This window comes from Lissotriton vulgaris, chromosome 5 (assembly GCF_964263255.1).
Source record: "Lissotriton vulgaris chromosome 5, aLisVul1.2, whole genome shotgun sequence".
Classification (NCBI taxonomy): domain Eukaryota; kingdom Metazoa; phylum Chordata; class Amphibia; order Caudata; family Salamandridae; genus Lissotriton; species Lissotriton vulgaris.
Window position 1 is genome coordinate 953,413,308 of NC_141693.1, and position 576,716 is coordinate 953,990,023.

A 576,716-nucleotide genomic window follows, 5' to 3' on the forward strand; every position below is an offset into this window, starting at 1 on the left:
AAGGTACTCTGGCCCACCATTTATGGATCAAATTGGCCACAAACATAGGTCATAGGAAAAAACTATGGGACACAAGCCCTCAACACTTGGCTTGGTACTCATCTGGGACCTACCCATCAGTCATTCGGAATTTAAAAGGTTGGCAAAAATCAGCACAAAATGGTTTTCTTCAATAGAATGTGTTTAAACAGAAAGACACCCCTTGTCAGCAACCAAGAAAGTAGAGTACTATCAGTACAAACAACAACATATCCCTTGATTCACTCAATGAACAAGAACCCCCTATCAATAGGGGAATTCTTAATTCATATAAAACACTTAAACACTTAAAAACGGTCCCACTCAGAGTTCCTGAAACACTCAAACAATGATACTACTATAACATGCAGTGCAAACAAGCCAATTTATTTCTTTAGTACATGTGAATATTATTAAAACTCAAATATTATAAAAGCACCTATAATAAAACACAATGCATCATTTCAGCATAATTAAAAACAATACAATTCATCAAATCAGGACATAACATAACATCGTATGACACTTATACCACAGAGAACCGTAAAAAATAGGGAAGAGGAACAATGAGAGGTACAAGAATAAGTGCAAATATCAACTCCCTTTTATTCAGGGTATAACAATCAAATATACCTCAAAGAAAAGTGAACATAATAATGAATGTCTTTATAAAGATGGGATACCAAGATACCCATCGAAATGCGTCAACGCATTCCTATACCTTATCCCGAAGGCAAGTTGGACCTGTAGATACAAAATAAAGTATATGTATCCAGGCTAACCTTGCTAAACTTATTCCCAGGGAATTGTTGAGTTACAAGACAAAGCATACTGTCTAGGAATTGTATTGTTTTTAGCTAAAAAGTTGCATTGTGTTTTATTATAGGTGTTTTTATATTTGTGTTTTAATAATATTCACATGTACTAAAGAAATACATTGACTTGTTTGCACTGCATGTTATAGTAGTATCATTGTTTGAGTGTTTCAGGGACTATGAATGAGATCTTTTTTAAGTTTATCTATGTGTTTTATATGAATTAAGATTTTTACTATTGATAGGGGGTTCTTGTTGATTGAGTGAATCAAGGGATAATTTGTTTTTGTTTCTTCAATAGAAGACAGTGCCAGCCTTTCCACACGGAAAAAATGGCTGGATGACACTATACACTTATAAACAATTGAAACCTCAGTGCTACTTTGGTGTGCAATTTTTTGAGGTAAAGTGCAGATGCTAAGCGCTGCCTGTCGACCGCTGCGACTTTGCCGAGTTGCTGCTTGGTTCACAGGTGCTCCGTGGTGGAATTCGAACTCGGACTGCGACCGCGGTCTCCAGAACACTTACTCTTTCAGCTCTTCTAGACTGCAGCGACTATCGCACCTGGAGAGGATTATGGCCCGCAGCGCGGCCGAAGTCAGCGTGCCCACGCCACAGTGTCTGGTAATGCTTACCCGGCATGATAAGGCAAGGGCGCGAAAACTAATGAACCCACCACCACCGGCCCACGCATTGCCAGTGATATGCAAGGGGAGAATTATCACATTGGGAGACCCGTTCTTAAATTATTTCAATCAGGCAAGGCGGCAGCCGTTATACAGTCCTGCGTAACCCCTTCTGATCAGTCTGTGGCAGCAGCTTTATTGGAGGCAGTGGAGGTAGAACAGGTCAGAGAGCAGGAGAGAGACTGAGAAACTTCTGTATCCTGCTCTTCTCCTACTGAACTGAACGCCAGCCCGACGGCTTCAACAGTGATGCTAGGTAATGACTTAATGTTAAAAACTAACTCAGGATACATCTTGTCTGCTTCTGATTGTTTGCCTGAGGAAAGCGTGCAGAAATCTTTATTGCATGATACTGTAGCAATGCCGTCTATAGCTGCAGCTGTGACCCAACCAATTCTATCAAGCCTGTAAATGCCAGAAATGATATCTGCAACATGCCAATTGTGAATCCTGAGGCGCTTGCTGACACACATTCTTCTGCAGAATGGCTAGAGGCTGCTAATATAATAACTGTCTCCTCGCCAGATAAAATAATAAATGGGGGAGATGAAGCTGGGAAAGGTCAGGATGCACGTAGTGATCTTAGGGGGGCAGATCTTAATGAAAATGCAACTTATGAAGCTGGAACATGTCATATGTCTACACCGACCTTGGGACAGGCTACTGATCCAGCAATAATTAACCTGGTGAATGCTGCTCCGGATTCTATCTATCCCCCTAATTTCTCTTCTGCCTCTGCCATTACATATGATCCAGCTCCTAAGGGTAGTAACCTTCCATCTAAAATGAAGGGGTCTTCTGATACAAAAATGAGGCAACATAAAGCTGATAACGGCCACAATGAGGGGGCAAAACTGAAGAAGGAGCAGAAGGCTAAAGAGCAGACTATGCTACATTCTGTAGCGCTAAAAGCAATAACAACAGATGGATGTGCTAACAGAATCAGCCCCCTTAGAAAATGGGTTACTGCCAAAGGGGATGTAAAAGCTATGATCTCAAGACTAATGGGATCTTCTCCAAACAATGAAATACAAATACAGGTAGAATCAAATTTGGGACCCGATCCATGCTTGGGCCCAGGCCCTGCCATTGGTGCTTATGTTTGAGAAATACATCCTGCCCATTCTGCTGGCAATATGGGTGGCACTGAATGCGACTCTTTTTCCTCATTATCACTGCCCTTACTCCTACTGTTTCGATAAATTCAATAGATCAAAGGCAAGACAGTAATGATGAACCTACTCTATCTACTATCTTTCAATTCCTCCACGATCAGAGAACAGAGATGCTAAATAGCTTTAGCCACGCCAGAGCTGATAGTAGTCTGATACAACAGGGTTTATCTGAGGTAGTAACCAAAGTAATTGGACTTACTCAAGAAATAACGGAACTGCAACAATGCTTGGCAACCGCGGAAGACACTGTCGCAGTGTCAGTATCCACGATAGAGACACACAAAATCCAAATTATGTCTCTTAAAAATAAGGTTGAGGACCTTGAAAACAGACAACGAAGGAATAACGTACAGCTGTTTGGAATTCCTGAGGAAAAAGAGGGTGCGGATCCTAGAGTTAATGTGGTCCAGCTTTTTTCAGAAATCTTTACCAGATCTCTCTGACTGGGATTCCCAGATCCAGCGGGCCCACAGGCTTCCTTTGTTCCTTAATCAAGAATCAAGAGCCAGCTAACAGCATCCCATACCTTCGATTATTTATTTTTGAAATTTTTTGCTTAGGAAGGCAGTTTTCTTTTGAGCTCGACCCGGCTCATCCAATTCATACCCGTACTCCGTGAGGTCAGACCTTTGTAAGGAAACTATGGGGCGCCGATGGAATCTATGTCAGCTGATTGATCATATGAAAGCCATGGGCGCACAAGTATTTCTTCAAAAACCCGCTAGACTTAAAGCTATTCGTGGTGGACAAACTTGGCTTTTCCACTCAGTCAAAGAGGCGCAGCTTACTCTTGATCAATGGAAGTCTCCAAAACAACCAGCTCCTTAATACTTTATATTTACTGAATGTATATATTTGATAATGTTTATGAGGAGTCAAGATGGCGGGCTGACACCGCCGAGTGAAGGCTGCTGCATGGAGCTGCTCTGCCTAAGGAACGCTACTAGCCGACGAAAATAATTACTCTACACCTAAAACAAAGTGATATGGAAAAGTTAGCAGAGTAAAGACAGGAGGAAACATTACGAGGCATTTTATCCATGTTAGAAGCTTACAGCTGGCAGACTCGGATTGCCGATTCGATTTTTTGGCTCTGTACCACTATCCTGCTTTTCTTTGGTGGTGTACTCGACAGCCGGACTCAAAAACTGATCTAATGCTACGGGTTCTGCTCCGACACTGCGGCAGGAGTCTGCTTCGCTCCTGGAACTACTTGGCGGCCAGCCTTACTCGCACGCCAGTGGTAGTCAGCTGGGCGTTACCATTGCAGCTGGGAGCTCACCTGACACTACGCCCAATTATGCGGCAGAGACCAGAGGAGACGGAGCAACGAAAGTGCTGATGTCCACGCGACAGACGAGGTCTACACGGAGTCGGAAGACCTGTCAGACGGGGAGACAAGCCCACACAGGTACGATGGCGGCAGCGGCGGCGGCAGCAGGGTTAGCGGCAGCAGGGGCGTCAGGCTCTAACAACGAGATCCAACAGACACACACTATGAATTCAAATGTTAACAGCGGGGAAACCCAAAGCTAACAATACAAAAGCTGATGATACTAGCGAAGCAGACCCACGCTATGATGCGAAATGTGCTCCAGCTATGAAGGGAGGCAGCTGTACCGAGCCTAAACCAAGATCAGAGTTAACAGTAGAGGCAAAAACAAAAAGGAAAATAAACGACAAGGATGTAGAGATTAATGTGATCACAACTACTACTCCACCAATTAAGAATTTAACTTTGGCTGAAACCATGGCGGCAAATACTATTGGGGGAGTAGTAGCGGACAAAGCGGTCAAAGCGGACAGTGCTGTGATAAAGAATCTAAGGAAAGGCTCGGATAAGCTGCCTAATGCAAACGTAATTTTAGGTTCAGCTATAAATACACCAATTCCGGATATACCGAGTGGAAGCAAAACGATCACTCAGAGAGCAGAAGTAACTGAGGAATTACAGTCTATGGTACAAGACCAAAGGGCGGATGTTGACGAACTGAATATTAATATCAATGCCCAATCACAGATAGACAAAAATAAAACAAAGGAGAAAAAATGCGGCGATGGCCTATCTCAAGAATCTACGGTCATATCAGATAAAGATTCTAACTTAGAATACGACGAATTAACAGAAGAAGAGGGAGTAGACGAAACACCTAAAGCTTTAACTAATAAAAAAACTGTAACAAGGAAAATTAAGATGAAGGTCAAAACTAAGCAAAAAAATCTGTTACTAAAGACAGCTAGTAAAGAATTGCCAGGAAACAAGAAAAATCGCCTAATTGATGATAGCCCTCTGAGAAGATGAATAGAGGCAAAGGGAGGAGTCAAGAATATGGCTTTAAGACTCTCTGGCGCCAGCCCCGACGACATGTACAACATTCAAGGGGCTAATTTAATTAACCCTACAGATCCCTCAATAGATTCTAGTCTAGGTGCAGTATCTATAAACCAAGAGGCATCAAGGCATACGACCTTAACTAACACGGAAGTGATTGGTGAGCCCAGAGCAGGGGCTTCCCCAATAACCCCAATAATCTCTCCTACTCCCACTTCCAATATTTCCCCTACTCCTCCTGTATACAATGTAGAGGCTAATGAATCTGAAGACCAAGATCTCGAAGTAGTAGCTTATAATTCTGATCAGCCAAGTGAAGACACGGAATCAATAATATCAAGTCTGAGGAAAACTCAATCACTCTCGGCTGAGATTCCTGCCAATAACCCAGGAGTAAATCTTGAACAAGAACTTGTAGAGAAGGTGATGGATGACTCAAATATTAAATCTCAAAAAGCACCAACAGGTCCCATATCCTTATCCGTACAAAAACTCCCTCAAATAGTTTCACAGGATTCATTTAACTCCTCAGACTCCTAAGACTCAACAAATATATCAATGGAAACAATTATGCAGACTCTCTTAGAGCAAAGAGCGGAGATTCAACAACAATATCTCCAGTTAAGAGAAGATAACACTAAGCTGCAAGAAACTATGAGAGATATCGGTTTAGGTTTGGGAGGAGTGACAAAGGATATAGAGGACATAAAACAACGAATTGTGGAAGTGGAAGAAGATGTGAATAAGACTACGTCAACTGTTAAACAAAACACATTAAGAGTTTCTAAACTCGAAGCTTAAGTGGAGGATTTGGAAAATCGGGCACGAAGACAAAACCTCAGATTATTTGGCATACCAGAAGGCATGGAGGGGTCCGACCCGAGGGCGTTCATGGTGAAACTTTTTCAAAGAGCCTTCATGGATCTCGCCGATTGGGACTGGGATTCCCAGTTACAGAGAGTACACAGACTACCCTTGATTCAAAAAAACACAAACTGTAAATTTCCTAGACCATTCTTGATTTATTTTGGCAATTTTCTTTTGCGGCAAGCTGTATCATTTAAGGCCAGGCCCAATAATCCTGTCACTGTTGACAATCTCACGTTCTTTGTGAAATCTGACCTAAGTAAGGGCACAATGGACAAACGTTGGGAGCTTCGGAAGATGATAGATGCCTTCAAAAATTTAGGATGTATGGCCTATCTCCAAGAACCTGCTCGCCTCAAGGTCATTCGTAATGGTCAAACGTTTTTTTTCACTGATCTTTCAGCCGCTGAACAAACTTTGGAAAAATTCTCTTGGGAGAACGAAAAAGAAAAACAAAAAGAAAAAGAAAACTAAGGAGATGAAAAAACTGGAGCTCATACACTAATGACACTAATGACACTATCTTACTTCTCGTTTCTTTAGAGTCCATTATACTGAACCCATTTGTATTGAGCAGATGGCTAATCTCTTTTTGTTTTTATGCACAACCATACTTTTGGTTTCTATTATTAACTTTTTCTGTAGGTGGGTCCAATCTTTTCTTTTATCTATTTTCACTTTTTAGGTGTGAGTGTATATATTGAGCAATTTAAGATATGGCATGAGCGGTCTCTCATGTATGCACCTTCACTACGCTGCCCCTTCAGCGGCAGCAAAAGATAGAGGGGTGCTCCCCCCTAAGGGACGCGAGGTTGCGAGGGTGGGGGCGGGGTTGTTGCAGGGGAGGGTGCGACAACAAGTGTTGAGGGTGGGGGGTGGAAAAAATGTGGAAAAAATTGATTGCAGGATTTGACTTTCTCTTAAGTATCAGTAGGGGGGAAAACTTAACTATCATGAAAAGAGTAAAGATAGAGGGGAATCATAAGTACAAGAGAAACACCACAATAGTTAAATGCTTAAACTAAGAATATTATGTTGGAATGTAGATGGCCTAAATAGTAAAAACAAAAGGAATTTAGTACAAGAAGAGATTAAAATGTACAACCCTAACATAGTTTTGGTTTCAGAGACCCATATCAAATATCAAGATCGAATTTTACTATCACAGCTGAGATACGAATTGGTTGTATGTTCTACTCTAAACGAGACCATTAGGGGGGTAGCTATTTTAAAACAAAAAGGAGTTCCATTAGAAACAATTAAAACTTCCTCAGATTCTCGGGGAAGGTGGGCAATTGCACAGATGCAAGGCGATAATGTGAAACTGGTATTATGTGTAATATACGGACCCAATATTGATGATCCCAAAATCTTCGAAGAGCTAAGTATAGAATTACTCGAATGGGAGGGAGAAACTATCATTGCCAGGGATTTCAACTGTGTTATTGACTACAAAGTAGACTCCACTGGGCAAAGTAATTATAAAAGAATGCACAAAGTAAGAGCAGCAATTTTAGAATTAGCAAGATTGAACAATGTCAGAGATGTATGGCGGTTTAAACATCCTAAGTTGGCAGGCTTTACTCACTATTCTGCACCACATAGATCCTGCTCTAGAATTGATATGATATGGGCCTCTGATCAAATTTTAGACAACTGCGATATTGAAATTTTCCCCAAAGTTACTTCTGACCACAATCCCTTGTTAATTGAAGTTACAATTAAAGATCAAAACAAAAAAGAACCACGAAAATTCACCTTCCCAAGACACTTACTCGTTGATATAAGATTTACTACATTAGTCAAAAAGCATATGCAGGAGTTTATCTCATTAAATATTAATTCGGCTAATATAAACACTGTATGGGATACATGTAAATGCAGCATTAGGGGGTTTGCTCAACAATATATATTTAGGCAAAATGCGGAGAGTCGTAAAAACAATAAAAAACTGACATCTAAGATACTGGACATGGAAGTACAACTTGCTGAGGCAACACGGCACTCAAAAAACAATATAGATAGGATTAGACTTAAGTTGGCGGAATTGCAAGCAGGACTAAAAAAAACGCTGAGAGAAAGATATATCCCAAAACTACAAAAGTACAAACTTGATCAGTACGAAGGCGGCGATCGCATTGGGAAAATATTAGCTTTTAAAACTGCGGATAGGAAAGCCAAAACTAAAATCAAAGAAATAATAGGGTCAGACACAATCACTTATGAAAGAGAGGATCAAATACTGAATCAATTTGTTAAATTCTACCAACAACTCTATACACCCGAGGCTATACCAAACAAAGCAGATATCTTACAATATCTTGACAAATATTTAACTCCACCTCGGGCGTTAAATACTGAAGTACTCCAACAACTAAATTCAAAAATAACACTTGATGAAATAAAACGAGCAATTGATAATTTACCCTTAGGGAAGGCGGTTGGAGAAGATAGCTTACCCGTGGAACTTTACAAACTTTGCGCACAAGAACTGCTGCCGTTATTAGAAAAGGTGATAAATTCAATTATTGCTTCCAAGCAAGCACCATCATCATGGAAAATCGCTAAAATAATCTTTTTTTTGAAAAAGGGAAAACCTGAAAAAGAATGTGGATCATACCGGCCGATCTCTTTACTTAATTCTGATGTAAAAATCTTTGCTAAAATCCTCGCCAATCGCTTAGCCCCTATCATGCCAGATATTGTCAACCTTCAACAACATGGTTTTGTAATGGGCAGAGACACCACTACGCATGTCAATACATCAATTACAGCTTTTGATGTAGCAGAAACTACCCACACCCCACTCGGTATGATTATGTTAGATGCGGAAAAAGCATTTGACCGAGTGGGGTGGGAATATCTATGGGCAGTATTAAATAAAATGGGAATATCTGGGCCCTATTTAGATTGGGTAAGGTCACTCTACGATGAACCACAGGCTATGATAAGTTATGGAGGTAAAGATTCAGTTAACTTCAAGATAGCAAGAGGCACAAGACAAGGTTGTCCCCTTTCCCCATTACTTTTTGCTCTTTCTTTAGAACCCTTTTTAAATGCACTTAATGATCAAATCATTATTACCCCAGTTAATCACGGGGGCATAGCTCTTAAATTAACTGCTTTTGCTGACGACATAGCAATTTACACAACAGATATTAATAAGGCTATGCCAGAAATTATTAATGAAGCGCAAAACTATGGTAGAATTTCCGGGTACAAATTGAATGTGAGCAAAACTCAAATTATAGCCAACTATACCCCGGATACACATATCTTTGATACTTGTAAAGAGGCAGTTTATTTAGGTATTAAACTAACTGCCAAGGTGGGGAAAATTTTGGAAATAAACTATGAGACATTCCTAAAAGAAACTATCGTAAGTCTCAAGAAATGGCACAAAATCCCTCTCAGCTTACTAGGTCGACTCAATCTGATAAAGATGAAAGTATTACCTAAACTACTTTATTTGTTTAGAGCTATACCGCTGCAACCGAATAAACTTTTTTTCAAAAGGCTAGATGGTATATGTAGTAGCTTTATATGGGGGTACAAAAAAGCACGAAGGGCAATAAAATTCTTGGCATTGCCCATTTCTAAAGGGGGACTTGCTTTTCCGGACTTTAATTTGTATTTCTTAGCTTCTTTTTTTTTTCGTATAAGGAGCTTATTAAAAAATGAGCCATCTTTATTTTTTCATCAATATATGCTAGGCGCTGAATCCAATCGATTCCTACTGCGCGTTCACGATCCAAACTACTTTAAGCGGGTCAAATTTTAGACCGCAAAACACGCTATAAAAATTTGGGACAAAATCTTGCATATTAGTAAAAGTTCATTTTACAATGCTGAACTTAGATTATGGAACAACCCAGGTCTCCCGGATATCTTTTCGGATGGGACGGGGAATCGCTGGATTAGACACAAAATAAATACACTAGGAGATCTATATGGAACTAATGGTTTGATTGACTTTGAAAACTTGAAAATCACAAACGGTCTCACGAACGATATGCACTTTAAATATCGACAACTGAGAGACTTTTTTTTATAACAAAATGAGAATAACGGAAGTTATACAGTCAGATATTTGCGAGTGTATCTATTCTGATAAAACTAAATCACTAATAAAACTGGGCTACCAATTGTTAATTAAAGACAAATGTGAAAACACTACCAAAATTGCAGCTAAATGGTCCCGTAGACTAAATCTAGATGTAAACTCAACACAGATTGGAAATGCTTTAACACACCTAAGCAATATAGTACACTCCTCTAACCTCAGAATACAATTATATTTAACAATTACTGAGTTGTACTATACACCACAAAGAATATCCATATGGACGCAAGGGAATTCGCCATCAGATAAATCTAAATGTGCAAAATGTAATATGCATGCTGCTGGAATTGAACATATGCTATTTTCCTGTCCTGCATTCTCTACCTATTGGAATGGAATAACTGACTATTTAAAAATTAATCAGATAACGATACCGGAACTTACTGCACATTTGGTCTTACTAGATATGCAAGAGATTAATTGTCTCAATAGGGACCTTATAACGATTTTGTTCGCATGTGCAAGATTAACTATAGCTAGGGCATGGATCTCTAAGGAACCTCCAAATGTAGCTGAATGGCTTGCTTTGGTTAGCGAAACCAGAATCATGGAACTCACACTACCTAAATATAGAGGTCCAAAAGCCCTTGCTAGAAAAGAAAGGATCTGGAAGCATTACTTTGAAGTACAAGAAGTGGGGACTATCTGCTAAAGTTTTTTCATGATTTAAACAATTCTTTTGCTTAAATGTATCTCTTTGGTTAAGCACTAAATGGTCTCTACATTTCTCCTCTATTTCTTTACTCTAACCTTTACTTTTTACTCTCAAAAATGCATTAATGCCAATCCTATGTTTATCAGATCTATGGAAATTGTATAACTGTAGCACTATGGTATATGTCGAATCTTGCAATAAAAAAACAATAAAAAAAAAAAAAAAAAAAAAAAGATAATGTTTATGATAGTTTGAATGAAGCATTGCTATCAATAGGCCCTAGTGGGACTTTTCTCTTTTTCTAAACAAAAGGGGGAGGCTTCTTTCTCTATGCATAATACCTTAAAGAATTATACGGTGTGCTAAGGGTGGAGCGTGTAGCACTCGGGGTGGTGCAAGTTCACACTGGCTGTCAAGTCCATTGACAGCCTGTATGGGGGTGATTTTTCCCCAAGGAACAGGGTGGGGCGGCAGGGGGGTCCCCCAGATCTGGCTAGTGCTGGACTGGCTGGGGTGGGGGTGGGGTGGTTAAGCAGAAAATATTGGAAGGAGTAAGCAGAAAGAATATGTCTGATTTAATATCCTATATTTGTAACGACATATACAGCATGCTTGATGTATCTTATTTTACTTAAAAATGATGTTAAAGGGACCACAGCTCTTTGTCCGTGGGGCCTTGTTATGAGTCAAGTATTATAATAATGGGTATTATAAAGTGTTTATGCTGGAACGTAGCTGGTTTGAATTCAGCAAATAAGCTGCAGTTGGTACGGGCGGACATTCACAATAATAAACCTCATATTGTTGCATAAGTTGAAATGCATCTGGCGCACAAAGACAGACATTTACTTAAACAATTGAACTATAAGATAGTTGCTTGTACAGCTCATTCAGTCTCTATCAGAGGGGTTGCTATTTTAGCTAATAAAGGGCTAGACTACACTTTGCTCAGAGCTTCTTATGACAACCAAGGCAGGTGGATAATAGTGCAGTTACTTATCAACGGTCACAAATATGTACTATGTATTATCTATGGACCTAATACTGATGATCCATTCATTTTTGAGACTTTAACCGTGGAACTTCTTGATTGGCAGGGAGACTTAATAATTATGGGCAATTTAAATTGTACTATGAATCCTAGTATTTATTCTACAAATCAAGGAGCTTCGGTTAGAATGAGGAAAGTTAGGGCAACTATTGTTGAAATGGCTAGGCTCCACGGTTTAAAATATGTCTGGCGGACACTGTATCCTTCATTGCCCGGGTATACATATTATAGTGCGCCACACCAATCATATTAAAAAAACTATATGTTTTTTATTTGTCATTCCCTCCTTAAAAGTGCTAGATGTGAAGTCTGCCCTAAAATAGTTTCAGATAATAATCCCTTACTTTTGACCCTAACACTAATCTCAACTGTCAGACCCGTCCGCCAATTCTCTTTTCCCCTCTATTTGCTGAAGGACAGAGAGTATAAAATGTTTATGCTGGAATGTATTAGTAATTTTTTACAGGACAATGAAGGCTCTGCTTATCTTTTTTTTGTTTGGGATTCACTTAAGGTTAATATAAGGGGTGCTACTCAGCAATACGTTTTAAGACAGAATCAAATTAAAAATCAGGTAAATAAGGACAGTAGAGATGCTATTCGACAATTAGAAGTAGCACACGCAGATGAAATTATGAAATGCACTTTTCAACACTTGGTAGCTCCCACACATTCTCCAATATACCTTCTTTTAATTGAAAAACGTGCAGCGCTAAATCGATATCTAAAAGAAAGAACAGCTGCAAATTACATTAAGCATAAAACTCTACAGTATGAATATAGTGACCATGTTGGAAAAGTGCTGGCACATCAACTCTCTGATAAAAGTGCAGAGCGGGTAATACAATGCATAAGAGGTCATGACGAGCAACTTCACACACAACCTGAAGAGATTATCAAACAATTTTCTGGCTACTACCAGATCTTATATAGTAATTCTAATTTGTTTGATGAAGACAAATTCCTCAGCTTTCTGGAAAAGTGTGATTTTAATGAAACGGCTAATAGATTGGAAACAGAACAGGCAGACGTATGGAATTTAGAAATCTCAGTGGAAGAGATATCGGTGGCTATCAATGCGCTTCCGTCAGGGAAAGCAGCCGGAGAAGATACTTTACCGGTTGAATTCTACAAGGTCTTTAAGGCCGGCCTAACCCCTTTAATGTTTAAAGTTATAAATCATATCACTGTTGAAAAATCGATACCTAAGACCTGGGACAGGACATATATTGTTTTCTTCTTAAAGAAAAACGAACCGAGTGAAGACTGTCGATCATACCACCAGATATCAGTAATAAATGCTGACGTAAAAATGTTTTAAAAAATATTGGCAAAGCGCCTTGCACCTTTTATGCTACAACTTTCTTCTCCCCGACAACATGGATTTATACCCGGAAAAGACACGACTACTTATGTGAACACCGCTATTATTGCCTTTGATGCTGCCTCTAAAATTAATTTAGACATAGGAATGATTATGCTTGATGCAGAAAAGGCATTTGACTGTGTAACTTGACACTGTTTATGGGCTACACTCATTGCATATAATATCAATGGCCATTTTTATGACTGGGTTCGGGCCCTGTATAGGTCCCCGAACGCCAAGTTCATCTATCTAACTTACCAGTCTTCACCATTTAAAGTTCTTAGGGGCACTCTGCAAGGATGCCCTTTATCACCCCTACTTTTTGCTTTATATATAGAACCATACATTAAATCTTGGCTTTCCAATCCATCTATCCCACCAGTTACTTTAGGGTCTGAAGAATTGAAAGTTATGGCTTATGCCGATGACATTGTGGTATTTTCTATAGATCCAGTAAAAGGAATAGAAGTAATTCAAACCGAAGCAAGTTTATTTGGTCATTTTTCAGGGTATAAGCTTAATGTTCGTAAAACTCAGACTATCCTTAACTTTCAACCAAAAATGTCTCTAACTGGTGCTTGTGGGTCAGCTATCTATTTAGGTGTTCAGATTACTTCAGACATACGGCAGGTCATAAAAATGAACTATAATACTTTACTTAAATCAACGATTTCTAAAATGAGGGTCTGGCACAAACTGTCAATTAGTATCATAGGGCATTGCAATATTATAAAAAGGATTGTATTGCCTTTATTTATTCAGGGCAATACCCTTGAGAGTCCCAAACAATTTTTTAAATAAACTTGACGGTGCCATTAGTAGCTTTATTTGGAGTTATAAACAGCTGAGACGTGCTAGAAAAGTACTTAAAACTTCCTTACTGTCAGGGCGGGTTCAAACTACCAGATTTTAAATTATATTTTTGGGCTTCTTTTGTAGGGCGTTTGCGAGATCTCCTTGATGTTAGGAGTAAACAAAGCTGTTATAATCTTGCTATCGGCAAAGAGAGCAATATGTTTATATACAGAATAAATGACCCAAACTACTTTATGAGAGTTCAATTCAAGACTATATATGGCGTGAAGTTACAGTTAACCATTCTCTGCCTTTGAAACATCTTAATATGCCACTATAGGGTAATCCTATGTTCCCTGAAATCTTCCAAGATGTGGTAGCCAAATCCTGGGATAGATTTGGAATTAGACAGCTTAGCCACTTGTATAATGCTGCTTGGTTCCGCACTTTTTTAGACTTCATTCGGTCTTCCTAAATACATGTTTTATAAATACTTGCAGATATGGGATCTAAAGGGATAAGACAACCTATGGGATCAGATCTACTGCAATATATACATTCAGATTCAAAACTGGCAGTCAGTAAGGCGTATCAGTTACTGTCCCAAACTTGGGAGAATGATTTTTCAAAGAGAGCACTCAAATGGACTGGGCTACTGGGTCAAGATATTAACTCAGCTGATTTAGAAGAATCAATGGAGAACTTAAATAGCCTGGTCCACTCTAATAATCTTAAACTGCAACAGTTTAAAACTATGTTTAGGCTTTACTATACACCAGAACGTATAGTTAAGTGGATAGATTCTGGTAACATAAACATGAATGACAAATGTAAGTGCACCAAGTGCGGAATGATATTTGCAAATAGTTTGCATATGTTTGTTACCTGTCCGGACCTGGCTGTCTTTTGGAACGAGATACGGGACAATTATAGCTGATCGTTAAAAAATTGATCATTACTTAGCAAAGAAAGAGATAATGCTTGGTTATAAAGTAGATGTACCTCTCGGAATAAGACCTCTAATATCAATTATGTTAGTAACAGCAAGCCTTTGCGTTGCCCGTTCTTGGATATCTAAAATGCCGCCTAGAGCTTTTGAATGGTGGCCAACGCTAAGGGAGATTTTAGAGAGAGAGATGGCTATAGCCAAGGGTAGAGGCATACAGTCTTGGAGGAAGATCTATCGAATTTGGGGACACTTGATAGATTAAGTAAGGAAGAATATTTATTTTCGTAATTTTGTATAATGGCATTTCCTCTTTTCCTTGCTGTATATGTATTATGTACTATATGTTGATACGATTGCTTTGTGATTACAGAACTTACTTTCCAAAATAAAAATAATACAAAAATAATACAAAAAAGAAACCTCAGTGCTACTTAAACATCCCCTACAATGAAATGACAAAGCTACAGTTAATGAAGCTAAGTATGGTGGTAATCTTCATTGCCTGTAATCTCCCAGCTTGGAAAAGGGGCAAGGATCGGGCAATGTTTCGGCTGCAAGAGGACATAATACAGGTATTGTGCCTGTGTACCACCCTTCTAGAGGATAGAAGGGCCCTGTTACAATGGGGGTGGAATTGGAATGCTAAAGGTATAAGATCCTGCAGAGAAGCAGTCTTGGACTGCTTCGATCCATCAAATATCTGGCTAAATTGTGCCTTAGTTAAATTCATATAATGTTTCTCTAGGAAGATAGACGAACAGGATCATGCATGCGTTGGGATGAAAAATATATTGACCACTACTGGGCCCTCACCTCCAACTTCATCCCCCCAAGACATCCCCCCTTTCTACTGATTATCAGACACATTCCAGCTCACACTATGGGGTTATTCTAAGTAGGTGCCTATTTATTCCCATTAGCTTTACATATAATCCTATCCTACTCTCCCATTAGAGTAACGATGTAAACTCTCCCTTATATGTCTCACATTATTTTTAACTTGTATTGCTTTAAATATGCATTTTAAACAAGAGGCAACTTTATGGAACATGTAAACTGAGATTTGATGCCATTTTCCTATGTTGCAACGGTTACTTTTAACTAATTATGTAATAAAGTATTTTCTTCTCTTCTTCTCTATAAGTATACCACCTATATCAGGGGTTGGGCCCTTATAAGTCGGCAAGGCCACTAATAACTCAAACACCTCACAAATCAGAGATTTACTTTACTTCTAAACAACCATAGTTTCCTTCATGACCACTGTGTTCTGTAGCAGTGATCACCATTTATTCTTTTGAATCATTAATCATAACACCTTTTTGGTAGAAATTGTCATACACAAAAGAAAAGTATGAATAGATCATAAATACACATTACAATGCAATACACACACCCCACATCACAACACAACAGGAATATTAAATACAAACAGTACATGCAATACAGCAAACAAATATGCCAGTTCTAAATTGAGTTACCCTAAAGGAGGTACTACGTTTTACCCACTGTACAAATAACTCTAGCCTTCTTGCTCAATGGGCCAAGCAACCTAACAGTGCTGCGCTGGTTAAGACCAGGGGTGTAGCTTTCTTCACATTGGGTCACTTCCAACCTGATTACCAGCGCCAATTGTTTTATTCGCTCGTTGGCTGCACACTTTGCATTTCTAAAATTGTGATTAAAACAGACTTTACCATTAATAGGGCTTTTCACCACAATTCCAAATACGTGAAATATGACATGGCTAGCAGCTCCTAATTGCAAATTACAGCCTATTAAATGTAAAAAGGAATCCCCAGTGTTATCACATTTTAGGGGGGGGGGGGGCTTATTGTAGTGTAAAACTAATATTTGGGGTTTCACTACCACAACATGTAAAAACTAAACGTATATGTCCAGCCTTTTAATTAAACAACACACTGCCCTATGGGCTGCATTGGGACTAACGTAGGGATGACTTACATGTAATAAAAAGGCTTGGCAAGTGTGGTTAAATGCCAAGTCGACATGGCAGTGTAACACTGCAATCATGTTGCAATGTCAGGCCTAGGACATGTTTTAATGTGCTACTCAAGCGAGAGGCACAATATGTGCTGCAGGCCCACTGGTAGCATTTGATTTACCATCCCTTGGTCTATGGTATAACACTGTACAAGTGACTTATAAGTAAGTTAAATATGCCAATTGGGTACAAGCCAATGTTTTAGGGAGAGAGCAGAAGTACTTTAGCACTGATTGGCTGTGGTAAAGTGCACAGAGTCCTAAGGCCAACAAAAACAAATTCAGCAAAAGAGGAGGGTAAAAGACAAATGTTTGGGGGTAAGTCTGCAGAGAGGGCCTGGTTCAAGACACCACAATATGTGCCGCAATCTCAGGTGTATTTACCTTTTAATGCCATTGGTGTATTTTCCTGCACCAAATATTATGGTCTCACTGGAGGTTAAATATGCCATTAGAAGTTAGCCAATCCTGTCATGTTTTTAGGGGTCAGAGCACATTCACTGGGTACAGCACAGCAGTGCCTCAGTGTGCAGAGTTAAAAAAAAACAGCAACATCAGTCAACAAAAAATGGTGTAGACAATGCAAAAAGTGGTATTTTCTCACACTAAGCTTATAAAATCCCAACCAATAAAGATCCCTGCCATTTTATAGTAAAATCAGTAGGTAAGATGGCAGGCTCATGTTGCCGAGTTGAAAGCCTGTGACCCAGAGCCACACCTGGAATAAAGGGCTGGAGAGAGAGTGATGTTTGTGCTCAGGACTCTTGATTGAAGTGCAACTGTGAAGATTCCATGAGTTTCAACCTGAAGAGTAGTGGTACCCTACCCTAACTGTGCAAAGTCTTCAGCTATTTGCAGCTGTGGTTGAATTCCCTAAGTGCCCAGGCCCCACTGTGCACAGACAGGGGTTAGATGCCCCAAAGTGAGTTCAGCGCCATGTGTGGATACAGGCCTTCCAAGCATCGAACACTCTTTGTACACAGCCCAAGACTGTGTGCAGTGGAGGCTGGGTTCCCATGACAAGTTTGGAGCAAGATCAAGTGTTATTAAGTACATAATTAAAAAGCAATGAAATTCACTGGAAAAAAACACAGTTAAAACCTTTTATGATTCTGGCCTACAAGTGCCAAACCACTAAAATTCACCTGTTATGTTTATCAATGTACATGCAAAAACATGCAGCAGCTGCCATGCTCAAAACACCAATTTATCAATAGCACAGAAATGAAAAACATTTATCAAGAGAACGACGAGCATTGCAAGTTTTTGAATTAGTTGTGTATTTGTTGATAACCATAACAAGTGAATTCTAGTGGTTTAAGTCATGTAAGCCAGAACCACAGCTCAGTTTTGAACAGTGATAGACAGTATGTGTAGTTATGTTTAGATTGGAGATTCCACTGAAAGGGTCTTTAATTATTTTCTTAGCAACTTTGGTGTTGTTCAACATACCTGCTTGAAACTTCCTCAAAACATTCATTCCCTTTTGGATAGTCATGGTAAGTTTCATGCTGATCCATCAAGATGGGCCATAAAAGGGAGGTCAAAAAATGACATTTCCCTTTTTATTTCCTTTGGGAATCTCAGCTTGCCAATAGAAAACATGGCTGAAAAGAATGACCCTAAACGTAGCAGAAAGGTAGAACTATACTCAAAGGGGTATATTCTCAAGGACTTATCACAGAGTTATCTGCACTTTATCACAGCAAAAGTGGTGATAAATGTATCGCCCTTTTAACAAGCTGGTGCTAACAGCCGATACCACTAGTTCACCTGCCATAGCAGCCACAAACAAAATCGCGACAGATGATCCCGGCAATTAACGCTAATGATATGCAGAGTAGGCGTTCCTGTGCAAAAAGCCACGAAAACACCACTCCATAACATTCTCAATGACCAGCCAGATCTGTAATAAGATCCCAAAATAGGCGAGAAGGCGAGTTAGCAGCAGGAATTTAACACCTGCTCTTACCTGGTGTAAAGTCGGACGACAACCTGCACCATAAAAGGGAGCCCAGCCCAGAGCCTCACCAGAAGAACAACAGATACCAAGGAGCTACTGATCATGCAGCTCGGAGCCCCAGGAGGGCCACAACATCCAACACCACCTCACCCAGGCCGCCAACCCCCCCAGACCCACACCCGCACCGGACTACCACTGAGGCAGCGCAGACAAAGACAGAGGACCTTCAGAAAAAGCACCAGCCTCACAGACCTAATGCCAGAGTATGTCATTGCCCACTACAGGCTCAAAAGGACAACCATCCTCCGCATCCTGAGCATCATAACCCACAGGCTGACGGTACCAACACAGCGGACAACCAACATCCCTCCGCAGACAAAGCTGCTGGCTGTCCTGCATCTGTCCTGCATCCAACAGGAGGCCAACGTTGTGATCGGTCTTGCCTGGGATCCTGTGTGCCTGCTGCACCCCAGGCTGCTGGTCCCCAGACCTTTATTGCCCACCCCTGCACACCCAGGCCTCACTGCTCACCTGCCGACACCGGTGTATGTCAAAGAGGGCCCCCATGTGCCGGTGCAAGCTCCAAGCCCAAGGCCCGCAACCTTGGCAGCCTCCTTAGACCATCACGGCCTCCATGACACAGGTCTGCAGTACTCCTTTCTCGTCTATGTACTCCACCTCTGCCTTTGGCCTACACTGCGGTACAAAAGGTCACACATTTCGAACTGAGTCTTTATATCACGATGGCCAAGTTCATATTTCAATGGCCACATTTATATCACTATACTTCCTTCAATGTGGTGCACCAACTCTGTGCATAGCATTCCAACAACACCGGTCTGTGGTCCCTTGCAGACCGCAGCCTCCGGCCTACACTGCGGCTAAGTAGGTCACACATTTGGAACTGAGTCTTGATATCCTGATGGCCGAGTTCATATCATTGTACGCAAGGAGACGTGTAAGAGAAAGACACGTTTCAGTCCGGAGGAAAAAAAGATCATCGTTACGGAGGCGATCGAATACTACCAACAACTGCTCTGGTGTCACTAACTCTGTGCTTCGCAAGCCAAAGACACATGGCTGTGTGCCCCTGCTGTCTGTTGCCTACGGCCTACACTGCGATCGAGTAGGTCACACATTTGGAACTGAGTCTTGATTTATTTATGGCAGAGTTATATCATTGTACAGGCCTTGTCACAGATTACATCACTTTTCAGCTCCGGTGCCACTAAGTCTGTTCCCAGACATTCATGGACACTTACTGGTTGAACTTTGGTGCCGTCTGAGTATGTGACCTGGGGGTTGTCTTCATCATCTTATAGCTAATACTGACTTGGTGGACATAATGAGTCTGTAGCATTCATCTCCTCCATATTGCCTATTTCTGCTTGGTTCTGCCCTCTGCATCATGCCCTGGAAGAACACCTTCCACTGTCCCCCGCAACCCTCCGTGACGTTCACCTTGGACATCGACGAGGACCTGCTCAGCTCGCATGGCCCTATCTCATTGCACCGCAAGTCACCGTCCCGTGGTGGTGTGCCTGAGCCCGCCCCAGTGCATCCAGGGCTACTAACTCTGTTCAGTTCAAGAAATGGACCCTTGCTGTTTGAACTTTGCACTTCTGATTGTCTGATCACTGTTGTAGTTGTTGCCAGCACAAAGCACCCCCTAAGGGCTGGCTTACACTCACCCCACACCCTTCCAGCACAGGCGTCACTGGACATGTTACCCTGGCAAAAAAGGGGCCTGGTGCAGGTGCCAGTGGCCAGTCCCACAAACCTATCTAAGTGTATCCGTGTGGTCATTATGTATGCATGAGGGCACTGGGCCCTACCACATTACATTGTGCTGTGTACAGCGGATGCAACCATGTCACCTCAGGCAGTGGGGTAGATCTGGGCCATGAAGCTGTGTCATACCACCCTGTGAGCCTAAGCTGACTGGACTTACGTACGACAGTCGAGGGTAGGAGTGTGGTTAATCAACCCGGGTCTCTGAGCGTAGTGAAGTTTTGGCCTTGACAAAGAAGTAACTAATGTGTGTGTCTCTGTTGTAGTGTCGGCGCCACCCATCCCGCTATGGACAATGTTGCAATGTAGCATGCCCCCGGAGTGCGAGCTCGGCCAAAGGGGTAAATGAGACAGGACAAGCCCACTCATGGTCAGGGATAATACATGACAGCTGTTGTGTGTGTTGCTATTACAGCAGCATAAGCCAAAGGTCTACCCTCAACCGCATCGCGAGTTCAGCTAGCCATGAACTCTACATCTGTGTCTGCCCTATCCTTACCCTAGGCCTACACACACGTGGCCGCCCACCTTCAGCACACAACATCACAGTGTCGTTGTCAGGCTTGTGGACATGCGCAAATAAATGCATTCCAAGACACATTCCCTGAGTGCAAGTCACTCATCTGTACAAGCACATCCCTCAGATAAGTGTGAATGCGACATGTAGTGCTAACATTTTCATGATTTGATAATACATTATGGGTGTGTCACCTCTGAGCAGAGAGGCTGTTTAGGGTGTCACATATTTGAAATGACAGTTCTGTGTGTCATAGATAGTACAGAATCCCACTCTTCGGAGTTTCACATGTATCCCACATCATTACATATAGGCTGTCATTTGTGACCTACAAGTGACAACAGGGCTTTTTTGGGGTCAAATTTGTACCACCATGATGCAGGAATGCACCCAGTGACTCAAGTCCCACCACATGAGCAACATGTACGTAAGGGGGAGTCACTGCTCCTACATTCGTCCATGCTTTCATACTTGATTGATCATAGGCATGTTACGTCTGTCTGCAGGAGGTGTTTGATTGTCCTTCTGCAATATGAATGGGAGATGCGGTTTCACAGTGTGTTCCATGTATGTTTACGCATTGGCACAGTTTACATACAGACTGCATGTCAATGCACATTGTGACTGTTTGTGAGGAGATGCCTATTTGATGCGGGACAATGGAAATTTTTTCTTCATCACAGATGTGAGGTTGTACTCGTACATTGTCATCTCACAGTTTTTTTCTTTGTTTTTATGGTGCATTTTCCTGCATGACGCATGGGAATTGTAGGCCTGTCGCTGGTTATCGCTCATTTTTGTATCGCGGTTTGGGACATTGCTGCTTTTTTAGCGTTTGTGCTTTGCATTTTTTGATGCGGTGCATTGATTTTTTTGCGGTCATTTGGCGCGTTATCATGAGACTATCGCATGGTACCGCCGTATTGAGAATGCAACGTTAACACAGCATTATTTTCCCATGATAGACTGCAATGTGAAGAGTTGCGTTGAGCTAATTTTGCAATAATTATCACACGTTCTTGAGAATATTCCCCAACGTATATTTGATTTGTTTTAAATCCAGTAGTTTACGAGAAATTGTTATTTAAGAATTGTTTCAGGGTGAACAAGAAGGAGCTAAGTTATATAGATATCTGGACCATTAGTCTGCAGATCCTCTTAAGATCTGTGAATCCATGAAGGATTTGCAAATTCAATCAAAAAGTAAAGGGATACCATGGTACTAGGGAGATTGTGAAAGAAAAAGCATTCCAAGATACATGCCAGTACATGTGCATTCCTTGTGATGTCATTATGCATGCATATGCATCACCATACACAAGAGGCCCTTTGGTTTTTATTAAGTAAGTTAATTACCTGTTTCAAGATAGTCAAAGGCTATTTTGAAACTGTAAATTAAATTACAAAAAGAAAGCAGATCAGCATGGAAAAATGAAAAGCAGGATAGGATGGTAGAGCAATGGTGAGAAGCTGGAAGGTGTGAGGACCGGTAGCAGAGAAAGTGGGTAAAGCAACATCCGCAAGGGGAACAATGAGGAACAGATGGAGTAATGAAAGTGGAAGTGCGAGGGTGGATCTGGTGGGGATGAAAAGCAATGGAAGAATGGGGAAGGGCCAAAGAGCAATGAAAGAAGTGGGAGGAGCAACACATACAACAGAAATGGGGAAAAAACTAACTCAAACTAAGCACACAACGAAGAGAGCAGAAAAAAATGCATATGCACTTACATGAAGTGCTGACAAAAAAAGAAAAAAGTAGTTTTTTAATTCTAAGCAGTGGAAGGATATAACTCATCCAATTAAGTACATCATGAAAAAAACAGTTGTGCTCCAGGGGAAGGAGAAACAATAAGAGGAAGGAAACCCATTGGTTAAGAATCTTGGAAATAAGTTTAACAAGAAAGTACGCCAATAATAAGTGATGGACTGACTGGAAGCCAACTCAAAGCATTGGTATTGTAATGGGCAGGTCTTTCAACAACTAAAATTACATTCTGAGGCTTAGTGCCAGGTGAGGTGGGTCGGATAATTGAACAAAAATGGAACAGATTTGCATCTATCCTAGGCAATACAGGTTTGACTCTCCACAACCAACAAATAACGTTATCATTCATATCAGTAGTGGTGAAGGAGGGAGTCATATAATTGTACTGAATTCATTTATCACATTTGCCAAGATACTTAACAAGAAAAACAGAAACGGTATGAAAAGTTGCAATGCATAGGAAAACCTCAAGATAATACAACTATGAATAGTACAATTGAGAAGCCTAGGTAACATTTGGTATCAAACTGCTGCTACTCTCTCCACATTCTGCGCTTTCTCTTTTTTAAACTGTGCTTGTTATTTTATCTGTGTCCCTCTCCAGTTTTAATTAAACTGTGTTAAACAACTGTGCACTGATTTCTGTTCTTAGACCACTTAGATTGGGGGCATTTTGTACCTGTGATTTCATTGTGTGTTCCACGCCGTTCACTTCTCCCTGGTCCGCAGCAGCTGCTAAAGTGCTCTTTGAGTGGAGGGAACTTTCCTGGTGACGATCTTTTCCCTCCAGAATACTTATTTCCGGCGGGCCATAGCCCTCCGCCATTTTGGAGGAGAGAAGTTCTAGTTCTCCCTACAGCTAGTTGGCGGAAGCTACAAAATCAGCTGATGGTGCTGATACACAGTGGACGTGCGCAGCTGGTGGACCGACGGCGTGCCAAAGGCATGCCCAAGACAAGCCCGTCTGTGCCCGTCTGCGCACGATTGGGCGCCGGGGCCAGGACCCCTGGTCGGATACGGACCTATTCAGCAGAGGAGTTACGGGCTCTTGTTACTAGGAGCCACATAATGGATATAAAGGTATAAGCTAGGCTGATAACTGAAACGCTGCTGGGAAATAAGGGGGGGTGGCAGGACTACGATCTCATCTGTACCCCCCCCTAAGGGCTGTGCAGGCTAATCCATTAGGTCTTAAGGTAGCAGCCCGCTCTTTGTAGAAACATTGCTTGGAGGTGTTTTCACTCCTCCAGGAAGGGGATACAGGCATCCTGGCAGTCTCAGAAACCTGGCTGGGTGACTCCTCAGTCCCGGACATTGTTGCTGACCTTCCCGGGAACTTTGATGTCCTATGGCACAATAGACAAGAGAATACAAGAGGAGGAGGCGTAACCATCTTCTACAGTAAGCGGCTCCTTGTAACCAAGATAGTGGCAGAGAACACGGATAGAGCAGACAACCTAGGGATAAAAATCTCTTTCAAATCCTCCTGTGTAGCCCTCGTGGCGGCATACCGCCCTCCTCGAGCAACCTCTAGGTTCAATGAGGCATTCTCGGAGATAAGTAGTGATCGCTGCTCCCAGTACCAACGTCTCCTAGTGGTAGGAAATTTCAACTACCACTGGGATAAACTTCCAAGACAGCTATCTGCCAGCCAATTTTAGTGAGTAATGAGCCCGATAGGGCCATATCTTGGAACTCATTTGGACAACTGAGCCACAGGTGAGCCTCACAGACATCAGCCCATGTGCTTCACTAATTAGCTGCTGGGTTCCACTAGCTAGTCAACTGCCACATCCACCCCCTGAGTGGAGAGTGGCGCACAGCTGGAACAAGATTGAGGCTGATAATCTAATAGTCACCCTGCTCAGTGCCTCCCTTAAAAAATGTATGAAAGGTAACCGTGACCTGGAGAATGAGGCCTTAATTGGTAACTTAAGTAGGGCCATAGATCAGGTGGCACTGGCACGAAAGTAAAGAGGTAGAGAGGAGGGCAAGGGAGTCCCCTGGTTTAACGAGGACCTGCGGAGAAGTTCTAGTTAAGGACATTCTCACCGATATAGACAAACACCCCAACAAATCAGATAGCCCCAGACTCGACTCTAGCCCCCCGCATCCCAGGTGAGCAGCACACCATCTTTCCTAACTTAGATCCAGCTTGCCTATCATGCCTGATGAATTACGTCAAATCTGGCTCCCCTGCAGATCCCTGCCCTCCAAGGATCTTTCGCATGGTCCTTCCTGGGCTAGAAAGAGATTTTCGCTCTCTATGTAATCACTCCCTGCCCACCAGTAGAAAGGAAGCCAACTCACTAAAAGTCAATCCAGATAAAACAGAGGCCTTGAAATCTCCTCTAAAGGTAATCCCCGGCCTCTTTTGGCCTCAAGAGGTCGGCATTGACCCGACGCCAGTTCCCGTCGTAAAGAAGATTAAAAAAAAAACACTACAGCATTTCTGGCTAGACCACCTGGTTTCCATACATGTAGGAATTGCAGTATATGCAAACTTAGCATCAGCAAAACCACAACCGTTAACATGACCCAAGGAAAACAATTCAAGATAACAGAATGGATTGACTGCAGAAGCAAATTCATGGTCTATGTTATCTTCTGTCCCTAGAACAGCCCGTACATTGGAACTACAATTCAACCACTGCGAACCAGGATACAAAAACATTACAGGAACATACACAAACACAATACTGGCCACTCCCTGACAGAGCATTTTCGCCTTATGCATCCACACCAGAAAGATTTCACCTTTTTTGGCCTGGAAGTAGTTTCAACCAGCAAAAATAGGGGGAGATCGTGAATTGAAAGTCAGAAGAAGAGAAAGTGAACTCATTCTCAAATTCAAGACAGTGACACTGGGCTTGAATAAGGATGCTGAAATCCATGTATGGTTAGGAGAATAATAATTCACCCTGCTTTAACCTTTGCCCATCGCTCTTGTGCATGCTATGTTAATTGTATGATCTACAGGGAGGGGTTCACACGCCAGACCCCATTCACTCCCTACCTAATGCCAGGCTGTCCACACCGACTTGGCATCAGGATCACTTGCTCGTGGGACGAGACACTCTCAGACTGGTCTACCATGGACATGATGTGCAGTACAGCCCCTATGTTACCAGTTCACATGACCTGCTTCTCGTCACACGATAGACGCTTAAGACCGATCACTTCAATCTACACATAGACACAATACCCCCCAGCACCCTCCACAGCCACTCTCCCCGTACTACTATGGCGCTCACCACCTGACACGCTTCCCAATGACATGATGACATGATACACACCAGCGACTTCCCCAGCAACTCTGCCTTTTCCAATATGGCGCCCGCCAACTGAAACGCTCCCATTTGACATGATGTCATGATAAAATCAAACTGATCAGTTCATGAGAAAAGAGATGCACACCTTGTCATCCAACTTAATCAATATTCTTTGACCGTAGTAGTTTATTGGCATGCAAGAACCTGCTTCACGCTTCGTCTCAGTGCGCTGTGAAGTTAACAATTTTACCACAAGGAGCCCCTTTTCGGATTCCACCAGGCTGCACTGCCACACTTATAGTTTGAGTCCAATGTATCAATTTCTTGAAAATTACTCTTAGTTTAATCCATGTTTCGTCATGCTTTTTAATCCGTTTACTCTTCATTCATTATCAATTCATTTTACTCAATTTTATGAGCGAAGTTATTTCAATAAAGCACAGATATCCATGTAGGGTTCCACTTGCCATGATTTTAATAAAACAACCCAATGCATTTCGGGAAATCACTTCCCTTCATCAGGGGCATCTATAAATATAAAAATATGTCATTATAACACCATATTCAAAACAGTGAACTTAACTGACAGTGTGACAACAGCGTTTTGTGAAACCAACTAACACAAGCTGCACATTTCAAGACCATTTACATACTCTATTTTGTAACAAAAATATTTTGTTACTCATCAGCGGTGCTCCGGCACACAGAGAATGAAGGAAGGAAGGTGTTATTTTAACAAATGCGGGACTTGTATATTATGGTAAGCGCACAACTGTGTTCGTCTGCATTCATGTTCTTTTTAAAAGTTGCTACATCGACCAATAGTTTCAGGGATTGAGAAACCTTCGAGTTTGAACACTATTTATGAAACGAAATAAAGTATGTAAATGGTCTTGAAATGGGCAGCATTGTGTTAGTTGGTTTCGCAAAACGCTGTTGTTATACTGTCAATTAAGTTCACTGTTTTGAATATGGTGTTATAATGACATATTTTTATATTTATAGATGCCCCTGATGAACGGAAGTGATTTCCCGAAATGCATTGGGTTGTTTTATTAAAATCATGGCAAGTGGAACCCTACATGGATTTCTGTGCTTTATTGAAATAACTTTGCTCACAAAATTGAGTAAAATGAATTGCTAATGATAGAAGAGTAAATGGATTAAAAAGCATGACGAAACATGGATTAAACTAAGAGTAATTTTCAAGAAATTGATACATCGGACTCAAACTATAAGTGTGGCAGTGCAGCCTGGTGGAATCAGAAAAGGGGTTCCATGTGGTAAAAATTATGTCACACCATGGACTACCCCATTAGCTTTCCCCGTTTCAAGATGGCACCAGACATTAGATATCATGCGCCACACTCTGCCACCGCACAACATCAGATCCTATCCACACATCCTGCTCCCTTGCTTTTTTACCTGGCCCCTGAGTACTGTGCACCATGCCTAGCCCCCGGCCCAGCACTTTTGCCAAGGTGACACTTGACCAGTCCAACCACTCTAAGATGGCGGCCATTCCCCAGGTCTGCCCTGGTCTCCTGAATCCATGACCCAGAAATACACCACATGACTTCCCATACTTAAGCTACCTTCCGGGCGAGGAGCCTAACTGACTTTTCCAGAAGACGCTACCAATGGGAATTAATCCCGAGATTTATAGGTAAGCACAGGCACTGAAGGCCGATGCCCCTTCTGCCCGCTTATGCTCTCTAGGACAAAATTTAACTTCAACACACATTTCCCCCAGATTGACTTAGGATCTCTAGACGCTTAGCCAATAAGACTTGAGTATGTTTTCTTTTACAATGGTAAGCCTCAACCCAGATATTGTCTCTACTCATTACCTCATCACCTGCCTCCTCCCCCATCACTCACCGCGGCGACCACACAGCCACGTCTGTTTGCGGCGATCTTAGAGAACACTAACACTCCACCGCTAACCACGCCCATACCTAAATCCCCCCCGGACGCGCACTGGGACTGACTCGTAGCTCCCAATTCAGGGCGGGTACGAACCCAGTTTTTTTATCTATCCATTAGCCATGTACAGGCCAGTCTTTGGCATGTGGTATACTTATGCTGCCTGATAACTAATCGAGCACCTTTCTGTTAATTTTCCTCCCGAACTCGACCCTGCCATTTTGCATCCTGTAATGTAAATATACAACTCCTCTATTTCTACATGCATTATTTTGTATTTCGTCACAGTTGTATACATGATCGGTCTCACTTGTCTGGAAAGTCGCTCGCACAATATTTTCTCTATGACCTGTACTGATTTACTTGATACCCCACGCCGTATTGCCTAACCTCATATCCTGCCCTCCTTGCCCTCGTTTTTCGTGTGTGCTGTTATGTGCACGTCCCTTCCCCCAACGCTACCCTCCCATCCCAGCTTGACAATGCTTTAATCAACCTGTAACCGCTTAACTGCGGCGCAAATTCCGCTGCGGTGCGGCAGTTTAATTGAGTGGACGAGGCCGTGTCGGCCAACGTTCGTGCACAGTACTACAGAGGGAGTGCTTGCGACAGCTGCTGGCCAACGCGCGCAGCGAAGGGGATAAATATTCTGCATGATGGTTTTGCACAATACATTGCATAATGATTTGGATTTCTTAACTATCTGTACTTCTCCTATTATGTCACTTCTATGCATGTTCCTCTACACACACTCTGTTGGGCGCTACACAATGGTCCCCATGTGGATCACGCCTACCTTCCATACACTTTGGGTTTCCTGTACAGTTGTGTGGTAATATGCTGTTATGTGTGCCTTTTCATTTATATTTTATATTTTATGTTGTATTCTGTACACTTTCCCTCAATGTCTGAATGCCCTTGCTCCAATGGGATGGGGCTCTGTCACCTTGGCCCCCACATGTCATTGTAACTTGTGTTAATGTACAGCCCTGAAGAAGCCCCAGGCCGGGTGGCCATGTAAGTGGGCAAAACACTTGTTGGCTGTTTGGCAGCTTTTGCCAATCCAATTCAGAATTCTAAAATCACCTTAATAAAAAGATATTTCACCATGAAACCAGCAAATTGGAATTCTTCCTAAAATCAGAACGACTACCTAAACTGGTCCTGACATCTCTCTCTGGAACTCCCGTCATAAAGAGCCTGGGCATTAGGATCGATGCCAACCTCTCCCGGACCAATCAAGTTGCCTCTCTGGTCGGCACCTGCCTGTGCCTAATGTGACAGCTGCGGAAACGGGTCCCTTTGCTCTCGCCCACTACTCTACAGATGATTGTGTCGGCCACAATTGTATCCAGGTTGGACTATTGCAATGCCATGTACATTGGCCTCCTTGAGAAACTAATCAGCAAGCTTCAGGTGACCATGATAGACGCAGCTAGGCCGATTTTTAGGCTCCCTAGAAGGAGCAATGCTCTGCTGCACAGGTTACATAGGCTCCCGGTCAAGCAGAGAGCAAAGTTCAAGGGCCTTTGCATTGCCCACAAAGCCCTCTATGGTCGAGCACCTGGCTATATCAAGGAGCTCCTGGTGATGTATGCCCCAGGTCGCATACTTTGATCATCCGAGCCAGGTCTTCTGGCTCACTCTCGGACCACAACTGCATATAAAGATGGCAGAGCCTTCTCTGTCCTAATTCCTCACCTCTGGAACCAACTGCCTGAGAACCTTCATAAGGAACCCGCCCTCATCTCCTGCAGGAAATGCCTCAAAACCCATCTGTTGAGGGAGGCTCTGGACACAGTTTAACACATCTGTTTGGTGCTCATCGGGGATGGTAGAGAGTATCTGCGCTCTCTCTCCAAGCGCTAATAGACCTGCAGGTGATTATGCGCTATATAAACTATAGTTACCATAACCTAACTAAGGAAGAGCTAGCAGAAAGGCAGTCTTTTAGGAGAGAGTAAATTGAAGATTAAAGCTAACAGTATACAGAGAAGATGAAAATGCCAATGTTAGAGGCTGTAAAATTATAGTACTGAAGGGATATTGCTTTGTGGGTCAATCATATTTTAGGAAAAAAATGGTTCTAGGGTGGCCTAATTAGGACCTGAATAGCAAAAGGAGCTAATAAAATTTGATATTAAATCAGTCTGGGAGCAGAACATGTAGGGCAACATGTGAAAATGTTAAATTTTTTAATCATTTCATATTTTCAACATGTAGATATACGTTCTGGTGCTCACATGAGTGACGGAGTGCATATCTTGACTTGAGTGAAAAAAGTGAAAATAGACGAAATGTCACAAAACAGCAAGGGGTAATTCACAGAAATATATGCAATGGGGTGGAGGATTTTCCTTGGGGGGGTCGACGACGTTTCGATCTATAGCGAGTTAACATCATCATCATCAGGACAGGGTGAGCTTCCTGAAACTGGAGTAAGGTAAGTTAAATTAGCACTTAAACCTACGCAATTTATTCTTAACATAGTGACTTAGTGCTCCCAGTGGCATGATGGGCATAGTTTGCATGCACATTGTTCACATATTTAAACTTTAAATTTACAAGATAATCTAACAAACGTGTTCGCTCGTGCTGGGTGCCTTCTCAAAGCTGGATACTGTGAGCCGAAGGGTGCGCTTCTAAAGTTAATCGATGTTGTAGAACTTACTCTTTCTCTTTCAGAGGCCCTTGTGGATCAATCACACCCCGTTATTATGCTCAGTATTGACTAGGTAAATTATTTAAACTGATGTATGATGGGTATCTGATGTGGATATGTTATGAGATGGGCCCTGCTCTTGTCCTGAATGACCTGAATTTGACACCCTGAGTTTGATTGGAAGATAAAGACAACAATTCCTCATACAGCAAACAAATTCATTTTGTGGAATGCCCCATAAAAATACACTACACCAAGTCAAATTATTTGTTACTAATTTACTGAATGAAAATATGAGGATAAACACTTTAGAGCATAGTAGAAAAGTAAAAGTCTCTGTGAATATCCACACACCATTCTTAAACCATATGTAATATTTTCTCATCAGAGTGAGTGAAATATGGCTATAAGGGTTTTTATTAAGACAAGTCTATGTTTTCCTTTAGTACCGCCAGGCAAAACCTCAATATAAGAAATATAATTGTGAAGAGCACTTTGACCACAGTTTAACATCCACAGACAGGCACCATTCAAAAACAGCTATCAGCTATCAACTACAGACATTTTGCCCTACTTGGCACTGTCCAGTTCGAGGCAGATGAGCTTGATTTGATAATATTAAAACAAATGATAGCAAGAAATACTGAGAAAACATACACAGTCCGGAGCTTCAAAAGGTAATTTTACACACTGTGCAAAAATATAATTTTGTTGCACCAGCGCCTCTGCAAACAATTCATGCATGCCATTTTTAATCTGTATTTTTCTTAGTCACTTGTATTGATGTCCTAGAGACTGAACCCATTGGGTATTGTTAAAAGACCCCTCACACACCAACCTGGTTGGTGTTATGCTTCATCATCGGGGTCCCAACCAGGCGGCCGAGTGCCACCTGGTTGTGCTTCAAAGCCTGACTACAGCGGAGCGGGTGTCGTGCAACAGTGTGATGTGAGTGAAGGTGAACTAAAAAATACCTCTGGGAATCCTTACCTAATATTTTATTCTTGGCGTCCCAGGGTATTGATTAAAACTATGTGGGATGCAACGACAAATGGAATTATATACCTATGAGTTGGCTTAAGTGTGGCGATCTACATGTTTCAGTCCCCTCTAGGGTATTAACGGGACTTTCTTCAGGACCATAAAGTCACAAGTGAGTGGCAAAAGAACGTGCCACGTGTAACAGTGTTGTACCTACGCACTCGTTAAGGTGTGTGGTAGAAAAGTATAAAAGATAAGTGTCCACGTACTTACGGACACTTATCAGTAGCGAAAAAATTCATGTAGGAGGGGAAAACGACAGTACACAACACATATGATTCAGCAACATACGTTACAATATCAGCAACATAAAATGCAATCTTAGAATATATATTGGTGTCATGCAATATTCGTCCTATCAGGCCATTCAGGTGACTTAGGCTCATAAGATGAGCGGCATGCAAGCGATACTGTGTGGCATGCCATGGTAGGGACAGCGGTAGTGTGGCGTTGCGTATCAATGAGCTCAGAAAGCGCTCGTGACTTACACATTATGTAGCACACAGGCGTGCTTGAGGACCTCTGGGGAGAGAACTCAGGGCTCTGTGGCGCGCTGCGTGCAGTTATTGGAGTCAAATGGAGGGTGTGCCCCGCTAGACCTAATTAGTGATAATTCAAGTTAGATTGCGGTAGAGGCTACTATTAGATCTGTGTCCTTATTCGATGTTGCTACCTAGCTAGCGAAGACAAATGACATGAATTGCAGAAAGGTATAAAAAGTATAAAAAGTTCACCGATATTTACAATGATACAACATATTTGAGCAGTATACGGGGGAGAGGCACTGCATTGGCAGATCTGGAAGATAAGAAGAAAGGAGTAGTGCTGTAAGCTGTGATCAGGCGCTAAGGAGGCCAATAAGCATCGTCTCAGGGGTTTGAGGCCTTACTTGGTAGTGCTGTGTCCTCTGCGGGAATACCTAGTGCGGGTCCCGTTGCATCCCGGCTTGTCTTGCTGTGCCGGTGAAAGCTGGTTAAGTAAGAAGCCACGGCATTTCCAGGTGATGGCGCGCGTGTGGGCATGCGCGTAGCACTGAGAGGTCTGTGTCAGTGTCTGGGTATGCGCGCATGTGCGCGCATGCGCGGAACACCGAAACATCATAGACAGTGTGGCGGCCATATTATAGTGGTGTCCAGTTAGCAGGCTTCCTTACTCAAACAAGATACCAATGGTGTTGTTGTGGTGCTAAAAAGGGTATAAGCATTAGAGGCACGACTGGAATAATGTGGGGCCAAACGTGTGTGGCGCCACTGCTGGAAGGGCAGACCAAAAGAAGAACATGGTGCCCCTGGGAGTAGGGGAGGGCCTTCGCTATGTTCGAAGCCTATAAAAAGGGGGGGGGGTGGTTGTGTTCACATCCCTTTGACACAAGGCAGGTAAGGTTCATGGTTCATATCCATTTTGACCCAAGACAGGTAAGCTTCATGGTTAACAGTTAGCGGTTGCTAAGACTGTTCCATGGTATGTTGTCATTGAGGCCGGTCTTGTGGCTAGACAGTCGATATATCCATCTCTGTTCCTCGTTGAGTAGTTGGTATTGGATATTGGGTGTGTTAGGATCCAGGGCTTCAATGACCACCCACTTCATGTCGTTGGTGGTGTGGCCTACTTCGAGAAAGTGATTGGTCATCTTAGTGGTATTCTTTTTACACCAAATGGTGCTGCGGTGTTCGCATATGCGTGTTTGGATTTTCCTACTTGTCATACCGATGTATGTGAGATTACAAGGACATACAATGCGGTATATTACATGTGCCGTGTTACAGTTGGTGTGGGCACGTAATCCCCTCGTCTTTCCTGGTTCCAAGTCAAGTGTTTTGATAGTGCTTGTGAGGTGGCATACGCTACAGTCTTCACATGCAAAGTGGCCTACAATTTTTGGCAGGCCCCATGCATTGATGATTGTGTTCTGTGTTCCTAGGATAGGTTTTGGTCTTGTGGAGACTAAGGCGTCCTTGATAGATTTTGCTTTTCTGTGAGAGATGAGGGGTGGGTCCTAATCGAGGTTTACTGTCCCTATAATTTTCCAATGTTTTTTCCTTATTTTGAATACCTGGGTGGAAACAGTGTTAAAGGTGGTGACACAGGTAAGAGGTGTGGGTCTGGTTTCACGTGGGCATACCTCAATCAGTCTCTCACGGTTTTGATTTCTAGCACGTTTTTTCACTTTCTCTGTGATCCCTTTTGGATACCCTCGGTTGTTGAGTTTGACACTCAGGTCTTTTGCCTGTTCTTTGAAGTTTGAGGTTTGGCTGCAATTACGCCGAAGCCTTAAGTTTTGACCATAAGGCAGGTTCTCACTCAGGGTTCTGGGGTGAAAGCTTGAAAAGTGTAACAGTGAATTACGAGCAGTGGGCTTGAAATGTGTCTTGCTTTTCAAGAGACTGCCATCTGCCTCAATGTCAAGGTCCAGAAATGTGGTTTGTTGTGGGTCAAAGCTGTAGGTGAATTTGAGATTATGGTCACAGGTATTAAGCCATAGACAGAAGTTTGTGAGGGACTCGGTGTTTCCTTCCCAGATTAATAGGATGTCGTCTATGTAGCGTTTATAAAATTTAATTTCTGGGAGTTTGGGCTCATTGTTTGTAAATATGAACTGCGTTTCAAAGTGGTGAAAGTATAGGCCTGCTATACTGGGAGCGAAAACGCTCCCCATGGAAGTGCCGTACTTTTGGAGGTACAGTTTGCCTTCGAATTCAAAGAAATTGTCCTTCAGGGCGAATTTTGCGCAGTCCCAGATGAATTCGGGGGACGTTTGCTATTGCCATACAGTGTTGGCTAGAGTGACCTCCACGACTCTTAGGGTGTCGCCTTTAGGCAGGCTCTTGTACAGGCTTTCCACGTCGAGGCTGATTAGGAGTGATGTTTCTGGATTGTAAGGTTGCCCATCCAGAAGCCTGACCAGATCTTTGGTGTCCTGTAGATATGTGTTGGTTGATTTTACCATTGGTTGGAGAAAGAAGTCGCAGTAGCTAGATAACGGTTCCAGCAGAGACCCAATGCCAGATACAAGGGGTCATCCAGGTGGGGGCATTTTGTTCTTATGAATTTTGGGAACTATGTAAAAAAAAGGGAATTTTGCCTTCAGTGGTGGTGAGGAATTTGGCTTCACTGGGTGTGATGAGTCCTGTGGTCTCAGCTTCTTTGACTAGATTGTTGATACGTGCTCTGAGATTGTTGCTCGGATCTTGGTCAAGTTTTTTGTAGTTCTTGGTGTCGCTCAGGAGTCTCATGCATTCTTTGCGGTAGTCATCTTTATTGTTGATCACAGTCCCTCCTCCCTTCCGGCAGGTTTATGATGATGAATTCATTAGATCTTAGGGACTGTAAGGCCATTTGTTCTCCGCTGGTGGTGTTCTGAAAGGTATGGCCCTCATTGAGCTCCTCAATGTCTTTGAACACCACCTGTTCATATACTGATATCTCAGGGGGGATAGCAGTCAAAGGTGGCATGAATGTCGATTTGGTTCTAAATTTTGTGTCCCCATCCGTTTCCGTGGCTGCATCAAATGGGAAAGTTTCAAAGAAGGCTTTTAGTTTTAGTTTTCTGAAAAACATTGCTAATTCGCAATGTAGCTGAAATTTGTCCAGTCTAGCTGTAGGTACAAATTCAAGTCCTTTTGCTAGGACTGCCTGTTCATTTTGAGTTAGGTTGTGTGTTGATAGGTTCGTCACCAGGCTTATCTCATGCTGGGCCCCGGTTGCTGGTCCTTGGTTTTTGCTGATCCTTGGTTTTGCTTCTTGTTAGGGCTCCCTCGTTCTGGTCTTCTCCCCAGTGCACCTGGTTCCCGCGGCGTCTTCTCCCTCTGCCTTGTGGGCCTCCTCCTAAAAAAGGGAACTTTGATTGTGATTGGGGTAGGGCTGTGGTGGTGGGGGTCCAAAGGGCATGTTTCATCCGTAACCGTATGGTGGGTGCATTGGTGGATATTGGCCTGGAGAGTGCCTGTGGGGACCGGGTGGTGTAGGGGGCCTGGTGGTTGCCATCCTGGATTTCTCCCTCTTCTTCGTTGTTAACTCCTGTAGCTATTGGAGCTGGAGCTGATGCTTCCAGAGGAGTCTTCATCTGAGGATCCACCTGAAGTGTCACTTCTGTTTGGCGCTTTGTAGTCAGGTTCAGAGTATGGGTATGTCTTAGAGTAAGAGAATGTTTTGAGGTCTTTCTGAAATGTATTGATCTCGCTTGCGTTAGGTTTTCTTTGTATTCATGAATTTCTTTGTTAGTCTCATCGAGCCGTTTCTTGAAGGAAGTTAGAGTGGCTTTGTAGTGTGCATCGGTGGTCTGGATTTCAATGAGGAAAGCATCAGAGAGCTGTTTGGCTGTTTGGATTATTAGGATAATCCAGTCCCTGATGCATCTCCAGGGTATTAACGGGACTTTCTTCAGGACCATAAAGTGACAAGTGAGTGGCAAAAGATTAATTAGGTCTAGCGGGGCAACACCCACCATTTGATACCATTAACTGAACGCAAGGCGCAACGGAGCCCTGGTTTCTCTCCCCAGCAGTCCTCAAGCACTCCTGTGTGCTACATAATGTGTAAGTCACAAGCGCTTTCTGAGCTCATTGATATGCAGTGCCACACTACCGCCGTCCCTGCCATGGCATGCCACACAGTATCGCTTGCATGCCGCTCATCTTCTGAGCCTAAGTCACCTGAATGGCCTGATAGGACGAATATTGCATGACACCAATATATATTCTAAGATTGCATTTTATGTTGCTGATATTGTAACGTATGTTGCTGAATCATATGTGTTGTGTACTGTCCTTTTCCCCTCCTACAGGAATTTTTTTGCTACTGATAAGTGCCCATAAGTACGTGGACGCTTATCTTTTATACTTTTCTACCACACACCTTAGCGAGTGCGTAGGTACAACACTGTTACACGTGGCACGTTCTTTTGCCACTCACTTGTCACTTTATGGTCCTGAAGAAAGTCCTGTTAATAACCTAGAGGCGACTGAAACATGTAGACCGCCACACTTAAGCCAACTCATAGGAATAGAATTCATTTGTAGTTGCATCCCACATAGTTTTAATCAATACCCTGGGCCGCCAAGAATAAAATATTAGGTAAGGATTCCCAGAGGTATTTTTAGTTCACCTTCACTCACATCACACTGTTGCACGACACCTGCTCCCTGTAGTCAGGAGTCGAAGCACAAACAGGTGGCACTCACCCGCCTGGTTGGGACCCCGTTGATGAAGCATGACACCAACCAGTTTGGTGTGTGAGGGGTCTTTTAACAATACCCAATGGGTTCAATCTCTAGGCCACCAATACAAGTGCTAAGAAAAATACATACACATAGTGGGCTAGTCCACATTGTTTCTATACATTTACCCTTGGGGACAGGACGCACCCCAAAAAAAACCTTTGCTCTCTGATTGATTTTGTGCCATTTTTAATCATCATCAATCTAGGAGGGGCAAAGAAATCACACTTACGTTAAAGACATCTATCCGTAATATCCATATTTTCTCGTGAACTCATGTCAGAGATGAGCTTGTTATATTCTTCATTTATTTTCTAACATAGGTATCACCTTTTTGGATTATATGTGTTCATTTATTTAAGTGTATGCTTCAAATATAAATTCGCATTTTATAATGTCATAAAATATTTGATCAATTGCAACGTTATAATTCAGCTTTTTCAGATATATTCATGTTTATCTTAGCATGGTTTGAAATGCTTTTCTAAACAGACAACAAGGCTTCATAGAAATTAATACCTTGATTTCTCGTTTATTATTTCTAAGCAGAAAGCAATGCTTCACAGAATTTAAGTAGATGCAAGGTCAGGTGGCTTCATCATCGATTGGTTATTCAGAAAATGTTCATCAGTGTGCAGACAGAGTATGTAAACTGCAAAAACGCATTATTAGATAGAGAGGAACTTTAATTAAAGGATATCAAACCGAGGATGTACAGTAACTGTAAACTCCTTTCCTTGCTGAAGGCTACGAAAAAAACACATTGATGTCTAAAACAACCTTTTCTGCCTGTTTGAGGACAACATTGCTGTTGAGACACTGGGACAAGGACATTATCTGCCATCTATTTATTGAACACTGTTTCTGTTGTCCAGAAAAGGCTTGTGGATGTCAACTGTCTGAGAGACTGGAGCAGACCCCCATCTGGTGCTAAGATCAGCTTAGTTAACCAGGGGAAGGAAGAGATTGTGGCTGTCAATGTAGAGCATCAGGAGTAAGAGATAGACTGCACACCTTCCCTTTTGTTTTCTTCAGTTTTCAAACTGTTTTAAGTGGTGCTCAACTCAAGTCTTTGCGTGCATGCTCTGAAGTGTCCTCTGTCCCATTAGCACAGGTTGGATAACGAAAAATGCCTAGTGCGTCGTCATGCACCAGTTTCAAAGTCACACAGCCAATCAATCGTCACAATAAACAATCCAGTAATCTTTTGTAATCATCATTATCATCCAGTTGTCACCCTTAGTTTCAAGGTTCAGATGGCGGCGATCTGATTTGAAACCTTTTAATGCTCAAAGAATGCCCATCTGGGATTTTTCCAACAGCTCCGTATATCACATATCACTTTAAGTAACCATATTCATTGTACACCCAGAGCATTTTGGCCTTCAAGACCTTCATCAGGGATAACTGATTTTTTTTTAAACAGCCCATCAGAAACCATGTTTACATTTTAAGAATTTCCAAAATCACTTCATTCATCCCAGTACAGAGTTCTGGGCCTAAATCCATTGTTTTTTGCTCACCATGCCATTTCAGTTTGAACCCAACAATATGCAAACTGTTCCCTGTAGCATTGTGCTACAAATAAATACAGACACTGCTTGGCATTTGACTGGAGCTTTATTGCACACATCCAGTATCTTCCCTGTCCCTACTCTAACTGACCCTCGTCCTGTCCTGGCTCCCCCTCTTCCCCTCAGCCCACCTAGCTCCGCCCACCCCAGCTACTAGACTGTCAACTGTATTACATCTCCCCCTTTCTTAATAAAACAAAACAGACAAACCAGGCTTCAATCCATTTCTACAATGAGTCTCTTTCGTGGCTGAATGTCACGACGTGGTCGCAAAGACATGGTCCCAGTAGACACACTTGGTGAGGGCCCATCCTGCTGACCTTTGTTTTCCATGTGACCATGGTCAGGTTCTACAAGTGCAGGAGTGCTGGTCGGGTTCGTCACCGGCTCCTTCATGTCTTGAGGACACCTCTTGAAGTGAGAAATATTTCTGGTAATTCGACGGTGTTCAGATTCCGCAGTCAGCATGGTGCCCTTCTGTTGGGTAACCAGCAGTGGCTCATCATGAAAGCGACAATCAGTCTTTTTCTGTTGCTCCTGTTTGACGATGACATGATCTCCCTCATGCAAGGCATCGGCGTAGGCCTTCATTTAGTCTTTGTTGTGTCTGTCGGTCACGGCCATCTCTTGGTGATTCTGACTTGGCAATACCTCTTGCAGGGCTCCTTCCCATGTCGGGATGCGATTTCTCATTGTCCGCCCTAGCATGAGGGTCGCGGGGCATTGCCCGATAGTTGAGTGAGGAGTCGTCCTGTAAGCCCGGAGAACTTCATTCAGGGTGGCCTGCAGCTCCCTCTTCTCAGCGGTCGCTTGCTGGAAGGTCCTTTTGATGGTGGCCATGAACCTTTCAACGGTGCCATTGGCTTGTGGCCAGAGTGGTGTAACTTTTCTGTGCTTGAAGTCCTTGTGCTTTGCAAATGCACTAAATTCGTGTCCATTAAATGGGGGCCCATTGTCCGTTTTAACCTCTCTGGGAACACCCCAGGTTGCAAATACCTCGTCAAGCACCTTGAGTGTGCAGGAGGCACTGGTGGACGATACTATTTGGGCGATAGGAAATCTGGAGTACTCGTCGATTATAGCAACCACATACTTCCCAGACTGAAGCGGTCCATAAAAGTCCATGGCAACATCTTGCCACACTCCACTGATCAGGGTGGTCATTTGTAGTGGTGCCGGAGGATTACTTTTGCGGGTCAACTGACAGAGATGACAGTCTTTCAATCTATCTTCTACCATTTGGTCAAGAGAAGGAAACCAGACACGTTCTATTAACGCGGGCTTGGTGGATACTACTCCTCTGTGGCCTTCATGGGCCAGATTGACAACTCCCTGCCTTAATTGACTAGGAATGACAAGTCGATGATCTCTTAGAATGACTCCGTCAGTGGTGACCGACAGTTCATCGCAGACGTGCCAGAATGCTTGTATCTCTTTCCGGATTGTGGGGTCTGTGTCTTCTTCTTGCGGGTTGTATCTCCATCTATTGGTTTGGATCCGGTGGAGTACCATTTGCAGGATGATGTCTTGAGCGGTGGCCTCCCGAATGACATCCATGGGAATGGCAGGTGGCAGTGCCTGGTCGGCCACGAAGTGGATATACTCCTCAGCGACCGATGGTTTGGACTCTGACGATGTCTGAGGGTGGCGGGACATATAGTCAGCCGGGTTCTCCGCCTTCCCCGGTCTGTGGACAATGGTGAAAGTGTACTCCTAAAGTCTGAGGCCCCACCTCTCGATTCTCTGAGGCATCTTAGACTTTGGGTTGCCGTAGATGGTGACTAGCGCTTGATGATCAGTAATTAATGTAAAGTGTTTGCCATATACAAAGACATGAAAGTGTTCGCATGCCCAAACAACTGCCAAACTTTCCTTCTCCGGCTGAGAATATTTCTTCTCAGGATCAGATAAGCTGCGGCTGGCATAAGTCACAATGCGCCTCTGGTCAGAGTCGTTGTCATATTGAGCCAAGATGGCTCCCAATCCGACAGGGCTGGCGTCTACGGTGATCTCGGTTTTCCGTTGGGGGTTGAAGTAAGAGAGGCTGTCAGCTGATTCCACAGTACGCTTGATGTCTTTGAATGCTCGCTCGCACTCAGGGGTCCAGTCGAACGGTTGACCCAGTTTGGTGAGTGCCCGAAGGGGGTGACTGATGGTCTCATAGTCACGGATATAGCGGGCACAGTAGCTGGCCATCCCCAAGAAGGATCTCAAGTCATTGACATCTTGCGGGCTCTTGGTGTTGTTCAGAGTCACAATTTTGTCTGGATCCGGCTTCATGCCCTCATCTGAGAAGATGCGGTCAAAGAATTTTAGAGTAGCTTGATGAAACTCACATTTCTCCTTATTCAACGTCAGGTTTGCCTCCAACAGGGCATGACAGACACGGTCGAGAGCGATGTCGTGTTCACGAACATCGGATCCATAGACCAGGATGTCGTCGCTATAGTTCAAGGTGTTGGGGATATGTTGGATGATTTGCCGGATCACCTCTTGAAAGATCTCAGCGGCAGAAGAGACACCAAAACTCAGCCTTTTGTACCTATAAAGTCCTAAGTGAGTTGCAAACGTGGTGATATAGCGAGAGTTGGTGTCTAACTCAAGTTGGTGATAGCCCTTGTTCAAATCCAACTTTGAGAATACTTTAGCGCCATTCAGCGCAGCAATCATGTCACTTAGATGCGGTCCAGGGTGTCGCTCCCTTTCAATCGCAGTATTCGGCAGGCGCATGTCAACGCATAGTCTCACTTTGTTGGGAGTCCCTTTCTTAGGTACAATGACCACCGGGGACACCCAGGGAGTTGGGCCATCTGTCCGCTCTATGATGTCCGCGGACAAAAGTTCCTGCAGTTCGTCTTCAATGGCACTTTGCAGATGAAATGGAACACGACGTGGGTGCTGCGCAACGGGTTTGATCCGTTCGTTGATGTGCAGATGGATTTGACACCCTTTTAGTTTGCCTAGGCCTTGAAACAGCTTGGGAAATTTGCTGATGCAGTCTGGATTATCACTGACTTTGAACAAGATTTCCACTAGACGCAGACGCTCTGCAGTGGGGAGACTGAGTAGGCAGTCAGCTTCAGGGCCCTTGATGACGTGTATTACTGCCGGTATGGAAATGTTGTCATGTGGGAGTGTCGTGTGGAATTTACCCAGACAAGGAAGTGGTTTTTTGGACATCCACGTGAAGACACGGACCGGTGCAAAAGTTAGTGGAGGCTTCGGATTCTTTTTCTTGTGTTCTGTAACTGGAATGTAGTTCAGCGAAGCCCCGCTGTCCATTACGAATTTGGTGTCATGATTCCCCACTTTTATGTGTAGGCGTGGATATCTTTTGAGTTGATCGGGATCAGCAATCATGTTTACATACTCCACGGTGTAAGCCGAATCCCTGGAGGATGATGATCTTGACTCTTGAGATGGAGATCTGCGTTCCCATCGTGACCTGCGTGACTCTCGGCTGGAACGCGATGAGCTTGGGGACCGCACGGGCTCTCCTTGAACGGCCCGGATGTGATGCTTTCTTGTGTTTGAGCGAGGCGATCTTGTTGTTCCACTTCGCCTTTCCTTGTGATAGTCCCCACACATGGCCTCGAAGTGATTCGATCGCCCACATTTCCTGCAGCGCTGGCCCATAGCTGGAAAGGAGTCTATATGAGGATAATCATATCCACATCGGTAACATCGTCGAGTCATTTCTGGTTTCCGGTCTCTTCACCCTGGTTCTTTTCTTCTATATTCCGGGCGTTGTTGGTGCGATGATTGTCTTGGCCTCCATTGCTTCTCTTGTGAATACTTTCGTCCGCTCCGGCGTTGTTCTTGAACGCGGTGTGCTTGCTCATGACTCACACTGTGTCCCGTTTCAATGGTGGCGGCGTGTTCTTCCACTTGCTCATACAGGCGAGTCATCTCCTCAATCTCTTCTAACTCATGGGGTTTTCTTAGTAACCGCCTTCTGAGCCTTTCTGAGTGACAGCCAGTTATGATCTGCGATTTGATGGCAGCATCAGGCGAGAATGTTTCGAACTCACAGTGTCTCGACAGCCGTCGTAGTTGGGTGATGAATGCACTCATCGCTTCCTCTTTTCCCTGACGTGCCTGATGGAATGTGTGGCGTTCATAGTCCACGTTTCTTCTATGAAGAAACTTCTTATTTAATGCCTCACGTACCTTGTCATACATCCCAGCATCCGCAGGAGGGATGTCCTTGATTATTTTGCTTACTTCTCGACCTGCTAGGTTGCGGAGGGCAATTAGCTTTTCCTTATCTGCTATTACTTTGGACCCCTCGATGTAGTCTTCGAAGTCTTCTAGCCATTCTTGCCACTTGGGGCCCTTGCTCCCTCCTGTGGTCACGGTCAGGGGTTCTGGCGCTCGCAGGTGTGTTCCTCCCTTGACTTCATTTTGCGGCGGTGAATTGGCTGGGGTCGTCATGGTGTCGCTGTGCCTTTATTTATCCTCACCAATACTTGTTTTTTTCTATTTACCAATGCTTGTTTATTTGCTCTCTTCAATGCTTGTTTGTTTCTTTTCGCCAATGCTTGTTGGTTTCTACTCGCCAATGCTTGTTTATTTGCTCTTGACAGTGCTTGTTTCTTTCTATTACCCAATGGTTGTTTATTTGCTCTTATCAATGCTTGTTTGTTTTTACTCGCCAATGCTTGTTTATTTGCTCTTGACAGTGCTTGTTTCTTTCTGTTAGCCAATGCTTGTTTATTTGCTCTTATCAATGCTTGTTTTTTTTATCGCCAATGCTTGTTTATTTGCTCTGGTCAATGCTTGTTTCTGCTGGGTGCCTGACTTCAAAATGGCCGCTCTGCAACAATCAAGGGTCCTGTCCTGAAAAGCGTCTGACTTCAAGAGGGCCGCCAGCACTGCAGGCACACACGAGGCTTTCTCTCCAGGCTCATTCACCTCCAGTTCATTCAGGACTCACCGGCAGTTGACTTCAGGGGCAGTCCACACCAGGATTCACTCTTCTTCAGCCACTGCGACCACCAGGTGAGGTTGGGGTGGGCTCCCAGCTCACTTTCCAAGTTCCCGCTCTTCTGCGCCGATAGCGTGCCAAAGCTCACGCATCGGGCGTGAGGTTTTCCGACCTCCGACGGCACCCGGGCTCCAGTTCTAGCGCGCTCAGCGGCGCTTGCCAGCAACACTTCACAGACGCTGTCCACTGCTCTGGGGGCACTTCTTCTTCGTTCTTGGGCGCAACACAGGGTCGGAGTGGGCTCCCGATCTCTGTATTCGTATCACTCACCCAGGGCACACGCTTCCAGCGTGAGACGTGTTTCAACGCAATCAGCTTCTTTGCTGTCGAGCGATTCAGCGCTCGTTCCTGCGGCCCCTCTCGGCTCCCTCACAGTCTCTGGAGGGGCAGGGTCACCGGCTGCTGGCCTCGCCTTTTCAGGCAGCAGCATGGCTCCACTCGGCAGTGTTTTCCTCGACGCTGCCAGGGACAGGGTGTTCTCTCAGGGTGTTGCAAGAGGTGAGTTTAGCATCCCACCTTCGTCGCCAGTTGTAGCATCGTGCTACAAATAAATACAGACACTGCTTGGCATTTGACTGGAGCTTTATTGCACACATCCAGTATCTTCCCTGTCCCTACTCTAACTGACCCTCGTCCTGTCCTGGCTCCCCCTCTTCCCCTCAGCCCACCTAGCTCCGCCCACCCCAGCTACTAGACTGTCAACTGTATTACATTCCTATGAGGCACAGGGTCAAGACTGATTTGCATATGGCCAGGTCTAAACTGGGGTGGCATGGTGAGCAAGAGAACAATGGATTTAACCCAGATCTCTTGACTGGGGTTAAATGTATTGATTTGTTCTGCATTCCGTCCATCTAATGTGTGTCTTTTGCTTTCGCGCCCTAAGTGTGCCCGGTATGCCCTGATGTGGGTCCCGAGCTCACTGTCATTGGATTCAAGCTATCCTGGCTGATGAGGGGGTGAAACCCCGAAACCAAACCGGTCCTAGGATGCTTGTTTCCTGTCCAGGGAGGAGGGATTGGCAGTTCTGGTTGGACACAGGGTCAAGACTGATTTGCATATGGCTAGGTATAAATTGGAGTGGCATGGTGAGCAAAAGAATGATGGATTTAACCCAGATCTCTTGACTGGGGGTGAATGTATTGATTTGTTCTGCATTCCGTCCATTAATTGTGTGTCTTTTACTATGCTTAGACATCTGCTGTGCCAAAAGCATACGTGCCTGTTATCAAATAACCATCAAGTAAGAAAATCACCATGCCGTAAAAGTTTGCCTTTACACCCTAAAATGAATGAAGCACAAAGTAAAAGAACCCAGTATTCAAATCAAACACTGTGTATGAAAATAATAATATGTGACAAACATAAATCACATCCACCTCAATCGTGCTACAAGCGTCTGCTTCAATTCACCTGTAACTCAGTCCTGTGACCGTCAGGAAGACCACTTGGTATAAAGTGAAGAAATTGACCTTGAAAGTGCTAAGCCTTAGGCCTGTGGAAAATGCCCTTTAAAACCCACACGTGCAACCTTTTTTTAAACCTGCCGTGAAACTATCATAAAGCACCAATGTAGAGCAACCATAAGATACAACAATAATATTTTCTCTTGCTCTTCTCGGTATCACTGTCACTATCATGTTTTTTATAACAGTTACTGACCATAATGTTTGTACTAGGATAGGATTTTAATTTTAAAAAATCTTGAAAATATATTCCTGGTGTTCATGATAAAAGAAGGTTTGGGTTCCGCTAACTAGTCTTGTGAGTCTCACAGGGCTGATCATTACCTAAAATGCACCTTACTCAAGTTATGCTGGGTGGGCTCCAGGAGGGTGCAGTCCAATGGGTTATTTCTCTCATATTGGCACATGGGCGAAGCCTTTTGTGCTAGGAGGCCTGGAAAAATGATTTACAGACTGAGTTCTGGAGAGAAATCCAGAAAACACATCATTGGCACTCAATCACAGCGCCAATCTTTTGAGTAATCTTGGATGACACACGCAGGACAAATATTACTAACAGGGTAGACGTCCATTGTAATATTGGCCACCTCCCTCAGTTCAGATAGGTGCTGCACTCTGCTGTGGGTTTATCAGGCACTTGACTAATAAAAGGTTATTCCCCATATTGGTTTAAGTTTTCCATCTCATGGTATGATCTGTTTTTTAAATAGTGCAGCAACATATTCTGATAGAGGTAAACTTCAGGGCACCAATTACACTCCCCCTGTAGACTAGGGGTGGGGTAACTTTTGTTGTAAATGCTGCTCTCTGCTTTGAAATATTGTAATTGTGGTTGGACTTTGATGATGTAGATCCCAATGTGGGAAATTACCTATAAGTAGGGAAAGATATTGTGATTTGGAAGTTCCATTAGGATATCATGAGCATCAAGCCTTGTTTGTTGGGCAACCACCCATCCCCCCCACCCATATAATTCACATTGTTAGATTTTGGAGTGTGTGAAATCTGTGTCATGTGCTATTGAGTAAATACACAACATTTCTGCAAAAGAACGCGAAATGACACATAATTTTACAAAACTGCGAGTCTGACACTTTGTGCTATATTTTAGCAAATAATGCATCCTCGGGTACAATTTCGTGAGATGAGACATTTTGTGCTAAAAGTTGTGCAAAAACAAAGCACCATGAACAACGGACGTTCACGTTCTGTTGTTTATCACAAATGACGTGTAATTACATGCTGTTACCTCAAGTTGTGCTGTTCTCATTATTTGTAAACGTTTAGTATGTATGGGTGAAAGTGCCAACTCAAGTAAGACATTAGAGAATGGGTGGACCATCCTTAGCCCACTACCACCTTATTTCAGTCCTTTGGCTACTCTTTCCTCATTTCTTTACCCCTTCACTGCGGCGGCTATTCCGCCGTAGTGTTAAGGGGGCGGGGCGGCCGCATGCTGGTGACGGAACCGCTCCGTCACCAGCGTCGGTGGCGCTGTGCTTATGACGGAGCGGTTCCGTCATGGCCCGCCCCGCTCAATGGAACGCTCAGCGCAGGCGCGGAATTCGCGCCGCGCAGGGGCTCCGAGCGGGCCATGACGGAACCGCTCGGTCATCAGCACAGCGCCACCGCAGCTGATGACGGAGCTGTTCCGTCATCAGCAGACAAGGGGTTAAGAGCTGACTCCTTCAAATAACAATCATTGGTGTTTCTGTACCTGAAGGATGTGACTGAAAGGTGACTTTAGTAACTTCACTTGTCTGAATCCTCATCAGACTAGCCATCAGTGAGTTACACTAGATATTATCATGCTTTTTTCTAGGGTGCTCTCTTTTGTGTGTCTGCCATTCAGGGGCAACCCCAGTATGACCTATGAGTATAGTTCTTTCCACTGAGGTAGTCAGTGACTAGTACATATGTTTAAAAGCTGTCATGGCCGATTTAGGCCCAGATGTATTAAGATACTATTTTGCGATTTCCTAATTGCAAATCACAAGGATTTGCAATTAGGAAATCGCAAAATGGAATGTATGAAGGTGTTTAGTACATTCGCAAATGACCTACCTCATGAATATTAATGAGGTAGATCGCAATTTGTGACCCCCTGGGAATCGCAAAAATCATAGCGATGGTGGCCTGCTGTGATCAGCAGACCACCATATCTGTGATTGCTTTTAAATAAAGCAATCTTTTTTTTTTTTGTAAAGCAGCCCGTTTTCCTTAAAGTAAAACGAGATGCTTACAAAAAGAAAAATGAAAAGTTTTCTTTTCATTTTTTAAGAGCAGGCAGTGATCCGTGGGACCACTGCCTGCTCTTAAAAATGGTTGTACTACAATTCACAAAGGGGAAGGTGTGGGACCCCTTACTATTACCACCTACTTGAAGTAGGTGGTAAAATGGGAATGTTTTGCAACCACATTTACGGTCACAGAACATTCATACATAACGATGCGATTTGGTATTAGGAAGGGACGCCCTAAACACTCTTATTCCTAATACCGAACCGCAAACCCATTTTCCGATTGCAAAATTGGGTTTGCTACATCGGGAATGCATTTTTTGCGTTCACAAACGGGCATATTCTGCAAATCTGCCCATTTGCGAACGCAAAAAGGCTTGATAAATCTGCCCTGCCATCTTCTATCCATTTGAGGTTAGTTAATTCAGTTTCATTAGATTTGGTAAATACAACACACGATTTACAGTGCTTCAAAGTGAAAGAGGTGCAGTATGAAGTTCTAAACTACATGAAGAATGTATTATTATTTTTACAGTGGCCTGACATCTCCAGATACCTGTCCCTCACTATATAAAAGCAACTCAACGAATAAAAGTACTAACCCAAACCGAATTAGTGTGCCAGAGTTATAGTTAACATTTACACTTTCCAGCAAAATATATATAGGAAATATTACAAGTTATCATTTGCACTAACTTGCAGAGTTAATGATATTAAAACACCATCAGTTCTTAAACTTACGAAATGTCATTGCACTAAGGACATTCCTGTAGGAATCATTGGAGGCGAACCATTTTCAAAAAAGGGGTGCCAGGGATGCCAGCTTGCTAAGAGGGTCATCACAGTGAGGGCCTATTGAAAGTCTTTGGCTTTGAGTGAGGATGCAGATAAGCCCACGGAGGGTGGGAATCCAAGGAGGGTGGGGTTCCAAAAAGGGTGAATAGAGAGGTATGATGCAAAGATTATCACTTTGTTAGAGCAACCCTTATCTTATATTGCCAGCATTTGTGAATGTGATACCATTAGGATGACAGAATACCACTGATGACATAAAGACTCCATTCTTATGCATCTCAGGGCATATGTAGCCTTCAATAATGCGTTGCCATGACTCTGGGTCACATACCAATATGGACCAGAAAACATGAGGAGAGAAGAGGGCCAGAGGTGCCAACTTTGGGAATGGGAAACCAGGCTTGAGGCCTTGTCTCAGCCTGAATCTAATTATTCTGGGCCAATCAGTTACTCTCCCTGTGGTTTAAAAAAAAAAAGAAAACTGACCTTTTGTAAAGTAATCTGGTGCTCATGTAAATCACTCCAATGACCTTGAGCTACGTTTGCACTATATAAAAGTGCAAAATATAAAAAGAATAACTTAAGCAGTAAACTGAAAAAGGAGAGACAGGGTGTTCAGTGAAATGTAATACTAATAGGGCAGACGCAACACCATGGCCTCTCAATACGTAACATATCAATGACATAATATTGTGAAAAACAATATTGACTAACCAAATATGAACAAAATAATATTGAATAAAAAATGTCGGCATCCTATATTTAACCATGAATAACACAAATATTAATCACAACAATATCACTGTCAAAATATCTAAATCTACCAATATTAAACACACAAATATCAAAACACAAAATATTGACTACAATAATATTGCTACTAGAAAAATTTAATATTTTACATAATAAGCAACCATAAACGTATACACATATATAACCATATTAATTCTCCTTACATTTAGTATTAAAAAGAAAATCATTAAAAGACACGATTAGAAGAAAATAAACATTATAAAACAAATTAAAATAAATGTAACATTTAAATGCATTTTTACTACAACAACTCAACAAATGGGCATATTTAAAAATTAAACAGAAACATTATTTAGCATCAACCAAAATTGGACATAACTAAAAAAAATATTTAAATAGACATGAAGTAGCAAACAAAGTGTACACTACAACAAACTAACCAATAACACTATAAACATAATTAAGTGAATACTATAAGATAAACACAAAACTTCACAATTTTTTACCGTAAAAACGTACCAAATTTAAGAAAATCACATTTCACCAGACTGCATGAAGAAAACACCCCCACGGCCTCTCCCCCTCCATACCGCCATTTTTCCTGTTCCCTGCCTCGCAGCTGATCAGCCCTACCCCCTCCCCAGTACTTAATGGCAGCTGCCGTGCCGCAAGAAAACCAAGCCCACTGACCTTGTCTGTGTCAGTGCTCTACCCCGCGCAGCCCCAAGACTAAGTAGCTGCCCACTGAGTGCACTCTAACCCTTTTGGTTCACGTGTACAAGACCCACCTCCACCCGCAGGCTCCTGCCTGCTCCTCATCCTGGTGGTCCAGTGTGAGACCATTCTGCTGTTCTGCCCTTGGTGCATCTGCTGCTTCTGTCTTTTCTTTGCTCTCTTTTTCTTCCCTCCTACTCTTTGTGCCCTTTTTTCTCTTCTTTCCTTTTTCTCTGTTTTTTTTCCTTTCGCCTCTACTCTTGTTGCTTCTTTTTCTGGGCCTCCAGAGCTTTCCTGTGTTCCCGCTGCTTCTGACCCCTGCAGCCCCACCCACCTTCATCATGCGTTTTTCCTGCTCCCTTTTTATCAAATGTTTCAGTGTATGCAATGGTTTTAATTAATCAAGCATACTAAAATTTCAATTTCAATTTCCATTTCCATGGCCCGCTCTCTGGTCTTTACTGCCGCCTCACCTTCAACCACCTCTGTACCCCGGCTCCCTCACCCAACCTACTGACCCTCACCACACCTAAGCCTCTCAAATGCATCCTCCTCAATGTACGATCCCTCCACAAACATGGCACAGGGATCTGGGACCTCCTCCATGCCGCCTCGCCTGACATTGCCTTCCTGACGGAAATTTGGACGAATTCCAACTTAGCGCCAGACATCGCCATCGCCATCCCCACTGGCTACAAGGTCATCCGCAAGGACCATCCCATCTGACCAGGAGGAGGTATCACATTAACAAGATGAAACCAGGAAGGCATCGCCAACGTTCACAAAATCTCCCTCCACCTTACCAGCCACTCAGACGAACCAACGAACCACATGGTACACCTCCACTTCCTGATCCAGACCCACCCGAAAACCATCCTCCGCTGAACCCTTGTCTACAGACCACCAGGTCCAACACCTCTTTCACCGTTGCTATCTTCGACCTCATCACACCTCAGGCCCTCACATCCACTGACTGCATTCTACTCGAAGACTTCAACTTTCCCTTGGACAACCAAAACGATCCCAACACCTCCTCCCTCCTTGAGAACATCGCCAACATAGTACTTGAACAGCTAGTCACCTCTCCTATGCACACAGCAGGACACACACTCAACCCTATATTTGCCGCAGAAAACAGCATCTCCTACAGCCACAACACCAAACTCCTCTAGACTGACAACCACTGCATCCACTTCTCTTTCAACAAACCCACCGCACACCAGCATGCCCACCATTTACAACCAGAAGTTGGAACAGAGTCACAGTAGATCAACTCACCACCTTCCTCAATGACACATCGCCACCGATATCCTCAGATGTCAACACCATAGCACCTAAGCTCCTCCAATGGATCGTAAACTGTGCTTCCCCCTTGCCCCCCTGTGGTAAGCCACTGGCAAACAACACATCAAGAAAGTAAGCTGGTTCACCCCCATGCTTCAAGAGTCCAGATACACCTGTAGATGGCTCGAGAAAACATGAAGGAATAGCAAAACCTCAGAAGCCCAAGACGCATTCAATGCAGCCACCACCACACACACACCACCTCATAAAAACCACAAGAAAGAAGGCCCTCCAAGACAGAATCAACAACAACGCACACAATAGCAAAGAACTCTTCAGCTTCATCAAGGACTTCACCAAACCCAAGAGTGAGGCCACAGGCATCACACCTTCACAAGACCTCTGCAACAGACTTGGAATCTTCTTCTACCACAAGGTGAAGACTATCTACAACAACTTCAACACCCAGGACCACCTCACTGAGCCAGCAACCACCACAACAGACACTGACCCCCCTCGACCAACTCTGCACAGTTGGTCCCCACTCATCAAGGACGACACTTTGAATACCATGATAAACATCTACTCTGGAGCACCTTGAAGCCCCTGCCTGCACTGCATCCTCCACAGAGCTGCCACCGCACCCGAGCTTTGCTGAACCATCAACTGCTCCATCAAGAATGCCACCTACCCTGATGACTGGAAACACACCGAGATCAATCCCCTCCAGAAGAAACCCTTCATGGAGCAGACGGACCTCTGCACTTCACGCCCATATCCCTGCTCCCCTTCCCAGCCAAAGTCATTGAAAAAGCAATTAATACCCAGCTAGCCAACTTTATTAAAACCAACCACCTCCTAGACGTCTCCCAATCCAGATCCTGAAGTTATCATAGTTTCGAGACCGCCCTCCTTGCCTCTACCGATGACATCCGCTCCCTCCTCGACCAGTGGCAAACCTAGGACCTTGTCCTACTGGATCTCTTGGTGGCCTTTGACACCGTCTCCCACTGCACCCTAGCCACAAAACTCCAGGATGCTGGTAACCTCGACCAGGCCCTTAACTGGATCCGCACCTTCCCAATGTATTAGACCCCCACCGTATCGCTTGAAACTGACAAATATCAGCTGCAGAGTACCCTAGTGCCCCCCTCAGCCACACCCTCTTCAACGTCTACATGGCACCCCTCAGAGCCATCGTCTGGAACCACGGGTTCAACATACTCTCTGATGCTGAGAACACCCAGCTGATCCTCTACCTCACCAAAGAAACCACTGTCACCAGGAACAACTTCCACAAAGGAAGGAAAGCTGTTGCTGCCTGGATAAAGGACAGCTGCCTGAAGCTCTACTCGGACAAGACAGAAGTCCTCATCCTGCGAGCCTCCCCCTCCGCTTGGAATGACTCCTGGTGGCCCTCGGCTCTAGGAAGTCTCCCTACCCCCACAAACCACACACAGAACCTAAGCATCGTACTGGACTTCTCGCTCACAATGGATCACCAGATAAACACTGTCACCTCTGCCTGCTTTGAAAGACCTTCAGGTAGATCCCCACTGAATCCATGAGGATAGTCACCCATGCCCTCATTAGCAGCAGACTTGACTATAGCAACGCACTCTGCGCCAGCGTCACTGTGAAACTCTTCCGAATACTCCAGAATGTCCAGGAAGCCCCAGCAAGACTATAACTCAACATCCCCCGGCGCAGCCACATCACTCAACACCTCCGCGACTTCCACTGGCTTCCAGTCGACAGAAGAATAACCTTCAAACCACTCACCCCCACATACAAGACCCTTCACAATGCCGGACTCGCATACCTGAATCACCACCTCACATTCCACATACCCCCTTGCCCCCATAGTGCCTTGAGACCCTCACAGATGAATAGCAGTGCTTTACAAACCCTGATTGATTGATCAAAAGACAGAAGGGAGCCTTCAAGGAAATAACAAGGCACATTCTAAAATGAAGTACAATGTAGAATTATATAATTAAAAAATGCAACTCTATAAATCAATTACTAAACTCTCTCTTTTGTTATGTATATCAGTCCTTAGATACTTAAGAAGCACTTCAGGCAAAAATGAAGGACTTCACACTAAAAGATACAACTCTACACTCTTAAATTTAGATAAAGACACTTTTGAGGTAAGTAAAATAAACACAGTTATGAAAAATACAACCCCTATAGATTTAACTTAAAATCAAAACCCCACCACCCCCCAAAACTAACCTAACCTGCATTTTCACAGGTAACTAAAACAAACATGTTCTCACTAACAGGAAAAAGAAAGCCCACCTCTGAGATACCAGGGGTTTTGCAGTGTTCCCCCTACTTTGTGCACTCATTGTGACAACTACATGCTGGTTTTCTGACTCGGATTGCACCCTGGACTTTGCTAACCAGACCCAGGGTCTGTGCTCTGAATAAAAATACATGGTAATCAGGTGTACTTACAATTAGTATTGACAACCTACCTGAAAGTCCCTAGTATATGGTGGGCTCGTAGGTTTAGAGGCCCAGTATAATTGTTGAACTAAAGTGTGTACTGCTGTGTTGCCTGCAGTAATTCATAGGCTTTGCAGGCTGCTTTTAAAATGGAATTATATGCACATTTGACTTTAGTATTACAGTTACTTCCAAAGTATTAAACTAACTATACAGGCCACCCCAGGTACCCTGTACTGACAACCTACCTGTAAATCCCTAGTATATTGTAGGGCATGTAGGTTTAGAGGGCCAGTAGATTTAATGCACTCAAATGTGCCCAGTCAGCCCTACTGTGCAGGCTGCTTTTAAAATATTTTATATGCAATTTCAAATTTAAAGATACTGCCAAAGTCACAAACTACCTTATTTGTACATATAAGTCACCACTAAGGATTCCCTAGGTGCACCATGGGTAGGGTACCTTGTAACTATAAGCAGGGGCATTTTAAAAGATGTTTTATATGCCTTGGTGAGGGGGAAATGCCAATTTTATTTTCCCCATTGTAGCACATTGGCTCCATATACTAACATGGAAATACATTTATAAAGTATAACTATTGATAGGAGTGAGCTACACATCTACTTTAAAGTATTAAAATGATAGAATAAATCCAACAAATTACCAAGGTTGAACTTATGACAAATATCACAGAAAAGAGGTTAGAGAATTTAGATTTTCTTATGAACCAAAATCCAGCCTTCCACCAGCCTCTTGCGATTGGCCAGCCTTTGACAGGCTGAGCCAAACTGCTCAGATGAGGTGTGTAGTGCCTGCATAAAGACAAAGGACATCTGATGAGAGGAGATTGGCAAAAAATGTCTATCTTTCAACAAAAATAAATAGAAATGTTACAAAAACTTTAAATATTTATAAAAATGTATGTAAAAAGTAAGTCTGGGCGGTGAACTCCGCTCTGCACACGGAGTTTGCGGAGCTCACAGAGTTCAGATAAACTCTGCTGGGCGGAGTTTGAGTTTTTTTCTCACTCACATTCCTCAACGTCAAGTTGCCGAGCGAGGAAAATCCACTTCCCAGCAAGATTGTTCCTCATTCGCAATTGTCAACATCAAGTTGGCAAGCGCAAGCGAGATTTTTCAACGCTGGCAGTCATATTTCTCATTGCGAGTGGTCGCGTATGGTCATGAGCGCTCGCATTGAGAAACTGTCTGTTCGCGTTGAGAAAGCTGCCCCTCAAGTAAAAATCTACTCGAGCGGCAGAAAGAAAGCAGCACCCACTTGCTCTGTTTATGGTGCCCTTCACGATAATTGCACAGTGCACACACCACCTGGCACCGAAAATCACAGCAAGTAGCATTTATCTAACACACTCTGCCGTTTGCGGAGCTCCGCGTTGCAGAATTTTTTTTGCACTTCACAGAGTTCTTTTTGCACTTTGCGAACTCTGACCAGGCTTAGTAAAAAGGTTACAAACAGGTTAAGCAACATATTGAAAAAGTATAAAATAAATCTATATAAATAAAAATGTAAATTTTCGTTTGTTCAAAATCATAAATCTCCGAAAGTCCTTCACTGATTGCTTTGAAATTTTGACACAACGTTGGATTGGAATACGCGGGTGTTTTTATATACACAACGTTGGATTCGAATACGCGCGTGTCAAATCTGTGCGTGTTTTTAATCGAAAGCCCGAGCAGACACATAAAAATGTCAGTGTTCGTTTGTTCAAAATCTTAAATCTCTGAAAGTTCTTCACCAATTGCTTTGAAATTTTGACATAACGTTGGATTCGATTAAGCGCGTGTTTATATATACACAACGTTGGATTCGAATACGCATGTGTCCAATACACACGTGTTTTTAAGCAAAAGGCCGAACAGACCCTATCGATTTGGTTGCTGGCAACAACTACAATGGACGCATAGAGACAATAGTCTACATATATTAGGATAGACAGTTGGTGTCAGGATGGCAGACCGGGAAGTGGGTGGTGGGAGGGGGAGGAGTTGGTTCACTTTGCAACATTAGAGAGTGTTTATATATACACAACGTTGGATTCAAATACGTACATGTCCAATACACGCGTGTTTTTAATCGAAAGGCCGAACAGACCCCATTGATTCGTCTGCTGCGCAACAAATACAAGGGACGCATAGTGACAATAGTCTACATATATTAAAATGGACAGTTGGTGTCAGGATGGCAGACCGGGAAGTGGGTGGAGGGAGGGGGAGGAGTTGGTTCACTTTGCAACATTCAGAAAGGACGCATAGAGAAAATAGTCTACATAGATTAGGATGGACAGTTGGTGTCAGGATGGCAGACCGGGAAGTGGGTGGAGGGAGGGGGGAGGAGTTGGTTCAGTTTGCAACATTAGCGTGTGTTTATATATACACAACGTTGGATTTGAATACGCCCGTGTACAATATGCGCTTGTTTTTAAACGAAAGACCAAACAGACCCTATCGATTGCTTGCTGCACAAGAACTACAAGGGACGCATACAGACAATAGTCACAAAAACATATTGTATACCCACAAGCATTGTGAAATTAAACATATTAGAAACAATAGACTACATAGTTTAGGATGGATAGTTGGTATCTGGATGGCAGACCGGGAAGTGAGTGGAGGGAGGGGGGAGGAGTTGGTTCACTTTGCAACATTAGCGTGTGTTTATATATACACAACGTTGGATTCAAATACGCGCGTGTACAATACGCACATGTTTTTAATCAAAAGGCCAAACAGACCCTTTCGATTTGCTTGCTGCACAACAACTACAAGGGACGCATACAGACAATAGTCACAAAAACATATTGTATACCCACAAGCATTGTGAAATTAAACATATTAGAAACAATAGACTACATAGATTAGGATGGATAGTTGGTATCTGGATGGCAGACCGGGAAGTGGGTGGAGGGAGGGGGGAGGAGGGAGGAGTTGGTTCACTTTGCAACATTAGCATGTGTTTATATATACACAACGTTGGATTCAAATACGCGCGTGTACAATACGCACATGTTTTTAATCAAAAGGCCGATCAGACCCGTTCGATTTGCTTGCTACACAACAACTACAAGGGACGCATACAGACAATAGTCACAAAAACATATTGTATACCCACAAGCATTGTGAAATTAAACATATTAGAAACATGCGCTTACTCTTTTCTTTCTCTTCCATTTAACCAGACTGAGCCACAGCAACGCGTGGCCGGGTACTGCTAGTAGTACTATAAAAATTGTAACTCTGTATTAAATAGCACCAATTATTAAATACTAAAAAATGCATTTTAAAAATGAAAAAAATAGTATTACAAATAAAAAATATATATGAAAAATAATTATGTATAATTTTTGTATAAATATTTACAAAAATACATCTTAAAAGTGTATTAAAAAGTGAACATGTGCACTACAGCAAAAAAATACAAACAAATGTTGTGCCACTATAACATAAAAATTATATATTTTTTCTATTAAAAAAAAGTTGTACACAAAAAAACTAAAAATGTACTTTCAATAAAATTAAATACATTCTTAAAAATACGGAAAACTTTTGACATTGCTATAATTTTAAAAACCTACACACTATACAAAAGTACAAACTACAAACCATTTTGGGGAAGGCGTTTGACATTAAAAGGGTAAGATTTACTATTACCACTCAAATGTAAACAATTTTTGGGAAGGTGTTGTACTCTCAAGGGGTAGATTTATTATGCCCTCTCCATCATAAACCATATTAAGGAAAGTGTTGGACCCTAAAGGTGCTAGATTTACTAGGCACACTTCAAACTAGACCATTTTGTAGATGTTGTTGGACACTAGAGGGCTACAATTACTATCCCCTCTGTACTCTAAACCCTTTAGGCAAGGTTTTGGACACAAAAGTTTTAGATATACAATTTCCACTCCAATCTAACCATGTCTGAGAAGGTGATTAACACTGAACTTGTTAAATGTAATGTTCCCATTCCAATATAACCTATTTTGGGAAAGGTTTTGGACACTAAACAGGTTAGATGTACTATTTCCATGCAAATCGAGTCCATTTTGGGGGAGGCGCAGGGCACAAAGGGTTTACTTTTAATATTCACAGTCCACTCTAGCCCATTTTGGGCAAAGTGATGGACACAAAAGGAGTCAGATTTACTAATCCCACTCCAATTTAAACAGTTTCAGGGAAGGTGTTGGGCACTAAAATGTTATATTTATCATCTTCTTTCCAATCTACAGTATCTTTAGGAAGGTGTTGGCCACTAAAGGGATCAGATACACTATTTCCGCTATAATTTACACCATTTTGAAGAAAATGTTGAAACCTAACGGGATTAGATTTAGTATTCCCCCTCCAATCAAAATCATCTTAAGGAATGTGTTGGGCACTAAAGGGGGTAGATTTAATATTTGAAAAACCCACAGTTGATGGACAGAATGCAGAACAATGTCATACATTCACCCCAGTACAGAGATCTGGGCCTAAATCCATCGTTTTTTGCACTCCACACCACCCCAGTTCAGACATGGCCATATGCTAATCAGCCTTGACCCTGTGCCTCATGGGAACAGTCCAGCCCAAACTGCCAAGCCATGTCTTTACTGGACCGGAATCAAGTATCCTAGGACCGGTTTCTGGCTATCAGCCGTCTTCAGCCAGGATAGCTTGACTCCAGTGGTGTGGAGAGCACGAGACTCACGTCTGAGCATACCCATCCCACTCGGGTGACAATTGCAAAAACAACAGTTGATGGACAGAATGCCGAACAATGTCATACATTCACCCCAGTACAGAGATCTGGGCCTAAATCCATTGTTTCTTTGCACTCCACACCACCCCAGTTCAGACATGGCCATATGCAAATCAGCCTTTACCCTGTGCCTCATGGGAACAGTCCAGCCCGAACTGCCAAGTCATATCTTTACTGGACCGGAATCAAGCATCCTAGGACCGGTTTCTGGCTATCAGCCGTCTTCAGCCAGGGTAGCTTGACTCCAGTGGTGTGGAGACCATGGGACTCACGTCTGAGCATACCCATCCCACTCGGGGTGACAAATGCAAAAAAAACAGTTGATGGACAGAATGCAGAACAATGTCATACATTCACCCCAGTACAGAGATCTGGGCCTAGTTCCATCGTTTCTTTGCACTCCACACAACCCCAGTTCAGACATGGCCATATGCAAATCAGCCTTGACCCATTGCCTCATGGGAACAGTCCAGCCCGAACTGTCAAGCCATGTCTTTACTGGACCGGAATCAAGCATCCTAGGACCGGTTTCTGGCTATCAGCCGTCTTCACCCAGGATAGCTTGACTCCAGTGGTGTGGAGAGCATGGGACTCACGTCTGAGCATACCCATCCCACTCGGGGTGACAAATGCAAAAACAACAGTTGATGGACAGAATGCAGAACAATGTCATACATTCACCCCAGTACAGAGATCTGTGCCTAAATCCATCGTTCTTTTGCACTCCACACCACCCCAGTTCAGACATGGCCATATGCAAATCAGCCTTGACCCTGTGCCTCATGGGAACAGTCCAGCCCGAACTGCCAAGCCATGTCTTTACTGGACCGGAATCAAGCATCATAGGACCGGTTTCTGGCTATCAGCCGTCTTCAGCCAGGATAGCTTGACTCCAGTGGTGTGGAGAGCATGGGACTCACGTCTGAGCATACCCATCCTACTCGGGGTGACAAATGCAAAAACAACAGTTGATGGACAGAATGCAGAACAATGTCATACATTCAGCCCAGTACAGAGATCTGGGCCTAAATCCATTGTTTTTTTGCACTACACACCACCCCAGTTCAGACATGGCCCTATGCAAATCAGCCTTGACCCTGAGCCTCATGGGAACAGTCCAGCCCGAACTGCCAAGCCATGTCTTTACTGGACCGGAATCAAGCATCCTAGGACCGGTTTCTGGCTATCAGCCGTCTTCAGCCAGGATAGCTTGACTCCAGTGGTGTGGAGAGCATGGGACTCACGTCTGAGCATACCCATCCCACTCGGGGTGACAAATGCAAAAACAACAGTTGATGGACAGAATGCAGAACAATGTCATACATTCACCCCAGTACAGAGATCTGGGCCTAAATCCATCGTTTTTTTGCACTCCACACCACCCCAGTTCAGACAAGGCCATATGCAAATCAGCCTTGACCCTGTGCCTCATGGGAACAGTCCAGCCCGAACTGCCAAGCCATGTCTTCACTGGACCGGAATCAAGCATCCTCGGACCGGTTTCTGGCTATCAGCCGTCTTCAGCCAGGATAGCTTGACTCCAGTGGTGTGGAGAGCATGGGACTCACGTCTGAGCATACCCATCCCACTCGGGGTGACAAATGCAAAAACAACAGTTGATGGACAGAATGCAGAACAATGTCATACATTCACCCCAGTACAGAGATCTGGGCCTAAATCCATCGTTTTTTTGCAACCACACCACCCCAGTTCAGACAAGGCCATATGCAAATCAGCCTTGACCCTGTGCCTCATGGGAACAGTCCAGCCCGAACTGCCAAGTCATGTCTTCACTGGACCGGAATGAAGCATCCTAGGACCGGTTTCTGGCTATCAGCCGTCTTCAGCCAGGATAGCTTGATTCCAGTGGTGTGGAGAGCTTGGGACTCACGTCTGAGCATACCCATCCCACTCGGGGTGACAAATGCAAAAACAACAGTTGGTGGACAGAATGCAGAACAATGTCATACATTCACCCCAGTACAGAGATCTGTGCCTAAATCCATCGTTCTTTTGCACTCCACACCACCCCAGTTCAGACATGGCCATATGCAAATCAGCCTTGACCCTGTGCCTCATGGGAACAGTCCAGCCCGAACTGCCAAGCCATGTCTTTACTGGACCGGAATCAAGCATCATAGGACCGGTTTCTGGCTATCAGCCGTCTTCAGCCAGGATAGCTTGACTCCAGTGGTGTGGAGAGCATGGGACTCACGTCTGAGCATACCCATCCTACTCGGAGTGACAAATGCAAAAACAACAGTTGATGGACAGAAAGCAGAACAATGCCATACATTCACCCCAGTACAGAGATCTGTGCCTAAATCCATTGTTCTTTTGCACTCCACACCACCCCAGTTCAGACATGGCCATATGCAAATCAGCCTTGACCCTGTGCCTCATGGGAACAGTCCAGCCCGAACTGCCAAGCCATGTCTTTACTGGACCGGAATCAAGCATCATAGGACCGGTTTCTGGCTATCAGCCGTCTTCAGCCAGGATAGCTTGATTCCAGTGGTGTGGAGAGCATGGGACTCACGTCTGAGCATACCCATCCTACTCGGGGTGACAAATGCAAAAACAACAGTTGATGGACAGAATGCAGAACAATGTCATACATTCAGCCCAGTACAGAGATCTGGGCCTAAATCCATTGTTTTTTTGCACTACACACCACCCCAGTTCAGACATGGCCCTATGCAAATCAGCCTTGACCCTGAGCCTCATGGGAACAGTCCAGCCCGAACTGCCAAGCCATGTCTTTACTGGACCGGAATCAAGCATCCTAGGACCGGTTTCTGGCTATCAGCCGTCTTCAGCCAGGATAGCTTGACTCCAGTGGTGTGGAGAGCATGGGACTCACGTCTGAGCATACCCATCCCACTCGGGGTGACAAATGCAAAAACAACAGTTGATGGACAGAATGCAGAACAATGTCATACATTCACCCCAGTACAGAGATCTGGGCCTAAATCCATCGTTTTTTTGCACTCCACACCACCCCAGTTCAGACAAGGCCATATGCAAATCAGCCTTGACCCTGTGCCTCATGGGAACAGTCCAGCCCGAACTGCCAAGCCATGTCTTCACTGGACCGGAATCAAGCATCCTCGGACCGGTTTCTGGCTATCAGCCGTCTTCAGCCAGGATAGCTTGACTCCAGTGGTGTGGAGAGCATGGGACTCACGTCTGAGCATACCCATCCCACTCGGGGTGACAAATGCAAAAACAACAGTTGATGGACAGAATGCAGAACAATGTCATACATTCACCCCAGTACAGAGATCTGGGCCTAAATCCATCGTTTTTTTGCAACCACACCACCCCAGTTCAGACAAGGCCATATGCAAATCAGCCTTGACCCTGTGCCTCATGGGAACAGTCCAGCCCGAACTGCCAAGCCATGTCTTCACTGGACCGGAATGAAGCATCCTAGGACCGGTTTCTGGCTATCAGCCGTCTTCAGCCAGGATAGCTTGACTCCAGTGGTGTGGAGAGCTTGGGACTCACATCTGAGCATACCCATCCCACTCGGGGTGACAAATGCAAAAACAACAGTTGGTGGACAGAATGCAGAACAATGTCATACATTCACCCCAGTACAGAGATCTGTGCCTAAATCCATCGTTCTTTTGCACTCCACACCACCCCAGTTCAGACATGGCCATATGCAAATCAGCCTTGACCCTGTGCCTCATGGGAACAGTCCAGCCCGAACTGCCAAGCCATGTCTTTACTGGACCGGAATCAAGCATCATAGGACCGGTTTCTGGCTATCAGCCGTCTTCAGCCAGGATAGCTTGACTCCAGTGGTGTGGAGAGCATGGGACTCACGTCTGAGCATACCCATCCTACTCGGGGTGACAAATGCAAAAACAACAGTTGATGGACAGAAAACAGAACAATGCCATACATTCAGCCCAGTACAGAGATCTGGGCCTAAATCCATTGTTTTTTTGCACTACACACCACCCCAGTTCAGACATGGCCCTATGCAAATCAGCCTTGACCCTGAGCCTCATGGGAACAGTCCAGCCCGAACTGCCAAGCCATGTCTTTACTGGACCGGAATCAAGCATCCTAGGACTGGTTTCTGGCTATCAGCCGTCTTCAGCCAGGATAGCTTGACTCCAGTGGTGTGGAGAGCATGGGACTCACGTCTGAGCATACCCATCCCACTCGGGGTGACAAATGCAAAAACAACAGTTGATGGACAGAATGCAGAACAATGTCATACATTCACCCCAGTACAGAGATCTGGGCCTAAATCCATCGTTTTTTTGCACTCCACACCACCCCAGTTCAGACAAGGCCATATGCAAATCAGCCTTGACCCTGTGCCTCATGGGAACAGTCCAGCCCGAACTGCCAAGCCATGTCTTCACTGGACCGGAATCAAGCATCCTCGGACCGGTTTCTGGCTATCAGCCGTCTTCAGCCAGAATAGCTTGACTCCAGTGGTGTGGATAGCTTGGGACTCACGTCTGAGCATACCCATCCCACTCGGGGTGACAAATGCAAAAACAACAGTTGATGGACAGAATGCAGAACAATGTCATACATTCACCCCAGTACAGAGATCTGTGCCTAAATCCATTGTTCTTTTGCACTCCACACCACCCCAGTTCAGACATGGCCATATGCAAATCAGCCTTGACCCTGTGCCTCATGGGAACAGTCCAGCCCGAACTGCCAAGCCATGTCTTTACTGGACCGGAATCAAGCATCATAGGACCGGTTTCTGGCTATCAGCCGTCTTCAGCCAGGATAGCTTGACTCCAGTGGTGTGGAGAGCATGGGACTCACGTCTGAGCATACCCATCCTACTCGGGGTGACAAATGCAAAAACAACAGTTGATGGACAGAATGCAGAACAATGTCATACATTCAGCCCAGTACAGAGATCTGGGCCTAAATCCATTGTTTTTTTGCACTACACACCACCCCAGTTCAGACATGGCCCTATGCAAATCAGCCTTGACCCTGAGCCTCATGGGAACAGTCCAGCCCGAACTACCAAGCCATGTCTTTACTGGACCGGAATCAAGCATCCTAGGACCGGTTTCTGGCTATCAGCCGTCTTCAGCCAGGATAGCTTGACTCCAGTGGTGTGGAGAGCATGGGACTCACGTCTGAGCATACCCATCCCACTCGGGGTGACAAATGCAAAAACAACAGTTGATGGACAGAATGCAGAACAATGTCATACATTCACCCCAGTACAGAGATCTGGGCCTAAATCCATCGTTTTTTTGCACTCCTCACCACCCCAGTTCAGACAAGGCCATATGCAAATCAGCCTTGACCCTGTGCCTCATGGGAACAGTCCAGCCCGAACTGCCAAGCCATGTCTTCACTGGACCGGAATCAAGCATCCTCGGACCGGTTTCTGGCTATCAGCCGTCTTCAGCCAGGATAGCTTGACTCCAGTGGTGTGGAGAGCTTGGGACTCACGTCTGAGCATACCCATCCCACTCAGGGTGACAAATGCAAAAACAACAGTTGATGGACAGAATGCAGAACAATGTCATACATTCACCCCAGTACAGAGATCTGGGCCTAAATCCATCTTTTTTTGCACTCCACACCACCCCAGTTCAGACATGGCCATATGCAAATCAGCCTTGACCCTGTGCCTCATGGGAACAGTCCAGCCCGAACTGCCAAGCCATGTCTTTACTGGACCGGAATCAAGCATCCTAGGACCGGTTTCTGGCTATCAGCCGTCTTCAGCCAGGATAGCTTGACTCCAGTGGTGTGGAGAGCATGGGACTCACGTCTGAGCATACCCATCCTACTCGGGGTGACAAATGCAAAAACAAAAGTTGATGGACAGAATGCAGAACAATGTCATACATTCAGCCCAGTACAGAGATCTGGGCCTAAATCCATTGTTTTTTTGCACTACACACCACCCCAGTTCAGACATGGCCCTATGCAAATCAGCCTTGACCCTGAGCCTCATGGGAACAGTCCAGCCCGAACTGCCAAGCCATGTCTTTACTGGACCGGAATCAAGCATCCTAGGACCGGTTTCTGGCTATCAGCCGTCTTCAGCCAGGATAGCTTGACTCCAGTGGTGTGGAGAGCATGGGACTCACGTCTGAGCATACCCATCCCACTCGGGGTGACAAATGCAAAAACAACAGTTGATGGACAGAATGCAGAACAATGTCATACATTCACCCCAGTACAGAGATCTGGGCCTAAATCCATCGTTTCTTTGCACTCCACACCACCCCAGTTCAGACAAGGCCATATGCAAATCAGCCTTGACCCTGTGCCTCATGGGAACAGTCCAGCCCGAACTGCCAAGCCATGTCTTCACTGGACCGGAATCAAGCATCCTCGGACCGGTTTCTGGCTATCAGCCGTCTTCAGCCAGGATAGCTTGACTCCAGTGGTGTGGAGAGCTTGGGACTCACGTCTGAGCATACCCATCCCACTCGGGGTGACAAATGCAAAAACAACAGTTGATGGACAGAATGCAGAACAATGTCATACATTCACCCCAGTACAGAGATCTGGGCCTAAATCCATCGTTTTTTTGCACTCCACACCACCCCAGTTCAGACATGGCCATATGCAAATCAGCCTTGACCCTGTGCCTCATGGGAACAGTCCAGCCCGAACTGCCAAGCCATGTCTTTACTGGACAGGAATCAAGCATCCTAGGACCGGTTTCTGGCTATCAGCCGTCTTCAGCCAGGATAGCTTGACTCCAGTGGTGTGGAGAGCATGGGACTCACGTCTGAGCATACCCATCCTACTCGGGGTGACAAATGCAAAAACAACAGTTGATGGACAGAATGCAGAACAATGTCATACATTTAGCCCAGTACAGAGATCTGGGCCTAAATCCATTGTTCTTTTGCACTCCACACCACCCCAGTTCAGACATGGCCCTATGCAAATCAGCCTTGACCCTGAGCCTCATGGGAACAGTCCAGCCCGAACTGCCAAGCCATGTCTTTACTGGACCGGAATCAAGCATCCTAGGACCGGTTTCTGGCTATCAGCCGTCTTCAGCCAGGATAGCTTGACTCCAGTGGTGTGGAGAGCATGGGACTCACGTCTGAGCATACCCATCCTACTCGGGGTGACAAATGCAAAAACAACAGTTGATGGACAGAATGCAGAACAATGTCATACATTCAGCCCAGTACAGAGATCTGGGCCTAAATCCATCGTTTTTTTGCACTACACACCACCCCAGTTCAGACATGGCCATATGCAAATCAGCCTTTACCCTGTGCCTCATGGGAACAGTCCCACTCCAATCCTAACCATTTAAGGTAAAGTTTTTTGCCACTACAAAGGTTATATTTAGGGCCTGATTACAAGTTTGGCTGTCTCCCAGCCGGACCGCCGATGTGTTCGGTCCGACGAAGACCGCCTCGCCCACCCAAATATGAATTTTTCTCTGGGCTGGCAGAGTCGCAGCAGTGGTCCCAAGGTGGTGGCATGCCTCGGCTGAGGATTACAGCCAGCAGGCATGCCACCGCAGTGGGACCGCTGCCATATCAGGTGCACAGTGTGGCATGCACCATTTCCTGCATGCCACACAGTGCACGCACAATGGTGCAATTCCAGGCAGGCACATGTGCCCCTCCTGCATGTACCCCCTGGGCAGTTTCACCTGGGGGCCCAGTTTGTGCTTTCCGCCACCCTTTTCAAGGCGGGATCCCTACCCTAAAATTGGGGGTGGAAGTGGAGTCCTAATCTGCTAGGCAGTGCCGGCATCAACACCTCTCAGCACCGCCGCTGCTGTGGGATCCTGGAGGTTGCGGTGGTCTTGTAGCGGTCCCACCTCCACCATAGTAATCCAGCAGTCGGACCGACAAACCTTTTTAGGGAAGGTGTTGGAAACTTTAAAAATATATTTAATATTTCAAGCCAATCTAAACTATTTATGGGAAGGTGTTGGACGCGAAAGGGATCAAATACACTATTTCCACTCCAACTTAAACCATTTTGCAAAGGATGTTGGAACCTATAGGGGTTCAATTTAGTATTCCCACTCCAATAAAAATTATTTAAGGGAATGTTTTGTACACCACAGGGGTAATATTTAGGGCCTGATTATGAGTCTTTCAGTCATCCAGCCAGACCGCCGACATTGCGGCCCAAGGAACACCAAAAGCCCATGGCTTTTCGCCCGTACAATTATGAGATTTACTCTGCGCTTGTAGGGCCGCGTGCCATTCCCACAGCAGGGGCATGCTTCGGCTGAGGATTACAACCAGAGCCATGCTGCCGCCGAGGGACCACTGCCAGTCAGGTGCACTGTGAGATATGCACCACGTCATGCATGCCACACAGAGCATGCACTACGGTGCAATTCCAGGATAGCACAACATGTGCCCCCACATGCACCCCCATGGGGAGTTTCGCCCAGGGCCTAGTTTGGGCCCCCTTTCCTGTCTTTCTGCTTCCTTTTTCATGGCATGATCCCACCATGAAATGGGTGGTGAAAATTCAGGTCCTAATCTGCTCAACTGTTCGGCAGCCCCTCTCAACACAGCCACATAATGCAGCACACATAGAAAGAGGAAATAAAAGTATTTCTCCTTGGTACACCTCCTTACGCCTCTCCGGGGGGGGGGGGGGGCGTAGAATTCATACACATACCTAGGTTTATGAAACATTGTAAATCTGAGAATACAGCAAAATCCATGGGTGTTGCATGGGAATACCCACAGCAACATCCATAGCATGCCCCTTTCACGCAAAGTGATATGTAAAAAGGAGCTTTATTTACAAGGCCATGAAAAGCTGCACAGGGTGGCTTTGCATGACCTTGTAAATACAGGCCATCACACTGCGCTGTCGGTGCGTAAAACAAAGTGATGCACCAGCTGCGCAAAGGGCTTGTTAATCAGCTCCAAAGCTTGTTTGTCAAGCCTTACAGCTCGCAGCCACAGCTACCCAGGTTTGAGCTAAGGTTAAGTAAGCTATACCGACTGGACCCAGTATGGTAATTGTAAATGTACTCCACGATAAGGCAACACAGCCATATTATATCATATAGGATACCCAAAACCTCACATACTGCATATTTCTTAGTTGAAAAGGAAGCAGATTCCAATAAAATGGGACTCGCATTGAAAAGGAGGAGCTGCCCTCCATTTTTCTTGAAGCGTGGAACCACTTAGTAATCGTGCATCACTCAAGCACAAGGCCCTCGAAGGGCAAAATTCTTGAATCCTGGCATTACGTTATTTAGGTGCTGGTCCATGAAAAAGCTCCGTAAGCAATTATTAGGGCTTTAAATGTGATTCTTTTGCTCACTGGCAACCAGTGCAGCTGCTTTTGACACTGAGACACAGAAGTCCATCTTGTGAGTTTGTACAAGAGGCAGACTCCAGTATTCTGTATCACTTGGAGCCGATGTATAAGATACTCTGGAAGACGCAAGTAGAGAGTATTGATAGTCTAACCTGGAGAGAATCAGTGCTTGCTCCACTATTTTCTGGTCATCCCTTAACGTATTTAGAATCCAGAGACAGGATTTCATCACAGAAGAATACTGGGCTTTACGGGAAAGATGATCATCGTACCATTTTTACATCTCATTGATGTCAGGAAAAAGCACCAATTTATTATACTCCGAAGTCCCACCACCAGGATAATAACCGGAGCACTCTTGCGTATTTAACCACCTGCACAAGGGGTATTTGAGAAAGGCTTGATGCCGAAATGCGTCTTGCCCAGTGCAAATCAAATGAACATTGAACCCACAAGAGTCCTCCAGTTATGTTCCTGGTGGATGGACTTTGGTGTATAATAAATTGGTGCAGGCCACATGCACTCTGGAAGCAAAAATCAGCAAAGAGTTTGGCAGGTGTGGTGACACTTTGTTGGAGTATTATATTTGAAACCTTCCAGAACCATAGCGGCCATGAAAATTAAATATGTACCTGCTGACAGCTAGTTGGGTCATGACCACATGGCAAGGTGGAAGTCACTGAGGCTGAGTACCTTCAGGTACAAAACTTTGATTGGGCAGTATGCGGCAGATGAATGGGTTATCGTGCTATGCTAATGCATCCCAGAAAAAGGAACAGTGGAATGATATGCTATCAGAGCATGATTAAAGAACAGTGAGGAACTTTTTTCTGTCATCACGCGGTACGATAACAGTAATATACTTAGATCAATGACATGCTATGATGATGGCAATACAATCTGGAAGGACGATTGTGTAATGGTGGTCCTTTTTTTCTTTCTTTTCACTGCAGGGAAGCCGATCAGAGTATTTAACCACCTGAATGTAAATGAATTGTTTTATAAGGGGCATTTGAGAAAGGCTTGATGCCGAAATGCGTCATGCACAGTGCAAATAAAATGAACATTGAACCCGCAAGAGTCTCTGGTTAGGTTCCTGGTGCGGGACTTGGGTGTTTAATATATATTACCTACTGGTGGTCGCCAGTAGGTAGTTATAGTTAGGACCTAGTTTCTATAGGAAATCCACAACATTCTATTTGGAATAACTTTGGCGCTAGTGGACGAATCTTTGCGAATTTCTCCAAGAGAAACTCAAAGTGGTGATTATTTTGTCGCCCAGGCTTGATAAAATGGCTCTCTCTCCTTTCACAAATAAAGGTAACACTACAGTTTTACGAGTGCAGTGTACCTGGTACATTTCACTGTTATAGTGCTGCGATCAAGTGGTGTCTATATGGAAGTGCCTACTGCGTTATTGACGTCCGTTATGCCGAATTATTTCTAATGCACTGCTATAAAGGCTTTGTAGATCCAGGCCTCTGTGCTTACCGTTGTTTAAAGACTGCGGTCATACTCTTCGGCCAGTTGATTCCACAACTTGACTTGGGCTGTTCTTCTGCACGTCTAAGCAGACAGCAGTGTATATAAGTTTAAGAGAGAAAGAGAAATGATGTCACAGAGAGTGAGAGAGAGAAAGAGAGAGAAAACAACATTAAAACTGTGTCGCAGAGTCTGGAGTTGAGATTATTTCTTGAAAAGTCAGACGTAGATTTACAAGCTTCTTGCGTCACTTTACCCATGTTAAAAGTGACTCAATAGTGGCGTAATAAGGTTGTGGATATGTTTGTCAGACTGTTGTAGCCTATCTGTTGTCACTGCTTGGAGGTAATCATAGATTTTACAGAGAAGCTGCTGTTCACTACGCACTCTGGGCCATAATATCAAGCCTGGGTGAAAAAATTATCGCCACTTTATTGGCAGGAAATTGCAGCTAAAGTGGTGATAGTGGGTTTGATAATATGCTCTAAGGAATTCCAATCGAAGCTCATGTTAGATGTCCTTCACATCTAACATGAGCTTTGATTGGAATTCCATAGAGCATATTATCAAACCCATTATCGCCACTTTAGCGGCACTTTCCTGCCGATAAAGTGGCGAACATTTTGTCGCCCAGGCTTGATAATATGGCCCTCTCTCCTTTCAGAAATAAAGGTAACACTACAGTTTTACGAGTGCAGTGTACCTGGTACATTTCACTTGTTATAGTGCCGCGTTCAAGTGGTGTCTATATGGAAGTGCCTACTGCGTTACTGATGCCCGTTATGCCGACTTATTTCTAATGCATTGCTATGATGGCATTGTATATGTAGGCTGCTTTGCTTACCTTGTATAAACAGTGCGACCACCGGATTTCACCACTCGACTTTAACTCTGCTTCTATACGTCAAAGTATATTCAATACGTTGCAGACAATTCCATTGCTGTTGCTCAATAGGACGTGGTTGCTTCTGAAGGATATTTGCTGAAGGAAAAAAAAGGACATTTTGATTAGTCATTGTAAACTGAGTTGCGTGAATATATTGCGGACATTTCAGCTATTATAAAAATGGTACTGATATTGGGAAAAAACAATTAAATATGTCAATTAATACATTATATAGGAGTGGATTTGTCTAAAATTTCAAGTCGCATTTTGTATGTAGTCAGCTACAACAATTTGACTCCTTCTGATGCGTACTCAAGTGTCACTGCTCACCTTTTGTGGAAACGAGTTTCTTCATGATGTAGTCGCGATCTTCAACAAAGAAGTCTCGTAATTGTTGCCGAGTCTTGATACGTCTATGGCTCACGACATACTCATGCTCCCGTCATCATCATCATCGCAGGTTCTTCACCCGCTCAGTGCTTTGGGCGCTACTAACTCAGTGACGAAAGAGGCCACGCATGTAGTAGTGGGCCTTTGCTCGGTGCTTTGGGAACAACTCTAAAATTGCGTACAACACATGCGCTCCATCTTTTTTATACATAGGGTCACATGTGTAGTGACGGATGCACTGAATGGGTGTGGTGTGGGTGTATACCAGCATTGAGGGAGTATGTGTGGCAATCTGACAACTAGACCTGCAACTAAGAAATCACTACAATGGAAGTTTGGGCTTTGTACTTTTGTTGTGTTTTCCTGGTAGCGTAAGAGTGGCCTTCTTTTTTCTATGTGATGTTATAGAGTCATCATGTAGGTGACCTACTTTGTGACGCATTTTATTGTACAATACGTTTGAAAAACTAGTTGTGGTAGGGTGTTTTTTACATTAAACTGTGTACTCTGGTTACGAGTTTGTTGAGTGTAGAAGTATATATTTATTTTTTTCTCTTTTGTTTTCTATCATAATTGTGCTGACTTTTCTGCTTTAGCGTGCAGTAGTATATTATTTTATAAAATGTATAACAAACTGTTGAAATCATGTTTGAAATTAGAATGTAAGCATGTAAGCTGCTCTCTGTGAGGAATGACTTTTCTGCTTTAGCGTACAGTAGTATATTATTTTATAAAATGTATAACAAACTGTTGAAATCATGTTTGAAATTAGAGTGTAGGGGTGAGTGCATTACCTCAAGTGTAAATGCATCCCTGCGTTTGGGCACACTGTAATGGCTCGTTTGTCGAAAGACAATCAATTCCAAAAGATGTTCATTAAGTTCAAGAAATCCACAGTTTATTTATCATATAATTCAAACTGATGTGTTCTCAGTGATTTGGTAATCATATTTGTTTTCCACTTTCAATGTTGTCATTCAAATTAAATGTGCAAGCTCCGATGCATTTCGAGCCCATTGGCTCTTTGTCAAGGAGCACTGTAAAAAGACACAATAACGTACTCATCAATATGTTCTCCATCGAGTCTGTAGGTTACATCACGTTTATAAATTACATCATATTGTAAAATTCTAAAGAGGCATTGAAGTTTCATGCGTCCCGGGGTGTGCTGTGTCATGCTAGGGTCCACCTAGGTGCGTGGGTGTTAAATGTGTGTACACCTAAATCTGAAAAAACGAGGTGCACATGGTTGTTTATCATCAAGCGTTAAAACGAGTGAAAGTGCGTTAGTCCCGAACAAGGGAAGAAGTTCAAAACACCAGGTATGTTGGGGATTACAATAGCGTGCTCATGCTGGAAACATGATCCGTGTGTGGTTCAAAACTCACGGTTAATATTCGCGGTCCATTCCTCCGATCAGGAGATCTGGGATGACAGGTGAAAACACGAACGTTAGAGAAACGTGGTGCCGACGTATGTGAAATTGATTTAAGGGAAGACTTACTTGGTGGGTTAGAAAATGTCGTGCGGAAGGCTGACGAAGTAGTGGAGTCCGTGAAGGCTCCGTGTGAATCACTCGCGGGGGAGCTCGGAGTGCTCAGGTTAACTGGAGTGGGTGGTGATTAAAATCAAGGACGGACTAAGTGGTGGGGCCCGGCGGGCGGCCATCTTAGAGTGGTGAGGTTAAGCGTTAAGGATGTGCTCAAAGTATATGCCATGACATAAGGGTAGGTCTAGGAGGTTAACAAAATGGTAACAGGATGCATGTATGAACAGTAACTAATGAAGGTGCAAGCGTTGGCAAACAGATCATTGTGGCAAGGTGTGAGTCTAGTACCCCAGGGGTACTATAAGTAACAGCTTAGTTCCAACCGGTCATTGAGGCCATGAGGCCTCATGGCTTGTAGTCTATAAATCCAAGAAGTTTCTCTCTGGAGCAGAGTCTTGTTAATGTCCATTCCTTCTGTTTTAAATACCATCTCAAGGACAATGAATGTCAGCTGTGCAATGTTGTGATTTGCCTCGCTGAAGTGGACAGCAATGTTAGATTTGGGATTTTTTGTCCTGATGTTTGACTTATGTTCATTAATGCGGGTTTTTATTTTCCTGGTTGGTTTGCCCACATTAATCATGCCGCACGGGCATTTCAATAGGTAAATCAGGTTGCATGAATCGCATGTCGCATTGACTCTCAGTTTAATATCAAATCCCCTCATGGGGTGGGTGATGGTGTTCCCTTTTATAATGTTATTGCAATTATTGCAGTGATGGCACAAACGTGTGCCGGTGTAGATGCATTGTTGTTCTGTTTTGTTGGACAAGATCTCTTTTATGTTCTTTGCCCGGGTGTATGCGAAGATCGGTGTTTCTTTGAAAAGATCGCCAAAGTCTGGTTCTGAAGACAAGATGCGCCAATGTTTTAAGATGATACTTCTGTATGTTTGACTGGAAGTCGAGTATTTGCTAACAAGTACTGTCCTCTTGTTCTCCTTCTTGATGGTCCCTTGTAGGGCTTGTGATCTTGAGATGGTGGATGCATGAGTTATGGCTTCATCAATGGTGGCTTTCGGGTATCCACGCTTCAAAAATCTCTTAGCCATGGTTTCCATCTGCTGTGTGCTGTTGTTGGGATCTGAAACGATGCGTTTGACCCTTAGTAATTGGCTGAAAGGAAGGTGTTTTTTCAGGGAATTTTGGTAAAAGCTAGCAAAATGTAGTGTATTGTTGCGATCTGTATTTTTACGGTATAGGTCGGTTTGTAGGCCTTGAGATGTTAGTCTTATGAGCACATCAAGGAAGGTTATTTCCTCGCTGTTAATATTCCAGGTAAGTTCGATTCGATTGTCGTGAGAGTTCAGTGTCATGAGAGCGGTTTCCAAATTTTCCCGTGTGTCTTTCCACACGAAAAACAGGTTGTCTATGTATCGAGCATAGAATTTCAGATTGTCAGTCCAATTGCTGTCTGAGTAGATATAGTTAGATTCAAAGTCGCCCATGTAAATGTTGGCATAGGAAGGTGCTGCACAATTTCCCATGGGATATACGTAGGGGGTTGTACCCAACTAGTGTCACTGGGACCTGGGTGATCAATGTAGTAAAAAGAAGGAGTCCCAGTAATCAAGAAACGATTTACAAGGTAAAAAATATAAATCAATCACAAAAGAAATCTGTTCACATTGTTTTAATCACAATGTGAATGTTTGTTACAAATACATAACGTATATTAACACGTAGACATAGTTCATGTAGTGCCCCAAATGTAGTGGGAAGACAGGGGAGGGAGGAGTGATCCTGTGAGGAGAAAGTGGAGGGAGGAAGAAGGAAATTTGTTGTGACAATTAAATCAGTCAATAAGCGTCATTCGTCCATACTACACAATGTGTGCAGGGATGGGGACCGCAAAGTTCAATTTAACATTTCAAAAGAACAGCATACTCCACAAAGTTCAAATAATGGAAAAGTTAGGGCGTGGAGTTGATAAAATTTCCCATGGCCATTCCGGACATCTGCAGATACCATTTCTGTTCATGTGAGAAGTAGCTATTGTAGAGGGTAAACATCATTAACTCCAAGATGAAAGTTTGAAGTGGTTCCGCTATGTTGCTGTTGAGTAAGGCTTTCTCCACTGCCTCAATACCACCCCCGTGGGGAATTGAGGTGTAGAGGCTTTTGAAATCGGCTGTACATAAAATAATTTGTTCATTTTCATGGATGGATATTTGAGACAGTTTGGTAAGGAAGTCGGTGGTATCCTTGATATGGCTTCTTAAGTTGGTCACAAGTGGTTGGAGATATCGATCAATAAATTTTCCAGTGGGTTCATGTATTGACCCTCTTGTGGACACGATTGGGCGGAAAGGTGGGTCTCTCAAGTTTTTGTGAATTTTTGGTAGCATGGTTATGGTGGGGCTCCTCGGATGTTCTACTGTGAGGAATTTTTTTGTTCTCTCATCTATGATCTCCTCATCAAAGGCTTTTGAGATCAATAACATCAGGTTAGTTTTGAATTCCATCTTGGGGTTCCCACTCAACAACATATATGTGCCTGGGTCTTGAATATGTTCCATGATTCTTTGGTTGTAAAGACTTGTGTTCAAAATGACTAGAGCCCCTCCTTTATCTGCTTTTAGGCATTTTATTGAGGTGTTGTTTGCGATCTTCTTTAAGGTATCCTTGTCTTTAATGGTTAGGATTTTTTTGCGGTTTTTGCGGAAATTTATTTTAGAGATATCTTGTTTGACCAACGTCTCGAAGGTGTCGATGCTCTTGTGGCTACATGGAGGCATATACGTGCTGGATGGTCTTAGACCTAATAGCAAGTCCGGTTTGATATCCGTTGAAGGTTCCACTATTTTCTCATAGAAGTATTTTAAGCAAAGTTTGCGGGTTAGCTTAAATGTACTCACATCCAGTTCAAGTAGATTGGTATCATTGGTTGGAATGAATGACATGCCCTTTTGGAGAACGTTGATCTCGTGTTCCTTAAGTAAAGTGTCAGAGATGTTAATAACTAGCGATTCCTCTTCGTTTTCGCTTTGACCTTTGTGGATTGTTGATTGTCTGTTTCTTTTTCCTGACTTTTTGCCCCGCCTGGTTCGTCGGTTGTATTTGGGCCTGATTCTAAAAAAGGCTCCGGAGTGGTGGATTCCGTACTGGTGGATTAACAGCGAGGAAATAACCTTCCTTGATGTGCTCATAAGACTAACATCTCAAGGCCTACAAACCGACCTATACCGTAAAAATACAGATCGCAACAATACACTACATTTTGCTAGCTTTCACCAAAATTCCCTGAAAAAACACCTTCCTTTCAGCCAATTACTAAGGGTCAAACGCATCGTTTCAGATCCCAACACCAGCACACAGCAGATGGAAACCATGGCTAAGAGATTTTTGAAGCGTGGATACCCGAAAGCCACCATTGATGAAGCCATAACTCATGTATCCACCATCTCAAGATCACAAGCCCTACAAGGGACCATCAAGAAGGAGAACAAGAGGACAGTACTTGTTAGCAAATACTCGACTTCCAGTCAAACATACAAAGTATCATCTTAAAACATTGGCGCATCTTGTCTTCAGAACCAGACTTTGGCGATCTTTTCAAAGAAACACCGATCTTCGCATACACCCGGGCAAAGAACATAAAAGAGACCTTGTCCAACAAAACAGAACAACAATGCATCTACACCGGCACACGTCCGTGCTATCACTGCAATAATTGCAATAACATTATAAAAGGGAACACCATCACCCACGCCATGAGGGTATTTGATATTAAACTGAGAGTCAATGCGACATGCGATTCATGCAACCTGATTTACCTATTGAAATGCCCGTGCGGCATGATTTATGTGGGCAAAACAACCAGGAAAATAAAAACCCGCATTAATGAACATAAGTCAAACATCAGGACAAAATATCCCAAATCTAACATTGCTGTCCACTTCAGCGAGGCAAATCACAACATTGCACAGCTGAAATTCATTGTCCTTGAGATGGTATTTAAAACAGAAGGAATGGACATTAACAAGACTCTGCTCCAGAGAGAAACTTCTTGGATTTATAGACTACAAGCCATGAGGCCTCATGGCCTCAATGACCGGTTGGAACTAAGCTGTTACTTATAGTACCCCTGGGGTGCTAGACTCGCACCTTGCCACAATGATCTGTTTGCCAACGCTTGCACCTTCATTAGTTACTGTTCATACATGCATCCTGTTACCATTTTGTTAACCTCCTAGACCTACCCTTATGTCATGGCATATATTTTGAGCACATCCCTAACGCTTAACCTCACCACTCTAAGATGGCCGCCCGCCGGGCCCCACCACTTAGTCCGTCCTCGATTTTAATCACCACCCACTCCAGTTAACCTGAGCAGTCCGAGCTCTCCCGCGAGTGATTCACACGGAGCCTTCACGGACTCCGCTACTTCGTCAGCCTTCCGCACGACATTTTCTAACCCACCAAGTAAGTCTTCCCTTCACTTCCCTTAAATCAATTGCACATACGTCGGCACCACGTTTCTCTAACGATCGTGTTTTCACCTGTCATCCAAGATCTCCTGATCGGAGGAATGCACCGCGAATATTAACCGTGAGTTTTGAACCACACACGGATCATGTTTCCAGCATGAGCACGCTATTGTAATCCCCAACATACCGGGTGTTTTGAACTTCTTCCCTTGTTCGGGACTAACGCACTTTCACTCGTTTTAACGCTTGATGATAAACAACCATGCGCACCTCTTTTTTCAGATTTAGGTGTACACACATTTAACACCCACGCACCTAGGTGGACCCTAGCATGACACAGCACACCCCGGGACGCATGAAACTTCAATGCCTCTTTAGAATTTTACAATATGATGTAATTTATAAACGTGATGTAACCTACAGACTCGATGTAGAACATATTGATGAGTACGTTATTGTGTTTTTTTACAGTGCTCCTTGACAAAGAGCCAATGGGCTCGAAATTCATCGGAGCTTGCACATTTAATTTGAATGACAACATTGAAAGTGGAAAACAAATATGATTACCAAATCACTGAGAACACATCAGTTTGAATTATATGATAAATAAATTGTGGATTTCTTGAACTTAATGAACATCTTTTGGAATTGATTGTCTTTCGACAAACGAGCCATTACAGTGTGCCCAAACGCAGGAATGCATTTACACTTGAGGTAATGCACTCACCCCTTCATTGACTACTTGGCGTACCCGGACAGTTACGTCACCTGCTGGTGCACCTGAAAACTTCTCAAATTACAAAGTCTTTTATACATAACCTCCATTATCAGCCAGGTTGTGCGCCGTGCCAACAACCTTCCTTGAAATTAGAATGTAAGCATGTAAGCTGCTCTCTGTGAGGAATAGCAATGCCGGCTCCCGCAGGAAGTGGGGAGCCGGCTGGGATCGTGGAGGCCTTGCGGCTGTTCCCACGGTCCGCGTTAGATTTGAGCCCCGGGGGATTGGGTCCTAGGGAATCCACACTGTAAGCATCTTGAAGAGACGTCTGGATGCACTGTGAAGGTCTCTGTAAATGAAGTGGCAGTTTGAAAAGTGAGAGTTTTTCTAAAATGGTGGATAACATGCAGTTTTGAACAAAGAAAAGGATTGATTAGTTGTTCTAGAACATTCTGCACTAAGCTACGATGAATATTTATGTTTTAAAAGGCTGATTTTTATTGGTTAAGAATAAGTGTTAGCAAAGAATGTTACATAAAATAAGCTGGTATAATCTCAAGTGAAGCATACTTGGTGTTTTAATTTGCAACAATGTATGATGAACTTTTCACCTGTTTGCTGAGTTAGGTGTTCCCTGAAGTGTTTCTATGGTAACTGGCAGATTGTGGAATGGAGGAAGGGTTGAAAGTTTTGTCAGTTGGAAAGGGTGCAAAAGTTTAAGCAATATAAATGTGTTTTGTTTTGAATTTAATGTGGGAATAAATGTGATTTTTTATTTATTTGTATATGTGTGTAGATTGAGTGTGTAGTTTGATAGGAAAAGTTTGCTTTTTGCTATAGGACTTCCTGATCCCGTAGGACTGCTTAGGGGGATTTACAATGATGTCCAAGTTCAAAATCTTTGATGGCCTTTGTTGAGCCTTTGGTGGCCCTGGGGAGCACTGTCTCTGAGGGTAGGCTCTTGTAGTGTTATAGGGTGCCTATTCGTGGGAGTCTGCTGTTTGCTATGGTTGGGCGAGAGTTCTCTTTGAAGTAGAAAAGCAGATTGTTTTTCGTCTGAGAGAGCAACAGGCCCGGGTCCAGGAATTTTTATTTGGGTGGGCCAAAGGCTCATTCGGGTGGACCACTTTGGGCCCAATTAGTCGCTTCTGGAGGTAGCCTACAAGCCATAGATTACAACATATGTACTTGCAAACAGTCAGCATGAGACAACGGATTGCTTCTGTGTGTACCCAGAGCATGTGGAGAGTAATTTGAAAGTAAGACCAATGTGTGGACCTTACTGCAAACCCTCGAATTCCAGCTCCCTGGCTTCAGCACAAGTACTTGAATGCTAAGCATTTTATGAAGCATTCAAGATTAAGGAAGTCCCTATTACTACACGAAAGCCTTGACACCATTGCACTAGAAAGGCTGGCAATGTACTTGTTGCAATTTGCCCAACACTTATTTCTCTGCACAAATGTAACTTTATACATTTTATTTTCTTGTCATTTTTTTGCAAAGTACTTTCATAGATAAAAAATCTTGAAAAACAGTCACAGATTTGAAAAAAGGAGAAAGGAGTATTTTTGAAAACTGCCAGCAGTATTAACACCGACCATTTCAAGACTGCCAGTTCCAGTCAGAGGTAATCTTCTATTGTTCTTTGAAAACTCCCTTACAAACTCATGCATACATAGTTTTGCCTTGAGCTCTTTCTCATGTGCTAAAATAGTCAAATTCTGTTTCCAATCAAGATTCATTGTGCGTCAGAAAAGTGTGAGGACGCGGGATTGGTTTGAAAAGGAGCTCTCACAGGCTGCGGTTGAAAGCCGTATAACCAGCGCAGATACATACATTTCATGAAGTGCTGGGAAAGCTTCAGCATGATCACGCACCAGTTCACAAATGGTGGCAATATCTGTACCATCTGGGACTTTCTTTTGTAACAATGGTTTAGAAACAGTTAGTTCTGCTGCAAGAATCACTTAAGGTTTGAGCCAGATGCGTGGTTCAGCTCAAGGTCCTCTTGGATCCTCGTGCTCCAAAACAAGCCTAGCTTTTATTTGGCTTCTGCCTGCTGCCCAGGCTGTGATGTCATATGCCAAGTATGAAAGGTAAAGCATTAATCTGTAATGCAAAACAGGAGAGTGAGACACCTATCTATTGAGTGAATTGCACAATGTGAAACTACAAAACCTGGGATCAATCCTGGCTTCCATGCTTGCCCCAATTGTGTGATCCGAGCCAAATCTTTATTTCCAACAGCCTCCTTCACTCATCATCACAAAAGAGTGCACCTTCAAATACATGTGTTGTAGCTGTGCACCATAGAAAATACAGTTTCTGTTTAATTTAGTATAGTATAATAATGCTTCTTCTGCACTAAGAATCTAAGCCACAAGTAGGTCACACATAACAGCTGGCCTTTTAGTTCAGAATTGATTAATACAGAAATGGCACCGGGGGCAAGAATCCTAGTTGATGTGCACCGAGTGAACTGTGAGTGAGGTTTAACATGTGAGTATTTAAAAGTTAAAAAACAGTAGGGGAATAATCAGCTTGGAGGCAGTTTTCAAGACGGCAAAGCAGGAGTACTACAAGTCACCATTTAAATGTAATGTAAAGGACTTCAGTGATTATTAGTGTAGAAATAGCAGGGCTGCAATTCAGGACTAAGATGCATTGTAAGAGCTCAAGAATCCAGAAGTGCAGGAGCTCTATTTTCTGAGTACTTATTTGCCCCTGAGAAGTGTAGTACTCTCTATTCAGAGTAACTATTTGCTCCTGAGAACGTGCAGTAATCTCTTCCCGGAGAACCTATTTGCTCCTTAGAAGTGCTGGTACTCTCTATGCAGAGAACCTATTTCCTTCAGAGAAGTGATGTTACCCCTCTGGAAAATCTCTTCAACATTTAAGAAAGGACTTTTTTAATATTGAAGAGACTTCACAGGCGGTATGCTGTACAATTTACAGTGCAAACTTTCAGTTCTCGGCTTGTTGCTAGGGTCTTTGAACCAAGCCAAACAGATAGCTCAACTGCCTCGGCTCTTCCTGTTAATTTGTTTTCCCACCGACCACTAGAGATGGACTCATATATCTAGCAAGGCCTACTTTAGGGCCCTTCTTTATCTCTCCTTAGTCTTACAAGGCCCAGTAAAATGCATTATTTTGCAAATCTTTCTAATCGTTAACACTCTGAAAAAGTGTTTCGTTCCCCATATAAGGTCCCTTTCATGGGAAGAGGAGGTTTCGGAGGTGGGAGTATCAGGCAAGTAACACTACTCAGCCTCCCTCATTTCCAGCCTTCAGAGAGAATCTCTCTTCATGAATACATCCACCTGACCCACACTCTGTAGCACACTTCCTTCAAGGCCTGATTATCAATTTTCTACCATCCTTCTATTGTGCACCTTATCTAACAACTAACCTTGGTCCTCAGCCCCATATCAGCCACCACCCGGCTTCATTTTCCTTATTAATAATAAATCTTTTACAAATATTTATCAAGTTTATGTGTGTATATCTTTGTTGCTTGTAATGAGACGTTTTTGCTTTATTGGTACTTATAAGTAAGTGCTTATCCATAGTCTAAATTTGTTGAGGAGCAGTGTTTTATACAGTGCTGAACTTTTGACCTCTGTTGACAGTTGACTTTTGCATGATCTGTTGGGGGTAGGGTGGAAAGTTATGTCAGTTGGAAAGCTTTGGAATGTTAAATCAATAGAAATGTGTGTTTTGTTTTGAATTAATGTGTGCAGGATTTTAATTGGTTATTTATATGTATGTATGTGTAAAATGAGAGGGGAAAATGTTCCATTTGACGGTTCTGGTGCAAACACGGAACTAGAAAGATTCTGTACAAGAATATCCACTGTGTGAGTGCTATTCTTCTTAATCTACAAATCAATTTGAAAGGTGAGTTGATACGTTGTATGGGGGTGTGTGCGGTGCATCTTTGTACATTAAGGAATTATGGAGTATATCAAGACAGGCGATAATAATATTGCTGCTTTATGGGTAGAAAACTGCAAATAAAGCGGCGATAACGTTATCGTCTGTCTTGATAATATGCCCCTATATTCATCCGTTGTTAAACGTTTTATAGTAGTAAATGTGTTTTGCTATAATGCATGCTGTTATGGTTTTTTGTTTAATATCAGTTTGTGCATCTCTGTACATTAAGGGATTATGGGCCATATTATCAATAAAAGGGCGATACATTATCGCCGCTTTTATCGTCAGGAAACTGCTGGTAAAGCGGTGATAATGGTCTTGATAATTTGTGCTTGTGAATTGCCATAGAAGCCCAGATTAACACTAGAACCTGGGCTGCTATGGGAATATACAAGGGCCTATTATCAAGCCCATTATCGCCGCTCTAGCGGCAGTTTCCTGCCGATAAAAGCGGCGATAATGTATCGCCCTTTACTGATAATATGGCACTGATGGGCATATTATCAAGGACTGGTGTTAAAATTATCGACGTTTTATGGGCAGGAAACTGCCGATAAAACGGCAAAAATGGTCTTGATAATACGCCCTTGTTAATTCCCATAGAAGCACATGTTCTGGTGTTGACATGGACTTCTTTGGGAATTAACAAGGGTGTATTATCAAGGCCAGACGCGGCCCACGGAGGGAGTTGCGGTTGTACAGGCGGGGCGGGGGTGGGGTTGATAAACAACGCAATCTAGATGATTGTAGGTAAGTAAAGAATTAAATTAATAAAACTAATTTTGGGCCATATTATCAACAATATAAGGCGATACATTATCACCGGTTTTATCGGCAGGAAACTGCCGATAAAGCGGTGATAATGGCCTTGTTAATATGCCCTTGTGAATTCCCATAGCAGCCCAGGTTAACACCAGAACCTGGGCTGCTATGGGAATTTACAAGGGCCTATTTTCAAGCCCATTATCGCTGCTTTATCGTCAGTTTCCTGCTGATAAAACCAGCCATAATGTATCGCCTTATGTTGTTGATAATATGCCTCTTTGTTCCGTGCCCTGCATCGCATTTTGCAATGCAGGGCGCGCTACGAAATTCGGGGCATATTATCAAGGATCGGTGTTAAAATTATCGCTGTTTTATTGTATTCGTAGCGTATGCTGAGAATGATTAGCAGTAGAAACTATGGTGCGATCACTCTCTCTCTGTCAAATCAGAGCACAGGGCGCACTATGAGAATAGTTAGAAGTGGTCAGTTATTGGAGATCCCATACAGCTGTTTGGCTTATTGTGCGATGTTAGCAGGCATTGCTTACATGATTACGGTAACTGAGCGTGTGGTTTGCTATAAAAAAGTTGTGTTTAGTCCTCTGTATGGGAAGCTGGATGTTTCCATCTGGCCGTCGATTCCGACCTTGAAGAAGAGTCAACCAAATGAGCCGTATAAAAGCGCTATTGTCTCAAAAAGAGGTCGTTTTTACATCTGCTAGAGAAACATGAGTCCTTCTTGTAGTAAACACTTGCGCAGAAGTGTATGCTTTATTAAATACAGACGTGCCTCGGAATTTTAGGGAGTTAATTTAAACTATCTTTAATGCGTCCTCGAGTAGGGGGTTAGCTTACTTTTTTAAAGTTATAAGCATTGGCCTTGTGACTTCAGTAGAAACTATATTTGGTGTCTTGTCGGTGTTTTTTCATTCAATTTTTTCCAGCATCTTTGGTGAATTGTGCTTAATGCTCACATTAGTTGCCGGTGTGCTTGTATTAATTTGTTTACTTAAATATGGATGCACATTTTGCAGCAGATGACAATATTTCTCGGTTGTTGCTGGTCCGCAACTGAATGCTTAGTTACTATGGAGCGCTGCCTCTTGCAACGTTGAGTTCAGCTTATGGATTATCGTTTCGATTCTCCTTTTTCACATATGTTCAACCTGTCTTCCATTGCCTGAGCTGTAATTTCGACTGGCCCTTATCTTCCTGTTGGTAATATGTGTCTGCATGGGTATCCTTACAGGCTTTCACCGGAACTCTTCTAGATTCTAGATTCCTTCATCTATCTTATCTTATCTATCTTCACTTATCTTTTCTTTTTCCTTACACTCGTTTGTCTGAATCTTGTTTTCTTTGGTTATTGGTGGTGGTTTCTCCAGCAGTATTTTATGATTCTTATTGGTATCATGTCTAATATCCCTTCTCATTGTCCCTACAGATAGTATTTACATTTGCTATCCCTAGCTTCAAGATATAGCCCCTGTGACTTTTGGTATCTTGTCCCAAAAAGATGGTTTACTGAAAATTCAAGAGATCCACGACTGTGAAGAAACTTATATGATTTTCCTTGCGCCCAGACAAAGGAACTGTGGATATTTGTCCTTTCCGAAACATGTGTCGGCGCCATGTTTTTGCTTGTATTATTCTTGTTCTTGTTCCTTTTTCTGTAATCCTTGGTCTTGTTATTTTTGTATTGTTCTGGTGTTTTGGTGTATGACGGTGTAGTTGACCCAGAGGATGTTTGAATGTATGAGTTTGGTTGGGTCTATTTTGATGTGTTTCTTTTGATTAAATTGCATTGTATTTATATATATATCCATGAAACAATTACGGATTGACTTTAAATAATAAAACCATATGTTTTTCTAATCACGTCTGCTGTGTGGGACAATGATGGTATGTGAAATTTAATGGATATATTACCTACAGTTATTTAATGTCTGTGAGAGGTTTCTGTGTTTTTTGAGTTTTTTCCCTGCCTCCTCTTCCTAGTATAAATTTTTCAGGGATCCTCTTTTGTTATTGACCGTGATTTCGACTGGGCCCTGGATTTGTGTCTCTGCAGTACAGTGTCTCCCAACGCGAAATATGATCAGCAGGTGAGCCCCTTAGTTGCTCATGAATTGCTCTGTTCTGGCGGCGGGATTATGGCCTGAGCAGCGACACATGGAATAATGGGACGTTGGAATGCTTTTGCAGCGGCGCATGATATCTGGCACGCAGTTACATTGATGATGAGCCAGTTTTCCTCCAATGGTGATAGAGGCTCCGGTGTTTGAGGAACATGTATGGTTATTCCCACTATTGAATTGGATGGCTGAAATGTTTTCAAATGAGAACAATGACTTCTTGTTGGAGGCTGTTGCTACATACTGTGCTTATACGCTGGTGGAATAAGACTGTTTGATTTTTCTACCTATTCTTTATTATTTAGTTACTGCTTTTTATCAGAGATAGAATAATTTTTGGGTGTAAAATTGAACTTGACTCTGCTTTTTAGGCTTGGAGTCTGCGTTCGTAATTTGCCCATGTTTACATTATGTGCTTTGGTCAAGGAAATGTGTCATGGGCTGAGCCTTGCACTCACACCGTGTTAAGTTAGCATGGGTTTATTAGAAGCTTAAACAACATTTTTGTTTTCCTGCTCTGGTTTGTACAAAACACGCACTTGCAATATTGTTTAGAGAAGACGGAGTATTTTGCTTCATATGAGAATAATTTGATATACTACATTTGTAGAATGTGTAGCTTCTTTAGTGTGTATAGTGAGAGCCTGAAACATCAAGGTTATGTTGGATACTGTGTGTGTTATTTGGAATGATGTTCGCACGTTTGAGCCATTAGAGGCATTCAGCTGTGGCGTCTCTTATGCTTGCGCGTTTAGTAATGAAGTGTGCAGGCATGATTACACACAGTTTGAGAACATTCGTATCTTGACAGTTTGTGTAGAACTCAATGTGATCCACTACTGCTGAGTAACAAAGGTATGGATCTGCCTATGTAATCGTATGTGATCTTCTGTAGTTATAAACTAACCTGCTAAGTAGAGAGGGTGAAATTTAGGTATATTTTAAATCTGTTTCCCTTTTGCATTATAGGATGCTTTCTCCCTTTGTATTTTATGGAATAGTAATAATGCTGACAACTTTGTTTCTGATAACATGTTTGCTTGTATTATGTAAGGTACTGGGCATGAGATTACGGTGTTGGAAATAAACATTTCAAAGTTGCTGGTGTGTTTATTAGGTGCTTGTTTTGGACTTGTGTAAGAATGTAACGAAAGAGTGCTCTTGTTATCTACCTTGCCTGAGGTAACCTAAGTTGCATGTTGTGGGTTGACTAATTATTGGTGTTTTTGCTATGGGAGGAAAAACCAATGAGTCACTGAATGCTAGTCTGTTAGGGGGTTTGGAACACCGTAATTCACTGAGGTCGTAAGTCTTTATGCACAGTTGTGTGTAGGAGCAGAATTACTGCAACAGTAGTTACAAGAAAAATGCTCGATAAAGGGCCTTGAGTTTCAATCAAAATATGAAATTGAAAAATAATTGATAAGTGCAGCCAAGAAAGGGAGCAAGTGTGCAAATTTCACAGTGCCTTCGGCCGGGGTTGTTGTTATATTAAAAAGTGTCAATAAAGGGCCTGTAGTTTGAATTTGAATAAAAGAAGAATGATTGATAACCCCAGCCAAGAAAGGGAGCAAGTAGGTGTATGTATGTGTGGACGATGTGTTAATTGAGCAGAAGATGAAGAAGGTGAAAAATAAGAAAGGCTGCAGATTGGCAAACTTTGTATTTCTTTGTAAGGGAAGTGCCTGTTTAGTTTTCCTGTGTATATGTATGTATGTATGTATGTATGTATGTATGCGTATATATATATATATACATATATATATATATATATATATATATATATATATATATTCACTGAAAAAACCATAGGTTTCAGGCATGTTATAGTTAGGAATTAGCATTTAAAGAACCTTTGAAATTCACTGAAAAAAAACATAGTTTTCAGGCACATTATAGTTCGGAATTAGCATTTAAAAAACCTTAGAAATTCAATGAAAAAACCATAGGTATCAGGCACGTTATAGTTAGGAATTAGCATTTAAAAAAACCTTAGAAATTCACTGAAAAAACCACAGGTTTCAGCCACGTTATAGTTAGGAATTAGCATTTAAAAAAACTTTAGAAATACGCTGAAAAAACCATAGGTTTCACCCATGTTATAGTTAGCTGGACATTTCTCTCATACAAAACCACTGAAATTCCTCTGTTATAGTTAGTTCAGCTAACTATAACTTGCGCACCCGCAATGCACTGCTGATGACGTCACATATTACATCACTCATGACATGAACACGGTTATTGTCCACACTACAACAGGACCCGTAGTTGAAACCATCTATTTGGATTACCACCCTGACATATCCAGCACATGAACCATCGTTGTGCTATACCTGCAAGGAGTAGATAACTGATTGATAGAATGAATGATGTATGGTATGAGACTAGTTAGAGTGAGGAAAGACTGAATGTGAATGACATGGTGTGTGTAAAGTATTGGCCGATACTGGGTAGGACAAAATTTCCCCTTTGTTTTTGTGTGTTTTATCTATGATATATACGTATTCTTGATACACTAAAAAATATATTTCTATATTCCAAGAAGAAACTTTTTATATCTGTGTGATCAGAAAATTAAAAATAATAATAAAAAAATATATATTTTTCAATATGAACTGTTTAAGTCTACTTGATTTGACCATATGATTGTGATGTTCAGTGTCAAACCCTAGGTTAATCACCCCTTTTTGTGTATCTCCTGGACCCTCTTACTAGGGCCTCAATATCTTGCGGCAGGGCACTCGTCCTTTCTTTTCCATCCTCTAACCAGTGAGCCACACTTGTCCATTGTCCGGGCTGCTGGACAATGTTGGGGCGGGCGGGGGTCGGGAAAGCCTGTTGCTCCCGGACAAGGTCGGGACGGGCTGCTAGTATATATATATATATATATATATATATATATATATATATATATATATAAATACATCAACAAAGTTGCCTGCTGTAGAAAAGGACCACCATCAGGTATGTTTTTGCCTCATATTTATTGAAGGAAGCAGAGCGGGGATAGCCAGACCCGCAGAATATCACTCAGCCCTCCCAACGCATTTCACAACTTATCGCTTCATCAGGGGTTCAGGCTCACACATGGAACAAACGGCAATGTTCTTCCGCACTTCATTATTTTCAAATACTCCGCCTATTATGGGCGTGTCCACTCCAGTGGCCTGTGGTACTTGTAGTGCATACATTATCTCCAGTAAGCTGCCGTAGGGTCCTGCTTATTAAAATTAAATATCATCCAAGTGGATTTGCGGTGTTCGGTTGTCTCAAGCCGCTGCACTTTCTTGTTCCTCCAATATAGCACCCAATGTCCTTCAAAAGCACACTGGTTGGCATACCTCCAGGACTGCTGTGACAGTAGCCGGTCTCTTTTCCGCGCCTCAGGCAAGCCGTTCAATACAAATCAACAAAATTGCCTGCTGTAGAAAAGGACCACCATTAGGTATGTTTTTGCCTCATATTTATTGAAGGAAGCAGAGCGAGGGATAACCAGACCCGCAGAATATCACTCTGCCCTCCCAACACGTTTCACGACTTCTCGCTTCATCAGGGGCCCAGGCTCACACATTGAACAAATGGCAATGTTCTTCCGCACTACATTATTAGTGTAGTGGACCGAGACATTTCTTGGGGGCAAGCTTGTCTCACCGGCTGGCTCCCGAGAACGCCGTTGGATTTCCCTGTGTCCCGTATTCCCGCCGCCGCAGCCCACATCCAGCAGCGGCCGCAGCATGGAGGAGGGACCTCTTCTGCACTACAAGCCCCAGACGCCCCAGCGGCGGAAGCAGCCGCTACACGTAATCTTCGCGCTAGGAGGCGCACAAAAAGGGAACGCAGCCTCGGTGGAGCGGGGGACTGAGACATTTCTTGGGGGCAAGATTGTTTCACCTGCTGGCTCCCGAGACCGCAGTTGGATTTCCCTGTGTCCCGTACTCCTGCCGCCGCAGCCCACATCCAGCAGCGGCCGCAGCGTGGAGGAGGGACTTCTTCTGCACTACAAGCCCCAGACGCCCCAGCGGCGGAAGCAGCCGCTACACGTAATCTTCGCACCAGGAGGCGCACAAAAGGGGAACGCAGCCCCGGTGGAGCGGGGGACCGAGACAATTCTTGGGGGCAAGCTTGTCTCACCTGCTGGCTCCCGAGACCGCCGTTGGATTTCCCTGTGTCCCGTACTCCCGCTGCCGCAGCCCACATCCAGCAGCGGCTGCGCCATGGAGGACGGACCTCTTCTGCACTACAAGCCCCAGACGCCCCAGCAGCGGAAGCAGCCGCTACATGTAATATTCGCACCAGGAGGCGCACGAAAGGGAACGCAGCATCTGCGTCGCGGGACCGCGCACGGGTCCAGCCGGGCTAAGCCCGGGCAAAGGGCGGGCAGTCTGTGGCAGTTCGGGGCAGGCCGAGGCTGGCTGGGCCTCAGACTTTGGTCCTGATACCGCATACATCTATACCCCTCAAGCTAACAATAGTGAGACTTATATTTTTATTTTAACGTGGACATTGTCAAGTTTTATTTATCTCGTCCTCAGGTTTGTGTACTGACCCTGGTGCTATTATATTTGGATATTCATGATAGTCTTTGTTCTTTTAAATTTATTTTCAAGCATTTAAGGGTTTATCGCTAGATTTGATCATGACTAAACAAAAACCCGATAAGACCACACCTGTTTTAGCTACTTTAGATAATTACCTAGTGAAAGTTGTCAATAAAATTAATAATGATCGGAGAGCCTCGCTAGGAAGGGGGAGTCCACCTGCCACACACCCAGTCTCTCCCCCCCCCCTCCTCCCCATCGGCTGGATTAGTAAATGATGACAGTATAGAACGAGATAATAGGTTAGTTGTCATGACCGAAGCACAGGTTCACTCTGATTCTCATCCGGATACACTGGATGTACAGGTAGAGGCAATTGAGCACTGTCCACTGGCCCCTAGAGTGGGGAGGGCATGCAGGAAGTTGCAAATTAAGCGTGGGGGAAATTGTACCAAAAAAAGAGTAGAAACACCCCCAAAAAGCCCTCAGGTTGTTCCTGTACTATCAGAAAGAGTAGGTGCAGCAAAAATTAATCCTGAGCAACTTGACCTTTTAGTCAGAGTTATTGAAACCAAGATGGAAGAGATCATCAAACCTCTAGTGCTTAAATTGGATATTATCTCACTAGAAGTCAAAAGATTAGAGGGCCTCCTGGAAACACATCTAGCCGCGGCTGAAAGATCTAAGGCTGCTACCTTGGGTCCGGACGTAGAGGGTAATGTAATGAGTAAAAACATATCAAACCCACCTAGAGGGAGAATAAGCGCTACCCAAATTGCTATGCCTGATCCAACACCAATTAACTGTCAGAATAAACAGGCTATTGCATCACCAGAGAGTAGTTTGGGTTTTAGAGAAGTAAAGAAAAGCCGTTCTATTAATCTCCCACCTGATTGTGCGCCCTATGTGGTCGTTTTGACCAATGTTCCGCCTACGTTACGTTAAAAACATTTATACCGCACACGTTCACCAACGGTTTCATGGCGCTCTTGCCTAATGAAGCCCACACCACCCTGTCTCACCAGGAATCTCATGAGTCGCTTAAAAATAAAACAGTCTCATGGCTAAATAAGCATTGTGGATTCCCAATTGCCTTTTCTGATCAAATATTATCTACCAGAAGGATAAATTGGATTGGCCAGTCTAGAAAGACCTGTAGGGGTGACTGTGTCATCATTAATTTTAAACACCCCCAACACGTTGCTACAGCCTTGTTAAGAGCAGCCTCCCTAGTATACGATACGAACAGTGTGTATGTGCGCTCACTTGGCTATTTCTATAGTCACCTCACTGCGGCATCTCCCGATATCAGCAGAAGCAGACCCTTTTTACCTATAGTCCGCCCTGTCTTTGAACTAACCATGCAGAATAGGTTCCAAGCCTTAAGTTCCTTGGACACAAATGACTGACATCCACAGGGTTGTGGATCACCAGCAAGGGCAATTATAAATAGCCAGACAACTGAACCAATTGCCCTACTTACAGACCCTGAGCAAACCTTGACAGGTGGTCTATTGGCGAACAATGACTGTGGGGATGCATCAATGGTCAATTCTAAGGCGGGGATGGTATACACACTAGTGTTGCATCAGCTGCTAAAGGTATTACGCATGTTAATGGTATTTCAATTGTTATTTGGAATATCGCCGGATTAAAATCTAAGGGGAATGTTCTGGGCTGGAAAGACCTTATGAATAGCGATGATATTCTATGTTTCCAGGAAACTTGGTGTAGAGAAGATGTAAATTATGAGGGGTTTGTTTCTTATAGTTTGGTGGTGCAAGGTTCTACCTCAGGGAGAGCCAAAGGTGGTCTTTTGATTTTGGTCTCAGTTAAACGTCATATTGTAGTAAAAAGGTACTTGACCGTGGGCACACACGTACAGCTTCTGAGGCTCATCACAAACCAAGGGCATGATATACTACTTATTAACTACTACAATAATGTGTTTGATAACTCTAGGATTGCAGTAGTTAAAGATCTAGCGAGTGAAATTGATAATTTCAGCATGGAAACAAATGTTTTATTCGACTTTATTTGGGTGGCGATTTTCATTTACCTCTGTGTGAACTGTCAACCCAAAAGGTTTGTGGGGTTATCAATAATGGTGGCTCAGAGGACTTGCATTTCAAACTTAATAGCCATGGTGATTCATTACATAAGATCATGGGCTGCCATGACCTGGAAATCTTAGATTTTGCCAAAGATGATCTGGGCCTGACTATTCCTACCTTTAAAAATAAGCAGAGCAGCTCAGTAATTGACCATGTCATTGTCTCATCGAACATTACCCCATAATGTGCCCCCCCAGGATTGAGGTCTCATCTTTACGTGACCATATTTGTATAATTTTGGAATGTACTCTGTGGGGGAAAAGCATTGTGGAAGCGGGTACCACAATTACTAATGTGGAGCCACACAGACCTAGTGGTGTAAGAATAAGATGGGTTGGGGAGAATGCTAAAGATTTGCTAAATTCTGTTGTCAAAGAAAGTTTGACTGACATTACCCCTATTCTCGATAATGACACCGATCACGGGAGGGTTTTAAATGCTTTTTCCGATATTAATAAATCCATCGATGCTAGGTTCACTAGACCTAAAAAAACACAATGTAGAAATGGACCGGGTTGGTTTGACCATATGTGCGCCAGTCTATTAACTAAGCTTAAACGCGCTCTTGCAAAAAAGGCCAGGGACCCAGGTGAAATCGTTAATTTAAGACTGGAGTATAAGCAAGCACTAAAGAGGAGGAAGGGTGAGATGCAGCAGCAGGCATGGGATTCACTTAATAAAGCTGCAGAGCTATCAAATAACACACTGTATTGGGCTACAGTTAACTCTGATTTTCTTAAGGAGGAAAACATTCCTGAGCAAACCTCCAACGTATCTAGTGATGACTGGGTCTTGCATTTCTCCCAAATATTTGGTCTGTCTAACACTGTTGATAACTATTCTAGTAGATGGCCCATTATTGCATTGGACATTAGTGCAAAAGAGGTCGAGCTTGGGATCGGTGCGAGTAAGGGGGGCAAAGCCCAGGGACCTGATGGGGTCCCTATAGATGTTCATAAAGCAGCCCCAGAGTTGTGGAACCCTCTTTTGGCCATTGTTTATAATGCTGCTGTATGCATTGTGGCACCAAAAACTTGGAGGGAATCCATCATAATCCCGATTCACAAAAAGAGTAATCGATCTGATGCAAGAAATTATCATCCTATCTCCCTTCTAGACTCCTCAGTTAAGATCATGAGTAGAGTTATGTTGGCTAGACTAGAATAGTGGGTGGAGCAAGAGGGTGTCCTGGCTGACAGACAGTTTGGGTTTAGAAAGGGTCGGGGGACACTCATCCAGTGTATTAACCTTGATTTATTGTTAGGCAAATACACTGAAGCTAAAGAGGGCTCATTATATCTCTGCTTTGCAGACCTTAGTAGCGCCTTCGATGTGGTCGACCACACTATACTGTGGCCGACACTGTTACAGCTAGGAGCACCAGAGGGAATAATTTTCTTCCTCGCCAGATTGTACGAAAAGTTAGAAACCTGTGTACGCTACGGCTCCAAAGGTGAATGCACCCCGAAATTCAGAGTTAATCGAGGGATCAGGCAGGTCTGCGTATTAGCTCCCCTACTTTTTATACTGTTTATTAATGAAATTGACTCCATTTTAAAAGCCGTAAATGCAGATGCCCCTAAAATTAAAGGCGTCTCAGTACCAGTGTTATTGTATGCTGATGGCGCTGTCTTGCTTTCAAGAACACCTTGCGGACTACAGCGTCTGATCGATAGATTTTCTAACTTCATTAAGGATAGAAAACGATCTATCAATAAGGGGAAAACACATACTATGACGTATGGGGCTAAAAGTAAAACATTCAATGTCTTCTTTATCGAGGGTGAAAAGGTGCTAGAAGTAGATACATTCTGCTTTCTTGGGATAACCTTCTCAAAAAACAAAAAATGGACTAACAAATTCAATAATATTAGTAACTACATGGCAAAAAACGCACATGGTGTTTTAAGATTTGCGACAAAAGTTGGTGACAGACGCACAAGGGATATGCTCTACATTTATCAAGCCAGATGTGTCACCATTGCAATGTACGGTGCTGGGGTATGGGGACACACCTGTTCCCACAATTTGCAATTGAAGGAGAACTCCTTTTTAGAAAAACTTTTATGTTTACCCTCCTCCGCCCCGACAGAGTTGATCCATCGGGAATTGGATATTCATTTTTTAGATGATCTACTATCAATGAGGCCATTGATGTTATGGCGGTCGATATGGCTTCAGGAAGAAAAGGCTTTTAGTAGATCTATTATTTAGGACTGTTTATCCCTGGATAAATCCTGCAATATCCCATAGTTAAAATATGTTGCCGACTGGTATTCAGAAATATTTAATATTAATGTATTGATTGATCCCAGTGCCGCATCCAAGTTATCCAAAGTAGAGCTGAAAACTACATTCCTGGCCCATAAAGCAAGGAAACGGGCCTCAGCGAATGGATCTATGTCCACAGTCATGTTTTACTGCAAATACAACATGAATGAAGGTTTTCCAGGTTACCTTGCCACGGTGACTAGGCCATCCCATAAGTATGTGCTAACCAGGCTGAGGTTCGGCGTAGCAGTTCACTTAGTGGCCCTGTCAAACCTCAAGAAACATCCAACTTGGCCTTGTCTGTGTGATGGCGTTACCAAACAAAGCACTTTGCACTTTTTATTGATTTGTAAACTGTACATGAATTTTAGATTAGTCTATCTGAAACCCATGTTTATCAAATATGGTGTACGTACTGTTAATCAGGTGACGAATTTACTAATTAATATGGAGTCCGCTGATATTTGCTTTTTTACTGCTACCTTTTTAAATCGTTCATCAAGGCACGTAAAAGTATGCTATTTTAGGAATGCTGTCTGTATTTTATGACACCTTTTTATATATGCTCTATATTCTGTAATATTGATATTATATATGTTTTGTGCTTTTATGGTCATTTTTTATGTGCCGAATAAAGCTTCATGAATTGAATTGAATTGAGTGTGCTGCTATGGTCTATCTGCTAAGGGGATTTTCAAGCCTTACAAAGTGTAAAAATACTAAAGGATTTGTTTATTTAGCTTTTGTACTTGCAAGAAGTGAAATAACTATGAACTGGAAGAGTCCCAGGGCCCCTACAGTAGCAAAATGGAAAGTGGAGTTAGTTTTTTGGGCGGGTTAGGAAAGTGCAGTATGGTATAGTGATATGAGGAAAGGAAGAGGATCAATTGAAAAAGTATATGCATGGGATCATTTATTACATTCCCTAAAGATTTAGAAAAGAGTGATGATTATGGAGAAGAAAATGGGCAAAAATTCAATTTGCAAAACAAATATGTGTTGTATACATGCTGTAATGGGGACTGGACTTAAGGTAAGGTGGTTATAGTGGAGGTAACTTGTTTAATATTGTTATGTATGTCTTATTATGAATACTAAAAAAAATGTGTTTACAAAACAAAAGAAAAAAATATGCTTTCCTGACCTGATCAGTGCTGTGGAGTTTCCACTTTCCAGTATGAACTGTGCATTTTGTGCAAAATAAATGTTGGGATGATGCCCGACTGATTCCTTACACCCCCTCAGGATATGTTGTCGTATAGACCAGCTAACTCATAGTGCCACCATCAGCACCCCTAATCCTAGACAGGTAGCAAATGGTTTTGGCAACCACAGAACATTATACCCTTGATCCCCCAGGAATGGTGGTAACAGATCTAGAACCCTTTCACTCAGTTACTTACTACAAAGAATTTGACAGAGGGGCGCTTTCAATATCTATTGAACCATTGAAATTCTTGTATTGAATATATGTGCTGCAATGATCAATAAACAGAAGCAGATAAAGGTAATTAGAAGTATAAAGACAGTGAACAGAAAGAACAGTTCCACCGTCTTGCTAAAACAGTGTGTATATGTGCAAGCATAGAAAACAGTATCTAGATAGCGTGCTCCTACTATGCATTTCCTAAGCTAGATGTCTACAGTGTATGTCTGTGTTCTGCTAAGAATCCTCTACTGGATGATCCAACCGCCCATTAGCTGAAGGAAAGTAGTCCTACTCCTAATGCCTGCCCTGTAAGGTCAGTTTGGTGCCCCTGCCCATCTCTCTCCTGCTCACTGTTATCCGAATACATGTACCTACCCAATTCCTCCTGCCCACTGTGATCCAATGCACCATACTTGCCAACATTTTGAACTTGGTAAGAGGGAAATTTTGAAAATGAAAACCTGAGAAATTTATTTTTCCTATTGAATTAAATTGAAAAAGAGGATATTGTATGAAGCAGACAGACAAAACAAATCCTTTTTGGGCTTAAAACCATCGGGGGTCTCCTGCCTGAATCAGGTTAATGCCATGTATTCAGAACGTGGCAGCACAAATGTTAGTGGCGCTTCCAAGATCTCAGTCTGTGACTCATGTGCTTCCTAAGCTGCACTGGCTGCCCATTGAAGAACGCATTCAGATCAAGGTGCTGTGCATCGCGTATAAAATTTTGAAGCACCAAACCCCCTTGAGCTATCTGGTCTATTGCAGCCGTATATGCCCAAGCGTGCTCTGCGATCCGCCAATCATGGCCTGGTCTGTGTCCCCCGAGTAAAAAAAGCGAGGGCTGGGGGTCGGTCGTTTGACCTCTTGGTGGCCAAACTTTGGAATGTCCTCCCAGCACGCATCCGAGCCATCCCGAATTTTTTGATGTTTCGGAAGTCCTTAAAAACATGACTGTTTCCTACAATCTGACTTTGGTCGCTGGTGAACTTCTCTGCTCTTCCTCGGTTTCTGGTTGCGCTGGGACGCCTCGTTGCTGAGGCAGCCATGCGCATTATAAATCTTGTATAAATAAATAAGTATGGTTGTTCTACCACTGCCTCTTCCTTCTCCCTCAATGGTCGGTTATATTGCCACAGCCTCTCTTGCCTTTCCTACATGATTGGTTTGTTGCCCCTGCCCCCTTTCCTCTACGCTCTATGGTGCGTTGTGCTGCCACTGCCCCTCCCTCGGCCCAGCATGGTCAACTTGTTGCCTCAGCACCCGCCTACCTGCCCTCAATTATCTGAGTCCTTGTTCCTGACCTCTGCCTCCCAATAGTATTCTAATGAACAACTAGATTGCTAATATTCCATATTTACTACAAAAGTGTGGTACTCCTGATGTCATCTTGATGTAATCAGAACTGTAATACCTAAAACATTTCCTTTAGAAATTATAAAAATAAGAGGGCATTATCCTCATAGAAATTATGGTTAGTGATCTAAAAAAATAAAATGAGGTCATATTTTCAGAGTTCTCAAATAACGACAAAGCCCTTTCAAATAATTTGCTATCTTTGTGTTTTTTTATCCAGTTGATCACTTGATTACATGTTACACTTAAGGTAGAGGATGTGGCATTACGGCCAACGCTGCAGACTTTGCAGCTAGGGGACCAGGTCTGAGTTTCAGCATCAGCTCAACATCCTTTGATTTTGGGTAAATCACTTAATCTCCACATGCCTAAAACCAAAATGAATATGTCCTTATGTAATGTAACTGATGCGAATGTAAAACACTCCAATATCTTCGGGTCAAGTCTGTACTTTATAAAACTGCACACAAAAAAAAGTATTTTGCACACTTCTGTCATTGGGCTATACTTGGGCTAAAATTGGGTGACATTTGTGCTATATTTGTGCTCTTCTTTCTCTGGAGGCCATCTTGGGAAGGTTATTTGTTAAGAAGCTCCCTAATTTCCTCATTTACTGAGGTAAATGCATTCAGTGTTCAACTTCGATTCAATCAAGATGGTATTCAGATTTTCCACACTTATGGCATGAAAATAGAATTTTAGCACTCTAGATGCTCATTAGAACACTGTAGTAAAGCTGCTGATCACTAGGGAGTTAACTGGCAAACTTATGCTGGTGTTGAAAGTGCATGTTCCAGTCTGCATGTCAGAATGTTTTAATGAAATAGAAATAAAAGATATTTGAGAACTCACTTAAAAAGTGACCGGTTTATTCTTTCTACAGCACTAACCAGAACTTCTATAACAAACTGAACCCACTCATTGTGTTCCTTTCTAGATTAAATATTTTAAGTTTTAACAGTTTGATTTAAGCAACATGGCTTCAAGTATGCCGCTGTATAGTTATAGTTAGCGTAGAGTTTCCATTGAAAGCTCGTTTTGGGTGTTGCTAATAATTTGGCACAATTTGATAAGTCTTCAAGAAACCAAAAAACAAAATCATACTCCTCTGATCCTTCATGAAAGATTCAGGTTGCTCTTTAGTGTGATGGCCAAGAAAGGGGGTGAGGGGTCTCAAAATGTGTTTTCCCCATGCAATTTCCATAGGGAATTATAATAATCATTTTTTTTTTTAAATTGCTCAACAGATTTACACCAAATTAGGCAGAAAGAATGTGGCTTGATTATGAATGGGTAGGTGTATTATGACTCCTGTGTAAACCCCTCTTTTCACTCACTGGTTGGAATTATGAGTTTGGTTGTATTTAATGCATTAGATTATTATCCGACTACTTCAACCTTTGTTAAATTTTGGCAGGTCACAACTGCCAAAATTAAACCGGGTAAATGTGTAAAGTATTTACTGCACCATGCAGCTTTTGGTGCTTTAAACACCAAAATCAGCATATTATTCCTCGAAATCTCATAATTGTAGCTATTTATCACTCACAATAAATAGATTAACCTGCGTTATTGTTGTTTATCATGTGCGATAAATAGTGATCCAGCGTAAGGCCAGGGAATACATTTCACAGTCAACAAAAAATTCACATTGGGCCCATATACACATTCAAGTTTCCTCGCTGTTCCGTGGGGGTCAAGTTTTATTTCACTTTGATCTGTATTAGTCGATACCTAACTAATCTTCGCAGATCAACACTCTTCTTTTGGTCAATGGGCCATTAGTCAAGTAGTTAATGGTGATATTAACAATTATAACTAATTTAGCTTATAGCTTTCAATAAAATAATCACAGACTCCGGGTAAGATTCAATGGATTTGTATCTAATTACTCATTCAAAATGAACGCACATTTATACACATTCACAGTGCAAACTACATAATCTTTCATGTGAGAGAAAACTCATGTGTCAAATACATTCAATTCACAGATCTATTCAACAATTCAATGCATTAGGAGTGGATAGATGAAGAGATAAAAGACAAAATATATCATATATTTGCAAAAGCTATGCAAATTTAAGACAAAAATATAATTACTGAGTGGTGAAATGGAAAAACCCAACCCCTGGCCAAAAGGATTGGTGGAGGTCACCTGATAAGAGTCAGACTATAGGACAAGTGCAGGATAGGATTATACTTACTACACTTCTCTAGAACCAGATGCATCGGATCACATCCCTCTCTTACACTCTCTTCCTCCTCAATATTCTTCCACAATTCTTCAATATATTCAGGGTGTCTTTCAGTATTGAATCTTCCCAGTCTGTTCCTCTTCAGCAGCAGGTCTCGCTCACACCTCACTCGATGTCAGCATCTCCTCATACCAGCGATTAGCCTTTTTTTCAGTTCCTTTTAACTTAGTCCCTCTAGTTATATCCATTATTTCTGTATGTCCCTCCCTCAAAAGTTACAAGTATTCTTGACTCATGGACTCTGATTGGGGAGTTGTCATCATCTCATGCTGTCATTCTTTATTTCTTAACACCTTCGCTGCGGCGGCTATTCCGTTGCAGAGCTAAGGGGGCGGGGCAGCTGCGCGGCGCGCCCTTGCTGGTGACGGAACCGCTCTGTCACCAGCCTCGGTTGAGCTGTGCTCATGACGGAGCGGTTCCGTCATGGCCCCGCCCGCTCAATATAACGCCCAGCGCAGGCGCAGAATCCGCACCGCGCAGGCGCGGCGAGCGGGCCATGACGAACCGCTCCGTCATCAGCACAGCGCTACCGCGGCTAATGACGGAGCGGTTCCGTCATCAGCATCGAAAAGGTTAACTAATTCTTTGTTTAGTAAACACTTCCCATTTAATTTATTCATTACTCAAAAACATTTATTTTCACACCTGTTCATAAAACAATTTAGATACAAATTTTACATAATTCCACAGTTGAATAACGTTCCCAGGCATCCATCCTTGGATCTTGGCAGCCTGTCAATGATCCGGTCACTAGGTCACTTTTAAACTTCAGTGTGCAGACTCAACTTGTTTTACGTTTCAACCGCCATCTTTTTCCTTGGCTCAGCACATTAGGCCCAAACGTACACTACTAATAAAGAAATCATAAACAGATGTTATTTTCTCAAATATGTTATCACTGTTCACCACCCGCTTCTACTCTAGCCCTTGTTATTTTCTTCTTTGTTAAGCAAAAGCATTAGCAGTGAAAGCTCCTTCTAAATTCAGGCAAGCATATGGCAGGCACGCGGTGCCTTGAGACTTACAGTTAGCGCAGACTTGCGCATGCATAAGAGTTTCCCTCTCACATGGGTTAATCACATGGTTATTTGCGCAGTACTGTTTTGCACATGTGCAAGACGATTTTCGGTTTCAAGCGGAATTTCAGTTACGTAGCGGATTATTTCTTTGTTATTTGAGCAAGCATAAAGCCTTTTCCGCATGTACGGATGTCGTGTGTATGTTAATTTTCTTTAATCTATAATTTCTATTTGTTAGCATTTTGTTATTGAGAGATTGATCCAAGCAAGTTTCTTTCCCTCGAATCATTGCTCCATCACTAGCACCTTCATTCGTAAACAGGGCATAGATCTTTACTCAGAAAGTGTGTTTATTGCAATTTGGTGTAAATGTTTTCCTACTTTTTTGAGAAATTAAGGTTCAAAAGTCAGTGATATCTGGAGGTTGCTCCTACAGGTGCCGCGTGCTACTCCGATGGTAGCATACATTTACAAAATAGAGCAATCTGATTGGTTGAGAGGGCTCATTTTTCCATTGGATGCCTCACTACCACAGGACTGTCCAGCCAGTAGCACAGAGGAATCTGTATGGCTGGCTCACACATCATCAAAAATGTTGCAGCTACCTTTAAAGTACCCAGGGACTTGGTCAGACCTGGGGACGGGGCTCAGTCTGGACAACTAGTGATGTATCTATTGTGAACATAAGATTTGTTTATCTATTGTGAACATAAGATTTGGCCATTCTCACAGATGTTTTGGAACAGGCTTTGCCTGTAAGCCTCAGCCTTCTTTCCAGCATTGCTCTGATACCCTCATTAGGCTCAAGGAGCATTTATCTTGTTAAACAGGGAGTAATAAAAACGATCCCAAACTTTAGTGATTTGTAAACAGCGCAGTAAACAACTTTCAACACGCACAATCATGTTGGCGTACAGGACTTGCAATATTTCCATGCTATGGACCCACACATGTACACTTAGTAACTCCATGCTGTACATAACTATGGTGTTATCAGTGGAGATCTCAATTATGTCATTTGAGATGGCAGCCAAAATAATATGAAAGATCGTGAACCTTAGAATAAAACTCACATTACAGGCACGTTGGGATTGCAATGTCTGATTGATCAAGCGAAGCTCCTCTGCTTCCTGCGCTGTATGTGTAGTATATAACACTGTAGTCGGATCAGATCTTTTTGCAGTATTGACGGATATGAGAAATGTTTCGAAGCTTTACTATATCCTTGCGTGCCATCTAGTGGAACATGAAGCGATTGCTTCCTTTTCCATGTTCCATTTTTGAATTGATATAAAACAAGATGCGTTAATGTCGCATGTATCAGATGTCATGGTTAATAATAAACACTTGCAACGCTTCCTCCAGCGCGTCTACCACTTCCAAGCGGTGTAAATGACATATTTTACGAGTGTGCAATGTAATGGTACTCCATCTATCTAATTGTAAAGAATGTTTGTATTCGCCCGAGCTAGATCGAGACCGATAGTAAAGGAGAATTTTAAACTCACGGAGCCTTCCTGGGCCCATTGATCGTGGTTTCATTGCAAATGAAATGTGGATAAATATTATGTCTGTGTCGATATCAATAAGAAAACATTATAAGACGAATGCTAAGGAAGCAAAGATGCGCACATGTTCCCTTCAGTGAGGAATGAAAGTGGAGCTTGAAGGAAATATTCAAGGAGAATAACAGCCAGTAGGTTGAGAAAGAAGATAACATAAGAGTTTTGCACTGTGGCATTTGTGTAGCGCCTCATAGCCCTAGTGAGGCCTCAACGCACTTCGGGGTGGTTGGCTCAGAGAAAACTGTTGTTCATAGATGTAAAGTGTGGATTTACAGAAAGGTCTGCGTAGAAAGCGTAGGGTGGGGGTCAAGTGCATGCATGGAATCCAGGTTCACCAAATTATTGGCGAGACCCACGCACGGTCGTATGAAATACACTCGGGGGCTTCGCTATCGTTGGTGCGGCCGGTGCAGTGTTCCCGGGGCCCAGCCCCTCGGGGTCCACTGAACCTTGATGACTGCTATATTTTGCCGCCCTAAAAGCGGTCAAAGGAGCCATTTTCCTTACTTGCACTAAGCGCCCTATTTACGCTACTGGCTACATTGTGGCCAGATGACGTACGCAGGATGTCCTGACGACCGAGCCAGATTTAAAAATGAAGAGACATCTCTTTCTTGAACCATGAATAAACCACTAGATTATTACTCCTGTGTAGGGCCTACCAACAGCAAGCTCCCCTACCGTTAAATGTGCAGAGCAGGAACAGGCCAAAAGTAAGCATATGACTCATTCTACATATTACGGGATAGTTAAGCTTTTTGGCGACACTAAGAGCCAAGATTTTTTTTTAAAAAAGGGGAGAAATGTCTGGATTTTATATTCAAATGAGGCTGTTTTGTTTCATAGAGAAAAACAATTGTTTGGGGCATATTTGTTTAAAACACTAATGCTAACGGTCCAACGAGGGTCGAGATGTCATCAATTGCATGTGTTTATGAGTCTCCCCTGCAGCCTGCTCCCGGGTCACCTTTGGTGGTGAAGCCCAGTGGGAAAGGATTTCCTTTTGGCCTCCTGTGCTACCCACCCCTAAAGACAGCTAATTATGTAGCCATCTGTTCATTCTTTCCTTGCACTCTACTATAAATGTATGCCTTTCTTAGACACATTCACATTTTCACCAACATGTCCACCAGATTTTCTAAAAGATAACTGATTGAACTTTGAGCTTCTCCTTCATCTCCTACATCTATTATGGGGTTTTCTTCCTCGTGTCCCGAGGTTTTGCAAAAGTATATATTTTTATGAGGGGGACTACGCTTGTCTTCACCAATTGCAATTAAATAAGATTCAAAAAGCTGTACTCAACCCTTCTATTATAGCGTTAGTTTCCTAATATCACTGAGAAAAGGCACAGGTTGTGTCATACTTACAGCCGCCATGGAAAGCAGGGAATTAGAGGAAAAGAAACAAGGCTACATTGCCAACAGTGGAGCCGTAGTACATTGAATAAAGAGAAAATGAAAAACATGCAATAAATTGGCCTGAAACCAGAGCAAGAATTGGAAAATATTGTTCAGGGTATTCTAACACAGTTTATGTATAGCGTTACTGAACACACAGTTAAACTGTACACTTCTCGCCGGGTCTGGTGGCTCAGTGGACTAATACATCCATTATAAGGGCCTTTGTTCGACCTCATGGTCACAGGTTCACATCCTGGCGGATCCACTCAGCCTTTCATCCATCTGGGGTCGATAAAATGGGTACCATTGAATTGGGTAACAATAAACATCTGTTATTCAGTGCCGTTTTGTTATTCAGCGCCAAGATACCTCTGGTGAATGTGCGCTTTGCAAATACACGTGTTATGGTAAACAAACAAATGAGAAAAAAGTTTGACGTAAATTTTTAGCAGGGCCATACCTTTTAATATCCTTGGGTATGTGCATTACAGTCACAATGTCTAACAAATGGAAGGACTGGCTTTAGTATTGGTGGCGACCTGTGCGACAATATTTGTTGGTGCCCCCGACCACCTCGCCACGGATTCCCTCACTACCACCATTTGACAATGCCCCCCAAGTGTGCGTAACCACTGTCTCTTAGATTCATTAAGTTTTATTGCGCTACTCATACCAGTTTACATCACACATACATTGCATGAAGACAATCATACATGTGTAAATAGGTGTATAGGAAATGTTACATAAGACAGAGACCTAAAAGGTGTAGGAGTCACATGTCATCCATACTGGTAGGCAGTATAGTTTAAGAATCCTTGGTCTGGAAAAGCACACTTTCAGAATGTAAAATGTAACACCATTCCTAGGGCTTTTCTTTAATAATTGGAATTGATTTTGATTGCTACCTAAATGAACCTTTCTTGCAATATTAGGATAAGGAAAGACTGGGTAAAAAAAAATATGTAACTGTAATAAATTCGTTACAGTTTGCATGCAGCTCTTGGATAACGGTTAATAGCCCACTGCTCAATATTAGGATTTTAACTTTTAAAGGGCGAATAACAAAAGGATCTCTCTTACTAAACAATAGCCCATTGACCTTTTTATAGTGTCTGAATCGGGCACGTTCTCTGCAGCAGGCACATTAACCTTCTGTGGCTGCTCTATGATGAGTCAAAACTTCCTCTACCAGACAAAGCTCCGGTCTCTCTGGAGGAAGAACATTAACCACCAGAGTTATCAAGACATTTTTATTAATTCTTAAAACTTGCTGGGGCAAGCAACGTGGCATCTGGTGCTTTCAAAACAATTAACATGGCGCCACTACCCCAAGTCAGCGCCTGGTGCGGTGGCACCGATCGCACCGCCCCTGCAAATGGATCAAGTGTGCCTAGCACTGAAGATATGGTACTAAAGTGTCTGTATTACCGTTGAGAAATACACTGAATAGTAATTATATTCACTTACTGGAAAATGGTGTAGGTATCACTGTTGAGAAACAACAAACTTACAGGAAAATGGTGTGCTTGCCACCTTTGCTAACATAATTCGGTCCTGTCGCCATGCTCTCCTGGGATTGTTCTAAGTGGAAAATACAATTTTAAAGCATCCACAGATGGAATGTACCATAAACAAAGGAAAGAGGGGAGGAAGCAACAAACCGAATGGGGCAAAAGAGGAAATAATGCATGGTCATTGTGGAGACTGTTTCATAAGCTTGTCATGGTTTGGTTTTGTTGAATGCAGAATCTAGATAGGTTCTGTTAGATTGCACGACCTCAAGATTCATGTGGCCGTTGCTGATATCGGGCTTTCCAAACAGACTTGCTGTAGCGAGCTGCGTCATGCAAGTAGGTAGTCGAACTGCACCGTACCACACAGTGCTTTGCTATAGCAAGTGAAGGTATATTTATACCTTAAAGGTGTTCAGGAATGCCAGCTTTGTCATAAAGTCGGGTATATGATCATCATGGATGAACCCCAAAGGAATAGTTGTTCATGCATAATAATGAGTTTCTTGGAGAAATCAATATTCAGGCTCGAGGGAGTCCCTTCTGCTTAAGAGTCTGGTTTTCCAAGAAATCTTTGTGACGTTTGATGAACAGATGGAAGTAGCCATGCCTGTATTTGGGTAGCATGGGATATGCCTGAATAAGGGCTTGATTTCTATGCCTATATAAGGGTAACCCGAATTGTACCTATATAAGGGCATGAATCGGGAAAATTCATTTGGAATCTAAAATGCCATACAACAATAGGAAGAATGTCTAGGGTTTTTTTAAGCACCTTAAGGGTGCCAAAGTATCTACCTACCACCTTTCTGGTTTGAGACTCGAAAGAGAGTTTAGGATCGAGCCACACTCCCAGGTTGTTTACCTCAGTTTTGGGCTCAGGAGTAGGCCCCAGTATCTGGGGCCATCAAGTTGTGCCCCAGATAGAAGGAGATTTCCCAACAATCATGAACTCTGTCTTGCTCCCATTTAATTTGAGGCAGTTGTTCGACATCCATGAGGCCAGATGACTGAGACAAGAAAAAAACTGTGATGCTGACTCACCAGTCTTGTGCCAGGGTCACCACAAGCTGTGTCATCCGCTTACAACACCATAGAGATCTTATAGTTGTCCATAATCAAAGTCAGTGGTCCAATATACAGATTAAAGAGGGGGGGGGACTTAGAATAGATCTCTGTGGATCCCTTGATGGAGTGGCAGGATTTTTGCTCGATGTGTGTGTTGTACAATTTGGAAACTAGGGTCTTACAGAAAGGACCACACCCACATTAGTGCTACCCCATTCAGTCCGCATACTTGTAGAAGCTGAAGGAGTAGCTTGAGGGATCCCGTGTCAAAGGCGGCACTTGGGTCCAATAGGACGAAGGACACCATCTAACCTGCATCCACTTGACATTGCATGTTCTCTGTTGCAAAGAGGAGAGCTGTTTCAGGAGAGAAAGATGCTCTGAAACCCGATTGAGTTGGTGTAGAAGGTTGTGTGAGTTTATATGTTGCACTAATTGCTTATTCACAACCTTTTCAGCAAGTTTAGATATATAAGGGAACAAGGAGATTGCCGCAGATTATCGAGTAGCTTGAGGTTGGCTGAGGGCTTTTTCTTTAGAGGTTTGACAGTTGCATCTTTCCATGCTCTAGGAACCTCTGCACACTTAAAAGATGCGTCTATTGGTTGCTGTATTTTAGGTACTATCAATTTGATGCCCTCTTTTGTTCTGTTTGGTTATACTGGGTCTGGAGGGGAGCCAGATTTGATTTTTAGCGCCATTTCCTTGAGCCCGGTGTAGAGGGAGCAAGGTACTCGCTCAAAGATGGCAGACTCAGCTGATTAGATTCCTTTTTAGGTTCAATCAGGCAGTTACGGGCTTCCTCAGGGAAAGAATTGTCTATAGTCGATACTTTTTGAAGAAAGAAATATGCAATTTCATTGCATCGCTCTTCAGAGCTAGTAGGTGTCGTGAATGTTCTCTCAAGAGACGTGATCTCTTTCAGTGTGGCATATAGTTCTTTAGAGGAGTTTTCTGCCATGTCAATTTTCTCTTCATAGTATATAGAGCGCCTTTTTTGGAGAAGAGAATGGTATTTGTTCTAGGCTATTTTATAAACTTCTTTCGATTCTTTAGAGAAAGCTATTCTCCATTTGCGTTCTAGGCGCTTACATCCCGGTTTAGCACTTCTGAGCTCTTCATTGAACCAGAGCGCCTATTTAGACCCTCTCTTAGGGGTCTTTGTGGTCCAGGGGGCTGCTTCATCAAGTGCTTCAATTATCCATTCACCTATTGAGGCATTAGCCAAATTGATATCCTTATTTAATAGAGGTGGAGTTTTCTGAAGTGCCCTAGAAAAACTCTTGTTGTTAAACTTGGAACAGTTCCTACGTGGAAGGGTGGGATTAGTGTTACGAAAGTCTATGAGATAGTGATCGGACCATGGGACAGGGGTGAGTTATTGCACCACCAGGCCCAAATGATTCGAGAAAATGGGATCTAGCAGATAACCTGCACAGTGCGTTGGTACCACAGATTCGAGTTCCAATTGTATGTTGGCAAGTTCTTTGCGTAAAGTTTGTGCCTCAGTTTTGAGGCGATCCTCTACATGTAGCTTGAGATCAACCAAAACTATAAAATTGGTGTATTTAAGGGTTATTTGGGTGGCCAGGTCCGTAAGATCAGTAGTGAAGTTGTTGAGTGGCTCGGGTGGGCGATAGATTAGGAGACCACTCATCGCAATCTTGTTTGCTCTCTTTAGGCTGAAGAGAGCTGCCTCTGAACTTCCTACTTGAACTTGATCAAGCGTACTATTGAAGGATAAATGGAAAATTATGGTTATTCCACCCCGACACTTTAGGATGCGGTCTTGTCTGAGCAAACCATAATTATTAGGGAGTGCCTCTAGTATGTCTGGGCGGAGTCCTCATTGAGCCAAGTTTCAGTGAGGAACATAGCATCAGGCTGATGGTCAATGAGGTAATAATACATTTCCAATTTATGTATGACGAGGGATCAGCAATTAATAAGGGTGAGCTTCATATAGTCCTGCTGGGGTGAGGTATTGCAGGGTCTGAGACTAAAAGGGCAGCTGGCACAGCATGTAATCCCTGCTCCGGCCTTTCCAAAGTTCGCAAGACGCTGCCAGAGTATCGCAATGGTTGAGCAGGCTCCACATGGGCATAGTGGGTGGCCATTGGCCACGGACAGACGCAGACGGGCGTGCCTTTGGTGCGCCTTTGGCATGACGGCGGCACACCCGCTGCGTGTCCACTCACACCTGCCACTTAAGTAGTGTGGATGTGCCAGCTGGCCACGCCGGCCGGGAGTTGGAGAGTCAGGGGGAGGAGTTGCGTCCCTCTGCACTAACGGTAATACCATGGCGGACCAGGGATCGTGTGGGGAAGGTGCCTGACTTAACGTGCAAAGCGGTGAGGTTCCTGAGATGTAGCAGCTAACTGCCCAAGGTCTAAAAACGTCTGAACATATCACAGTATTTAAGAAGTAGCAGCCAACTGTCCAAATAAAAAATGCCTCAGCGTAGCAGAAATATTTAAAAAGGAGCAGCAGCGCAATGACAAGAGTTCACAGGGGTAACAAAGTAGCAGAAATTAAAGCAAAGAGAACCCAGCCTATAGAAGAGCAGGAAAGATTCTTACACTCACTACGGATGGCTTCTGCGCGTCCGCTCACACATGCTACTTAAGAAGAGTGACTGTGTCAGCGAGTCACGCTGGCCGGGAGTGGTAGGGTTGGGGGAGGAGTCACGTCCCTCTGCACAAACGGTAATTCCGCGGCGGATCAAGGAAGGTGCCAGACTTAACGCGCACTGCGGTGAGGTTTCTGAGATGTAGCAGCTAACTGTCCAAGGTCTAAAAGTGTCTGAGCATATCACAGTATTTAAAAGAAGTAGCAGCAAACTGTCCCAATTAAAAACGCCTAAGCGTAGCAGCAATATTTAACAAGCATTTACAATGCAATAGGTCTCGCATGGACGAGAGTTTGAGCTATTGGCATTGTAAATGACAATTCCTATTACTTATGTGTTGACTTTTAAAACATAAATAAAAGGCATTGTAAATGCCACTAAAAATGACAAAAAATGAGGTGAGTTAAGCCCCCCTTACGTCCATAAGGACAAGCCGCTTCTGTTCCTACCACTGATTTTGCCACTGCTGGCACTAGGTGTTGCCAAGGAAGTCAAGTCAAGTCAAGTCATAGGATTTGTATAGCGCACTACATACCCAGAGGGTTTCAAGGCGCTTAGGAAAGGGAGGATGATTACTTGTCGAATATCCACGTTTTAAGTTGCTTTCTGAACGCTAGGTGGTTCTGGGTAAGGCGAAGGTAAGCGGGGAGTGAGTTCTATGTTTTAGCAGCCAGGTATGAGAAGGATCTGCCTCCCATGGTGGTCTTGTTGATGCGAGGTACAATGGCGAGGGCTTGGTTGGAGGAACGTAGTTGGCGGGAGGGGGTGTAGAAGGACAGTCGTGAGTTGAGGCAGTCTGGTCCAATGTTGTAGAGTGATTTGTGTGCGTGGGTAAGCAATCGGAAAGTGATCCTCTTATTGACGGGTAGCCAGTGGAGGTCTTTAAGGTGACCAGTGATGTGTTCGTTGCGTGGGAGGTCTAATATGAGCCTGGCTGAGGCGTTTTGGATTCGTTGGAGTTTCTTCTGGAGTTTTGCGGTAGTGCCCGCGTAGAGGGTGTTTCCGTAGTCCAGTCGGCTTGTGACCAGAGCGTGGGTGACTGTTTTCCTTGTATCGGAGGGGATCCAGCGAAATGTTTTTCTGAGCATGCGAAGGATGTTGAAGCAGGAAGAGGATACGGCGCTGACTTGTCTGTTCATTGAGAGTGAAGAATCCAGGATGACGCCTAGGTTCCGTGCGTGGTCTGTCGGGATGGGTGCTTTTCCGAGGGCATCCGGCCACCAGGAGTCGTCCCATGCAGAGGGGGATGTACCTAAGATGAGGACTTCTGTTTTGTCTGAGTTCAGTTTCAGACGGCTTTGTTTCATCCATTCGGCAACTTCTTTCATTCCTTCGTGTAGGTTAGTTTTGGCGGTGCTGGGGTCATTGGTGAGAGAGAGGATCAGTTGAGTGTCGTCCGCGTAAGAAATGATGTTGAGGTTGTGTTGGCGTGCGATGGCCGCGAGGGGGCTCATGTATACGTTGAAGAGGGTGGGACTGAGTGAGGATCCTTGTGGTACGCCGCAGATGACTTCAGAGGCCTCGGACTTGAATGGAGGAAGGCGGACTCTCTGGGTTCTTCCGGTGAGGAACGAGGTGATCCATTCAAGTGCTTTTCCTTGGATTCCGATGTTATAGAGGCGTTGTAGAAGGGTGCTGTGGCAGACTGTGTCAAAGGCTGCGGAGAGGTCGAGGAGGATGAGGGCGACTGTGTCTCCATTGTCTAGTAGCGTTCGAATGTCGTCTGTTGCTGCGATGAGGGCGGTCTCAGTGCTGTGTTTTGCTCGGAAGCCAGATTGTGAGGGGTCGAGGGATTTGTTGGCTTCGAGGAAGGTGGCGAGCTGGTTGTTGACAGCTTTCTCGATGACTTTGGCCGGGAATGGGAGAAGCGAGATGGGGCGGTAATTTTTGAGTTCGGTGGGGTCCGCTGTTGGTTTTTTCAGAAGGGCGGTGAGTTCAGCGTGTTTCCAGTCTTCCGGGAACGTGGCGGATTTGAAGGAGCAGTTGATGACGTCTCTGAGGTGTGGAGCTATGACGGAGTCTGCTTTGTTGAAGATGTGGTGAGGGCATGGGTCTGTGGGGGATCCTGAGTGGATTGAATTCATCAGACGGATGGTGTCCTCAGCGGAGATTGGGTTCCAGTCGTTGAGAATGTTCACGGGGGGAAGATGATCAGCAAATGGTAGGGTGGGTTGATTTCCGGGTTGGTTGTCAAAGCTGTTGTGGATGTCTGCAATCTTGTTGTGGAAAAATGATGCTAGGGAGTCGCAGAGGGTTTGAGAGGGGGTGATGTCGTTGGAGTTGGCCGAGGGATTGGAAAATTCCTTGACGATGTTGAAAAGTTCCTTGCTGTTGTGGGCGTTGTTGTCAAGTCGATCCTTGAATGCTGTTTTCTTGGCTTTTCGGATCAGTTGGTGGTGCGTGCGGGTGGCGTTTTTGAAGGCGACCTTGGTGCTAGTGGTTGGGTCTTTTTTCCAGGCCTTTTCAAGGGAGCGGCAGAGTTTCTTGGACTTCTTGAGATCATCGTTGAACCATGAGGCCTTCTTGCTGCCAGGTTTGCTTTGCCGTTTTTTCAGTGGTGCTAAGGTGTCGGCGGTGTTGGATAACCATAGGGTGAGGTTAGCGGCGGCTTCGTTGGCGTTAGAAGAGGGGGCTGGGGAGTTTTGAAGGAGCGATGCGGAGATTTGGTCCGTGGTGATTTTGTTCCAGTTTCTTAGCAGAGTTGGTTGGAGGTGGTTGGTGGGTTTTGGTTTGTTGTAGGTGAAGTGAACGCAGCTGTGGTCAGTCCAGAGGAGGTCCGTGGTGTGGCCGAAGGAGACATGATTGCTGGATGTGAAGATGGGGTCGAGTGTGTGACCTGCGATGTGGGTGGGGGAAGTGACTAGTTGTTTAAGTCCGAGGTTGGCGAGGTTGTCCAAGAGGGTGGTGGTGTTGCGGTCGTTGTTCTTTTCAAGGTGAAAGTTGAGGTCTCCCAGAAGGATGTATTCTTTGGAGGGGAGCGCGTGTGGAGTGATGAAGTCCGTGATGTCTTCACTGAATTTTGCGCGGGGTCCTGGTGGTCTGTAGAGGAGAGTGCCTCGTAGTGTGGTTTTGGGGTCGATGTGGATCTGGAAGTGAAGGTGTTCGGAGTTGGCGAGGTTGGCGTCAGAGCTGGTTGAGATGCGGATGGATTTCTTATGGACGATAGCGATTCCTCCTCCTGTGTGGCTGGTGCGGTCTTTGCGTGTGATCTTATATTCTTTAGGGATGGCAATGGTGATGTCTGGTGCGGAGGAAGCGTTCATCCATGTTTCCGTAAGGAAGGCGATGTCCGGAGAAATGGTGTCTAATAGATTCCATAGGTCAATGGCGTGCCTGTGGACCGATCGGGTGTTGAGAAGGATGCATTGTAAGTGGTTGGGGTCAGGAGTCTGATGTGTGGTTGTAGCGGAGATGTTGTCGGTGCCGCTGAATTTGCAGGAGTAGCATGAGAAAGGTCCATGGGTGCGTCCAGGAGCGGCTTGAACGCAGTTGGGGGCGCGACCGGGGTTAAGGGCTAGGAGGGCGGCGGCATCGTAGGTAATGCGGGGGAGCTGGGCGGCGCGAGGGGCAGGGGGTCTGGCGCTGGGCGCGGTCCAGGCGCGGACGGGCGTAGACGGGCTTACCTTTGGCGCACCTTCGGCGCGGGTTGGGCGCGGTCGCTGCGCGTAAACGCTGCGCGCGGGAACTACTGTCATATGTGGATGGTGAGGGGGGGAGGGGCGAGGGCGTCTCAGCTGGGAGGCGGGGCGGGCCACGAAGGAGGACAACAACTATCAAAATGGCAGCGGAGGGGTCAGCGGAGCGGAGCGCTTGGGGCGGAATGCACAAAAACAGCAGTTATGTAAACACAGACACAAACGCGCTTTCACAATGTCAAATATGCAAGGCGGCAAGCGGTGCAGACTGCAGGCAGTAATGAGGGCACACAGAAGCTGAATAACGATACCACAGTGCACCAGGGAGGCAGGGGAGCGACCACTCGGCTGGAGGGCAAAGCGAGTCACAGCACGTTCTAGGCACGGAGCGCTCTATCAAGGCAGTGGGAGGGCGTCTCAGCTGGGAGGCGGGGCGGGCCACGAAGGAGGACAACAACTATCAAAATGGCAGCGGAGGGGTCAGCGGAGCGGAGCGCTTGGGGCGGAATGCACAAAAACAGCAGTTATGTAAACACAGACACAAACGCGCTTTCACAATGTCAAATATGCAAGGCGGCAAGCGGTGCAGACTGCAGGCAGTAATGAGGGCACACAGAAGCTGAATAACGATACCACAGTGCACCAGGGAGGCAGGGGAGCGACCACTCGGCTGGAGGGCAAAGCGAGTCACAGCGCTTTCTAGGCACGGAGCGCTCTATCAAGGCAGTGGGAGGGCGTCTCAGCTGGGAGGCGGGGCGGGCCACGAAGGAGGACAACAACTATCGAAATGGCAGCGGAGGGGTCAGCGGAGCGGAGCGCTTGGGGCGGAATGCACAAAAACAGCAGTTATGTAAACACAGACACAAACGCGCTTTCACAATGTCAAATATGCAAGGCGGCAAGCGGTGCAGACTGCAGGCAGTAATGAGGGCACACAGAAGCTGAATAACGATACCACAGTGCACCAGGGAGGCAGGGGAGCGACCACTTGGCTGGAGGGCAAAGCGAGTCACAGCGCGTTCTAGGCACGGAGCGCTCTATCAAGGCAGTGGGAGGGCGTCTCAGCTGGGAGGCGGGGCGGGCCACGAAGGAGGACAACAACTATCAAAATGGCAGCGGAGGGGTCAGCGGAGCGGAGCGCTTGGGGCGGAATGCACAAAAACAGCAGTTATGTAAACACAGACACAAACGCGCTTTCACAATGTCAAATATGCAAGGCGGCAAGCGGTGCAGACTGCAGGCAGTAATGAGGGCACACAGAAGCTGAATAACGATACCACAGTGCACCAGGGAGGCAGGGGAGCGACCACTCGGCTGGAGTGCATCAACCAGGGTCGCAGCAGCAACAACCCCGGGCGACCCCTAAAAGGCGTCCATGCCGGCCCACACAGTTGCATTGTCACCGTCCCTTGTTTGTCCGGGTGCAGCGGGCTGAGACCCCCTCTCTCAATGCTTTAAGTAACTGCAGCTAAATTAGGAAGCCGCAGACAAAGTTCACAGGTCCTCCACTCAAGCGAGGAACCCCCCCTTTATACGTGAAAGGGATGCCAGGAAAGACTGCTGCACTGCAGGGGCGCCCTGTGCCACCCTCCCCTCCCCAAGGAATGTCTGCTGCTTCCTCACACTCCCCACCCTGGCACCCCTGGGTGTCGCATAACCACCCAACCGGCAGGCTGCAGAATGAGCACATGCGGTAAAACTGATCAGCACCCCAGCCCCTAGTTGTAAGAGAGGATGCCCACTGTCACCTAGACAACCCTCCCAATGGTGCTGGGATGAAACCCCGGTCCCCCACCCCGCATGCAGAACAATAAGCCGGGTCATGGTTAGTCTGCTGGGGCTTTACCTCTGCTGGTGGCTGCCGGCGGCCAGCTGCGCATCCCTGGTGGAGTCGGTGTTCGCAGATCCAAGGTGCCAGCCTCATGCCTCCCTGGCCAGGCTAATACCGCTGCCAGGGGGTGCCGCCACTGACCTGCACCTAATATTCCTGCCCATTGGTTCTGCTGATAAATCTCAGCCCTAATGTCAAAGTGTGCACTTACATTCCTCATCGGCTCCAGAGTCTGTGAATCAGAGGTGCTGTGAGAAGAATTATAAGGAGGGACCCGCCCCCTCCCTCTCTCTCTCTCTCTCCCAACTACTTTCTACACACACACACTCACATAATGCACGGGGACGGAGGGGAGAAGGGAGGCATGCACACGCATATACATACTGTATCACAGTCCTCTGGAATTTCATTCATAAGATTCGCAGAGACGTCGAAGCGCACCTCCCAGTGTGAACCTGCTTCCAGCCTCCCTCATGGCTGACGCTGCAAGGGACGAGCCGGCGCTGCAGGTGCAGCGGCACTGCAAGGCTTAGTATAGGCTCTGGCGAACAGGGTATGCAAGAGACCTCTCGACCCACGCGGGAGCAGCTGGCCAGCGCCTTGGAAGCATCTGTGATTGGATGGCTGTGAGGGCCATGGCCACCCCTGTATGCACCCCAGGCTGGCATATTGCAGCCAGGCTGATTTAAATGTGTACCTCGGTTTGCATGATTCGGTCATTCCATGACTCTGATTTCGCAGAGTGCGTTCTGTTTGATAATAAAACCTTAAATAAAATGGTGGAGATAGTATAGCATTCCGAGCATTAGGTAAAAGGCTTTAATGACCACCTAATTAAAAAGTCTGTGTCTGTTTCACAGCCTCACAGCAGTTGTAATAGGCACGCATTGGCGTCTTCTCAAAGTGCTTTCCTCCACGCATATAATTCTGCGGTCAATTCAAGTATGCAGTAGATGAACTCGGCTGACGCCGCTAATTAATCGCCCTGTAATTGTTGACGTCATAACCAGGAAGCTGCTGTAGTTTTGGACAACTGCCGCTCAGCTTTGGAATTGTGTGTTATGGAGTTACAATGAGTCCCTTTGCAATCCCGCACAGAATCCTGAAGCCGCTCCATGGGGGATGCGTTGGGAGCCATAGCGTGGCTTTTGAGAACAAGCAGAGGAAACAAGCAGCATGCGCTGCCCACCCCTCGCGCACACCGGCTCCTTGCTCCGAACAGTGCGGACTAAAACTGTAGTTGGTGGCCACTGCTTCCGGACTACTCGGAAGTCAGTTGGACATCAATAGCCACTGAAAACAAAGGAAAGAAATGCGAGAACAACACAAAGCCAATGGCAAGCAGCAGGAGAAACTACCAGCTTCTTGCCCACATATAGAGATTACTTAAGGTCTTGCTGAGACAGCGCATGAAGCGCACGTGCTGCCAAGGCGAGACCTAAAAAGGAGCAGCAGCGCAATGACAAGAGTTCACAGGGGTAACAAAGTAGCAGAAATTAAAGCAAAGAGAACACAGATTATAGAAGAGCGAGAAAGATTCTTACACTCGCTACTGGCGCCTTCAAGATGCAAGGGAGAACCTGTGCGTCAGTATAATTACTATGTACCATGACCCACCACCACCCGCAACAGGTTCCTCGCCGGAGCTGGAGCAAGATCACCGCCGAACAGCTCACCGCCTCCCTCAGCCAGAACCCTCCCACCAGCACAATGGACCCCAACAAAGCAACCAGCAACCTCACCAAGTGGCTGACCGCCTGCGCCGATGACCTCTCACCACTAAAGTACCCTCCCAGCAGACCCGGCAGCAAGAAAACCCCCTGGTTCACCGATGAATTCAAGGACTCCAAGAAGAACTGCTGCACCCTCGAGAAAGCCTGGCGGCTCGACCAGACCACAGACAACAGGACCGCCCTCCAGCACGCCACCTGCAAACACCATCAGCTGATCCGCGCCACCAAGAAGACGGCACTCAAAGAATGACTGGAAAACAACGCCCACGACAGCAAGGAACTCTTGAGCATCGTCAAAGAGTTCTCCAACCCCAGCGCCGGAAACAACGACATCACTCCCTCGCAAGACCTCTGCAACTCACTCACCTCGTTCTTCCACTGCAAGATCGCCGACATACACAACAGCTTCGACGCACAGACCACGCACCCTACCACCGAACCAACGCCCGCCACCACCACCCTCTGCAACTGGACCCCGATCAGCACCGAATACACCACCCGCACGATGCACATCATCCACTCCGGATCACCAACCGACCCCTGCCCACACCACGTCTTCAACAAGGCCGACGCCATCATCGTACCCCATCTCCGGGACATCATCAACACCTCCTTCCACACCGCGACCTTCCCGGAGAGCTGGAAGCACGCCGAGCTTAGCGCCCTCCTGAAGAAACCAACGACGGACCCCACCGATCTCAAGAACTACCGTCCCATCTCGATCCTTCCTTTTCCTGCCAAAGTCATCGAGAAGACCGTCAACAGACAGCTCGCCGCCTTCCTAGAGACGAACGAATCCCTCGACCCCTCGCAGTCCGGGTTTCGAGCCAACCACAGCACCGAGACCGCCCTGATCGCAGCCACCGACGACATCAGAGCCCTGATCGACAACGGGGAAACAGCGGCACTCATCCTCCTGGACCTCTCTGCTGTGTTCGACACGGTCTGCCACCGCACCCTAGTGCAGCGCCTCAGCAACATCGGAATCCAAGAGAAAGCACTGGAGTGGATCATCTCGTTCCTCGCTGGAAGAACCCAGAGAGTGCGCCTCCCCCCGTTCAGATCCGAGCCCATCGAAGTCATCTGCGGCGTACGCCAAGGATCTTCACTCAGCCCAACCCTCTTCAAAGTCTACATGAGCCCCCTCACAGCCATCGCACGCCAACACAACCTCAACATCATCTCCTATGCCGACGACACCCAACTGATCCTCTCCCTCACCAACGACCCCGCCACCGCCAGCCTGCACGAAGGGATGAAAGACCTCGCCGACTGGATGAAGAACAGCCGCCTGAAACTGAACTCAGACAAGACTGAAGTCCTCATCCTGGGATCATCACCCTCTGCCTGGGACGACTCCTGGTGGCCCCCTGCCCTGGGCAGCGCACCCAAACCAACGGACCACGCGCGCAACCTGGGCTTCATCCTGGACTCCTCCCTCTCGATGACTAGACAAGTCAACGCCGTTTCCTGATCATGCTTCAACACCCTGAGCATGCTCCGCAAGATCTTCAGATGGATCCCCACAGAAACCAGGAAGACCGTTACACCCAGGCACTCGTCACCAGCCGACTGGACTACGGGAACACCCTCTACGCCGGAACCACAGCCAAACTTCAAAAAAGACTCCAACGCATCCAGAACGCCTCCGCACGACTCATCCTGCACATCCCCCAACAAAGCCACATCACCGGACACCTGAGAGACCTCCACTGGCTCCCCGTCAGCAAGAGAATCACGTTCAGACTCCTCACCCATGCACACAAGGCTCTCCACGACCTGGGCCCCAAGTACCTCAACGACTGCATGACCTTCTACACGCCCACCCGCCAGCTATGATCGACCAGCCACGCCTTCGCCACCATACCACGCATCCGCAGAGCCACCGCCAGAGGAAGATCCTTCTCCTACCTGGCAGGCAAGACTTGGAACTCCCTCCACACCCACCTTCAGCGAACCCAAGACCATCTCTCCTTCAGGAAGCAGCTCAAGACCTGGCTGTTCGAGCAGTAACGCACCCCTCTCCCCCAGCGCCTTGAGACCCTCCCGGGTGAGTAGCGCGCTTTATAAATGCCGTGATTGATTGATTGATTGATGTTTGGTACAATGGGCAAGAACCTATTTAGATGCCAGTGTTGGACTCGCATTTTGGGCTCTCTGGCACTGCTATATGAGTCAGCCTGAAATGAACAGTTTGTTTTAATGCAGTCACAATATGTGACATAATGTCAAACTGGCTCATCTGGCAGTGTCAGAATGAGAGTGCCAGACAGTCCAGTCCAACTCTGCTTTAAGCTTCTTCTTTGTTGGTAGAGAGCAGACATGTCAAAAATATAAAAAGAAAAAGAGGGCAATTTTGACAAGGGAGAAGAGCAGTTGTTACACATGGAAAAAGGACACATCAATAGAGGAAGAGAAAAACAGTGTAGTGAGTAAACGATGTGGTGAAGCAGCAAAATTGAAGACGAGCCAATATCAGAGAGTAGAAAAAGGGACTAGAGGGAAAAAGGAGCTTCCGAAAGATATGGAAGACAGTGCAGTGAGAGAAAAGTGGGGCAAATGAGTATCTAGCAAAAAAGATTCAGAGTACTCGGGAAGGTCGGTGTCAAACAGAGGGAGGCTGAAGCAATTGGGTAGACAGAAACATGGCATAACTAAGCTTCAGGGCAAAGGCAAACAAGAATGTTACAAAAAGGAACTATGAGAGCAATATAAGATAGCATGAGAAGAAATGGGAAATGCAGCTCCAATGGGAAGAAAAAAAGAGATGAAGATAATAAGTGGTTTCAAAGCTGTATATGCTCATTGTAGGAAGAAACCAATGGAAAGGTGTGCCACTTGTGCAAAGAGACCCTTCGATGGCTAGTACACCATGGCTCATATTAAGATATTGGTATTATTTATCGCACATGATAAATAATGATACCACAGGGTTAGTTATTTATCAGTTGCAATAATTAGCACCTATTACAAGTATATACATGAGTAACATGAGGATTGTAGTGTTTTATGGACCAAAATCTGCATGGTATGGTAAACACCATGCTTTGCCCTGTTAAATTTCATCAAGTTTCACATGCCGAACTTGAACGGATGTTCAGGTATTTAACACATCATATAATTAGCAGATACGCTAAATACCATCAAACTCGTAATTCTGACCCATGCATAAAACAGGGGTTCACGCATAGGTCAGAATTTAACGAGCAACTCATCACCAAGGGCCAATGTAGTAGTTGAGAGTTTCAAAACTAGACTCCTTGTAACCCACCTATCCCAATGGCTCAAATACATTTTAAAAATTACAAAACTAAAGGTCACTCAAGAAACCTCTTGCCAAGACCCCTGTATGTGGCTGTAATAACATCTCCATTATGTCTACTTCGCAGGATAAGGCTATCTATTGCCCCCCCTCTACGAGGCCTTCCCCTTCTCCCACTGTTTACCCGGGTCTCCTTCTTAATACCCGCTCATTGGTCAAAAATAATATCTCCTTCAGAGATCTTATTTTACAGGAAAAGCCCACCGGGGCCTTCATTACAGAAACTTGGGCCACGGACTCTTCTCAGCCGGACCTGATAAATGCAATTCCTGAAGGGTACTCGCTGGCCAGGATGGACAGAGTGGGTCGTGTGGGAGGAGGTCTGGGGATACTTTATCTCAGCTCTATAAAATGCCGGACTTTCCATCTGTCCTCCCCATCCGAGCACTTACAGGCAATGCATTTTACCCTTATCCCCTCCCCCACTATCTCCTTTACCGGGATAATGGTCCACAGACCCCCTGGTCCTAGGTCGGCGTTTTGCTCTGAACTCCTTAATATCTTAGAGCCCTACATCGACGGGCCCAGCTTAACCATTTTAGGAGATTTTAATTTCCATTTGGAAAAGCATACTTCCCCTGACACCTCCCATCTGCTGGACGCCCTATCCTCCTATGACCTGCCGCTGTTAAGGACTGGGCCTACCCATTTAGCTGGCCACACTCTGGATGGAATTTTCAGTAACGATTCTCGACTCTCTATTGGTATCCCTTTCCCTCCGTCGTGGTCAGACCACTTTGCTGTCCCTTTTGGTTTTTCCCCTCCTCCCAGTGGCCCCCAGCCCTATCACACCAAGTGGGTCTTGAGAAGATTACTAATGACTCCCTCACTCCTTATCTGGCCACACTCAAGCCCTCATCCATTGGTGATGTCCACACTGCGGCTCTTGACCTCCGGATCTCCAACCGACCCCTGCCCTCACCACGTCTTCAACAAAGCCGACGCTGTCATCGCACCCCACCTGCGGGACATCATTAACACCTCATTCAACACCGCCACCTTCCCCGAGAGCTGGAAGCACGCCGAACTCAGCGCTCTACTGAAGAAACCTACAGCAGACCCCACCGAACTCAAGAATTACCGCCCCATCTCGCTACTCCCGTTTCCAGCCAAAGTCATCGAGAAGACCGTCAACAAACAGCTGGCCACCTTCCTCGAGACGAATGGATCCCTCGACCCATCGCAGTCCGGATTCCGTGCCAACCACAGCACCGAGACCGCCCTCATCGCCGCCACCGACGACATCCGAGCCCTGATGGACAACGGGGAAACAGCGGCCCTCATCCTCCTAGACCTCTCCGCGGCTTTCGACACGGTCTGCCACCGCACCCTAGTGCAGCGCCTCAGCAACGTCGGAATCCAGGAGAAGGCGCTGGAATGGATCGTCTCCTTTCTCGACGGAAGAACACAAAGAGTCCGCCTATCACCGTACAAGTCAGAGGCCACCAAAGTCATCTGCGGCGTCCCTCAAGGATCCTCACTGAGCCCGACTCTCTTCAACGTCTACATGAGCCCCCTCGCGGCCATCGCACGCCAACACAACCTCAACATAATCTCCTACGCCGACGACACCCAGCTGATCCTCTCCCTGACCAACGACCCCGCCGCCGCCAGAGCCAACCTTCACGAAGGGATGAGAGAGGTAGCCGAGTGGATGACGACGAGCCGCCTGAAGCTGAAAACAGATAAGACGGAGGTCCTCATCCTGGGCTCCTCGCCCGCCGCCTGGGACGACTCCTGGTGGCCCCCAGCCCTGGGCACCGCACCCAAACCGACGGACCACGCACGCAACCTGGGCTTCATCTTGGACTCCTCCCTCTCCATGACCAGGCAAGTCAACGCCGTCTCCTCGTCGGGCTTCAACATCCTGCGCATGCTTCGGAAGATCTTCTGGTGGATCCCCACAGAGACCAGGAAGACCGTCACCCAGGCCCTCGTCACCAGCCGACTGGACTACGGCAACGCACTCTACGCCGGAACCACCGCCAAGATCCAGAAGAGACTCCAGCGCATCCAGAACGCCTCAGCCAGACTCATCCTCGACATCCCACGACACAGCCACATCTCCGGACACCTAAGAGACCTGCACTGGCTCCCGGTCAACAAGAGAATCACCTTCCGCCTCCTTACCCACGCACACAAAGCTCTCCACGACCAAGGCCCGAGCTACCTCAACAACCGAATCAACTTCTACGCTCCCAAACGCCACCTCCGATCCGCCAGCCACGCCCTCGCCGCCGTCCCACGCATCCGCAGAGCCACCACAGGAGGAAGGTCCTTCTCCTACCTGGCCGCCAAGACCTGGAACTCCCTCCCGGCCGACCTTCGCCTGACCCAAGACCACCTCTCCTTCAGGAAGAAGCTCAAGACCTGGCTGTTCGAGCAGTAGCGGCACCCCCCCCCCCCCCCCAAAGCGCCTCGAGACCCTACGGGTAGGTAGTGCGCTCTACAAATGTCTTTGATTGATTGATTGATTGACCTCTCCAATTCCTTGATGGAGGCTGTCAACTCACTCGCCCCTGCCAGGCCCCACTATTCTGCTAGGAAACAGCCCTCAGCTCCCTGGTATTCCGAATCTCTTAGGATTCTTAGACAAGGATGCAGAAGGCAGGAAAGGCTTTGGAGGACACATCTTGATCCTATAGAGAGGGATAAACATAGATCCCTCCTCAAAGATTATAAACCGGCCGTACTTAGAGACAAACAGGCTCACTATTCCAAACTCACATCCTCTCTTAAATCATCTAGTGATCTATTTAACATAGTGGATAACCTCTCCCTCATTCAGATGCCTGACACCATAACCGCTTCACAGGTTCTGTGTGACCAGATCTCCACTTTCTTCCATGAGAAGATCATGGATATCTACACAGACATGGAAACCCTTAACTCCAGTACCCTTTCTGCCTCCCCTTCGACCCTCCCGGATATCCCGGTCCCTACCCCTTCCCATTCCCTTTCCCAGTTCCCTGCCATCACCTCTACTCATTTGAACTCTCTGCTGGACAAGCTTAAGTCTGGATCACCCTTGGACCCATGTCCCTTAAAGGTCCTCAAAGACTGTAGGCAGACTATCCTTCCCCCATTGATGGAGGTGATGAACTTGGCCATTTCAGAGGGGATTTATCCCATTCCCTGGAAATTGGCCACTGTCAAGCCCCTATTGAAAAAACTTACCCTGGACACTGGGATATTAAAGAACCTTTGTCCCATCTCTCTTCTCCCTGCCCCTGCTAAACTTTTGGAGACTCATCTTAATCTCCACTTGAGTGCTTTCCTTGACAGTACCAACTCTTGACCCCTCACAGCACGGTTTCCGGAGGACCCACAGCACTGAGTCGGCACTTACAGTGGTGGTCGATAGCATCCGCTCTAAGGTCGACACCGGTCATACCACCTTACTGGTGTTACTTGACCTTACGGCGGCTTTCGACACCCTGTCCCCCGCTATTCTTGTTAACCGACTCAGTGAGCTGGGAGTCAAGGGTTCTGCACTCAATCTTCTTGCTTCCTTCCTTGACCAACGGAAGCAAAGGGTCAAGCTAGGCGAGTACATGTCACCTGTTAAGGCCGTGAAGTGTGGGGTCCCCCAGGGCTCCTCACTGAGCCTGACGCTTTTTAACGTTTACGTCGCCCCTCTCGCCAGGCTTATAAGATCCTTGTGGCTGGAAGTTCTCTCCTACGCCGACGACACGCAGATTATGGCTTCCATCTCCCAATCTGCGAGCATAACTGCGCATAATTTTAAAAACTGTATGGAGGCGGTCGCCGGATGGATGGTCAAGAACTTCCTTAAGTTGAATGTGGAGAAAACTGAGGTCCTCATTTTTGGGGGCAAAAGTGAGATCTGGTGTATGGATTGGTGGCCGTCTGTCCTTGGGGCCTGTCCTCTGCCGACATTTTCTGCCCGCAACCTTGGGATCATATTGGACACCTCCCTTTCTCTGGATAAGCAGATCAGTAGGACTGTGTCCACCTGTTGCAATGCTCTGAGGATTTTAAGAAAAATCACTCACTATCTCTCCCCTGAGGCACGCAAACAGGTAGCAATAGCGGTCATTGCCTCCAGACCGGACTATTGCAATGCCCTATATCTTGGCATTAGCAGTGGTCTGATCCAGCGCCTCCAGAACGTGCAGAATGTGGCTGCCCGGTTTGTTGTAGGTGCTGCTAAACGTTCCTCGGGCACTACCATCAGAAAAGACCTGCACTGGCTTCCCATGCAGGCAAGGATTAATTTCAAGGCTTTATGCCTTACTCATCGTGCCCTAAATGAATCTGGACTGGAGGCTATTCGTGCCCTGGTGGCTCATTATGTCCCTGGGAGAACACTCTGCTCTTCCAGCAAAAACTTGCTTACTGTCCCCCGTATAGCCAAGGTCAGGTGGGGAGGAAGGTCCTTTCGCTTCCTTGCGCGCAGACTTTGGAATACGCTCCCTAATGACCTCAAGGTGATTTCCTCTCACACTCAGTTCCGTAAGGCACTCAAGACTTGGTTATTCCAAGAAGCCTATCTCTAATTCCCCTCCTGGTTGATATTCGAGCTCTCTGGTTACCATCTTCAGCGCCTTGATGCCAACGAGTTTAGTTGCGCTCTTTGTATACAAATTTCCATTAATAATCATAATAATAATAAGCCCACTCAGTTGAACAAAGCCACAGCCCTAAGACTATAAGAGCACTGAATTTGTTTTTCACTTTAGATACTACAGTTGGAGAGACAACTCAAATGAATCTCTCAAACCACCAAAATATGAACAGATTTACACTGTAGACTTAACATGTTATGTACCGCGCCCAACCACAAAATTATTTGAGTCGATGCTAATAGTACATTTGTGTTCCAGACAGTAACAGACCCGCTGAAGGAGACTGAGTAAGGAAAGAAACAAAGTCAAAGGGGCTACTGTGGATAACTAGATTTACGGTCAAAGTGAACAGCACTGGCATGCATAAACAAATATGGGAGTCCCACCAGCAATCAACTCAATGTACCTCAAACCCTAGCAGATACATTTAATTACGTTCAATGACTTGAATACTCCTACTACATTAAGAAGCATCTCAAACCCAAGCATGAGAAAATAAGAATGACTAAATAGCCGAAGTACCACTAGGGTCACTAATTCAAGATATAACCCAAACCACTTGGGACTATCGAGCTATGCAGGGCATCATATCACGTCGATATCTGCTCAGTCTTAAATTCTTATCCAATGTTAACAAAATCTGTTAACTCACAATTGGGATGGAGAGTCAAGAAAAATGACAGGTCTCCAGTAATTGTCCCAACAGTGTTTAGCACCACCTGCACAATTAATATATCTAAAATATGTATAGAAAATCGACACACTAAGTAGAGACAGTCCCACACTAGAATGACTACCCCAAACACAAATGATCTCCCAGCTTTCCTGACACCAGCCAGGAATATGGATCCTCGTTTTAAATAAAACACAACTACAACAAAGTCTTATAGCAGTACAGAAGTCAACACAGTGATGTTCAGCAAACTCATGTAATCTCTGACGGTTAGACTAAAAATAAACAAAATTATGGCAACATTGTTAAGAACTCAGATCAGCTTGGGACTCACAGAGTAATCAGGAAAGGCAACCCCTGAAATAGAAAGCACATTTTAAGCTCAACAGTCTGCAAGACTGGGTCATATACAAGAGAAGGCACAGCAAACTTTGAAATGACCGGCACTGAGATAAAAGAACATAATGACTAAAATATCTACACAACACCGCATTTTATAATGCCACACAGAGGAAAATACCAAAAATATTTACCATCTGGTTCTTTATGTACCACCTGAACCTGATAACGACAACGGAACAAAAAAATAAAACATCAAAGCACGGGCAAAACAGATTCCAAGGTCAAACTAACAAATAAAAAATAGTTGAGCAACCAATGAGCTTCTTCTAGTTTCCCTTGTAGACTATGAGGTCTGGGGGACCTTCCATCAACCAATAGGCATTTGTACTTTTCTAATAACTTGCATTGGTTTACCAACCATTTTAGAATTGGGCACTAAACACATCAATGTTGTCTGTTTTTGCAAAAACTCAACAGTGAACTCAATATGCCCCCATAGAATTACCATTATTCTGCACCATTCAAACATAGAAACTCAAAGTTCAGGTATTGCATGTATCTACATAGCCTTCTGCATGTTATAGCAACCAGGCTGCAGCCTCGCTGCCTCAGGGTCACCCTACCGATAAGCAGGATGTCTCGGACAAATGATAGAACTGTAGTAAATGTAACTGAGGGGGTCCTACCTGTAGGAAGCTTGGCTCTTTACATAATGGACCAAAACGAGGTACAGTGTAAAGAGTCCAGGCAAACCCCAGTTGGTTTACAGAGGCACAAATGATAACCCAAATGCTCTTTTGTAACAGTATGGGTGAGCAGTTAGTCTTATCAGAGGGCAGTGCTAAGCTTTTGTTGACACACAAAGGTAATAAATTAGACCCACATTCAAGAATAAATCCAAGACCTATTTAGAAAAATAAGTCAAAGTTTTATATACATTTTGATACCAAGAACTTCGAGAGCTAGTAAGTACTTTTTAAATATCGATTTTAGCAGGTAAGTAAATATTCATGCATAATGATTTCCTATGGGAGAAAAGGCAAAGCTAGCATACAGATATTTACAGTCTGTTTCCGGGTTCCTCCTTCGGGACAGCGTCGTAGTGGGAAAAGGCAGGGGCGGCTCCTCCATGTTTCAGAGGAGCGTCATCCCACTGCTTTCTTCCAGTGAAAGAAGCAGAAACATAAAATGCTATTATAAGTACCATTTTATGTTTCTGCTTCTCACACTACGAGAAAGCAGATGGGTTTGGTTGGAGGTGGCGGTCCTGCTGTAGGAAAAGGGAGGAGTGGCTTGCCCACTCAGAGGGCACTGGCTGTTTGGTTGACCCCAGGGCCGACCAAACTAGTCATACACACTCTGTCTTTTCTCCATGTAGGCTGTACGCAGCCTACATGGAGAAAATGGCCTCCCCATAGATGCCTGTGTGGTCGGCATCCTAGCCAATCACAACTCTGCCATTAAAGAATTGTGATTGGTTTAGGGGAGGGAAGGGAAGCTGCCTGCTCCCAGTGAGAAGCAGATACGATGCTGGGCCTCAAAGGTAAGATAACTTTAAAAATATATATATATCTATATTTGGGGCCAGCCCAATTGCTAGCTGCTCTGTGAACAATCCCTTTGCTCAAAGACTGTTTCTGAGGACCAACTTAAAAAGGATGTTTCAAACAGAACAGGTCTAAACAGGTTCGTAATCCAGTGGATCCTTATCTTGCATCTGGAAAATGTGTATAAAAGTGGGATCCACAAGCCTCCACTTTGTTCCAGAACTGAATTTATTTTTGATCAAGGAAAGCAGTGCCCTGCAGAGTTCTCGAAGAGCTGCTGTGCAACTAGGGCTTGTGTCTGGTTAAACATTCAGTCTCCCAGAGATGAAGAGGATAATCATCTGACGTTTGCACTTTCTGCTGGAGAAGCGGAGGGCTTGCCTGAAGTGCCTTGAAGCCTGCCTGCTGAGCCGAGACTTAAGAAGCATACCTGGCCCTGCTGGAAGAAAGATTGTCTATTTGAATAAGCCTAGAATGTTCCTGTAATGTGAAGCACCCAGAAAAACGGACTCTCCCAGATATCGAAGCTGGGAGCAACCTGTGCCATGAAGGGTTCCCCCACCCCAGTCTGTTTGTCTGGCTCCTGTGTGAGCCACACTAAAAAAATGAGAACGGAAGCTCCACGGCAAGGCCGGGCAGTCTGCTGCGGGCTTGAAAGACTGGGGCTGTAGCTGGTGACATGGCCAGAAGTGGAGCCATGGTGCTACTGAAGCAGCAAGCCCTCATCAGCCCGAAGGCTGCAATAGCTGGAAGGTCACCACTGCAGATGATTAATTCGCCATATCAGAACTCTTGTCTGTAACGGCCAGGAAGGTCACAGATGCTGAAAATGTAGGTTGCCACAGAGAACTGCCTCACCAATCTCATCCTGCAAACACTGTCCAAAGGCAAAACTGACATCATTGCCCCCTCATGAAAGCAGCCACTGCTGGTGAGGGCAGGAGCATGAACCACAATAACCACACTCTGCAGCCATATCAATAAGCAGCAGGTAAAATTGGACTTCGCCTGCTCCCAGGACAAGAGATTAAAATGTGAATACAAGTCTGAGGCTTGCACTTGAGAATTTTGCCAGAGGCATAAAAAACATTGCATATGACCTCAGTGAGAATCAGTCACTGCCAGCACCTGCACATGCTAGATGCCTGAATCATAGTGTGTTAGAATTCCCACATCAATTTGGAAAAGTGACTTTGGCCTAGGGACAAGGAATGCACTGCTTGTCAAAATGCAACATTAGCTTTATTAGTACCTGGTTGGCTCACAAACATAAAACCCATGTCTAGATGATAGAAAACAGATGTTGCAGCCCACACGAGCATATTAGTCTTTGTAAGAAATTGTTTTATGTATAGCTCTATGCAATGATTTTTAATTAAGTATGCAAATAAATAAACTTTGAACAGATGGTGCAGCTCAGGCCTCACAGAAACCTGGTTCACAGATGCAACAGGTCACTGGCCTTGGTAGCTGGCTCTAGAGACCACAAAAACAGTTTCCATAAGCATGCCTCATGGACCTCACAAATGTCATCTAAGTAAGGCCATACTGATTTAATCCATGTCAGTAGTTCATTTCAGTGAGTTGTCACAGTGTCATTCTTCTAGCTAAAGGACATCAACCTGAATTGATTGTGCTCTTGCTATTGGCTGAGGGTTTGTCTTAACAACAGACCTGGGGACTCTTTAGTCACTGCACAACCTCAGCTCAAAGATCACATCGTGAAACCACAATCATTAAGAAACACTACAATCCTCAAGAAGGCTTAATCATACCAAGGTCCAATATTATGTTTAGCTTCCTTTGATGCTATCCATGACCTTCCCAATAGCAGATCAATGTAGTTTTCACAACCTTGCTATCCTAATGTAGGACATGGATTCAGAGCATTTAATGGCACTGTAATTTTCGATTCCTGGCTCCCTGGTTTTAGACTTTGTGAACGAGTCTCACCTTTCTGTGAATAAGGACTAACTGCTAACCACCAGTGTACTTTTTTCCAGATAACATCTGATGCTGGGCAACTAAGTAAGAGGCTTTGGGCTGGCTATGTGCACACACGTGTGTGTGAGCTGAACACAAGATTGCGTCCAGCTCAGCCTGGTATCAGGGATTGTTGCTGATCTGGTGGTGTAGACCTTAGACTGTGAGTGGGCATACATAGTGTACATCTATATTGATTCCTGAAAAAACTGTGTAATCACTCAATTGTACCTTAGGGGTGAAATCTGCACCACCGCACAGTTTCAACATACTTAAACCTAGAGATATTGTCAGATGTGAAACCTAGGAAAAGCATGTACACCAAGTGCAGATCCACTGTCACTTTTGAATGTCTATAATTTGAAGAATTACCATATTTCGTTGCATCACATTTCAGGACTTTGTACCTCTACTGGGCCAATTTGATAAATCCTCTGGCTAACAGAATTAAAGGCATCCCCACACAGAGAGACAGAGCTTTGTCCAGTTCCTGGTAAAGTAAGGGGTGGGGGGAAATTGGGCAAGTTCAAGCCTATGAAAACAAAGAAGGAAGGCCATGGATCTAAACACAAGAGGGGGGCTCCCTGTTGAAGAACAGATGGGAAAGGATTAGACAATTGTGTCAGGGGCAGGGCCAAGGCTCCCAGGGAAAGTCTTTCCAGAGATGACTTCAATTCACCATCTTTAAATGTCCCAGAATGCTGTGCAGGAAAGTTGAGGCAGGGTAAACCGATGATGTGGAATGAAGGATCAAGTTCATTACCTGTTGATTTTAAAATAAAAAATCAATCAGGTAGCTGACCACTTATTTTCTCGACAACTGCACGAGTGGTTATATCAACGTAAATCATTGTGAGCACAATGGTACCCATGCTGTGACATGCGCTACTAGGGTCTGTAAATAATTTAAAACTGTGCCTCTCCCCTACGAGGTATGTAGTAGTTCTTTTCTCTCCTTTCATTCTCAAAACTTCTTAAGTAGCCTGCATGGTCTATTCTAATGCCTCCTGATCATGATGTGTCCTCACTGGTCTGGCCTTTCCTCCTTCTCCACCATTTCCTCTCCTGCTATTAAAAGTAACATTGTGGTCAGTTACCAAGTTTATGTCACTGAGGCTGTAAGGGGCTTTATTGCCCAGGTGATTAGATATATGAATCTCTACTTGGACTTCTGGATAAATATTCTAAATCCGGATGGGACGTAGAAACCACAATCACACCTTTTATACAGGCATAAAAGAACAAGTTACTTACCTTTGGTAACAATATACCTGTAAGAGACATAGGTTAGTTATGGATTCCTCATCTTAGAATTACCCCAAGGCGTCAGTCTGGATCCAGAGAATGTGTTTGTCAGCAGTACCCCTGTGCGTCGAGAGGTGGAGTTGGTCGACTCTGCGTTAGTCATTGGTGTTGTGGTCGCCAGGATGACGTTGCAGTATCTACTTAAGAAGGCGCCCTCTCGTGGGACGTCAGTTCTTTACACAACACTCCACGCCAGAAGCGCAGAGCCATGCAGACACTGACCACTGGTGCACAAAACTAGGGCACTGAAAGGGAATCCTTAACCCAGTAAGTCAGTTCGCAGAAAGGGGAGGATGGGAGGGGGTGAGGAATCTATAACTAACCTATATCTCTTAGAGATATATCGTTACCGAAGGTAAGAAACTTGTTCATCTGAAAGAGACAATTAGTTATGGATTTCTCACCTTAGAATAGATACCCATACCAACCCCATAGGTGGGTTTGCGAACTAAGTTCACATCAGAAAGTCCTGAAGAACTGAACTGCCAAAGAAGCAGTCTCTTCAGACTTGGATGTCCAGGCAAGTGTTTGGTAAACGTGTGCAGTGAAGCCCACGTAGCTGCCTGGCAGATGTCATGAAGGTAGACTCCATGTCCCAAAGCAGTAGTGGCTGCCGTCGCCCTGGTGGAATCGGCACACAGTCCAACTGGAGGTTCCTTTTTCGCTACAGAGTAGCAGATTTTGATACATAGAACAACCCATCAGGAGATGGTCCGTTTTTTGCATGGCCCGACCTTTCTGGGCGCCCACATAGCCAAAGAGCTGATCATCCATCCGGAATTGTTTTGTGTGATCCAGATAGAATAAAAGAGCACGTTTTGGATCCAGGCGGTGGAGCCTATCCTCCTCTTTAGAAGGATGCAGGGGCGCGAAAAAGGTGGGCAGAGTGATGGTCTGTCCTATGTGGAAGGAGGTAACCACTTTGGGAAGGAAATAAGGCCTAGTGCGAAGGATAACTTTGTCAGGATGAACAGCCAGGAAAGGAGGCTTATAAGAAAGGGCTTGAAGCTGACTCACCTTGCGAGCAGTAGTGATAGCAACCAGAAAGGCAATCTAAGAGTCAGAAGCCTGAGAGGATAGTTATGTAACAGCTCAAAGGAAGTGCACATAAGATAGGTGAGAACCAGGTTCAAGTCCCACTGGGGTATCACTGGGGTATCACGAAAAGAGTTGGAGGAAACAAGCGAGTGATGCCCTTAAAGAAGAGATTTACAATAGGGGGCTTGAAAGGAGAAGGCTAGTCAAGCAGCCGAAGGAAGGCTAAAATGGCAGAGAGATAGCCTTTTAGAGTGCCCAGAGCAGAGCCCTGCTGGGCCAAAGAAAGAATGAAGAAGGGAACCTCTGAAAGGGGTGCAGAAAGCGGATCAGCAGCATTTGCTGCGCACCATGCAACAAATTTGTTCCATCTAAAGGCATCTACTGTTTTGGTGGAGGGACGCCTGGCTGCCAAGATAACATTACAGACTTCCGGAGAAAGGTTCTGGTGGAGGACCGTACCCTGCTGCGTCAGAAGCTCCTCCCGAAGAGGCAGTCTGATCGGAGGATCGATGGCCATGTGTAATAGCACGGGATACCAGACTCTTCGTGCCCAATCCGGAGCCACAAGAATGACTTGAGCCCTGTCACGCTTGATCTTCTTTAGCACTCTGGGCAGACGTGGTATAGGCGGAAAGACATATAGAAGACCGCAACTCAACTGGCAATGAAAAGCATCACTGTTAGACCCGTCAGCCTTAGGGTGGTCTCCCCAACATTTTTGCCCTTTTTGCCTCCCATTTTTACCTTAAATTTTGTTGGACTTAGGACTCTAGGTGCCTCACCACTGCTAAACAGTGCTGAGGTGCAGGTGCTCTCCCCTAAAACATTGTGAGGCTGACATATCTGCCACAAGCCACTGCTACCGCAGTAAGGCTAATCTTCCATAGGCTAATATTGGGAACCTCCCCTTATGGGATAACTTCTGACAGGGACCTAATAAGTCTGTCATGTTTGGTCTGGTTGGACTCGGGGCGGGGAACCCTTTCCAATGATATATAGGGTTTGGGCATTACTACGATAGGGATCCCACTTTTATAAAGCGGACCTTTTCCTGCCTACACTTAGATTAGGCTCTGCAGACTCCCCCCTCCCCTCTGCATACTGATAGCCTGCCTGGGTTGGGAGGTGGGAGTGGTGATTCACATCTTCTTCCCTGGGATGAGCTGTGATGGGCTGCCACTGTAGCCTTAACGGCCTGTCTCTCTTCACTGTGACAGCTAGGTCAGGGAAGGGAGAGAACATATCAGCACTCCCTGGACTCTTCCAGAAGCCCCTGCCCCCAGACCCTTCCAGAGACTTCCACCACTTTCTAGCCCCTGGACTGTAGTATATATAAGGGAGGGCCCTGGCCTCACATTATTGTTACACTGCTGGACCTGGAAGAATCCCTGCTGGAGTGAGGACTGCTTCGCAAGAGGATTGCCACTGGGAAGGAGGCTGACTGCTCCAAGGAACTGCTGCCCCACAACCTGCTTAGCTGCCCTACTGTCTGCTGATCCTGCCCTGCATGGGAGACTGCAACATCACCACCAGAGTGTCTCCACAACATCCCAAAGGAACTACTTTTCTTTGAAACACATTGTAAAGAGTCTTCAACCTTTTAAAGATTGCCTTTTTGGGACTGCACCTTTTTTAAGCTAAAGGAAACTACCTGTCCTTGGACCACAGCGTTTTAAAGACTGCCCTTTGGAACAGCAACAACACACTCAAGATTTGCCCTGCAATGCTGTGCCTGCCCTCAGCACTGCTTGCCCCGTGATCCTCCCAAGGGCTCTGTGATTGCCTCTGCTTCTGGCGCAAGCCGACTGAAACTGGCCCGGAGGTCACCGCCACTGGGACCGGATCGCGCTGTGTAGCGCTGAGAAGGGAAGCGCTGTGTGGCAGGAGGCTCCGTCGATTCCCCGGACTTAGAGGCACTGTTAAGCGATGGGCTAAAGGAACGCTGTGTGGCCGTGACCCCCACCCGTGCAGCGCCTGAGGCCCCAGGGGGAGAGGAGCCTCGCACCCGCACCCGCGCCCGCAATCACCACCCCAGGAAACGCCTCAGTGCAACCAGGCTGCTGTGAGGGGGCGGGGTGCAGGTTGGCGGGTACCTGGAGTGTGAGCTTTTTGCTTGGCTGGGAACAGTCCTTCACTGACCGGCCTACGGGGGCATAATTACTTGGCAATTGACACTGGGGCATTCTTTAGCATTACTAGCAGCGCCTGGGCAGCCGCACTTCCTACTCTGGGAGCATCACTTCTATGAGAGGCACACTTACTACGCTACAAGAGAACTTTGGCCTAAGAACCTTCCCCCAGTGAATTTTGACCATAAGAACCTACCTCACTGTGAGAAAGACATTACCAGCAGGAGCCCTTGGCACACCAGAGCTTTTGGTGATTTGATCAGGACTGGGAACTGGATTCATTCTTATTGATTATTGATCTTGCTTGGAAACTGGAATCCTTTTTATTATTGATCTTGCCTGGAGCTTGATTTACCTTCTTTTGGTTTCGCATATCTTTTAGATAAACAAAACTGGTGTGGTGTTCCTTTTGTGAGTGTTTTTACTGTGTCATCGCAGTTGTGTGTTGCACAAATACTTTACACATTGCCTCTGGAGTTACGCCTTTGCTGCTCTGCGCCAAGCTACCAGGTCGGAAGCGGTGGTCCCTACTCTGACTAGGGTGCATACCCCAGCCAACTATAGACCCCGGTTCTAACAATCACCTAGCGAGTGCCGCTTTGGAAATTCCAACACACAGAACTGCTGACATTGAGTGTTCTCTTCGGTGGCGAATAGATCTAACCAAGGCTCTCCCCAGTGGGGAAAGAGACCTTGCACCACCTCCGAGTGAAGACGCCATTCGTGATCCATCATGCACCTGTGGCTGAGTTTGTCTGCCCTTTCGTTCAGTGAACCCGCTAGGTGTTGAACCACCAGGCATATGCCCTGATGTTCCAGCCATGTCCAAAGGCAAAGAGCCTCTTGACATAGGGTCCATGACTCCACCCCGCCCTGTATGTTGCAGGTCCACATGGTGGTGGTGTTGTCCGTGAGCACCTACACTACTCTTCCCCAGACAGTGGAACATGCTCCAAGCACCAAAGGAACACAAGGTGCGGGTCCATAACTGACATCAGTTTGTGACAGGAGTCACAAGTCTTGAAGCTGGTTCGAGGACGGGACATACCTGCGTGCACCAGGAGTCGAAGGACTCGAAAAGAAGTCGACAAAAGTTGCAAAAAGAGTCAAAAAGTGACTCGAAGTACGCTCTCTCTGGATCTGTGCTGGCTGACATCAGCGTGCGAGGGCGGCTTCTAAGTAGATACCGCAATGCCATCCCAGCGACCACAACGACGAACGCGGAGTCGACCAACGCCATCTATCGACACACAGGGGGACTGCTGACAAAGAAGTTTGGGGGTAATTTTAAGGTGAGGAATCCATAACTAATTGTCTCTTTCAGATTTTCATGTCAGACCAGCGTATGTCAGGCTTCCCCAATTTCAGTAGTGCAGTACTAAGTGATGAATCAGTCCATGATCTACTAAGAGTTGCCAGTTACGTAAGGTCCTAAAAACCCTACCCAGCAAGGTCATCTCCTTTCCTTGTGTGCACCCCATTTAGTGAGAGGGCACTGGGGCAAGGACATTCACTTATTCAATATTTGATCAAGTCTGGAGCCTTAACAGAAGATAGACATTGTGATCTGTTTAGTGGTTAACTTTGGGAAATATATTGGTTCTCCTTGTGCTTTTTCCCCAAAGGTCAGACTTGCCCCAGCACATCTTTTGTTAAATTTTATATTACTCAGACAATATGATAGCAGCTCTAAATCATGCTCTATATGAACTGCTTACTCTACATTTAATTCAAGATTTTGATTATTATACAAGTGCAGTGCAACACATTGCTAATAACATACTAACCTTACTTCTCTCTTACAGATTCAACTACTTTCCATTAAGAATATTGTGTTTAACATGTCTCATACATGAATAGCAGCTCTCCTCTATAGAGCAGCTAATATTTTGGGTTGCACAGACCAGTCTAACCCAAGGCACATCACACTTCCTCCCAATCAGACCATAGTATAGCGTTCTTTGCACATACACTAAATACATTTCTCATATCCTGAAATCTGGAGTTTTTGGGATATCCAACAGCAATTGCCAATCACTAATATCTCTAAATTGTCCTTGACACACGTTCAAATGGCCAGTCCCAAACAGCACATGCTAAACAAAACCTTTAAACCATCATGTAACGAATTAGAGGCCAAAGCTGTTTACGTGGAAAAGCAATGCTAAAAACTACCATATATATATATATATTATTTTTCTCATGAGAACAGACCAGATCTACCTCATTCTTCAGACACGGATGTCAACACAAAGATTTGTGGGTGACCATGTATGATAATTAAATGCAACAGAATTGTAAGAAATTATATAATGTGCCTACTGTTAAGAGATCATTTAATGAACTATATTTTGTTTCCAGCTTTACAGATAACGTAAAAAGAATAAAATATGTTTAAAAAAAGATAAGCATGCAACACCTTCAAGTGCGTCATATTGTCCTACTGGCATTGTGCTGCAGCTGCATATATACAAAATACTTCATTATGTTTGAGCAATGAAAAATGGTCCCCCCACACCAAAATTAAAATGTAAAGCCTGCCAGCACATTCATCCAAACACAAAGACCTTCCAATGCTTCCACATTATCCTACAAAAGCCACCTTTAAAAGAAAGAATGACAAAACTCTCTATTTCTTCTCAGACAACAAAAAGATACAATCACTTGATGACATTCGTAGGTCACACAAAAGAACCTCCAAATTTATAATGTGCTACAAGTCATACCAACAATGGTAAGCACTATACAAATGCCCACAGCTCAAAATACATCAACGACCCTGGTTGCACAATCACAGTGCAAAGGCAGTGTGGACTTGAGATGTGCTAGAAGTGTTAGAAATGGGGTCTCTAGTTGGCAGTGCTTTGCACCCTGTCCAAGTAGGGACGCTCACTCTAGTCAGGGTAAGGGAGTCACACAGCTAAGATAACTCTGAGGCAATGTGTTAAATATTTGTACCCACACACAGTAATGCAATGAAAATACTACAAAAGGAGTCCATAAAGTTTTGAAACATGGCCAATATTTATCTGAATAAAACAAGAACAAAATGACGAAAATCCAACATATACAAGTCAAAATATCACTATTAAAAGATTAAGCAAGTTTAGTTCATAGAAATCAAAGTCCAGTCCTGTCACTCCCAGGACAGAAGCAGCAAGAAGCAGGCCAGCACAACAAAGTAACAGGCAAAGTGGTAGTTCATCCTTCAGCATCCAACTAGGCTTCCTGGCAGAATGTCCTTAGTTCAGAAGTGTTCTGATTTTGGGGTGTCAGAGATCCAATACTTTGACATCACTCTACCAAATGGCGGCTCCAGCCCAGGAGTGACGCATCTGGTTGGGGAATGGAGAGGGGATCTGCCATTGACCCAATTACGGTTTGTCAGCTACCACTACAGGCCTTTTGCAGTTTCCTTCGAGATGTGGACCTGGTTGGAGAGGTTCCCCTTAAACTGTACCTATTGGAATTTCAGGTCCCGTTGCAGAGCCCGCAAATGCCAATGGGCCTGTGTCACTAAAATTATGAAGGAGACCATAAGGCCCGACAGACTCAGTCAGTCTCTCCGAAATCCAGGATAGAAGCTGAAACATTGGTATCATAGTCTGAATATCCTGGACTTGCAGTTTGAGAGGTTAAGCCCAAAACTGCACAGTGTCCAGAATGGCCCTGATGAAAGGGAACATCTGAAAGGGAATCAGCTATGGCTTCGGCACGTTCGCAGTAAACCCCAGTGAAAGCAGGAGGTCCATCGCAGTCTGGAAGGGGGGAGACGAGTGCCTGGGTCAGCAAGTCGTCAACAGCCAATCGTCGAGGTAGGGAAACACTGGAACCCCTTACCTCGGCCAATGTGCTGAAACCACCGCCATCACCTCAGTAACACCCATGGGGCGCTGGTGAGGCTAAAGGGAAACCTGGCAATCAGAAGTTTTCTTGGCCAGCCATGAAACACATGTAGCGCCTGTGGGCAGGTGGGACAGGGATGTATAATTATGAACCCTGCAAGTCCAACACTACTGTTATATGCCATGTACTATGTTTTGATATGATGTTATACTTTCTTTCTACTTAATAAAGCAAACTCAAGTTTGACCAGCTTCCTGAATTTATTGAGCATACTACAAAATTTGTCGACGAGGACCCTACACAGCAGAACCCATGCAACTGTCTACTTCAAGATTGTTACATCTGCTGCAAGCAATTTTCGAGCATCAATTTCTTGAGGGGATAAAAGCACTCCAGAAGACAATCATCTAGTGGATATTTCAACCACCATCTAGTGGACATTTCAAGCTAAGTCAATATTTCATTATATTGTCATTTGTTTCTATTTATTCCTCCTGTCGCGTATTATTAAGAATCTTTACCGTTTTTTTTCTAATACTGCACGAGTAATTTTTATTCATAGACTTTCATTTGCCTTTCGTTTTACCAAGAAGCACTTTGGGAGTTATTTACATTTGTTTTTACCGCGGCTGTTGAGGTTTCCCCTCTCAAGAACAGCGTGGGTTTGTTTAAACTCCATCTTAAACTGCGACTGTAAATATTCATTTTCTCGTGTACAACGCGTTTTCTGTATTGTGCCGAACATTCTTGGTGTAACTCAATTGAAAATACTGTTTTTGTTTCAAACAAACTCAAAGTCATCTTCAATTTTTTTTTCCTGAAAGATTTTTTGTGTGAGCAAGTTATTTTTATTTGAGGCATTGAACACACACTCCTCTTTCCTCGCGCACTAACTACAGGACGCGCGTCTCTCTCCTCGCGCTCTGAGCTCATCACAGCGAGATCGGAGCATTCTGGTACTCGCGCAAATTAGGTTGGTTCCACCAGGGCTTATTTGGAATGCAATTGAAACTTGGCACCAAAAAACAGGTTATGCTAGTCACATGTGAGGAAGTAAGCACTAAGTGGATCAGTGACTTTCCATCTGTTTTCAGCAACGAATTGGGAGATATCACTGGGTTCAAGCATAAAATAATTGTTACAAAAGGTGCAACTCCAATCAAACAAACTCAGGAGTATCCCCTTCAGCATCAGGGAGGACCTCAATAAAGAACTTTCCTCTCTATGTGAGAAGGGGATTATTGAACCTACAGATTTCTCTCTCTGGTTGTCACCTTTGGTTCTTGCAAAGATTACAGATTTATTTTCCAGTATTAAAGGTGCTAAAGTCTCTTCTAAGTTAGATTTGGCTAGCGCCTATCATCAAATAGAACTTTCATCCTGAATCACGCTCTTTGACTGCTTTTGTATCTCCACTCGGAACCTTTTGTTACAGGAGGATGCCTTTCGGGTTAGCATCTGCAGCGTCAGTGTTCCAGAGGGTTATGCAGAACATGTTGAGGAGTGTAGAGGGTGTCCTTGTGTTTCAGGATGATGTCCTTATCTATGCCAAAGACAACGAGACCCATGACAACATTATCAGAAAGGTTTTAGAAATCTTCAAAAATAATGGTGTGGTATTAACAAAATGAGAAGTGCAAGTTTTCATGCAGTAAAATAGAATATCTTGGTCATATTTTATCCCAAGAAGGAATCAAGCCCAGGCAAGGTCTTATAGATGCCATCATGAATGCTCCTGTACCCAAGGACAAAACTGGTGTTAGATCTTTATTGGGGTTATTGGATTACTACTCTAGATGTGTCCCCAATTAGGCACCTATGGTTAGACCCATCAGTAATATTCTTAAAACTTCTAAAAAGTTTCTATGGTCTCCAGACTGTGATCGTGCCTTTGTGGAAGTAAAAGATGCTCTTAAAGAAAGTGATGCTCTTACGCCATTTGACCCAGAGTTACCATGTTTTATTACAGTAGATGCAAGTAAAGATGGTTTAGGAGCAATTCTAACTCAACAGTCTGGTAATCAGGAATATACTGTTGCTTTTACATCGAGAGTTCTTAGGAGCGCAGAAATTCAATATTGTGTAATCAAGAAAGAACTATTAGCTTGCCTGTGGGCTATTGACGAAAACCGTCCATATGTTTGTGGAAGACATTTTAATCTAGTCACAGATCACAAGCTCCTTGTTTCGATATTGTCTTCTGGTCCAAGCAAATGTTGTACACCTAGAATCACCAGGATGGTTAGCAAATTGCTACAATATCAGTTTGAAATTACACATATTGCTGGTGGCAAGAATATCAGAGCTGATTTTCTCTCACGCTTTCCTCAATGTGGTGAACTTAGCGAGGGCACAAGTTTTCAAGAGTTGAATGATGAGGATGATGAAGATTGTTTTGTAGCGTCTGTAGACATTCCTATTTTGGCTGTTGGTTCAGAAAAAGGTTTGGAGGTCGGCTTTTTCGGAAGACAAGGTTCTTCAAGATATTTGCATGTATGTAAAGAATGGTTGGCCGAAAGAAAAATCTCTGTCTTGAGAATTCCAGCCATATTGGAAAGTTGAGTCTGAGATAACTACAGAAGATGGTTTGCTGATGAGATGAGACAAATTAGTCCCCCCACATTCTCTAAGGTCTGTTATCGTCGAGGTATCTCATGAAGGACACTTGGGGATTTCTCTAACAATACGACAGGTCCGTGAACATTTTTGGTGGCCAAGTATGGACAATGAGATCAGGACTGCTGTATAGAATTGTCCGGTGTGTTGTTCGTCAGAGAAAACACACCTTTATCTCCCATTGAGTGTCCGGCAGGGCCATGGGTCAAGGTAGGTGTTGATATAATGGGTCCATATGAAGTTTTACCTTTGGGTATGAGATTTATCATTGTTTTGATGGATTACACTTCCAAGTGGCTGGAAGTCAAGATGGTTAGAGAGCCAGTTCTTCTAGCGTCATCAAATTTTTGAAGGAGGTGTTTTTTAGGGAAGGGTTTCCTCAATTTCTTGCCTCAGATAATGGGACTCAATTTGTAAAGAGTTCCAATGTTTTCTTAAATCTAGTGGTGTAAAACACCTCAAGAGCTCCTTATATTATCCACAGGCCAATGGTCTGGTAGAGAGAATGAACAGAGTTGTAGGAGAGTGTATCAAATGGGCTGTCAAGGGAAAGCATGATGTGTTAGCTTCACTAGAAAGTATGTTGTGGTTCTATAGAACCACACCTCATTCAACTACTAAGTTTTGTCAGTTTGAAGTTTTAAGGGGAAGGAAATCTAATACTAGTTTTTGACCAGGAAGGATGGGCAAATGGTTTGATTCTGTGGTGTTGAATATGTTATGGAAAGCGTTAAGACCAATGTTGATATCACACAAAAGGAGAAATGCCAAGATTGTTCATTTGTGTGTTGGTGATTTTGTAAGAATCAAAAATCCTGTGCATACAAAGAAAGGAAAGGGTAAATTTGGTGAACCGGTCAAGGATGTCAGAATTGGCAACAATGCTGTTCAAGTAGAAGGGGGTTGTTGGTGGAATGTATCACAGGTAGTCAAAACCAGATCTTGTTCTGGTTCTACGAGTCTTGATTAAAAGGGGCCGGACAGTAATGACACCAATCGATCCTCTTCCTTTGGACAGAGAGTGGAAAAGTTCTAGAACTCCTATTATTCCTCGTAGGCTTCGCGATTAACATTATATAATATTATTCTATGTTCTTGCCGCTTTTGTAAAAGTAGTTTTTATTTTTTTTGTTTTTTTATTTTAAGAAAGGGAGGTATGTTATATTCCATGTACTATGTTTTGATATGATGTTATATGCTCTATTTGTTAGGCAAGTTTACTTAGACATTTGATCACTGCTGTGACTGGGTTTATGATGTCACTGCATCTGGAATGTTATGTTTTCAATGCAGGGAGTTAACTGTACTGGAGTGGGGGTGACCAGCAGATGATGAGCTGTGTAGATCTTTCTACTTAATAAACCAAACTCAAGTTTCACCAGCTTCCTGAATTTATTGGGCATACTACAGCTACAATCCAGGCAACAGGGTCCAGGGCAGACAGGACCTGGGCTTATGATGAGCATCTTGAACTTCTCCTTTTTCCAGAAAGAAGTTAAGAAGGCACACGTCTACGACAGGACAGAGGCCTGTCTGTTTTGGGCACCAGATGTAGCAGGATTCTTCTGAAGCTGGCACACTCTCTATGGCCTCTGGGCCCAATAGGTCTGACACTTCCTGGTGAAGCAAGGAGGGATGGTCCTCCATTAGCCGGTTTTAAGTGGGTGGCATGAGTAGGGGAGTCTCCATAAAGACGATGGGGTAGCCCCACTGATCGACTTGTAAAGCCCACTTGTCCGATGTTATGGACTGCCATTGGGACAGGTGATGGCGGATCTTGTCTCCCACTGACTGACTGTGCTGGTAAAAGGGCAAACACAAGTGGTTTGGAAGCTGCGGTAGCTGGACGGATAGCGGACATGGCCAGACCGCTGGCTGGTGGTCCCAAGTGGTTTGTAGGATCTGCATTTGCGGCCCACGAAAGGCTGGAAAGCCTGTTGGCTTTAGTGGCCTAGTAGGAAGGGACACTACCATAGGGATTGGTGTGGGGACATGAGCAGGGCCAAGGAACTGGACATAGCTCTGCTGCTCTCAAAATGCTCCAGTGCTGAGCGCGTCTTTTCACTAAAGAGGCATGAGCCATCAAAGGGAGTGTATGTGAGCAAAACGTGGACATTTACTGAAAAGCATGGGGTTTTCAGACAGGTGTGGCGTCTAAAAGCCACTGACTAAATCGCTCTGGCCAGCTAGTCACTCATGTCAAGTCCACATCTGGTGTTGAACTTTGCTGCATCTTGCCCGTCAGCAATAGCTTGGGAGAGTATTGCTTGGGAGAGTATGGCATGGGCCTCCTCGGAGACCATAAGCAGTACATGCGTAACCGAATTCCACACAGTGTCGATGTATCAGCCCAAAAGGCAGGCGGTGTTCACCAACCGCTGGCAGAAGATAAAACCCTCTTACCAAAAGTATCCAGCCTTTTAAATGACCTTTCTGGTGAAGCTCTAGGTAACATACCAACATTGATCCCAAAAATGGAGGTTTGGCCCACCAAGCTCCTGGGGTTGGGTGCTGAGTGAGAAACCTAGGGTCCCCAAGAGCAGGAGAATAGTGGGGTGCAATTGTTCTGTGTGCAGGAGACCCTGTGCAGGGCTTGAACCAGGCCCCAAGTAAAACATCTGTAATGGGTTCATTGAATGGGCGTAAGGGTTCGCAGGGGGTTACTCCCTGCTGAAGTACTTCTGTAAAGACTTTAGTCGCGGGTGCAACTATGGGCAGCTGAAAGGCCAAGACCTCAGTTCCCCTCCGCACTATAACCGAGGCACCCTCCTCCTTAGGAACAGTAGGGGGAGAAACCAGGCCAGTGTATGGTGAGATGTCCAAACCACTGGCATCCACCAGTTCCTGTACCAGTTGTCATCTAGTAGTTCAAGGGGACGGTTGTAGCCATAAGGGTCCTTAGACCCCTTCCAATCGTCACCCTTCCCAGACCTGTCAAAAGAAAAAGCATCACTGGCTCCAGTTCGGAAGAAATAGTACAGGTCAGCGCAGGAGTCATCGTCAGACATCACCCATCCAGATCCGTGCCAGAGTTGGGTATGATGATGGGCCTGCAATGGGGTGGGGCGCCAGCGGTGCTAGGAGCAAAGTCAATGGAGTGGGTGTTGAGAAAGCTTGCAGTCTCATGGGCGCTGCCACTCGAGATCCAGCACTGGATCCAAGAGACTCGACTGGCAACGAGGCACACCCAACATCGGAAACCCAACGTGTCTCTCCCACACCAATAGGGCCCATAGGTGTGCCAAAGGGGTCAGGTCAACCAAATATGAGATGCATGGCCTCATAACCCTTCTTGATTTGGGCGAAGGTCGCGCCAGTTCTGATAAACTCTGGGAGGCACGGAGCAGACCCTGGCACAGGCTCCACAGTGGAGGAAGGCCTAGAGAGCCAAAGCTCCTGCGCCTTGTTCGATGACTTGAAATGGCACGGGCTGTCGAAAACAGCTTCAACATCTTTGGCTTCTTCTGGAACTTACCTGACAACTTGGATAATGAAGACGATCACTGGGAGCACTCCATGAGCGGTTGCAGGACCTTCCAGATGACTGGGATCGAGGGCATTGCTGTGTCAGCTGGCAATGGGCAGCAAGGAGCTTCAGGCAACATTCCCTTAGCGTCTTGGGATGCATAGCGTGGCAGTCCTCGCAAGTCTTTGGGTTGAGGTCCAAGCATCATAGGCATATCAATTCATGTTCCAGGAGACTAAAATCAGAAAACAAGCTTTGACAAAAAGTCGAGGAAAAGGTCACAAAATGTCTGGGGGTAGATCTCTCCGGATCTGCACTGACTGGTGCAGAAAGAAAAGAACTAATGTGAATGCACTGGGGTGGCGCCTATTTACGCGTTGCACACAGCACTTCTGGTACGGACACAGAGCCGAAAGACTCCTACCGGTGCATAGGTGTACTGCACGGAATTTATGTTCTACATTCTGACGCCTGTAGAATATTCAAGGTAAGGAATCTGCTATTAAAAGTCTCATCCAGATAAAAATACAGAAAGAGGAAGGTTTCCCAATGTTAACACTTTCCTGTTGCTAATGAGTTACCACCTCAATTTGGGAGTCAATAACTCAGTGTTTCCGACAACAACTGCGGTTGTAACAGTTGATGCATTCCTTTGTGACTCCGAAATAAGAGGGGGATGCCCTCTCCTATTTGTGATTAGGAAAGGGCTGCTGAAGTCCTTTTACAAATCAGAAGCAAATTCTTTATTGAAAAGGGGAATAGAGGCAAGACTGCAGGGTTGGACTAGCCTATAAGGCAATCTGGCAGAGTCCAAAGGGCGGATCTCACAGATCAGTGTATGGCTAGTTTTTTTTTAGCAGTTTGTGGGCATGTTTTATGGTCTGGTGGGCAGGTTTAATGTTGATTTCTCGAATATTAACACACACATTGAACGCAGCAATCACAAACGCATGCCGTCTCCTATACCTTGCAAACCACTTATACCACATGTCTTCACAAGCGTAAAAACTGCCCTGATTTGTAAATGTCATCCAATTTTTAGCTATCTCATTCACTAAGCAGCGTTGTTGAGGTCCCGAGCGAGTGGCGAAGCTGTAGCAGTGAAAGCTGAGCCCGCATCCAACGCTCTGGAGGCAGCGGCTGCGGTGAAAACTTGAAACCAAACCTGTTGCACTGGTGCCAAGCTCCTGACCTAGGTACCCGGCACCCGGCCCCCGGCACACACCACTGCTCCCGGTTCACCCAGAGCGTCCAGAGGCTAGAGGCTGAGGCGGAGGAAGCGGCCACGGTGCAGCTGCGGGGGACTGAGAGTCTACTCTGCAGCCTGCGGCCAGGCAGCCCAGCGGTTCCATCTTGCTTCCCCTTTTCTCCTTCTCCTTCTCGGATGAGCTGTGCCTCAGGGACAGGTCGAACCTAGCAGCTACAGGTGAGCATGCTCCTTTGGTACCCCAACCTGTTGTCCCCTCGCTGTCCCCTTACTGTCAGGCATAGCCACAGCAGGCAAAGGCATTAAAGGGGGGCTAAGGGGGGATACCTGCCTGAAACCCCTGCCCACCTCAAGACCACATCTACCTCACGCCTACCTACCCCAACCTCACCCCTACCTACCCTTACGGCACAGGAGTCAAAAACAGAGCCAGAGCTAGAAAAATTAGAGGGTGTCGAGGACCAGAGGCGCGAGAGGCTTAGAGGCTTAAAGTTCGAGTCAGAGGCCGGGCAGAACTTTTGGAGAACTTCGGAGAGGAAGCAGAGGCGACCTCCCTCCCCACCGATCCTCATCTACTCTTGCCGAATTTAAACAAGCCTCGCCAACAGCCAACTAGCCACCACTAACTCCACACTAATTAAGAGTGGCAGAGGAAAAGGGAGAAAAGGGAGACACAAAGCGGCACAAAGAGGTCCAAAGTGGCATAAGGAGACGCAAAGAGACTTGAGGACAGAAAGGACCGAAAGGACAAAAGGACAAAGGGACACCAAAAAGGAAAACGAGAAATACCAGAATGAGGTCTGGGAAGCGAAGGGACAACACGGACAACACGGCACCCACAATTCCCCGAAAAGGTTAAGGAAAACGAAAAAGAAGCTTAAGAAGGACTTAATGGACGCAAGTGACGAAGGGAAGGGAAGTGGAAGGGACAGGAGAAAGAATGAAGGAGAGGAAGGATCCCCATTGATCTCCCCCCTGCTCACCAGCCCTGGAGGCTCTGAAGCTTATGAACACCCACGCAGTCCATCCAGCAATAAATTTAGCTTTCAACCAAAAATCTACACAAAATTGGCATTCATCAAAGATCCTAGCACAGTCCTCTATCTAAACAACGCCAGCAAAATCAACCTACCAACACCACTCCATCCAACCAAAGTACACGGAATAACCCCAGCAGAGCAGGAGTCAGAACGAGGGGGGACGGAGGAAAAGAACCAAGCTACTCCCCAAAAGAGGGTCCACATCTCTGAGCAAGAGGCCCCACCTGCAATCAACAATGAAGCGAGCGCAGGACCCCGAGGGCCAACTAGCGCCAGCTGACGGAATAAGACAAGAGGGGGCCGACCCAATCGCAGGAGCAACTGCAAAGGGCAACGTGCAAGATCATTCGAATAAAACAAACACGGCAGACCCAAGGGTGAATCCAATCACTAACCACACATCAAAAGTGATTACGGGGAGGCATCACACAACCCCCACAAGCCCAACAAGACAAAACAAAACAAATAATGGGAACAAAGAGGATAACCGTGAATACCGAGCACCCCGGATGAGAACCCAAGGTTCACCAGGAACCGGTGAGGGCCACGGCGGACCAGATAGGGTAATAAAATGGGGGCTCCTGGACCAGCCCCCCAGGTCGACACGAGTACATTTCACTGAATATAGATCAAACAACACAAAAGGAAACAACACCCTGCAAACACATAAGGAAAACGTCAGTGGATAGACAAGTAACGCTTGCCCCCAGGGATATGAATGAACCCACCGCATGGGAGGATCTTGATGAGACCGGGCAACCAACCAATACAATAAAACAGGATACAAGGGAATATGGCCAGCGCTCACTTCAAACCAACTACCAAGCATACGAGAAATGCGACAAAACTGAGCCACAAAAGGACGGAGTCGAGCAAAGTCTCGCCCCAACACTACTCGGTACAAACACTCAGAGTCAAACAGCTGCCCATACAACACCACCCAGCACAGAACTTACAGTACCTAGGCCAAACGATCTTGAAATCTCGTATCTCACTACGGAAGAGTGGGAAGATCTGGTTGCATCCTACCCAGTGGAATCGGAGCGAGAACTGCCAGGAGAGGGTATCCGCGAAAACCCGGGAAAAGAAAGGTCGGAAGCCAAGGGAGACATCTGGGCATCCCTCCTGCAGACAATGCAACTATCAGTAAACGCCATTCAATACCAATCTGACAAGATGGACTTGCAGCTCTCTGTCCTCAACTCCCTGGCAATATTTGTTTCTAATATTGACGGCAAGTTGGCAGACCTGAACGGCATGATAACAAGGGCGCAAGTGGAGACTCAATTAATAGCATCAAACTGCTCTTGTATTACCATAGTGGATGAACTGGTAACGCTACCAACAGCACTGGACAATCTCCATTCCGATATAAGGACGGCAGTCAAAAACAACCACCCTTGCAACCACACGGAGAGAAGGCAAGAAACTACAACATCTGTGCAAGATGAATCACAGTCTACAAAGCAGGAGAACTCAGACACCCACAGACTCACTCCCGCTTAGGGAGAAATTAAACAATAAAAATGCACCGGTCATTAACAAACAACAACTAGGAGTCCAAACCCCCCCCCCCCCACAGAGAGCACAGCGCACCTCAATAAAACCAACCAAAAAGAGGGAGCATTACCCCCTCCCAAACAAGGAAAAGTGGGAAGAAAACAGAAAAGTAAGGGAAGAAACCAAAGGAAATTGACAGGGGTCATAGGATGGTGCAAGGGCCGGAATAGCGACCAACCAGCAGCAAACTCACCACAAGCCAGGCCGACAGAGAAGGGTGACGCACCAGCTTACGAGTGCACCACCTCGGAAAAGAATGGACCAGAGACAAAACCTGGAACAGACCTGGCTTCGCAGAGTAGTTCCACCTACAGCACCTCGACCAAAAGCTTGAAAGACACTTTGAGCCCGCCACAAGCTGCTAAGAAGACCAGCATAGACAAGATCGAAAAGAGGCATAATTCACAAACCGCCACAGATTCACCGGATAGAGAAAATCAAGAAAGAATTTGACAGAACAACCAAAACCACACCAAAATTCCCCCGGAGATAAGGGTCGAAAAACAACCTCAAGCAAGTCCCGAACAGACTGCAGTAACGAGGGTAAACACTCCTAGGCATGAACAGCGGGAAACCAACAAAACGAACGACCAACGCAACAGTACCCAAGGAACCAGCCAATCAAGGGGAAGCCCCAATCAACGGCACCGAAAACACTCAGCCACACGATAGAGGACAAGGCGGCACAACCATAGTAATATTCCACCCTGAGTACCAATCAAGAGGCCCAATGGATATTCTAAACAGGGGAAATATACTGCGGCTACTGAAAACAATAGACAGTCTCAAAACTTTAACATCAGCCGACTTGGAATCAGTAGAATTCATGGAATCCTTGAGGCATCCCGGAGTAGAACCAACAAAAACAGTATGGGTCACAGGAGAACTACCAGAGAGATTACAAAAAAAAAAAGCAAAGTTCGACTCCTGGGGAATAAAATTACAACTTCTCTCTCACTCAAGATATCCAGACCCTCTATTATATGACAGTCAACAAAAGAAAACAAAAGTGCTGTCTCTCAAAAACACTGTGCTAAGAGGAGCACGAAGCAAAACGCCAGAGAGACAAGTGCATTCAGACCAGTCGGACACCAGAACATTGGCCAACGTCAACGGCCCTCACCTAACTGGAGCTGGCTCGCAAGGACCTTGAACGTAGAAGAGACAAATCAATGACAAAACAATACAAAACCAACTAACACCATCAGCACCCTAAGCATATGCTCATGGAATATTAACGGCCTAGGCGACAAGCTGTCAGACACAGACTTAAATTCCTACCTGCAGAAATTCGCTATCATTTCTCTGCAAGAATCCTGGTCTGACTCTCCTCCAGCACTGTCAGGATACAATCTGAACTATCTACCATCCATTCAGAGCTCACTGTTCAGCCATAAGAAAGAAAGTCTTGCCATATACAGCGCACTTTCAGTGATAACAAAGGCAGCCCAACTAGACTACAACATAGCCGCACCAAACGCAATGCAAGCACTACGATTGTCATTCCGCGCGCAAGACACAAAAGAGGATATCATTCTAATAACCCCCTACTTGCACCCCAGGGAGAAAAAGAAGGGAGCGCAACAACTAAAGGAAGAACTCGTAAAACTAGTGAAAATCGAGAACACGAATAGCCTAATTATCACAGGGGACTTCAATCTAAATATGCTTAGCACCGCGGACCTCGAAATTAAAGACAATGAGGACCAGTTTGCTTGGGAGTATAACCGTCAAGACTGCACCTCGGGAGGCAGAAGCACAAAAACATCAAGGAGCCTGCTGGCCAAACTAGAAGAGCCGGGCTTCAGGGCACTCAACAGCAGATTTTCAGGTGACTGACCGCAATCTGCAACATTCCACAGTACACTGGCAAGCTCTACAATTGACTTTACTTTCTTCTCTCGTAGTCTGTACCAAAGTGTAAGAGACTTTCACATCTGCCCAATGGATCACAGTGACCACCTGCCCCAGGAAATAACGATGAACACACCGACAATACCAAACCCACCAAGTTTCAACAACTTAGGCACGGACTTCTCAACAAATGAAAGACGGGTAAAATGCAAAGTCACCAACCCACAAAATGTTTTAGAGCAAGCGAAACACTCTTGTCGAAGCGCAGTCCGTATCACCAAACCCGATAATATGCTGGGAAGCATTCACAAAAAAAATGAGAGACAAAGCTGAAAGAAAAGTGCACACAAAGCGAGCAAGAAAGTGCAGCAACGCAACATACACGAGCCATCACAGTTTCCGAAATGACAGCAGGCTAAAAATACTGAAGACGCAGATTAACCACACTCTGAAGAGCAAAAATAGACCCCTCCACCTACCAAGCGCTGAGACAGCTAAAAGGCAACCGCAGGAAATTAATATGGCAACTAAAAAAGGACACAGATGAGGCCTCCTGGGGAACACTCCTATGTGACGCCAAAACAAATAACAGTGCACAGTTCTGGCAAAAGATCAATGGCCTGATCAACGAGCAAAGCCAGGGGATCGAATCCCACATGACGGAAGAGGACTGAACAACCCATATCAGCGCACACTTCAGCGACATCAACGAAACATGGAAAGAAACTGGCAACGCTAATGCCAGGAGTAAAGAATATTTGTCTCTACACCAAGAATCCTCGACAACCAACGAAGTACTATCAATCACGACCTTACAAATAACTAATAGGATCTCCAAAGGGAGAACAGAGGGAGCCCCTGGACCTAATGGCATACCCCCAATAATATTCAAACAGGAGCCAAAATACTGGGCAACTACTCTCAAACCAATGTTTGAAAACATTTGGCAGACTGCTATATTTCCACGATCATGGAGGGGGGCAATAATCTCACGATATACAAAAAAGGTGATAGAAAAGATCCAAGAAGCTATCGGTTAATCGCCTTATTAGACAACGAGGCAAAATGCTACGCGGGCCTCTTACTTCAGGAATTGACATTGTGGGCGGAAGAAACATCAGCAATTCCACGTAATCAATCAGGCTTCAGGAAAAACATGGGGACGACCAATAACATTCTAGCCCTGTCACTCCTGATCGACTCAGCGCTAGAAGGAAAACAACCCTTATACCTGTGTTTTATTGACTACAGCTCCGCCTTTGACCGCGTAAACAGAAACTTGCTGTGGCAAAAACTGAAGAGAATGAAAATTCCAGCAACACTATTGGACCAGCTCATCCTTCTGCACAGCGACACGTGGGTCCAGGTCAAACTAGGCACTGAGACTTCTTAACCAAGAAAATTCCAACTAGCACAGGAGTAAAGCAAGGATGTGTGTTAGCGCCAACTCTATTTAATCTTTTTATGGCCGAATTATCCACTACATTAAATGTTAACAACTCACACGCGCCAAAATTAGGCGGCACTCAGCTGTCCAACCCATTTTACGCCGATGACTTGGTGCTAATCAGCTGGACCCCGATTGGCCTACAGCGGCTCCTCGATATCACTGCGCAATACTCCAAAACAAACAAACTCAACATCAATTACAGCAAAACAAAAGTCATGTGCCTCAACTATCGCAAGAAGAAACCATCATTTGGTTGGAACTTGGATACAAGCAAATTGGAAGTCACAAACAAATATTGTTACTTGGGTGTGACCATAGACCACAGGGGGAGCTTCAAACCACAATGCGAGCAGATGAAAAGAGAGAGGCTTAATGATAGCTGTATCCTTAAGGAACTTGAAAAACAAGATCGACCCAAACTTTACCCCACTCCTAAAACTGATCCAAGCAAAACTGATACCATCCATCACATACAGAAGCGAAGCAATGAGAGGCAGGGACACCGGAACCTTAGAAGGAGTAGTCACAAGAGCAATGCGGATGATGTTTGGTCTCCCGAGATAAACTTCTCCGGCGCAGATCCGACTCTAATTCGGGCAGGTTAAGGAAGAGCTTGCACGTAAGGGAGCATACCTTAAGACCTGGTACAAAATAAGCAGAGGGGAAGCAAACACCCTTAACGCACTCCTCTGGAAAGATCTACAAAGCAAAGACAACTGCCCAGCAAGACTCTTTCTGGATGATGCAATAAAACAACTGGGGGCGAGTCAGCTATGGGATCTGCAAGGGAACCTGGCAGGCTTTAAGAAAGCTGTAAAAAATTCTGTTAGGAAAGAATCTCTCCTTCAAGACAGAGCCTCACTGATGGAGCGAGCACATGGCTGGCTGACAGTACAAACTTACAATAAACTTACACCACAGGCATACCTGTCGACCAGCTTTACCAAAAAAACAAAAGAATCATTCCTAAAATTACGATTAGGAGTATTACCGTCAGCGGACATATGGCCCCGTGGCTGCGCCCCCCAAAACCAGCAAAATGCCGCTTGTGTGGAATTCATGAGGAAAACATCATACACCTCATTACCACCTGCAAGGAGCTGCAGCAAGACCGAAGGAATCTACTGAGAGCCCTATTCATAAAAAAAGGAATCAGGACGTGCAGACAAGCAACCCTGGCTTGCTTTAGAGGCGACAAAGTGCAAACGGCTTGCCGACTGGTAAAATACCTCGGAGCTGTAGAAATCAGAATCAACACAAAGAAAGAACAAATGGACACAGACAGCACACCCTCAATACTGCCAGCGCCAAAACACAGACTGCTCAGAGACTCAAATTGAATCAAAACATTGACGTATTACCATCAATAGCCACGAGAACTCAGGGTAAAGGTCTGCCTGCCTTCTAAAAAGGAATGGGGTTGGCAACACTAGCCTTTGAATGGGAACGAGGGCCAGGATAGACAAATGATACCCTCTCCGAAGAAAGACATGAGTACTCCGAGGCTGACGGACACTCCCTTTTAACATCTCTTAACTTTTTTCTCTTTTAACCTACCTCATAACACCATCATCCATGTTAATACAAATATTTATAATCTTTTCTTTCTTTCTTTTTTATTGCTGATGGCTTTTGTAATGGTTTTAATTAACTGTACAATAAAGTATTATCTTATCATTCACTAAGGGAGGGCAACAATTAAATTGTTCTTGGGAAATATACATAAACTAACCAGGAGTTGATCAATGAAAAAGAATATCGTTTCTCGAGAAGGACAGATGCATTTAAAGAGTATATTCTAAAATGTACAATGATTCAAAAAAACAATAAGACATTTTATTAAGTTTAAATTTAATTAAGTTAAATGATGTGAGCAGGTTATTATCTGCAATGGATATGGGCACACGGTATATACTTTACATGACCTTTCAAAGAATGAAACGCAAGTCATTTATTATGACAAGCATATTCATCAAATGTACATGACAACAACAAGTTCAACGTTCTTTCGGCAGAAAATCAAAATCCTTTTTATTCCCAGTTCAGTTAAAAGGACAGTATTGTATTTAGACTACAAATCATTTTTCAGCAGCGACCACGTCAGGTTCCTCATGAGCACTCTTGTCAATGTAGCTTAATTTTCACCTTTTAGAACTGATATCAATTCTCCACTTTCTTTCATTTCCTATGGAGGCAAAGCAAAGAGCTCAGTGAATAAATATAACAACTCATGTCGATACATAACAGAATTTTACACAATAAATCGCCATTTCATTAATCAAACACCTGTTTACATACCTGCACAGATTCATGGGATACCTAGAGAAGAGCGAAGCATGTTTTTTTACTATAAATAATTTTTAAATATTCAGAATGGCACCTACTGTTAGACCACCTTCTGTGTTTAGAGTTTATTTCCATTATGTGGGTGCTGTGCCGCCGGTCTTATGATGGTGTGAATGGCTTGTGGAGAATACTGGTGCATCACCTCAAAGCAAATGAGCCCCAACATATTGTCTGAGTTTACCTTAAGCTTTGCGACTGTTCTACAAGAATGTACTTTGTCCACAATAACAGATTTCTGAGTGGCCTGTATAGATAGTTCGCATACTTCTTCGAACTTTCACAGTTTTGTTATGCTCTTGCATAGTCCAAGGTGTTTTCCGACTTGATTTCTTCTAATAAGATCTAAATAATTCAAGATATTCAACACTGGCATCTTTCAGTGCTTGCAATATGTTCGCATTAGACAACAATACCTGGGAAGATTTTGAATTACTTAGTCATATAAAAAGCAAAAGGGAATCCAATTCTGAAATCACATTTAAAAAGTGGGCTTTGAAGGAAGGAAAAAAACACTTTGCATAGAGCATGTACAATTATTTGGTGGTAAGATGGTCCTACAGAGCGATACAGAAATACATAATACTTGATTTGTTTAACAATTAGGGACAATATACTGCAGCTAATAGTAACTCCCGAGTAGTAGTTATAATAAAGGTATCAATTAACGATTTTAAAATCAATGCTGTCCCAGGTAACTTAGCTGCTGGGTGGCATCACCACAACTAGCAACAAACACTGTGGGTACACGTGACCCTGTGTTTAACATCTTCAGCCGTTTTCAAGGGCAGTAGACACACAAGACTAGCTGCTAGCTCTCATTGCTAACATGACCGAGAGCGTAATCGACCAACAGTGCTTTCACTAACTCTGATGCAGTGATATGAGCATCCACTTGCCTCCTGTTTCTTTTCATCCCTGCAAACTGAAGTCCCAACCCACGGTCCTCCACAACATTGTCCTGGAATCGAGAGTGGTGGTCTGCTTTTTGCCACAGCTTGGCAAGGTGACCGCCCTGACCACATCGGAAGCGGTCGCTCCCAACGCTCCCTGGTCTTCTTGGGTATCGTTGGGTCTCATTTGCGCATTGCCTGCTTCTCGTTATAAGTGCTGCCTGATTAAGATTCAGAGCGCTCTATTGGCCGTGTAGCGCTCGATCGCTCATTAGCATTTTGAAGTCATTTGCGCATTGCCTGCTGCTCGATATAAGTGCTGCCTGATTAAGACTCATAGCGCTCTGTTGGCCGTGTAGCGCTCGTTCGCTCATTTGCATTTTGAAGTCATTTCTGCATTTAATTAGTGTTGCCTTGTTGTGCCGGTGCCACTGCACACAGCGTGATCCCACTTTGTGCCCCCAGCCTGCTTGGGTTTTACTTTTGCTGCCATCCATTTTGTTTGTTGTGCCTCGGAGCCCGTCCTCTAAACCCCGCTCCCGCCTCCCAGCTGCTCCACCCTCGCTCCGCCCCCCCACCATCCACATATGTCAGAACAGCTGACGCGTAGCGTTGACGCGCAGCGGTCGCGCCCCATGCGCGCCGAAGGTGCGCCAAAGGTAAGCCCGTCTACGCCCGTCCGCGCCCGACCCCCTGTCCCCCGCGATTCCCATTCCACCCGCATTACTTATAACGCCGCAATCCTCTCGGCCCTTAACCCCAGCCGACTCCCAAACTGCTACCTAGCCGCCCCAGGACACACCCATGGACCCTTCACCTGCCACTCCTGAAAGTTCGACTGCATCAGGACCCACACCAAATCCACAAACTCCAAACAGAGCTCCGACACTAACCACCTAAAGTGCATCCTGATCAACACCCGCTCAGTCCACAGGCACTCCATTGAACTTTGGAACCTACTCGACACTACATCGCCGGACGTCCCCTTCCTCACAGAAACATGGATGAACGCCTCATCAGCGCCTGACATCGCCATAGCCATTTCGGACGGCTACAAGATCATCCGAAACGACCGCATCAACCAAACAGGAGGAGGCATCACCATAGTCCATAAGAACACCATCCGCATCACGACCAGTTCCGCCGACAACCTCGCTTCCGCCGAACACCTCCACTTCCAAATTCACACCAACCACAAAACCACACTCAGAGGCACCCTCATCTACAGACCACCAGGACCCCGCACACAATTCAGCGAAGACATCGCCGACTTCATCAGCCCACATGCCCTCCCCTCCGAGAATTACATTCTACTGGTAGACCTCAACATCCACCTGGAAAAGAAAAACGACAACAACACCACCACCCTTCTGGATAACCTGGCCAATCTAGGACTCAAACAACTTGTAGACACCCCCACCGACTACGCTGGACACACGCTCGACCCTATCTTCACCTCCAGCAAGCACATCTCCTTCGATCACACCACAGCTCTCCATTGGACGGACCACAGCTGCGTTCACTTCGACTACAAAAAGTCCACGACCCACAACCGCCCACAACCTATTCCGCGAAGAAATTGGAACAAAATCACCACCGAACAACTCTTCACATCGCTTCACCAAAACCCCCCCACCAAATCATCGGACCCTAACCAAGCAGCCACTAACCTCACCCAATGAATCACCCATAGCGCCGACGAACTCGCACCCTTGAAAAACCATCTAATCAAGCAAGGTAGCAAAAAAGCCTCCCGGTTCAACGAGGACCTTAAGAAATCCAATAAGTTCTGCCGTACTCTCGAGAAAACCTGGAGAAAAAACCCAACCACTGATAACCTAGCCACCTTCAAGAATGCCACCCGCAAACACCACCAACTAATCCGATCCACCAAGAAATCAGCATTCAAGGATCGACTTCACAAAAATGCCCAAAACAGCAAGGAACTCTTCAAAATCGTCAAAGAATTTACCAACCCCACCGCCGGCACCAACGACATCAATCCCTCCCAAGACCTCTGCGACTCTCTATCCTCATTCTTCCACAACAAAATCGCCGAAATACATAACAGCTTTGAAAACCAGTCCGAAGACTTGTCCACTCCACCCATTTCCGATCCAACACCGCCCTCTAACAACCTTTGCGCCAGGAACCCAATCACCACCGAAGACACCACCCGCCTGATGAACTCCATCCACTCAGGATCGCCAACCGACCCATGTCCCCACCACATTTTTAACAAAGCAGGCTCCATCATCGCACCCCATCTCCACGATGTCATCAATTGCTCCTTCAACTCCGCTACCTTCCCGGAAATCTGGAAACATGCGGAACTCAGCGCCCTTCTGACGAAACCCACAGCAGACCCCACCGAACTTAAGAACTACCGCCCCATCTCGCTCCTCCCATTCCTCGCCAAAGTCATTGAGAAAGCCGTCAATAGTCAGCTCGCCACCTTCCTCGAATCCAACAAATCCCTCGACCCTTCACAATCCGGCTTCCGAGCCAAACACAGCACCGAAACCGCCCTCATCGCAGCTACAGACGACATCAGAACACTTCTGGACAACGGAGAAACAGTTGCCCTCATCTTACTTTCCTCTCCGCAGCCTTCGACACAGTCTGTCATAGCACACTCATACAACGACTCAGCAACGTCGGAATACAAGGAAAAGCATTGGAATGGATCATATCGTTCCTTGCCGGAAGAACCCAGAGAGTCCGCCTCCCCTCCCTTCAAATTAGAGGCCACCGAAGTCATCTGCAGCGTACCACAAGGATCATCACTCAGTCCCACCCTCTTCAACGTATACATGAGTCCCCTCGCATCCATCGCACGCCAACACAACATCATCTCCTACGCAGACGACACCCAGCTGATCCTCTCCCTCGCCAAAGACCCGAACACCGCCAAAACCAACCTTCACGAAGGAATGAAAGAAGTAGCCGAGTGGATGAAGAACAGCCGCTTAAAACTGAACTCGGACAAAACGGAAGTCCTCATCTTAGGCTCATCCCCCTCGGCCTGGGATGACTCTTGGTGGTCACCAGCCCTGGGAACCGCACCCACACCAACGGATCACGCACGCAACCTGGGCTTCATCCTGGACTCCTCCCTCTCGATAACCAGACAAGCCAATGCCGTCTCATCATCCTGCTTCAACATCGTATGCATGCTCAAAAAAGTCTTCCGCAGGATCCCCACTGAAACAATAAAGACGGTCACCCACGCACTGGTCACCAGCCGACTGGATTACGGAAACACCCTCTACGCCGGAACCACAGCCAAACTACAGAAAATACTTCAACGGATCCAAAACGCATCAGCCAGACTCATACTGGACATCCCTCGTCAATCTCACATTTCCGACCACCTGAAAGATCTCCACTGGCTCCCCGTCAACAAGAGAATAACGTTCCGTCTCCTCACCCACGCACACAAAGCCCTCTATGACCTAGGACCCGAATGCCTCAACACGAGACTGTCCTTCTACACCCCCACCCGCCAACTACGATCTTCCAATCAAGCCCTCGCCGCAATTCCGCGCATCCACAGATCCACCATGGGGGGGAAGATCCTTCTCCTACTTTGCGGCCAAGACCTGGAATTCTCTCCCCACCCACCTCCGCCTTACTCAGAACCACCTCTCCTTCAGAAAGCAACTAAAAACTTGGATATTCGATAAGTAAATGCACCCGCCTCCCCAAGCACCTTGAGACCCTCTGGGTGAGTAGTGCGCTATATAAATTATCTGAACTTGAACTTAACAGGGTGGAGGTATTTCACATACAATCGGATTCCAGCTTCCTTCAATGTTGAGAGCTCTCAATCTGTTGAAAGGAACATGCAGCTCCAAACTGTCATGTTTGACATTGCCATGTCTGACAGCCCGTTATGGGCGCTGATTTGAGTTTATGAGCACTTTCTTGGTCCTGATGAATTGCCTTGATGGCACGAAACATGTCGACCAGATCACTTATTGAGGGTTGAAACAGGCTTCCCACACATCGGTTGGTTGAAATCCCATACCCCTCTTAGTTTTAATAAAGTAGGCAGCTACAGGAATAAAGTACCCAGAGTAGACTGCACTAACTTTTTTTAGAATCACCACATTCACACGCTCACTACTTCACGATTAGGGCCCCTCACACCCACTCAAACATCGGCTTTGGAATAAAAGATCTCCGTTAAAGTGCAGCACCAAGTGCTGCCCGTCAGGCATTGCAGTGCCGGCTTGACGCAGGAGCAGGAAGCCGATGATGACACGAAGCTGCCGGTTGGGAATGCGACAGTAGTCGTAGAACCAGCCTGTTGTGTGAGGTTTCCCTAATTCCGACAAGGGACGACCGCCCCTGCCTTCCAGATACAACCACACTTCCAGAGAGAGGGAACTATTCCACTCTTTCTTGCATAGATATCATCCCCAGGGGAACTTTGTGCAATTATTTGGTTATTAGCTCAGCTTACAGTGACAAATGGCACCACTTGGGATTGGCTCTGGGGGGTCCTATAGGAAGCAGGAGACAAGGAGCCTTCTGAAGGGAGGAATCAAACTATCCAGCGCTCACTGCACCATAGGCCACAACAAAATTACAAATGCTCAGGGGTGTTGCATACACAGGAAAAGTTGCTTTCTCCTACCTTCTCATCTATTTTAGCAAACTGCTTGGTGACGCTATGTGGATGGGACCATATAAGGGTGCATAACTTAGGGAAATGTGCGAGATCTAATTACCGATAATGGAGCACACATCTATAGACAATCTGAAAGACCATTTCCTCTAGGGTGGGAATGGCTTTGAGAATCCCACCGGTTAAGTCTTGCACTTCCATTGGCGAACCTTTAGTAATGAGGGAGTGACAGAATTTTGGAGTCAGGCAATATGGTGTTGTGTATCCTTTGCAAAAAAAAAAAGCATTGAGCAGTCTTAAACTGTGCTCTATGATTGTACTGCCAGTAAACACTTATATCAAGAATTTGTTATTTCATTAAATGTCAAAATAATGACCTTCCAGTATTTGATGTCCACCTGTTGCTGAGTCAGCCGCCTGCAATCTTAGATCAGCTAACTCATGTCGAACGAGACAGGCTTCTTTATCCGTTTATCCGATACGTTCACATTGTAAGCAACAATTGTGTAAGTGTAGTAGGTGTAGAGGAAAAGACAGATTGTTTATCAGAAAATGTGTTACCTCTTCTGATACAGACTTCTAATTGCAGATTCCTCACATGGTGAATAAATACCAAAGCAATACATCCCCAGGTGGTGGTCTGTGGAATGGATCAGATCAGGAAATCCTAGGGATAGATCGGGAAAAATACCCATCTCAACAGCCCTGGTTATCTACACAAAGAGAACTTTGTGAACGTGTGAAGGGATGCTCGAAGAGCAGTCTGGTATGTGTACAAGACTGGTATACCAGATGCCAATGCAATGTTAGCATCCTTCGCTCTGGTTGGAATGAGCTCACAAGCCTTCTTGGGGATGATTTTTGGCCAGCCCATAGCGGAACATAATACACAGCACATTCCATCGGGAGATGGTTCACTTTTGCATCGCTTTCCACTTTCTCGCATCAGAGAAGTACACAGCTGATCATCTAAATGATGATCTTTAGTCCGATCAATATAAAAACTCAGTGCCTTCTTAGGGTCAAGAGGACATTCCACTTCCTTAGAAGGACGAAGTGGAGCGCAGAAAGCCCACACGGTGATGGACTGTACAACGCAGAAGGGTGTAAAAACCTTTAGCAGGAATGCCGCTTTTGTCCGAAGGCCACATTATTCATGGAAGAATTATGTGCATGGCTGCTGGACAGGCAGGGCCTGGAGTTCACTCACCCGCCTTGCCAAGGTAATGGCAATGAGAAAGACAATTTTGATGGTCAATAGGTGAAGATGACAACTATGCACAAGCCCAAAGGGAGTGCACGTGCGGTAGGTGGGAACCGAACTAAGGTCCACTGTGGCGTCGAAAACGTGTTGGAGGAAATATGTGTAGCCCTTTAAAAAAACACTTCACAACAGTTGATTTTAAAAGTGATGGCTGATCTGGTAGACACAAAAAGCTCAACGATAACCCAGAACTATTGCCACAACAAGGCCTTGCTGGGCTAAAGACAAACAAAGTAACAAGAGGTCAGGCAAGTTTGCATTTAAGAGTTGAATGTCACAGGGGAACACCTAGCAACAAACTTCTCCCAGCGTCCCGTGTAAACAGTTTTGGTGAATGGACACCTGACTGCCAGGAAGACACCAATCACCTCAGGAGTGAGATCAAAAGCCATCAATTGCAGTTAGTCTCCATGTAAAGAGGTGTAAGTTGCGCAATGCAGGACCTGCCCTGCTGCTGATAGAGGAGGTACTCCATAAGTCAGAGCCTGAACGGAGGGAAAATGCTCATGGCACGAATTTCTGGGTACCACACTCTCCACGCCCAGTTCAGGGTCACTAGGATGACTTGAGCCTGGTATTATTTGATACTTTTTCAGTACAGTGGGCAGGAGAGGTAGGTTCTATGACTCCATGCTACCCTAATTGTTGCAATACCAAAAGGCAGCTGTCTGTGAGCACCTGCACCTGTTCAGTCTTAATGGTTGGGAGGAGCGCTTTCAGTGGCAAGGGAATCGCTTGCAAATTCCAGCAGGTTGATGTGGAGGTGAGCTTCTACCAGAGACCAGAGTACTCTGAATTCTACATGTCCCAGGTGGATTACCCACGACAGCAACGCTGCTTCCATTACAACCATTAGATCGTGGTGGGGAAGGAGAGAGGTCCGCTACTGGTCTAGCTGCGGTCAAGCAGCCACCACTGAAGATCTTTTGCAAACTCCTCTGACACCTGGAGTGGCTCTGAAAGGTCCCCTTGGTTCAGAGCCCACTGAGACTACAAAACCTACTGCAGAGCCCACATGAGCCATTTGTCATAGTCCACGAGTAGGATGCAGGAAGTTAGGAGGCCAAGAAGCCTCAGAGTCCCTCTCAACGAGAACCAGGTGAAGGACTGAAACATCAAGATCATAGCTCAAATGTACTTGACTCCTTGAGGTGAAGGGAAAGCTCAGAAAGAGTTGCTCCTTTGAAGGGTAACAGCAACAAATGATGGACAGAATGCTGAATGATTCAAACATTCTCCCCCAGTCAAGAGATCTAGGTCAAATCCATTGTTCTTTTGCCCACTGCGCCACCCCAGTTTGGACCCAGCCATATGCGAATCAGTCTTGACCCTGTGCCTCATGGGAACAGTCCAGACGTTAATTGCCAATTTGGCAGGGAATGCCTAGACGTGGGTCCCTTGCTCACTTTGACACTGGATTTAAGCTAAAAGAAATGTTTTGCGGCTTGAAGGAAGAGTCTTTGTGCAGCAGCATTGGAATGTTGATGAAAAATGTAAAGGATGCTCAGTTTTGTTAGGGGCACCTTAACCATCACAGAGACCAGGAGTCGATCCCAAAACTGAATTGTGTCCTTCAGAAATGCCATTTCGATCCCAACTGCACCTCAACAACATGACCCTTGTCCTTATGTCCTGTATATGCTGACTCCTAAATATTTGAAAGTATTTGGCACCCATTCAATGTCTTTTCAGTGAAAACGGGTGGGTTGAGTTGCTTGACATCCCCGTGCAGTGTGAACAGACAGGATTTACCTCCATACATATGCGGCTAATTAGGTGTCCAAAACGTTAAAAAAATCCATAGCACTGTGTGCAGGTTCTCTCTACATACAATACCATGTCACTTGAGTGTAACAATATTTTATACGTCATTTGGTGAGCTATACAGCCTTTACATTTTGGTCCCCCTCTTATCATACATGTTAATGTTTCCATGACAAGTGCAAAGGACAGTGGTGACTGAGGTCATCCCTCTTATGGGCACCTTCCAACGAGCCACTGGTTCAAGGTTACCCTACCTGCCCTGACCCTCCTTGCATGGGCATGTAAATTGACACTATGATATCCTAACCAATTGTGTCAAACGCTTTCTCTAGAGCCACATATTACTGAGGGAGCCAACTTCATGTAAAGACCACACACTGTAACAGACCTATCTATATCAGCTCTCACATCTGCAGTTGTACCAAGACAGCTATCCTATATTAAACTGTCATTTCCCAAATTTCCAGCCTCTTGAGGAAAGAAGGGATAGAGGTGGTGCAAGTAAGACAGAGGAGTGGGCACTCAGTCCTGTCGCCCCATTGAATAAACTGCATGAAAAACTAACGGAAGACAAGTTTAATAAAAAAAAAAAGACATGAGGCCTGTGTATGCATTCTAAGCCTGGAGTAAAGGACTGGTGTTCTAGAAGCTGGCAGTCGGAAGTGATGTAAAGGCTGGAGTGAGTGTGGTGCCCTGAGTTCACCCTGGTTTCAGATCTTTGGAAAGATCCGACCTACAATATGTAAAATGTATTTCGTTTAATCCGAATTTGAAGTATTATTAAAAGTATTAATGAAGTATTATCCATTAACTATGGAAGACGATAGAGCTAGTAAAAAAACAACCACTAGGTGGCAATCACAATACTCGCATTGAACTTAAAATTAGCTCCAGAGAATTGTTGGGAAGGATATGGAATGGTATTGACTATTGTACGGGCAACACTTTCTGTATGCATACTAAATGTTCCATTTCCTGGAGCCTGGCAGTTTAAAAGATGGAAGCAAAATCGAGATACTAACACGCAGCCATCCATAATCAAGAATCAGTAATAATAATTAGTAGAATAGGGTCTCTGCTGAAAGGTAAAATGAACAGCAAACCTAAATCTGTTATAGCGTGCTTACAATAATACAGAGTTACAAAAATGCGAATTTTGCACAGAGGAGCGGAAAAAATGTTTGATACCGTTTAAAGATAGTTAACATGCTTTGAGTCTTACCTTAACAATATCCAGTCCTCCAATAAGTTCACCTTTCGCGTATAATTGAGGGAATGTGGGCCAATTAGAATACGTTTTTAATCCTTGTCGTACCTAAAGAGAAAATGTTATCAATAGGCTCGTTAACATCAACTTAGAATATAGAAATATACAACTGAAGGATAAAGAAAGTTGATAAGCAAACCTTACTAACCTCTTCATCTTCCAATATGTCAAAGGTTTCAAAGTCAACACTACAAGAAACAAGAATAATTGGCGTTAATTATGAGGTTATTTTCAACGACATGTAAAACATGCATGCCCAACCGTGGCCAGGAGCAAACCTTTAAAGTGATGCATTAAATAGTGTAAAGAGCAAATAGACCTTCTCACCTCATTAAACTGCTTAAACTTGATCTTAACCAATAACTGGTTGCTGCATGAGCCTGAGAAAAGGTGAAACAGAAAAGTACACAGCGCACATAGGTGGCGAAAAGTGAGACAACCCAATAAAAGCAGCGGAAGAGCATTCTTATGCGAATGAGAGAGCAAAAAAAGTTGAAGTAGAAGACCTATGAAAAGGCTGAGAAAATATTAGAAAAATGGTGGCAAAAAGACAAAAAAGCACTGCTCTCGCTTAGACAAGAGCTATTGGCTTTGCCAAAATCTTTTAGGCATGTTCTGGAGGATGTGGCTGCTGTGTAGCATGGTTAACAGTTATAAAAAATGTTTTTAAGGCGATAGGATACAGCCAGCATTGCCCGCATTATAGTAATTTTTTTAGGTCAAGCCTGGGCAGCGCATGCACTGCGAGGCATGCTGTATTCAGGTAGGGACTTGAAGCTTCGCCCACTCTCCGCCTATATTTTTCATTGGCTTGTGTCATTGTTCACTGTAAATTGTGGATATTCATTGGTCAATAGGCTTAGTAGTCCCTCCTTAGTACCGCCTTGCCTGCATTTTGTAACCTCCCATGGGGCACCCCCATTACATGTGTTGTTACTCGGTAGGCTTTAATTACAGACTGTGCAATATCTTCGCAAATAACAGGCTCTCTCCTAGTGCTTTTTAAAAAAAGTTGTAGCACAAACACATTTGCAATGCAATAGGTCTCGCATTTACAAGAGTTAAAGCTATTGGCATTGTAAATGACAATTCATTTTATTTATCGGTTTTAAAAACAACACAAATAAAAGACATTGTCATTTACAATGCCAATAGCTCAAAGTATTGTAAATGCGCTTCCTATTGCATTGCACATGCTTGTTTTTCTCATGGTGGGCCAATTGGGCAACACGGACAACAGACGGGAGAGTGGTGTAAGGTAAGAAACAACTGGAGTGTTGGGGTAGGAGGGAATATGCAACACGAACAATGGTAAGGCGGATTGGTGTACGGGAAGGAGCAACTCGAACAAGGATGTAACTGGAGGGGGCATAAGCAACACAGACGAGTGGGAGGGGCAGAAGCAACGCAGGCAAGGGCAGGTGGGAAGGAAAGAAGCAACGTGGGCATGGCGGGTGGGAGGGAAAGAAGCAACGCGGGCACACAGAAGCAACACGGACAACTGAAGCAACATGGGCGGGAGGGAGGGACAGAAGCAACACGGACAAGGGTGGGTGGGAGGAACAGAAGCAACACGGACAAGGGTGGGTGAGAGGGACAGAAGCAACACGGACAAGGGTGGGTGGGAGGGACAGAAGCAACACGGACAAGGGTGGGAGGGACAGAAGCAACACGGGTGGGTGGGAGGGACAGAAGCAACAAGGACACGGGTGGGTGGGAGGGACAGAGGCAACACGGACATGGGTGGGTGGGACATATCAGAAGCGACAAGGGTGGGTGGGAGGGTCAGAAGCAACACGGACAAGGGTGGGTGGGAGGGACAAAAAAACAGACAAGGGTGGGTGGGAGGGACAGAAGCAACACAGACAAGGGGGGTGGGAGGGACAGAAGCAACACAGACAAGGGGGGTGGGAGGGGAAGAAGCAACACGGACAAGGGCTGGTGGGAGGGGAAGAAGCAACACGGACAAGGGCTGGTGGGAGGTTTAAGAAGCAACACAGAATAGGGCTGGTGGGAGGTTTAAGAAGCAACACGGACAAGAAGGGGTGGGAGGGGATGAAGCAACACAGACAGGGAGGGGTGAGAGGGGACGAAGCAACACGGACAAGGGCAGGTGGGAGGGGATGAAGCAACAAGGGCGGGTGGGATGGGAGGAAGCAAGATGAACAAGGGCGGGTTAGAGGGGTCGAAGCAACATAGACAAGGGAGGGATAGAGGGGGAAGCAACGAGGACAAGGGCGGGTTGGAGGGGAAGAAGCAACACGGACAAGGGAAGTTGGGAGGGGACGAACCAACACGTACAAGGGCAGGTGGGAGGGGGAAAAGCCACAAGGGCGGATGGGAGTGGGTGAAGCCACAAGGGCGGATGGGAGTGGGTGAAGCCACAAGGGCGGATGGGAGTGGGTGAAGCCACAAGGGCGGATGGGAGGAGACAAAGCCACAAGGGCGGATGGGAGGAGACAAAGCGACAAGGGCAGGTGGGAGGGGACGAATCAACAAGGACAAGGGCGGGTGGGAGGGGACGAAGTAACAAGGACAAGGACAAGGGCGGGTGGGAGGGGACGAAGCAACAAGGACAAGGGCGGGTGGGAGGGGACGAAGCAACAAGGACAAGGGCGGGTGGGAGGGGACGAAGCAACAAGGACAAGGGCGGGTGGGAGGGGACGAAGCAACAAGGACAAGGGCGGGTGGGAGGGGACGAAGCAACAAGGGCGGTGGGAGTGGACGAAGCAACAAGGGCGGTGGGAGTGGACGAAGCAACAAGGGCAAGGGCGGGTGGGAGAGGACAAAGCAACAAGGACAAGGGCAGCTGGGAGGGGACAAAGCAACACAGCCAAGGGCGGGTGGGAGGGGACAAAGCAACACAGCCAAGGGCGGGTGGGAGGGGACAAAGCAACACAGCCAAGGGCGGGTGGGAGGGGACAAAGCAACACAGCCAAGGGTGGGTGGGAGGGGACAAAGCAACACGGCCAAGGGCGGGTGGGAGGGGACAAAGCAGCACGGCCAAGGGCGGGTGGGAGGGGACGAAGCAACACGGACAAGGGCAGGTGGGAGGGGAAGAAGCAACACGGACAAGGGCAGGTGGGAGGGGAGGAAGCAACATGGACAAGGGCGGGTGGGAGTGGATAAAGCAACAAGGGAGGGTGGGAGGGGTTAAAGCAACAAGGGAGGGTGGGAGGGGTTAAAGCAACAAGGGAGGGTGGGAGGGGTTAAAGCAACAAGGGAGGGTGGGAGGGGTTAAAGCAACAGGGGTGGGAGGGGTTAAAGCAACAAGGGAGGGTGGGAGGGAGGGGTTAAAGCAACAAAGGAGGGTGGGAGGGGATGAACCAACAAGGGAGGGTTGGAGGGGAAGAAGCAACAAAATGAAGAAACAAGGGTGGGTGGGAGAGGAAGAAGCAGCAAGGGCGGGTGGGAGAGGAAGAAGCAACAAGGGCGGGTGGGAGAGGAAGAAGCAACAAGGGCGGTGGGAGAGGAAGAAGCTAGACGGACAAGGGCAGGTGGGAGGGGATGAAGCAACACAGGCAAGGGCGGGTGGGAGGAGAAGAAGCAACATGGACAAGGGCGGGTGGGAGGGGAAGAAGCAACAAAATGAAGAGGCAACAAGGGAGGATGGGAGAGGAAGAAGTAAATGAAGAAGCAACATTTAGAAGCAACACAGACAAGCACGGGTGGAATTGTAAAGAAGCAACACGGGGAAGGACAACAGGGGAAGGAAATAGTACCTCAAACACAGCACAAGCAGCTGAAGGACAGTAATGAAGATGAAGCAATCAGTACTTGGTCCACGCTCCACACGAAAAAGGAGTAAGTGAAGCCGGCATGCGCTGGCCAATTAGGAGGCAGCAAATAAGAAGCTAGTGAAGCCAACGAATGGGGGGCTGCAAGCCCCTTATTGTATACAATATCTCTTGCAAGTGAGTGCATGCACACTGTTTTAGGCAAGACCTCAAAAGATAGAGGAATGAGCTGAAATAAGGGTGGGACAAATAACAAAAAGAGGAGCAAATGAAGCAAATCAGGAGTGAGAAAATCAGAGTGTGAGGGGGAATCATTTTACAATAAGGAGTTCAAACTGTCACAGCACACACTTAAACAAATCCATATGTAAGAAGCTTTCAAACTCAGGTTATCCAGGCACCAGCTCAGCGTCTATATGACGTAAACATAATGAAATATGCATCTAAAAACTAAGAGCTTTCAAATTCTTCCTTTTTTTAGGTTCTGTTTTATAACCATAACTACATTTCAACTGTGGTTTCGTAAGTGAATTTCTGTTTTTTTGCATATGTTAAGATCTTATTACCAAACCTAACGTAAAATTCTTAACTGTCGTTTTAGTTTCGCAGCTTGAAGAATTTCTAGATTCACATGCTGTGCATTATTCCGCCATCTAGTGGTTGAGTCTGGAATTGGTGATAAAAAAAGTTGGTCCTTCCACTATTTTTGTGTTAGTTGTAGGTGGGAGTCGACCTACCTGTATTTGATACACCTTGTGACGTTGTCGTGCTTCCTCTTGAAGCTTCCACCTTTGGTCGCCATCTTCAGATTCTTTTTTTCTGTTCTCTCATCTTCCTCTCGCTCATCTTCTTGGCGGAAGAGGGTAGGTTCGCATATGAATTCAGAAATACTTCAAGCTGCAAAACTACATGACAAGTAAGAATTTATAAGTGTTTGCAGCGTGAAGTTTTTCTGGATTCACATGCTGTGCATTTACTACAGTGGTGGTTAGGTTGAATATGAGTGATAAGCAAATAGATGTTGTAAGACCCTTTGTCCTACTTGTGCTTCCATGTTTATCTGAATGTCCACCCAGTAGTGTTTTGTGAATGTGTGCACTGGTGACCATAATGCAGCCATACAAATATTTTGCAGTGGAGTTTTAGCTAGGAAAGCGATAGTAGTTCCCTTCTTTCTTGCTGGGTGTGTACCAGGACTCCTTTTTGTAGTGTCACAACCTGCCTGTTTATGGTATAATTGTATGGTTTGTGCAATTCATCTTGCAACTGAGTTATTTGCTAACTGGTCTTCCCAGGAAACTGTTCGCAAATGACACAAAGAGTTGCTTTGTCTTCCTATGAGGCTTTGTCCTCTCTGTGTAATACATTACTGTTCGCCTTGCGTTTAGGGTATGTAATGTCCTTTCTACGAGTGGCCTGAGTTTCTGAAAGAAACTTGGTATCTAAATAGCTTGATTAAGTGAAACTGTGAGATGACTTTTGACAAGAACTGAGGGTCTGTCCTCATGACAATCTTTTCGTTGTAAATGGAAGAAGAGTCCAGGAGCAGGTAAGTGAAGATAAGAGCTTTATTGCAGCACACAGGAATAGGTAGGTCAGCCCCTCGTCCAACCAGAGCTCCAACTGCCAACAGGGCGAAGGAGAACTCCAGAACCCAGAACACAGAGAGAGATCTAGAGTGCTGGCCCAAGGAAGAAGCAAAGCACTGTACAACATATCTCCCCCCTTTGCAAGGAAAGATAACACAGGAAAGGAAAAGAAACATTAATGTACATAGTCATTCAAGTACATGGGTGGGCGACGGGAGCGAGAGCTCCTCAATCTGACATCAACGGAAGAAGAGGAAGGAGAGGCAGGAGCACAAGGGACAGGAGCAGGAACAGGAGGGACAGGAGCAAAATCAACCGAAGAACCACTACAATGTGTACATAAAGAAGTGGAGGCATCGCCACCACCCACCTCCCCCCGTCCAGTTGGCAAGGGGATGGGAGAAGAAGGACAGCCAGAAGACAGCAAATAGCCATTACAACCGTCAACTCCAGTAGCAAACAGGTCATCAGAAGAAAAATCTTTACACTTTTGGTAGAGCGCCACCCTCCGATAATTCCAACTTTCGCCATTGGCTAGGACAATGAAATGCGGAAAAACCTTTTTGACTCTGTAGGGACCCCCAAACTTGCTAAGACCTTTAGCAAGCCTCCCAGGCTTAACTTTAACAAGGTCACCCACAGAGATGGGCAAGGGGGTACTGTTACGAATTAAAGGCACTTCTCCACGAGAACCCTTCAACCAAGCAGGGGTTAATTTAGTTATTGGTGTGCGTCCACGCATTAGTTCAAAAGGAGACTTTTCACCACTCTTATGCGGTGTGGAGCGGTAAGCCCAGACCAGTTCCTGGACACGTTCATCTGAAAAGCAACCAGTCTCTACAAACATTTGAATCACACCTTTAACAAGGCGATTCACTCTTTCACAAAGGCCATTGCCCTGTGGGTTGTTAAGGCTAGTCTTCTGATGCCTGATGCCACATTCATTTACAAAAGAAGTCATTTTCGAGGATGTGAGTTGAGTCCCATTATCAGAAATGAGGACAGATGGATAACCTTCGTTAATGAAAATACCCTTCAAAAACTTAATGGTGGTGTCAGTGTTAATCTCTTTTACAAATTGTACGCAAAGCCATTTCGAAAAACAATCGATTAAGACAATTGCAAAACGGTGATCAGTAGGTAATTCACTCATGGGGCCTATGAAGTCTATGCAGACACTGTGCCAGGGAGCATTCTCAAAAACAATCTTATGTGTAGATTGAGAGCCCAAAACTTTCAGACGCTTCTCGCCTTCTTTGCAGAAGCTACACTTCAACACACAATCAACTGCATCATTATCAATAGAGGGCCACCAAAAGTTCTGTTTGACACGACGTTGAGTGAGGCTCTGACCCAAATGTCCCTCATGGGCTAAGTCAAGGATCCTCCTTCTTAAGAGGCTAGGAGGGACAAAGCAATCACCTCGCATCAACACATCTTTCCCATCTAAGGAAAGTTCATCCAAGATTTTCAGGAAGGGTCTGACTAAAGGACTAACGGTACTTTCTCTTCTTGTTCCTTTAGAAACAAGATTGATAACAGCCTTTAAAGTCAGATCTTCCTCCATGCCTTTGGACCACTCATCACGAGAGAATGAGCCACCTCCCACCAACAAAACATCCTCCATCACAGCAACAGCAAGGTCATCAGATGTGATCTCAGAATCACCACAAGTGGAAGGAATGGGAAGCCTAGACAGACAATCCGCCTGAATATTCTTCCATCCGTGAACAAATTCGATCTCACACTGATAGTCTTGTAAGCGAGAGGCTAATCTCGCCAATCTTGGAGAACCCTTTCCGGCACCACCGGGCGCTAGGACATTTAAAAGGGGTTTGTGGTCTGTGCGCAAAACGAACTTGTAACCCCACAAGTAGGTCCGAAAGTAACTTGTGCCCCAGACCGCAGCAAGGGCTTCACGCTCTATAACAGAGTAGTGAGATTCTGAGGTAGATAGAGGCCTAGACGCGAAAGCTATGGTTTTCTCAACACTCCCATGTTTTTGTAAGAGGACCGCACCAAGGCCAATGGCACTGGCGTCAACCATAAGAATGGAGGACCGAGCAGTTTCAATAGGGGTGAGGACATTAGCAGATTTAAGTTCCCCTTTAATTAACTTAAAGCAGGATTCATGCTCAGTAGTCCAACAAAATTTTACACCTTTTTTTAGCAAGGATCTCAGGGAAGCAGTCTTAGACGAAAAATCCCTTACAAATTTCGAGTAAAACTCGATCAAGCCCATAAAGGACCGAAGTTGATCCTTATCAACGGGGGAAGGTGCTAGCTCAATGGCCTCAAGTAAGTTTTTCTTTGGTCTAATGCCTTCTTCAGACAAACAAAAACCTAAATACTCTATTTCCTTCAACAAAAAGGCACACTTCTCTTTTCTTAACGTCAAACCAGCCTCATCTACTCTAAGTAACACATCTTGCAAAATGTTATTGTGTTCTCGTAGAGAATCACCATATATCAAGATATCGTCTTGAAAATACAGCACCTTATCAAGACCCTTGAAAACCTCAGAGACAAGTCTCTGGAAAACGCTAGCGGCTGAGTCTAGCCCAAAGGGTAGCCTAGTGAATTGGAATGTTCCCTCGCTGGTGATAAAAGCAGTTAAGTGCTTTGAGCTGTCATCTAGGCAAATTTGATGGTAGGCATGTTTAAGGTCCAACTTACTGAAGAACCTAGCTCCTTTAAGAGTCGATACCAATTCACCAATGTTGGGTAGGGCGAACACGTCAGCTACAACACACTTATTTAGGGAACGAAGATCTACACAGAATCTAATCTTGTTATCCGGTTTCTGCGAGATCACTACGGGCGAAACCCAAGGAGATGCTTCGATGGGTTCAATAATTCCCCCTTGGAGCATTTCCTCAAGGGTAGCCTTAACTTCATTGCGTAAAGCAAAGGGCACCCTCCTCACTGTGTTGAATGGGTGAACTGCCCTCCTTGAGAAATATGCGATGTGAGTAGCCAATCAGTTCACCCAACTGGTCTCTAAAAACATTTTTATATTTGGCCAATATGTCCTCCAAGGATGAGGTCTCAACAATTGAAATTGGATTATCAGATCTAGGATCAACCACAATGTGCAGATCAAATTGATGGTGACGACCTAAAATTGCTGGTCCATCTGTTGATATATATATTTTACCATGAGCTGATCTGCCTTTGAAGTTAATTTCAGCTTCAAAGAAACCTAGCATGTCAATCTTCTCACCTTGGTAGCCAGACGGGAAAATGTCACACGTCTTCAGTGCTCTTTCGCCCCACACACTCTTCATTAATGAAGTGGGAATTATGGTCCACTTGGAACCTGTGTCAACCATGAGTGTGATAATTTTCCCATCAATAACAAAGTCATCCTTAAAAGGATTACCCCTCTGGTTGTCACACGAGCATACTGTGTCAGTCAGAACTAAAATTTTGTTACCATCACGTCTCAAATCATCACATTCATTAATGACTGTAACCCTTGAATTATTCTTATTTCTACACATTTTCGCGAAGTGTCCCGCCTTACCACAACGTCACTTTTCTTTGTGTACCTCAAAGTACGGTTCCTAGAATCTGAATGCATGCAACTCACTAACTCCGCATAGTTAAGTAATGGCCACTAGAAACGCAGTCTTTAGAGTGAGCATTTGTAAAGAGCTTTTATGTATTGGTGCGAAAGGTGCTTTCATTAACTGTGTGAGCACTATATTAAGATTCCATTCTGGAGCAGGTACCCTCGTTGGTGGTGCAATTCTCTTTGCTTTTTCCAAGAACCGTTTGAGGACTGGTGAATTGAAAAAACTTCTTCCCATGTGCCCTATAGTGTATGCCACTTTTGCTGCCAAATGCACCTTCAGAGATGAATAGGTTAGGTTACATCCTGAAAGGTGTTATAAGTAACTTAAAACTGTGTTTTTCCCTATATACTTTTGTCTGCACCACAGAAAGTATCTTTTCCATTTTACAGAATAACATTTCCTAGTTGTTGGTTTTCTTGCCTCCTTCCAGCTTGTCATTCTTTTGGGTAGTTTTATTTGCCCAAACAGTCTTCAAGAGCCATGTTTTTAAACTTAAGGACTCTGGTTCTGGATGGAAAACATTTCCTCCTTCATTGACAGCAGGTCTTGTCTGATTGGTAGTCTGTAAAACTTCCCCTGTGCCAAGTTTATGAGATCTGAAAAAATGCGTCTGCCTTGCCCACTGTGGATTAATCAGTATATGTGTCATGCTGCGGTTGATGCATTTGCTGATCACCTTGTAGAGTAGTGATATTGAGGGGAAAGTGCAAGCAAATTTCCCAGATCAGTTTATAGACAGTGTATTCCAGAGTGATTGGTAGCACTGTATTCGGGAGGCAACGTGTTGGCATTTATCTTCCCAGGGAGTTGCGAAGACATCTATTTCTGGAGTTCCTATTTATGAAAGATCTTTGAGAGTACTGTTTGGTTCAGTTCCCACTGATGAGACCATGAAGCTTGTCTGCTTAGTCTGCCTGCTTCTGTATTGTCTTTCCCAGGCAGATGGCTCGCTACCATGTGTATTTTCTTTTGGATGTCCCAGAGCCATATCTCTTGTGCTAGTCTTGACAGTGGCATTGGGTGTGTCCCTCGTTTGTTTACATAAAACAGGGTGTTTGTTTTGTCTTTTAGGATCGATACGGATTTCCCCAAGAACTCTTTCTGAAAAGCTTTTAAGGCTATTAAAACGGTCTTTAGTTCTAGGAAGTTGATGTGTTGCACTGCATCCTAGTCCTTGTAGACGCCTCTGACCTTGAGGTTGTTTGTGTGTGACCCCTATCCCTGCTGCGAGGCAACCGTAGATATGGCCACTGTAGGCATTGTCTGTGTAAATTTCCTTCCTTGTAGTATAGGTGCTTTGTTCCAACACGCTATTTCTTCCTCTATTTTCTGCGTGACAACCACTAGATCTTCCCAACTCCCTGTTGACTGTGACCATTGATTTTGTACCATTCCTGAAGTGGTCTCATGTGAAGCCTTGTGTGCAATATTAAAAGGATGCAAGATGCCAGCATTCCCATCAGCTTCTCCACCATCCTCACTGTCAGATTGCCCCTTCTGGTAGAGTTGTGTCTCTTTCAGAAGCGCGTTTACTCTCTTCGGAAGGCTTTCCTGTTTACAGTATTTAATTTTGCACCTAGGAAGATCTTTTCTTGTTCCGGGTCTGGCGATGTGGTTTGCATTTCTGGTATGAATTTGCCTTTATCAGCCAGTTGTCCAGATAGGTATTCCCAGTCTTCATAAGTGAGCTGCTATTTTGTGAATACTCTTGGAGCTGATTTTATCCCAAAGGCCAATACCTTGAACTGGTATTGTTCCTTGTTCACTGTGAATCTGAGAAATCTTTTGTCATTTGCATTCGTGTGTAGATAGGTGTCTTTTAAATCTATTGTGGCCATACAATCCCCTATTTGAATGTGTGGTGTTACCTCCTGCAGTGTGGCCATTTTGAACTTGCTAGTTCATATGAACTTGTTTGGAAATCCGAGGTTTAGGATTGGTCAGAGCGACCCATCTAACCTTTGGATTTAAGAAGTATGTCGAGTAGTTTTCCCTTGCTTATTTCCTGTCTTGGCACAAACTCTATAGCCTCTTTTGTCTTCCACTCCTCCACTTCCTTGAGTAGGAGGGCTATCTCCTGTCTCAAATGTACTCTTTTCTTTGGGATCTTGCTAGGAGGTGCCTTTAATAATCCTATGCAACATCCAAATTGTATCAGTTTTAGAAGAAAAGAAAACCGATGGATTTAGGCCCAGATCTCTGTACTGGGGTGAATGTATGACATTGTTCTGCATTCTGTCCATCAACTGTGGTTTTTGCATTTGTCACCCAGAGTGGGATGGGTATGCTCAGACGTGAGTCCCATGCACTCCACACCACTGGATTCAAGCAAGCCGGGCTGAAGACGGCTGGAATGCCAGAAACCGGTCCTCGGAAGCTTGTTTCCGGTCCAGGGAAGGCATGGCTTGGCAGTTCGGGCTGGACTGTTCCCATGAGGCACAGGGTTTGACTGATTTGCATATGGCCATGTCTGAACTGGGGTGGTGTGGAGTGCAAAAAAACGATGGATTTAGGCCCAGATCTCTGTACTGGGGTGAATGTATGCCATTGTTTGTAATTTGTAATTTGTAACTGGGTTTTGTATCGCGCCAACTCACCGACAAGTCTCAAAGCGCTACTGACCAAGTACAGCAACAAGAAACAAGAAGAGAGTGTAGAAGTGTCTGAAGCTAGTAACCGACTACTGAGATGTAAATGAGTCTTTGAAGAGTAGAGTCTTCAGGGACTTCCTGAAATGGAGAAGGTTGGACTCTCTGCGAAGCGCCTCCGGTAGCTTATTCCAGATGATAGGAGCCTGAACTGAAAAGGATCTGCCTCCTTTTGTTGCCAGCTTAAAGCGTGGACAGGATAGCAAAAAAGAGCCGGACGATCGCAGGGCGCGCTTAGGTTCATATATTTCAAGCCTATCTTTTATATAGGCTGGCGCCTGTCCGTGGATTGCTTTGTGGCAGATGCACATACTCTTGAATTCGACTCTTTGTACTATAGGCAGCCAATGTAGCCTATGGAGCAAAGGGGAGGCATGAGTCCGCCTCGGCACTCTAAATATCAAGCGCGCTGCGTCATTCTGAATGACCTAAAGACGGTTGGATGAGTTTTTTGGGAGGCCAAGGTATAACACATTGCCGTAGTCGATTCTAGATACTATTGTGGCTGAGACAATGGTTCGAAGCATATTCCTTGAGAGTAGGGGGACGACCTTACGCAGTTGCCTGATCAAATTGGTACAAGAACCAACTACAGCGGACACTTGGTTAGTCAGAGAGTTCCTGATCGATTTTCATACCGAGGCTCTTAACACAAGGGCACGGTTTTGGAGTGGGTCCAAGTTCTTGTGGCCAAAACAAATCATTCCAGGGGGAAGTGGAGGTTGAAACTACGAGAACTTCTGTTTTATCTGGATTGATTTTCAATAAATTGGACGACATCCAGTTTACTGTAAAACGTAATATGTCTTGGGCCATGGACTGAGCCGATGGTGTGTTGTCGATACTCAGCAGCAGCTGAGTATCATCGGCATAGTTAAAAACTTTACAGTTCATGTTTGCCAGGGACTCTATCAATGGTTGTAAGTAAAGATTAAATAGGAGTGGAGAGAGCGCAGAACCCTGCGGGACTCCACAGGCTAAGGTACCCACATCGGAGACCTGATCTGCTAGCTGGATCCTCTGCGTCCTCCCCGATAAGAAGGCTGTTAACCATTTGAGGGCTTGCTCTCCTATCCCGAACCTAGCCAATCTGCCCAGGAGCAGTGCATGGCTGACAGTATCAAACGCCGCTGAAAGATCTAATAATATCAGGGCGCTTGGCTTTTTACTGTCAGCCATGCATCTGAGCTCATCTAGTACAGACAGCATTACTAGTTCTGTGCTATGGTGGGCACGAAAACCAGCTTGCAGCTCCTGGAGCAGATGGTGAGATTCCAGGAGGGATGACAGGGATTTTAACACGTGCTGTTCTAGTACTTTTGACAGAAATGGCAGCTGGGAGATTGGCCTGTAGTTCTTCAGGCTGGTTGGATCTGCCCCAGGCTTTTTTTATCAGGGGTCTGACGCGTGCCTCTTTAAAGGAAGTTGGTAATGATCCAGTAGCTAGTGAGGTGTTTAAGAGGTCTAAGATCTGATCCTCTAAAATCGGAATTGCTAGTCGGAGGATGTCGGGTGGACAAGGATCAGCGGGGGAGCCAGACTTGGTAGATGCTGCAAGTTGTCTCAGGGTGGTAGGGTCGATTTCGGGGAATCTAGTAAAGATAGGGATTGAGGGGTTTAAAGGAGGCAGTTGTTCGGTGTGTGAGACTGGATTGTCCTTCTTGATATCAGACAAGATGGTCGCTACTTTTTCAAGGAAATATCCTTGAAAGGTATCACAGTCGATCAATATGTCTGCCTTTTCCTCCTTCTTACTTAGCTCTTTCAGGATTTGGAAGGTTTCTCTCTGGATGTTTGTAGCGTTATTTATGCGTGTCTCGTAGTAATCCTTCTTAGCTGAAACAATAAGCTTTTTATATATTTGAAACGATGTTCTATATGATTCCCTGTCGATATCCTTTTTGGATTTCCTCCAACATCTTTCGAGATAGCGGAGCTTTCTTTTTTTGTTCGCGTAGACTTTAAGTGAACCAAGGGGCTCCTTTCTCTGCACCCTTTACTTTTTGTGTCTTTTCGGGGGCTAACTCAATTGATTGCCTGAGGGTAGTTGTTATCGCATCATACTTTGAGTCAAGGTCGGTACCATCTGAAGGGATTATGAAATTCTGTTTGTATTTGGGCAGGATTTTGGCCAGGGTATCGGAATTCACTTTTTTCCATTGGCGCACTTTTTTTGTTTTTAAAGGGAGTTTAGTCTGGGAATAGTTTTGCGGTATGTCGTACAGGATTAGGTGGTGATCCGACCAGATACAGGGTGTAATGCTTGTAATGACCGCCTTTGGCATAGAAGACCAGATAAGATCTAAAGTATGGCCTTTTATGTGGGTTGGGGCTTCCACAAGTTGTGCTAGTCCAAGAGCGGTCATAATGGTCAGTAATTTCTGAACTAGCGGATCTTGATCACTTTTGTCCCAATGGACATTAAAGTCACCCGTTACCAGGATGTTTTTGTAACGTGTGCATAAGTCTGATATTATAGGACAAAAGAGATCGTTAAACATTGAGGTACTTTGGGGTGGGCAATACACTGTTAAGATAGTAAGACAGGAGTTGTTCATAATGATTTTTATCCCTAATAGGTCGACGGTATTTATGGTCTCCGATAAGATTTTGGTTACCGTAAGTTGCCTTTTATAGATCGTTGCTACACCCCCACCTCGGGCCCCCTCTGGTCGATTGTGCCAGATCATATCATACCCGCTAGGAAGGGCGGCGATGATATCCGGGGAAGAGGCATCACTCAACCAAGTTTCGGTGAGTGTCAGAATATCGATAGTCTCGTCCTGTAGAAGGGTGTAGATTTCCAGGTGGTGTTTCTGCAATGACCTGGTATTAAGGGTAGCTAGCTTTAGGGGGGGTGGAGGGCTAAGGTTCTTGCAGCTAGGAATGTGCAAGATGTTATTTTCCTTAAGAGTAGCACGTGTAATAGGAGATAGGGTATACCTGTCAGCTTTCAGTGCTAGGAGATCCGCTGAAGAATAGCAGGTGCGTGTACCAGAGTCCCTAAGCCCTAAGCCCGGTCGTGCGCGGACGGGCGCAGACTGGCAGGACCCTGGCACGACTCCGGCGCAGATCCGGCGCGGCCGCTGATCACGTCCGCTGCGCGGAGTCATCCCTGCCCGTTTTTATGACGCTGAAAATCGCGTCACGAACTACAGCCCGACCCAAGATGGCCGCCAAAACCGGTGCTCTGCTCTCGGCGTCAACACTCGGCCGAGAGCAGGTCCGGATCAAGAGGGGAGTGGGTGACAAGGGGTCTGAGGCGCTACTGAGCGCAGGGGGGGTCAGAATACACCTGTTTAGCTCAGGTGCAGCAAAGTATGCAAATACACAAGTTCAATTTTAAAAACCAGTTAAAATGAAAGAAAAGGCAAGAGACCTCCCGGCTTCCGCCTCAGGAGGGTGAAAAGTGCGTGCAAGGTCTGAATTACCGGCACTCCCCCTTCGCGTCCCTTTTATGACGCTGAAAATCGCGTCACGAACTACAGCCCGACCCAAGATGGCCGCCAAAACCGGTGCTCTGCTCTCGGCGTCAACACTCGGCCGAGAGCAGGTCCGGATCAAGATGGGAGGGGGTGACAAGGGGTCTGAGGCGCTACTGAGCGCAGGGGGGTCAGAATACACCTATTTAGCTGCATTCTGCATTCTGTCCATCAACTGTGGTTTTTTGCATCAGTTTTAGAATCCACCTGCCTGTGGTGATTTTCTTCCATTCTTTGAGAATTGTTCGTGATCTGCCTCCTAGTGGTGTTGAGTGTAGAAGTTCTTTTGTTTGCATCCTTGTTATTGTTTATGGGGTTTTCGGGGTGCATTTCGCAAATTACGTGAAGTTAGCTGGTGGACCCTTCCCCCTTGTGGTTGTTCTCTTTCGCATGGACATTCTCAAAATTACTGCTAACCCTTTAGGTACTGCCAGCTCTGGATTTGTTGCTGTTGTCTGACTGATTAACTCCCAGGAAAAGACTGGTAGGATTGATGGGATATTGCTTCCTTCTGGTCTTTTTGATGGAACTGATCCTCTTCGCATGTTGCCTTTGACCCGCAGAGCTCCCATTGATTTTGCGCTCTCGTTATCTTTTTCCAGGTGGTTCTGGGTGCCATACACTGCATTCCCAACTAGCTGTTCACCATTGAAGGATGTATTGAGTATATTGGCTTGTACCTCTGGTTTAAAATCGTAGATTCTTAGCCAGGCGTGGCGCCGCTCTGATCTCAATTATCATTTGTCTTCCTGATGTTTCAGACACATTCAGTGTATATTTTAGGTAGGTACTGGCAATGTTTTTACCGTCTTTCTCCAAGTGAGATGCACTCCTGTGATACTGCTTAGGCAGGTGTTTCATTAGCTTGCCTGTCTCCTCCCCATGTTGGTAGGCATGGTGATTTAGCAGTGAATTGGAGTTACCTATTTGCCACTGGATTGCCGCACTCCTATCCACTTTCCGTCCCATGAGGTTCAGCCTCTTGCTTTCCTGATCTGAAGGAGGTCTGAGGTGCTTGGGACATTGGCTCTTTTACTGGCCGTAGAAGATATTATGGAGACTGAAGGAAGAAATACCTTTATGTAATTAGGGTTCAATCTTTATTTCGTTGCAATTGCATCATAAAAGATATACAAAATACATAATATACATGACCACATTATTATCGACAAATGTACAAAAATATACAGTCAAGAAAAGTGCTGGTGCATAACCAAATGATTACCATAACCCTTCGCAAATAAATCATGAGTTGGGGCTTGAAACACACATCAATAAATATAGTTGAAAGATTGTTAAAATATTTACAAGGTTAAAAAAGCATTAAATTGGATTATAACTGCCAGTTAACAGTTCTCGCTACATACGCTTAAAATGGCAGAGACAATTTTTGTCTAATGAATTTTACAAATTACATAGAGTGGTCTTAAGTGGACTATCCTGGAACAAGTGAGATTAGGTCCCCGGGGTGGCAGTATAGAACCCATTCTCAACATCAGGGAAATTAAATGGATCCGTTTCTTCGATTCTGTACATAAAGGGTTGAATGAATCTGAGAGTAGCTTCGCCCAAATGGCCAACCTCTAAAGCAATTGAGCGTCTAAACCACCTTGTGGTAGGTTCACGCATGGTTTTTGAAATATCCAAAGTGTGTAACTTTGCTGAGATTGTGCGTTTAACCACCTTGTGGTAGGTTCACGCAGACTTTATAATAATGTTATCGCACCCAGACCTGTGTCCTAACTATTTATTACATTTTCTGGTGATTGTCCCTGCAAAGCTATGACCCCATCTTTGGGATTTTGTCTAAATATGCATTGTATAATCTAAACACGCCCTCGACCACCATGCTTGGTAGGTCCGCGCGTTCTCTCCAATAATACGATTTATTTTTGGCTGTGCAAGGTATAATGGATTGGTCTTGTTAAACTTGGACAACCCAGTGAGACAGCCGGTCTTTTTGTGAGCGCATCGACAGGTTTTTCTGCTCATACCCGGTATTTTTTCCAATATTAGTACATTAGTTTCTATATTACTACAAAGCAATTTCTGTCCTTAGCAGGATCTCAATAATAACCTACATATCTTTTATGTAGCTATCCCTTGAACACGGGAGTCTTTCTTTGACCGCATCAGTCCCCTGGGCAACGGAAGTCTTTCTTCGCACTAGCTGGTTTACCTAAGCCGGTTACCAAGGCAGCACTTCCTGGTGCTAGCCTGACGGTGCAAGACGCTTCGTCGTTCCTGCTCCGGAGAAACTTTTTCACGGTGAGTGCCTTATGGGCGGTATGTGTGAGGCTTTTGCCCCCGCGCCCCCTCACTGTCTTTGAAGCAGCCGCCCACATTTCCTGACTCCGGTTTTTTACAGTTTTTTCCAGATTTTAAGGGATAAGCCTAACCTTCCCATTTCCACCCCGCCACGACGGAGGTGCAAATTAAGAATATTACTATCGATCGTTCTTACAGGGTGAGTGGTCGCAATGCAGTATATGTGAAAATTCAATAGCGTCCCCTCACTACTACATGAGGCAGTCCGTATCATGTATGACATGACTCTTTATTGTACCGCTTGCATTTTCAGAAAAAACAAGTGACAGTCCACCTTCACCAATCTACCCCACAACGATGGAGGTGTTTTCGGATAATGAAGTGATTGATTCCTTTGAGATAAGCACCCTTTAAGGCAAGGGTAGGTTCCATATCAAATAATGGCTACTATTTATTTAATTGTTCTTCTTGTGGTGATAATAATAAGTGACTGATGCCCCTGTCATCATTTTTATCACGGTCTTTAGATACGGCCCGATACTGTCACTATCACGGTACCACAAAAGACAAGGGATACGTTCTTTCAGGCCACTTGTGATTCCTCACCAGGTAATTTCATGGAAGCCATGGTCTTATCCTTAGTATAACCTCCTTGTGCAGTTTAATTTTGAATTTCATGTAGATATCTTGAACGTAACAGGCCTTCCTGTTAATTTCTATCTTGGTACTCCCCCGGAGACCGGTTTTAATTTTACTTCCATTTCTGTCTAGGAAACAGTCCCACCTTCCCTTCCCTCCCTCCCTCCACGTCCTGATGAAGACCCGCGCAGTAAGGATTTAGTGTCCTACAACCCCAGGGTCGAAACGTAGACACCTCTCTCTACAATCCAGAACTCCTAATGAAAGCTAGATGTATACAGCTTAATAGGAGCTTCTTTCTGAAAAGTTGTGTTGATGCTTGCGCATTGTTTGTTGACCCCACGCTTGGGGATCTATTAATTTGTATGATGGTATTGTTGACTCATGCACATGAAAAATTGATTAGTGATGTTGAACTATCAGTAAATGTGTACCCCTTTCCCAGTACCTATCTCCTTTCCCCGTGGGCATATTGAATGTTTGTATATTGTGTGTACATTTTACATTGAGTATCTTTGATCATTGATTGATTTTGGTGCGGTGATAATAAAAACACCTTGCACTTTGATTGATTCTTTTTGAATTAATTCATTTTGAAATATGTGATTTTCCCAAATTCATAGTGTTTTGTCTGGGACCACTCTATGTATACTTATCAATCACCCAGGTCCCTTTGACTATATGGGTTCAACCCTCTCCTCTATAATATAATGAATTTTACAGCCAAGAGAAATCTACTGATGCCAAACACAATTACTTGACTAGTGTCCTTAATTAATATTCTACCAGCTTCCTTATGCGAAGTTGATCCGATATTACGGCACAATGGCACTATCCATTTCCTTCTTGTTTCTACATAGCTTGAACAGAAAAATAGAATGTGAAAAATGTCTTCTCTTACATTATTTGTGCATAAAGTGCATTTGTCGTTGCTAATTTTCCCCCATTTTGTCTCAGTTTCCCGGGTTCTTAGTATGCCATACCTATATTTTAGATACAAGGTTTCCGCCAATGGTGGCTGAATCTCATCAAGAAACATTTCAAACTGGGCCACATTTTTTACCATTAAAAATTTTTCAGTTATGGGGCCATGCGCTCCAACGTATACTGCGTCATGGCTCACAAGGGCCCAAAAAGAAAGTTTGACTATTTTCTTTGAGGACACGGTCAAAGATTCTGGCTGGCTCCAAAAATGGGATAAACCCAATTTTGTTAACCAAGTTTTAACATGTTTAAACCAAGAAATCTTACTGCCAGTATCTAGTTTCAAAACTTCAACCAATCCATTTTTATATATTCAGTTAACTCAGGGGTAATCCACAACCTGACCCATAACAATAGCGGTCTTAATATTGCATGTAGATCGGTGCGTCGTATGTTCATATCGAAGAGTAGGGGTAGTAATGGAGTATTATTAGGAACCTTTAATAATTCCCTTATGAACTTGTTCTCCAAGATTTCAAAGGTCTTTCTACACACTGGTCCCCAGAGTTCTGCCCCGTACAAAACTGCTGACTGGACCTTGCATCTAAAGCGCTCTAATGCTGGGGTAACTGCCTTATTTGCACATTTATTATGTCTTTTCAGTATCGGAAGACAATTTTGTTTGAATACAATTTTTAATTTTTCTAATTGGGGTCTCCAATTTAAAGATGAATCTAATAGTACCCCCAAATAAGTAAAACTTTGTTCATAATCAAGCTTTTCTCCATTCAGCGTTAGGTTTTTCTTGAAACTTTTATGAGGATTAAGAGCCATATATTTAGTCTTTTTTACATTAATTTCTAACCCTTTTGTAATACAATACTGCTGGAACCTATCTAGTAGGATCTGTAGGCCCGTGGGGTTTGTGAAATGAGAATCGTGTCATCCGCGAAGAGGAGGGACGGAACTCGTTCCCCCCCCAGGCGAGGTGAGTCGTTATCACAGTTCTCCATATAAACTGCAATATCGTTGACATAAAGGGAGAAAAGTGTAAGCGCCAGCACGCACCCTTGGCGCACTCCTCTCTTGATAGGGATTGCATCTGTGAGTTCACCATTTGGGCCCCATCTTACCCTAGCATAGTTATTCTGGTGTAACCCAATCACTAGTTTCAATAGTTCACCTGGGAACCCCTGCTTTTTCAGTGATTTCCACAGTAAGTCACGAGGAATAAGGTCAAATGCTGCTCGTAGATCTACAAAGGTAACATATAAATTACCTCTGCGGATGATGACATATTTCCAATACAAGCAGCATAGCCTTAATACCTGATCGATGGTCCCTGTCTTTTCCCTGAACCCTGCCTGATACTTAGATAAAACCGCGTTTTCCTCCAGCCACGTATTTACGCGGTTTAGAATGTGCATGGCATAAATTTTCTGTGTTATATCTAAAATACTAATGGGGCGATAGTTCGCTGGCTCACCTCTATCCCCCTTTTTAAAATAGTGATAATTTCTGCCCCGTCCCATGTGTCAGGGATTTGGTCACCAGCTGCGATGACATTAAACAAATGGTTAAAGTAAGGTGCCTAGATCTCAATATTATGCTTATAAAGATCACCAGGGATCTTATCCAGGCCAGGGGCCTTCCCTTGCTTGACAGAAGCAATTGCTGTTTCAGTCTCTTGTATATCAAAGATTACCAATGGGTATTCATCATTCTCTACCTGGGTTAGTATTTGATTTGGGTTTTTCGGGAGCTTTTCCTCTATAATTTGGGCTGCATATAATGATGTAAAGTGATCAACCCATGTCGCTTCGTTTAAGAAAACCTCCCTCAAACCTTTCCTCTGGTTTATTCCCTTTAGCTACTAACTCCCAGAACTGCCTGTGATCTTTTGTTTTTGCAGCTAATAACATACTGGACCATAAATTCTCATCCCAGGATGATTTGGCTGCAGCTATTGTCTTATTGTAGATTTTCCTTTTTACTTTAAGTTCTACAGAGCCTTTACTTTTTACTGCATTAAGCAGGTCGGTTTTGGCAGCTCGGCATTCCCTGTTAAACCAGGGTTTGCCTACAGGTTTTGCATTCACCAACCCGATCCCTTTCCTAGGTTTTTTAGTGATAAGATCTAACAGTTTTTTACAAAAGGATTTGTGTAATCCAATGAATTCACCAGGTGTGCATTCATCCACATTATAAGATTCAAATGTATTCACAAGTGTGGAATAAATGTTAACCAACAGATCTTCTCTTTCAAGAATGTATGCCCATTTGACGGCCCTTCGATTATTGCTTAATACGACATTGTCGCAAGTTAACGGGGCTACTGGGCTATGAATACCCTCAGTAACACCTGGTTCATTCAGCATACTAGACAAAAACTCATTTCCAACGGAAAGTGATCGCTCTCAAAGCGTTCTCTAACCTTTAAATCATTTGTACATGGCCACAGATTAAAAGAAACAGAAACATAATCTATCTTGCTCCTACAATTCCCCCTACTAAAGGTAAATGCTTTCGGGGAGTCTGATGGCATGCGCCCATTGCAAGCCCTTAAACCATGGCCTGTGAGCAGCCTTGTAATCTGGAGTGCTAATGTGGTCCCAGGAACAGTTCCATTATTCAGTACTGGTATCCCATTAGCAACATCCTCAACCTTGTACAATTTAACCATCCCCACAATTGGCTCAAAATTGCAATTCAGATCACCACATAAAATGATACTTCCATCTTGGTCTAGAGTGTCCATAAACATTTCCAATTTCTCAATACATGGTGATTGCCTATTGGCGGGACATGGTCTGTTGTATACATTTATAACGTTTATCACCCTCTTATCTCTTGTTGTTAGTTTCAGTCCAAGTATATCTAAGGAATCGGTATTTAACATTTTTACGCCCACATCAATGGTTGTACTGATCCATATTACCAACACTCCTGAGGCTCGCCCTCTTACTGAAGGGAGTGGCCGCCACTTGGTAGGTTCTATATCCTATTCTATGGACCTGATCCGTGGCCAAGGTTTCCTGTAGCACACAGATATCAAATGTGTTCATATAGCTGTTCCAGTCAGGGTCACACATTTTTGTACCAACTCCAGCGATATTCCACGAAACTAATGTTATCAATGGGGGTCCCTCTTTTAAACAATGGGTACTAGATTTAATAATGGGGAGTAGATTTTCATCAACGATAGTACAGATGTTCACGTACCTATCCACTAATAACTCGCTATTTTCACTATCTCCTTTCTTCAAGTCACGAGGCCTCATGGTTACTTCATGCCCATTCCCTACCAAGTTATTGCTATTGCAGACTTTTTCGCAGCCAATCTCCTGGTGATTAAGTGGTATATTGACCCCCCCACTCTCCTTAGAAGATGCTACACTAAGTTTGGGGATTACATAATTTAATGAAGATACCTCAGGTGTGATGGTCGATGGAATTACCTGTAGTCAATCGACTGACTCAAGACAATCAAGTTGGTTATGGGAGAAGAAATTATGGGGATGATGGGTTTGTCCTAACCAACCTCCTCCTTGGTGCCTCCTGCCACGGTGTCTTACCATGGTCCACCCATCAGTCCTAGAATGAAAGCGACCGGGTGGGTAAAAGTATGTTAGTTTGAATGGTTGTATGGTGGTGGCTGGGTCTGGGTTGGGATACTTCCAATTACAGATGTAGTTAACTATTCTTGGATTGTCAAAATTAATAACTATGCTATCCCCTTCTATGTCTTTCGCCAAGTAGCCCACCCAGGGTACTCGCCTGATGCTTAGAATGTTACCCCTCAGGCCAGGGGGTAACGGCCTATTAATGTTTAGCCATTGAGTCACCCTTTCCCAGAGGAAAGTTGAGCTTTCCAACTCCTGTTTGCCCAACTCTGGAACTCCAGTCAGGATTACCACACATGGACAGACCTCCGGGAGAAGATTGAATACATCCTTTGCCTGATCTGTACTTGGGCTATTTCCATTTACCACCCCCTTACTACCTTTTGTTGTGCTTGGTGTACTTTGCTTTTGTGGTTTGTTGTTGGATACCACTCTAGGTGTCATAGGGTCCCCCACATTTGGTTTAGGTGCTACTTTTTCATTTGGCACTAGTATTACATCTGGGGTTTTTGTAGACATAGCTTTTGACAATGTTAGTTACGGATTAATACTAGACTTCCTCTGTGGGTTGTCTATTATCCCCTTTATGTCCCTTTCTATACGTTTTAAAAATATCTCTACTTTACTCAATCTCTCCTCTAGTGGGTGGAGTATGTGCCTTAGTGCTTCAAGTATGACAGTAGAAGCAGAATCCCCCCCCTTCTGCGCCAATCCCTGCAGGCAGCAATCCCCCTGGGATCTGTACCAGGGGCCCATGGTCTGCTATATCCTTATTTTTACCAACAGCCGCTATGTCCAAACTAGTATTAGGTGACGCAGGCTGCTTAGGACCCTTCTTTCTCTTACCACCAATATTAGTGGTAGGCCCCTGCTTATTCTTTGGAATTGCCCCTGCGTTCACCCCTTTCTGCTGCCTAGTGTTATATACTTTGTCAGACTCAACGGGTACCGGTGCAGTACGAGCATTAGGTAAATTATTAGGTGATTGCAATATAGATTCTGAGACATTTAGAGAACTACCCTCTGAGTCATTCAGTATATCATTATTAGTATTTGTATCCACAATGATTTCATTACTTAGGGAACCATTAGTCTCTCCTACTGTTTCAATTCTGTCTTTGGGGGTAGGTGTTTGAGCATGTGCCATTGGCCCGAGAGAAGATCTTCTAGCAATGGCCAATTCCTGCGAAACCCTCCTTTCCATAATATTTATACTTTCATCCACCACGCAGTTCATTCTTTTGATAAATTGATCCATAGCTCCCGTAAAAGCAACAGTGTCGCTCTTCCCTTTACTTTCCTTTGGAGGCATGATGCCAATGGTAGTGGGGTTTGTAAGAGCCGGAAGACAAGTTAAAAACTAATTAAATTGAAAAAGTACTCACAAAATAAAGTAAACCAAAGTCAAGGGGGGTGGCCCGCCCGACCCCTGCTGTCCACTGAGGGCCACAGAGGGCCCGCCCTTTGCCCGGGCTTAGCCCCGGGCGCTCCCGCGCGCAACTCGCGGGGCGAGAGGTGGGTCAGCCTTTTGAGGAGCCGCCTCCTGGCGCTCCGAGCGCGTCACGGGCGCGCCGCCCCTGGTGCTTCTGGGGCCTGTAGTGCCTGGTGCCGAGTGGGGAAGTCTCTCGGCGCTTCCCCTGTGCCCGTCGGTCCTGCCGTTTCCCTCACGGCGATGCGGTAAGTTTACTTGCAGTTTTAGTGGTGTTCCCCCACTGGGCTCCCGGGGGGTCAGCCTTTTGACGAGCCGCCTCCTGGCGCTCCGAGCGCGTCACGGGCGCGCCGCCCCTGGTGCTTCTGGGGCCTGTAGTGCCTGGTGCCGAGTGGGGAAGTCTCTCGGCGCTTCCCCTGTGCCCGTCGGTCCTGCTGTTTCCCTCACGGCGCTGCGGTAAGTTTACTTGCAGTTTTAGTGGTGTTTGAAAGAAAGCTTGTATTTCTTCTCAGCCATGGGTGCTACCACCTTACATGTAGCTGGTTCGTTGAAGACAGCTTTCCCATGGTTCAAAACACTTGGGAGCATTGGCAAGAATGGACTACGTGATTGGGTTTGTATAAGAGATTTTAACAGAAAACATGATTGTGACTTTTCCTCTTCAAGTTTTACTTCATATTCATCAGCTGCCTTCTTTATAACTTGGTTATAGATACCAATGTCATCTGGTGGTTAAGGTCTTGAAGGGTACGTTTCAACTCCTTCCTCTGTTTCTAGGTCTTGCCATTCAAATTCCTGGTACTCTGAAGATTCAGAGTACTGTTGCACTTGTTGCTATCCTTGTTCCTCAAAGGTTTCCTCTTCTTGTTCCTTTTGAGGCTCTAGGGTCTTCGTCTGTCTGTTCTTTTGATGTCATATTGGTATATGATATTTTTTCTGACTTTCGTCAAAATCTTTTTTTCTTTGTAGCCATTTTGGCATTTTTTGCTCTTTAGCATTTTTTGCTTTTTAGCCATTTCGGCCTCAAGTCTTCTAATCTTCCTCTCGGTCTCTGTCTCTTGGGGTTTGCAGTCTAGCTATCCGGGGGTTTGTTTTGTTGACGACTCCTTAACTGAACACGTGCTACCCGAGCTGTGACGTTCCAAACACAGACCTCTCCTGTTTCGACCCCAGAGCGTCCTGTCGTAGACTGTCCTTATACGTCTTACATCTGTCAAGCTTCTGTATTGCTGCACTGTTCTTCTCAATGGATTCAAGGATGTCTTCCTATATGAACTTACTTGTGGTCGCCAAATGTTTTGACGCCAACGCAGTCTTCAAGGTCTTTACTTTCGATTTATTGGTTTCGCTCATCAGCTTTAAAGATGATGTGTCCCCAGCCTCTATTTTCAACATCTTCTTGGTCCTTTTATCGGCATGTACCATCTGTACCTTGGCATCCCTTTCTGTAAATTTTGCGACTTTCTCCTCCTCGTCGCTGGACAGGCTCAAATCCCAAAGTGATGGTGTATTTTTTTGGCCCTGCATGGTATGGTGGGCTATTCACTGTCGCTGTCTTACCCTCAGGGTCTTCGGCGCAAATACTGCACAGGAGTTACAATCGTCGCAGAGGAGGGCCCATTTCAGAAATACATATGTTATCTTGATACCTTTTTTCACTATCTATTTCACAATATGAACTGGTCTACACTCAGTACACAATGATACACCATTGTACACTGCAGCTCAGTTGTTGGCTCTGGGTACCTTGGATTCTTGGACATCCTACAAATATTATATATTTCCCCACAAACAAAAGGGTTTAGCGAACGTCATAATACATTGCTTTTGTAAATCAGCCATCATGACAATATTTTGCAGATAAAAACATTGGTCACAAATGGCTGTTTTTCTCTACTCATTTGCTATATCTCTTTATTTCAACAGTTAGCTTTTTTTTGAGGAGGGGGGGGGGCAGGCACTTTTGTCCAGAGTATTTCTTCCCTATTTTCCCCAAGATTCAAAATGTTGCTATATTTTGGCTATTTTAAATCCCCAAACCTAGGGTACCTTTGGAATCTCCAGGATGTTGGAGGAAAATGGAAGCAAATTTGGCGAGGATGACTTATGTGGACAAAAAGTTATGGTGGTCCAAGTGCGAACTACCCCAATCAACCAAAAAATAAAAGAGGCCTAGCACAGGTTAGGCAGGAGAGGGTGGGGGACTGGGGGGGGGTATTTGTTTAGGATGGCTTGCCATTATCAGCGTGGTTCATCTTATAAAAAATTGTTACAAACAGTCTCATGCCAGAGAGCCCGTTTGTAACGGAGCTAGATAAAGATGACCTGCATGAAAAATAATTCCTGTCTACCTGGCAAAGAACTGAAGAGCGTGACTCCATCCTGAAACTCTGGACCTGCAAGGCTTCCATGAGGGCCAGGAAAGCTGGCCTCTTGCTGACTCAGAAAACCAGATAAGCCCAAAGTTCTGTGGAAGAAGCCTGCCTTCTGAGGAACTTTTCTCTTGAGGATGAAAGAGTTGATGATCTGAGGAGCAGATGCTGCTGGCTTCTTAACAGTGTGTAATCTGCAGCTATTGCCCTTTTGGCCGGATAGCAATTTCTCTTTTATTTCTTCTTTACTGAGTGAGTTATTTTGGGTAATGTAGGACATTTCTTTCAGATGGGTGCTAAAGTGCTGTCCTAGTTTTATGTAAAATGAATTTTAACATTAGAAAAATACAGTAAAAGTTAGCATGTTTTGTTATTAATGGAGATATCACTTAACAGTGACTATTGAGGTGTTTACTTGCAACTAGAAATTGACTCCGATATACTTAGAAAGAAGTGCTGCCGCGTTTCTGCACATTGGCAGGAATATTCCACATTGATTAAGATCAGTGAGAATCGTACATTGCACATTTAGGATGTTCAATATGTTGTGAATATGAGAGGATGCAGAATCTAAGAGGGCAAACCAGTAAACTATTTTTCGATAAAACTCACACAGCCGAACACTTAAGAGTGAGAACAAAAACAAAGTAACGCACATGAGAATCCTTTTAAACTTATTTATCACAAGAGTGCAGGGCAAGCACAGAAAGGAACTCTAAACATAAATTGTTATTGTGCAAAACCCATTTTAAAGATACTTTTAAATACCAATACAAAATATAAGGATATTGTACAGTTATCGCAAATCAAAAAAAAGTGCGCTTGTAATTTGAAAAAATAGATTAAACTCAACAGAAAAAGAAAACAAAGACATTTCAACAAACAAGCGTTTGCAGAAACTGTTGCATTTTATTTAGGTTCCTAGTGAAGTCCAAAAAGAAGCAGATTTTAAAATGAGCCTACAAGACAGGGCAAGCTAGCTGGCTGGAAAAGACCTATTGTGTGCTTACCAATAACACAGAGAGGCTTCCAGCCTGTCCAGTGTTTACCTCTTGGTTACCTTTATGGTCGTTCTAATTTACTTGCTTCTCATTCAATGGCTTCCATGGTCAGGGCTACTTTTGCATATGCCCCTTTCCTGGATCATAGGCTCTTTAACATATTTCCAATTGGTTGACTTCTACCTTTAAACTGCTCACTTTCGGGGAACTTATTTTCTTTTTGTTTAACCACTCTGTGAGTGTGCATGTGATTTCCATCTGTCTACTTTGTGTGATCCTGTCTCCCTGTGCTCTATGTTGCTCTCTGTCACCATAGCACTCTGTGCTGCTCTCTTCTTCATACACTGGTTTTCCACTCCTCCCTCCACACAGAATGCACAGCAGCTATAGCTATACCTGCATCCAGCTCCCCAACAGTTAGTTGAGATTACGGTCGCTCTTATTTGTTGGCTTTTTATTTAAACGTTTTCCTTATCCCAGCCTGTCCAGCTTTTGACTGCACCTCCCTTGGACCATAGCCTCTTTGCCATATCTTTGACTTGCAGTCTTCGATGCTTCCACCAGTCACTTTTACAAATATATATTGCATGTATTTCTCAGCAATCTCCCTAGTGTGCTTCTCTTCTTCCATCTGCACAGTGTTGCTCTCTCTCCCCCTCTCTCTCTCTCCTGTTTGCTTCTCCTCAATCCTTTCTGTGATGCACTCACTCTTGTGTGCTTGCCCCCCCCCCAAAGAGTGCTTTCTCACCAGTATGCTTCCCCCCCAGAAAGCTCCACATTGCTCTCTGGCCCCTGTTCGATTCTTTCCCCTGTGCTTCATGCTGCTCTCTTGCTGGTTTGCTTTTCTCTCCTCCAACACACGCCCGTCTTTTTGCTTCCCCCACCGTGTGCATGTGCTGCTTACCCGCACCCATGCCCCATTTTACCTCCCTCCACTTGCACCCCTAGGATGCTTCCATCCCTTGCCCCATGTTTCCTACACCTGCCCTCCCAAAAAAACGTGTGCGTTTTTAAAGTTTTACTTACAAAAAAGGGGGAGGGGCATTTGTGGTGCTACTTCGTTTTAGATTCATCTCCATCAAAATATGGTGCCTATGTAATTTGATAGGCACAAGTACGCATGAAAACACAAGTGTACTTGCTTGATAACACATGCATGACACATGCATAACAAAAAAAAATTGACTGGGTGATACCTAATAAATAGGTAATGTTGTTTGGATAAGTGTGCTACAAGAGTGACAATAACATCAATGATATCTCAATCCAAAAGGACATAATTTTACACTATACAACACACCTGTAGAGACAGCCTAATATGGCAAATACATACCCAGAGTTGTTTAGAATTTCTAAAATTTGCTTGCTGAATCCACATTTTGCCATCTGAAAAGAAAAAATACAGAAATTAGCCCTTTGAGCCACAGATGTCTTTCTAGTTCTAAAAACCCATATTATGAGCATATCTTCCTTTCTGTGTTCAAGCAGATTCAAAGTCGTGGCTTGTAAGTATGCCCTCGTGACAACATAGCTTAAAAAGAAGAAATCTAAACTAAAACTGGATTTCAGCCAAATATTTAAACTGCTAGACAGCCGCAAGGGATCTTCGGCTGCCCTGTTTTTCTCTCTCAGGGCTACAGGGAGCATGGGGGAACAGTCGGTGGCCAGTGGCACTGAGAGCGGCTCTGTGGTCTCCCAGCCCCTTGACAGAGCTCCCCTGATCTCCTTCCCAGAGCCCATCTCCAAAGCATCATACAATTATTGCAACACTAATGTCCGTGCCCTGAAAGTACCTGCTACATAGCATCCATAGTTGTCCAAGGTGACAGGGACAAAGGGACCATCACCTCCATTGCAAGGTGGCCATATTGGTTTGAGAGATGGGTAGTACAGCTCATCACCTCTTGCCCTTGCCTTTAATTAGAGAAGCGTAAAAATATAAAGTTTTCGTTTATTAATCTGACTCGTTCTTTGCAGATGTCTTAAGAATTCTAAAAGGTCCTCTATCTCATCTCTACTTCACTCCCCCGCCGAGGATGAAATCTCTAGTCAATAGCATGGACTGCATCTTAATAATTCATTCATGACCATTTGGCTGTCCCTGATGCAAATATGTTAAGTTGCTCGAGCTGTGGGACCCAGTTATGTGCTCTCTACATATAAATGGTAGAAGACTTTTGTTTGATGCGGCTTCACTGCTCTGTTCTCCGTTTACTATTGCCTACCCTCTTCTACAAACAAACCTAAACAAACCCATATCTATCAGGGTGCAATTTCTGTTCTCCTCCAGGGCCACCTCAGCCTGTGGGCTTCTTGTTCTCGCATTATTTGTATTGTGTTGCTAGGCGTGGTAGGGGATGGTGTAGCACTAATTTCAAACCTCTCTTCCATTTTTCATTACATTTCTTTAATTGCTGCTGGTTATATTGGCACTCTTCAATTCAATGTCTCAAACAAGTATGTAGGCCATTCTCTAAGCTTAGCACATTCTCCCTCTCCCGTCACTCTGTGGCCTTAACTTGGTCTTCCTCTATTCCCCAAATGGCCCTTGCCCGCTTGGTAAACATGCTGAACCAAGCCAGAAAAACATTAATAAATATAGCATACTATCCCCAACTGATTTTTAAACATCCTCCCTAAAAAAATTCCAACAGAACGCTAAAAGAGTGCTCCTAATCACTCATCAGCAAATAAGCTTTATTCTGTTTGCCAATAACCATCAAAGCGTACAAATACAAAAACAGGTTTATAATTAAGATTCTAAAATACAATGTGTGCGATATAAAGGGTCAGTGGGTAGAAGAGGCCATTAAAATGCTCCCAGGTTTAAGAGATCAAATAAAAAGAAAAAGTCAGTTATAATACCAAAGGAACAGCTGCATTCTTCTAATATAACGTCTATGCAAATTGAGCGGAGGACTAATGTAGCCTGACTTAGCTTAGTGGGCGTACTAAATTCAATCTAATTGAAGAGAGTCACACGAACCCCAGCTATCAGAATTCAATTCTAAGAAGGGAGTAATGTTCTCCTCCTCTCGCTAGACTACAACCTTACAGCGTTTAGGCCAAACATTGGCTTAAAACCAACTTGCAGAAAAAACTATTGGTTCCGAGGGGTCAGCTTTTTTTAAATTCGGTATGCAATTTTATAAGAATTAACCTGCAGGTTTAAACAGACAGGGTGTATCCATTTCCTGCGGGGGCACGGTATTCTGGGCAGAAAAACAAAACGTGTACCCCATTCTCAGGAACTTCTCCACAGGCAGGGCATTTGTACGAATTTCACTCTCTTGTCCGCTTACTCGTGAATGTTTTTAGTGGCAGGCTACCCAACCGAAATCTCACAAATAGACTTTTGGCCGATTTGGGGTTGTGGTTGGGCAGTGGGTAGGAGAGATGAGAAGAAATGATATCAAGAGAAACTTCAAACGTTGGACTAGGCTTGAATTCAGGGAATTGACCGTTCAGACGACCTAAAGAAGACATTGCTAGTTGTTGGTTATGTAGGAAGGCCCAATACCTGCTTTTGAGTACAGCAACCTCAGACTTTCTGATTTTCTCAGAACTATCTCAGAGTCAGCTTAGCCCCATACCCCTACACCATGTTGAAATATATTGTGTAATTAAGATATTTTGAGTGTGCCATTGACCTTAATTAAGACCCTCAATGCACCACTATACTCTTAGTACTAGCGAAGACCAGATATGAACCCAAAACTTTAAATGTCTTAGGTGTGCCATATCTGCAATATGTTTGCTACCAAAGTCCAAGAAAAGTGGTGTAATGGGAGTACTTGAAGGTAAACAGATTAGTGATCTAATAAATGTATTCTCCTCCACTGTTATCTTCGGAGTATCCACATACCCCAGACTTCGGCACCAAAAAGGGATGCTTACAGTGCTTTGGCTGGATATACCTTCAAAGCTGGGGATATGGCTCTGGACCAGGTCTGTTTATGCAATTAGAGTATTGATTTGGATCTTCGTGTCAAAAGGAAGGTGATTTTTCTAAGCTGGGGTTCCCAACTAAGCTTGTCGGTCAGTTTGATATCCAAATAATCAAAGCAATAAACTCTTTCAAGAGGTTTGTCAGCCACTCTCGCAGTACTATTTCTAATAGGACCTTCCCCCAAAAATATGTATTTAGTTTTTGATGCATTTATATTGAGTCCCCTAGAAACACAGAAGTTCAGAAACGTGTTAATTAAATTCTGAAGGCTGGGACAGGTTTTCGATACGAGTAAGGAATCAGCAGCAAAAAGTAATATGGGAATCTTGTTACCATTCAATACAGGAGGCTCATTGTTAAAATCCGGCAGTTCCTTAACATCACTTATATATAATGTAAACCGAGTAGAAGCCAAAACGCAACCTTGGCATACCCCATGACAAATTGGAATCTGCTCTATTCATTCCCCTTGGCTGCCCCATCGTACCTGGGCGTAATTATTTTCATGCAGCCTTGCAATAAAATTAATCAGGTTGGCTGGGCCCTCATGTTTACTAACACCTTGCGAACGAGCTTTCGAGGAATTAAGTCGACGGCCGCATGTAGATCTATGAAAGCCGCAGAGTTTTTTTTATTACAAATCAGAGCATTCTTCCAATACAGTAATGTGACCCTAAAAACTTGGTCTAACGTGCTAGTTTTGGTGTGGGATCCAGCTTGGAAGGTGACAGGATTTGATTAGTTTACACAGAAGGGTACAAAGTTCCCCGGGGAGAGTGCTACAGTGTGGAGAGGGAAAAGAAGTGCAGAGTCAAGGAACTAGGAAGGCTCCCTTGTCGGAACTTCTTTTCCCTCTCCACACTGTAGCACTCTCCCCGGGGAACTTTGTACCCTTCTGTGTGCTCTATACTAGGACATGTACACTGGACCCCATTAAATATCGTCCTATCTCCGTTCCTCTTGTTGTTTCAAAAGGATTTGATTAGTTCCCCTAAACACTCATTGTAGACCAATACCACTGCAGTCGGAAGAAGTTCAAAGAAGTCTTTACCTTTTAAGGTCTCGCCTACGCAGTGCGCATGCGCTTATTAGGAAAATTACCTTTTGAAATCAGTCCGGTTTTGCAGGCAAAAACGTGCATGTGTTGCATTGCTTTGAATGGTAACATGAGCGCGATTCCCTTGCAGGAGCGAGCGGGGCCATGTGTTAACAATTATTGCGCTATCTCCCACAAGGGAAACGCAGCCTGCTCTCGGACGCACTCCCCCCACCCCTACTTGCGTGAGGCGCCTGCTTGTTTCCAGAGCACTATGTCCTCCCGGCAATTCTCCCGATATGTTCTTGTTGCAGGGCCAGTATACTCCAAAAGATGGCGGTACATACACTTCGACAACGCTTGGACGTCAGAAAGGATGACACTGAGAGGAGAGTGTAGCTTGGAGAATGCACCTTGGAACAATGCGTGGCATGGATGTCCGAGAAAGTGCAGCTGTACGAGAGGCTTGACTGTTAGTAAGGTAAATGATGCAGTGAACTAATATGGTTGATATTAGGATATTATTTTCAGCGCGACTCGCCTTTTGGCTGTCTGGTGGTATACCTCTCTGCCTGTAAAAAATCCAGTCTTTGTCCCCGCTTAGTCGCCAATCATCAGGGAAGAGTTTGCAGATAACTGTCCGGAATGTACATTGTGAAGGCATTTAGGCTCGTGTGCTGGGGTGCTCGTCATCACTTTCTGTAGTAAATAACCGCACACCAGAACACTTGAAATTAAGTTTGTCATATCACCCCAGCACGTCAAGGCGCACAACATTGTACATCCATCCACCGCTACCCTACGCATGCCGTCCTCATTCTATATTCCATCCTACCTCGTCACATTCGAATCATTCTTCACTGTGGTGTTACTATATGGACATACCTGTCAACTACGTACATCCCCTCACAACACATACTCACCAGGTTTGCTTGGGTTCGAGTCAAGCCACAACACCAAGGCCTGCAGTGACTGTACATCAATGAGGTGAAGCTCTATGTCACCAAGCATCAGAAAACCCTTACGTCGTGACCAGTCCAAGTCCCAGAATCGGTCTCCTTCAGGTTTCTGATCTTGTAGCCACAGGAGTCCACCCAGGGGTCATTTGCCTTTGCGCTCCAAATCTTCAGTTAAGTCAAAGAAGAAGTACAAAAAAATCCAAATGGGATTCGCCCGTTTCCGAGAACTCTCGGTCCCATGCCTCTCAATCATGCTCCAAAAGTCAGTCAACTTCTTAGTCCATCCTTTAACATGTCCTGGCACAACCAGAGTTTCTATGGCTGTGGGCGACACCAAGGCAGACAGGAGTTCTACGAGGCCATGCTCTCACTGTTCGGATCCCTTCCAACTCCCTTTTTTTTTTGCATATTTATACAGCGCGAACTTGACCCAAAGGTATTGGAACGTTTTACATGAGCACTGGTTACTTACACATTCAGGCACAGGGAGATTAAGTGATTTGCCTGGAATCACAGGCTGTGAACGTGACCCCGAGGCTGGAACCCTGGTTTCTATCTGACTGACCACACCCACTCCCTCCCTCTTGTACGCCTTCAGGTCCTATGGAGCCGCAAAGCCCTCCATCTGGGGTACTGCCAGCGGCTTTGCACTCTGTGCCAATTGTACCCTCTGAACCACTTACATGGTGTTGTTTCCCATACCAACCTCCACGTCGGGCTTCACAATGCACTTCGGTCCGTTGAACATCAACACAGATGCCAACTCCATTGACGCCGAAGGAAGAGGTGTCCATTGTGCTCGCCAACTCTGCACTACTATGATCTCGACAGAGACTGCACTTGATTGCTGTGAATCACAGTCTACACTGCATAACATTCCACCTCCACAAGGAAAATCCCACACATCATATGCCTTGTTTGGCACAGATTCCGACTAGGATTATGATTCAGGTGATGAAATTGGCCAACCCTACCATGAAGAAAACTGGTATGGTGACTTACAAGACGCCAGTAGCTTCGACACCTCTCCTGGCTTTGGTCTCGTCACACCCCCAGGTCTGGGCACTGAAGAGAGTGCTTTTTTACAGTGGTCATGCGCAGGGCGGGCAGAGCTCTCTACCTCCAGCTCTCCACATTAGAGGTCAACCATTGTCTTGGCTGAAGTTCTCCAGGCGGGCACACCACTCCCGAGCCCCTACTACCCTTTAACTAGGCCCTCACTGAAACCCTCATAATCACACGTCACAATTACTATATTCAATGCAACATAAATACATTCCACATATTACCACTTAGTTCCACATAATTACACACACCTAAGCATCACCTGAACATCACCTAAGCATCATGTCAGTCTGCCCTCGGAATCTGGCATCTGTTTATTCTCCCCTAGTGTCTGTCCACTGCTCGTGTTCTAAATAAATTACTGTTTTCTAACCTTCACTCTCCCGTTATTTATGTCCCACTCCTCCATAACAAATAAAATTATAACAAACAAGCATGAGAACAGGCAGGAATAAGTTGCCAGCAGTACAAGTACAAAAAAACTAGAAGACATTTTTTATGTTAAAATAATTTTTTTATCAGGTTGTTCAGTTGTATATAATGTCGTCTTGGTTTGTATAAAATTAACAAAGATGATTAACACTTTTTATTATAACTTTTCCGCATGATGTACAGCAGCCACAATGCTCTACAACATAGCCAAAAGTTCTGGCTAAACACAAAAGGTCCCAAAGGCAAGACCTATTGGCTATGCCAATGCTTGTTTACTCATGTCATGTCCCCGTAGTTTGACACTTTCCTAAGGAAATTTAATGTTACCTGCACCTCAAACATCTCACATGGCTGCAAACTAAAAAGTTTCTCTCTCCGACCTTTAATGAATCAATCACTATTTCGATTTATAATAACAGGAGAAACTACTGATGTGAGTCTGACATTATTCAAATGTTTTTACCCAAACTCTTCTCAAGGCTGTTAAAGAACAAGTTAATTACCTTCGGTAACGATATATCTGTAAGAAACATTAGTTAGTATTAGATTCCTTACCTTAGAATATCCCCAGGCGTCAGTCTGGATCCGGAAACTTTTGTGTAGCAGTACCCCTGCGCGTCGGTAGGCGTCGTCTGCAGGCGTCCCCTGCGGCTCCGCGTCCGTCGTTGGCGTCGTGCGCCGTGATGACGTCGCTGGATTATATAGACGCCGCCTCCGCGCGCTGACGTCAGTTCTTTGCACACAGATTTTCCGCGCCAGAACACGCAGAGCCATGTGAGAACCAACACTGGTGCCATTTGAAACTAGGGCCCTGAAAGGGATGTCCTTAACCCTAGCTATCAGTTCGCAGAACGGGGAGGATGGGTGGGTTCGGTAAGGAATCTAATACTAACTAATGTTTCTTACAGATATATCGTTACCGAAGGTAAGTAACTTGTTCATCTGAAAGAAACACGTTAGTATTAGATTCCTTACCTTAGAATAGATACCCCAGCAATACCAACCCCGGTGGTGGGTCTGCGAACCAATACATTCCTACACCAGAAAGTCCTGGAGGACAGAACGGCCAAAGAAGCCATCCCTCCGGACTTGACTGTCCAGGCAGTAGTGCCTCGCAAAGGTGTGCAGCGAGGTCCACGTAGCCGCCTGGCAAATGTCCTGCAAGGGGACTCCCCGGCCCAGGGCAGTAGTAGCCGCCGTGGCCCGAGTGGAATGGGCCCTCAGCCCAACAGGAGGTTCCTTCCGAGCCAAAGAGTAGCACGCTTTGATGCACAGAACGACCCACCGAGAGATGGTCCGTTTATGTACCGCCCGTCCCTTCTTCGCACCCACGTAGCCAACAAACAGTTGGTCATCCACCCGGAACTGGCGTGTGCGATCCACATAAAATGAAAGCGCACGTTTTGGGTCCAGACGATGGAGCCGCTCTTCATCCTTTGAAGGATGCGGAGGCGGGAAGAAGGAGGGGTGGGTGATGGACTGCCCGATGTGAAAAGCAGAAACTACTTTGGGCAGGAAAGAAGGTTTAGTCCTGAGAACCACCTTGTCAGGATGAATGGACAGGAAAGGAGGTTGGACAGAAAGAGCCTGGAGCTCACTCACTCTCCTGGCAGAGGTGATGGCAACCAGGAAAGCCGTCTTTAAAGTCAGGAGACGGAGAGGACAAGAATGAAGGGGCTCAAAGGGAGCACACATCAAAAAGGTTAGAACCAGATTCAAGTCCCACTGAGGCATCACAAACGGAACAGGTGGATACATGTGTGTGATGCCCTTCAAGAATCTCGTTACAATTGGGGACTTGAACAAAGAAGGCTGATCAGGAAGCCTTAGAAAGGCCGAAAGGGCCGAAAGGTAGCCCTTGATAGTGCCCAGAGCAGAGCCCTGCTGGGCAAGAGCAAGAAGAAACAGAAGAACCTCGGAAAGAGGGGCAGAAAGAGGATCCACAGCCTTTGCTGTGCACCAAGCCACAAATCTGTTCCACCGACAGGCGTATACCGACTTTGTGGAGGGACGCCTGGCTGCCAGAATTACATCACAGACTTCAGGAGGCAAGTCAAATGGCCTCAACTGCCGCCGCTCAATCTCCAAGCATGGAGGTGGAGACTGGACAGGTTCGGGTGGAGGACCGTCCCCTGCTGCTGCGACAGAAGGTCCTCCTGAAGGGGCAGGCGGATCGGGGGACCGACTGACATGCTGAGTAGCTCGGGATACCAGTACCTTCGAGCCCAGTCCGGAGCCACAAGGATAACTTGGGCCCGGTCGCGCCTGATCTTCTTCAGCACTCTGGGCAGAAGTGGTATAAGCGGAAAGGCGTATAACAGACCGCAACTCCACTCGCGCCGAAAGGCGTCGCCGTGCGAGTGCCGTCTTGGAAACTCCAACGCGCAGAACTGATGACATTGCGCGTTCTCTTCTGTGGCGAATAGATCTAACCAAGGCTCTCCCCATTGCTGAAAGAGGCCTTGCGCCACGTCCGAGTTCAGACGCCATTCGTGATCCATCGAGCACCGACGGCTTAGTTCGTCCGCCCTGGCGTTCAGAGAACCTGCCAGGTGTTGAACCGTCAGAGTCACGCCCTGACGTTCCAGCCATTGCCAGAGGCGCAGAGCCTCCTGGCAAAGGGTCCACGACCCCACCCCGCCCTGTTTGTTGCAGTACCACATGGCGGTGGTGTTGTTCGTGAACACCTGCACTACACTCCCGTTGACAAAGGGGAGGAATGCCTTCAGTGCTAGACGAATCGCCCGTAGCTCCAACAGGTTGATATGGAGCCGGGACTCCGCCGGAGACCAGATGCCTCTGATCTCTGCCTCTCCCAAGTGGCCACCCCATCCCTGGAGGGACGCGTCCGTTACGACAACGTGCTCCGGTTGGGGAAGGGAGAGGGATCTGCCCCTGACCCAATCGCGGTCCGTAAGCCACCACTGCAGTTGTCTCGCAGTGCCCTCCGAGATCAAGACGTGGTCGGACAAGTTGCCCTGATGCTGGGCCCACTGAAACTTCAGGTCCCACTGCAGAGCCCGCAGCCGCCACCGGGCGTGATGCACCAGAAGGATGCAGGAAGCCATCAGCCCCAGCAGCCGCAGCGTCAACCTGACCGAAACCTGGGATAGCGGCTGAAAGATGGGAATCAAAGCCTGTATATCCCGGACCCGCCGTTCCGGAGGATAAACCCGAAACTGCGCCGAGTCCAGAACCACTCCGATGAAAAGGAGCTTTTGGGAGGGACACAGGTGTGATTTCGGCACATTGATGGAGAACCCCAGGCCGTGCAAGAGGTCTGCCGTGTTCTGAAGGTGGTGGACGACTGTCTGGGGTGAGCCCGCCTTCAACTACCAGTCGTCGAGGTAGGGGAAGACTGAAACCCCTAACCTGCGCAGATGGGCTGCGACCACCGCCATCACCTTTGTGAACACCCGTGGGGCGCTGGTAAGGCCAAAGGGGAGCACGAGAAACTGAAAGTGCTCCTGGCCTACCGTGAACCGCAGGTAACGACGGTGGGCCGGCAGGACGGGGATGTGAAAGTACGCATCCTGCAAGTCCAACGCTACCATCCAGTCTTGCGGGTCTAGAGCAGCCAAGACCTGAGCTAATGTCAACATCTTTAACTTCTCCTTCCGGAGGAAGCCGTTGACGTTCGGTAGATCCAAGATAGGACGTAGGCCCCCTTTGTCCTTCTTGGGTACCAGAAAGTAGTGGGAATAGCAACCACGCCCTACTTCTGGCCCAGAAACGCGCTCGATGGCCCCCTTGGCCAAGAGGGCTGTAACTTCCTCCTGCAGAAGTGTCAAGTAGTCCCCCGACACACGGTGGTTCTGCGGTGGCATGGCTGGAGGAGTGGTCTCGAAGGGGAGGGAGTAGACCCTTCAGACGAGCTGCAGCACCCACCTGTCCGATGTGATCGTGCGCCAGCGGGCGTGGTGATGGCGAACCCTGCCACCCACTGGCGTCACATGGGCCTGAAAGCACGGACTAGGAGGATTTGGAGGCAGATGCTGCGGGGGAGGTGTGGCCTGACCCCGCCGTTGACCCCGACCGCCTCCACGGCGGTTCCCACGGCCGCCATTGCGTTTATTTATTTATTTTTATTTTATTTTGAGAGTTTTATATAGCGCAAACAAGATCTTTGCAGATAACAGAGAGCTTTACACAGGCAGGTGGAAGAGCAGGGGAACAAGGGGGGAAAGTAGGGAGGTAAATCATCAAGTTCATGAACATAGCAAAAAACAAATTACTTATAGTATAGGTATGAGGTAGCACGGCCTAGTTGGAGCGTAGGCCATCAAAACGTTGTGAATAATACCAAAATCAATAAAAAAACTGATATGAGGTAGCAAGGATCTAAGCACTTTAGACTAATATAAGTCCAGACACACGTACATAGGAGTACATAGGAATACATAGGCTGTATCATAACAGAATACTGATAATACTGATCGCAATGAAAATCAAACGAATTGTTCAAGTGTATTTAGCCATAAGGATTATTTTGACTTCTTTCTTAAAAAGAAGGGAGGAAGAGATGAGCCTCGTTTCAGGAGGAAGTGCGTTCCAGATCCTGGGCGCCATTCCAGAGAAGGAGCGTTTGTACGTTTTTTCCTTCCGGAATCTTCGCGGTTTCAACAGAAGATTGTTTGTGCTCCTGGTAGCTCTGGACCCACCGGACATTGTCAACTTATGAGTGAGGTAGCTGGGTGATTTCAGGTGTATAGCCTTGTGCGTCATGCAGGCAATTTTCAACTGTATTCTGGCTTCAAGAGGCAGCCAGTTCAAGGATTTGAAGTCAGGGGAGATATGCAAATTTTTTTTGATCCAGTGATGAGTCTTGCAGCCGCATTTAGTGACGCTCTGAGGGGTGCAGTTGTCGTTAGGGGGAGGCCACAAAGGGCCGCGCTGCCGTAGTCTATGCGAGGGATGACTAGAGCTTGTACTGCTGTTTGGAAGTCTTTTGCTGGGAGGAAGGGTTTCAGTTTCCTCAAGGTATTTATCTGGAAGTTCGCCCCCTTAGTAGCCTTGCTGATATGCTGCTGCATGTTGAGGTTGGTGTCGAGTTATGCCTAGGGATTTTGCTGAGTCCACGATGGTCGGTTGGACATTGAGTGCTGGTAGGTGCTTAAGCCATGTTTGTGCGGAAGATATTTTCGTGGGAGGTGAGATTAGGAGGAACTCGGTCTTCATAGCATTGAGTTTGAGGTGGTTGTCGGCCAGCCAAGATTGGGTGCTTCTGATCGTTGAATTCAGACTCAGGATGTCTTTAGGGGATTGTAACTTGAGATATATTTGCGTGTCATCAGCGTACATGTGAAAGTGTACATTGGATGCTTGTAACAGAGTGGTGAGAGGTTCCATAACAAGGTTAAACAAAGTAGGGGATAGGCAGGAACCTTGCGGGACACCTAACGATACCGGTACTGGGGAAGACATCAGGTTTTTGCATTGAATTTTTGAGACCTGTTGTGTAGAAAGGAAGTGAACCAACGAAGCACAGACCCAGAGAAGCCCATTCTTGTCTTAAGGAGTTCGAGTAAGTTCTCATGTTTCATTGTGTCAAATGCTGAAGAGAGATCAAGAAGGATGAGGAGGCAGGTATTATTTTGATCTAAGATTTGGATGGCGTCGTCAATTATGTGAGTCATCGCCGTTTCAGTACTGTGCCCTGCTCGGAAGCCTGATTGGTGTGGGTTGAGGAGATCAAACTGTTCTATGTGCTTTGTCATTTGTAGTTGGACGCATTTCTCTAAAAGTTTGGCGAGAGTGGGAATGTTGGTAATCGGACGGTAGTTGTTTAGGTCCGTGGGGTCGGCTGTTGGTTTCTTCAATAAAGGTGCAACTTGACCAACTTTGAGGAAGTCCGGGATGGTTCCTTGTTGTAGTGAGCTATTGATAATTTTAGTCCAGAGTGGGAGTAGCAAAGGGATGAAGTCTTTTACGGCGTTAGCAGGAAGAGGGTCAGTAAGGTGATTGGATGGTTTTAGGGTGCTGAGTATTCTGTAAATTTCTTCTTTAGAGTAGGTGTCAAAAGATGACCATGTCGCATTGTTTTTTAGTTTATTTGGTGTTGAGCAGTTGGGTATTGGGTAGAGGCTTGCGTCAATGAGGAGGTCGCTCCTTATATTGTCAGTTTTTTTGTTAAAGAAAGCTGAGAACTCTTCACAGGAAGGAGTAGTGCTCATGATGTCAACAGCTGGGAGTTGTTCCTTAGATTGAGATCGGATTAGCTCGAACAACTTACTTGGACAGTTTTTTGCTTGGTCTAGCTGCATTCTGAAGAACTCTGACTTTGAGCGTTTTATTTTCCTGAAGTATGCATTTCTCTTCTTCCTCAGAGCTTTGAGATGCAATGTCGAGGGAACTGCTCTCCAGGTGCGCTCTGCCGTTCGCATAGCCCGTCTCTCTTCATTGAGACTCCCGTTGTACCAGGGGTTGGAAATCTTATTGGATACTCTTTTCAGTTGCATTGGAGCGGCCTCATTGATTATTGAGGCCATGGAGTTCAGATAGTGGTCAGTTAGGTCCTGAACGTTAGTAGCATCGGTAGGGGGGAGTAGGAGTATGCAGCTGTTGGGGGTAGAGAGATTGGATTGAGTTTCCTCATGTCTCTTTTCCAGACTTTGGGCTTGGCGTATTGCACCGGGATGAGTTTTACTTTTTCCTTGATGAGGAATGTGATAATATGGTGGTCTGACCAGTCACACGGTTGTATTGAGTCAAGTTGAGTGGTGCCTTCTTTGGAAATGACCAGGTCGAGGATAGAGCCTTTGTCATGTGTCGGGGTGTTGCAAATTTGGGTGAGGTCCGAAGCGGTAAGGAAACTTTTAAGGCTATTAACTACTGCGTCACCGCAGTCATTCCAATGGAGATTGTAGTCACCAAGGTAGATTTGTGGGTTTTGCCGTCCTGCGTTGATTGATATTGTGTCCATGAGTTGTTGGGAGAAGACGATGTTGTCCCCCGGGGGGTGGTACATGATGTGTAGTGAACATACAGGTTTGTTCTCACTGGTGACATCAAGGCAGGTTGAAAAAGATTGTTGCGGCGCGTGGCTGGCAGCACGTGTGGGGACGCCCCTTCCTTGGCCACGAAAGGAGCTAAACGAACCCGTTTGCTGGCGCTGGGTCGAGAGAGCCAAGGACTTGGCCGTGACCCTGGAGTCCTTGAAGCGTTCCAGCGCATGGTCCGCCTTGTCACCAAACAGGCGACAGCCATCGAACGGCATGTCCATCAAGGCATTCTGGACATCTGCCGAAAAGTTGGCGGATCTCAGCCAGGCGTGGCGACGAATCGCCACCGTCGTGGACATCGCTCTGCCTAGCGAGTCGGTCGTATCAAGACCATACCGTATGGAATATTTTGCTGCGTCTCCGCCCTCAGCCACAGCCTTGCCGAGTTTTGCCCGCACCTCCATGGGGCATTCTGGCAGCAGTTCCGCGACCGTATCCCACACAGAGTGGGTGTAATGGCCCAAGAGGCAAGCGGTGTTGCAAGACCGCAGTCCCAAACTCAGGGACTAGAAGACCTTTTTGCCATACTGGTCATACCTCTTAGATTCCCGGTCGGGCGGGGCCGACGGGAATGCGGTCTGGGAGGTCGAGGCCTGGATCACCAGACTCTCAGGGGTGGGATGGGTGGACAGGAACTTGGGGTCGTCCAGACAAGGACGGTGGCGTCTGGCCACGTTCCGATCAACAGGCGAACCTGAAGAGGGCCTGGACCACGTGCCCAACAGAACGTCTGACAAGGCTTCGTTAAACGGCAGCAGTGGCTCCTGTGGGCATGACTGCGGTTTGAAGACCTCAGTGAGGATGTTAGGCCTCACGGCCGCGACGGGGAGCTCAAGGTGTAAGGCCTTGGCAGCCCTCATCAACACCACTGAATAAGCAGCTCCCTCCTCCGATGCCAAGGAAGGAGGAGAGACAAAGCCAGGGTTAGGAGAGTCGTCCAGACCACTGGCATCCCCCAAATCACCTGTCCAGTCCACGTCATACTGGCACTCACGTGACAGAGGGTCCTCAGACCCCTCCCAACCTTCCCCGTACTCTTCATCATCTCCATATTCGGAGTCAACGATGTAGACCGGCTCCTCGGGGTTCACAGGCCCCATCGGCGTCGAGCCCGGCGTCGAGCGACGCCGGTCCGACTCCGCGTCCGGATTCGGGGAGGGTATGGGGACGGCGCCGCCCGGAGCCGGCGCCGGAGCCCCGGCGCCGGCCGAAGCCGGCACAGGAGAACCGGCGCTGCGCGGGGACGGCGTCGGGGGTAACCCCGATGGAATCGGCGCCGGAGCGGTCGGCCGACCAGCCGGCGTCCACCCCGAAGGCCCTTGCGGCGCCGGGGTCGGAGCCGTCGACGGCACCGGGGCCGAAGCACCCGATGGCGTCGAGCCAGGGACACCCGAACCGCCAGGGCCCTCAGACGGTAGCACTGGGCCCGAAGACGCCGTAGGCCCCGTCAGAGAAGTAAGCGCCCTCATGGCCATGAGGAATGCCTCAATCTCCTCAGGCGTCGCACCTTGCCCAGGGACTGGAGGGTATGGGGCAGGCCGCGCCGGCGACTCTCGCGGAGCCGTGGGGTTGGGGTCACCCGAACCCCCGGCCGCGTCGCGCGAGCGTTGGGGGGAGTCGGGGGTACGATGACGACGCCCCGACTTTTTGTGTTTCTTACCTGAAGAGCCCGACGAATGGTGACGACTTCCGGAGCGCTCGGCGCGGCGCGGCTCCGCGACCGCTCCCTCGAACGCTCCCTGGACCTCCGGCCGGACCTGGACCGCTCCCGACGCGGGGCCGACACCCGGAGCTCGAGTAGCTTGCGGGACCGCTCCCGGCTAGCCTTGTTAGTCAGAGCTCGGCAATCGACGCAGGCGTCCACGTCGTGGTCGGGGCCCAGGCACCGGAGGCAGAGTCGGTGATGGTCCGTGACCGACATCGTGCAGTCACAACCGTCACAATTCTTGAAACCGGGCATCCTACCAGGCACCAAAAGAGATAAAGAAAGTTAACAAACTTGGTCAAAAGACCGGAGTACTGCTCTTCGGATCTGCGCTTACTGGCGCGGAAAAAAGAAGAACTGACGTCAGCGCGCGGAGGCGGCGTCTATATACTCCAGCGACGTCATCACGGCGCACAACGCCAACGACGGACGCGGAGCCGCAGGGGACGCCTGCAGACGACGCCTACCGACGCGCAGGGGTACTGCTACGCAAAAGTTTCCGGATCCAGACTGACGCCTGGGGATATTCTAAGGTAAGGAATCTAATACTAACGTGTTTCTTTCAGATACTATTGTTTTTCATTGCACCAACACCCACAAAGCAAAACTTGTATTCCTACATTTCCAGAGATAAATAGTCCCTCCACTCAGGATAGTAACCCTCACAATACACTATCTTCTCCCGATCCTTGACTCACAAACTGTCTCAATTAAAGACAGTCAACTTCAAAACATTATTGCTGCTGATGACTAAATCGGTTGTTTAAGCCTGGGCCTAAGCGACCTTCTAACCCTGTTGGTTTCTCCAGCATCTTCTACCCAAATTTCAGGTCTAACACTAATGAGCTTCTTTTAAGCAACTCGCTAACCCACTTAAGGGGATCCCTCCGACCCCCGCATCCCCCTCTCCAATTCACTCCAAAAGGAATCTGACCATGCTCTCCACTTGGGCCGCTACCAGTAACTGAGACTGTCAGAGTCACTGCCTGCCTAGTGCAGCATTTTTTGTCCTACCCTGCCCTTCATGCCTGTCACCATTTTGAAACCATACATCTCCAACTATGTTCATCTTACACCCTGTCTGTCTCTGCAAACATTAATATTTTCCAGTAAAACGGATGCTGCACTCACTTTCCAACACCAAACTCTTTCAATTTGTCATGCCTTACTCAACCTCTGCGATACATCACACTGAACCCACCTACATATTTGCCAGTCTTTCCCTCCCTTACACTATCTTCTATCTTCAATGATCCCTGACGTTACTCTAGCTTTTCAGCCTCTCAACTCAATTCAACCCAGCTCATGTTTACTCTTGACACTTCAACCATTCACAGATTTCACTCAGATGCTGTTGCCAGCACCTCACTCTTTCCCGCTGGGGTTACTGCCTTCTTGTCCGGTCTCTCTCTCTCCCCTCAGCTCTCTTACTGCTCTCCCAAGTGTCTCCCCTTTCGACAGGTTGTGATGTGTGTTACTTGAATCAGAATCTCTCTTAAGTAATGGAAATAATTTCAGCCATATGATTTAGCAAACAAACCTATTTTTCGAGGAAGATTAGCTGTACAGAAAAACTTTAGCACAGGTCTGATTCCAGAGCCACTCCTAAGCAAACCTATGTATCAAGATCATTAATTGAATACAGATGTTACGACGTGACGGGGTCAACAGAAGCAGTTTAGACCAAGACAATCTGCTTGAATGTGGAATTATCTGTACAGCCCTTCACATTGTGTTATCCGTCCGTGACGGACCTCTTGAATTGTCTCTATTCAATGACAACTAAAAGTCAAAGGAGGAAAATGGGTATTGGCATAGGCTCAACCTAACTTCGCTCAACCTCTTCCAGCACATAACGGATAACTTCAACTCAAAGATTCCTCACCTAGGATATTAAATGTCTAACTTCAGTTTTAAGTTTACTGCTCAGGTGAAATCTCTATTCCCCCACCTGCAGAAGGACACGGTACACAATATCGAAGAGTATCTCCATCTCTCAAATGATGAGATTGATAAACTGCTGGACAACTATGTCACACACAGGACTTGTCCCAGCCAATATGGCTACCAGAGTTTACATGTTCACAGGCATAATATCGACTATCTTAACGCATAGAGCTAAACATCAGATTTACACCGCAAAGGAAATGGTAAACAGGAATCTTATTCCCATCACAAGTGAGCACTGGGCATTCTGAGCACCATTATCAACCACATTCTTGATTTACTAGTACTTATGGAGAGCTGGTTCAATTACCGCTCTCACAAAGCCATGGACCTTCAGCTCTCTCTGAATTGCTCAGTCATTAGCTGTAAACATGAAGAGAGCACACAGGGGGCGGAGGGGGCATTACGTAACATGAATGCTTTTCAGTGCAAAGAGATACCCAAGCAACAGGTTTTTTTCATTTTAGTGTTTGACTCTAGAACAACTCAAAGTAAACATTGTAACCGAAATAACCCCTTCAGATGTAAAATATGGGCCCTTAACCCCATGCATGAGTCTGACGGAGATGGACGTCACGGTGGGCGTATGCGGCCGGCCGGGAGCCGTCCGATCTGCGCACGCGTAGAATTTTCCCGCACCAAGGGGAAAATTACGCCCGCGCCTAAGGGGTTAAAACAGTCTATGTAGATGGGTACCTTAGCATTATCTGTTAAGAAGAATAGGTATCTCTGTTACGGTCTTCAGGGGCACATATAGGTTATTGATTCAGACCGATTTTCCCACAATGCGCTAGCACATGCATGTGAACGTAGTATTACTTGGATTGACATCAAACCACAAGTATATGTATCAAGACAGTCAATATATGTTTAGGGCTCGCCTGCTGATGCGCTTGCGCATAGCTGGCGAAGCTCTATAGTGGCTTATCCAGAGTTTAACCACTGGCGATTCCATGCAGTGCATGTGCGCTTTTTAGGGGATTGCGCAAGCGCAAGCCCTAAAAAGCGCGTGCACAATGCCACCAGCCGCCTGCCTGGCATTACCACATCAAAGGCAGGCCAGCCTCCCTCCCACAAGCTTCTCAGCGTGCGCTCTGCATTTCTCCTCCCAGAGCATTTCTCATCCTTTAATTATTTACGGCTGGCCGGCCATACTTTCAGTTTCACGGCCGCCAGGCCGTGTCTCCTTTTATGCCATCTGATGCTTGTTTTTTTTTCTAACTTGTAATTAAATTCGATTTTGCGCCTGTAAACACTTTGCGGAAGAAATAACAAATATGCTACTTACCAGTATGCATCTGTTCTTGGCATGTAGGGCTGCTGACATTCATATCTGTGCATAGATCGCCGCCTAGTGTTGGGTCCGGATGATTGCACATTGTTGTCCTGGAAGAGTCTTCGAAGTATCACGAGATAGGTGGCTCCTCCCTTGGACTACAGTGCGCATGGGCATCCTCAGATTGTTTTTCGCCATTGTGGCAGAGATGGAGTGTAGTACAGTAAGTGATGACCATGCTAAGAGTAATTCTGAGTGCTGCAGCCGCTACAGGCGCCGGGGAGGAGGGCGGGCGATATGAATGTCAGCAGCCCTACATGCCAAGGACAGATGCATACTGGTAAGTAGCATATTCGGTTCGAGGCATGTGGGCTGCTGAATTCATATCTGTGCATAGAATATATAGCAGTCCCTCTATTAGCGGCGACTGCCCGTGTCAGCTGCAGCAGTCTGAAAAAGTGTTTTTAGAACAGCCTGCCCTACAGCTGCCTGCTGTTTGGAGTGCACATTTACGCAGTAGTGTTTTGTAAATGTGTGTATGGTAGACCATGTGGCTGCTCTACAGATTTCCCCTAAAGGAATGTTTCCAAGGAAAGCCATGGATGCCCCCAACTTTCGTGTTGAGTGGGCTCTTGGGGGAACCGTTAATGTGCGCTTAGCCTTTTGATAGCAAATCTGTATGCACTTAACGATCCACCTGGCTATACCTGCTTTTGAAATGGGGTTGCCTTTGTGTTGTGGTGAAAAGGCAACAAACTGTTGTTTTGTCTTCCTAAAATCTTTTGTCCTATCTATGTAGTACATTAGAGCTCTCTTGACGTCTAGTGTGTGGAGCATTCTCTCTGCCACTGAATCTGGATTCTGGAAGCACTCTGGCAGTTCTATAGTTTGATTCATAAGGAACTGTGAAACGACTTTAGCCAGAAACTTAGGGTTAGTGCGTATGCTAATAGGAAAACAACTTTACATGTCAAGAATTGTATCTCGCATGAGTGTAGAGGCTCAAAAGGTGGTCCCATCAGTCTGGTAAGGACCACATTCAGGGTCCATACAGGTGCTGGTGGGTGTCGGGGAGGAATAACTCGTTTGAGTCCCTCCAGAAAAGCGTTGATGGCAGGCACTCTGAAAAGTGAGAGATGCTGCCTGTTTTGGAGATAAGCTGCTATTGCGGATAAATGTATACAAATGGAAGCATAGGCCAGATTGCATTTGTATAGATGTAACAGATAACAGATGAAATGAAATGAAATTAAATGAAATTTGATTTGTAGAGCGCATGGCTGCCCGAAAGCGTCCCAGCGCTTGCTTAGGGAACCCGTCCTGGTATTCCCCTGCGATATAACCCATTACTGGGCATCCCCAAGGTGAAAGCCAGGCATCCCGCTGCGAGGGGCCGTTGTGGAGAAAATTGCCCAGAGTTACAGAGTGGGACTCCATGATTGGAATAGGCACCGAGGCGAGAATTGTCAGGTCGGGGAAATTTGAGCCCAAGAGCCCAAGGGATTTGAACCCTGGTCCGGGCCAGACCTCTGCATCAGGCTCTGCCGCTCCAACCACTTGAGCCACACTTCTCCACTTTGATGATGATGTTGTGAGTAGATGCATCTAGCGGATGAATGTCGTTGTTGGCACAATAAATGACAAACCGCTTCCATTTCGCCGCATAACATGCTCTAGTGGTGGGCTTTCTTGCCTCCCTTATGATATCCATACAGTCAGGAGGCAGGTTGAGGTAGCCAAATTCTAAGACCTCAGGAGCCAGATCGCCAGGTTGAGCTGTTGCGGATCTGGATGCTGAATGTCGCCATGGCTCTGCGTCAAAAGCTTGGGAGTGAGGTGCAGCCTTTGATGTGGTACCACGGAGAGTTCTAGAAACGTGGTGTACCATGGTTGGCGTGCCCACGTCGGAGCAACCAGGATGAGAGTCATGAGTGTTGCCTCAGTTTGCGTGCCACTAGCGGTGCTGGAGGAAAAGCGTATGCAAATATGCCTGACCAGTTCATCCATATCGCATTTCCCAGCGACTGTGGGAACATGTCGGCAAAGCTTTGGCATTTTGCGTTTTCCCTTGTGGCGAACAGGTCTATCTCTGGATGACCCCAGTGCTGGAAGTACGGTTGGAGTACTGATGGATGTATCTCCCACTCGTGCATCTGGTGGCTGTGCCTGCTGAGCAGGTCCGCCATCTGATTGTCCTTGCCTGGGAGGTGTTCTGCCATGAGGAAGATGTTTCTCTGAATGGCCCACTTCCACACGCTCTGAGCCAGATGAGACAACTGTGGAGAGTGTGTACCTCCCGGCTTCTGTATGTAGTACATGGCCGTCATGTTGTCGGTCCGGATCAACACTACCTTGTTGCACAAATGTACCTTGAATGCTTTCATTGCCATGAAGATAGCCATCGGTTCCAGAAGGTTGATGTGCATCTTCTTCTGCTGTGCTGTCCATAGTCCCTGCACGGTGTAGTGGAGTACATGAGCTCCCCATCCCTGGAGAGATGAGTCAGTCGTCAGTATAATCTGTGGCACAGGCTTTTGGAATGGTCCGCCCCTGCAAAGGTTATGTCGGTTCCATCAATGCAGAGAGTTGTATGCGCGACCGGTCACCAACACTAGGTCTTTCAATTGTCCGTGAGCCTGATTCCACTGACGTGCCAAGCACTCCGGAAGCGGACGCATGTGTAGTCTCACGTGCGGGACTATGAAGATGCAGGAGGCCATCATGCCTATCAACTGCATGAACACTCGTGCTGGAAGCGAGTGTTGTGGTTTGAATTTCCGTATCAGCAATTGCATGCTGTTGATCCTCACTGAATTTGGCTGTGCTTTGGCTGCCAGAGTGTCTATTGTCGCGCCCAAGTACTGCTGTACGTGGGCGGGCTGAAGGTGGGACTTTGGATAATTCAGTGAAAACCCCAGATCGTGAAGAAGGTGAATGGTGTGGGACATGTGGGTGACACATTGCTGGGCTGACTTTGCTTGGATAAGCCAGTCGTCCAGATAAGGGTAGATGTGAACGTTCTGTCTCCGTAGGTGTCCAGCCACTGTCGCCAGGCACTTGGTAAACACCCTGGGTGCTGTTGTCACTCCGAAAAGAAGGACCTTGAACTGACAATGCTGATCCTGAATGGTAAATCTGAGATATTTTCTGTGTGACGGGTGTAGCGGTATATGGAAATATGCATCCTTCAGATCTAGTGTTGCGAGGAAATCTCCCTGACTGAGTAACAGTAGAACCTGCTGTAATTTGAGCATGTGAAAGTGTTCTGATAGGATGTACTGGTTTAGGGGCCTGAGGTCCAGTATGGGTCTGAGGGACCCGTCCTTTTTTGGGATCAAGAAGTACAGCGAGTACACCCCTGTACCTCTTTGTTCCACAGGCACAAGCTCTATGGCTCCTTTTTGCAGCATGCAGACTACCTCCTGCTGCAATAACTGTAAATGCTCTGCGGACATAGGACGGTGTCTTGGGGGTATTTTGGGTGGAGTGGATGTTAACTCCAGACAATAACCGTACTGGATAAGCTGCCTCAACCACTTGTCTGTAGTGATGGATTTCCAGACCAGCAGGAACTGTTGTAGTCTCCCCCCGACCAGTGTGATATGGTTGGGGGCAGTGACAAGACGTCACGGTTTGTTAGTGGCGGAGGATCGGGAGTTGTTGTTTCCACGACCTCTGCCCTTGGTGCCGTTTCCACGATAGCCACCCCTATTGTTCTTGTTGTAGGTGGTCTGCATGCCTCCTTTACTGCATTGTGTCTGCTGGGACACCTGGCCTCTGGAAGCTCCTCTATTGTTGGAGCGACGAAAAGAACCACCCCTGAACTGCTGCGACTGTAGAGCCCCCATAGAATTTGCAGTCTCTGTGTCCTTATTAATTTTTTCTAAGGTGGTGTCCACTTCTGGGCCAAATAAGTAATCAGGGTTAACCGGCTGATTGAGTATGGTGGTTTGTATCTCAGGCTTGAAGCCGGAGTTTCTCAGCCAGGCGTGTTTTCGTAACATAACACTTGTATTAATTGCCCTGGCTGCAGTGTCTGCTGCGTCTAGCGCACACTGAATAGATGTGTTTGATATAAGTTTCCCTTCTTGTATTAGCATCTCTGCTGCCTCCTTATACTCATCTGGCAAGTGTTGTAACAGGGTTTTGAGTGTATCCATTTTTTTTTTTTTAAACTTTATTTTTGTTGCATAGCTAGACATTGTACATCTTTCCAGTCTGGGTTACCCGCTAGTGCATACATTGACATGTTTCATTCTCAATACAGCATAAGAATAGCACAGACATTTAGCCCACAACCCGGAGGCCAGGCGGCATTAGTGATCATTGTCCTGAACAGTAGTTGTGCGGAAAACCCCCTTCTCTGCTTTCTAATACGTCTAGCATCTGCTTTTATTTTTTTTTGTTTGAATATGTTTAATGCATTTTGTCATTGTACAACACTACACATATGCAGTCATAACGAATATATGGCGCTGTTACATAAGGTATTGTGCCCCAGGCTTCGTGGGCCATCGCACCCTTGTGGAGGTATGGTAGTAACGAGCAAACTAAACAGGTGCACAGGTAAACAGCATAACAATTTTGTATAGCACCAGCCAATGTGGGATACATTGATGTTCAGTAGCGGCAGTGCCCAACGTTGGTGCAAAGAACGTCTGTATTGCGACAGCATATCCCAGTCTTATACCATTCAGCGCTCAAGGGATCTCATGACTGGAGAAACAGATTAGTTGTTTACTTTGGCAAGGTATTGCACATTCAAAATTGCATGTGAAAACTATCAACCATAAGAACAATCCCAGATATATGGGAAACCATAAACCAGGTGGTGTCTAACAGTGGTCGTGTGTGTATGCTTGGAGCGTGTGGTGCGGAGTGGAGTGCAATCCGAATGTGATGTGTCGCCGGCAACATGGTGATCGTAGGGGTCTTCTCGTGAGCAGTAGGGCATAAGGAAACCCCGTGGGGGGGGGGGGGGGGGGGGGGGGCAGGGAGGGAGAAAGGGAGGGGGGTGTTGGGTGCGAGAATAACGCTGGGAGTGTCACTGGTGAGTTTGGGGTAAACTCTCACGTAATACCATGTTGTAAACACACCTGGTGGTAGGCCGTCAGTATACCATCTCGAGTGCATCATAATGAGCCCTGTCATATCTGGCTATGAGTGCCTGTGTGTTGGAAACTCTCCAGACATTGGCCGCTTGAGCTGCCACCCTTTTTCCCGATGCTTCTAGCACTTTAGATTCCTTGTCAGGGGGAGGAGCATCACCCGTTGTTTGAGAGTTCGCTCTTTTACGAGCATTGGAAACAACCAGAGAGTTCAACGGCAACTGTCCCTTGATATACGTAGGGTCCACAGGTGCTGGTTTGTATTTTTTTTTTCAATTCTGGGGTTTACTACCCTTGCCCTTGTGGTCTCCTTAAAGATGTCTCCAGCGTGTTTCAGGACACCTTTTAGCAAGGGTAGAGTCTTGACAGTTCTCTCTGAGGTTGAGAAGGTGTCAAACAAAAAGTCCTCTTCAATAGGGTCAGCATAGAGCTGGACATCATGATTTTTTGCTGCGGACATCATGATTTTTTGCTGCCTTCTCAATAAGCGCATTAAACGCAGCTGTGTCTTCTGTAGGTGAGGTTTTAATAGCATAGACATGACTGTCCGGGGCAGTTTGTGGATCACCTGGGTCAAAAGCGTCTGTCCAGGGTTCAGTGTGATCTTCTGGATCAGTGTCTACAGGATAACTGTAATCATCATTGTCACCATCCCCTACATCCACATCTGAATGTGTGTGTGAAATAGGAGCAGGGTCTTGTCCATATGGTCGTAGAGGTTCAAAAAGAAGAGGTGACGTAGCAGAATCCCTCTTTTTCTTCAATGGAATTTTATATGACTCCATAGGCTGTTCTGGGGCGATCTTTCGCTTGAAAATGGAAAGTCTACCAGTCTCAGCATCGATGAATTGCCTCGACTGATCTTCCTGCAGAGGCTGTCGATGCTTGGTGGCCCCTTCTGTAGTTGTAGGCTTTGGCCCCATGGACACCTTTTTGGCCGCTTCGACGCCAGTCTTAGGGGTGAACGCCTTAGGTACCACTGTCGGCGGCAGTGTGAACTTAATCGGTGCCGACGACTTTGGAGGTTTACTGACTGGCTTTGGGGGTGGAGTGGCCTTCGGTACGACAGCAATAGCCTTCTCTTTAATGCGTTGCAGCGAGTCCGACACCTGCTTCGAAAAAGAGGCGGATGGCTGTGTTGACTCGACGGGGTCTTTAGAGCCACTGCTAGTCGTGGACTCGAGGTCTTTACTGCCCTTAGTCTTGTCGAGTCGACGTTTAGGATCGAGAACGTTCTGAGTTTCGAGTCCCTTGTTTGTGTCTACGGCCTTCGGCGCCGACTTCTTCGGGTCGATGTCCTTGACCATTTTCTTCGGTGCCCCGGCCTTCGGCTCGACACCCTTTAGCGACCTCCCCGGGTCTATAAAACTCTTCTGTTTCGTCGGTGCCGATGGTTCAGAAGCCTTCGACCCGACCAAAGTAATACGTACTTTCGGTTTCGTTTCCGGTGCTTTCGGTTTTGTAGACACAGATGCTTTTGGTTTCGATTTCGATCGTTCAACCGATGGCTCATTGGAAATGTCCGTAGCCGGGCCTTGAGGCGAGGCTGTAGAACTATGCGTTTGATCTCAGGTAAGGCCATGTGGCGATCCCTCAATCTGAGCCTTATAGAGTGTTTTAGTCTCGGCCCCCGTACCAACGGTTGGGCCTAGCTCCTCGCTCGATCTATCTTCCACGGCCCCAAAGGCCTCATCGTCGACGACGTCTTCATTATCGACCATTTCCACATCTGCGTCGTAACTGGAGTCGATCTCTGATGCAGGATCAGACAGGTTCTCTTGAACTTCCTGCTCGACTCCCTCATCTTCCTCGGCATCGAAGATGTTCACCGGGTCAGGTGCCGTCTGCTGGGCCTCCTTTCGCGCTGCGCGTCGAAGGCGAATCGTCTTCTTGGAGCGGAACCGAGAACAAGCCATACAGCTGGCTTCATCGTGATCCGGAGACAGACACTTGTGGCACACCGGGTGGACATCGATGTGAGGATACTTGGAGTTGCAAACGGGACATCTTTTGAACGGGCTCCATTCCATAATGGATTGTCGATAAGGCCTCTGGTGTCGACCGGGCCTTTAGGGCTGAAAAGCCACGCGGCTCTTCTTGAAGTCCGGCTCGAGGATAGAGCTGGAACAAGTACAGGGCAACGATCGCAAAGACAATACCGACGATAACTAAAAGGACTTTTGGCCAAATATAAAGGTTATCGATTCCGAACTTGAGTTAACAAATATAAATCCGAACCCAATGGCTGAAAAAAACAATCTGAGGATGGAGAGGATGCCCATGCGCTCTGTAGTCCAGGGGAGGAGCCACCTATCTCGTGATACTTTAAAGACTCTTCCAGGACAACAGTGTGCAATCATCCGGACCCAACACTAGGCGGCGATCTATGCACAGATATGAATTCAGCAGCCCACATGCATCGAACTAACATTACTTGGATAATCTGATATAAACAAAGTAAAAAAAAAAAAAGAAAAAAAAAAAAGAACTGAAATAGATCTGAGTTTCTCATTTTACACGGCCGCCAGGACGTGTCTCGCGTTTTTTTAACATGGCAGCTTTTTCACATTTCTCCTCCCCCCTCCCCACAGCAATGCCAAGAGCTTTTTTTCTACAGTATTCGGACTCCGTCTCTACTTTAATACACACTTTAGCTCCTTCTTATCTCTTTTCCCCTCCCCCCAGCCACATTTCTTTGCTTCCCTCTCTACCCCTCCCTCCACCGGCTTTCCTTCTTTTTCTTTCCTCCCACATCTCTCCATCCCATTCCCTCCCCCTGCTGCTCTCTGTCTTATCTCCTCCCTCTTCCTTTATCTCCTCTTCCTCCCCGGTACAGAAAGCTCTTGTGACCCGCAATCCCTTCCCTCACGCCCTCTCCCTCCTGTCGCCCTGATATCTATCACCAGTCCCCACGCTCACATCATTCTCCTGTCTCTGCCCGCCTTTTCTTCTCACGGTCTCCTCTTTCTGTCTCCATCTTTTACGAACAGCCGTCTCCCTCCCTGCCCTCTTCCCGCAGTCTGCCTCTTCCTCCCCCGCCTTGATAAACTGTTGTTTTTCATGATGTGCAGAGCAGCACCGCCCGACCCATCCCCACTCCCAATCTCGTGTCTAGTTTCACCGGTGCAAAGTGTGTCTGTACTTCTCTCTTGTTAAGCTTTAACTCCGTTTCTGCACTGTGGCCCACGGCTGTGTCCGTCCTATTTTCAGAGCACAATTTTCACAATCGCATGTCCACTGTTGGTGCCGACAGTTAATCATTCCTACCCGACCCCTCTAGCTCTCCATTTCATCATACTCATGTCTCTTATTTTCTTGCCCTTGGTTTCAAGCTTTCTTTAAAGTTTTGTTTTCATTCTTCTGTCCTTTTCCTGTTTTGCATTTTCTCTTCATACCCGTTTCTTCTTTTGTTGGTTCATTTTTCTTTCTTTTTTCCTCATTTGTAATATCAATACATCTAAGTCACGTAAATACAAAACATGTTGCATTACAAATGCTATAGGTGTCACATTTGCGAAAGTTATAACTATTGGCATTGTAAATGACAAAGCTATTAATTTAGCTATTTTAAAAAAATAACACAAATAAAAAAAATTCATTTATAAGACCAATAGCTCAAACTTTCCTAATGCTAGCCCTATTGCATTTCCAATGCTTGTTTTAAACATTGCAGCTTTGAAAAAGTTGCAAATAGATAAACAATTGTCGGCTACCAGCTAGTAACACATGAATTGTCACACAAATTTGTGTCAGTGTTTGATGCACATTATCAATAAATCTCTTTAGTTTTCAAACCCTTTGTACGACTGGCTTAGCTGAATATTTGGACTTTATTTTGGTGCTTGGCTTAGTTGAATATTTGGACTATATTTTGGTGCTTGCCGATAGCTATAGGACGAAGCTACCTGGGAGACTGTGGCATCAGTCTTCTTTTAATGCTTTCCCTGCTCCCCTTATTTGGTATGATACTTTGTATAGTTTTGTACATGTTTATATCACGTCACTGGATATGGAATCAATGTGGTATTTATTTTTATGTACAGTGCAACCTCTATGTAACACGCTGTAACAGCTTTGAGTAATGTCCCATTATATAAAGCTGCAGCAGTATTAGAGTTTAAGTGAAAAGTCCGGGAGAGATGTCCTTACAGTGAGAATGGGGACTTTGCATATCCATGGTTCAGTTGGTTATGAATAGGAAACTTGTGTAGAGACTCTAAACCAAGAAACGTTGCCACTTCTGACGTCCATCCATTTTTTATCTCTGCCATTCACACTTTGCTCGTCCATGTGTTACAGCAAGCCGTGCTCTGCTCGGGAAGCTCTATGCACAGGAAGGTCACTTCAAGCGCAACTTGCAGAGAGCACCAGATTGCCATAACATACAGTAAATGTAGGGCTATTGACACTGGAGAGGATGAGTGAAGAAACTGTGAGAGGGCAAGAATAATAATTGTACATTAGCATCAAATGCTGTAAATTATATAGTATGTCACAAGGTGCAGAATGTTGGTAGTGTGAACAATTTGCACAACTGGAGGATCGCTAAATGACTTTTGAATGCTTTATGAAACAACTGCGGGTTTTCCTTTGGTAAAACGTGTTCTGCTCTGTTCAGAATATTACTTAAGTCGTTTGCTCTTTTGTAGCTAAATGTTGTGAAGTAATTTGATAACGTCCTTTAAGGGAGTTCGCACTGGCCATGCTTTATTATCATTGTTCTAAAATCATTAGGTAGGGTAGAATATGTACTTCTAAATAGAATTCAAAACTTAACTTTAACACCAAGTTTCAATAAGAGTACACTGCGCTTCTTTCAAGCTTGTAGTGCAGTTGCTTGTAAGAAGCTATCCGAGAAGGCTCTTGCTCAAAACTATTTGAATGGTTTATTTTTGTTGTACTTTTAATTCTTTATCTGATGTGAAATATATGAGTGAAAGTAAACCTTTAATTACATTTCTCAAGTGGGAACCTCCAAGATGTGTCTTCTGTTTCTGGTAGCAGCATCAAGATTCTATTGTAAACTGACGTTAAAGTTGAGGTAATGTACGTCAGGACTTATGACAGAGTAGTGAATTGGATTCTTGGGTCTTTAATTCTATATAAAGGTGTTGGAGGTCTTCTGTTGTTCCTCTACTGATGTCAAAAATGTGGGCAGCCTTTTGTGGGTTTCGCCATGGAGAAGAACAATAATTTTCTTTTTAAAATTTCATTAGTGAGAAATTACAACCTTCCTGCAATGGGAGAGGCTTCCGCGGGGTTCTGAGGTGGATAATATTACATTTCAATGAAGTAGCGTTGCATACTATAAATGTATTGTAAAGTTCCCGAGGTGCCATTTTTCGATTGAATAGAATGTGTTGAAGTACTAAACTCTATACAAGTCACACACTTCTATGGGATTGGAAAGGGAAAAGGGAAGGAAGGAGAAAAACCTGTAGAAAATCTGGATTAATGTAGAAAGAGCAACTAGGAAACGTAATAGTTTACATATGGACAGCTGCAATATAGAAGGGTCATCCGTGTTACTGATTTGTAGTGTGTCAATCTATCAGGATAAAACCGGTTTCAGAGCTGCCTCTTTAGACGAAGCCTAATTGTTACGAGTAAAGATTATTGTCACCAAACAGGTACTGAAGTTGTAGTGCTACTGTTTTTGAAAGATTTTACCAAGAGAGGGGGCATTGTTGCTTGGGCATTAATAGGACAGAGATGTCTCAAGGGGAGAGTTTAGTTAGTTTTCATAGAGATGGAGAACGTTCATGCTGAGATGAAGCTGAGCTTGAGTAAGGGCAGAACGTGTTTTTAATGATAAAGGATCACGTAGTGAACTTTCTGACAAATTAATGATTTCTAGTGTTAGTCTACTTAGTCCAATGAATGCAAAACAAGACTATAAAGCTTAGACTGCATTGGGCTATCACAGTAAACTCCAGGCCTGTAAATAGTGCCTGGGGGGACCTAGAAGGAGGTAGTCACCAAACTGAAAAGAGGCACACTTCAGGCGCAGCTCAGCTCTTTGGAAAAAGAAACAACATCGAAACTGGGGGATAGTATCTGCAAATTAAATCAATATTGGGTTTAGTGGTATTTGTTTTTAAATATATATAACGTGTGTGGTTGCAGTGGATTTCTGAAATAAGTAAAAGGTGATTTGTTGAAGAGGGTAAATGTAGTATTTTATGGCACTGAGAAAAGCTTCCCTATCATGGTTGGCATGTGAGGTAATTTACAGATCGATATCACACGTTTATTTCTAAGATGGCCTGTCTGCAGGTTCTGTGAATGTCTTTGATTACCCGCGCTGCAGACAGTGAACTTGCACCAGAGGTTGGCAATACTGATCCTATTTGACTGCAATTCGAATTTAGCTCATAGATGCAAAGGGTTTGATGCTTTTGGTGCATAGTAGGAGGCAATGTGAATGTCGTACAAATAGCATTACAGTGTCGAATGAATCAGTAAGTGTGTCACTGTGCAAGGTGCAATGGCTGCATTAGGATATGTTGTGTTGAAGTGCCTCCCTTAAAACTGTTTTAAAGAGACAACATCCTTTGGAGGGCATTTCTTTGCCGGTTAGGGCTGCATAATTAAAACTAACTATCTACAGACTCATCAAGTTCACGGTCTTTTTACAGAGCTACCAAATGAGACTTTGTGACCACATGAAGGGCATCAGAGTCGCTGCCAAAGAAGCGCAAAATTAGGGCTCCTGTGCATCTCTTAAAAATGTCTGACAATATCAGAACACTCATCAGCTATGAGATTGGTGGCATCTGGGCTCAAGTCAGAATCGATCGCCTTACATTTATTTCAAGTTGTGAAGCATGATGCTGAAAGAATCCAAGGCTCTTGCAATTTGGACCTGAAAATGATTTGGGTCATAAGAGAAAAGAACTGGTCTGAAGCCAAAAGCTTGCTGGCAGAGGTATCCAAAGAACAGTGTTAGGGGTGGAAACAGAGATAGCTCCGCACTACAAACACCACTATCAAGCCATTTTAAGAGGTTTACCAGCTTGAGGATGCTACCTGGATGGTAGGGTATCTACAACCGCTTCAGAAACGAAACTGAGGACAAGAAAGATATACAGCAAGCGTTTCAATGGTGCAAATTGAAATAGTGCTGACAAGAGGAGAAGGAGGTGTCAGTTGTGTTCACCTTCTCTCCTCTCTGACCTACAACTTGAAATGGGACCAAAAACATCAGCACCAGTACTCGGCTGTGATGAGCTAGTCTTCTCTTTCTCAAAGCATCTTTGAATGCATCTGCCTGCAGAAGGTACAGACAGGGCTTGTCAACCACGTGCACCGCTCATGTCAACATTGTTGACTTGAACTCTAGTATGAAGCAAAACGTCTGTAGTGCAAACTAACAGAAAAAATCTTCAAAGAATAACGCAAATATAAGTAATTAGGAGTATTAATATTACATTTCCAAGATGGCATAGGCTAATAATTTCTGTGGCACGTGAAATAAGTAACTGACTACATGGGCATGCACATTTTGAACAAAATAAAACACTTCCACTGATGCATTTGCGGCTCGGGAGTTGGAACCTGCTTGCTTCTAAATGTGATGCCTGGGGATATATTACCAGATGAGGAATCTGCTTGAAAAGTATTCAATGTAACCTGAAAATATGATGTTTGCTAAACCTTGCATTATTTACTTTCCATCAAAGCAGAATCTACACTTTTTTCCACGTGTTACCTATAAATATTTCTGCTTTCGGTAAAACATTTTCGGAAATCCTTAACTTAGTTAAGCACAATTTTAGGGATACAAAACATACCTGTTTATTTCCTTTCAAAAACAGCATCACGCTGGCCTTGTTTATCAGTCCTTTAAGTCTGCAATAGTGAAAAGGAGAAACAATATAAATTGTACACATATATTTTAATCTAAAAAACAAAATCAGACTTCCTAATGAAAAATCTAGTTTAAATAACATCTCCTTTTGCTTTGTGCCAAAAAAGCCACTTGTTATAGGAAAAGTTTACACATGTATCCTGCGATTTTACATATGATTGAATTAGTCAAATCAGACAAATACAGCTGCCCAACAGGGCGTCCCGGCGCTAGAAGCTAAGAACCAGAATAAGATATCAGTAGTTAGTAACAAGGTTTAAAGTTGAGATCTGAACTGGCTTTCCTTTGCAGTGCAACAAAGTGATAGAGGAAGCTCATTCCATGCTTTAGCAGCAAGATAATTGAATGATGAGCCTCCACTTGAAATTGGGGATTTATAAGAGCTAGAACCTACATAAGGTCAGAATTAATTGCATCAGAATCTGTTTAATGATAAGATTAAAGAAAAGTTTACATTTACAATTAAATTCAAAATAGAAGAGTAGTTTTTGTCTTAATATCACAAGCAAACTTCTTATAACGTTTTATACAGCAACTGGAAAACAAAATGCTCATTCCACTTAAGCTTTTGTGGTAAAGTAGGTTTGTGACAGTCTTACGTCCAAACTAGTGCTAAAATAAGTACTACTATGGAAAGGCTTTATATGGCATCTCATTCAGGGATCGGAGAGGAGTTCTATGCATTTGAATAAGGTATGCACTACTCAATGGAAAATATATATGTAGCTCATCTTGAAATCATCAACCAAAGCCTAATTAAAGTCTCAGAAGGCCACTAGTACCATTAAGCTTTCATTCCAAGGCTGAGGGTAGTTAACACATGCCTTTTCTTGTCAATAAATGCACTTCTGTACCATTCACAAGCTCCTCAAAGTAGCCCTAACTGGACCTCCAGCTTTGCTTTGGCTGTCTACTCTGGAAAACTGCTTCTGATCATTTTAGTAGCCATGACAACACCCAACAGTGGACCTTTGCTAAGCCTTTAAAGAGGGAGAGAGGTATACTTTTGAGAACTAGAAGCAACCCAAGATCACTGTCTCCCTGACTGAGGGTTGTTATTCGGGTGCAGCTTATTCCAGGGGCAGAGTGAGCATGGAACCCATGTTGTAGCATACCCATCGCAGTAAGGGAGTTGCACTGAAGTATACAAAGAGTACAAGTTACTTATCTTTGGTAATGATCTTTCAGGTGGTTACTTTATGTAACCACAGATTCTTCACCTTGCAAATATTCTCAATGTGTCAGACCGGATCAGGAAACTTTAAAGAAGTAGTCCTGTGCACTGGTACATGGGGTCACGTGGCTCTGGAAGGAACGAGTGGAGCAGCATATAAGTGCCACCCATGCTTGATGACTTCATTTGCTAGGTTAGGCTGTCTGCACCCATAGACACATGGCCAAACAGGAGGCTGGCATCACCAGTGTGCAGATCTCTAGATGGGGACCTTTTTATATGGAAAAATACCAGTTCGCAGAACAGGGAGCCTGGAAGGTCAGTGGATACAGTAACTTGTACTTCAGATGGATACTTCTGACCGAATATTTCTCACCTTGTGAATAGATACCATAACAGTCAATCTCCCTCAAGTGATGGATTTGTGAACTGGCTCAGATCAAAAAGTTGTGCAGGACTCAGTGGGCACAATGACCCTCTTGACTGACTGTGAAGGCAGAGGTGATTCATGAACGTATGTACCGGTGCCCACGTAGTCTCTTTACTAATTTCCAGGACTCGTACTCTTGCTCTAGTCCTTCAGTGGTTTGCTTCAGACACCTTACAACAGAAATTGAAAGTCAATTGTAAAGGGTCCGTGAAGAAGGCGGGCTACCGTTAGTGTTTTGTCTTAGTTGACCTACTAATGAAACAGCTGAATTTACACTTTGTCTAAGGCGAAGAGTTTACTGGATTTCGTGACTGTAGTTCCACTTCTCACGGATTTAAATGAGTAACGCCAACCCCAGTAATTATTTTTTATTTTTTTGGGTTAAGGGTAGGTAGGGTGTGGGGGATAAAACTATAAATAATATCCATTCACTGGCCTTTTTATGGTCTGACTCGACATTGCAGCTGTTGCCAGATAATTATGTGAGAAAGACTAGAGAGGGACTTTGGCTCTGCCCACATTTAAGGAGCCAGGAGTACATGATTTGATTGGGAAGAAGTTGTATGCTTGCACAAAAAAAGTGCTTCCCTGCACACAGTTGTGATCATTTTGTTTATTTACCCAGCTGCCTGAGCTTGAACTGTTAGGGCCACAAACATGACATTGTAAAGTTATTAACCCCTTAATTGCTGCCGTCGGCAACACTACCTGGCCAGTGCTGCCGTCTGCCATTGGCCGACGGCGCCCCACCACGCACGGAAACACCTGCACCGCGGCAGAATTACCGCTGCGGTTAACGGGTTAAAGTGGCTTAGATAATTTAGAAAAAAGATGGTGTTTTTTGTGGCAGAGGCATAGATGGGAGTTGGGCAGTCGTTCCACCGCATCGATGTTTAGGTCCGGCTTGAAAATGTAACCAATATTTTTCTATAGTTCTTTGCTTCCAAAGACACATCCAGCCTCATGCTATTTACATATAACAAGTCAAATTACCATACAAAATTCCTTTAAATCCACCCCGATTGCCATTGCCAATGCTTGTAAGTGGTTGATGTAGAGATTTCCAGTTTAAAAAAAAGCTTTGAAAGCTTTGCAGCTGGAGAAATATATCAACCAATTAAGGTTTTGTTATACCTGGAATCTGCTCACGCTTACCTAGTAATGACATATATACCAGAATGCACCTGTAAACTAATTGAACATCATTTATTAGTTTCCAGTTGTTGCCATCAGGCTCCTTCCTTGATACTGCACAAACTTATCTCACTAACAACAGAAAGAAACAAGCATTTACAATTCAATAGGTCTCGCGGCATTAAAGTTTGAGTTATTGGCATTGTGTATGACAATGCGGTGCATAACATTTTTAGCAAACTTTGAATTGGTGAGCAGTGAGTGTGTGCAAGAGTATGCTATTTTTGAAAGCAGTGTGGTAGAGAGTGCAGGAATTTGGGTGACCTGAGCAATGTGGATGATGCACCTCACGCACAAGGCTGCCGCAGTTATTATTCACAGAGCTCTGATGGTGCACTTCATGCACGGGCTCACAGCTGTTATTATTTACACAGCTCTGATGATGCACCTCACGCACGGGGCTGACGCAGTTATTATTTACACAGCTCTGATGCACCTTAGGCACGGGCTCACAGCTGTTATTATTCACACAGCTCTGATGATGCACCTCACGCACGAGGCTGACGTAGTTATTATTTACACAGCTCAGCAGTACAGGCCGGACCCTTCTTCACTCTCACGGGCTCTCTTCCACCTGTTGCCCCACAGCAGGAGCCCTTGGGAAGCATCACACGGGTCGGGAAGAGAGTTCAGCGCACAACGTACAAAGTGTTCAGCAGTCGGAAAAAGATGTCCCCCTATCAGGCTGTTATTTATTTATTTATTTATGATATTTATAGAGCGCGAACAATGGCCCAAGGGCGTCTCGGCGCTGAATATCTGTAGGTATTTACTCCCGGAAGAGAGGGAATGAGTTGAGTTTACTGGTTAAACAGCCAAGTTCTCAGCTGCTTACGGAATGACCAGAGTGAGGGGCTGATTTTTATTGAGTGGGGCAAAGTGTTCCATAGTTTCGGGGCTGACACCAGGAAACTTCGATCCCCCCAAGAGACCAATTTAGTACGAGGGACCATTAGGTCATTTAGGGAGGACGAGCGTAACAGTCTGGGAGGACAGTAGGGTGTCAGATTTTGTGTGAGAAAGGCGGGTCCTTGGTTATGCAGGGCTTTGTACACAATACAGAGGGTTTTGAATGTAATCCTATTTCTAATTGGTAACCAGTGTAAGTGTCTGATGGTTTCTGTGGCAGATTGATATTTAGGGATTCTGCCCAGGAGCCTGGCTGCTGAATTCTGAATGACCTGCATTTTATTTAAGACCCTGGCTTGAGCATTAATAAACAAGGCGTTGCAATAATCCAAAGTGGACAATGCCAATGAAGTCACCAAGGTATTAGCGGCCGATTCAGGGAGAAAGGGAAGGATTTTCTTTATCAATCTTAATTTATAGAAGGCGGAAGAAGCGATATGATAGGCATGTGGGAGAAAGTTAAGGCGGTCGTCAAAAATAACTCCTAAGTTCCTCACTTTGCTGACAGGTTCGAGGGGAGGTCCAAGAGACGTCGGCCACCAGGCAGATGACCATTCTGGGGTCAGTTGTCCAAAGATGACCACTTCCGTTTTGTCGGAATTAAGTTTTAGGCAATTGGAGGCCATCCAGTCCCCAGTTGCCAGAATGCCCTCTTGAAAGGCTTCGGCTATTTTATAGCCGTTATTTTTAATGGCGAGGACCAACTGCGTGTCGTCTGCATAGGAGGTAAGGCTCATCCCGTGTGCTCGAATGAGGTTAGCTAGGTCCGACACATAGATGCTAAAGAGTGTCGGACTTAGGGATGAGCCTTGAGGTACCCCGCATGACAGCGACAGAGTGGATGATTGAAAGGGGCCCAGAGTGACAGCCTGGGACCTGTCGGCCAGAAAAGATGCCAACAAATTCTTGTCTGTATGTTGGATGCCCATATTTTCGACACGATCGATCAGAGTAGAGTGTCGAAAGCTGCCGACAGATCTAGCAGTATTAGTACTGCTGTTCCTCCGACATCCCGGATGGATCTAATATCATCCGCAGCTTTAATTTGAGCCGTCTCCGTTCCGTGAAAACGGCGGAAGCCAAATTGGGTCTCGTCGAGTAGATGATGTTCCTCTATAAAAGCAGACAGTTGATGGTTCATGGCTTTTTCGACGATTTTTGCCAGGAATGGTAGACTGGCAATTGGGCGATAGTTTTTCAATTTGTCCATATCCAAGTGTGGCTTCTTTAATAGCGGTTTGAGGAGCGTTTCTTTGAGGGCGGTAGGATAGATGCCTGTTCTAAACATGGAGTTGCAGATTGAGGTGATAGCAGGAAGGAGAGCATCAATAATAGGTGGAAGTATTTTGAATGGGCAAGGGTCGAGTGCAGAAACTGATCTAATCGTAGAGATAATTTCTCCCAACTGGGTGTTTGAGATATCGGCAAACTGAGTGAAAGTGGGACCAGTACGAGGTGAGGAAGTAAATTTGGGGGGGGATTAGTGTTATTTGAAAAAGCCAAAAATAGGTCATTGACCTTACTGAAGAAAAAATTGGTCAAGGCATCACAAAGGGATTGTGAGGGGGGGTGGGTCAGATTGAAGGAATGGCCAGCTAACTGCTTGGTAGTGTCGTATAGTTGCTAGGTAGAATTTTTGGCTAGTTCTATCTTTCTACTAAAAAACTTTTTCTTGGCATCAACAATCATTGCTTTGTATATAGCCAACATTTCCTTATAACGAATTTTGGCATCTTCAGTATAGTCCTTCCGCCAATGCATCTCCTTGTCCCTGAAGATTTGTTTCTGCGTTCTCAATTCCTCAGAGAACCAGGGGGCCGATAGGGCAAGTCTATTTCAGGTCAGCTGTTTGACAGGTGCCAGTGACTTGGCGGCGCAGCCCAACCAATCATGAAATTGTGTTGTGGCAATATTGGGGTCAACAGAAAGAACGGGGATCGAATTGATCAGGAGGGTTTTCAGATTGGGGCTGTCGATATCGTTCCATGCAGTAAACGGCGGTCGGGAGTTGACAGGGGGTGTGTGGGAGCTAGAATCTTGGACAATTAGAGAAGCCAAAATTACATGGTGGTCCGACCAAATGAGGGGAAGGATTTGGGATATGTATATTTCCTCTAAGTTGGAAAAGATGCCATCCAAAGTATGACCTGCGTCGTGCGTTGGAGAGTTTACCAATAGTGGGAGGCCGAAAGTTGTCAGATCCGCTAGGAGGGAAGCAGTGTCCTTGTCCTCTGTGTTATCAAGGTGAAAATTGAAGTCACCGAGGATTGTAAGAGTTTTCCAGGGCCAATGACGCAAGTATGGAACTAAGGTCGGAAATGAAGCCTCCTCTAGATCCCGGTGGTCGATACAGGAGAATCCCTCTGAAGTTATAGGAGGGGGTTAACTTGATAGAGAATTGTAGGGCTTCGCAAGATGAGGACGGAATTACATTGGTTCTTACAATGAATGAGTCACGTGCGGTAATTGCTACGCCGCCACCTATTTTGCGCTGTCTATCTAGTCTATAGATAGAAAAACCAGTTGGGACAGCAATCACGAGGTCTGGATCGGATGAATTATCCATCCAGGTTTCGGTCATGAATAAGATGTCTAATTTCCTATCCTCAATAAGATCAGCTATGTCCTGTCGGTGTTTGCCAAGTGATCGCACGTTGGAGAGGGCTATTGCGATGGACTTCGGTGAATTAAGTTTGGTCCCAGGGGAAGGTTTAAAGTATGGAGGCAATGCAGTGTTACAATGCGAACAGAGCAGGACAGGATTGCCTTGAAGGGAGGAAGGGTCCAGTTTTTGGCATGAATGTTGATGCTGGGGACATATCTGTAATAGCTGGGTTGGTGTATAGGTAAGACGCGGGGCTAGATCGCCAGAGACAGGGGGGGTTGCCCTCCTCGGCCCGGTCCAGGCGCCGCCGGCGCGCCTGCTGCGCGGACGGGAAGGCATTCCGTTTTTATACATGAGTTATGAAGGTGGAGGAGGGCGGGAGGGAGGAACAACTAGACCGCCAGCCTTACCGCAACCAAGATGGCGGCTAAGGTGGTCGATAGAAGTTGACAGCGCCTGGCAACGGCAGCGCTGTGGCAGGACCGGTCAACAAACCGCCTCGGGGCGACGCAAGTCTTGCGGCGAGGTGGGAAATGCAATTTAAAAATTTTACTGGCTAAAATATATACAATGTTAAAATGCAGCGTTATTATTAATCAATAACAGGCAGACAGAGTATGGCACAGGGAAGAGCGAAGATCCCCCTGGGCCAAACCAGTAATAACGAGCAGCACCTTCGGGTAAAGTTTGCGCTATACAAATTCGCATTACATAAATAACAATAACAATAAAAAAACAATCGCTATTGTAAAAAAAAGTAAAACACATACCAGATATGCAACCCCAGCACGAGAGACGGAATGAGCAGAAGCAGGAATAGAAGTGCGCGTGCACTGCCGAAACCTGCCGTGGGGCGGGACTTCCGTTTCTGCTGGAAGCCCACAGAGTGCCCGGCCAGAGGAGCAGTGGTGACGTGGGGCTCGAATGCCCGAGGGAAAGCCCCGCGGTGGCGGCTTAAGTCCAGAGTGAGGTGAGTGGGGCTTAGTTGAAGTGGGGGGTGGCGGAGGGGGGGTGTCTCTGTGCGCTGGTGTGTGTGCGCGCGCTGGTGTGTGTGTGCACTCGTGTGTGTGTGTGTGTGCGCGCGCGCTCGTGTGTGTGCGGGGGGGGTGTGTGTGTTTCTGTGCGCTTGTGTGTATGAGTGCGTGTATGTGCGCTAGTGTGTGTGCGTATATGTATGTCTCTGCGTTTGTGCAAAGAAAATGAAAGCTGGCAACACGGTCGCTCTAACCGCGCACTCCCAGAGCCATCTGGACAGCAGTAAAAACAAAACTTAAACAAAGTGAAAGCACTGTCTCTCTAAGCACGCATTGGAAGGGAACCATAAGCTGCTCAATGGAACGCGTGTGCGCGTGGCACGCTCAATTCCGACTCTTTCACATGCGCGTGGCCAGTCTTGTCTCCTGGAAAGCAGAGTCGCTAACAATAGGTCTCTGGCGAGACCGTGCTTCGCGCGGTTAACGCCACGAGTCCTAAAAATAAGAGCGAAGAGTGAACCACACAAGCAGTTTCCTTAGAAATAATTGTAAATAGTGCCTTTATATTGCGTAATCAGTTACCCTCAGCAATAAGGAGGAACTGGTTTTGTGAACCTGCTTAGTAAAAACATAAATCAAATATACTACCCTGCGAGTAATTTAGAGCTGTAAAGAAATTATATTGGAATGTAGATAAAGGTTACCTGTGGTGAAACAGGCAATGCCTTTGGTGTATGAGACCATGACAAAAGAAACCGAGTCAAGAACTATATATACTGAGAGGCAAAATGAAATCACTGTGCCAAATTATATGCACCTCAAAATGCAGTCTTTTTGTAATGGCATGCATGCATGCCCATGTCGTAATGCAACAATAGTGTGCAGCAACACACAAGTACTGCAGTCAAAGAACACTTGGAAACACACACTAAAATGCGAACTAACTGTAGAAGCATTAGAAACTCGGAGGAAAATAAATAATATATTACAAAATATTAGTACATAAATATTCTGCTTACTTATCTTCGAGCTTCTGTGCTTTTGGGCACATGTCATCCAGCTCTCCAGACGCTTCGAGTTCCTGAAAATATAAAGGCGTGCTACATCACTACAATGCATCGAGGATTCGATTTTGACGAACAAGATTAAGTAGAAGAACTAATAAAATATTTGTTGTCTAGTTTACCTTTACAATGTCCAGGCCTCCAACCAGTTCACCCTTCACATAAAACTGAGGGTAAGTGGGCCAATTCGAATACGTTTTGAGCCCTTGGCGTATTTCTTCATCAGAAAAAATGTCAAAAGTGCTATATTGTATGCTGTGCTTGTTGAGGATGTCCACTATTTGTCTGCTGAATCCTGTTTGCCAAACAAAAAGTGCGAATGTTAATGTCTTAGGACAGAATGTTCAGACAAATCCATCACAGAATTGTGTGGCCATTTATCTTGATGCAAAGTACAATGCACCTAATGACAAATCTATTTTTACATTGTACTTTATCTGAATCATCTAATATAGCCGACATGCAAAAAAAGAAACTACGTTTTAATCACAAACAACATTTCTGCTCACTAAGGTGATAACAAACCATAGACAAACTTGTACTAATCACTGCTCAAAGGAACAAGTACACATACATGATATAATATCTGCAGTTATAAATATTGATACTGGAACAGACTCGGATATATATTAAAAATCTTCGAACATGTGCAAATGAACATAGCCATCGGACTCACAAGTTACAAACTGACGGAATCAAAATCGTTTAATAACAAAGGTGGAACAAAGTTACAACTATCTATAGCATATATGCAGCTATGCAGAGCATATTATGATACTTATTACTATTACTATTACTGTGTGTGGAGAGAGGCCATAACTCATGAGAGGCGAAGCCTTGAGTGGGTCACATCAATCCTCTTCCTCCTCCCACAACAAAAAATAGAATATTACACTTTGCACAGCTCTCTATATGGTTTATGTCTTGAAAGTTTTTAGCGTGTACTGTTTTTAAAAACGATATTTAACAAGAACCAGGATGGAAGAGGTTAAATGTGTGCATTAAGTTAAACCCTAGCTTAAGGCCACTGCACCCACACAGACTTGCAGGGAGACCCTTGTTGGACATCCTGCAGGTTCGCAGACCATTTATTGTGTCTGCAGGCCCTGTTTAGGCAGAACAAGGGCCCCGAGTCTGAGGATTTGCAACATTTAATAGGGTCTCCTACTTGGCTGCCTGAAGGCTGTGTGCAGCGGGAGTTGGCCACTTGCGGCAGGTTGGGCGCACTGCCTGATCAGAGGCATGAGCAGTGACGGTTGGCCGCATGTCCAGGATGGGCACCAGATCCTGAGCCCCACAGTTCAATGTGGTACAAGATAAGACAAAAATCAAATCAAAAAATGTACTGAAAAAAGAAGGTTGAAGTGAGGTTATGGTAAGCTTTGGTTAAAACAACTTAACATATGTTAAAACTCAACCACTGAAATTTACCACCTGTATTTAGCCCTGCAAACCATAACTCAGAAGGCTGGCGTGCAAACTATAACTCACACCAAATGCAATTCTTTTGAACTCACAATATTTAAATAAATAGCAACAACACATACTGAAGCTAATAAACAATACTTTAATCATCTCTCATTGATAGTTTTAACCATGATGTCACACATAATTTGATTGTGACCTTATTTATGACATTTGGAAATGCAATTGTTACATCAAGACTAAGGTCATGATGATCCTTACATTAGTTAAGTTATTGTTCCCTTGGCAGCTCTGTGAGTTTTGAATTGCAGAGCTAACCATATGTAATGTAATGTAAAAGGATTTGTGGATCACAAACTAATCACCCTTGGGGGTCTCTAGGCGCTGAAACCATAACTGGCAAAAGCTCATAGTGACGGACCGACGGACAAGACTGTAATATGGTTTAATACCGGTGCCATCAGGTTCTGGTACATTACAAACAACAATGTCAGTGCAGGAGTTTGGAAATGAAACCGAAATCCTGAGACAGAAATATAGGACCGTTTTACACCTGCTACCCGTCATGTAATTTTTATATTACATGTTTATTTTGGGGACCATTCGGAGTCCATAACTCAAGCGCACTATTTGTAATTTTCATAACAACCCTTCCATAAAAAAATTGGCCTGTTCAAAACAGGTTGTCAACTGGAACCGAACATATTTTGTGTTGAAAAAATTACCTTTTTTTGCACAGTACGTGTGCTCAATTGTAGGCTCAAATAGTATACCATTAAGCAAGAGGGTTCACATGGGGTTTACTGAGAAGGCAAATAACTGTATACATCATATCGTTAAGGCCTTCAGCAACATATTTTCTCAAAGGTGAAACTATACTACAAAATAAATGCAAAACAACATTTGCAGTCTGAGAAAGTAAAGAATGAACCAGGGCGGCCCTGTTTAATATGTAAAAATGTGCTACAGAGTGCTCGTCAATTGTGGATGCAAATGGAAACAAAAAGTATCAAAGAAACGACTGTAACCAGAATGGCCTGCGTTCAACTTCCTTACACAAGATCGCTTTCGAAATCTTTGTAATATGGATTTGTGGCCACTTGCTGCAATTTTCGTGAAACGGAATTTATTGAGATATTAGATGCTGGTATTTATTTGTGTGGCATCCAAGCTGTGCTGCCTTCTCGACAACCGAAGTGTCAAGTTCATGTACCGCCTGGAGTAAAACACAGGTTCTGAAATTTCTCATTCATCTGGGAGTTCATTAGTAAACAGCTAAAGGCTGATTGCTGATGGTTACTCTCCTGCCAATATATTAGTTCGTTTCTACAACAGCATGCCGAAAAGGCGGCTTTATTTTTGCTGTAGGCAACTACATGCAGACTAGAAAGACTGATCGATTGCATTTCATTTTTAAGAGTTCAAGTAGCAGAGCACAGGGGCTGTTTTTCAGCATAAAACAGTACCATTCTCTTTTATAACGCATTTTGCATAGTGCAGTGAGCAAGCATAATGCTTACTAATAGAAAAACAATTGAAGAAAACTAGCCATGTAGGTGATGTGCAGAGGTTAATATTCCGGGTGCCTGTTTGATCCAGTGGGTACCCCTGCACGGACTTCATAATACAGAGATGCTCGGAGTTACAAGCTTCTCACCGGGTAAAGGACCATTCGAAAGGAACTGCTTCCTCCTTTGTTAATCTAACATTAATCTTCACAAGTGTAAATCAGAGCAATAGCCAAACCCTACGCAGTAAAAGGTAGTTTACAATCCAATGTTAACAGCTTAAGAAAAATGAAAGGTCCGTTTGTGCTGTGGCTGATCACTCTACAACGAGTCACACCTTAGGATAAGGCTCCACGCCTACCAGAGGAGGGGTGTTAAAAGAATAATATTACTAAAGTCAACATATTGTGGGCCAACATTTCCGATTAAAATGAACACTTGAAACGAGAAACTGCAGGGGGAAAAAATGCTTTTTCAAATACGTAATTTGGGCTCTTGAAATATTTATGGACAAGAAACAGATAAGTAATGTTCCCTCACACTAATAAACATTTACTGAGAGCACAAATTATACAAGAGGTCACAGACATCACCAAGTAACTCACTAGAAGACTACAAACTACTCTAAACTTGGCAGTCAGAATTATCCCCAACTTCCCCCATGGAAAGTATATCCCACCATACCTCAAGGAGCTTCACTGACTCCCGATACACAAATACACTCAGTTCAAACTCCTCACACACACATTCAACGCACTACACAACGTAGACCCATCTACCAGAACAGTCGCTAAAACGTAATTTATTATTTCGTCGTATCTTGGACCCATATTAAAAAAAAAAAAAACAGGGCAGACCCCACCTTACAAAAATAGGCCCCTTAAAGGGGGAGGGTGGGATGGGGTGGTAGGGGCCAGCAATATGTTTTTGCACTTTGGCTGGGTCTCCCATCTCCCTTCCCCAGTGCAATATGTTTTTCTACTGGGGGTGGGAGGCGTCCACTCCCCTCCCCAAGCCTCTGTGTAAGGCTCCGGGAATGCCATCCCCACGGCGATTAATTTTATTAGGAAGCGGGCATGTGAACACCTTCTCTGAGCCCGTGTACGGTCTGATCCCCAGGGGTTAAATCATTAATACTGCGAAGCTCACCTTCCTGAGCCTCAGATAGGGCCTGAGGCCCAATTTCTTTTCAGGGGATTTGGGGGTGGGGAGGTGGAGAGTTGTGATCTGTCCCAGAGCTGGAAACCTGCCCCATAGACTCCATCCCCCTAGGCCCGAAAAAAGGAGTATCCCCGGTACCTCATCACCAAGTACACTGCTGCTCTCTATCCAGGAAAGTGGGGGTATGGAATACAAATTGTATTCCCTGACCGTGCTCTCCAAGGAAGAAAACATGACTCTGCTCTGCTTAGCAGGAGCAATAAAAAGACAAGCATTTACAATGCAATAGGTCTCGGGATAATTAAGTTTGCGCTATTGGCATTGGTAAATATTGCAACACCAACTAATATCAACACCAACTGCAACTAAAGTCTATAAATTGTAGGCCAAAAAAAATGTGTATTTATTTTTGTAGCAATGGTGGCATGCTGCGCTTTAGATGAATGTTTAAAAGTAAAGTGCGCCATACTGCGATTGCTACAATAGTTAATTGTGGATGTGTTAACAATTGATGTGTGCACTGATGGCTGGTGGTGTGTGTACCTGTAGAAATTGTGCACTGATGGCTGGTGGTGTGTGTGCCTGGTGGAAGTGTGCACTGCCAGCTGGTGGTGTGTGTGCCTAGTGGAAGTATGCACCGACGGCTGGTGGTGTGTGTGCATGGTGAAAGCATGCACTAACGTCTGGTGGTGTGTGCCTAGTGGAAGCATGCACTGACGGCTGGTGGTGTTTGGGCCCTGTAAAAACGTGCACTGACGACTGATGGTGTCTGTGCCTGGTGAAAGTGTGCACTGACGGTGTGGTTGTGTGTGTGTGGTTGTGTGTGTGTGTGGTTGTGTGGTTGTGTGGTTGTGTGTGTGGTTGTGTGTGTGGTTGTGTGTGTGGTTGTGTGTGTGGTTGTGTGTGTGGTTGTGTGTGTGGTTGTGTGTGTGGTTGTGTGTGTGGTTGTGTGTGTGGTTGTGTGTGTGGTTGTGTGTGTGTGGTTGCGTGTGTGTGTGGTTGCGTGTGTGTGTGTGGTTGCGTGTGTGTGTGTGGTTGCGTGTGTGTGTGTGGTTGCGTGTGTGTGTGTGGTTGCGTGTGTGTGTGTGGTTGTGTGTGTGTGTGTGGTTGTGTGTGTGTGTGGTTGTGTGTGTGTGTGTGGTTGTGTGTGTGTGTGGTTGTGTGTGTGTGTGGTTGTGTGTGTGTGTGTGGCTGTGTGTGTGGCTGTGTGTGTGGCTGTGTGTGTGGCTGTGTGTGTGGCTGTGTGTGTGGCTGTGTGTGTGGCTGTGTGTGTGGCTGTGTGTGTGGCTGTGTGTGTGGCTGTGTGTGTGGGTGTGTGTGTGGGTGTGTGTGTGGGTGTGTGTGTGGGTGTGTGTGTGGGTGTATGTGTGGGTGTGTGTGGTTGTATGCTTGGTTGTATGTGTGGTTGTATATGTGGTTGTATGTGTGTGGTTGTATGTGTGTGGTTGTATGTGTGTGGTTGTATGTGTGTGGTTGTATGTGTGTGGTTGTATGTGTGTGGTTGTATGTGTGTGGTTGTATGTGTGTGGTTGTATGTGTGTGGTTGTATGTGTGTGGTTGTATGTGTGTGGTTGTATGTGTGTGGTTGTATGTGTGTGGTTGTATGTGTGTGGTTGTATGTGTGTGGTTGTATGTGTGTGGTTGTGTGTGGTTGTGTGGTTGTGTGTGTGGTTGTGTGTGTGGTTGTGTGTGTGGTTGTGTGTGTGGTGTGTGGTCATGTGTGTGTGTGGTCATGTGTGTGTGTGGTGGTGTGTGTGTGTGGTGGTGTGTGTGGTGGTGTGTGTGTATGTGTGTGTGGTTGTGTGTGTGGTTGTGTGTGTGGTTGTGTGTGTGTTGTGGTGTGGTGTGTGGTCATGTGTGTGTGGTGGTGTGTGTGTGTGGTGGTGTGTGTGTGGTGGTGTGTGTATGGTGGTGTGTGGTGGTGTGTGTGTGTGTGTGTCTGGGTGGCTGTGTGTGGTTGTAGTTGTGCGCCTCGAGCTGGGAATACTTGTAAATAAAAGGAGAGTCGCGTGCACTGGTGCATTGTGCGCCTCTGAGTATACACACAGACGCATACTCTCCCACGCTCTCTCACACGCCCATACCAACACACTCTCACATCACATACATACAAACACACACACAGTCTGTGCTGGGGCAGGGCAAAGGACATGCTGCTCTCGCCTTGAGACTCCATAGTGTTAGATCGCATGTACCCCGGGAAGCACTCACAACATAGGACGTGCATGTGCGCCTCGAGCTGGGAATGCTTTTAAATAAAAGGAGAGGCGCGTGCACTGGTGCAGTGTGCGCATCTGGGTATGCACACAGACACATAGTCTCTCGCGGGTGGTAAAACGTACGCTTGTGCAGTGCTGTCAGCCTGTTCGTACAGTAAGCTTCCCTGCTTAATTTGTGGCGGAGTCTAAGCATGGATTATTCAGGTTTCATCGGCTGCAGTTGGCAGCAGCGCAGAAAGGACGCCTGCCCTCTCTGGGCACTAAAGATCGTTCAGGTCACGCAGAGCCTGGCATGAAAGGCACTGTGCTACTCCACCCTAAATCCAGAAGTAGTGTCAGCCTGTGTGTAAACGCTGATGCCGGGCCTTGGCTCGCACATGGTGCAGCGCCTTCGGTGGGCACAGGTGGTTATGGAATCAGAAATCCGACCACCAAAGCGCCTAGTTTAAACTGCAGTTTTCTGCGATCGGGGAGAGAGCGTGGCCGAACGCACCGACAAAGCGATCAACAGGAAAAGGGCGCTGCTAAGGCCAAGAATCTTTACTGCACCAATTCACTGGCGCCAAGACAGAGGCAGTGTGTGCCTGCTTACTGGGTGTAGACCTTCGACTAACAGGCTGTTTTTGAAAAGCTATACAGGCAGCATTGCACAGAATCAAAGCCTCCCCCTCTGACAATGTAGTAACAGAAGAATTAAGTCGGAAAATCATTTTCATTGGTCAGAGTCAGAGTGGACTACTGAATTCTTTTTGTTTTAGCATTCAGAACCATAAACGATGTTTGCAATGATTTTAACTAACATACAACATATTCCTAAAATATATATGTTGCCATACTTATACTTTACTTGGTTAATTATAAAAATGCGTAGTATTGTAACGATTTCAATTAATCACGCTATAGATTATTGATTAATTGAGGTTTGCATTGAGTGTGTGAACTTTGGCACCACGTCTAAGCAGTGTCACCACCAGCTGGGTTCCGGTGACAGCGCTTAACACTGAGGGAGCGGAAGCCATTCTTAGGTTTGGTTTGGCTTTGAGAAATCACCTTTTCCGCTGTAGAATCAGGCTAATTTAGAACGCTGCGTAGCAATACCTAACCAATGATCTTCTCCCCACGGCGCCAGCCATTGTAGGATGACATATACCTAAAAATATTAAGTGATGTCACATGCTCTAACATACCCCTGACTTCAAATAAAAAGTCAGCACTAAAAAGCGAACCTCCTAGTCACTAATCCGGAGCTGAGCAAATATCCTCTCACTGGGTAATTTATGAAAACAAGTACTTAAAACAACCAAGACACGAAGAGGGAAAGGCCTCGAAGAAAGCATGAGGGGGGTGTTGATGGGGGGGGTTGTTGCTGCCGAGTGCGAGGTGTGGAGGGAGGGTCCGGGGGGGGGGGGTGCGGGTAGCAGTGGGCCTTGGGAGGGACGAGGTGCTGTGGGACTGATGTGTGGGTGTGTGGGGCAGCCAGCGGGATACTAGTACAACGGAAGTGGTTAATAAATGGCAAGAACGTTATGGTCAATATTAAAGGGATAAGGGAAATCGTTACATTATATTTCTGGGTATTTGTGTAACTCACCTTTCACTGATTTATTGGTCTGAGAGCGCACAGTGGCTCATCTAGCAGAGGTCTCCACCCAAGGGTAGATTTCCTCCTCGAAGCACATTTCGTAGGGATGGGTGTGTTGGTAATAAAGCCACCAAGGGACGAAGGTTTGCAGAGGTCATTGTGAGCGGCTTGAATGTAGATTTAGGGCTGGGGCGGCGTTCAAATGCACGTAGTGAATGGCATTGCCGTTGAATACACCTTTGTAATAAGTTAAAACGAGAGCAGGCGTATCAGCCCAAACAGACATGCAAACACACCGGTAGAATCATACACAGTGGCATATAGACACAGAGGCACACACACACAGAGGCACACACACACTCACAGACAGTCATGCACACGGACACAAGACCAAGCATATAAACCCACTCACACAACACAAAACTAGAGTCACACACAAACACACACTCAAAAACACGTGCACATAAATACACGCACGCATGCATACATACTGAAAAGCGCAGGTGCTCTCACGCACACGCTTGTGCACGCATACACAAGTCACCATTTCACTAGTGCCAGGCTGAGGTGACAGTACTGGGAGTAACGAGGCTTCCGTTCTGGGCATATGCACATGCAGCTGTACTGCACGGATGTGCAGATAATGTCAGCGTGCATGATATTGTGCAGAGGGTGAAACCATCACTCTTGTTTCCTGGCAAAACTAATAATGGCATCCTGCACTAAACAGCACAGTCCTGTGAGAGGTGACAGGGTAGCGCCGAAGCAGCAGCCAGAGCTGTCAGTGTCGGGTAGACGCCCCTACTCCCAGGCACTAGGTAGAGTCCACGTCTCCCCGCAGCTCTGGGAGTGGATTGAGCAGAAGTATCAGCAGCTCCCTCCTCTCGTAGCCGCTGGGGGGAGGTATAGGAGCTGACGCGGCCTTGATGGCAGAGGCTGAGGCTTAGGAGCAGCATCAGCACCAGAGACCGAGCACCGGAGCGGCCCACAGCAGCAGACAAAGGTTGCAGCGGGACGGGCACGACAGCAAGTGGAGCAAACATGTCTGAGACGGCGCGCGCGCCACTGCCAGCGTATGTCTTCAATTATCGCGGCCGCGTCTGGCCGCGATAATTGAAGACATATGGCCTTTGGTGCGTGTAACAGACACTAATAGGACATGGGCAGAGCTACGCGACCGCCCATGGCCTATTGCGTGTTCTGTTTTATAAATAAACGCACACAAAGCCCAATCAAAATGGGCCTAGGAAACAACACGCATGTGCTGTGTGGAATTTCCAGGTCCATTTTTAAAACCCAGAGAAAAGGACTCTGGCTGCGCGAACACTGCTGCGCAGTGTAAGCTGGGACGAAACCTAAAAAAATAACTTCTCCATCCAGGTGGGAGTAAAGGGTGGGTGCTGGCTGGGGAGCCATCAGGGGCCGCGGGAGCCTTAGCCTCCCCACCCGCCACTGTGGCCTACAATGACTGGGCATGTTGTGGGTGGGCACTGGGGCACATACTGTAATAAAAAAATGCTGGCTCCAGACAGCACCCAGAAGGAGTGCTGGCTAGGGAGCCGGCAGGGGCTGTAGCGGCCTTGGGGTTCCTCCCCACTGCCCCCAACATTTAGCATTTTGTGTGTGCTCTAGTACGGCAACCATACAAATAAAATATAAACCAAAAAAAAGGATAAATGAGCAGCAGGAGCTGCTTATTTATCATTCACTACTCCAAGCAAGGAGCACCCCATAATGCCCTGCAAGGGCTTTTTATTTATATTTGTGGATACTCATGATGCCCCTAGAAGGAGCAGGGAGAACACCAAACATGTGTTAATGTTGTGGAGAGCTTCAAAGAGTGCAGCAATCCCAAGGAACATTTTAAACAAGCATTTACAATGCAACGGTCTCGCCTTTGCAAAAGTTAGAGCTATTGGCATTGTAAATGACAAACTTTTTATGTATGTGTTGGTTTTGAAAACCGAAAAATAAATGGCATTGTCATTTACAATGCTAATAGCCTAATCTCTTGCAAATGCGAGACCTATTGCATTTGAACATACACACACAGAGAGCCCCACACACAGAGCCACGCACACAGAGCCACACACACACACACGCACACAGAGCCACACACACACACACACACAGAGCCACACACACACACACAGACACAGAGAGCCACACACAGAGAGCCACACACACACACACACAGAGAGCCACACACACACACACACACACACACACACAGAGAGCCACACACACACACACACACACAGAGAGCCACACACACACACAGAGAGCCACACACACACACAGAGAGCCACACACACACACAGAGAGCCACACACACACACAGAGAGCCACACACACACACACAGAGAGCCACACACACAGAGCCACACACACACACAGAGCCACACACACACAGAGCCACACACACACACACAGAGCCACACACACACACAGAGCCACACACACACAGAGCCACACACACACAGAGCCACACACACACAGAGCCACACACACACAGAGCCACACACACACAGAGCCACACACACACAGAGCCACACACACACACAAAGAGCCACACACACACAAAGAGCCACACACACACACAAAGAGCCACACACACACACAAAGAGCCACACACACACACAAAGAGCCACACACACACAAAGAGCCACACACCCACACAAAGAGCCACACACACACAAAGAGCCACACACACACAAAGAGCCACACACACACAGACCCACACACAGAGCCACACACAGAGCCACACACACAGACCCACACACAGAGCCACACACACACACAGAGCCACACCCACACACACAGAGCCACACCCACACACAAAGAGCCACACACACACAAAGAGCCACACACCCACACAAAGAGCCACACACACACAAAGAGCCACACACCCACACAAAGAGCCACACACCCACACAAAGAGCCACACACCCACACAAAGAGCCACACACACACACAAAGAGCCACACACACACAAAGAGCCACACACACACAGACCCACACACAGAGCCACACACACACACACACACACAGAGCCACACCCACACACAGAGCCACACCCACACACACAGAGCCACACCCACACACACACAGAGAGCCACACACACACACAGAGCGCCACACACACACACAGAGCCACACACACACACAGAGCCACACACACACACAGAGCCACACACACACACAGAGCCACACACACAGAGCCACACACACACAGAGCCACACACACACACACACCGAGCCACACACACACACACACACACACAGAGCCCCACACACACACACACACACAGAGCCACACACACACACAGAGCCACACACACACACAGAGCCACACACACACACAGAGCCACACACACACACACAGCCACACACACACACACAGCCACACACACACACACAGCCACACACACACACACAGCCACACACACACACACAGCCACACACACACACACAGCCACACACACACACAGAGCCACACACACAGAGCCACACACACAGAGCCACACACACACACACAGAGCCACACACACACACACACACACAGAGCCACACACACGCAGCCACACACACACACACACACACAAAGAGCCACACACACACACACAAAGAGCCACACACACACACAAAGAGCCACACACACACACAAAGAGCCACACACACACAAAGAGCCACACACACACAAAGAGCCACACACACACACAAAGAGCCACACACACACAAAGAGCCACACACACACAAAGAGCCACACACACACAGACCCACACACAGAGCCACACACACACACACACACACAGAGCCACACCCACACACACACACAGAGCCACACCCACACACACAAAGAGCCACACACACACACAAAGAGCCACACACACACAAAGAGCCACACACACACACAAAGAGCCACACACACACACGAAGAGCCACACACACACACAAAGAGCCACACACACACAAAGAGCCACACACACACAAAGAGCCACACACACACAGAGCCACGCACACACACAGAGCAACGCACACACACACACACAGAGCCACACACACACACACAGAGCCACACACACACACACAGAGCCACACACACACACACAGAGCCACACACAGAGCCACACACACACACAGAGCCACACACACACACAGAGCCACACACACACACAGAGCCACACACACACACACAGAGCCACACACACACACACAGAGCCACACACACACACAGAGCCACACACACACAAAGAGCCACACACACACAGAGCCACGCACACACACAGAGCAACGCACACACACACACACAGAGCCACACACACACACACAGAGCCACACACACACACACAGAGCCACACACACACACACAGAGCCACACACACAGAGCCACACACACACACAGAGCCACACACACACACAGAGCCACACACACACACAGAGCCACACACACACACACAGAGCCACACACACACACACAGAGCCACACACACACACAGAGCCACACACACTCACACAGAGCCACACACACACACAGAGCCACACACACTGAGCCACACACACACACACAGAGCCACACACACACACAGAGCCACACACACTGAGCCACACACACACACACACACACAGAGCCACACACACACACACACACAGAGCCACACACACACACAGAGAGCCACACACACACGCAGCCACACACACACAAAGAGCCACACACACACGCAGCCACACACACACACAAAGAGCCACACACACAGAGCCACACACACACAAAGAGCCACACACACACAAAGAGCCACACACACACAAAGAGCCACACACACACAAAGAGCCACACACACACAAAGAGCCACACACACACAGACCCACACACAGAGCCACACACACACACACAGACCCACACACAGAGCCACACACACACACACAGAGCCACACACACACACACAGAGCCACACACACAGAGCCACACACACACACACACATAGCCACACATACACACACACAGCCACACACACACACAGCCACACACACAAACAGCCACACACACAAACAGCCACACACACACAGCCACACACACACACAGCCACACACACACACAGCCACACACACACACAGCCACACACACACACACACACAGAGCCACACACACAGAGCCACACACACAGAGCCACACACACAGAGCCACACACACAGAGCCACACACTCAGAGCCACACACACAGAGCCACACACACAGAGCCACACACACAGAGCCACACACACAGAGCCACACACACAGAGCCACACACACACTCTTACCCAAAATAGTATACAAATGGGTTTACAATGGACATTTAGCAACACTACTAGTGCCTTAAATGTTTAATCCCCATAGTCCAGAACCCTTGATTTTATGAAGGAAACAAGCGTCAACAGCCAATTTCAATCTCACCCCTATTAAGAACAAAAGTTTAGAGCACGACACGAGTCGGACACCACCCTCCTTCTGTCACTGTTTTGCAAGAGAACATCAAGCCCACACCGCCGGTAGCAACTCACACTCGCTGAATCACAGTGGAGGACATGCAACACGTGCTAACCAAAGCTTTAACACTCATTCAATTCGTAATGGCACAGTGTGCGATTTGTGCATACAATTGCTGCCTCATAAGAGAACTCTAGTGTTGGAACAAAAGTCATTGGGAAGAGCAAAACACGTCTCAATACTACCCTGGATATTTTGTAACATTATTTTTAAGAGGGCAAACATTGAAATAACAGGTGCATAAGGACCCTTCGTTTAAGAAGCATCTCAGGGAGCATAAGCCAGGACCCTGGCAGGCAGCAATAAGAAGCATCTCAGGGAGCATACGCCAGGACCCTGGCAGGCAGCAACCGGGAGCGCCTGTGAAAACAGTCAAGCCACAGATTCTTTTAACCTGACACCGCTCACCGAGGCCCTTTTTTTGCCGTTGTAGCTCCTCGCGTCTCCATTTCATGTGCTGCTCCAGTTCAAGCTACTCGCCGTAGTGGGCTCGGTAGAACTCTTCAACCCAAATACTCCCTTGTGATATTTCTGGGACCCCTTTACGCAGACAACTTGGTTCCAAAGCCCCGTGACCCAAAACAACCTCAGCCATTATTCTTGAGCGGCCAGCATGCAGCACTGGCCACGCCCCCCAATCACAGAGCGAGTAACAAACCGGAAACACACTGTTTCCAGCTGCAGCCAATCATGATGAGGTAAGAAAGAAATCTTGCGCCGCGTGAGCCAACCATAATGGAAAACACTAGACAGTATTCTGAAAGGTCATGCAAAGTGAAAGAATAGTCAGCAGCACAGCTGGTACGAAGACTTTTTAAACAACGCTTCCTCCATAGAAAAGGATTGGAAGATGACGTCACCCGGTGTGACAGAGTTCTTTCTGCTCTTTTTCATGCTGCTATACGACAATTTTCCCGGTACAGGGGAGGATTCATATTTTGTCCAGAATGACCGGATACTGTGTCAGGTTTGAAGCCTGTTTCCCCAGTGCAAAGCTCAGTAGTTCCAGCCATAGGACACATCTCCGCATCGTTGTGGGGCTCTCCGCATCGTTAAGCGGCGACCGTATTTTAAACAAGCGCTCGAAAGAAGCGCTTGCCATGACACTAAGCCCCGTCCTTTTCAGACTGGACGCCCCAACTTCCTGCTGGGGTAAAAGGTTCATTATCTTCTTTATGGGGCCATCTGGACCCATAAAAGATAAGAAACCTTTTACTTCAGCAGTAAGTCAAGGAACCCAATCTGAAAAGGACGGGACTTAAAGAGAAAGAAGAACGTCACTAGTACCTCTTCTCCAATGGCTTGCCACCGTTAAGAAGGCCAGTCAATGGAGAAGAGGGGCGGGGCTTAACCCTCGCTAGTGAAGTTCACTAAGACATAAAAACTCGCGAGCTCGACTGCGCATGTGCGCAGTATGCCACGCAAGACCTAAAAAAATAATACGCTTCCTGAGTCACTAGATTCAGTAGAGCTTACCAATTTGTTATAAAGCGCTCTAAGCTGGAGCAGTATGTTCTTAAGCCTGGAGGGGCGCCATTTTTTGAGGTGGGTTTTATTAGATACTATTCTGTCAAAAAAGTAGTTTTAACTGCTATGTGTAAAGTTACCTCCAGTTTGCGTTTGTTTGCTCTGCACAGCATTTACCGAGTAGACCTCACAGGAGATCTGTGATCCAGGTCTTATTAGTAGTCAAGAAGACACAGACCTAGCGACTGTCTTCTCGATTTACTTTGCACAGGTAGCTCTCAAATTTTGGCAGCCTTACCTCTAGTATGCAACAATAGTTTATGACTGTTTCGTTCAGCTTTTTCCTCAATTTCATCGTTTCTCTAGGTCATTTACGGTGTTACTGGTCCCAGCGACTGCACAAAGTAAATAATAATTGGATAGTTATTAAGGTGGGTACTTTTCCTACCTTTTTAGTTCCTACGGACTCATTTCACACTTATACGGTGTCTATAACCATTTCTTATACCTTTTCAGGGAAATATGATTTCCCCAGCTGTGGTTAGGACCTCAGTTCCACAGACTATGTTTGAATAACAGATCAGCTGAACATCTGGCTCTCTGGCCTTTATTACTTGGCGTTTATAGCTACACGTCTCCGATTATATTTCCTTACCAAAAGATTTGTTCATGATATATTATTTATTTTTCTCTTTTCCTCACTATGTGTATTTGATGATTGTCACTACTCTTCTACATGGATATATTTAATCTAACATGTGAGCACAGTCTTATATTTTTCATTCACATTATGTCCCACTTGGTTATCTCTTTTCTTCTATGCACTCCTTCTAGAATTTTTTCCGGATGTCTCTTTTTACTCAGGATACTCAACCTAGTTTTTCATATTAGTTGTCACATTTACAGTTATGTTTTGGACGTTATATTGTATGATTTACAGCCTTGAAGAATTCAGCTGTGTGACGAACACGTGCCCGCTATATATTATAACAATGCTTACTTTTTGCTGAATACTTCATGTTGATATAATAAAGTGATTCGGACTCAATCCACTGGCATCCTTACATTTATGGACTTGATACATACTCTACTGAACTTCTCCAAGAGTGCTTTGGTATCTCCTTGTATCTGATTTTGTGCACTGAAAATTTGGATTACGTGCCATTGGCTCTCTTGGTAGCCAGTGGCGGCTCCCCCGCTAAGGTGGCAGAACGTTGCGCCACTGGCTTCAATGGGAAAAAGAAAATGTTAATAACGTATGTTTCTATCCTTTTCTTTTCCCCATTGGAGTGAGTATCTCACGGGGCAGGGCCGAGAGGAGCAGGGAGAGGAGTGGTTTGCACTCCTTAAGTGCACAGGACTGCTTGGCCGGCCCTCTTGGTGAGCGTCACAAGCTTATTAAGAACAACAGCCAGTCGGGTTCATACCCCTTAAAAATTGAACTACTCTCCAATAAACTAAAATGAAAGAAAAATCTATGATTAAAGGATAAATGAAGACTAGATACCCATCCATGGCACTTTGAAAGTATCCATCATTTAGCCCTGAGGATGCACCTTGTGGGTGAAACACGTTGGCTGTGTGCATCAATCAACCTGTGAAAATAATAAAGGGAGCTCTGCTGGAAAATCGCCAAGGGCCACAGTTTTGCCAAGCCCTTACCTTGCCGACAGCCATTGCTGTTTACCGGGGGTTCTGACGGGCCGCTACCGCCTTGAGTCAGAGGACCGCACATCCCGGCAACCCTCGCGGCGCGCACGCCGCAACCGCATCATAGAAGCGCCAGGAGGCGCTCATAAGGAACAACAAGTCCAGTGTCACGGGACGCACGCGGGCGGCGCTGGGCAAAGTCCGGGCCAAGGGCGGGCTCGTTCTTGCCCATCATCGCCCGGAGGAGGCCGGGCTGGGCCACTCTCTTTCGTTTCCTGCAGACTAAGGCATTTATTTTCGACTGGTATCACCCGGCAATGGCTAAAAGGGGAGGTCTTAAGGAGATAGGAGGTGCTGGCGTGGGCGCAACTCTTGATTCTTTTCTGACCAGGGCTACTAATATTCTTGCTCATGAAATAGAAATGACTGAGTGACGGCTCCCTTTGGAACCTGGGGGTCCTCCTGGTAGACTTTCACTTCCTTTTGCCCCGGTCTCCTCTTCAAACCGTATAAAGGAGTCTTCGGGTATTCCTCGAGTTTTCATCCAAAAGGAACCTACCCCTCCTACCCAATGTCCCTCTACAGAGATAGAACAGGACTTCAGTTAATCAGCATCTGGCACGGATGTATCTCCAGAGGAACATCTTCCTTCACCCAAGCCAAGGCGCACTAGAGGCAAGAACGATGCCCACAAACCTAAACAAGTTAAACCTGTGTGTGTCGGTAAACCAAAGGGTCCCACAAAAAATTTGGGCTCTAAGGCCTCTAAGTTATGTCAGCCAATGTTAACATTTGCTTCTTCCGCTCTTCCAGTTTCTCCAGTTATTGACCAGGCCTCAGTCTGGGACGATTTGTTGTCAGAAATGGATTCCATTATGCTGCCAATCATAGGAAAACTATCAACTATTGAAAGTAGATTGAACAAGCTTGAGTCACAGCTTCGTCCTGCTCCTGTTCAGGGTTCCAGTTTGGCATTGCATGTAAATTCAGCTCCGCTACAGTCTGTCCAACTAGCTGCGGGTGCTGAACCTATTCAACCGTTGCAGCCTGTGTCTGTTCCATCAATTATTACGACCTCTAAACCAGCACCACCTTCCCTCCCAGTTATTCCAGCTCTTTTGGTACATAGCCCCAGTACCCAGGTAAGGGAGGCTCCAAACAATGCAGCAGTGCCACGTATATCGGGCCATGCAGGGTGTACCCAGCCAGAAGTAATAAGACCTTTAGTGTCTAAAACCTTTGATAAATTTTCCCGATCAAGTTTCCATCTTACGCCTGCTGCTGCTGCTTCTTTGGCTCTGGTCCTGGCTAATGTTCCTCGGTTCCGATCTGACCAAATGGAATCCACGACCGATCTCATGGACAAATGCCTGCACTGGATCTCTTCCAACATAAATGTTACTGAAAGGACTTGTCCGTTCATAGCAAATTAACTAATTATGGCAAAGAGGGTGAAATTGGTGGGCAGCCAGGAAAAACGTTTTAAAGGGTGACTGTGTCATTGTTAACTTTTCAAACACCAAAATCCTACCTATATTGTTAGCAAACTTTTCCCCTCCCCAACGTAGGAGCTATGAGATAGTCTCCCTAACTCTAGACTACTTTTATAACAGTCACTTTCCTAGGAAGAATAGACTGAATAGGGCCAAGCCCCTCCACACCCTATCTAGTGAAGAGAACAGGATGCAATTGCTGGGTAGTGGCTCTGTGCCAACACATAATAGATTTGAAGTTCTTTCGAATCTGGAGGACTGTGACTGACTGGCGAGTACGTCTCCCTACCTAACCTTGAAGATAGAGGACTCTTCACCCGTTGGAGATCATTGCCTCTAACTCGCACAGAATAATAGAACGCAATAGACATTTTCTGCCTTCATTAGTTACTATCCCACACCAATGGTACAAGTAGGCACATATTTGGTAAACAATGGGTGGTTAACCCAGTTCTCCAGAAATGGGCTCCCTAGTAAGCCCAGTGATTGCACTTCCAGGGGCCCGAATATAAAGGTATTATCCTGGAACGTGGCAGGTATTAAAAATAAGTTACATAACCCAGACTGGGTAAAGTTTATATCTCAATTTGACCTTTGCCTGTTCCAGGAAACCTGGGCAATTGATGATATTGTGAGCCAGGGTTATGCCACATATAATGTACCTGCACATAGAAGCAATAGGGGCAGAGTCTCAGGGGGCTTGTCTCTCTGGGTTGCAACTCATCTGACTGTCAGATGGAGGAAGCGATCACATCTTCAGATGATATCCAGGGCGTTAAGCTAACTTTTTGCTCTAATTTTAAAATTGTGGTTATTAATCTGTATTCACGTCCTGTAAGTGCCTCGAAGGAATCCTCTGTAATTGCTGATCTGTCTGCAATCCTACACACCCTACCTAAGGATGTAAGGAAGGTGATAGGGTGCAATTTTAATTGCCAATTCGAGTCCCTTGTTAACCCCTTAGACACAGTCCCCAGTGACGAGGACAGATTTTGGTTAATTCCCGACCTACAGATTAAGCAGGTAAAGGCGTGGTCCCCATTGGTGATGCGGATTAACAAGGCCATGTTATTACACTCCTTAAGGGCATGTAATGGCCGCACTAAGTCCGACCAACCAGGGAAGCCTACTTTTAATAGATCTGCACAGTTTTCCCTTTTGGATTATATTTTGGTGGAAACCAGAGCCTGGCAGGGGTAGCTGACTTTGTCCTCTCGAGACACGACAGTGACCACAATGCTTTAGTCTTGGAATTTCGGTTTCCGGACCATCAAATTCCAACGATGAGTCAATTCAATTCAATTTTCAATTCAAACAAGCTTTATTCGATTTTTGATTTAAAATCATAAAAGCATAAAATCACATTTTTACAAATTTTTAAAAATAGACAAATTACAGTCCATACTATACAAAATAGGCTTGATGGATATCTAAAAAAGAAACCATCTTCCGTCCTCTAAAAATTATAAAAAAACAGGAAAATTACATTAATAATGTTTTATCAAACAGAGCCAGTTACAGGGAACTTCTAACTTTTATGACTGTTTTTAAAAAACACGAGACAGCATAAATAACATGTTCATCTCCTAATAGTAGAAGTTTCATGAATGCGGATCTACATGTACGAATCCCCCAGGATTTAAGGATTGGTAACAAAAACTTCTTTCTGTGATTCATGTAAAATTTGCAAAATAGCGCAACGTGAATGTTCGATTGGGATGAACTCTTGTCACAGGGGCAAATTAATTTGGCAGCAGACCAATCGTTAGTAGTTGGTAGAGTGACCATACGAAAAAAGATACCCAATCTGAAGCGTGTCAACAACGGGCGGGAGTAAGGGCTCTGGACCAGGACAAGGTACGATTGCAATCCCTCACAAGGTGTAATTTCCTGAAATCTGAGCACAGTATTTTTAGATTTTTCATGATTCCATCTGATGGTATCAAAGTGAGTGGCCACCATCTATTTCAGTGAGGATTTAGTAACCCCTTCTAAGGTGGTAGGCTTGTCAAAGAACTCTGGATGGCCTATTTCAATGAACAAGTTTCTCACATAAGATAACCAGTTGATGTTAGCTACCCCATCCAATGTCAGGCAGTCGCTGATTAGGTCTCTGTTCAGCGTGGTTTCTTCCGTAACCCAAACCTTATGCCATAACAGGATAGGGGACATACTAATGATATAGCTAATATAGGTGACCCCCGCTTCAATATGTGTCATGTAAGTTGATGTAGATTATGATACACCCAGTAGGTAACGTATAAACTGGTTTTCACACCATTGTAAGGTCTGGGGACTCTCGATTCCCCATAACCCTGCACCATACAAGGCCGTAGATAAACAATTTGCCTTGTATATGTGTATTAAGTCTTTGACGGGTTTACAGCTAATTTTTACAGAAAAATTTCTTAGGGCACCTATGGTCCGAGTAAAAGCCAACTTCCTAGCTGCTATTGCAGCCTGCCAGCCACCCCGCCTACCGAACATTACTCCCAAATAACAAAACCGGTCAGCTGTTTCAATTCTTTGGTCTTCTAAGAATATGGGGCAGGGGACACTCCTTAATTTTGCTGCACAGGGCCTGGTGTAAGTTTTAGAAATATTCACCCGTAGGCCTCTGTCCCTCATGAAGCCCGTACATTTTTTCACTGCCCTCTGTAGTCAGAGCCTTGTTCGTGACATTAATGCTGCATCGTCGGCGTATAATAGGATGGGCAGCTGGGACCCGTTTATAGAAGGGTAGTCATATGATAAGTCTGTTAGATGTTTCCCTATGGAATTAATATAAAAGGTAAATAACAGCGGTGCCAATATGCAACCTTGTCTAACCCCTCTCAGTATGGGAAATTTATCTGAACATTCTCCTTGTTGACCGAACCTCACTCTGGCGCCTGCATCCTTATATAGTTCTTTTATAAAAGTGATGATTTGATCATCGATGCCAATATCACAAAGTGTTAGCCAGAGGAGCTTGTGGTCGTCACAGTCAAATGCGGAACTTAGATCGATAAAGGTGATATAAAGTTTTCCGCATTTGGCCTGGGTATATTTGGAGATGAGTAGAGAGAGGTTTAAACATTGTTCGATCGTCCCTTTCCCTGTTCTAAACCCATATTGCAACTTAGAGATAACATGGTGATCCTCCTGGCAGGATTGAATTCTGTTCAAGATTATTCTGCCGGCCACTTTCATAAAGGCATCCAAAAGAGACATTGGGCTGTAACAGGTGGGGTCATTTCTATTACCTTTCTTGAAGATTGGGACCACGATGGCATCGGGCCAAGTAGAAATGAACCCACACTGATTGGCCTTATTTAAAACGTTCGTAAGCAAAGGGGCCCACAAATCCAACTCCGCCTTAAAAACATCGATTGGGATGCAGTCAGGACCTGGTGTCTTGCCTGGTGCACTTTCTTTAATGGCCACGAGTACCTCTTGACAACTGAACATTATATCCATGGGGAATGGGTTGCAATAACTAGGATCAATTGAGGTGCCAGTGGGTGTACTTGGTGTAGATAAGTTGCCCCTACTATCGGTTTATTATACAGTTGTTTAAAATGAGTGACCCATGTATCACCAGTTATCGCAACATCAATGGTATTTTTACCCGGGTTTTGCAGGAAGGAGGAATTGACCGCTTTCCAGAAAGCGGTATTGTCTCTTTGGCGAGAAGCCTCAATCAAGGACGCCCAGGCCTCTTTTTTCAAAACAGATTTTCTCTTCTTAACCCCTTCGCTGCTCATGACAAGCTCAGCTCGTCATGCAGTACACTGGTCGTGTGCTCATGAGGAGCTGAGCTCGTCATGAACAATGGGAAAAATGTAAAATCAGCACATGAGGAAAATCTCCCTAGCAGCCAAGGTGTTAATAGACCGTTTATATGACCTTCTAGCTTGGCGGATTGTGTCTGGGTTTTTGGGTATACCCTGCAGGGCCTTTTTTAGCTTTTTTAAGGCTTTCGTGCAGTTGCTATCGAACCATTCTTTCGATTTGTTGTTACCGCGCTTTGGTGTTCTAAACAGAAGATTCTTTATTGCTACTTGGATTTTCGAAAATGCGGTCAGCACAACATCAGAGTCCTCGTTATCTCCCAAGCACCGCAAAAAGTCGCCAAGAGAAGATAATACATTTTTCAAAAACCCAGCGGGTTCAACCCTTTTTCCTTTGATGACATAACCATTTCTTGCCGTCAAATTAATCTTTGGTTTATAGGAACAAGTGCCTAATTCTCTACTTGGTGCCCCCTGAGTTTTACAGTAAGTGTTATAGGATAGTGGTCACTAAGTAAAACTTTTCCTATTTCCCAGTTATTTACAAACCTTGCCGGCGTGGGGGTCATCAGGATGAAATCTATGATAGAGTTACTATCACGACCGTTAAAGGTTGGTTGGAAAGGGACAGGAGGTGAGCATAACTCATTTGCAAAAGACAAATCGAAGTGAAAGGCGATATTATTAAGGAGATTACCTGTCTTGGGTACAATGTGTGGGATAGTCTTCCCCGTATTCTGCCAGGCCGCACAAACCTGTAGCATGGTGGGGACAGATGGTACAGTTGAAGTCACCAACCCAAATTATCACCTTTTCACCTGGTATTTCTGCTTCAAGCGAGTTTAGGCTAGTCATAAAAGTACAGAGCGTGGGCTCCATCATGTTGCTGGGCACGTTGTTGTAAAAGTTAACTAAAATAATATTGTGCGCAAGGCCCCATCTAAACACCAAAATTTGGTAATGCAAAGTGGATAGAAACCTTCAAACTTTGACATCCCCTGTTGTTGCTACGTTTGTGCAAAGGCCTCCTTTGTTTCGACCCGGAGTACTAGGGAGGGCAGGTGAATGAAATGTTTGGTATCCATTAATGTGCTATTACTCCATCAGCCTTGTTTCTTGTAAACATATTATACTAGGTTTCTTGACAACGTCTAGCCAAGTTTGCAGGGAAACCTTATTGGCTAACCCTGCTACGTTCCAAGAAAGCAGGGTATGGAGTAACTCAGTAGTGTTCTTTGGGAGAGGCTCATCACTGGTGTTTGAGTTTGTGGTTGTTGGGAGAATGTAATCATGGATGACCTGCGTATCAATTAACATTGGGGAGATTTCACTAGGGTAAGTGTTCCGATTACAGGAGCCTAGTTCTTCTGGGGGGTCCGCAACCGGGCTATCATTAGGCGTGACCAGTACGTGTGAATTTAAGTTAGGTTGATCCATGGAGCTGATAATGTTGATCAACGTCTCTTCCTGTGGGGTATCATGGTGGTCTATAGTTGGCGTCTTTATTGGAGTAAATGTACCCTTGCCCGCAGAGGATTTTGCCTGTCAATCCAAATCTTCAAGGCCCGACAAAGTGTTATATCTATTATTTAAAGGAATTTGCCAGAGTGGTGCATATGGACGGAGAGGAACAGGGACAGGATCTGCGTATCCCCCCAGAACCTGGGTAGCCTATTAGCGGGACTAGGATTGTGCCATCTAGGTCTCCTTATAATTGGGTTTATATTAAATAAGGAAGGGACGCGGGCATGGTGTACGGAATTATTAAATGTGTCTCCACCGTGCCAAGATGAGACCAGCGGCTGAGGGTAGAAATAGCTCAAATCTCTTGTTGAAATGCTGTTTGATCCCCGGGCCTCGTACCAATTAGTAATATGGGTAACCACCCTGTGGTCTCTGAAATTAATGACAACTACATCCCCAGATAGATCTTTAGGTCTTTGTCTCACCCAGGACAACCTTCTCACGTTCACTATCTCTCCGTCTAGGTGAGGGGGCAGTGGCCTGTTATTTCTAAGCCAGTGAATTACCTTATTCTTTAAGTCTAGGTTGCCTTCCCTCTTACCTTCCATAAGTTTGGGGACCCCTGTGAGGACAATTACAAAAGGGGCTGAATCTGGGGGTAGGTCTAAGTGGTGATGGGTTTTGTTGCCATGTTTCTCAAGAGAGCTGACTCTATCCAAATTTGAAATGTTGGGTTTAGGTTTAGAAGATGGATTTATTTTATGGGTGCTATCGAGTGACTCTTTGTCTATCGATGAGTCTTCCCAATGCTTGTACCAATCTAGTCTTGGCTAATAACAAATGAAGGATAAAGTGGGAAACTGTCAGGCTAGTCCCGGAAAAAATGGCAGCTTTATACATTTTAATCATCCCTTTTCTTGAGAAGGCCATGGAAGAGGTAAGCCGACTTCCTACCACTTGGGATATGAACGTGGGTGAAATAACTCACGCCAAACTAACGGTGGATCTTAACAAATTTTTCAACCCCTTCTCTAAACCCCCAGTGAATAGGGCCCATAAACTTTCTTGGTTTGACAAATCCTGTTGGACGGCCAAGGGTGCTCTTATTGAGGCAATATGGAGTGAGAATAGACAATACAAATAAAAATAAAAAGGCATCTGTATAATGCAACTATCAAGCAAGCCAAACAACTCTGGGAGTGTGCTAGATGGAAAGTCATTAGAGTAGCCCTACACAACAAGGACATGAAGGGCTTCCGGTACTTAGTTGCTAACTTTCAAAACTCTGCCGAATGGTCTCCGTTAGAAGCGAACATTTCTCCTTCAGCCTGGGAAGTGCATTTTAAATCTCTCTATGGTAGTGACCTGGCATTAGCATCCGTGGAAATCAAACAATCTTCTGCTTCTTTGCCTCTTTTAGAGGCAATCACTTTAGCAGAGGTTCAAGGGGCAATTAAGTTACTCCCCCTTGGTAAAGCCCCAGGACTGCATAAGATTCCGGGGGATCTCTTCAGGGAGAAACCAATGATCTGGGGCCCTTACCTCTGGATAGTATTTAATGCTATAGTGCGGGGGATGAAAATCCCAGATACATGGCTCGGAGCGGAAATATTTCCGATATATAAAAAGGGCTCACCCTTACTGCCCATAAACTATAGGCCATTCAGCCTGATTGATGTCACTTAGAATTTGTTTTCAAGAATTTTACTCGATCGTCTACACTTGTGGATGGAAGATCATGACATACTGAGTGGCTACCAGGCTGGTTTTAGGAAAAACGTATCGACCATTGACCAACTTCTAAGGCTCCAACTCATTTATTGGAAGACAGTATCAATAGAGGGTGGCAGCATCTATTTGATATTGGTAGATTTAAAATCAGCCTTTGATATGGTACCCAGAGCCAAGTTGTGGGCAGTTCTTGGTGAACTGGGAATACCCCCAGAACTATTAGCTATGATCATTCGCCGACATTTTGGGAATTTTTCCCAGGTTAGATTTGGGAAATCAGGGGAATTTACATTACGTTTCCCGGTTGACAGGGGGGTAAGGCAGGGCTGCGTTCTAGCTCCCACCCTGTTCTGTCTTTATATCAACGCCCTGGTCTCCCAACTAAGCTAGGTCGAGTATAGTGATGCCCCGAAATTAGATCAAAGGAAGGTGCCCGCATGGTTGATTGCGGACACCTTGTTGCTATCCAAGCCCCCAATGGGGATACAGTTAATTCTAGATAGTTTGCCCTGTGGCTTGGAAATAAACACAACCAAGACAAAGTTTATGGTGTTTAATCCAGTAAAATCATCTCGCCCCAATCCTACGCTAAACGGCATCCCGTTAGAAAAGGTGACACTCTTTGACTATCTTGGGGTTACTCTCTCTGAGTCTTTATTCCTGGGGACCTCAAATGGAAAAAGCGGCTTTAAGGCTGGTCCAGTTGTCTGGTGGCATTATGAAAGTTGCCAGGTCCTTAAGTTCTATGGTCCTTGGCCCTGCCACAGAGATATATAAAGCGCAGACTGAAAACGCTGCACAATATGGGACAGAGCTATGGGGTCATTGTCCTATGAAGGGCCTGACTCTAGCTGAGAATAAGTTTTAGACATCTTTTGAATCTTTCTCCAAGCACTCCCCTTGTTCCTCTCCGTCTTGACCTGGGCATTAGATCAATTTCTGAAGAAGCGGGACTGCGCCCATTGACGTTTTGGAATAGAATTTGGCTGACCCCAAAGTTAGCTTCATTTAGGTCTGAGCTTTGCTCGATCCTGGAGCTAACAGGGGTAATGAAATGTCCTTGGCTTGCCCATATTAAAATACTTTGTGCCAAAATTGGTCATTCTGACCTCTGGTTTAGCCCAGAGGTTTATTGTACGCAGATTTCCCGTCTTGAGCTGGTGAAATCTTACAGACAGTACAGGCTTAGGGTCATGCAGGAAAAAAACACTCTTGCTGAACTCACAATAGGCTTTTTAAATCTTGAAGACCAATACATGCTTGAACCTTATATGGATGAAATCCAACCCGCACTGGCGAGGAAGCTATTTATACAATTTAGGCTGGGCACCCTTCCCTTATTTGATTTCACAAAGTACTGGGCCAACCCTTCTGTAAATATATGCCCAGCATGTAATGCCCCCCCACTCCCAGAGTCAGTGATACATGTACTATTTCTTTTGCCCTGGGTACAGATCATTAAGAAAATATTGCCTCATCCCACTCTATAAAAACATGGGGTTCACTCAATGTACTGCGTCTTATCGAATTTTAAGAACTGAAACAAAAACTATTGTGGTATTTGTCGTCTCTGGCTTTCTTCTTTCAATGTGGAAAAGGCGTCAAAAGTTGTTGAAAAAACAATTGTAATTGTGCAACCAATCTTTTCATACCCCTTTTTCTAATGTAATGAGCGTTTCTGTTAGTTGATGCAATTTGTAAATAATTCCTTTTAAAAATTTTATTGAGAGCTACTTTTAATGCATTTTTATCTTTGTGATGTGCTATTATGTGACTTTTATGGTCTTTTCCAACCGAAATAAAGTTTATAAATGGAAAAAAATGGTGTACGGGATACTAAAGATTTACTCAACAAACTTGGATATAGAGTGGTCTGAGGACTTTGAATTTGTTACACTTGAAGTTAATTCACTCTATACCTGCATCCAATGGTCTCCAAGCTCTAGCCTTCACCCTATCCACTAGAAATGTGACATTATTCGAACATACACAAATGATTCTAGACCTACCTAGATTGACTCCTGACAATATTGTATTTATACATAATGGTCACTGGTTTCCACAGGCTCAAGTGGTGGCCATGGGTTCAAAATGTTCTCCCTTATCTGCAAACATCTATATGGGCGCATTTGAAAGAGATCCCCTGTGGTCACACAGTCGAAATGTATTGAACACATCCTCTACTGGGGAACACATATAGACAATATGTTCATGATTTGGAATGGCAGTTCCAACTTGCTTACCACCTTGCTCAATCACCTTAATGACAACACCTACATCCTTAAATTCACTCATCAGGTCAGTCATAGACCAAATGAATTTTTAGATTGCATTTTCTACACAGTGGAAACTAGGATAGCCTCTAGGTTGTATAGAAAACCAACTGCCCTCAGCTCAACTATATAAAGTAGTGCACATCCTAGTTCACAGATAAATGCCATTCCTCTTGGGGAAATGACATGCCTTCTGCGCAATTATAGTGACAACAGGATCTTTCTTACCGAACTAAAAATACTAGAGGATCTATTTCAACAGATGGAATACTCTGAACAGGTACTGTTGAACGCTAGGAATAAAATCATTAATAAATCACGGAATTCCCTACCCGCAAAAAGTTTTCAAAAAAGAAAGAATGATTAACACCTTACTTTGATTACTAAATATAGCTCACAGAGCCATAGTCTATATACAGTTCTTGAGAAACATTGGCATATATTGGGTTTAGACACTACTTTGAGTAAATATATCTCCACCAGACCTCAAATCACACACAGCAGGGGTACTACCTTAAGAAACATGCTATGCCCTAGTTTTACTCCAGCCAATGCATGTACTGAACTGTCTACTTGGCTACCAGTCAAACCTAAAGGATTTTTAAATGTACTTGATGCAATGTTTGTCAATTTGCTTTGTACAGAAGATGGAGTTTCAATACAATACTCCCAAGAGATATCATATTCAACAATTCATGAATTGTAACACCAAATGTGTTGTTTACTGTATCATCTGTCAATTCCGACCTATATATATATATATATATATATATATATATATATATATATATATATATATATATATATATATATATATATATATTATGAACAAAGTTTCTCCCAATCCGAAGAACGGCACAGGCTACTTCTGGATGCTTCAAAGTGTTTTTATTAGAGGCACGAAATCAGCAGCTCCCTACCGACGCGTTTCGCCACTAAGGCTTGGTCACGGTGATCGTGACCAAGCCTTAGTGGCGAAACGTGTCGGTAGGGAGCTGCTGATTTCGTGCCTCTAATAAAAACACTTTGAAGCATCCAGAAGTAGCCTGTGCCGTTCTTCGGATTGGGAGAAACTTTGTTCATAAAATTAAGGGTGTCCGGCACCCATACAGGCTCGCGGTACTACGAGACGAGGAACAGCCGGGAAAGGTTCTTTGTGTATGTATATATATATATATATATATATACATATATATACACATATATACATATATCATGGGCAACTTGGGAGCTGACTTTTATAGGCGGTAGTCCAGCCGCCGAACGCGCACCACCCCCGCAAAGAAAAAGAAGGGGACCATGAAGCCCGGTATCTAACCGAGCTACTTTTTGGAGTGCCAGCATAGGATTAAGGACGGGTCCTATGCGCCGAGGTCCATGCAGGGCTTGTAAATCTTTGTATCCGGCAGGAAATTAGCGCAGCCATCTATGGCAATAGTGGTTTCCAGAACTACATTCCCCACAGCCTTTAATAAACAGCCCAATTAAGGGGCGTGGAATCAAGCATAAAAATATGGGGAATTGAAACCAGCAACAAGCGCACAAACCTTTTCGTCAACAGCCTCTGAGGAGGGAGGGGTTTACCTTTGAAACGAGTAAGGCCACAATTGACGGAATCGCTGCTAAATGGAATCGGGACACTGCATACCTAAATAAAAGCTTACAGTTGATTATCTAATATATATATATATATATATATATATATATATATATATCCAAGCTCACTGCTCCAAATTGCGGGGCACTCTCGCAGCGGGTGCAAGTCAAAGCGCGTCAGAGCTTCGCGCTTGAAACATAAAAGCTCTCTCCCTCCTGGTCCCGGGTGGAAAATAACGACAGCACTCGTGGGAATTTCGTTATTAGCAGTCTTTACTCGCACAACAGACGCGTTTCGGAAGCAACGCTCCCTTCCTCAATGTTTACACCGTAATGCGCGAGCTGGCGCCATTTTATTTCAACATTACAAACAACACGTGTTGGTGGGTGTAGAGAGAGGACTGACGCAAGAGCGCCATCTTGCTAGTACAAACGATCTCTGTATTAGCATGTGTGAAATTAAAAGTCACATTTCATTCGTGAAGTTAATGACAACTTAAACATTTTGAAAAGCCCTCATGTATTATAACGAGGAATTCACAACATAATTGTGCCGTGGAAGAGAGGGTTACTTGCCGATCCAATTATATACATGAGGGCTTTTCAAAATGTTTAAGTTGTCATTAACTTCACGAATGAAATGTGACTTTTAATTTCACACATGCTAATACAGAGATCGTTTGTACTAGCAAGATGGCGCTCTTGCGTCAGTCCTCTCTCTCTACACCCACCAACACGTGTTGTTTGTAATGTTGAAATAAAATGGCGCCAGCTCGCGCATTACGGTGTAAACATTGAGGAAGGGAGCGTTGCTTCCGAAACGCGTCTGTTGTGCGAGTAAAGACTGCTAATAACGAAATTCCCACGAGTGCTGTCGTTATTTTCCACCCGGGACCGGGAGGGAGAGAGCTTTTATGTTTCAAGCGCGAAGCTCTGACGCGCTTTGACTTGCACCCGCTGCGAGAGTGCCCCGCAATTTGGAGCAGTGAGCTTGGATTTGATACACGGAGGCACCACCTACGTTTGTGGAGAGGAATCGAGTGAGAAGGATATCGCCTGGGGTTCCTTTTTCTACACGGACAGATAGCACTCAGCGACACCCGACTGAATCAGGGTAAGCAGAGATATCTTCTGCCCGTTATTTTGAACCTCTTAAGGACACTTCGAAACGACACAAACGTAGGTTTCAGCGCAGGGATTTCCAACAGCATAGCAGCAACGAATGTGGTAACCCGGGAGCGGGAGACCCAACAACTTACAACTACAGCATGTTTAACATCTCGCAACGTCGCGATTTGGCGACAGGAATGTTTAAAAATAAGAATCCGGATATTACTGCTCAACCGGCATCCAAAACCAAGACAACTAGTGCTCCTAGCCAGTTGGCTACACGATTCGCCAAACTTGAGAAACTATATGAGCGGGAGCTTCGAAAGTGGTGGGAAGGCACATCACTCCAGGGTTATATCGATGTGAAAAGAGTGCCACGAGGATTGCGGATATTCACAATTCCCGCATATGAACATCCGGACCCACAGCTTCTTGAAACCTGGGCAGCACACATTGCGAAATCCTGCGAGGGGATGCTAGAAATCCTAGTTCAATTCGCTTGGAGCGACAGGGACAAAGTCCTAAAGGAAATTGAAACTATGGAGGCAGAGCTAGCAACCAACGAAGATAAGGAAGAACAGGAACAGTTAAGAGCCCAGATGAAGAAACGCCTGGAAAAATATGAGCACAAGATACGCACACGCAAACAAGAGAAGTTTGACAGAGATGAGAGAGACTATGCTATGGGACGAGTTCTGACGTTCTCCAAAAAGTACGACCAGACACGGAAGGACCTATTGAGGAACAAAGCTGCAGGTGCGGCTGCACCTACAAATGCAGAGACATCAGAATCTGAGGTCACTGAAGGCGAACAGTCTGGAGATGACACTGGAGTTATGCCCCAAACTGAGGATACTCCTTTTCAAACGGAGGTACAAGTGATGCGCTTAACCTGGCTGAGGGGGGGGAAGAACAAACCCCCAGAATACGGAGAAGGAAAACCAGACGAGGTGGTCGCAAGTGGCAGAGGAAGAGGAAGAGCAACGGATGCGGCGCCCCGTGCGCGCAGGGCACGACCCAAAAGGGGATCCAGATGGTAAACTCCGAAATCACAAAGGATAATCTTACCATCATCAACCTTTCAGAAAGGGTACTTTCACCATCAGAGGAATCAGTCCTCAAATTGGGACTTACCTTTTGCCCGGACAGTAACCTAGAATACACACAAACAAGGATTGACCTATTTCAATTCATCAGAAGACTTCGCCTGCACAAATTCTTCAAAACCAAACCAACAACTGATGAAGCTAAGAAAATTCGATCCCGGTATAAAGATACCGACCTACTGAAAGTTAATGAGTTGACCACTTTGGAACTGTTGGAAGAGTTACGTTTGGAAAGCACAACAGACACGATACCCATACCATCGGACAGTCTGACCCAGAGATTACAGGCTGTGGATATCGAACAAGAGGCTCCTATAAGTGGACTCAAACTAAAATCCAGGTTTGTCCCTCCTACACAGACCGACATGATTGATACTTTCTCGGAGCTGGTCATCAGGGATCTTAGACGCATGCGCACGCATAAAAAACCCAGCGGACGTCAACACAACCTAACTGCCAAACAACGAATGGCCATAAAGACATTGGCGGATGACACATCAATAATCTGTAAACCTTCAGATAAAGGAGGCAATGTCGTCATTCTTTCACGAGCAGAGTACGTCCAAGAAGCCATGCGTCAGCTGCAGGACAAGTCTTGTTATGAATTGACTACCAAGAAAAGATACCAGTCCAGTATTGAAGAACTGCATGGATTACTCAAAAAATGGCATGAAAAACAGATGCTTGATACTGAAGAGTATCTCTTCTTGAAAACAACACATCCCATCACCCCCACCTTTTATTACTTACCCAAAGTACATAAGAGGATGGACAAACCACCTGGGCGCCCAATTATTTCATCAATGGGCAGCCTAACTGAGAATCTATCCAAATTTCTGGACTATTTCCTGTTTGAGATGGTCTTGAGTTTAAAGTCCTATATCCGAGACACTGCTGACTTCATCCAAAAGATCGAATCAATTGAATGGCAACCAGGCTATTGTCTATTGACCCTCGACATCACAAGTCTCTATACGAGCATCGAACATGCACATGGAATGCAGGCGATCAAGTACTTCCTAGGGAAAAGACCACTGAAATATGCCCAACATAATGTTATGTTGATGGAGCTAATTGCATTCTGCTTGTTTAATAACATCTTCTTATTTCAGGATGACTTGTTTAGACAGCTGTCCGGTACCGCCATGGGTTCCTGCTTCGCCCCCAGCTACGCGAATTTATTCGTGGGCTGGTGGGAGGAGCAGGAGGCCTGGGGCCCCGACAGAAAACAGTGGTCAGACTGTATCGTCTCATGGTATCGTTATATTGACGATTTGTGTATAGTCTGGAAAGGTTCGGTAGAGACTGCCTGGGAATATGTCAAAGTGTTAAATGATAACAACTGTAACCTCATCTTTACTGGCCATGCAAGTGTGAGTGAGGCTGTTTATTTAGATCTCAAGATTGAAGTCGTGGACAATAACATCCGAACTTCCCTTTATAGGAAGCCCACGGCAGGGAATAGTACGCTACACGCGTCAAGCAATCATCCCCATAAACTCATCAGGAGTATACCTTATGGTGAGCTTCTGCGGTTGAAAAGAAATTGTTCCACTAATGACGACTTTGAACGCGCAGCCCGGGAAAGTATTGATAGATTCGAAGCTAGGGGGTACAACAAGCAGATGTTATGCAATACCTTAGACAGAGTAAGGACACAACCCAGACAGACTCTGTTCGTTAAGAAACAAAAACCCTCCAATGAAGCAAATAAATTCAGGATGATAACACCATATTCCCAAGACTGTCAACAATTGAGAAACATCCTGAAAAGACATTGGCACATATTGCAGAAAGACAATATCATCGGAAATGATATCCCTGTAAATCCCTTAATTACTTTTAGAAGGGCACGCTCGTTGAGGGATACCTTGGTACACAGTCACTTGTCACCAATCCCCATACGTACAGGCAAACTGAGAGACGCAAAAGGGTTTTTCCCTTGTGGTCGATGCAAGGCCTGTGCCAATAGCAAAAGGGTCCTTTCTTACGAACTTGTGGGTTGCAAAAAGAAGAAGCAGATCAATCAATTCCTTACCTGCACTTCCCCATTTGCAGTCTATTGCCTCCTCTGCCCTTGCGGGCTTAGATACATAGGCAGCACCATTAACCCCGTGAAATTGCGTATCCTAGAACATATGCGAGCCATAGTTAACAGAGATTTCACATATCCGGTCGCAAGACACTTTTCCATTAAACATAAGGGCGACCGGAATCTGTTACAATACTTCTGCTTGGACTCAATTTCTGAAAATATCAGGGGTGGGGATAAACGACAGAAACTCCGTAGGTTAGAATCCCGTTACATTATAGACTGCCAGACTAAGGCCCCTTTGGGACTCAACAGCGGGGAGGAACTCACTGTACATCTGGGGAGCTAAATGTAAATGCTGCAGTATCCGAAGTGAGGACTATCTTGATGTTATTACGGCTTAAGTATTTCAGTTTTTACAATATGTGTTCTTCTGTGAATAAGTGTGCTTTGGGATGAACTAAGAACTTTTTTCACTATCATGGCATAACATATTTTGGTAACTGCTCAGTACTCTTGGTAACTTCTGGATTATGACTTTATCTTTAAGTAAATGTTTTAATATCTTTGTGAATTAACATCCAACAGTGTGGGGGGATCGAATTTGGACACTGGGTTAATGGAAATCTAAATGGCAACCTTCGAGTTGCCACAAGCCGATCCACGGCAAGATTTCTGTCCATTACCCACTGTACGAAAGAGAGGGTTACTTGCCGATCCACGGCACAATTATGTTGTGAATTCCTCGTTATAATACATGAGGGCTTTTCAAAATGTTTAAGTTGTCATTAACTTCACGAATGAAATGTGACTTTTAATTTCACACATGCTAATACAGAGATCGTTTGTACTAGCAAGATGGCGCTCTTGCGTCAGTCCTCTCTCTACACCCACCAACACGTGTTGTTTGTAATGTTGAAATAAAATGGCGCCAGCTCGCGCATTACGGTGTAAACATTGAGGAAGGGAGCGTTGCTTCTGAAACGCGTCTGTTGTGCGAGTAAAGACTGCTAATAACGAAATTCCCACGAGTGCTGTCGTTATTTTCCACCCGGGACCGGGAGGGAGAGAGCTTTATATATATATATATATATATATATATATATATATATATATATATATATATATATATATATATATATATATATATCACACAGCTCCAAAACACCAACCAATTGCACACGCGAGTGGGTGCACACGAAAACGGGGGTGTACCCGTGTTTAAATATGCGCTCCAAGTATCCCAGGAAGATCACTCCAAAAAGGAAAGTAGCACACGCAGGGGAGGTTTCCACAGATATTTAATGGAAAAACCAACAGCAACGACGCGTTTCGCCTTGGGGCTTCGTCAAGTTGTGCAGAGAGCCGAGGCGTGCGTCGAGTTTAAAAGGACACCATGCAAACTCATAGAAATCAAGGTAGGACTACGCAGTGCTATTATGGTCGCCATATTGGAATGGTGTAAAACACAATACTATACTGGCAATTCAAATGCATTTCACATAAATACAAATGAGAAAATAAATGCCTTTCTGGAAATCAACAATAGCAAATACAATAACCATAAATTGCGTTCACTTAAGTGCATAGTCACAACCTTTGATAACAAATATTGCCCTGGATGGGCATGAGGTTACACTCCACGAGCCTTAACACGCTAAATAGCAATTATGCAAAAGGGGTTGCTGGCGCGGCAGAATGTCAGCAGATCACATGCGCCTCGCTCCTCAATAATGGAGTGAATAACTGAACTATATATATATAATATAAAATGTTAATGTAGAGTTACACCTCACTATTATCACGCCCTGAATGGGCATACATGTAGATGTATAGAGTTAAAGCATGGATACCAAATTATATACAAATATGTAAATATAAAACCATTAAAAGAATATGCAAATTCATCATAATACACATATCCTAATAAGGAAAGGCACAGTCAGGAAAAATATGAGGAAAAGTTGAAAAATAATCTTGGTAATACAGAAAATCAGTATCCATCCAGTTAACCTAAATGGACTGATAATTCCTCATGCATGTTGAGGCCATACGGGTGCTTACTCTGTAAATCTATGATGTACCTAGATTCGAGTCGTCTAAGTTTAAGTAAGCGATCCCCGCCTCTAACACTCAATGGCACACTATCAATCCATATAAATGCTAACAGGTCCCTGTTGCTTTTATGCATTTTGGCAAAATGCCTGGCCACCGGGTAGGTGTCATCCTTCTTAGCAATCGCACGCATATGTTCTAATATGCGTAGTTTTACTGCATTAGTCGTGCTGCCAATGTAATTTAGGCCGCATGGGCATGTTAAGCAGTAAATAGCATAAGGCGTGGAACAAGTTAAAAATTTGCTAATTCTTTTAGGAGTGGTGACACCCGGTATCTTGTAGGTGAGCGTCCGCTTACTATATTTACAAGCCTTGCAGCGGCCACAAGGATAGAAGCCATTGAGAGCTGGCAGTTTGGGGGTTATTTCAGGGGCAGAATAGTGACTAGAAACCAGGTGATCCCGCAATGATCTTGCTTTTCTGAATGTAACAAGGGGATTCGTTGGTAAGTCTGATTTGATAGTGTTGTCAGACAGTAAAATATTCCAGTTTTTTCTAAGGATTTGCTTTATCTGGCCAGCATTATTAGAGAAAGTTGTAATGAGTCGAAAGCTACCATTATTAGATCTGTTTTTCTGTTTAGACTTAAGTAGCTCTTTACGCTTCATTTTCTTAACTCTCTCATAGGCCTTAAGAAGCACATTGTCACCATAGCCCCTTACTCGAAACCTCAGCATGCTGGCGTGTGCCGCTTGTTCAAAATCACCATCATTGGAATTATTTCTGCGTATCCTTAATAGCTCCCCATAGGGGATGCTATCCACTAATTGGCGGGGGTGACTGCTAGTGGCAAATAACGTGGAATTGCCCGCCGTCTCTTTTCTAAAAAGTTTAGTCTGTATGAAACCATGGCTGTCAATGTAGACCGTGAGGTCTAAATAGTTCACAGAAGTTTGGCTGATGGTGCCTGAAAACTTGAGGTTGATGTTGTTGTCATTAAGAGCCTCTACAAAATTGTTAGCAGTATCTACAGGACAATCTAAAATGATAAACAGATCGTCTATATAACGATACCACCTTATAATCTGGCTGTCCCATTCAGGATGTCGCTCGCTCCAGGTTACCTGCTCCTCCCACCACCCCACGAAGAGATTCGCAAAGTTGGGGGCGGAGCAGGCACCCATCGCGACTCCGGACATTTGTCTATACAATTGCTTGCCAAATAAGAAAATGTTATTGTTGAGACTAAACATCATGAACTCCATTAACATCTTATTGTGCTCATAGAATTTAGCTGGACGCTTATCCAAAAAGCTGGCCATGGCTGTGAGACCATCGCCATGTGCTATACACGTGTATAGACTGGTGATGTCAAGTAACAGCATACAGTAAGTATTCTTCCAAACAATTTCATCAATGCAATTTAGGAAATGTTTAGTGTCTCTCAGATAGGATTTTAAGGACATCACCAGAGGAGACAAGAATAAGTCCACAAAAATAGAAAGATTTTCAGTCAAACTCCCATTGGAAGCCACAATTGGCCTGCCCGGAGGATTTATCAAGTCTTTGTGTACCTTGGGAAGGTAATAAAAGGTGGGGATCACGGGGCTGAGACAACGTAAAAACAAATATTCGTCTGTGTTCAACATGTTGACGTTGTGCCATTTAGTTATCATCTTGTGATAATCCACCACACTTTGATTGTATGTTTTTTCATTCACAGCAGCATAAGTGTTAGTATCTCCCAAAAGACGGAGGGCCTCCGTTTCATATTGGGTGGCTGTGAGAAGAACGATGTTCCCCCCTTTATCCGAGGGTTTGCATACCAATCTCGAATCTTCACAGAGGGTAGTCAAAGCAAGCTGTTGAGTTTTGGTGAAATTGTCTTTTTTTGGGCCATGTTTGCTACTAATGCGCAATCTTGTCAGATCCCTTATTACGGCATCAGAAAAAGTGTCAATGGCATCAGTGCCCATTATTGGCATGAATGTAGAGGTCGGTTTAAAGTCACTGGCCCCTCCTTTTTGTTGTACCTGCCAATTATCAAGCAATTGTGTGTTGGTTACCTCACCATCACTATCAATGTTATTTTCCAATCTGAGGCCTTCTATTGCTCTAAGGCCTCCCAGCTCACTACAGATGAATTCAGTGCCATCCGTGACTTTGCTGGCTGTTGTGCGCACTCCGGGTGGTTTGAGCTTGAAAAATTTGTGCAATTTTAACTTCCTCACAAATTTAAAAATGTCAATGCGCGTTTGCGCGTATTCAAAGTTTTTATGTGGACAAAAGGATAAACCCAGTCGAAGTGTCGAATTTTCTTCATTCGTAAGCACTTTGTTAGGTTAATGATGGTAAGATTATCTTGAGGATCGGTGGAATCATAGTTCAGTTCTTTTTCTTGAAGAACTTTTTCATGTTGCGTGTTACTGGAGGAGAACTTAGGGGATTTCTTCCAGCGGCCCCCCCGCCGCGTCTTCCTCTTTGCCCTTGGTTGTCCGGGGGCTTTCCTCTCCCTCCCTCCAGTTGGTTGTTGCGCATTACATGATATTCCACCTGAAAAGAAGAAGCATCTTCAGCGCTGTCTTCGCTTGTTATGTCGTCCGGATTAGCATCGGACTCTGAGGTCGCTGGTTCGGCAGACGCCGGACCGCCCGTCTTTTTCTTCATCTTTAGTTGCTTTCTGGTATTATCATACTTCTTCGCGAAGGTCAGCACTCTCCCCATTCGATAGTCGTTTTCATCCCTTTCAAATTTTTCTTCTTTCCTTTGTTTGATTTTGTTTTCATATTTTTTCAAACGTTTCTTCATGGATTCTCGTTTTTCCCCCAGGGTCCCCTGGTCTTCTTCTTTGAGCAACTCGTCCTCAATCTCCTTGATCTGTGCCAGGGCCTTTTCTCTGTCACTCCAGGCAAAGCGAACAAGAATTTGTAGGCTCCCCTTGCATGATGCGGCCGTGTGCTCTGCCCATGCATCTAGTAATTTGGGGTCCGGATTCTCGTACGCAGGAATGGTGTATATCCGCAAGCCTCTGGGAACACGATCGACCTCAATATAATTTTGCAACGAGGTCGCCTCCCACCACTTTCTGATCTCGCGTTCATATAAAACGCTCCAATGAGATCAGTTTGGATTGCAAGGACACGTTAACTCCATTAGCTTGACCTCCACCAGCCTTTTGTGTACCATCTGTCTTTTTCTTATTTTTAAACATTCCTTGTTCCGCCTCTCTTCTCTCTGCTTCGCAAAACATGATAGAGGTAGTGCAGCCGCAACTACCTGTAAATATGCTGTATAGTCCCCTTCACTCTAAGTTAAATGCCCTCAATGTGTGTAAAGAAAGTCTTTGAATGCGCACACTGCGCCTTACCCGCAACTGATAGGCTGCCTGTGATGAACGTTAGCATGAGCCGGTGGCAGAAGTTCCGGATATCAGGCAATGCAAGGCTTCTCAGGGCAAACTCGGTGCAGATGGTAACAAAATCCCACAGCTCCAAAACACCAACCAATTGCACACGCAAGTGGGTGCACACGAAAACGGGGGTGTACCCGTGTTTAAATATGCGCTCCAAGTATCCCAGGAAGATCACTCCAAAAAGGAAAGTAGCACACGCAGGGGAGGTTTCCACAGATATTTAATGGAAAAACCAACAGCAACGACGCGTTTCGCCTTGGGGCTTCGTCAAGTTGTGCAGAGAGCCGAGGCGTGCGTGGAGTTACACCTCACCTTTTCCTGACTGTGCCTTTCCTTATTAGGATATGTGTATTATGATTAATTTGCATATTCTTTTAATGGTTTAATATTTACATATTTGTATATCATTTGGTATCCATGCTTTAACTCTATACATCTACATGTATGCCCATTCAGGGCGTGATAATAGTGAGGTGTAACTCCACATTAACATTTTATATTATATATATAGTTCAGTTATTCACTCCATTATTGAGGAGCGAGGCGCATGTGATCTGCTGACATTCTGCCGCACCAGCAACCCCTTTTGCATAATTGCTATTTAGCGTGTTAAGGCTCGTGGAGTGTAACCTCATGCCCATCCAGGGCAATATTTGTTATCAAAGGTTGTGACTATGCACTTCGATGAACGCAATTTATGGTTATTGTATTTGCTATTGTTGATTTCCAGAAAGGCATTTATTTTCTCATTTGTGTTTATGTGAAATGCATTTGAATTGCCAGTATAGTATTGTGTTTTACACCATTCCAATATGGCGACCATAATAGCACTGCGTAGTCCTACCTTGATTTCTATGAGTTCGCATGGTGTCCTTTTAAACTCGACGCACGCCTCGGCTCTCTGCACAACATGACGAAGCCCCAAGGCGAAACGCGTCGTTGCTGTTGGTTTTTCCATTAAATATCTGTGGAAACCTCCCCTGCGTGTGCTACTTTCCTTTTTGGAGTGATCTTCCTGGGATACTTGGAGCGTGCGTATATATATATATATATATATATATATATATATATATATATATATATATATATATATATATATATATATATATATATATATATATATATATATATATATATATAGTATGATCAGAATATTTAAAAAAAAGTATACAAGAACACATCAGGGCGATTAAAAACAACAATTCTAACTATCCCATGGCAACACATTACAATGTGGCACACTCTCCATCAGAAAAATCAACATTACGTTTCATGGCAGTGCTCACATTTAGTGTGACCCTAGAGGTGGCGAAAGAACATTTGCGCTAAGAAATCTGAAACAAAATGGACACTTAAATTACTAGCTGTAGAGACAGGTCTAAAAGTGGATAGGGAACTTCACATTTTTCTAACTGACCAGCTTGTAGCATATCCACCAATACTGTGTTATGTTTTAAGTATTGTATTGTTGTGCTTCATATATGTATTCAAACAAAAACACCTGTGAGTGTAATACAACATACTGCATATATAAGCATGTGTACATGCACTATGGGTGCATAATACTATCATATCATGATTTTTCAGTTTCACAATGCTGTGCTCTTCTTCAAGTATTGTATTTTTGTGCTTTATATGTTTCTAAACAAGAAAACTTGCAGTTGCACTACAAAATACTGCATGTATAAGGATGTGTATATTGCAGTATAGGTACATAATACTGTCACATTATGACTTAAGTTAAACTATCTCGATCATCCCTAAGTTTTTGGGCGTTGTTGCATGTCACAATCTTTTCTTTATATACTACTTGTGCCCACATGCTTACCTTGCCTGCTCTTCTTTAATATCAGTCTCTATTTTGGGTTATATTTTGGAAGATATGATGCGTTTTAATACAATCACGCAAGGGAAATTTTATTTTTTATTTAGAATTAGAAACTCCTCATTCTCCCTAGACAATATTATAGCTTTCTTACCAGGCTCCAAACAGGATATTTGTAAATTATTTTCTTTTTCTGTAGACGTTGTGTGGATGTAAATAACCACATAGTAATTATAAGCTCCCTCGATTCGGTCTTTATAACTTTCTAGGTTAGCTTGCCTTAATGGTGTACAGCTTCTTGATACTGCACTACATTTGTACACATCCAATCAATTCACCGTCATGGACTACAATCCAAAATGACCACAACACTTCTGGTCTTTTCTCACTAGGGATGTGGGTTAGTTCTCGGTTTACTTTCGGCGAATATAGATGTATCTTTACAATTAAAACGTACAATATTGGTTTAACTTTTCTCGTCCCGCTTAAAAATTAAGTTTCTTCATACTTCTAGGGAAATTAAACATCCTAATATAGACGCTTAGTTGTTTCTTTGTTTCTCAACATGTTGAGTCTTTTAAAGATGGCTGCATTATCGTTAAACAAATGTTACTGAGGACTTCTACCAATACTCTTTCAATTCTCATACAGGGGGAGAATTTAGACCAGCTTTAGGATTCACTCCCGTTCCTTACTTTGGACCCCAATCATGCTGGGCTTTTCTTGCTAATCCAGGTAGGACACCCATTTCATGAGTGTATGCGGACATAATTGACAACCTGTCTTTAACGAACAAGTGACTTACCTTCGGCTAAGCTTTATCTGGTAGAGACGATGGTAGAGACTATCTAGCTGACAATTCTTTACTTTTGAATTTCCCAGGTGTCAGCCTGGATCCGGAAACATTTGCTCGAGCAATATCCCTTGGGCGCGCAGTTGGGTGGCTCCATTAGGCTTCGTGTGGGGTCGTCAGTGTCGTTAGCGTCAGTTATGATGCCACGGTCACATGTCTAGGTGCCACTGAGGCGCATGGACATCAGTACTTTTCTTTTTTTCCACGCCAGAAGCGCAGAGCCACGAAGTAACTGACAAACGTGTGCCAACTAAGGCCCTGAAAAAGGGAGTAACCCTAGCCCCAACTAAATCAGTCCGCACACAGGGAGGCATGTAAGGAATCTGCATCGCGCTATAGAGTCTCTACCAGATAATGTGTTACCAAAGGTAAGTAACTTGTTCATCTGGTAGAGACTTCTAGTTGTAGTTCCCTTAACTTTGAACTAGATACTCAAGCCATACTCTCCCGGCGGTGGGTTGTCGACCAATTCCTCACACTAGGAAGTCCTGCAGGACCAAACAAGCAAAATGCCTATCCCTGTGGACCGGACTGTCTGGGCAGTAGTGCTTAGCAAACGTGTGCAAAGATGCCCACGTTGCTGCCTGACAGATGTCCAGGACTGGGACACCTGTAGCCAAGGACGTAGTCTCAGCCTTTCCCCTGGTGGAATGGTCCCTTAATCCCTCAGGGGGCTTCTTAGCCAGAGCATATCAGATCTTAATGCAGAGAAATGCCCAGCGAGAAATTGTCCTTTTCTGCACTGCCCAACCCTTCTTCGCTCCCAAGCACCCTACAAAGAGTTGGTTGTCCACCCGGAACTCTTTTGTGTGGTTAATGTATAACGACTGCGCTCTTTTTGGGTCCACACGCTAGAGACGCTCATCTTCTTGGAGGGATGCGGAAGAGCAAAGAAGGTGGGCAGCGTGATAGATTGACCCAGATGAAATTGGGTCACTACCTTCTGCAAGAATGAAGCAAGGGTGTGAAGCACTGATTGCTCTGGGAAACACTTAATGTTGGGAGGCATACAAGATAGCGCCTGCAACTCACTCACTCTCAGGGCAGATGTTATAGCCACTAGAAAGGTTCTCTTGATCGTAAGCAGAGTGAAGGGACAACTGCGCAGAGGCTCAAAAGGGGCACACATTAGAAAAGTGAGGACCAAAGTAAGGTCCCACTGCTGCATAACAAAGGGCTTAAGCAGAAACAAGTGAGCCAGCCCCTTAAGAACATTATGTACAATTGGAGACCCAAAGAGAGAGGGTTGGTCCGGCAGCCGCAAAAAAGCAGATAGAGCAGAAAGATAACCCTTAAGAGTACCCAAAGCAGAGCCCTGCAGTGCAATGATTAGAATAAATAGAAGAACAGTGGAAAGAGAAGCAGAAAGAGGCCCAATAGATATTTCTGTACAGTATAAATACAAACTTCGGCCAATGGCAGGCGAATACAGTCTTAGTGGAGGGCCGCCTGGCCGTCAAAATAAGAGTGCATACTTCAGGAGGAAGGTCAAATGTCATCAACTGCCGCTGCTCAATGTCCGTGCATGGAAGTTTAGTTGACAGATTCAGGTGGAAGACCACCCCCTGTTGCTGCGACAGAAGAGCTTCCTGAAGGGGCAACCTGATCAGAGGATAAATACTAATTTTCAGAAGCTATGGATACCACACCCTCCACGTGCAGTCCGGAGCCACTAGAATGACTTGGGCCAGGTCATTGCTGATCTTCTTCAGAACCCTGAAGTGTGGGAATTTTCTGATGTTGCGATTTCATTAATTACTGTTAAGCCTGGCTGCTTTTTGTGAAAAACTTCCCAGGGTTAAGCACAGGTTAATTTACTGACTTTTTGTGGTTCACAATGCCAGGGATTGTGTCTGTTGTTTGACCAGGTCTCACACCTCATTCAACAAATGACCCAATTTCTCACATAGACCCAATAAATAAAACGCCAAGCTATATTCCAAGAAATATAATTTACATGGTTATTTACCTTCACATCATCCTCATAGGTAAGATCCATTCTACCCCCTTAATAAGAGAGAAGTAGCATCAAATTAGGAATGACAAATGTGTGATCAGTCCCTTTCCTGTAACTTATATAAAGAATGACATGCATTTCACATGGAAACGCAGGGGACACAAGTCACCCTGCAGCTTGGCTCCAACAGGGCTCATGGATGAACTAAACATCTAGAAGTTAAAAAGACAGGCAGCCTATTAAACAAGTATTTGCAATGTAATCGGTCTCGCCTTTTGGGACCTTATATGTATTTAGCTATGGCGCACATTAGCCAGGGTGCTGAAACATCTACTGTTCTTTAACATGGAGGGAAAGTAAGCACCAAACTGCGTGACACGCCAAGTATGGGAAAACTTGGAGAGATATATTGCCTTTCAGAGCGAAATGGTATAGTCCAAAGCTCTGTTTTTAATATAAAAGCAGGCCCTTCGGTAGTCCGATCACGGAAAATACAAAATTTGATAAAAATATTATTGTCTACAGGTGCTTGTAGAAGACAATTTCTATGACTGGAATCTAGAGTACGCTAAAGTGATTCTGGTATTTTACGGACCTCTGCAGGTTCAATAGGGGCAGTTGCCAGAACATTTTTAAACAGAAAGTCCCTCAGCAGAAAGCAATTCTGGTATTTTACTGACCCTTGCTGGTCGTTTCTATCAAGACAGTTAACCTCATGCGCGCTAGCGGAATTCCGCTCGCACGCTGAGATTTTCGAAAACGCACTTTACGTGACGAGCTTGGCTCGTCATCAGCGTGCGAGGAGGCTACGCCATGACGAGCCCAGCTCGTCATCAGTGTGGAAGGGGTTAAAGAAAGGCAGTTGAACAGAAAAAAAAGAGTCCCTAGGCAGAAGCAGACAAGTCCTAGGGTTGCTCTCCAGAGCCCACAAAGTACATACACATAAGTATATACTAAAGTATATACGAAAGTATATACTAAATAATATACTAAGGTATATACTAAAGTATATACAAGAGGTCTCGAATGCTCAACCTATAAAACTCAAAGGTAAAATCACTTTTTTTAGAGAATGAAGTGCTATCAGAATTCACATATTTAAAAAGCTCTTCAAGTTAAAGTGGATTTTTTAAAAACAACTACAACGCAATCTCCAGACATGATTGCAAACACCTGGTCGAAGGTGAGCTCCCTATCAACAGGATGTCCACAAAAGCAATTCTTAACCTGTCAAGATATGCTTGCAGTCTATTTTAATTTTGATCCTTCAGGTTTCGGGGTCTTCTAACTGACTACATCATGATGAAGGAACATTAGACAAAATCGTCACATAGGGAGTAGCTTGAGTGACTGAATAAAAGATGATACTTTTGGAGGGGGCAGAACACTTTTTTAATGCCCAGTGACACCATTCTCCCCGTTTAGAATCAAGACTGATTTGGCTGTGCAGTAATTCCTTGTAATGATCGATTAGGCTACAGTGGATTCAACAGCAGGTAATGTGCCACCAAATTTAATAATGGCTCAAACAAGGTTACGGTCTTTAAAAATAAAATCACTTAGAGCAGAGTTCCATTAAATGGTTTCTGTTTGACCTTTATCTTCCACGCCATGTTGCTGTCTTATTCGCGTGTACAACCAAACTGCTGGCTAGCAGTTATCACAGACTGACTAGTTCCTTCCTAGAGTGGACTAATTTGGCCCCATCACCCCTGCTGACGGAACAAGACTTAAGCTTTTTGAGTCGGCAAATCACTCTGGATCTCAGGAGGATGAAGAATTTGTGGCTTAGTTGTTGATGAGTGTACTATTTCGTCATTTAATGTCCCTACAGCCTTTACCAAGAAACTTCTTACTGATGTTATAAAATGTTTGGGCTTTTTACTATCTACCTTAACACTAGGGATGAAGAGGATGCCTTCCTCTTTCCACATCACAAGCAACAAACACCTCAGTAAAATATAGAGCGGAAAACACCCAAGGATTACTTAACTTTTTCAAATAAGGTCTTGTTTAAAATCTCAGTGGACCAGCCCACACAACTATGCCCTTGCCTTAGATGTAGCTCATGCACATTTCATACAGCGGGGAGGATGAGGCCGCTTACAGGATAGAGGTGATGGTTGACAGTAGGGCTACCAGCTAAATTCTAAAGCTGCACTGTCGTGACCGAGTCCACAGGATCTCAGAGTGTATGTATCACATAGAGACAGCGTATTTCTGAAAAAAGGGAGAGAGGGGTGAACACTACATGCAAAGAAGAGACCGGTACATCATAGGTTATTCGTATATGGCTGACTAATCCAAAGCAATTAGTAAAGGGTTTCCATCAAATAGACTCAATGATCCGTCCTATCATTTGGCCAAACCCTGGTGCATATTAGGCTGGTCCCCTGATCATTGGGACAACAGACACCGCACCTTATTGCTGTTTTAGGATTTGGTCCACCAAAATAAACAAACCGTCCATGATGACTTATCTTTTGATGGTAAAGTAAACAATTGCAACAGGAAAATTAGTGACTTAAAATAGGATGGAATGTCCTCCTTCTAACAACTTTATTTCTGCGGACAAGACACGCCTTCTAATTAAAAAACCAGAACAGTGCAAAAGAGACAGTAACCAAGATCTGTCTAGAAATGGGCCAACATGTTTCTGCCTGACGGGTGTTTAATCCCTAGGCATTCATCAGGGCCTCTGCTCTTAAAATAGTTGCACTCCTAGTAGTGGAATAAAGAAATCACCACCATCACCAGAGAAATAAAGTATAATAAAACTGGTTGTATACGGTACAACCTGTAGCAACCGTGGACATAAACCCTCCAATTCACCTTGGCTACTGTGAATTCTGTGAAGGAAAACGTTACATCATTAATATTGTGTTGGATGTGTCAGTCCCATATGCAAAGTGTGTCACCCAAAAACCAATTGTATATATAAGAAAATTAAATGTTATATGCTCACCCTTAATGGTATGGGAATAGACCTCACCTCACCTAGACCCTGCTCAGGTTGTAGGAGGCCCCCCACTACAAAGACATAGGGAGGAAAACAGGAATGTAGCACAATAAAGCAGAAAATTATAAGCTTTTCACCATGCCTAAAAATCATTCCTGTGAGGAAAATACCCTATATCTAGAGGCAAACATGGGGTAGGTCAATCTACAGACTCAGTATGCTAAGCCTCAAGATAACCTAGAAAATTAACTCTGACACCAGGCTAATATAGGTACCAATTTTGCTATTTCAAAAGGTTCTTAAACAATATAAGATAATTGCCAAAGCTGTCATCTTAATATATGTGTAACACTATGTAATATCATGTATACTCACCTTTCCGTCGGTACCTCAAGCTCCCATCTGAGGCTTGGGGGAGGCACCGACATGTAGGTGATCTCAGTATTAGTAGTCTTGCGAGGGTTTGTTAGTATGGTAACCCTCCGCCTAGGTAGTCTCTGCTTACACCTTGCAGCACTGCTGTAATATATCCCTGCCAATCCCTCAACTTTTATTTTAAGCTCAGGAAGGAGGATAACGGAAGAATAACTTTAAGATGGGCTTAGTAAGTGTGTTTTTCTTAGGGAACCAAGCGCACTACTTTGCGCTCGAAAAAGCGCAAGATCACGCGCTCGGAACTACTAGGTGGCGTCATCGCGGCCATTTTTGTAGTTCAATGACTCTGACCTTTTGTAATGAGTCCCCGAGCCTCCCTCTGTTTATATATTTTAGAAACGCCCAGGGATCATTGAAACAATTACTTGTTGAGGTCATAGCGGCCATACTTCCCAACAAGTAGGACTTCGGATTTGATCTCTAGTTAGTTGTCTGACAACTTGATATAATTAATACATAGCTCCCCCCACTAGGAAGAAGACTCCCTGGCGCACAGCGCAAAGAGACACGAAGTGTCTTATAAACAGTTCAAACAGTTAAATCCAAAAGTTAAATCCAATGTTCAGAGAGGTTCCATGATTGTTTAATTCACATCATTTGAACAGTTCATCAATGCTCTGAGGCAACGTATACATGATCCAACATGACAGGTCATCCAGCAATTAATCCTCCCAATGCATTTCGGGCAGATAACAGGCCCTTCCTCAGGGGACAGCTCTACAAACGTAAAGGAAACAAAATCCTGCTATAAAAGCGGTTCAAAGTATATCTATAACAACAACAAAAAATCAAAAAATCATCATGATGCAGTGAACCAAAAATGTGTGATCAGACAAGTCATATCAAGAAATGCTATTCAGTGAGAGTAATGTAAAAAACAATATAAACGTCCAAGTGATATGTACAACGGGTGTATATGCAAAAAATAAGGCTGAAGTGAGCATCCACATAGCCCAATAGTCTGGTGCCGTGAAGGTTATAAAAGTAATGGCCCCTGATGTCCAACTTGCAAAATCTAAAAGCGTGAAACGCAACGTGCACCACAGTCCCAAATCACCAAGATTTCAACAGAAGTGTCGAATCAACGAGGGATTCGAATAAACGTGGTCCCAAACTCACGGACAGATTACCTCCGTGGAAACGCCAAGTCTGTAAATAAGCGCGTAAGTATAAATGTCACATCGGGAGAGTGAGCTATCTACACATATAGAAATAAGTCAGGTCCCGTGTGAAGGGTACTTACAGCGTGATGGAAAGGTGACAAGCTTCTAATCAACGCGCGGCGCGGTGCTCAGGAACCCCAGAAACGGAGGCTCCTGGTGAAAATACAAATAGCGTGTGACGTGGGGATTAACAATAGATGACGGACTACAAGTATCAAACTAAATAAGCGCCATCCTGAAGTGACAAAGAAACGTGGAAAATGAACACAAACCTAAAAAAATGCATACAAAACATATAATGCCAGGAATGCAATATGTCTAAAACGGCAAGTGATTGAAACATGATGAACAGAATGATAAAAAGGCTGATATTCTGGTCACAATCAATGTTCATAGAATGTTCACCACACCACATACAGAAATGATTCCAGACAATGAAACATGGTAATTCACAGATAACACAAATATTTGATCCGATCATTGAGACCGTGGGGTTGCATCATAGCCATATAGCGGATCCAGAAATTTTCCCTTTTTAACAGAGTCTGCTTGTTGTTGTGTGTGTGAGTCACTTGTTCCAACACCAGGAACTTCAATTGTGCTACTGAATGTTTTTGTTCAGCAAAATGTACTGCTATTGTGGATTTGGTGTTACCAGTCCTTATGTTACTCTTGTGCTCGAGTAAACGTGTTCTGATCTTTCTTTCCGTGTGGCCAATGTAGCATTTCCCACATGGGCATTTCAACATGTAAATCAGGTTGTTAGAGTTGCAGGTGGCATTCACTCGTAATTTGATGGGGTGACCCTTCATCGGGGGATTAGTGATGTTACCCTGAATACAGTTGTTGTAGTTGCTGCAGTTATAACAAGGTCTGAGTCCTTTGTATGATTCAGATCCCATCTGAACCGTGGGGTTAGATAGAATCTCCTTCAGGTTACGACCTCTTGTGTAAGCAAACATCGGCTGATGTTGAAAGATTCCTTGGAAATCAGGTTCTAGACTGAGTAGAGACCAATGTTTGGCAATGATGTCCCTGAAACGGTTACTCATAATGGAATATTTGGAAACCTCGACCATCCGGGGGTTGTCAGTTTTTTCTCGTATTTTCAACAGCTCCTCTCGGTTCATTGCACCTACTAGGTTGGCGGCGCTGTCCAAGGATTGTTGAGGATAACCTCGACTCTTAAATATTTCCAGCATGTAGGTCATTTCTGCCTGACAAACCTGCTCAGATGAAACTATTCGTTTGACACGCATGAGCTGTGAAAGAGGTAAGTTGCGTTTCAACCCAGGTCTGTGAAAGCTCTGATGGTGCAACAGTGAATTTCGATCAGTGGGTTTTCGAAATATGGTCGTTTCCCATTTTCCCATATGCCGTTGAACCTCCACATCTAAGAAGTGTATGGTCTGTCTGTCCAGGTTCCATGTGAATTGAATTAGATAGTTGATGGAATTCCAAGTTTCCAAGAAGTCAGTTAGTTCATTCTCAGTGCCCTTCCATAGAATGAAGATACAGTCGATGAATCTCAGATAGAGGTTTCCATGGTCATGCCACGCTGCCCGATTCAAAATGTGTTGTTCTTCGAAGGACTTCATAAAGATGTTGGCGTACGACGGAGCCGCACAATTTCCCATGGCGGTTCCACACAGTTGGTGGAACCATTTGTTGAACACAGTAAAATAACTATGGTAAAGACTGAATACCATGAGTTCCATCAAAAAGAGTTTCAGGTCTGGGTCAATGTCAGACTCGGCTAATTCGGGTTATCAACGGCCATCATACCCAGGTCGTGTGGTATGGATGTGTATAGTGAACATACATCCACTGTACAAAGTATCACATCTTGCTCATCCAATCGACTGGTGGCTTCATCGAATTTAACCAAGAAGTCTGTAGTGTCTCTGACATGCGATCTGGTGTTAACCACAAAGGGTTGGAGGTATTTATCCAGGAATTTTCCAATGTTCTCGTGGATGCTTCCTTTGGTGGACACAATAGGTCTTAGAGGAGGTTTGGTCGGGTGCTTGTGCACTTTGGGCAACATATATAACCTCGGTGGTTTGGGGTTATCCGGCATGAGGTACCGTCTGGCACGTTCATTGATGGTTCTGTTTTCAGATGCCTGCTTGATAATTTCAATCAACACACTTGTGAATTCTTTAGTAGGATCAGAGAGTAGTGGTGCATAAGTGTTGAGATCAGAAGTGTGAGTCAATACCTGTTGTTCATAAAATGTGGCATCCATAATCACAAGGGCGCCTCCCTTGTCTGCCGTCTGGCATAATATTGAAGGATTACTGGCAATTTTATGTAGCATGTTCTTCTCCTTTTTGGTGAGGTTCTCACGTTTCGCTCTCATTTGGAAAGGCAGTTTCGCAATGTCTCTCTCGACCAAGCTTTCAAACAAGTCGATGACTTTGTGACTTACTGGAGCCAGAAAGTTGCTGGAGGGGCGAAGACCTCTCAGTATGTCATCGTCGTCAGTTGAGGGTGTTACCACATTCTGGAAGTAATGTCTTAATCTGATATTGCGAACGAGTTTGAATGTACTCACTTCCAATTCAAGGGTATTAGTTCTGGTGGTGGGTACGAAGGATTGACCTCTTTGTAACACTTATGTTTCTTCCGCTGTGAATTGTGTCGATGAAATGTTGATGACTAAGTTGTCATGTGTCGTTATTTGCGCCGGTTGCTCTTCTTGGCTTTGGGTAATTCTTTGTTTTTTTCTACCTCTGCGGGTTTTTCCCCCTCCTGGGTCGGTTGATGGAGCGTGGCCCTCCTCTAAAAAATGAACCGTAGCGTCTGAAGTGCTGGGTTGTTGTTCATCAGAGGTGTGAGGTTTGGTTACTCTTGATGTTCTCGTTTCTCCATCCGAGGAAGAAGTTTCCTGTTCAGAATATGGATTATAGGGACGGTTAGGGCGTCGGCGGGTGTACACTTCTGCCCAAGTGTACACCTCGCCGAGCTTGTAGTCAATGGTATCCCTTTTATATTTGCGAAGTTTCCGTTCCTGTGTCTCACGAGTGTGTTTCGCTAGTTGGGCCTTCACGTCTTCCAACATGGTAGCAAGTTCGGTCGGGTCCATGGCGTCGTCAAGCTCCGTTCTGATAGTTTTAATTTCTTGAGCCAAATCTTCAAGGGATTTAGAAAGTTCCTCAACAATCAGTAATATCAAATCAAGCGAACACTTGTTGAGGATGGGGAACCATCTCTCAACAAATTTCGCGTTGTTTTTACATAGTAAGGGTATTAGAGGGACCCGTAGGCCCCGCGGGATCCGCTGGGCGCGATGGTACCGCACCAATGTGCAGGCATGTAACTTCTGGTTGCATTCCTTTTTTAGTAAGTAGAGCAGCTGTTTAATGTTGCTTTCAGGACTACGTGTGTTGGTCGCTGATACGATCTCCTCCTGAATCATTCCATAAATCTTGTTGGCATTAGTATTAGAGTTACTGTTTCACGCTGGGCTGGCACAGACAGCGTTCATCCTTGGCAGCACGCCACAAAGAACCACTGTTGAAATTTTGGTCGTACTCGGCTGTGCAAGTCCAATCTCTAGCTATTGAACTTGATATAATAGTCACATAAATTACTAGTATGTACAAGTATGGCCGCTCTGACCTCAAAGAGTAGTCCTTAGCGTGTGATCTCGCGCTATTTCGAACGCGAATTAGTGAGCTTTGTCTTTACCAGCTTTGTCTTTACTAGCATCAATAGATCTACCGGGCATACCCAACAAGTAATTGTTTCAATGATCCCTGGGCGTTTTATTATACTTTATTTCTCTGGTGATGGTGGTGATTTCTTTATTCCACTACAAGGAGTGCAACTATTATAAGAGCAGAAGCCCTGATGAATGCCAAGGGATTAAACACCCGTCAGGCAGAAACATGTTGGCCCATTTCTAGACAGATATTTGTTACTGTCTCTTTTGCACTGTTCTGGTTTTTTAATTAGGAGGCGTGTCTTGTCCGCAGAAATAAAGTTGTTAGAAGGAGGACATTCCATCCTATTTTAAGTCACTAATTTGCCTGTTGCACTTGTTTACTTTACCATCAAAAGATCAGTCATCATGGACGGTTTGCTTATTTTGGTGGACCAAATCCTACAACAGCAATAAGGTGCGGTGTCTGTTGTCCCAATGATCAGGGGACCAGCCTAATATGCACCAGGGTTTGGCCAAATGATAGGACTGATCATTGAGTCTATTTGATGGAAACCCTTTACTAATTGCTTTGGATTAGTCAGCCATATACAAATAGCCTATGATGTACCGGTCTCTTCTATGCATGAAGTGTTCACCCCTCTCTCCCTTTTTTCAGAAATACGCTGTCTCTATGTGATACATACACTCTGAGATCCTGTGGACTCGGTCACGACAGTGCAGCTTTAGAATTTAGCTGGTAGACCCCCTAAGTGGGAAACCAGGTTCCAGGAGACTCCTGGCAGCTCAAAGTGTCAGTTTAAGGTGGGACAAACTGTTTTTGTAGGTCCCCACGGTTACAGTAATCAAACATGGCATCTTGAACAAAAAGTACAGTGAAGCGCACCATAGCCATTGTAAAAAGATGCATGCACATAGACTGAGCAATGACAACATAAAACGCCTAAAAATCTAAATTATCATTATGTCCCTTTGAAAAAAATGTTAGCGGAGCTCTGAAAAGATATAGGTGTTAAAAAGCAATTGGATTCGTGTAACACAATAAAAATTACCGTACAAAAACATTGTTCAGATAATATCACATTAAATCCACCCAGCACTAACGTAAATCAATATGAGAATCACCTGCGTATAATCATAACAGTTTGATACAGAACCACAAAGAAAGCAAGTAACAGTATGCAGATTCGGTTCAACAGATAAACTAGAACATTAGAACATTTCTAGTGAGCTTAGATGCTAAACCGATAGACCGTGATTAAAAAAAAATCTGAAGATAAAACGAGATTGTGAAATCATGAAATACTTAGAATAGATGTATTTAAAAATCTCCCCAAATTCAACCGGCCCCTAGCCAGGGGGTAGAGGTTTTGGGGGGGAGAGGCCCAAGGAAAAACTAAAGGAGGTTTTGGAGGTTGGACAGGGGTCTAGTTCTCACACAATACCTGTAATAAAAGGCACAATATGGTGAGATTAAAAGAAAACGCAGCATATTTTGCAGCATTTTTTTAAAAACGTTAGTATTATTCTACCTTTACAGATAGTTGTCATACATGTTAGGAAATTATAACTTTTAAAACAAAGAGCGTCCGCAACAATGATAAAAAACTTTAAGGAGATATTTGCAAATATGCATAGAGTTACGGGTCAATGAAACTGTGTCAAAACGTGTGACAATAGGTATATTTCTGGCCACTTTTGACTTCCAACCATTAACAATAATTGAATTTGTTTTAAAGGCAATTCTTAAACACATTGGCACTGCGTAAGGAGTACACCGATATGGTGCACATGAGGACATGGTGTCAGTCAGAGCAGTGTTGACTGTACTTTCTGCGAGATAAACCTCAATCGAACAGTCAGTAGGACAGATAGACAGGTAGGCATAAAGTGTTGCAGGACCATGGGAACAGCTCAGGGAGAGTGTGTGGCGATGGGCCCATTTCCCTTAGTCAAAGGAACAAGAACTAGCCAGGCAGCTACCATTGGACCCAGTGTTTAATATATGCAGGTGGTTGGGCACTCACACTAATTTTTGGGCACCCAGACATATTTTTCATCATGAGACTTTGGGCCAGACCAAACGAAAAAAAAGACAGAAAATGGAGAAAGAAGAAGTAAGAGGAATTAGAAAAAGAAATGGGAATAAAGAATCATATGCCAGAGAGCGAAAGGGACTGAAAGTGTAAGGTGGTGGGAAGAAAAGAGGCATGAGGTGGAATGAAAACTATGCAGCCTTGATGTTTAGCAGCCTCCACATGCAGCAGGCGCATCATAACTGACGCTCCCTCCGCATTCCCTCCCAAACTGGGACAACAAAAAGCATGTGGCCTTCTCCAAATGCTGGAAACAAAAAAGTTCTATTGTGACAACTCACAATGGCTGAGGCTATAGCTGGGAATAATGTAGGCAGAGCTGACAGGGTCACAGTGTTTTGAAGCCGATAAATAAATCTTAAGATGTATTGCTGCTCAGCATTTGCCAAAGTAATGCGGTTGTACGACGGTACAACGCAGGTAATTACTTTGCATGCCTTTGACGTGCATTTTTTTTAGCGTGCATGTTTTTACCACAATTATGCATTTAAAACGCATGTTAATACCAAGCATTGTTTTTAGATTTAAAAACAATGTATTTTTGGGTGAGAATCCCCCCCCCCCTCAACTTACCTTAAATGGGTGGTATTGGCATGCGTGGTAAAGGCACAAAGAGGTAAAAACCTTGCGGTAAAGGCTGTTTCCCAAGTGATGCATGTTAGGTGCTGCGGGTAGTCAAGGAATGTTTTGTTGGCACCATAGATTAGATTTTCTTGTTGTTACATCCATAGTCAAGCTGTTGGGGGTCTACTTGTCTGTCTTCTTGGCCTTGTATTCCATTACTGTCCCTTTGTCCTTTTGTCTCATTGTCTGTGACCTTGAATAGGTCTCAGTGCCTGTGTCAGCGTCCAAGTGTTAGTATCTCTCAGAATATGTGGCTGTGTCACAGTGCCAGTAATGAACAAGTAACTTACCTTCGGTAACAATAAATCTGTAGGAAAATAGATTAGTTATGGATTTCTCACCTTAGAATTCCTCACCTTAGAATCACCCCCAGGCGTCAGACTGGATCCAGAGAATTTTTTTTCTCTGCAGTACCTCTTCGCGTCAATAGGTGGCGTCAGTTGACTCTGCGTTCGTCATTGGCATCATGGTCGCTGGAGTGACGTCGGCTTATATACTTAGATGCCGCCCTTGTGCGTGGACGTTAGTTCTTTATACGACATTCCACGCCAGATGAGCAGAGCCATGCAAGACACTCATCACTGGTGCATGAAAACTAGGGCCCTGAAAGGGAGTCCCTTACCCTAGATGTCAGATCGCAGAACGGGGAGGATGGGTGGGGCGGTGAGGAATCAATAACTAATCTAGGTCTCTTACTGATACATCGTTACCGAAGGTAAGTAACTTGTTCATCTGAAGGAGAGAATTAGTTATGGATTACTCACCCCTTAGAATAGATACCCCAGCCATGTCAAACCAAGTGGTGAGGCTGCGAACCAAGTTCACACCAGAAAACCCTGGAGAACCAAACGGCTGCAGAAGCCGTCCTTCCAGACTTGGCTGTCCAGGCAGTAATGTTTGGTTAACATTTGCAGAGAAGCCCAAGTAGCTGCCTGGCAAAGGTCAAGAAGGGGGACTCCATGTCCCAAAGCAGTAGTGGCTGCCGTCGCCCTGGTGGAATGAGCACGCAACCCAACTGGAGGTTCCTTTTTCACTAAGGAATAGCAGATTTGAATGCAAAGAACGAACCCTCAGGAGATGGTTTGTTTTTGCACGGCTCGACCTTCCTTGGTGCCTACATAACCGACAAAGAGCCGGTCATCTATCCGGAATGGTTTTGTGCGATCGAGATAGAACAAATGTGCATGTTTAGGATCCAGACGGTGGAGCCTCTCTTCCTCTTTAGAAGCATGTGGAGGCAGAAAGAAGGTGGGCAAAGAGATGGTCTGTCTTATATGTAAAGAGGTAACCACTTTGGGAAGGAAAGAAGGCCTAGTGCGGAGGACAACCTTGTCCGGATGAACAGCAAGGAAAGGAGGCCTAGAAGAAAGGGCCTGTAGCTCACTCACCATGCGAGCAGAGGTGAGGGAAACCAGAAAGGCAGTTTTAAGGCTTAAGAGTCTGAGAGGACAGTTATGTGGTGGCTCGAAAGGCGCAAACATCAGATAAGTGAGAATCAAGTTCAAGTCCAACTGGGGCAACACAAAAGGAGTTGGAGGAAACAAATGAGTAATAACCTTCAGGAAGAGTTTCACAATAGGGAACTTGAAAAGAGAAGGTTGGTCAGGCAGCAGAAGGAAGGCCAACACAACCGAAAGATAGCCTTTGAGAGTGCCCAGAAAGAGCCCTGCTGGGCCAAAGAAAGAATGAAGAGGAAAACTTCTGAAAGGGGACAGAAAGGGGATCCACAGCCTTTTCTGCACACCATGCCACAAATTTGTTCCATCTACTGGCATATACCGTTTTAGTGGAGGGACGCCTGGCTGCAAAGGTAACATTACAGACTTCGGGAAGAAGGTCAAAAGCTGTCAACGGTTGCCGCTCAATCTCCACGCAAGGAGGTGGAGGCTGGACAGGTTTGGGTGGAGGACCGTCCTCTGCTGCTGCAACAGAAGATCTTCCCGAAGAGGCAGTCTGATCGGAGAAACGATGACCATGTGTAATAGCTTGGGATACCAGACTCTCAGTGCCAAATCCAGGGCAACAAGAATGACTTGGGTCCAGTCACGCTTGATCTTCTTCAGCACTCTGGGCTTAAGTGGTATAGGGGGAAAAGCATGTAGAAGACTACAACATCACTCACGACTAAAAGTTTCACCTAGCGAGTGCAGACTTGGAAATTCCAACGCGCAGAACTGCTGACATTGCGCATTCTCTTCGGTGGCGAATAGATCTAACCAAGGCTTTCCCCATTGCTGAAAGAGACCTTGCACCACCTCCGAGTGAAGACGCAATTCGTAATCCATCATGCACCTGCGGCTGAGTTTGTCCGCCCTGGCGTTAAGAGAACATGCCAGGTGTTGGACCACCAGGGATATGCCCTGATGTTCCAGCCATGTCCAAAGGCGGAGAGCCTCTTGACATAGGGTCCACGACGCCACCCCGCCCTGTTTATAGCAGTACCACATTGTGGTGGTGTTGTGGGTGAACACCAGCACCACTCTTCCCCGTACAGAGGGTAGGAATGCTTTTAGTGCAAGACGAATCGCCCAAATCTCCAGAAGGTTGATATGGAGCCCAGACTTCGCTGGAGACCAGAGGCCTCTGATCTCCGCCTCTCCCATGTGGTAGCTCCACCCCAGCAGTGATGCATCTATCACTACTGTGAACTCTGGTTGGGGAAGAGAGGGGGATCTGTCGCTGACCCACTCCTGGTTCGTTAGCCACCATTGCAATTGGTATGCAGTGCCCTCCGAGATCTGGACGCAATCGGAAAGATTCCCCTGATGTTTTGCCCACTTAAACTTCAGGTCCCACTGCAGAGCCTGCATATGCCACCTGGCATAGTTCACCAGCAGGAGGCCATGAGGCCCAGCTATCACTTTCAAATTACTTTAATTTTCAAGTCTTGCTGTTTTGCTTAACTAATCTGTAGGCCTTTTCTAGCTTGTGAAGGCAATTTTAGGGTTGGTTTGAGAGCAAATATGCACTAAAAGATTCCGAAGATAGCCGGGGAGACCAGGTGGCAAAGAGGTGCAGGACGTTTGAAGCTGGAAAGTGGATCACTTGGGTGTCACCTGAATGGGTTATTAGTGGCACAGAAAAGGGTACTGATTTCGATGAGCATTCACATTTTGCTGACTTTAGGCAACGGTAGATGAGAGTGAACAGCAGATTAATCTGTCAGAGTCTGTGGGGGGTTTTCTTTCCCGCTGCTTTGATGGATGTAGCAGTTTCTTTGCTTGTTCCTTAATTGGTGCTTACTAAAACTAACTTTGCCAGTGCTAAAGTATTTTCTGCATCTGGTGTGACTAGTTCTCAGTATCATGCTGTTTGTAGCTTGCTTCAGGCTTGAGCTATAGCTTCTAATGTATGCTCTGTTACTTTTGTTACAGCGTGCGAAGATGTGGGTTGGATTCTTCCGTGTCACTAGTACAGAACCCACATTGCTGTATCTGGTGTGGGGGACAACCAAGTTGGCAAAACCTCTGACAAAAGGATCCAACAGAAGTTGTAGAGTGAGAAAGATAAATGCTTACTGGTTTGGGAATGGTTGCTTCCTGTAGGGGACACTTTACATATTAGTGCAGGTGGATTTGTAGGTAATGGTTTTAGCACCACAAGTCTTGGGTTTATGGAGTAGCTTGAAAGGGCACTTCTTAAATATTTCAATTTCTTTCATGGTGTGATTAGCTAATTCAACTTGACGCTAACCTACATCTAATGCCATTTTAATTTGCAAAATGTGCGATGTGCGCCCCTGTGTGTAAAATATTACTTCCATTGTGCTATGGTCAGCATTGCGCAATGGGTGCCCTTATGCCAAAAATTACATTCCAAATGGTTACCCCAGAGTTTTGCTATTAATGCATTGCATATACCATGAGTGATCTTTATATAAAAAATTACCTCTAGTGTGTCAGGGCCACCACTGTGTAAAAGTTCCCCCTTCCACATGCCACGGCGGTAATTACGTAAAATGTGCTACCAACATTATGCCAGCACCAGGATTTTTCCCACAAGTGCTCCTATGATCAATAATTACCTCTAGTACTCCAGGACCAGTATTTCACCTTGAGTGCTTATGTCCAAAAACTACCTTCAGTATGCCATTGCCAGAAGTTTGTCACAGACGTTACCTGATAAGTAAATTATTCCCTCCAGTATGTCGAAGCCAGCATTTGTCACCGTAGCCTCTAAAAGCCAAGAATAACCTTCAGTATACCAGGGCCAATGGCAGACTTGCACGCATAGCACCACATTCTTATCACCGGTCACTTACATTCACTCACACTCATTCATTCGGACTCTTTTGCACTCATACACAATCACTCAATCATTCTCACCAATTCACACTCTGTCTTGTTCATTCTTTTTGCGACTCACTCATGGTTTATCACTTGCACTCAGACTTACTAAACCTCCTACAATCTCACTCTTGCATACTCTCACTCGTATTCAGTCAAATTCACTCTTACTCACTGATACCCAATCTCAATCACTCACTTCTACTTACTCATTCTAACTTATTTTGACTCACCGTGACTCAGTTACTTTCACTCAATCTTTAATACTCCCTGACATTCATTTGTATTCATTCTCAATCATCCAATCTCGCTCCCATGCAGTCACTGTTACTCTCACTCACTCATACTCACTCACCGATATCTAATCTCACTCACTATCTTCCTACATACTCCGACACACAAGGTCACACATCTGCACACTGTCACTCTCACAAATACACTTTGACCTACAAGCACACACATAATGTACATTTACAAGCATTATTACTTACCTCAACTGCCAGTGCAGGTCTTGGTTTAGATACTGGTGAACAATGTTTTATTTTACTAGGAAAGAATAATATAGATTTATAAGGAAAGTAAAAAGAGGGCACAACTGTAATCTGCCAATACGAAGTCAGGAGTCGCACACAGCAAGCCAGGAGTCACAGCTATGACCCTGGCAACCCCTAATTTACTTCCATGTCCCCTCCTTTTGTTGTTGTATATCTGCCCTTTGCTCAGGGTTCTCTGCAGCCTTCTCTATTTGCCCTGATCTCCTGTCCTATCTCCTACCCCACCTATCTTCTCCTCTAACCTCCTACCTTGCTCTCCCATTCCTGCCCAACTACTATGTACCACCCCTTACATATTATTAAACACCCCGACAATTATTCTGAGTTGCCCGTTTTACTGTGTAATTTAGACCTGTACCTGTGCAGTTTGTGGTCATGTAAAGTGCATGGACACCTCTACAGTAGCATGGCGCTATAGAAGAATTTTAAATAAATTGAACAATTTGGCACATCAGGACAAGCACACCATTATTCCTATGCTCTATTGATTGTCTCGATTTATTGAAAATGTACAGTTTGAAGAATATTTCACATTTATAGTAAGGAAAATATGGAAATCCTTACCACAGCGAGGCTCCTGTGGCGACCCTTTCATAAACAGCATGCAGGGAGCAGCATTAATGAGTTTCTCTAATCGAACATTGAGGTCCTCTTTCTTGTTAACTGAAGCCCCGGCTGGAACAGAAGCACTGGATGCATGGCGTTGAACTTTTTTTGTCAGTTCTGGGGCATGGGCACCATCTAATCGATCAACCTTTTGAGAATTCTTAAAATAACATAACAAAATTATTCAGAAGCAGAGCTCAGTGCAAATCCTAAAGACAATACATTTCCAACACATTATTCCAGTGGGTTGTGTTAAAGCTCTTACGGTCATCAAATTATCATCATAACAGCAAGGGTGCAAAATACTCGTTTGACTACATTCCTAAACCCAGTTCACTAGAAACCTTCCCTGCTTGATGTCTTCTGAATGCAATAACCATGTTTTCACCTTGTGCAGTAAAAGTAAGCAAGAAATCTTGAAATAAAGGTTTCTTTTTCAATCATATGACAATAGGGCTTCCCAAATGTCACCCAGTCAGGCAACATGAAAAGCTCATATTTGAAAATAAGAATATTCTACCATATGGTGGTTCAGGAATAAGGTTTGGTCTTGATATTGCGTGGAAACAAAAACCTATCACAGCTTGGATGCACTCACTCAGTGTGATGTAGTGTCAGCAATTAGTGAAACAGACAGTCCTGAGCTCTGATCATCTCCTGGTATCATAGAAAGGACTTTGAAATCACCCATAAGCCAAATGTGTAAATTATTGTGCACTGGACACCAGAGAGCTCAGAGATCAACTTCAGGGTGCAAAGTTGGATCTTCTATTCAAATGAACCATGTGTCCCTCAGGTCAATGTACTCCGACTCTGGCCTTGCCTGTTCTCTGCAGTCAGTGGAAAGCTGATGCAAAATGAGAAATGAATCCTTTGAAAAGATCCAAGTCTGACTGGTCACTGCATGCACATGGAAAACCTAGCAATGTGAATAACATTAGAGTATGCCTGGAGTATGCCTGGTTCAAACATCTATCTAGACAAAGGTTGAGCACGCCAACAGAAAGCCCAAAGCTTCTACATGCTGATGCATTGTGTGCACTGCTCAGCTTCTCATGGGCCACTGGAGAATGTCAACTGGTCGCTCGCAGACCGCTGCAAAAACATATCACCAAAACAAGTAATGTGGAGGGCAGAGAGAAACATGCTTTGACCAGTTAGAAGAATCGTTTCAATACTACATTCATCTCACTAGCTCTAAATACATTTGGCTCGTTTTGTAAAGGTGTCATTTTATTTGTTCATTTATTTAAAAAGTATGACAAGACATTGCTAACAGAGCGAGGTTTGAGAAAATATACTATTTTGCAATAAAGAGACACCAAGAAAAACAAGTAGAGAAGTGACATGGTACTGTAAAATGAGAAGTCTTGGAGAGCCATTTTATGTTTTATGATTACAATCGCAGGTGCTGGCAGCTCTTGAACTCACTAACTGAGGTTCCTTCTCCAACATTGGTGGCCTAGGAGTTTAGAGATCGGAATTTGTAGACTGCACCCAGTGATATGGGTATGACAAGCAGGTGCTGTTTGAGGCATCGTTAATTTCTACTAGGTATATTGCAGGTAAGGCTGTTAGCAAGGAAGTTCATGAAATCACCACGGACTGCCTTGACTGCAATTTGTAAACAATCTATTGTTAGCCGACAGGGCCACCCAGTTTCACGAAGAAGTGGATCAACAGCTCTGACCCTCTTTGCTCTGACCCGCTTTGCTCTCCCCTCGCGCAGCTCAGCCGTAAGTGCCCTGTCCCTAGCGCTGCCTCTGGCCAGTGAGGCCCATGTGCCTCACGTCGCCCGTGGTCCTTCCACTACCTGTCTGTGCCTTCTTTCTTTTTTTGCCTCTGCCGGTTTTCCTCTTGCCTTTTTTTACCTTTTTCTACTTTCGTATTTGCCTCTCTCCTTTTGGCTTGTTCCTTCTGATTTTTGCCTCTTTTCCGTTTGCCAATTGCATTTTTCCCTTTTTTCCCGCAGCTGCTGCCCATCCCACCTCCGTTTGCCTATTGCATTTTTCTCTTTTTTTCCGCAGCTGCTGCCCCTCCCAACTCCCAATTGTCCCGCCCTCCCCCAACCACTACTTAATGGTAAGCCCGTCTGCAACCAGCACCAGGAACCCTGGTTCTCGGACCCGTCAGCGCTACAGCTCCTCGGCCCTCTATGCACACAACACCGGCCAAGAAACAACTGCAAGGGTTCTTCTCCTATCGACACCCATGGACCCTTCACCTGCCGCCACTGTCGCCACTCCTTTGTTTCCACTGAGACCCAGAACGCACCTCAACCTTCCTGCCACAAACCCTGCAATGCACCCTCCTCCAGAGACACACAGAGGAAATCTGGGACCTCCTCAACAGCACCACCACGACATCGCATTCACAGAAACCTGGACGAATGTCGCATCAGGACCAGACATCGCGATCGCCATCCCCGAAGGCTACAAGATCACCAGGAAGGACCGCCCCAGAGGAGGCATCGCCATCGCCCACAAATCCAACCCCGGACTAAGCACCCACACCAGCGGGTCCACAGAGCATATGGAACACCTTCACTTCAAGATACAGGCCAACCCTACAGCCACACTCCGAGGCACCCTCATCTACAGACCCCCCTGGATCCCGCGCACATTTCTACGACTCCATCACTGACATCAGCCCGCAAGCCATCACCTCCACAGACTACACCTTGCTGGCGGACCCCAACTACCGCCATGACAACCTGCAAGACCCCCAACTCCACCTCCCTCCTGGACAATCTCCACAACATCGGACTGAAACATATCATACCAGAACACACCACTCAGCAGGACACACACTCGACCCCATCTTCACAGCAAGAAACCCCATCACCTTCAGCCACACCTCCGAACTCCCATGGACGAACAATCGCTGCGTCTATTTCACCTTCAAAACAACCACAACCCTCAAACGTCCACACCAGCTCCAACGCAGGAATTGAAACAATATCTCAGAAGACTGGCTCACCGCCTCCCTCGGAATCTCTCTTCCCACCTCCACGGACGACGACCTAAAGACCGCCACCTGAATCCTGCACAACTGGATCACCGAATGCGCCGACACCATCGCACCCTTCAAGAAAACTACCAACCTACACACCAAGATATACAAACCAAAAGTACGAAAGTAGTGAGGGCATAGAGAGTTGCACTACCAAATCTTTGTGTGGGATAGCGAATTCCCGAATGAGCCAATGCTAGTATACAATGCTCCTTCTTATTTTAAAATTTACGTGATGCCACTCAAGGTAACTAAAACATCTCACTACTACAGATGTCAGAAAGTATCAAAAGATCCCTAGAGATTGAGATACCTAAACTATGTCACACAAGGCGATACCTCGGCACTCAAATCTAGTGTCATTCATGGGCGCAAGTGCTCCCATGAGGATAGTTGTCTAAAGCCTGACCTTTGTTAAAGAATCATGCATCTGCCACAGTGGTAATCCATTATTTTTTTAAGATAAAAGATCTACAAAGAGAACATCCAAAAGTAGCCAAGTTGTTTGCACAATTTAATATTAAAAAGGAGAATGATTTGAACTTGTAGATTTCTTTCCTATTCAAACAAACATAGTCCTTTCCATAAAGTTGTCAATACAATCAGCACAATTTTAGCAAAACATGTCCTTCCATAGGTGTATCCAGAGTTCGAGATGCAACGAGCAGCCGACACGTGTTTCGTTACTCAATAGTAACTTTCTCAAGGCTTTTTTTGCGAGTGATTTCCACTGGAGTTCGTTCCAAATCATAAATTGCTGGAAGATGAGATAATCTGAATGTGTGACGAAAAAAGGACGGAATGGTAATCAGAAGGTCGATACGGTCAACAATTGCCAATCTTCAGGTCAGGGGGCCTGGGAACCTGTTTTAGAATTTGAACAGACATCCAAGCAGGTCCGCTCAGAATCAGATATTTATGGAAGATGAGGTTATGATGCGCCCCATGTCATGTTGTCCCAAAGAGGAAAGAAGAGCTCCAGGGTGCTCCGACTTATAGGGGTTGTAGCATTTCATCCTTACTGCAACAGCGTCTCTGCGTGGGGTTCCACAAGGATTCCGCAAGGGGTTCCGCAAGGATCCTCCATCAGCCCAACCTCGTTCAACGTCTACATGGCCCGCTAGCTCCGATCCCTCGGACTCAAAATTGTATCCTATGCAGACGACACCCAACTCATACTCTCCCTATCCAACGAACCAAACATCTCCAAACACTACTTTCAAGAAGGAATGGAAGCAGTCGCGAGGTGGATGAAGAACAGCTGCCTAAAACTAAACACGGACAAAACAAAGTACTCATCATTGGCCCACACTCTGATGCCTGGAACGACACCTGGTGGCATCCCACCCTCAGAAACCCACCCTCCTCCACTGACCACGCATGCAACCTCTCAATCATCCTGGACTCCGAACTCAAAATGGACCGCCAAATCAACGCAGTCTCTTCCTCGTGTTTCCACACCCTCAGTCTCCAACGAAAGAACTTCAACTGGATTCCCCTCAAACACAGGAAAACCATCACCCACGCCCTCATCAGCAGTAGACTGGACTACGGCAACGCACTCTGTGCCGGAATACACAACAACCTCACACGCAAACTCCAGAATGTCCAGAACGCCTCCGCCAGACTAGTCCTCAATCTACTATGCCACTGCCACATCACCCATAACCTGCGGACACTACATTGGCTCTCCGTCGAGAACAGAATCACCTTCAAGCTTCTCACCCATACCCACAAAGCCCTCCACAACACCGGACCTGTCTACCTGAACCACCGCCTATCGTTCCACGCTACCGCAAAGATCCCACCACTCAGCTCTTCCTTGCCACGGTGCCATGCATCAAGAAGACCAGAACAGGATCGTTCCTTCACCTTGATCGCGGCCAAGGAATGGAACACCCTTCCTCTCCACCTCCCACAGACGCCAACACAAGTTTATGAAGCAGTTTAAGACATGGCTCTTTGACGAATCCCCGCAAACTTGCAGGAGCTGCCCCCCCGCCCGCGCACAGCGCCTTGAGACCCCATCGGGTGAGTAGTTGCACTTAACGAACGCTGATTGATTTGTTGGTGGGGGTGTGACTGAGCATAATAAAAAACTCTGGTGGTAGAATAGAGACCTTTGTATTCAGGGGGTGGAATGGGAAACAGGGGTGTATTTGTATAATGTTTAGTATTGGAACTAATAAACAATTCTATATTGGTGACTTTGAAGCTGAGAGGTAGAAAATGATTTAGTTACCTGCAACTTTTTTCTTAAGCATTGCTATTTCTCAGATTAACATGCTTTAATCCTTCTCTGGCGTGCGCAGTCGGAACCTTCGATAATTAAAGTTATAAACACAATTGTCATTACAATAACACTGAATAAGGTCAAGGACCACACGTCATGAGTACATCTCGGTTTGACCAGAATTCCAGCCACTCAGAGAAGTGCATATGGATTAGTTACTTACCTGTAATCCTAGTTCTCTTCCAGGGGTATCCTCATCAAAGTCATAAGCATTAGAATATTCCCGCCCATGTGCGGGACCCCGGAAACACTATATTATATGTGCCCCACATATATATACATCATATATATATAAAACACATGTAATAGCAGCCAAATAACATCAGAGCTGAAATATGCTGTGAAGAATTTCCACCATACATGAATAATAAGCATTAGAAACATGAGAAACAACACCAAAAATTGTTTAGAAACTGTTTTAATGCTCATAAAGCAGTAGAAATTCTCATAACTCCCTGGAAGCATAGGAAGCTCCCAGGCTGCATTGCAAACACACAGTCTAAAAAGACTGAAAAGCTAACCTGTAGCTGAATAGCAATAAACTGACACCGTGCCTTTAAGGCACTCATGACCCCCTGTATCCCATCATGCCCCAGGGGTGACAGTTAGGTGACAGTTAGGTCAGTTGTTCTTTTCGGAAACTGAAAAACAAACCCAATAACAAATAGGTTAACAATATCTCCTTATTAAAGAGCATCCTTTGCTCGGGGAGGCGGGAGGGTTTCTTATGACTTTGATGAGAATACCCCTGGAAGAGAACTAGGATTACAGGTAAGTAACTAATCCTTCTCTTCCAGGGGATCCTCATCAATAGTCATAAGAATAGAATAGCGAGCCTCTCCTCATTCCTGCGGGCAAAGGAAAGATAAGACAGTAATCTCATCAACAAGTCTGAGTAGACTATACGCTACCCAAACAGATTCCTCAAGGAGGCTTGTCCTACTTTAGTATCGGCCCTGGAATCAGATTCGAGGCAGTAATGCCTTGTAAAGGTATGAACCGATTTCCAGGTTGCAGCCTTGCATATTTCTGACATTGGAATGTCATGTAAGAAAGCTACTGTAGCGGCCTTCCCTCTAGTGGAATGCGCTTTTGGAGACATCAACAAAGGCTTGCCTGCAAGCTGATAGGCCAATTTAATGCAAGAGACAATCCATCTGGAGATGGACCTCTTGGCCGCTGGAAAACCTGTTCTCATTGAACCATAGTTCACAAACAGTTGGTCCGTTTTCCTAATCCCTTTAGTCTTTTCCAAATAAAACTTTAGCACTCTCTTAAGATCTAAGGAGTGAAGTGACCGCTCGGCTGGGGTCGTAGGATTTGGAAAAAAGGAAGGGAGGGAAATAGACTGATTTATATGAAAATCAGAGATGACCTTAGGCAAGAAAGATGGATGAGCCCTTAGGACTACTCTGTTGTGGTGGAAAACAGTATATGGTTCCTTCGCACAGAGCGCTTGTATCTCACTTACTCTGCGCGCAGAGGTAATCGCCACCAAAAAGGCTGCCTTCCAAGAGAGATGTTGCAAGGAGGCCTTGTGGATGGGCTCGAAAGGCGGTGACATTAACCTGGATAGAACTAGGTTTAATTCCCAAGGGGGAGAAGGATTTCGCACAGGGGGATACACTTTCTTCAACCCCTGGAGGAAGTTCTTAACCACTGGAACCTGAAAGAAAGACATCTGATCAGGTGATTTTCTGTATGCTACAATGGCTGACAAATGCACTCTAATAGAAGTGTACTTTAAACCAGCAGTTGCCAGGGAAAGGAGGTATGGTAAGATGACGTCCTCCTGCCCTTTAGTCGGATCTAAGTGATGATCCCTACACCACAAGTAAAACCGTTTCCACTTGAACGGATGGGACGCTCTCGTGGAAGGTCTCTTAGCCTCCTTTAAAATGTTCATTCATTCGGGAGGCAAGTTCAAATGTCCATATTGCAGGACCTCAGGAGCCATGCTGTTAGGTTCAATGATGGGAGGTTGGGATGCATTATCCTCCCATTCATCTTGCTCAACAGGTCCGGCATGCAAGGGAGCCGTTTGTGTGGACACACAGACAGATGTAGAAGGTCCGGGTACCACCACTGCCGCGGCCAATCCGGAGCAATCAGGATCATTTCCATGATCGACCTGAGGAGCTTGGAAACTTCTCTCTGAATCAGAGCCAGGGGAGGAAATGTGTAAGCGAACATCCCTGACCAATCCATCAGTAGAGCATTCCCCTGCGTTCCTGGCCGGTGGAACCTGGACGCGAAGGCGTGGCATTCGGCGTTTTCGTCGTCTGCAAACAAGTCTATGGATGGACGACCCCAGCAACGAAAAAGCTCTTCTACTACTTCGTCGTTTAGCACCCAGTCTGGCTGATCTTCGAAGTGCCTGCTGAGGGCGTCTGTTTTTACGTTAGACTCGCCCGGAGGGTGCACTGCCACTACTGTGAGTCCTCGAGAGAGAAGCCAATGCCAGATTGTCTGAGCCTCTCGAGAGAGTGGGCAAGATCTTGTGCCTCCTTGTTTGTTCAGATAGAACATGGTGGTCGTATTGTCCGTCTGAACTAGGACTGAGTTGGATTCGATCGCTGGTAAGAAAGCTTTGAGAGCCAGGAATACCGCTCTGAGTTTCAGCATGTTGATGTGGTATGTCTGCTCCTGCGCAGACCACTGTCCTTGAATTTGAAGAGGACCCATGTGTGCTCCCCAGCCTTGCAGGGAGGTATCAGTCACTATAGACTGGGAAGGAACGGGTCGGTGAAACGGTACCCCCACCAGCACATTCTTTCTCCGAGTCCACCATTTGATGGCATCTTTCGTTGCCTGGGAAAGAGTGATACGATCTTCCCAGCGTCCTGTCGCTTGGTCCCACTGATCCTCCAGAGCCGGTTCTAGAGGACGCATTCTCAGCCTGGCGTTTGGGATGAGAAAAATGCAGGACGCCATGGAACCCAGCAGGGATGCTACTTGTCAGGCTGTTGGAAGCCGAGACTCTAGCAGAATCCCACATTTCTGACTCATGGAAAAAAGTCTCTCCTCCGAAGGAAACGCTTTTCCCAAGCTTGTGTCCAGAAAGGAGCCTAGGTAGTGGATGGACTGTGTAGGCCCTGGACTGACTTCTCCAGGTTCACATGGAGGCCAAGCCTGTGTAGCTGGGGCAGGCACAGTTGCAGATCGTGTGTTACTTGTACCGGAGATGGGCCTTTTAGGAGCCAGTCGTCCAGGTATGGGTAAATGAAGAGACCCTTTTTGTGAAGAAAAGCCGCCACCACTGCCATGCATTTGGTGAAGACTTGTGGTGCGGACTTGAGACCGAAGGGTAACACCTTGTACTGGTAGTGTTTGTTCCCTACGACAAACCTCAAGTACTTGCGATGTTGTTGAGCAATTGGGATGTGAAAGTACGCATCTTGCAGATCCACCAAACACATCTAATCTCTGGCTTGAAGATGTGGACATATTTGGTGAAGCGCTAACATGCAGAACTTTTCTTTGACAAGGACTTTGTTTAATAGTCGTAGGTCGAGTATTGTCTGAACTTGTCCTCGTGATCTTTTTTGGGGACAAGGAAGTATCTGGAGTAAACGCCCTTTCCTCTTAGAGCGGGAGGAACCTCCTCTATCGCTCTTTTTTGCAGTAGGACTTTCACCTCTCTTCGGAGCAAGCTTTGCTGGTGAGGGCAAGAGCTCTTTGGAGGGATGCTCTTCTGAGGAGCACGGAAACGTATCTTGTATCCATTGCGCAGTATATTCAGCACCCACTGATCTTTTGTGGTGCTGACCCACTCTACCAGGTGTTGTGAAGCACTTCCTCCCACTGGAGTGGGTAACGGCGCCAGAGGAAGCCACTGTTCAGGCCTTTCCTCCTCTTGTGGTGTTGGAGGATTGTTGGTGACCTCCTCTACCTCTGCTTGCCTCGAAACTGGAGTTTCCCTTGGTTCTTATTTTGGGACCACTGAGGGGTTTGAACCCTCTGTTGAGCCCCTCTCCCCCTGTTGGTCTTGAAGCGGCGCTTGAATTCTTTTTTCTTCTCCAAGCCCACCGCCTTCACCGTATCCAGTTCCGTCTTCATTCGGGTCATCTCTTCGTCCGCATGCTCCCCGAAGAGAGCGAAACCCGAAAAGGGGAGATTAAGGATGCGATGCTGAGCATCCGGCTTCAGACCTGTAAGGCGCAACCAGGCCGATCTTCTGGCACAAACCCCATGTGAATAGGAATGAGCCGAAAGCACTGCACCATCCGCAGCCGTGCTTATCATCTGATTCGCCACCAGACACCCCTCTGTAACAGTCTCTTCAAAGTCCTGCTGGTCTTCTTTTGACAGTTTGGCTTTGAATCTTTCCATAGAGTCCCATAAGACTGTCGTATCGACCCAGAAGCACAGCCGCACTAGAAACCTTAAGAGTGGAAGCAGCTGAGTTGCAAACCTTTCGACCACTTGAGCTTTGCTGTCCTTGTCTGGTGGGACTGAAGAGGAACCAGCGACAGCATGCGTCTTCCTCGCCGCTGCCACAATTACAGAGTCTGCTGGAGGGTCAGATTTTACAAACACTGGGTCAGAAGATGCCGGTTTGTACTTCTTCTGAATGCTGGCTGGTACCGCTCCGATAGCCGCTGGAGTTAGGAAAACCTCTTTGACAGGATTCATAATCCCCGGGACTAAAGGCAGCAGAGGACGGGAGATGGCTTTCTTGTGTAAAGTCTCAAAAATGACTGTCGTTGTTACTTGAGGGACAGACATTTCAATGTTCAGTTTCAGTGCTCCTCTTTGCAGTACATCCAGATACGTGCCAATGTCATCCACTGGGGAGGACCTGGACGTAGGACTGTCAGTCAACGTAGGGGAGTAGTCCCTCTTGGACGACCTGGTGGAAGAGGTAGATGAAGTAGATGGAGACGGTGAGCACTGTGTCTCCGCTCCCGCGATCTTTTTGAACGCTCCTCCCGTCTAGGAGAGCGAGACCTGATCCGATCTTCTGACCGAGGTCCCCTTCTGGGAGATCGGGATCTTCTGGGAGATCTGGCTGGTGGTCTCACAGGTGATTTGCGCCTGGGAGGACTACGTTTGTCCATCTCCTCTAACAGATTCTGAAGAGGAGACCTGTGTTGTGGGCTGGCATATTCTTGCATACGTTTGGTAGCCCCAGAATTTAGTCAATGGTCCAAAGATTTGTACCATCTAGGTGACAGTCTGACCTGCTCGGTCGAAGGATCTGGCCGACGCTCAGGAGATCTGTGCACAGGACTTCTGGACCTTGAAGGTTCAGTTGAGGAGCCAGAGGACCGTGAAGATGAATGACGGGAAGCAGACTCCGTCACCATGAACGCATCCGAATGCCTCGACGTCGAGCGTTCTTACCTCGCCGTCGAACGCCTTCGATGAGTCGGCTGGTCAAACAATCTCGACCTCGAATGTCCATGAGAGGGTCTGTGGTCTCGACGTCGAGCGGCGATTAGCAGCCGTCGACGGAGTCCTCTGTCTCGACGTCGAACGGCGATGTCCGGCCGTCGACTGAGCTCTCTGCCTCGACGTCGAACGGGGATACCCAGCCGTCGACGGAGCTCTCTCTCTCGACGTCGAACGAATATGTCCAGTCGCCGACGGAGGCTTCTCTCTAGACGTCGAAAGACGATGTCCTGTCGTCGACTGAGCTCTCTGCCTCGACGTCGAATGGTGATGACCGGCCGTCGACGGAGTTCTGTCTCGACGTCGAGTGCCTGTGCGACGACTGCGGAGGGGTATTGGGCACCCTCGACGCCGAGCGCGGACGAGGCACTGACGGAGACTGCGTCCTCAACGCCGATCGACGAGCTACTGTCGACGGCGGAGGGGTCTTGGTCCTCGACGCCGAACACCGCTTCTTGGACGCCGGCGGAGGGGTCACACTTCGATGCCGGTCGTCGCCTGGATGACGACGGCGGAGGAGTAACCTCCCGCGACACCGGTCGTCGCCTGGTTGACGACGGCGGAGGGGTTATGTTATGAGCTGGATTTGGAATTAGGCGCCTTGATGCCCATTGGGCTAAGTTTGCGCATGATAAAAGCCCTTTATTATTATCATTATTATTATTATTGTTATGGATCTCGACGCCGACCGTCGCCCGGTTGATGGCGGCGGAGTCGCCTTCCTCGACGCCGATCGTCGCCCGGTTGACGCCGGCGGAGGGGATTTGGACGACGGAGCTGGATCCTTCGACGTCGTCGACGTACCTGGTCTTCTCTTCGACGGCGAGCCCGCCGTCGACGGTAGTTTAGCAGAGAAAAAATCCACCGGTGGTTCTTTTCTCAGCGCCGAGCCCGACACTGAAGTTGAAGGGTGTGAAGACTTCTTTTCTGAAAATGTATGAGCCTTCTTGGAGCCCTTCTTCACCGGTGATCTTCCTCTTGAAGCCCTGTGAGCCAGGCCATGAATGCGAATCCTCTCCCTGTCTTTGAGAGCTCTTCCCGACAGGTGCTCACAATGAGGACAGGTGCCTGGATCATGATCTTCAGGCAGACACAGGATACAGACGTCGTGGTTGTCTGATTTTGCCTTCTTGTAGCCACAAGAAGGACATTTGTCAAAGAGTGAAGGCATTCTCAGAAGAAAATGTTCACTAAACTGACTGAAAAAATCTATTGCTGTGACCGCTGTCGCCGCCGCGGCTGGTGCCGGAGTAGTGTTGAGTTAATTTGGAGCACAGCGGGAGCTTCAACGGACTTTCGGATTCCTTGGGAGGTGGCAAGCATTGGAGCCGCGAAAGGTTATTGACGAGGGTCCGAGGGAGCGCGGGGCCGCACCCCCAGCGGCTGTATTGGAGCTGGATGTAGTCCAAGAGTCGAGCCCCAGATCAGCTTGAGGAATTGTAGCGATAGACGTGGTGAGCCCAGGAGAGTGCCCTGAATTGTATCCAGGATAGTGGAATTAGGTGCTTCCATTAAGAAGGGCCAACGTCTGGACCTGTATTGAGAGGGAAGCAGAGAGCAACATATGATATAAAGCTGCTTCTGCAAATTGGCAACATCGATGGAGTAACCAATAGGAGCATAAGTGGGGAGGAGGAGGAAAGAGTGCAGGCTCATAGAAACAGAGGTAAGTGAAGTTCTAATTCTTCTTCCCCTCTATACATATATATATATATATATATATATATATATATATATATATATATATATATATATATATATATATATATATATGTATATGCATATATTAAATAATAATTAACTAGGGGAAGCATACGTGGAGTGGGGATTGCTGTGCACCAAACAAGTGGTGAAAGCCCTAAGGTGAAGGGAATCCCTCCGTAACCTGTGGGAAGCTGAGAAGAAGAACGCAAAGTAAGGACACAGGAAAAGCAATGGCCCTAGGGAAAACTAAACCATGCAGAGGGTTAATAAATTGCAAAAAATCTGCAAATAAATCGGGAACAGCGGATGCGACCGGCTCACCCAAAGGCATGGATGACGTAAATAATGAGATGGTAACACCAACCGCTGGCAGAACAATATCCATTAGAGCAACCCCCCCTCAAGCACAACCCCGCAGCCAGCGCCGGCATCTGCCAGGTCAACAGGTGCAAAAGGGGGGGTCGGTGGTATCAAAAACCATTAAGGATTTTATTGGCAAACATTTTAAAGGGAAAGAGAGAGCAGAAAAGGAGACAATTGAAATTGAGACCACGCAAACTATCGAGGATCCGGCTGCATCAAGCATTGAGGCCTTGAATCAGACTGATTTTAACATCGCTGAGATACCAATGGAACCGCGTTTATCATCTTCGCCAAGGATGTTTCAGTCGATTTGCACCCAGGACTTAGGAGCAGAAATGGCGAATGAAGAACGAGTAGACTGTAGTGACTCCTTGGGAGAAGGGAACATTACTGGGGAGGCTCCCTGTCATAAGGGTCATGAAAGTCTAGGGCCCCCAAAAATAGTCGGATTAGATGCATCAGGCATATCTCTATGTAGCCTGGAGGTGACGGGTTCTAACGGCCAATCCATGCTCGAAGTTATGCTAATGCTCCAGAAGACTCTGCAGGGTATTTTAGAGGTTACAGTACTAAATAATGACATTTTAAAAAGACATGGTGATCAATTCAAGGGCATAAATGGGGAATTAGCACAGATTAAAAACGTGATGCCCTCAGTTGTAAGACCTGTAGAAACCCAGGAGGAAAATAAAGTGGCCAGGGGGGAAGAAGTGGAAGAGGTGACTGGCCCCCCAGAGAATGAACCAACAGAATATGTATCCTACCACCCCATGCTTATAAAGAGGTATGGGGATGAGAGGTATAGAAGGTTTAAAATACTAAGGCGAAGTAAAGGGATTAAGGCCCGACCCAGTTGCTACCCCCAAAAAGTACCAGGATCATAGGGGGGGAGGGGGGGGGGGGGGAACGCCGATATATAAATCAATAAATAAGGTAACAAGGCAAGGATCTAAAAAGTTAGATTTCGTAGAGAAAGGGGCAAATAGCAGCAGACCTGAAGAACAATTCAGGGGGATAACGAGGAGGGATATGGGAGAGAACAAAAAGGTTATCAGAAAAAATCCCCAAGGGGTAAAAAAGAGTGTAAGAGTAGAGTGGGAGAGGGAGATGTCCCCAAGTGCGGAGGGACCCCACCCAAGTAACTGGAAGGGGGCCAAAAAAGGGGGAGGAGAAGAAGTTAGTAGGCACTTAAGGGGAGTAACGCTAGGAGGGAATCGCCAACATCAGCAGACAGTACCACCCACTGACACTTGGATATTTGTAGAGCCAATAGGACAGGCGAAAGGGGGGGAAAAGAATCAAGAAATTAAACCCCTTGATACGTTCCCAGCTACTATCCTCATTTGGAAAGTGCCCCAGCCTAAGATATGTTAGCACTGATGATCTAAAAGAAGTGGGGTTCACGGTAAACAGTAAAGGGGAGGAAATAACTAAGGTTTTACTCCACTCAGCCCTAATAAAGGATGCTATAGAAAAGGCAGAGACCGAGATGCTACGGGAAAGCATTAGAATACTAAAAAGGAAGGAAGTATTATCAGATTAGTTAGGGACTCCATTCCTCAGAAATCACGCAGCTCTAGGTGAGAGACAAATAAAAATGATCAATCTGGGGAGAGGTACCAAAGACGCCCTAGAAATCACAATAAGACCCAACGACCAAAGGTGGGATATGAAAGATGTACTTGCTGGGAATAGATACAGAGAGCTGGCATATATGAGTGGTGAGGAAGATGGTTTTACGAGAGATCGACTAGGAAGTAGGAGCGCCACACAGCCTATCTATAATGACCTGGAACATAAATGGGTACAATCGAATAGCGGCACAGGAGGATTCTAAAAATATCTTGAGGAAAAACGATATCGTTTGCCTCCAGGAAACTTGGCTGTGTGGCGAAATCCCTGTTACTGTAGGTTTTACTCATTATGTAAAAGCCGCTAAAAGGAACACAGTGGGTAGACCTTCAGGGGGTTTGAGGACGTTGATTTCTACATGGATTGCCAAGGACATTGAACCCCTGGAACTACAGTGTAACTGGGCACTGGGCAATAGAGTGCGAACAACAAACAACATGTTGGGGGGTGAAAGCCTATGCATTATAAATGTATATATTCAGAAAGGGAAAGCAAATGAATATAAGGCAGACTTGGAACGCTTAAAAACTGACCTGGATGAGGTGTGTAACCGGTTTCCAAGGGATGTGCTAGTAATAGTGGGAGACTTCAACCATAAATTGAACCCTAAAACAATGGACTCTTGGTTGAAGGACTTGTTGGATGCTTATAAAATAGAGGGGGCACAATTTCCCAGCTGCAAGACTTTAAGTAAAGATGATGAGCTCGGGCAAATGTTGGAGGTTATGGGATTTGTATGTTCCAACGGTAGAAAGAAAGCAGACAGGCCTGCGAAGCATACCTTTAAGGTAGCGCAACAATTGTGCCCCATAGATTACGTATTCATACAGGCCTGGCATTTCCATCTTATTAAACCGTTTGAAATTTTGGGGTTGGAGGGTAGTGACCACTATCCACTGCAGGTTGAACTTTAGGTAAATGACCCCCCGGAAAGACAAAAAGTGCTATTAGTAGATGTAGAATACCCCAAGCGGTTAACAACACGTATTACCGAGGAATATATACAGAAACTAAGTGCATATCAGCTAACTGTGAATTTGGGTAACCTTGTACCAGAAGAGAGCATAGCCTGGTACGAGGGTATAATAAGGCAATTGGTGGAATGCCTCCGGATTAAGTTAAAGTGTAATAACCATAAACCAGTAAACAATGCAACATTATACCCTAATAATACCAAACACTGGTTTGATGCCGAATGCCGGAAACTAAAGGCCGGTATTAGGAAACAAGAAAGACGCCACAGAGGTAACTATAGTGAGGAAGTGATATCAGAACTCAAAAAAATTAAGTTAAAATATAAGACAGCTATTAGAGATAAAAAAAGGTGTTTTAAGGATAAATGTTGGGATAATTTACTCGTGGCAATTGAAGACAAAAATGTGAAAGGCTTTTGGAGGTTAATACAGGACTGTATGGGAAAAGCACAAGGGACCATGCAGTGCTCGGTGCCAGAGAACAAGTGGCTGACCTACCTAGAGGAAATCTATGGGAAATGGCCAATGAGGGAGGGAATAATGGTAAATACCTGGCCAGGAATAAGTGAAGAATTAAAAACCCACTTTTTCCCAGATCGAATTAGAACCATAATATCTAGGTTAAACCTAACACGGGCAGCAGACCCTAACAACCTGCCAGCTGTCATAATAAAAACAAACATAGAATGGTGGGCAGAGTTCCTTTCAAACATGTTTTTATGGCTCCTAAATACAGGTGAATTCCCTGCAAATTGGAAAGGGGCTATTGTTAGGCCAATCCATAAAAAAGGTGATGTAAATACCCCCAATAATTACCGCTTAATAAACCTTTTGGATATAGGTGAAAAGGTCTTTTCCAAGGTAATCCTTGGGATACTAAAAGAGTGGGTGGAAGACAAACAGATAATACCCCCAGAGCAGGGGGGGGTTGAAAGAAGGCCACTCAACGATTGACCATTGTTTTGCTCTGTGGTCCATCGCACGGAAGTCAATTGATCAGAGGAGTAATTTATTCTGCTGTTTTGTTGACTTCCGTGCAGCCTTTGATCTTGTGGACAGGGAACAGCTGTGGTCAACACTAGTAGGGTATGAACTACAGGATGACCTGCTGGTCCTTGTCCAAGCATTACATACAGAAAATTGGGCACAGATAATATTGGACACGGATGGAGGATTGACCAGGAGAATCCCTATTGGGAACGGCCTAAGACAGGGATGCGTTCTAGCCCCCCTGCTGTTCGCCCTGTTTTTAGCTGACCTACCCCAAGTATTAAGAGATGTCAGAGGGGCGAACCCGAAATTGGGAGGAAAGCACATATCGTGCCTCCTTTATGCTGATGATCTAGTAATTATGGATCAAACGGAGATAGGCCTCCAGAGAAAACTAAATAGGTTTAAAGAATACTGAAAGAGTAAATAATTAGTGGTAAATATGGATAAGACCAAAATTGTATGTTTTGGGAGAAGGAAAGTGAAGTTCTCGTGGTATCTTGGTACAATTTTGCTTGAGAGGGTGACCAACTACAGATATTTGGGAATGTGGTTCTCAAATAACTTGAAATGGCACACACACCTGCAAGCATTAAAAATAAGGGCACTGGCGCCGGTCAAAGGCCTAAAAAGCTTTAATAATACCTATGGTGAAAGGTCAGATAGACCGGTCTTAAAAGGCTATCAAGCAATGGTCCCCCCACAATTTCTGTATGGAGCCGAGGTTATTTATCTCAGTGGCAAGACCTCCTGGGATAGAGAGGAGGGAAATATATTAAAAAGCTTATTCGCTCTGCCAAAATCCTCTATGGTGCAGGCAGCACAACTGGAGCTGGGAATAACCTCATGGGCTATAACAGCTTGTATGAGCCTTGTACGCTTCTGGCAGCGGTTGGGAGTAGGGGAAATCGCTAAAATCTCCCAATGGGCTAAGGAGGAAATTACCATTAGTGAGCTCCCCTGGGCAAAAGAGGTGAGAGCCTCAATATGCAAGGCTTATGGGGTGTTAGATTTGAAGGTATGCTTGCTGCAAGACCCCATAATGTTTGGGAAAAAAGAATTAAAGACTCAAGGGGTCAATATGTCTCGTAGTTATGATCGGGAATACCTTGCTCAGACCTCGGTAGCACACATGAAAGTGGCTTGGGAGAGCAGTCAACACTTCCTTTACGTGGATCGGTTACCCAGCCATAGTCTGAGGCGTGAAGTCTTGAAAATGCGAATTGGCATAAACCCAGGCTATGCAAATAACGGGGTTCGAAACCTAATGATAGGATGTAATGGGAAATGCACTTGCACTTTAGGAACCACCTGCGATATTTTACATATTTTATTAGATTGTACGAGATTTTTAGACTTTCGAAAGGAGTTTTTATGTCAGATTTTTAAAAAATACAAGATTACGCACAGAATGCAAGCTGCCACTGTTTTGGTGGAAATGGAGAATTTAGATATAGCCTGTGCGTTGGGGAAATATATGAATAAAGTTAGGCTGTTGCTCAAATGCGCAGAAGAACATGTATAGAGTGGCCCTAATCTTTGAATAAAGGTAGAGATACTAAGGGACAACAGTAGTAAAAATTGCATTCTGAAGAAGTTCTATATAGGGAAATTTTTGTGATTTTAATAAATAAATGTTATAATACTCCGTTTTAAAAGGAACAAGAGAAGTTAAATTACATGTATCTTGAGGTGTAATTGTGGTTTTAATATTATCATGTTATGCGGCTGCTCTTCCTCTTGTTGAATATTGCCATGTTTTGCTGATGTTCTTTCTCCTATCACGGAATGTGGAATGTACTTTTAAGGTTTTAACAAATCAAATAAAGTTTTGTTTGACTGACTGAAAAAAGCAGTATCTTACTTGACTAGATGTTAACTGTCAAAGTAAGAGCAAAAGTTGTCAAAAGTGAAGAATTTTTCTGTCAAAAACCAGAAAAATAGTGGAGCTGTGTAACCAGGGTCCTTCTCTGAAGGAGCCGGAAAGAACAACTGACCTAACTGTCACCCCTGGGGCTTGATGGGATACAGGGGGTCATGAGTGCCTTAAAGGCACGGTGTCAGTTTACTGCTATTCAGCTACAGGTTAGCCTTTCAGTCTTTTTAGACTGTGTTTGCAATGCAGCCTAGGCGTTCCTATGCTTCCAGGGAGTTATGAGAATTTCTACTGCTTTCAGCATTAAAACAGTTTCTAAACAATTTTTGGTGTTGTTTCTCATGTTTCTAATGCTTATTATTCATGTATGGTGGAAATTCTTCACAGCATATTTCAGCTCTGATGTTATTTGGCTGCTATTGCATGTGATATATATATATATATATATATATATATATATATATATATATATATATATATATATGGGGCACATATAATATAGTGTTTCCGGGGTCCCGCGCATGGGCGGGAATATTCTAATGCTTATGACTATTGAGGAGGATCCCCTGGAAGAGAATCAGCCCTTCCCATGAAAGATGCTTCCAACTGTCAGATTGTCTCACTCTGAGCACCCATGTGTATTGGTATGTTGGTTAATGCACACTCCTGTTGTCTTAGAATTCTATGACGGTGAAGGATTCCAGGAGAGGAAAAGGAGCAGGGGTGATGGTTGTTGATAGCTCGGCTGAGCTGCCAACTGCGGTCCATAAATAAATGAGTAACCACAACTTATCCAGGGTTGAATTTTCTGTAGAAGTGGCGACGAGTGACCCTGGCCTACACCACTCGTGGGCATCGTACTTTGGATCTCTATTACATGGGACAGGTATAGTCATCGCTGGTTTACATGAACAATTGTGTGAGAAACCAGAGTCATTTTAGGTCAGAAGCGTGGCCAGCAGGAAAGAGGTTTTCCAAGAAAAATGCTGTATGATCAGTGGCGGCTGGTGGCAATTGAAAGTGGTAGGACGTAAGATTTTGGGCATGACTTATGTAGCGAGGGAAGTGAGCAAACTTAATAAACAAACATGGTGTCCAGGAATGGAACAATATTGCTATAATATGAGACCTCATAAAATAAAATAGAAATATTTGAAAAGAGAATAGAATGACATGAATTATTAATAAACCATAAAATAAGAAGGAATGTCACATGGAATTCACCACAGCACCAAATCGTGTAACCCACCCATGGGGAAATGGTTGGGAGAAGTGCATTGGCAATCAATAGTGTAGCACATCCAATAGGATCAGGGCCCAGGTTCGTAATGGGTGCAGGGGCATTATATCCCAATTATGGTTTTCCTTTACTACCCAGTTGAGGGGAGGGAGGCCAGTTTACCTGCACTGTCTTAAGGCTCACATCTTTCTTTCTGTGCAAAGGTGAGCAGCTGATGACGCTTCCTCCTTTCAAGAGTAAGTGCCGACTGCAGAGCTCAGCTCTTGCTGGAATAAACCCGTGCAGACATAGGCCTGAAACTGAATCTAATGGACTACGCTACTGTTTGCCAGCACACAAACAATCACATTGTCAGAAAGTATTTGTCTCGTAGCATATGACATGTAAAGATAAGCACAGCCCCCTCCTGCCCTCAGAACAGCAGAATCTGCCTAGAAGCACAGAGGGAGGGAGTTTAGGGGAGTGAAGAGACCAGGGTACACAGTCTGCAGAGCGGGATACAGTATGGGCATTTGCTCCTCTTACAAATGCCGATGTGAAACTCAACAAAACGCTAAAAACTGCTTTCGAAATTGTGAAACTGGACACCACAGAGCTTAACCTCTTCCTAGCGAGCACTGATTGCCAAACAGAACATAACACTACTCATACTTATCAATCAAACCTTACACATTCCACGTCAAGCTTAAAACAGCAGTTTGCAAAGACATGCCTTCCATTTGGGAGTGCAATCACTTCAGATAAAGCGCTACATTAAAGTACTCCCGTACTTCGTGACGGTTCTAGTGTTACTCCCGTACTTCGTGACGGCTCTAGTGTTATCCTAACACCCATCTTCTAACCTTTTAGACTCACAGGCATCATCTGTTCTTTCTGTAAATGTAGAAGTTCATGTACTAGAATAAATTCAGCATGCAAAGCCCACGGCGCTCTTTGCCCTCAGAATTTATAAGGCGCTTTCCTGCCCGTCTTTCCCCTACATCTAAATGTTGGAGCCCAGTTAACCAGGGCTCAAGAGTTCAGTCAAAAATAAACAGATTTCCAAGACTGGCAAAAAATACGCTCTAGATTATATTGCAAATGTGACCTGGACAACTCTGTCTCCGCTTCCGTGGATATCTGGCACTGCTGTGGCAGCAGATAAACGCGGCAAGTCTATTTTTATTTCTTTTGCCCAGCACTCCAGGACCTAAGACCTGCACGCAATATATAACAAAGCAATGAACTTCCTGGATTGGAAGTAGCCCCTTTGGAGAGGAAGGCAGGAGTGACACCTTGTTTTAATGGTTGTGGATCAACGTATGGCTGTCACATCGGCTGAGGCAGGCAAGGGCAGTTGGGATTACAAAGGGAGGGGAGGGACACCGGGAGATCCTTTCCATTCCATGTTTATTTTATATAGTTCACATGTAGCGCCACATTCTCCAACCTAGTGGTGACATGCCTCATCACTGGGTTCCCACTGGAAGGACCTAATGTCCTTCCAGTGTGCTACGACGCCCGTTTACAGCGGAGCTGGTTCTTGTGTGTGTTGAGGTGGTGAGAAAGACCAGATTGTGCTAAGAGAGTGCAAAGAGGTATTATATATAAAAAGTGCGAAGTTGTGACTGTCAACTATTTTATTGATAGTCCAACCGGCACTGATTAAAAACAAGTGATGAATGGACTCATAGGGTTAGTCTCATTTATTAAAGACCCCTAGTCCTCCGTGAATTCTAAACAAATTTGGTCAACATGTTTCTGCTTTAGGAGCCCGAGTCGCTCAGCATTCTTCAGGACCAGTAGTGTGATCCTCCGGTGGTGTGCACGCCCTAAGGTGCACCCTGCCGTGAGGATATTAGTGTTAAAAAGAAAAAAGGGTTTTCACTTATACTCACGGCCAATAGCCGTTCAGGCCCACTCAGCAATTTGCTGGGGCCAAATACCTGTAAGGAGAAAAGTATGTCAGGTTAAATATAACATTTCAATGGTTATGGTGAAAAAACCATATCATATCAGTCACTCCCTTCACCAAAATACACCCGTCCATGTGGTGAAGTTTGAGGAACTGGTGTGTATGTTACTTATTCAGGCAGACACATTCTGCTCCTAATGTTTTAAGTTACAGGTAACTTAGTCTGCCTCCACAGGCAATTAGCATGTGGTAGATACGTATATCTCATTCTCCCACAGTAGTTACATGGTGAATATGAAATCCAGCGGTTATGTTTTAATCAAACCTGGATATTTTTTCGAAAGAAATCAAGCTAAGGTGCATTGGATAAAAACGGAGTCGCAAAGGACTCCATGGGGTAATTGGGTAAAAAACGGAAGACAAACAGCCAAACTGGGAACTCACAAGAGGAAGTCGATATTCACTCTACATGGACTGGAGCTGCAGGGGGTTATTTTCACGTCGCATATCTGTAAATAAGTCAGAGATACGATCAGCATTAGTACGTCGCTTCTAGATGCCCCAATCTAAAATGAGCTCATGTTACGGAGTCTGGTCTTTGAGATCAAAAATGCGTCGATTCGTTGTAAGTTTCGGGTAAGTACTTACTTTAAAGCTGACGGCTACCCGCAGACTACCTAGTCTATCACCACCGTGGCCCGACTGAACGCCGAGTCCGGGCGTTGCAGATAGACGTAGCGTCCACCGCGGTCATGTGACATCACCACGTGATGTTGTGTTTGCGTGCTCCCTAGATGCATCTTAAAGGGGCTGTGCATTCCTGTTCTCGCTCGAGTTATTCAAATGAGACACAGTAATTAAAAGAGCACTCGTAAAGAGGTTATGAAACCATATTGATGCTCGTATGCCCTAATTCAGAATAATTGGCAAACCGATTAGCATAACGGGCAGGCAGGGGCTTTTCACGGTATAATACTGCTTATCTGAGCCAAGTTCAATAGTGTTTTACTCAAGCAACAAATGAGCATCGACATCTAGTGCTGTACTCCTGGGATATAGTGCTGAAGCAAATGAATCATATTACATTCTGAGATCAGGAAGGGTTTATCAAACGCTGAGTTAATGCATACTGTTGAACACATAGTCGGCAAAGGGAAATAGTAGTCCTTAATTAGGGAAAAGTTCATAATAGATGGTATTAGTTCTTAAGGTTGGTCATACTGCTAAAGTAATAATCCATTAGTACAATGATGATTACTATCAGTGGATTGATTAAAAAGTGATCTATAGGAGAAGGACTTATGTTCTATGTTTGAGAAATACCCAGATGCTTTTCCCATGTGGGTTGATAAGATGTATTAGCGTCTTAGTACAGAACCCCACGGGATCTCATCGTTAAGTCCTAGGCGATGGCTGGATAAGCGATGGATCCATCGCTGTTCCTTCTCAAAGAGAATTTTTTCTTCGCCAACGACGTGCTCAAGATAGTCCAACGCATGTCATTTGGCGTGTGATTTTTTTCGATGAAATGATTTGTGAGTTTGGTCGCATTTCGTTTACATCGAATGCTGCTCCGGTGTTCACAGATCCTGAGTTTGACACGGTTGGTGGTCATACCAACGTAGTTCAAACCGCAGGTACAGGTAATTAAGTACACTACGTTGCTGGTGTTACAATTGGTATGGCTACGTTGTTCCCACTGCTTGCCAGGTTCTATATTCAGGAATTTGGTGTGGGTAGTTAAATGGCAGATGCTGCAGTCCCCGCAAGGGAAATGGCCCGTCACAGCAGGGAGCCCCCAAGCAGTCAGCACTGTTGGTTCTTGGTTTTTCTGTTTCTTAGCTGGGCGGGTATGGACTAGGGAATCATTAAAACTTGTCGCTCTCTTGTAAGAAAAACATTTTGTTTTTCCCAATTTAGTCGATTACTCGTCACGATTTTCCAGTTCCTTTGTATTCTGCGGCTTACCACGTTGGACAAAGAGTTGTAAGTGGTTACGCAAGTTAATGGAACTTCCTGTGATGTATTTTTAGGGTATGTCTCCAAGAGTGTGTCTCTGTTCTGGTTGAGCGCCCTCTTCCGGCTCTTGTAGAGAATCGTTTTAGGGTAACCACGCTCCTCCAATTTCTCTGTCAAATCATCTGCTTGTCTCTTGAAATCACCCATTTCGCTGCAGTTTCGTCTTATGCGGAGGTACTGTCCATAAGGGAGATTCTCCCTTAGAGGGCGAGGATGAAAGCTGGAGAATAGCAGCAAATTGTTTTTAGATGTTGGTTTGTAATATATTTCCGTTTGGAGCAAATGGTCCGGTTTGTTGATTGTAATGTCAAGAAAGGTAATACTTTCTCTGGCGTACTCGTGTGTGAACCTCAAATGAGGATCACAGGTGTTTATCCAGGTGAAAAAAGGGAGTAGGGAAGCTTCATCTCCTTTCCATAGCATCAGGACATCGTCTATATAACGTTGCCATAGAACGATGTTAGTGGAGAAAGGGTTTTCAGGGGCTAGAATGTGCTTTTTCTCAAAATTGTAGACATACAGTCCTGCCACCGAAGGGGCAAAAGTGCTGCCCATGGAAGTCCCTGTTATTTGAAGATACATCTGATTTTCATATTCAAAATAATTCCTCTTGAGAGCCAACTTGGCACAATCCACCACAAAGCCTCTAGGTACTGTGAAATTCCAGGTGTTTCGATCAAGAGCCTCTGCTACCACTTTGATGGTCTCATCCTGTGGTATGCAGGTATAAAGGCTCTCTATATCCAAGGTAACTAGGAAACTTGGTTCCTCTGGTATCTCAATGGTGCGTAGCATGGCTAGGAGGCTTTTTGTGTCCTTGATATATGTTTCTGTCGATTGAATTATCGGCTTCAGAAAAAAAAAAAAAAAAAAAAATCGCAATATTGCGAAAGGGGTTCTAATAATGACCAGATCCCAGAAACAATTGGGCGCCCAGGTGGTGGTAAGATGTTTTTGTGCGTTTTCGGCAACGTGTAAAAATACGGTCCTTTGCCAGTTGAAGATGTCAGGAAGTTGGCTTCTCGTTTTGATAACCAGCCATCACCTTCTACCGTGGAGACCAGTTCTAAAATTTCACCACCTCACACACAAGAACCAGCTCCACTGTAAACAGGTGTTGTAGCACACTGGAAGGACATTAGGTCCTTCCAGTGGGAACCTAGTGATGAAGCATGTCACCACTAGGTTGGTGAGTGAGGGTTCTTAACACCTTATTATCTGTGTTGTGGTCCCACCTTTCTCTCCCATCTGTTTAACCCTCACATGAATTGTTTGAGGTCGCATTTTGTCTTTTCACTCTTTTGTTGTTTATGAACAGTATTATTAGGGGTAAGAGAGTTAACAGTTATACCCTTACTCTCTTGTTGATTATTTGCGCCATATTCTCCCCCATTCTCGGTTGAAACACGCACACGACTGGGCACCGGTCAGAGTGACCCATACCTTATGTATATGTCATTCGTGCCATTTGAAAGCTTACCATTTCTCCGCTCTCAGCCCTGAGGTGCGACGCAGAAGAACTCCTCCAGTGGTGGGTGGATTTTGTGTTTGCCAGTCTTCAGTGCTCGACTCTCAGCAGAGCTGGTCTTCGGGGCCCTGTGCTGCCCTAAATGACAAGAGCTGCCCCAGGGCCTCACGCAGTACATGCAACACCTCTCACAGCCCGAGTCATGTGTTAATCACAAGCCCAGAAAGTGCAATTGCTGCCAGTCTGCAGCAAGTCCACATCAACTAACTGTGCATATCAGCGCACAGGTCTAGGATTATAGGAAGCACACCTGCCACCACCCTACTTCAAAGCACAGACGTGCAACTGCTCCCACTCAACTTTACAAGCCGGGTAACATAAGAATAAATTATGTCAGTCACCTGCACAGTCGAAAACCTGCAACTATCAGTCACGGGCACGACCACCCGCTTTCATTTTACAGAAAGTGCCAACTACCAGTAATCCATGCAATGTGCACTGATCTAGCTTGAGAAACTTCTTCCGGTCCCTTACACAGACCCACACTACGAAGGCCTCGTAATTACTGCACAGTCCCAAAATACGGAACTGCGACGGTTACCATCGGTGAAGCCAGTGCACGTACAGCTCCCACTGATCACCTGCGCAGAGCGGGAGCATGCAGTGCCGTCACTAGTCGCATAGGCACAGAGGCAACTTCTACCAATGTCCTCCAACGATCAGTCTCCTGCACACAGAGGCGCAACTAGAGTCAAATTTCGGGGAGGGGGGGCCTAAGAAAAATTTCAGGGGGGGCTGAATCTTTAGGCAATTGGCAGATTCGAGCTGCAGTGGCTCTTAGAAGGGGTGAAAGAACAACAAAGCCCCATTAACATGCACAAGATCTTTTAAAGCCCTGTGAAGTGCTCGGGTGCGGCTGTGAGCAGGCCCGGGAAGTGTCTCAGTAAGGGTCAAAAAGGTTTTTATCTTAGGAATGGGGCGCACTGCTATACAATAACGCTAAGACTCGTGAAGAGTTGGATTTAAGTCCAAGTTCGAGGTGCAAAAGGGCGGGGGGATGAACCCTGTACCCACCAATGGAGTGTCAACCTGGGCTAACACTGTATCAGGACAAAAAAACAGATACCTATGCACACTCTGTACAAAAATGGAGTTAGAAACTGCTTAATAGAAATGTGGAGACTAAGGCATGCCAAATACAATTATAATTCATGATTTGAGACAGGATAGATCAACGTTGTCGTACAGTGTCTTTTAATGTTCAGACACAAGAAGGTCCAGCCGACACGTGTTTTGTCGTATGTGGCACAATCCGCTTACGACTCTTCAGGGCTGTACGAAATTGGGAAATGACCGAAGGCCGCTCAGTCGGTGATAATTCCAACCAGACAGGGCTCAGGACCAGATAAAACACAACGGCGATGAGGTAACGTTTCCTGCAAGAGAGTCCTTAGCGAGTAAGTGAGCAAGTAAGTTGGTGGTATGCCTAGAGTATTGGGTTTCAATGGAATATTCCAGGATAAGTACTCGTAATGTTCTATCAGATCCCTTCGGTCTCCCGGGCGTAGAAAGGATAAAGGACAAGGTCACGTGCAGAAAGACGGGTGTGTCAGTCATGCGTTTGGCCCGGAAGACCGAAGGGATCTGATATCGGTTCGCAGAACGGGGAGGATGGGTGGGGCAGTAAGGAATCTAATACTAACTGTTTCTTACAGATATATCTTTACCGAAGGTAATTAACTTGTGCATCTGAAAGAAACAGGTTAGTATTAGATTCCTTACCTTAGAATAGATACCCCAGCAATAACAACCCCAGTGGTGGGTCTGCGAACCAATAATCACACCAGAAAGTCCTGGAGGACGGAACGGCCAAAGAAGCCATCCCTCCGGACTTGGCTGCCCGGGCAGTAGTGTCTTGCGAACGTGTGTAGCGAGGCCCACGTAGCTGGCCTTACAGATGTCCTGCAAGGGTCCTCCCCGGCCCAGGGCAGTAGTAGCCGCCGTGGCCAGAGTGGAATGGGCCCTCAGCCCAATAGGAGGCTCCTTCTTAGCCAAAGAGTAGCATGCCTTCATGCACAACACGACCCACCGAGAGATGGTCCGTTTGTGCACCGCCCGTCCCTTCTTAGAGCCCAAGTATCCAACAAAGAGTTGGTCATCCACCCGGAACTGGCGTGTGCGATCCAAATAGTATGAGAGTGCAGGTTTTGGGTCCAGACGGTGGAGCCGCTCTTCCTCTTTAGAGGGATGCGGAGGCGGAAAAAAGGTGGGCAAGGTGATGGACTGCCCCATGTGAAAGGCTGTGACTACCTTGGGCAGGAAAGAGGGTATTGTCCGCAACACAACCTTGTCCGGATGGACAGAAAGGAAAGGAGGCTTGGAGGAAAGAGCCTGGAGCTCACTCACTCTCCTGGCAGAGGTGATGGCAACCAGGAAAACAGTCTTAAGCATAAGAAGACGGAGAGGACAGTTATGAAGCGGCTCAAAAGGAGCGCACATCAGGTAAGTCAGAACCAGATTAAAGTCCCACTGGGGCATCACGAAAGGAATAGGGGGGGGATTGGGGGGTGGGGGGGAGGGGGGACATATGAGTGATGCCCTTCAAGAACCTATTTACAATCGGGGACTTGAACAAAGAAGGCTGATCAGGTAGCCTTAAGAAGGCGGAAAAGGCAGAAAGGTAGCCCTTGATAGTGCCCAGAGCAGAGCCCTGCTGGGCAAGAGAAAGAAGGAAGAGGAGAACCTCAGAAAGGGGGGCAGAGAGTGGATCCACAGCCTTTGCTGTGCACCATGCCCCATATCTGTTCCACCTGCAGGCGTATACCGACTTTGTGGAGGTACGCCTGCCTTCCAGAATCACATTACAAACTTCAGGAGGCAAGTCAAATGGCCTCAACTGTCGCCGCTCAATCTCCAAGCATGGAGGTGGAGACTGGACAGGTTCGGGTGGAGGACCGTCCCCTGCTGCTGCGACAGTAGGTCCTCCTGAAGAGGCAGACGAATCGGGGGATCGACAAACATGCAGAGTAGCTCGGGATACCAGTATCTTTGTGCGCAGTCCGGAGCCATAAGGATAACTTGGGCCCGGTCGCGTCTGATCTTCAGCACTCTGGGCAGAAATGGTATAGGCGGAAAGGCATACAACAGACTACAGCTCCACTCGCGACAAAAAGCGTCTCTGAGCGAGTGCCGCCTTGGAAATTCCAACATACAGAACTGATGACATTGCGCGTTCTCTTCTTTGGTGAATAGATCTAACCAAGGCTCTCCCCACTGCTGAAAGAGGCCTTGAGCCACGTCAGAGTTCAGACGCCATTCGTGGTCCATCATGCACCGACGGCTGAGTTTGTCCGCCCTGGCGTTCAGGGAACCTGCCAGGTGTTGAACCACCAGGGTCACGGCCTGATGTTCCAGTCACTGCCAGAGGCGCAGAGCCTCCTGGCATAGGGTCCACGACCCCACCCCGCCCTGTTTGCTGGAGTACCACATGGCGGTGGTGTTGTCCGTGAACACCGGCACTACACTCCCCCGGGCAGAGGGGAGGAATGCCTTCAGTGCAAGCCGGATTGCTCGCAGCTCCAGAAGGTTGATGTGGAGCCGGGACTCCGCCGGAGACCAGAGGCCTCTGATTTCCGCCTCTCCCATGTGGCCCCCTAGCCCTGGAGGGACGCGTCCGTCACAACTACGTGATCCGGTTGGGGTAGGGATCGGGATCTGCCGCTGACCCAATCGCGGTCCGTGAGCCACCACTGCAACGGTCTTGCAGCGCCCTGCGAAATCAAGACATGGTCGGACAAGTTGCCCTGATGCTGGGCCCACTGAAACTTCAGGTCCCACTGCAGAGCCCGCATCTGCCACCTGGCGTGATGCACCAGAAGGATGCAGGAGGCCATCAGCCCCAGAAGCCGCAGCGTCAACCTGACCGAGACTCAGGATAACGGCTGAAAGATCGGAATCGGAGTCTGAATATCGCGAACCCGCTGTTTGGGAGGATAAACCCGAAACTGCACCGAGTCTAGAACCGCTCCGATGAAGAGGAGCTTCTGAGAGGGACGCAGGTGTGACTTGGGCACATTGATGAAGAACCCCAGCAGGTGCAGGAGGTCGGCCGTAGTCTGGAGGTGGCTGACGACTGTCTGGGGCGAGCCCGCCTTCAACAACCAGTCGTCGAGGTAGGGGAAGACTGAAACCCCTAACCTGCGCAGATGAGCTGGGACCACCGCCATCACTTTCGTGAACACCTGTTGGGCGCTGGTAAGGCCGAAGGGGAGCACTGTAAACTGAAAGTTCTTGTGGCCTACCGTGAACCGCAGATAACGCCGGCAGGACGGGGATATGAAAATAAGCGTCCTGCAAGTCAAACACTACCATTCAGTCTCTCGGGTCCAGGGCAGCTAAGACCTGAGCCAGTGTCAGCATCTTGAACTTCTCCTTCCCGAGGAAGCCGTTGACGTTCCGCAGGTCCAAGATAGGGCGTAGGCCCCCTTTGCCCTTCTTGGGAACCAGAAAGTAGTGGGAGTAACAACCACACCCTACTTCTGGCCCAGGAACGCGCTTGATGGCCCCCTTGGCCAAGAGGGCTGTAACTTCCTCTTGTAGAAGTTTCAAGTGATCCCCGACACGCGGTGGTACTGCGGTGGCATGGCTGGAGGGGTCGCCTCGAAGGGGAAGGAGTAGCCCCTTCGGACGATTTGCAGCACCCACCTGTCCGATGTGACAGTGCGCCAGTGGAGGTGGTGATGGCGAACCCTGCCCCCCACTGGCGTCACATGGGCCTGACAGCTCGGACTAGGAAGGTTTTGAGGCGGATGCTGCAGGGGTTGGTGTGGACTGGCCTCGCCGTTGACCAGGAGTCAGAAGAGCGATGTCGCCACTTCGACTTCTTGTGCCTCTTACCCGAGGACTTCGAGCCCGAAGACTGATGACGACTCCCGGACCTGTGGTGACTCCGGCCCCGCGACCGGTCCCTCGACCTCCTTGTGGACCGGGACCTCGAGTGGCGCTGGGCTGACCGCAGGAGCTCGAGTCGCTTGCTGGACCGCTTCCGTCTAGCTTTAGACGTCAGGGCCCGGCAGTCGGAGCAGGACTTGTCGTCGTGGTCGGGGCCCAGACAATGAAGGCACCGGCGATGGGGATCGGTAACCGAAATCAGTCGGCAACAATCGACGCAGGGTTTGAACCTGGGCATCCCTACCGGCACCGTTTGAGTCGATAGACTTCGAAATATGATCAAAAAAGATCGAAAAAGTTAGTCAAAAATTGACTATGGGTACTACTTCTTCATGGGAGGATGCAAGGGCAATTGATTTACAAGCAGCAGGTGGAGAGGCATAATTAAAGACAGTGGTGAAGTTGCCAAAGTTGAAGACCTGACAGATACAGCTGCAACTACCATGGTAAAAATAAACTTTGATCATCTAAGAGAACGTTATTGGAGGCGGTAATCTGGCATTGAAAAAGTAGAAGGGTGTTGATGACTACTTGGTCTATGAGGTCACAGCTGACGATGGGGAGCCAGTCGTGAACAGCTTACAAGGTAGCTGCTAGGGGTCCTTGACCATGATGTTACTAATGACAGGAGTTTCCTATTCAACAATAGATCCTCTGCCTGCTCCCTGAACAATGATGTGACAGAAATCCTTACTAGGAGATGCTGCTGTCAATGCTTCAGTCAGAGATGCACCGTGTCCCTCATAAAAACAGAGGAAGACACTTCTCAGGTACAGCTTTGTCTTTTCCTTAATAATTCAGAGCTAAGTGACACCAACCTCTTTGCGGAGCTCAGATCCTTTGCCCTCCAACAATGAGGGCCGACCAGGAGTCTGGCCCTTGCTGACAGGTTCAGATGGTCTTTCAGCTGGAGCAGAAGTCTACAAGGTAGACTTCTGTGGCATATTTTAAATTCAGCACTAGCTTGCCTAAATAGAATACATCTGCCAAAGATCGAGGATCGCCAATCTAAATTTTGTGCCTTTAATGTCTTGGAGAAGCCTGTGCTGAAGACATATTTCTTCAGTTTGAGGCTAGGATGAAGGCAGTTCAGTATACATGACCTGAGGAATATCCAGTGATTAGTACCAGTGAGACTGTTCGAGAACCATGATTGGAGATTAAGGGGTGAGGGTAGGAAAGTAAAGGAGATGATTTGTCATGCCTCACCCTTAAAGGTGGTTGAAGAAGCTCAAATCATATCCCCATGCAAGGTGGTTTACAGTGGGAATAAGGATGCTTTTGGACTCACCCTTGAGTTACACTAACTGGCAGAGACTCAATGGAGAGCTTTGATATCCCATGCCACTAAAGACTGTTCTGACATGGGAAGATCTACTGTACAGCAGAGGCCTTGATTCCAACAGCACAGAGGGAGAAACATGTTGTAGGGAAACTTACAGGCTCAAAAAGTGCACAGAGATGAAGGTGATTGAGAATGGAAGATATGCGACTGATGAGCAGCGTAAATATAGCTAGCAACCTGGGAAAGTGACGTTTTAAGAAAGCGGAAAAGCTCTGAGAGAAGTAACAAGACAGTTAGAAACTAGGCATAATAACAACTCTTCGCCAGAGACCGCGATCAACATTGGCCATGCAACTGGAACGACAGGCCTCTGCCATTTGAAGGCCTTGCTGGATAGACTGGAGGGAGACAGGGCTGAAATTTAGGGCAGACATCTGTGAATCAAAGGAAGACCCTCTGAACCACCCCCAACTTCAAAGGCACACTACAGTAGAACTACTGGTGCCTTACTTCAGCAGGGTAGAGGTACACTTGTGGGGACGTGGAACCAGAGATCATGGAACTACGTGGTGAACACTGCCAGAGGAATATTGTGCATAAGGAGGATTACTGCCATTGGAAGGGACAGTGCACCCTTCCTGAATAGTAGCTGGCCTGGGCTGACTACCTGCTGCTGTGTGGCACCCTGACGTGTGCTATCCAAGGGCTTATTGGCTTGCCCCCTCCTTTCTCTTGTGGAGGTCTCAGGGTTTTCTAAGACCTCTTGCGAGGGAACCACATGGTTTACTCGTGACACCTGGAAAGCAGTGCCCTCTTAAGTGCCCACATGACCTGCTGGATCCCAACTGGTAGCGCAGCGTGACCGTGGAACTAAGTATTGGGCCTAGAGACGGGATTGCCTTGTGTAGAGCCCCAAAAGTACAGCCCACATCTAAAGAGTGTGGCGCCTGCATCATGGGGCCTCAACAGGCATAAGTATCTTGTTGGTCGTGAGCGTATTCACCGGATGCAGGATCTCGCGTGGCCAGCTTTGTCGATCGTGCCACATATCTCTCTCACATTCTCTAACCCTTTGTGCTGCAGGAGGGCACATGGGAACCCATTCGGTCATCAAATGATGAGCAGAGTTTGGAGACTTTTTAAAAAGTAAAGCACAAACCAACTCCACCTGCCCATACCTCTCCCCTTACACTCTAAAAGATTAAATCTTGGCTGAAACGGTTTACTTACTAAGATGCCAACATAGAAGACCTAGGAAATACCTCTGTCATCTGTGCCTTGAGCAAGACTTCAATTCATTTGAGATCTATGTCAAGCATAAACAGTTGCTTTTTGTAATAAATATATGGTCTACCTTATTTTTAGTATGAAACCCTTGCAGCTAAGCTACGAGACGAGGGTAGTGTTTGTCAATCAGCAGCACAGATGGACAGAGTGAACTTGAAGGAGTTTTATTAACGTACTTGGGGCCCAGGCCCCAAAAGAATGCATTGCCAGATAGATAGAGAGTAAACAAAACCGTGATGGATAGAATGCTTGAAATAATCTCAGCCACTGGTAAATACTCCGGCCGCATCCCAATGCATGGTTATTTTGCACAACATGCCACCTCAAGTTCAACCCAGCTATATGCAAATTAGTCTTGACCCTGCTCCAATAGGTACAGTCTAGCTCAAACTGCCAAAACAGGTCTTCCCTGACCGGAATACAAACAACCCAAGACCGGTTTTGCTCTAGGTTAGAGCTTCTCAGCCGGGTACAGTTTGGTTCCAGTGATACAGTGTGCCCTGGACCAACATCTGGCCCTACCAGTCCCACGTAGGGTGACACAATAAGTATAAAAAAAATGATGGATGGACTGCTTGAATTAAGCTCAGCCACTTGTAATCACTAAGGCAGCATCCCAATCCATCGTTATTTTGCACACCTCAGTTTGGACCCAGCTATATGCAAACGAGTCTTGACCTTGCTCCAACAGAAACAGTCCAGCCCGAACTGCCAAGCAAGATAGGAAGAGAAAGCACTAAACTGTTTGAGCAGTGTCCATGGAGTTAATTGGTGGTGCCAGTGGAAAATGGCCACCTTTCAAAGACTTCCGGACTTACTGCATTAGTAAGTTGAAGACATGAGTGAAGGAAGAGGGAAGAAAAGGGGCAGCTAAAGTGATGAGGGTGTCTCAAATGGTAGCAATATTGTGGTGATCTGAAAGAAAATGTTAGTTCAAAAACCATGGTCGACAAAGAAAGGTGAGGGATAAATATGTAGGGTGGGTAGATGTGTTGTGTGGGCATGGAAGGTGCTGGTGGTGGTGCCTTCTGAGGAGATGCCATTTTAAAGGTAGATGGCCTTGGTATAATAGAAATATTAAGAGTGTATTTTAAAGGCTGGTCTGTAGAAGTCCAGATTTTCTAGAGTTTTACATTTTCTGCATTTGTGGAGGACCTTCACCTTTGAAGAAAGATTTGATGCAACAGAGCAGATGCTCGATCCAGCTAGGCTTTCTGTGGGTCTTACTGCGATTCGGTCGGCTGCTCTTGGCAAGCACAGTCCATCTTCTTGTAAAAGCCAATAACTTCTTCACGGCTCCGGAGGACACAGTAGACAAGATTCCATGGAGTATCTCAGACTTAGGTCCCCAATCTGTCCAGCATAAGTGTGCAGGATCAGCTTGGAGTCCAAATGATCCACAAAATACTGGTTGAAGGTATCCAGAATGTATTCTGATCTGGTGGCCAGAGCAGGATTCAACAGCCTATCACATATCTGCCACTCCTCCAATCCTGGAGTGCTGATTCCTGATTTTCTTGTTTAGGTTGTTTTTTCATGTTTTCCCAGGCTTCTGAAGCCAAGAATTACAAGTTAGATCAGTCTAGAAGAGCTAGGCCGATTTGTGGAGGACGCCAGATCAGGCAGAGGCCTGCTATCATAGAGCACAGCAACAATACAGGAAAAGGGGGGTGAGTGGGTTGCCAATGAGCCGAGAAAACCCTACACTAACAAAGGAAATGACTAACACACACATGCACTGCTGTATATTCTACAACAGTCTCAGAAATAACGAAGGCAATTATATGGGAATAGCACTGACCCTTAAATCAGGAAGAGGCAGTAGTCCACAGCCACACAGAGGGACATGCACAAAACCATGGGCTCTTGGGTTTAAAAATGTGCTTCCAACACTACCAGCTACCATAAAGCCAAGGTCTAATGATGAACTGTATGACCAATGAATTCAATGGAGGGGATAACACCAAGGCTAATCAGATAAAATAATGGCAAAAGCAGAAAGGCACAGTTTTTCCAAGCCAATCCTGAGGAATTTTGTCCCAACAAACCCTCACACCACAGAACCATGACAGTCTCGGAATAAAGGCATTCTGCAAGACTACAAAATCCTTGAGGCATTAGATGATGGTTCTTGGATGCTGATTTGAATTGCTGTGTAGGCACAACAGCTAATGGGAACAGGATCCAGAAAACATATGTAAAAGTTTCACTCTATACGGTCCATTTCTTCAAGACCAGCAGTTACTGTTCTTTTGTCCTTTTCATTCCACAACGTCCATGCAACACTTCCAAAGATCTTGCAATTATCCCAAAGACATTTCTGTATACAAAAGACCCACTCTTTCTATAAAGCTTCAGTTCTAGGAGGAAGCAGTTGATTTTGGGAAAACTCACAGGATCAAACCAGGAAAAGATAGACATTTCACTCAGAGTTCCTCCAAGGTAGTGGGATGTTCTTTGAAGTCCTGAATAGGACTATGAGCTGGCGACCAAGGATTCTCTGGGTCTAACCAGGGATATCACTTATGCTAAATTTAGATTAAATTTAGGGGGTATGAAAGTGGCTAAAGGGGGGGGGATCTGACTAACATGACCCAAATTTGCCATACTGGGACCCACTCACTCATAATTCCCTCCTTGAGTGCTAAACAAAGTAAAAATGGAACCAAATGATTTTTCAAAACGATTCATATACCCAAGGTTATTGCATGCTACTTGTGGTTCAACAATGATTTTCAAGGTAGTAAGGAGACTTTCCAAAGGACACACTACTGTAGAATCTACACTATGGCACAATCTATACAGCAGAATGGCATCTTATCTTGGAGATGCTCGGTACTGCACGGAGGAATATGTGTCTCTAAAAATATTAAGGGTTTAACCCGGTGTTAAAGAGCACTGACTAAATATGAAGACTATCTTTTCTGTCACAAATCAAGTGGGGAAGGATCACTTGTCCTGCATAACCAGGGTATACAGGTCGGATATTCATATGTCCCAAGTAAAAAACCCTCATGCACGTGTACAGTGGATCGGACAAGCGGTATATCTTGTTTCTCCGCTGTTCAAACACGTGTGTGCATAATATAGGCTTAGTTGATATGCATCCTCCATCCCGAGGTCTTTACCCAAAGTTAAAAGCAGTAGTGATCAGTGATGAGGATAGTGCAGGATTTAAAATACCCAGACAGACAAATTATTAATTTATTAGGTCTGGATTCGGGTAGCCTTTCAGCAAGTCTTCAAAAAATGCGTCTGGTGAATATTTAGGATTCCTACGCATTTGACAATTAGTGGTTTAAAATAGTCGACATGTTTCTGCCCTGTATTGCCTTGTCAGATCATGCAGGCTTTCTTCAGGACTGGGGTGAAAAGTAAATAGAGGCAGTGGGTGTCTCTGTGTGAATGTGCTCATTATAACAGAGATTTTCTTGTTATAATCAGGAGTGAAAATAAAGCGACATGTTAGTGCTTTATATCAATGAGGTCAAGTTGTGCCTCTCGTGAGAGTGTTTCACACATCAACGGGTATTCAGAGGGTCAAGGGTGCCTACTGCGGCTCAATCCTTTTTGCACGACTTGTGCTGACACTGCCTCTCTGTACCCTTTTACTTGGGACACATGAATATACCCTGGTTATGCAGGACAAGTGATCTTTCCCCACTTGATTTATGATATTTAAGATTAAGGAAGCTGAACAGATCACAACTTCCTCCTCCCTCCTGATATGATTCAATAGACTATCTTTTCTGTTCATGGGTTGACAAGAAAATATGATTATTCACCGACTAGATTACTTTATATAATAGTCAAAAAACAGTGAAGCTAAAATTCACCTAAGAATTACACAGACAACGTAGACTTTTCTACGGTTCTTGGTCATTTAAGAGCAGTCGAGACTTTTACCTCTATCCCAATCCCGCCATACCAAGTTGTGTTGCAACTAACCTATGAGGAGTAAAGGTATGATGTACAACAAGCATCCTTAAGGAAGGGTGCCCCTTATTCCTTTTAGCTACGATATAGAAAGTGCAACTAAGTAGAGAATGAGAACCCTGACAAAGGATACCTAACTAAATAAGTAAAATAAACAAAGTCTCTAGCTCATTGCAACAGTTTCAATGACTTAGAAAGGTAACTCAACACAGCTAGAAAAAAAACTCACAACAAAATGGGTTGCCATATCAAATATTTGCTGAAACAATTAATAGTGCCTCAGTCCATATGGATCAAACTCCCGTCTTATGAGACTCTAAGGGTATCCACATCCAGCTATTGAGAAAGATCTACCCACAATTAGCAAAGTAAGAAATAAGTTTTGGCGCCACTAGAAAAACCATAGGAAATAAGAGCCGACATACAAATTAGTTCTCTCAGGGCTTAATGAAAATGAAACCACAGCTGGGTTTGCCAGAGAAACTTTCACTTCACATCATTACAAATCTCACTAATTCTGAATAGATCGGTAATGAAAGTCACTGTCCTGTCGGGACCATGAGATCTGTGGGAACAGGAAAAATCCTGTTGGTTTTACTAGAAGATTTTGACTGGTAGTAGCAGTTGTGAATCTGGGTGAAACTCAAAGGAGGATTGAAGATTTCCCTGGTAATGACTCATTTGTAAGAGGACCTTTAAGGTCCCACTCATAAACTCCCGTTAAGTCCACCAGTCCAGAGTCATCAGTACTGTGGATTGTCAGTAACTCCTGTTGGTGGGTTTTTTTGTACTGGGAGAAATAACAGAGAACTTGGAATGAGATCCTTAGACGTCGTCTTCTGCACAAGTGAGGCAGACTTCCAACAGTTCATCTCAAATTAATAGAAACACTTCAAGAGATAACCCTCACACCTCAAACAATCTCCTTTTTCTTCAGTCAATGTGCACAATATATTTTCAACATTATTTGAATAACTCCATGCCTGACTGTCTACAAAGTGTGGCATCCAAATGGTCTATACAGAATTCATTGGTTTACAGGTCCATGTCCTTTGGCAATTGGACCAAACCCTGTCTAAAGAAGAACCATGTGAAGCCCCTTCCATGTGGGCGACAAGCCACACTTACACCTGAAAGGTAAAACAGATTACATTCAGTAAAATGCACTCACTGCTAACATAGCTGTCAGTGTGAAATGATTACTGCATGGAATACGTGAATTGGCCCAAGAAGAGTAAGGAAGATGTAACCAAGACACTCTGTTGATGTTGAATTTCCAAAATATAGGTCTCTGGGAGGGTTCATATTTAACCTTTTGGAAGAAACGCCAGTTTAGAGACAGATTTGGTAAATCTGTTTATCTACCATCTAGAGGTTCAATATACAACAGTGACGCAAGTCTGGCAGTAGATGAGCAGTTCCGACAATATGCAGTACAACTGAGCATTTTATTTTCATTTTAAAGTATTACTATGAGGATCTGACTCATAGTAATGCAGATCACAATTGTTCATCTCTACCAAATAGCAAGGAATTGCAGCCAATGCAACAGTAAAATGCAGAGCTTAATCAAAGGCCAAACAAAGAGAATCACTAAATAATTATGGGAAGATGCAGAGCTCCATCAGGAATGTTTAGATTAAATAAAAGTGGTTTCCTCATTACCATTGATTGTGTCTATGGACAGCACTATCTTCAGAAGTTTCTGAGGGAGTCAATAGGGGGCACTAGGGACACCAGACTCCCAGTGGAAGGATACCTGCTTCTTTAGTTACTGCCCGGAGGTGGGTCCCGTGCACACTGCGCCACTGGAACTAAGCTATAGCCGAATGATGATTTTGGGCTAAAATGTTCCTACTGGAGCAGGGTCAAGACTGATGTGCATATGACTTGGTCCAAACTGAGGTGCCAAGGTGTGCAAAATAGCGATGGACTAGGATGCGGCCCGAGTAACTACCAGTGGCTGATATTTCATTCAAGCATTCCATCCATCACTTTTTTGTATACTTCTTTTGTTCCCCTGGCATGGTTCTCTTTTTATCACTAAGGTGGGGCCTTGAGCAGTTTGGAAAACTGGAACCTCAATAGGTAGAAACAATCATCCAACGATAGTCATGTTACCAAACAGATTCATAGACAACGAGGACATGCCCCGTTAATAATGCATTTTCTTTACACGCAATGAGAGAAGAAAATGTATATAACAATGTTCTGTAGATAAAACTTCTGAGCTATTCCTAGTTTCATATTTGACAAATCAAATTAAAGGATTAAAAAAACATTGGCGGTTCGGAGCATATCAGACATAAAATCTTCAATTATGCATAAACACAAGGAATAAAGTATCACAGTATATAGCAGTGAGGCAAAATGAAAGAAAAACAGGTGCAGGCACTGTAACACGTGAACATAAATAGCCGCGGGCAATGAGCGACGCCGGCGTGTTTTAAACAAAGGGGCTAAGAATTATCCAATCTGGGGCCACGTGCAGTACTATTTTATATACATCGAAAGAACATTACATATTTCCACAAAACAATTATGTTTCTTACCTTGAAAAATAAGAATGTTGGAACAGAACTAATGTCATATTTCTCTGATACTTCGGGAACAGCTTCAGCTTCCAGCTTAAGAAATAAACAGAAGAAAAATGTTTTGAGGTGTCATTTGTACACATTTTTATTATACCCTTCAGCTCGGCTTATAACATTCCCAGATGACATCACTGCGGACCTTCTGTATGTTTAAATGGGCTTCAATGTAAAAGTTTGCGAGACATTTGCATTTAAATTAGACTCGCTCGGCTGGCATGTCATCCAAGGAGTCTGCACCGAGTCAAAACAGGTTCAGAGGTTTTTATTTTGTTGCACATTTCAAAAGATGCCTGCAGGCTGCGAATAAAAATTTTTGGTGCACTAGTGACCTAGTAAATTTTCAATCATATGCAGCTACAACTATATTGAAATCCATAAATCACTGACCCCAGTTATGTCATGATTACAGTGCTTATTTTCTGCCCACAGCGATTCTTGCTGTTTGCTCTATTGACTAATTTCAAGAGGCAGTACATCATGAGTGACATTTGCAGCCTTCTGCAAATTATGGAGCAAAAAGGGAGTATTTCTTCAATAAGCTATTGATGTCTGCTAAATTTTACTTTTAACTCTTTCATGGTTACTGAATCTCAGGCAGGTACACTAGCTTGTTAGACCGTTAGATTGTGAAACGACCCAAAAGTCCAATGTACATAATATTTTAATATTTTTATTTGAAGAGTGCATTTCTTTTATTACTTTCAAACAATCTGGGAAAAGCTCACGTCATAATAGAATTTAAAAGGACAAACGATGTTAACTTGGCACTATTGTGCTATTGTTGTGGTATAATGATCGGAAATTCTGTTGCTGTTACTATGCTAAAACACCTACAGCAGTGGCTCTTAACCCTTTGACGTCTGCGGAACCCACTGAAACAACTGGGAGCCAGGACCCCAGAGCCATTTCTTCGATTTAAACCTCAACAATAATACCCCCACAAGTACTCACTATATGAACTCAGCACATCTACTGTACTCCGCAACTGCATGTTTAAAGACGAGAGAGAAGACACACCAAGTGTACTCATAAACCAAAGGTAATTATGTAAAATCAGAGCTCTCAGCAGAAGTCCTGGGACAGAAGTGTTAAATGGAGTGAAACTGGCTTCGGACAGGCGCAGGGCAGGAACCGAGGTTGGTATGGATGAAGCTGGAGACCACGCAGGGTCTTTGTTTCAAATGTGACTAAGACAGTGATTGCATAAAAGCGAGAAGAGCGGGTGCTCATTAGGTCAGAGGACATGCTGGACTAGGTACTCTGCCTGTGGAAGGATTTTAGCACTACTAAAAAAGTGCAGGCATGACGCTCTTCAAATACCAAAAGTGTGTAAGTGGGGACTCTAGTAAAACAGCAGATAGAAAAACTTGCAGCCAGGAAGGGCCTTTTGGTCATTCTAATTATTCAAACCTGCATATATCAAATCGTGGTCAGAACACCAGCTTTCTAAGTGTGCAGATCAACATGATTTGCAATTAAAAAAATCAAAAGCAATGCAAAAGTGTTTTAGTACATAGCTGATTGCTAGTTAAGGTTGGAGAGTGTTTTAATGCAAATAGTGATTGAGCATTCACCCATGCCTGGTTTTGAACTAGCAATCAGCTTGTGACTAAAAACCTTTTAAAATCTTATGACTTTTTTAAACATTATATTGATTTTATTAACAGGTATATCAAAAACACTGAGGAGGCAATACAGTAGACTTAAGGTATGTACTATTATTACTCGATGAAACTTTTATCATGCTAGGACAAACCTTTATATAGTTCAAAATACTTATAATAGTAAGACAATAATGGTTATAGGTGATATGGATCCACGGACCCCCTCAAAAGGCAACAACAACTCCCTGGGGTTCACACGCAGCTGGCTAACAAGGGCGTACCTCCAGAAAATAGGTCATTCTTGAGGAAAGAATCTATACATGTGAAGTCACTTTCAGAAGTAAGAAAAGGTTACTTACATCTTACCACACTCCTGTAAACTATAGGTTAATTCAAATGCTCATTAAACAGTTTTGTTACCGTAAGGGAATTGTCGCTGAAAATGCTATTTTATCAGTTAGAAAGTATTAGCTGCCTGTCAGCAACACAAAAACCAAATAACCATGGTGACCTCTGTGTTCTTGTTTTGAAACAGGACAATGGGGGAAGAACATGCAGTCAAGTCTCCTGTTTACAAACCTCTTTGCTCATCAGTGGTTTGAAGTACATGGGTCCTATAATAATAATAATAATAATAATAATAATAATAATAATAACAATAATATTAGTAATAATAATAATAATAATAATCCACATTTGTAAAGTGCGAACCATCACCCGTTAGGGTCTCTAGGCGCTGGGGGCCGTCGGGAATATTAAGCAAGCTATTGCCCAGAGTCACATGGTGCTGGGCTAATCTGCTGCTGGCCCCAGGGATCAAACCGTGATCCCCAGATTCCAGAGTCAGTAACCCTGGCCGCGGCACCACACCTATACAATCCTATACAAAACTGAGCCTGACTGATCTGCTCTGGTTTGAAACTGCTTTCTACACTATATGCCATCTATGCCCAAGCCTTCCAACCCTAGGAAGTGCACTCGTCTGCATAAATTATCTCCCAATTTCATGTACCTATATGAACAATATGTTTTCCTAAGTCATTCTTCTCAGTGATGAAGCCCCCTTCCTGTAACTTTGTCCTTCATTAGAAAAATAAATGTTAGTCCCAGAGCATGAGTAAACCTAATGATTTACGCTCATGGTTTATGTAATAGTTAATGATCATTTGTGAAACCTTGACCTTGTTAATCGATCAGGGTAATGACTTCCACCTAAATTGTTTTACATTTACCATCTTGTTTGTGGAGACATCCTTCTCCCAGGATAATGAACAGTACCAATGACATCGCTAAGAAGTCCACGAATCACTGTTTGCATCACAATAAACAGAATCATAGCGAATCCAGATATTGGGCATTTTTTGGGAAAGTATCAAGGTAGAACTGTGCAAAAATTATGATTATTTTAATTACATTTGTATAAATGAAACGTACTATGCAAGATATATACCATCAAAGTATTATATACATTTTCTCTGCAAGGGTATACAGTGCACAGAAACACCATGCCACATACTAGCAGGAAACTGGTGCGAGGAGAAAATGTCTCTCTGCAGGACTTGTTATAATTGAAACGTTCTCCCGTAGGTAAAAACGAAGCAAAATTGTGCTGAATGCAAAAGAGCAAAAATGCTGCGCATTTCAACATGAAATTGAGGAGTAACGCAAGATTACAACATTCTAACAAAAAAATCTCACATGCCTAGTAAATGCCCGAGTATCTTTAACAATTATATTGAGCAACTGATTTTAACAAATGGAAAAATAACAACCCCTCTGAGACCAAATGAAAATACATGGCATTCTGCTTAGGTCATTGACCCAAAAAGATCAACTGAGATAATCATTTACGCCTGGAAGCAAATAATTCGAACACCTATATGCAGTTCTCATCTGGACAGTTTGCACGGGTTTTGACTTGGTGAGCCTGCCAAGCGATTTTCCAAAGTAGTTTTCTCAAAAAGAGGCACATGCTGCTGAATCATTTGCAGATAAAGATTCTGTGAGATTAATTTGAGAAAGGCCAAGAATAATTGAACAAGTGACCTCCAAAAAGATGATATAATGCATTGGTAGGCATGCTAACTACCAAAGATTGCTATCTCCTAAACCACATTTTTGAACAATGTAAAAAAATTGTAATCTTTTCAGAGCTCCAGCAAATGTGAGCCAGTTACGGATGAAACATAAGAGAATTAGTTCACCCAGAAGATCATTCTATTGTAGGTGTGAAGTGTGGATCAGAACTTTCACCAGGTTTTCACATATCAGTTAATTCACGGAGTTTGCAGCGTATCTACAGACAATGAAAATACTTAAACAGTCTTGCACATGTCTAGCTTTTACTTATCTAGACATTCAACAGCTGAATGCGTACAAAGGTGAACAAATAGGCTTAGGAAGATTCACACCGCCGACTAAAGCACTGCTTCAATATTTTAACCTTGGGTTAATGACCAGCTAAAAGAAGTCCTTTACTCTAAAGGCATAGCCCGGATATCTACAGTGGCACCCAGAAATAGAAAATGTTGTACTGGCTGACAGTGTGATTTGGGTGAGTTGATGTCAAAGAACAAGGAATGAAGAAGCTCCACAGCCCAAGAAGAAGCCTGAAAGCAGTTACAGTCTCAGGAAAACCTCAAGATGATTATTCAGTACACTTTCAGTACCAATCTTCATTGTCAGCTCAATGGCGGCTAACACCACACAACTTTCAGCAGGCATATTTTTAAAATTAACTCCCAGGATCAATTAGACATCTGCTTGATTATCTTTGGTTCTTGAAGAAAGTTAAAAGCTTTCTGTATTTGTAGTCATTTAGTAAGATGTGTTTACAACAGCATAATTGTAGAACACCACCAGAAGGAATACAATAAAAAATAGAGTGACATGATGAATCACTTTTGTAATCTTAAATAATAAGAAAAGGCCACGGTAAGGACGAATATTCAATGGAAAGAACACATTCTTTGTATCTTGATGAAGGGAGCTTGGAGCCAAGGGTTTGGACCTAGCAAGCCCATTTGGCAACTTAGTCATATAGGAAGAAAACATGTGTCAACTTAAGTGTGGTATCAGAAACCAGAGCGTAGACAGTTTTTTTGCCTAGCTCTGGTTGAGAAGAAACATGCTATCCGATTTTTTATTTGGTTGTTTTGTTTTTTATTGGTTAAACCTTATGCACAGTGTATATGTACTACGCTGTTTATAAACTGTGGAGAACCACCAATTCCATGGTACGAGTGGAAGGAGAGTTAAATAAATATATGGGGCATTTGGATGGTACTGCTTATTGACACAGTAGAGAAAAAAAGGGTTTTTCGTGAAAGGTGTTAAGGCGGATGCACAGAAAAACTTTCTTTTTATGGAAAAAGCTGTGGATAACCTCGGAAAAACTTTGGCAATATGTAGGATGGGCAATCAAAGGTCTTACGTTAATTTTATGACAGAGAAGCAAAAGGTGATACCAGAAGACATAGAAACTAGTGATTAGTTTGTTAGCATGTCGAAGAGAGTTGCCAGCACTCTGTGATTTTGAGATGATAGGAGAGTAACGGACACTGGATCAATGTACAATGTCCTGATCAGAAAATACTAGACATTGTGGCAAAGTTGAAATCTAACTCTTCAGGATAGGGTACCATAGAGAAATCACAAGAGAAATTGTGTACAAGAAGAAGATGGCAAAGATATATGAAAAGAATGTAGCCAAATTGTGTGTGAATAAAATATTAATAGAATTACAGAGTGTTGGACAAGGAGAGGGGTGCTTCAGCTCACACATGAGCAAATAATAGATTATGGAAGGGATATAAAACTTACTGATGTGAAGGTTGTGAGGATTTGACTGATAGCAAGTTCTGGCTTGCTATGGTTAAAAATGCGCTGGATGTGGAGAAATGGACAATTCATTACAGTGTGTCGAGAGAAGAGAGGTGTTTTTGTTGAGGAGTACGGGCAATTATGTTGAGAAGTTCAAGTATCTTGTGCGAATTGTTGAGAGGGATATGATGTGAGGTGAGGTTGCAAAATACATAAAGTCAGGTAGGAGTGAACTGCAAATAAACTAGCTGGACATCCAATTTCCAATTTTTTATTGACTGTATAATTAATTAACACCTTGGCTGCTAGCGATATTTTCCTTCTGCGCTGCATTCCCAGATTCCCCATTGTTCATGACGAGCTCAGCTCGTCATCAGCACAGCTCAACTGTGCCTCAGGACGAGCTGAGCTCGTCATGAGCATCGAAGGGGTTAAAATCATTACAGTAAATCAACAATGAAACAATTTCTTGTATATAAAAAAAAATAGATACTTAAAAAGCTAAATTTAAAAGCTAGTGCTAAAATCAGGACTGTGATTGGTTACATCATTTACTTGCATTAAATATTTTGTTCAAATGACTGAGCCCCACATGATTGTCCATTCCCCAACTTATGTGTCTTGGAGTTAATCTGTTGCAGGTGAGCGCATAAGCTACTCTCAATGGTGCATTAAGTATCTTACTAGGTGCATTGCTTTCTTGGAAGGAGACGTGTAAATGGGACACAGTCAATGGAGCTGCGTACGTGGATCCCGTCCTCTGAGGCCCACAGCTTTTAAGGCCAGCCTGATTTGGTGGATGAATTTCGCCAGTCTTGCCAGGATCATTGTGCTGGTATTAGACAGACATAATGCTGATGCTGGACATGAATAAGGGCTTATTGTACACCAATATAGCCTGGCATTTTTTTGACAGAACATACAAAGAACGGAATATGCTACTTACCAGTATGCATCTGTTCTTGGCATGAAGGGCTGCTGACATTCATATCTGTGCATAGATCGCCGCCTAGGTTTGGGTCCGGATGATTGCACATTGTTGTCCTGGGGTAAGTATTCGACTTATCACGAGATAGGTGGCTCCTCCCCTGGACTACAGTGCGCATGGGCATCCTCTCCATCCCCAGATTGTTTTTCGCCATTGTGGCAGAGATGGAGTGTAATACTGAAAGTGATGACCATGCCTGAAAATGATTCTGAGAGCTACAGCTGCGACAGGCACCGGGGAGGAGGGCGGGCGATATGAATGTCAGCAGCCCTTCATGCCAAGTACAGATGCATACTGGTAAGTAGCATATTCCGTTCGAGGCAGGAGGGCTTCTGAATTCATATCTGTGCATAGAATAAATAGCAGTTACCCCTTACCGGCGGGTGCCCGTGCCAGCTGCAGCAGTCTGAAAGAGAGTTCTGAGAACAGCCTGTCCTACAGCAGCTTGCTGTTTGGAGTGTACATCTACGCAGTAGTGTTTGGTAAATGTATGTATGGTGGTCCATGTGGCTGCTCTACATATATCCTCTAGAGGAATGTTACCCAGGAAAGCCATGGAAGCCCCTAACTTGCGTGTGGAATGCGCTCTAGGGGGAACTGTTAATGTGCGCTTAGCCTTTTGATAAATGATCTGGATACATTTAACAATCCACCTGGCTATACCTGACTTGGAGATGGGGTTGCCTTTATGTTGTGGAGAGAAGGCAACGAACAGCTGTTTAATCTTTCGAAAGTCTTTTGTCCTGTTGATGTAATACAGGAGAGCCCTTTTGACATCTAAGGTGTGCAGTGCTCTGTCTGCCACTGAGTCGGGGTTAGGAAAGAAAACTGGCAGTTCTATGTTTTGGTTAAGGTGGAACTGCGAAACCACCTTTGGCATGAATGTAGGGTTGGTGCGAAGCACCACCCTATTTGCATGAATTTGCAGGTAGGGTTCCTGAATTGTGAAGGCTTGCAGCTCACTGACCCTCCGCAGCGATGTAATAGCTATTAGGAAGGCCACCTTCCAGGTAAGGAACTGTATGTCACAGGAATGGAGTGGCTCAAAGGGTGGCCCCATGAGTCTGGTGAGAAAGATATTTAAGTTCCAGACTGGTGAAGGGGGGTGTCTGGGAGGGATTACCCTCTTAAGTCCTTCCAAAAAGGCTTTAATGGCAGGCACCCTGAAAACGGAAAGGTGCTGTCTGTTTTGAAGGTAAGCGGCTATGGCCGCCAAATGGATCCTGATTGAACTGTATGCCAGGTTGCATTGGTACAGATGCAACAAGTAACATATGATGTTTTGCGTAGATGCGTCCAACGGATTAATGTTGTTGTTGGAGCAGTAAATAACAAACCGCTTCCTTTTGGCTGCATAGCAGGCCCTGGTAGTCGGTCGTCTTGCCTCCTTGATGATGTTCATGCACTCAGGAGGCAAGTTCAGGTATCCAAACTATGACCTCAGGAGCCAAATCGCAAGGTTCAACTGTTGGGGATCTGGGTGCTGAATGTCGCCATGGCTCTGAGTGAGGAGGCTGGAAGTGAGGCGCAGCCGCTGGTGAGGCACCACTGAAAGTACCAAGCTTGCCGTGCCCACGTTGGAGCAACCAGGATGAGTGTCATGGAGTGCTGTCGCAGTTTGCGCGCCACCAGAGGTATGAGGGGGGCTGGCGGAAAAGCGTACGCAAATCTGCCTGACCAGTTCATCCATATCGCATTGCCCTGAGACTGCGGGTGTGGGAACCTGGCGGCGAAGTTTAGGCACTTTGCGTTCTCGCTTGTGGCGAAGAGGTCGATGTCTGGATGACCCCACCGTTGGAAGTATGGATGGAGTACTGACGGGTGGATTTCCCACTCCGGCATCTGATGACTGAGCCTGCTGAGCTGGTCTGCCATTTGGTTGTCGACACCCGGAAGATGCTCCGCCATGAGGAAGATATTCCTCTGAATGGCCCACTTGCACATGCTCTGGGCTAGGTGAGACAGCTGCGGGGAGTGCGTGCCTCCCTGCTTCTGGATGTAATACATGGCGGTCATGTTGTCCGTCCGGACTAACACAACCTTGTTGCACAGGTGCAACTTGAATGCCTTCAGTGCCATGAAGATCGGCATCAGCTCCAACACATTGATATGCATCTTCTGCTGTTGTGTTGTCCATAGTCCCTGCACCGTGTAGTGGAGGACATGCGCTCCCCAACCCTGGAGAGATGCGTCCGTCGTTAGCACTATTTGTGGGACAGGCTCTTGGAACGGTCGTCCCCTGCAAAGGTTTTGTGGATTCCACCAATGCAGAGAGTTGTAAGCACGACCGGTCACCAACACTAGGTCTTTTAGATGGCCATGAGCCTGGTTCCACTGTCGGGCTAAGCATTCTTGAAGGGGACGCATGTGCAGCCTCGCGTGGGGGACTATGAATATGCAGGATGCCATCATACCGATAAGTACCGATATGTACACCAGCGCTGGGAGGGATCGCTGAGGGTGGAACCTCCGAATGAGCAGCTGCATGCTGTTGACCCTGGCCGGGTTCGGCTGCGCTGTGGCCGACTGGGTGTTTAGTGTCGCCCCTAGGTACTGTTGCACATGGGTTGGCTGCAGGTGAGACTTTGCGTAGAGTGAGAACCCCAGACTGTGAAGGAGGTGAATGGTCCGCGACATATCGCGGCCGCACTGCTTGGCTGATTTGGCCTGAACGAGCCAGTCGTCCAGGTAGGGATACACGTGAACACCTTGCCTGCGAAGGTGCGCTGCCACAGTCGCTAAGCACTTGGTGAAGACCCTGGGAGCAGTAGTGACCCCGAACGGCAGAACCTTGAACTGGTAATGTTGATTGTTGATTGTGAACCTGAGATATTTTTGTGACTTGGGTGAATGGGAATGTGGAAATATGCATCCTCGAGGTCCAGGGTGGTTAGGAAGTCGCCCTGACGGAGCAGCGGCAGGACCTGTTGTAAGGTTAGCATGTGAAAGTGCTCCGAAAGGATGTATTGGTTGAGGGGTCCGAGGTCTAGAATGGGCCGCAGGGACCCGTCCATTTTTGGAATCAAAAAGTACAGAGAGTACACCCCTGTACCCCGCTCTTCTACAGACACGAGTTCTATGGCTCCTTTTTGCAGCATGGAGAGTACTTCTTGCTGCAATAGGTGCGTGTGCTCTGCGGACATAGGACGGTTTCTTGTGGGTATGTTGGGGGGGGGGGGGTGGAGGTCAGTTCTAGACAATAGCCGTACTGGATAAGTTGTCTCACCCACCTGTCTGTTGTAATGTCTTCCCAGATTGGCAGGAACTGCTAGAGTCTCCCCCCGACAGGTGTTAGATGGTCGGGGGCAGTGACAAGAAGTCACTGTTTGTTGGGAGCGGAGGACCTGGCGTTGTTATTGCCGCGGCCTCTCCCTTTGGCGCTGTTCCCACGGTATCCACCCCTGGTGTTTTTTGTGTAGGTAGATTGCGTGTTGCCCTTGGCGTACTGGGAATGCTGCAGAGCCTGTCCTCTTGTTGCTCCCCGGTTACTGGAGCGACGAAAGGAACTGCCCCGAAACTGCTGGGACTGCAGAGCCCCCATGGATTTCGCCGTCTCAGTGTCCTTTTTCATTTTCTCAAGTGTTGTGTCAACTTCCGGTCCAAACAGGAAGTCCGGGTTAACCGGCTGATTGAGAAGAGTAGTTTGGATTTCGGATTTAAACCCTGAGATGCGCAGCCAGGCATGGCGTCGCAGCATTACGCTAGTATTTATTGCCCTTGCTGCGGTGTCTGCTGCGTCCAGTGAGCATTTGATTGACGCATTGGAGATCAATTTCCCCTCTTGTATAACCATTTCTGCAGCTTCTCTGTACATATTAGGCATGTGCTGCAGTAACTGTTCTAGGGTGTCGTAGTGCGCCCTGTCGTATCTAGCCAACAGGGCCTGTGTAATGGCTATTCTCCAAATGTTAGCGGCTTGCGCTGCCACACGCTTTCCAGACGCTTCAAAGATCTTTGACTCTTTGTCCGGAGGGGGAGCGTCACCAGTAGATTGAGAGTTAGCCCTTTTGCGCGCATTAGCCACCACGAGGCAGTCCAAGGGGAGCTGGCCTTTGATATAGGTGGGGTCCACTGGGGCAGGCCTGTATTTCTTGTCGACCCGGGGGGTGATAACCCTGGCTTTGGTTGGCTCCTTGAAAATGTCTGTTGCATGCTTGAGGACCCCTTTAAGCATGGGTAGAGTCTTAGTGGAGCGTTCAGATGTGGAGAAGGTGTCAAATAAGAAATCTTCATCCACTGGCTCAGCATGCATTTCAACGTCATGGTTAAGGGCTGCCCGCTCTATCAATGCATTAAATGCCGCGGTGTCCTCAGTTGGAGATGGTTTAACATTGTAGGACTGAGAGTCCGGAGTGGTATGGGGGTCATCAGGGTCATCGCCTTGATCTCCTGCCCCTGACCATTGATGCGAGACATCCGGATCAGTGTCTGTGTTGTAAGAGTAGGCCATTTGGCCATAGTCCACATTCAAGTCCTCCTCACTCCGTGCTGGAGAATGAGCTATTTGGTGCGAATAGTCCTGAAGAGGTTCAAAAAGAACCGGAGAGGTAGAAGAGACCATCTTCTGTTTGAGGGCAATCCTGTAACCTTCCAAAGGATGTTCAGGCGCGATCTTCCGCTTGTGGACGGTAAGCCTGCCCGACTCCTAGTCAATAAACAGTTTTGCCTGGTTGTCGTAAGAAGGCTCGTGATAGACGACGTGTTCGTGTGTGGACTTGGAGGACACCTTCGCCATCTTGGAAGCCTCTGCGGTGTCACGGCGTTCGAGATGCTTTGGGCGGGCCGTGGGCGGAAGCCCAAACTTTATTGGCGCCGAGCCCGCAGGTTTCTAACTTGAAGCGGCTGCTTCGGGTTTCTTCGACGCCTGTGTAGGCCGCTTGCTTGACCGCTTCAAATCGAGCTCCCGTCGCGGTGCGCCTCCATCCTTGGGCGTCGACGACACTTTCGGGGCGTCCTTGGTCGTGGGTTCAACCCGTTTTGCAAGCCCAGCCTTGAGTCCTGAGAGGTGTGGCTCGAGACTTGTACTCAACTGAAGGCTTTTGCCCTTCTCGCCATGTTTGGTCATCGACTTTGGCGCCGACGCCGAGCCCTTCGAGGCGACGTGCTTGCTGGTCGAGGCCGGCTTCGATATCCCAGTCTTGGAGCCGACAGGCATCTTCGACGCCGAAGGATCGTCGACCGCCTTAGTGGAAGCGTGCGTCGACGTCGAACCAACCACCATCTTGAGTAGTTTCGGTTTCGATTTTGGCTCCGTCTGTTTCGGTTTCGCAGAATCGACCGATGGCTCCTTTGAAAGGGTCTTAGCCTGGCTTTGGCGCGGGGCTGTAGACCGTGAGGAAGGATCTTGGCTAAGGCCTTTCGGCGATGCCTCGACCGGAGCCGGAGGGGGCGGAATGTTAATGATAGGCCCCGTAACAGCGGGCAGACTCGGTTCTCCACCGGAGTCGTCATCAACGGCCCCAAGGGCCTCATAATCGTCCCCTACCTCGACGACGTCTTGGTCGTGGACGTATTCCTCGGCTTGCTCGTCCACCTCGAAATTGGAGTCCTGCTCCGACACCGGTTCTGACATCTCTTCGGGAACGTCCTCTTCTTCCTCTTCCTCATCTTGGAAGAGTTCCTCGTCCCCGGCATCGAAGATGTTCGCAGGTGCTGGTGCCGACTGTTGGGCCGACTGCCTCACCGCGCGTCGAAGTTTAATAGTTTTCTTCGAGCGGAACCTCGAGCAGGCGAAACATTTTGACTCGTCGTGGTCGGGGGACAAACATGTATTGCACACTGGGTGCACATCTAAGTTCGAATCTTTTGAATTACAAACGGGGCACTGCTTATACGGGGTTCGTTCCATCGTCGATGTAGTCTGGGCCTGTGTTGTCGACAGAAATTACTTCTTTCGACGTCGATTGAAGAACTCGAAAGGGACAGGCACCGAACGATACAATACAGACGCTGTGAAGGCCTTTTGGCCTTAGGAATAGAAAGAGTACAAGTTTTTGAACTGGAGTCGAGAGTAGACATCCGAACCCAATGGCGGAAAAAAACAATCTGGGGATGGAGAGGATGCCCATGCGCACTGTAGTCCAGGGGAGGAGCCACCTATCTCGTGATACTTCGAAGACTCTTCCAGGACAACAATGTGCAATCATCCGGACCCAACACTAGGCGGCGATCTATGCACAGATATGAATTCAGCAGCCCTCATGCCTCGAACTTGTATTACAAAAGAATTGTGTGTGGAACAACATTACGCCTGGAAAAGCCCTGGTCGGTAGATCTCAAATTTAAAGAAAGGACATGTTAATGTTATATTTACTTGAGCATGCCCGGTCACTTTGGGTTGTAGAGAACCGCATGATGTATCAATGGTATTGCAATAAGGGAGCAAGTGTTGGCTGTCAAAGTTGCAACTTTATTGAGAAGGAATCTGGCAAGGCATTAGAGAAAGAACAGCGGGTGTTGTCTGGGCTTCCATTGGTGAAATTAAATAGAAGTATATAGTACCAGCAAGGCATTATTATAGGAGATCCTGCACTGTGATTGATCCTAGTTGAAATGAGGTTTTACTACAGAACAAAGTTTTAACTTTACCGCTGACCTCAGGACACTGAAAAACTTTAGTTGACAATTTTCTCCGAACAATAAGGAAACGTTATTGATGTCAGTCAGGACAACCCTTTTCTCAAAATCAGATCTCACACGGTCACACCACCAAACTGAGCTGCATGATGTATTCCAGGTTACGATTTCTTTAGGTCTCTATGTATGAAAATGCTCTTCATTATTTGAAGTATCTTGTAACTGAAGTGAGCATATATAAATGGTCTAACTGATTGTGCCTCCGGTGCTCTAGGCTTGCAGACTGTGTGCTGCATAGGAAAATAAAAAAACTGTAAGTGGTAAAAAATAAAGCAATTTGGCAGTTACCTTGCGGACAAGAGACGTCTCTTCGAGAGCAAGGTCTGTAAAGAACGCTCGTGATATAACGTAACATAGGTCTAAGCAAGCCTTCCTTCATGAACGAATGCATGATACCATGGCGACGGCCCCATCTACTTTCCAGGACAATTTAAAGATAAAGTGAATGGTGGTGAAGCCATTCAATTAAAGGATTAAAATAAAGCTGTTCAGCAAAGGTTTAGGAGGGCTAAATCCATGCCAGATAATCGCAGACTATGCAGAGTGTTTCCATATAAATTAATTGTATGTATATTTATCTTTAATGTATATCCTGAAATCTGACATGGATCCAACACTTCAGTACCTATACTAAACACCCTTGGGGTAGACATCCAGTCCATCAGCAATTGTCCAGACTCAGATCCTGGTAAGGGCCCATATCGATCATCAAAGTGTGTTGATATCAGTAATAAGTAACAATGTTATTCTGTCTTGAGCATAGCGATTCATGTGATCGACTCAATCTGTAACAGAAAATATTGCCTAGTACCCTGGCCTCAGAATGTTCAATTGAAGTGGAATTTGAAGACCAGAATTCAAGCAGCGGTATTCCAGGCTTTCTTCTCTGAACCTCCAAATATTTATAGATGAAAAAACCAGCACTGATATGGTAATAGTGCCCAAGACCCAGTCAAATTAATGCTAGGACTCCTGTGCGGAGTGAAGTCTCTTTCCTAAAATCACTCCTAGGCAGCAAATAGTCATAAGGCATTCTAGATTTACTAAATGAGAATGTTACACTTTGCTGGGAGACTAGCAGCACCTCTCCCACTAACCTATAGAAACATAGAGGTCACTCTCAATCCCCTCAAATATCAGTGATGTCATCAAATGTGCAATTGTTTCTGCAGTAGATGAGTCAAGTAGAAGAATGACTGAATCCACAAGAATGAATCTTGTATGCATGCCAGGGGGTCTGCTATCACCTGTGACTTGGCCATGTAAGTGTGGTTAGAGCACAGTGGTTGGTAACAAACCCATGAGCAGAGAGCAGAAGTACTTTTGGCCTCAACTTTACAGCTGATTAATGATATTAACATGCATTTATTTATTAAACTTCTGCAAAGGTTCAGCCAGTTATCATACTCCTAGATCTCGACAGAGTTTATGACTTGTGTGGGAACGTAACACACATTCTTGTATAATTTTTTGAACGATCATGCGTTCAGATTTCGGAATTGAAACTGGATTTGCATTTGTTTGAGACAGGTTGTTACTTCATTCTTTTCAGTTGTACCTCTTACCAGAAAGATATTTTTTTCTTCTTTTTCTTTTTTATTTAATCAAGATTGCATACCCTTGTGAGTGGATATATCACAAATTGGGCTTCACCATACTAAGCAATGTTTTTAACTCATCTGTAGTATATTCATGGAGGTTTATGTGCACTAGGGTCTGAATTAATAGCATTCTTTTTTTTGAAAATAAAATGAGGTTTCAGGAGCAGGTACTGTTTTTTGTTTTTTATTTTCCTCAAATTAGTATATGTGGATTTTTGGAGGAACGGGGGGCTTACTTGACTGGAGTATGAGATATATTTTCTTGCATCCCACTACAGCAATTTTTTTCGCTGCAATGAAAACTATCTTTGCTGTAGGCTTGCTGGCAAAGTAAATGCAATTTATTTTAAATACAGATGATGCAGTCAAGCTGGTTAACAACACTCTAATGGTGCTTTTGTTTCAATACCAGTGTTCAGTGTTCATGCCTAAGATCTGAGTGACTGACAGGGTTATTAAAATGTGTTTACGCATATAGTCAATATCTATTTCAACACATTTCTTGTTATACATGTCTAGGTATTACTAGAATAAATAACTTACTTTAGGTACCACTCTTTCTGGTGGTTACTCAAACCACATATTCCTCACCTTGTAACTTGGGACTCTGCCCTCGTGTCAGGCTGGGGCTGGTAACTCTTGCATTAGTTCCTGAGCACCAAAAGGTGGGCTTCAGGGTCCCTCACAGTTCAATCCTACCTCCACGCTTCACGACACGGAGCCAGTGTATAAGCGCCAACTTGTGTGCTTATGTGAGTTCATGGTTCTTTTCTGCGCACCAGCAGGGCGTGCACAGAGGAACCGAGAAAGTACATCAACAGCAGCAGCAATAATAACACATAACACATTCCCACATCTTGAGATCTATTATGTCAGCTTATAATGTAAGACGCTCACTCATTAGGGAAGGGAAATCAGTGTGGTCGAAATGAGTAGTGCTGATTTACCAAGGACTTCTTGAGGCACAGCCCGCGCAAAATGTATCTGTCACTGTGTGGTTCTATTCCTTTAACTTCTTGGAAACAATCATTAGCAAAATTATGCAGGGTTGACCATGTGTTATTTATCAGAACGCCTCTGGTGAGAGCAGCTATGGGCTGAAGGGAGTAGGTACAAGTGCACTACAGAGGCCAAGGTGTAGAAGATCTTGATGAATAGAATTACCCACAGTGAAATGGTGTGTTCAGTAACCAGAATGCTTTTCTTGGCTCTAGCAAAGCCCACAGAGAGTAATGCAATCTGTCCTGTTGAGCTTGGTTGATGTAATATGAGTGTATGTCAGGGGTTCAGTCTATACAAACTCTCCTCTTCTTTGGGGCATGACGCAGAGACACAATGGATGGACTGGGCCACATAAAGTGCCAAAACCACTTTGGGGAAAAAAGCTGGCCAGGTACAGAGGCCAACTTGTCTGTGGAAAAAATAATGTAAGGGGGTGAACTGAGAGGTTCTGAAGTTCTATGCCTCAGTGAGTTGAAGTTATTGCTAACGACAACCGCTTTAAAATTGGAATAACAGAACAACAATGCATTGGCTCAAAAGGGAATGCCATGGAGAAAAGGCAACGCTCGACTAAGATCGCTATAGGCAATAAGGAATAGAGTGAGAGGAAATAAGTAAAGCAAACGTTTTAGAAAAGGAGCCACAAATGACAACTTAAACAACTATGATCGACACATGAAAGGTAAAAGCTCAATCAAGCAACCCTTGAGTGTACCTACTGTCAGGCCCTGCTGTGCAAGATAGTGTGTGAAATGCAGGAAGTCAGAAAGGTGTGATTTAAAATGATCCAACCTTCAGGCCAAACCCAATGCAAAAATGTGCTCAAGCTACCCACGAAAATTGATTTTGGGACAAGTATCAATGTAGCCAACAGGTCACCTGCAACTTCGTCAGTCAGGCAAAACGACGCTAGCTGATACCACTCATTCTTCACAGGTACAGCCACAGCATTTGAGAACTGGCATGAAGGACATGACCATCATGCTACAATACTAGGTTTAACATTGATGGGAAAGGAAAAGGTGGCCAAATGCTGCCAACAGATTGATGCACCAGATCATCCTTGCACAGGCTGGAGCAAAGTTGTGCCTTATTCTACTGCAACTTCTGCAGGAATTTTGACAGAAGTGGAATCAACTGAAACTTGTACGGCAGGCTTTGGGACCAGAACATGAAAGCATTCCCCAGGGAACCATTCAAAATAAGTACATGGTTCAAAATGGGACACTTTCTATTCTGAAATCCGGAGGAGGTCCACAGGAAGACAAAGCAATTTGTAGAAGATCACTGTTGTACATTCTTACATTGCTTCTTAGCTTCCTTAGTCCTTTCTCTGTGTTTCTGTCTTCTTACATAGCTGTATTCTATCTGTTATGTTGGGGATTCTACTATGGGCAGTTGGTCTGGTCAGCTGTGGGGAACTACTGCTCTGTGTCTTAACTTCCTAAAGTATTCTTAGTAACTTAATAAATACAACCTAACTACTAGAAGACGTGTCCTGCTACTTACCTAATTCCATTTACAACATTTGGCGACGCTTGAAGCTGACCAGACCAGAAGCAGACCAAAAGGAGAAGACCAGGAAGACCAGAGCAGTACCTCACACAAAAAAGAACCCACCTAACTGCGACAAGAAACCAGAAGGAAACTCTAAACGCAATTTACAAGGAAGAATCTATCAAAAAGTCGCAAGTTAGTACTGTGAAACGTGTGGAAAAAGCAACTGCAAGTTATCAAGATCTTTAAGCGCAACCGTGAGTAAAATCAAAATTTGATTAGAGACTCTGCCCCTGCAACAATCATTTAGAAGTAATTTTAAGTATTCTGGAAGACATCCTTAAGGCTGGGAATCTATCAAGATCTGGATATGGGCAACGTGTGAAATTAGCAAACGTTTTGTTAATGGTTTTCATATTTGTTGTTTGTAGGGGGGAAGATATGTTGTACATTCTTACATTGCTTCTTAGCTTCCTTAGTCCTTTCTCTGTGTTTCTGTCTTCTTACATAGCTGTATTCTATCTGTTGTGTTGGGGATTCTACTATGGGCAGTTGGTCTGGTCAGCTGTGGGGAACTACTGCTCTGTGTCTTAACTTCCTAACTTATTCTTAGTAACTTAATACAACCTAACTACTAGAAGACGTGTCCTGCTACTTACTTAATTCCATTTACAACAATCACCTCCATCACTTCAAGGATTATGTGCCACTTGAGGTCCTCCCTCAAAAGGTGGCCAAAGGCAGCCACTCTCATACTGAGGGAAACTGTCAGATGGTTGGTTAAAGGAAAAAGTCCTCATTGCTGCACCTTCTTCCATAGGCAACTATTCTCTCAATAAAGGGTCCGCAACCCCTCACCACACAGCCTCTTTACATAATGGACGGTGTTGTTGTTTTGAGAGAAGCTGAATGGTGATCACCGAGATGGTCTGACTCAGACCAAGGGTCCCACACCATCATGCCGTGCAAATGGGGATCCCAGCCAGTGCAGCAGAGTTCCGTGAACATTGCAGTATACAATTGTGGATTGATAAACAGAAAGACCTTCACATTGGAAAGGCCCATCCCACAATGCAAGTCTAAGTCGACTGACTAAAATATCTCCACCTGAGCCGGTTGGCGCCATTGGTGCTGGAGACACTACTATCACAGGCACCACTAGAGGGCCATTGTGTGCTATCTGGCACGCAGAACAAACAGTATACAGGAGGCTACAAGGTCAAGCAGACGTAAGACATGTGGGATCAGGAGATGCATCGGAGTCAGAAGATGCATCGGAGTCAGAAACTTCAAACTCATATCTCAAATATCTATCATCCCCTAGGTAGAAGAAAAGCCTTCAAGCGGGCCATGTTCAGCACCACAAACCCCTATGAAGGTCATACTCTGATTTGCAGTGAGGTGAGACTTTTGAGCTTTGATGGTAAAGCACAGGTCATGGAGAAAAGTGATCATGTGTCAAAGATGACCAGCAGCGGGGACTGAACCTTTATCTGCTTGTCGCTCAAATATGTAACTATATGGACTCTCAACCAGAGAAAACATGAGGCACGGTTGTCTGCAAGTGGACTTAAGCTACTGCTGATGAGCAAGGAGAATTGGAAAGTAGAACCCTGGTATCTCCCTTATTCAAAGCCAGCAAGACTTGGCTCAGACTGCATCAAATAGGGAAGAGACGCTAGTGCTCCTTTCGTCCAGAGATGCAACCTTCTTGGCCCCCTTGTTTTGGAAGGCAAAGAAAATTGCCTTCAGAATGGAGGTGACTGATGGAGACCCCACCCAGTGCAAGGATATCAGTACAACGGGAGGGGCAGGGGGGTAGGCAGAGCCCTTCGCAGATCAGCTGGATGACCCAGCAGTCTGATGTGATAGTCTTTTAAATGACAGAAAAGTGGAAAAACCTCCCACCACTGGAAGATGGTGGGGGGGGGAGCTCAGACAGGTTTTGAGACAGCAGAGCCTGCAGAGGAGAGAAGGAACTGGATTAGCTGCGGATGGAGATGGCACATTTTAGACTCAACCTTGCCATGAACAGAGGAGTAAATCTGCTGTGGTCTCTCTACCAGTTAAGAGTCTTGAGACTGCCAGGACTTGAAAGCTCTGGAATAGTCCCGGGATTTACTGCATTGCTGGTGAAACTGCCTCACTGGTTATTCCAGATCCAGCAAATGAGCTGCAGCCAGGGCTTCTTGAAGTGTTCCAGGGAATCGTCCTTCTCACCAAGCAAACCACTGGTCATTAGAGGCCAGGTCCATCAGAGTGTCTTGGATATCTCCTGAAAAGCCTGTGATACGTATCCAGGCATGAAGGCATAGGGTTAAAGCAGGGCTGATTAACTTGGTCACAGTATCCCTGAAATCCAAGTCATACTTCAGGATCAGCTTTGAAGCATCCAAGCCATCAGTTACAACATCAGAATGCAGCTTCTTTATGTGTTCTGGTCGGCTTACAATCACTGGCTTAGCCAATCCCCATAAGGTATGGACACAGCAACCTTGAAGGCATATAGCATTTGCCACATAGAGAGCAAGACTGCCTGAATTAAAAACATGTCGTCGCATGGTGCTCAGTCATTTAGACTCCCTGTCTGGAGAGATTCAATGTAATGGAAGGTGCCTAAATTTGGAGTATAAAGTATGAACCACCAGGCTTCTCCCGCGACCGTGTGAGGACAAAAATTTGGTGTAAGCCTAAGAAGGCCTATGGTGCCAGGAATTTTGTCTGTTCACCAGTCTGCCAGGGAAGTGCAAATGTAAGCCAGACAAACAGGTTCCAATAGAGAATCTCTAAGGAAAGTAAGAACGCTACAAATGACAAAGTAGAGTGCAAGAAGTCTGCCAAAATTTTAGGCTTGGTTCAGTGGAGGGCAAAGTCATGTCCCGCAGGAGAGAAGACATGGTATATTGTGTGTGTGCCTGCTGTGTGTTAAATTGCATGCATGAGTAGTGCATAGGCTATTAGGGATCCTTGGCCATGAAAAAAGCAACGGATCCGGGATGGGGCCCAACAGCTGAAACATGTTGACCTGTCTGATGTAGGAGCAATAATAACTCCCAAACATTTGCCCTATTTTTAATGATCTTGTTGGCCCCTCACCATAGAAGGTAATTTCCTAAGAGTTTTCTGCCATGATTCTTATAGTTCCTATTACTTTTTCAAAACCTCAAGGGCTTCCTGCAAACACAGGAAGCCTGCCCGCATTAGAGCATTCTTTGGGAAGCAAGGACAGCCAATGATGAAGCATGACACCGTCGAGGGTGAAGCCAGTCCTTGCGTTGGTTATAATATTCTGTAGTTCTCTCTTCAATCCTCTTGGGTCCTATCCATACTACGCAAGACAGGGAATCAGGGCCCCACTGCTTGGGCAATTCAAAAGCATGGGTCTTGTGAGTCCTGTCTCGTTTGCTTTTTGATTTGCTAGAGTAACATGGGAGGATGCAAAGTAGATAGCCACTTCTTCCTCTCATTCCCCTGCCTCATTCACCTTAGAGGGTCATAGGTTGGGTATCAGTGCCTATATGCCAGTGTGGTCAGGTCCAGTGTCTGAGACGCGCCTGAAGCAGTTGGGGAAATGTTTTCCTGACCTGTCTGACACGTGCAGTGTCCTTCTTCGCTGATGTAAACTTTATTAAACAAACAACAATGGCTGCTTGAAACTCAGGTGATTAGAACGGTAAACTTAATTCTACATTTAAAGAAAGATTTAAATAAATAGCTGGCTGTGTACGAGGCAAAGCAAGTTTAGACTTCGTGCCGCTTAAGATCAGTGGGATCAAGAGCATGAAAACATGAAGGAAACCACATAACTGAAATTGTTGGTGCTGACAAGTTATAAAAGTTAAACTAGTACTGCAAAAACAATGAAGAGGAATAAAGCACAAGCTAACAACTCTATTGTAAATTCTACTGATTACTAAAATTGAACAAACAAGTTTCAAAATGCTTTCAAAGACGTGGCATATGTATGCAAATTAGGTTCATTGGCAGGGCATTTTAAATATGCATTATTTTAGTAAAATTAATGTAGACCTACCTTAACAAATGTAACATTCGCGTGTTCTTTGGCTAACACAGCCATTACTTCGTTCATTTGAGAGCACTGAGGAGCCCATGGTGCCCAAAAATGGACAACTACAAGTGATCTAACAAAAAACAAAAATAAACAACGCTGTATTATAATAGTCTCAACAAACAATGTGCAAGAAAAGTATTTCGTTCAATCTTAAAAATAAAACCGACACTCAAACGTATGTAGAAAGTGCAGCCAAATGTGGTGTGCTTTCTATCTGCTGAGGGTAGGACTTCTTTCTTAAATCCCTCACTCTCTCTAGCTTTCCTATTTACTGGTATGTACATTGCTTTTGTTTTCTGTCAGTGGAAAGAACATTTTTAAAGACAAACAAAAAAACTACTTAAATGACTTATTGAGCAAAGAAAATCGGTACATCACACGGGATTAAATACTACTTCCTGTATTTGATGATAACCCCGACTGCTTCATAATCTTTTCAGAAGAGCAAAAATCACTCTAAAAAAGGAGTAAACAATTGTTATCCTTTGGTCACAACTCTCATGGATATGCAGAAGTGTTGACTTCCTTAAGGTATGCCAAGCTAAGAACGTAGACCCATGTAGGCCATGTAAGTAAAAACGTTTTTTTTTTTTTTTTTTTTTTAAAGAGTATGCTTATTTCCCTGCATTGTTCTCAAGCAGGATCTCTTACGGATTGTCTGATTTACCGGAAGGAAAACCCTTGGAAGTTTCTCGAGAGTTCCGGTGGTCATAATAGAGGGCAGTTTGCACTCTTACTTGTTGCACCTGTCCTCCAACAACTACCGTAATTTTTTGTGGTTAAGTTTGCTCAAACATGAGGCTTTCTTTGCGGTCAAATACTTCAGTTATGATGATAACACCTCACGTTGTTCATAGGTTTTGACATTCTTCCAAGGACCACATTCATTCCATATATTTTAGGCCCGGCCTAAGACGCGCTTGCACGGTTACCTGTGAGACACTTTGTTTCGATTTTATGTAGAGCTCACCTATTGTATTGGTTGACTATCGGTCTCACTTCCTTGCTTCACTTCTTACAGTGTTTCATCCCTCCCAAAGAGCATGGCCAAAGTACTGCTTATTTGCCCAGTGTATCCCTTTCACTGCTCTTCAGCAGTACTTTCTTTTTAGGTCTTGCCTGCGTTGCTGCGCATGCTCTGCACACTGGCGAGACATTTTGTGAGTAGGATTTCAGAAAAAGGCTTTATGCCACGCCCCTCATTTCCATTGGCTGGCGTCACCGTTTATGCTAAACAGTGGCCTGCAATTGGAAAGGAGGGTTTTATTTGGACGCCCTTACGCCTCCGATCCGACTGGGTCGCCCGCTTTGCTGCTATCACAAAGCACTTTCTTATCTTTATGGGGCCATGTGTTTCTAATTAGAAACAAATGGCCCCATAAAGACAAAAGATTGATGCTTGTTTTTTTGGTAGCCTAGCACAATAGTTCCCCGGTCTCCATGTTCAGAAGACCCCAAGCGCCCCCAGCAGGACAACACCATGGCCACCCACAGCGGAAACTTCCACTGAGACAGGCCGCTAAATTGAACCTAATTTGTGTATATCCTCAAATTTAAAGTTGCTTACTAATTGTTAAATTAATGTCTAGTATCTAGCGTTGTAGTTTATCTATACGGTTTAATGGACTTTGTCTCAAAATAAACCCCTCCTTCCTCCGCACAAACACATACACAGGGCTTGTGCGGCCTCTGTCTCTTTCCCTCGCAGAGACGCTCTCCTTCCCCCTATTGAGGTGCGATGCACATCCAGGCCATTGCGGCTACAGCTCTGCTTCCATTACTGACCAAGCCTCGCCCAAAGCGAAGGAGGTTTATGTCACAGACAGCTGTGTGCCTCCTGACTGGGCAATGCGAGACGGGACATATCTAACCAGAGAGTCAGGAGGAACGGGCAGGTAAAGCTGTGGCGGACAGGTAGGAAGCAATGTGGCGTGTCCTGCCTGAACTTCTGTCTCCACAAGTGCCCGGGCAAAAGGGGCTTTTTCATTTTCTGAGCTGCTGGCTCCTTTGTTTTCACTACACTTTATGTACAACATTTTTGATAGCACTGGTTCCGTCACCTTCTCTTCGCCCCATCACCCCACCTAACCCTCTCTTCGCGCTATCAGTGACATTCTTATCCTGTATGGCAGGCAGCCTTTGTAGCACGCTCACACAGGCCCCATGGTATGGACAGTGCCTTGCAGTAATGACAGCTGCACTCTTGGTGCTGCACAAAGCCTCACTACCGCAGTGTTCAGTGAAAGCTGCTAAACACACATTAGACAGTGCCTAGAGCAGTAACCAAATACACTGTGCAGTGGCAGCTACTCGGTTACAGTGTGCACTGCCAACTTACACACTGCATCAACGAGAGCGCTAATCACCAAGTACTGTGCTGCTGCTGGCTTCGAGGCACCTAGGTGTGTGCACACAATGTCACACAGACGCGGTCTTCCTCTCATCCCAATCTCTGCCCAATGGTCTTATCATCTTCTTCTCCATTTAAGTCTCTTCTCGCTATATCTCCTCCCTCTTGTGACACTCCTTGGGTTCATGTTTTCTTGTTAGTTTTTTTCTAGTTTTTTCTCGCTCTCCACAGTGCTTGAATCCGTGTCCCACCCTTCTGCTCCTTCCGTTGTCACCGTTTTCTCCCTTCCCCTCAAAAAATCCTCTCATCGTCCCTAACCCTCTCTTTGCTTCCTCGCCACACCTAACCCCTTCTTCACGCTCTCGCCCAATCTTCATTTTACATGTCTGAAAATCAAATAAGTCTCGCATTTACATGAGTTTATGCTATGGGTATTGTAAATGCATTATATTTATAGTGTTTAAACACAATAGGATTAATAAAAAACATTATCCTTTACAATGCCAATAACACAAACTTGTGTAAATGCAATGCAATAGGTCTGGCATTTACAAGACTTTAACTTCGTCGCTGCGGGGGTAATTCCCCCGCTGTGCTGGGGGGTAGGCGCCCAGCTGCTCATGAGCTACAGTTCTCCTGTGCTCATGACGAGCTCAGCTCGTCACAGGTGCATTGGCTCCGTGGAACGTTCAGCACAGCGGGGGAATTCTCCCCGCACCTGAGCGTTCCACGGGCCATGACGAGCTGAGCTAGTCATGAGCACCGGAGCACCGTGGCTCATGACGAGCTCAGCTCGTCATGAGCATGGAAGAGGTTAAATTATTGCCTTTGTAAATAACAATGGCTTTTATTTATGTTTTACAAAACAAAAACATTGTCATTTACAAAGTCAATAACTCAAACTAATGTCAAAGTGAGACCTATTGCATTGCAAATGCTGGTTTTAGTTGCAGCAGTACATGTGCTTGCAGGCCATCTGTCCCATTCACCCCTCGTTCCACTCTGCATTGCTGCTTGAGCGGTTTGTTTGCTTCTTGTCCCTTCCCACTACAGTTCTGTTACTTTCCCTCTTCCACTTTGCCCATGTTATTCATTTGCCCAGGTTATTCATTGGGCCAATCCAATAGGTCTCCTCTACTAGAGCTACTGGCTTTGTTAATGTTTTTAAGCCATGTTGAACAACAAGACAGCTGCTGTGCAGCATGCATGAAAGTGAAAAATAATTTAAAAAAAGCAGCACTATGATTGACGCGTCCAGTGCCGACCATGTCATAGCACTTTGCTTTCTTTTTCTTTCAGCTTAACAGCACAGCAGCCATGCTGCTGTGCCCAATAGCTAAAAACATTAAAGTAAATAACTCTGGCAATTGGTTTTGCCAATACTGGTTAGCTTGCTAACAGATTCTCTAAATGCAGGCACGGTTTGAGCAAATGGAGAATGATGCATTGATGCATTCCCATCCACAGAACTGAAGCTGCACTTCAAACATGATGTCAATTAACGCCAAACTCTGTCTAGAGCGGGTTCTTCTCCAATACAGAGGGGAGTTGCGAGGCGGTACAATTTGGACTGTCCCTTGTGCAGTGGGGCAGAGATTGATCTGCATATGTTTGGCACTGACCTGCAACGTCATCATCCCATTGTTTCATAGCCCTTACAAACAGTTCTACCAATGGGACTCAGTCCTAATCTGCAGTACCATTATCCCACTGTTTCAGACCCTAAGCCCTAATGAGCACCTTTGACTATGCTACTCAATCTTGTCCTGCAGCACCATCAACTTACAATTCCAAAAATAGAGCTCCCACAATCACCTCTTTAACCTCATGGGTGCTGCAGACGAGCTCGGCTCGTCATGAGGCACAGTGGAGCTGCACTCATGACGAGCTGAGCTCGTCACGGCCGTTGGAAAGTTCGCACGCGGGGGTAATTACCCCGCTGTGCTGAACGTTCTAAAAACGGGTGCGGCCGTGACGAGCTCAGCACGTCATGAGTGCAGCTCCGCTGTGCCTCATGACGAGCTCAGCTCGTCACCAGCACGGCGCCGCCGCGCGCAGACCCTCCTCCCCCCCGCACAGCGGGGGGAAAACACCCCGCAGCGAAGGGGTTAAATGTGTTCCAGTGATGATCTGTAGACCCTTCCACAGCATGTCAGTGTAAAACCCTTGCAAACAGCTCTGCCAAAGCACCTCAATGTTTCCTGGGCAAAGGCTCCTGCACATGTATATTCTAGGGGTCCCAGGTGTTATCTGGGCAAAGGAGTAGCAACCAGTAGGCCCATAAATGCTCAAGGGTGAAAATCCCAGGTTCCAGGGATTTTGTTGGTCAAATGGCAGGCACCTAGGACCGTGCAAGAGGGGCACCAAAGGATCCCCAGCAGTTTAGTTGAGAAAGCAGTTGCACCCAAGGACCCTATATGTGCTCCTCGAAAAAGGACGACTCATGTGCATCGTGAGCATAAAATATTTTATCCATTTCAGCGGCTCGTTATCCTCACTTTACCATGTGGCACGGGATCACCACAACATCTTCTTGCCGCCTGCTTACTGGGTACGATTTATGTCAATTTATTTAATTCCTTGGATCAGTTCTCTTAATAGAGAAGCAATAGAGGAGAATGGATGGCTCATGGACCCCTTACCATATCGTGTAACGGAGCTGTAAAAGAACAAGGACCTTGCTACTTACACAGGACACTCTTGCATAGCTTCCAAGTGTTGCAGCCCAATGCTTGAATAGTCCATACACTTTTTCCCTTTTGCATTGTGGGACTTGCCCATTCCTTCCTCAACAAGATCAGGACTACAAGTCCCAGAATCCAAAGGAGATCCGGGACTGAACTAGATACTCATGAACTTGAAGATCTTGAAAAATCTCTGCTCCTGGAGGGCATCTCATTTATAGAGGAGTAAAGGGTGTAAGCGCGTAATTTTAAGTCACCTCTCCTATTAGGCAATACAAACAAAGCAGAACACTGCGCTCCAGCCTTGCACCACAGATTATCATGGACACCTTACGATAAGAAACCTATGGAAGGAAATGCTTAGAAGCAGCCAAGCCCTGTAACTAGCTACCAATGAAGATTCGAAGCATTCAGGAGCATATTCACTTCAAAAGACCTTTATAAACCACCATTTCCAAGATCACTATACCAGCTCAAAAACCTGGCACAGTATTTGGAAAGATAATCACACCTTCAAATGCACTCTACAGTTTACAATCCACAGTTATGAAAAAATCCAACTGCACACTGCTTTATATATGCAGGTAAGCTAAGACAAAATGACATATGGTTACCAGAGTATTATACAGTAATGCCATTGCATATGTAACTCTCCTGGCCCACATTCACTTTCAGTGATTGGCGCTAACTGTAGCTAAATCCTCCTACACTCACATAAGACATTCAATGTGGATCATGTACATCACCAAGTACTGTACCAGCCTATAAACTAGCCATCACCAACTAAACAGGCATGCAATAACTGAAGAGATCTGTCACATACTGCTGGCCAATAGGAGGGCTCTAATTTAGTCCACCACTGATGGTCCCAACTAGCTACACATTGTGACTGCTTCTTTACATCTCGCAATGACATACAAGTATCGGATGATGGTGGCAAAGCATAACCCAGCAGGTCTCTCTACCATATTTCCCTCTGACCTTGCCTGCTCAGAACAAAAAAACTTTAAACAAAATATCAAGTTTGACAACCCAGTGCTGTAACCAGCTGAGTAGACCTTGAAAACAAGGAGAGGGGCTCTTTTAATCCGAAGGGATGGAGCACCCAAAATCAGTTTTGATAAAAAGAATTTACCCTTGGGATTTCTTAGTGATGACACTCAATCATACCACACATCCAGCTAATGGGACAACTCCAAAGGTCAAAATTATATAAAAAGTATATCAAAATTATTTTTTTAGCACAGCATATGCAATATTAATATTGATCAAAAGATCACAGTACATCCAATTCAATAAACATTTAAAAAACTCAATATTTCGTGTTATAGACACAATTATATATTACATATATGTTTTTATTGTTTTATAATTGTGTCTATAACACAAAATATTTCGTTTTTTTGTTTATTGAATTGGATGTACTGTGATCTTTTTGCATATGCTGTGCTAAAAAAATTGATATTCTTTTATATAACTTTGCCCTTTGAAGTTTGTAGTATATGGTTATTGTTTGAAATGACGCGCGTGAACGCACACGCGTCATTCGCAAACAATAAATATCGTGTAATGGTTTGAATGTGTGTATGTCGCGTGTTGTGTTCGCGTGCGGTGTTATGTAGATTTGTGCCGCGTGTCTGTATGTTGTTCTTTGAATGTTGCGGCGTGCATGCAGGTTTGAGTCGCGTCTGTGTTGTTGCTTGAATGTAAATGCCTTACTTAAATAGTGTTGCCGTGCGGTTAAACGGCATTCAATTTGTACGCTGTTACTTTCGGCTGCACATTAAAGGATCTGCTTACCGATTTAATCTGGATTCCGTTTCATTGTTTTCCTGGAGAGTTTATTTGGCTTTCATTACACTGGCGACGATCAGGAACACGTTTCCATGCGTGCAACGAGTACATTTTCAGAAGTTTTTTCACATTTTTCAACAAATCGTTTTCATTGGCTGTTTCACTCGGAAATTTTTACATTAGCATTTTCCATTGGATGCTTCACAATGTTTCTCATTGGATAATACAAAGAAGGATTTATAAGAGCTTCTTCTATTGGTTGCTGTTTGCTATCATCGTTTTTTGTTTTTTTTTAAAGGGAAACACTTTATTTCTTCAGTTTACTTGAGGATTGTGAACAAGTAGAATATATCTGCTTAGAGGAGTATTTACAAGAAGGAATTAACAGTGCCTAGAGGAGTATTTACAAGAAGGAAATTAACAGTAAGTGACATCTGTGATTCGCACACACTGTTGTAAGTCACAAACATTTCAATTGTAAAATATTTATTTATATTCATTGTTTAGATCGTTTATTCGTTAACTATGACTGGGATTCAACCCCCTCCTTCATTTTTGGCCAGTAAGGGTGATCCTCCTATTGAGTGGGACATTTGGGAACCTATGTTTTTGGCATACGTTGAAGTTTTAGAGGAAGAAGAATGTGGAGCAGAAAGGAAATTAGCTCTATTAAAGCACTGTCTTGGTGGAATAGCACTTAAAGAATTTAAAAGTCTACCTTCTTTAAGTGACACTTCTAATCTGGACGTATATCAGATTGCTACTAAGCAATTAGCTATTAGATATGGAAAAAAAATTAATATGGTCATGGAAAGATTTAAATTTTACTCAAGAAAACAACAAACAGGTGAGTCCATGGATAACTATGTATCTACATTGAGAGCATTAGCAGTCACATATGATTTTGAACATATTAATTATGATCAAGTTTTAAGAGATCAAATTCTTATGTGTACTAATAACAAAAAGATAAAACAACGATTATGGACAACTTCTGATATGACCTTAAATGCAGCAATTGAAATTGCAAAGTCAATACAACACTCTGAAAAATTTGTAGATGAAATACGTTCGCAGAGCAACAGTAAACCTGATATTCTAATTATAAATAAAGAAAATGAGAAATTTAAAGATTCAGGAAGATATGGGAAAACTATTAATACAAGGAATGATAACCAGTATAAAAATGAATACAGAAATAGATGGCAAAAACCTGATCAGAGAACAAATATGTGGCAAAGATCTGATCAAAGGATGAATACGTGGCAAAGAGCAGACTCAAGAACATACAATATGTACGGTTTTAGATGTGGTAGTAGTTACCATCTAGGAAATTCAAAATTATGTCCAGTACTGGACAAAGTATGTTCAAGATGTGAAAAAAAAGGGCATTTTTCAAAAGTTTGCAGATCAGCACCAAGGAGAGTCAGCTTAGTTCAAGATCAAGAACATGAAGGTTCAAGTGATTGTGAATTTGATGTGAATACTATAATGTGCATAACTAAGGAACCAAAAGTAAGGAAATTTCCTTCATGTGATATCACTGTTAATGGAGTTTCTACCAAGTATTTGTTGACTCTTGCTCATGGTACACAATCCTACCTGACACCTTATTTAAATCTAATTGGCCTAATGTTAATTTGATACAACCAGATATCACGCCAAGTGGATATACAGGCCATAAATTGCAACTTATTGGTTATTTCATTGCTGAACTCAAATTTAAAAACCACTCTACACATGGGAAGGTGTATATTACAAAATCTGGTGATTCATTATTAGGTTGGCCACACGCAGAACAATTGGGAATGAAACTTGATCCTAATGCTGACCCTCCTGTTTATTCTATTGATTCTGAACCAGGCAAAACTGTACAAAGTAAAACTGGAGAAGATTTGATTTCCAAAATTAAAGAGAAATTTCCAAAATTATTCTGTGATGTTTTAGGAAAATATAAAGGATTCGAACATCGGATAAAAGTACATGCGAATGCCTTGCCTGTCCGTCATAAAGTAAGGAATGTGCCTCTTTCTTATAGAGAAAAATTAAAAAAATTCTAAATGACATGTGTCAAAAGAAAATAATAGAACCCATTGAATCATCTCCATGGGTTTCACCCATTGTAATTTCGATCAAATCTGGGGGAGATCTTCGTGTATGCATAGATTTACGCAGTTTGAACAATGCAATTTGTGTGGACTCACATCCTTTACCCAATCTACACGAAATGGTTTCCACTTTAGATAATGCCAAGATATACTCGTGTCTAGATCTAGCAAGTGCGTATCATCAAGTGGTCCTGCATGAAGATTCAAAAGACTTAACTGCTTTTATTACACCTGAAGGGCTATACAGGTTTTGCAGGATGCCTTTTGGGTTAGCAAGTGCAGCTGCAGTTATTCAGAGGCTGGTGAAGGAGACACTAAGTGGATTAACTGGGGCAATTGCATTCCAAGATGACATTTTGGTCTTTGGGAAAGACATAATTGAACATGACAAGCACTTATTTAAAGTATTGAACGCCTTATCGGAGAAGGGTTTAACTCTACGTGCGTCCAAGTGCAAATTCAGGAGAGAAGAAGTAGAGTATCTTGGACATTGTATTAGTGCAAATGGCATTAGACCTAAAAATTCACATTTGGAAAACATTAGCAAAGCTCCTGTTCCTCAGAACAAAGAACAGTTAATTGCCTTTTTAGGTCTTGTTGAATTCTATGCAAAATTTATCCAGAACTATGCAAGTGTGATTGAACCTTTCAGGATGCTCCTGAAGAAGAATGCAAAATTTGAATGGACAGAAACTATGACGGAAACCTTCAATGCTGTAAAGTCAATGATTATTAAGGCACCCTGTCTCAAACCATTTGTGATTGGCAAGAAGTGTATTGTGACGGTTGATGCAAGTAATTGTGGTTTGGGTGCTGTGCTGATCCAAGAGGAATGGGGTAAAGAATGGATCGTATCATATGCCTCAAGAACGTTGAGAGAGTCTGAACGTCATTATTCTGTGATTGAAAGAGAACTTTTAGCATGTGTTTGGGGTGCTGAACATTTGACCTTTTTTGTGGGGAACGAAATTCATTATTAAAACTGATCACAAGCCTTTGGTACATATATTATCACCAGGTGGAGGACGTACACTTTCTTCTAGGTTAGCTAGGCTTTCATCTAGGTTACAAAATTTTCAGTATTCTTTGGAATACATTCCTGGAAAATCAAATGTTCATGCTGATTGCATGTCAAGGCTTCCATTGGCATGCAGGGATTCTGATGTGGTTGACAAGGATGAATTATTATTTATTTTTATAGAGCGCGATAGTCACCCGGAGGTATCCCAGCGCTAAAGAACCCTAATTAACCAGATCTGAGGAGCGGGAGAAGCAGAATGCGAAATGGCACATGTTTATAATGATGTTAATTTAGTGTTTGGAGAAAATTCAATAGTAGAAGAAGAGACATGGAATGAAGAAATGAACAAAGACTTAGAACTCAAAGAAGTTAAGGAATATGTGTTGAAAGGGTGGCCTGAAGGAAGGAACTTTACAGGAGGTTTAATGAGTTATCATAAAATTAAGGATGAATTAGCAATAGAAAATGGCATCCTATTAAGGAATGATAAATTTATTCCACCCTTTGGTCTTAGGAAAAGATTTTTGGATTTGGCTCATGTGGGGCATTTTGGAATATCAGTTACTAGAAGACGTTTAAAGAACAATTTCTGGTGGCCGGGTATTGATTATTTTGTTGAGCAACAGGTAAAACTGTGTGAATTGTGTGCTAGAAGTGATAAAACATCTAAGGTTTTACCCAGTGTACCACAACCTGTTGAATTACCTGCATCACCATGGAATAAGATTGGCATTGATATTATTGGACCATTTGGTGTTTTACCACAACAACATTCTTTTGGTATAGTACTTATAGATTATTTTTCAAAATGGCCAGAGATAAAGACGGTCAAGGAAGTTACTAGTGATGTTATTATACAGTTTATGGATGAAGTTTTCTGCAGAGAGGGTATTCCTCAAGAAGTAGTAACGGATAATGGTCCACAGTTTGTCAGTAAGCAAATGGAAATGTATTTTAGTAGATGTGGCATTTTTCACAGAAGAATAGCAGTATTCCATCCCGAAGCAAATGGTCAAATAGAGAGATTCAATAGAGTAGTCAAGGAGGCTATCCAATTAGCTGTCAAAGGTGGGTTGTGCTGGAACAAAGCATTACAGTCCATGCTGTTATCATATAGGACTGCTCCCAATGCCATTACTTTGCTATCTCCTTTTGAGATGTTGAGAGGGCGTAAACCCAGCACTAATTTGGTTCCTTGGTGGTTAAAGAACAAGGACAGTAGTCGAATTGATTTTGCAGAAGTTGATTTTGGAGAAATTCGCAAGAAAGTTGATGTTTATAAGGAAAAAATGAAGAAGGATCTGTCAAAAGTGGAAACAAGGAGTTGTGTGCCTGTTCGTGTGGGTGATTTTGTGAGATTAAAAAAAGGTAGTTATGTACATAAAGGACTAGCGAAGTGGTCTGATCCTGTTAAGGTTGTTGAAGTATTTAAGTAAGCTGTAAGGGTATTTGATGGAAGTGTTTGGCATTTTAGCAGAGTTTCAAAATATAACATCAGCAAAGAATTTTCTGAAGATGATTCATCTAATGTGGTTTCGGATGAGGATGACTCATTTAATGTATTTTTGGATGTTGACGCAAATGATTCAAAGTCATCTGAATCACCTACTGCTTCCACCAATTGTGGTTCCAACACGCAAGAGTTACTGAGAAGTTCAAGGTATCGCAGAATCCCATCAAGGTTCAATGACTGTTCTTTCTTAAAAAAAAAAAAGAGGGAGGTGTGTAGTATATGGTTATTGTTTGAAATGACGCTCGTGAACGCACGCGCGTCATTCGCAAACAATAAATATTGTGTAATGGTTTGAATGTGTGTATGTCGCGTGTTGTGTTCGCGTGCAGTGTGTATGTAGATTTGTGCCGCGTGTCTGTATGTTGTTCTTTGAATGTTGCGGCGTGCATGCAGGTTTGAGTCGCGTGTCTGTGTTGTTGCTTGAATGTAAATGCCTTACTTAAATAGTGTTGCCATGCGGTTAAACGGCATTCACTTTGTACGCTGTTACTTTCGGCTGCACATTAAAGGATCTGCTTACCGATTTAATCTGGATTCCGTTTCATTGTTTTCCTGGAGAGTTTATTTGGCTTTCATTACAAAGTTGTCCCATTAGCTGGATGTGTGGATGTCTGGTATGATTGAATGTCATCACTAAGAAATCCCAAGGGTAAATTATTTTTATCAAAACCAGCTGAGTAGGCACTGATCATAAGAAAAATACAAAGAAACATACAAAGATGTGCAGAGAGGCTCTAAGATGCCAACTTATAGAAAAAAAACACATCTTACATGAAATCTGTAGGAATTGCCATCTTGTGTGTGGTGTACACCCAGATTTCTGCCTTGACTGTTTTAGCTGGCTGTAGAACTCTGTGCACTTTATCCCTGCTATCCAGTACTAAAGTGTGTGTGCTCCTCTTTTCAACATGATGAAATTGTATACTCTTAATTGGTATATTTAATTACAAATAAGTCCCTAATATATGGTTTGAAATGTAGCCAGGACCTGCAAGTTAAACGTTACTAGTGGACTGCAGCACCTATTGTGCCATTTAATACAATGATTAAAACACAGTTTCAGGACTACCACTGAACCCTGATTGTGACAGTTTTAACATTGAAATTTGCCCCATCAAACTCTTTTGATAGGTCAAAACCTCCCTCAACCATATATCACACATGGAGAGAAAAACACAAAGACAACATCAGTCCAACCACATACTCTACCTGCTGTAGCTTGTTGCCCATGTAGGCAAGCGCTTCAGTGCCGCACATAGAGGTACTAGGCGCTATATAAATGCTACAATACACATCTTGAAGGATTCAGACAAGCTAAAAATACGTCTCAGAGTGATTACCAAAGGTAAGCTCAAGTGCAGGATTTCACCCATCACTTTTTCTACTGTGCATCTCAAGTCTACCATCATCTCTCCACTTTGTACTTCACTGCTTACCTCTGAAACCTGGGTTTTACTCTGCCTACCTTAACTTTAACACCTGGCCATGGAACAACTGTCGTCTACCCACAACATGACTATATTCTACAACGTATCTGTTAATTGTAAGCTATTAAGGACATAATCCCAGACTTGTAAACTGTGCAGCTGGCAAAGAATGCTTAGTTCTACTAACTGATGCTTGAACAGTGTGGTGAGCGTGAGTTAACTCAGTACTACACATGTATTCAGGATCTTTTAAACATTACGAAACAATCAAATATTGAAGAACACTAGCCAGAGCTCCCTTATTTATAATTTGCAGCAATTAACAGAGTTCTAACAAAATTAGGTATCTCCGCCTGATAGTGAATCCAACTGGGCACCATGGAACCGGATAGTTGTACGAACCGTTATCTGGCATTGAAGAGGTTAAAAGCGCCACAATTAGGAAACGCCCCAAAAATACTGACTGGGCCAGTTCCAAGAATTGTGCAACGGTTGTATTTATAGAATAAGCTATTTTAAACAAAAGACTGTACAGCAACGAAAAACAGAAGGAATGCAGCACATTTCTTTATAAATCTGCAGGTGCCGTACCAGGCCAGCTTACCATAACAGATGCGGCTATGATGACAAAGAATGATGAGGGGGACCTCACAGGGTCGTTGAGATGACATTGGGATATGGAGCCTCGCACCTCTAGGTCACTTGCTCCCGTCCAAAGCAGTTTGGCAATGACAAAGTTATTACAGTTATTCTGTAACATGTCAAATGCGCTGTCAGCAAAGACCAATTAGTACCGGACAGGAGCAGGCTCGCGCAGCTCAAGCATCACAACGGATATATCGGCAGGGAGGCCAGCGCGTGGATGACCCTGGAACTAGTTCTGTCTTCTACGTGAAGGTTATCCCAATGGGGCTCAAGAATATTGATGGCCGTGTTCGAATACTCGCTCTGCCATAGCCCAGGCGCCTTTTAAATGAGTGGAGGAGCATGCAGTCTGAGGTGCCGTTATATCAACCCCAAACACTGCATTGTTACAAGAAATACCAATAAACTACTACGCTGTCAAAGCAGCTCCAACGGCGCAGAGCACGACAAATTAGCAAACAAGTAAAATGTAAGCAGAGAGAATGAACAAAGTATATCTAATTGTTCTGTTCCAATTGTTAGAACAATCGATCTCATTAAAATCCTTTCATGTCAAGTAGCGCTCGCATGCTGTATTGATTGTCTTGGTTTCTCTACTCGTTGGAATGAGGTATTTCTCGCACGTTTTTCTACTTCGTCATATGTTGTGGTTTATAATGCATGAGCTTGTAGGCTAGGGCAACTACGTATTAATTGTCTCATTACGTAATGTGACCTCGTGCGAGTTAAACTGACAGCACTTCGCAGCAGAGTAAGGGTTACAAAACAAGCCTGTTTAGAAAGTCTTAAGGGCATTCTTGTTTAAAGCACGGCCATTAAAAGTGCTTGAAATGAGAAAACCACCCATCGCACATAAGACAGTTCAGGGTAGGAGACAGCCTTTAGACAAGCGACTACTGACATAAATGAAGGAATGGTTTGCAAGATAAACTGTCTCCATGTCCTTTAGCTACCGGGTGCGTGGTCGGCGAGTACAGAAAACGTAAAATGTGTAGTTTTTGTTTTAAACTGGATGGGGTATTTAGCAGGGGCGGCTGGTGACATTTGAAAGTGGTGAGGCGTAAATACTGCACTGTGACGAGCGCGCAGCGAGTGAGGCCCAACCACCTATGGGGGATTCGGGGGTTCTCCCACGAGAACATTTTGAAAAAAGAGTGGGCAGATGGTGCATTCTTAAGCACATTTGAGAAAGAGGTATCTTGGCCAATACATCTCTGGGAGTAGCCAGACAAGTCTCTTTGCACTTGCACAGATACATCTCTCTCCCTGCATTCGCATAGGCACAGGCACAGTCACCCTGCACTCATAGACCCATTACTCACCCTTCCCTGACATCACTAAGCCAGCATTTACCCAACCACATCACTCACTCTGGACTCACACAGGCACACTGCTCAACCTGCGCTTACACAGACATCACAGATCCTGCACAGTCACAGACATCACTCACACAGGCACACTGCTGACCCTGCGCTCACACAGACATCACAGATCCTGCACAGTCACAGACATCACTCACACAGGCACACTGCTCACCCTGCGCTCACACAGACATCACAGATCCTGCACAGTCACAGACATCACTCACACAGGCACACTGCTGACCCTGCGCTCACACAGACATCCCTCGCCCTTCAATGCACTTCACTCAATAGGTTTCATGTCTTTCAGGCTGTCTAGGCCCGACATTGCCTGGTGACAGACTCCAGTACATAACACCACGTCAGCTGGGGCCTCTGAGCAGCTGGGGGTGCTCAGCACAGACCCAAGAATGCAAGCAGCACCCCTCACAGACACTGGTGTTATTGTAGGCTGTTCGTCACTGCAACACATTAAAAACAATTGTAATTAACAATACCAATAGCTCACACTTTCCTAATGCGAGACCTATTGCATTGCAAATGCTTGTTGTTACAAGGAATGTATCCATTCTAACCTAAAAAATCCTGAAAAGGGGGGGGGGGGGGGGGGGGGGGGGAGCCTAGCACGGGACCAAGATGGTCGCGTGATTGTGTAGCTCCGTAAGACCCGTTCCTCCAATTGTCTATCCTGTCAATTATCCTGTGACCTGAGGACCTCATTCGATGGGAGAATAGTATTGCTGTGCCCTGGTGAAATTGCGGCTCGAAAGGTGCAATTCTACCCTCCCGGATCGTCGTCTGAAGTTTTGGGCCTTCCAGTCGCCGGAGCCGCGGATTGTTGTGACAATCGTGGCCGGACACTAATGCGACAATAACGGCTGTGTCGACCGGAAGTGGTGCCTCCTCCTGGAACTGCTACCAGGAATTATCCCCAACGACTAGGCGTTCTGAGGGTGCCCTCTCTGTACTAATCGACTGCTTTGGTTTTGATTTCGGAGTGAGGAGGAAGTGGGAAGTGTTGCCAGTGGTGTGAATTTGTGCGACATCACCCGGTTGCTTGAGGCCTTCCTGATCACCCTCCATGGCGGCGAGATCGGAGATCGAGAAACCTCCCTCTAAAGGTGGGAGAGCACAGAGAGCTGTTCAGTCCAATAAACTGGACAGATATACGTTGCCCAAGGCATCTCCGAGTGACCAGAGGCAGCACCCCGCGACCGGACCTCCCTCCCAAAGTGGCAGCTCCGAGCCTTCTCTGAAAGACATAATAGATGTCGTCACTAGGATTGAGGCTTCACTGGGGACTAGAATGGATGCGCTTGATACAAAATTGGACTCGGTTAAGATTGACGTTAACCTTTTGCGCACGGATCATGCCAAGACTAGTGAAAAAGTGAAGTCCCTAGACATTAGAACAACTAGCCTGGTGGACGACATCACTGAAGTACAGAGAGAGGGCCAGGCCTTGCAAGCGGCACGAGAGGAGACCAGATGGCTGCTTGATGACTAGGAGGGCCGTAATCGGCACAACAACGTTCACATCCTAGGAGTACCGGAAAAGGCGGAAGATCGTGCGTCTGATCTATTTGTGGAAGATTTGATTCTCAACCACCTGAAGCCTAAAGGACTCAGCAAGTTTTTCACGGTGGAGAGGGAGTATAGGGTCCCGGGCGGGCCGCCGAAAATGGGGGCGCCAGCTAGACCCATGATTGAGAGGGTCCTAAATTATCGGGACGTCATACTCCAGGCCTCACGGACGGACGGCCCGCTGCGGTACGAAAATACCACTGTGTCCTTCCTTCCGGACTTTACGCAAGCTGTGCAGAGTTTCCTCCAAGTCAAGCGGAGGATGAGAGACAAAAATGAAATACTCTATGCTATATCCAGCTAAGCTGAGAGTCAAAGCGAATGGGAAGACCTGGTTCTTTGATAATGCGAAGGTGGCATCGGACTGGCTGGACACTTTGATGACTGATGGTGCTGAAGACCGGCGACAAGAGGCTGAGGATGAGCGGCAGGGCCCGAAATGAGAGACTTCCGCACTGATCGATTTACTTGATCATTGGACACGGGGGTGGATATATCCCTTTCTTATTGTGTAACAGTACTGCTTTGGGCTATTATGCTTGTTCCCAGGACATGATTCATAGGGGGGAATGGGTTTGGGGCTATGCGGCAGGCGCCTCCTCTTCTTACTTTTAGTTACCATTGTTGGGCGGGGCGACAGGCACACTGCGAGTTGGGGTTGAGGCGTTGTCCTGATGCAGGGGTGCAGGGTGGGGGGAGGAGTTGTGAGTGTGGGGGGAGAGTTGTTTCTTTCTTTGTGGTTTCAGTTTCGTTTTGAAATGCATTGGGTGTTAGCAGATGTGAATGTACGGCCATGGAGTGGAGTGAATGTCTTGCTCTAATCATGGGTCGGGGATCCGGGTGTTGAGTTGGAACGTGAATGGTTTGGGAGACAAAATCAAGAGAGGTATGGTTAGTCAGCTTATTAGGAGTCATTCACCGGAGGTGGTACTTCTCCAGGAGACGCATCTTGTGGGTAACCGTTGCATGGCCCTTCACAGAGGTGGATATAAACTGATAGCACAAGCGGGGTTCACAACAGGCTCCAGGAGAGTTGGAATCTTGGTGAAGAAGGCCTTCCCATTGGAAGTTCAGGCTACGTGGTCCGATCAGCGGGGCAGATATGTGGGTGTCTCTGGGAGGATGGGGGGTAAAGTTGTCACCTTTCTCTCTATCTATGTTCCCCCGGGCCTCCAATCTGAAACCTTTAAGGATCTTGCCAAGGTTTTTATCACGTTCCCACTTGGTCTCCTAGTTCTGGGTGGTGACTTTAACGCCGTGGTTGATGGTAGTTTAGATCGTACCCCGCCGAGATTGCTTCCTCCATCGCGTCAGTGGCTCCCCGAATTCTTGTATTCTTTGGGTTTGGTCGATGTGTGGCGTCTTTTGAATCCTGCCTTACGGAGCTATACTCCTCTTTCGGCGGCACACGGCTCTATGTCGCGGCTCAACTATGTTCTGTTGCCGGCAGCTATGGCAGACACCATCAGGGAGGCGCGTCATTTGGGTAGGGGTGTCTCCGATCACTCCTCTGTTTGCGTTAGAGTTGAGATGGGACAGCCCACGGTGGGTAGAGTTGCGCCTATTAACGCCTGGCACCTTCGTGACCCCGTCATTAGAAAGGAGATATGCAGGGCTTCGGAACAGTATTTTCAGCATAATAAGGGCACTGTGGATTCCGCCCAGACGCTGTGGGAGGCTTATAAAGTTGTTCTACGTGGTGAGGCCTTGTCTCTCATTGCGGGTAAGAAAAGGAGGCGTTTGGCGGAGATCAATATGGTTGAAGCTGAGGTTATCGATTTGGAAGAGCAGGTTGCTAGTGGTACTTCTGTTGAGAATCAGCATCAGTTACACCTCAAGCAGGACGAGTACCATAGGCCGTCTAGGGAAACGGCGGTGACGCAGCACGATGATGTCCAGAGTAGGATTCATGAGCTGGCAAGCTCATAGCGTGGCTGGAGCGTGGAGAGCGTGCCTCTCGGTTGGTGCCGGAGCTTGAGAGTGACGGTCCTGAGGCTCTCACGGACCCTCAGATGATCGCGGATTCCTTTGGTAGCTACTATAAGGGTGTTTATGCACCCTCCGACGCATATACTGGCGCAGAACAAGCTGAGATAATCAGAGATATTATTATGCCTAGTTTGTCGGAGGAAGATCGTAAATTTATGGACTCCGATATTACTGATGACGAAATACCGGGAGCCATCAAGAGCATTAACTCTGGGAAGGCGACGGGCCCTAATGGCATTCCGATTGAGCTTTATAAATTGAATGCTTATAAAACTGCACCCTTTCTTAAAGCCATGTTTATTGAAAGTAAAGAGTCTGGTTGCCTCCCCTACGATCAGCGGATTGCGAATATCGTCGTTATCCACAAGCCAGGTAAGCCCCGAACCTCCCCCGCTTCCTATAGACCCATCTCGTTGCTCAACGCGGAACCCAAGATTTTAGCCAAAATACTGGCGATCAGGTTGGTCAAGGTGATTTCCACTTGGATACACCAGGATCAGTCAGGCTTTATGCCGCGTCGCTACACCGCGTTGAATCTTCGGCGTTTACACGGAGTGCTAGGTAGGGCCAGTGATTTGTTGCAACCTGCTGTGTTGGCATCCTTAGACGCCACCATGGCCTTTGATCGGGTTGAATGGTCGTACCTATTCGCGGTGTTGGAGAAACTGGGTTTCGGACCAGAGTTTGTAGGATGGGTGCGCCTGCTATACTCTGCCCCATTGGCTCGCGTCGTGGTTAACCATTGTCAATCTGATGATTTTGCACTGGAGAGAGGGACGCGGCAGGGATGTCCTCTATCGCCCCTCCGGTTTGCGTTGGCGCTGGAGCCTTTGGCGGCTTGGGTCAGATGGGATAGATCGGTGCGTGGGCTGCGATGGTCCTCAGAGTGGGAAGATAAGATTACGCTTTATGCCGACGACTTGCTTCCCTATCTCACTTCGCCTAGGTTCTCGTTGCTTGTCTTCCTCGACATTCTTAGAGTGTTTGGTGAATACTCGGGATTTGCTATTAACTGGGCGAAGTCTGTTTTGTTAGTTTTGTCGGGAGACCCGCCGGTGATTCCACAGACCTGCCCTCTTCAAATTGCTACAACGGGCTTTGTGTATCTGGGAATTTATATTGCCTTGGACACCAGGTCAAGGTACGTAGAGAACTTGTTGCCCCCACTGGTTAGATTACGTACTGATGTTGAGCGTTGGAAAGCGTTGCCTCTGTCTCTCCTGGGCAGAGCGGTATTATTTAAAATGTTGGCGCTTCCTCGGTTTCTATATGCCCTCCAAAATGCTATGGACCCCGTGCCCGCTAAATACTTCAAGGAGATAGAGGCGCTTCAGAGGCGGCTTCTATGGGATGGTAGACCCCACATCGCCTATGCTAAACTCACCTTGGCCTGGTATGATGGAGGTATCGGGCTTCCCGATTTGACGAAATATTATTGGGCCTCCATACTAGCGGCTATTAACCAGATAGTGTACGGCTTGCCCGGTGACCCTGGGTACGCTATGGATCGTAGTCAGTCGCCCGGGGCAGATTTCCTTCGGGCCTTGTATAATCGACCGGGACGATTCTCGCTTGCGGGTCCCACTCCGCATGCGGTGAAGGTTTGGCATGCAGCTAACAGGAGTCTGGGATGGGAAGGGAGACCGACTTTCGCGACCCCGCTCTTTAGCTCCGCCAAATTGGGCAATCTGTGGACCACCAAAGGATTTGACAAGTGGGAGTTGATTGGTATTGGTCAGATTAAGGATGTTTGGGGGAAAAGGGGAAGTACTGTCCTTTGAGGCGCTCCAGCAGCGACATCACCTCCATAGTAATGAGCGGTTTCGCTACCTGCAGGTCAGGCATGCCCTCCTCTCCCATGTGTTACCGGGTGACACCCTCCCTGAAGCCTCCCCTCTTGAAGATCGAGTGTTGGATGGGCATATACCAGAGAAAACTATCTCCTTGATTTATCGAAAATTGATCAATCACATGGAAGACCCCTTTGGGCCTCTTAGGGAGGCGTGGGTTGCTGATGGATTGGAGATGGACGATGAGGACTGGGTTGAGGCTGTGTCCTCCCCTAGGGTGGTGGCGATACAGATGAGGTTGCACCTGGTGCAATTAAAGATTCTACATAGATCATATGTCACAGGTCCAGGTCTGGTGAGGATGGGATGGAGTACGAATGGTGTATGCAAGAGAGGCTGTGGAGAGATCGCGACGTTTATGCACATACTGTAGCACTGCGATAGCGTTCAGAGTTATTGGCGCGCCACTCATGATACGCTGAAGGAGGTCCTGGGCTGTGAGGTGCGACTGGAAGCGCGCAGATGTCTTTTGAACATTTGGGAACCCACGGACCTTAACCAATACTTAAAGCAATGGGTTACTCTGGCCTGTATGATTGCGAAGCGCAATATAGCACAGCTCTGGGGAGCCACTCAATCGCCACAGCGCACCAAATGGGACCAAGATTTGGACTGGTGTATGTTCAGAGAGCGTGCGGTGTATGTGGTAAGGGGCTGCCCTGAAAAGTGGATTAAGGTTTGGGGGCCGTGGAATGATGAACGTGGCGACATTTGTGCTCCCCCGGCCGGGCGGTCGGATTTGGACACTCAGGACTCCCCGTGATTCAAAATGTTATTTCATTCTGTGTAACAGTTTGTTTGCGAGACTTCCTCTGCTCAGAGCAATACAGAAATAATGTTGATGCCTTCCCAATGCATTTGTTATCTTTTGTTTCATTGTTTATTATATCTTAATAAAAAGAAATATAAAAAATAAAAAAAATCCTGAGAAGTCCTACAAAGAAAGCAAGTCAGCAGAAATTAAGAACACAGTAATTTCTCACAGGACAAAAATGAAGGCCTTTGAGTAAATACTGCTAACTTAAGACATTAAATTACTAATGCACATAGGTGCGTGGGTACTTAACCTTATATGATGCTTAGTCGTTTCAATTTATACAGCATAAGTCACACAATAAGCAATAAAACGTATGACAACTGTGCCTAGGAACTACACTGAAAGTACATACATGTAACATTAATGTATACATTGAGTAATAATGACCATTTAAGCTATTCTAATATCCTCTGCACCTAAGGAGCATTTAAAGCTAAGAACGACATTTCGAGCAGTTATAATGGCAATGCTGAACACATTTTATGAATCGTGTGAAAGGCTGCAACAATGATAGAAAGAGGATGGTTTAAAAAGTAAACAACACATTGCAGTGTTTCACTTCTCAATATGAATGTTTTACGATTGTAATTCCTTTTAGCTGTAGCAAAGCATATCTGATGTTATTAATACATGGCAGTCCCCTTTATTAATCAACATCGGGAAAATGTTTACTAAATGATTTTCATTAAGAGCATCTTGTCACAGTAAATGGTTCTACGCGCGTTAAGATAAGAGGCACTAGCGCTGAAGCTTTTCTGCTTTGACTTTTAACTGAACAGGAAAATACTGATTTTTTTACGGTGTCCTTGTAGCAATTTTAACGTAATTCAATTGCTGTGAGCTTTCCTTTGCATTTGTACCGCCCTTACCTGCATCTCTGACACCCGCCGACAACCGCCAACTCCCTGGTCCACCACGGGTTTTCCCGGTTGTCGTGGAGGGAGCGAATGCGGCAGATTCAGTCCAGTCCGGGTTAGAGGGCAGGGAGCGGGGCTACTCAGCAACAATATTTAGTGGATACATGGAGGCGACGCACAGCGGACGCGCACAGCGGGCGCGCCGGCAGCGCGCCTGAGGCTAGCCCATCTGCGCCCGAACGGGGCCAGGGGCCATATCCCCTGCGCTAAATTATAAGGCTTCTCGTATATATTCCCATGAAGATCTTAGTAGGCTCTGCCCTAATCGTCAACAGAACTGTGCGTAGCTGACATTGGAGAATCTGTCTCTCCCTTGCCCCAACTGCAATTGTTCCTTCTCCTCTAGACCTCAAACTCATGTATCTGACACCACGGTACATAACGATTCTACTTACATTCGGTGTACAAAAAGCAACCACTTACTTAAGATTTCTTGTTTTTTAGCACAGACTGCAGGTCTCTGCCAAAACATAATGAAGACATTTTCGACCTACTTAGAAACTCCCAGCCGGATGCCATCTTCCTGATGGAAACTTGGCTTAATGCCAGCTCAGGACCGGACATTGCTATAGCAATACCTCAGAATTACAAGATCCTTATGATGGATCGGGCGAATAAAATAGGAGGCGGCATTGGAATCATATTCAAAAAGGATTTTATTTGCAAATGGGAGGAGCTCCCGCACAATAATTGCGAAGCAGGCCTTTTCAAACTTTCTCTTACACCTCAATTTACTTTCTCTGGGTTGTTGATCTACCGCCCCCGGGTTCAGCAGGAGCCTGGGCGGCGGCACGGCCTGATTTAATTGCCCCCTTTTTACTTGATGCCACCAATTTCTCGATTTTAGGAGACTTAAATGTACATCTCGATGACCAGAACTGTCCCATTAGCCCTACGCTAATTTCAGACCTAGCTGCTCTGAATATGTCTCTATGCAATTCCGGCCCCACGCATAAAGCAGGACACTTTCTGGAACCTATCTTTTCCTACTTAAATAATATTACATGCGAATCAACATCACCTCTACTTTGGTAGGATTATTATTTAGTTAGCTTTAAGCTTAAACAGGTGGTGAGACAGGAGTCATCATTCGCCATAGCTGATGCAATTTGGTCCAGAAATTGGAGAAAACTTAATATGGATCATTTAAATGGCCATCTGCTAGACTCTTGACCAGATTTAAAGTCAGTCAGTACCACGGACACGGATACCATTCACAACTGGCTCACCGCGTCTGTTCACACTCTTATTCCGTTAACGAAAAACAAAACTAAGAACCATCGTCTTCCAGCCCCATGGTTCTCAGAAAAACTTAAAATTGAAAAAACAAAATGTAAGGTGCTTGAGAGGCAGTGGAGGAAACATTATGCCCCGGTCGAAAGGCGGACTTACAAACAGGCAATTAAAGTCTATCAGGCATTATGCAAAGCGGCGCGAGTTGAACACACTAAGAATAATATTCTATCGTATCAAAATAATCCTAAACTACTTTTTAAGGTGGTGCAAGAACGGACTGGTGCCTCACACCAATCAGAAACCCCAAAGATAATGAAAAAGCAATGTGAACAACTAGCGATGTACTTCAACGATAAAATTGATAAAATCTACTCCGAACTTAGTACAAATGGAGAACAGCTTCCTAAGCCTAATCAATTGTCAGCAAATTTCACTCCTCACAGTGGGTTATCAGAATCTTCGGAGAGCACACTTAATAGATGGCGACCTTTAGACAGATCATCTTTTCTCGACATATTAAATAGCATTAAGTCAGGATCCTCGAAGGACCCTTTTCCAGTTCATGTTCTAAAAAAACTGGACCCTCTGATTCTGAAAGGGATTATGGAACTTCTCAATGCTTCTATTGAGGAAGCAGTAGTGCCTACTATATGGAAACATGCAATGATTCTTCCTTTGCTGAAGAAGGCTAATGCTGACCCGGAAGTCTTCTCCAATTTTCGTCCCGTCTCCCTGCATCCCGCATTTTCCAAAATATTGGAAAAACATGTCACTAGCCAACTGACTCAATTTGTGAACTACCAGAATATTCTGCATCCGCCCCAATCTGGTTTCAGAACAGGTTTCTCAACCGAATAGACACTCTTGGGAGTTACGGAAACCATCCGTCAGCGGTTAGGCAAGGGTAACACAGTGGCACTCATCTAGTTAGATTTAAGTGCCGCTTTTGATACCATATCCCATGAGACCCTTGTTCAAACACTAAAATCCAAGGGTGTCGGTGGAGCTGCCCTAAAATGGTTGGAGAGTTTCCTACCTAATCGCACATTCCAGGTTTTCTCAGACTAATAACTCCAGTTCTTATTTCTCCCTTTACGGAGTTCCCCAGGGCTCTATTTTGAGCCCTCTGCTTTTTAACGTCTACATTAGTCCCCTGGCAGCCATAGCAGAAGATGCTGGGCTTACAATATATATTCTTACACAGACGACACACAGCTTATCTTTGCTCTATCCACAGAAGATAAGCTTAAGGTGTTATGTTATGTAATAAAAATTTGTACCGCGCGCGTACACCGAGAAGGTTTCTTGCCGCTCTTCAAATAGGCCTACAAAACATTGCAGAATGGATGCATTCTAACAAACTGAAGTTGAATGGAGGAAAAACGGAGCTCCTCATCCTTGGTGGTAGTAAAGACCTTTGGGGACCACAGCACTGGCCGCACCAAATGGGACCCCTTCCCCAGCCATTGCAATTTGTTCAAAACTTGGGAATTATTATAGATGACCAACTGTCTACGCGACAACAAGCAGTCAAGACCACTTCGATATGCTTTGCCATTTTGAAATGGCTGAGAAATATTCTATGGATGCTGCCGGTCGGGGCTCAAAAGACGGTGGTCCAGGCCTCGATTCTGTCAAGATTGGACTATGGGAATGTCTTATACCTAGGAGCCAACAAGGATGTCATCCGTAGGCTGCAAGTGATCCAAAACGCTGCAGCCAGACTCCTACATCAGCTCCCTAGAATTAACCCCATCACCAGGTCCCTTCGCGACTTACAATGGCTAAAGATCGAAAATCGATCTAAATTCAAAGGAGTCAGCTTCATGCACAGAATCAACGCCGGGACGGCGCCCAGCTATCTTAGTGCTTTGGTTAAACAAAACATCCCCAGTCGTCCAAGCTGGCCAAATTCGTCCCTCCTAGGTTCAAACTGGCTCGGATGGGAGGTCGTTCTTTTGCTCAATTGGCCCCCGCATGGTGGAATTCTTTACCACTCTTACTTCGCCATGAGCATAACTAGGTCGAATTTCGGAAAGGCATCAAGACATGGTTATTCAATCAGTAAGCTGCAATGGCTACTTCTCTTCTTAGCATGTGTCCGTAGGCGCCGGGAAACCTCCGGGTAGCTGTTGCGCCATATAAGTTTAAATATAATTATAATTAAGAGCATCTTGTCACAGTAAATGGTTCCAAGTTAACCATCAAATGCATTTCTTTTGACATTAGTAAAACATTTGATGTGATCTCTAAATGCTATAGCAAAAACTCTGCATGAGTAGTATCAGGTGCAACGTGTGCAATATCAGTAAGACAAGCAAGACTCATGTGCAAAGTGCACTTTCACTTTTTGTGTCAGATATCAATCGTATTAAGGATTTCAGTGATGTGTAAAGAGTGTACAGACTTGTGCTGCACCAACCCCCCTCTGATGGCGAATCGAGACATCATATCAATCTCATATCAGATGTTCAATCACAGTTTCGTTACCTTCAAGATTTTTCTTCTGGAATCCTCTAGAAACCTCATGTCATCATAAAGTTTGCTGGCTTTCTTCTAGTTCTACATCTGCTCTCTTCTTTTTCACTCCCTTTCTTACCTGTGCGCAACTGTCACTTTAAAAATCTCAAACAATAATCCACAAAAGAAATAATCACTAAGGGTCCAATTATTCGACTCCCTAGATTACCAAACCATCTGCCTATAGAAGATTAATTTCTTATTGCTTCCCAAGCACCTGTTGCTGTCAAACCTTTCAGATGATTCTTCAGGTCAGTAATGTTGCTAATATATTTTTACAGGTTTTTACTCTCCTCTGGGATACAAGTAAAACATTGTTGAACTTTTGACATCCGGCAGACCATGCCCTGCTTCGTGAGAAGGCTATCCAGAGCAAGTCTATTCTGCAAAACTATTGATCGAATGGCAACCTAGATTTATTAAATTGCAATTATAACCTCTCAGCTGTTCATGAATCTACGGCTAAGGAATCATGCGATAAGCATTAAGAAACAGATTGGAACAGAAGCGCTTTTTATATATCGCCTGATTTTGCATGTTGGGTTGGAGAATAGTGTGCGTTCATCAAACAAATCCTTCTTTGAGGATGTTGAATATGTGACTATACTGAATGGACTGACACTGTTATAAATGGTGATGCTCAACGTATAAAATGAATCTACAAGAACTATTTTGAACAGGGTGAACAGACATAGTGAATTTTCAGGACTGCCACATATTAACAAAACCCTGATGAAGTCTTTAAGGACGAAATGCATTGGCTGGCCTTTCTGATTTAATGCTTTAAAGAAAAATAGGAAGAATTTACCATATGAATGTTTGACTCCATTGTAACAGGACTTGTCTACGTCTCTTGTACTAAATTGGTATTGAAAAGAGAATAAATCACAAACATGGGTTTCCTTTATATCCCTAAATTGTGACTGATATATTTGAAATACAAGAACTTATGTTCGAATCTGTTATTATTTCACTAGCACCAGGTCTCCTCTTGGATCTTACATGTTTTCCCTCTGTTGAATCCTGAATTTGGTACATATAGTACATTTTAGGGAAAAGATCTCCTAAATAGCATGTTCCATACCATCTTCTGGGCAACCTGTAAAATGCATGCTTCCCACAAATGTAGTATAAAACAGGATCTCCTCCATCCAAATATAAACCCCAGTTTCCTGTAGCTACAAATGTATGGTCACATTCACAAGTTACAAAGTTTGTTTCAGTCATGGTTTTTTTAATGGAAATACATAATCTCCCGTTATGTTGCCATTCTAGAGCAAGTGCAGCTTTAGCCAAGAGAGCTCTTCTTCTATCCTCTACAGAATCAAGTCAAATTGTGTCTGTGTGCTTATGCAGCATTCAGTGACATAACAGGTCTAAAGAATTGCCCCATTATTCCAGCATTTTTAGCATCTTTAGCATCTTGCTGTCTATTCAAGTGCTGCAGCACGGGGACTTCATAAAGTACTAAATCTTGTTTTGAGTAATATTAATGGAAATGACCTTTCCTGTAAAATAAAGTCAGCAGTAAACTACATGCAACTCCATATGTCAAGGGAAGGTGATGGTACATAATTCCCTTTGCAACGGACGCAGATACCTGCATGCATACGTAGCAATCCCTGGCATCCATTGTTTCAAAGTATTCATATAGCAGATCTGTATATACATTCAGTGAGTAATCTCCTCTAGAAGGATCTATATGCAAGTCTACCTCATCTAGTGCAGGTAAACTATTACTAGTAGGGTCAGACTTCTGGAGAGTGCTGGCAGACTTAAGCTCTTCATCATGCAAATGGTGCGGTAAACTAAACATTAGAAGTAAAATAACCAATACTATAGGTGCAGTAGCAAATACTCCTGTGTATAAACGTTTGCAACGAAGGGATTTTGCATTAGGCTCTATGAGTTCACTACTGACAGACTATTAGCTTTAGAAGATGCAGCACAATTATTTTTTTTGCAGTTAGTCCTCATTTGCACAGTTCAAATGCCTTTTCCAAAGTTCAGTAGATGCGCAGTTCGAATTCACTGATGATTTCTCCAGAACAAGCTGAGTCAGTCTGTCTAGTGGCAATGCAATTTCAAATCTCGGTTCACCCACATAGTTCAGTTTAAGGAAGCTCAGGTGTACGTGAATAGTTATAGCAAAATGTGTGAAAACGCTCTCTCCAAATCATCTGCTCCCAAGTAAGTCCATTCAGGTGAGGGGTACTTCTGGCAGGGTACTATTGCGCTCTTTGATTTTCTCAAGGTTGGTCCTTTTTCCTTGCTGTCACTCTGCCCACATTAGCCAGCACCATCTAGGATAGTGTGGGGAACCTGCACTTCAGTCAGACATCGTCTTGCTCTCTCCTGTCTTCTGGGCCGTCAGTCACAGGGTACAATTCTCGTTTTGTTGTTGATACACCACACATCTGTGACACAAGCTTTTCATCCATCAATCTGAATCCCAGATTGAACTAGGTCTGCGTAATAAGGCACACCATTGCGTCTCTTCCTACCATGATAATGTCTTGCCATAGGTGATAAGCTGTCTGGCAACACTGGTCTTCCATCTGTCGAAACCCACACTTCATACTTCGGTATTTTGGAACAAACTACTATGATTCAACCCTGCTGTTCTGCTTCTGGCAATTCTTCCTGCAATCTCTTAACTTCTTCCCAAGTACCAACAGCAGACAGCAACGGATTCCAATTTGTGACATCTGACCTTTCAATGATGCCTTCCCCATTAGAGTTGCAAGAATTTAGAGTGCAGTGTCAGGCAGTCATATCTCCATACTTGTGTAGTTGAGGAGGATGGTTTAGATTATTGAACAGGAAGATCTGGCGCTTTAGAGTGTATGATTCTGAGTAAGTTTACTGATTAACAGTTTCACGCTGCAAGCTGGTCAGGGGAAAGAAACCCTGACAACAAAACAACCCCTGCAGTAGTGTAGGGAGGCCTACACCAAACAGATAAATACCAAGTCCTGTGCACACGTTATAAAGTACTAGGTCCTGATGTCAGAAACCAGAGACAATGTTCATTAGAATTGAGGAAATGAAGGTCAAACTCTAAATTTATGCATGTAGAAAAATATTTATAAGTCAATCTTGATCAGTACATTTGACATAAGCCAGCCAACACGTGTTTCGTCACACTGTGTAGAAGAAGTGACTCTTCAGGGCTGTAATTTCCTTTTGAAAATGGTGATCGCAGAGACGGTGTAATAATTCAAACCGGCTGCGACTGGATTCGAGTAAAAACCGGTGTAGAAATGACCAGACCCTGCTGGGCGTGTGAGACCTCATAGGGCACTAAGGATGGATACGTCCAAATTTGAAGGTAGGAATCTGTGTGTATTAGAGGTGGATCGCACGGATCGGTGCGGCGAGTAGTCAGTCCAGGACCCTTGTTGCCCATTGTCACATGGTCTGTACATGATTTATGGGCGGCAAACTGCACTACTGCAGTTTGGGTAGGCAATTTTAGAGACTGGAGAATGTTTCAAACACTTTCTCCATTTTCGATTTGTGACCCCGAAGAGGTCATCAATCCACGTTGGAACAAATGCACAAAATCATGAATGACACCAAAGCCGCACTAACTATCAGTAAAAATCGTCACTCCCAGTTGGTCTGAAACACAGCATGCCCTAGTAAAAGCAATAAATGTGGCCACTTGTGCTGAAAACACTCCTAGAAGCCAGGAGGCTTTGACGACACATGCAACAGTTTAGACTGCATAGGCAACTTTTAAACTTCCATCATGGTCACGTAAACAGGAGCCATTAACAAACAGCACATGATTTGATTCGGGAAGTGGCACATCTGGTATGTTGGTCTCTGCTTCGTGTATAGCTCAGTACATATAGGCAGTCCTGCTCAGCTTGAACACGCACATTTTATTACCAGGAAGGGGTAACAAGATGGCAGGATTCAGAACAGTATATCTCCTAAGGGTGACGTTCTGGGCACCCAGGATGATTTGCTCATACCTGGTAAGCTTGCTATTGGTAACATGCAACACATCCACTGAATTGGGTACAAAGACTGTCAAAGGACGACCCACAACTATGCTCTCACATTGTTTAAGGCTCATGCATGTCGAGGCAAGAGCTTTTAAGCCACCAGGCAACACAGTGGTAACAGTAAAAAGTGTGGCAGAAAAATAAGTCACTGACCTGCAAGCATTGCCGTGAATTTTAGAAGCAATGAGAGAGTGCAGCCCTATCTCTCACTGCAAACCAAATCAAAACATTTGTTGTAATAAGGAATTCCTAGGGCTGGGGAGTGGCAGAGGCATTCTTGCAGCTCTGAGAAGGCACGCATGTAGCTGTCATCCCACAGTACCAGATCTCACACGTCTGTGTGTGTCAACCTCTGAAGAGGTTAGGCCATCAGGAAAAATTGGGAATCCACTGCTGACAGTAGACCACCATTCCCATAAACATTCGGGCTTCCTTCTTGGGAGCTGGAGGATTTATATTCAGAATCGCAGAGATTCTCTCTTGGGGCACCTTCTTTGCTCATTTCTCAATGTGGTGTCCTAGATACAGGACTTCTTTCTGGTAGAACTGCAATTTAGTAAGGGACACTTCAAGTCCATTCCCAGCTAAGTGGTTCAGAATGGCGATAGTGTCACATTTGCAAGTCTCTTGCTATGTCAACGCCAGTATAGGTCGTCAATGTATTGGACTAGGACTGAGCGTTGTGGCATCACTAAAGATTCTAAATTCTTCCTGAGTATCTAATTGAAAATTGAGGGGCTTCCGCATACCCTTGTGGGACTCAGCATCATGCCAAGCCATGACTGCCGAAAAGGAAAGCGAAAAGGAACAAACTGGAAATAAAAAGAAAAGAAGGTTTGACACAAATGAATGACGAACCACTAGGCCTTGTATGGAATCTGAAACAGTATCACAGGACAACCTGGAACAACTATTGAGTTGACCTTTCCATGTCTTGCACTATGCAGTACTAGCCGTTGGGTTTCTGCAAACCCATGATGGGCAAATTACATGAACTTCCCATAATCTCCTTCAGAATGCCTTGTTCAATCATTGAGTCAATCACAGGAGTAATCCCAGCAACAGTTTCGGAGGTCAGATTATGTCGTGGATTGTTGGATACTAAGCGTTTAGCTTCACAACAGTGCGGAATGGTTTGACACCTTTGATAAGTCTGAAAAGTCCCAAACTTCAAGTAACACTGTCTCTCAATTCCAGGGGTAAATCATCTAGAGTTAATAACAGGAACATTCTAATGTCTGATCTCTGTCTGGTAAGCTTGAAGACAATGTTCTTATTGTGAGTATGTAACTCTGTACCATTTGGGGTACAGTAAATGGTACAATTTAGTTTCCATAAAAGGTCTCATCCAAGTAAATTGACTGGACGCAAATAACACACCACAAAGCGGAGAAGATGCTTAAAAGACCCTATTTTGATAGATACTGCTTCTGAAACTGGGCTAGTCATTCGTTTGTTAGCAACTCCTACAACTTAGATACTTGCTCCGAAAGCAGTCAGTTGGGAACCTCTGCTGTTCTTACAGTAGAGCGGGTAGCACCAGTGTTGACAAGGAATGAGACAGGATTCCCATTTACCTTGCCATCAATGTATGGACCAGTCTGGTCTACCTTTAAGGTTGGGTCAAGCACGCAATCCTCCTCTAATCTCTGAGTCCTAGACATTGTGACAGGGCTGAGCTGAAACCATCCGTTTGAAGCTCAGAATATTGTTGGGACTGGTTCTTATTCACAAAGGTATCACTCACTGATGAGTGCCCTGATATCCTTTTAATCACTGAGACATGGCTAACTGATGACTCACTCCCCGATATTATGACAGCCCTACCCCCTGACTACTATATGTTTAACATCAATCGTCCCCCCGGCCGCGCCGGTGGTGGGGTGGCAGCTATCATACGGAAGGAGTTTAAAATCATCTCCACATCCTCCTTCACTCTTGTCGATGTAGACAATCTTATCATCAGTCTTGAAACAGGAGAGGGAGCCCTTACTCTCATTGTCCTCTATCGTCCCCCGTCCCCTATGCCTTTGTTTCCTGCCATTTTTAGCGAACAATTAGCCAATCTGATCACCTCATCTGCCCGACTCGCCATCTTCGGCGATTTTAACTATTGGTACAACGACAGCGATGCTGGCCCCCATGCTGCAGAGCTGTTTGAAGTCGTCTCTAGCTTCAACATGAATCAACTTGTCTCTTCCCCCCACTCACGTCAGGGGTCACATATTAGACCACATCTGGACCTACAACCTCACTCTCTCCTGCCCTGTGGTTACCCCCTGTATTTGGTCGGACCATCACCTAATCGACACAGTGATTACAGTCAGGGGCCGTGTTAAAGCTCCTGCCGTAGCAGGCGGGGTCGCTCGCAAATGGGGCACCCTTGATTCGCAAGGTTTCCTATCTTCCTTGGCTGACACTCAACCTCCATTGCGCAGCAATGCAACAGTCCAGGCCTTGGAAAACGACCTTTCCAGTTGGATCACCAAAGCCAGTGATCTTTTTGCCCCCCTCTCTAAATTTTCCTGTTCTCGCCACAGCAATTCACACAGGTGGTTCAATACCTCCCTGAAATCCCAGCGGCTCAAACTGCGTCAGATGGAACGCAGGTGGAGGCGTTTCTACTTACCACTCGACAGAGAGGCTTACGTTGAGGCACGAAAAATATACAAAAATGCAATTATAGCTGCGAAATCCTCATACTTCTCCGAAAGAATCTCTGTCGCCCCCAATAAGTCCAAGGAAATATTCAGAATTATGGGCGAGTTGACGTCTGATGCCAGAACTCTCCCCTCCCAGGTCCCCACCCAACAATCCTGTGATGCTCTAAATAGCTTTTTCACTGAAAAGATCATTAAGATCAAGAACACTATCCCCCCCGCCCCCCCTGCTGCTCCACTTGTCCCCTCCCTTGGCAACCCATATTCACTGTCACACTTTCCCCTCCTCGACTCTCCTTCCCTCGCCAAACTTGCCTCCCGAGTCAAATCTGGCTCCCCCAATGATTGCTGCCCTCCCTCTGTCTTCAGGGACATCTGCTTGGCTCTGCCCAACTGCATCTTGCCTCTACTAAACACCTCTTTTGAGGCCGGCATCGTACCCAACTCCTTCAAGAAAGCTGCCTTGGTACCATTGCTGAAAAAAACCCGGAGCCGACCCAGAGGACCTTGCCAACTATCGGCCTATTTCTCTCCTGCCTTATTTTTCTAAGATCTTGGAGGCACGTGTCACCTGCTGCCTCTCTCAGTTTATCGAGTCCTCCGGCTACCTTGAGCCTAACCAAGCTGGCTTCAGACCTGCCCACTCTACTGAGGCTGTGATCTTAGCGGTTATGGACTCTCTCAGGAGCAACGCCGACAAAGGGTCTCCTCAGGCCCTGATCCTTCTGGACTTGTCGGCAGCGTTCGACACGGTGGACCATAACATCCTTCTCCACCGTGTCGAGCAAGCCGGTATCCGGGGCTTGGCTCTGATCTGGATTAAATCCTTCTTGACAGGCAGAACCCAGGCTGTTCACCTGGGTCCTTTCATGGCTACTAGGGAACCATTCATCTGTGGAGTGCCTCAGGGTTCCTCTCTGTCTCCCCTGCTTTTTAATCTTTATCTTCGCCCGCTCATCCATTCCCTGAAGAGCTGGGACATTACCGTCTTCAATTATGCAGACAACCTGCAAATCATCTTCCCTCTTAACACCTCTCGACTGTCAGGCGGTCATGTTACATATCCAGCAATGGATGAACATTAATCAGCTCAAGCTGAACCCAGGGAAGACTGAGCTAATTCTCCCTGGCAGTAGCTCCACTCACTGGGGCCCACAGTCTTGGCCTACAGAGCTGGACTCCCCGCCCATCCCGGCTAAATCGGCAAAGAGCCTGGGGGTTATCATAGACTCAGAGCTCTCCCTCAAGCCTCAGGTTGGTGCAGTTGTATCCTCGTGTATGTTTCAGCTTCTGAGAATCAGGAAAGTTTCCCACCTACTCTCGCCTGAAGCCCTGATACAAGTTTTAATCACCCTTGTGCTCTCCCGCCTGGATTTTTCCAACTCCTTGTATCATGGCCTACCAAAATACCTGCTACATAGGCTGCAAGTCGTGCAGAATCAGACGGCCCGACTAGCCTTTAAGACCCCGAAGTGGCAGTCTGCAAAACCACTACTCTGTAAACTCCACTGGTTGCCGGTCGAACAGAGAGCTGCATTTAAGATCGGCTGCATGACCTACAAAGCTGTGACTGGTACGTCCCCAGTCTTTCTGAAGTCCCTAGTGACTCCTTATCGTCCGGCACGCAACCTTCGGTCCTCCCACCGTCAACTTCTGACCGCAGTCCCAATCAAACTCAAAAAATATGGTGGTTGCAGATTTGCTCATCTGGCTCCCAAACTCTGGAATCAGTTGCAGTTATCTTTCAAATCCTCCATGTCTCTGCTGGAATTCAGAAAACTTCTTAAAACCAATCTTTTTACACAGTCTGGCTAGCTCCCCCTCTCTACATCTCTCAGTACCACCCAGCGCCAGGAAACCTATGGTGACAGAGCGCTATACAAGTCCCTCTTAAGATAAGATAAGATTGGGAACATGGTTTATATTGTATCTCTGAACATGTGTGTTTTGCTGTGCCAGCTGGGCTTGTGAAACTTGAGTCGCTTGGGCACATTAGGATTCTGAACTCTCTGCCTCTGTACTACATGTTATAGTTAGCCAATTTTATTTCCCTGTGAGTGCACAAATCCACCATTCTGACACAGATTTCCATTCATCATGTTTCCAGTATTAAATCTACATTCGCACTTCCAATGCCCCAACCTGCTGCAAATGTGGCAGGGGTTAGTTTCCTTCCAAGTCAGCACACGAACACCTGTTCTCGGATCAATTGGCACACGTCATCCTCTACCCTGTGATTGTAGCCCTTGCTGCTGAAAACCATCAACACCTGGCATCATAGGGACCTGCTGATAGACTCTCTGCACACGACCTGAATTATCAAGGAACATCTGATTCGAGATCTGTGCTGCTTTCATTCGTGCACTCAATTTCTTTTTTACTTTTTGTGTTTGGATTCCAATTCATCACTGCAATACTTTGTTCCAGATGGAGTCATTTTTATCCTGCAAGTCTACTTTTTCTTTGACCATCTACCTTCCCACTTATCCAACTTACTCCATTTCCCTACATACGTTTTCAATTCCCTACTCTAATTTCATTCTTGGTGGGCACATGTTCTGTAGCTTCACTGTAAAACTCTGGATCTCTAGATGCCAATCGATGTTTCTGAGCCAGTTCTGAGAGACTGTCATGAGCATGTCTTGCAAGTCGAGTGAGGTCTTTGCACAGGAACAATACCTTATTATCTCAATAAACTTTTAATCGAGTCGGACTAAGAGTTACAACTATCAGTTCTTCCAAATCTATCTTTAAATTTAGCCACATCCATGACTATCTTTTTCCAGAGTTTGAGCAGTAGACAATCTTCCAATTCTCGAGCAGAAAGACCTGCCTATTCTGCTGGAGTATATAGAATTATTTCTCCACTCTAGGTACCACTGCTTAAGGCAGGCTGTGAATGCAAAAGGGACATATCAAAAGCTGGCGTTCCTGGAGGCATCTCTGTCCTAGGGTGATGGTTGCAATTGATCACTGTTGGGGCTGTTGAATTAGGCATGAAAAAAGGAGACGGTCTCAGAGGTAATTTTCTGGACCAGTCAATCCCAGTCGGATTTGCAGTAGAGGTTGCACCTGGAACACCCGAACTGTTCGCTTGATTTGGATTCACAAGAGTCTGGGGAACCTGTCTCAGTACTGGACCTGTGAAATTGTCAGTTACAACAGTTGTCCCAGTAGGAACAGCTAAAGCATGCATAGTATTTCCTGCTGCACCAGGCTTATGCAAAGGGACCATAGGACCTAAAATGGCTGGAAAGGTCAGTGCATCTGGGGCATTTAGAGCGTTTGACGTAGAAGGAACTGTTGCCGCTGAATATTCTCTGACTGAATTTGGATTTACACTGAACAGTGCAGAAGGCGCTTCAAAAGTTCCAGGTGAATTACTTCTTCAGCAACTGGTATCTAATTATATGGAGGTGGACAATTTAACAATAATTCGGTCACAAATCATCTTGATCACTCTAGCAATCTTCAGAACAATTACCGCTCTGTTTAGTCTCTATACGCTTTTTCTTTTCCTTGCATTTCTTTCTCTTCTTCAGTGGTCAATACAGGATATAATTGAATTCCCTCATTTATGTAAACTCTCCATGTTTTATGTTGTGCATCCCACCCAGCATCCGCACAAGTGTGTATGGCTCGCTTAAATCTCCCCTGATATTTCTCGCTCTCCTTGAGAAGTGCTACAAAAGGGGGTGGTGAAGGACGGAGCATCTGAACCAATCAAACACTCACACCCAGTCAACAGATCTGGGTTTAATCCATCACTGTTGAGAAGTGCAGCATGTTCCCAAGCATTAATTGTTTCAAACTGGATAGATCTAGGACGAGGTTTCATTTTATACAATTTACTCCTCAAGTTCTTAATATTTCTCAAATTAAATATATACGGTAACAGGGAAATTGTAGTACTCCATCTTTTCAGTGATCTTATGCCATTCTGAAGACCAGAGGCATGTGTGGAAGCCCTCATTTGTCACCATACGAACTGGCGTACCTTCAGGTATTGTCTCCTCTCCATCTCTAATGGGCACGGTCACATCTCCCCTTTCTATGTGCTTTAAAGCTTTCAAAAATTGCATCTTTGTTCAAATTAATATTCTGTTCACAAAGACTTTCCATTAGAACCAGGATATTAATTTCTCTCACAATTCTCTTATTTGCTGTTCACAACCAATACCAACGCAGCTCTCTATGATGTATGTAATCAATCGCAACATGGTTTTACACCAACCGACCTATACCAGCGAGGCACACCGACGTCAAACTTGCTCCTTGCAGCAGCTCACCCTCCTTTGCAATTTTGCTTAAGCACGTTTTCTAAGCAATGCACACTGTTGTGTATCGATTTAGATTCCGTATGAATTTGCAGATTCATGAACTTATATTAGGTATAATTCACATTGCCTTTATATAGGCATAGAAATCCAGTCCTTATTTAGGCATAGCCCATGCTACCCAAACACAGGCTTGGCTACTTCCATCCGTTCATCTACATCACAACGAGTTCTTGGAAAACCAGATTCTTAAGCAGTTAGGGACTTCCCCTTGCTTAAATATTGATTTCTCCAAGAACTCATTTATTATGCATGAACATCTATTCCTAGGGGTTCATTCATGACATTCATATGCCCGACTTCTACGTCAATACTGGCATTCCTAAACACCTTCAAGGTATAAATATACCTTCACTTGCTATGGCAAAGCATGGTGTGGTTCGGTGCAGTTAGACTACCTACTTGTACGACGCAGCTCGCCACAGCAAGTATCGAAAGAAGCAAACTCCCCAGCTGACGCACTGACTAGACGCGGTCATCCTCCTGCAGAGAATCCAGCTCCAGTGTTTCTGACTCCCCTTGTGGGGTGTTGGGAAACCAAGTCCCGGAAAAGATATACCAACCTCTCTCATTCTAAGGTTTAGAGCTGATTAGAACCTAGAGAAACCTTTGGCAATTCTTGGCGAGGCTAAACTAAACTTATGCTAAAGCAGCACCTACTTCTTCCCTAGTACTAGACTTAGGTTAGGTACACTGGGCGTATTTTAGAAGAATCAGTTGAGTATTTTAGCCTGTGTAATTTATGTATGTATTTTTATATATATATATATATATATATGTCATAGCAACAGACAATGCTATTACAGTATTATTTTGTATTACGGTTTACTCTGTACGCATTATACTTCGCATTCTGTCTAACAATTGTAGCAGTTCATATCTCTTGCATGAGAAGTAAGACTGTTCAATAAACCCTTTTATTGAAACACCCGACTCTCTATTTCTATGCAACTCTGTAGAAACGAAGCATGCACGATTGAATGGGTGAAATAGTTATCTATTGTTGTCACAACTCTGAACATATTGTTCCGACTCTAGGGGATACAAAGTTGACATGTTTATGCGGTTGTCAGAGACTAATACCTTCTTGTTTATTCGAGAAAGGTTCTAGTGACCTCTTGAGTTAGCTGGCACACATAATTAAGTTTAATATACTCGATAGAGACATACTGACCTCAGTCCTATGTCAAATCTATAGTGTATGTTATTCCAATGCGTAGAGCCTATTAGGGATATAGGAACTACTCTATAACACAACAAATGAAACATTTTCAACTACTAAGTCTGTCTGCTTCACTAACGAAATGAAAGATTTCCACACAAACATAAGAAACATCGGAACTATTCTAACATTCACTTCAAGCGAAACCTCGACCAGCGGGTTCTCGCTTAGATTGATACAGTAATTCCCTATGCAAAGAGATAGACTATACGAACCACTTCTCACACCCAAACAAAGATCAAATTCCTATCTTAAAGCTGGTGTTGAGGCCATCTCATGACAAACACCACAACACAGCAGACAACTACACCCAGTGTCTTCTACACGGAGATCTACCACGTAGGTGTGTATCAATATATATCCTAGGATCTTAGAGCAAAACAGACCCAATAACTACTTTAACCCCACTAGTACATCAACTCAATTAATCCCTGCATGACACCATACCGCCATTACAAACACTGCAATCTAAGCATAAGCAATTGCACCGAACACTATTGATACTCACACTCCTCCGCTGCTACAGGTAGTTTACGCATCGACAAAACTCCATCAATCCTATGACCGAACCATGGGCATTTGAGATTTCATCTCGGCTTGGGCAATTTCTAGGTCGGACACCTTTATTTACCCACGTCAGTGGACAATACCAGCCAATGTACTAAGAGATTTGAACCAACGTTTGACCTTTGCGTTCCGAGCCCAACTGATACACAGGATTTACCTCCTAGACCGGATCCTATACCTCTGGATCAATAGCAAGAGCAAGAGCAAATGTATTTCAGGTGAACATCTTGATATTTGGGAAGGACAAAAATAAGCATGAAGGGAACTAGAGAAAAGTTGTATATGCTCTTACGAAAAATGGTTTAACCGTAAGAAAAGAGCAATGTGTTTTAGGGAAACAGCAGGTGGAATTCCTGTGTTATGCTAGAAGGTATCCATCCAAAATAAGCCATGTGAAAGCCATTGTCAATACTCGGGAACCCAAATGCAAGGAACAGTTGATGTCCTATATAGGCCTGATGGTGTTTTATTCTGTGTTTGTGTAGAATGACGCCACCAAGGTGGAGAATGACGCCACCAAGGTGGAGAATCTTCGATTGTTATTGGGAAGAAAAAAAATTGTTGGGGTCCGGAAAAAACGGAGTATAGTGCGATTAAAAGCAAAGTATTATGTGCACCATGTTTGAAATCGTTTGTGATGGGGATGGAGTGCATAATATCACTAATGTCAGTGAGTTGATATAATGCATACCAAGATGCTGCAGGTTTATTTTTTATAGGGTTGAGTTGTGTTTTATTGTTGACTAAGCATTTCATTGAAGAATTAAATCGGCCTACAGGCCAACCGTACGAAGCTTATACGCATATTTGAATGAATGCTTCATTGTTGACTATTCCCTGGGTCCATTCAAAATTTCATGTTGGTCCATATGAATTAGATTATTCATAAGACAGCGTGATACGAGCCAACAAATTAACACCATATGAGCCCAAACACAAACGGAGCCCTGGAAATATTGGGCATGTAAATAATACAACAAACATCATGTTAGAGTATGGCAAGGAGTCTTCAAAATTCAAAAAAGAATTCCTAATACGGGAGTGTTATCGCCGTACAACATCAGATTGTATCTCTCCAGCGAAAAGTATTTATTAAAAGTGACAGTTTTTAAATGAAAACTGAGAATTACCCCGGTCCCAACTGGGATGACAATGAGTGAACTAAGAGGCAAGTCATTTACCATGTGCACTCTATAGGTGGCCTTGACGCTTATTATACACAGAGCAACATTATAGTTTATTAAAATAATGTATAGTTTATTAAATCAAACTCCAGAGATATTTTGGTACAGTGCACATTCAGATCTCCCTATTTGAAGAAGCTCTGATATGGGATAACGAACAAACAGGATACTCAATGAAAAAGTGTTTGCTGGAATCAGAAGCTGGGACTACTTATTTATTTTTAGGTTTCGACCTGGCGAGGGCACGCAGTGCCCCTCCCAGATCGAAAACTTTTGCTAACAGTATGGATGTTCGGACCGCCTCCGTTTCCAATTGTCTAGCTCCATAAATGGACGCTAGCCATTGGGAGACAGAGGCTGTCAATCGCGCTTTCTGGTGAAAACGCGATTCGGGGGCGTTTCTGGGTCTTTTTTTAAGCCCCGCCCCTTTTGCCGTGTGTCCCGGGCCGCGCTGTGATTGGCTGCAGGCCCGGGACACCCCCGTGACGTAATTTCCCGGGCCGCGCTGTGATTGGCTGCCGGCCCGGGACACCCCCGTGACGTCAGCCAATCACAGCACGGCCCGGGACCTGACTTGTTTCTTATTGTAACCATGCGGCGGTGGGCGGAGTTGTTTTTGTTTTTTTCGGCGCCATGTTGCTCTCATTCTGCGGCCGACCGACGTTGGAGGAAGTCCAGGTGGGGGAGTGCTTGTTTTTCCTTTTCCTTGCCTTCCCGCCCCCCCCCCTCGCTGTCCTGTGCCCCGTTCCCGCCCTCCCCCCCCCTCGCTGTCCTGTGCCCCGTTCCCGCCCTCCCCTCGCTGTCCTGTGCCCGTTCCCGCCCCCCCCTCCCCTTTCACTTACCGATTATATTTAGTGAATAGATATATCTGCTGGTAAAACAAATCAGTTGGTTATAGTACTTTAAACAGAAATCGGTGTAATCATCTGCAAATTACAGATTGAAATCTTCGTGGGAAACACGATAAAATACGCTCACGGCAGACGGACGAATGCAACTTTCAGATAACAGGTATCGATTCCAGATAATATAATAAGATAATATAACTAAGTGATCAAAGGGTGAGTGAGTAAGATGATCAAGGGGAGCAAGTGAGTAAGGGGAACTTTGCAAAGACTCGTATATACACTAAGAGTTTTAATAGCTGTGGGAAAACACCAACCTTCATTCTTCTAAGGTCGATAAAGTGTATATCACTGACTTCTTGCTGCTGTCCTGCCCACCCCCCCTTGTTCGTGCTTGCTGACTGTCCTATCTTCGCCCGCCCCCCCTCCCGCTGTCTGTGCCCCCCCCTCCCGCTGTCTGTGCCCCCCCCCCTCCGTGTGCCCGTTCACATTTGTAAATGCTTGTTGAAGCTGTTCAGAGTCGGAAGCAAGGCGAACGTAATCGGATATTGGAAGTAATCTGCAGGGAGGAGGGAGGTAAGAGTAACTGTAAGCCCCTTTTTCGGGAACCTCCCGCCTGATTAGGGTTGGTTGCCAGGTCTTCATGGGTTGCAAAACAAAATCAATGTGTCGTATGTTTCTCTCTGGGATGGCAAATCCATAAGGTTTATTACATTTTTCCTGGTTTATGGTTATGAAATAGCGCTTGGAAGGGGAAGACCCATTTCTAGCTTCACCTGTTAACTGGTTGTTTCCGTGGACACGCATAAACCATGCAGTGCGCTGTAACTACAACTGGCTGATCTTAGAAAACGAGTTTTTAGCACGCTGGCACAGGTTGCGTAGTGTAGTAAACATTGGTGCTAGAACCACTGAGTTAAATATTATTCTAGTTCATCCGGTAGCGAGAGCTCAATTTCACCGGTGTTGAGTACCAGTTTACAGCTTGTTTGATTTGGAACTCGAGGGCCGGATCATATTGCAACATGGTCCACATCAAATCTGTCATCACGGTAAATAACGCTACAAAAGTTTGGTGTATACTGTATGTGAATGTAGGTTGTCCGGAAGTGTTTTAATACAACCCCGAAATGATGGTAATTACAGAGGACGTGAAATGCTCCGGAATGTTTTTTTCTTATTGTAACCCTTAAAATGTATGGGTGGGGGGAGATTCCCTAAAGGGGGGATTGCCTAGCATGGCGTGTCCCACGTGATTAGGTGCGAGGCTTAAACTTGTAAACAAAATTTCTGCAATTCCCATAGTTTGCCATCCAGCCAGTATTTTGATTCTTCACTGAGCGTTAACTGTTGATAACTGTTGAGGGTGATTGAGTAACAGTAATGATTCTGTTACAAATAATTGATATTCAGATATTTACATTTTGAAACTGTGAGACAATTAAACATTAAGGCCGGTGGAAGAGGTAGTCTTCTTAATCGCTCCCGTTATGTTCACTCTTTTAGGCATCACGTTGCTGCCTCCGTCCCGACCCCCAATGCGTCTCCTCCATCCTGACCACGAACCTCCCGCGGTCAAAACAGCAGAAATGCGGCACAGCGCTCCCCCTAACTCAGCAATGAAACTCCTCGCTGCCTCTTCCCTAGGCTGCCTAAACATGGTGTCCACCCTTCCACATGAGCCCCCCAAGGAGACCAATCACACTGCCCAGGATCCGCAGGACGGTAAACAACGCAGAGACCCCAACCGCACCCCCTCCAAAGACGGCAGCTCCGAGCCTTCACCTCCCCCCGCCCCGGAAACCCTGCCATCCCCACTGTCCTGTTACGCCACACCCTATGCTCCCGAGCCCCATCGCAGCATCCGCAACACCGTCCTGTCAGTCTGTACTTTTTTCACCCCCACTCCCTCCCTAACACTTTCCTTTCACTGCTCCGCTCTTTCATACTTCAATCCTTTAACCCTTCCTATATTCCTTTCTCATTCTTTCTTTGCTGTCCAGTTTATTTGCAGCGTTTACTTTTACATGCCGTCCTTCACTTACAATTGAGTGAACAAGTAAACTTAATTTCTACAAGCCCCAAAATGCATCACAAAAGTGCTGAATTCAGACTGGCGAGATCCTCACACTCGGATCTGGGACACGCCAGGGCTCTCGGCATAAGCTTCTTCTTGGCATAACAGAATCTAGTTGTGTGATCAGACTGGCAGAGGGAGCAAGGTTGGAAGAGCGGGGAGAGGAGCTTCAGGGAGGCATCAGAGCAGTCACTGACGTACCCCTTCTGGACATTGTCTGGAGATATCATTGGTATCAGGCAAGCTATGTCCTCGTGACATGGAGTCATCCGGTCATCCTAGGCAGACTTTTGAATGTGGCAGTGAGGTCGAAGGCGACGATGCCAGCAGAGGGCGTGTCCAATGGAAACCTGAAATAGGTAGATGTATGTGTGGGGGGGATCTGTTTGTGTGTGTGGGGGGGCTCTGTGTGGGTGTGTGGGGGGGCTCTGTGTGGGGGGCTCTCGGTGTGTGTGTGTGTGGCATTTGCGAGAGATTAAGCTATTGGCATTGTAAATGGCAATTATAGAAGGGGCAACATTATGCTCCAAACCGGCCGTACAGCTTACGTAGCGCCTCTTTGGCCAACAGTTCATCTCCTTCATTTTTCATCCAATGTTAATCTACGTAAGCCATTCTCTGTATGTCATTTTAAATATTCAGCATTTCCTTCAAACCACACGCGGGGTTTTGTGCCATTTTCAAAGCTTCTAATGTAAAAGCTGTGCCCTCTGGACCCCTTGCTTAAACACGACAAATGCAGGGGTTTGTCCAAAAACAGCATTTATTTCAAAACATCAATGCATTTCGGGCATTTTGTGCCCTTCATCGGGATGTGCTGAAAACAACAATAAAACAACCATATCAGTACTTCGTTTCTGACAGCATCAAAATCAGTTAATACATAGTCTAGCTGCGATGACCTTACTCAAATTCATTTCCTTTTTTAGTGCCCTTTAGAAAAAACACTCTAGATGTTACCGCTCTCTCCATAAAAAAGATCTGCATTTCTACCGCATTCCCTTCAAACGTTTGCTAGTTATAACGACGAGCGTTGCCCTTAATTGAATAAGGTTTACCCCTCCATAATCCTTGTTACTTGTCTCCTCCTGCACTTCTTCAAACATTATTCTGCAAATCCGTCATTCAAACCCCCACCTTCAAAACACTTCACATTTACCCCTGAGCTTCACTACGCTCTGCTACATCCAACCTACTAATTGTATGTTCCCTGCTCCATATCCATTGTCTAACATCCACAATCACCCGCTCACTCTTACATTTGACCTGTCTTTCACCATTCACTCACCGTTCGCTTTACCGTTCACTGACTACTTCCAAATCCGTGCTCCAAAACATTATTCTAAACCTTTCATGCTTGCATTAATCTTTCTCTAAAAAATAAAATTCCTATGTTGCTTCCACGCATTCACTCATCTTGCTCCCAAACAAACATTCAACTACCAATTATCTCACCGCTCGAGTCACGATAGATCCACATACCTGTTCCGAACGTTCACAGTTAACCGTTCGCCATCTTAGTGCAAATTAATTTACATGCTCGTTTTCGTACCTCCCTTATTTAAACCTATCCGTCTTAGAGCCACACCTCCTAATTGAAGTAATCATTGTAATTTTCCCGCCTATGGGCCCCGGAAAGATTAACCTGTTGATGGATTTAAACTGCATTACCCATTATGCAGTTTAGTCAACATTGAATCTCCAATTGTGTAATAGTAAGGGCATCTGCAAAATTACTTTTTCCTCTACTAACTGCTATACAAGTGTCCTTTATGCTGCTGGGTATCGATATCAGTTTTCAGTCCATGATGACTCATTTCAAAAGCCGCTTTATTCAGACCCGGATCTTGCTCCGTCCGTGTGGAAAGTCACTTTAAAGTTATTTTTTATCTTTTCTTCTTCTTTTATACTGCGGGTGCTACCCCACTGTTGTGACAATGCCATTTATTTATCTGTTTTCAAAACCAACACAAAAATAAAAATGTTGTCATTTACAATGCCAATAGCTCTAACTTTTGCAAAGGCGAAACCGTTGCATTGTAAATGCTTGTTTTGTTTTTTATGAAACAGGGAGATTAGACCGATTTACATGATGCGGTGGCCAGGCCGGGATTCGAACTTGGTTTGCCATAATCAATATTTATAGTCACTAAGCAACATGCCTAACCTGAAGCTCGGTTTGTTTTGGGCTCGAGGTTTCAAGTGGCCTCGGGCTGAGCCATCCATCAGGCTAGAGTCTGGCTCGAGCGTACGGAGGCTCACCCACCTCCATAGAAAAGTAAACATGTTCACATTTCGGACCGCGGACACTGATTGTTGGAGGCAAAGTTTGGAGTGTGAGCACGAGACGCGGACGCAGGTGAGGAAGTAACGGCCGAGGTCGAAGGAGCTCAGAACTCAGAGCGGCAAGGTGAGCTTTGACTAGCTCAGAAGTGGTTCCGGGCTGAGTTTGTGCAAAACCCACCGGTGCGAGGCCCTCGAGCCCTGCGAGTTCCGCGGGGGGTCGGGTCCAAGGTGCGGGGGTGGCAAGAGCCATCGCACCATCGCTGCGCGAGGTCGAGGTTAAGGAAGTGAAGGGGTCGAGTGGCGAGAACTCTGGAGGCATCTACGGCACAGACAGTAAGGTGGGGGTCGACAAGCCCCTCAGTCCCTTAAGCAAGGAGGGAGTGGAGCAGAGGTGGCGTCCGCTTGCTTGTCTGTGCGTATTAAAGTGTGCTTGGACTATAGCGAGCCCCAGTATAAGCTCTTCCTCCCCACGCACACTCTGCCGTAAGGATTGCCCAGTAGGTCCCCCATTGCTTGGCCCCTTCTCCCTCGATCAGTGTAGGTGCAGGCTCCCTTAAGGGTTGCCTGTTATGCTCAACTCGGCACCCGCGCCTCGGCACTCGTTCTGAGCCTGGTCCCTGCGTCATTGCTCCCGGTTTATGCTCGGTTTTGCCTGCTCTGTTTTACCTGAGCCCTCCGACCAATCCCCCCCCCCCCCCTCTGCAGTCTAGACGCTTAGTGACTCTTCTCCTAAAAGCCTTCTCAAGATTTGGTCCTGCCACCCCCCCCACCCCCACACCCTCCGTCTGCTTCCATCACTGTTGGTGCCTGTGGCCGGTTGCAGCAGGTCCGTAACTGCTCTTTCCCCCACCGTGCGATCCCCTTGGCAGTGGGGGTGCATGGGGGGTGGTGCCCAGCGCGGCCTGTGACGAGGTGGTAACAGACCATCAGAAAGGTGCTCGCAGGCGGGGGAAAGGGAAGGGATTAAGAGTGTGGGGGGTGCCCCATGCTCTAAGCTCAACTTCCAGCCACATAACACAACGTGGCTGGTTAGGGCCGCGACAATATATTCATAAGATTTCCAAGATAAGACAACCTAGCACAGCAGCAGAGCCCAGTAGCCCAGTAGTCCAGCAGCCCAGCAGCCCGTCTGGAGCGACCTTTTAGAGAACTTCGACTCAGCAAACCATTAAGCAAATATAACTACAACCAAGCGATCATAATCAAGTAACTAAATATAACCAAACACCGCTGGCAAAATAGAGAGTGTTTGGAAGACACCGCCCCCGATCAAACTTATATCTTACCTGACCTGATCAGCTCGTTGGACAGCCCAACCACCGTCAAGAGGATGAGATCAGGGAAAATAAGAAAACCCCCGTCTATAACAAAACGGAAGAAACTCAAACTTTCGGCAATCAAGGCGGAGCAACCCTCTGCTGACCCTGTGAGTCCACCGATCGCTATGGCTGCATTGGAGACTCCCAAACCTCTACAAAACAGATGGCAATATTTCTATAACACGAGCACGGCTCCCTCATGTGGCCCATCCTCGAACTGCTTAAAACCCCTCCCCCTTTTGGATTACCTTAAAAAAGCTTCGGGGGGGGGGGTTAAGTCAACGTTTTCACATCATCCCCTAGAGGTAAATAAGCCCTGTAAGTGTGAGCGAGCCGCAGCCCCAAACACGCATCCGTCTCAACCATTACTAACCAACAAGGCTTCTCCCGTCATGGCCACCTATATCTTTGGCTCTCAGCTTGTCGACCAGAACACTGCCTCGGAGGATCTGTCACAGAGAGACTTTAAAAACTTATCTCCAAGTCCTCAATCAGATCTAAGGCAGCCACCCCCCCCCCCCCCAAAATGATCCTCACAACCAAGAGGCTTGCCTAAGCCAACGACCAACTCTGACTCGCATGGGAAGAGACCCGCAAAATTTACATCCAAGTCACTATCCTGCCCTAATCCAGCCCCATTCCCATCCTGACCCTCGCAATCAAGAGGCCTGCCCTAGTCAATCATTCCCTTTGACTCTAACCAAAGCACTCAAACACGGTAATCTCAGCAACCAGAGAAATTCTCTGCCTCTCCACCACAAACACATGGAGTCTCCAGGGAGAGCCCCTTAGTGCCTCACTCTCAGCTAATTGTTCCACAAATGCACGCACAAAGGGGTTCTGTATCTAACTCTGACCTACACAGTTCACCTATTTCCCATGCCTAAAGTTCATTAGAGAGAAGTGCACATTCGATAAATTCTCAACACCTTTTCTGCACATCACCAGCGGAAATAATAGCTTCTCCAAAACCTCCTCAAAAAACAGACCCCAATGACCAGCTGTTAGCGGACCAGTCACTCTTCTTTAAAGATCCTCAGAACTTGTCTAACTGAACACTAAAAACAGAGCCTCAGCCAGACGCCTCCACCAAATCGAGTATTTGGCCCCAATTATTACTCACCTTCCAATCAACAGTTACCGCTTTACATTATCATTCGGATAAACTGGACACCCAGGTCGACCTGCTAAACACTCTAGCACTGTTTACAGCAGGGATCTGCCTTCTTAAACACTGTCATAAGCGAGGTTAAGCATCTGAAGGGAGGCAACCGATCAGAATGTTTGCTTCAGCCAAACCAAACATTTTCAACTGTCATCCCAGAACCATTTAATTCTGTGAAAGGCCCAGCGGCCAGGCCTCAGTTGAGCGGGGCGTCAGACGTCTTGGTAACTGAGACCATCAAGCGAGATGGGCAACATTCCCCCAAAGACCTCCTTACGGTAGCGGTGACATATGCACCATCAGTAACAAACACTGGCCCAGCAAATGGGCAGTTACACTCTACCAACGACAATAGGGCAACCGAGCCTGTGAGCGCAGCCACTGCGGCCATTGTGGCTATCCCTATTTTAGACACAGCCTTTGCCCCTCCCCCTCACATTAGTAAGAGGGAGCGCAAACGCCAGGGCAAACAGAGAAATAAAACAAGATTAAACCCAATAATCGACCCCCCAAACTATTTCCATTATTTTTAAACGCTAGTAATAAAAACGCCCTAAACGCCCCTCAGTCAACACCTATGACAGTAAACACCAACCGTATTATTACATCTCCAGATCCAGCAGCAACGGAGTGTCAATCTTCAACAGAACCATTAAGGGTTAATCCTAGTGACTCCACTCAGCCACCGAGCACAGTCATGAGAAATCAACCTCTACTAACCCATATATCCAGTTCATCCCCACAGGTCAATCGAACCATTGGACACACTTTTGTAAAAGTTATTCACAATAATAAACTAACCCAGGCCACTTTAACTACTGGACCCAACCATGTAAAAGAAACTCATAACAATAAATCAATCTCACCTCTAATTATGAGACATTAGGCATAGGCCCACTAACTTTTTATCAGTCTCGATTGGGTCCAGACGTAGGCTGTTTAATCGAAAGAACTCCCCATTCCAACGCAAGTCCTAGCAGTAAGGGTGTTAAAAGCAGCACAGAGGTTGCCAAAATACTCCCTGCTCCAGAATACATTTCTAAGGGACGGCACAACACCCTGAATAGGTCAAACATAATAAAACTAGTGTATGGGGTACCGGGACATGAGGCCCTTACATCTGAAGACATTGACTCTATTGAATTCCTCCCACCAAGAGGCACACAATTGTCCGAGGTAACCCTGGTCTCATTTAAATCACCAACCTGTGCGCGAGTATTCATCGAACAAAGGGCTATCTTCCGGGAATGGGGCATTAAAATCTAACCGCACAATCCTTCAGGTTATCCTTCGCTACTACTAAATCCCCAAGACACCCAGCAAAAAGTCGAAAGCTCTGTATCAGGAGCCAAAAGAAGGCTCTACTCAATCTTAAAAAATGCCTTAGGCACTATAGAGGGGAGTCCAGCTCCCTTGAACATAAAACTTAATCAGGACACATCTCTAGATTGGGGGTGGCTCCCAGCAGTCTTGGCTTGCAATAAAATGGCCTGACCCCTAGAGCTTCCTCCTCAACACTCAAATTGCAAGGCTTTTGTTCAAACGGCATCTCAAGCACTTTCATCAGTATAACCCTCAACTCTGGAACAAGCCCCCTCATTCACCTTGTGCTCATGGAACATTAGTGGTATCCAAAATAAAATCACCAATTTGGATACACACTCTTTCATATTCGGGCACACTGTAATAGCACTACAAGAGACATGGGCCATTCAAACAATCCCAGTGACCGTCTTCATAGAATTTTGGAAACCAGCAGTCAGAGACTGTCATTTCGGCCACCCGAAAGGAGGCCTGTTGATTTATGTCGCTAACAATCTAAAAGGCCGGATTGTGCCCCTAAACATCGACGAAGACTGGGTTCTGGGAGTCAAAATCAACTCATGGAGTAAGCAACGCCCCCTTTTACTGCTTAATATTTACATCAACCCCAGTACCCGCACCAAAAATATACACTTAACACTCTTAATGAAAATTGTGAGGGGCTTGGCCGTGGACCAACAGCAAGCAGACTGTATAATGACAGGGGTCTTTAACACCAACCTCTTCCAGGACAATATGGAAGATCATGAAGGGCTAACCCCACTTGCATCTGCAGATGTAAAGGCACAATCCAAACCAGCAAACCAAGCCTACTGCAGCCTGGGAGAACTGTGTGTGTTGTAACTTCACAGTGCAGGATTTCTGGTAATAAATGGAAGGTCCACAAATGATACACCACCAAACTGGTCTTCGTCGAATGGCCGCAAACACTCCTTCTTAGACTATACTATCTGCAGTTTGACTCTGCTGAAACATCTGGGCAATTTCAACATTCAACCACGAACCGAAAGCGACCATCGTCCCCAGTTCTCAACCCTTAAAATAAATACAGAGTTCCATAAACCTGCTCCAATTACATTTAAAGGAACGCATTGTGATAATTTGAAACGCCTAAGATGGAGTGACAAATTAATACCTTTTGTCACGGAGGCAAGTTTGTCCCTTATTCCAGACCACTTCGACCTGGGTTTTCTTCCAGCTGCTGCATGGTCGACACTCAATCAAAGGCGTTCGCTGCCTCCCATTTACGCTGCCCTTGTTAATAGGGGGCAATGTCAAAATCAATGGGTGTTGAGGTGGAACGCCCACTACCCACTCCTTTCACGCTAAGCATTGGGTGAAAGCGAAGCCCCTGTCGCCATGGGAACATCGCAAAAAGTGATGTTCTCATGGTTATAGGGTGGAAATATGCCCCTAAAATACTTGCTTATCCGAGTTTTTGTTTTGTGTGCACCCGTGTGTTTATTTTTTTCGAATTACTGTTTTAATGTTTGAATTGTAAATCCTACAAATTGCGTGGGGGTCCCCGGCTTCCAGTGGTGACTCAATGGGGGGTCCGCAGGAGTCAAAAGTTTGGGAACCACTGTGTTAGAGGTTAACCTAAGGAAAACCCAAGTGCTTACCTTTGGAAACAAAAGAAAAGTCGGGGGAGGATGGTCGTATAACAACACGACCATTGCAGTAGGAAGTGTATATAAATACTTAGGGGTCAACCTTGACTCCTGGGGTAACTTTGTAAAACAGCGAAAGGAGATATTCGCCAGAGCTGTGACCTTACAGGTGACCTTCTCCAAGCTCTCAAAAAAACTATCTGGCCCAAGCTTAACACCTCTACTAGAGGTCATGAGAGCAAAAATTGGTCCGACATTGTCATATGGAAATGAGATTTTAAGGGGCAAACTGAACACGAATTTACATCAACATGTGACTAAAATTTATAGAAAAGTTCTTAGTTTGCCCAAAAATGCCTCTGCTATTCAGATTAGGCTAGAATTTGGCCTATTAAACTACGAAGTCTCCAGCATTGGCACATTCCTAAATCTCTGCCATAAATTCAGACAAGCAGACATAGGCTCATTAGAGTCACTAGTTTGGCAAGACATTTTCGAGAAAAACACAGGGGGCACGTATGGCCGCCTTTACAAGGAGTCCATTCAAGAACTCTCGGCAGGTGACCTATGGGATCTCAACCCCAGCACGACAGTATTTAAGTCCACCATTAAGAAACGCGTCCGAATTAGTTCCCTCATTATGGATAAAAACCACCTTGCCAAACGTAGACACGCATGGGCCATTATGAACTCTTACGAGCGTTTAGCTCCCGCAACCTATCTGTCCTGCACTTACTCCTTGCATCTAAAACTCAGTTTTAAGGCCATCAGACTCAGTGACTGGCAATTTTTAAAGGACCTGCCAGGCTGGCGTCGCACGTCAGATGTAACATGGTGCAGAGGGTGCGGCAGGACGGCTGAAACTTTGGAGCATGTGGTTTGTCTTTGCCCAGCACTCATGTCACAGCGCAGACGCAAACTGAAAGCGGAGTGGAATAGGTTTGGAATTCGGTCCTGCAGACAGGCAATCATTGCGGCCTTATGCCCAGAAAACACAGCCTTAAACATCGGCCTCGCATCGTTTATACGCCTTGCATATCGCAATTTTTTGCATGCTCCCCTGGCGTTGGGATCAGCCTAAATCAAATCGTAACATTTTTAACTTGACAACAGTACTATTACGACCTGCTGCTATTAATCTGCTGTTGCCAATTTATCTGTTTTTTTTTTTTTTACATTTGTACTTATTTATTAATGGTGGGTTGGCCTATAAGTTCAACACTGTAAATCACTGGTATAACAACCTCCGTATTTTTTAAAGTCATTTTTAACGCTATCTAGACTGTTTAACAGGGAAATACACAACACAATGTGGGAATTCTGTATCTATTTAAAGTTGATCATTTGATGTTAGCTTTGCTTTTACAATGTGTATTGCTGTCAGCGCGTCTTTTAAGGATGTTATTTTATATCCAAATAAAGATTATTATTATTCTGCATATATGAATAAATCGCTGATACCACCTCTCGCGGAAGACAGAGCTCGAAGAGGCTGAGGGGCGGCGGCCTGTTCCCCTCAAGGCCCCGCCAAAGGACCTTTTAGCTGAAGACCCCCCGAATTAACCTTTCTGGGGTACTTTTGTCGATCAATGCCGTTTAAGATTGTGCTGCATCTCCATCTTGCGACGCTAAGAGAAAGCAGTAACATGTTAATAATGGCGTCAAATGTGGGCGGGGTGCATGGGTGGGTTTTCGTTTTGGCTCACAAGAGGCTGAGGCCTCCCGTTGCAGACCCTTAGACTGGCTGATCCCTCCCCGGGTCTGCAGTGTCCCAGGCAGGGGGACGGCTTCCTGCTAAGGGCGCTTCACCCCAGACACCATGACGTGGGCAGCTGCAGAAATGGCACACTTTGGACAGACTTCCACCTAGGAACTCCTGGGTTATTTACATTTGACCTGTGAGCATCTGTTTAAAGAAGCTTTGGAGCTTATGTCTTCCAACTTGGAGACCTTAGTTGTGGGAACTCTCTTTCATGCTTAGCACTTAGCTGACAGCTGTATAAATGTGTGTAATCTGAATGTCTAGGTTTATTTTTATTTTCACTGTACGCAGCTTCAATTGCTTTTATGGCGGATTTTCTGCCGAATAAAGTTGTTTTGATGTTCACATTTCTCCTTTTTTCCCCGTGCCTAATGGCACTTAACAGGGCACGGTGTTAACGTCATTCTCATTGGGAAAAAGGCGTGCTCATCATCCATTGTTTTTAAGCATTTTACCCGTAAACAATTTTCTCATAAAAAACACCAGTAGAATAGAATGAGGGTCCGAGGAGGGGAAAGCAGTAAGCCGACCAAAACCAGAGCCCACCTACAAACTCATTGCATCTCTGCTCATGGTTCTCTCTACTCCATCAAGCACCCATCAATCAACACACAATGCCCTATGGCTGGGCATTTCTCTACTCTTGTAACGTTCTGTGATCTGCTGTCTTGTCGTAGACTGTAAAAGTGACGAAAATCTATGCATCACTCTAAGAAACGTGCCAGAAAGAGTGGAAATGACATCAAAATACGTTTATGCATATTACGAAAGTCATTGTGCACAAAATATGTACTTCAAAGTCGACTGTAAAGTAAATCGACCACTAATGCTCATGCCACATCTTAATGCCAAGAAAATCTTCATTTAGCATACATGTCATAAAATATACACAGCCAAATTGGTATCGAAGACAATAATATCTAGACCTATGAGAGATATAGTAATTCACTTGCGTCGTACGGGCTGTTTTCTAGACATCTGCCAATATTAATGTATAATATTAATTATACTTTGACAACACTAAAGTCTCGTTATGACACCATGAAGTACATTGTTTTGCATTGTGCCGCATTTGTCGCTTCCCTGCCACCCTCACCCGCCATTCCCCATTCAAAAATTTTAAAGTTTCACTGTCCACACACGAGGAATCTCCCTCCTCTAAAACATCATCTGTACGATTTATTAAGTCACATTGATCAGCCATTTCAGGCACCAATTTATCTTCTGCGCCCTGGTAAATCTTAAGAATGCACGCGTAGCGCGTCCTGACTACTTCTCCTCCCAGTACTCCAGTGGAAACATACGTCTGTCCCCTCACATCTAGTATCGGACACTCACTTGCCGCTTAGCTTCAACAGCTCCTCATATTGCTCAGCAGACAGAACCTCTACCAAAGTCGCCATGCTGCCTCCAGAGCAGACTCAGAGCTGTCCCCCCAGACCTAAGTAGACGAGCCTGAAGCTACTTTCAGAAGAATGGCGAATCCTGACGTTAACGATGGCAAGGTAAAGCTTATCCATGAGTGTAAAGGTGGTAACAAGTGATCATGCTATGCTACTAGATCCTTGCGACAGCCTGCTATACCAAAATACATTGCCCACGAGTATATCACAAGGAATTTTTACAGTGCTTATCAATGTCAATAAAAGTGAGTTTGGTTAGTCCTACGGTACTCCGTCATCGTCTAACTGCTAAACAGAAGTAATTGCACTAAATATCTATAATAACATTTGAGATGTTAAGCCGTTATCCTGACATTTACTTGAAATAGGATATTAGTATTACCAATCCAATATGGCAGCCACGCTTACAGCAAACCTCGCTGGACATTCAACTTAATCATTTCCGCTACTAGACTCGACTAGGAGAGAGCCTATCATGGAAGTCTCGCTTATAAGTGTTTGGTTCTCATAGCTGCGCGTGGCGTAGCTTGAACGGATTCTGCAGTGCTGATCAGTAAACTCTGTTTAATGCCCGCTGGAAGTAAAAGCATTTTCCGCAACGGTGACATGACACTAATCGCACTTTCGCCATAGCAAAGCCTATTCTTGTTGAGACACGAGACCGAGCCGATCATGCTGGGACATGGAGTAGCACACAGGTGACAGAGAGTAATAGAGTGGACGAGTGAAACAGCTGGAAACACATGCACTCTCACGGCCTGCTTGACCAAAAGAACAAGCTATGTCAAAGCCAATAGGGTTTACCTATTGGCTTTGTCAATGTTTTGTTTTAGATTGTGCACAAGTTTTATGGATTGGGCTGACTAAAATTGCCAACATGGAGCAATCTCGTATTATACTTACCGCTTCTTCCAAAAGTATTACAAATTGCATATAGCAATAGGTATTTTGTATCTTAGCATAGTAAATAATTAGCATTTAATCTGCTACTCGCTGAGGTATGAATATGGCACTTGATTTGATTTGTGGATTTATAAAGCGTGCGATTGCCCATGGGCGTCTTGGCGCTACTTAGATTAAAAAAATTGAAGATTCTACAGAGACTAAGAGTCCTAAAAGGAGGTAAACAGCCAGGTTTTTACCTCTTTCCTGAATGAAAACAAGTTCAGGCATTTGTATAGCGCACTACTCACCCAGAGGGTCTCAAGGCGCTAGGGGAAGGGGTTCATTATTTGTCGAATAACCAGGTTTTAAGTTCTTTTCTGAAGGAGATGTGGTTCTGAGTAAGGCGGAGGTTGGTGGGGAGTGAGTTCCAGGTCTTGGCAGCCAGGAAGGAGAAGGATCTGCCACCCATGGTGGATTTCCGGATGCGCGGGACTGCGGCGAGGGCTTGATTGGACGATCTTAGTTGGCGGGTGGGTTTGTAGAAGGACAGTCGAGTATTGAGGCATTCGGGTCCTATATTGTAGAGGGCCTTGTGTGCGTGGGTGAGAAGGCGAAAGGTAATTCTTTTGTTGACGGGAAGCCAGTGGAGGTCCGGTGATGTGATCTTGGCGCAGGATGTCTAATATGAATCTCGCCGACGCGTTTTGGATGCGCTGGAGTTTTTTCTGTAGTTTTGTTGTGATTCCGGCGTAAAGAGTGTTACCATAATCCAGTCGACTCGTGACCAATGCGTTGGTGACAGTCTTTCTTGTCTCGAGGGGGATCCAGCGGAAGATCTTTTTGAGAATGCGAAGTACATTGAAGCAAGAGGACGAGACGGCGTTGACTTGTCTGGACATCGAGAGAGAGGAGTCTAGGATGAAGCCAAGGTTACGTGCATGGTCTGTGGGTGTGGGTGCTGTGCCCAGAGCGGAAGGCCACCAAGAGTCGTCCCAAGCTGAGGGGGAAGATCCTAGGATGAGCACCTCAGTTTTGTCTGAGTTGAGTTTTATGCGGCTCTGATTCATCCAATCGGCTACTTCTTTCATGCTTTCGTGAAGATTGGTTTTGGCGGTGTGAGGGTCTTTGGTGAGGGAAAGGATTAGCTGGGTGTCGTCGGCATAGGAGATGATGTTGAGGTTGTGTTGACGCGCAATGGAGGCGAGAGGACTCATGTAGACGTTGAAGAGGGTGGGACTGAGTGAGGATCCTTGAGGTACTCCACAGATGACTTCAGTGGCCTCTGAGTTGAATGGGGGAAGTCGAACTCTTTGAGTTCTCCCAGTGAGGAATGAGGTGATCCAGTTCAAGGCTTTTCCTTGTATGCCGATGCTGCTGAGGCGATGTATAAGGGTGCTGTGGCAGATTGTGTCGAAAGCGGCGGAAAGGTCGAGTAGGATGAGGGCCACTGTTTCTCCGTTGTCCAGGAGTGCTCGGATGTCGTCGGTCGCTGCTATGAGGGCGGTTTCGGTGCTGTGTTTGGCTCGAAACCCGGATTGAGATGGATCAAGGGAGTTGTTGGATTCAAGGAAGGCGGCGAGCTGGCTGTTGACGGCTTTCTCGATGACTTTGGCCGGGAATGGGAGGAGGGATATGGGTCAGTAGTTTTTGAGTTCAGATGGGTCTGCTGTGGGTTTCTTCAGAAGGGCGCTGAGTTCGGCGTGTTTCCAGCTTTCTGGAAAGGTGGCAGAGTTGAACGAGCAGTTGATCACATCGCGAAGATGGGGTGCGATGATGGAGTCAGCTTTGTTGAAGATGTGGTGGGGGCAGGGGTCAGAAGGCGAGCCAGAGTGGATTGAGTTCATGAGGCGAATGGTGTCTTCAGTGGTGATTGGGTTCCAGGCGCTGAGGTTGTTAGTTGGCGGAGTAGAATCTGAGGGGGGTGGGGAGGGTTGAACGCTGGGAGAATTCTTGAAGCTGTTGTGGATGTCGGCAATTTTGTTGTAGAAGAATGAGGATAACGCGTCGCAGAGGTCTTGGGAGGGAGTGATGTCGTTAGATGCTGCGGTGGGGTTGGTGAATTCTTTGACGATGTTGAAGAGTTCCTTGCTGTTATGAGTGTTGTTGTCGAGACGATCCTTGAGTGCTGATTTCTTGGCGGATCGAATCAGTTGGTGGTGTTTGCGGGTGGCTGTCTTGAGGGAGTCCATGTTGTCTGAGGTAGGGTTTTTTCTCCAAATCTTCTCCAGGGTGCGGCATAGCTTTTTGGATCTTTTAAGTTCATCATTGAACCAGGGAGCCTTTTTGCTGGCTGATTTCATCTGGTGCTTTTTCAGAGGTGCTAATTCGTCAGCACTGTGGGTAATCCATTGTCTGAGGTTGGTGGCCGCTTGGTCTGGGTCCATTGAGAGGGTGGGAGGGTAAACAGAGATGGACTAGCTTCTCCCCCCCCCCGACTTGTTTGTATTTCAGCACCTGAATCAGTTTTGATTGGCTAGATCTCAGATTCCTGGGCAGCTCATATCATTTCAGGTGTGTTTTTAAAAACTGAGATCCCATCCCATGGAGGGCTTTATAAGCCAGACACACAGACTTAAATTGTATTCTTTTTTCCATTGGGAGCCAATGGAGGGTTGCTAATCTGTGTGCAACAGGCTCAAATCTGGAAATGTCCAGCACCAGCCTAGCTGCTGCATTTTGTGGGGGCTGCAGTTTTGCTAGGTGCTGGATCTGCATCCCAGCATATAGAGCATTCCCATAATCTAGCCTAGACAAGGCCAGTGCTCTTACAACCGTTTTACAGGAATCATGGGAAATGAACGGCAGAAGATTCTTTATCATTTTAAGAATATACCATATTGTGGATTCCAATTTCTTTGTCTGAGCGTCAGACGACAGTTTGTGGTCCAGTATTACCCCAAGATTTCTAACTTTGTTCACTGGGCATGGACAGTCGCCTAAGCTATCTGGCCACTACTCTGGGGACCATATTTTCCAATCTGTCCCCAGCAGCATGACTTCACTTTTATCCCCATTTAGTTTTAGGCAATTGCCCTGCATCCAGTGATTGATGTGCCTCATACAATTGTTAAATCTGTCTGCAGTCTCTTTGACGTTGTTTGAGACAGATACCACTATTTGGGTATCGCCCGCAAAGGAGACTGGTAGGAAACCACAATTCCTTATTATTGTCGCTACACATGCCACTTAAATATTGAAAAGGGTGGGGCTTAAAGAAGACCCCTGGGGTACGGCACATGGTGAATTAAAAGGTTGCGATTTAGCCTTTCCTAGCTCCACTGTGAACGTTCTGTTAGACAGATATGAGGCTAAGAGCGTTTGCGACGTTACATGGATTCCGACCAGCTGGATTTTACTTCTACGTGCATGTGTTACTTTCTCACCAGTTTAGATTTTTAGAAATTAAACTAATTTAAGAATAATGTCCAAATAAAACAATGCCTGTGATGTTAGTGGGTACACCTTACAAAGATGGATGCATTGTAAGCAAACCCTAAAGCAACAACACAGCAACACCCCCTGAGTTCCATTTCTGCAATGTGCTATCTAGAAATGATGAGTTGGGGCTGGCTATTAAATTGAAAAATCTAGATTTTCATAAACTAATCTCAGACACTTAACTGCTTGTTCAGGGGATACTTTGGAGGCCAGCGCTGGACCTTTGCCTCAATCAGTGAAGAAGTAGTGAACCCTGGTGGAGGGCAGTGATGGGCCTGCACAAGCTCAAGAGCTCGTCATAGCAAGAAGTGGTAGGCAGGATTCAGGATTCAGGATTTGGAAGCAACCTTTTCTACTGCACACACACTGCTGCCACATTTGATTGTGCGAGCAGGCACCGGAGAGACAAGCCAAGGGGTCTTAACAGGAGTAAATGACCGACCCATAATCAGAGCACATGTGCACCTATCTGCAGTTCCAAGCAGTGCGTGAAGGCAGTGTGGAGGGTTTCACTTCCTACGGTGTACGCATATATCCAGGCTTATTTCTCATATGTAATTTTGTTCACAGCTACAGACCCATGAGCAACCCCTTTTCGATAGAGGTCTGTTCTGCACTGCGTGGCATTACTGCAGGACGGGGCCCTGCCTTTCATCTATGCTGAAGGCACTAGAAGTATATGTCACGCATTGTGTCTACCTGGTTTTAAATATAGGTGCAACCTCAATTCTCAACATGCCAGTGCATGGTACAGCAAAGGGACTCAGAGAGGTAGAGGAGTGGTTGGATTTCAGTGTCCGAAAGGATAAAGAAAAAGTGGACCCTGAGCCACCCCTTTTTGATATAGGTCTTTTATACACAGTGTGTCGTGCAATACTACAGGACGTGACCCTGCCTTTAAACTATGCTGCAGGCTCAAGAATTATATGATGTGCATGAATTGGACTCAAAGCCCAGGAGGAAGATGGATCCCAGGAGGAGGTAATGACCAATAGTAAGCAAGAAAATGAGTTCATGGGAGCCAATGGTAAGTAAAGTGACCTGAGAGCCTGCCAATGGTAAGTAAAGGTAAGTAATGGACGGCTCTAAGCCCCTTTAAACATTTTTTCAAATACATGGGTTTTTCAACAACATCGCAAGTGCTGTGCAGGCGAAAACTAAAAAAGTAGTGTTTGAAAAGCAAGTAGTGGAAGCACAGAAGCCAGCCAATAGAACGAGATGCTAAAGAGGCTACGGTCCACACAAGGGTTAAGCACAAGACTGACAAGCTGGGTCACAAATAAGAAACATGAAAAAGAGAGTGACAGGAAAACCCACCAGTGGTAAGCAATGGGTGGGCTCGAGGCCTCTATATGTTCTTGGTAAGCCCTCAGTAGGTCTTTTACAAACTTACTGATAGGCTCTACCTAAAAAAAACAGTATTTGTTTTCCTCATTAAATTTTATAGAACTGGAGCTTTTTTCTAATTTGTAGAAAGCTGAAAGAAGTTTTTTCCATAGTTATTGCGAGAGCTGGAATATTTGAAACAGGAAAATAGATATAAGGGCGATTTATCAACAAAGTTTAGGAAAATGTATTGTCCCTACTAAATTGCTTTGAGGTGGAGGAGGTTTCAAGTGAGAGAAAGGTCAAATAAGTGCGTATATTGCTAAACTCTCAAACAACCTGTGATTATAGATACCCACTTATTCATAGCTCTGACCCTGAACACATCCAGTTTCCAGCTAAGATTCCTCTGTCTCACACTGAAATTCTCCCCAGCCCACACTCCAAAACAGAATGTTGGTGAAATACTTCACAGCCATGCAAGGCAGAATATCCTTAACACATAAGGTGGTGCAATTTTAACAGTGAATACATAATAAATTATGTACATCCGTTTTCATTGCAAAATATAATAAGTAAACCTGTCTACAGAAATAAATTGTGATACAAGTCCAACAGACAAAAGCGTAAATATGAAATGCAGTGTTCAGACCCCCAAAAAGTAGTGTTGTAGGGTTTACTGGGCCCTTAACAAATAATCCATTATTTGTAATCTGAGATGATATAAACATAATACTTTACCGCTCTCTTTGTCCTCCGATGGACCTTGGTGTGTGCCAAGAAGGGTTGGATATAAAGTGTTTCAACAGTCATCCTGAGGACCTGGAATTTGACAACTGGGCTACAAATTATAAATCAAAATAAATGTAAATGACTCTCAACACGATGTTATAAAGATATAAGAGGAATACTGCGGGCTCAAATCTCCTGAAGAAATGTAGGTGATCCGAAATCATACACACTAAAAGTTCAGACAAAGCAAAACAGAACAGCAGCATTAGTAATTGGGGTCCTGAAAACTCTCTAATTCAATCACCTTTAGTCATTAGTAACATTTAAATTGAGAATGCTCATTCACTTTGAGTGGATAAATCATAATAACTGAGTCAAATTTAGTTAATATATTTTAGTTTATCAGATCTTTTAGCAGAATAAGTGCATCAAATACGTAATAAAAAATGTAGTAAACAGATCAAATACCCAAAGCTCAAAAATTCAGGAAATTACATAAAAGGCCAGTTCTAGTGGTCCCAGAAGGGAGGAACAACTGAGTGCATACAGCGTAGAAAAGAAGTCAGTTCAGTCCACATCAAAAAGTTGTCAGTCAGTTCGTAATTTGCCTGCATGCAGAACAGCAGATATCAGTCACCACAATCAGCTGCAAGAGAGTCTGTCTCCAAAGAATTAATTCTCTAGAATCCCCAAAACTTTCTCATCAGGCAATATTATATTCTTACCCTCTCCAGGGATGACACCTCCTGGTGTCACTTCATCTGATCAGTCCATTTGTCAGCTCATGTGGAATGTAGATCAGGTGTCATAAAGAAGACACAAAATGTACGCAGTACTTAAATCATCCTGTTATATGAAACGTTAAACTATGCCCCTTTATAAGCTAGAGCTTGTGGAAATAGTTTGAAATGGCAGATTCCCTGGCAGCTGTCCTGAAAGTAAGAACATAAATGTAATAGTCTTTATACAATACATGAAAATCTCAGAAGGGGAAAGAACTTTTCTCATACTCAACGTCCATAGAGAAGCAAAAATCTTCATGAGTACAGTTTGGCCTATGTTAACTTAGGCTAATATAACGCAGAATATATATCATACACTTACAAAAGTATATAGAAGTCATAGTTCTAAAATAATTTCTGATGCACTTGAGAACATTTTAGTATGGTGCAAACTAAGTCAAGTAGAACTAAGGCACTACATTTTAAAAGTACCAAAATGTAAATACACTTAAACATAGATTATTATTTTTCATTTCAAACAATTATTATTAGCACGTGTGTAAAGAACATTCTCTGAAAGTTTCACTAATACATATTTTAGTAAAAAGGTGTAGCACCTATTTCCTTTTTGTCATTTTGGTGGACACGTTATCACATATATGAGCTATTTTCATAAAATTCACTATCAGTAATACTATTTCATGAATCTCATTTGTTATTCTTTTATGCAATGCAATTGGAAACTGATTAGAGGTAAATTCAATTACAGGAGAATTCATCATGCACATATTTCTAATAAGGATGGGAGGTTAACTCCGCTCTGCCAGCGGAGTTTGCGGTGTTTTAGAACTACATGCTCCCTTTGAAGTGTGAAGTTTGTGTCAGACCTCCAAATTCTTACCAGAACCGTAGTTCTAATTCTTACTTCGACTTGCACAGGAACAGAGATGCTAGGTCCCAAAGCCCCCTCAAGAACATCCGAAGGTCAACTTAAAACTGAGCCTCCGAACTATTCCTTTGGGGGAAGGGGGAATTGGATAAAATAACAAACAAAGAAGAGACTGTCCTGATGGTTCTTCGATTTGTTAGTCCGTTCTGCAGACTTCTTACTTCGACAGAACCTGTGAAACGAATAACCAATTTACCAACAAATCTTATGTGAAGTATCTCTTCTACTCTGCTTGGGTATTATTAACCTTTACCTACCCTAGTTCTTCCAGGATCTAGCTCCTCTCCTTATTCTCTTGTGGTATCTAGTTTTTCGGTCTGAATACCAAGTTAGTTGTACCTGAAATGACAACCGTACTCTTAGTGCTTAATCTTTATTGCCTACTTCTTATTAAACTCCTTGCTACTCTACTTACATTCACTAACTGTGATTTCTTCTTTTATTTCTTTTGTTCTAGATATATTCTCTTTTGTTGTATTAGTTTTCGCTCCTATTATAAATGTACAAGTTTTGTTAAGCTCTGGACTAACTTAACTAATGACTTATCTAATTATCGTATTTTAGACTTACTCTCATTTTATCTTGGCTTTTCTTCTATTCTTTTCTTCTGTTGCGTATTTTGACTCTCTTCTAGCTATTGCGTTTTTATTCTTTTAAACTCTGTTATATATATCTCCTGTTTTAGGTTACAGATATCCTAACAATGCTGCCTGAAGATACTTGCTATTCTCTTCACTTCGGTTATCTAGATAAATCGGTAAGTATCCAGGCTTTAGAATGCATTAACTGTAATTCGTATTAGCGTTAAATCTCTCAGTCACTTAGCTTATTAGCTTCTGTTGTCGTCTTCTTTCCTCAGGACTCCTCGTGCAGTTCCCAGCTGGACGGCTGACGAGATACTCTGGTAAGTTCACTCGATAATTGAATAATGGTCGCTTGTTCTTGTCTCCTACTCAATACTATCTCCATAGTCTACAAGATTTAATTCTAGGGCGTTAACAAGAAGTTATTGATCAAATCTCTAGAGTTACTCAGAAAGGCTGCTTTCAACGGAACGCTTCAGTGAAGTGCGGAGTTCTTCTAGCGCTCGCGCTTCACGGAGATTTCCCACAGCTGCGGTCAAAAGACTAGACCGCAGCTTGAAGATCGAAATCGGCGGCCTTCTTGGAGCGCCGATTTCGAACAAGTTCGTTCCAGGTCTGATCTTTGGGCTGGGCTGCACCTGTTTTGGTAGTCTGTGCAGCGATTGTGGCCAGAACTCGGGTTGGGGTCCTGACAGAACGCCCTAACAAGGGAGGTTCTTTCGCTCTTGGTTTTGTAGGGTATCGTTGATGAAAGGACCTTATCAACCCGGGGGCATGCACACCAGTCTCCTCTTCCCAAGATCTCTCTTCTGGTCCATAACTTTTCCAGTCTATTAAGTAATAGAGTTTTCCTTTTGATCTTTTAGAATCTAAGATTTCTTTGACCTCAAATTCTGTTTGCCGGGGTTCCCCTAATGGGGGGCCAAGTTCCACAGAAGCAAAGATGAAAGTCCTCCACACTTCCAAAAAGCAACGACAAGAGTGGGATATATACACACTCAATGCCAACTGCTCCCAAAAAGTGTGGGGGGAATAATCCGAGGAGTGTATCAACTCTCCCCAGCTGGATGTTGTAGCTGCAGGCTTGTAGACAGGAGAAGGCTGCAAAAAATACACAGCGCTTCTAAACTACAATGAAACAACAAGAATGATATACAAGTGTTCAACATGAAGTTCCACTTACCCCTCGATAGTGAGAGTCAGACCTTGAATGAAGTATCACCAGGAAACTCCAGAGTGGAACATACGCCAGGGAAGTAATGTACCCCAACTGCAGCAGCGGACTCACACAGAAAAGGGGTTACAGCAAGAACGAGTGAGGATAGGAGTTTCACCCGGCATTCAGAGCAACAGCAGAGGAGTAAAACTCAGTGCCAGGGGAATTCCTACCGGCTCATGGCACCACAGATAGAGCGGGGAGGAAACGTTCTAAACTATGAGTTGAGCAAACCACGTCCGGCTCATAAACTAAAGACAGAGCGGAACGGGTGAGCTCAAACCACGTCCGGCTCTTAAACTAAAGACAGAGCGGAACGGGTGTACATAAAACACAAACACGAATGAGAAGCTCCGCCCATCTCTTAAGCTAAAGACAGAGTGGGAAGGGGCTCTCAGTTAGACAACAATGTTACGGACTCACTCGAGACAAGAGGAAATGCTGTCCGGCTCGTAAACTAAAGACGGAGCGGAACAAGCACCTCACTAGACATACAAACGATATGACAATACTCACGAACACAGGGGAATGTCAGGTAAAGATGATAGAGTTGTAACCCAGAATAGGGTGGAACCCGGAAGAGAAGGATTGCTGGGTCAGGACATGCCACCCCTCGGGAGAGGGTGGGTGCAAACTAGGGAATAGACAATAAGGTACAAAAGTTCTCTCCAAAACGATGGGCAGGAATCAAATATCGGGAACTGGAACAGGAATAAATTGAGAAACAAAGGTTCCGGTAGCTTCCACGAAGCACGAAGAGCGAACGCTAGGTAACGGGGGCGTGGTCACGTCAGAATCAGTAAGCCAAGCGTGGATTCACGTGAGAGACGTCCTTTTCAGTTCCTTAGGGATCGTCTCAAAAGTACATGACAGGGCACAAGGAACTCAAGGAGTTCTATTAGGGAATGTCTAAAAACATGCAAATCCGATTAAGAAGGAACACCATGCTGAACACATGCTACAGAAGGTCTGTGAATCCGACCACCCCTAACACTGTTCCGGTTTCTAAATAGATTGGTTTTGGGGGTAAGATCTTTCGTAATTCTGTTGATGCCTTTTTCAACAATGAAACATGGAAAATAGGATGAATTTTCAGCTTGACAGGCAACTTTAACCGGTAAGTGACTGGAGACATTTTATCTTCGATTGGATATGGCCCCATAAATCGGGGTTGGAACTTCCTATTTCCTTTTAACCTGAGATTCTTGGTGTTCAACCAAACTTGATCCCCCTTTTCTAAAGGAGGGCCCTCACGTCTTCTTTTATCTGCGTAAAGTTTATATTTCTTTTTTGCCTGTTCTAGATTCTTTTTTGCGCTTTGGTGAATCTGATCTAAGTGAGAAACTATTTCTTTGACTGCTGGGACTGTAAGATCAGTTTACTGAATTGTTGAATTCGGGTGCTTACCATAGTTCATGTAGAATGGGGAATAACCAGTGGAGACATTTCTCGCATTATTGTAGGCAAACTCTGCTGCCCACAAGTAATCCGACCAGTCTCCATCTTGCTTCAAAAGGAAAAGCCTCCAATATTGTTCTAATTCCTGGTTCACTCTTTCTGTTTGCCCATCAGTTTCTGGGTGATAACTGGTAGAAAATCTAACTTCAGTACCCAACCCTTCCAGAAGTGAGATATGAATTGGAGTCCTCTATCTGAGATAACTATCTTAGGGATTTCGTGTATTTTCACTATTTGGGTACTAAAAATAGTGGCTAGATCTTTTGCAGTGGGAACTCCTTTCAAAGCTGTGAAGTGTGCCATTTTTGAAAAGGTGTGAACAACTACTAATATAGTGTTTAAACCCTGACTAAGTGGTAAGTCTACTATGAGGTCTAGTGTGATTGTGTGCCTAGGGTAAGGAGGCGTTGGCAATGGTTGGAGTAGCCCTTTTTTAGCCTGCCGTTCAGATTTTCCCTGAGCGCAAATCTCACACGATTTCACGTACTTTTCTATGTCCGTAGCCATATGTGGCCACCAGTAATGTCTCTTGATTATTTCTTCTGTTTTGGCTTCTCCCTTATGAGCTGCCAACATACTGTCGTGACATTCACTCATTATTTGTAGTTGCAACTCCTTGGTAGGTAGATACAAGGCTTCCTTGAAATATGAAAGTTGATTAACATTTTTTCTTTCTGCCTCTTCTTTGACCCAATCTTGCATGGCCTCAGGACTCATGGTTTCTGAAATGCGTTCTTCCACATGGATTGAACTTGTAACACCTATCATTTTTTCGCTTGGAATTATGGTCTGAACTTCTATGTGTGAAGAACCGGGTTTTAGAACCCAGCGGCGCCAGGGAAAACGCCCGATGTCTTCGAGTTCCCCTGCCTTTGCAAACAGAGACACAGGACACTTCTCGGTGACGTCAAAGACCAAATTTATTGGCTGCAACCAGGAACAGAGGTCTACGAAGCACAATACGGGTGGTTCGCTAGAGACTGCACACTTTAGTATTGCGAGACATCATCTTTTATGCCAAAAATCACATTCCTGACTAGCATCAATTATTTACAAACGGACCAATCACATGGTGACGTTTCAAACGTATCGCATAACGACAAACCCACTTTCGGTTGTCCAGCCCACCAGAAATGACAAGGCAAAAATCCAACATTCTTGCTCGGACAGGCCGGACGAACCCATAATAAAAGGACCTTAACCCAAACCATAATTAAACCATAAAAAGGAAGGAACAGAAACAGATGAGAAGCAAGATAGAAGGGTGTGTGCATGTACCATAAACTCAGCAATGTCCTGCTCTTTGATCTCTATCTGACCAGCTGCCTAACAAGGAACTGGCTCAACAAGGTCAGCTTCGGGCAAGGGAGTCAGTTCGTTCAGGTCACTCAGAAGTCAGCTAAAGGTATACGTGTCCCAAAGACTCGCTCGGCCGTAGTCATCGGCCTATGTGAGGGCAACCACAAAATGGCTGCCGTACACAAAATGGAACCCGTAGGTTCGAACGAAATCCCTGAATACGTAGTGTTTCGATAGATCGATTATGATGAAAACACTCGTACATACCGAACTCGTCATTTGCGGTCCGCTAATACCAAACTCGTCTAGATACGACGACCTTTATTGAACAAGTTCAGAATCACGGAACCTCAGTCCCTCCTTTTTGCCCTTACATAGGCAACAAACCCAAACCCATGTCAGTCTGAATCCAGGTCTATATTCATCAGATCATCAAGATGTTGCTGTAGCATCATCCTAGTACTTAGCAACTCTCTCTGGACAGGTCTCCTTGCACACAAAGTAGCACAGAGGCCACATATACCAGGAGCACACTACACAAAGACAGAACAGGAAAAGGATAGCTAAGATTATCCCAATGACCATCAGAATCTTCCATCCCCACGTGGATAACAATCCCCAAAACCATCCCATTAACGACCAATCTCCTTCGTCCACATGTACAGACTCGGAGATCTTATGTAGCTTGGAAATGGCTTGGAAAACTGTCGGAACGTTGTCTGGAATGAAAACGCAGCAGCTCGATTGAATCAATTTACATACCCCTCCTCTATCTGCAAGTATGACATCTAACGCAACTCTGTTCTGAAGAGTCATAAGGCGATCCGACTGGAGCTCAGCAGTCAAGTTACTAAGGGCACCGGCAGTTTCGACTATGGTGGACTCAACCACTATCGTCAACTGTCGAATGTTCCTGCTGTTAACCATAGGTCCCCAAAACGGCAGGAAACCCTTCAGAAAATCTCCCAATTCTTGTCCTGCAGTATCTTCCTTACTGAAGACACCTCCAACAATTCTCGTCTTGTGGTAATCTGCCGCAGCAGTATACGTGGGAGGCAACAGGAACGAGACAAAACATGTGCCCGAAAAATCAGGAGGCAACCATGTATACGCTCTATCGTAACAGATGAAATAGGTACCCTTAGCTGCTAGAAACGCTGGGGAAGACTGGGACGCAAAAACATACGTCTCAGTGCAGATGCTCTTCCCTAATTGAGCTCTCGGATTCTTGCCATTACCTTGCAGACAATAATGACCCTGATGGGGCACTATCCAAATCGGAGGGGATCTTTTCGCTCGCTGGTTAACACTCAGACTAACTCCATATCCAGTCACGTTCCATCCAATGTATGCTTGTGTCTCATCTCTCGGGATTGTCTCATAGGAACTAATTCCTCTAATCATGTCGACTATACCCTTGACTAGAGCACTAGTCTTTGGACTGGCTTTCACAGAACGTAGGGGATAGACTTCACGAGCATAGATGAACATTGTTCTGTATGCCCAAACGGAACCATTGTAACTAAAAGGCAAAACCAGGTAAGGAATACCTTTATCGGTAGTTTGGGGCATAAGGCCACACACCCAACAATTAGTCGTGTTCACTACTAGCTGGTGTTGGTGCAGAAGCTGAACAAAGGAATTATTTGCGAATTCCATTCTCCTGACAGATTCATGTTCAGGCAGAGGGTAAAAAGAATGTGAAGAAACAGTAGGAGGAGGCATAGGTTGTGTAGTGTGCATGAACGTCACTTGAAAAAAGAATGCCACATATCCAATTAAGAACATCATTAGGCTAAATAACATAAACAAACACAATATTAAAAAACGTTTTCTGCTCATTATAATACATATTTTGCTCTTGAAGCTCATTCTTTCAACAGGTCTCTCCATCTCGAAAAACTCCATCCTTTAATCGTGCTGTTCGCGGCGGTAGGGTGTTCCACGCTAGGGAATGCGTCTGTCAGTCCAGGGAACGCCCTTAGACCAACCAAAACCGTCGACCTAACGTCTTCGGCTTGCACTCCAAAGACTTGACACCGCGACCCTACAGCTGAACCCGGATGGTGGTTCGAAAAACAAAAATCAAAACATGTCCTCGGAGGAGAGCTTAACCCTAAAAAATCAGCAAAGAAAGAATTTATTTGTTTATTTGTCCAGCGACTCTCGGTCGCAAATTATAACGCTCTTTGCCAGGCAATGTCTGTTCTCAAAACAAAAGCTCAGGTTCAGAAGTATTCAAACGATTCGACGGAGGCACAGCTTCTTGCAGAAAATCGTGGCTTTCTCGTTCAGCGTTCGTTCCAATCAAACGGGCATCGCTAAAAGGCAGAAAACGAGGCACAGTTTCAATCTCAGAGTCAGGAAGTCCTTTCTGGACCCACCGGTCGTACGGCAGAGGCAAAGGGGCCCTCTTGCAATGTACGCCGTGGATCCAGTTCTTTTTACCGCGCACTCGCACTGCTGACCGTGTAGATGAAAGCACCAAGTAAGGACCAGTCCAGCGGGGCTGCTCGTTCTTAGTCCGCTGGAAATTCTTTATCAGGACCCACGATCCAGGTTCGATAGCATGTCCTGGATCTTCAGATGCTTGTGGCAAGGTATCATGAACCTGTTGATGCAAAACATGCAATTTAGCCGTCAATTCATAAAGGTAATCAAGCAACACAGGGTGCTCTATATCACTGAATTTTGTCGTCCGCGGCACCCCCCATATATTTGCCGGGCGACCAAACACGACCCCATACGGACTAAGTCCCATTCGTGAATGCACAGTCATTCTTGTGGACAGGAGTGCTAACGGCAAGGCATCAGGCAATTGAAAACCAGAGCTCGCCTGAATTTTGGCCAGTTTTAGCTTAAGGGTGCCGTTATAGCATTCTACCAGACCAGCTGATTGGGGGTGATTTGCAGCGTGGAATTTCTGCCTTATTCCTAACCCATCACACACTCTCTTCATCACTTGACCCACAAATTCACTCCCATTGTCACTCCAGACCATTCTTGGCAAACCAAACCTAGGGAAAAATTCCTTAATAAGGGCTTTCGCTGTGGACAAGGCAGTATTATCTTTCAAAGGGTATGCTTCCACCCATCTCGAAAAAGAGCAAACAACCACTAGCCCATACTTCAGGTTGTTGCACCTCTCCATGTGGATAAAATCTAGCTGCAAACCCTCAAACGGATACGTTGGAGGAGCAAAATGACCAGCTGGAGTTGGAGTTCCCTTACCAGGATTGTACATCAAACACACCATGCAATTCTTAACCAAGTTCTCTGCACACTTAGGAATTCCAGCATTCTGCCATACTGGAGCTAACAACTTACAAATCCCTTTCACACTAGTATGAGCCATTCCATGAGCCATCGTAACCACTGGAAGTACATACGCATCGGGTAACAACCATCGTTGATGCTCTGTCAGCTCATTCCAACAACCATTTGAATCCAATTTACCCTTACTTTCTCTCCATTCATTCAACTCTTTCTCTGTAGCTTCAGCTTGGATGGATTTCACGCTCTCAATCGTATCTTCACACATACTTCTATCCGGAACCCATCTCGCCGGACCCGCAACATACATTCGACTCATCACATCTCTCGCAGTTCCTTTCGCGACTTCGTCTGCAAACCCATTACCACGACCAATATCATCAGTAACTTTCTTATGCGCACTGCATTTCACGATCGCAACTTGCAACGGCAAAGTGAGTGACTCAAGAAGTTCATTCACCAACTGACTATGCTGAATCTTAGTTCCATGCGAAGTCAGGAACCCACGCTCTTTCCACAAACGTCCAAAACTATGAGCCACACCAAACACGTACTGGCTATCGGCATACACAGTCACTCGTTTTCCTTTCGACAACACACATGCTCTTGTCAATGCAATCAACTCTGCTGCTTGTGCTGAATTATGTGGGATACGTGCAGCTTCAACAATCGTATGCAAAGTCGTAACAGCATATGCTGCAGTCGTATCACCATTCGGAAGCTTAAAGCACGAACCATCAACCCATAAGGTACCATCACACTCTGGAAGAGGAGTGTCCCTAAGGTCTATTCTCCCTTTCGTTTCTTCCTCTGTCCTAAGGAAGCAATCATGCTGTTCAACAACATCTGTCTCAACTGAAATCAGCAACAACGTAGCTGGATTCAACGTGTTGCATCTCTTTATGTGCACATGACTCGCTAAGAGTGTCAATTCGTAACCTGACAACCGAGCACTAGTTAAGTGCTGTGTCTTGGTGCGATTCAACAAGGTATCCACTGCATGTGGAACCATCACAACCAATGTATTATCCATCACCAAGCCAGCAGACTGTCGAATCGAGACAGCCGCTGCTGCTGTAGCTCTCAAACAACTCTGTGACAAAAAAACAACCTAGGCAACCTACACAGAACAATGGAATATATTTAAAGACAATTGGCTACAAAAAGTTAAGAAAATATATGTATTTATTTCAAGGCTTTTTTAAAAAAAATTCAACATATAGCACAGTTAAACAGAGAAACAATTTGACATCAATAAAATCATATATCACACAATTAAGAAATTCATATAGTTGTAACTATAATATATGAAAATGAGTTAAAAAGTAGAAAGTGGCAAATTGGGTCTCTACGTGCGTTTCGGCGAACCAGCGCCTTCTTCTGGAGTAGCCACACAAGCTAGGTCAAAATCAGGGTTTGCGTCAATAATCGGAGAAGCGTTCAGATGATGTTTTTTTAAAATATTTTCTGGTAAGTTGATGTTTTATAGATGCTCATATAAATTGACCAGATTCTGTAAATCCCGCCTGCCGGATAAGTCTTAAGGATACTTGTAATTCGATATTAATCAAAGTGGTGAATCTTGAAATTCAAGTGTTGCAAAGTTCATTTGTAGATTCATTTAAAAGATCTCCCTGCCCGAAATTTATCGGCAGAGCTCTTTATAGATGAAGGTTTTTAGAAGAGGGAAGAGGATCTCCCTTGAGGTCTAAAGGGGGATGTTCATAGAAGGGTTGTAGTATTTTCGAGGGAACCCCCAGGATATAGGGTGGTTCCGTTAAAAGATCTCCCTGCCCGAGTAAATCGGCAAGGCTCTTTGTAGGTGTTGAGAAGAAACGCTCTGTCTGAAAAACGACAGCAGCGTTCAACACGTCCGGCGGCGGGATTGCCGTGAGGGATGTCAGTTCCGCATCTACGGGTGGCATCTCGGTTTCGCCGGACGTGTTGAACGCTGCTGTCGTTTTTCAGACAGAGCGTTTCTTCTCAACACCTACAAAGAGCCTTGCCGATTTACTCGGGCAGGGAGATCTTTTAACGGAACCACCCTATATCCTGGGGGTTCCCTCGAAAATACTACAACCCTTCTATGAACATCCCCCTTTAGACCTCAAGGGAGATCCTCTTCCCTCTTCTAAAAACCTTCATCTATAAAGAGCTCTGCCGATAAATTTCGGGCAGGGAGATCTTTTAAATGAATCTACAAATGAACTTTGCAACACTTGAATTTCAAGATTCACCACTTTGATTAATATCGAATTACAAGTATCCTTAAGACTTATCCGGCAGGCGGGATTTACAGAATCTGGTCAATTTATATGAGCATCTATAAAACATCAACTTACCAGAAAATATTTTAAAAAAACATCATCTGAACGCTTCTCCGATTATTGACGCAAACCCTGATTTTGACCTAGCTTGTGTGGCTACTCCAGAAGAAGGCGCTGGTTCGCCGAAACGCACGGAGAGACCCAATTTGCCACTTTCTACTTTTTAACTCATTTTCATATATTATAGTTACAACTATATGAATTTCTTAATTGTGTGATATATGATTTTATTGATGTCAAATTGTTTCTCAGTTTAACTGTGCTATATGTTGAATTTTTTTAAAAAAAGCCTTGAAATAAATACATATATTTTCTTAACTTTTTGTAGCCAATTGTCTTTAAATATATTCCATTGTTCTGTGTAGGTTGCCTAGGTTGTTTTTTTGTCACAGTGTTCAATTTCCCTGGCCTAGGAACTTTGGTATCCGAATTTTCAGAGGGTCCTTGTTAAATACACACGGCTCTCAAACAACTCGGCAACGCTCTAGCTACCGGATCCAAAGTCGTCGAAAAATAAGCACATGGACGCTGCTTATCGCCGAACTGCTGTGTCAAAACTGACAATGCACATTCCTCTCTCTCGTGAACATAAAGTGTAAAAGGCTTACTGTAGTCGGGAGTACCCAACACAGGAGCCGAACATAACGCATTGCGTAATTCTGAAAATCTCTTCTGACATTCGTCAGTCCAAGGAATAGGATTCGGGGTATCCTTAACAGTAAGAGCTATCAAAGGCTTTGCAAGCAAAGAAAAATTAGGGATCCACTGTCTACAATATGACGTAATACCCAGAAAAGCACGCACTTCTCTCTGTGTCGTAGGCACACTCATTTTCGCAATCGCTTGAATTCTTTCTGGGGTCAATCTTCTTCCCTCCTTCGATAAGAGGTGACCTAAGTAGGTAACTTCTTGTCGACAATATTGCAACTTCGAAAGAGAAACCTTATGATTGAAATCAGACAAATGACGCAACAACGACAAAGTAGCCTCTTTACAAATCTCTTCATTGTCAGCCGCAACGAATAGATCGTCAACATACTGAATAAGGGCAGCACCATCAGGTAAAACAATCGAATCAAGTTGTGTTTTCAAAGCCTGACTATAGATCGATGGACTCTCACAATAGCCTTGAGGAGCGCGCTTAAACCGGAAACTTCAGCCTCCTAAAGAGAATCCAAAAATATCTCTACTTTCCACGGCGATCGGGATGCTGAAGAAAGCATTCCTCAAGTCAATCACCGAAAACCACGTGGCTGAAGCCGGAATCAAAGTCAATAAAGCGGTGATATCAGGTACAACAGGAAATTGCGGAACTACGATCTTATTCACCTTGCGAAGATCGATCACAAACCTATATACAGGAGGTTGCGAAGAATCTGTAAGTTTCAGAACAGGCAAAACCGGACTATTGCACACGTTACCTCTCGTCTCTTCAATCACACCTTTCTCAATCAGATCATAGATGATCGCCAAAAGTGCTCTTTCACCATCACTAGAAATCCGATATTGAAGAATACGTAGCAATCTAGCATTCGCTTTCAACGTCACAACATATGGCGGAATCTCCAAAAGACCCACATCGTTCGGACTAGTAGCCCAAAGAGAATCAGGGAGAGAAGACAATTCAACTGGAAGTTTATCTTTAGATAAATACATCGGAGAGATCACTCTCTTACCTAATGTAAGCTGTACTCCTGAAGGAGAACAATGTAGCGTTGCATACACTCTTTTCAACAAGTCTAATCCCAACAAGTTCTCACCACAACCTGTCGTCAGAATAAGGGGTGCTTCGAATTCACAAGGTCCAACAGAAATAGACAACGGACTAGAAATCGGAATCGTAACCGGGGCGCCAGAAAAACCTACTGAAACATTCGTTAAGCCAGACAAAGGTGCGCCAGGGAGTTTAGAGTGCATAATAGAACTCTTCGCAGCACCAGTATCCAACAGAAAAGGCTCTGACACACCTGATGCAATCACTTTAACATAAGGTCCATTCTGATCTACTGGAACTGAAACAACTCCCTCTCTTTGTCTATGGCTGTCCTAACAATCATTACCGTCCACATTCTCACCTTCGACGTAGTAATCGTCCGCATAGTACTGAGCCGTCCTACCAGACACACCATTCTGCTGATCAAAGCTATTCATAGAATTCTGTGGAGGCAAGGAACGCGCATTCTGAGGAAACACACCACGTCCTCTACCTCTAGGAGCTTGCTGAACACCTCGACCTCTCACACCAGAAGCACCATTCGTGCACTGTAACAGAACCGGACAACTACTCTTGAAATGACCCTCTTCTTTACAATACGCACACTGATTAGGGCCTACAGGAAAACGCTGTTGAGAAGACTCGAACCTTTGCGAGTTTCTCTGATATTGCTGAGGTTGCTGATAATCGCGCTGATTATTACGAGGCGGATACGCTTGCTGTAAAAGAACCTTTGTCTTTAATTCTTTAGTCTTCTTGTCTGCTCTATCTTTCTCGTCCTTATCTCTATTCTCGTAGTACTGTGCAGTAGCCAAAATCTGCGCTGACGATGAAACAGCCCAAGCACTCTCAGAATCCTTCAACTTATTGCACAACTCTGGAAGCAAATTATGCACAAACTTGTCAACGAACAACCGTTGACCACCTTCCGTACTCATGCCTGACCACTATGGTCGACAAAAGTCTCTTCGAACTTGGTGAAAAAGTCGGACACGCTTTCGTCTTTCTTCTGCTTACATGCAGACAACTTGTCCCAATTAACACTCACGGCAGGCATTAAAGTCTTCATGTAATTAACAATCCTACCAGGGAGTTCTGCAACTAAATCCTCTGGTTTAGCACCACCAACTTGTCTAGCATCTGCGGCACCAATATTAGTCCATGTATCACCTAACTCTTGCGCATGATCAGTATGACGAATCATTCCCCATATAGGCTGTGGAACAACATTCCCAAACAACATGTCTATGTCGGCTAAATTCATAATACATGAATCCGCAGTCTGTGATAATTCCTTATAGTACCCTGCAGGATTTTTACGTGGATCTGGCAAAGACTGCTTGAGGGCCAAAACTTCAACTCGCTTCCATGGAACATGTACCAAAACAGGCTGAAAATGAGGCGGAATAACTGGAACAGCATTTGGATTTCCCTCTCTCCAAACCGGGGGAACTTCTCTCATCGGATATTGTCGCGCCTTTCTCCTAACTGAAGAATCAGGTTCAAACAACGGCCTAGAAGGAGACTCACTCCTAAACGACAACAATGTCGCAACTGCTTTCTCAACATCAACACCCACTATAGCTCCCTTCGCAAACTCAGACTGTAGACGGAACAACTCAGGCGGAGCTCGTCCCAATTCACCATCTTCACATTCTTCACGAAGGAAAGCACACATTATCCCAAAAACATATCTCTGCGTCGGTGCTTCCCATTGATGGTAAACATCCATAACACACTCAAAACTATACTGAAAAGGGTAAGTAACCCATTTACGCGCTAAATGATCCAATACTTAACGTTCATCTGGACCAGGCAATTGATTGCGCAACTGTTTACGCTCTGCAACAGGGGTCATACCTAATGACCCAAAAAGAGGAGAAAAGAAACCAGCAACAGTATCAGTCATTCTCTGTCGAACAGAAGGAGAAGTTGACAGAAGGACAGGAGACAAAGCAGAATGAGAGGAAACCAAGGTCGGAACAGTAGCAGAAGGCAATACAGGCGTAGGAGTTGGAGACGAAGCAGGTAGAAAAATCGGCGTCCCTTGAGAAGGCTGCGCCAAAGGAGTAGGAGCCAACTGAAGAGGAGCTGGCTGTTGTAGAACCACAGGAGGCAAAGCAACCGGAGGTTGCGCAACTAAAGGTTGCGGAGGTGCTGTAGCACTCTGCACATAAGGGGGTGGCGAACTCAACAAATGTGCCATCAAAGGATCTTTCTCAAGGTCTTTCTTTTCATCTTGCTGTTGAGGTGGCAAAGCTGGATAGCACTTATCTATCGCCATTTTACGTTGCTGTAACGGGGTGACCCCGACATGGATCCCCGTTATGGGAAATGGACCCGATCAAGTACCAGTGACTGCGATACGAACTGCACTTACGCCCTCTTGTATCCCTCAGCAGATGGACTATCGTGGGGCTGGAGACGAGACTGCAGCGGCCCCTGAAAGAGACAGAGACTGGCCCTTTAACTATCACGGAGAGGACGAGTGAGCGGAGTCCCAGGACGACGGAACACCGTCAAAAGCGGAAGCACAGGACGACGAGGTGTGCTTGTACACCTGGAGAGGAGACGTGGAGAGAGGACGGAGAGAGAAGGAAGCAAGTTGGACGGAGGAGTCGTATATCGGAGGAGGAGCCCAGACTAAGGAGGAGACGCCTGGAGGCCACCGTTCCCACGAGCCGCCCAGCCACTCACCCGGGGGAGGTGTGTGGCTTGCTCAGGTGCGTAATCGGCTCAAGGGCTGGGTGGGACGGAAGGGCGGTCCGGTTGTAAAATAGCGGAGTCCCTGGTTCCCGGTTTTCCCTACCCTGAGCACACCTGCGTCACTCTCACTTGTAAATACGTTTGGAGCACGTGTGGGTTGACTTTCTCACTCCCTTTCCCGTCCATTTCAGTCCGAGTAGGACAACCAGCTCACTAGCTGCCTTTTCTTTTGTTTCCTTACGGTCCTGGGGAAGAGGCGTTGTCAAGACGGACCAAGACGATATTACAGCCCGACGAAGCCAGACCGGCTATCGGAGGACTCAGCGCATAGAGCACCGAAGAAGACGGAGGTCCCGTAGCCGATCTCCCCGCCGAACCACCCTGCTCCGAAAGACTTGTTCTGACCACTTATTGAGTTCATTAAAACCCGTTGTCACCAAAACACGACTGTTGCCATTCTCTGCTATCCCCGCGAGTCCCGAAAAGGTTACAGTGGTGGAGAATGCAGGCATAGACTCCATCTGCGCACAGAAGATGGAAACCGTTATCGAACAGCTCGCAAAAGGACAGGAGAGACTGGAATGGGTTGCGGAGCAACAGCTCAACGCCTCACAAGCCAACCGAGACCTACTGAAGGAGGCCCTGGCCACTAGGCCCTCAGCCCCGTGGGTGGATCCTGTCCAATCAGGAAGCAGTATCGAGAGAGTAATACCACATGGCTCGGCCGCCATAGCTCTCCAGAAATACCAGCCTGGGGAGGATCCGGACGCGTTCCTCCTGAATTTTGACCGTGCCGCCCGGGCCTGTGGCTAGCCTGTGGTGAAATGGCCGTTTTTCTTAGCCCCCCTCCTGGTGAGTGAAGCGCAAGCCGCCTATCAGGTGGCAAATCCCACCAGAGATACTCCGTACCTTGAGGTAAAGAAAATCATCTTAGATCATCTGGGGCTGGATGCGGAGGCATATCGTCTACGCTTCCGAAAGGAACGGGGTACTCCTGGGGAGAATCCCAAGACTCTATTCGTACGTTTACGAATGGCTGCTGATAAATGGTTAACACCCTCCGTGAGCACGAAGGAGGAAATAATGGACCGCATATATCTGGAGCAGTACCTAGAATCTCTTCCATACGCCACTCAGAGGTGGCTAAGGCAGCATCATAACCTTACGGCTGCTCAGGCCATAGAAATGGCCTCCTCGTTTGCCCGTGCTCAGCCCCGGAATCCAGGATGGGAACATGAGAAGGCTCTCAGACCAGCTCTCAAACCTGAGAAGAAGCCGCCGCGTCAGGGAGAACCACCCAAGCCACGGCCCTGGCGACCCACTAGTCCGGGAGCATCCGGTCCACAATGCTTTGACTGCGGCAATTGGGGGCACATTGCCAGACACTGTCCCAAGAGAAGACCCCCGGAAGAACCAATGGAAGTGGGATACCTCCCAAAATCTGTACTCTTCTCGGCGGAGATGGGGGGCACGTACAGAGTAAGTGTCGGGGTAAACGGGGCCTCTATTCCTGCTTTATTGGACTCGGGGTGTAGACAGTCGGTAATTCAAACCAAACATGTTACCCTGTCTCAGTATATACCCCGACAAATAGTGAGCATTAGGTGTGTGCATGGAGATGTACGTCCATACCCCGTAGCGAACATTCCCATACAAATCAAAAAGGGGGATACCCAGACGGTTAGGGTGGGAGTGTTAGCCACTTTGCCCGAGGACCTTATCATAGGTACAGACAACCCTCGGTTTCTGTCTATGTTTAAATCTAGCACAGAATGTCCAGGTAGCTCACCGCCACATGTGGATAGGCCCCGTACCCCCTGCCCCGCAATGCTCGCCCGGGAACCATGGCTGCTGGATAGGAGCTTCCGTTACGCGCAATCCAATGACCCCACCCTTTTCAACGCCTGGGAGCAGGCCCATCAGGGTCAAGGGCTTAATCCAGATAGATTTCCCAGGTTTGTCATTAGACATGATCTGTTATACTGGGAAGGGAACCCCAACGAGGAAGCTCAATTACTGGTGCCAGTGTCTTTCCGTAATCAGGTGCTATTCTTTGCCCATAGTCACTTACTGGCTGGCCACACTGGGGGAGAAAAGACTACCCAAAACATTCTCAGACACTTTTACTGGCCTGGCATATATAAAGACACTGCAGTGTATTGCAAGGAATGTAGCATATGTCAAAAAAAGAACATGACGAAGCCCCCTCAAATCCCTCTACAACCCCTTCCTATTATAGGAAAACCATTCGAAAGAGTTGGCATGGACCTCATTGGTCCCCTCCCGAAAACACGAAAGGGGTACCAACATGTGTTGGTAATGGTAGACTATGCCACCCGATTTCCTGAGGCCTTTCCTCTGACAGCGGCCACCACTAAACAGGTGGCTGAGCGGATGATCAAAGTTTTCAGCCGAGTGGGTTTCCCAAAAGAAATCCTTACGGACCCAGGTACCCCGTTTGTGTCCAAACTAATGAAGGAAGTATGCAAAAACCTTGATATACACCAGATTCGCACTTCCGTGTACCATTCGCAAACTGACGGCCTTGTGGAGAGGTATAACCGGACCCTCAAGACGACACTCCGGAAGATGTTAGAAGTCAGTGGGGCTGAATTGGACCAGATCCTGCCACTGGCTCTTTATGTGATCAGAGGCCAACGGCAAAGCAGCCTAGGCGTGTCATCATTTGAGCTCCTATACGGGAGACAACCCCGATCATTGATGCAAATGACGAAGGACGCGTGGGAGAATGAGTTACCGGAGGAGACAGCCACCACCTTGGAATTCGCCCAAAGCCTGAAATCAAGGCTGGGGAAATTGCTGGACCTTGCCTATACCCACCTGGAAACTCAGCAGAGACGTCAAAAGGCCTCCTACGACAAAGGGAAAAGATGGCGACATCTGAAGGTAGATGACTGGGCACTGATCCTCCTCCCCTCCTCAAACCAGAAGTTCCGAGCGGAATGGGTGGGCCCCCACAAAGTAGTCGAAACCATCGGAAACACCAGTTACCGACTGCAGACCGGGCCCCACAAAACTCAAGTGTACCATATCAATCTTCTGAAGCAGTGGTTAGGTCCAGTACCATCCGGGGCCCATTTAGCCACGACAGTACCTACACCATCTACCCGAGAAGAGCTGAAGGTCAATGACGAGTTAACTTCTATCCAGAAAGAAGGGTTAAACGATCTATTACTGCAACACGACTCCCTCTTCTCCAATATACCTGGAAAAACCTCTGGCCGAACACTGCATCGATACGGCCCCAGGGAAGACGGTAAAGATCAAACCATACCGTGTACCAGAGTCGAGGAGAAGAGCGATACAGAAGGAAGTGGAGGACATGTTAAAACTGGGAGTCATCCGACCGTCGAAAAGCAATTGGTCCAGCCCCATAGTTATGATCCCGAAACCAGATGGCTCTTGTAGGTTTTGTATGGATTTCAGGGCGCTGAATGAGATCTCCAGCTTTGATGCCTATCCTCTCCCGAGAGTCGACAAATTAATAGAGCGGTTAGGGGATGCCCAGTACATCACAACGCTAGACCTCACCAAGGGGTACTGGCAGGTGCCCTTGAAGGAAGAAGACCGATGGAAAACAGCCTTCAGTACCCATGAAGGACATTACGAATTAACAGTACTCCCTTTCGGCCTACATGGAGCCCCTGCGGCCTTCCAGCGACTCATGAATACCGTACTGAAAGACGTCTCCCTTTTCACATCGGATTATCTCGACGACATTGTTATCCATAGTCCATCATGGTCCGCTCATTTAAGACATATACATGAAGTGTTCGTAGCCTTGGAAAAAGCTGGCCTGAGAATAAATGCAAAAAAATCGAAAGTCGCCTATCAGAAGGTGAAATATCTGGGCTATATCCTGGGACATGGGCTCATTGAGCCTCAGATCGAGAAGATAAGGGCCATAGCGGAAACCCCTTTTCCCTCCAAGCGCAAACAGTTAAGAGCTTTCCTGGGATTAGTTGGGTATTACAGACGCTTCATTCCCCAATTCTCTCACATAGCTGCCCCCCTGTCAGATGCACTGAGACATCCCGGTAAATCCACCACGTCCCTCCTACCCACAGAGGCCATGCTATCAGCATTCACTCACCTCAAACATATCATCACATCCACCCCAGTGTTGTCCTCCCCTGATTTTTCCAAACCCTTCACCCTGCACACTGACGCCTCCGAGTATGGTATTGGGGCGGTGCTGTCACAGGTGGGGCAGGACGGTAAGGATCATCCCATCCTGTATGTAAGCCGTAAACTGTTTCCCCGAGAGCTGCGATATGCCACCTTTGAGAAAGAGTGTTTGGCGGTGAAATGGGCTGTTGAGAAACTTTCCTACTACCTGGAGGGGCACCCGTTTACCCTGTTCACTGACCACGCCCTCCTGCTCTGGATGGCCAGGAACAAATCAAATAACGCGCGTGTGATGCGCTGGTTTTTGTCTCTACAGCCCTACACCTTCACCGTGAGGCATAGGAAAGGGGTGGACAACGTAGGTGCAGATTTCCTGTCCCGTCATCCGCTCCCCGAACATGAGCATCCTAGGGGGGAGGTTTGTAACGGGGTGACCCCGACATGGATCCCCGTTATGGGAAATGGACCCGATCAAGTACCAGTGACTGCGATACAAACTGCACTTACGCCCTCTTGTATCCCTCAGCAGATGGACTATCGTGGGGCTGGAGACGAGACTGCAGCGGCCCCTGAAAGAGACAGAGACTGGCCCTTTAACTATCACGGAGAGGACGAGTAGGCGGAGTCCCAGGACGACGGAACACCGTCAAAAGCGGAAGCACAGGACGACGAGGTGTGCTTGTACACCTGGAGAGGAGACGTGGAGAGAGGACGGAGAGAGAAGGAAGCAAGTTGGATGGAGGAGTTGTATATCGGAGGAGGAGCCCAGACTGAGGAGGAGACGCCTGGAGGCCACCGTTCCCACGAGCCGCCCAGCCACTCACCCGGGGGAGGTGTGTGGCTTGCTCAGGTGCGTAATCGGCTCAAGGGCTGGGTGGGACGGAAGGGCGGTCCGGTTGTAAAATAGCGGAGTCCCTGGTTCCCGGTTTTCCCTACCCTGAGCACACCTGCGTCACCCTCACTTGTAAATACATTTGGAGCACGTGTGGGTTGACTTCCTCACTCCCTTTCCCGTCCATTTCAGTCCGAGTAGGACAACCAGCTTACTAGCTGCCTTTTCTTTTGTTTCTTTACGGTCCTGGGGAAGAGGCGTTGTCAAGACGGACCAAGACGATATTACAGCCCGACGAAGCCAGACCGGCTATCGGAGGACTCAGCGCATAGAGCACCGAAGAAGACGGAGGTCCCGTAGCCGATCTCCCCGCAGAACCACCCTGCTCCGAAAGACTTGTTCTGACCACTTATTGAGTTCATTAAAACCCGTTGTCACCAAAACACGACTGTTGCCATTCTCTGCTATCCCCGCGAGTCCCGAAAAGGTTACAGTTGCCTAAGCAACTGTTCACTCTCTTGTTCTGCTTCGTTATCTCTAAACTGTATAGCAGCTTGCACCATTGAAATACCTCGTTCTCTTTTATTTCTCTTCGCTAACTTAATTTCTTTCTGTTTGGTTTCCTTTCGCCAAAGGCGGAAAGAGTCAAACATCGCCGGCCGGGCTTTCTTCTTGAACAGTTTGACTTCTAGATTATCTAAAATTTCTGAGTCATAACTACCATATTGGGGCCACTTTAGGACACCATCCTTCCTAGTATATTTAATCCATACTTCATTATACGTGATAGGGCCCACACCATGTTTTAAATAGAGCTCATAGGTCGGATTTCCAATCGGAGGCACCGGACACGAGTCCTCCAATCGGGAATCCCTATTACAACCACAACAAAATATCTTTCCAAGTCTGCTAAGACCAGGCATCTTCGCTCACTAGTCTAGCTTCAAACTTCAAGGGAATATCAAAAACGATAGCCTCGCGAATACACGAGTCCCTCGGCTTTGGGGCTTGCAAGTCCCAAATCAAAGTTCCCAAGGGGATACCCAAAACAAAACTAAGGACTGGGAGACGCTTCACTCATACTTAACTGAAATGTCGATGACGTCGCCAGAAGACCCGTCTATTGTCTCGCTCTACAAATCGTCTAATGGCTCCAAGACAGGGCGACAGTCAGGGCAGCAGTCCTTCGTAGCCGTCGGAAAGCGGGGAACCTCGCAGCAAAGACTTTCGGACCACGACGACATACCGGGGTCGATGAAGTGGCAGGCCTTCCTCCAGAATTTTCACACGAAGCTCCTCACGATCTTCAGGCTTGGACCGGTACCGCTGAAGTCGCCCAACGTTGGGCGCCAACTGAAGAACCGGGTTTTAGAACCCAGCGGCGCCAGGGAAAACGCCTGATGTCTTCGAGTTTCCCTGCCTTGGCAAACAGAGACATGGAACACTTCTCGTGACGTCAAAGACCAAATTTATTGGCTGCAACCAGGAACCGAGGTCTACGAAGCACAACACGGGTGGTTCGCTAGAGACTGCACACTTTAGTATTGCGAGACATCATCTTTTATGCCAAAAATCACATTCCTGACTAGCATTAATTATTTACAAATGGACCAATCACATTGTGACATTTCAAACGTATTGCATACCGACAAACCCACTTTCGGTTGTCCAGCCCTCCAGAAATGACAAGGCAAAAATCCAACATTCTTGCTCAGACAGGCCGGACGAACCCATAATAAAAGGACCTTAACCCAAACCATAATTAAACCATAAAGTGGTGTCCCTCCTTCCCGGCGAAACAGAAAACACGGCCGATAGATTCAAAAACTGCATGCTTGAAGTTGGCCGCTGGATGGCACAAAGCTGCCTTAAGCTGAACTCCTCGAAGACCGAGGTCCTGCTCTTTGGCAACAGGGACAACTTCTGGTCCCCAAGATGGTGGCCAGAAGAAATGGGACCTCTCCCAGAACCAGTAGACAAAGTGAAAAATCTTGGTATACTGGTGGACACCACCCTGAATTTCAAATCCCAGGTGAGCGCCCTCTCCTCCTCCCTTCATTTTATACTCAAGACCATCAGAAAAATTCTACCTTATCTGGAAAAGAAACATAGGAAAACTATAGTCACTGGTCTAGTGCTTTCACGCCTAGATTATTGCAACAGCCTGATGTTAAACGCCCAGCAGAGCGTACTTAATAAACTCCAACTTCTGCAAAATGCAGCCGCTCGTCTAATCACTGACACTCCCAAATTTGCCTCAGTATCTCAGGAACTGGTTAAGTTACACTGGCTGCCCATTCGTAAAAGAATCACTTTCAAGGCAGTATGCATGGTCTTCAAGGCCCTCCACGACTCAGGTCCCAGGCACTTGAAGTCTTTATTCCGCTGGCATAAACCAACAAGAACACTGAGATCAGGACAACTGGCCCTGGTGGCGGTCCCCAGAATTAAAAAAGTCCGCTGGGGAGGCAGGAGCTTCTCTCTTGGGGCGGCCGAGGCATGGAACAAACTTCCTCTTGCGCTCAGACAAACCCAGAATCTGATGGCCTTTAGAAGAGGTCTAAAAACATGGCTCTTCACCCAGTAAGCTCACCCCCCCACACCAGTCTATCCTCCAGCGCCAGGACACCTCCGGGTATTAGAGCGCTCTATAAATTTGCAAAATAAATAAATAAATAAAATAAAAAGGAAGGAACAGAAACAGATGAGAAGCAAGATAGAAGGGTGTGTGCATGTACCATAAACTCAGCAATGTCCTGCTCTTTGATCTCTATCTGACCAGCTGCCTAACAAGGAACTGGCTCAACAAGGTCAGCTTCGGGCAAGGGAGTCAGTTCGTTCAGGTCACTCAGAAGTCAGCTAAAGGTATACGTGTCCCAAAGACTCGCTCGGCCGTAGTCGTCGACCTATGTGAGGGCAACCACAAAATGGCTGCCATACACAAAATGGAACCCGTAGGTTCGAACGAAATCCCTGAATACGTAGTGTTTCGATAGATCGATTATGACGAAAACACTTGTACATACCGCACTCGTCATTTGCGGTCCGCTGATGCCAAAATCGTCTAGATATGACGACCTTTATTGAACAGGTTCAGAATCACGGAACCTCATGTGAGTCTTTTGATTTCCTGTGCCTAGTCTGGATAACGCATCCGCTTTTCCATTTTCTGCTCCGGGTCGATACATGATCACAAAATCGTAATCTGCGAAGTACAAGGACCATCGCAATTGTCTCGGTGTAAGCATTCTGCCTGTCTTTAAAAACTTCCAATTTCGATGGTCTGTGAATACTGTGATTTGATGTTGAGCTCCCATTAAGTGATGCCGCCATTCCTTGAAGGTGTCTTTTATTGCCAACAATTCTTTTTCAGTGATGGTGTAATTCACTTCAGCTGGGCTCAGTTTCCTCGATCGGTAAGCTACTGGATGTAGCTGGCCAGTCACCTTATGTCGTTGGGACAATGCTCCCCCAACAGCTTGATCTAAGGCACCTGTTTCCACGTAAAATGGTTCTGAAGGATCGGCATGTTGAAGGATAGGTGCCATAGTGAAATCTTTCTTCAGAGATTTGAAAGCTGCTTCTGATTCTTCAGTCCATTCAAATGTTGCTCCTTTTCTTAGCAATCGTGTGAGGGGAAGTATCTTTCTAGATAATTCACTAATGAATCTTCGATAGAAGTTTGCGAATCCAATAAAACTTTGGACTTCTTTCACGCTGACTGGAGATTTCCAATCAAGAACTGCTCCTATCTTCTGCTTATCCATATGTATTCCAGTTGGTAAAAGAACAAATCCTAAGAATTCTACTTGTTGAACGTTAAAAGCGAACTTCTCCAATTTTACAAATAACCGATTCTCTCTTAGTTTCTGCAAGACCCTTCTGACTTGTCCTTGGTGTTTGCTCGTATCTGAAGAGTAAATCAAGATGTCGTCGATGTACACAATTGCACATTGATCAATGTATTCCTTCAGCACGTCGTTGATAAAATGCTGGAAGGCAGCCGGGGCGTTTCAGAGGCCGTAGGGCATGACCTGATTCTCAAACACCCCAAACCTAGTCCTGAAGGCCGTTTTCCACTCGTCACCTTCACGCATTCCCACTAGGTGATACGCCCCTCTCAAATCTAATTTAGTGTAGATTTGGGCTCCTTTTACTTGGTCTAATAGGACAGAAATCAGGGGCAATGGATATCGATTCTTTTTTGTGATCTTGTTAATTGCTCGATAATCGATACACATTCTCAAGTCTTCTTCCTTCTTCTGCACGAAAAACAAGGGCGAGGATACAGGAGATTGTAAAGGTCGAATAAACCTGTTGGCCAAGTACTTGTCCAAATACTCTTTTAAATGACGATGTTCCTTCTCAGTCAACGCGTATACTCGACTACATGGCAAGTTTGAGCTTGGTTCAATATCGATCTTACAATCATATACCCGATGAAGGGGAAGCTGTTCAGCTTCTATTTTGTTGAATGCGTCTTCAAAGTCCTTATAATCCTCGGGTATTGTTTGTGCGTCGATGATACACACTGAAGTTTCAGCCAGGCATAAGGAGTAAGCTGGGTTGCCTTCTTGACCTTTTTCATTTTTTCCAAAACAGTTTTCTTGACAATAATGTGAGTCCATCCCAATTGTTCTAGTGCTCCAATCGATGGTCGGATTGTGTTCGGTGAGCCATGGAAGCCCCAGTATCAATTGAAATTGAGGTACATCTATTAGATTGAATTGAATCTTTTCTTCATGCCCTTCATTTGAAATCAATTGTATCAGTTCCGTGTGACTCACAATTGGCCCGGAAGACAAGTTGGGGCCATCAACGGCTCGAACCGGTTCACTCCTGATTTTCCTTGTTGCCTGTATTCCTACCTTGTCTGCAAATTTCAGGTCGCAAAAATTTCCAGTGGCTCCTGAGTCAATCATTACAGAAACTTCTGTTAGAGTTATATGCCGGAACTTAACTTGCATGGATAAAATTAAATGTGGGGCTGAAGATTGCAAGGTATTAGCTATTTGATATTCTCCTGGAGTTGTCTTTGAAGTTGCACCCACCTGTTCAACTCCTTCCACAGGTGGTGCTGTTAGTTTTCCTTCGGCTTGAAACTTGTCTTCGGTTTCTTCGGGCAATTCCTAACAAAATATCCTCCGGATCCGCAGTACATACATAAGTTGCTCGTTCGTCTTTTCTCCTTCTCTTCTTTGGACAAGGGGCCCCTTATCGTTCCAATTTGCATGGGCTCTACACCTGGTGGTCCATCCGTACTCCTACTACAGTCCGGTCTAGCTCTATCGAATCTTGGCGCCACTGGTCAGAATTCTTTTCTCTTCTCGCCCTTCCTTTCACCCTGACGAAAAAATCGATCTCCAGCGCCAGGTCCACCAATGCAGAAATTTCTGTTGGTCTGTTTGGTATTTGAGCCAACACATCTTTAAGCTCATCTTTCAATCCTCGATAAAAGACTGCTGCCCTCTTACTCTCTGGCCAGTTTGTCTCTACTACTAGTTTATTAAACTGTGCCAAGTATGCTACCAAGTCTCGGTTTCCTTGCCGTAGATCAAGCAGTTTATTGTCAACCGCTTGAGAGATTCTTCGCCGGTCAAATATTTGAAGAAATTCTCCTTTAAACTCTTCGTAGTTTCGCAACATACGGTTATCTCTGGCAATTAAGGGCATAGCCCATGAAGCAGTGTCCCCACTCAAATAAGACAACACAAAAGCTACCCTCGATTGCGCGTCAGGGAAAATTGAAGGGCCACACATGTAATGTAAGAAACATTGTGTAATGAATATTTGTGCCTTTTGTGGATCTCCGCTAAAGCGTTCTGGGGGAGCTAAAGGGATTACAGGAGACAAGGAATGGATTACTTGTGTGGTCATCTTGTTTGCACCTTCTCATGTAGAGTCTAAGGAATCTCGCCCTGAACTAAATGGTTGTCTTAACCTCTGCGCTAATTCTGCTGTCTCCTTTCGTGAGTTTACAACTTCTTGTCTAAGATTTTGGTTTTCCTCTCTTACCGCGACTAATTCTTTCTGTATAGTATCTAGGACTGTTCCTAACGTTTGTAAATGTATTCCTTCCACCATCTCTGTTCAGGTGCTAGTGCAATGTGGGCACTTCACTCTGTCAGACCTCCAAATTCTTACCAGAACCGTAGTTCTAATTCTTACTTCGACTTGCACAGGAACAGAGATGCTAGGTCCCAAAGCCCCCTCAAGAACATCCGAAGGTCAACTTAAACTGAGCCTCCAAAATATTCCTTTGGGGGAAGGGGAAATTGGATAAAATAACAAACAAAGAAGAGACTGTCCTGATGGTTCTTCGATTTGTTAGTCCGTCCTGCAGACTTCTTACTTCGACAGAACCTGTGAAACGAATAACTAATTTACCAACAAATCCTATGTGAAGTCTCTCTTCTACTCTGCTTGGGTATTATTAACCTTTACCTACCCTAGTTCTTCCAGGATCTAGCTCCTCTCCTTATTCCCTTGTGGTACGTAGTTTTTCGGTCTGAATACCAACTTAGTTCTACCTGAAATGACAACCGTACTCTTAGTGCTTAATCTTTATTGCCTACTTCTTATTAAACTCCTTGCTACTCTACTTACATTCACTAACTGTGATTTCTTCTTTTATTTCTTCTGTTCTTCTCTGTTCCAGATATCTTCTCTTTTGTTGTATTAGTTTTCGCTCCTATTATAAATGTACAAGTTTTGTTAAGCTCTGGACTAACTTAACTAATGACTTATCTAATTATCGTATCTTAGACTTACTCTCATTTTATCTTGGCTTTTCTTCTATTCTTTTCTTCTGTTGCGTATTTTGACTCTCCTCTAGCTGTTGCGTTTTTATTCTTTGAAACTCTGTTATATATATCTCCTGTTTTAGGTTACAGGTATCCTAACAATGCTGCCTGAAGAGACTTGCTATTCTCCTCATGTCGGGTTCACGAGAGATTCCAGGCAGAGATCCAATAACCCCGGGAGCGAAGCCAATGTCTCAACTTTTCCCGAAGATGCCTCTCTCACTGTGTCACTAAGGAACACATCAGGGATGAGAAACAACCTCAGAAAATGAAGAGACCAAGTTCTGCATTCAATCAGCTGGAAGAGGGTTTCAGACAGGATGGGAAAAAAAATAGCTGCAGTGGAGAGAGAAACAGAACAGAATACACTATTATTAAATACAGTGTAATTGCTTGTGTACTCTAACCTTTCTTAATTACATATGCTTTCAAGTGTGTGCTATCCCACACTTACCTTTGACCTTACTGAAGAAGGCTTCAATGCAGGGTGTCAAGTGGAGCGTCTTGGTCTCTAGTAAAATAAAGTCTCAAGGTTTCTTCACCAGCAACGGGGTAATTCCAGCTCTAATATAAACCACCATCCATGCAGTGATACATAAGTACAGGGTCAGGGTTCAAGAACCGGGGCAAGGTTCGTTGCAAAAAATAGGATAATCCGACTCGAGTGCTTGAAATGACGCCAATCCAAAATAACGCGTTCTCGCGTCTCAATCAGACACAGTAAATGCAGCGTTTCCAACGTGCTGCTCGTTTTCCTCTTCAAAGAGTCCCAAATAAACTTGCTTCATGAATTAACAAAAAAAGAAAGCGTCCACCCGTTATATCTCTCTCACGGGGACGCTGAAGAAAAAACACTGCGAGGCTACTCTCGCCGTGAAGGGTTCACGTTTTAACAAAAATAAACAATAGTGTGTCAGAAGCGAGGGGCGCTTCACATATGCAGAGGAACACACCATATAGTGTAGACAAGGCTCCGTGCCACGGGAAACACAGTAGGCGGGAATGAAGCGAGGGGCGCTTCCAACACAATTTGTGGCACCCGGTGCAGGCAGGCTCAAATTCCAACGAGAGAACAGGGCTTGACACGTAACAGAGAATCCAGCAAGGAAGATGAGGGCAGGGAAGGAAAGCCAAGCGCCGCCATGTTGTCTCTGGAGGCTTAAGAACCTCCCAGCAGTGTCAGCTGATCTGTACCTAGGCAGTATGGGATAGCACACATTTACCTACCCTGGCAATGCATTATGGTTATGGTAGTGCAGACGGGAAACTCCTAGTACGAGGTCTGACAGTTTTCCCCCCTAAAGTCTTCCTCACAGGTCTGGGTTTTGATGGATGTAAGGCATGGAACCTTCTAATTAATGAAGGGGCGTGTACATGTTCTGCAGGCTCCCAAGTTCTATCTTCGGGGGGGGTACCCGACCGAGTCTATTAAATACTGTAGTTTGCCTCTCACTCTTCTGGAATCTACAATACGTCTGACTTCATACTCCATTTCTCCTTCCACATTTATGGGGTGTGGCGGGAGTTCCTGACATGACCGTGTTTGGTATGGTTTCAACAAGGAGGTATGAAACACAGGGTGTATTTTCATTTCTGGAGGAAGACTTTGAATTTGAGAAAGGACCTAGGTACCGGGGTTGCAATTTACGTGGTCCTTCTAATTTGAGGTTCTTTGAAGCTAACCAAACCAGATCCCCTATTGTGTAACTAGGGGCAGGGCGTCTATGTTTGTCAGCTTGTGTTTTCATGCTTTCTTTAGTGATCATCAAGTCTTTTCGAGCTTGTTCCCAAGTACGTAATAGATGTGCATGATGATCTACCACTGCAGGTGTGTGTAACATGGAAGGAGGGAGTTCTAATGGCAGAAACTTAGGATGGTACCCTGTGGTAAAATAAAAAGGAGAGATCTTAGAGGAAGAGTGAGTGGAATTGTTATAGGCAAACTCCGCTAGGGGTAAGGCTTGGACCCAATCTCCTGTAATTGTGGTGATTAAACATCTCAAGAATTGTTCTAAGGTCTGATTAGTCCTCTCTGTTTGTCCATCTGTTTGCGGATGGTATGCTGAGGATAGGCGATGGTCTATGTGTAGTGCCATACATAAATTCTGCCAAACTTTGAAGATAAACTGGGGACCCCTGTCTGATATGATCATAGAAGGCAATCCATGCAGTCGTACAACGTTCTGTATAAAGGCATCTGTGAGTTCTAAAGCAGTGGGGATCTTTTTAAGAGGGACAAAATGCACCATCTTGGACAATAGATCCACTACTACTAAAATAGTGGTATATCCACGAGTCAAGGGAAGATCTGTGATAAAGTCCATACTAATGGAAGACCAAGGGCTATTGGGCACTGGTAAGGGTTGTAAAAGACCCGCAGGAACACAATGTAAGGACTTTTGTCGGGCACATGTAGGACAGGCGCTTACATAAGCTGTAATATCTTTTGCCATTCCTTTCCACCAAAACCATCTCCGACATGCCAATCTAGTTTTTTCTTCTCCAGGATGTCCTGCTAGAGGTAGGGCATGACACCATTTGATGATCAGGGTCTGTGTTTCTTTTGTAGGGAGGAGTAACTTGCCATTATGGAAGAAAAGGTTGTCTGTGATGGTATTGGAAGGTTTTTTTTTACCATTCTTCTTGAACCAGAGAGGAGTAGGTCTGTTCAAGATGCATTAGAAATGTATGGAAGTCTACACTCTGATGTCAAAGAGCAATGATTCTGTCTTCCGGTATGATGGAGACAGGGGTTTCTATGGACCATTTATGTTCAATGCCCAGGCGAGACAAAGCATCAGCCTTACCCTGTCTAATACCAGGACGGAAATGTATTTGAAAGTCATACTCGCCAAAAAAGGATACCCATCGCAGTTGTCTAGGGGTCAGGGCTTTGGCGGTCTTAAAATATTGTAGGTTGCGATGATCAGAGTAGATCGTGATTACATGTGGGGAACCTAACAGGTAATGGTGCCATTCTTGGAATGCTAGCTTAATGGCGAGCAGTTCCCTTTCTCCTATGGTGTAATTTTGTTCCGCCTGGGACAGAGTCTTTGAGAAGTAAGCCAAAGGATGCAGAGTGCCACTGTTCTGTTCTCGCTGTGATAAGACCCCACCAACCGCATATTGAGATGCATCAGCTTCCACATAATAAGGCTGAATTTCATCTGCATGCCTGACTATGGGAGCAGAAGTTAACCTGTTCTTTAGAGTTTGAAATGCCTTCTCGGGTTCTGCATCCCACTTAAATTCTACCCCCTTTTATAGGAGTCTTGTGATAGGGGTGATAAGGTCCGAGAAATGACTGATGAACCTCCTATAGAAGTTGGCGAACCCCAGGAATGACTGTACTTCTCTAACTGAGGTGGGACTAGTCCATTCAACAATGGCAGATACTTTGTCTGGATCCATATGGATACCCTTGGGAGATATGATAAACCCTAGAAATGCTACTCTCGTTGTGTGGAAAATACCCTTGTCCAATTTAGCAAAAAGATCGTTCTCTTGAAGTTTTTTCAGGATCAGCCCTACATGTTCCACATGCTCAGTCTCATTCTGTGAGTAGATTAAGATATCGTCAATGTAGACGATGACAAATACATCCAAGTATTCCCGTAGTATTTCATTGATAAAGAATTGGAAGGCGGCAGGGGGGTTACATAAGCCAAAAGTCATTACACAGTACTCGTATAAGCCAAATTTGGTACGAAAAGCCGTCTTCCACTCATCTCCCTCCCTGATTCGGATCAGGTGATAAGCCCCTCTCAAGTCAAGTTTAGTAAATATGGTGGCCTTACGCACCTGATCCAAAAGGGTGGAGATGAGCGGAAGAGGGTACTTGTTCTTTACTGTCCCCTTGTTGAGAGTGCGATATTCTAGTCAGGCTCTGAGACCTCCTTCCCTCTTTGGGATAAAAAAAATAGGGGAGGAGACCGGGGAAGTTGAATGTCTTATGAACCCCTTCTTTAGCGTGTCTTGTAGGTACTCGTACGGGTATTTGGTCTCGGGTTCGGTGAGAGCATATACACGACTAACCGGTAGTTCTGCCCCAGGTACCAAGTCTATCCTACAATCATAGGATCTATGGGGGGGGGTAAGGCTACTGCTTTCGCCTCATCAAACACATCTGAATATTGATGATACTCCTCAGGAAGGGATGCGCCATCGATTGTAGAGAGGGCACAATACACAGGAGTATGCCAATGTGTGATATCCCGGTAACAGTGTGTTAAACAAATACGGAGATCGTAAAGTTACGGTTCTGGCTACCCAATGGATTAGGGGATTATGTTTTTGGAGCCATGGGGCCCCAAATATAGCCCCAAAAGTTGAAGTATCAATGAGGTCAAATGAAACAGTTTCTGAGTGTCCCTTATCACACAGGAGAATAATTTCCGGGGTGTGGTACAATATCAGACCAGAAGAGAGTTCTGACCCATCTACTGCTCGAACTTTTTCTGGATGTTTCTTAGGGATAAAATCCAGTCCCAAGGCTTTCGCCATAGTAATGTCCAAGAAATTTCCTGTTGCTCCAGAATCCAACAGGATTACCATAGTATGCCTCATTTGTGAGGGTAACAGGAACACAACATTTATAGAAAACGGTTTTGGTACTGGGGTCCAGGTATTTGCTAAATGTTGTGAGGTCTCTAAAGTAGAAGGACTTGGTAGAGCAACCTCGCTACTCTCCAAGTCAGTTAGTTTTCCGAAGGCAAGACCCGACTGCTTTTACCAGAAATGTCTCTTAAAGGTGCTTTAGGTTTCGTAGGACACTCTTTGGCAAAGTGGCCCCCTTTGCCACAGTACAAACAAAGGTTCTGCTTCCTACGCTTCTCCTTTTCTTCAGAAGACAAAGGGCCCCGAATTCCCCCGACTTGCATTGGTTCACTAGAATCCCTGGGGTCCTTCTTTTCGCTTTTATTTACAAAAAGTCTGGTATATTCTCCTTTGGTTTTTTCCCCTTTTCTCTCCGTTAGTCAGTGATCTAGCTTAACCACCAAATCCATAAAGGCTGAGCATTCTTCGGGGGGATCAACAATCTTAGATAAGATATCTTTAAGCTCGTCCTTGAGCCCTCTATAAAACAGGGAAGTCTGCTTTTCCTCTGGCCATTGGGTCTCAGTAACTAACCTGTTAAAGGTAGTAATATAAGTTAATAAATCTTTAGATCCCTGTTTAAGATTCAATAGTTCATTGTCGCTTGCTTGCATATAGGAATGCCTAGCAAACAGACTTCTCATTCTTTCTTTGAACAATGTTAGATTGTACAATGTCGGGTCATCATTTTCCACCAGAGTTACTGCCCATAGCGCAGCATTACCGCTAAGATAGGAAATGATGAATGCTACGTTTCACACGTCATCCAGAAAGTGAGGTTCCGTGACAATTGTAAGTGGTGTTTTCGACTCACACGAATATGGTCGAGTCTAGTATCTATGAACCGCAAATGACGAGTTTAGCAAGTGTGCGCAGTTTCGCTGTGCTAACTTAAACCGTTCGTTTGTTATGTGGGTTTGTCATCTGTACCCACGGGTTCCATCTTAGATACGGCATCCATTTTGTCTCTTGCCCTCAAGTAGCCAGCGAACGGACGCTGTCCGCTTCGCGACCCTGGGACTCCCAAGATATTTGCGGAAGACACATGTTCTTTGAAAGTGTCTTTATGACGAGGGGGATGCTACTGTAAGGCAGATGGCGCCGCTCGAGGCTCATCTTGCCGCACGGGCTTATTGTCTCAGTTGTGCATCTCATTAGGCACGTCCCTTTGATGCCTGTATCTCGTGCTTCTCGACACTCCCCTTTTACACCCTTTCCGATCTCCCCACTGTCTCCGTCTTCCTCTGCACCTGTCTTCGTTCCTATTTCGATCTACTTTACTGCTGATTGGAATTTGCTAATGGTGGGAAGATGGGTTTTTACAGTTGGGAACCGCCAAATGTTTCCGCACTTATGTTCCGGATCTTGTGTGTTTCAAAGTGATCTAAGCGACCCCTCTGAGAGCGACTTGTGGGAACCAGGTTGTAAACTATTGTGTATCATGTTATCCTATGGGTAGAAACTGTATAAAAGGAGCGATCCACAAATACAATTTGAAGCAGTCTCCCCGAACTACACTCGATGTACTTCTTGTGACTTCTGTGTTCCCTGCAGTAAATAAACCTTGACTCTTTGACGCCGAAGGAAGTGTCCCGTGTCTCTGTGATTTGTACGCCGGAGCAGGTTACCCACGAAGGTTTCAGGTGTTGTGCCCTGGCACCGCTGGGTCCAAAGAACCCAGTCCTTCAGTTGGCGCCCAACGTGGGGCTGCATCAGTGGTACCGGTCCAAGCCTGACGATCGTGAGGAACTTCGTGTGAAATCTCCGAGGGAAGGTGCACCCCGCTTCATCGATCCTGTTGTCGAAATAAGTGGCCCGAAGACTTTTCCCGCGAAGATTCCCGCCTCCTAACGGCTGCGACGGACTGCTGCCCTGACTGTAGACCTGTTTTGGCGCCTGGCGTAGACCTTGGTATAGCGAGACGATTGACGGGCCTTCCTGAGGACGCCATTGATCTTTGAGTTAAGTATTTGTGGGTCGCTCCCAGAGTTCTTGGTTGTAGACACTTTAGCGAGTGTCTTTGTTGTAAACACTTTAGCGAGTGTTTTTGTTGTAGACACTTTAGCGGGTGTCTTTGTTGTACACGCTGTGTGAGTGTTTTTGTCGGTGACACTTTGCTAGCGTACTTTGTTGTTGTTGTATTTGTTTGACGACTGCAGCCGCCAAAGACCGAGGGTTTTGTTCTTGCTGGGACTTGGTAAATCCCGTAACCCTTGAAGTTTGTGAAACTCGGCTAGTGTGCAAGATGCCTGGTCGCAGTACTTTGTTCAGTTGCTTTAGACCTTGTGGTGCGGATTCCCTGCTGGAGGACTCGTGTCCGATACCTCCGGTAGGAACTCCTACTTATGACTTATATAGCAAACATGGGCTAGGCCCGATTGCTTTTAATGATTATTGGATAAAATATACAAAGAAAGACGGCGATCTTCGTTGGCCACCTCATGGTAGCTTCGAAGCGTCGATCTTAGATAATTTGGAAATAAAGTTGTTCGAACGTAAATCAAGGCCGGCCATGTTTGATGCCTTTCGGTTCTGGCGCAAAGAAGCCCGACAGAAAGAGATCAGACAAAATAAACGTAGTCAGCGAGATACTGTTGCTACTATAGTGAAGAAAGCTGAGCAGTTTCAGCGTGATAAGGAGGATAAGGATAAGGAAGTGTTTGAGAGATTACAGCGTATGTCCATAGACAAATGCTATCCTGTTTTGTCTACGGAGTCGGATAAGAAGGAAGAGGCAGTTGAGGATTCTTTAATGTCCTATCTTATGAAGTCGCCACCTCCGTACGTACAGGGTACCGCAGCTCCTGTGGTCCCTGCCGTACCTGTTCCACCAGTTCCTCAACCTGCACTTGCTCTTCCGACTGTTCCTGCTCCTTTGCCTCTTTCTATTCCTACTGCTCCTCCGCTTCCACATACTCCTGTTCCCGCTACTGCTCACGCTACTGCTCCTGTGTTGTTAACCCCTGTTGCTGCTAACGTCTCTACTCCTTCTCTTGTTAGTCCGGTGTCTTACTCTTCTCCCTCTACTCGTAATCGTGATTCTCCCCTTGCGACAAACTTCTTTCAGTCGCTCGGACCTGTTTTTGGGTCTGCAGGTTCTGATGGTCCACAGAGACGTAGCCAGCTTCCTGGTAATAGAGAACGTGTTGCGCTATACAATATGGCGATGGGTTGGATGATAAACCCTGTTAGAAATCCACCTCGTGTTGTCCTCGAAACGTTTGATCAATTCAACATACCTACTCAGAGATATGTGTTTGATGAAATGTGCAAGTTCTTACATGATCAGATAGCGGCCAATGCGCCTGACGAGGTGCTGACCGCCCTGTCTGAACTCCGGCTTCAGTTCGCAACTGGACTGATAGTCGACACTAATGTCCGACGTGCTATTGAACGGTTGCTATCTCTTCGTCCCGCTCCTATTCCTCATGCATTGTTCGTTGAGGACATTGAACAACGAGATGGGTCTGGCCAATATCCTATGCGAGAAGTTCCGCCAGTTTGGGTACCCGCTGATAATACTAATGCTAATGCTCCAATACCAGCACATTTCCAGAGAGTGTGGATACACCTCCCTTGGAAACGATCGGAAGTGCTTCAGGTGAAACAAACTTTGCCTGATCCTCGCAAAAATCCTGCGGGGTATTACAAAGAATTATCGCAGCTCGTAGACGCTACGATAATGAATCTGGCCGATATCGACATGTTGTTTGGCAATGTCGTACCGCAACCGGTATGGGCCAAGATTCGTCACCAAGATCACGCGAATGAATTAGGTGGTGATTGGGCTGCCATTACAGCGGCAGACGCTGGACAAGTGGCTGCTACTAAACCCGATCAGTTGATTGAACTTCTTCCCCAGCGAATCATTACATTAATGAAAACGCTTATGCCAGCTATGAGGGTAAATTGGGACAAGTTGTCAGCCTGTAAGCAGAAGAAAGATGAGAGTGTTTCAGACTTCTTTACGAGGTTCGAGGAAACATTCGTCGATCATAGTGGGCAGGATATGGGTACTGAGGGTGGACAGAGGTTGTTTGTGGATAAATTCGTATCGAACTTATTGCCCGACTTGAGCCATAAATTGAAAAATTCAGAAAGTTCATGGGCCGTTTCTACCTCAGCTCAGATATTGGCTACGGCACAATATTACGAAAATAGAGAAAAAGAGGAAAATGACCGTGCCGATAAAAAGACGAAAGAGCTGAAAACTAAAGTGTTGTTACAACAAGCATATCCGCCGCGTTCTAATCAGAATGCGCCTCAGCAGAATAGATCGCAGTCGCAATCGAATCGATCGCAGCCGCGTAATGATTCATCTTTTCAGAGATCTTCGTTGGGGTACAATCAATGTGCTTATTGTAGACAGGAGGGACACATTAAATTCAATTGTCCTGCTTTAAATGACCGTAGTGGTGGTAATTCGTCTAGAGGAGGTCGTGGTGGTGCACAGCACGCATCACGTGGTAGAGGTCGTGGTGCTCAGAACGACTGTTCTGATAACTCGTCAAATTCTAATAATTGTTTCGACCAACGTGGATCATCGCAAGGACGATCTGCGCAGTACAATGTAGACGATTATTACGTCGATCAGGGAACTGACGATAGTAATTACTAGGACAGCCAAAGACAAGGAGAGGGAGTGGTATCAGTTCCGGTTGATCAGAGAGGGCCTTACGTCGCAGTTGCTACATCGGGCGTCGTTGAGCCTTTTCTGTTGGACACTGGTGCAGCGAAAAGTTCTATCATGCATTCGAAACTCCCTGGCGCACCTTTGTCTGGCTTAACAAATGTATCCGTTGGATTCTCTGGCGCCCCCGTTAGCAATCCAGTTTCGCGCCCTTTGCCCCTTCAAATTGGGCCACGTGAGCTCGAAGCTCCATTGATTTTGTCTACTGGTTGTGGCGAAAATCTTTTGGGTCTGGATTTGCTTAAACGCTTGTATGCGACTTTGTATTGTTCTCCTGCGGGTATAAAGCTTACGTTAGGAGAGAGGGTAGTCTCTCCCATGTACTTGTCCCTCGATAAGCTTCCACCGGAATTGAGTTCTCTTCCTGCATCTTTGTGGGCGACGGGTCCAAATGACGTGGGCCTACTTGATATCTCCCCTTATGTTGTTCAGTTGAAATCGAATGTGCGATTGCCACGTATTCCCCAATATCGTATCTCCCTTGATGGTGAACGAGCTTTGTTAGCGATCATCTATGATTTGATCGAGAAAGATGTCATTGAAGAAACTCGGGGAAACGTGTGCAATAGTCCTGTACTGCCCATTCTTAAACGTACTGATCCTACCAAACCGCCTGTTTATCGTTTTGTTATCGATTTACGGGAGGTGAATAAAATTGTGGTTCCTCAATTCCCTGTTGTGCCTGACATTACGGCGCTACTGACTCTGATTCCAGCTACGGCTTCATGGTTTTCGGTGATTGATTTGAAAAATGCGTTTTTCAGCATCCCGATTGCCGAAGAGAGCAGGGACCTTTTCGGTTTCTCTCTTGGTGGACGTAGCTTCCGGTTCAAACGCGCTCCTCAGGGCTACTGTGAAAGTCCATCGATTTACAGTCAAGCTTTGAAGGGTCAACTAGATGCGTTTAGGTTGCCGGTTGGTGCGGCTTTAATCCAATACGTCGACGACTTATTGGTGGCTGCTGATACTCAGGACATTTGCAAAATTGCTACGGTATCGTTGCTGCAACATCTCTGTGAGTTAAATCACAAGGTGTCACCTTCTAAACTCCAATATTGTTGTCAAGAAGTAACCTATCTAGGTCACTTATTGTCAAAGGAGGGAAGGAGATTGACCCCAGAGAGAATTGCAGCGATTGCGCGCATGGCTGTGCCACAAACCCAAAGAGATGTGCGTGCCTTTCTAGGTATCACATCGTACTGCAGGCAGTGGATTCCTAATTTTTCATTGCTAGCGAAACCATTGGTGGCCCTTACGTGCAAGGATGTTTCGACTCCTTTACCATGGACGGAAGAATGTCAGAAAAGTTTTTCTGAATTACGTGATTCATTGTGTTCGGCTCCTGTGTTAGGTACCCCTGATTACAGCAAGCCGTTCACGTTATATGTTCACGAGAGGGAAGGTTGTGCTTTAAGCGTCTTAACGCAACCTTTTGGTGGTAAGCAACGTCCATGTGCATATTTTTCCTCGACCTTAGACCCAGTAGCTAGAGCATTGCCGAGTTGTTTGAGAGCAACTGCGGCAGCTGCGGTCTCCATCCGACAATCAGCAGGATTGGTCATGGATAATATGCTTACGGTGATGGTTCCGCATGCAGTCGATACTCTTTTGAACCGTACGAAAACTCAGCACTTGACGAGTGCGAGGTTATCTGGGTACGAATTGACGCTCTTGGCAAGCCACATTCAGATAAAACGTTGTAATGTCCTAAATCCGGCAACTTTGTTACCAATTAGTGCAGAGTCAGATGCAGTAACAGAACATGACTGTTACTTGCGGACAGAGGAGGAAACAAAAGGTCGTGTGGACCTTAAAAACACCCCATTGGAAGACCCGGATGGCATCCTGTATGTGGATGGGTCATGTTTTAAATTGCCGAATGGTGATGTGACTACTGCTTATGCTGTGGTGACATTGAATACTGTTGTTGAGACTGCGAGATTGAATCAGAATTCTGCCCAAGCTGCAGAGCTGATCGCTCTTACTAGAGCATGTGTATTAGCAAAAGGTAAACGTGTGAATGTGTACACCGATAGTCAGTATGCTTTCGGTGTAGCGCATAGTTTCGGACGATTGTGGCGAGAACGTGGTTTCTTGACGTCACATGGCACGAAAATACAGCATGGCCAGCTTGTGAACGATCTTTTGGATGCATTGACTTTGCCTGCTCAAGTTGCAATTGTTAAATGTAGTGCGCATCGTAAAGTGACGGATGATGTTGGTCGTGGTAATGCGTTTGCAGATGAGATTGCTAAGGAGACTGCCCGGAACCTTAGCACTCGAATGTATGTGACGAATTCGGTTAGGTGGCCTACAGAATCAAGTATGTGTGAGAATACTATAGAGAGTGTGAAAGCAATTCAGAATGAGGCCACTGATACTGAAAAGATGAAGTGGAAAGAAAGTACGGGAAGGTTGGATGTGAATGGTTGCTGGATTGATTTGTCAGATCAGAAAAGATGGATGTTGCCTGATGCGTATGTACTGGCCGTTGTGCAAATGGCACATGGGTTAGCACATATTAGCGCGAAAGGTATTTGCAAGTTGTTGGCTGATGTGTGGAAGAATGATGGAATTACTAAGTGTGCTGAACGTTTGGTGAAGAATTGTATGGTGTGTATAATGTACAATCCTGGCAAAGGAACCCCAACTCCCCCTGGCAGTTTTGCTCCTCCTTCGTATCCCTTTGAGGTGATCCAATTGGACTTCATCCATATGGAGCGATGCAATAACCTGAAATACGTTTTGGTTGTGGTTTGCGCATTCTCCCGATGGATCGAGGCCTATCCCCTCAAAGATAATACTGCTTTGTCTACTGCGAAAATCCTACTGAAGGAATACTTTCCTCGGTATGGAATGCCTAGAGTCGTGTGGTCAGATAACGGAAGTGAGTTTGTTGGAAGTGTGATGAAGAGTGTGTGTAAGGGCCTTGGAATTAGTCAGAAATTCCATAGCGCCAATCATCCCCAGTCAGCTGGATTGGTTGAAGGGTACAATGGCACCCTTAAACTAAAATTAGCGAAGATCCAGGCTACGACTGGACTTTCGTGGCCTGACGCTTTGCCTCTAGCATTACTGTCAACTAGGGCGACTGTACACTCCCGAATAGGGCTTAGTCCCTATGAAATAGTGTTCGGCCGTCCTGCGAATGTGTGGGGGGTTCCTAGGCCAGGTATATTCGTTGATCTTGAGTACCCGATGTTGATTGACTACTTACATGACTTGACTGCTAAACTGAGGTTAATTCATCAACAGGTTTACGACGCCTTGCCGACGCAGACGGAGGGTCCAGGCCACCAGCTCCAGCCTGGTGATTGGGTTGTCACCCGAAATTTTTCGCGCAAGAAGAATCTGGACCCCCGCTTTGTTGGACCTCACCAGGTGCTTTTGGCCACGAGGACTGCCGTTCGTCTTGAGGGACGGAAGAACTGGGTACATGCTACCCATTGTAAGCGAGTCCCTATTCCTTTGCCGGCAGACCCGTGGGTGAGGAAAGGCATTGCGTCAACAGAAGCAGCGACATTGCCGGCGTTTGTACCTTTCAGTGACGCACAACTTGTTGGTGAACACTCAGTGCAGCAGAAAGCCATTGTTGGAACATTGTCAGCAAGAGACTCAAGACCAGACCAACGAACTGATCAGCAGGACGCTGTCTCTTCGACAGATCCTTTGTTCGACGTGCAGACACGTCCCGGGAAACATCGATATTCTTTGCGATCTCACACTAAGGACAAATAAAAATTTTGCTTGCTTTGCTGAAATTGATAACTGCAATATCTTCGTTTCCCATGATCAACTTTGAACATTCGTATCATTGAAAATTGTTTTGTATATATATATATATCAAGCTTCTTCCTTGTATCTTTTTCCTTCCACAGCTGAATTATTGTGCTAAATAAATACATATTGTGTATTGAGGGCCGTAGGGCCGCGCGCGTACCTCCTTCTGGACAGTAGGTCTTGACGCTAGGTTAAAGGCCGTCGGTTCCTAGGAACTCCTGGGAATTGACTATTGCTGCACAGAACGAAGTGCGTCAAGAAACGTTGCGGACGGTCGTAGGGAAATGGCATTTTTGAAGCTGAATGATTTGGAAGGAGCTCAGGCATATAGAGTCAAGCTGCAGAAACTTAGTCGTACGAAATGTTTTGTATCCCAATTGTTTGTATTGTTTTTAACTGCTTCCGCATTTTTGGCGGGTGGGGTGTATTACACTATGTCTTACTTCTTACTTCCTACCCCTACTCCTACTCCTTACCCTAACATTACTTCTACTGCTTCTCCTCATTCCTTTCATATGTTACCAGAACACGAACAGGCTAGACGTGTAGAATTCCGCAACAATTCCTTTATCCAGCTCCTCCATCAGCATCAGTTAGTGGTTAACACTACTAATTGTTGGGTGTGTGGGTTGATGCCACATACTACGGGTAAGGGAATTCCATATCTGGTGTTACCGTATAGTTCCCAAGGGTCAGCTCGAGCATACCAAACAATGCTTCGAAGCGCACTAGGTTTCCACCCCTCTCCAGAACGTTCCCCCAAACCGGGTCCTACCTCATGGCAGTGGGTGGTATCGATGATAATACAGGATTTGGAAGATGAGATCTATGATGCTTATCTCATCCCTAAGGCAGAGGTACAAGCCTATAGGGCACCGAATAGAGGGGAATATAGTACGTTCACTAATGAAAAGCAGCTTAAAAGCTCGTCTCCAATATGGGTCGTACCCCACACTGGTAATCTTTGTCTTGTGGGTCGTGGCTCGCAAGCCTCACTTGGAGTAAGTGCTTGCACTGAAAGTTACGTTCTGTCAATGTCCCCGATCCCTGTGCTTCTGGCTGCCAAGGGTACGTACTTCATCTGTCATGATCGTGCATACACATGGTTGCCCGCAGACTTCATGGGCTCATGTTTTGTTGCAAATCTGTTGCCTCCGACGTTTACTGTAGATGCCGATTATCATAAGACTAGAGTTGTACGAGGCGTAATTAGTGAAGAGGATACTGCCGGTCAAGAGGCAGGAGACTTTTTCAAGGGTTTCCTCCCGTTTTGGGGACCTATGGTTAATAGTAGGAACCTGAGACATTTGACTCGAGTGGTAGAATCGACAGCTAACATTACTGCCAGTGCCCTTGGTAATATCACCACAGAACTTCAGGCGGAGAGACTTATGACATTACAAAACCGTATGGTTTTAGATGTTGTCTTAGCAGATCGCGGTGGGGTATGTAAAGTGATCCATTCGAGCTGTTGCATTTTCATTCCAGATAATGCTCCTACTGTCTATCAAGCCATCTCGAAGTTGCACAAGATCTCCGAATCCATACACGTGGATGTAGGGGATTGGACGCTACTTGGTTGGTTTTGGGGCCTGGTGTCGACTTGGGGTTGGAAGATTCTGACGATCATCGGGGTTGTGGTAGTGTTCCTGTTCACGTGTTGCCTTTGTGTGCAGTGTGGTCCTGCCTTATGTGGCCTCTGTGCTACAACGTGTATGAGACAACCATCTGTTACCAAGGGGACTCGGTTGGACAGAGCTATGCTACAACGACATCTTGATGGTCTGATGAATATCGAGTATGATTCCGACTAGTGCTTGCCTACATGAGGGCAAAAGGAGCGTCTGAGGTTCCGTGACAATTGTAAGTGGTGTTTTCGACTCACACGAATATGGTCGAGTCTAGTATCTATGAACCGCAAATGACGAGTTTAGCAAGTGTGCGCAGTTTCGCTGTGCTAACTTAAACCGTTCGTTTGTTATGTGGGTTTGTCATCTGTACCCACGGGTTCCATCTTAGATACGGCATCCATTTTGTCTCTTGCCCTCAAGTAGCCAGCGAACGGACGCTGTCCGCTTCGCGACCCTGGGACTCCCAAGATATTTGCGGAAGACACATGTTCTTTGAAAGTGTCTTTATGACGAGGGGGATGCTACTGTAAGGCAGATGGCGCCGCTCGAGGCTCATCTTGCCGCACGGGCTTATTGTCTCAGTTGTGCATCTCATTAGGCACGTCCCTTTGATGCCTGTATCTCGTGCTTCTCGACACTCCCCTTTTACACCCTTTCCGATCTCCCCACTGTCTCCGTCTTCCTCTGCACCTGTCTTCGTTCCTATTTCGATCTACTTTACTGCTGATTGGAATTTGCTAATGGTGGGAAGATGGGTTTTTACAGTTGGGAACCGCCAAATGTTTCCGCACTTATGTTCCGGATCTTGTGTGTTTCAAAGTGATCTAAGCGACCCCTCTGAGAGCGACTTGTGGGAACCAGGTTGTAAACTATTGTGTATCATGTTATCCTATGGGTAGAAACTGTATAAAAGGAGCGATCCACAAATACAATTTGAAGCAGTCTCCCCGAACTACACTCGATGTACTTCTTGTGACTTCTGTGTTCCCTGCAGTAAATAAACCTTGACTCTTTGACGCCGAAGGAAGTGTCCCGTGTCTCTGTGATTTGTACGCCGGAGCAGGTTACCCACGAAGGTTTCAGGTGTTGTGCCCTGGCACCGCTGGGTCCAAAGAACCCAGTCCTTCAAAAGGAGGCAGCTCTACATAGAAACTGCAGATGGCATTGATTCATAAATACTCCGTATTTATTACTGTCTCCATTGAAGCGTTCTGGCATGGCTAACAGAGTCTGAGGGGGAGTGACTACAGTGACGTTAACAGGAGAAGAAGTAACCTCGGAGGAAGCAGAAGAAGCGTTAGCGGAAGGGACCTGAAAGTGAGCAGGCTGTATGTAACTGCCTTTAAATCTAGGGGTAGAGTCAGGCACCTTACTCTCCATGTGTTTCTGTGTGTTCAGTACCGTGATTTCTGATACTAGACGTTGATTTTCTCCCTTGACTAATTTCAACTATGTCTGTAAATTTACTACTGCTGCAGCTAACTCCCTCATAGTGCTATCCGCAGATTCTCCTGTCATAGCCACATCCATCTTCACACTTCGCTCAGGGGGAGTATATAAACGTGGGCTTGGCTTTCTGTCGGGTTCACGAGAGATTCCAGGCAGAGATCCATTAACCCCGGGAGCGAAGCCAATGTCTCAACTTTTCCTGAAGGTGCCTCTCTCACTGTGTCACTAAGGAACACATCAGGGATGAGAAACAACCTCAGAAAATGAAGAGACCAAGTTCTGCATTCAATCAGCTGGAAGAGGGTTTCAGACAGGATGGGAAAAAAATAGCTGCAGTGGAGAGAGAAACAGAACATAATACACTATTATTAAATACAGTGTAATTGCTTGTGTACTCTAACCTTTCTTAATTACATATGCTTTTAAGTGTGTGCTATCCCACACTTACCTTTGACCTTACTGAAGAAGGCTTCAATGCAGGGTGTCAAGTGGAGCCTCTTGGTCTCTAGTAAAATAAAGTCTCAAGGTTTCTTCACCAGCAACGGGTTAGTTCCAGCTCTAATATAAACCACAATCAATGCAGTGATTCATAAGTACAGGGTCAGGGTTCAAGAACCGGGGCAAGGTTTGTTGCAAAAAATGGGACTCGAGTGCTTGAAATGACTCCAATCCAAAATAACGCGTTCTTGCGTCTCAATCAGACACAGTAAATGCAGTGTTTCCAACGTGCTGCTCGTTTTCCGCTTCAAAGAGTCCCAAATAAAGTTGCTTCAAGAATTAACAAAAAAAGAAAGCGTCCACCCGTTATATCTCTCTCACGGGGACGCTGAAGAAAAAACACTGCGAAGCTACTCTCTCCGTGAAGGGTTCACGTTTTAATAAAAATAAACAATAGCGTGTCAGAAGCGAGGGGCGCTTCACATATGCAGAGGAACACAACGTATAGTGTAGACATGGCTCCGTACCACGGGAAACACAGAAGGCGGGAATGAAGCGAGGGGCGCTTCCAACACGATTCATGGCACCCGGTGCAGGCAAGCTCAAATTCCAACGAGAGAACAGGGCTTGACACGGTAACAGAGAATCCAGCAAGGAAGATGAGGGCAGGGAAGGAAAGCCAAGCGCCGCCATGTTGTCTCTGGAGGCTTAAGAACCTCCCAACAGTGTCAGCTGATCTGTAACTAGGCAGTATGGGATAGCACATCTTTACCTACCCTGGCAATGCATTATGTTATGGTAGTGCAGACCGGAAACTCCTAGTACGAGATCTGACACATCACTTCGGTTATCTAGATAAATCGGTAAGTATCCAGGCTTTAGAATGCATTAACTGTAATTCGTATTAGCGTTAAATCTCTCAGTTACTTAGCTTATTAACTTCTGTTGTCGTCTTCTTTCCTCAGGACTCCTCGCGCAGTTCCCAGCTGGACGGCTGACGAGATACTCTGGTAAGTTCACTCGATAATTGAATAATGGTCGCTTGTTCTTATCTCTTACTCAATACTACCTCCGTAGTCTACAAGGTTTAATTCTAGGACGTTTTAACAAGAAGTTATTTATCAAATCTCTAGAGTTACTCAGAAAGGTTGCTTCTCAATGGAACGCTTCAGTGAAGTGTGCAGTTCTTCTCGCGATCGCGCTTCACGGAGATTTCCCACAGCTGCGGTCAAAAGACTAGACCACAGCTTGAAGATCGAAATTGGCAGCCATCTTGGAGCGCCGATTTCGAACAAGTTCGGTCCACGTCTGATCTTTGGGCTGGGCTGCACCTGTTTTGGCAGTCTGTGCAGCGATTGTGGCCAGAACTCGGGTAGGGGTCCTGACAGTTTGCAAAAAGTCCGCACTCACAACAGAGTGGAGTTTACCAGTGCCACAGTAGGACTTAACTCCAAATGGTAGCTATCCACAGCAACGTAGCCCATCCTCCAGTCTCTTCTAGCCACTACTGCCGTCCTGCTGGCTGCTGCACACTCGTTTGAATAGGGAGATGCTTGAGGCTCTGCTGCTCCTGATCAGCTTCAATGTGGGAGCCAGCTTAGTGCAGCAGCTAACCCCCAATTCCAAGGACAGCAAGCATTGCAGTGCGCATGTCGTATTGTGTGACGGTGAGGCTGTCCCGATGCAATCTCATGATACAATCAGGCATTCCTTCACGCAATACGACATGCGCACTGCAGTGCTTGCTGTCCTTGCAGTTGGAGGTTAGCTGCTGCATTAAGCTGGCTCTCACATTAAATCCGAGCCACAGCAGCATAGGCTTCTCCCGCTATAGCGGAGTGTGCAGCAGCCAGCAGAAAGGCAGCAGTGGCTAGGAGAGACTGGTGGCCAGGATGTGCCGCTGTGTATAGCCACCAATACACACCAAGACCCACCATGTGAAGGAGGTAAGGTCAGGAGAAGGTCTTACTACACGGGGGTTGCACGCACAAACACACCAAGTAAGGAAGAATTTCACAGAGTTTACCAGTATCTCCGTGGAATTCAGCGGACTACAACTCTATGAGCTCTGTCCAAGCCTGATTTCTAATACACATTAATAGAATAAGATTCTTTTCTCTAATATATCACAACCTATGTTAATTATACGTACAGTATAATTTAAAATGCTCAATTTCTGCATACTTTACGACGCAGTAACTAAAATTCTTTGTTTCATCATTATTTTTAATGTTATGATACATTTATTGATTTTTCTCTCAGAAGTGTCATATTCAATTTTCGCTCCTCTTTAAAGTATAAATGCAAACTCCGCTCTATCAGTACTACAAAAGAATAATGGCATTTGTCACATTAATAGTCATTAGTTCGAAGGGCATCATAACATTATTCACATTGGTAGACATTAAATCTGACTGGGCATCCCAATTTCCTCTTGGTATGCGATGTTATATTGGACTCACACGCTTTGTCCTTGGACCATCGACTCACATCACCACTCCCTACTGTATAAATAGCAACACCTTCCGAGCAGCCGTCCTCTGCCGTTTCCCCACCAACTCCTACCTCTTCTAAAGTATTGTTCACAACTTGTTTATGGGTTGCCTAGGAGGTATCCTACAATTTAGAACCACACAATCCATTTACACCTGCTAAATTTTGATAGCAAAACTACCTGCCCAATTCAATTCTACTCGTGGTCCAGACTTTCATTATTTCAGTAGTGTAGCTGTATTGCACAATGATTCAACAACTGTGACTGGCTCAGTTAACCATGGCTCAGTCTTAGGTACATGTTACACTGTTTGTACTTTTAAATATTGGCCAACTTGAACCATAGATTCCAGCTTGTATTCTCCTTTCATAATACTCATTGTAATTAGCTTTAGATTTTTTAACCGTCACTTTAACTACATCACACAGCTAATCTACCACTTTTGATCTTTGCAACCATTCTGACACTGCTTTGGCATAGACATTTTTACTTTTCATTATACCAAATGGTTTGTAACCCATTCCATCATTCACAGTCATCCTATAGGACCACAACATTCTCTGCAATTCAATTTTTTTCCCCAAGTCCAAATTACTTCTGACATCGAATAGAATTGGCCACTTAACGACTCTATTCAATCACTCCATTCTCTTACTCCCTCTGGCTTGGTAAAAGAAGGTGTATTTGCTCAGCACCAAGATCTTTTCGCCCACTCAGTAATTATTTCAGATTTGAACTGGTTATCGCTCAGCTGACTACCAAGTACACCTTAAGGTAATAAGGTCTTCTCCAGTAGGAAGAACAATTTGATCTACTCTTTTTAGAAAGATACCACAATTCAACACATTTACCTAATAGGGGTTACTTTCCCCATTTAACGTTTATTCACAAAACAATTTAGATTATTCAAAACCCCATCATCCTCATAAACACTGTTCCAATCATGCTCACTATGTGCAACTCAACTCTTAAAATCACACTTGAAGTTACACAAATCACACTTGAAGTTACACAATCATTCAAAATATCATCCTTGTTCTCTTCCAACGAAATTGGCATCTTTGACAAAAAGTCAGCTATTCGGTTCTTTGCACTGGGCACGTATATCACATATCATTCTTCCAACTTCATAGATGATATGGCTATTCTACCAGGCACCTTGTATATGCCCACGGTTGTTAATAATTTTGCAAGTGGCAATTTAAATTTGCAACCTTCAGCATACTACTTTACTGTGGACCCAATTAATACATGCCAGCATCTCTCTGCGAATGACTGAATCGAGGGAACGTGATCAAAAAGCAATAGCACACTTTACTTTTCCTAGCTTCCATCTCACAGGTCAAAATCTTGCAAAGAAAGCACACTGCAAATTACTGCTTTTCTATTCTGAAACATGAATTATTTTATTTCCTAAATAAATTATGTTCTGCTCCTCAAACTTTCACTTCAACCATTTAATGTTTAAACCCTTGTCTTCTAAAATGTTCAGAACGTTTTCATGTTAGTAGAACTCATGCTTTGTTTTTACCATGTCAATGATGACATCTTGGAAGTATAAGATATCACTGCCCTCTTTAAATACTCAATGTGTGAGTCACAGTAAAACAGCAATTGCCAGGCCCATTCCAGGGGTAGGGTAATGAAAGATGTCAAAGATCTTTTTTTGTGTAATTATATCCGATAACCTACTGATAAATCCACTGTGCTAAACAAAGTTGCACCTTTGTTATAATTAACATTTAACATATATTTGGCAAAGACAATTTATTAATTACAATATTTCGGTTAACATTTTCTGAAGTCCACATATAACAGAAAATGTATTAATTACAATATTTATGTTCAAATTTTCTGAAGTCAACGCTTAACATTGGCTTGGTGAACAACCACCAATGTGGTGATCTGTTCTGCAGATGTAACTGGTTTAATCACACCAGCATATTTCACCGTTTGTACCTCCTCATTGACTTCCTCTCTTATAATAGCAATATTCCACACATTGTGAATTTTAGGTACTGCACCACATTTACGTACTATATGGTGCTTGAAACCTGTCAGTATTCCAATCCTACCACTAAAAACTTTAGGAAAGGATTTCAGTTCTGTTCCCAACTTTTCACTCTGCACTGCATCAACACTTGTTTCTTACTGTTCAGTTGTAACACAATATTTAGGTTCTTTTGATTATCCACCCTAGTACCTCTTTGCCACGTATAACGTCCTCCTAGTAAACCTATCCTTAAAACAGAGCAATAAAGTGCAAAGTACTGTCATGTCAATAGATTAGCTATGATAACCCTCTGATTTATATCTATGGGCAATAACTTCTCTTCAATCTTTCTCACAAACTTTTCTCTCCATAGCTCTTCTTCAATGATAGTGATAGATGACCCAACATCTGTGATAATGTTGAAGCTTACTCCACAGTGGTCATAAAGCTCCTGGATTAGTGACCTTTCTCCTGAACCTTCAACTCAACATCATCATCACTTATACAACTCTTTGAAGCATTACTATCTTCATCATTCACATACTTCACCGTGGAATCTTTAGTTTTATTCCTGCAAAGTCTAAAAAAGTGTTGTCAAATGCTACAACTATTACATTTTCCTTTAATTGTTGATCGTTTTTTATCTAATGCTATGTGCATGAAAGGACCCCAACTAAACATTTTTTGTAATTATTTCGTGATTTTCCACTTCTCTTACTTTCCATTCCTTTGGAAGTATAATTAGAAGTGTTCACATCACCCAAATCTTTATCTGCAGTATCCATATTTCTACCTTATACTGCCTTTGCATTACACACTGAAATGTCCTGCCTTCTTGTAATAGAGATGGTGTCCTGAAGCGTGCTTCCCTGTTCATACCCAGCATTTTATATACTGTGCTATTGTAGGTGTGCATAGCAGTTTGATCCTTTATGGACTTAACATTAAGTGCACTAAATTTGTAAATGATAACTTTCTCAAACATGCAAGATACTTGTCTCCAGTGTCATGCAATGTAATAATTCACAGTCTAATCTCTATTTTGTTTTATTCAGAAGAATTTAAAACATTTAATGGCTGATAATTCTGCTTCAGAGACCTCCACTGGCTTCCAGTCAACAAAAAGAATCACCTTCAAGCTCCTCACACATGCCTACAAAGCCCTACACGATGCATGACCTGCGTACCTTAACCACCGCCTTGCATTCCACGCACCCACCAGAGACCTCCGCTCTGCCCAACTGGCCCTGGCTACAGTCCCACGTATCCACAAGACCACGACTGGAGAAAGATCCTTCTCCTACCTTGCAGAAAATACCTGAAACACCCTCCATCTCCAACTAAGGCAATCACCGTCACTGCCTCAATTCAGGAAGAAACTAAAGACCTGGCTCTTCCACTGAACCATAGCATCTTAGACGGATCAGCTCCACCCAGCATCTTGAGACCCTTACAGGTGAGTAGCCACGCTTTACAAGCCACCTGATTGATTGATTGGTTTAATAGCTTCGCATGCCTATCTGTATAAAATAAGCATTTATGTCATGTGTGGCATGTGTGAAATATTTGGTTTCCCCAGCTCCTCTTTCTGATTTTAGTGCCTGCCTTTATAAACGTTGTCCTTTGGAACATAAAGAATGTAATGCGACCTTCGATTTCTTCTTTGGTTGCATGCTTTCATCATCATACCTGGAAAATATAGCTGAAGAAGTATTCTGCACTCAAGCTATTGGTGGTTCCCCCAGAACCTGAGGGAATGGTTGTGAAGAGGTTAGAGGTATAGTTTCTGTACATATGGTTCTTCTGATCACTCCGGAGTCTATTCGTTATAAGCAATGACTTTTGTAGCCTTATTTTTCTTTCCAAATAAGTCATGCTTTGCGAAGCTAAAGCAGTATAGCTTTATATACCAACATGTACATATATTTAAAACAAAACTGCTTCACAATAAGATTTTTCTCACCAATAATAACAGGCAAAATGTGTGTCTGAAATTTTTGTTTCATACGGTATTCTTCTTATGTATGGCTGACATGCTGCAAACTTGTTCTTCGTGAGTGATTTATTTTATTGGGATTTCCAAGATGGCGGCATATAACATGCATTACAAAATATGCGTGCTGACACTAGACATCCATTGATGGTGAACACAACTTATAATGTTACTCTTCTCTCTTGTTTGCTTCTTTGTTGGCTTCTAATGCTCATCCTCATGCATAACTGGGTGAAAGTAATGATGGAGCTTTTCTGATTACAGGGAGCCATTGCAGCTGGCAGGGATGAGCGGACACCAATTGGCCTCTCAGGACCTTAAGAATGAGGCACGCAGCGGCATTTTTAATACTCTGTAGCCATTACAGAAGGTAAGCTGGCAAACCCAGGTAAAAACTGTTGGACAATTGTCAGGATTGAATTCTGAATGTCAGGGGGGGGCAGCAGTCCTGGGGTGAGTCAGATTTACAGTTAGTTAAAAGCATGGCTGAGTCGTCTAGTGAGACAGGGTCGAAATCTCTCAAAACTTGGCCTGTAGGAGGCACCATCTCTAGGGTAACTTCCGCTGTACCCTGGTTAGAAAACTGATCATAAATTGTTTTAATTTTGTTTGCAAAGAAATTGGCAAGCTACTCACACAGGTGAACAGAGGGTGTTCGAGAGTTCTTCATCACTCCTGGGGAGAGAAAGGAGTTAACGATGCTGAAGAGAGCCTGAGGTTTATTAGCAAAGCATTAAAGGAAGACGCAGTAGACTCTAGCCTCTACAGGAGGATTTGCGAAAGCTGGCCAATGTTTTTTTTAAACAACAATTTAGTGTCCCTGTCATAAGCGGAACACAACACACGTTCCAACGACTTACAGTGTGCCTTCTCCTCACGTAAGGCATCCGTAAACCACGGGGCATAATGACCTAGAACTGCTCTGGAACATAGTTCACCAGATCAGCAAGATCTAGGGCTTCAGAGAACCAGTTGTCCATCAGCTCTAAAAGACCCTAGAAATTCACAAAGAAATCACAGGTGATAGTGACATTATAGCTCGGTGAAAAACTACATCAAATTTAATATTTTAAACTCAAGAAATCTCAGAAAATTACCAGTTATAGTTAACTGAAGTAACTATAACTTGCACCCTCGCCATGCACTGCATATGACCTCACATATTACCTCACTTCTGACATGTTCTGTGACATCATTGATAATATAAATGCAACATCTGAAATTCCATCATTAAGAACCGGAACTAACTTGCAAGTTCAGGCTGACCTACATGGAGCATGGGCCAACTACAGGGACCCAGTTAGGCCCACTGAACACATTACCTTAAATCCTGGTTTGTGGAGCAATGCAAGGATTCGTGTCGAAGATGTGGAGTGCAGCTGAAGCAACGCTTCGGTTCCAATATTTGGCAACGTTGCGATGCGAAGGCCTACGTCATTGTCGAAGATCCTGTCTACAGGGCTTGCGATGCAAAGTCCGGCGTTGAGGATGCGGTGTGCATTCGGGTGATGCATTGGTTCCAATGAGCTGCGTGGCTGCGATGTGGATTCCATTGCCCGTCGTCAAGGCTGCCTTTGATGAGAGATATGAGGCCTGTGCCGATGATGCATTGCGCAGCTGCAGTTCTGACGGTGATTCTGGCTGCAGCGCCGATGCAGGTCTTTGCGATGGGTCCGATCCATGCTGCAGCAAAGTGCCATTTCTGTTCAGAGTTGTACAGTGGAGCAGAGGAGAAGTGGCAGTTTCACTGGAACAGATGCTGGCATAGCACCTTAAGCTACTTCCAAAGGTCCAGGACTGGAGTGGCACTACTTGGCAGGGTAGACTCACAGATAGCAGAGTTCAGGTGCAAGTGCAAGGTGTGTCGAAGCCTGTTATGTCCATGAAGCTTCAGGTTAGGAGGGCAGCCGGCTAGCCCTTGGAGTCATTCTGGGTTCAAGAGATGTATGTCCAGTTCTTCTCACCCAGGCAAGAAGGTAGCAGGACCGAACAGCAGTGCAACAGTTCCTTCAGAGCGGCAGTTCAGCAGAGTAGCAGTCCTTTCAGCAGCCCAGCAGTACTTCCTCCTGGCAGAGTATCCACAGGTCCAAAAGTGTAGTGAAGTGTTGGTGTCCGAGGACCAGTCTTTATACCCATTTGTACCTTTGAAGTGGGGAGAAGCTTCTAAAGTCATGCCATTGAAGTGCACAAGTGCCCTGTCTTCCTGGCTCATGCTCCAGACTAACTACAAGGGGCATGGTAGAACTCTTTGTGTGGAGACAGGACACCGCCTATTCAAGTATAAGAGGGGTTGGGCCCTGCTTCTCCCAACAATCCTGCCAGTGATGGCCCGTCCAGTTCCACCTACGCTCCCCTTTGTGTGTGGCTACCTAAGAGGTATACACAAATCCCAACTGTCACCCTTACCCAGTCATGTGACCCAGAGACAGGCTGCAGTTGCAGTATTGTAACTTAAAATCCAACTTCACCATAGCTTCAAATTGTATTTACAGAGACACCAAACACAAGCTTATTACCTGTTCCTATTTGGAAATTGCACTTAAAATGTAATAAGGTAACTCCAATGTTATCCATTGGGGTAGGTAGGCCTTGCAGTATTGAAAAACAAATGTAAAAGTTTTTCGCTATCAGGACATATAAAACTTAAAAGTACATGTCCTACTTTTTCAGCGCATTTCACCATAACCTCTTGGTTGGGTTGAACCTATCCTAGGGGTGACTTATATGTATTCAAGCGGAAGGTTTGGGCCTGGTAAAAGGTTTACTTTTAACTGGTCAAAATAGCAGTTTAAAAACTGCACAGACTGGCTACAGAGGTAGGCCTGAGCCACGTTTAAAGGACTACCTAAGCGAGTGGCACAATCAGTTCTGCAGACCCACTGATGGCATTTAATTTAGAGGCCCTGGGCACCTGTAGTGCCATTTTACTAGGGTCTTCTAAGTAAATTAAATATGCCAGTTTGATATAATTCAATGGTACCTTGTTTTACACAGAGAGCACACCCACTTTAGCACAGGTTAGCAGTCCTAAGGCCAGCAAAAACGAAGTCAGTAAAAACAGGAGGTCTGAAGGCAAAATGTTAGGGAGAAAACAACGCCAAGGATGCCAGGTCTAACACTGTATTTAAAAGAACATTTATTTTAGGGCTATGTCACTTAAGATAGGAAAGTAAGGTTTTTTTTAGGGTTTAGGGATGGATAGTTATATGGAGTTGTAAAGAGTATTTAAGTTCCAGGGGTCACTGGTATAGAGAGGGAGTAAGGAGTTTATAGGTTTATTGGGTGTAGTGTTCAGGGGTATTAACAATTTCCTAGGGTTAAGCGGGAGTCAGTGTATTGGAGTAGGTATGTTTTTACAGTTCAGGTGTATCTAGTAGATAGGGGTAGTAAGGGCTCTTTTTGGTTCAGGAGTGGAGAGTGTATGGGGTAGTAAGGGGTTTTAGGGCTCAGTGGTGGGCAGTGTTAAGTTGTAAGGAGGTTTTAATGGCACAGTGGTGGGTTGTGGAGAGGGGTAGTAAGGGTTTGTATTAGGGTTAAGGAGTGGGCAATGTATAGGGGAAGTAAAGAGTTTTACAATTCTACAGTTAATTATCTGTTGGGCTAGTAAGGTTTCTTAAGAGTTTAGGGATCAGTAGTTTTATGAGAGAGGGGTTTTTATGGATCAAAGCAGGTTTACAGGAGTTGTAATTTAATTTAAAAAAGAAGGATTTTTTTTTTTACAAAAAGCATTGATATCCAGGACTTATAGATTAGGGAAATAACTACAGATTGCACCACATCATACCCTGCTTATAACCTCACATATTTTAACACTGATGGCATGTTAAATTCCATCATTTATGACTTAACGGATAACATTCAAAATTACTATTGATGACATTGTTAGATCATTTTATTGTGACAGTTTCCTACAGACTTTCTGGACTTTAAGCAATTCAGTAAGCTACAATTGTGCTCAGTTTTCTTTTACTAATAACCCCTTAGCTACTGAGGCTTTCCATCCCTAGCGCTAAGCCTTTTTTGATGTTTATGGTACTTTGCACTTAAGTCTTCCTAACGTTTTTGCACACAAGGTATTCACCCCAAGTTTGTGTCCTTTTTTCACACATCCTAGGATTCTAAATCTACGCCGGGTTTGTGGATTTCACGTGAGAGAACTGAAAAGCCAATATACAGTTACTTTTTTTTGTTGGAAAAATTGGGCAGTGCAAGAAAGGTTGTATATGAAAATGGCAGTAATGAAAGGTTTGCAGCTTTAAGATAACTAACTTTCCAGCCTTCAGAAATGAGCAGTTGTAAAAAAATAAAAGCTGAACGTTTACCTTAGTCTTTGCATTTGCCTTAGTGGTAGACCATTTTCCCTTTGTTTTGTGATTTCAACCTACTTTCAATTTGTGATGGAAATAGGCATGAAACCCACAGTAAAGTTACTAAGCTATTCATTTGTGAAAACTAGGCAAAATTCCAATTTCAGCAATGGGTGAGTTTTGTTATTAGCTCATGTTTCCACCAAAGAAACTAGTCAGTGAAATAAAATATATCAGAAACGATTAGGGACAAATAGAAATAGCTGTCAATGTTTTCATCTGTAATATTTTGCCCCAATGACTGCTTTTACAAAAGCAATACATTGTTACATCTGTCAGATACTCCAAGTCGCAGGGATATATATTGTTTGTCCTAAACGCATACTGTCATGTGATTCAGAATGTGTTCTTTCTTGCACAGTGGTTCACACTTGGAAGCCAGTACTTGGGAAAAATCACATTCATAATAGCAAATGATTTACTATTTTGTGTTCTCGCTCTTCTCACTATAAAAACGCTGCCCCAATTGTGTGGCTGTGTCTAGGGCCCGTGAAACAAAAGACCCCAAAATGCAGCATGGACCTATCAACATTTCCTGTCAAAAAGACACTCTGTTTTGGTGGTGGGGGTAGCTGTGGTATTTGAGACAGGGCTTGGCCATCACCCATTGAAACCTGCCAAACCATCCCATTTTTCAAAATGAGACATTGAGTTTTTGCCATGAATATTAATCAATTTTAGTGATGTTGAAAGCTGCGGTATATGGGCTCGGACTCTGCTGCTAACTAGTGAAGCCTACTAAACACAGACATGTCTGAAAACTTGAAAGCAAGAGGAGTCCAGGGTGTAGTGCCTAGCATGGATGTCTCTACTTTTTTTACACCCACAATGTCCCACAAACCACAATCTTAGCCTAAAACCACATATTTTGCCCAACTTTGTGTGACAGAAACTTCTGGAATCTCCAGGGATCCACAAAAGTTTTACCATCCAGTGTTCCCACACTTCTCCCAGTAAATATGCTGCCTCACTTGTGTCTCGGCTAGTGCATGCAGCGGATCAAACCAGGAGCTATGCGAAGAACATATTGGCTTTTCATGGTCCCTGGTTTGATCCACTGCTGTCTCGGGCATTTAAGCCCAGCAACCCACGTGAGTTCACATTTTTATTGGGAGAAGTGTGGGAATATTGGCTGGCAAAGTTTCCATCATAGAAATGCGAGGCAAATGTGTGCTTTTAACCTAACTTAGAGATTTGTAGGGCATTCTGGGTAATAAAACAGGATCCATGCAATTCACACCACTGTGGATACACATGGGTCTCCAGTTTGCAGAAATGTCCGGTTTAGTATGGTTCCCTAGTTGCTGGCTGATCCTGGCCTGAATATTGCAACCACCTCTGACAATCCATGGCCATCTACACTGCTGCGTACAGTTTTCGCCACTGGTACTGCAATACCACACGGGAGCTTCACTGAGTATCACAGTTCTAGCCACTGGAACCACGGTACCTGCAACCATATATTTTTTTTATTTAACTTAAGGGAAAGCCCCTTTGGGACCCACACAGATGGACCTGGGGGTCAGGGTGTGCTCACTTTGTCCCCTTATGTGCCCTTTCTTCCCCTTACCATTCAAAGTCCAATAATGGTGGCTGCAACATTTTCTAAGATGTTGTTGGCAGCCAATCATATAATTTCATTGCTGCAGCACAGAAATGGCCAAAGGAAAAAACACTCACAGGGTCAATCAGGAGCATTTTTTTAGTACCACAGCATTCCAGCGGTACCAAGCTTCATGATATCTCTAACTTTTTCTAAAGGTTAACCCCTTTATTCCTACCCTGAGCCCCACTTTAAAGCTGATTTCTTGAAAACACCTGGACAGATTTACATCAAATCATATCAGACATGCTTTCTGATTAAAGTTCTAACTTTGTGCCGAATTGGTGGTGTTCTGTATCGAAAAGCAAACATTTCTACAAGAATTAAAATGAGAAGTTGCACTTTTGGGATACCCTATTTTTCTTGGTCACTGCTTAATGGAATAGTGCAACGCTTTCCATGAAGAAACCAAACTCAATTACCTTTAAAAAAAAAAGGTTTTGGGAGGGAGGAAGGGGGGCAAGCCAAACCGACAACCATTTGTGTGTGTAAATGGCCACTTTATTGAAACAGGTGCACATCGCACTTTATTAAAACTGGCACTTTGCCTTACAAAACTAAAACCCTCTCTAAACATCGAATTACCTGACCCCTTGACATTTCCTCCCCCCACCCCTACGATCCCCACATGATAAAAAAACACCCTGCAACATACAATACATTAAATAATACACAATCTTATCACATAACATTAGAACTCCTACCCTCCCAAGACCTACAATCCTATCTGCTTTCCTGCAACTGTAACTAACAACCCTCTAATGTAAACTTCCAAAGTGCTTAACCTTTTCCCGCTCCTGTTCACCAACTCCCCAAACTTAACGATAAACTACCAAACTCCACCCAAACTTGGCCAACTTCAAAAACAACTCCGCCACCCAGGAAAAGGAGGAAGGGTAGGTGATTACACTGCCTCCAGCTTTTCCGTCCCCTGCAACCATCTCCCCGATGCACCTCACCCCTAGTTCCTCACTCCCTACGTACACCCAACAACCTGGACAAAACCTCCCGTAACTCTAACAGATAAAGGTCCATGCCAATGCGGGAAAGGTGAACCCATCGCCCCGAAACAACTCCGGCGCATCGTAACAAATGTCTCGATGCCAGATCTGTGAAAACCCCAAGTGCCTGCAATAACAAACCATCTCCACATTGTCCTTCCTTCTGGCCTTATCCACCGCCTGGGGTTTCACCACCCCTCTCCAGACCCTCCGCGGAACAAACTCAGTCCACACAACAGTACACCCCGACCATCGCCTCTTAATTTCTTCCAAGTCCTTTTTCATGGCCCTCATCAAGACTAACCCCGTCTCCCTGACCATGTTGTTCTCACCTAAGTGTAAAACCAAGACATCCGGACACCTACCCGCTACCAACAAACCGTTAAGCGTTCCCATCAACTCTCTCCAACGCATACCCCCTCTCCTAACCCAACAAATTTTTAAAAGTGCAGAATTAAACCCCAAATTTTCCCCAAAATAACTGTCCCGGGCTTGCACCTGGGCCCGCTTCACAAATGAGTGGCCCACTATCCACACCGCCATGTCATGGGCGAGGGGACCCGCCACGGAACCTGAAACGAGAATCAAGAGTAGGTACACCGTCCACATAAACAACCGCGCTATCAATGGCTAGCATCACCGCACACGTAACGCCTGTAGCAATCGGACGACCACCTGTCCAAGCGCATGATGTCCCCTCGCCCCCACCTCTGCCTATGCGCCTCCGACGCTGCGCCGATCCGAAAGGAATGCATGCCATAACACCTCCCATCCACCCCCAGCAGAGCACACGTCTTCCGCAATATAGCCAACGGCTGCAAGCCTGTAACTTCCCGCCCATCCGCGTGCCGAAATACCAACCCTTCCGCCGGCTCCCTTGCCCGCAATTGCAAACCCCACCGTACCGGACATACCTCCCCAAGGCCACCTTCCCCAACGACACCCACCTGCCGACACTCCTCTGATCAGTTTTAGACTTCCGTAACCAAAGGTGCACCTCCTCCCCACCAAAGGGAACCTCTGACCACATTATCCCAGCACCACCTCTTGACCCCAGCAATTCAGACACCCAAAAAGCCCCCCGTAAACATCCACGCCATCAAGGTATGAACAAGCAAACCTCCCTTGCATCCCGGCAAACCACAGGCAAGGCTCCCACTACCCTCCCCAACAAGGCCCACAACAAAGGTTGCCGCACCCGACCCAGCTTCCCACACTATCTGGGCCCACCCTTCCAGCATCCTCGACTCGAGCTCACCTGCGGTCGGGGCATAACCCCATAAGAGTTTGCCCATGAAGCCAATCCCTGCCAGCTTGCCTGTTATGGTGACCCGCGTGAGCCCTTTCTCGATGAGCAACAGGATAAACTGAGTCACATCCTCCTGCCTTCCTTGTCCCGTAGCCAGCCAACGCGCCCCGGACGCCACGAACGCCCCCCATGCAGACACATACATTGCCCTCGTCGACTCCGCCAAAGATCCTAGAGCCAGCTGCAACATCCTGTGTTGCCTACGTACCACAGTTGCGGAGGCATGCATGTCGGGTCTCGATCCGCGTCCTTGGCTAACCCAGGGAATCTCCCCCACTGCGAACGAGACAAAGCATCCGCTTTGTCATAATTGATCCCAGGCACGTGCCCCGCACAAAAAGCAATGTCATGGCGCAGGCAACCCAACACAAACACCCTCAGCAGTTTCAACACCTGTTCATCCCTGGCAGACTGGCGATTCACCACCTGCACCACCTCCATGTTATCCACATGAACGGTCACTCGTCTGTGGGCCAGAACCTCCCCCCACAGCGAAACCGCCATGACCAGAGGAGAAAGTTCCAAAAACGCGATGCTCCTCCCTCCCCCCGCCCTCTCCGGGGGCCACTTCTCCGCACACCACTTCCCCTGCCAGTAGAGCCCAAAACCATTGCTCCCTGCCGCGTCCGAAAAGATCTGGACATCTCAGACCAGGTCATCCCCCCCTCTGCATGGGGACCCCGTTAAAATTCTGCAGCAAAAATTGCCACATCCGCAAGTCCTCGCGAATGTTTGCAGACAGCCATACGTCATGATGCGGTGGCCTCTGGCCCACCAAGGCCCTGCCCAGCCTCCTACAAAATGTCCGACCCACTCGCACCACTCTGCAAGCAAAATTGAGGTGACCCAACAGCACCTGTATTTCTAAAACCGTGACCTTGTGCCGTGGCAACATGACCTCCAGCAGCCCCAACATCTGCTGCTTCTTTTCCGCTGGTAAACGGACCTCCATCGCCCCGAGTCCAGCTCTATACCCAAAAACGACAGCTCCGTGCCTGGCCCCACTGTCTTCTCTGGTGCCAATGGCACGCCCAAGTCCTCCATGAGGTCCTGAAACCTGTCCAGTCTGGGGCCCCAACCAATAAAAAGTCATCCTGGTAGTGAGTTACTCCTTGGTGACCCGTCCTTTCCGTGAAAAACCATTGCAGGAATGTGCTGAAACACTCAAAAAGCGCGCAAGACATCGAGCAGCCCATCAGCAATGCCTTGTCCACATATCAGCGGCCGTTAAACTGGATCCCTAGTAAGCCCCAATCGTCTGGGTGGAACGGAAGCAGCCGGAAAGCCGACTTGATGTCACACTTTGCAATTTTCGCTGTCACGCCCACGGCCACCCCCAATCCATGGCAGCGTCAACCGATGAATAGGACACCGCTGTCTCCCGCTCATCAATGTAATCATTCACCGAGCCACCTTCAGGCCACGACAACTGTTGAATGAGGCAAAACTGCCCGCCTCCTTCTTTGGCACTACCCCAATGGGGGACACAATCAAATCCGCCAACGGCCAGTCTTCAAAGGGCCCCGCCATGCGGCCCTCACTGCCTTCCTTGTCCAATTTGCCCTGCACCACCTCCGGGTGCTCCCTGGCAGACCTCAAATTGTCAGCCCATCTCCGAAGCCGTGGCCCCTCATAACCCAAACTAAATCCTTCCAAAAAACCCGGTCCATAACCGATCCGCAGCCCCCCTGTCCGGGTAATCCTGCAGGGCCGCTACCAAGCGAGCCACCTTAACTGGAGTACGAGCCCTTTGGCCCAGACCCCTTACTCCCCCTACCACCTTCAGATTGTTTGGGATTCCCCGACCGGAAGCCCCCAGCTTATCCTTGCTGAACCCTGTGTTGCTGCCCCGAAGCTCCCCAGCATCTAACCAAGGGGTGCCAGTACTTTTCGCAGCCCGAGCATTCATGCCGAAACCGACAGTGTTCCCTAGCGCATGCACCCTTATTATAGTCCCAACAGGGCCCTGTGGACCCAGTCTGAGTTTTGGCCACTGCCCCACCTCACCGCGGGTAGGGCGGCCCTGAAAGGGCTGGTAAATAATGGGCAGCCCGCTTGCCGTAAAAATTGACTTACCGGACCCCGCCAGCCCCATCGTGTGCTGCCATAAGTCGGAGTCAAGCACCCTCCATTTCCCTTCGGGGGCCCTCGCCTTCCTGGCCCTGAATTCCTCGTCGTACTGAGCCCACGCATACCCGCTCCCGTGATCTGAGCCTTCCCAATGACGTCCATGTATTTAAATATAGACACCGACCGCTCGGGGAACTTTTCGCAATACACACTGGCGAATATTAAAAATGCCGCCGTCCAGTTCTCAAAAGTGAGAGGCACCTTCGGCCTCTTTTGGAGTTCATACTCCTCCTCCTTGGAGCCCTCCTTGGCCCTAACCTCCCGATGTAAAAGTTTCAGTAACTCAACATACTCCCCCTTCCAGACGCGCTCCTTAGTAGCCATCATCAAATGCGCTTCGTAACCCCCATATATGGCAGCCGTTTAATCTTAAGTTCCTTACTCTCAGGCTTCACCGGACCGTCCCAGCCGCACCCTCACTCGCCGTGCCAGTCCCAATTGCTGCACCTGATCCCCTGTCCCCAGCGCCATCCGCCCCAGACCCCAAGGGTCCCACACTCCCCTTCTTGTGGCCATCCTCTGGTGCCTTCCCACTAGTCCACCCCTTAATCGGGGCCCACTCCTTTATCCACCACATACTTCCCCTTCCTCAGACGACCCCCCTGCCCCCCACCTCCTACCCCACTCCCAAAGAAACCATGCGTGCCGCTGCCACTCGATGCCCAGGATGCCGCACGCCGCTCTTCAACTCTCTGATCCCGGGCCGCCGTTCTCGGCTCCCAGTACGATGTCTGGGCCGTCCTCTCCTGCGGGCCCGTGACACCTGGACATCGGTCCATCACCTGTTGTTTTTGCAATTACCTGGAAAACACTGCCACCACCGTTATTCGCCCCCTCCCCCACCACCCTCACCATCCCGCAGCTCTCCTTCCTCCAAGCTATCCTCATCCTCAATTATCTTCTCCCCGCTATTCACATAATCCTTCCTGAAACAGTAAAAACATCCTGCGCCCTTCCTAAATCAGTAACAGCATCCCAAGTGGCGCTCCTCTTCCTGCGGTGCCCCCAAGCTGTAGTGGCCCTGTGGGTGGAGGGGTCGGCGAGCCCGCCACGGGTCTACTTCTGCCGGCCGCGACGGGATCCCCGCCGGTGCCAGGCACGCCGTGGGAGGCTCAGCCCTCCCTTCACCTTGGCGCCAATTGGCCATCCCCAACCCTGCCAAGTTAGGAACCCCGCGGTGCACGTCCTCCTGCAAAAGAAACGGCAGGTCTGGTGTGCTGGGTCCCTCAAACTGCACCTGGCCACCTCCCCCATACCACCTGTCTGCACCCGCACGCCTGCCGCCCACGCACCTCCACCCTCCCTCCGCCCTACCTCCCCGCCCTCCTCCTCATCGCTCCAAGCCAACACCCCTAGCCCTGCTCCCCCTTCATCGGAAGAACCCCCTCAACACCCCAATCCCGCCCTCCCACTGCCCCCACTTCACCAACCCCTGAACTCCCTCCCCGCCACGAGGGGCCCGCCACCTCACCGTCCCTCAACACCCCGCCCCCAACTGGCCCCCGTGCCTCCCGGACCCCTTTTCCCCCATGACTCGAAAACGTCCAGCCCCTCCCATCCCCTCCCACTGTTGTCTGACACTAACAACAATGGGGACATCCCCCCAGCCTCCACCTCTCCCAGACCCCTCCCCCATCTCCACCCCCTGTTGCCCCCCCAGTGCCCCCCCTGCTCCCCAGCAGATACCTCTGCCCTTCCCATCCACCTGTGCCCTACCGAAGCCACTCCCTGCACTCCTTTGCTCATCCCCCCGGGTCCCCTGCCTCCCCCTGGACCTGTCCTGTATCAGACCACTCCTGGGTGGGGAAGGGCTCTCTCTGCGCCCCCGCACCCCCCTGCACCTGCCAACTCTATCGACCTTGGCCCCCTCCTCCTCTCCCCCCGGGTGACTTGCCATCCCCACGCACCTCGTGGGTCCCCGCCTGCCTCATCTCAGCCGCCCCTGTATTACCGGGGCGGCCAGAAACCTCAAGCTCCTGCTCCGTGGGGATGCCCTTCCCCCTCCCCCTCACCATGCGCATCACAGCCGTGTCCAGGTCCCCGGCTTCTCACTCGGAGGCCCGTGCAGACCGCTTCGGCGGCCCGCCCCTCTCTTCAATACCAACGCCCCCGAAGGACCGGGGAGGTCGTCGAACACTTGCACAGGTGGCGGGGAGCTGCCGGCAGCGCTCCTCTGCCGCTGCTTCCTCCTGCCCACTACCCGGCCCCCTTCATTTCTCGCCTCCACCATTATCACCGGCCGACGGCGCTCCCCTGCCGCGCCTTCTTCCCGCCTGCTACCCCTCCCCCTTCACTACCCGCCTCCACAACCAGGGCTGCGCCCCCGGCATCTGCACGGCCCTGGGACCTCACCTGCCATCGCGTCGATTTGCGTGGCGGCAACCAGGCCAAAATGGCCGCCGGCAGACGAGCGCCTCACCGGGCGCGCCCTGCCCTGAGGGCCCACTAGTAAATCCATCCGTCCTGCTTCGCTAAGCAGGCGGATGGCTTCAAGGACTCGTACATCTTCGCTGGCCATAAATAAAACACCACCAACGCCGAACAAATCACCGACAACCACACGCCAAAGTCCGCAGAAAAAACCCTAACTACAGCGCTCCCAGCCACCAGAACCTAAAATGGTGGCTGGGCCAGCGCTAACCCACATAATATAGCTTTGGGCTGTACTTCAAAATTGGGCTGCCTTTGGGCTACTCCCAAGGCAGCCCAAAGCCTCAAAATGTCTGCTCCCTGCTCGCCCCCTCCCAAATCTGCCTGTGGGGCGGACCTCGCGATGCTCGGCTGCCCCCAAACCCCCCTTGTGCGGTTTCATCAAATGGTGCTAAAATTATGAATATAACAAAAAAACACTTTCCTATGGAAAGTGTGCTCTAAGTATAACTACTCAAAGTAATGCAGCTCTCTTAAAAGTAAATGTATTGCATTAAGTGCTTTGCATGTTACTGCATTCTAATTGGACACGTGGTAGCTATTGACATTCATATGCATGTATTCCTTTGAATAAGTGATGCTTAGGAGAAACAACAATACCTTTATATTTTCACATGATTGTGGAAGGGAACTTTGACTTAACTCTCGCAACTTCTCACACAATCACAAGATTTATTTCTCTAAAAATAAACATTAGAATGGTATATATTCCCTCTGCGGATTATGAGGGGAGCCCGTAAACCTGAAGGGAGAAGACAACGAGAGGAGGAGCCCACAGAACGAATGAGCCAGGAGGGGCAACGAAAAGTGACCCCTTGTGACCTGAGATGCTGAGAGGGAAGAAGTGCCAAACGATGGAAAGACGCCCGCTGCCTCTGCAGGACCACAGGTGAAGTCAGATAGCCACCGGCAACAAGAGTCACCCAGACACACTACTGGAAGTAGGTGGATTAGCCAGGGGTTAACGCCGCCCGTACTGGTGGTCCTGACTTCTCCACTCCTGAAAAAGAAGATTCAGTTGTGCTTCAGATATTCATTCAATTACTGAAAAAAAATAAAAGATATTCAGTTGCAAATTGGTCCAAGTCCTAAGTCCCGCTCTTTTGAGAAAGAAAATAAAAAATTATTTAACTCCATATGTATTGGGCAATAACAGTTGGTGTTTGAAGCAAACATCCTGATTATTGCATTCATTTATAATAAACATTGAAAATATGTCTTTCAGGAAATACCGTGACTGTCATTAGCTTTGGGCACTATTTTGAGTGTTGGATTCCAGCCATCAGCTCGCAGAGTTGTGGACTTCATCTCCCAGAATTCTCAGGGCCCCAGGAGGCAGCCCTGCAATTGCCCTCACCTGTGTTTGATTATGCACTATAAAGCGCCTCTTCTAATTCCACTGTGCCAGGCCACCCCTCGAACATTTGCCCCCAAAAAGTATTTAAAAAGTACTGTGATATTGTTGCAGAGTCTTTTGCAAAACCGGACAGTTATAGCTGGACGTAAGTTGGATCTGGGCTTCATTTCTCAAAGGCCCGTGCTAACTACAGAGTTGGAGTTGTGCTTTGTTATTGAGGTTTAAGTGTTTCAGTTGTAGGAGCTACTAGGTCCAGTCATATGATATTGCTTCATTTTTTATAGTATCTTTTGTATTGTACTGATTATTTTGGGGAGCCGGTTCTTTAATAACCTGTGTTTCCCTCACACGTTTTTGTTAGCTGGGTATTTGGTCGCTGTGTTGGACCAAATCCCTTTTGTCATCTCTGGTTATTTGGTCATTTTAGGCCTGTACACAACAGCATGGGTAAGCGAAAGGCCACCAATGTCCCACCCGCGGCCGATACACCCCACACCACAATTGAATCCTTTTTAGGTCTCGCCTAGAGCACAGCGCGCATGCGCTGCTCTAGGAGAGGGCCTCATGGCATCGGTACAGCTTTTCTCAGCTTTTCTTGAAGCTCGTGCGTGTGGTGCTTACACGCTATTGGGATTTGCATGCCACTTTATAAAAAGACAGCACGCAATTGGACAAAGGTGGGTGCATGTCTCTCGCTCTCGCAAGCCTACGGCTTGCGAGAGTGAGCAGCAGCGCCATCTGTTTCCAATTATCTCGCCCGCGTCTCCCGCTCGTGTTAATTGTAAACAGATGGCGGTCGGGCTGGCTACCCCGTGTGCACATTTCTTGTGGCCAAAGGTGCTTCTGTTGTTCTCTGTCGTTTGGCTGCAGGCCAAGGCCCAGGCCCGTGTGCACACTTCTTGTGACAGAAGGTGCTTCTGTTGTTCTCTGGTGTGCACACCGCTGCAGGCAAAGAATGTAATTTAAAAGACACAAATGCAAGGCAAAAATAGCACAATCGGCGTGTTATCTTGTAACTGGGGTGCTTTTTTAAAATAAAAATTTCAAATTCTGAAATAATGCAAGACATGCGTATTCTCCGGGAGAATAAATCTTTTCTTTAAAAAAAAAAAAGAACAAAAACATGGAAGAAGAGAAGGGCATTATTGGTCTAATCCTCTTAGCCGCAGTCATTTGAAGAAGAGCTGTTTTGAAGCCTGGGATTGTGTCTTGTAGCCCCCACCCCACCAACTCCTCCCAAATTCTCTAGAGCTGCGAGCGACTCAAAAGGCAGCACCTAGGATTCGGTGCGCGGTACTTCACGCTGCTCTTTCTGAGCAGCGCTGCAAAGCTACAGAGTAAACAGAACCACTGCTTGACTGGGCCGGAACTGCCAGCACCACAGCCCGGCTGGGACCCATGGGCAGGAGGGGGCATTCTAGGAACCAGAGGGGGGTAGTGCTGCTGCTGTCACAGGTGAGCAAGGGGCCCTCCGCTTCCCAAAGGTGGCTCTGCTTTACTACCAATTGGGTCAATATCCCATGCTTGCTTTGGGGTTCACAAGACCTTAACTCTGCCATTGGCTTCCGTGCTGTCCATCTGGGGTCTCACGCAGCCTGGAGTTGTTTTAGCCTACAGCATTGAAACAGTGGTGCTGCTGTGCAGCTCGTCTGACATGTCAAAAACTGAAGGGGCAGCGCTGGGTGTCAGGGAGGGCGGTGCTGCAGCTGCGCTGCTTGTCTGAGATGCCACATTCTGAATGGGCAGCGCTGGACGTCAGGGAGGGCGCTTCTGCTGCTGTTCAAAACTCACTTGTGCCTGCTGGGAAGTCCAGCTAACCATGTACAATTGTAGTGTAGTTCCTATTTTCCCTATAGGCCCTGCGCATTGGAATAACATAAACAGCAGTGTAGACCTAGGACTGAGGTCTTCTAGGTCTCTACTGACTATGTTAGACTTAATTTAGGTTTGCGCCAGCTAGCTCAGAGGTCACTGGAAACTTTCTTGACTGAATAGGAAGTGATCAGCTTCCCTGGCTCAGACAAGAAGGGATTCAGCTTCCGACAACCGCATAAACATGACAACTTTGCTCCCTCAGAATAAGAGTCAATCTCTAGAGTCGTGTGAAACAATAGACAGCTATTTCACTCAGTCAGTTGTGCAGATTTAATTTCACCAGGGTGCAGAGAATAGAGAGACGGGCGTTTTCAATAAAAGGTATGATTTATTGAGCAGTCTTCCTTCTCATGCAAGAGAAATGAATTGCCACAATTGCAATACTTAATGTAAAGTAAAGTACGTACAGTAAAAGGAGTATTATAAAATAATACTGTAAAAGCATTGATATGGTTTCTTAGCCATAAGACACTTTAAAATGGATAAAACATATATACATATATATACATTGGCTAACGTGCTCAACTGGTGCTTCTAAAATACGCCTACCCCGGTGTACCTGACCTAAGCCTAATACGTGGGAAGGAGTAAGTAAGTAGCAGTTTAAGTTAAGTAGGTTTGTTGCCAAGGATCTGTTCAAGAATTCTCTCTAAGGGTTTAGTCAGCACTGTACCTTGGGAATAGAATGTAGGAGGTCTGGTATCTCCCTCTCAGGACCCGATATCCCAGTCACCCGCAAGGGTAGGCTGGAAACGCCGGAGCTGGATTTTCTCGGCAGGAGAAAAGACAGCGTCTTTCTCAGCGCGTCAAAGAGAAGGGGCAGCGTCCGTGGGCTTCTCGCTTCTGCTGGGCTCGCGGAAAGTAGATTAGCTGCTCTGCTCCAGAATCACCACTGTGTGTTTGCTTAAGGCAACGTTGGTATATTTATACCTGAAAGGTGCCGAGTTTGACATAAGGTTTGGACATAAGACGTCAATAAAGTTGTCACTAAGAACTGGCCGTTCTTACAGTGCTCGCAGGAGTTCTATTACAAATCAAAACAAAGCAAGCGGGGCTTTCCCAGGTTGCTGGAGGTTTGGTGTGTCGAAAGAACTCGGTGTGCTCTCTAGGAATCTAAGGAAGTAGCTTCTGCCATGCCTTGGGCTGCAGGTGCGATTTACTGAAATATGGATCTGATTATTATGCCATTATAGGGATATTATTGATTATAGCCGTATAGAGGCATAAGGTCACAATATTGAATCGGGTTCCTAGATAAAACACATCACCCACTCCACGGTTTTATGTCCATCAATTACTAAAAACTTAAGCAATAAAGATGCATGTGTATTCCACCCCACCCCAAAATACATATTGCATTCGAAATGGTGTATGCGAAATACACGGAACGTTAAGGTACTGTACGTTTTTAAGCAGTGTAATCATTCAAAAATTGCATATATATTCAGTTGAACGATTTGCGAAATTTACACATGAAATTTCTCTTAATTACAGAAAAGAAGGTCGAGACTATTTCATCACATATAAATGAAATTGCTTTTGAGTGTGCTAGAGGCTGTGGTAACATATTGTCTCTAGATTAGCTAAAAATAGAAGCTCTGTTCTTTATGAATAGTTCTACTTCAAGCAGAGTACAAGTGCCAAAAAAAAGTAAATATTTTGAAATTTTTGAAAAAAATTATTTCGTTTAAGGGGAAAAATATAGTTTCAAATGTTTTCAGTAGCTTTTGTTTTTCAAAGCTGAAGGCCGAATTCAGAGTTCAGGGGAACGCTGTGTGCCGGTAGGCTTAAAAGTTATTCTTTTGGTTCAGGGGAGAACATGACTTCAGATAGATGCGCAAAAAAACAGTCTACAGCTTCAGGTGAAAGTTCGACCAAGGATGATAATGCTGTAACCGGGCAGTCGTGAGAATGATTGCTGTCATCGATTTCTGTATCAGCAATGCTCACAGAAGGTCGTACCTGGGTGATGTTGCTCTCATTTCTAGCTTCACTGCCAACACCTAATCGTAGTGCAGAAGTCTCAACGAATGCCGTCATCAGGATTGGTAACCGCTGGGGACAACACGATGCATGACCCGTTACTGGACTTAGCAAAGTATCGACATCCATTGGCACTGCTGATTGTAGTGTAAGACAGGTGTCTAACACGCATTCTTCTCCGCATAGCATACATCGAAGCACAGGTAAGATGCAGTTCTGCCATATAGGTCTGAATGAAAGAAACCAGGTCATATTCAGATCTCTTATCCAATCCAATGACTTTAGTTATGCGGTCCCGGTAGCATATTGCTAGGATCGTTTCTTCCATCCCTGCCGGAGTCATGTCTGCGTTTTGGCTTGCCATATCGGAGCTGAAGAGTCAAAAATAAGATTCCTGCTACGAGTCCCAAAAGTAGTGGTAGGCCACCAAAAACCGAATGGACAAAATTGGGAAAGATGCCCAGGACTGCTTTGAAGGGTGTTAACAGTCCCGAAAAAATTGTCTTAAATACATTCGAGATACCACTGGCATCTGACATATTTAGGATTTGGCTTAGCATTTCTGCGAAATGAACGGGGCAATTAGTTTCTATTAGTTTCTAGTAGTTTCTTAGAGTTGATGAAAGAGTTCTGTTGCTTTGTCTTTAAAATTCTTTGTTGTTGGCATTACTTCAGGCTCGCTTTGATCTTCAGAAAAGTTATCGAAATTGATGAAGTAGCCAGATGCAGTTCTGTCAATTGGTGGAATTGTTTTTTCAATTTGCCTTTCATTAGCGCATTCTGATGCTACATCATTGTAGACTGGTGTTTCTTGACGAACTGTTTCAATTTGGGTTTCAAGAGGCACAAGTTCCATGGCATTTCTGGACAGTTCTTTTTTATTCACTGCAGGTTTATCAAATGTGATTAGTCTCTCAGTTTGAACCTCTTGGACTGTAGCAAATTTTGGTATTCTGCTATTTCTTGGGAGTCCACTTGGCCTACTACTTATTGTTGGCCACATGATTGTGGTTTTACCAGGTCGATGGATACAACTCTGTTCTCCTTTTTACCAGCAAGGGGCGGTAGTACAACTGATCTTGTTCCGTTGATTGCTAAGACAGGTACTGCTTTTCTGTAAGAAGGCCCAAATTCCTTCTTCACCGCTATTTTCTCTCTGACCAGATCCCCAATCTTTGGAATCCAGACAGGTCTTGCTGGGACAGGTGGTGTGTCTTCAGTGGTTGTTGGCTGCTGTTTTAACTTTATGTTGCTCAGGGCTTTTCTTGTTTCATTTAAGTCCTGTAAAACAGCCAAACGATCTTTGATGTCAAAGCATTTTTTCTTATCTTCTACCACTGAAGCATGACTATCTAAGTCCTGAACATACATTCTAGTTCCGAACAATAGTTCGTACGGGCTGAAACCTTTTAGAGAATTTCTTGGCAGATTATTAAGACTACGTCGGACACTTGTTAAATGCTGGACCCACCCATCACCTGAACCTAATACCTTTGCCGTTATAGATTGCTTTATGTCTCGGTTTTTTCTTTCCACAACCCCGTTTCCCTCAGGATGGAAGGGACAAGAGAACCGCAACCCAATGCCCATGCTGGTCATGGCCTCCTTATAAGCTCGAGAGCTAAAAGCAGGACCCTGGTCAGAATGAAGCATGGCAATTGCGTATGTGCCGATAAAGACTCGCAAATCTTTTATAACAGTTCTGGCGTCAGCCGAGCGCTGGGGCCACATTTTTAAGTGATTTTAGTCTTAAAAGGAATTAATAGGACACTGGATTTTAAGTATAGATAGCCTTATGCTAACTACAGAAATGGCCATGGCAATACTCCGGTTGACTCGTTACTGCGGTCTCTGTTGCAGTCTGGACAGCTCTCGCAAATTTATAATGTTGCAGGCTCATCCCTGGCCACCAGTATTCGGATTGTAATTCTGTCAGAGATTCCTTCATCTGTTTGTGCCTTGGACCTTCACCCATGTGTGCGTCTGCTATTAATAACATTCTCCGGTTCGTGTTTGGAATTACCCTATCCCCCACTCCAGGGATTCGAGCAAAAGGAACGGAGTTTGCGTCAATGATGTATGTATAATTGAGTGGATAATTCACGGGTAGGGCTGCACAGTTGCCTTTTGAAGATGTTTTTACCGCCAGCATGGTTTCCCCGTCTATGTATTTTTCTGAACGCTTTTTTGTGGCTACGGAAGCCGGTTTAGTTGCTTCCGCTGTGGCTGTATCAGCCAATGAATTCCCTGCAACGTGAACGCCATCACGTTGATGACTCAGAGTGTGTATCACGTAAGTCTTTTGTAGTTCTTTCTGTAAAAGAACTACCTGTTTTCAAAGCATTTTATGCTTGATTGTGGCACCTGTGTCGTCTTTGTAATCGTTGTGAACCCAGTTCTGCAACTCATTATTGTAAGATTTGACGCAGAAATGCGAATCGCACACTATTAGTGTCGGGAATTCACGTTCTGCATTTTCAAGCGCCATCTTTAAAGATCTGATTTCAGCTCGCTGAGCCGAACAGTTTCTTAGTGATTCAGTTTTTCGTTATTTTCGGTCTGAATTTACTGCACAGCCAGCGACCTTTAACGATCGCACAGGCTGGATTGTAGGATTTATCATTTACATTGTAATGCTGTACAAATCTGTGTGTATAGATTATACACGAGTACTGTTGGAGAGGCAGAATTTCGATTGGCAGAGGATATTCTTCTTCATATTTTAAATCATTCAGTTTTTCCATGTTCGGGACATAATAGTATGTCACTTTTTCTGTATCAAGAGAATTTTCCCACTGTATCCATTTTGGATCTAGTGCCACTGTTTTTAGATTTACTGGGCTGAATAGTGCCTCGAAGGCTGATTCTGCTGTAAAAACAGTTATTCTTTTGCCTTGGGCTAGGGCTCGTTCTCTTGCTACAGCAGTTTGAACTGCCTTTACAGTATTTTCTGTAAGACTGAATGTTTTTTCTGCTTTTGTGTACAAATGTGATTTGTAAGCTATTGGTACCGTTTCTCCCTCATTAGAGGTCAGGTACGTGAATCCGCATCTTCCTGGGATGACTCAGATTACAAGGTTGCGTGTATTGTCAAGTGTTTCTAATTTTGTTTTAGCTAACATGTCTGTTTGCAGAGATCTCAAAGTTTCTGTGTGTTTTTTAGTTTAGTTGATTAGTTTAAAATCGGGTTTTATTAATTTGTAGAGAGGTTTAACTCTCTCTGCATAATTTAGAATGTAAGTTCTTCCGAAATTCAGGAAGCCTAGAATCGATTGTAAGTTCTTCAGCGTTTTTGATGCTTGGAGTACAGCGCACTTCTCTAAGAAGTTGTCTGCTAGGCTTTTGCCTTCACTTGATAATTCGTATCCTAAAAATAGGACAGTTAGATGGGCAATTCGTGATTTTTTAAAGTTGAATTTGTAACCCTCTGCAGCGAACCCAAGTATTATGGTGTTCACTCTTTTCAAGTGAGTATCCAAGTCGTCGTCTGTGAGATAGATGTCATTGACATAAGATAATGCCTCATCATCATACATTTGTAGTAACTCTGTTACTCTGGCTGAGAATAATCCTGGGCTATTCTTGAATCCCTGTGGGAGTCTACAGAAATTTTTCTGTGACCCCATTATTGAGAAAGCGGTCAAGTACCTGCTTTCCGGTGCAATATTTTGACAAAAGAACCCATTAGAGATGTCTAATGTTGTTTTGTATTTTTTGTGAACTATGTTATTCATTAGTGCCGCACTGTGCGAATTTTGTACCGCAAATGTTTTGCAACATGAGTTAAGGTGTCTGTAGTCCAAGACTAGACGATACGAATCGTCCGGTTTGGAGACAGGAAACAAAGGATTGTTCATTTGAGAGGTGCATGTTTCAATCACCCCTTGGTATTCAAGTTGATCTAAAATCTCCCTGACTTGCTTTTTAGCTTCTTGCTTAATCGGGTACTGCCTTTGTGCAGTAGGTTGACATTTTAACTGGATTTTGTGAGGAGGAGAGTCCTCATCCCATCCTACATGATTCTTATATAATGCTGGTGCTTGAGCTACTGCCCATTTTCTTGCATATACATATTTTCTGTGAATTGGAATATGATTTGAGAAGGCAGGCATAATCATTTCTTCGCCATGAGGGCACTCCCTGACAAACTCTGGGGGCCAATCTTTCTCAGCTAACAGGATGTCATAGCCTTTTGAGAGGTTATCCCAAAACAGACCCCTTATTTTCCTAGTCTTATCTCCCTCTATACGCAATGTTATTTCGTATATTTTATGAAGTTCGCTAACTCTGGTATCTGCAGTTTCCACTTGAATGTATTCATTCGTGTCCACTGTCACCAGATGATTCATCAGGATCTTGCGAGCTATGCTGATTTCTGCTGCGCTGTCTAGCATTGTCTGTGCCCACTCTCCGTTTTTCAGCTGTGTCCTCAGTATCCTCGGCATGTTCGATTATTTTAATACTGGCTACCTTCTTTTTTGGAAATTGTAATTTTTTACTTTGAGCAGGTTCCTTGTCTTTGGACTTGGCGTGCTCTTCCCTTTGTTCTGACCGTCCTCTTCTTTCCGATTTCTTCGAAAAAGATCGAGAGGGACGTGTATCAATATCTTGATATCTATCAGGCTTTTTCAAATTATCCCTATTTCTAAGGTTGTATCTTTTTTCAGAGGGCTCCCTTTGGGGAGACTGGTGTTCTTGGCTCGGAGCTCTTTCTCTCCGCTGAGGAGACCTTCCTCTGGACTGGAAACCTTTTTCTTTAGGAGTGGATTGTTTATTTCCATCCCAGCTCTTTTTGGGAGTGTTTAGATTATTTTTAATAATATCTTTTCAGGATTTTCAAGAAGTTGGGGTTTTACCGGTTTCCCACCCAAACTATCTCTACCTAGTTCTTCATAGCATTTTTCTATGATTCTGGCAAGCTCAATTGGTTGATCTGTTATATCTGTTTCTTTCAATTTTTGGCGGATCGCCACAGATTCTGCTTCTCCTTTTATGTTGGCTAACAATATAGCCGTGACCTGCTTGAAGTCTTTCAGTAATTTCATACCAAGAGTTAAAGCAGGTTCTGGACCGTATTCATTCTAAATTTGTTTTAGCACATCTGGTATTACCGCCAGAGACGGAACACCATGTGTTTTTGTGTAAATGGAAGCAAAGACTGTGCCCATGTGTCACAGTCCTCCACATGTGGTGCGACCCCCATTGGAAGGCAGATAGTCAGAATCCTGTGTTTCTCAATAGGGGTAGTATTCGGGAATACTGCCTCTATTTGAGTTATTTTCTGTGCTAGCCAGAATGGAATTTGTTCCCGTTTTGCGGGTGTTTTTCCCAGACATGATTGTATGTTCTGTGGTGTAATTTTATTTGTGTTCCCCTGATGAGGGGTCAGCTGTGGAATATTAACCGCTGGTTGGACTGTTGCAGTCCGAATTACATATTGGACTAACTGTCTGTGTATTTTAATTAATAATTTTAGCTGTGCTAAAAGTTCTTCTCTTGACATTTTTTCAATGTCTGGATCTGGTGTGTAGCTGGCTAGAACCGGCCACGTTGCTCCTGGTCTACCTAGTGGACCGAGCCTGGTGATGTGATCATTATGTTTTAGGGCGCCTTTAAACCAGAGCAGGTGCTCTTGGTAATTTAGTGGTATTTCAATATCATCGAAAGGAGTATATTCTTCCGGTGGATCCTCTCTTTTGTAATAGTGGAATTCGTGTGTTGTAGCGTTTGCCGTTGCAAAGTTTATCCATGAATAGAATACCTCTGTCTGCCGATATTCGTGTGCCTGTATCACGAAAATGACTGTACCACCTCGTGATGCCAGTCCGTTTTCTATAAGTTTTAAAGTTATAGTTTTTCTTATGTTGACCGGAATGAGGATTGCACCCGGTTCATTTTCATTAAACCCTGTAACATCGAAACCCCGTTGATTCGCATCTACTGCGACTTCATCGGTTTCGTTGTTATCGCCATTGTCTGACATGGTTTTAATGAGAGTTTGCAGAGCAGGTTTCCACGGAAACAAAAGATTAGGTGCACAATATTTTGGAACACTGTATCCTTCAACGTTGACTAAACCAGAAACCCTACATAGGAATCTCTTCCTACTGAGTTCCGGCGGATTTTAACCTTTCACCCTCTCCAGACATCTATTGGAGTATTTACGGGAGAAAGGGTCTGTGTGAAAAAGCACTACTGAGTTACTCTAACGTCTTGCGTTAGTTTTATCGCCTTACCAAACGTTGGGCGCCATGTAGTGTAGTTCCTATTTTCCCTATAGGCCCTGCGCATTGGAATAACATAAACAGCAGTGTAGACGTAGGACTGAGGTCTTCTAGGTCTCTACTGACTATGTTAGACTTAATTTAGGTTTGCGCCAGCTAGCTCAGAGGTCACTGGAAACTTTCTTGACTGAATAGGAAGTGATCAGCTTCCCTGGCTCAGACAAGAAGGGATTCAGCTTCCGACAACCGCATAAACATGACAACTTTGCTCCCTCAGAATAAGAGTCAATCTCTAGAGTTGTGTGAAACAATAGACAGCTATTTCACTCAGTCAGTTGTGCAGATTTAATTTCACCAGGGTGCAGAGAATAGAGAGACGGGCGTTTTCAATAAAAGGTATGATTTATTGAGCAGTCTTCCTTCTCATGCAAGAGAAATGAATTGCCACAATTGCAATACTTAATGTAAAGTAAAGTACGTACAGTAAAAGGAGTATTATGAAGTAATACTGTAAAAGCATTGATATGGTTTCTTAGCCATAAGACACTTTAAAATGGATAAAACATATATACATATATATACATTGGCTAACTTGCTCAACTGGTGCTTCTAAAATACGCCTACCCCGGTGTACCTGACCTAAGCCTAATACGTGGGAAGGAGTAAGTAAGTAGCAGTTTAAGTTAAGTAGGTTTGTTGCCAAGGATCTGTTCAAGAATTCTCTCTAAGGGTTTAGTCAGCACTGTACCTTGGGAATAGAATGTAGGAGGTCTGGTATCTCCCTCTCAGGACCCGATATCCCAGTCTCCCGCAAGGGTAGGCTGGAAACGCCGGAGCTGGATTTTCTCGGCAGGAGAAAAGACAGAGTCTTTCTCAGCGCGTCAAAGAGGAGGGGCAGCGTCCGTGGACTTCTCGCTTCTACTGGGCTCGCGGAAAGTAGATTAGCTGCTCTGCTCCAGAATCACCACCGTGTGTTTGCTTAAGGCAACGTTGGTATATTTATACCTGAAAGGTGCCGAGTTTGACGTAAGGTTTGGACATAAGACGTCAATAAAAATGTCACTAAGAACTGGCCGTTCTTACAGTGCTCGCAGGAGTTCTATTACAAATCAAAAAAAAGCAAGCGGGGCTTTCCAAGGTTGCTGGAGGTTTGGTGTGTCGAAAGAACTCGGTGTGCTCTCTAGGAATCTAAGGAAGTAGCTTCTGCCATGCCTTGGGCTGCAGGGGCGATTTACTGAAATATGGATCTGATTATTATGCCATTATAGGGATATTATTGATTATAGCCGTATAGGGGCATAAGGTCACAATATTGAATCGGGTTCCTAGATAAAACACATCACAATATGTTTATAGAAGTTCAGTAATTCCGTGGGTTATCACCCACAAGATAGTATAGGATTCATTCTCGACCAGGCTGACTCAGCCTTTTATCCTTCTGATGTCGATTAAATGCGTATTGATGACCTGGGTGCTAACCGACCGTCTGAACTCCGGAAACAGTAGATTTCATGGTGTCTTTTTATTTATTTTATTTAAAAGGTTTTATATAGCGCTGGCTGGACCCAAGAGTATCAGAGCGCTTTACAGGATAGGTAAAACAAAAGACAGGTCAAACTAAATACAGTTGCTAAAATAAGGTAACGCAGTTGAACATTAAGAGTGATTTACAGATGGGAATTTAAAAATCAAGTAGCAAGTTGAGGATATTAGATCATGAGGACAGAGAAGAATTGTACAGTAGATCAATAGTTGGAGAAGACGAGAGATTAAGGTATAAAGTTGTGGAAGGGAGGGATGAGGTGAGTTATAAGTAAGGGGGTAGCCTGTATGAGTAATGAATAGCATGGGAATTCAAGGCCAGAGACGATAAGTATAATTAAGGACCCCAGTATTTGTTGAGAAGAAGCAGGTTGAGGTTTTTTTTTTAAGGAAGGGTATGAAAGGTTACAGCGTAGGTCTTTGGGAAGAGTATTCCAGATGGATGGGGCGTTACCAGAAAATGAGCGAGTTTGAGTTGCTTTGTTTTTTAGCTGAGGCAGGATTAGAACAAGGTCGTTAGTGCTCCTCAAAGTTCTAGCACATCTGGCTTTTTGAGTTTATCTGATAGGTAAGAAGGGGTATTTTGGTGAAGGGCTTTGTGCGTGATGCAGGCTATCTTGTAGATGGACCTGCCTTTGATTGGAAGCCATTTGAGGTGTTTGATAACAGGGGAGTTGTGATCGTATCGCTTACAGTCAGAGATGAGCCTGGCAACAAGGTTTAGAACAGATTTTATAGGGGCTAGGTGGACTTTAGGGGTGCCAGCGAGCGTGGCATTGCCATAGTCTATTCGAGATAGGACCAGTGATTGTACAACTGATTTGAAGTCCTCAGCTGGGATGAATGGTTTAATTTTTTTTAAGGTGATGCAGTGTGAAGAAAGCACCTTTTGCCGAATTTTTTATATGGGGAGTCAGATTAAGGTTTTGATCAACGCTAATGCCGAGCGATTTGGCCGAGTTGGAGATTGCGAGAGCTCAGCTTAAAGCTTTAATATCTGTGATCCAGTGTTGAATAGGTAGTGAATTGTTCTTGGGAGAGAATAGGATGATTTCTGTTTTATGGGGGTTTAGTTTGAGGTGGTTTTGGTGGAACTATAATTGAATCTTGGTCAAGGCATCATTAAGATGTAAGATTTCATCGTGGGATTTGATCTTGTAGTATAGTTGGGTGTCATCGGCGTAGAGGTGATAACTTATTTTTGCTTGTTTAAGAATAAGGGTGAAGGGTTCCATGAAGAGGTTGAAAAGAGTTGGTTAAAGGATAGAGCCCTGTGGAACGCCCAAGGAGACAGGTTGAGGTTTGGAAAGGCAGCGACTGACTTTAATTTGTTGGGCTCTATTTTGGAAATAGGAGGCGAACCACTTGAGAACATTACCGTCAAAGCCGAAACAGTCTTTGAGAATGTTAAGTAAGGTGACAAGGTTAACAGTATCAAAGGCAGCAGAGAGGTCAAGAAGAATGAGGAGGGAGGATTCGCCTTTGTCCAGTGACCGATGTAATTCATCATTAATGTTGAGCATAGCTGTTTCCGTGCTGCATCCCTTTCTAAAACCAGATTGGAAAACGTCTAAGAGGTTGAATGTGTCGATGTGTTTGTCTAACTGTTTCAGGACACATTTTTCGAGGGCTTTGGATAGGAAGGGAAGGTTGGAGATAGGGTGCAGATTGTTCAAGTCGTTGGGATCTACCGTTGTGTTTTTGATGATGGGGGTGATTTGGCCTAGTTGGAGGGAAGCTGGAACAATATCAGTGGTAAAGCAAGAGTTGATAATATTGGTCCATAGTGGGGCGATGATGTGTATAAGTGCTTGTACCAAATGTGCAGGAAGAGGATCTCTGGTGAGCGAGGATGGTTTAAGCTTGGTGATGATGTTGAGAACATCCTTTTCAGATACTGGACCAAAATTACTCCAAGATGCATTGTTTTTTAGCTGGGGTCGGTAGGGTAAAATTCATGGTGGGTGTTAGGGACGGGGGGTTGAGAGGGATCCTTGGGAGGGAGGGAAGTGGAGGGAGGCACAGGGGGAATGTTAATGAGGGGGTGTTGGTTAAGAGGTGGTGGAGTTGGGGCGAAGGGTTGATCAATCTTAGTGACTTTATCAGAGAAGAAGCTAGCAATTTCTTCACATCTCTCAATAGTAGCTAGTAACTTTGGGGGGGCTGAGGTAGTTTGGTTTTTGACAATGTTAAAAAGTTCTCTAGGACGGTTTCTAGCCTGATCAAGTTGGGAGCAGAGGAAGGACGCTTTTTCGTTAAAGATGTGTTTTTTTGTAGTTGGCCCTAGCAGGTCTGAGGAGGACAAGATTAGAGATGGAAGGTTGATTTCTCCAAATGCGTTCAGTCTACCTGAGATCTCGTCTCTCTTTGTTTAGGTCAGAACTGAACAAGGTCTTCGACGGAATAGTTTTTTTGAGTTTTAATTTGGCTGGGGCAATTTAGTCAAGGGCTTCAAGGATAGCGTTATTATAATGTTCAGTAAGACCTGTGACACTTTGGGAGAGAGGAGAGAGCTGTAGTCGAGCTTTTAATGTAGATTCCAGCTCTCCTGGGGGAATGAGGTGAAAATTACGGGTTAGTTTCTTTTGATTGTTGGAGTGAGAGGGAGAGGGTGGAATGGATTTGTTAATAGTGAAGAGGATGAGGTGGTGATCTGACCAGTCAATGGGGATGATGTGGGTGAGAGAGAAGCCAGTTCCTTGCTAGTGATAATAGCATCTAGGGTGGCCCCTTTGGAGTGAGTTGGAGAATTGCAGAGTTGTGTCAGGTCACTGATCTCAAGAAAATCCTTGATGAGGTTAACTGCGGTTTCGTCATTTTTGTTCCAGTGGATATTAAAATTTCCTAATAAGAGGTTTCTGGATTTGGAGAGCGAGGATTGAATAAGGAGATCAGACAACTCCTCAGTAAAGGAAAGAGGTTTCCAGGGGGATGGTAGATAATATGCAGGCAGATAGGGGGGGAACCCTGAGTTGTAAGTTCAGCACCAAGGTATTCAAAAGTGGATGGGTCCTGGTAATGGATAGGAGAAAGTGTGAGTTCATCTTTATAAATTACAGCGAGGCCCCCTCCAATTTGATCAATTCTGTCTTTTCTAAGGATTGAGTACCCCGGCGGGGAAAGCATGTCAAAGATTGATGAGGAGTGGGAGTTGAGCCAGGTTTCAGTCAAAAAGGCGATGTCAATGCTTTCGCTGAGGATGGTTTCAGCTATTTCCGTAGCATGATAAGAGGCTGACCGGCAGTTAAGCAGCATGCAGTTGAGGGGATTAGAGTCATTGGATTTTGAGGAGGCGCAGGTTGGATAGAAGTGAGTTGTTGAGGGAGTCTGGGTGAAGCTGGGGAAGAAGGGTTCATACTAAGTCCCACGATCACTGGGATAGCTGAGTGAGGTAGTGGGGAGATCGCAGAGGAGGTGGGGAGAGGGTGCATGCAGTTTAGGGGTTTAGAGTCATTGGAATTTGGGAAGGAGCCGGTGTGGATGGAAGTGAGTTGTTGAGGGAGTCTGGGTGAGGCTGGGGAAAAAGGCTTCATACTGATTCCCACGATCACTGGGATAACTGAGTGAGGTAGTTGGGAGATCGCAGAGGATGTGGGGAGAGGTTAGATTGATTAAGGTCGTTGAGGTCGTGGGTGGGAAGGTGGTTGGGGATGGGGAGGGCTGAGTGAGTTAATACTACTGTCCGTCAGTATGGGAGGAGAGGGAGGAGAGGATGGGATCCTATTAATACCACGGATCACAGGGATAGATGCATGAGGTGGTGGGGACTTCGAAGTTAAGATGGGGAGGGGGAGAGCTTTATTATGTTCAAAGAGGTCAATGGGGGGAAGATGGCTCGGGCGGAGGGGTGTACTGAGTGAGCTATGACAGTCTGAAGTTCTAGTCGGAGAGGGGGAAAGGAATGCTTTGACATAAGGAGCATGGTATTTTTGTGAGGGGACTGAGGGGTAGGTGTGATTGGGAGGGTTATTAGTAGTGAGGAAGGAGACATCATTTCGGAGGGAAGAAAGTTCAGATATGAGGGTCGAGAGGTGCAAGAGTGTTTGGGTAAGAAGTGCGATAGGGAGGTGTGCTAGGAGATCAGGAGGGAGATGTGGAGAGTCCTTGTTGGCAAAGGGAGGGGTCTGGAATGTGGGAGAGGAGGGAATCCAGGAGGGGGGAGGAGAGGGGAGTCAAGGTGAGGAGGTAGAGTCAGAGTAGAGGGGTGAGGGGTTGGGTTCCCAGAGTAAAAGTTTGGGTCGGGGGAAGTATGCATGGTATGGGATTTGGATTTGGGAGAATTGGTTAGATACTGGGGTTGGATTTGGGTGAATTGGTTAGATTCCGGGGGGGGTGGGGAGGGGGGATTGTAGGAGAGGGAGTGGGGGAGATTGGAGGAGCCATTGGGGGAGTACGTGGAGGTGTTAAACGAGGAGGGTGTAGGTTTTGTGTGGATGGGAGCTTATTAGTAAGGTTACAGGGGGGGCGGGGGAGGGTAGATTGCAGATCGAAGGGAGGAATAGGTGGAGGCAGGTAGGTTTGGGAGATTGAGGGAGTTGTAGGAGAATCTATAGGGGGGATGTTGGCGAGGTAGTCAGGAGGTGGGATTGGGAAGTGAGGCTTTAATTAATGACTACAGAATTAAGATCAAGCGAGGTCTGGTGAGAGAGGTTATGGGAGTCAGGACTATCAGTTAAGGTTAAAGAGTCAGGGAATGGATGCGGGGGATCGAGGATTGTGGGGATATGAAGGTATCTTGCAGTTGGGAGGCAGGGAGGTTGGAGATCAGTGTAGGTATAAGGTTTTGGGATAGTGATCTGAAGTGGTGTTCAAAAGTGTTGAGGTGTTTATCAGACGCTTGAATAAGTATATTTCCTGATTTGAATATAGAGATGTCAATTTCAGCAGGAAAGGAAGATGAAGGAGTGGTGGAGAGTTTCAGAACACAGGGAATTTTGCGGGAATTTGTGATTGGGAGGTTTCGTAGAAAGATGCTTTTCCATTTAGAAGGGTGTTTGGTGAATAAGATGCAGTTGGTTTTTATGGTGGTGGTTAGGCTATTGTAGTTGTGTACAAATAGTGATTCTTGGTGGAGTATAAGAAGTTTGTGTTTACAAATTTTCTTACCATTATTGGAAAGGTGTGAGGGGTAAATGATATACCACGAGTTAGGGCCGTGTCTGGAGATGGGTGATTCTAGCATCAAGGGAGTATGAATGAGGGGAGACATGTCTGTTCATTAGAAATGAGGGGGTGAGGGAGAAGTGTGGGGAAGATTGGGGTGGTGTGAAGTAGGGTAGGGGAGTAGGAGTACGAGAATGGAACAGGGAGGATGTCCGATAGAGGTAGAATTTTCAATAAAACATGAAACGAATCGCGCAGGATGGAAGATTGGAGTGGAGGGCAGCGAGGTGGTGGAGTGGGAGAAGGGGGAGATTCCAGGGGAAGAGGTGGTAGGCAAAGTCGCAGTTAAGAGAGAAAGGTGGGAGTGGAGTAGAGAAGAGAACAACAAGGAGAGAAACTAGTCAAGAGAAGTGGCGAAAGAACAGATAGAGAGAGAGATCATTGAGGCAGTAGAAGCAGGAATAAACCAGGACAAATAAGGATATACAAAATGTACATTATAACCAAAAGGATAAAGTGAGTAATAAAAATAACTAGTGTAGATTAAGCATCAAAGATTAAAGGTTATACATTACATTTTTAACATAAAATGAGGTATCCCTGATTAGCATTAGAAAATAATTAACCGTTATGATTGCACATATACAAAAAAATAAATAATTAACATAATTCACAATACATTACGAGCAGCATACACAGTCCAGGGATAAATATAGCAAAATGAGATAAGTCAGTGATGAAGAGTATATAGTTGTAGATATCAGTGGGTAAGCTGGGGTGTGATTATTATATTAGATTAATAGTATTCTTCAAAGTTAACTGATTCCCCAGTTTTGCGGTAGGCAATTGGTAAGACAAGGGACTATTTCAAAATAAGGAGAGTACTGATTAAGTCAGAAAAGTAGGGTAACAGTACCATGGGGGTTAGAGGTAGACGAACCAGGGTCGAGCGTACTGGATATGGCATCTCCCCAAGTATAGTTAGGGGGAATAGCTATATAATACTGATTCCAGGAGAGGGGAACAGGAAATTAACTTGGGAGAGGGCGGAGAGGACTTCTATTGAGGGACAGGGTTTAGAGGACTTAGGCTAGGTGTGAACATAGTGAGGAGCATATAAAAATGGATTAGACCTCCAGATAGAGTACCTTTAAAGGCTAAAATCCTTTCAATACAGCCACCACCATGGAGGAGTTGGGAGTCCCTTTTCTCTTTCCCGAAGGTTAGGCATCAGGATCGGGGAGGGAAGAAGGACAAAATGTAAACTGAAATTTTGTTGATTGGTCCCTGGGGGCTGTGGGCTCCTTTAGGATCGAAAATACAGGCTCATCCTCACTCTGCGGGGTAAGCTTCATGCTGGATCCTGCTCTGTGCAGGAGAAACGAGGTTGATGTCAATATTAGGAGAGCGTCACCGAGAGGTCGAGACCGGGGGATAAATGTATCGGACCGTAGGAGGTCAGCCCCAGGAGAGTGAGGACCAGTGAAGTCCTGTGAATCCAAGATCAGGGGATCGGATGAAAGGCGTAGGAGATCCCAGCGGGCGTCACAGGACGAGCCAGAACCAAGCAGCGCCACCAGTAAAGTCCTGTGATTCCCAGATCGGGGGAAAGACGTCGGAGTTCCCAGCGGGCGTCACAGGATGAGCCGGAGCCGAGCAGCGTCACCAGTCCTTTTTCGGCGGAGTCACGGCAAGTGCACCCAAGGGAACCCCCCTGGGTGTGATCGTAGGAGGATGGCCTCGAAGGGCAAGGCCCCGTGTGTCCGGGGGTCTGTAGGGGGCCAGGAGGAATGGGGATTTGGGGGGCAGCCGACCAGCGGGAGGCTTGCCCCCACTGGGTTTTTGGGTCCAGTAGGAGGGGAGGGGGACTCAGGACCAGGACGGACAGGAAGGACGGTTGGGCTGTTTTTGGGCTGGGGGTGGGCAGTTGGGCTATTTTTGGGCTGTTTTTGGGCTGGGGGTGGTTATAGCTTGTATGCTCGTGTCACTGTCCACCATTTTGTTGATTGTGACACAGTAGCCGGGTCAATACATTGGGGGCCTTGTTTTTGCCTTGTTGTACCTTGTTTTGTGGGTGTTGCGGTTATCTGGGGCTGTGGTTTGGCGTCGCGGCAGGCAGGAGGCAGTAGCAATTGGTCTGAGGCTTGTTGCGGACTGAAGAAATGGCGGCGCTAGGTGACCCCCGGGTCCAGGAGGCGCTGAGGCTGCTAGGGGAGGCGGGTCGCATGGATCTGGTGAGGCCCGACCTCCAGGTAAGGCCGCCACGGCGCGCTGCCAACGGCGCCACGGCAGCGATGATTCTTGTGGGCCTCCGCAGTCCCGACCGCGGAGGGCCCCGGGTGGTGGAAGGAGAGGGAGGGAGGCGGGAGGGGGAGGCAGTCGGGCAAGGCTGCGTGGCACTGTAAAGCGCCGCAGAGTGCGAAGGGGGCGGGAGGCCCCAAGGGACGCACTGCGCTGAAGTTTGTGGGCGGGGGCGGGGGGCAATGGTGGTGCGGTCCCTGTTGAGGGGGCGGGGGCCCCGGAGGTGGGCGGGGGAGCACCAGGGGGGGGATGGGGCCCAGGCTGCAGGAATCGGGGAGGGCCAAGGGAGGGGTGCTGGGGTGTCGATGGAGCAGGAGGGTGGAGGGGAGGGTAGGGGGGGTGGGCCTGGAGGCGGAAGGAGCAAGGTCACCCCTATTGATTGAAGAAACATATATGGAGGAGGTGGGGCGGGGAGGGGAGGGGGGAGGGGGGCCCAGAGGCGGAGAGAGTGAGCTGGACTGGGGGTCATCGTCCGGGGAGGGGGCGGACGTGGTGGACCCGAGCAGGTCCCCGTCACCGGGGAGGGGGTCCGGGGGTGCGGAAGTGGCTGGTGGGAGGCGAGGGGGAGCGGGTGGATGGTTTGGGGGGTGGGACCGAGATGGGGACCCGGGGGTGGGACGGGCCTGCAGTGGCCGGAATGGGAGGAGGGGTGGGGTTGGGGAGCAGGGGGGTGGGGTGGGAGCTGGGGGCACCCAGCGCAGAGGGGGGGACATTTAGCACGGTGGGGCCGAGGGGCTCATCGGGGTTGGGATGGGAGCGGCACGTGGGGGGGGCACGAAGGGTCTTTTTTCCCCGGTATGCTGGACTCCACCTTTTTTCCTTGGCAGGACATGTTGGCGAGGAGCTCGGGTGAGCAGCATGCGGCTCCGTTCCACCGAGGGGATGGGCCGGCTCTGCCTTGTACGGGCGGTTGCGCTCCAATGTGGGACATGGCATGGGACGGCGTTGGGCGGTGACAGGAGGAGACACCGCCAGCCCCCCCCCCCCAAAGGGTCACATCGGCCGCCGGGGGTAGGGGGATACATGCAGCTCCTTTTACTTTGACTGTTGGTACAAGTGCAGTGGTGGGAGGGGGCGAGTGCGTGGATCTGGGGGATCTGATGCGGGCGTGTAGAGAGAAGGCGGGGTCCCAAAATCTATGCTGTTGCATTCACGGTTTTTTAACTGTGGGATATAAGTTTGAATTTAGGAGCGGAATTAGTTTTCCTTCTAAGTTGGAATTATATTGCTGTGAGATATCTGTGCACCAGGGTGGTCGCGCTGAGTGAGTGTTCTGACTAATTGACTTGCTGTTACCTCCTTAAAAGTAAAATTCTTCATACAATAGATATGGAATAAACTTCCATCATTATGGATAAACTTGAAACGTTTGGGTTCTCTGATGAGGAGTTCACCTCCCTACTAGGACTAGTGGCTAATGGGAGTAACACCAAATCAACTACATTAGGGGATAATAGTGAATGGCAAAATCTTTTAAACTTAAAGAAAAAAATTAAACGCATAGAGTCACATGCATTTTACATGCTTGCATACCTCAAAGAGGGAGTAATTCCATCTGGCCTGAGGGTTCGCAATGCTCCCACTTTGTTCATTGAAATTCTTAGGTTTCTGGAGCGGTGGTCACTGATTTCAAACCGCTGCTCCAGAGACTGGATGATGTTAATTATCGAAACTGCCAGAGACTTAATGACAGCTCTCAGCAAAGAAATCCAAGATCTAGAAGATAAGCTACAAGCCTCTAGTGCTGTTGATGACGCAAAAAACAAGCTTGAAAAGATCCAATCTGAGATGAAAGATTTTGACAAATACTTAACCAACAAACAAACCGAAAAACTAAAGAAAGATGTACGTTGGTTCACGAAAGAAAAAATCTACCCCTATTTGAACCCAAGCTACTACCAAGCACGGAATCAGGCTAGTTATAACCCTAATTATGACACCTATAGGAGAAACTACACTAACTTTTCAGACACTGGTTCCTCCGACTCTGATACAGATAATTACCAAGACCCGAGGAGGGGACGTTTCAACTGCAGACCTCCCTTTAGAGGTAGACAAGGATACCAAAACACCCACACTGTGGGTTTTTTATCAAGAGGCCCGTACAGGGGGAAAACTGTGCATTGGCAACAAGACAGGGGGGGACATCAAATGATGAGCCCTCAACCTCAGCAACAATATGTAAAGACGCAAAATCAACAATATTGGTGGTAGACTCAAATGACAATGAAAGTGCAGATAAATCAAGGGATACAATGCCAATCTATAACCTATCATCTATTAATCTAAATAATGAAGAAGTAACATTATTGAATCAGGTTTATCATTCGTTCCTTGTACCCCTTTGAATAAATTTAAACTTCATGAAGACCTTTTTGCATTTTTCAGAAAAGTCAGACTTAAGAAATTCTTCGAAGATAAAACAAGAGAAGAAGAAAATCTTAATCTGTCTGGCTGTAAACCACCTTCAAGCTTTACACCCACACTAGACATGGTGGGACCCGAAGTTCAAATCTTTGAACGGAAGGTAATACAAGACATTACGCGTCTTTTGACAGGTACTAACAGACCTAATTTCAATTTATCAAAACAGGAAAATTTAGCCCTCAAGAACATTGAGACAAATACCAATCTGGTAATAAAACCCTGTGACAAGGGTGGGGGCATTACTATTTTTGATAAAAGTGAGTATGATAAAAAGATGCTAGATATGCTGAGTATAGTGGAACATTATAGGCCAGCACACCCGAGGGAATTACAACCCCTCAATACAACCATAAGAGAAATAACCAATGCCGCATTTGAAGAAGGATTCATTTGTGAAGACGAATTAATCTTTCTGAATAAAACTTGTCCAGTAGTTCCAGCGTTATATGGTCTACCGAAGACACATAAAAATGAAATTAGTCCCCCTATGCGACCGAATATTTCCACGATTGGGTCAAGCACAGAGCCCTTGTCAAAATACGTGGATACGTTTTTGTGTCCACTGACGCAAAGATATGAATCATTCATCCGTGACACGGGAGATATGATCAACAAAATAGAGGGCATTGCTTTTAATACAGCTACTGACATACTAGTGACGCTTGACATTGAGGCGTTGTATACCAACATCCCTCAGTGTCAAGCGTTACAGGCTGTGTCATCTCTATTACACAGATACCCTGTAAATCGACCTGACAGGTTCATTTTGCAATGCCTAGAGGTTGTCCTAATAAACAACTTTTTTGACTATGATGGTGCCCTTTACAAGCAGGTGAAGGGCACCAGCATGGGAGCTTCTTGCACCCCAAGTATAGCGAACGCCTACATGGGCGAATGGGAACTAAGAAATGTGTATAATGAGGTTGCCCCCTTTTTTGAAAATGTTCTTTTATGGCGCCGATTCATTGATGATATTTTTTTTGTTTGGCGTGGTACTGAGGTCCAATTGAAAGATTATATATTATGGTTAAATTCGAGTGACCCTAATCTTAGGTTCACTTCCAATTACCATATTGACAAGGTGGAATTTCTGGATATAGAGATAAATGGCAGTAGTGGAGTATTAGAAGTAAGTCTATTCAGGAAACCAACTGCAAAAAATACTATTCTCCAGTTCGGGAGTTTCCACCCACACTGCCAAAAAGACTCGATTCCCTTTGGCGAATTCCTTAGGATACGCCGAAATTGCACAAATTTGACGGAATATCAACGCCACGGAGAAGCACTCAAAATGAGATTACTCACGAGAGGCTACCCCCATCGATTGATTCGACAAGCATTCAAAAGAGCAAAGTACTATGACCGGGATTCTTTACTGAGTGGTACCAAACGGAAACCCTCATATAGAATCACCTGTGTCATCATCCATTCATCATTGAATTATAAAATCAAAAATATAATCAATAAGAATTGGGGTATACTAGAAACAGAGGAAAGCGATATTCATCTTTCAAAACCTCTAGTGGCATATAGAAGGAATAAGAACTTAAAAGACCGTTTAGTGCACACTAGAAACAAACAAAAGGCAGGCAGTATCCAGATATCCAGAACAGGACAGAATCCGGTGCTTGGCAACCATAAATGCGGATCATGCCATGCATGTGATGCCGCAATTATACCCAACACAATGAATTACAACAACTTCAAAGTAAACTTAAGATCATTGACAAATTGCAGGAGTAGCAACGTTATTTACATCATTCTATGGCCATGTGGCCTCGCCTATATTGGCGAGACCGGAAGGGAATTCCGCACCAGATTTAGTGAACATAAGTCAGCAGTGAGAATGAGAAAAACATAGCACCCCTAGTACAACACTGTATAGACTTTAATCACAATGAAGTGGAATTACGCTGGTGCATATTAGAGAAAGTGCAATACAAAACAGGCCAATTAATGGAATACACCAGCAGAAAATGCAAGAGCTTTTGGATTTTTCAGTTTGATAGTGTACGTAGGGGACTCAATGAAAAATTAGCTTGGTATGTTACTAAACACACGTAAAATGGCAAGCCCTGTCTTAATTCCCAAAACGCCTCTATGATCATCTGCCAATAACTATCATATTTAGGAGGTATTATTTACCACCACCTTAAAATTAATACCTTTTTGGACTCAATGAAAATATAGCTTGGTATTTTACTAAACACACGTAAAGTGGTAAGTTCTGTCTCAATTCTCCAAATGCCTCTAAAATTATTTGCCCATTACCATTATATTTAGGAGGTATTATTCACCACCACCTTAAAAATAATACCATTTTGAAAATAGAACATGTTCTTATCTTTAAAATCTCAGTATCACTTAAATGCCTGTTGCACAAGTTGTAGTATGTGATTCGTAAGTAAATAACATAGGTTCATCACATTTTACTACACTTATCTGTCAGTCACAAACAGAATACCTGATACACTACTAACTTTCTTTAAATAATGAGGTTGTTTTAAATTTTAGCGCATATAATATAAATCGTCTCTTGTTATAATTAGGTGTTTGATAATGAAATCCAATATTGTTACTAATCATTTAGATCGGGGACCTGTTCAAAGATGGCGCCCGTATTTGCACACCGGAAGTACAGCTATAGCGAGCGAGTGAGGATTAGATCCGACTACGTCCGGGTTAGGACACGCCAAAAATGAAAACCCCGCGCACTCGCAGGGCTTATTAAAAGCTCCATAATTAACAAACTCCATGATAACTATCGGGGCAGAAGAGACGAGGCAGGATGACCGCGGACGACAGTTAAATCAACGAAAAAGGTACGAATGCTACAGGGCATTTATGCCGCAAATATTGTATTGCACAGCCTTAATCATCCACGTGCCTGGAAAGGATTCTGGTTAATATAATCATTCAGTAGCAAAAGTTCACTCGCAATGTTAGCCATGAACGGTGAATTGAAGGATAGTTAAGACCCGTAATGTTAGGAAAGGGTAAGTGTAACGGTGGTTTTTAACACTCTCATTATAATTATCAGGGTGTCCAGCACTTTCAGTATGTATAGTAAGGAAAGGACCGGGATAACAGTGTGCCCCTATGAACATAACGTAAATACAAGATGGCCCCATACTTCAACATCAGAAATTACAGCTATAAACAGAAACTATTATAGCAAACAATACATAGATAATTTACTACCGATATTAAAAATGCTTTATAAACAACGGGGTTGACCCTGTGTCCCTCAGAACCTGGGTAATATGTAATTTAAAAACATTTATCGGTTCTGTCGGGTTCAAACAATTAGTGATTTATCCAAACAGTTTTTCTACACTGCTCCTAATAGAACCAACATAACACCTCCAAAGTACTGTAACAAATCCTTATAGTAAATAAAGAAGGACGACCTATGTGTTACTCTATAGCAGTGGTCTTCAAACTTTTTGATGTCGAGACCCCCTTGTCAAAGCTTTTTAGGCATAAGGACCCCCGTCGGACAAAATGTTCTAGAAACTGGTTCTTCACGTCATCAACATTTATCGATAACTATAAATGCCCCTGTTATACCTGACATCTTTTGGCATGTTTCTCTTGTTTTTTTTTCCTTTCTGACATAGTTTTGACTCTGTTTTTGCTGGTTCAGTGTCTCTGCGCACTTCCTTTTTGCTGTTCTGTATTAAAGCGCAAGTGCTCCTATTAGAAATTGTATTATGGACTGGTGTTTCCATGATTTTATGTTTGACTTACTGGTAAGTCCCTAGTAAAGTGCACTGAGGGTGCCACTCACCCAAGCACCCCTTAAAAGGGTTATCAGATCTGCCACTGCAGTGTTTGCGTGAAGTTTGTAACTGCCATGCCGACCTGGCAAGTGCACCCACTTGCCAAGCCCTAATCTTCACTTTTCTTACACATAGGTCAACCCTAAGGTAGGCCCAAGGTACCCCTGTGGGCAGGGTGCTGTGTATGTTATAGGTAAGACATATACTGGTGTGTGTGACATTTTTTGGTAGTGAATTACAGTGTGTTTCATTTTTAACTATGGAAAGGCTACCTGTCCCATAGGATAGAATGGGAGTTTACTTAGAACATTATATGAGCATATCCAAACCAAAGGTCATTGAGTGTAGGGGTGTAGCCAAAGGTGTAGCTAAAATCAAAGGGCCGTATTTATGAGGAATTGGCGAAGGACAGCGCTGCAAGACTTCTTGCGGCGTTGCCCAATTCCAATGTGAAAGGGCAGGAATAAACTGTTATTATGAAATACGGTGCATTCCAGTTCTTTTCCCTTCACAAATTGCTGTCTAGCACACCGTAGGCTGAATTGTTTTTGTACGGGAAGAGACACCTTCCTTCACGAAAACAATACTGAGGGGTGTTTTCCTATTTCTATGAGAGCTGCAGAAGGCAGCTCTCGTAGAACATTTCTCCTTGTTATGCCTCTACTGGAGAGGTGTCAGTTTTTGGAGCTGCCCCAGGTTTACATGATTTTGTAAATATGGGGCAGCATCAAAATCCATAGGCTTTGCGTGGGAACCCCTCCTTGACGCAGAGTAAAGCAACGCAGTGACTTGCGCTGCTATGTCTTACTGATTACTCCATATGAGGCAATGCAAAGCCATGCAGGGTGACTTTGCACTGCCTCATAGGTATGGTTGCGCCACCAGAACATCAAAAAAAGCAATGCTCTGGCGATGCAAGCCTCTCATAAATAAGCCTAAAAATATTCTTACGTTTTTTAGGTATTTCACCTTCAGGTATCTACATATAAAATAATGGGCAGTGAAAATGAAAAATAAATAAAATAAGTTATTGCTCAGTGGGAAATGCACTGTAGTACATTAGGAAAACATCTATTAGTTAAAGCACTGCAGAGGTCTGTGTGTAACCAGAGACCCACAGAATTAAATCTTGATTGATGCAGTGGAGAATAGTGATGTATATTTTTAGTGCTACAAAGTCACAGCCTGTGACAGAAAGCACTGTGAATATGCAAGTCAATTTGTTATACTTGCATTACACACAGGGTAAGATACAATGCTTCAAAATGTGTGAATAGTTTTACAATAAAATGGTGCTTTCAAAATGTAGGTTTTAATAATACCAGACCACATGTAATGCAGTTTTTTTTTTTACATAACTGTCCCTTCAACACCTCTTTAGGGGCACAAAGGGCAGTGTAAATTCAGTCAAAATTAAAAGAAATAACTTTTCAGCCCAGCAGTTAACTCTTTGCACTTCAACTCAAAACAACACACATCTTTGTCTTCACAAAGAGCCAGAACTGCTCCCAAGCATCCTTTACACTGGCAGATTACCAGCATTTGCTTTTCATTCAGGCAAACGGCCGATAACGATCTCAATTACCCATCCCAAGACAGCAGATGGCTGTCTTTTTACAGGGACAAGTGAAGCTGGAGAATCTGAGACCCCCTTCCTAGGACTCCAGGACCCCCCTGGGGGTCGGGACCCACAGTTTGAAGACCTCTGCTCTATAGTTTCTTTATATCATTTTCTGAATCAAAAAATAATTTCTATACATTATATACAAATAACTGTCATCATATCAAATATAGTGCAAAACCAAGTGACATCAGTGAATAGTGTACTCGTGACAAACAAAATATATCCAAATTTCATGTAGGAAAACTGTACATGTATATACAAAATATCATTTCATAAGACCATCAATTGATACAATCTGGGAACCCTATAATTTCTTTCAAGTTTGAAGGGGTTCCGAGTTTATGTGGCCTGTGAATAGATGTCGACGTTTCGACCCTGAAAGCGCCAATGTTTTCAGTCGCAGCGGGTCTTTATCAAGACAATAATACATGCAGCACGACAGTCCTCTCAACCAAGTGCATTAGTCACATGGAATGAAAGATTTCTTTAATCGGCAAATGTTTGCGGCGGAAGAACTAAATTATCTGCTTCTTTTAGTCTTGGACCGGCTGCTAGAAGTTAGCTAACTTTTGATTGTATCAATTGATGGTCTTATGAAATGATATTTTGTATATACATGTACAGTTTTTCTACATGAAATTTAGATATATTTTGTCACAAGTACACTATTCACTGATGTCACTTGGTTTTGCACTATATTTGATATGATGACAGTTATTTGTATATAATGTATAGAAATGATTTTTTGATTCTGAAAATGATATAAAGAAACTATAGAGTAACACTTAGGTCGTCCTTCTTTATTTACTATAAGGATTTGTTACAGTACTTTGGAGGTGTTATGTTGGTTCTATTAGGAGCAGTGAAGAAAAACTGTTTGGATAAAACACTTGATATTAAAAATGCAACTCTTTAATTATAGATTTTCACTACTGAGAGAGTGTGGAACGAAAAGGAAATTAATATGGAATCTGTCTGACGAGAAACACGAAGAATAGAAAAGGTTAGTTAATAAATACAACCACGATCTGTGTAACTAATAGTGTGGATGCAGGAAAAGTGATACAATTCGACCTTATTTTGCTCAGGGCGACCATAAATGAGAGCTCCAGTAGAAACACATGTCTCTTCCTGCTACGCAAACCAAGCTACAGAATAAATATAACCTCTAGTCGACGTACTTGTTGTACACTTGGGGTAAGAGCACCTTTTTAATACTATCCTTAACTATGCATACAGAGTCTGCAAATATGGTCCTAAAATAGATGTTTTCCCCTGCAGGGATTGGTTATTGGTGCTACAGAGAAGCTAAAAACTCGTACACAGAAGAAATAATACATAACTGGGTATTACTAAATTAAAGGTGTGAGTATATTAAACTCTGAGACAATTCATTGTTGTCAAGATAAGGAGCTTTGTATATTCTATCTCATATGGCTTTGATGTAGTGTGCCTTATATGAGTTGTCCTTAGCTTTTCTAAAAGAATTTGACAATATGCTCTATCTTTGTGATTGTATAACATTGTATTTGGCTTAGCTTAACAGGCCCCGTACTAATTTCTAAAAGATTGTCCCTCACTCATTTGGTGTTGCTGTTCTCTGGTGCAATGTGGTATCTCATAGCAAGTATATAAAGAATTCTATAGATGACATACAATAGAATAATTCACATGTCCTTCGAATGAGGTTACAGGTACATTATACTTTGTTTGTAATTTCAGGTACCCTGCACACACACGCTGAGGGGAGAATAAACTTTTTCTCATATGGTCCTGAGGAAGGTGGTCAGAATCCACCGAAACGCGCGTAGACCTGGCGTGGAAATACACAAATAATATCTGTGTTACCTCAACCTTAGAAATTGGTTTTGGGCTTGGAAAGAGTGTAGAAATGTATGAATGAGTAAGTGTGTATGGTGTTTGGTGTGTGTCAGACAGGGTCTTGCTCTTTACTGTATGAACACTTGTTGTTTTTTAAATACATTGTAAAGATAAAGGTATTTCTCACTGTATTTTAATGTTGATCTGATTATAACCTATGTTTATGAATTGATGAATACATAAGGAAAAGAGTTAAAAAGAAGAAAAATATTTTTGATATACTTCAGAAAAAGAATAAAAATAATAAAATATTTAAAATGAGAGAACCAATTTTGTTATATCTGTGTTAATATGAAGGCTAACTGATTGACTTTATGAGCCACGCCACAAAGGAAAGTATAAATTGACCAAGGGGGAATTTCAGTATTTTTTCACAGAAGGTGGGGTTGAGCCTGCTGGAGTCCAGTGGGGACGGCCGGAGGATACAGGAGGCTGGGGATGGGGAGTCTGAAGAGGAGGTGGAGATATGGGAGGGGGGATCTAGTAATGTTGTTGGCAGTGTGTTGCAGGTACGGACACAGCAGGAAACGCCCAGTGTGACGGCCCCCTCAGCTCCACTGGTTAGGCGGCGGGATCCAGCTCGGACGCCGACCTTGACGACAGGTAAGGTTGCAGACGGAGTGGGGAGTGGTGCGGACAAGAGGCGCTGTGTGCAGGTGTCGGTGGGGATGGATACATGGGGGGATGATGTGGGACGGCTGGTGAAAGGTCGGTATGTCAAGGACCCGAGGCTGGGTACGGATGGCGTAGCACCGGCGGAAGCAGTCGGGTCATGCACTGGCGTGGCGTGGGTATGCGCGGTGGCAGGGGCGGCCTCGGCGGGAGGCAAGGAGAGTTGTGTGGTGCCGGTGAGGAAGGCTCCCTACATGGTAGTGACCAAGCAGCTGGGGGCGCACTTGTCGCTGGCGACAAGGGAGAAGATCTGGAAGGGGGAGTACATTGACATTCTGAAGCTGTTGCATAGGGAACTGACTTCAAAGGAGGGGTCCAAGGAGGAAGAGTAGGAGTTGGCACGGCGCCCCAAGGTCCCGTTGACAAGACAATTGGTCAGCGGCTTTTCTAATATACGCCAGCGTGTATTGTGAAAAATTCCCGGATCGGTCCATCGCACTATTCAAGTACATGGACGTAGTGCGGCGGGCGCAGGTGACGTACGGGGGTACGCCTGGCCCCAATATGACGAGGAGTTCTGGGCGCGGATGGCGGCTGACCCGCAGGCGAAGTGGGGTGAGCTGGACTCAGACCTGTACCAGCAGACGATGGGTGGGGCCAAGTTTGGTTGCACCATCTATACGGCCAGCGGTTTGCCGCTCGCGCCGGCCCCCTTTTCGGCCCGCCCCACCCGAGGAGGGGTGGGTCAGGGTGAGCCCAACGGTCAGAGCACAATCAGGGCCTGCTCGGACTTCAATAAGGGGGCGTGTGGCCGGCAGGCATGCCGTTTCCGGCATGAGTGCTCATACTGCGGGCGGTGACACCCAGTAGTACGCTGCTGGGGTGTCACAGGGCCGCCAGGTCAGCAGCTCACACAAGGCGGAGTGCAGGGGGGGGGTCACAGAGTGGGGGCGGGGAGGTGGTCAGGGGGTCTGGGGCTTTGGGAAAAGGCTCCTACACCGGTTAGAGTGGCGCGGATGGAGCCATGGCTGGCGGCGTACTCCTCTATGGATGTGGTGCGGCGGCTTGTGTCAGGGGTGGGAAGGGACACTATGATGACGAAGTGTGACATTAAGTTGGCGTTCCGCTTGCTCCCGGTACACCCGGAGGACCACCAGTTACTGGGGATCCAGTTTGATGGTGGCTTTGGACAAAGCACTGCCGATGGGGTGTTCCATCTCCTGCGCGCTATTTGAGCGCTTCAGTTCCTTTTTGCAGTGGGCTCTTTCCAGGCACACAGGCTCTGAGATGGTGACGCACTACCTGGATGACTTCTTCCTGATGGGGCGACCCGGTGTGAAGGACTGCCAGCTGTTGCTGGACAGTTTGGTAGGGATGATGGATGAATTTGGGGTTCCCCTGGTGCCGGAGAAGACGCACGGTCCCAGTACGGTGTTGTCCTTTCTCAGTATAGAGCTCGACTCAGCGGCCATGGAAGCACGCCTCCCGGAGGACAAGAGGTTGGCGATGTTGGCGTTGGTGGGCGACATGCTAGGAAAACATAAGGTGTTTGTTCGGGAGGTGCAGGTTCTCCTGAGGGACCTTAACTTTGCATGTCGCGTGGTGCGAGCGGGTCGTACCTTCTGTCGGCGGCTGGGTCTGGCTCTGTCGGGCTTGACGCTGCCCCACCACCACGTGCGTCTCTCGGCGGGGTTGAAGGAGGATTTGCGGATGTGGCAAGTTTTCCTGGAACGGTTCAATGGTGTGCCGATGGCGCCGTCGGAGGATTGGGATTGGGACATGACGCTGTATTCCGACGCGGCAGGTGTCGGCGGGTTTGGCCTGTATTGGGACGGGAGATGGTGCGCAGAGCAATGGCTGACACGGTGGCAGGCGGGGCGGAGCATTGCCTTCCTCGACTTGTTTCCGTTGTTGGTGGCGGTCACGGTGTGGGCGGCCGAGTTGGCGCACAAGCGGGTGTTGTTCCGGGTGGATAACATGTCGGTGGTACATGTGGTGAACAGGCAGTCGGCGCGGTAACCCCAGGTGTTGAAGCTCATGAGAGTTTTTGTGCTGCGCTGTCTGGAGAATGACATTATGTTTCATGCGCGCCACGTCCCTGGAGTGGACAATGACATTGCGGATGCCTTGTCTCGTTCACAGTGGCAGAGGTTCCATGGGCTAGCCACGGCGGCGGAGACAGTCAAGACGCCGATCCCGGGGGATCTCTGGTCGGTGGTAGACACCGGGTCGTTCAGCTGGTGAGGGCATCGGTGGCTGCGTCCACATGGAAGGCGTATGCACTGGCGAGGGAGGAGTTTCGGCTCTCTGGTGCGGTTGGGGGGGGATTCCTGGCAGCAGGAGAACCAGGTGGTGCGATTCATGTTGAGCTTGATGGACAGAGGTTTGTCGCGGGTCACGATTACGGACAAGTTGGTGGCGGTAGCGTTCATGGGGAAGTTGTGGTGGGGTACCGCCCGTCGGTGGGTGAGTTGGGGACTCTTTTAATGGAAGGTTGGGCGAGGGAGAGGAGAGCGGGCGTGGCGCAGCGTCAGCCGATCACAGGGGTTTTACTGGTGGATTTGATTGCTGCGCTGCCGTCAGTGTGTCGCAACGGGGAGGAGACGGTGATGTTTTTCACACTCATGTCCTGGCTGTTTTTTGGAGCTTTTCGGGTGTCGGAGCTGGTGGGTGTGAAAGGGGGGCGGGGTATCCAGCGGGAGGACGTGGAGATGCGAGCCCGGGAAGTGGCGGTACGCTTGCGACGCTCAAAGACCGATAAAAGGAGGGTGGGGACGTGGGTGGTCTTGGGACAGAGTGGTCGGGATGGGGTGTGTCTGGCGATGTGGGGCCGCCGGCTGGCGGTGGGGCGGCGGGCGTCAGCTGACGAGGTCTTCGGTTGGGAAGGGGGCGACAGGGTGACGGCAGCTCAGGCCTTGTGGGTTCTGCGGCACGCCCTACGGAAGATGGGTGAGGACCCGAAGGCGTTTGGGATGCATTCTTTTAGAATCGGGACGGCGACGGAGGCAGCGCGGTGTGGGTGGGGGACGGAGGAGATCAAGCGGCTGGGGCGATGGAAATCAGACTGTTACAGGCGATATGTCAGAATGAGGGGGGTAGAGGGGATGTTTGAACTTTGTGTTCGGCCCTCTTACATGTGTGTCTTTTCAGGTGCTGTGGCAGGGCCGGAGGTGGCGCTTCTGAACATTTACTTGGTGGGACACTCATTTATCAAGCGGGCTGAGAGGGCTGAATGGGACAAGCACCGGACGCTCAACTTGGAATTGGATGACAGATTGTTCAGATGTCATTGGAGGGGAAAAGGGGGAATGCGTTGGCATGAGTTGATGCCCTCGCTGAATATTGTGGTTAGGGGGGGGTGTGCCCGGATGTGGTAGTGATACATCTGGGTGAAAATGACCTAGTGCAATGTAAAGGTTTGGCACTGGTCAAGCAGATGAAACGAGATTTGTTGTAGATTAAGAAACAGTGGTCAGGTTGTCATTTGATTTGGTCGGATTTTATTCCCAGGAGGTATTTGAGGGGAGCTGAGCGCCCGGGAGCTATTGACAGGATGAGGAGAAAGATCCACCGGGAGATGAAGGATTTCTGTGCTAGAGAGGGGATAGGCAGGATGGAGCATCCCGAGCTTAGATGCGGGGCGGTGTATTTCTTTCTGGAGGATGAGGTTCATCTCTCACGGTATGGGATGGAGCTATACATAGTTCAGTTGAAGGAGGCACTGGATACGGCATTGGGAGTGAGTAGGTACCCGAGGAGGCTGGAGTCCTAGTGGGGGGGGGGTCGAAAGACGCTACTGCGGCTTTTGAGTGGCACTTCTCCTAGTTAAAAAAGGGGTAGTGGGGGTATTGGAAGAGGCCTGGGTTGGCTTGTTGTAGACGGTGGGTGACTTGAGGTCTTTTGCAGTTGCAGGCAGGGGGGTAGGTTGCAGATGGGATGTTATATGATGTTATGAGTTGCAATGTTGGGGATCCATTTAGGGGAGGTGGGGGGGGGGGGGTTGTTAGGCATTCACTATTTAGTGAGACATAGTTTTGTGCAGCGCAGGCCAAGGTTGGAAATAGGCAGGGTGCACCTGATTCCAATAAAGCGGCCTTCATCACACCATTCCTGTGTCTGTGGTCAGTGCCCCCCCCTCCTACTGGTGGGCCCCAAATATCTGCAGGGGGCATCGGATCACCGGAGAGTGTTACGGTTTCGACTGGAGCCAAACAGCGCCTCCAGTCCCCACTCAGTGAGGTCACAGCATCTGTTGGCCCGCTTCAGGCATCAGGGGGAGATCGCTTCGGGACACTGTCTAACACCTCAGGGCAGCCCCAGTCATTGTGATCCATGGGCAGAGAAGCGGGGAGGGCATAGGAAGGCATCCGAGTACCTGAGGGCCTCGCGGGTCAGACCAGGGCCAAGCAGCGCATCCAGTCTCCGTACGGCAAGGCCACAGCACCGGTGGGCCCAATTTTGGTATCTAGGAGGAACATTTACAGATCTCCATCGGACATCTCAAGGCGGCCCCAGTCAGCGCAGTCCGGGAGCAGAGCAGCGAGTAAGGCACAGTGCAGGCCAGTTGGATCCAGACGTGCCGATTTCAAGAGGTAAGTTACTTTTAAGCTAATTCTAAGCTAATTTTGTTGAATGTCGTTGATCCGTAGTTGGACACAGGTAAAGCAGGGGTTGGATGGACGGTTAACTAGGGGATAAATACCGATTTGGTATTCCCCGACCCAGGAGCTCGTTGGAAGAGCTCCTACTCGGCAGCCAAGTTGTGACTATTTTCCTAAGGGATTCTGCTTCGGGGTTGGGGGTTTATACATATTTTACAAGACGTGCCCGTCATAAAGAGACGGTTTTCATAGGATAAGTGAGGTGTTGAATTAACCACCCTCCAGATGCAGCTGGTAACGGAGCGGGGTGTTCATATAGCGGCCTGTGGTGACCATCTGCAGGTGGTGAACTGGAGAGGCCGCAGTGGCAGGCGCTGCTGAAGCCCACCTCATGCCCCCCGTGAGAGCAGTGTACTGCACATGAGGGTGCTTCTGCCCCCACCTGAGGAGGTCCAGTCCCGGGATCGCCATGTGGACATGAATGTTAATGAGCAGTGAAACAAAACCTTCTCACAAAAGGGAATGAACACGTTTTCCAATGCTCAGTTATGTTTAAAAATCTGGGATAATGTTCTGCAGTCAACATATAGGCCCCTCCCTCCGCGCGGGATCTTTACCCCCATGTGGCTTGAAATCTGATCATAAATGCAGCGAGCAACAGGTGAAAGGTGACTAATGTCAGGGGCTGGGTTGCATTTTTTATGCACAGCGTTTTAGTAACTTTGATTTGTTGAAGCTAGAAACATATTATGTGAAATCGTGCAACAGATGGCAGATTTTGCAGCAAATATGGTAAATACATAATTATGCAGAAAACACTGCAGTCCCTGAATCACAGATTTCTACTGACCCTGGCTGTACTTTTGCTTGCCTGCTGGAAGAAGCACCCTCCTCCCCACTTCTTAGAAGCAAGAAGCTTCATGGAGGTGGTTTTGAACTCATTTGGCTATGAAAGTGTCCCAAAAATCACCAACAAGCAACACCATTGTTCAGGAAATATAAAAGATGGTAAAAAAACTTGTAGTTTGGTTTAATTCCATGTTAATGAATACATTTTTAGGGTGTGCATCTCTCAGCGTGAGTGAGGCTAAATGAACGCCGTGCTCCAAGGTGGGAGGTCAGTTTGTTCATCAGGAAGAGGTGTGACTTCTGGAAGGTCCTAAGAGGCTGAGTGAGCGCTGGTGACTGAAGGTTGGCGCTCAGTTGGTTCAGCAGGAAGAGGTGTACCTCTGGCTGACCACTTGTAAGGTCCCAAAGGCGAGACCTATTGCTATGCCATTGCTTGTTAGTGCAGGCAGTTAATGCAGCGTCGGATTGGTAACGCAAGCACTCGGGCAATGGCAATGGGCCGGTGTCCGGGTTACAGCTGTGGGCTGCTTTTTTGAGCAGGCTGGGGGGCAGATTTGGGTGGTGTTGCTGTTGTTCGGAAACAGCCAGGGGCCCAGTGGGTCGGTGAGTGGCCTTCTAAAGGCAGATGAGCGCTCATTACTTCCAGGTTAGCAACAGGCAGAGGTGTCACTCCCTTTCTTACAAGGACTGGCCCATTAATGTATGCATACCTAGCAGGGCAGAGGCCTGAGCAGAAGTGGCCTTACTTGTTTTCAGGTGTGTTTCGCCAGTGTAAACTAATCAGTGCAATTTGTTTTTAGGTTTAAAGTATTTTATTAAGGCACAAAAACACGGGGAGGGGAGCAGGAGGTCAAGCATACATACAGCACAAAAAGCGAAACGTTGCAGCGAGTCAAAAGGAAAATAGGGAGGCAGGAAGCCCCAGAGGGTAACCGAGCAAATACAAAAGGCAATAAGGCATTGAGAACAACCCCCCTGCTGACCCCCACTCTCCAAGCCAGGCCAAACCGGAATAGCACCCCGCAACACAATAAAGGAGAAGCATACTGTACCACCAACCCCCCAACCCCAGAAAGGAAGAAAAAAAGGGAGAGTAAGAGAAGAAAAGAGAGAAAACAACACCCCAACATCCCCGTCCGAAAGGCAGCAATAAAAGCATATAACCCCTCTTCCCTCCCCCAACCCCCGGCCCTCAATCCGCACATTTCACTCCGCCGCAGCTGGTGGCGGTGTCAGCCTGAGAAGGCGCAAATACCGTGGGCACGTAAGCTCGTGGAATTCCGTGGACAGCAATGCCAAAAAGGGGTGCCAGAGCTCTTCAAACTGATCGACATTCCCAGCCACCACTAGCGACATCTTCTCCATGCCCAGTACCTGCCAGAGTCTATGCAGCCAGCCAGTGATAGAGGGGGCAGTAGGGGTGCGCCAGAGTATCAGTATGTTCTGAACGGCTGAACCTAGTGCAATCGCGATCTGCCTGCCCCTGCGGGATTTCAGCGGGTACATCAAATCATTGGGGAGACCTAGCAAGACATACGCGGGGAAGCGCGGAAGCTCGATCTCAAAATGTCTATCTACCTCATCTAAGACTTCCTTCCAGTAGGCCGACAGCACAGGGCACTCCCAGAGAATGTGCGTGAGGGTGCCCACCTGACCGCAGCCGCGCCAGCAATCTTTATCGCCTATTTTGCGCATCTCATAGAGCCGCTCCGGGGTGTAGTACCAGTAGGTGGACACTTTAGTGAAGGTTTCCGTCAGTCCAGTATGGTACGCAGAGTGCCTCGCCCGATACGCAATCCTGTCCCACTCCTTGTGACTCAGGGTCCTGCCCAGTTCCCTGTGCCAGCGCTCCCTCCCTGGGTTATGGTAATGAAACGGCGGGGGTTGGAGAAATTTATACAAATCCGTGATGAGCTTGGCGTCCGAGGTCCGGGTTACCAACCATCGCTCGTAGGGCGTAATGGACCGGGCAGCGACGTAACGCACTGGGGGTTGAAGAGCCCAGTGGCGGACCTGCATGTAACGCAGCCTGTCCCCCTCCGTCAGGCCAAACTCCTGGCGGAGCTGCTGAAAGGGGAGCACGCCCTCCGGCCCGTAGATCTGAAAAAGCACCCTGCAACCCGCGTTCACCCAGTGGGAAAAAGCTCCCGGCTCCAAACCCGGGGTAAAGTCCGGATTGCCAGCGATGGGAGTGAACGGCGATGGAAAGGTCGTGAGCTCACGCAGCTCACACACCGCGTCCCACACCCTCAGCGGGACACGGGTGATAAAGGAGGCGTAGAGATTAGGCGGCCGGTGAGCGCGCCGCAGGAACGGGACCTCCTGGAGGGTACGGCCCGCGACCGCCTGGTCCTGAAAGAGCCAGTGTTTCTCCGATTCCCACCGGCTCCACTCCACCAGATACCGGAGCTGCGCCGCCTGAAAGTATCTCCGGAGGTCCGGGACTCCGAGACCCCCCGCCTCCGGGGCCAGCGTGGAGAGGACCCGCTTCATCCGAGGCTTACGGCCCTGCCACACAAAGCGGGAGATGTCTGCCTGCGTCTGCCGTATCCAACCCACAGGGGGCTGGAGGGGCAAAGCGCGGAAAAGATATAGGATCTGGGGCAGTATCGTCATCTTCACCGCTGCGATACGGCCCAGCCACGAGAGTAGGCCCTTGTTCCATCGACCGAGTTCCTCTTTGATCTTTTCGCCCAGAGAGGAGTAGTTAGCTGTAACCATAGCAGGCAGGGAGGGGGCCAGCAAAATGCCTAGGTAAGGCACCGTGGAGGAGGACCACTGCAGAGGGAAGAGACTCTGAAGGTCTCGCCTGGTGGAAGCAGAGAGCGATACGTCCAGTGCAGCCGACTTAGTCATGTTCATTTTAAAACCCGCTACACGGCCGAAGGCGTCCAGCTCCTGAACGCAGGCAGGGAGCGATCGCCTGGGGTCGTCCAGGGTCAACAAGACATCGTCCGCGTATAGGCTGACAGTGTGCGTGTATTGCCCCATCTTCACCCCAATGGCGTCCGGATTATCACGAATCCTCTGTGCAAACGGCTCCATATAGAGGGCAAAGAGGAGCAGCGAGAGGGGGCAACCCTGTCTCGTGCCGCGCTCAATGGCAAAGCAATTGGAGCTGTGTCCATTGACACGCACTGATGCTGATGGTCTCCTATAGCAGTTAAAGACCATAGTGCGGAACTTCTCGCCGATCCCCAGCTTCCCAAGGACCAGCTCGAGATATGGCCAATGAACCCTATCAAAGGCCTTCTCCGCGTCGATTGATAGCAGCATCCGCTCCCCCGGAATGCGTGAGGCCTTTTCCAGCACGTGCGTCACCCTCTTTGTGTTGTCCACCGTCTGTCTACCGGGTACAAAACCGGCCTGGTCTGCCTCCACCAGACCTGGTAGATGTAAACCCAACCTGGCCGCCAAGATCCCGGTGTAGAGCTTGAGGTCCACATTTAGGAGCGAGATGGGCCGGTACGAGCCGCACAGGGTCCGGTCCTTCCCCGGCTTGGGGATAACCGATACCGTCGCTGAGAGAAGGTCTGGCGGGATAGCTCCCGGCTCGGAGAAGGAGTTGAACAAGCGAGCCAGTAGAGGCGCGACAGTGGGACAGAAGGTTTTGTAAAACAAGGCCGTATAACCATCTGGACCCGGAGCTTTGCCGTGCTTTAGTCGTGCAATCGCAGAGATGACCTCCTCCACGTGGATGTCCCTCTCCAGGTGGACCGCTTGGGAGGAGTCCAGGGCCGGGAGGGTCACGGAATCCAGATAGGCCTCAGCCTCTCCCGGTGGGGAAGGCTCCGCCGCGTACAGCGCTTCGTAAAAGGAACGAAAGGTGTCTGCCACCTCCGCATCACCGGAAACCGGGATCCCGTTCAGTCCCACCAGCTCCTTCACCACATTGCGCTGCTGCGCAGCCCTGAGCCTATGGGCCAGGAGTTTGCCGCACCTGTCTCCGCCGGTGTAAAAGGCATGCTTCAAGCGCAGCGCAGCATACTCCGCCCGATCTAGGTCCAACGCGGAGAGGAGTTTCCGGGCCGCCTTCAGCTGCTTCCAGACACGGGGAGCCCCGGTCCGGCGATGAACCTGCTCAAGCTCCCGAACCTGCGCAGTCAGTTCCTCCCTCTTGCGTTGGCGTTCCCTGTTTTCGGCCGAGGAAATGGAGATAAACTCCCCTCTGACGACCGCTTTCAGAGGTGCCCACTGCGTCGCCAGGGACGTGGCAGAGTTGTTATTGTGGGTCAGATAGTCCTGGATGACCTCCTCCACTCGCCTTACGACCGATTTCTTATGGAGGAGCGTGTCCCGGAGCCGCCACATCCCCCTAGAGGGGGGGGCCGCCGGCCAAGCAAAGATTCCGGAAACCGGTGCGTGGTCGGACAAGGACAAAACCCCTATGTCCGCCGCCATGGCGGCCGAGCGAAGCGGCCCGCTCACCAAGAGGTAGTCCAACCGTGAATACGTGCGGTGCGCGTGGGAGAAATAGGAGTAGTCCCTATCGGTGGGGTGCAGGACGCGCCAGAGGTCATGCAGATCCATGTCCGTGAGCTGGTTCTGCACCGCCCTAGAAAGCTCCCCTGTCTGCGGAAAGCGTTGGGCAGACCTATCCAGGGTGGAGTCGAAGACCATATTCAGGTCTCCCCCCAAGATGATATGGCGATCGGGCGAGGCAGTAACGTCCACCAACACTGATTCCAGGAAGCGATCCTGGTGGTCATTCGGGCTGTACACGGAACCAACCGTAAAGGTGACACCTCCCAAACGCATGCGGTACACCAGAAGCCTCCCTTTCTGCTCAGCATGTTTATGCAACACCTCCCCCCTGAAGGAGCTGGCCAAAAGAATGGCCACCCCAGCAGTCTTAGTCGCAGCGGAGGAAAAGAGTTGCGTAGGGAACTTGGCAGAGCGCAACCTATGGCAATCTTTGGAAAGCAAATGGGTCTCTTGCAGGAGGCAGATATCCGCCTGCGACCCCTCCAACAGGGAAAGGATCGCCCTACGCTTCACGGGATTATTCAGACCCTTAACATTAAGGGTCACTACCTTCAGGGGCGGCATCGCCTCCAGGGGAGGAACGCGCTATGCAGTGAGCAAGGGGTCAGCGGAGGGGGCGCGCGGGGCAGGGGCGCAGGGAAGACCAGGGGCAACATCGCGCATGTTCGGACCACTTCGGACAGGACCCCCCCCACGCCAAACCAACAGAAGGAAGGGGTGACCCCAGGAGTAGGGTGTCTCATGCTCACGAAGAAAGTCCGTCGCGATGCGAAAAGACCTGCGCTTCTGCAGTGTGATGGCGGACAGGTCCTGGTAGAGCGCCACAGGTCTGTCACGAAAGGTCAGCGGCTGCTTCCTGCGGGCCTCCGCCATGATGCGCTCTTTCAGGGGGAAATCCGGCAGGAAAGCTAAGATATCAGGCGGGGGAGCCGATGACTGGCGCTGGCGGCCCACCCTATGCGCTCTGTCAATGCGAATCGGGAAGTCCGCTCCTTCCTCCAAGATGTCGCGGAACAAGTCCTGCAGATAGGCCACCAGGTCCCCACCCTCATCCGCGGATGGAACGCCTCGCACCCGAATGTTATTCCGCCTGGACCTGTTCTCGAGGTCTTCCGAATGGGCCTGGAGCTCAACACACTGCTCCCTCAGACGGAGGACATCCTGCTGGAGATGAGTTATCTCGTCGTCGCGGCGCTGGGCCGACGTCTCCACAGCGTCGACCCTCTCGCCCAGGCCCTCGACCTCCCTGCGCACCTCCCGGACCTCTCCAGCCACCTCGGTCTTAAGCGTCTGAAATTCCTCCTTGAGGGAGCTGAATAAGTCCTCCATGAAGGACCTCGTGACTGGTGGCTCGCCCACGGCTGCGTCGGTTGACGTCCGGGAGGCCCCCGGGGACGGCTGTGTCCTGTCGCGCAGCTGCTGGGACCTGCCGAGCATTTCCGGCAAAGTGCGATCTCCCCGTGCCGCGCCACGTCTCCCAGCCATCTTTGCCCCAGGTGAAGCCTAGGGTCAATCGCTGTCGACGAGCGCCACCGCTCGTGGGCACCAGATGTGAGGCCCTCGGTGGGGACAGAGGTAGTGCGTCACAGGCGACAAAATGGCGGCCCGGTCCCGGGCAAGACGGCCCCCGGGCCAGCAGGGCAGGCAGCAACGTCCAAAGTGGAGGCCTCCAGCCCCGTAGTCCCTGAGAGGGCAGCAGATGAGTCGGTGCCAGGACAGATTGAGGCTCTCGTGGAAGAAGGGTGCGGGCGAGAGCCGCTGGGCACAGCTACACAAAGACAAGATGGCGGGAGGGTGGGACCTGAGTAGGCAGCCCGGGTCAGCAAGTCCATGGGCGACCCTCAAACAGCAACGGGTCCGGGAGGGGAGAAATCGACGGTTTCCTTCGCCACTAGTTAATTCGCCCGGCATGGGCACAGCTCGAACTCCGCCATTCAGCAACTTCGGTCGCGGAGTTCGCGAGGTATCACCCCTCGAAGACCCAGGCGGGTGGAGGGTCGCTGGCGCAGGGGCGAGGTCCGCCGCCCACCAGTGGTGTTCGCCACCAGGTCACCGTTAAAGAGCTCCGGCACTCCGCGAAGTCCGTCTGTTCCGCTCCCTCGGGAGCTCCGACTTGCAGCTGTTCAGCACTCGGCCTAGCCGAGGCGAGCGGACAGCGCCGTCGTATGCCCCGCCTCCAGGCTCTTCTCCTCGGGACGACCCAGGCTCCGCTCCTCGGGGCGATCTTCGGATAAACTTTTCGGGGACTTCCCCCGGGGCCACGAAAGTCAAAGTGGCATCAAAGTGTGCCCCAGGAATTCCGGCACAGTTCTCTCGCCCGCAGTGCAGCCGCGGGGGGAGAGAAGCGCAGCGATCAGGGCTCGGGCTGAGCCGGGCCGGAGGAGCTACGGGAGGAAGCGTCCGCTCACCCCGCCATCTTGGCCACGCCCCGTGCAATTTGTTTTTATCCCCCCCCCCCTTTTCTTTAAATAAAATTTCGCTGAAGCAGTGTTTTGAGAAAAGGCAACATGCAAATGTGGGCACTTTGTTTTTAGCGTGCCCGGGCCGATTTTGAATCCCAATCCAACCCTGGGTTGATGTAATTTCTAAAGAAATAGATCTGGTAGAGCCATGTCTTTCGTTAGGTGTGGGGGATGGAGCGGGGTTCTGTGCCCAATTACGCTGTTGCTTTGCCCTCTGTTTTTGAGATGCAGAAAGGGGTGTTGCAATGTTCTAGCGCTTTTGAGGGTTTGGATATTTTCACAGCTCCTCATTTGTCATCAGAGTCTGTGTTAGATCCCTACCATGAGGGACCTACTTTTATAGCTTGGCAATCACCAAAAAGGAAGAGAAAGTGTAAGAAGGCTCCAGTGACAGCTGGCGGAAGGTGTATATGCGTGCCTGTCACCCCTCTGAATTCTGAGGCCGTTAATGGTCTATTTCTCCTTGATGAGACACACTGGGCATCATGTATGACTAGAATAACATGTATGGTGAAATACCTGTTATCCCCAGTTAGGGAGAAGTTGGAATGCCTGATTGGAAAAGTCGATAAGATTAGGTCCTTTTGCCAAAATATTTCTCCTGGTAATTTGAGGAATGATAACACAGATAAGGCATCACCACAAGCCATAATGCACTCTTTGTCAGCATCTAACTCAGGGACAACCCAACATCAGACGGGAAAGCCCCCTGTATATGTCAACAGTTGGGCCTCACTTGCCAATATTGTGGTTAGCAAATTATGGGGGGCAGGATTTGGTATTGATCCATTTTTATAATAATGTATATGATTCCACCCGTAGCCAATTGGTTTCTGCACTTGAATGGGGCCTGGATACACTTTAACTTTTTATCTATACCAGCTTTGTTCTCTTCTCATATGGACAGTTGATTTTAATCCCCAAGCTTGCCCTATGCCTGCTACTAGGGTCTATGGGGTAACTAACCAGGATGGGGCCAGATATACACACTTTTGTCACAATGAGTATGGGGGTTCATTGAATCATGTGATTACCAAGTTTGCTCTACAGTCACTTAAATGTGATTGTGATAACAATGGAGTTCAGATTCCAGCCTTTACATGAAGAAATGCATCAACTGTCATTGACCACATTCTGATTTCCACCTATGCTAGTAATATGTGTGGTACACCCAGTACCTCTCAGTCTGTATTAAGCGACCATAGCTTTATTATATTGACTTTTTTCAGGGGCAGGAAGTGCGAATTTCCATTATGTCTTATTAATATTATCCCTACTATACCAAGTGGGGTACATTTCAAGTGGGCTGGTATTGATCCCCCTAAATTACTGCATTATATGATTTCAAGGAATGATGTCAATATCTCCTATTGTCTCAATGATTAACTTATCCCTAACCAGTTACTGGTCAGTTTTACCCATGTCACTTGTTCTTTCAATTCTTTACTGACCCGCACTTGTAACCCAGTATATGGAATATGCAGAGGTTAGTTTGATCATGCTTGTACTAATGCCTCCCAGCAACTGAAACTGGCCCTTCATTGTCAATCCAGAGATAATGAGCTGATAGTAGATCATTCCATCCTCTGGTCATCTCTGCTTGCCCTTGGTACCCCTTGACCTATTATTTGTTTCTTGGCTAGGCTGTATGATAATTTATCAAGTAGGGTTCGTTTCAGTCCCCATGGTGAGTGTACCTCAAATTGTAATGTGTAAAGGGGCATTCGGCAAGGTTGCGTTTTTGCCCCCCTATTATTTTCCTTGTTTATCATCGAGGTGGACAAGGCCATTCAGTCAGTTCAAGTAGATGTCCCACGAGTCGCTGGGAGCCCTATACCAGTGCTACTATATGTGGATGAATCTGTTTTGTTATCTAGAACCCCGGCTAGTTTACAGAGATTAATGAATAATTTTGGGGAATTTATCTCTGCAAGGAAATTGGGGGTTAATAAAACTAAAACTTTTGCCATGATATGTGGAGACAAGCCAAATAATGTAGATCTTTCTACATTGATGTTAGAAATGGGAATTTCTGGTTGGCTGAGGCTTGCGCCCAAGCCAGGCAGAAACCACCACTCTAGTCAGGGCAAGGAAGTTACCCTCCAAGATAACCCCTGTTCACCCCCTTGGTAGCTTGGCACGAGCAGTCAGGCTTATCTCAGAGGCAGTGTGTAAAACGTTTGCGCGCTCACCAAGCAACAACACCCAAGGCCCACCACAAAGGAAACTCCACACAAAGGTATATATAAAAAATAATCTTTGTACTATACCACAAAAGTTAGATAATAAACATATACTTTACAAGGTGCCATGGGCACAGGCAGATTTTACAGGGGATTATTTACATGGGACAGGGCCACCTGGACCACTGTCAGGAGTAATCACTTTTAGAATTAGCACGTAGAACATAATCATACTGTAGTACCAAAATTAGCACATGTAGCACATAACCAGTACCCACTGGTAACAAGTAAACACCACCTACATAATCCTAATACACCTTAGGTAAATATCACGCAGGGCACCATGACCTCACTAGCATCACTCTTCTATGGCAAACAACCTCCTAGGCATTAAAGATACATTGTTAGAGGCATGGGCAAAAGCATTGCATCACATTACATTAAGCAGGAAATCACATCTGCGCAAAACACATAGGGCCAAACATGTACCCTATGCAAGGGCACAACACAAGAACTGTCCCCCAGGCCAACTGACCTCTCATGGGGCTAGGACGCCCTGTGTCCCAATGTCAGGGGCCTAAACGGAGTAGCTGCCCACTAAGTGCTGGGCAGCTGGGAATCTGAACCTGGGCACAGCGTGCACCCTGGTTCTCCTCTGGGGCTTACAGGACCATCAGTGCCCCCAAAACACGTTGGAGCCTCGCAGGCTCTAAGGACCAAAAAAAAGTGCCCTTGTGAGCCTTTCAGGCTCGAGAACAACTGTGGGGCAAGTGGGAGTGGCCAGATGCCTTCCGGGGCCGCTCTACCATGGAAGAAGAATGCCCCCTGATGTCGGAGTTCCTCTCGGGGGACTCGAGAACAATGCGGCACCCCAGAGCCTCTTAGGGCTTGCTAAACAACTATGCCGCTTTGAGCTTTTCAGGGCTCATCAACAAAGGGGCCGCCTTGAGCCTCTCGGGGCTCATAAACAAATGGGCTGCCTTGAAAAACAGATATGCCACCTTGAGCCTCTGCGGCTCGTCAACAACTGGTCAGACAACGGTGGAGCCCCGCTCTGGGGGCTCGAAACATCCAAAGGCCCCTGGAGCCCCTACAGGCTCGAGTACCAAATGGCCGGAGTTGCTGGGGTCCCACTCGGGGGACTCGAAGAGAGAGAAAAAAATTCCCCCAACGTCGGCAGAGCCTCGACAGGCTCTACATCACCAGTGCCCTCACACAAGCACCAACTCTGTCCCCACACGTGGCCCGCACTCACCGAGGACAAGTCTGTGGTAATCCGCCGCTTCTTGCTCCGGTGCCGGTCACGGGACTGCTTCACCCGCAGTCCCTCCGGCCGGCATTGCTCCTCAGGCGGGTGCGGTTCGGTCTGAATTGCTCCCCTGCGCTGGACCAATCCCAGCACGGCGCTGCGGTCGAGCCCCCGACCATGTGGGCTTCGCTCTGCAGCTGGGCCTCCAATTGCAGGGCACCTCTTCCTCCCGCTGGCCAATCCCAGTGCGGCGGGGACGATGACGCAGGCAGACCCTGGGTCCACGGTGGTGATTTCGGGGGTCAAAACGAGGGGTGGGCGCCCTCGATAAAATACTAATACTTGACAGCAGGATCCCTGGCGGGGTGGGCACCCGTCAGGGGTCAGATAAATGCAGGAACCCAGCAAAAGGCGGCGTAGGCATCCGCCAAAGTAGAAATAAAGCGCTCTGAGCACTAGGGGCAAATTCAGCGCTCCCAGGCGCTGTAGGGCTCCAGGAAGTAAAAATAAAGCGCCTCTCATGCGCTAGTGCCCCCAAAGTCCTGCACCAAGTCCTTCAGGAGGTGGGGGGGGGCAAGGCTGGGCCCAGGATCCAGCTCACAGGGTCCTCTTAGGCAGGGAGGCACTCCCCCAGTGGCGGTCCTCCTGGCGCCCAGCAGCAGCCCGCTCAAGAAAGGATCCAAAAAGAGAACTTTTTGTAAGGGGACACAGCCCCTTTTTTTACAGTAAAACTTCTGTCTGGGTGCAGGGTGGGAGAGAAACCAGTTGCAGCTGGTTTTGGAGCACTCTTGATGTGCTCAGCCACCCTTCCTATTCACTAGTTAGGCTAGGGTCATCAGTCGCACCACAGGGGGCGGAGCCAGCATTGTGTGGGGAAATCCCAGCCCTATTCAGGTCCCAGGTACACCCCTCCCTCACATCCGCATGCTAATCTCTCCACTCACCACCGGGGCAGACCCATCCAGATTCATGGAGCCAGGCTCACCAGCCAGCTCCAGCCAATCACAAGCCAGACACAAATTACACAGCCATGCCAACTTCTACAATTGGCACTTCCACACTAGACACAATCATGCCGCATACATCATTGCGCAGCATTTAATCACACGAGTCCGCACATACCAAACTCGCACCTGCACTACCCACGCATCAGGAACTAACATGGTCACATACCTTCCCTATGCATTCCTATGGGAGGGCAGGCCAACCTCACTGCACGCACGCACTTTACCCTGGGACACAGGGAAAAAGTGCGCCAAACCAGAAATCACGAACGCCAGGTCGCCATCAAAAGCAAAAAGTTCAGGGGTAAACCAGCCAAAAAGGCCCGGGTCCAACAATTGACAACACACTAGCCAATGTTAATATCTTTTGCTATTTGGGTAATACATTTGGAGATTATGGGGCATTGTTGCATGAGTTAGCCAATATTAGAGCCAAAATGAGTAGAAGCGCTCATAGGATTTTTAAGTTTTCAGCGAAACTGGGTAGTCGCCCAACCAGATATATGGTAGCGATAAATAAGGCTAGATTAGTTGTTATTGCTACCTATGGGGCTTGCGTTTGGGTTTTTAATAGTAAATCATTGCAGGTCGAGGTAAATTGCTTCCTAAGACGTTTATTATGTTTACCTATCTCTGCCTCTACACAAATCGCCGTCTGGGAGGTTGGGCTACAGGATCTAGGGGACTTGCTTATGCTATGTCCTTTGCTGCTCTGGCATTCTCCATGGGTCAAAAATGAGACCAGCTTTACCAAATCAATTACAATAGATTGTGCATCCTTGAACAAAGCCCTGAGCATCCCCTGTTTAGGCTGAATTAATTCCATCTTTAGAAGGTTGTTCAAGCTGCCAATTCGGTCTAATCCCTCACAGGTAAACTCACTAACTAAATTGTCTATTAAAGATACCTTTATGAATCATCAAAGGGCATCACGAATGAGGTCTGAAGTGGGGAAGCCGACATGTTGCTTTTGATGGAAGAGGGTGCCAAACCTATTTATCTAGGGTTACTAATTTATCACACCATTTTGTATTAACTAGATATAGCTTTGGGATGGGAAACACCCATTCGATGACAATACATTGCGGTGCCATCGCACTGTGACTTTTACATCGCAGGATCGTTGGCATCGCACTTAATGCACAAAAAAGTATTATGTTTTAAATGTTTTAACTTAGCATTAATAATTTGATTTGATGTTTATTAACTGTCTATTGCACATAAGGAGGAAGTTATTTATTGATGTAATGGTCAGTATTTCAATAGAATAAACACACATCTGTACTTGAATTTAATATATGTTAGTCCAGTTGACCAGACTGGTAAAAAAGAAAACTAAGCTATGTATCTGCTGGAAAATATGTTATGAGACAAACAGTCCTGATGGACTTGGAGAATCAGCAGAGCAGTGAGACCTGAAACAGCACTGTTCTGCTGATTGGAATGTTGAAATTATAATCTTGTTCCCTGAGCAGGCTGTGAACAATTATTATAAACCGATTTGATTCAAAAACTTTATGTGGCATTATAAACAGCCATAAAAGTGGATACAGTAATAAAAACAGATACAGGCAATTTAAATATTTAGACAGCAAAGGAGAATTGAAAAGTAGAATGATGAGAAATGAGAGGATGAACTGAACAGATCATAAAGGAGAGAGGGTAGGGGAATTAAAAGGAGATATAGAAATCATATACTAGGGCTAAAGACAGAAGTCATAAAGTAGGACTGCCCCAGATTTGGTTTCTTTACACTAAGGAAATTCCTGAGTGGTAACCTTTAGGATTAGGATCAGGAATTAATTAGAATACTAGTACCCTTTCATAAGTGTTGCAGCTGTGGATGCTGAAGCATCCTGGGGCACATTGACCTGTAAATTTAAAAAGTTTGCAACGAGTCGTCAACAGGCATCCTAAATTGCACGATTGGTATATTCCAGATTTCTTTGCAGTATTGTAGCAGGTGTCAATCAAATCCATTTGTTGGAAACCCTGTGCCTAGTCTCTACGTCAGTGGTGTTAAGATTTTACTCGTTCAAGCCACATATGATTGATAAACATCCCTTGTAAAGCTTCTTAAAGCAGTTCAGTAGTTGAAGGCCAAGACTACATTATAAAGTGGGCCGGGAATTAGCCTTAACTGCAGTTGGGGATAAACCTCTTGTGGTATCTTCCTCCCCGGGGGGGAAGTCTTGCCACACCATTGCACCTTCGCCCCTGCAATCACCTTGGAACACACCGCTAGTGACGTCATTTAGAATGTCACAGCTGTGAAGGTTCCAGGGTGAGCGCCGAGGCGAGGAGACGAGTTTGAAGAGCGTGCAGTCAGCTGTGGCTGGGGTCGTTGTCTTTTCTACACTGCTTGTGACAATAAACGCCTATTTTATTTCAAATGTGACCGGTGTCCTTCAGATTATTCAGCCCACTACACTGGCGACGAGGACGGGATACGGGAGAAAATGTAAAGAAAGGCGCGACCCCAACACGCAAAGAAGTAACCCACGAGGCTGAACCATTGGCAGGGAAAACTAAGCAGCACCTGGCACTCTCAATAAGTATGTCGGTTTTGTAAACTCACCGGGAGATGAAACATTAGTGCTGGTGCCCTGGGACGTCGCTGTCGAGTGTCGGAGGTCCTGACTCCCTTCGCTGGGTTCGTGGAGCTGCAGTCTGACGCAAAGTGCAGAGACAATATCCAAACGAGTGACCGGTGGTGCACTGTGGGTCAAGACCTGGTCAAAGCACAGCCATCTCCTGCGTACCCTGGTGAGTGCGGCCGCAGGCCTAGGAGGGTGAGTTTCCTTCCAGCGTTGGGTGAAGGAGTAGCAGGCGTCAGCGCTCCACTCGTGAGGCAGTACGCAGCGGGAAGCTATTGAGGCAACGGCATTTGGTGAATGGACGGCGGGAGACCCATCTGGTGAGGGAGCCCTTTGCAGCCGCGAGGTGTGAGGACAGTGACAGTGCGCGCTGATGTGAGTGAAGAGCTGACAGCGGGGACCATCATCTTAGGAGTTGTAAAGGTTCGCAGACACTGTGTGGGCTCCGTGAAACACCTCCAGGACGTCGCGGCAGAGCAGGATGCCTGGCAAGAGCCTGCATGGGACTTCGCCCTAGTAGCAAGAGCATTAGAATAGTGGTGGTGCAGTTGTGAGGCAGCTGGAGGCGACTCTAAAAACAGTACACCTCACATTCAGTGAATGTAGCCTGTGGTGGCTGGGGAGGTTGCTTCACTGGTCCCCAGCAAGTCCTGTTGTCTGAGGGGTAATAGAACTGCGGTAGAGAAGAGAAACACAGACTTTTTGTGAGAAAGACCCTTTAAGAAAAAGTTTTGAGTGTGGGACAGCGCCATCTAGTGGGCTCCAGGAAGAATTTAGTTAAATCTGTCACCTTGTGTAAAGAACTGGTTTATGGAGAAGGAGGATTCAGGGTTACACCCTAGTGTTTTTTTTTGTATACTTGCATTGTGATTCTGTACACCGTACCAATACACCACCCGGTAGAATCCAACCTATAGTGTTTGTAGTCGCACAAGAAGTACCCTGCCAGCCAAGTATAAACCATGAAAAATGCCCCCCCCTTTCTTTTTATCCAGTCCAGGAGAACCCACACTTAAGTGGAGCAAATGGAAGAAGGTCTTCCTGAACTATGCTGTTGTATGTGGACCAAACTTAGGCCTAGAAAGGAAGGTAGCCTTGTTAATGCACTACATGGGAGCGGAAGGGCAGGAAGTGTTAGAACACCTTCCGGAATTAAGTGCTAACGAGGTGAGGGGATTAAATGAATTGGAAATAAGTCTAAAAAAGTTAGACTTACATTACCTTCCCAAAACGAGCACCATCATGGAGCGATACCATTTTGGCAAAAGAGGGCAAAAAGAAGGGGAAACCAATGAGCAAGCTGGCAGCTACATGCAAGTTTGGGGGAGCGTGTGAGGAGAGGATCAGGGACCAGTTTGTGTTGACTTGCAGGATTGAGAAGGTGCGAGAAGAGTTGTGGTTAAAAGATGACCCGCCTCTAGGTGAGGTACTCATTGTGGCTAAACAAGTAGAGCACATGATGATTAGTGAAATTAAGCAAGACAGCGAAAGAAAGGTCAAAGTGAGTGAAGTGACAGCGGGAAGTGACTGCGTGTTGGCAGTAAAGGATCAGAAGAAAGAGCAGAGGGAGACAAAAGGGGGTTGGAGTTTTAGAGGCAACTGCTACAGGTGTGGTAAGCAAGGGCATATTGCAAGTGACAAAGATTGTCCTGCTTTGAAATCTACATGTAGCAAGTGTGGTAAATTTGGTCACTTTAGGCAATGCTGCAGGAGCAGTCCTATTTACAGGAGGCAAGGTAAAGACAACACCACACATATGTGTGATGAAATTGTCCTGCAAGTACAAAACTAACAGGTTAGCAATCCCAAAGACACAATATGGGTGGAAGAGACAGGAGTAGAGGCGATGTTTGACTCATGTTCCAAGATAACGATAATAAAGGCAAAAGAATTTGAGAAGGTGGCTAGAGGGAAGCTTACATTAAGGAAAATAGATGTAAGTCCAGGAGGCTACGGGGGACAACCCATCAACATGAAAGGATACTTTTGGGGCACTGTTGGCTACAAGGACAGACTGACAGCTGTAAAGATTTATGTATCCAAAGAGGGTGACAACATACTGGGGTGGCAAGCCCAAAAAGAATTAGGCATATATCTCGACCCTAACAGAACTCCGCAGATATTAGTGCAGGAAGTAGGTGAGATGTTGGGAAAGATAGAAGAAGACTTTAAGGAAGTGTTCAGTGGGGAACTAGGATGCCTAAGAAACTATTCCCACAGGATAAAATTGAAGGAGAATGCTGCGCCAGTGGTAGCAAGAGTCAGAAACCTTCCCATAGCTATTCAGGAGGCCGTGAGAGAAGAATTGGAGACACTGTGCAACCTAGGGGTCATCGAACCGGTGGAGGCTACAGAATGGCTGGCACCGATCGTCGCAGCAAGTAAAAAGGATGGATCAGTCCGACTATGCATCGACCTCAGTGCTCTAAACAAAGAGGTCATTGTTGACAAGTTCCCACTCCCAAATATCTTGCAAATGATGAGCATGTTGGAGGGAGCAAAAGTATTTTCAACGCTGGACTTGACCTCGGCCTACTTTCAGGTTAAGCTTCATGAAGATTCGCAAGAACTAACGGCGTTTGTCACACCGATGAGAGCCTACAAGTTCAAACGAATGCCGTTCTGCCTAGTCTCTGCCGCAGCAGTATTTCAGAGAATCATGAGCAGTATCCTTAGAGGCATCCCAGGGCTCTTGTGCTATCAGGACGACGTGCTGATCTTTGGCGTAAACAGAAAGCAACATGAGACCAGATTGAGGCAAGTGCTGGAGAGATTCAGAGAGCAGGGTCTCACAGTGAAGAAAGAGAAGTGCAGAATTGGCTGTAGAGAGATAGACTTCCTAGGGCACAAGGTGACAGCAGAGGGAATTCGCCCCAAGGCTGAACTCCAAAACACCATAACCAGCTTAGTTCCTCCCAAGAACAAAGAAGAGATAAAATCATTTATAGGAATGCTGGAGTTCTACAGCAAGTTTGGACAGAATTTTGCTGGCAGAACTTATGATATACGTCTGTTGCTAAAGAAAGGCGTAATGTTCAGTTGGAGCGAAGAGTGCCAGAAAGAATTTGAAGACATAATAAAAAGCACTAGCTGAAGCTCCAAGCCTCAAATCATTCATACCGGAGAGGAAGAAGGTATTGACCATGGACGCGAGCTCAAAAGGCCTGGGAGCAGTTCTCATGCAGATGAGAGAGAGTGGAGAAGAAACTATAGCTTTTCCGTCAAGATCCCTTCATAAGGCTGAGGTAAACTACTCGGTGATAGAGAAGGATGCCCTAGCAGTACACTGGGCAATGAACAAACTCTGAGACTTTTTCTGGGGAACCAAGTTCAATCTGAGAACAGACCACAAGCTTTTGGTCGAAGTGTTCAACAGGAAAGGGCTCGACGCGATTTCGATTAGAATCAAGGGCTGGGTCGCAAACCTGCAGGAGTACACCTTAAATGTCGAATATGTGCCGGGAACAAGGAATCTTGCAGCCGACTGTCTCTCACGCCTCGTAGGAGAAACGAAAGAGGAAGTGGATGTAGGCGAGGTGGATGATGACGACAACGACGAGATGCAAGCGGAGAAAGTGTATGTAATCACCCAGGGGGCTGTTGGAGAGAAAAGCTGGAAGGAGGCCCTGAGAACTGATGAGCTTTTGAAGGAGGTGTGTGAAAGGGTCAAAGAAACGTGGAAAGACAAAGACAAACAGAGTGAGACGCCACGTCCGTTCTGGATGGTCAAGAACGAATTGTCAATCACAGATAAGTGTCTGTTCCGGGGCACAAGATTAATTCCACCCGGAACACTGAGAGAGTGCCTAGTCGATTTGGCCAACGAAGGACACCTGGGGATCACAAAGACTAAACAGAGGATGAGGGCAGACTATTGGTGGCCCAACATGGATAATGAAATTGAGAGGAAAGTAAGAGACTGTATACCTTGTTAAACCAGCGACAAAGTGTTAAAGCAGCACACACCTCCCATGCAGTGTAGGCCACCCCAGTGGGTCCTTGGGTAGAGGTGGCCTTGGACATTGTAGGCCCTCTGTCGGGTGAGCTTCCCACCCCTTGCATTTTGGTGCTTATGGATCTCTATTCAAGGTGGCCAGAGGTGAAGATGGTGTCCAAGATCACTACCAAGGTGGTCATTGAATTTCTACAAGAACTATTCCTCAGGGAAGGTCTACCTAGCAGCCTTTTGATCGACAAATGGAGTGCAACTCTGCTCAAAGGAGATGAAATAATTCCTCTAGAAAAATGGGATCAAACACAAGCGCTGTGCACTGTACCACCCTGAGACCATTGGGATGGTCGAGCGGTTCAACAAAACCCTCAAGGAGAGCATCCAGTTAGCTAGGGCCAGTGGGTTAAATTGAAAGGAGGAGGTAGGGAAACGCTTGGAGGCCTACCGGCTGACCCCCCATCAGACAACAGATGTCACTCCCTTTGAACTACTCCGGGCGAGAAGACCCAACACAAAGTTAGCACCGGGGGGAATGGAGTAGCACAAAGGGTGGACGGGACACTCCAGAGAGACATTAAGGCAGGACAGGGAACGTAAAGCTATGTTGGACAGGAAGATCAGGTTTGACAAACTACACTCGATCAAAGAGGCAGGGTTCAAGGTAGGAGATGTGGTTAAAATCAAAGTGCCGACAGGCAGCGCAAACTGGTCCGAATTCACTAGGCTCACCAAAATTGTGAAATTGTTAAAAAATGCTGTTAAAACACAGCAGGGGAACATTTGGAACCTAGGAAGAGTTGTAAATTATCATACCACTCAAGAGGACAAGGGCAATAGTGCTGAGAGAGAGAACAATTCCCTGATGAGGGGTGACCTGCCCGAGAGGGGGTGTACTGAGGAATCCTACCCTTTCCTCAGGGCTAGCCACAGGGTGGTTAATCGCCCGAAGTACCTGGAGCAATATGTTACCTAGCAGTTTGCAACTATATTCACCTGTTTTCTATTACCTGTTGTATTCTTGCATTGTGTAAAGAAGAGGTTGTGTGGTATCTTCCTCCATGGAGGGGGGGAGGTGGGGGGGGGGGGGGGGAGTCTTGCCACACCATTGCACCTTGGCCCCTGCAATCACCTTGGAACACACCACTAGTGACGTCATTTAGAATGTCACAGCTGTGAAGGTTCCAGGGTGAGCGCCGAGGCGAGGTGACGCGTTTGAAGAACGTACAGTCAGCTGTGGCTGATGTCGTTGTCTTTTTTACACTGCTTGTGACAATAAACGCCTATTTCATTTCAACTGTGACCGGTGTCCTTCAGATTATTCAGCGCACTACACCTCTCTTGATCATTTCTTAGTACATTTGAAACAGTTCTGGGCTTTTTCTCAGATCTATGAATGTGCAGGGACCACCTAGTAATATGTAAGATGTCGTTGTATGTTTCCCCTGCTGATAAGAATACTGGGTCCTTGATCTGAGTGGGAAGTCCCCTTGTCACTCTGAATTAACGGAGATCTATGTGTTTTCCTGTCTTAGAGTATTCATTAGGCTAAACTGTATAAAAAAATCAGCTCTCTATATATAATATATGTGCTGAAAACATAACACATAGAAACATAACATTTATGCTAGAAATTGGATTTTTAGTTTAGGGGGATGTAAACCCTTCTAAAGCCACAACCACAGTCCCTGTCAGGCTATATCACAAAAAGTCACTAAATTAACCTGTGCTTAATCCTCCAGTAGCTTGATACAAATGCAGTCAGGCTTAACTTAGGGGCAATGTGTAAAGCATTTATGCAGCACACAAACAGTAAGATAGTGAAAACACAACACAAGAAAATCCCACACCGACTTAGAAAAACAGGGAAAAATATGTTATTTGAAACCAAAATGATAATAATCCAAACAGTAAAACCATAGTTAATATTATTTAAAGCTTTTAGTAAACACTAGCGTCTAAAAGATCAAAGCACCAACCCATACATAGAGTCGTGCGAGACTGGGGCAAAGTTTAAAGGTATTACCGACCATTATGGAGCACTGTTTGACGTGGCTTTGGCCCGGTCTCAGCTTAATTGTCTGAGAGGGTACACGGATCAAGGCAGCCAGCATTGTGGGTTTTGGCTGTTTGGCATATTTAGCACCACTTCTGAGGGTCCAGGTCTGGGTGGGCACCACTTGGAGGGTAGGACGTACTTCAGGCAGGGTCCATGTGTATGGTACAAGTTGATGTAGCTTTGTGTGTCCTGTTAGCTCAAAACAGGAGCCAACTAGCCCTTGGAGTCACTCTGGTAGTCCTGGGGTCAAGTAGCAAGGCAGTCTTCTGACGTTTCAAGGCAGGCTTCAAGCAGCAGGTCAGTCTTCTGAAATATAAAGCAGGCCTCAAGCACCAGGGCAGTCCTATGAAGTACAGGACGTTCGATCCCCGGCGGCCGATTAGCCCAGCACCATGTGACTCTGAGCGTTAGCTTGCCTAATCTTCCCGACGGCCCCCAGCGCCTAGAGACCCTTACGGGTGATTGTGCTCTTTACAAATGTGGATTATTATTATTATTTTCTGTGTATCCTCTGCAGGTACAGGAGTAAACTGAAGGGTCTTATTTTCATACCCGGTGCCAGCTTTGAATTGGAGGACTCTTCCCGGGTGTTTCCCCCACAGATGGCTCTGAAATTTAGTTTCTTCCTGCCCAGGCTTCAACAGATCTACTGTGACAAAAAATTGGTGTGAATTTCTTTGTACGTGTGATGAGGCAGCTCCTTTGAAATGTAAGTGGGACATGAAACAGCTCTGCCCCTCCCCTCCTGGCTTTAACCCATTCCGCCAAAACCTAGTTTCCTTTTGTCTCGCTGTCTGGGAGAATACACAAAGGCTGATTGACACTGTAACCAAGGTCAATCCACTCATTTTTCAACACCAGGACTCGTAAAACTGAAAAGTACATGTCCAACTTTTTTAAGTACAGTGCACCCTGGCCTATCGGCAATTTAGGGCCTGCCTTAAGGGTGACATATGTATTAAAAATGGAGGTTTAGGTCTGGCAATAGGTTTATTTTGCCAGGTCGAATTCCCAGTTTAAAACTGCACACAGCCTGCAATTGCAGGTCTGAGAGAGGTTTGAAAAGGCTACCTAAATGGGTGGCACAACACATGTTGCAGCCCCACTAGTAGCATTTAATTTGAAGTCCTGGTGTACATGTTTTACAACTTTACTAGGGACTTAAACGCAAATTGAATGCGCCGATTAGGTGTAGGCCAATTTTACCACATTTTAAGGTGCAAGCTCAAGCAATGGCAAAGTGCACAGAATCCTAAAGCCAACCAACATGAATTTCAGCAAATGGGAAGGGAGTAGGCAGAATGCCTGGGGGAAGGCCACCCTAAGTCCAGCAGGTCTAAAAATATATATACAATAATATTTAGAGATATGGTTGTGGTTATTATTTAATATATATAAATATGGCGTCTCTGCCGCAGCGGTATTTCAGAGAATCATGAGCAGTATCCTTAGAGGCATCCCAGGGCTCTTGTGCTATCAGGACGACGTGCTGATCTTTGGCGTAAACAGAAAGCAACATGAGACCAGATTGAGGCAAGTGCTGGAGAGATTCAGAGAGTGCACAATAGAGGTGTGGGGTCCTACTACTAATCAGCCTGGACCTCAATAGTCACAAAACAGAGCAAATTGGCTGATCAGGATTGTTAATAATAGGTTCTGAAACCACACAGCCAAAGCATGCCGGGTAGCCAAGGGGTTAAATATTTCCCAAACAAATGTATTAAATTTTAAGAATAAGTTTGTATTATTTCATAGAAAACACGTGACATCAAATAGACACTCCATCATAACAGTTAGTGCAAAAACGTGAAAGAATATATACAAATATATACAACAATATGACAATAAAGGAAACATACACTTAAGGAAAACATATAATCAAAATCTTATAGTGACACCAACTGTTGTCTGCACAATAAATTGAATAACACAATAATTGCAATTTAAACACATTCTTAGCAATTCATGAAAGAAATGAACCAGTCCTTTGGTAACAAAACCTGTGAGCAAGGCGGAACTAAGATGGATTTGCCTGCCTGTCACATAACACCTGTGGGTAATGATTTGTAAGAAATTGCAGATAGGGCCCACATAAGTGGTATGAGTTTGTCCCTGGCTGCACCCTTTGTTCTTGACACAGGCTGGGGGTCAACGCGTTTCGAACCTTGTTAAGTCTAGGTTCTCCTCAGGACGAGGACTGGGTAAAGATGTACCTTCTCAGCCAACACAGTGGCTGCGTGGAGAGAAGTAGGAAGAACCACTGGATTGTTCTGAATGCAGTGTCAAAGATGCCAGGATCCGGGGCGCCCTGGCCGATCTGTGTTATTCGGAGGAGACTCACATTCTCTTTTTTGTATATTTTTATTATTGTGGAAGGCTGCACTTGAAAGTGCGCGTTTGGAAGGAGACGAGCCGTGGGACGTTCCAAGCGGCAGGGCGGGAATCAATCTACCGCTGCAAGTTCAAACCTTCAGAGGTTGGAGTCCGTAGTTGTTCTTGCCTGACGGTCAATTTTGGCAAAAGAGGGCAAAAAGAGGGGGAAACCAATGAGCAAGCTGGCAGCTACATGCAAGTTTGGGGGAGCGTGTGAGGAGAGGATCAGGGACCAGTTTGTGTTGACGTGCAGGATTGAGCAGGTGCGAGAAGAGTTGTGGTTAAAAGATGACCCGCCTCTAGGTGAGGTACTCATTGTGGCTAAACAAGTAGAGCACATGATGATTAGTGAAATTAAGCAAGACAGCGAAAGTAAGGTCAAAGTGAGTGAAGTGACAGCGGGAAGTTACTGCGTGTTGGCAGTAAAGGATCAGAAGAAAGAGCAGAGGGAGACAAAAGGGGGTTGGAGTTTTAGAGGCAACTGCTACAGGTGTGGTAAGCAAGGGCATATGGCAAGTGACAAAGATTGTCCTGCTTTGAAATCTACATGTAGCAAGTGCGGTAAAGATGGTCACTTTAGGCAATGCTGCAGGAGCAGTCCTATTTACAGGAGGCAAGGTAAAGACAACACCACACATATGTGTGATGAAATTGTCCTGCAAGTACAAAACTAACAGGTTAGCAATACCAAAGGCACAATATGGGTGGAAGAGACAGGAGTAGAGGCGATGTTTGACTCATGTTCCAAGATAACGATAATAAAGGCAAAAGAATTTGAGAAGGTGGCTAGAGGGAAGCTTACATTAAGGAAAATAGATGTAAGTCCAGGAGGCTACGGGGGACAACCCATCAACATGAAAGGATACTTTTGGGGCACTGTTGGCTACAAGGACAGACTGACAGCTGTAAAGATTTACGTATCCAAAGAGGGTGACAACATACTGGGGTGGCAAGCCCAAAAAGAATTAGGCATATATCTCGACCCTAACAGAACTCCGCAGATATTAGTGCAGGAAGTAGGTGAGATGTTGGGAAAGATAGAAGAAGACTTTAAGGAAGTGTTCAGTGGGGAACTAGGATGCCTAAGAAACTATTCCCACAGGATAAAATTGAAGGAGAATGCAGCGCCAGTGGTAGCAAGTCAGAAACCTTCCCATAGCTATTCAGGAGGCCGTGAGAGAAGAATTGGAGAAACTGTGCAACCTAGGGGTCATCGAACCGGTGGAGGCTACAGAATGGCTGGCACTGATCGTCGCAGCAAGAAAAAAGGATGGATCAGTCCGACTATGCATCGACCTCAGTGCTCTAAACAAAGAGGTCATTGTTGACAAGTTCCCACTCCCAAATATCTTGCAAATGATGAGCATGTTGGAGAGAGCAAAAGTATTTTCAACGCTGGACTTGACCTCGGCCTACTTTCAGGTTAAGCTTCATGAAGATTCGCAAGAACTAACGGCGTTCGTCACACCGATGAGAGCCTACAAGTTCAAACGAATGCCGTTCTGCCTAGTCTCTGCCGCAGCGGTATTTCAGAGAATCATGAGCAGTATCCTTAGAGGCATCCCAGGGCTCTTGTGCTATCAGGACGACGTGCTGATCTTTGGCGTAAACAGAAAGCAACATGAGACCAGATTGAGGCAAGTGCTGGAGAGATTCAGAGAGCAGGGTCTCACAGTGAAGAAAGAGAAGTGCAGAATTGGCTGTAGAGAGATAGACTTCCTAGGGCACAAGGTGACAGCAGAGGGAATTCGCCCCAAGGCTGAACTCCAAAACACCATAACCAGCTTAGTTCCTCCCAAGAACAAAGAAGAGATAAAATCATTTATAGGAATGCTGGAGTTCTACAGCAAGTTTGGACAGAATTTTGCTGGCAGAACTTATGATATACGTCTGTTGCTAAAGAAAGGCGTAATGTTCAGTTGGAGCGAAGAGTGCCAGAAAGAATTTGAAGACATAATAAAAAACACTAGCTGAAGCTCCAAGCCTCAAATCATTCATACCGGAGAGGAAGAAGGTATTGACCACGGACGCGAGCTCAAAAGGCCTGGGAGCAGTTCTCATGCAGGTGAGAGAGAGTGGAGAAGAAACTATAGCTTTTGCGTCAAGATCCCTTCATAAGGCTGAGGTAAACTACTCGGTGATAGAGAAGGATGCCCAAGCAGTACACTGGGCAATGAACAAATTCCGAGACTTTCTCTGGGGAACCAAGTTCAATCTGAGAACAGACCACAAGCTGTTGGTCGAAGTGTTCAACAGGAAAGGGCTCGACGCGATTTCGATTAGAATCAAGGGCTGGGCCGCAAACCTGCAGGAGTACACCTTCAACGTCGAATATGTGCCGGGAACAAGGAATCTTGCAGCCGACTGTCTCTCACGCCTCGTAGGAGAAACGAAAGAGGAAGTGGATGTAGGCGAGGTGGATGATGACGACAACGACGAGATACAAGCGGAGAAAGTGTATGTAATCACCCAGGGGGCTGTTGGAGAGAAAAGCTGGAAGGAGGCCCTGAGAACTGATGAGCTTTTGAAGGAGGTGTGTGAAAGGGTCAAAGAAACATGGAAAGACAAAGACAAACAGAGTGAGACGCCACGTCCGTTCTGGATGGTCAGGAACGAATTGTCAATCACAGATAAGTGTCTGTTCCGGGGCACAAGATTAATTCCACCCGGAACACTGAGAGAGTGCCTAGTTGATTTGGCCAACGAAGGACACCTGGGGATCACAAAGACTAAACAGAGGATGAGGGCAGACTATTGGTGGCCCAACATGGATAATGAAATTGAGAGGAAAGTAAGAGACTGTATACCTTGTTAAACCAGCGACAAAGTGTTAAAGCAGCACACACCTCCCATGCAGTGTAGGCCACCCCGGTGGGTCCTTGGGTAGAGGTGGCCTTGGACATTGTAGGCCCTCTGTCGTCTGAGCTTCCCACCCCTTGCATTTTGGTGCTTATGGATCTCTATTCAAGGTGGCCAGAGGTGAAGATGGTGTCCAAGATCACTACCAAGGTGGTCATTGAATTTCTACAAGAACTATTCCTCAGGGAAGGTCTACCTAGCAGCCTTTTGATCGACAAATGGAGTGCAACTCTGCTCAAAGGAGATGAAATAATTCCTCGAGAAAAATGGGATCAAACATAAGCGCTGTGCACTGTACCACCCTGAGACCATTGGGATGGTCGAGCGGTTCAACAAAACCCTCAAGGAGAGCATCCAGTTAGCTAGGGCCAGTGGGTTAAATTGGAAGGAGGAGGTAGGGAAACGCTTGGAGGCCTACCGGCTGACCCCCCATCAGACAATAGGTGTCACTCCCTTTGAACTACTCCGGGCGAGAAGACCCAACACGAAGTTAGCACCGGGGGGGAATGGAGTAGCACAAAGGGTGGACGGGACACTCCAGAGAGACATTAAGGCAGGACAGGGAACGTAAAGCTATGTTGGACAGGAAGATCAGGTTTGACAAACTACACTCGGTCAAAGAGGCAGGGTTCAAGGTAGGAGATGTGGTTAAAATCAAAGTGCCGACAGGCAGGGCAAACTGGTCCGAATTCACTAGGCTCACCAAAATTGTGAAATTGTTAAAAAATGCTGTTAAAACACAGGACGGGAACATTTGGAACCTAGGAAGAGTTGTAAATTATCATACCACTCAAGAGGACAAGGGCAATAGTGCTGAGAGAGAGAACAATTCCCTGATGAGGGGTGACCTGCCCGAGAGGGGGTGTACTGAGGAATCCTACCCTTTCCTCAGGGCTAGCCACAGGGTGGTTAATCGCCCAAAGTACCTGGAGCAATATGTTACCTAGCAGTTTGCAACTATATTCACCTGTTTTCTATTACCTGTTGTATTCTTGCATTGTGTAGAGGAGGGGGTTGTGTGGTATCTTCCTCCCTGGGGGGGGGGGGTCTTGCCACACCATTGCACCTTCGCCCCTGCAATCACCTTGGAACACACCACTAGTGACGTCATTTAGATTGTCACAGCTGTGAAGGTTCCAGGGTGAGCGCCGAGGCGAGGTGACGCGTTTGAAGAACGTGTAGTCAGCTGTGGCTGATGTTGTTGTCTTTTCTACACTGCTTGTGACAATAAACGCCTATTTCATTTCAACTGTGACCGGTGTCCTTCAGATTATTCAGCGCACTACACCTCTCTCGATCATTTCTTAGTACATTTGAAACAGTTCTGGGCTTTTTCTCAGATCTATGGATGTGCAGGGACCACCTAGTAATATATAAGATGTCGTTGTATGTTTCCCCTGCTGATAAGAATACTGGGTCCTTGATCTGAGTGGGAAGTCCCCTTGTCACTCTGAATTAACGGAGATCTATGTGTTTTCCTGTCTTAGAGTATTCATTAGGCTAAACTGTATGAAAAAATCAGCTCTCTATATATAATATATGTGCTGAAAACATAACACATAGGGGCCCGATGTAGGTAAAAGGGATTTTCCGATTTCAAAATACCGAGGCGGTCCGAATCGGTATTCTGAAATCGGAAAACGAGATGTAGGAAAAAAAAGGCGAATTAATACCGATTCGGTCGGCATCGGTAATGTGAATCGGTAAGTTCCGATTCGGCACGGACCGAATCGGAAAGTACCGAATCGGCTAACACCGAATCGAAAAGTACCGAATCGGCTAACACCGAATCGGAAAGTACAGAGTCGGCTAACACCGAATCGGAAATAGCCGAGTCGGTAAAATCCGAATCGGCAATGATAGAATCGTAGCTATGAAAACACACCCATGGCCAAAAAGCCCATAGGAATGCATTGACGAAACCGAATCGGTAAAATCCGAATCGGATAATACCGAATCGGATTTTACCGATTCGGTAATATCCGAATCGGTAAAAGCCGATTCGGCAAAAGCCGATTCAGCCAATGAGGTGTCTCCCCCTCCCCCACCCAAACAGGGAGTGGCAACCCTGGCAGGTGCAGCTAATTAAGAAGTTTCTGGAGAGCCAGCCTGAGCTGAACACTCACAGTTAGCAGCAGTGGGAGTAGGAGGTTGTGAACTGTAGTGAAGAACATGGCAAACCAGAGCGAGAGCCAGAAGTCCTCCCAGAAGAGGAAGCCTAAGTTCAGCACCACCGAGCTGCAGGTGTTGGTCGAGGAGGTGGTGAGGGTGCACCGCCAGCTATTTGGAAAGCTGTCCCTCAATGTGCCAGACAGCACCAAGAGGAGGATCTGGAGCGAAATCGCCCAAAAGGTGAATGCTGTGGGTGTCACCCCCAGGTCCCTGGATGAGCTCAAGAAGAGATTCTACGACATCCGCAGCCTCACAAAAAGGAAGATGGCAGAGATCCAGAGGCAGGCTGGAGGCACTGGTGGAGGCAGGAACCCGGCGCCACCCCTCACAGACCTCGAGGAAATGGTCTCCACCACCATTGAGAGGGAGAGTGTTACTGGAATTGGGACCCTGGACAGCTCAGCCAGAGCTACAGCTACAGGTAAGAAGCATGCGCATCATGACACACCCTACCAGACACCTCCCCATTAGACACAATGCATAGGCAAACCCCAGCACAGTACTGTAACCAACATACAAGAGACAAGCATCATGGTACATGTAGTCAGCAGAAGTTAGCAAACTATGGCAGTGCAGAATCACAAGACAGGAAACAGTGGAACACAGTCTAAGGAGATGCAAGGACATGTGGAATGCTTTAATTGTACTGACTGTAATACATCGGCACTCAATTTACAAATGCTTCTTTGTACCTAGGGGCACCATCAGGCGGACAAACTATGTCAACAGAGGCAGCAGCACCATCTGACACTGCACTCGCAGGGCCGAGCACCAGCCAGGCTGCCGAGGAGGAGGAGGACGTAAACACCCTAGGGCTTGGTATGGAGGGAGACCTGGTGATAGACTTTGAAGCACTGCAATCCCCACAAATGCCCAGCACACCCCCCTTGCAGTTCTCCCCAGAGAACTCCCCGACAAGGGACCCCCTTCCACCTACACCAGCTCCTGCCACAACCATGGCTTTGGCACCAGTACAAAATAGAAACAAATCACAGGAACCTGTGTTATGGGAAGCACTATTCACTTATTCACTACACGTGATAGCTTTTTCGTTCTTATTCTTCATGCATTATCAATCAAATCTTAACATATTAAATACGCCAATCTTATATTTCAACCAAAGTTCATATAAAGTTCTCGCAGTCTTGTAAGTCAGACTGCTGCTGTAGCCATCACAAAAAGAACATACACAACATAAAGGTGAAAAAAATCATCATCAAAGCTCTGGTCGCATTTCTTTTCTTCAAGATTGCTTTTATTCTTCTTATTTGTCAGAAGATAAATTACTTAAGATTCTTCAAACAATTCTTCATCATTAAACACGTGAAGTCATATCCCAATGCATTTCGGTATGCACCTTCATCAGGGGAATACACTACAAGTAACAAAACATTCAATCATATAAAGACCAAAACTATTTTACAGTTTACAATCATATCTCAACTGTTTGATTTTAAATAATACTCAGAAACCAGTCGATCTTTTACTGTGCAAAATATATCCTGTGTGTAATTACCCATCATGCTCGCAAAAGTTCACCAAAAACATGTCCTATAGCCTTATAATCCAAACCGGAAAAACTAAGGAAAATGTGAAAAAAAGTGCAAAAAGTGTGAAAAAAATGTGAACACACCCATGTAGACTGCCCCTATTCCTGCCCGCATGCGTGCACAGAAACCAAGGCATGCCAATCATAAATCTTTCCTTAATATGCAAGAACTGCGTCTGTACTCTCTTACCTTCATAAGCTACAATAAAGTCAACAATGGTCAATGTCCGTGGTCTCCTTATCCTGAAACAACATATTTACCGAACACTTAACTGCCTGCTATCAAAGTGAAATCACTGGCTCATGCACAGTACTTCAAGACACAACTTACTATTTCTTACTCTTTCCACTTCTCCTCACATGTAAACCGCTGTTGCAGTGTCTGTGCGTCTGTGGATTAACCAAAAGGAAAACTCCTTAGTATTGCCGTAAGTTTAAAAATATTTCTCAGAATTGCCCAGAAGTGCTCTTCTAAATTCGAGTTATGTCCTACCTTGTCTCCACTTACAAAACACTCCGTATGATTCCAACCGCGTCCTGACTCTGCCGCTCTATCGGTAAATGTGCTCCTTGCCGAGTGCCGGTATATGGCGTGTGACGTCAAGGTGACATGAAAAACGGACTTCTGACTTATCTAACCCTATCCAAAATGGCGGGCATATGTTTTTAAACCCACGAACGAACGCTAAACCTAAACTAAGAAGGCAAATGCCAAATAAATACAGAAAATGTGGTTAGTAAAAAAGCGAGATGTTGTAAAGTACTACTCAAAAAGTGTATTTTTGTAGCGGCCAAAAATAATAGTGAGATTTTGGGAGCATGAGTGTAAATAACAAAGTCAGCAATATACATTAAAATACAATACACATGGTGATCATAATATATGAACACTTACGGAAAGTTATTATAAAAAGCACATCATTTCAATCTTGTCATTGAGCCCATAGGGGGTCAGCGTCCTAAGGGACTTTATCCAATAGGTTTCCCTCTGTGCCAGCAGTCTACCTGTGTCAACATGTGGTCTTTCCACCAATCTCTCTAACACTGTGAATTTCAGTTGAGGTATTGTGTGCCCTCTTTCATGCCAATGTACAGCCAAACATGACTTCATGTTTTTTGTTCGAATCATACTCTTATGTTCGGTCATTCGAACTTTCACCTTTCTTGTGGTGCGTCCAACGTATACAAGTCCACATGGACATTTTATCGCATAGACTAGAAAACTTGAATTACAATCCGAAGTGTGTCTCAGAGTTATGTGTTTGCCTGTTTGAGGATGAGCAAATGAATTTCCTACTAATACATTGCCACAATGGCCACAGTTATAACACTTCATCATCCCTTTCTGGCCCAAGGCTGTGCTTTCAAGTCTACGACCTTTCAATACCTCCTTGATATTTCTTGATCTAGAATGGGCAAATAGAGGTTTATCTAGGAATACCTGTTGGAAATCTGGCTCTTGTTCAATTATTTCCCATCGCTTCCTTATGCATTTTTTTATCGCCGCTGCGGCTGTCGAGAATTTAAGTACAAAAACCTCCCTCCTATTTTTGCTCCTTGATTTTTTCTCCAACAGGGATAGTCTGGGCATAGCTTTTACTCTGTTCTCGGCTTGATCTAGAACTGTATCTGGGTACCCCCTTGCTTCGTACTCTCCCCGCATTCTCTTGATAGTCTCCAGTCCTTGTGTCTCATTTGAACAAATCCTCCTTGCTCTGATAAATTGTGACAATGGTAAGTGTCTTTTTAGTGAATCTGCGTGAAAACTGTCAAATGTAAAGCATTGTTTCTGTCTGTTGCCTTTTTGAATACGCTTGTCACAAGTGTGTTCTTCCCTTTAACAATCAAGATGTCAAGATAATTTATTTGCTCTGCACTGACAGTGTATGTGAATTTTATGGAGGCATGACAATTATTTAACTCCTGAAGCTGTGTTCTTAATATTTCCTCTGATCCTCTCCACACCATCAGTATGTCATCGATATACCTTAGGTCCTGACATACTGATGGTGTGGAGAGGGTCAGAGGAAATATTAAGAACACAGCTTCAGGAGTTAATAAATTATCTTGACATCTTGATTGTTTTCACGCAGATTCACTAAAAAGACACTTACCATTGTCACAATTTATCAGAGCAAGGAGGATTTGTTCAAATGAGACACAAGGACTGGAGACTATCAAGAGAATGCGGGGAGAGTACGAAGCAAGGGGGTACCCAGATACAGTTCTAGATCAAGCCGAGAACAGAGTAAAAGCTATGCCCAGACTATCCCTGTTGGAGAAAAAATCAAGGAGCAAAAATAGGAGGGAGGTTTTTGTACTTAAATTCTCGACAGCCGCAGCGGCGATAAAAAAATGCATAAGGAAGCGATGGGAAATAATTGAACAAGAGCCAGATTTCCAACAGGTATTCCTAGATAAACCTCTATTTGCCCATTCTAGATCAAGAAATATCAAGGAGGTATTGAAAGGTCGTAGACTTGAAAGCACAGCCTTGGGCCAGAAAGGGATGATGAAGTGTTATAACTGTGGCCATTGTGGCAATGTATTAGTAGGAAATTCATTTGCTCATCCTCAAACAGGCAAACACATAACTCTGAGACACACTTCGGATTGTAATTCAAGTTTTCTAGTCTATGCGATAAAATGTCCATGTGGACTTGTATACGTTGGACGCACCACAAGAAAGGTGAAAGTTCGAATGACCGAACATAAGAGTATGATTCGAACAAAAAACATGAAGTCATGTTTGGCTGTACATTGGCATGAAAGAGGGCACACAATACCTCAACTGAAATTCACAGTGTTAGAGAGATTGGTGGAAAGACCACATGTTGACACAGGTAGACTGCTGGCACAGAGGGAAACCTATTGGATAAAGTCCCTTAGGACGCTGACCCCCTATGGGCTCAATGACAAGATTGAAATGATGTGCTTTTTATAATAACTTTCCGTAAGTGTTCATATATTATGATCACCATGTGTATTGTATTTTAATGTATATTGCTGACTTTGTTATTTACACTCATGCTCCCAAAATCTCACTATTATTTTTGGCCGCTACAAAAATACACTTTTTGAGTAGTACTTTACAACATCTCGCTTTTTTACTAACCACATTTTCTGTATTTATTTGGCATTTGCCTTCTTAGTTTAGGTTTAGCGTTCGTTCGTGGGTTTAAAAACATATGCCCGCCATTTTGGATAGGGTTAGATAAGTCAGAAGTCCGTTTTTCATGTCACCTTGACGTCACACGCCATATACCGGCACTCGGCAAGGAGCACATTTACCGATAGAGCGGCAGAGTCAGGACGCGGTTGGAATCATACGGAGTGTTTTGTAAGTGGAGACAAGGTAGGACATAACTCGAATTTAGAAGAGCACTTCTGGGCAATTCTGAGAAATATTTTTAAACTTACGGCAATACTAAGGAGTTTTCCTTTTGGTTAATCCACAGACGCACAGACACTGCAACAGCGGTTTACATGTGAGGAGAAGTGGAAACAGTAAGAAATAGTAAGTTGTGTCTTGAAGTACTGTGCATGAGCCAGTGATTTCACTTTGATAGCAGGCAGTTAAGTGTTCGGTAAATATGTTGTTTCAGGATAAGGAGACCACGGACATTGACCATTGTTGACTTTATTGTAGCTTATGAAGGTAAGAGAGTACAGACGCAGTTCTTGCATATTAAGGAAAGATTTATGATTGGCATGCCTTGGTTTCTGTGCACGCATGCGGGCAGGAATAGGGGCAGTCTACATGGGTGTGTTCACATTTTTTTCACACTTTTTGCACTTTTTTTCACATTTTCCTTAGTTTTTCCGGTTTGGATTATAAGGCTATAGGACATGTTTTTGGTGAACTTTTGCGAGCATGATGGGTAATTACACACAGGATATATTTTGCACAGTAAAAGATCGACTGGTTTCTGAGTATTATTTAAAATCAAACAGTTGAGATATGATTGTAAACTGTAAAATAGTTTTGGTCTTTATATGATTGAATGTTTTGTTACTTGTAGTGTATTCCCCTGATGAAGGTGCATACCGAAATGCATTGGGATATGACTTCACGTGTTTAATGATGAAGAATTGTTTGAAGAATCTTAAGTAATTTATCTTCTGACAAATAAGAAGAATAAAAGCAATCTTGAAGAAAAGAAATGCGACCAGAGCTTTGATGATGATTTTTTTCACCTTTATGTTGTGTATGTTCTTTTTGTGATGGCTACAGCAGCAGTCTGACTTACAAGACTGCCAGAACTTTATATGAACTTTGGTTGAAATATAAGATTGGCGTATTTAATATGTTAAGATTTGATTGATAATGCATGAAGAATAAGAACGAAAAAGCTATCACGTGTAGTGAATAAGTGAATAGTGCTTCCCATAACACAGGTTCCTGTGATTTGTTTCTATTTTGTACCAACTTGACTAGGGGCTAGTCAAGATATGGGTCAGCACCAGTTCTAAGTGATATTTAAAAGGATAAAAATTGTTTAAAATAGGAGTGCATATCACATAACATTGTTTGCATATTTGGCACCAGTACAACCTGTCCTGGGAGCAGGGGCTCAGGGCCCGGCCAGCACCACACCCCCACCAGTGGCACCCCAGCCCACTCAGCAGGCCGGCAGCAGCAGTACCCGGCGCCGTGCCATCACCACCACTGCTGCACCAGCACGGGAGGGCAGTGTCTTCCTGGGCCTCGAGGGAAAGATGGTCAAGATACAAAGGCAGCAGGCAAAATCCATGATGGCCTGCCAACGCCAGCTCCTGCAGCACAACCTGCAGATGGGAGAAATGGTAAAGGGATTTCAGGCCTTCGTGGAATCAAACAAGGAGGTGGCAGCAGGTTTAGGCAGGCTAACCACTGCCATAACCAAGTTGTGTGGCAGAATGGAGGAGCAGGAGCTGGTGCGCAGGCGGGATGCCCGGGTGCAGAACCGCTGCATGAGCCGCCTTGCTGCGGCAACGGCACAACTCTGCCAGCGCAGCGCAAACATGGAGTCCAGCCTCAGTCAAAATACGGCAGAGCTCACAAGGGGAATGGCCCGCATCACAACTGCAATGGAGGCCATGATCATCTCTGCCACTGCCACAAATCCTGCCCTGGACCTGGGGGATGCTGGGGACAGCAGCAGCCGCAGCAGCCCGGCCAGCGCTGCGTCTGAGCCACGCAGGAGCACCAGGCGCTCCGCAGATGCCGCTGGTCATTCAGAGGGGGCTGAGGGACACCCCAGTGGGGCTGGCAAGCGGTCAAAGAAATAGCCTTGCAAGGGCGGGTGAGGCAACCTGGACCTTGGACTTTTGTTTTGTTTCCCATTACACCATTTTTTTGTTGCACATCAGTGCAGTAACTGTGTTGCAACAGTATTAAAAATTGTTTTTTCCCAACAACCATTTAGCTGTCTTTGCATCTGTACTCACTCAGAAATAGTTTTCAGTAATCTCCTCACGTCTGTATCTGCCATCACTTGGCGTACACACCCCAGCTGGCTGTGTCAGTGGCACAGCTTCGTCGTCGTCATGGTCCTCGTAGTCAGACAACTCCACCTCAGTGCCCTTCTTCACCGCAAGGTTGTGTAACATTGCACATACAGCTATGATCTTGCAGCAGGTGATGGGGGTATACTGCCTTGCACCTCCACTCTTGTGCAGGCATCTGAATCTACTTTTCCAGATGCCAAAGGTCCGTTCGACAACATTCCTTGTGCGTATGTGGGCCCGGTTATACCTCCTTTGGCTGGGTATGGAGGGGTTGAGGTAGGGGGTGAGTATGAATGAGCGGAGGGCATATGCACTGTCGCCTGGAAGAGAAAGGGGTAACATCACACACATGCATACATGTATTCCACCTAGCTACTGTGTGTTATGGGGGTCTGATGATGTGTCTCACCTAGGAGGTAAAAAAACACAAAGAGTCCCTAGTTGGTGGGGGTATATACCCTACAGCGTAGACTGACCCAACCAAAAGGCTCTAAGGGTAGCTACGTTGTCAAGGACAAGATAGTCTTTAGCATAACATACACATAATTACAAATAGTTTACGAATACAGGCTAACAGTCAGTATAGGAACCCTGTCTACAAAGCACCACATTAATTTAGGAAACTATAATCTTTACCAGTGTAAAAAACAATTTATTAAAAGCAATACAGTTTAAATTTGCATTCATAAAACAATTATACATTCAAACATATATTAAAAAAACCAAAGAGTCGACGCGGCGTTTCGGTGTCTTGTTTCGATGATAACACCTTCTTCAGGACAGGTTTTTAAGTTAAAAAAATCTCTCAGAAATAGAGGGATTTAGGGAATTTGAGGTCTCATGAGGGTACAGTTTTTTTCAGTCATTAGTCTGACTCTCATGGACTTATCTTCCTTTGATGTAGTTTAAAATCAATTTTGTTCCACCTAGATATAGGTATTGAATAAAATTATCTGTGCTGTATCAGGGCTGACCACCGTATATCAATTCGGCTGTTTAGCATGTAACTTTAGTTGTATCGGGTTGGGGATGATCCAACTTATCTCTTGTAGGTAGCGGTCTTCAGATTTGTTACATTCCCTTCTACCAATTCGCTTACTATTCCTTTTTAATTCTCAGAATAGTGCTTTTTCCTGTGTATCAGCCTCCCTGTCACCTGGTCCTCATACAGCTTCCCCATGGGGAATAGTAAGCGAATTGGTAGAAGGGAATGTAACAAATCTGAAGACCGCTACCTACAAGAGATAAGTTGGATCATCCCCAACCCGATACAACTAAAGTTACATGCTAAACAGCCGAATTGATATACGGTGGTCACCCCTGATACAGCACAGATAATTTTATTCAATACCTATATCCAGGTGGAACAAAATTGATTTTAAACTACATCAAAGGAAGATAAGTCCATGAGAGTCAGACTAATGACTGAAAAAAACTGTACCCTCATGAGACCTCAAATTCCCTAAATCCCTCTATTTCTGAGAGATTTTTTTAACTTAAAAACCTGTCCTGAAGAAGGTGTTATCATCGAAACAAGACACCGAAACGCCGCGTCGACTCTTTGGTTTTTTTAATATATGTTTGAATGTATAATTGTTTTATGAATGCAAATTTAAACTGTATTGCTTTTAATAAATTGTTTTTTACACTGGTAAAGATTATAGTTTCCTAAATTAATGTGGTGCTTTGTAGACAGGGTTCCTATACTGACTGTTAGCCTGTATTCGTAAACTATTTGTAATTATGTGTATGTTATGCTAAAGACTATCTTGTCCGCGACAACGTAGCTACCCTTAGAGCCTTTTGGTTGGGTCAGTCTACGCTGTAGGGTATATACCCCCACCAACTAGGGACTCTTTGTGTTTTTTTGCATATTGGTTTACCCAGTCCCTCACTGGTCTTTGGGTACCTCCCTCATTGTGTTGTTCACCTAGGAGGTATCCTTCACCAAATTCGCCAGCCATCAGCCGTGCATAGATGCCGCTCTGTTGGAAAATATAGGATTCATGGGTACTCCCTGGAAATTTTGCTACCAGGTCTGTGATGGTGCACTTTGCATTGCAGATCACCTGCACGTTGATGTTGTGTGTAGACTTCCGATTGCGGTATATGTATTCTGTGTCCGCTGGTGGGCAAATCGGAATGTGCGTGCCATCTATGCAACCAATGATTTGGGGAAATTGTGCCATCTGGTACAAGTCAGCTTTAGTTTGTAGCAGTTCTGCGTGGGTTGCAGGGAAAGAGATGTATTGGTCCATCCTGTGTATCATGGCGTCAAGGAATGTGTGGAAGAACCTTGACAGGCTGCTCTGGCTCACCCCTCCTGCCGCTGCAACTCCACTTTGATAGCTGCCAGACGCTAGCAGGTGTAGGCTGCATAGCACCTGGATGTGCGCAGGGATGGCGTGTGCCCTTGGGGTGTGGTGGTCCAAGAATGGTTTGAGATCCCTGATAAGCTCAAGTATGGTGTCAGAGTCCAGCCTGTATCTCTGTAGGATCTCTGCCTCTGTGAGCATGAACAGGGTTATCCTCTGTCTGTAGACCTGTTCATTTCTTAGCCATTCCCTCTGTCCTTCCTGCTGTAGCCGTAGCCGCCTCGCAATGACATAAAAAGCTGCCATCCTGCAAGTTGCAATGCATTTTGGGGCTGTTTATATGGGTTGGAGTTGGTTACCACCTGATTGTAATCCATGGTAAATACCGAGTGAATTCTACCGATTCTGAGCCGATTTCGGTGTTTCTGTGCCTCCCTACATCTCCCCATCTGTCGGAATCGGGGAATTTCCCGATCGGTGATTCATACGAATCGGTATGTTTTCCGATTCGGCTCATGTCCGATTCGGTCTATCTACCGATTCGGTACATGGACCGAATCGGCTTCATTCCGAATCGGTGTGTCTACCGAATCGGTACATGGGCCGATTCGGATAATTTCCGAATCGGTGTCACTACCGAATCGGTACATGGACCGAATCGGTTATTTTCCGATTCGGTGTCACTACCGATTCGGTACATGGACCGAATCGGTTATTTTCCGATTCGGTGTCACTACCGAATCGGTACATTGACCGAATCGGTGTTTGCATCCGATTCGGTGTGTTACCGATTCGTTACATATCCTATTTTCGGTATGTACGTATCGGATTCTTTCCCATTCGGTTCTCATTCCGATTCGGTTTTCACTCCGATTATGATTTTTTTTGTTCCCTACATCTCGATGGCTGTTTACCGATCGGTAAGGGCCAAAAATCGGTATTTTCGGCCGTTACCGATCGGTAACGGCCTACCTACATCGGGCCCTTGGAAACATAACATTTATGCTAGAAATTTGATTTTTAGTTTAGGGGGATTTAAACCCTTCTAAAGCCACAACTACAGTCCCTGTCAGGCTATATCACAAAAAGTCACTAAATTAACCTGTGCTTAATCCTCCAGTAGCTTGATACAAATGCAGTCAGGCTTAACTTAGGGGCAATGTGTAAAGCATTTATGCAGCACACAAACAGTAAGATAGTGAAAACACAACACAAGAAAATCCCACACCGACTTAGAAAAACAGGGAAAAATATGTTATTTGAAACCAAAATGATAATAATCCAAACAGTAAAACCATAGTTAATATTGTTTAAAGCTTTTAGTAAACACTAGCGTCTAAAAGATCAAAGCACCAACCCATACATAGAGTCGTGCGAGACTGGGGCAAAGTCTAAAGTTATTACCGACCATTATGGAGCACTGTTTGACGTGGCTTTGGCCCGGTCTCAGCTTAATTGTCTGAGAAGGTACACGGATCAAGGCAGCCAGCATTGTGGGTTTTGGCTGTTTGGGCATATTTAGCACCACTTCTGAGGGTCCAGGTCTGGGTGGGCACCACTTGGAGGGTAGGCCGTACTTCAGGCAGGGTCCATGTGTAGGGTACAAGTTGATGTAGCTTTGTGTGTCCTGTTAGCTCAAAACAGGAGCCAACTAGCCCTTGGAGTCACTCTGGTAGTCCTGGGGTCAAGTAGCAAGGCAGTCTTCTGACAGTTCAAGGCAGGCTTCAAGCAGCAGGTCAGTCTTCTGAAATATAAAGCAGGCCTCAAGCACCAGGGCAGTCCTATGAAGTACAGGACGTTCGATCCCCGGTACCGGCGGCAGATTAGCCCAGCACCATGTGACTCTGAGCGTTAGCTTGCTTAATCTTCCCGACGGCCCCCAGCGCCTAGAGACCCTTACGGGTGATTGTGCTCTTTACAAATGTGGATTATTATTATTATTTTCTATGTATCCTCTGCAGGTACAGGAGTAAAATGAAGGGTCTTATTTTCATACCCGGTGCCAGCTTTGAATTGGAGGAAACTTCCTGGGTTTTTCCCCCACAGATGGCTCTGAAATTTAGTTTCTTCCTGCCCAGGCTTCAACAGATCTACTGTGACAAAAAATTTGTGTGAATTTATTTGTACGTGTGATGAGGCAGCTCCTTTGAAATGTAAGTGGGACATGAAACAGCTCTGCCCCTCCCCTCCTGGCTTTAGCCCATTCCGCCAAAACCTAGTTTCCTTTTGTCTCGCTGTCTGGGAGAATACACAAAGGCTGATTGACACTGTAACCAAGGTCAATCCACTTATTTTTCAACACCAGGACTCGTAAAACTGAAAAGTACATGTCCAACTTTTTTAAAGTACAGTGCACCCTGGCCTATCGGCAATTTAGGGCCTGCCTTAAGGGTGACATATGTAATAAAAATGGAGGTTTAGGTCTGGCAATAGGTTTATTTTGCCAGGTCGAATTCCCAGTTTAAAACTGCACAAAGCCTGCAATTGCAGGTCTGAGAGAGGTTTGAAAAGGCTACCTAAATGGGTGGCACAACACATGTTGCAGCCCCACTAGTAGCATTTAATTTGAAGTCCTGGTGTACATGTTTTACAACTTTACTAGGGACTTAAACGCAAATTGAATGCGTCGATTAGGTGTAGGCCAATTTTACCACATTTTAAGTTGCAAGCTCAAGCAATGGCAAAGTGCACAGAATCCTAAAGCCAACCAACATGAATTTCAGCAAATGGGAAGGGAATAGGCAGAATGTCTGGGGGAAGGCCACCCTAAGTCTGGCAGGTCTAAAACTATATATAAAATAATATTTATATATGTGGTTGTGGTTATTATTTAAAATATATAAATATATAAAGAAAAAAAGTAAGCCAGACATAAAGTATCGCACAACACAATAAAACAATGAATAAAAACTATTTGTAATAAAAAAAAAGTAACAGCATTGGGCATCCGAGTAAGTCAAAATATCATTTTGGTGATCTTTGTATTGATTGTGAAATCTTGGCAGAGCTGCCCTCAAGATGAAGCTGAACCAGCCCCAGCAGCAGAATGCCCGCTACCCCCTCACTACAACTGATGTTATCACTGCTTTGCTTTTTTGGGGTGCAGGTGGAAGTTCGCCCTTTTAATGATCCTACGTCCTGTCAGCACTGCATGGTCCTTCCAAGCACTATGACAGCTCTGTGCTAATGCAAAAGTGAAGCAAAAGAAGGGCCTGGGGAGGACAGTATGGTTCTCTCTTCAGCACTGATATTTTATGCCTGCACATACACATCAGTTATCCAAAGCCACCTGGGCTGATGCAGGAACATATGAAAGGGAATCTACAGATGTAACACTAGGCAGTCAGCAAAGTTTGAGAATCGGGATCAGGTAAATAGAGGCTCATAAAAAAGGTATTGACATGCAATACATACATTTCCAAAAGTGGTACTCTTGAAATAATGAGTGGTAGGAAGTAAGAGATAATGGGGGAGAGAATTCAGTCAACAAACTGAACTTGTAGGTGAGACGCGTTGGTTGAGCACCTATGCATGTGGTTTTTCCTTGTAAGTAAAAAAGAAAAAAACATATGTCCTCGGCTACAGCTATCAGCCAACAGGTAGAGCAATAAGTTAGGAGTGGGACTGTCCACTCTGTGCTTAATAGTGCAGGATCAGGGCGAGTCCATGCTGCCGCAGAGAGAGGGGAGAGGACCAAATAATTGTGTCTGGTGTGCTCCACCCAGATCCGCTAGACCAGAGCGCCCTGGGCGAGCTATTAATTAAACCAGACACATTTGGCTCAGCTCTTCTAGTACACATCCGACGCCTCTATCCCTGTGTCGTGACTTGTGTTAGTAATATTTGGAGGCCCTTTCAGTGCTGCTGCTGATGTGCTCATGCACTGCACCACCTAGCAGCATTGATATTCCACAGAGCCTCATTACGTGCCTTCAGATTCTGTCATCTTGCACTTCGCGTTTCGGTTTCGGTGCCAAAGCGTACGGGGATGATCACACAGGCATCACTGCGCAAGGCAATTAAAGTTGTGCTACTCGCCTCACCTTCAGACGGTATGGGATGGCGCCAACACCCTGTTTAATTGGTGTACAGCAGTATGAAAGGGCAACAAGGAAATGCACAGTGCGCTGGAGTTAACAGCGAGGAGAGTGCTCATTAATTACCGTAATTAATATCCAGCACAGCATGCGAAGTGTTGAATACCAGAATCCAACTTGTAAAAGCGCTGGATTACTCGGCTGTGCTTACCATGCCGAGAGGAGCCACCCGCGTGCCAACTTCAATTGATTTTAGACTACTAATACCGATTTACGCTGCGCCAACTGTTCGCTCGACATGCTGTGTCTCAGGCATCGACCTCAAAGCATCCAACTGGAACAAAACGTAAAATCCTGCACGTACAATAGTGTATGTCTTTGTATTTGTTTATAGCCATTGTCACACACTTTGCTGAAGTAACGGTAATTGTATTAGAAAAAAAGCTTAGCAGTTGTGAAAGAACTCCACAGGATTGTTAGCATTTCACACTTATAAAACTAGCAACGTTTGAGTGTAATGCGGTACTTTAGCCTTTTAGACTACGTTGCAGCTCCCGTCATCCTCCGCGAATCTAGGTGTAGCCAGTAGGGGTGGTAGCCTGTGACTTTTTAATGATTTTCTCTACCTCTGCCGATGTAATTACCCGTGGTGCCAGTTTATCGTTATTGGGCCAGTGGAGACTAGTTGTATCCAACAAACTTCCCTTAAAATGTATTTTCAGATATTGAACCCACTTCGCCTCACTAATATTTGTATTCTTTGCTGCTACAGAACCTTTCTTGCATCTGTTGTTCAGCTTCCAGAATCTTTTTGAATATTTTTTTTTACTGGCATGTAGCAGCTGGGCCACTGGCAGCACTGACACACTAGCCCGCCATGTCCTCGCACTCTGTTTGCTGGCACAATGTCAAAATGAAAATGGAAATAAAAGAATTTTATTTCCATTTTGTTTTTGAAACTTTCTGTCAAGCAGTGTTGGTGGGGCAACACTCCTCTGCTCCCATGGAGGAACTGCAGCTGGGTGGTAGTCAGTTAGATGTGTTTATGTATTCCAGTGTTCCCTTCTAACTTGAACATATCTGTACCTATTTCCTCCGATGTGGTTTTCTTCCAGACCAACAGGAGCCCCCACAGACTGTACAGTGGCGTAACAAAATGTGTGGGGTCTCCCCTGCAAAGTACTTAGAGCCAGTCAGGAGCTCTAAGCTGTCACCCATGTATAGTGCCAGAGGAGGCCACGGGGTCTATTGTTATGCCACTGCACAGACACCAGTATTAGCATTCTCACGTCAAACATCCCAAACTTGTCGAAGAGTTGCCCCCAGAGCAAGGATCTTACTAGCCCTGGCCAGCAACAGCACACAAATGCTGTTCCAGGACCGGAGGAGTGTTATACGGCCTGATCATCACTGCCACTTAGTCACAATGACAGCAAAGGTCGGCTTTAACCCGGCGAGTGAGGATTCAGGAATTCTACGACGAAATCACAGAGCACCACCACACCACTGCCTTATACCACCTGATTGTATCCCAGGTTGAGCATGGCAAGGTGTGCTGCTCTGAAAGGTGGTACTAGTCTACTGTCCAGAAGAAGGTATGAGCGATGCTTAATTTTAGCCAGTGGTTGCAGGTGGAACACACTGACACTCAATTTTGGGCACCCTATCTTATTTTTTATCCTCTGACTTTGGCCGAAAGCTAGCCTGAGCAGGGCAGAAACGGGGTAAAGAACAGGTAAAACAAAGACGGGAAAATAATGCCAAAAGGGAAAAAAAAGATGAAAGAGCGTATAAGAGTGAGATAAACAAACAGGGACTGTATGGGGGTGAGTAAAAGAGCATGAGGTGAAAAACGACCAGAGCAGTCTTGGTATGCACAATCCTGACGTTCAGGAGCACCAGCAGAGAACTTCTGAGAATAACTTGGGCCCTCTTCACTTATTCTTTTGCAAAGTAAGAACTGGGCTATGCTGGAGAGTTGGAAGAGTTTCTTCATTGAACGTACTGTTTGATGTCCTCAGGGAAGTCTGCGTTCTGGAAGAAAGTATAGCACTGTGTCAGATTGGTGCAATATAAAGCGGAGAATCCTGTCCCCAATCCACTTTGAGTGTCGTTACTGTTGCTGGCCAGAACCCATGAGTAGGCATTGAACAGTGATGCAAAAGTTGACTACTTTAGGAAAAAAATAACCAGTGATGTCCTTTTGTGAAGATTAGAGGACATTTAACTTGGATCTGTCAGGGAAGGTTGACCCAGATCTGAAGCATGAGAGTGGCAAAAGAGCAGTTAGGGAAGAGTACATTACCACTCTCTGTACAGCCAAACAAGGACTAGCAAGCTTTATCATTTTGTGTCTTGAACTTTTTTTGCACAGCTGTGATTTGAGCTGTGTGGGTAAACACATGTGTTGCAAAATGTCAATGTATATTGGGAAGAAATGAAAAATGCATGGATGTAGTGTGTGCTGCAAACATTTGTACTTGATTTTGCTTCAGGGTTTGAATTGTGCGGCTCCTCAGTTTCCGAGCCGTAAATTGATCAGGCATTGGGTTTAAAGTCAGTGCTTACATGAGTCCTGGTGCCAAGTCGACCTACAGTTTCGTCAAAATGTGGTTTGTTCTAGCAAAGTATTTATGTACAAAGGTAGCTGTACACTTGTTAGAGAAATGTTGGAGTTTTGTGCACGTGTGCAGGAAAGGCGAAACAATACAATGTTGCTGCAGCAGCTGTAATATTGAAATGTTGTTCCTACTTGTATGTACTCTTAGAACATGTTCTGCAAGGACTACGTTGCAACCAATGTGTTGTACTTAGTGTCACAAATGTTGTAAGATTAGACTCAATCGAATTGATCCCTGTAGTGCTTGTGGTGGTGTCTGTTCTATGTATGTATACAATGGGGTTACTGTAGTACCTTATGGTGGAGTTGCTTGGGTTTAAGTGACCTAGAACAAATATGGTGGCAAGTGGCAGTGTTGTCTGAGTCAATGTCGCCCGTGATTTGTTGTGGTGCCCCGTTTTGTAGGTGCTGTGGAATTCGGAGACATTGGCGCATTTTGTAGAATAGTTGGGTCACAGAGACACAGAAGTCTTTCTATTTGTACAGATGATGTGTAAAGTAGACATAGGAGTTTGATGTAGTTCTTAATTTTGCAGATGTTGTGAGTTAAGTTGGCCTGTAGGTTACTGCTGCAACAGTGATCTCTTTGATTCAAAGTGGATCTGGGTTGTTGCAGAGCTTAAGTAACTGCCTTTGTGTGAGAGGAGAGTTAGGACACTGTTGCACCTCTGCAAGCATGCCAGTTTTGGTCAAGGTGGCCCTAAAGTGCTAGAGTGCCCTTGCAAGTTCTATAGGTTTGGGTGTGTGGACATTTTTGTGATAGAGTGAAGGTTTTGCAAAGCTGGCCTCGGGGCTAGGGAGAGAACTTTAGAGCTTCTGGTGGAGCAGCTGCCTGAGTATTTGTCCTATAGCTGCTCCCCAAGAAGTAAACTTACTTGAAGAAGACTGGTGTTATTCAACTATCTCTGTTAGTTGCACTACTATATTCTCAGACGGCTTGTACAATAGTAATGTTGCATAGGGTGCCACTTCATGCATTCCAGGAAAGTGTTCTGGTGTGGATAACATAAGATAGCAGCAATAGGGAAAAGGGGACAGCCTTTACTCATACTGATGCTGATTCCAGAAAAGGGACCTGTAACGGGAGGACCATGAGGAAAGAGGCAATAGATGTAGGGCCACAACCGAGTTCCAGTAATCCCCAAATGCAGTTTGGTCTTGCTTTTGCTAAGTACGTTCCTTTTATTTGGCCTAAGGAGATCTTCTCTGCATATTTTTGGCCTGATTATCATTTTGCCCCATACAGCTATACAAGTATACTTCTTGATCCTGTGGTTAATGTGTGGTTATGAAGGCGCAACAAAGTTAAAGACACTTTATGGTGAGTTGGTTTGATATGTTCTTTCTTTGTATTTGTTTTTGTCCCCTATAGCTTTTAACCCTCGTGCCTTATGGTAATTTAGTACGGGAAACTGCAATGTTGGTCAGGTGCGGCTATTGCCACTGTGGATGTAGAGGTTCTAATGTTTTTTGTATTTACTGATAACACCGACTAGGATATTGCCATAGAATGTTTAATGACCCAATAGCTCAATTGAAAAGGATTTGTTTCACAATTAAGAAAAATGACATTGATATGGTTATTATCTAAGAGATATATAGATAGTAGAACATGAAATGGTCATTTTGGTGAGCTATAAGTTTGATAGGAAAAGATCATGGGCTTTTTCATTTAATTCAGGGGACGACTATCCTGTCTCAGATGTATCATTAGAATTTATTGATAATATTAAAGGGCACACTATACTAGTGCAGGTGCTGCTTGCGGAGATAATTGTCAGGTTTTGCAGTAAACCCTGGCACTTAAGATCCAACTGGGGACCTCCACGAGGGAATGAAGGCGTCGCCTACTGGATGAGGAGCAGCCGTCTAAAGCTGAACTTGGACAAGACGGAGGTCCTCATCCTCGACCCACCCCCTCAGCCTGGGACGACTCCTGGTGGCTGACCACACTGGGAACAGCACCAACACCCACTGACCATGCACGCAATCTAGGATTCATCCTCGACTCCTCCCTCTCCATGTCTAAGCAGGTCAACGCCGTCTCCTCCTCCTGCTACAACACCCTCCGCATGCTGCGCAGGATCTACAAGTGGATCCCGACCAAACCAAGAAGAACGGTGACACAAGCCCTCTTCAGCAGCAGACTGGACTACGGCAACGCACTCTATGCAGGAATTCCAGCCAAACCCCTACGACGACTACAACGCATCCAAAACGCCTCCGTCCGACTGATCGTCAACGTCCCCCACCACAGCCGCATCTCCCTCTACCTGAGAGACCTACACTGGCTCCCCGTCGACAAGATGATCACCTTCAAGCTCCTCACCCACGCACACAAAGCACTCCACAACGTCGGACCAGCCTACCTGAACAGCAGACTCAGCTGGGTCTAGGCTGCCTGTTATAGACCAACTCTATAAGACAAAAATAAACTTGTCATTGGAACACTGCATATAACTTGCAATACTTGCAAGCCCTGAATGGCTGCATTTCTTCCTGACATCCAGAGAACAGTTGGTGTGGATAGAGCCACATTTACCCAATGCAAAACCCCTTAAATGCGGAATAACCCAAGGATCAGCATTAAGTCCCACGCTGTTTAACATCTATATGTCCCTGTTCGCCACCCTGGTGGAATTATTTGGTATCAATATTATTTTCTATGCAGGTGACATTCAGCTAACTTTCCTCATGCAGGAGTGTCATGAACCCTGCAAAGGAATTCTTCCCTGATTTTATAAGGGCAGTTCTCGGCTGGCTTCGAGACAACCACTTGCAGTGTAACCCTAATTAGACCGAAATTCTCCTCTTCGGTCCCAATCCTGGTTCGAGTTGGAGTAGATACTGGCCCAGTGACGGTGCAGCCTCCCCACCATTGACTGAAGCAGCTAGAAACCTTGGAGTAATCTTTGATGACCAATTTTCATTTAAGTCTCAGATTCCTTCTGTAGTGAAAAGTTGCTTCTGGAGTTCTAACCTTCCTTCCATGGTAAGCTTGAAAAACTGTAGTCCAAGCTTCCATTTTATTCTGACTGGATTTATCTAATTTCTTATACTTGGGTCTTCTTTTCGTACTGATTCAGCGCCTTCAGGTAGTCCAGAAAATGGCAGCCCACCTTCTCTTTAATCCCCTTAAGAGTACCCCAACATCCTCCTATCGTAAATAGCTTCACTGAGTACCAGTCAACAAGTTATTCTTTTATTTAAATCTTTTTTATTAGTATTATCATTATTGGAAAAGCGATACAGTATCTTTTAGCAATAAAATAATTTGCATGCTCGAAGTACATTCTTGATACAATGCTCATATAATCATTTCTATCCCAATGTATGTCTCAATGTAGTATCTTAATTCTCTCTCTTTGGAATAAACCAATAACTTGAACACCCCACTTTCCGGTATTCCTAGTGCTGTACATGTTACAGTTGTTATTAGTTCGGTGGTGTCCCATATCAATTGTGCTTGGGTGGTTCGTTTTGCCATTCCGGGTCTGTCAAGCGCAGCACTCTCAGGTATTTTGGCTTAGTGATTTTATTAAACTCTGTTGATAATAGCGTTAAAAATGGTTTCCATACTTTCTGAAACAAATCCTCAGACCTAGTTAAGGAGGCCGAAATACGTTCCATACCCAGGATGTACCACATCCTCTGTGGGTGGGGTTGATGTCCCCCAGTGTGTCAGGATGTTTTGAAGAGCTGCTCCCAGTGCCAGCCCCATCTGTCATCCCCTACCACTTTTGAGTGGATATATAATCAGATTGGGAAGGCCTAGTACCACATATACTGGTGGTCTCGGTATCTGCTTATCGAATAATTGGTCTACGTTATCTAAAATTCTGGACCAGTAGGTCTTTAATGTCGGACATTCCCATAATAGATGCACTAATGTTCCCTCCTCTTCACACCCCGTCCAGCAAGTAGGGCTTCTGTCAGGGTTACCTCTATGAAGGTGCACCGGCGTAAAATACCAGTACATAGCTATTTTCATAGCCATTTCAGTACTGGCCACATTGCTAGCTGCGTTTTGCTCTATAGTAAACCCCTTCCCAGTACTTCTGTGTTAACTCTGTGCCTAATTCTCTCGCCCATCTTTTCTGACTTGGTGTGGCGTGTGGTTGCCCTGAGTGTCTGACCATTTTTCGTAGCGTAACAGCCGATAGCTGGCTTGTGCTCCTATCTCGGGTTGGAGCACCCAGTGCCTCAGTTGCATGTATCTTATCCATTCCGTCTCTGGCACCCCATACTCCTGTTTTATCTGTGGGAATAAAGTTATTCCCGACAAGTTGAATAAGTGCCCCACCGATCGGCAGGGAGTGCCATGCCGCACCTGAAATGCCTTGCCTGCCATTCCCTGTGTGAACTCACTGTTTCCAAATAAAGGTGTTGAAGGCGATGGAAATGAGCTTCCTTGCAGTAGCCACCCCATCCCATATTTTCATTACTGATTTTGTGATCGGTGATCTCATTAAATTTTGTAGTCTGTGCTCTTTCTTCAGGAAGGGGACCTTCCAAAGATGGATCCCCGCTAGAGCTCTGTCTTGAAAGAGCCATCTCTTTTTGGACTCAGGCCTATTCCACTCCACCAAATACCGCAATTGGGCCGCATTGTAATAATCCATTAAGTTTGGTATCCCGAGACCCCCGTTATCGGGTCGCATGTATCCTAGGTCTATACTCATACGTGGCCGTGCTCCAGCCCACACAAAGCGATTGATGTCTCGCTGTAGTGAGGCGATTACCCCTTCTGGTGGGAGCACAGGTAGAGTTTGGAACAGATATAACACCTTTTTTAAAAGGGTCATTTTACTCGCCGCCACTCTCCCTAGCCATGAAAGATGATGTCTACTCCAATTAACCACATACTTTTCAAGCTGTCGCACCAATCTGTCATGATTTATTATGACTATTTGATTTATCGTCGCCGCTAGCTCCAGCCTCAGATATGGGATTGGCTCGACCACCCGTATCCCAGAGATCTTTTCCCCTATGGTCCGGGACAGATGACTGGTTGGAGTCAGATTAGGGATCAGTGATTTACCCACATTAACCCGAAAACTCGAGACCTGGCCAAAGACCTCTAGCTCCTCTAAAAAGGCTGCTAGTGATCTCTGTGGCTCCGTCAGTGCCATTATGATATCATCCGCATATAAGCTGATAAGGTATGACTCCCCTCCAAACGGTATCCCCCTAATGTCGGGGTTGTCCTGGATCTTCTATTCCAAGGGCTCGATGTATAGAGAAAATAAGAGAGGTGACATCGGGCAACCCTGACTGGTGCCCCTTTCATTTAAGAAGGGACGAGAAGAGACACCATTGACCCTAATTGAGGCTGTAGGCGCTCCATAGCACCAACCCACCCATTCCCGAAACTTGTCACTCAGCCCAAAATGTACCATTGTCTCTTCCAAAAATCTCCAATCTACGTGATCGAACGCTTTCTCAGCGTCGACCGTCAGTAAAAGCGCATCCTTTTTCATTTGGTGGGCCTTTTCTATGAGATGAAGAATCCTCTTCGTATTGTCTCCGCTTTGCAAGGTTGAATAAACCCCCCCCTGATCCGGTTCTATCAAGTTCGGCATAAGCGGGCCTAATCTTGTGGCCAGTATGCCAGTGAATATTTTTAGCCAGTATGCCAGTGAATATTTTTAAGTCTATATTGAGTAGAGATACCGGGTGATACGATCCACAGTCTTGCTTATCCTTTTCTGATTTGGCTAGTACCACTATTTCCACCGATAACATATTCAAAGGGATCGAAGCTTTACCCTCAAAGGAGTTAAATAATCTAGTGAGTATCGGGGCTAGTATTGGACAAAATGTTTCATAGAAAAGTGCGGGAAATCCATCGGGCCAAGCGATTTGAGTAACTTAAGTATCAAGATCGCAGGGACCACCTCTTTGTCCTGAATTGGAGCGTCTAAGTATTTTGATTGGTCTGGTGTTATTGTAGACACACTAACAGATTGTAAGTACAATGTCGTGTCCCGTCCACGTGGAGTGTCTGCCGTATATAGTGTTTTGTGGAACTCCGAAAAAGTTTGAGCTACCTCCTGATCCCCAGTAGCCTCCCCCTTTCCACTTCTCTTAAGCGAGTCTGCCTTTGCATGCTGTCTTTGGGCCGTAGCCTATTTGCCTGTAAGCGCCCTGTCCAGTCTCCCCCAATGTAGTAGGAGTGTTTTAATCTAATCACTGCATATTCTGCTCTGTCTAGGTCTATCCCCGCTTGCGGCGCCCTTGCCGCTATAAGCTGTCTCCACACCCAGGGTGCCCCCGTCCGGCTATGTACCCATTCCAGTTCTCAAACCTGCGCAGTTAATTGTATGCATAATTCTTTTCGTTCCCTGCTGTTGCTGCAGAGATAGCTATTAGCTCTCCCATCACTACTGCCTTCATCGCTTCCCACAGTACAGTGATGGCTACCTCAGAGAAATCGTTAACATCTAAATAGTCGTTAATGCATTTGGTGAGCTGTTGCTCCACTGCCTTCTTATAGAGCATTTATTCCTTGTTCTGACGACATCCCACCCTCCTTTGTCATGTTGCTATCTGTATCTGCACGGTCACTGCATCGTGGTCGGAGAGAGCACCGGGTTCTATGTCTACTTCCTTTACCACACTGTTGACCTCTGTTGTCCCTAGGAAATAATCAAGGCGGGCATAGGACCTGTATGCATGCGAAAAAAAGGAATATTGGGTTGAGCCTCCCTCCAAATGTCCACCAAAACCCAGTTCCCATAGTCATTTCCTCCCCACCCTTGATATCTCCCCTTTCTGATTGAAAGTAGCTTTAGATCTATCTTTGTCCGTGTCCAGAACCAGATTCAGGCCCCCCTACTAACGCTATGCGGATTTGCGGGACCATGGTCTCTGCTAAAGACACTTTAAGGAATCCCTCTTCTCCAGAATTAGGGGCATATACAGAAATCGGGATCATAGTTTGGTCACCAAATTGACCAATTGAACAACCGTCCTTTCATTTTCGCCACTTTATCTTTCACCTCTCCATTGCAACGTTTAGCGATTAAGATGGCAACACCCACTTTCTTCTCGACCGTGGAGGAGAAGAACTGCTGAGGGAACGCCCTGGAGCGCATGCAATGCCAATCTTTGGGTAATGGGTGTGTCTCCTGTAGGAGGCAGACATCTGCCTCCGAATTTTCCAAATAGGAGAGAATTGCTCTTCTTTTAATGGTGTTATTAAGACTCTTGACTTTAAGCATGAGGACTTTTACTACTTCACTGGACATTTCAGGTGTTTACGTTCAATGTTCAGCTGGGCCTTAGGTCGAGTCCAACCACCCCGCCCTTCCTGCTCACCCCCTCCTCTTTCTTGGGTTGTAACAGCATATATGAAACCCACTAAGCACATAGTCTCTGGACACCGGAACCCCCTCCGTAACCCCAACTAGAAAGCAGAAAGTGCACCCTAGAAAAGTCCAAGCTCCTCAGAGCCAGTCAACATTCCCTTTGTAAACCAGTGTGTGTTGTGTATCTTGTGGCCAGTAGATTCCTCCCTGCTCGCTTGAATTCTGCCCAACACCCTGCCGGCACAGCAGTTTACCACTTATCTGACCCCTGTATCAGTTCAGTTGCCATCTCTGGAGCCGGCTACGTTGGACAAGGAGTTCAAGATGGCTTACCTCTCCTGCGCAATGGTCTCCGAGTATGGTTTCGACACTGCCTCCAATAGTCTACCTCCACGAACTCGTCGCCACCGTTCCTTATGTCCTTTTTGTCTCCTCTCACCGGTTCTTCCTGCTGGGGATTCTCAATACCAAGGACGCAACATGCTTCTTGTAAGGACCGAAGTTGCTGCAATTTTCAGTCCTATCTGAAGATAATTCGAAAGGGGTGCCCCCATGAGTATGCAATGCCTTGATTACGGAGATGAGTCGTGACTGATCGGAAATCACGTCGTTTCTGCAATGTAATCGCGGCCAGTTCTTGTGTAGGGCAATGGCATGTCCCTGGTACGTCAACGGCTGAGCATCTCTTTCTTTCCTTAAGATAAGTTCTTTTAGTTGAAAGTCTGGTAGCTATGCCAAAATATCTGGGTGAGGAGCTGGTGCTTTCCTCTGTAGGCCTACCGTATGAGCTCTATCTATTTTAATATAAAAGTCCTGGGATTATTGTAGGATATGTCGAAAGAGGCCTTGGAGATATTGAGTGATGTCTGCTCCTTCTTCTTCTTTAGGAGTGATCCAGCTAAGCTCTCCAACAAACAATCAATACTCATCCCACTCAACCCAGGAGCAATTTTACTTGTACTCATCGATGGGGCCCATAACACCACGAGTCACCCATTCACACACCATACTGCTCCTGAATAGGTGAAAAAGAAAGGCGAGCTGCTGGTTAACGGGGTACCTAAGATCTATAATTTATACATTATATGCATTTTAAAGTTATCGTCTAACCTGAATAAGAGGAAAACAATACATCAAGGTACTCCTCTATTCGGTCGATGGACCAACTAGTAGAAGTCAGTTGATGGCGATTAAGACCAGCTCAATCACAGTTTTCCTTTAAACTGTTAACATTTAATTCTGTCATGACTTTATTAAATTAATAAAAACAATACTTGAGTTTTACATTTTCAAATAATTTATCTATTTCTTTTAGGAAATGAATTTAGCATATTCCTTAGACAAGAAAGATTTTTAAACATTTATTTAGTACATGTTAATGAAAAATGAAATTTAGAAAAATATATTATCAATCAGTCATAGGCAAATGACTGAGGCGCATTTAACAGGTTCCCAAGCTGTCTGTCTCTCTATTCTCCTCAATGCCTCCCTTCTGACATGAAATCTCTGCAATCGATCATCTTTTCTGCTCCATCAAAGTTAAAGTCCAAAAATATTTCAAAGTCTCTAGCACCATAAAAAATTGTTCAAACCGACAGCATGTCGTGGTGCAAAATAAAATCCATGGAGCCAATTTTTTTTTCTCTTATTCGCAAGCTCTTTTACACCCTTTTTCTCCAACTGTCTAACTTAAAATAAAAATGTTTAGGGTCCACCGTCATTTCTGATTGGTCCATTGGAGGGGGGGTGATGATCACCTCATGTACTCCTCGTTCAAACCAGTTTAAATTTTGCTATGTCATTCTTCAATAGTTTCTCACGACATCCTTGGAAATTTGTGTTTTTCATCCGTTCCTTGTATCAGTTTTTCATCATTGTATTTATGAAGCTTCCTTTCTCACGCTTCTAGATGCAGTTATCCTTTGGCACATCTCCAAGCTGACCTTGACATCTTTCACTCCGAACACAGGCCGTCCACTCACATCTCTTGTGCACCACGCATGTGTGGAGGCCTTCTTTTCTGCAGTTTTGCCATTAATTCAGTAAGGAGTCATTTTTCAGACTAGGCCGCGCAGGCCTCAATGGGAACTAATGCGAAAAATAAACATAATAGAAATTAGATTTAGAATATTAGCCCTTCTGTTTACCTCCCCCTATTCTATTTTTCTGTGTTAAATGTTACCTAGCGTACATGTAAGCGTCATTTTACTTACCATTTGCATTCTCTTTTGCCACAAAAGACTTTCGACATAAGCACACATACACACTTATTTAGTCCAAAATATATTATCACAGCTCTATGTTAGTATAACTCATTTTGTTTTTGTTAGTATATTATTTTTGCAAATAGCAATTAATTTACCCACGTGTAGTGTAATTATTATAATATATTTTGTTGATTAGTTTACATGCTTCACTCCGTTGATACCATTATGGTTATGAGAGATTAACTTTACAAGGGGTACACAAACATTTTTGTCTCTCCATTGCTTCATCAGAAGGCATGCTCTTAATTCGTAAATTGTTTCTGCGGGAGCGATTTTCCAAATCTTCTGCATGGGCTTGGATATCTATCTGTTGGGACTGAAGTCAGAGTACCTCTTGCTATAATTGTTCCACCTCTTCATCTCGGGTCATTTCATGCTCTTCCATGGTAGCGACTCTTTCCCCTACCACGTCGATGTCTTGCCGCACGTCTTTTATCACTTATGAAATGTCCCCTCTGAGGGCCTGCAGATGTTCTCGTAGAGTGGAGAACAGTTGCGCCAGAAAAGTGTGCATGACTGGCTCCTCTGCATTCTCAATCTTCTGCCCTCCTGTCGCGGTCGGTGATTCTCGTCCGTCTCCTCCACTTGCCCCGGTCATTTTGGTGAACATGTCGTTCACGTTCCTATCCTTCTTCCCAAGCGTCGTAGACATTGTTGAGCTAATGGCAGTGTAGCTAGATCAGCGCTTCAGTACTGGAGGGCCCCTTCCGATGTATGGGCAGGAGATATGGGCCACTGAGCAGCCTGTTCCCATTATGTGCCTTACCAGCCGCTTCGTCGCTGTCCCCTCCTGTGATGCGTTATCGCCTCTGGAACGTCGCTGCTGAGTGCGGGCCTCCTCGCATTCCCAGTGGGTGCCTTTGCAGCCTGTGGCCTAAGTTCTCCCTGTCCCTTCTCCTCCTCGCCCATGCGTCGCAGTGTTTGCAAGCTCGGGGTAGAGGGACGCAGTGAATATGCCCCAGCTCAATGTAGTATAGCCAAGTTGGGTGTGCCACCAACCTCTATGGCGGTGTTCGCTGGTGCCCCTCCTTAAAAAGCCTCTCGAGCCCTGTACTCTCCATCCCCCGCATTCTCACGGTAAGCGATGGCCTTGTGGCGGACCCAGCTTCCAGGGCCTTGCGGTCTGGGTGTACACCTCAAGAGAGCTGTTACCTCAATCTCAGGGCTCCTCACTGGTACAGCCTCGGTCTGTTCACGAATTTAAGGTGTCTGTCTTCGTGTCTGCAAGACGGTGGGCTTGAGCAGGGCGGTTCCCCCTTGCGACATGTTTCCTGTTAATACATTACTTAATCGGGCCAGTAAGGCGCCTGCGACTTTTGCTCTGCACCAATTCTCACCCCGGAATCTCCTGACGGAGGTCTCTTCAGACTCTCCGTCTCCTGCCGTTGTGCTGCACAGTATCGCCAGAGAGCCATTTCATCAGCAGTGGGTACGCCCGCTCTGGTCTTGTGTACGTGTCGTCCCCTCAGCTGTTTCCGTTACCTTGCTCCTCGGCAGGAAATAGTCTGCGTGAAATTGGTTGCTCTGCTATCAGTTAGGGGTGTCTTGGGGCTCTGCTGCGTCATTCGATTCGATTATGGCTCGTTCCCAAGACACTACCTTATCTTCTGGCCGTGAGATAGTTTTTCTTGTCAGCTGCCGGGCTTCGTTCGTGGTGAGTCCCGCGCCGCAGCTTGTTCGGAAGCTCGTCCCCAGGCTCTCGCTACTTTATCGTCGCTCTCAGGGGTCCACAGCTTGTCAGGGGTACCCGGATATAACTCAGCAGGCGGACAGGAGCAGGGAGATGAACGAGACATGTCTTACCCGCTAGCCATCTTGGCCACGCCCCCAAGAGGATTATTTTTAAAGCCTTAGTGCTTGCTCACTGTGCCCTTCATGAGACATGACCTCATTACCTAAACGTAAGAATTCAGCATTATCAGTTAGGCAGGGATTTGCACTCTGGAAAGGCTCATCTGTTAATTGTTCCTCGCTTTAAAAATGCGAGGTGTGGCAGTACGTCCTTCTTGATCCGTGTGGCCAAAATCTGGAACCTCCCCCCGTTCATCTTAGAAACCTGTCAAATGAGACCGCTTTTCGCAAACTACTAAAAACTCACTTATTCACCTACAAATCTCTATTCTCTCCTAGCTACATGGTTTAGCACCAGGAAACTCCCTGAGCAGCTGTGCGCTATATGTCATGTCAGTCATCTATTCCATATGAAATATTCCATAGCAATATCTATGTATAACCACACTCTATGCTTTGGCATGTTACTGGGAATCTCTGAAATCTAAACAAAAGGGACATAAACATCTTGCAGCATATATATCTACAAATCTCACTGAATAACAACCTATCTCTGTGTCACTATACACTGTCTCACTGAAGGTGAATATACTTTCTACTTGACTGCTGTAAACAGTAAACATAGAACTTCTTTAACATTTTGTGATTCCGTACACTTATCAATGTATGTGCCGACCATAATGTTAATAGTTTATTAACTTTTGCCATACAGTTGTAACTGTATGAAAATATCCTTTAAAATCAGTCCTGTTCCATCACAACAACTTCCACAGAACATTTAAATCCAATTATTTAGTGTTCAAACTAATAAGCAAAAATATTTCAAAGTTAATTTCATAATCCTAGGCGATTTCTGGATACTTCAAATGTTCATAAGCCAATCCTTAAGAGTGTTCTAGATACAATGAGGCTTGAAAATTAACAACCACGTAGGAAGATGATGTAGCACAAATTGCTTTGCAAGGACGCCAAGCGCTAACAGAAGTTGCACCTGAATATGCAAAAATTGGCCACCTACTCTCTAAACAGACAAGAGTCAATAGCTTACAAGGAAACACAATTTTCTGCATCATGTGACTTTTTCCTAATGTGTACGCAGCTTGAATCCAGTCAATACCCACTACCTTTACTGACATCAAACCTCTTCTTTGTTAAAAGGCCCTCAACATAGACAATCTCCGTGTACTGCTTCTTGCACACAGACCCGAACTGATAATAAGCACCATTTCTAGCCCCACACAAGATGTACTGCATGTCAATCAACAACACGTCTCATCTAAATTACTCTATGATAAAAAAAGTTTGGGCGGGTGATTACAGTGTCACCCTACCGAGACCATGCTAGATTGCTCAACTGGGGACAGGATGTCAGATGATCAATATAATAAAAGGTTCTTAAAAAGTATTTTTCGTTTGACTAACCTTTGGGAAATATAACACCCTGGAGACAGTTACTATCATTTTTTTTATCACTTGTTAATTTTAACATTATCGAAATTCCATTTTGCGTTCCTCTCCTCGTACTGTAAATGAGTCATAATTGACTGTGGTACAGGTGGAAAAGCTATTTCTGATGATGCATCAGTATTGACAAGGCCTTTTATGCTCGTAGTGGTAAATCCCTAAGGATTGTGAAACTGAATGCATCAGCCCTGGGTGATGAGACTTCAAGTATAAACACAGAAAATTGGATCAATCAACTTAGTTGGAAGAATGTTGGTTTTGTTCTTAATGTTCATTCTTTCTGGGATACTCTAAACGTAGCAAGAAGGGCTCGTTCGACAGTTATTCTTCTTTCAGGAGAAAGGAGCAATTTTCACGTTAAACTGGAGGATAACCTATAATATTGTGGGTAATACATATAGATACATAATAAAAGTTAAATTCGAAGTCCGTTATTTAATAAATGTTCCCAAATGAGGTTAATTGAAATCCATGTATTCAAAATATGTTGAAAACCCATCAAACGTTTAGCTTTGTAGTGGCAGGTGCCCGACTCTAGAACTATATAATCAATAAGAAATAAATGTAAACTGGAAAATAAGCACTGCACATATGTTTTGTAACTATTATAGGACACTGTGGCCCGGATATATGAAACATTTTTGTGGGTTTCAGAATCGGGCTCTTTACAATCGGAAAAGTGCTTTTACCTTTGCACAAAGATGTGAGGAGGAGCCTGCCTTTACTCCCGTAATCAGCCCCCACCGGAGTCTTTTCATTGAACTTCCTTTCCCGGACTATGGAGGGTTAACTAAATAGGAGACCTCTTCCCTACAGGAGAGCCACAACCAATGGGAGGCGAGCGGGATCATTAGGAGGGCCGAGCAGATGACTGACGAAGAGAACCTGGAAGACGCGAGGAGGAGTGGAGAGGAGGACGTGAAAACCACGAGGAAGACCGGCTACATCGATTACCCGCCTGTGGACACCGAGGACCCGCCTGTGGACACCGAGGCCCCTGGAACGGACGAAGACGAGGCTGCCGTCGGAGAGGACGAGACCTGGTCCGAAGAGTGATGAATACTCCCGGAGGACGCCTAAGTGCCGCCGTAACTCTGGAGAGTTACGGCTAAACAAGGGGCGTGAATTGGGCAAGGGGTTGGTTAAAAATTCGACTGGCCCGGTATTTACTGACAGATACGTCAGTATTGTAAGGAATGTCCAATTTGTCAAAAAAATTGTAGAACTACCCCTCCGAAAGTTCCTTTACATCCCCTGCTCATTATTCAAGAGCCTTTCTCAAGAGTAAAAATGGACATCATCGGTCCCTTACTCTCCTCCCGGAGTGGATGTCGGTTTGTTCTGGTCCTGGTGGATTACGCAACCCGTTATCCAGAAGCTGTGGCTTTACGTCAACCCAATGCAATGCAAATTGCTAAAGCAATGATCAACATATTTTCGAGGGTGGGGTTCCCGAGAGAGATAATAACAGACCAAGGGACTCCATTTGTCTCTCGTCTACTAAAACAGGTCCGTCTCATGTTGAAAATTAAGCAAATCAGAACAGCAGCATACCACCCCCAGACTGATTCGTTAGTGGAACGATATAATGCCACACTAAAGACCACTTTAAAAAAACTGCTGGATCTTGAAGCCCGTAAATGGGAAGAGATGCTTCCTTTAGCTCTTTTTGCTATCAGATGTAAAATCCAAGAGTACAGGGTACTCCCCATTTGAATTGTTGTAGGGGCCCCAGCCACGTACTTTATTGGATATGCTGAAAGAAGAATGGGAAGAAGTTCCAGAATATGTCCTACAGTTAAAAACTCATTTGGGACAAATTCGTAGTATAGTTACCTCCCACATGGAACAAGCTCAGGCTGCCCAAGCGACTCAATATAACAAAAAGGCTAAAAATCGAAGCCTAGAGGTCAATGATTTTGCTCTTTTAATGATGCCTTCATCGGATCACAAATCTCTAGGACAATGGCAGGGACCCTATCGGGTCATTGATAAAATTACCCCGGTAACCTATAGATTGGAATTGGATCTAAAAAGGAAAACAAACACCCAAATATATCATATCAATCTGCTTAAAAAATGGGAGGGGGCCCCTCCGGGCTTGCTAGGAATTACAGAGTCACCTTGTTTATACCAGCAAAGTATTGATGGTGATTTGCCTAAACAAGAAAGACAGGAATTGGAGGCCAGGCTAAAACCTCTTTCTGGAGTGTTTTCCCTCGAACCGGTGAGACCAACGATTGTTGAACATGCCATCAATACTCCATCAGGCAAGAGGGTAAAACTGTGGGCTTACCGTATCCCAGAATCTCGCAGGCAAGCTGTAGAACAAGCAGTGGCAACATTTTTGCAAATGGGCATAACAGAACCTTTTAAAAGTGAGTGGAATTTGCCCATTGTTTTAGTGCCTAAGCCCGATGGGTCCATCCGATTCTGCATCGACTTTCGGGAGGTCAACAAAATCTCCCAATTTGATTCCTATCCCCTTCCGAGAGTCGATGAGATGGTGGAAAGACTTAGCACGGCCCAGTACATTAGCACTTTAGTCCTGTGTAAAGGGTACCGGCAGGTCCCATTAAAACATGAATCAGAACTGTGCTTCCAAGTGTTGGAAGAATCCCTTGATTAGGCACACCTTTGGTTCATATTAAGAGACTCCAAGAGTTGTATCCAAAATATTTACACCATTCATGCTTATTTAATCAATTTAATTTGATGTCTGAATTTTGTTTTCATTCATTTTCAATTTAAGCATCGTTATTCCACATATGCAGTTTAAACACAAGTGCTCCAATGCATTTCGGGCCAATTGCCCTTTTTCCAGGAGCTTATCTAAAAATAAAGGATATAGCGTTTTAGCACATGTTACATGCATTCATTAATCAAAACCAACATGATACAGTTCCATGATCTCTGTGTCACCATGTGCTTTAGTGCATTTGTGTGCCCGACTGTACTGAGTGAATTATAAAAAAACGGGAAGCTTTCAGTTACGTATCTTCAAAGTGAACAGTCTTTGAAAACTGTAGATAAAGCATACACAGAACAGGAAAAATTTGCCAAAAAATTAACGAGAACTAACAAAAGTGATTGTATACGAGACATCCAACGTCTCACATTTGATAAATTACGTCCCGACTTACTTAGTGTAACAACACCATTTGAGTTACGCGCTCCTCACTCTTCAAAAAAGATTGTCGATATGCGTTTGAGTGAAAAATAAAAAACGCAGGTTCGTCTGGTGGTGAGGATATGAACATCGAGATGGGACTTAACAATGCGCACAAGAGTATCGGCCATATTGGAATGGCGTCTAGATATATGTGAACAGGCTTAAATGAATAAAAAACGAATAAAAACCGTTCCTGATCAAACCGGTAGCAGCAAGAGATACCGAAAAAAGATCAAATATCAAGATAGGTCGGGCCATGTGTGAAAAAATGCGGCTACAGTAACATCATTAGTCATACAAACAGCAACAAAGGATCCTATTAGCATCAATGTCCCCGGGGGGCTATACAGTGAGTTCATAATTACAAATAACAATTAAATTCTAAACGGTCGTTCAATCCCAACGGCTTCATGGAATTTAGTTTAAAAATCCAGTAATTCTCTCTTTGAAGTAAAAGTTTGTCATTATCTCTGCCTTCTTGTTTCAATACATTTTCCAGAACCAAAAACTTCAGTTGTGATATCTGGTGTTTCAGTTCATTAAAATGTACGGCAATCGATGATTTTTCATTCTTGGTCCTTATGTTGGACTTGTGTTCATGGATTCGAGTCTTTATTTTTCTTGACGTTTTTCCAACGTACGTTTTTCCGCATGGACACTTAACCAGATAAATCACATTCATGGAGTCACATGTTGCATTGGTCCTTAATTTGATATCAAACCCCTTCATGGGGTGAGTTATTACATTACCCTTTATTATGTTGTTGCAGTTACTGAAGTTCATACAGGTTTGTGTGCCCTTATATATTTCAGGATTGGGGGTAGCCTTGCGCAGTAGTTCACCTAGGTTTATACTTCTCGTATATGCAAAGATGGGTGGTAGTTTGAATAATGTTTTAAAATCAGGTTCCGTGCTCAAAATAGGCCAATGCTTTAGGATGATTTTTTTGAAAGCCGGACGTAATGTTGAAAATTTTGAAACCATAACCATTCTATTATCTTGTTTTTGTGTTTCAGTATATCTATTCTGTCCATTGGTGCTACTCGTTCCTTAGCAGTCTCCACAATTTGTTTTGGGTATCCCCTCTTTTCGAACCTTTGTCCCATTTCTTCAATTCTACTCAATGCCTTGTTTCATTGGATGTAATTCTTTTATCTCGTAGCATTTGAGAGAACGGTAGATGTTTTTTTAAGGATGTCTGGTGAAAGCTAGAGTAATGTAACGCATTGTTTCTGTCTGTATCTCTTCTGAAGAGATCTGTTTCTATGCCTGTCTTGGTTAAAGTGATCTCCACGTCTAAAAAAAGTGATTTTTTTCAGTTTGTATGTCCCCAGTTAACTGAATTCTGTCATCAACAGTATTTAATGATGCAAGTGCTTCCTGAAGCTTTTCTTTGGTTTGGTTCCATAGAATAAAGACGTCATCAATATATCTTACAAAAGTTTTGTGTGGTTCTTCCAAGTTGGGTTTGGATATATATACGTCTTTCATATATATTTTGGCGCCGCACAGTTCCCCATTGATGTGCCCGACAGTTGGAGATACAGTTTGCAGCAGCTTACATTGACCATATAGTTATCCATAGCTCGTCATGGGAGGAACATCTGTCCCACCTTGCCAAGGTCATACAAGAATTAGGGAAAAGTGGACTGACCATTAATCCTGCCAAAAGCAAAGTGGCCGCACGCTCAGTAAAATATTTGGGATATCTTCTAGGAGAGGGATATATAAAGCCCCAAGAAGAAGAAATGGCAGCTATAACATCTATTTCCTTTCCTAAAACAAAAAAGGAATTAAGAGCGTTCCTAGGGGTGCTAGGATATTACCGGAGATTCATTCCGAATTTTTCTCAGTTGGCTTCCCCCTTGACAGATTTATTAAAGAAAGATACCAAGACAGAAGAAGAGTTAAAACAACCTTCTACTACACTTAAAGAAGCCTTTAAGAAGTTGAAACAGGCCCTCACTTCCCGACCTGTCTTACTTAGCCCTAACTACACTAAACCATTCGTCTTACAAACGGACGCCTCTGACACAGGCTTGGGGGCAGTATTGTCCCAGATGGACTCGCATGATCAGGAAAGGCCAATACTGTACATCAGTAGGAAACTATTTCCCCGAGAAAAGTAGTATGCAGCGATTGAGAAAGAGGCCCTAGCAATCAAATGGGCTATAGAAACCCTTAGGTACTACTTAGAGGGCAGGGAATTCACTCTATGTACTACTGATCATGCTCCACTTGAATGTCTAGCTAAAAACAAAGGACACAATGACAGGATACTTTGATGGTTTTAAACACTCCAGCTCTACCGATTCCAGACACACCATCGAAAGGGAAAAGAACAAACAAATGCTGACTTTTTGTCTCGTTATCCACTTGATCCTTTTCTTGCTGGCAAGAAAGTTATTGAAGGGGGATGTGAGGAGGAGCCTGCCTTTACTCTCGTAATCAGCCCCCACCGGAGTCTTTTCAATGAACTGCCTGGCCCGGACTATGGAGGGCTAACTAAACAGGAGACCTCTTTCCTACAGGAGAGCCACAACCAATGGGAGGTGAGCGGGACCATTAGGAGGGAGGAGCGGATGACTGACGAAGAGAACCCGGAAGACGCGAGGAGGAGTGGAGAGGAGGACGCGAAAACCACAAGGAAGACCGGCTACATCGAGGACCCGCCTGTGGACACCGAGGACCCGCCTGTGGACGCCGATGCCCCTGGAACAGACAAAGACGAGGCTGCCGTCGGAGAGGAACAGACCTGGTCCGAAGAGTGGTGGATACCCCCGGAGGACGCCCTAGTGCCGCCGTTACACTGGAGAGTTACGTCTAAACACGGTGCGTGAATTGGGCAAGGGGTTGGAGGGAGGGAGACGTAATTCAGGGTTGGTGTTGGCTTCGGGTTTTCTATTTTTCTTTTCTATAATATTTCAGGCAGAGGAGCGGGACGCATAGTACTGTAAAGGAGCGGGGAGCAGGCATGTATAGGACAGCTGGCATGTCGTAAAGGTCTCGACTCATGTCTACGACCGTGGGCTGCCAGTCAAGTATCAGCGGGCAACAACCTTGGCTCTAGCATTAAGGGGCATTGAAGCAGTCCGTGTGCTGACCCTATCTCTTCCTTTACCCAACCTATGGGCTTGTGACCTGAAGCAAGGACAAGCCAGCCGACTTAACCTGCATATCAATTTAGTTGCACAGTATTATTCCTTCCCCCCCAATAGTTCCCTGAGCACTTCGGGATTTTCTTGGTGACGGTAACCCTTAATAAATCAGGACGATCATACTTACCACCTGTGTCTCTTCTCTCTACACACTACCCGGGGGAACCACCAACACCCACCTGGGAGGAGAAGAAGACGTAGTCCGAAGGAACCCTGTTTTCAAATTGGAAGATCAACCACCAGAAGATCCCACTCTCTCTTTCTAACTTTGTTTTGTGTACAGATCTTTAAATAAATACCCCAAAATAGATCCACGCATAAGAACTCCTAGCTTCTTTTTCGGCCCGTCCCTCTCACAAAACTCCAAATGGCAATTCAGAAATCTATTAGCGAAATACAATTTTGGTTGACGACCAAATTCTGATAATGTGCTGGGATGGGCATATTTAGGGCATCCCTTCCAAATACCGAATCGGAATGGTATGCATTAATGTTTTGTATACGGGATTCTGTCACAAAACTTTTGTATTTTACAGACTACGAAAGTGTAGAGCTAATGTATTTGCAAACTGACCCGCTAGGGATCCCTTCCCCTTTGAGAATGTAATTTATTTTTTCGTTGAATGTTTCATGTTTTTTTGGAAACTCATCTCGTTTTCCTTTAAGGAAAATAAGTTATGTTTTTAAAGGAAGTTGCTTTATTTATGGTTTACATCTCTTCATTGAAATTTGAAAACACACAAATTTAACCATGTAGGTTTAGCTGGCAAACCACTGATACTATGTAGCATACGAGTTAACCGGTTGGATCAGGAGCGTAAACAGAACAGTGGGCGCATGTCATGGGATAAAAACCATACATAAAAGGAAAATTAACAAGGGGAAAGGAATAATGGAAACCCCCCCACCCCCAGCCTTGCCTCCCCCACCCCTTCCTCGTGTTCCATGTCCACTACCCAAGTTATTTGGAAGAAAAGAAATTAGGAACTGGATTTAAATGAAGGACATGGACGGACAAGAGACAGCAAAAACTATGGTGAAACGAAGTGCATGGTACAAAATTAAGGATTTCATTTTATTAGTTTATCATTATAGTAAAAAACATCATTACTTTATTACAAATTTTTGTCGTGTGCATGCCTCCACTATACATGTGATTACTAATCTACATATATATACATATCATTGTATATCATTGCATTTCAAATAATAATTTGATTTGAAAGCTATGTGGAAGCTTGTTTTAACACACTGTACATGAAAACATGGCTAAGTATGACATCTACGCGCGTTTCGGCTGAGGGCCTTCATCAGGGAGCCATGTGAATATCCAAGTGAACTCCAAAGCTTCTGACGTTTATTCACTTGCAGCTGTGTTTTGCGAAGCTTTAAACTCACGTGAAGAATTTTTAGCAATTTAGGATTAGAACTTCATGTCTCTATGAGTGTCTGAGACGGCAGTGGGTACGCGATATGCCTCGATTTGACGTCCTCCATGCGAATATATGAGGAAAAGGTCCAAGGTTCCCAAGAGGAAGATGTGTGATGAACGGAACTCGTAGATAGATGAGCTCTTTCAAGAGGAATGTAGCTGTGTTACTTCACGAGGGATGTGTAGTGGTGTTGGTCCCAATATTATAAAGTGAAGATTACCGAGCCGATACACAAAGAACTGGTCAGTTGATCCACTGATCCTGTCACCGTGATCCAAGTGCTTAAAGAGATAGGGACTGCGTGTTTTAATTCGTAAGAGATAATTACGGCCAGAGAACGCGGTCACCTCGGACGCCACAGGTACCAGGGGTCCGTCCAGCAGCTAGAAAAACGTACCCACTGCCGTCTCAGACACTCATAGAGACATGAAGTTCTAATCCTAAATTGCTAAAAATTCTTCACGTGAGTTTAAAGCTTCGCAAAACACAGCTGCAAGTGAATAAACGTCAGAAGCTTTGGAGTTCACTTGGATATTCACATGGCTCCCTGATGAAGGCCCTCAGCCGAAACGCGCGTAGATGTCATACTTAGCCATGTTTTCATGTACAGTGTGTTAAAACAAGCTTCCACATAGCTTTTAAATCAAATTATTATTTGAAATGCAATGATATACAATGATATGTATATATATGTAGATTAGTAATCACATGTATAGTGGAGGCATGCACACGACAAAAATTTGTAATAAAGTAATGATGTTTTTTACTATAATGATAAACTAATAAAATGAAATCCTTAATTTTGTACCATGCACTTCGTTTCACCATAGTTTTTGCTGTCTCTTGTCCGTCCATGTCCTTCATTTAAATCCAGTTCCTAATTTCTTTTCTTCCAAATAGTATACCTATCCCGAATTAGGAACTCTAGTCGGGGATACCCCTTCCTTTTTACATATACACTACCCAAGTTATCCAAAATCATTCACGACTTCGGTCATCATTCCGCCTGCTGTCTATCAGCGAGGCGCAGTAAGCGAAGGTATCAGGGACAAGTGACCGCCCGGAATTCAGAGGCCAAGAGCGACAGCAAATGTTGCCACAACTGAACATACTTGGACCCTTACCCTGCCATTGTTAGCGTCAGCTTCTCCATTCCAAGGACATGCCACAGGCGATATAGCCAACTTGTGTAGGTGGAAACAGTGGGGGTGCCTCAGTGTGTGAGTACATTTTGTATCGCAGACCTCAGCGCAATTGCCATTTGCCGGCCTCTACAGGATCGCAGTGGGTAAATCAGAGGATTTGGGAGACCCAACAGGACATATGCTGGGAAGCGTGGAATTTCTTTGTTGAAATGTTTGTCCACTTCATCTAGCACTTGAGTCCAATAAGGCTGGACATGTTCACCAAGGTGCCTACGTGGTCGCAGCGCCGCCAACATGTCGCTTCCTGAGTACGGTCCATGGAGTGAAGACGTGCCGGTATATAGTACCAGTATGTTACTACCTATGTGAGGGTTTCAGTGAGCCCCATGTGAAATGCCGAGTGTCGGGCCCTATAATATATCCCCTCCCATTCTTTGTGGCTGAGTGTTCTGCCCAGTTCCCCCTCCCATCGTGCCCTGACAGAATTATAAGTGTGAGCATGTCTGGCCTGTAGCATCTTGTACAAATCGGTGATTAACTGTTTATTTGACATGCGTGTAATAAGCCACCGCTCATAAGGGGAAAGACGTCTATCAGCCTCAGAGCCGTTTACAGAGAGGTTGTACGTTGAAGCAGATCCTTGCCGCCCAAGCCCGCCAATCGAACTATTGTGATTCATGCACGGAAACAACGGTTTCTTCTCATTTCCACACTCCGGATTGTGACAGAGTGCCACCGGCTGGCTTTTCATTATTAACCATGGTGTGAACCAGACAAATGCTTCACTCTCCATCACGCATAATCGCGGAGGGTGACTTAGCCACCTTCTCTCAGGTTGCCCTTCAACACCCCACCCCAGTCCTGAAGAGGATCCGCACGGCTGAGGCACCCAATTTCACTTGAGCCCTAAGTCGGATCGAGACATCGACGCCCCTCGATAGGCCTTGACTGATTTTTTTGTGTGACCCTAACCATGCAAAAATGGAATTCTTTTCTGTACCTGTGTAAATCATATTAATGATATGATTTATGTATGTGGCTAGGCTGTATATGACGGTGATTAACAATCGTACGTATTTTATAAAAAGAATACTATGTTCCTAATTCCTTCTATGACACTGAATCTCTTCCTTTTCACTGACCTACACCGAGCACTTTTCTCATATGCACGTTCCCCCTTGGAGCAACCTTTATCCCTCTCTTGATTGAATTCAATGTTATCTTTCACCAGCAACTAAGTGCATTAAATCGCTTGGTGAATTCATGTTTTGGTTTGTTGCATTTTTGTTCATTTGATGTATAAATATTTGACTAAGGTTCATGAGCTTTTCTTAATATATCTTTTACAGCTCTCATTTAAACTAACGAATTATGAGGGGCGTGGCTCGGAGAGCCAGCATGGCGGACGTGTTCTAGACGAGCTCCGTCTGGCCCACCGTATATCCTTAGACTATCCTGGCCCCCACAGCCATTTGGGGTCCGTAGCTACGCCTGACCTCTGCTGTTTCCTGGCTTGAGCTCCGGTAGCAGGTTCCGGTGCCCCACACTCGATTCCGGGTGCCTGGCGTCCCGGAAGCGGAGGGGCATAGCTGCGGCGGCGGAAGCCTGGGCCTGGAGTTTGGCAGTGACCCGGCCTGGAGAGAGGGCGGACCTTTCCTCGGGGTGTCTTCAGGGGCCTGGACAACTTTGGCGGCGGCGGTATGGGGACGCCTGGGCTCTGCCGCTGCTAGCTGGCAGTGGCAGTGGGCGGAGCGACTGCCTCAAAGCGGAGCAGACGGCCGGTGGACCTTGGAGGCCCCACGGACGGCTGAGTCGGCTGGGCCTGGTGAGGTGGGGCTGGCGGCGGCGGCATAGTGGACCAGGTGTGCGGAGGCCCCCGCTTCAAGTACTGTGTGTCTTTGGGACCCCCTGGCTCACTGGCTCCGGTCGGGAGCAGGCAGCGTGGGTGACAGGGCCGGTGGAGTACCGGGAGCTGTGAACTGCGGCATTACTGTACCTGGAGGGGCCGGGTGGCGGAGCGGCCTGCCCTGCTCTTCGGCCCCTGCGCTGGTCGCGCTGGGGGTGCCGTCGCTTTGAAGACGTCGGAGACCCGGGGTGCGACACATCCCTGGGGCCCCTCAATGAACTGTGGCACTGGTGCATTGAGCGACGAGGTGTGACGAAGCGGCCTGCCCGGATCTTCGGTCGCCGCGGTGGTCGCACTGGAGCGTTGCCGCCTGGAGGTGGCCACAGACACAGAAGGAGGTAGACCCTTGGGGCCCCTTGGTGGATGAGCAGTGGGTCAGGGTCGACGTGGGAAGGCCAACTGGGGCACATCAACTCTCCTGAAGATACCTGGGGCCGTCCCTCGGAAGCCCCCTCCCCTGGCGGGGGGTGCCTTGGTGCCTGGCTGTGGTGGGCCCCTCCCCGGCTTTGCTGGGTCTTCAGTTGCCCCCGCTCCATGGACGCTGGTGGTGGCGGCGGCGGTCGGGTGGGCGCCCCCTCTCCACGTGAGTGCCGGCTGGGACAGTGCCTAGTGGAGTGGCCGGCCTGTGATTAGCGGCCATGACGAGAGAGAAGGGAGGTGCAGCGCTCCAGGGGTCCATTGACAAATACACTGAGCCTGGTGGGGGAGCTGGAGCATCTGGGGGACGACAGGAGCCCGGCCCGAACAATGCGACCCTAATGGCGGCCATCACACAGTCCCATGACACACTTCGGGCGGAGATTGGAGTGGTGGGGGCTGATGTTTCACTCCTGCGGCAGGACCTGCGCAATGCTGTTTCCCGCATCACGGAGGCGGGGGGAAGAATCTTGGGCATGGAAGACGACGTCGCTACTCTGAAATGGCAAGTGGCCAATATGGAGGGGGTCCAGAAGGGTCTGGCCCTGCGGGTCGAGGATGCGGAAGGGTGCACTGGGCGCAACAATCTACGCTTTGTTGGCTTTCCGGAGGGCTGCGAGAAAGGTGACATGGAGGCTTTCTTGACCCGCTGGTTGGAGGGCTGGCTGCCCCCGGATACTTTGTTCGTTGCTTTGTAGTGGAACGGGCTCATCTGGCTCTCATCCAGAAACCACCGGAGGGGGCCCGCCCGCGACCGGTAATTGCAAAACTGCTGAACTACCATGACCGCGATGTTATCTTGAAGCAGGCTAGGCTTCGGGAACCGCTTTTATTTGAGAACACTCGCATTATGGTCTTCCCGGACTATACTCGTCTGGTTCAGCAGCAGCGCCAGTCCTTCCAGGCAGCTAAGGCCCTTCTTTGTGAACTCAAGCTCCCATATGCTCTCCTTTTCCCGGCTCGCCTGCGGGTAGTGTTCCAATCGCGCACGCATTTCTTTGAGACGCCGGAGGAGGTTTTCCAGTTGACTGACAAAACTGTGAGGGTGCGGCCGCATACTCTGCCTAGACAGCATGCTGACTCCTCGGAGGGGGGAGCTCCTTCTGGGAACATTCGGAGTTCCCGCCGGGAGGGGAACTGGCGGTCCAGATCACAGCAGCGCTCCGGCCCTGGAGGGGCAGTGGTCTCGAGACCTTCAGCATCCGAACATTGAGCAGTGTTTTTGGGTTTGGTTTGCTATGTATGCTCTTCGATGCTCTGCTTAGGCCGTGTATACTGCCAAGGTTTGGCTCTGTTCTTGAATTGCTGGCTGTGGGGGCAGAAAGGTTTTTGATGTGGGCCGCTCTCTTCCCTCGCCCCCTTTTTCTTAG

At 45.3% G+C, this 576,716-nt stretch overlaps 1 protein-coding gene across 1 annotated transcript; it reads right to left on the reverse strand.

The window, feature by feature from the left end:
- Positions 1 to 149,751: 149,751 nt before the first annotated feature.
- On the reverse strand, positions 149,752 to 401,482 carry GLRX3 (glutaredoxin 3). The gene is made up of 11 exons (XM_086922549.1): positions 401,337 to 401,482; positions 347,771 to 347,879; positions 326,546 to 326,620; positions 287,635 to 287,836; positions 228,192 to 228,364; positions 228,025 to 228,086; positions 219,643 to 219,700; positions 188,705 to 188,757; positions 160,230 to 160,269; positions 160,037 to 160,129; positions 149,752 to 150,102 (listed from the first exon to the last, which is right to left on the reverse strand). The coding sequence occupies exons 1-11, from the start codon at positions 401,399 to 401,401 to the stop codon at positions 150,052 to 150,054; spliced, it is 981 nt and encodes a 326-aa protein (XP_086778675.1). The 5' UTR covers positions 401,402 to 401,482; the 3' UTR covers positions 149,752 to 150,051.
- Positions 401,483 to 576,716: the final 175,234 nt, after the last annotated feature.

What these genes read in the sequence shown, in the direction of transcription:
- GLRX3 (XM_086922549.1), bottom strand. Translation starts at nt 401,401, where the DNA reads ATGGCGACTTTGGTAGAGGTTCTGTCTGCTGAGCAATATGAGGAGCTG. An exon ending in CTGTTGAAGCTAAGCGGCAA is followed by an intron (nt 347,880 to 401,336) that starts GTGAGTGTCCGA and finishes GTTTTTTGTTAG; the next exon opens with ATCACTTGTAGTTGTCCATT. An exon ending in GAAATTCTAAACAACTCTGG is followed by an intron (nt 160,270 to 188,704) that starts GTATGTATTTGC and finishes TGTTTCTTGTAG; the next exon opens with TGTTGACTTTGAAACCTTTG.